The 438,426-nt window shown below is 44.5% G+C and overlaps 3 protein-coding genes, 1 non-coding gene and 1 pseudogene across 6 annotated transcripts; 2 read left to right on the top strand and 3 right to left on the bottom strand.

Annotated features, from left to right (window-relative positions):
* Positions 1-6,332: 6,332 nt before the first annotated feature.
* On the bottom strand, positions 6,333-278,812 carry MYO10 (myosin X). Its single transcript, XM_055246103.2, has 41 exons — positions 278,671-278,812; positions 219,108-219,206; positions 161,727-161,885; positions 138,790-138,977; positions 127,215-127,349; positions 125,568-125,692; positions 124,595-124,608; positions 124,391-124,475; positions 123,390-123,493; positions 112,942-113,071; positions 110,399-110,517; positions 108,260-108,406; positions 107,668-107,768; positions 107,495-107,561; positions 106,562-106,654; positions 106,079-106,147; positions 105,503-105,585; positions 101,819-101,927; positions 98,553-98,633; positions 54,378-54,502; positions 54,165-54,279; positions 47,452-47,558; positions 45,682-45,915; positions 45,302-45,347; positions 43,725-44,600; positions 42,216-42,339; positions 37,462-37,705; positions 32,904-32,999; positions 28,796-28,889; positions 26,620-26,675; positions 24,547-24,689; positions 23,985-24,179; positions 22,621-22,778; positions 18,993-19,116; positions 17,800-18,097; positions 16,619-16,826; positions 15,635-15,771; positions 14,380-14,500; positions 13,488-13,940; positions 11,224-11,415; positions 6,333-9,739 (listed from the first exon to the last, which is right to left on the bottom strand). The coding sequence occupies exons 1-41, from the start codon at positions 278,689-278,691 to the stop codon at positions 9,638-9,640; spliced, it is 6,177 nt and encodes a 2,058-aa protein (XP_055102078.1). The 5' UTR covers positions 278,692-278,812; the 3' UTR covers positions 6,333-9,637.
* On the top strand, positions 87,007-88,068 carry LOC129464737 (ADP-ribosylation factor 3-like). 3 transcript variants are annotated; one of them, XM_055246116.2, is made up of 2 exons: positions 87,007-87,612; positions 87,661-88,068. In XM_055246116.2, exons 1-2 carry the CDS (start codon positions 87,247-87,249, stop codon positions 87,982-87,984), a joined length of 690 nt encoding a protein of 229 aa, XP_055102091.1. In that variant the 5' UTR covers positions 87,007-87,246; the 3' UTR covers positions 87,985-88,068. The 3 variants fall into 3 exon arrangements, with proteins under 3 accessions (XP_055102091.1, XP_055102092.1, XP_055102090.1); XM_055246117.2 differs by having other exon boundaries at positions 87,007-87,395; positions 87,507-88,065; XM_055246115.2 differs by having other exon boundaries at positions 87,007-88,064.
* LOC134732701 (uncharacterized) lies at positions 156,185-157,387 on the top strand (annotated as a pseudogene).
* Positions 244,289-244,665, bottom strand: LOC134732700 (small ribosomal subunit protein eS26-like). Its single transcript, XM_063619330.1, has one exon. The coding sequence runs from the start codon at positions 244,613-244,615 to the stop codon at positions 244,304-244,306; it is 312 nt and encodes a 103-aa protein (XP_063475400.1). The 5' UTR covers positions 244,616-244,665; the 3' UTR covers positions 244,289-244,303.
* A 5,919-nt stretch (positions 278,813-284,731) lies between the features above and the next one.
* On the bottom strand, positions 284,732-284,841 carry LOC129465128 (U6 spliceosomal RNA). The gene has a single exon (XR_008651896.1). It is a non-coding gene; the product is annotated as a U6 spliceosomal RNA (small nuclear RNA).
* Positions 284,842-438,426: the final 153,585 nt, after the last annotated feature.

Below are 438,426 nucleotides of genomic sequence, written 5' to 3'. Positions count from 1 at the left end.
TCTTAGCAGGGAGAACTCAGCTCTGCCTCCCTCAGCTTAAGCTGGGGCAGTTCAAAGCTAAGGGCTGGAATAATCTAAAGACTCACTGACTTATGGCTGAGGTTGGGAAGACAAACAGCTGAGGTGTGGTACATCTGGGGTGTGTCAAGCTTTTCTCTCTGTGTGGCCTCCTTAACATAGTCTATTTGGCATGATATCTTTAGGCTAGGGAGACTTCTTACATGTCAGAGAAAGAGTAAGTAAAGATGTACCACTTTTTGTGACCTAGGCTTGTAAGTCATGCAGTATGATTTCTTCCACATTCTACTCATTAGAAGTGAATCACTATGGCTGACCCATATTCATAAGAATTAGACTTCACCTTCTTATGGGAGAGGTATCAAGTTACAATATGTTTTAAAATGCCCACATACAGTAAGCTGCACTTGAGGCTGGGAAATGTATTCTGTGGCTAAGCATGCATTGCAAGCCAAAACGTAGGAGAATTCTGTTACTAAAAGGTAAAAGGAGAGAAAGGCCAGGTTACTGGGTGTTAGTTAGCAGTCTCTGTCACAGGCAGCTTTGTGTAGAAATTAAAACCTGAACCAAGTTATTATCATGGATGAAGAGAATGTGAATAGGGAGAAAGGTCATTTCACCCAAGAGAAGAATATGAGCAGAAACTTGGCAAAGGTAACAAGATGGTGGGCATGTGTGTGATTATGCTAAAAGTACATGTCTAATTGAAGGAAGCTGGTGATCAGATGGTAAATTATGCCACATAGAATGGGTGTGGTCCTGTCAGGAGGCCAGTGAAAAATAGAGAAAGTGCTTGGATTTGGCGTAGTTTTGTGATGAAACGGCAATGTGTTAGGCCATTTTTCCGCTGCCAAATAAATACCTGAGACTGGGTAATGTATAGAGAAAGAAGTTTACTTGGCTCATGGTTCTGCACGCTCTTCAAGCATGGCACTGGCATCTGCTTGGCTTCCGGAGGGCTTAAGGAGCTTTTACTCACGGTGGAAGGTGGCATGGGAGCAGGCACACTATATGGCAGAGTGGGAGCAAGGGCAGTGGGGAGGTGCCACACTTTTAAAAACAATCATCTCGTGACAACAAACTTGCTGTCGTGGCACCAAGCCATGAGGGATCCTCCCTCAGGATCCAAATACCTCTCACCAGGCCCTACCTCCAATGCTGGGGATTATGTTTCAACATGGGGGATTTGGAAAGGGACAGCTAACCAAAGTATATCAAGTGAGATTTGGAGACAGATGACCCTGGACCTGAATTCCCTGTCCATAATAGTATTGTGATTTTCAGCAAGTGCTGTAGATGACAAAAGTGGCCACAATTCTCCAACATTTTGTTGAGTGACTTTGCAGCAACTTCCATAAAGCTATGGAGTCTATTTCCCTATCTCCTGACAGTGGCCTGGCATTATGTCTTGCTTTGACCAGTAGAATGTGGTGGAGTGAACAATGTGCCAGTTTTGAATTTTAATCTCAAGAGGACTTGTCTGTTCCCATTCGTTTTCTTGGGACCTTGCAAAATGCCCCATAAACCGGCCAAGGCTAGTTAACTGGAGGATGAGCGAACACATGGAGTGGAGCTCAGCTCTCTCATCTGAGGTCCCCACAATGAGAAAGCCAGGCAAGGTCAACTTTGTCCACCTCGCTATAGTTGAACTGAAGAGCCATGAGTGGGCCCAGCAGGGAGAGACTCCCCAGGTGAGCCAGCTCAAACTGACAACCCCTTGAATCATGAGCTACAGAAGTGGATGTTGGGCTGGGCGCAGTGGCTCACGCCTGTAAGCCTAGCACTTTGGGAGGCCAAGGCGGGAGGATCACCTGAGGTCAGGAGTGCAAGACCAGCCTGGCCAACGTGGTGAAACCCCATCTGTACTAAAAATACAAAAAGTTAGCTGGGCATGGTGGCAGGCACCTGTAATCCCAGCTACTTGGGAGGCTGAGGCAGGAGAATTGCTTGAACCTGGGAGGTGGAGGTTGCAGTGAGTCGAGATGGCCCATTGCACTCCAGCCTGGGCAACAAAAGCAAAACTCTGTCTCAAAAAAAAAAAAGAAAAAAAGTGGATGTTATTTTAGCTACTGAAATTGGGGTGATTTGTTACACAGCAAAGCTAACTGTTACAGCAAGTTAAATAAACTTTTCTAAATCTCAATAGCTTCACTAAAATAGACATTAAAATAGATTATAAATAGCGCCTATCTCATGGGAAGGACAAAACCAGACACTTGGTGCTAAGCCGGAAATGTGTGCTGAGCAAAAGGTAACTAACGCCATTGATTACGTCGAAGAGAGATTATTAACAGGGTACCACAAAGGAAAGAGAGTGTAAGAAAGAATTACTTTAGAAATTCACATTCTGCTTATTTTTGCCTCATGACTTTTTTCCATTCTTTGGTTCCACTGCCCTGGCATGTGCTCACTCTACATACCACAAATCTGCATTTGGGGGCGAAATGTTCTCCTCCCTTCCAAACTTCCCTCTTTGAACACTTTCTTTCTGGACCCCTTCAACACAAATCCAGATGGTTCACATACTCTGTTAATTGTCTTATTGCCTTATATATTTATATCTTTTACTAACAACTAGGCTCTAAGCAACTTAATAAAGATGGTTGGTGTTGATCTTTGGGGTTATCCTATCTCCAGTTAAGAGGCCTATTAAATTTCTTGAATGCCAAGTCATACAGTGAACTCACAGAGAACTGTTCCCCCAATAGATGGGATTTGTAGGAATCACTGGGTATTTTCCCCAGCATATCATGAGGGAATGATGAGAACTCGAATGTAACAACTGGTTCCCACCAAGCAAATGTCTGAATACTTTAGAGTCCGTAAATCCTGTTTATGTCTCAAACTGCTTATCACCTGTAACCCAGTTATTACTTGAAAGTAAAAATAGAAGTCCTTGGGAAAACTAAAGATGGAAACAGATGCTATGCCACGTTTTTAATTTTCCCACCTTAATTACACCCCCTACCAAAACAGGCTGGAGTGCTTAAGGCTTTCTAAGTGTCTTCTTTCTACTTCATTCAGAGGTTGTCTTCTGAACCAGCAAATATCATTTTTAAATTTAAACAAAGGACATCTCCTCTCCATTGTGTTTTGTCAGTGGTGTGCAGGACCCCTGGCCCCTACCAGCTTGCCAGAGGTGACTGTGTGCTGTGTGCATCTCATTCCAACTCCACCTCCAGTGGTGACTCCCTGGAGCCTGAAATTAGCCATGGTGGCGATATTTATTTACACCAGGAAAATCAGCAAATTCTATGAAGCAGGGTTTTTGTTTTTGGTTTTTGGTTATTTTTTTTTTCCCCCCGAGAGCCAGTTGGTAAGCATTTACCAGCATATCATGGCGAGATCTCCATGGGCTTAGAAAGTACAGCTTCCGTCACCAGGAAACATTCATCACCTTTGTCACTGCAGAATGCTCTAAGTTGTGAGACTGGTAAAATGGGAACTCAATGAAAGCATTACCAAGACAAATGCTGCTAAGCCACAGCCAGTCCGGATGGACTATGAGTGAGGTAGAGAGAGGCTTGAGATAAGGCTGGAGGGGTACGCAGAAGCAGAAAACACAGGGCTCGGCCGGGCGCAGTGGCTCACGCCTGTAATCCTAACACTTTGGGAGGCCGAAGCGGGCAGATCACGAGGTCAGAAGTTCAAGACTAGCCTGGCCAACATGGTGAAACCTCGTCTCTACTAAAAATACAAAAATTAGCCAGGCATGGTGACAGGTGCCTGTAATCCAGCTACGTGGGAGGCTGAGGTAGGAGAATCACTTGAACCTGGGAGGGAGAGGTTGCAGTGAGCTGAGATCACTGCACTCCTGAGCAACAGAGTTGGACTCTGTCTGGAGTTAAAAAAAAAAAAAAAAAAAAAAAAAAAAAAAAAAAAAGAAAAACATAGGGCTCTAAAGGGCTCTAAAGGAATAAACATTTATGTTTCAGTGGTATGGAAAGTTATATTAATAGTTCTGCATAGGAAATAAATATATTTGGGTTTATGTTTTCTAAAGCTCTCTCTAGGTATCTGGTCTGTGGAGAACAGGATAGATACGTGGTGGGAGGGCAAGGGTGGAAGACCAATGAGAACACACTATCGGGACAAGGACTATCGGGACAGCATGGCTTCTGACCTCTGCCTTGCACCTGTCCCATGCCCATCTCCACCCCCCAACCTGTACTTGTGCTCCCAGCACTCTCCACCAGGAATCCCTTCCTCTCCCATCCCAAGTCCTACCATATTGCAAGACCAGCTCAAGGTCCACACCCCTCCACCTTGCATCCTCCCCCCTCAGTCATCGCAGTCACATCAATCTACCTGCCTTGGCACCTGGAATACAACTTCCTGATTATCACAAGACTTGCTGTGCTAGCTTGTGTGGTCATTTCACATTTTATGTGCGTTTGTCTGATCTCCATAAATTGCTTAAAGTTTATTATGGAGATCAGTGGTATGATCTATGGCTAAATTGAGCCCCCAGAACATTCCAAGCAGGCACGATGCTAGATATCTTGGGGCATGTAGAGGGAAGATAGAATCTGGTCCCAGAGAAGCTTTCGTTCATCTGTGGATTTATCAAATACAAAGACATGTGATGCTGAGCCAGTTTGCACTGATGAGGAAATGCAGGGAGGGAGGAGATTCATGCAAAACAGTGGGTAAGAAACACTTAAAGCAACAATCTCAAAACTGGGGACTGTATTCCTTGCATCACACATGGAATCAAAATTCTAACTGTAGCTTTGCTTCTAAAGGAAATATTATACTTCCATAATTACCTACAACAGAAGTCAGCACATTCTTTCTATGAAGAACCAGAGAGTAAATATTGTCAGCTTTGTAGGAGGCCTCTGTTGCAACTACTCATCTCTGCTGTTGTGGTACAAATGCATACATAGACAAACCATCCACAAATACACAGAGATCTGTTTCAATAAAACTTTATTCACAAAAACAGGTGGCAGGGTAGATTTGGTCTCTGTACTCTAGTTCACTGACCCCTGACCTAAAAGATTACATACTTTGAAAACAGCAATGCCAAACCTTGAATCCAGGTCTGATATTTTCCAGCAATCATGATGCTTCTCTGATCAACTGAACGAAAACAGTTATAAACATACTGGCTAAATTTAGCTTTATGCACTTGTTTTGTCCCCTATTACAGTATAAGCTTTTGGTGAATAGGGATTTTCAAATTATTTAAAGCACTTATTTTTATACCCAATACACACAAATACAGAACTTTACTATAGCAGACTTTCGACCCCAATTTAGTGTGCTATCTGAATAAAAAGCTTAGTAACTAAGATTTCTGAACTATTTTTTTCTTTTTTTTTTTTTTTTTTTTTTTTTTGGAGACAGGGTCTTGCTCTGTCACCCACACTGGAATGCAGTGGCACCATCATGGCTCACTGCAGCTTTAACCACCTGGGCTCAAACGATTTTCTTGTCTCAGCCTCCCCAGTAGCTGGGACTACAGATGCACACCACCACACCCGGCTAATGTTAATTTTTTGTAGAGACACAGGGTTTTGTCATGTTGCCCAGATGGTCTTGAACTCTGGAGCTCAAGCAATCCTCTTGCCCCAGCCTTCCAACATGCTGGGATTACAGGCGTGAGCCAGCATGCCTGGCTGAAACTGTTTTTACAGAGAACTTAGGTGGTGATATGGTTTGGCTGTGTCCCCACCCAAATCTCATCTTGAATTGTAGCTCCCATAATCCCCACCTGTCATGGGAGGGACCTGATGGGAGGTAATTGAATCATGGGGGTGGGTTTTCCCATGCTGTTCTCGTCGATAGTGATTAAGTCTCAGAAGATCTAATCGTTTTATAAAGGGGAGTTCCCCTGCACAAGCTCTCTTGCCTGCTGCCATGTAAGATGTGCCTTTTCTCCTCCTTTGCCGTCCACCATGATTGTGATGCCTCCCCAGGCATGTGAGACTACGAGTCCATTCAATTTCTTTTTCTTTATAAATTACCCAGTCTCAGGCATGTCCTTATAGCAGTGTGAGAATGGACTAATACAGATGGTCTTATTCTGTTTTTCCACAAAGCTATCCGAGGTACTATATAATCATCAAAAAGAATAAGGCAATTCTATAGGTATTAACATAGGATTAGAACTAAAATACTATGCTGAGAAAAAAGTAAGCTGCAAGTTTGTTTCTATGTATTAAAAATGAGGATGGGGATATATATGTATGTTATGAGTATATGATTGGACAGTTTAAATTATTTTTGAGAGAATATTCAATAAAACAGTAAAAATAGCTGTTTCTGGGAAAGGAAAATGGGTAGAGGGTTACAGCTGGAAAAAACACTTTACTTCTAGTATTTTTTTTTTTTTTTTACAAATCACCTATAGTATTAGCTTTCAAAAGAATTAAAAATTAAAAATACTAGATTGTCAGCATCTGAAGTGATAAAATACTTTATGCTGATGCCTTCCTCAGTAACAGAGACATTCAAAACTACAGTCAGCCCTCAGTGTTCATGTGGTCTGAATCCAACCACAGATAGAAAATGAAAAAACTTTTTTTTTTGGTGGGGCACAGTGGCTCACACCTGTCATTCTAGCACTTTGGGAGGCTGAGGTGGGAGGATTGCTTGAGCCCAGGAAGTTGAGGCTGCAATGAGCTGTGACTGTGCCTCTGCACTCTAGCCTGGTGACAGAGCGAGACCCTGTCTCAAATAAACAAAACGATGTTTAAAACACACACACAGTGTAACAACTATTTATGCAGCATTTACATTGTGCTAGGTATCAGTAACTTGGAGATGATTTAAAGGGTAAGGAAAGATGTGTGCAGGTTCTATGCAAATACTACACCACTGTATAGCAGGGACTTGAGCATCTGTGAATTTTGTATCCTTGGCGGGGGGGGTCCTGGAACCCATCTCCCTTGGATACCAAGGGACGACTGCACTTCACTGACCTTGTTCAAACTACCAATGAGTGCATGTAAAAGCGGTAAAATTGGAATAGGTTCTGTGGCTAGGGGAAGCTCGAAGGTACTTTGTCAGCTGTAATGCTGCTCTACAGTGATGGGGGATGTTACCACTGGGGAAACTGAGTAAAGGGCACGCAGGCCTCCCTGTACGTTCTGTTGCAACTTTCTCTGAGTCTGTAATTATTTCTAAATAAAAGGCTAAAACAAAACCACAAGTATGCCACATAAAGGCTCACATGTAAATCTATGTTCTAACTATGGTGCTGCTCTAACCCCTTATCTGAGTCATGCCTTTCCTTGCCTATTTCCCCATCTATAATTGAGGGTGGGGGACAACCTTCCAGAGTAAATTAAGTCACAGAGGGAATCCTGAGAGGTCAGCAGTAGAAAGAAGATTTCTGTCAAATTCTCTCTGGGCCTAAAATAAAGACAACACACATCCAAGTCTTTGCCGGCTTTCCCTGGGTCCCTGGCGGGGCCACAGGCTTCAGGTTCCATCCCAATCCCTGCCGAATGGGAAGCCATTCGTGAGCACGAGCAGAGGCGGGCGTCAGTGGTCTGCAAGAGAAGTGGCGCTTGCTCATGCTAGACGCCTGGCTTGGTGGTTTGGGTACATTTGCAACCAAACTGCCTACCTGTGTGTTCTACTCCACAGGGAGGTGCAGGCAGGTTCTAGGATCCGGGGTTGCAAGATCAGGCACACTTTGGGGCTGACATAGGAGACTGTCTGACATAAACACATTTCAAGTCCTCAGCTGTGTGTGACTTTATTTACCAGTCCCTTCTTTTGCCTTCTTGGCTTTCTTGAAGTCACACTCAGTGTCTACGAGAGCAGTGGAGACAGCTGCAGATCTGTGTTTAGACCTGATGAGCAAGTCCATGAAACAAACACAAAGCCCAGACACTGAAACCATAGCATTAACACCAAAAAGCCGGCCGGGTGCGGTAGCTCACACCTGTAATCCCAGCACTTAGGGAGGCTGAGGCAGGTGGATCGAGACCAGCCTGGCCAACATGGTGAAACCCCATCTCTACTAAAAATACAAAACCTAGCCAGGCGTGGTGGTGCCTGCCTGTACTCCCAATTCCTTGGGAGGCTGAGGCAGGAGAATTGCTAGAACCCAGGAGGCAGAGGCTGCAGTGAGCCGAGAGCACGCCACTGTACTCCAGCCTGGGTAAGAGTGAGACTCTGTCTCTAAAGAAAGAAAACCCACCAAAAAGCCAAAACAAAAATCAAGCCTCCCCTCCATGGTTTTTAGAGCCTCCTCTGATAAAGGAAACACACGGCGTGTTAGCTAGTATCTTTTATTGTCAGAACTTCTGTGAGCCAACAAACTGTTTTGCATGGTTGTACACCAAGGGACAAGGCAAATTTCTTTTTGTGTGTGGGTAGACTTAGTTGGCCCAAGTCCTTAAAACTTTTCCATATAAAAATAAAAAGTCCAAGACCAGATTATTTTTCTTCTGGTCATAAATGCTGATTTATTTACAGGTGCCTTGTTCAGACCACCATTATAAACTCGGGATAAAATATGTGTGCATTTTACTAAAGCCTCAGCATTTAATGTCAGGGTCCTTTAAAGATTCACTCAAGTGTTTGTTAAGACGCGTCTGGAATGCAGCGTCTGTTCCCCATAGTCAACATGGTTATGCCTGTCATCTATCCAGAATGATACAAGCTAACCTTCCAAGTAACACTTTTTAACTTAAATCTTTTAGACATGAAAGACTCCAGAATGACTTCATTCTTGTTCTAAAACCAGCACTGGAGCCAGCTGTTGGAGAGTGGTTTATAAATACAGTTATCTTGTAGGCTGCTTATCTGTTTATAATACAGCAGATACAGATTGCAGACTTTGCTACATGTAAGACAAAATGGAGTCAGCACAAGTTTTTCAAAATACAGGAAGGACAGGAAAATCCAGGATTCGGGTTTGTTAATAAAACCACCTTATAAAGTAACAATTGAGACTATAGCTCTGCACTATTAAAATATACAGACTGTGTACACCATTGCACATCCTTTTTCCCTTTGCTTTTTAATGCTCATGAAACCATGATTAAAGTGTTGAGTTTATGAACACATGCATGAACAGGCAAGCACGTACACTTAAAAGATGAAACAAAAAAGTTGATTCATGTCATTGCATGAGAAAGGCTGCCCGCAGCACTCCAGCTCAAACACACTGTCCCCTCCAGCTCTCTATCCCCCTCCCCACTCCCTCACCTTCCCTCAGATTCGGGGAAATCAGGTTGGGAGGTTAGTGCATCACTGACAGAGAATGCCCCCCCTTCCACGCTCTGTAAGTCTCCCCCAGAAGGGGGGAAGGCAGTTCCCTTCAGTAGCACAGTTGGGGTCGATTAGTGTTGGTTCCACAAGTTAAGGCACTTCCGGCTGCTTTGGTGGCAGCGTGGTTCCTCCCCTCCTTTTTTAAGGCATGTGTCCTCTAAGAGTAGTAAAGCTTTGGAAACTGTGCAGACTATTAAAGTTGACAGCAATACAGGATCATTGAAGTCGGCAGGCGAAAGGATCCTCGGAGACACCTCCCTCAGACCAGGAGCTTCCAGAAAGCCTGGGCAGCTCTGTGTTTCGGCTGGGCATGGCACACTGGAGCCAGCCGAGGCCAGAGGGTGGTGCGTTCAGGTAGCAAAGCCAGGTGGGCTCTGTCCCGCCTTCACCTGGAGCTGCCCTGGCTGCTGGCGGAGCGCGTCGTGCTGTAGCGCTTCTTCACGATCATGCTGATGTAGGCTTTCATGAGCTTGGCCACATCCACTACCTGCCCAGGAGGAAGCAGAACCGACACACGGTCACGAGTCTCCCCCAGGCAAAGGGCCCTGCCTAATAACCCAGACATTCCCTGGGCACCCTCCCGTAGCTTCCCGTGCTAATCGACGGATCCCATTTTGCAGGAAGCCAGAAGTGGAACCACTTTCACCTTCCTCATCAGGGAAAGGTGGAATCTCAGCTTTTCCAAATACAATGTGCACCACCTGGTGGTTCTTTCACACAAACGTGCCAATTTGGCTTGATGTAAATGGTCAGATTTTGCACATTAAAATACAGAACTACCCAAGGACGCTGAAGTTACTCGGTGTCAACAGTGCTAGGATTACTATCCCCGCTTAAAATAAATGTGAAATGACAGAATCCACAATTACAGCTTTTGAAGACGGGATCACCTAATTCTAGTCAACTCCTTAGGATGCAGCTGAAGAAACAAGATAACTGAGGCCCCAGGGGCTGGGAGAGCGGCCAGCTCCCCAGACGCCAGGCCAGCTTCTGCTCCACACCAGCCGCCACCTCCAGCTGGGATCTCCATTAGCTCCCTCCCATGATATCCCCATCATTGCCACCCCTTCTCACAGCTGGCCTGGATCCCTGTGCAGGCATCATAACTGGCTTCCATGTCCCTGCTTGCTCTCTTCCCTTCCAGTCCCACCCCAGAGATCACTGTCTGTAAATTCACTGTTATGCCATGCACAATCAAAGATGCCATAGTGGTTCCTTGTTGTCTACTGGATCTCACCAAATCCTGCAGCCTGGCACCTGGGACCTTTGGGTCAAGGGCTCTCCACCCTCCTCCCTCTCACTGCACGTCTCTCCATCAGCCTAGGGAACCTGCAATGCCACATCCTCCAAGCACCTGGAACGCCCTCCTCACTGCCTCTCCATTCCGAACCAGGCAGCAGGTGATTCCTCTCCACTCACCACGTTGGCTTGCTAGCTGTTCCCTTTGTGGAAGCCTCAACGAGCTGCTTGTATTATATTTTTTAAATTTTGAAGCTGGTAGCACATATATTTAGAGGCCTTTTAGTGTGTGTAGTTTCACAATCCAGAATGAGCTGCACCCAGGATGGTCATGCTCCCGGCTCCCTCCTGGTCTCCGGCCACCAGAGCCGAGTCTCACAGCTATGACACTGCTATAATTGTTAATTTTCATAAAGTTTTGTTGCAAATAATGTACTTTTTCATGGACATCTACGTCACTTCCCTTTCTCTGCCTTTCCTGCAAGGGTAAGACTCCTTGTCAAAATGGAACCAAATTCCTCTGTTGCAAAAGTATACAGAAGAAATACGGTGTTCTCAGATTTTGGCCTGCAGGGAACCGGCAGCTGGAAAGGGACCACCACACTGTATTTTCGTGTTTTGAAGAAAAATATTCAAAGAAAATGACCGGGTCAAAGGCATGATGAAATGGGGTCTTGTTTTTCTGTTTTGTCAAGACCATGAATAAAAAGATGAACTTGCTTTGCCTCTTACCTCACTGGTTTCAAAGAGCAGCTCCCTCTCATCGACCACGATCTTGTACGTATTCGCCAGGGGTGCCCCAAAGGAGAGGATGTGTTCATACTGGAAGACTTCCAGCGGCCTTCCCTCTCCACGCTTGTAGACGGAGACGGCGTCCGCGCTGACACCCAACCAGAGTTCCTGAGGGAAGCCACCTTCCTTGCACTGGTGGGCAAGAGAGTCAACAGAAGAGGTAAGTCATGAAGTGGCTGGCAACAGAAAGCGTCTAAACCATAAGACATGCTTTGAGTGAAGTCCTCTGTGCAGAAGATTAAATATATTCGATGTGCACGCATGCATGGAGGGGCCTGAAATATGAGAAATGGCACCTCTCTGGCTATCTTAATTTCTAACTAGTTAATCTCACGCATTTGGGAAAATCTCACTAACTGGCAGAGTCTAACATCTTGCTTTGACTCTCCACTTCTCAGTATTATTCTACTAGCTGTTTGGATTAGCTACGTGGAAGTGGCCTGGAAACGTACATGCTTGGCCGGGGGAATTAAGGAAGCTTCCCTGCAACCCAAGTCGACAGTCTACTCTTGTATTAATATCTCCAGTTCTGCCTCCAATCCTCTTTGCAGATGGTTAGTCTTCAAATACAAACTCTAGGATCACAGAGGAAAATTCTCCAAATCACGCACACTGAGCAGTTCTGGCTCCTCTTCACGAGGAGCAGCAATGGCCTTCCATATGCAGAGTGGGAACAGGGACTTTACCAGTTTAACTGTAGACTTTCCTGTACAGATCGGTGGAAGAAAGTAAGAGCCCATATGAAGGTGCTAACAACACAGGGCTGATCCAAACCTGGACAAGCAGGAGGGCTATAAATTGGAAACGCTGAAGAGAGTCCCTAGTTTGTATCCCTAATAACCAGACATTCTCTGCATCCTCCATGCAAAAGCCAGTAGCTTTTTCTTTTTCTTTTTTTTTTTTTTTTTTTGACGGAGTCTCACTCTGTCGCCCAGGCTGGAGTGCAGTGGCATGATCTTGGCTCACTGCAACCTCTACCTCCTGGGTTCAAGCGATTCTCCTGTCTCAGCCTCCCGAGTAGCTGGGATTACAGGTGCACGCCACCACGCCCAGCTAATTTTTTGTATTTCTAGTAGAGATGGGGTTTCACCATCATGTTAGCCAGGATGGTCTCAATCTCCTGACCTCATGATCCGCCTGCCTTGGCCTCCCAAAGCGCTGGGATTACAGGCATGAGCCACCACGCCCGGCCAAGCCAGTAGCTTTCTATGCTAACCCACAGCTCACGTTTTGCAGGAAGCCAAGAGTTTAACTGCTATTATCTATTCCTTGTCAGGGAGAAATGGAATCATGGCTTTGTACAAAGCACCTGATTTTTTTATACTTAAAAACAGACATAACTGAACCAACCAAACCAAAAACATCACCCAATGAAAAGCCACCCACGGATTCTAGAGTTTATAATCAATATTTAGATTTTTATACAGCCTCAATATAAAGTCTTCAGATAATATGCTGAATTACTGCAATCATAAAAAATGGAAGCTAATCTGGACGACGAGCTGGCACACTTATCTGTTAAGGGCCACATAGTAAAGATTTTTAGACTTTGTGGATCACATTGTCTCTGTCACAACTACTCAACTCTGCACAAAAACAGCCAGAGAATATATCTAAAGGAATGAGCTTGGCTGTGTTGCAATAAAACTTTATTTAGAAAAAAGGAGGCAGGCAAGATCTGACCCACAGACCAGTTTGCCAAACTCTCATCTAGACCATTAGTGAGATTTCTTTTCCATAAGTGGTCTACTTAAAAAAACAAAAATCAGTACTGGGTTGATGCTAATGGCTAAATTCCGTTATGAGATAAACATTCTTCCTTTCAAACAGAAGGTTGTAAAGAAAAAGTAGAATCCAAGTATATCCAAAGCTTCTGATTTCTATATACAGCTACAACATTTTTTCAAATGTACATTTTTATCAGTGTTTAAAAAATTAGATCTATAGCTTCCCTAAGGAAAGGTAGTAGAAGAATAGATGACATCTTAATTTTGCATTCATTCCTAATATTACAGATGCATTTACTACAAAGGAGAAGAGAAACTGTGAGAAGGGAGGTGTTAATGGTACAATTTGGGGGGGCTCGATTAAAAGAGGTCGAGAGAGCAAAGTGCACCATCTTGTCTCCACATGAACTTGGCCGTGATCCATGTTCTCAGATGCTGGCACCCAGCCCACCCCGACACACGGCAGCCAGTTCTCACCTCCACATCAAACAGCGTTGAGCCATAGCCAGGCCACTCCTTGATCAAGGCCATGTACTTGGCCATGGCCTGTTCCTGGTTCATTCCCTGAAATTTCTTCCACTTGTCAATGATACTGGCTCGAGCAGAGGAGACTTCTTCCTTAATCCACATGTCCAGCATCTGCTCCTCCTCGACCTTCTGCCGGACCACGGATCCTGTCCGGAAGCTCCGCCTCAGGGTCCCCTCTAGGAAGCTCGTCCGCCTCTTCTCCAGCCGTTCACAAGGGGTGAAGGTTTTGGTTGACTGGCTGATGCGGGCCTTGAGTCTCTGCAGGGAATAAACCTCTTCGAGAGGTGGGATGGCAGCGTGCAGAGTATAATCCCCCTGCAGATACTGGAGTCGCAGGGCGGCAAGAACCTGGAGGTTTTCTTCCGGGGCCGGATGGTGGCCATGGATAACCGCTTCATGGGCCTGAAAGGAGACAGTCAACAGCTTTCCGGTCAATGCACTGCCATGCCATGGGATGCCCACGTCGCTTGCTCCCTCACTTCATCAGGGTTTCTCTCAAACTCACCTTCTCTGACTGCCCTGGTTAAAACTGTACCCTCACCCCTGCTCACTGCTTTAAATTTAATTTTCTCCCTAGCACAGATACCATCTAACACACACCATATATTTTATTCCTTATGGTCTCTCTCCTGTCAACTAGAACAGTTCCTGGAACGGAGGTTCAAATAAAATGTGTAGCAGGTTTCATTCTACAAACGAAAGAGCAGCTGGCCTTGTCTTTGCTGGGAAATCTACAGGGGTGCCTCATTTCTAAGGAGTACCAGTTAACTTACAAGGCTAAGTATTAACAGGTTTCACCCTTGCTTGCTGGCAAAGAAATCTGTTTCTAACTTCCTTTTACCTGTTCAAACATAAATGCAAATTCCACACTGTCTTTTGGCACGTTGTCTGTGTCCAGGAAGCAGTAAAGTTTGAAGTAGAATTTCCACGGCAGGTCCCCAACCTCGGATGTGGCAGCCAGCCTGCAGAGAGGAGTCGAGAGGCTCAGAATATGAACGAGTGGGGCCTTCAGTGACCCGCAGGGACCTGACTTTACATGGAGTATTCTAAGGACACAGACATTCTGTCCAGGCCCAGATAACAGTGGATACAGATGGGGATAGAGGAATAAACAGTGAAAAAACATACTTTCACCCTGATTTTGCTTTAAGAAAACAAACAGGCAGACCCTAGTTAAACCAGCTAACAAGTGTTTTCTGAGAGCCGCATTCGAATTACTACCAGCTAAGCATTATGCTGAGTCCACGGGAAGAAAAGAAACAAAAGCCTGTTTCTTTATTACCTTTACCAAGCCTCAGATACATGATAATAACATTTATAAAAATTGATAGGAATATTCTTGTATGAGGGCTGTGTTTATACTAAGCAGGAATACCTTCCATGCTACTTAGAGGATATGAAGTGACAGATCAAATATCGTAGGTCTACAGGCTGGGTGAAGTGGCTCATGCCTGTACTCCCAGCACTTTGGGAGGCCCAGGTGGGCGGATCACCTGAGGTCAGGAGTTTGGGACTAGCCTGACCAACATGGCCAAACCCCATCTGTACTAAAAATACAAAAATTAGCTGGGCGTGGTGTACATGCCACTACTCGGGCGTCTGAGGCAGGAGAATTGCTTGAACCCAGAAGGCAGAAGTTGCAGTGAGCCAAGGTTGCGCCACTGCACTTCAGCATGGGCAACAGAGCAAGACTCCATCTCAAAAAAAAAAAAAAAAAAAAAAAAGTCCATTTTATATCGTAGATATAACACATAGTTTAAAGAGTTTATAAGTTGGCTTCAGTCAATCAGCCCAATTTCAAAGCTAATGATAACTGGAAACCTAAAAAATCAAGAAATACCCAGATGGGTCCAACATGGAACTGAGAAAAGGAATGGGGTAAAAAACCACCGACAAGCGACATCACGTAAGACCATGGCTTTATCTAGGAATCGAGAAAAATAGCTAGCGGACATGCAAAGTTAAATAGGCAGCAACACAGGTAAAATAAAACTAACTCCGATACACCATGAAGCCAAAAATGGAATGGAAGCTCAAACCCTGAACGCTGCTCTGTAATTTATTTGCTCTTCTGACAGTAGAGAAAAGGAACCTACTTTTCAAACTTTGCTAAGACATCAGCTACAACGGTTCGACTTTCAATGGCTTTGTCGACGTGGCCGTTGTATTCAAACAAAGCAAACATGTTCCTGCTGTCCTCCATGGCCAGGCCTCGGATCAGCTTCTCCACCACCTGGAAGACACACCAGGGGGACTTCAGTTCCACAGGCTGCGGCCCCAACACGTGTTCCCCGAATGTGCCATCACCTGATCCCGGAGGGAGCTGCTGGCACAAGGGCGTCTCCAAGCAGCCTCCTAAAAATGTTACCCGTGTGGTCATCCCAAAATTTCAAAAGTACTATTTTCCCTTTGTTCTCTTGAGATTAGGTTTATCTCTTTCTTGCTGAAAAGAACTCAGGGTATTTTGCCCATCAGTAGAGGCAGATGCTGGGCTGATTTCTTGCAAACCTATATTAACAGGAAAAGCAGGGGAAAAGCTGCAGTCCTGTCTATTAGCTGATAAATTTATGAACTCTAAGGAACAACAGAGACTCCAGATGATGTTTTTTTTTTTTTTTGCACAAGAAACCTTGGGGGGGTGGGGGTCGGGGGGTGGTTATTGGATTACCCTTTTGGCCAGTTGGTTTTATAATAGTAAGTTCAAATTTTAAAAAGAAAATGTGTTCATCTGATATTCATCTAGCTAGTCATGTGGCAAACAGAAACACTTTCTTCCAGAAGCACTGCAATAAGCCCTCATCAAAGTGGCTGGACCTGAGCCAGGTCTGCAGCTCTGCTAGACACTCAGCTGCTTCTCAGATTAGCAAGATTATGTCTCAGGTACTTTGAGTTTATCTCTGTGTTTCCACTCATCTTAATATATATTTTTATCTCTATATTCGTGTGGTTGCTTGTGGGTTACATGCATTTCCTTTGTATTGAGCAGCTGTACTAAGCAAATTGCAACTGTGCAGGACAGCCGCTCTAACGCTGCACAATGTTCCTGACCCAGGTGTATCTGCAGCAAGGCATCTCCTCACCTCCCCAGCAGTGGTGTGGGAGTTGATAGTGATCTTGCAGGAACCTCCGCCATGGCAATAGACCGTGGATGTCATTTCCTGCCTGTGGATCAGAGCTTCTATTTCATCTCGGGAAGGCACAAACTCTCGGCATTTGGTTTTCTTAAGAGATTCGTAAGTGAAGAGAGCGTATTTTTCCATCTCGGTTCCTGGAAACTGTTCCCGTATCCTAGGAGACAAACACTAACTGTTAATTTTTAGACTGACGGGGGCTGGCTGCTGGGAACTGGGCTGTGCCAAGGTTCTGTAGACCAAAGCGGTGAACGGTCCCCCACTGGTGAATGGAGCAAGCACCAGTGACTTCTTGGCAAGGGCCTGCTTCATTTTGTGCAGTTCAATTTAAATACAAAAAATCCCTAAAGAGTGAATGTCTCACTGGGAGCAACTGTGCTGCCAACTCACCTCTGCAGCATTGTTCATACTTGAAAGAGTCATGCCTCATCCTATCATATGAAAATTCTTGGCCTGGCGCCGTGGCTCACGCCTGTAATCCCAGCAATTTGGGAGGCCGAGGTGGGTGGATAACCTGAGGTCAGGAGTTCAAGACCAGCCTGGCCAACATGGTGAAACCCCATCTCTACTAAAAATACAAAAAATTAGCCAGGCGTTGTGGCGGGTGCCTGTAATCTCAGCTACTTGGGAGGCTAAGGCAGGAGAATCGCTTGAACCCCTGGGGCAGATGTTGCAGTGAGCCGAGATCATGCCATTGCACTCTAGCCTGGGCAACAAGAGCAAAACACTGTCTCAAAAAAAAAAAAAAAAGAAAAGAAAACAAACTTCTTTTTCTATAGCTAATCAAAATCTCAGTCAGATTGTTTCTACCTCTTTGATCTGGAACAAATATCCAAGTTTTTTTTTTTTTTTTAATATAGAGTAGTGGTAATTAATTGATCCAATGTCCTACACATTAGGACATTACATCAAAGGTGACTTGGTCCCTAAAATAACCTTGTGTGACTTAAAGAGAAAAAGGATGGCAGCATTCTGTAAGCTTGCTCAGGCAACCCACGAGTCTGACCCAGAGGTCCCTGTCCTACTAGAGGTGTCTTCTGTTCAAGAGCCTCTTTATCTGAACGAGGACCCAGCGCCCCACCTGCGTGAGCAGCTCTGCCCAGCTCATCTCTCGTGCCCACATGCTTTACCTTTTCAGATGGAACTTGAGATACTTGAGAATCCCTCGACTCGGCAGGAAGGTGCAGCTCAGGCATGTCAGGATCTGCCAGCTGTACAGGTTGCCCACACTGCCGGGGTGGGGCACTTTGTTGGTCTGTTTGATGAGCTGGCAGTACAGCTCGTCCCGTAGAGGTCGCAGGTCATGCCCTGTCTGTAGGATGCCCTGGATTATTGGAATCGGGTCAGACATGGACTCCAGTTGCTGCAGGGAATTGAATATCTTGATGGCCTCATCCTGAAGGGTGGTATAGCCTTTGTCTTTGAGCACTAGGACAAGCAAAACAAACACAGAAGTCATCCGAGGGGTTCAGAATAGGGCATGAGCATAATCGGAGCAGTAGTCAAGACAAAGGAATAAATGAGGAGGATGGATGCAATGCCCACCACACTGCCTATACATCTCAATCAGCTGAACAGAGATCTAAAAGCACAGAGGTGGGTAAGTTGACACGGTTTTGTTACCTAATTGAACTTCTTACCATATAAAATGCTTGCTTAAAAGGTAATCTGTTGCTGAACAAAATCCTTTTCTGGAATGCAGAATTACTTAGGATCTGGTTGTCTGGCTACTTGGCCAGGTGCAATGGCTCACACCTGTAATCTCAGCACTTTGGGAGGCTGAGGCAGGTGGGTCACTTCAGGCCAGGAGTTCAAGACCAGCCTGGGCAATATGGTGAAACCCTGTCTCTATTAAAAATACAAAAATTAGCTGGATGTGGTGGCGGGCGCCTGTAATCCCAGCTACTGGGGAGGCTGAGGCATGAGAACGACCTTAACCTGGGAGGCAGATGTTGCAGTGAACCAAGATTGCACCACTGCACCCCAGCCTGGGTGACAGAGTAAGAATCTGTCTCAAAAAACAAAAAAAAAAAAAACAAAAATAAAACAAAAGGCTACTCTCAGTTCAGGGGGAGAACTGGCATTTTCTGACTCCTTTAAATCTCTTCTTTTACTACAGCAATCAATCTTAGCATTACTACAACCACACTCTAGAAGTCTTGTTTTAGTAATGCATCTAAGTATATTTCATCTTTTCCTTCCAATTCACAATGAGTAAGACAGTCTTTGAGCTAAAAACAAATGCTACTGTGTTAAACTAAAGAGTTAGCAGGGCAAGGGGAATCATGGTCTCTGAGGAGTCGGGGTGGAGCTCTGGACTTACAGTTGAGATTTATGTCCCCATATGGAAGGGGCAGGAGCGGGGAGTGCAAGGGGTGATGGGTGTATCGAAGGATCGGGTTCCGCTTGTAAATCTGTTCCACCACATCCGAGTTCAGGCAGTTCTCCTAAAAATCAAGCAAGCAAGCTTATTGTAAGAAACCTGTATTTTCCTACATATAAATATTTTTCAAGAGTCTCAAATATCCATAAACCTAGTGGGGCAAAGATGGTGGAAATCCAGTGTTAGGTGGTTTCATGCGCGAAGATACCCCATAATCTGTGTTTGAAGACAAGTCACAAAAATACATTCTTACAGCTCATTTCTTAGTTTCTCATGCGTGTACTTCCCCATGTCATTTTAAATTTTCTCCCCTGGAGATTACATACATTTAAAAAATTTCATCTCGGGAGGGCGCGGTGGCTCACACCTGTAATCCCTGCACTTTGGGAGGCTGACGCAGGTGGATCGTGAGGTCAGGAGTTCGAGACCAGCCTGACCAACATGGTGAAACCCTGTCCCCACCAAAAATATGAAAATTAGCCGGGTGTGGTGGCTGAGTAGCTGTAATCTTAGCTACTCAGAAGGCTGAGGCAGGATAATTGCTTGAACCCGGGAGGTGGAGGTTGCAGTGAGCCGAGATCACGCCATGGCGCTCCAGCCTGGCTAACAGAGCGAGATTCTGTCTCAACAACAACAACAAAAATTTAATCTAGGCTGAGCATAGTGGCTCATGCCTGTGCATTTTGAGAGCCTAAGGCAGGAGGATCACCTGGTCCCAGGAGTTTGAGACCAGCCTGGGCAACATAGTGAGGCCCTGTCTCTATAAAAAATAAGAGCAAAATAAAAAAAATCTGATGATCTGTTATTGATTTAGCCATCAGTAGCTAAATCATGTTATTTTTATCTATAGTTCATTTCATAAACACATTTTGCTAGTTCTTGAATTGCTGTTTTCTATTCTCTCTACCTGAAAACTACACACATTAATATATTCTTGGGGAGACTGTCCTTCCACGTGCCTGCCTGCCCTTCCACCCTTTAAACCTAAGGAAGTCTTTCACGGAATTTCATCATCATGTACTTATGCTCCTAAAATGTTCATCTGGGATATGAAAAAAACAAAGTTACTTTTAGAACCTTAAATAAACAGAAAAGTTGCAGGAGAGGTAATGAATCATTCTATCATGGTAATTTCATTTCCACTATAAAACTGTTTCAGTAATAACTAATTAAAGGCCACAAAAAAATTTTTAATTACTTAAATAATTTATATGGACTGATTTAGGGTAACTTGACTCATTGTTTAAGAAGCATGGCTTCGTATTTGAAAAATTATATTTACTCTTTTAAAGTCTAAATTCAAATTGATTCAAACAATTTTATGGACTTATTTAGGGTAACTTGACTTATTTCTTAAGAAGAATGGCTTCATATTTAAAAAATCGTATTTACTCTTTTTTTTTTTTTTGAGACAGAGTTTCGCTCTGGTTGCCCAGGCTGGAGTGCAATGGCACGATCTTGGCTCACTGCAACCTCTGCATCCCGGGTTCAAGCGAGTCTCCTGCCTCAGCCTCCCGAGTAGCTGGGACTACAGGCACCTGCCACCATGCCTAGCTAACTTTTGTATTTTTACAAGAGATGGGGTTTCATCATGTTGGCCAGGCTGGTCTCGAACTCCTGACCTCAGGTGATCCACCTGCCTCAGCCTCCCAAAGTGCTTGGGATTACAGCCATGAACCACCACGCCCAGCCGAAAATGTCTGAATTCAAACCGAAGAATACAAAAACAGGGTTAAGTTCCAGCACTGAAGACTGAGTGTGGCTGATACATCATAGTTTTACTCCTTTCAGAAGAAATCTTCAAAAAATAAAATTTTTAAGGCTAAAAATGAAATTATGTGTAGCCAGTCCCATGGGTTGCATGGAAAGCAACCTGAATCTGGTTCCAATTGGGCTGGGTGTGGTGGCTCAAGACCGGTCCTGGTGGCTCACACCTGTAATCTCAGCACTTTGGGAGGCTGAGGTAGGCGGATCACCTGAGGTCAGGAGTTGGAGTCCAGCCTGACCGACATGGTGAAACTCCGTCTCTACTAAAAATACAAAAATTAGCTGGGCGTGGTGGTGGGTGCTTGTAATCTCAGCTACTCGGGAGGCTGAGGCAGGAGAATTGCTTGAACCCGGGAAGCGGAGGTTGCAGTGAGCTGAGATCGCACCACTGCACTCCAGCCTGGGTGACAAGCAAGACTCCGTCCTCCGTCTCAAAACAAACAAACAAAAAACAACTGGCTTGCCAGAAGCTGGTTCCTAACACCCAGAGAACATATCACTTTGGAATCAGGAGGCCAATTTGATTTTGATGGAAAATATCCACCACTGATGGATTAGATCTTCTCCCACCTCCACAAAAGCTGAGTTCCCTCTTGGATCTGGTTAGCTAATTTCCTTTGCCATCCATCAGTAAAATACCTGCCTCACCATCACTCTAACACCTTCTCTGTCACAGCCCCAGCTCTGTCCCTTGCCCTGGGAATCTGCCTGCGACTGCATGGAGGGCCAGTCTCCCTTGACTTGGTTCTGCACCCGGGACTGACCAGCTACGTGGGCAATGCAACCACAACATCCCCCGTCAGCGTTCCATTTCTGGAAAGTGAGGGTAAGAAAGAATCCCCACTCAGGGCTGCCATGCAACCATTCATTCCTTCATCTCACATACATTTACTGAGCCACTACACGTACTTATAAACAGGAATTTGTAATTTTATTTGCTCAGTGTTAATATAGAGGCTCAGGAGCTTCTGGAAGTTTGCACGTGCCTGAGAGGGATGCCAAGTGTTCTTCTAGACCACCCCAGGCTCCTTGGGAATTCACTTGTGTGGTTTGGAAACTGTACAGTGACAGTGGAACTAGCGGGTTACTCCTAGAAGGTCCCTCAACTGAAGCTGAGGTGGAACCTGATGCAAGGCAGGTGGACCCCCATGCAGGTCACCACATCCCCATGAGCAGGGAGCCCCACAGTGCAAGCTACAGACCTCGTCCTTCTGCCCACAGAGCCCAACAGGTGGGATCAGGTGACTCAGCGAAAACGTCTAACACTGCCCTAGAGACAAAACGTTTTTGGTCTAAAATTTCTCATTTAGATTCCTGAAAGCAGGGTACTCAAACACAAATTTAACCAAGCGCTAGTTTGTTTTTTGTTTGTTGTTGGTTTTTTTTGTTTTTTTTTTGAGACAGAGTCTCACTCTGTCGTCCAGGCTGGGGTGCAGTGGAATGATCTCTGCACACTGCAACCTCTGCCTCCAAGGTTCAAGCAAGTCTCCTGCCTCAGCCTCCTGTGTAGCTGGGATTACAGGAATGTGTCACTACACCCAGCTAATTTTTGTATTTTTAGTAGAGACGAGGTTTCACCATGTTGGCCAGCTTGGTCTTGAACTCCCGACCTCAAGTGATCCACCTGCCTCAGCCTTCCAAAGTGCTGGAATTACAGGCGTGAGCCACTGTGCCGGCCAACCAAGCATTAGTTTTGATTACAGAATAAAAATTGAACCTCACTAATGCTGAGGTCTTGGTGCTCTAAGGATAGAATCTCTGAGTTGTAATCACCTACCTTGATAGGCTTGTCTTATCTTACCTTGATGTCTTGAATCAGCTGCTGGGTGGGGGTGTCGATCGGGGCCTTGGTGTCAGTCACGTTTTGAATGGCACTGGACCACCGGGTGGCCTCATTGAGCAGCTTGGTGTAGAGCCGGTAACAGTGCTTGCGCCCGTACACAGTGACGTTCCAGTAGCCTGCAATGGCAGGGGTGCCCAGCACACGCATGTCAACGCCAACCTCGGCGACTGAGGTAAGGCCTGTGAACTCTCTGACCCCAGTCCCTTTAATTATTCAATTCAATGGACGCTGGCTGAATTCCTACATGTGTCCTGTCCTACCCTGCACTAGGTATCTAGTGATAAAGAAAAAAGTGTCTCTTGCACTGTGACATTTACAGCTGAGATGGGGAGATGAGTATTAGAACAATAAACCCATCATTAAATATATAAAGATAAATGATAATTGGCTCTGGAAGGGAAAAGGGTAAGTTAATGTCTCTTTCTGGGCTCTGGAACAGGAGTGAAAACTCTCTGATTTCTGACTTTCCTTCTTACTTCTTATTTCTTCCTTTCCTTTCCTTAGCCTCTCCCTTCAGAAGACAGCACTTGTGCCTGGCAGTGTGTGAGTTCAGAGGCAAGCTGTCCGAACCGTCACCCAAACCTGACGCGAATGGAACAACCGTGTTAAACAGAAGCACAAGATCACAACCAGCAACAAAAATCAAAATAAGCCATCTTCTGGAAACACTTTTATAACACTACGAAAATTACAAGAAACCCTCTAAGTTACCTGTGTACTTTCTATGCTACTAGGCTAAGTTCATGGACGGTCAGGATTTATCTTTTACAGGTTGCATAGGACGCTCATCGTACAATGACGGAAAACAGCCTGGCCCACATGGCAAAACCTGGTCTCCACCAAAAAGTATAAAAATTAGCCCGGTGTGATGGTGCGTGCCTGTAGTCCCAGCTACTCCTTGGGAGGCTGAGGTGGGAGGATTGCTTGAACCCTGGAAGGCTGTAGTGAACCATGATGGCACCACTGCACTCCAGCCTGGGCAACAGTGTGAGACCCTGTCTCAAAAATAAGAAGAATAAAAATTAAAAGGATGAAAACAGAGTATATGAAAACCAAGCTTCCTGTAAGATGCCCTGCATCTGTTGACATTTTCTTGTCCTCGCGCGAGTCTTCCTACCACTCCAGGAATCAAGACCTCTAGTACAGCTTAAACACTAAGTGGTCACATAGCTAACCCCAGACAGGCTTAGAAGATAAACCAAGAGGACAGCTTCTCTGGGGGGAAATAAAGTACACAGTAGGAAGGAATCTTACTCCTTTGCCCAGAGCAAGCCCAGACTTTAAGATTTGATGCTCAGGGTTCAGGCAGCCAGCCTGGTTACCTGTCTCTTTGAATATCTTCTCATCTGGGGGGACGACAGAGCAGAGGCTGTTGAGGACCAGGGTCCCCAGTTTCAGCGCGTTCTTCTCTGAACTCTTGTAGTAATCCAGGGAATTGTGGGTGAGGACAAACCACCGTTTCTTCAGTTTCAGTGAAGACATCTTTGGACTGTTCTTCACCTCTTTGTGCAACCATCCTGGAAAAAAAGATTAAAGTGCAAATTAAAATCTATGAGGAGAAACCCGGAAGACCACACAATCATCTGCATAATGCTACCAGATGGGTGGGGTTTCTAGCTGTTTGCCAGAAAAAGACCACGAACACCCCAACCCGATGTAAATGGAACAACTACATCAAAGAAAAGCTCAAAATCACAACTAGCAACAAAAAACACGACCCTCTAGAAACACTTTATAATATCACAAATTAAAAATCACTTTAAAAATCTCCAACAGTTAAAATGACTGGGAAAAGCAGCTCAAAATGAAAATGCTGCAGATGTCTATAAGCGAATGGAAAGGTGAGTCTGTTAAGCAGACCAAGGAAGCAGGGCAGGCAATCACCTCTCACGATGAATTCCTGGCCCTCCACTCTGGTGTCCCCTTTGGACCTCTGCAGCAGGGTTATCCAGTGGTGCATCTCCTCCGGCGTGTCGGCGTTGCAGTGCAGCACCCGGTTGGCCGTGATGATCACAAACGAGTTGGGTCTGCGCCACAAGGTGAGAAGGAAACAAAACCCCTTAGCTCTACCATCAGCATCACCTCTGTGTGAACCGAGACTCAGTGCCTTCTTCCTGGCTTCTGGGTCACGGGATATACACTGCTAGGCTATCCGTGTTTTTATTAAGGCAAACCTTGCTCATTTCTGCAGAAATTCTTTTACGCATCATTAACCTTTAAACTTGGAGCAACACATTCATTCTGAAGGTCCTGGAAGGGAAAACATTTCTTCATGCAAAACTTTCCAGATGAAACTCAGTTCCAGGAAGGCTAAATAACGTGACCATGAAGGAAAATTTTTTTTTTGATGCCTCTCCAAAGTCAATTTCTTCCTGCCTTGGGCAATATTTCTGTGGGTTGGTAATGAAATGTCAGACACCAGCAATAAAAGAGGATCAGTAAATAGGTGTAGGTGGAACATCGTAAATGCTTGATTACGCTTTGTACAAAAAGCCACCTGGGTCCGTGTTTTCAAAGTGATCTAACAGGGTGCATTTCCTAGTCACGGATAACGTGATAATGGAAATTTGCTTTCTCCCTCACCTCTTTTTGTCTGGAAATGCCCTGAACCTCTCTCATAGGCCCTTGCTAATATAAATACTAACTCCTCGATCTAACGGCTTAAGCTAGCGAATGTGAACTCTTTCTTGCAAGTCTTCAAATGTTCACTGTAGTTAGGTGACACAAAAATTTAAGAAAAACAGTAACTGCACTGCAGGACACAGGAAAAGCTATGCAAACAGGCTAAACTTGAGGTGCCCCTTAAAAATAAAATAAAAAAAACCTTTTTCTATAGTTAGAAAGGGAGAAAAGTGGCCAGTTGAAGAAGAGAGAAAACCCTGAACGAGGATTCAAAATTCTAAGGATGGATCATCACATGCCCAGCCTGGAGGAGTGAAGGGTGTGGGCGAGCAAAGATGTGGAGAAGGTAAGGTAGAAACTCACATACCAGAGTAAGAAGCACCAGGGCTTTGATTACAGATACGACACATACATGTTAAAGATTCCCGAGCCAGGTATAAGGGGTGCAGGCTGACTACTAAAAACAAAGGACCCATGGTTCAGAAGGGCTCTTGTCAATGGGAGGGTGACAGAGACCCCACCACTCTAATTCTGCCAAGTAGACACTGTATTTTGTTGTCAATTTTTTTTTTTTGAGACGGAGTCTCGCTCTGTCGCCTGGGCTGGAGTGCAGTGGCGCAATCTTGTTGTCAATTTTAACACACTCATATTCATTTTCCGGCTGTCTTACTGAGGGCAGAAGACAATTTTGATCCTTTCTCTGGTCCGTCCTAGAGAAACTTTTCTTAAATTCTGCTGCAGGCCAGAAGTAGAACTTACAAGATAATACAGAAAAACAGAGACAATAAAGATGAAGTTCACTGGGCACAAAGACGCGTAAGATCATCTCCAAAGATGATTTGCCTTCAAAAATCGAAACCAAAAAGGTGCCAAGAAAGAAGAAATGTCAAGTAAAATAAATGTTTGTGGTTTATCAATACTCTACATAGACATTATCATCAAAATCCTTTTCAAGTTCATTAAGTTCAGAAAGGAGAATGACTCCCTTCCCCTTTGCTGGAATATCATTTTCCTAAACAGGCATTTTCTTCCTATATAAATCCCAGGTTTGTCCCTGTATACACATTAAAAATATTCCTCATGCTTTTTTAAATTGTCTAGGTTCCCACGGTTTGCCCCAGGACTCCAAAGATACCCAGAGAAGGAGACTTCCAGATGATGTAAAATTGGGTACCAAGAAGGAAGACTTTGGATTGCTGGGGTTGACAAGGTAGGAACACGCAGCCTCGTGTGATTTCACAGCCCTGCGAAGAGGGACGTGACCCAGCAGCACAGACACCTGTGGACACACACAGGTGATGAGCTGTTTTTGTTAAGAGCCACATCTGAGCTTACCTATCAGGGCTGTCAGAGGCACACACAGAATCAATCAGCCCCACATCCAAGGTGCCCTGGAAAAGAACAAAAAGTAAAGAGAATGAGAGAACCACTAAAGTAGGGTGCACACTACAGTAACACCTCTAGCCCACACCTCCCAATCAGACAGAAAAGGCTCTTTTCTTTTTAACTTCAAAATAACAGTTATCTATGAGACGAATCCTCTGTTGTGTGGGTACAAATAGCCTCTACACAGCGCAGAATCTATAGCCCATTTATGTTTAAAAATTACAAGTTAATCATTCCCTCTTGTCCTTTCAATAATTTGTTTTTCAAAAATATTTTACTAAATTTTCTCCAAGTACCTCTATTTTAATTTAACTTGTTTGTTTTAGAAACAGAGTTTCACTCTGTTGCCCAGGCTACGCAATGGTGTGATCTCAGCTCAACACAACCTCTGCCTCCCAGGTTCAAGTGATTCTCGTGCCTCAGCCTCCCAAGTAGCTAGGACTACAGGTGTGGGCCACAACACCTGGATAACTTTGTGTTTTAGTAGTGATGGGGTCTCGCCATATTGGCCAGGCTGGTCTTAAACTCCTGGCGGCCTCAAGTGATCGACCCGCCTTGGCCTCCCAAAGTATTGGGATTACAGGTCTGAGCTACTGCACCTGGTCCCTCTCATTCTTAAAATATGTTCAGTGAACAGTGTTTATGACCTTCTTTCTTTTTTTTTTTTTTTTTTTTGAGACAGAGTCTCGCTCTGTTGCCCAGGCTGGAGTGCAGTGGCACGATCTCGGCCCACTGCAAGCTCCACCTCCCGGTTTCACACCATTCTCCTGCCTCAGCCTCTCCGAGTAGCTGGGACTACAGGCGCCCGCCACCACGCCCAGCTAATTTTTTGTATTTTTAGTAGAGACGGGGTTTCACCGTGGTCTCGATCTCCTGACCTCGTGATCCACCCACCTCAGCCTCCCAAAGTGCTGGGATTACAAGCGTGAGCCACTGCACCCGGCCGACCTTCTTTCAATAGTACAAATTTCCTGAGTTTATTGTGTCCTTTGATTAAATTTTACACTTCTTCTCCTAAGAAACTTTATTTCAAGTTTTTCTGATGAGGAAATACAACTTGATTTCAAAGTAGGGTTTTGTAACTTTGTGTATGTGTCTGGGATGGAGGGAAGACATACAGTACAATTTAGATTTCAGCCCAGCGCAGTGGCTCAAGCCTATAATCTCAGCACTTTGGGAGGCTGAGGCATGTGGATGGACTGAGCTCAGGAGTCCCAGAACAGCCTGGGCAACATGGTGAAACCCTGTCTCTACTAAAATACAAAAAATTAGCCAAGTGCGGCGGCATGCGCCTGTAGTCCCAGCTACTCGGGAGGCTGAGGCAGGAGAATTGCTTGAACCTGGAGGCGGAGGTTGCAGTGAGCCGAGATCTCGCCACTGCACTCCAGCCTGGGTGACAGAGTGAGACTCCATCTCAAAAAAAAAAAAAAAAAAAAAATACAATTTAGATTTAGATTTCATCAAGTCCTCTGAAGAGTAAGTGTAACATGTGCTTCTGTGACTTCATAAAAAGGAGGATTATTTCTTTTGTTATTTTAAAGGTTTGAGGTGGGAGAATTGGAATGTATTACTACTTATAACCTTCTATAATTTATTCGTTTTTGTTGTTTGTTTTTTTTAGGAGACAGGGTCAGGCTGCTGGAGTTCAGTGGCACAATCATAGCTCACTGTAGCCTCGAATTCTCAGGCTCAAGCAATCCTCCTGCCTCAGCCTGCCAAGCAGCTGGAACTACAGGCACATAACACCATGCCTGGATAATTTTTAATTTTTTTTCATAGAGGCAGTGTCTTGCTATGTTTCTCAGGTTGGTCTTGAACTCCTGGCCTCAACTGATCCTCCCACCTCAGCCTCCCAAAGTGCTGGGACTACCGGCATAAGCCACAGTGTCCAACTTAATTTACTGTATTTATTACTGTATTATTATATTGTACTATTTATTATATTTATTATTGTATTGATTTTAAACTCAAATGGTCCTTTTTTTCTCCTAAATTATTCTATATTTACCTTTAAAAAAAAAAAGACTGTCTGGAAATTCCCAATCTTTCCCTTTTTTACCATCTGACGCCCTCCCCGTCCCTGCCCCTAGATGCCCCACCCCCATCCCAGGCAGTGCTCCCGTACCACAGCATTCTGTGGGTTTGCCTGCTCATCATGCATCTCCTGGATCTCCTGGTCCGTGGACGCGTGGACCTGACTCAGAACGCTGAACCACTGGCTGCGGGGAAGAGAGAGCAACTGTCAAGGAGAGGCCAACCTCGTATTGGCAAAGCAATAGCGCCCTACTGCACGTGCTCTGTGAAAATGACATCTCTAAGCACCTTTGCTTTTAATTTGATTACTTCTTAGGGGTAAATGTCGGTTTCATTACCAAAGAATAAAGTGAGAAGAAGCAGATAAAGTACCTGTAAATGCCTTTAAGTGCCATATTATGTTCTAACTTTAGGTCAGTGGATGGCCTTTTTCCGGTCCCATAGACCTTTACAAACATTTGACGATGATGAATGAGTTCCTTGAGAAATTAACAGCAAATAATAAAATCCTCAGTTCTACTCACAATACTTATATCGAGAATCCTTACTTAAGATATTATTAATAAACTAGGGAACATTCAGGTGCTTTTTCTGTTTTAAAAAATAAATTTTAAGGTGAGAAGATCAATATAGGTTGAGCATCCATAATCCAAAAAAATCTGAAATCTGAAATGCTTCAAAATTCAAAACTTTTTGAGCACCGACACGATGCTCAAAGGAAATGCTCACTGGAACATTTCAAATGTTCAGATTAGGGATGCTGAACCGGTAAGTCTAATGCAAATATCCCCAACGCCAAGATCTGCAACACTTCCAGTCCCAAGCATTTTGGGTAAGGGATACTCAACATGTAATGGAGAGTATCATATTGGAATGGCCACTAGATGTCTATTTTTTTTTTTTTTTTTTATGAGATGGAATTTCAGTCTTGTTGCCCAAGCTGGAGTACAACGGCACAATCTCGGCTCACTGCAACCTCCACCTCCCGGGTTCAAGTGATTCTCCTGCCTCAGCCTCCCGAGTAGCTGGGATTACAGGCGCATGCCACCATGCCCGGCTAATTTTTGGTATTTTCAGTAGAGATGGGGTTTCACTATGTTGGCCAGGCTGGTCTTGAACTCCTGACCTCAGGTGATTCACCTACCTCGGCCTCCCAGTGTGCTCGGATTACAGGCATGAGCCATTGTGCCGGGCCTAGATGTCCATTTTTTCTATGTATTCCCAGGATGGGGTTTTCAACCACCTAACAGCATTTCTCCTCAAGTCAATAAAACCACAGGAGAGTTGGAAATGAAAAATAACTGCTTAAAGTAGAAAACTATTTTGACCAGAGAACTCTTCCATCTTCATTTCAAATGAGTACTCTCACATCCAGCCTCATCACAATCAGAAAATAAAGGAAAATGTCTGGGCATGGTGGCTCACGCTTGTGATTCCAGCATTTTGGGAGGCCAAGGTGGGAGGAAGGCTTGAGCCCGGGAATTTGAGACCAGCCTGGGAAACTTACTGAGGCCCAGTCTCTACAAAAAATAAAACATTAGCTGGGTGTAGTGGTACATGCTTGTAGTCCCAGCTACTCGGGAGGCTGAGGCAGGAGGATCACCTGAGCCCAGAAGGCCAAGGCTGCAGTAAGCCACGATTATTCCACTGCACTCCAGCCTGGGTGACAGAGCAAGACTCTGTCTCACAAAAAAACAAATACAAAACGAAACAAAACATGTCAACTTGAGAAAAATCAAGCAGAACAAAGCATCAGGAAAATGACCATGAACAGACATGCATCCATCTAGCATTTACTGACCAACTACAAAATGTGAACGCTATCAAATATGAAAGAGACTCTAGGGTATCCTTCTCCTCCTGGGGGCTTATAAGACACAAAATACATACATACTCCTATTTAAGGCAGAGGGGAAAGTACTTGGTATCCAATGGCATGTTTAAAGTTAAAAAAAATGACACCATATGTAAAGGTAGGCTGTGCAAATGATTTACAGCAAAGCACTAAAATCTATCTCGGTGCTTCCTAAGGGAGAAAAATGTGACTACAAGCTTGAAAATATTCAACATATACAACAGATATGCATATATCTTGTATACAAGGAAAACACTTTAAGATAAATTTGCACTATCCATTCTGGTTAACTAAACAGCAAGACTTCATTGCTTTGCTCATCTCAAAAATATCCCAAATTAAACATTGAAAAAGACATACATTCAAGTTGTAGGAATCACATACACAAAGGCATAAAATTTGTTGCACTTTCAATTCTGTCTAGATTAGACTCAAATTTATAAATTTCTTCTCTTGAGTGAAGTATAACTTGGAATCTGAAAAGGAATTTTTTTTAAAAAGTTTTCCACTGGTCAGGAGAAAAAGTCCTTGGCTAAAATATTCCAAAGGTTAAATTTAGCAGGTTCATCATGGCATAAAACAGACAGGGCAGCTGCCAAACGCCAGGCCTATAATTCAGCTGAAAAGCTGCAGGCATTCCCTGGGCCACAAACAACCACATGTGGTCTCCAGGAGTCCCAGACAGAATGATGGGCTATAATTCCAGGTTTGCTTGTTTTTCCAGTTTGTGTTAGAATTTATGGGTCTAAGCAGGGTTTTAGTTTGTTCCCATGGGAATAATTATTTTCTGGTGTCTTTACCCTTAATGTTGCTACCACGGTACTGTATCAACTCAGAAAGATTCAAAGGGCAAGGGGTAGCGAGGGGTCCTGAGAACACACTAGAAGGTCCTAATGATCTTGGGGCTGAGAATTGAAGAATTCGGCTATTGGATGTTACCCTCATAAATTAAAAGACGTTCTCAGCCAGGCAAGGAGGCTCACGCCTGTAATCCCAGCACTTTGGGAGGCCGAGGCAGGCAGATCACCTGAGATCGGGAGTTCAAGACCAGCCTGACCAACATGGAGAAACTCCCGTCTCTACAAAAAATACAAAACTTGCCAGGCGTGGTGGTGCATGCCTGTAATCCCAGCTACTTGGGAGGCTGAGGCAGGAGAATCGCTTGAACCTGGAAGGTGGAGGTTGTGGTGAACCAAGATTGCGCCAGTGCACTCCAGCCTGGGCAACAAGAGAGAAACTCTGTCTCAAAAAAAGAAAAAAAGAAAAGATGTTCTCTAGCGTTGCTCAGAGCAGATGACAGACACCTCCAACATAACCCTGCAGACTCACAAACTCACAAGATGCAGGAATAGTCAGGACAGACGCTCTACGGTGTCAGATCCGCAAGGTGACCCTGTGATCCGTCACACTGAAGAGCAAATGCTAAGTCTCCTTAATTTTGTGCTATGTCTCCTCAGCACTCCAGCATGGAAACCTGAAGTCCAGGAAGTTACAGACAACTTGCCCCAGCCAATGAAGGCCTCCAACCTCTTCTAATCTCAGTCAAAAGTTAAAGCTCCTTAGGAGCAAATGTTTTTAAGAAGTTCAATGTCTCCATTCAACAGAACTGAGGTTGCACTGCATTACAAATGATACTAACTGTTCTCTGTACCCTAGTCTCTTATTCTGCAAAGTATGGATGATGGTAATAATTAATGTCTACCTTGCAGGATTCAAGAGAATCAAAAGAGTTAGTATTTATGAAGCATTTAGAATACTTCCTGAAATACTTAGGTATGAAACATTTAGAATAGTAGCCTGAAATATAATTGCGATTACTCTTCCACCAAGCTAATAGTAAGTTCTGTGTAAGTTAGTACCTCTTCCATTGAATTCTTCAATATTAAGATCTTTAAAATCCCCCAATGCCATAGCACTATCAGTTGCTTAAACAGCCATCAGTTACTGCTCCCTGCCCTTTTGGTCCTTATGCAAATACAAACGATTCACTTTCAAAGCTCAGAAGCTTCCAGAGGGTAGGCTTTCAGCTTCATGCAGCTGTATAATTTACACACGCTACCGGTGACAGTAACAGCCTGAGACAGATGACAACGGGTCTGTCTAGTGGCACTGGAGGCTGGAAATCCTGAACCCTGTGCTGTACTTGAACACATCTGCCCAGGGAAAGATTCCCCAAGGGACAAGTACATCAATCTCATATGACTCTTGGTTCTTCAACCATCCTAACAGAAAGTCAATTAAAATTTTTCAAGGCCAGTATGGTAAACAGTGCTCTGTGTGATGCTCACACCTGTGCATGAGGGAGCAGGATGTGGGTAACATGAAGTCGACAGTGCAGACTCACCTGGCATCTTCTGGGGACTCTGCAATCAGGTGGAAAGTCCTATCGACCATAATGATGTCGATCCCATTCTCCTTGGTGGTGTTATCTATGATCTCTCTGCAAAGGAGCAAAAGCAACAAACACACATCAGGAACACCAAATTCTGAAGAACTGAGGAAAGCAATTAATGAAGCGAATGACTAGAGTTGGGAACTGTCTGTTACTGAAGAAACGGTGCACAGTTGTCTCTCCACATCTGCGAGTTCAGGATTTGTGGGTTCTGCACCTGTGGATTCAACCGGCAGCAGATCAAAAATAAAAATACAATTTAAAAAGTAATAATACTACAAATTAAAAAACAATACAGTGCAACTACTATTTACAATGCATTTGCATCATACTAGTTATTGTAAGTAATCTAGAGACGATTTGAAGTATGTGGGAGAATATGCATAGGTTACATGCAATGACTATATCATTTTATAGCAGGAACTCGAGCATCTGGGGATTTTGGTGGCTGCAGTGGGGTGGGGAGTGGGGTGGTGGTTCTGGAACCCATCACCAAAAGACATGGAGGGACCTACAATGGCTTTCCTTTTAGCAATGATGAAGACTCCCTCTAGGGGGAGACAGGCTCCTCTCTGCTGCCCAGGGAGGAGGCTGCTGGTGTGGCCAGGGATAGCAGGGTTCCCCTGACTTCTCTAGGGGAGAGGCTATCTCCCCTCACACTGGTCCGCCCAATGCCCATCCCTGCTCAGGCCCCAGACAGGCCTGGGGCAGCAGCCCCCACTCCTGCCTGCAACTTCCTTTGGATCCTTTCTCAAATCTACAAAACCAACCTTGGCCTGGTGTGAGCTCTTTCCCTAATTCATCACAGCTCTCTCCCAGCTTAAGGCCAGGGCATCTGCGTCTGAATTCTGCTTGAGATGTGCACATTATTTCCATGAGGGGTGCTGGGAGTGAGGCACGGGATTTGGGTGTGTCTGGTCTCAATACCATCTTGATCTCATCTGCAACCCTCCCTAAACAACACTAGAGAAATAAAATTGGCCAACCAGGTTAACAAAATCAGGGTAAACAGCAGCAGATGTTAGGATCAGACCAGAGATAGTAACATGTTTGATGAAGAAGGGTTTGGGGCATAAAGCCAGCTTGCTCTGATAACTAAAGAAGTGCAAATGTGCGGCCGGGCGCGGTGGCTCACGCCTATAATCTCAGCACTTTGGGAGGCTGAGGCGGGCGGATCATGAGGTCTGGAGATCGACACCATCCTGGCTAACACGGTGAAACTCCATCCCTACTAAAAATACAAAAAATTGGCTGGGCGAGGTGGCAGGCGCCTGTACTCCCAGCTACTCGGGAGGATGAGGCAGGAGAATGGCGTGAACCCAGGAGGTGGAGCTTGCAGTGAGCTGAGATCACGCCACTGCACTCCAGCCTAGGGGAAAGAGTGAGACTCCGTCTCAAAAAAAAAAAAAAAAAAGTACAAATGTTCACAATAAAACATGTATTTTACAGCAACAAAACTAAAATAGTCTGGTTAGAAAATAAGTATTATCTGACCTCATAGCTAGAATCACTGAGATGAAATATTTTTAAAAAAATCAAGATCAGGGCTGGGCGTGGTGGCTCACGCCTATAATCCCAGCACTTTGGGAGGATGAAGCAGGAGGATCACTTCAGGTCAGGAGTTTGAGACCACCCTGGCCAATATGGTGAAATCCCATCTCTACTAAAAATACAAAAATTAGCCAGGCGTGGTAGTGCGCACCTGTAGTCCCAGCTACTCGGGAGGCTGAGGCAGGAGAATCGCTTGAACCCGGGAGGCAGAGGTTGCAGTGAGCCAACATGGTGCCACTGCACTCCAGCCTTGGTGACAGAGCAAGACTCTGTCTCAAAAAAAAAAAAAAAAATCAAGAAAAAAAAAAAATCAAGATCAGAACTACTGCTGATATCACAAGAGGACAACCAGCTACTCTAAGCCTTCTTAACAGAAATCAATACCAACACAAGTGAAGCACTCATAAACAGAAAGAAAACCTGAACTCGATCACTCTCTAGGTCTAATGACCAATTCACAAGAAAGAAATGAGAAAGAGAAACATGTTCAAACACGTGCCCATATAGGGTTGGTGAAATCTAGAAACCATAGGATAAGCGGGCTAACATGTTCCATTACAAACAGCAAGTGAAAGAAAGGCAGAGGGGGCATCTATACATTAAAAGAGACTTGAGTGATCTAAAAACCAGTGACAACATCTAGACCTCATTTGGATTCTGACTTGAAGAAAGTAACTACAAAACCAACCCAAACCAACAAGAACACTACCACCTCCACTTGGAAACTGCAGGCCAGGCACAGTGGCTCACGCCTGTAATCCCAGCACTTTGGGAGGGTGAGGTGTGTGGATCACCTGAGGTTAGGAGTTCGAGACCAGCCTGGCTAATATGTGAAACCCTGTCTCTACTAAAAATACAAAAATTAGCCAGGCATGGTGGTAGGCACCTGTAATCCCAGCTACTCAGAAGGCTGAGGCAGGAGAATCGCTTGAACCAGGGAGGCAGAGGTTGCAGTAAGCCAAGGTTGTGCCACTGTACTCCAGCCTGGGCAACACAGTGAGACTCGGTCTCAAAAAAATAAAAATAAAAAAATAAGGCCACTGCAGAAACTGAACAATGACTGGGAGTTTGGATAATATTAGGAGCTAACATTTTTTTTAACGTGATAATGGTATTGTGATTATATATTAGAATGTTTAAATGCATACTAAATATTTACAGAAGAAATTATATGATAAGGACTTGCTATAAAAGAAGGTAGTTTGCTGGGGGAGCGAACTGGATAGAACTGTGGATGAAACCCTCTTGGCCATGGGTGGATAGCCACCGAAAGCTCTGGAATAAGTCCGTGTTTTATTATATTCTTCTACCCACTCTTGCCCATGATTGAAGTTTTCCATAATAATAACTCACTGTTCCTGTTCTATAGAAGGTGACAGAAATGGCTGAATAAGGGCTAACATTTCCATAACTCAGTATAATTCTGATGAAGCACCTGAGAATACCGCTTTTATTAAGCAGCATACAGAGTGAGTTGCAAAGAAACACACATCAATGTACTCTGGTGAAATTCAATACTGTGCTTCTCTCTCTCACAGCTTCTTGGTGCTTGGGGCCCCTTCTATGGGATAATTAAAGAGAAACATCACGGCCGTAATCTCAGCACTTGGGAGACCAAGGCAGGCGGATGGCTTTGAGCCCATGAGTTTGAGACCAGCCTGGGCAACATGGCGAAACCCCGTCTCTGCTAATAATACAAAAAATTAGCCTGGCATGGTGGCACACACCTATAGTCCCAACTACTCGGAAGGCTGAGGTGGGAGGATCACCTGAGCCCAGGAAGTTGAGGCTGCAGTGAGCCAAGATCGTGTCACTGCACTCCAGCCTGGGCAACGGGAGTGAGACCCTGTCAATCAATCAATCGATCTATAGACAGATGAGGAACAGCATGGTGTGTGAGGCTGAGAGAAGATGGCAGAGGCAACAGAGCCATGCCTTGCTGTGAACCCTTGAAGGATTCAGACCCAGGATTCTCACAAGCACACTCCCGCACCTCATGAACTCCAAATGGACAGCCTGGAAATGTCCAATATTCTGCCGTCTGCAGAGACATGAGATTTCCCTTACAATCAAATACATAAAAGATTTTACTCTCCTCATTTAACTTTCCACTTTACAATGAATACTTTTCTGAAGTGCTGATGCTGGCTGATAGTAGAAACATTTTACTTTTAAGGCTCCTGACTTCAGGCATTAATTTTAGATCCCTCAAAGATTATTTTACTACTTTTCTAAATATTTGAGGTCACTCAGTTTTGAGTGGAGTATGGCTACAGGTTATCCCCAAATATGTTTTCAGGCTTAGTATCTAGTTGCCCCAGAAAACCAGCTGCCTGTAACTCCCAACAATTTTCTGGAAACATTACTTAGTCTTTTAACAAAAATAATAGGCCCTCAATAGTCCAAAGCTTTGGTTCTATAAGGGTGTGGCAGAAAAAGGGGCATGTTGGATTTGAAGACCAGCCCTGTTCCTCTCATTGCTGGGAATGGGGATGGCCAGTATAACCAACACCGGTGTAACAGAAGACAAGTGATTCATTTCAGAAAACTCCTCCAGTCTGTCTGCTTTTAATTTAGCTAATTTATCTGCTGGCTACAGCTGGAGTAAGGAATTGAAAGTGATACATTAACCCATAAAAAGACTCAGCCACTTGTTCCAAATTCACACCATTCTTCCTCCACACATACAATTCCATTTCCACTGGGCAACTTCCAGGTCCAACTGGCTGGCCATCTTCCAAATGACAGCCACATGTCTGAGTGTAATCACAAAAAGCAAAATACTCACAGATTAAGTCTTGCTTCCCAGTTTCCCAGTAATTTAACCCACTGAACTGAATTATCAGGACACCTACTACAGGATACTGCCGCTGCAAGGAACTTGCACAGCGTGGCTCGGTGACCACCAGCGTAAAACATCGAGCAACGCATCGGGCCACAGCCAGGCTTAGCAACCTACTTTGCCGTTCGCACTTCCACGGTGCCCTTGAGCTTCTCCTCGCTGTCGTTTTCAAAGTACATCAGCTTGGACTGGCGGAGGACAAACCAGCGCTTCTTCCAATTTCTCCTGGACAGCGTGGAGGAGCCCCCACCTTTTTTGTGGAGCCAGCCTTGCTTGAGGGCCTCCTGCTTGGAGCGGAACCACAAGAAGGTTTCATCCTTGAGGACGCACCAGCGGCGTTTCCAAGAGTTCATCAGGCCACCTGTTCCCGCAAGATTGGGTAGAGAGGGGTGAAAGAAAAGTCAGTCAAATTGGATGACAACAACATGCATAGCAGGTGTTAAGGTCTAGCCGAGCTTAGACTCTGCCCCAGCTGCAGGACTGCAGAGACCCCTGAGCGAGGAGCGGCACTGCTAGCTCACGTCTGGGGGCACCACACAGATGTCACACCAGCTGGGCTGGATTACACAAGAATCCTTCCACCCAAAGGAGTTCCTGCTCACTGAGCTGAGAAAGCTTTGAAAGGAGCCAATAGAAAAGCAAGTAATGAACTGACACTCTAACCCAGGAGTGAGTCAAAAGCCAAGGGTGAGAACCATGTCCCTATGTATGGATCAGGCTTATCCCAAAATGCACCAGAGAGGGAAAATTATTTTAACATGGTGTCAAAGTTTACTAGTTTCTTTACCCGTTTTTTGGGCCAGAAGAGGTGGCTCATGTCTGTAATCCCAGCACTTTGGGAGGCCGAGGCGGGTGGATCACTTGAGGTCAGGAGTTCTAGACCAGCCTGGCCAACATGATAAAACCCCATCTCTACTAAAAATACAAAAATTAGCCGGGTGTGGTGGTGCGTGCCTGTAATCCCAGCTACTTGGGAGGCTGGGGCAGGACAATCACTTGAACCCAGGAGGAGGAGGTTGCAGTGAGCCGAGATTGTACCACTAGACTCCAGCCTGGATAACAGAGTGAGACTCCGTCTCAAAAAATAAACAAAGTTTACCTATTTCCTTCCATATTTGGTCAATGTGCGAATAAGAATTTTTTTATCAGTGATTCCAGGACTGACTGATAAAGTCTAACTTACATAGGTAAAGACAATATGGCTTTTTGAAGAAAAACATCTTTTCAAAGAAAAGCATCATCTGAAAATGGTTTACAGCTATAAGACTGAGACTATGAAAAAAAAAAGAAAGCAAGAGTACAAACTACACTAAGATTTGAACTTAAATATACACATGTTATCTTTCATAAGATAAAAAAATCTTGCTATGCTCTTCCGGGAGGATAATTTTGTATTCCAGATTCCCCAACCCGCTCAAGACCAACCTCTTACACACATCTGTTATTATAAGACTGTCCACACATTATTTTCTTTTGACCAACCAGTAATGAAAATAAGGGTCATTTAAACATGGGATATTTAAAGTAAGTATAATCCTATCCTTTTATGAATTCAGTGTCTGAAAACCAGACAGTGCATTTGCTTCACAGAACTTTCTAGACTCCTCTCCCTCCTTTTGTCCAAGAGGCCCCTGCTCATCTAGCTGAGACATCTTTGGTAATTGTGCCAAGCTGCAGAGCTGTGTCCTAACATACGGCAAACTTGCCAAGGGCTACCAGAATGAAACAATATTAGTTTTTTGATTTGTGATTTTAATCTGGGTTTCTCAAAACAAGCCTGGAGGAAAATTGTGCAAAGTTATTCTATTATCTTGTTGTTGTTAAATGATAAAGCTTATTCACAGTTGTTTCGAAGATTAGAACAGTCATCACAACAGCCCTCACCATTAGTTTATTTAATATGTTGTTCTGTTATCGATAGCACTCACTCTTGGCCCTCCCTTTGCAATTCCAGGCCCTCTCTTGATAATTCATCATTTAGAGATCTACTTAATGCAGTAATTTCCTAATTGCAAACACCTTTAGTAGGTTATTTGGTTGTAAAAACTTATTTATGCCCATGAAATATAAACTGGTGATTAGATTTTCTTTTTCATTCATTAGTTGCTCTGAAACTTTTTGGCTCTGCTTTAAAGTTTTATTAAATATTAAATGATGCTGCATCTACACAATAGCTTTATTAAGAGATGCCGAAAACTCACCCACTTAACTTCTTTGATCCTGATTTTAATACTTTGAATGTGTCTTTACTTTTTTCCTACTCTTACTGGTTTTAATCCAGTAACTGTATAATAAATCAATGCTGCCGGGCGTGATGTTTCACACCTGTAATCCCAGCACTTTGGGAGGCCGAGGCAGGCAGATGGATCACGAAGGTCAAGAGATCGAGACCATCCTGGCCAACATGGCGAAACCCCGTCTCTACTCAAAATACAAAAATTAGGTGTGGTGGCACGCGCCTGTAATCCCAGCTACTCAGGTGGCTGAGCCAGAAGAATGGCACGAACCCGGGAGGCAGCAGTTGTGGTGAGCCGAGATCGTGCCACTGCACTCCAGCCTGGGTGACAGAGCGAGACTCTGTCTCAAAAAAAAAAAAAAAAAATCAATGCCATACATTAAAAATAAGAGGAATATTGAAGAGAATTTTCAAATTAACTTTGGAATTAAAAATTGAGGAATGGGAATTATATAATAGTAAAAACAGTTAAGTTGATTTCTAACTGAGAAAATCTTAAGATGCTATGATTAAATACTTATTGGATCATTAGGTTCTGATTCGCAATGACATTTTTTCCTTTGTCAGGTGTTCCAGTGCTGGCTACATCACCCTCGATGTTTTTCATTCCAACAGTCCTACTAAAAGTCTCCCCTAAACCAAACCTTCTAGGGGTTTCATGAGCACTGTGGGGCTCCAAAGCTGAGGATGGCAGAACTCTGAAAGGCAAATGACTGATAGTCGTCACTAGACCCATGTTTTCTAAGAGGAGCAGGTGAAGCAAAAAAGGAATCCAGCAAACAAAGCCACAAGTGAAGAAAACAGAAAAAAAAACTTGAAGACAACAAAAGAAAAGACATGGAAAAAAAGCATAAAGAAGCTAATGGAAAAGAGAAGCACAGAAAGAAAGAAGGGAAAACGGAATAAAGGGGTTTTCATGGCTGGGCGCGGTGGCTCACTCCTGTAATCCCAGCACTTTGGGAGGCCAAGGCAGGCAGATCACAAGGTCAGGAGTTCGAGACCAGCCTGGCCGACACGGTGAAACCCCGTCTCTACTAAAAATACAAAAATTAGCTGGGCATTGGCGCGTGCCTGTAATCCCAGCTACTCAGGAGGCTGAGGCAGGAGAATCACTTGAACCCGGGGGCAGAGGCTGCAGTGAGCCAAGACTGTGCCATTGCACTCCAGCCTGGGCAAGAGAGCAAGATCCTGTCTCAAAAAAAAAAAAAAGGTTTTCATGGTGGTGAAGACAAAAAAAAGAAAATGTAAATGTAAATGAAGAAAGACAGCAGTAAAAAGGAAAGTGAAGAAAAGGGAAGGAGAAGAAAAATTTAAAAATCAAAGATGGGATAAAGCAGGAAGAGGAGACCTGGGGAGAAGATTCTCATATCCCTGCCCATCCCCACGTTCTTGACTCCCTCCCCTCTCCAGTCTAGGTCCATGCAAGAAACAGGATGGTCCCTTTTTTTTAACCATCCACGTAAAACTCCTGCCCAAAACTGGTGATGATTATGGTTTCTTATTATCCCTGTCACTGAGTTACGAGTCACAGTCAAGAACAGGAACAAAGCATAAATACAAGGTCCCAATTAATTAAATAATTTTCTGGCCAGGCATGGTGGCTCATGCCTGCAATTCCTGCACTTTGGGAGGCCAAGGTGGGAGGACTGCTTGAGGCCATGAGTTGGAGACCAGCCTGGGCAACGTAGTGAGATTCCATCTCTATAAAAAATTAGCCTGGCATGATGGTGTGCACCTGCAGTCCTAGCTTCTATGAAGGCTGCGGCAGGAAGATGGCTTGAACCTGAGTTCGAGGCTGCAGTGAGCCATGACCACACCACTGCCCTCTAGCTTGGGTAACACAGCAAAACCCTGTCTTAAATAAATACCTAAATAAATAGATAAATAGTAAATAATTTTCCAAAAGGAGTATGCGTCAAGGCCCCTGAGTGTTAAGGTTCCGCAAAGTATATTCAAAGGTTAATAACAATCAAAGCATCCAATGCAAATGCTCATCATGAAGTAGGTATGGTGAGCAGTTCAAGCGAGCAGTGGGCCTCAGTGAGATCTTCACTTTTCCCCATGTATAGCACATCCTTCTAGGCTCTCTAGTATCCCTGGCAGGAGAGAACATGCAGTTTATCATGAGAATGGGTCTTGACCAATTCCAGCAGTAGCAGCAACACACACATTGGTTTGTATGTCTGTATATGTGAGAGAGAGCAATGAGACTCAGATAGAGAGGGAGACAGTGAAAGAGAAAGTGGGAGAGAGAGGGAGAGAAAATAGAAGAAGGATGAAGAAAGAGTTAAGAAAGGAAAACGAGACGGAGAGACAGAGGGGAGGAGGACTGATAATGCAGGCGGTGGTTGCAAATGCTTTGTCCTGCCACTCTGCACCAAACCAGGGGAGTCACGACTGTGTTCATGCTGGTAGGACCACATCACCCATGTCACACCAACATAACAAGGCGTCCCTTCATTCATCTAAGTGGCCCAACACCGAGGTAAGGGTAGGTAGAATGACTTTCCCAGTCCCCATCCATCAGCCCAGATACAATAACACCTCCGCTATTTCCCACCCCCATCCATCAGCCCGGATAAAATAACACCTCGCTCTTCCCCTAACCCAGACTCCATGGCGGCTGCAGTCATACCTTTCATGTACAGAAAGCTGTGGAAATACGGCAGAGTGACACAGCTGTATACAGAGTCACGCCGGTACGAAAGCTCATCGTCTGTATCAAACCTGGAATCAAAGTCCTCTTCACTATCTTCAAACTGGACCGAGAGAGAGAGAAGCCAATGATGAGGGAAAAGGCCACAAAGCAAGCCACAAAGACACCCAGCATGTATCATCATTGAAAAAATACAAAAATACAGCTACTCGAGAGGCTGAGGCAGGAGAATCACTCAAACCCAGGAGGCAGTGACTGCACTGAGCAGAGATCGCGTCACTACACTCCAGCCTGGGCGACAGAGCAAGACTCCGTCTCAAAAAAAAAAAAGGAAAAAGGAAAAAGAAAAAAAACAACAGACACAGAAGCAATACGCCTAATTTACAGTAGCACACAAATAATTCAGAATTAAAAATACCAACTTTTAAGGTCAAATGGTCAGCTGAATTGATACATGAAAGATAAGATATACTTGAATCCAAAGGCTATCTGCCCTAAAACTAACAATGCTTTTTAAGGCTATAATTTTAATCAAACCATGCAAGAGTTAACCCCCTCTGAATTACTATGTTAAATATATTTTCAAATCTTTGAAAGTCAAGAGAACATTCAATGCACGACCAAAGAGACAAAATAAAAGTAAACTACAGATAAATCCAGAAACTGAAAAGAGTGCATTTAAGCCCTGCAGCTTCCTCCTTTACAGCCACTATAAGAAATAACATCGTGTGGTTTGGATTGTGAAGTTAGTGCAAGGAAACTTTGCCAATTCACCCCTGGCAAGTCTTGTTCCAGTTTAGGGTGTGTCTTCATTTCCTAACGCAGCACGGCAAAGCTAAAAGTTCCATTCAAATTGTAAAAAATGAGAAGGAAGAAATAAAATAAAATAAACAAAAGTTCCATTTAAAAAGCCAGTTTTCGGCCGGGCATGGTGGCTCACGCCTGTAATCCCAGCACTTTGGGGGTCCGAGGCAGGTGGATCACCTGAGGTCAGGAGTTCCAGACCAGCCTGGCCAACATGGTAAAACCCCATCTCTACTAAAAATACAAAAATTAGACGGGTGTGCTGGCGGACATCTGTAATCCCAGCTATTCAGGAGGCTGAGGCAGCAGAATAGCTTGAACCCGGGAGGTGGGGACTGCAGTGAGCCGAGATCCTGCCAATGTACTCCAGCCTGGGTGACAGAGAAGACTCCACCTCAAAAACAGCAACAACAACAATAAATAAATAAATAGCCAGTTTTCTCAAGTCGTGGGCACAGTTCAACTCTGGGCTTTGTGCTAAAACTGAAACAGGCACATCAAAGTTCTACTTATGAATGCAATTGGCTTATGGAATAAGAAAAAGGTTTAAGATGATCTCTAAGAGCACGACTCTGCAATCTTTGCACAGATATCCTGTGGGTATCTTCATTCAACTTGAGGATGCAACAGGGGTGGGTGTGACCGGCCACCCATTTCACTGGGACATGCCAGGCAGGTACTCACCGAGGACTGTGCCCCCTCAGAGCTGAACCGGTAGGCACCCGAGCTGTTGTAGGTCCCCACAGAGCAGCGGTAGTCGGGGGACCACTGGCTGCCGTAGGAGTTGGAGAAGGTCACGCTGCTGCCGGAAGTGATGGCACCGTCCTCATAGTCATCCTGGTCGTAGTCGTAGTCGCCGTCTGGGGAGGGCAGGTCCCCAGCGTTTTGGGGCATGCAGTAGGTGGACTCGCCGCTTGAGGAGTTGTGTAGGCTCCCAGAGTCCTGCACTGATGGGGCGAGCAGCACCGTGCTGTCCGCGCTGGGGCTGGTGGGCACCACTGTGTCGTTCATGTATGGGTCCTCCTCCGAAGAGTCGTCGCTGGTCCGGATGCCACTCGTTCGCTGGTCTGAGTGGCCGTGCTCGCTGGGGTTGGGGGAGTCCTTGAAGGCGTCGTCGTCGGCTTCGAAGCCCTCGTCGACCTCCTCCTCTGGGTAGGGCTGGCTGAAGTTGAAGTTGGGCTTCTCCTCGCATGCACTCTCAGCCAGCTCGCTGGAAAATTCACTTCCCACCGACAGGGACCGCTCGATATTCCGGACACACTCGTCGATCTCGTCGAAATTGAGGGACTCGAGGAACTCCTGGGCCGCCCTGCACGCTTCCTCCTCTAGCCTGCGGAGCTCCTGGTCCCGCCGCTCCTGCAGCTTCTGCAGGGAAGCCTCAGTCAGCGACAGCTCCTGCTGCTCCTTCATGCGCTGCAGGTCTTCGATTTCTTTCTCCAGACGGAGGATCTCTTCCACCTGCTTGTTTTCCTTCTGTTTCTCCAGTTCACGGGTCAGTTCAGCTTCCTTCTGGCTCTTCTGCAAGGCTTCGAGTTCTTGCTGCTTCCTCGTTTCTTCTTCCTGGACAGAAGCAGAAGGGAGATTTCAGAAGGCTTCGGCACAAAAGTCCAAGCATAGCTCCCGCTTTGCAACCAGGATGAAATATGGTCATTATGAGTTGGACTGTGTCCCTATAAAGTCTATAGGTTGAAGTCCTAACCCCCAATGCTGCAGAATGTGACTGCATTTGGAGATACGGCTTTTAAAGGGGTGATTCAGTTAAAATGAGTTCACTAGGGCGGGCCCTAATCCAAGATGACTGGTGTCCTTTTGGGAACAGGAGTCTAGGTCACACAGAGAAAAAGGGCTGTGTGAGGACACACTGAAAGACGGCCACCTGCAAGCCAAGGGGAGGGGCCTCAGAAAACATCAAACTTAAGGATACCTTGATCTTGCAGTTCTGGCCTCCAGAGCTGGGAGAAAAATCAATTTCCACTGTTCGATCCACCGGTCTGTGGTATTTGGCTGTGGTGGGCCTAGCAAACTAACACGCTGGTTATACTGATTTAGAGAAATTATACCCTTGTGATGCACACTCAAACCTCAGCCATTCGCTACGCTTTACCCAATTGTAATGGGTCAGAAATTGCATCATAAACACATCCTCTTAAACTGTTCTTGCTGTTATCTTTCTACTTTAATGCAGTTTTGAATCCTAGAATCCAAGCATTAGAAGTGGGAAGCAGAAACACGAGAGGCTAAGTCGTCACTGCACTCATTACCTGCTGTGCGCGGAGCTCGGCTTCTCTTCGCGCTCTCTCTCTTTCTCTAAAAATAGTAAAGAAAAAGTGAAAATCAACAACAATAACCCTAGAATCACTTTTCAGAGATCTACCTTTTTCAAACAGCTTTGCCAAAGACAGAAAGCATGAAAGACAGAGCCCCTTCCTCTGGCCGTGGATTTATTCTGTATGAATAAAAATATTCATAGAACTGGGTCTTTAATGCTGCCAAGGAATTTTATATTCTAGCCACCAAGAGTTACTGTTTCAAATTGTAGGTTCTGGGGCATCTGCTGGGATTTCTGGCTGCACAGACAGATACCGAGCATAGCACTCAAAATGGATCCTTTTGTTTCATCCCAGCAAGAAAAGTACTGTACCTTTCTTCTTCCTCCCGTTTCTTCTTTTCTTCCTCTTCCTGTTTCTTCTTTTCTTCTTGCTCCCTTTTCTCTGCCAGCAATTGTCTGTAAACTCTACGAGCAATCTGACCTCTGAGTTGCTTCTGGAAAACTATGGCTGCCTTTTTCAGGTGCAAAAATCTCCTCCTCAGAAGGAATGCTCTGTAATTCTTCTGTATTATCACCACACAATAAAGGACCTTTCTGTATTGTTTTCTGAAAATGAAAGAAAACAACAGAATTGGCATTGAAGTAATGAGGCTTTGAGCTATTCAAATGAGCTCACATCAAGGCTACAAGACAAAAGAGGACCCCGTTTTAGAATGATAGTCTCATTATGGAAACTGGAGAGAACAAGGAGGCCCCTTTGGTCAAAACAAAACAGAAGAAAAACAAAGAAATAATAACAAACAAAACTAAAGTAAGAAGCCTATCACTATCTTGGCTAAATAAACACATAACCCCTCATGTTGGCTTTAAGTAGTCTTGGCAGAAAGTTGGGTAAATAGTTCCCAAAGAGATCTGATATATTCTCCTGTTCATATGAAAAAAATCATCACAGCAGGACAGCTTTGTACTTCAGAAAATGTAACACGTAGCGTTTCAGGGGCATAGTGGAGGGAACTAAAATGCACATGAAGAGAAGTTGCCTCAGGCCAGGTGCGGTGGTTCACGCCTGTAATCCCAGCACTTTGCGAGGCTGAGGCAGGCGGATGGATCACGAAGGTCAAGAGATCGAGACCATCCTGGCCAACATGGTGAAACCGTGTCTCTACTTAAAAAAAAAAAAAAAAAAAGGCCGAGCGTGGTGGCTCACGCCTGTAATCCCAGCACTTTGGGAGGCCGAGGCAGGCGGATGGATCACGAAGGTCAAGAGATCGAGACCATCCTGGCCAACATGGTGAAATCCCGTCTCTACTAAAAATACAAAAATTAGCCAGGCGTGGTGGCACGCACCTATAGTCTCAGCTACTTGGGAGGCTGAGGCAGGAGAATCACTTGAACTTGGGAGGCGGAGGTTGCAATGGGCCGAGATCGCGCCATTGCACTCCAGCCAGACGACCGAGTGAGACTCTGTCTCAAAAAAAAAAAAGAAGTCACCTCATTCCTCAAACAGCTGGAGGATGGGTCTCTATAGCCAAAATGGTAACACCAAGGTGAATAGCCAGGCCGCTGTGGCTTCAAGAACTGATGCAGAGGAAGTAGGTAAACAATTTAAATATCAGTAGAAGGCTGGACACGGTGGCTCACACCTGTAATCCGAGCACTTTGTCAGCCGGGAGGATCCCATGAGCCCAGGAGTTTGAGACCCTCCTTGGAAACATGAAGTGACCCATCTCTAAACAAAATTTTTTTTTAAATTAGCCAGGCATGGTGGTGTGTGTCTGTAGTCCCAACTACTTGGGAGTCTGAGGTGGGAGAATTGCTTGAGCCCAGGAGGTCAAGGCTGCAATGAGCCATGATCGTGCCACCACACTCTAGCCTCAGAGACAGAGTGAGACCCTGTCTCAAATAAATAAATAGATCTCAGTAGAGTTCCCTGATGTCACTGTTCTTTCTACCTGAGATGTCAAAAAGTGCAGAGCTCCCTTTCCTACCTGCTGCCACTCCCGAGTGCAGTGGCTGCTTACGAGGCCTGACCTGAGGCTTCCCTCAATTTGAAAACCTCAGGCCACTCCACTGGAACACACTGGGAAGGAAGAACCCCCTCATGGAGCTTACTGCCTTCTCCCCTCAGCGTGGGGTTCTTACCGTGCCAAGAAGCCCAAGACATGGGCCCGAATCACCATGGCTGCGTGGGTTACTTCCTCTTCCCTCCGCTTCTCCAGTTTCTGTTCCAAGGATTCTCGAAGAAAGACCTGCTCAGGATGGGGTCACATGTCAGAAGCAAAGAACATGGCCAGCAGAAGGAAGGCATTTCTGAGTCAAATATATCTTCAGTAGTTAAGGCTTTTTTCTCTAAGTTTGATCCACCACATGGCCATGCTTTCTAGAATAGTGCTTTTTAAAGGTTCCACCTGTCATGGGCTAAAACAGTTGCAAAATCCAATAAAGATATATTACAAGGAAAAACAAAAATGCTGCATAAAAATACAAGTCCTTTTTATGGTTATTGTTACTAAATTCAACAGGCATAAGATGACTACCAAATTGCTATCTAAGCTTCTCAACACTTAACACATCATGGGCTGGGACGAATAGTTCATGGACCAGCACTGGTCACTACACTGAGTCTACATAATATGATTCAGAGACGCAGAAAGCGGAGGAAGGAAAGGATGAAGGAAGGGAAGCCAAGAAATTTCTAAAACGTTATTTTGCCTTTATGTGGAAATCCTCTCTGTGTGCCTGCTCTGTGATTACAATCAGAGTATCTTGGCTTCAGAAACTTAAATGCACTCAAAATATTGACGTTAAGAACATAATTCTGAAAACTGAGTTTAAAATGAGAACTGAATTATTTCAGCTGCATCTCAGTTTGACTATCACAAGCACAGCAGTACCAGGACTAAATAAACTGTAGCTGTTTGCTTGTCTATTTCTGAGAATGGGCACTTCCATCCTCTGCTTATCAAATAAGTGTGTCAGGTAATTGGCACTTTGTATCAGAATTCCTAGTTTTTGAAAAGGTATGATAATACCAGGACCTTCTCTTGATAAAGTAGCTTTTAATTTTGCCATTTCAGATTTAATACATGCATAAGAAATTTTGAATGATTCCCTATAACAACCAGTATCAAACATTTTCATGCTTTTTTATTAACAGTCCACATAGATGCATTTTGGTGTCTCCACAGTTTTTTACTTTATGCTTCCATGAGTCATTCTGGCCTAAAATGGTGCATCATGTTCTCCCAATGGCACATCTTTCCAGGTTCTCTGCTCTGTGTCCTCCATGACATTTGGGCAAAAAAGCAAATAAAGAGTCCTACCACCTTATGACTCACAGCCGTACCTATTCCTGCTCTGGGTAAAACTCCATCACAAATCATTCTCCTAGGAAAGCTCTCCATACAATCCTCTCCTTATAATACAATTAATATATTCTGTTGGCCGGGTGCAGTGGCTCATGCCAGTAATCCAGCACTTTGGGAAGCTGAGGCAGGTGGATCACCTGAGGTCAGGAGTTGGAGACCAGCCTGGCCAACACAGGGAAACGCTGCCTTTACTAAAAATACAAAAAATTAGCCAGGCATAGTAGGGGTGCCTGTAATCCCAGATACTTGGGAGGCTGAGGCAGAAGAATTGCTTGAACCTGGGAGGCGGAGGTTGCAGTGAGCCAAGATCATGCTGCTGCACTCCAGCCTGGGCAACATAGTGAGATTCTGTTTCAAAGCAACATATGTACATATATATACACACACGTATATATACACGTATATACACACACACATACATATATACACATTCATATATATACATACTCATATATACACATATATACTCATATATACTTATACATACTCATATATATGAGAATATATATATATATATATTCTGTTGCTGCAGAAGCTACAAGTGTAAAGTTTGTTGGATGTGATCATCATTAAAAGATGTTCAGAAATACAGAATTCCCTGTACATATCAAAACCATGTAGCAAAAGCAGTTTTCATCAAGACTGGACTTTAAGGAAGTATTTCAACCTCTCTTTGAGATTTTTGTTTGGTATTACATATCTTACTCTAATGCTTTTGCTCTTATGAGTGCTTAAAAGGAAAAGTAATAGTCAAACCTTGGGGAAGCGGGGGGGTGGTGACGAAAGAGACAAAAGTGTCAACTCTCATGAGCGACACAGCAATGACGTGAACAAGTGGAAACCTTTGTGAAGGAACAAAGGTCTTCTCCACCATTGGAAGTCGAAAGAATGTCTTGGTTAGAATCAGAATCAGACAAATACTTGCTTTAGTTTTCAGTCCACTAAAAAGACAGCTCTCAAAACAAATAAATAAATATGTTTTTAAAAAGTATTCTTCCACATCTTTATTTACATTCTCCTTCACCAACCTAAAGGGCAAACAAATAGAGAAAATGCTTTTAGGGACCTGTCAGTTTCCTTAAGAACACGAACCCTGAATTAGACAATGACAGAAGGAAAGTGATAGGTTTGGCTGTGTCCCCACTCAAATCTCATCTTGAATTGTAGCTCCCCTAATTCCCATGTGTCATGGGAGGGACCTGGTGGGAGGTAATTGGATCATGGGGGTGGGTCTTTCCCATGCTGTTCTCGTGGTAGTGAATAAGTCTCATGAGATCTGATGGTTTTAAAAAGGGGAGTTGCCCTGCACACGCTTTCTTGCCTGCTGCCATGTAGGACGTGTCTTTACTGTTCCTTCATCTTCTGCCATGATCATGAGGCCTCCCCAGCCATGTGGAACTGTGAGTCCATTAAATCTCTTTCTTTTATAAATTACCCAGTCTCGGGTATGTCTTTATTAGCAGTGTGAGAACACATTAATACAGAAAGTGTTTCTGTGAGCCCTTGTGTCACTTTGCCATGTTCCCAGGACTCAGCCAAGACCAAGTTGGCACAACCTAGTGACTGGGAATGTGGCATCAAAGCAGGCACCAAAGCAGTTGAGCAAAGAGTGGTGCCCACTCAGGCGCTGCTTGGCTGAACTTGACTCCATATCCAACAGGAAGCATTTCACGTGGTTCTTTTTCACCTTTATCTTCTTAGGTAGCTTAAGATCCTGTGGGTTATTCTAGTACACTGTCTTTATAAAAATACCTCCCGCATGCTTCATTGCCATAGAACTGAGGAAGAAAAGTCTGACACTGAAGTCCAGAGGGTCAGAAAAGTAAAAGTCTTGAGTCTTGAGGAATCCTTGAGGCAGTGGGAAAAGCCAAAACCAGGAAGGAGAGGGACCAGCTGCCCACCTCAGTCACCGTAAACACAGCTGTTCAGCAGGGAAATACGCTGCAATCTCCTCCCCGTGGGCTGTGCCATGAAGCATCCGACAGGCCGCCTCAATTCCTAGTAATGCTTCCCCAGTCCTCTAGGTAAGAATGCTTGCCTTACAAGAACAAATATGTTTTAGATAAGCCAGCCAGTTCAGACGTGGGGCCATATCTAATTCGCTGCCTTCAACACTGGCCACACTTGCCTGTTGCGTATGGCAGACATTCCTTTACCAGAAGACCAGAAGTTCATTAGAGGTTTGAGGCTTTAAACAGAAAGACCTTCTGGCCGCAACACACCAAAACACCTGCTATCCAACATATAAATCAAACACTGGTCAAGATCAAAGCTATCAAGAAGGCACAATTCAAATGCTTTGATGTTTGCACTTACTTCCTAACATGTCTGTGGAAAAATAAACTTCCATCCAACTTCTACTCCCAACTTTTCACCAATTAAAACTGAACTCCTCTTTAAAAACTTCTTCTTGAATACTTCCTTGATCATTTCAATCCATAGAGATCTCTCTCCTGAAGAAGCTGTTTCCTTACTCCTTTAAAAAGATTGTACTGCATGATTTAATTCATCCACTGTGTGTGAATATCTTATCTTCCAACATAGGAAACTGAGGACAACGCCCATGTCTCTGTGTCCCCCATGCTACACTACGTCCCAAGCCTGCCTTGGGCCTGATTTCCATAATGTAAATTCTAAGTGAAGTTGGATTAGTACGTGGAGCCCAGAAAAGACTGTTAATGGCTAGCGTGAGTTTTACTGATCTCTAATGTTACTCCACCGTAGAAGGCAGTGAGGCGACTCGTTTATAGAGAAAGCAATTTCTTTTTGTTTTTCAGACAAGGTCTCACTCTGTTGCCCAGGCTGGAGTGCAGTGGCATGATCAGGGCTCACTGCAGTCTTGACCTCCTGGGTTCGAGCAATCCTCCCACTCTAGCCGCGCGAGTAGCTGAGACTACAGGCACATGCCACTACGCCTGGCTAATTTTTCTGAATTTCAGTAGAGAAAAGGTCTCACTATGTTTTCCAGGCTGGTCTCAGACTCCTGGGCTCAAGTGATCCTTCTGCCTCAGCCTCCCAAAGTGCTGGAATTACAAATGTGAGCCACTGTGCCTGGCCTGCAATTTCTTTTTGATTAAACAAAATCAGAGCAGATTATATTGCACTGCCAAGAGCTCCACTTGAGCCATTTTCTTCAGAACGTTTTCCTAAGTAAATAAATGTAGGACATCCTGTGTCACCTCTTACAGTTTTTCAGCACCTCATAGACACTGATTAAGCTCAGCACTGTGTAGAATGAACAATCAGCTCTACATGCTCTACTGGGTGATCGTAGAGAAGCCAACAGCAAGACAACAGGACAGCATATGAAGTCTACATCAGGGCTAAGAAGAGGATGACCTGGGACAACAGAGGAGGGGGCTTACCCCAGCTGTAGGGTGCACTGAGGAATGTCAAAAAAGGAGTCCTTTCAAAGTCTACATCTAAGCCAAGACCTAAAGATGAGTTGGCTACAGGAGTGGAGAGTTAGCTTCCAGGAAGAGAGACCTATCACCTGCGGGGGGCACACCCTCAGGTGGCCTCCAGTGGGTTACAACCCTCTTTAATCTTCCCGAGTGGGGGTGCAATCTGGGACTTGCTTCTAGCCATTAGACTGCAGCAAAGGTGATGGGATGTCACCTCCGTGAGAACATTACATTATATAACACTCCCTCCTACGCTGGAGCATGGGGTTATCCTGCTAGCCTGAAAGAAGTGAGCTGCCAGGTGGTGAGGGGGCCATGTGTCAAGGAACTTCAGGAGCTTCTAGGAGCTGCGAGTGGTTCCCAGCCAACAACGAGAAAGAAAACAGGGACTTCAGTCCTGCAGAAACACAGGGAAATGAATTTTGCCAATGACCAAGTGAGCCTGGAAGATACCCTGAGGTCCAGAAAGGAACAAAGCCCCAAGATACAAGGACTGCAGGCTTGGGGGACCCTGATCAGAGGACCCAGCTCAGCAGTGCCCCAGTTCTGACCCTTAGATACCATGAGATTATCAATGTGTGTTGTTAAAGCCACGAAGTTTGCAGTAATGTATTACAGAGCAATAGCTAGCTCATGTGATTATCTCTGCATGTCATCTCTACCCTATTTTGTGTTTATATCTTAAATCCCTCACCAGTAAAACATTCCCCTAGAGCAGGGAGGTAGGTCCATCATGACTTTCCCTTGCTGAGTGGCCAGGAGGTGAAGCCTAGTACTTGTCATCAATCTCACATTGGTCAAACTGCAAGACATATGTCTTTCTCTCCCCACGCTTTCTCCCTCTTTCCTTTCCTCTTTTTTATAAACCAAAGAAACTCCTAGATTAAAAACAGCATATTATGAGTGGAAGCTTTAAAATACTTCTCTGACACTGCACTGCTGTGTGTAAGGGCAGAAGGAGTGGGAATGAGGATTCATTCTTTGAGGACACATGCGTCCTCAGCTGCCTGCATTTCTGTGTCGAGTCACATTGCTGTCTTTCCCACGTGACAAGTCATTGGAGGTGGGTGGGGAATGAGAGTGGAAGCCAAATGAGGTTCTTGGCAGCTCCCTGATCCAGAAAGAAGAAGTCATACAACAAATTTCATGACTGATTTTTTCTGTTCAGGCCCGACTGCCCATACTCCGCTCCTATCTGGAAAAGGGGGTTAAGGAGCCTCTGCCCCAACAGCATCTTCAAAAGTAGATTTTCCTTTTTGCTTTCTGGACTGAGTTTTTGACAACCGGAAGGATTTCAGACCCGCTACTGATCTCTCGCTCAGTCGCTGCTCTGGTTGCAGGGATAAAAAAGCCAGTATTTTGGAAAACATCATTCTCAGTAAACTATCGCAAGGACAAAAAACCAAACACCGCATGTTCTCACTCATAGGTGGGAATTGAACAATGAGAACTCATGGACACAGGAAGGGGAACATCACACTCCGGGGACTGTTGTGGGGTGGGGGGAGGGGGGAGGGACAGCATTAGGAGATACACCTAATGCTAAATGACGAGTTAATGGGTGCAGGAAATCAACATGGCACATGGATACATATGTAACAAACCTGCACATTGTGCACATGTACCCTAAAACCTAAAGTATAATAAAAAAAATAAATAAATAAATTAAAAAAAAAAAAAAAAAGGCCAGTATTTGAATTAGAGAAACTTAGAAGGGTCTGGGGTATCGCTTCTTAGACACTGGGGGCTGCCTCATACTTCCAAAGCACTGTTATTCGTCTGCCAACATTTGTTGACTGCCCGAACAAATACCCACACACAAACAATTAGGATGAGATGTTTCAATGTGTTCACTAATGAAACAGAGTCCCTGACAAGTGAAGGACTTCACTTCAAATAAAATAGTAACTGTTTGGGAGACAAAAGGTTATGGTAGGCATGGCAACAGGAGTATCTTCCCAATGTGAAAGAACAATTGTGTAGCAGGGTCATAGAGCCCTAAACCCTGTGAGCATCACCCCGCGAGCATCACCCTGAGATCTGTCAGGGATTCGGTGGGAGCTGCTCTTTCTCTGCATCGTACCTTGGTCTTCCCCAGCTGCCACTCGCTGTTGGAGGCATCATAGAGCTGCAGCAGGCTCGTGCACTTCCCTCGGACGTCCTCGGGCAGAGCCAGATTCCTCATCAGCACTTTATACCTGCAACGTAAAGACACACAGGGTCACCTTCTGCGATGGTTCCCTGTTTTCTCCAAGCCCTTTGATAACAAAGAGAATCCAATTCAGCTCCCTCTTGCCTTTTGTAAAAGTCCTGAAAGGGTCTTCGGACCGCATACCCAGCTTTGCGGATTCTCACAGTCTCCAGCATCCCTGAGTACCGCAGCTGGTTCAGCACAACCGCCTGGTCAAACTGGTCTGGCATCTAAACCATGCAAAAAAAGATGGGATACCATTAGAAAAAATGGCATTTGATAAGGGAGACTTACTAAAGCCACCTCCATCATTGGTTTACCCCTGCTTCAAAACACATACAAGAGTCTTGAACCTACACAGAAATACAGACTAGCACAGGAACCCCAGTGGAACCATCACCTCGCTTTAACCACTATCAACCCCTGCCAATCCTGCCCCACCCACAAGCTACTTCCTCCCTCCCCTTATGTTTAAGAAAATCCCAGCCGGGCACGGTGGCTCACGCCTGTAATCCCAGTACTTTGGGAGGCCGAGGCAGGTGGATCACGAGGTCAGGAGTTTGAGACCAGCCTGGCCAATATGATGAAACCCCATCTCTACTAAAAATACAAAAATCAGCCAGGTGTGGTGGCGTGCGCCTGTAGTCCCAGCTACTCAGGAGGCTGAGGCAGGAGAATGGCATGAACCCAGGAGGCGGAGGTTGCAGTGATGGTCCACTGCACTACGGCCTGGTGACAGAGCTGTCTCAAAAAACAAAAAGAAAAAAAAAAGAAAATCCCAAATATCACATCATCTCATTTGCAAAGATCCTACTATATGTCATGTGTTAATATAACACTATTATCATATCTTAAAAGATATCAATAATTCCTTTATATTAATATCCATGTCCACATTTCTGGCTGTATCACAAATACCATAAATGTATCACCACTTTAAAATCTATTTTTTTCCCCAAAGAATTTAAAGTGTCATACAAATGTCACTTTTACTTTTTAAATTTGAATTTAAAGTCATTTTTTACCTAAGAACACAGTGACTTGGTGATGGGTGGATACCCACACTGCGACAGGTGAGGTGGGGGTGGGGGTGGAGAAGGGGAGGCGACCGTGCTAGCCGGTGTAGAAGAGGTGAAAAAGAGTTTGACTTTGCTCAAATTCTAGTCAAATACTTATTTATTGAGAGCTCCATACTCTGATCACTAAATAAGCCTGAGAACATACAAATTAAAGACAGAGGAAATCAGAACTAAGACTTAATGTTCTGAAATGTGTTCTCTTATTTGTTCAGCTGCCAAACAAACTGGCACTGGGGCCAGGACAATAGGTTTTCAGGGGAAAGCAAAAAAGTGGGCCATTTAGGAACTCTGGGGACAGTGGTTTGTTTTTTCAGTCCACCCACCCAAGTTCCCTTTAATTAAGCTGCATGTTGTTATCCCACACAACTGTGAATACAATGACAAAAAAATAGTGCCATAGGACCTAACTGTTAAAAAAATACAAGAATGCAAAGTGGCTTAATTTGTGACCCTTAAAAATGCAGTCATTAACACAAAATCAGGCATAAAGCCATGTTATTCTGCAAGCTTTCAAAATTGGCAAAAAAATAAATTTAAAGAATGCTTTGCAACTGTCCTTCACAGCTTTTGATGGAATAGCTGCCATCAGCCCTAGTGGGCTGACTTCTCTCATATTTAATTTCTTCTACAAACACTGTGGTCAAATTGTCTTTACTTAGCAGTATTCCAACCAAGTGCAGCCAGCAAATTAGTGCAAACATCCAAAGAACTGTGGTTCTCTGTTTTTAGTCTTGATTAAATTATCCTCAGAAAAGTAAGAAAAGCATAAAAATATGAAAACAAAATTAGCCTTGGTGACTCTTATGCCGTATCTCTGGATTTAAAAATGCGGGTTGGGGTGTGGGTGACTGTTCTGAAGGCATTTGGTTACAACGCTTCTGTGAGATTTATTTGGGAATATAATCTAAGCAGCACTAATCTACAAAGACTAGTATAGAGCAAATATAAAAGGAACATTGAATAAAGTATCAGACTTACTCAACTTTGTTAAATTTATACTACCAGAGAAGCCTTCTAAATTTAATATTTAATCACTTGATGCTCAAAGACTTTCATCCAAAATATCTCTCTCTCTCAGGCTTTCACTGTTCCTGATCCCCTCTTTTCTCCCAGTCTCTATAGAACAAAGTCTGTACAATTCCCCAGTCTGGTGCTCGAGTTATTAAAACTAAAGATATTACACCAAAAGGGCCTCCCCATCCAAAAAGTTCAGCCACACTCACCATCTTCCTGTCTCTCCGAGGGGCATTTCACCTTCAGTTTGGCTCTTGGGCCAAAATTCATATGGAAAACAACAGCCACACTGACCTTTTCCCCACAGCTAAAGACATGGAACAATAATGAACACCATTCCTGTGCTTTAAAAAGTGCCCGGTCGCCATGACAACCCCTTCCATTCTCGGGCTAATTAGGGTGGTGTGGTTGTAGGATCTGACACAGGCCGGGGAGGGCGGGGAGGGAGCGAGGAGCGGCCATGAGTTCCAGGCTCCCATTGCAATTGTGTCTCTGCCCCTTCCCAGTAACTTCACCAGGGGAGGGGGATCTATAGGCTGATTGTCGCCCCGGGCAACCCACCCTGCGATCACGAGGGGGGTAGATCTGGATTTCCATTGGTGGTTCTCTTTTCGGCTGCAATTTCCTTTTCTGGTGAATTCAGTGTTCAAAGATGACACAGTTGGAGGCTGGACAAGGCACAACTTAAAGGCATTTCGCCTTTCAAAACTCCGCTACTGCGCTGCCTCCACTGGTAACTAGTTTTCCAGAACCTGAGCTCACTCCAACAAAGACTGCCTGCAGTGTACCGACAAGGAAGTCTTGATGGAGACAAATAGGTTGGAGTTTGGAAGAAACAGCCTCTAACCCAGGGCAATTACAGTCACATGATCCTTTTACTGAATATTTACTGAACACCTACTATGTGCAAGGTTTTGTAATTCATGATCAGGGAAGATTTTTTTCAAAAAGGTGGAAGCTGTGTTTTGCTTCCAAGGACCCTGCAATTTAGGAGGGTGGACAGGTACATCAGTACTTAGATAGCGGAAAGCCTAATATTAAACTATAATTAAAGATTAAAATTAAGTTCCTTGGGAATATAGGAGAGAGAAAAATACTGAGGGGGCATGGGAAGTGCACAGATTTGAACTAGAGCTTGGACTCTTAAAATGCTGGAGGGAAGGGGCGTTCCCTGCAGAAAGAAAAACAGGAAGAAAATCCAAGAGGAACCTGGCAGGTTCAGTCAACAGGATGGGATGGAACAGAGGGAGGCAGGGAAGGACCTGGGTGGAAGATGGACCCATGGTTCTTGTATTCAAGATAAGAAGGAGTCACAAGGAGTCACCGGAGGCTCACAGTAGAGACCAATGGGGTCAGATCTGTGCTGTGTAAGGATCCCCTTGGTGGCAGCAACAACACTAGGAACAAGAGCATCCCCAAACGGGCGGCGGCCGGGTATATTCTGATACCACGCACGCCATAAAAATGTCATGCAGCCATTAAAAAAATAAGACCAAATGCAGGCGACTGAGACCATCCTGGCTAACAGGGTGAAACCCCGTCTCTACTAAAAATACAAAAACAAAATTAGCCAGGTGTGGTAGCGGGCGCCAGGCTGAGGCAGGAGAATGGCGTGAACCTGGGAGGCGGAGCTTGCAGTGAGCCGAGATTGTGCCACTGCACTCCAGGCTGGGCGACAGAGAGAGAAAACAACAACAACAAACCAAATTGTAGTGGGGAGTGGCGATGGTTACTGGGTACAAAAAAATAGCTAGAGAGAATGAATACTTAGTATCTGATAGCACAACAGGGTGACTATAGCCAATAATAATTTAATTGCATATTTAAAAATAACTAAAAGTATAGCTGGATTGTTTGTAACACAAAGGATAAATGCTGGAGAGGATGGATACCCCATTTACCCTGATGTGATTATTACACATCATATGCCTGTATCAAAATACCTCATACATCCCATCAATATATGACAAAAATAAATTTAAAATTTTTTTAAAAGAACAAAATGGGGCAATTGGACAAAAAAAAAAGATCAAATTGAAGACATACCTATTGACTCTAGGGCCTTTCATAAGGTATTATTGAGTGAGAAAAACAAGCTAGAAAGAATCTTACTTAAAAAAAAAATAAAGATGATCACTCCTCTCCAAAAATCGCTGCTCTAGCTATATATATGCGTATAAATGTAGTCATGTACCGCATGATGATGTTTCAGTCAACGACAGACTACAGATATGGCGATGGTGCCGTAAGACTGAAACGCTGTTTTTTTTTTTTTTTTTTTTGAGACAGGGCCTTGCTCTGTCACCCAGGCTAGAGTGCAGTCGTGCGATCTCAGCTCACTGCAACCTCTGCCTCCCGGGTTCAAGCAATTCTCATGCCTCAGCCTCCTGAGTAGCTGGGATTACAGGCATGTGTCACTACACCTGGCTAATTTTGTATTTTTAGTAGAGATGGGGTTTCTCCATGTTGGTGAGGCTGGTCTCGAACTCCCAGCTTCAAGTAATCTGCCTGCCTCTGCCTCCCAAAGTGCTGGGATTACAGGCATGAGCCACCGCACCCAGCCTCGGGGTTTCTTTTTGAGGTGACGAAAATGTTCTAAAATTGACTCTGGTGATGGCTGCACAAATCTGTAAAAAATTTTAAAACTCACTGAATTGCACATTTTAAATAAGGCAATTACATGACATAAGAACCGTATCTCAAAAACGCTGTTAAAATTTTTTTTTAAGTACATTAAGGCCAGGCGCGGTGGCTCATGCCTGTAATCCCAGCACTTTAGGAGGCCGAGGCAGGTGGATCGCCTGAGGTCAGCAGTTCGAGACCAGCCTGACCAATATGGTGAAACCCTGTCTCTACTAAAAATACAAAAATCAGCCAAGTGTGGTGGCATGCGCCTGTAGTCCCAGCTACTTGGGAGGTTGAGGCAGGAAAATTGCTTGAACCCAGGAGGCAGAGGTTGCAGTGAGCCGAGATCACGCCACTGCACCCCAGCCTGGGCAACAGAGTGACACTCCGTCTCGAAAAAAAAAAAAAAAGTACATTAAGTACCAGTCTAACACTGAGGCATTTAAAATGGACAAGAAATGGATGGAAGAGAAAGTTTGCATCCTGGAGACAGGATGAAATCTATGTAGTTTTAATGTATACTTTGGATAATTTAATCCTACCAAAAATAAGTAGAAATACTTATTTCCATACAATCTGAAAAATACTATTTCAGAATGCCTAGATGATTAATAATGATTAATAACAGGGCACACTAAACCCTCTACAAAAATCAATTACAGGCAAACCTTACTTCCTGCAGCTTATTTAGATAAAGGACAACAGAGGTGCTGACAGACAGGGACACCAAGAGCAGGGAGGGTGCTTCCCAATGAAGACAGAAATGCATTTATTTATGTATCAGTGAATCCAACTGCCCTGAACATTACCGAGCCTTCCATCATTTCATGAACAGTGCATGACAATAAGAAGTATGACAGTGGATTTGGAAACAGCCATTTACCTATGGTAAGGGGACATTCAATCTGTGCTTATTTAATGAAAGAAAATACAGTGAGTTTATTATCTGTGGACCGTTAAAGTTCTAATGTTTTTCAGCATTTGAGAATCTAGCAAAAACCAACCAAGGCATCCTGAGAAGAGCCCAGGAAGGGGCTGGGGGTGGTAGGAATCCAGCTTGTCACACAGGGGCCACGAGTTTTTCCAGAGCCAGCCAGGATTTTAGGGAAAAGCCATTTTGTAGATGAGGACACTGGAAATTAGGAAGGTAACATGACTTGTTCAAACCGGTTATATTTTTTTATTTTTTTGAGATGAAGTCTCACTCTTGTCACCCAGGCTGGAGTGCAGTGGTGCGATCTTGGCTCACTGTAAACTCTGCCTCCCAGGTTTAAGCAATTCTCCTGCCTCAGCCTCCCAAATGGGTAGCTGGGATTACACGCATGTGTCACCACACCAGGCTAATTTTGTATTTTTAGTAGAGATGGGGTTTTCCCATGTTGGCCAGACTGGTCTTGAACTCCTGACCTCAGGCGATCCACCCACCTCAGCCTCCCAAAGTGCTGGGATTACAGGCTTGGGCCACCACGTGCGGCCTTGAACTGGTTTTAACATTTGCTTAAATCGAGAAGTTAAAAAGTAAGTCTCAAAGAGCCTTGCGTTCCTGAAAACTAGCATGTAAATCAAACTCATGGGCATCAAACCTATTTGCCTACTGACACATTTTAAAACGGGATATATTACTATGGGATACAACTCTGAAAGGAATGAAAACTTCTTTAGGGAAAAGATTAAGTGGAACCTAGGCAGAGAACGTGGTCTATAAGCTATCATTCCCAGAGGCAATCCGTCTTCTGGAAACACAGACATTCTCTGGAGATTTAAGCACAAGGAACATTCTTAGAGATCAACTTGTCAGGTACTGACTTAGTCTAATACAGGTGACTTAAAGATCACAATTTTAAGGGCCACGACGACATCGATAAGAAATCAGTTTGCTACATTGTGAATTCAGCCAAACATCTGCATATGGAAGCAACTAGCGAATAAAGAAGAGCTTTTAGAAAATCAAATTGCAAACTGGGCAAATCCAACTCTGGCTACTCCCATAAACACAGACAATCATCAGCTGACCGTATCTTTACTTCGCATATCAACCTCTGATCACTGACAAACAATTCAACTGTTCTTTGACCCACGGGAGATTTAACTCCATTTGCATCTCATACCCCCTCCTTGGGTGCCTGCTAAGGGCAGGTGTCTGAGCATGAGATGACACACCACAGTGGACAAGGGACACACTGGTAACATGTGGCACTAAATCCCAAGGATGATGCCCTGCATGTGACAACGTATATAATAACGACTGCTTCTGCTTTAATAACAAATATCAAATACAATGTGACAACTCCTTGGGTGCTTCTGAATACATGTTATAATTTATTTCTAGAGTGGATCCTTTCCTATCTTTTTTGGAGAGAATTTATTCAAGGTCTAAAACTTTCATGTGATCACAATGTCTTGAAGATTGTAAAAGTAAACGATTATTTTAATCAACTAAAAATATTTATTTGGGCCAGGCACAGTGGCTCACGCCTATAATCCCAGCACTTCGGGAGGCTGAGGTGGGTGGATCACCAAAGGTCAGGAGTTCAAGACCAGCCTGACCAACATGGAGAAACCCCATCCCTCCTAAAAATATAAAAATTAGCCAGGCATGGTGGTACATGCCTGTAATCCCAGCTACTCAGGAGGCTGAGGCAGGAGAATCACTTGAACCCAGGAGGCGGAGGTTGTAGTGGGCCGAGATCGTACCATTGCACTCCAGCCTAGGCAATAAGAGCGAAACTCTGTCCCCAAATAAATACATATGTGCGCGTGCACGCACGTGTGTGTGTGTGTGTATGCATTAGAAGCCTCCCATAGACTAGGCACCCACACAAATAACTAATGGTATGTGATGTCCCGAAGCAAACCCAGTCCCTGCTCTGTCCTGACAAATGCAGGCCCTCCCCTGACAAATGCAGGCCCTCCCCAGATCAGATCTGCTTAGGATGCAAAATGGTAGAGAGCCTGAGATCTGGCAACACAAGAGATCCTCAGAGCCCTGACAAAAGCCCCAGAAAGCCAAACAAAGGAGCTGAGCATCACACCAACAATAAGTCAACTGCCTTTACTGCCTTAACTTTGGAGCTTATTAAAAACATTTTTGAAGACTTTGTCTTATAAGACCAACCTCCACATTGCTAGACTATTTCTCAAAGTGAGTCATACTGCATTCAAAATTTAGAGTTCTACTTATTTTATTTTATTTTATTTTATTTATTTATTTTTGAGACGGAGTCTCGCTCTGCCGCCCAGGCTGGAGTGCAGTGGTGCGATCTCAGGTCACTGCAACCTCCGCCTCCCAGGTTCAAGCAATTCTCCTGCCTCAGCCTCCTGGGTAGCTGGCATGGGAATATAGGCATGTGCTACCACACCCGGCTAATTTTTTGTATTTTTTAGTGAAGACGGGATTTCACCGTGTTAGCCAGGATGGTCTCCAACTCCTGATCTTGTGATCTGCCTGCCTTGGCCTCCCAAATTGCTGGGATTACAAGCGTGAGCCACCGCGCCCAGCCTCCACATTGTATTTTGTAATGGCACCTGACCTACTTTAAATAAAATACTTTAAACTTTACCTACATATTGGGTCTGCAACTGAGGGACTCATCGCACAGTTCACATTATGGAGGATTAGTCCGCCACTATCTTAAGAACATAAAGTATGTTAATTACGTAATAAGAAAAGCCATTACATGATTCTTTAGATAAGTGAATACTGTATGTGTGGGGCAGGGGGCACTGCTACAGAGAGGATTTAATAAATATTAGGTATATTTGTATTTGCATTTCCATTATGGGATATACCTCTACCCCATTTAACTTTAAAAATAAACAACCTTATCTTCTGATAACCCCTCTTCAACTTTAAGAAGTTAAAGACTCCATAAGAATTACCCAAAGACAATTAACGCTACATAACAAAATATCATTCCCAGTCCTGTAACTACTAAGAAAGCCTCACCACAAGACTCTCATCCCCTCCTCTTGCTGATTCACAAAGAACTCTGCAAGGAATCTGTCTATTTGCTTTCTTTGCTACAATAAACTCTCAAGAGTGGTGAATAAATATTCTCAGATAACAAGTTTATCATGCTTTGAACAATGTTCAAAAGCGTCGTTACTAAAGCAGCAATATAACTTTCCTGACCTTGAACAGAAGGTAAATAAAAGTCACTTCAACTGGCGACAAAAGTCCTTTGTACTTACATCAGTCATTTCACTCCGGGGCTGTTAAACACTTTACACAGTGGTTGCTACTTGCTAATTTTCACATTTTTAGAAAAGAGGCAGAAACTAATTTCCCCCTAGAGAAGAGGCAACCCCTGCAGGTGAGGAACAGGAAGGTAGTAAGCAGTGCCTGACTGGCCAGCGAACTGTAAGTCAGTCCTGGAGGTCAGATTGTAGGGCCTGGAAATTTCTCACTCACCAAGTACAACCTTCAACCCACATACCCGCTGAGACTAAGTACAGCTGTCACCCTGAGCAAGGACACTCACACTCTGTTACAGCTGCAGGTACTTACCTCGGACCCACACAGACCTCAACTACCTAATGGGAAAGAAAACACTGGAACATAAATAACATGCACATATACATGTCAATCTTTCTAAGGCATAGCTCTGGTTGTATCACAGCCCTGTTCACACACTGCCGGCACATGCCACTTTAATACAAAGACTTCGATTTCCCATTCGAGGTCCTCACAGTACGGCTCCAATTTACCTTCCCAGTCAATACACCCGTACACAAATTTGACCTTGTAGTCCAACTGTAGATCATTCTAGTTGTTTCCTGACTAAAATGCTCACTTCCTGTCTTCACCTCAGCTGAAACTGGCCTCTCCACCTGAAATGTACCATCTGTTGAGCCTGATGGATCTTTTAGGTGTCTCTCAAATGCTCCCTCCTCTGTAGAACTGTTCCGATGCATCCCACAGGTGCCATCCGTGATGCTCCTCAACCTTGGGTTCCCAGCACACGCTGTACTTGCATGAGGATGTGACCCCTGGTCACGCTCTTTTTCATGTTAAGCATGTCCACGTGAACTCCCAGGGGAGCAGCTGAATTCTGTGAACGTCTGAGTTCACTACATTGCCTGGTGTGTGACCCTACGTATCAGATACACTCTCACTTATGCTGGTATATTTGCAAGAACAAAATTGTGGTTCTGTTTACAGCCGTTTCTAATATATTTGTTTAATTAGCATTAAATAGGTTTTGCCTCTCTTACAGATTTTGGAGAAATGAAAATGTTTTTTGCTTTTTAAAAAGTATGTCAATCGACACAACTATAATCAACTGATTTTTGAGCAATGTGCAAAGGCAGTTAGAGAAAGGATAGTCTTTCTAACAAATGGTGCTAGAATAATTGGACATCAATATGCAAAGATATAATCTAGATGTGGACATTACAACTTTCGCAAGAATTAAGTAAATCATAGACCTATCTATGTAATGTAAATCACAAAACTATAAAACTCCTAGACGATAACATAGGAAATAATCTAGGTGGCTTTGGGGATAACTTTGATACAACAAAAGCATGTTCCACGAAGGAAAAAATAGATATGTAGGATTTCATTAAAATTAAAAACTTTTCTTCTGAGAAAGATGCTGTTAAGGCAATGAAAGACAAGTAACAGACTGAAAAATATTTGGAAAATACACACTAAGAAAGACTGTATCAAAAATTTACAAAGAACACTTAAAACTAAACAATATGAAAATCCAATTTTTAAAATAAGCAAAAGATCTGAAGAGACACTTCACCAAAGAAGATAGGCTAATAAGCATATGAAAAGATATCACCTGTCATTGGGGAATTAAAAATTAAAACGGGCCGGGAGTGGTGGCTCACGCCTGTAATCCCAGCACTTTGGGAGGCCGAGGCAGGCGGATCACGAGGTCAGATCGAGACCATCCTGGCTAACACGGTGAAACCCCGCCTCTACTAAAAACACACAAAAAAATTAGCTGGGCGTGGTGGTGGGCACCTGTAGTCCCAGCTACTGGGGAGGCTGAGGCAGGAGAATGGTGTGAACCCGGGAGGTGGAGCTTGCAGTGAGCCAAGGTTGCACCACTGCACTCTAGCCTGGGCGACAGAGCGAGACTCCATCTCAAAAAAAAAAGAAAAAAAATTAAAACGATAATGAAGTACCACTACATACTTATTAGAATGCTTAAAATCCAGAAAAGTGACAATATCAAATGCTGGCAAAAATGTGGAGCAACAAGAACTCTCACCCAGAATTGGTAGGAATGCAAAATGGTACAGTCAATTTGGAAGACAGTTTCTTAAAAGCTGAACACAGTCTTAACACATGATCCAGCAACTGCCCTCTCAGGTATTTTCCCATTTAGACAAAAACTTACGTCCACACAAAAATCTGCACATAAATGTTCATAGCATCTTTGTTCGTAACTGCCAAAAACTGGAAGCAATCAAGACATCCTTCAACAGGTGAATGGACAAAGAAGCTATGGTATATCCATACAATGAAATATTATTCAAAAGCTATCAAGCCACAAAAAGACGTGGAGGAACCTCAAGTGCATACATAGTGCTAGATGAAAGATGTCAGTCTGAAATGGCTATATACTATTTGACTCCAATTATATGACATCCAGAAAGAGACAAAACTTCAGAGACAGTAGAAAAATCAGTGGTTGCCAGGGGTCGGGGGAAGGATGAAGAACTAAAGCACAGAGGAATTTTAGAGAAGTGACACTATTCTGTATGATACTGTAATGGTGGATACATGACATCATGCATTTGTCAAAACTCACAGAACTTTAGAGCACAAGAATAAACATTTGGGGAAATCAAGAAATAATGTAGATTGTCACAAGAGAATCTAAACGAACCAACCTCACTAAACAGGGAGGGGGAAAAGATGCTGACTTAAATAACTCTGGAAACATATACAGTCTATAAGACTACAAGCAAAAAGAACTGCATTTAAGCACTGTACTATAGTTGATAAAGTTGTTTACCCCAGGGGTATGGAGTCACAACTCTTGATACTACTGTATGTGTACACTGGAATTAAACAAAAAAAAATGAATGGCAGATGATGGGAGCCAGGTTTCTTACTGTTGGAGTGAGAATTTTGCAAGAAAACCTACATGAAACCCATTCTGTCCAGCTGGATTTGATTTACTATCATGAAAACAGCACAGAAAATCTCAGGGTCCTGACACTGGTTCAAATACGACTCTAAAGGAAGCCAGCATAAGGTCCAAGTAGTCCTCACAATGTGTTTCTAGAGAACATGCCCAAAACGCAGCTCGATACCCAGTTATTTTTTTTTTAATGACTCACATGACATGACTGGAATGTGTTTCTATGGGGGTTCCACTGCAAGACGTAATGAAGTAACTCTTCAGCGTAGTGTTTAATGAGGAGGGATGCAAAAGAAATTGGGAGAGTACAGCCATCTCTTTTTCCCCACTAACTAATTTGTTGTTGTTAAATGAAAAAACAGTACATGCGAAGGATCTGGGTGTATATGTGCATATATACTACATATACATACATACACATACAAAAAAGCATATGCCATAAAAACCCCACATTCCTGGGGAAAACTATTCATACTAGTTTCCTGTGTCTCCTTCAGGCACAGTCGATGCATGTATAAACACAGTATGCATGTGTGTGTATATGCACGCTCACATATGTGTGCAGATAAATACACACATTGCTTTTTTAAAAATGCAAATAAAACTGTTCCACATTTTGCTTCTCTTACCTAACGGAATCTTAGAGACAGTTAACCTGTCAGGATATACAGTTCTCTCACCTTCTTCTTTTCTTTCCTTTTTTTTTTTTTTTTTTTCTTTTTGGAGACAGAGTCTCCCTTTGTCATCCAGGTTGGAGTGCAGCGGCATGATCTCAGCTCATTGCAACCTCAGCCTCCTGGGTTCAGACAATTCTCCTGCCTCAGTCTCCTGAGTAGCTGGGATTACAGACATGCATCACCATGCCTGGCCAATTTTGCTAATTTTTGTATTTCTAGTAGAGACGGGGTTTCACCATGTTTGCCAGGCTGGTCTCGAACTCCCGACCTTGTGATCTGCCCACCTCGCCCTCCCAAAATGCTGGGATTATAGGGGTGAGCCACTGCGCCCAGCCAAAATGCTACATCTTAAATTGAAAATCGAGTAATAAAAATAGCAACTACCCAGTCCTTGAACAGGGGCTATGTTTCTACCATTGAACTGAGCACTTTACATATGCCCACTTAATCTGTACAACTACTCTATGAATTAAATCAGTCCATGATGATAAAATTAAGTGTGTGATATAAATTTTTAAAAAAGCAATCATGTGGGAAATGTTCTCAGCTAATATTTCCATAACACTCTACAATTTCCAAAGTACTTTACCTACAATTTGCTCTATCACCCTGTGAGGTGGGTAGGACAGCCATTAATTAGCATTTTCAGTAAATAGGGTCAAAGAATGTTGTGTGACCTGAGTCATTATCATACAGCAATTACCAGGCCAGAGGAGCAACAGGTATCCCCCCCCTCCTTTTTTTTTTTTTTGGTGAGATGGAGTCTCGCTCTGTCACCCATGCTGGAGTGCAGTGGCATGATCTTGGCTCACTGCAGCCTCCGCTTCCTGGGTTCAAGCGAATCTCCTGCCTCAGCCTCCCAAGTAGCTAGGATTATAGGTGCGCGCTGCCACGCCAGGCTAATTTTTGTATTTTCAGTAGAGATAGATGACCATGTTGGCCAGGCTGGTCTCAAACTCCTAACCTCAAGGTGATCCACCGGCCTCAGCCTCCCAAAGTGCTGGGATTACAGGTGTAAGCCAACGCGCCCAGCCCACTCAAGTCTTTTAACATTAAATCCTTGCAGATCACGCCAGATCTCCCCTAGAGTGCAGCAGCACATCTACTGACTGACAAGTTTACGTCCAAAGTGACACCATATTAGTGGCCACTATGGTCATCTGTGGACGATCATCAAGTCAGCATGGTTCCATTCTGGCACATAGGTTGGTATGTACGTACGGATATCTATGGTGGTGGTGGTGATGGTGGTAACAGCAGTACTAACACCACTAGTGGTAACAGTACAAGTAGTACTTCCAGCAGCAACATTAGTGGCAGAGGAATAACAAAAGCTATCATGTACCAAGGGCTTACTGTGTTAGCTTTCATTTAATTTTAGCAACTCTATGAGGTAGACATTATTGTCATCCCCATTATACAGATGCATAACCTGAAGTGCAAGATGGTTAATTAACTGTCTAGGGTCACAAGGCTCATGCTTAATTAACACAGCTGAGCTTCAAATCCAGGCATCGTGACAGCCAAGCCAGCGCTAAGCACCACTAGCTATGCGGCTCTTCCTGAAAGGTGCAAATTCAGGAAAGGGGGAGTTCCTGTAGTTCCAACGTATTCATTATTTAACAATGGAGTATACTTCCTGGTACATATTTCCTGAATATTTCTGAATGAAATTCATCACAATAGCTATCTTGGTAGCAGCCCAAAATAGAAATCAACTTCTGAGCATTAAAACCCACATGAGATGATACATTTAGTTAGAGTGAGGGCTTGTAAACCACAGCCTGCCAGCCATATCCGGCCTGCCACCTGTTTTTGTAAATAAAGTTTTATTGGAACACAGCCACACATTGTCTGTGACCACTTCCACAATACAATAGCAAAGCCTAAAATACTTACTATCTTGCCAGTTACAGAAAAAGCTTACTGATCTCTTGAGTTAGAGAATAAAAGCTAGACAAAGAGGGTGCTCAATTGGTGCAAACTGAGTTGTGCTCTAGAGATAATTATACACCGGATTTCAAAAACTTAGTATGAAAAAAATAATGTAAAGTATCTCATTAATCATTTTGAAATTTATTACATGTTGAAAGGATAACATTTTGGATATAGTAAAAAAAAAAAAAAACATGTTGTTAAAACTGCTTTCACAAAAAAAAAACAGATTTTTTTTCACACTTTTAAATGTGGCTACTGGAAAACCTAAATTAGACATGGGGCTCACATTCTATTCCTATTGAACAGTGTTACTCTAAAAAGTTAGGGCTTCTGGTTTATAAGGACTTGGAGAGTAAAACAACAAGGCTTAAAATTCTAATCTGATTACAATTTTGTTTGATACCTGCAGCATGTTTTGTATAACTACACTGTCAGACTATTTTGATATAAGGCCTGTATGTTTAGAGATTAACACATATTCCTTTTCATAACATTACCCATTTTTCAAAGATAAAAAACAATGCTCATGCAGATACTGTGAAGGCCCCATGAATAGCTCTCATGAGGCTAATGACTCTGAACAAATAAATCAGACATGAAGAATTTCCATTAATGTCAAATAAAGTGTGAAATAATCTTTCAAGATCAAGACAATGATTCTCAAACAACATATAACTAACTACTTTCCCTAACAAATTTACATTTAGTTTTCAGGGATCCCCAAAAAGATTCCTAGGACATTAACTTTGTTTTTTTGTTTTTTAAAACAAACTGTTGAAGCCAGCATCTTCCGTGCCTATGGGGTGCTGAAACAGAGCCAGTGCTGAGGACAGAGCTGTAATAAAGCTGGATTAAACAAGATAAAACTGGGGCACATACACTCCGATCCTTCCCCCCTACCAAAAAAAAAAAAAAAAAAAAAAAACTAGCAAAGAAATGCCTGGAAAAGCTATGCCTAACAGCTCTCCAGTGTTTAGTACAAGCCCTTTCTCTTTAATTATGTCCATGGGACATTCACTCATTTGAATCTTGGCTGCCACTGTGCCTGGTCACATACTTGTTTCCAAAACACACAAGCAGCCTGAAAATCACACGTGTTGAGCATTTGATTGAATGCTTCCTTGAGCTCTAGGAACATAGGCCGCCCTCCACCATGGCTTCTTCCTTCCATTCTGGTTTCTGCCTCCTGGCTTCCTGCCTTTCACAGCCCTGCACCTGCCGCTCCAACTTCCTCTCTCTCAATGGCCCTGCGTGTGCATGGACTACTGCACACGGCCAGGGTCGCTTGTCTCCTCTCCTGCACACTGGACAGACTTCTCAACTCTGCCTCCTTCTGCGGGCTGCCCTCTCGGGAAACCCTGTAGGCAGATCCCGGACTTCAGGCCACACACCAACTTGCACACCAACTCCTTGGGGATGAGGTACCTGGGGACTTTCTTTCGGCTCCCACCCCTCCACCTCTGTGGGAAGACAGAAAGCAGAACTGCCTTTTGTTGCAAAAAAGGGAACCCCTGGATCGCCAAAGCTGGAGCTTTTTAATTTTCAACACTGAAAAAAAAAAAGGCTATATATAGTCTCCTTCCTGAATTAAAAGTGAAACAGCATATAATGACACCTAATATTTAAATATGAATTACCATGTACCAAGGCTTTCCATGAGTCTAATTGAATCTCCAAGAGCCAGTGGGCAAGACAGGACTATTATTCCATTATATATGTGGAGACCCTGATCCAAGTGGAGTGGCTTGCTCAAGATCACACGACTACTGTGCACTAGGACCTGTGTCCAGTTCTGTGCCCTTCATCCTCGTGGGAAAACCAGAATAGTGTGACTCCAAGTGTGGCCTGGGACGGCTGCCTGTCCATGGCAAGATGGCCACCAAAGGTGAGAATAAGCATTTAGGAACTCTTCACAGCAATCTGATGTGGCTGCATCATTTTTACTGTATTTTTCTTTTCTTTTCTTTTCTTTTAAGCAGCAGCAAGATTTATTGTGAAGAGCATAAGAACAAAGCTTCCACAGCGTGGAAGGGGACCCGAGTGGGTTGCCGATTTTTACTGTATTTTTCAAATGCACCAGTCCTCAATGAATTGGCAATGAGAAACAAAACACTGCTCTTCTGACTCTTTGAGATGCATTGTTCTAGAAGGTACTAAGGTCAACTTTGAGTTAACGCTTCTAAGATATGTATTTGTATTGGTGTATATACAAATCCACTGTTATTACAATATCATTCTGTAATTTTGCATGACGTACTAAACTTCTTTCTCTTCCTATAGTTTAACATCAAGTCAGACTCAATGGATAAGAAAGTGTCCTTATTTAAATCCTTCTTCAAAACTACCACAAGTGTAAAACGTGGACTCACAAAATCTGATATTACATCTATTAAAAGTTATCCAAACTGTACAATGATAAAATCCAAATATTTTTGTATTTCTATCTTCACCCCTTCCACTCTTCATCTAAAGTTTTCTTTTCTTTTTTTTTGAGACGGAGTCTCCTTCTGTCGCCCAGGCTGGAGTGCAGTGGCATGATCTCAGCTCACTGCAAGCTCCGCCTCCCGGGTTCATGCCATTCTCCTGCCTCAGCCTCCTGAGTAGCTGGGACTACAGGCGCCCGCCACCACACCCAGCTAATTTTTTTGTATTTTTAGTAGAGACGGGGTTTCACCATATTAGCTAGGATGGTCTCGATCTCCTGACCACGTGATCCGCCCGCCTCGGCCTCCCAAAGTGCTGGAATCACAGGCGTGAGCCACCGCACCCAGCCTAAAGTTTTATTTTCTAGTGCGGCCCACCAGCAACGCTTTGCTAAAAGAACTCCAATTGTACCCCAGCCAACCCTACAAACTCATCCAGTCACTTTCTCAGCTTCCTGTGGAGTGAGGCTCAGCAACCAGGCCCAGTCCTGGCCCAAGAACCAAGCAGAGAAATGAGGAAGATGTCACGCAAAACTACTGAGGGCCTCCTGGGGAAGATTTTCCTTCCTAATTAAAGGAAGAGGGGCCCCAAGGGGAGTCTCTTTGGTCCCAACCCTGATTCTTTCCAGGATTAATGTTTACTCTAAGAGGGTGAGGTCTTTATTTGCTTTACTCAGAGATGTATCACAGTGGCATAACAGATGCTCACTGAAAAAAATGGAATGACAATGTTTTGTGAGGAGGTGATGGTTGCAGCTATGGCAACCATTTTATAACCTTGAGGAAGGACCAAGAGAACTAGAGGCACATGGATCCAAGTCCTGACCCTGTGGAGCCTCTAAACAGACGCTTCTTATTAAATGTGGGGTTTGTACGTATTAACCGTGTAGGTCATTATTGGCAGAATTACTCTGTCTTAGCGCTGAAAAGATGGACTCTGCCTGGAGAGAGAGAAGCCTATGTGACATACTGGTACAGTCTGTTGGTAGATGGAAGAGGTGCCATGGTAGAAGGGAAGGATTATCCCTGGGAAGGAGGGAGCCTTATGGGGAAGAGGCTTAGCCCTCAGTGGGATTCAGGTGCATGGAGATATTGCAAGGCTTGTATATAGTTTAAAACTCTTCAGTGGTTAACACTGTGAGCCTCAAAAATATCCAGAAGTCAAACCAGAATGGAGCAGAGGTCAACAGGGGCAGCATCAGCTGGTACGGGATGCCAAAACCAGAGGGACATAACAAGGCAGTGTCAAGTTCAAGCCCAGTCAGAGAAGCCAGAAACAAAGACAGAATACAGAGACCCGGGTTCCCTGGCCCCCGTGAGAATTACTAGGTGGGGGCCACATCTGAAGCAGCTAAATGCCCCGACAACCTGAGATGGGGGAGACTTAAGAACTCAAATATATTCAAAACACAGAGAGGCTCTGACAAAGGCAGAAAGACAGGGATGCAGCACGCTGCGGCGGATGGAAGGTGGGGTGGCTGATGTTAGGTGCTCTCAGTCCTTTGAGGAATTACAAGGTGAGGTCGTGGGCTGCCATGGGAAGGTTGAAATCAGGTTCAGAGGTGTGGGAAGGTGTGGGGGGAGTTGGTGAAGAGCAGGGAGGCCACCTCCAAGGCTGGCACAAGTGTGCACTAGCATCGATCAAAACACATTTTTTTTTTTTTTTTTTTTTTGAGACTGCGTCTCACTCTGTCGCCCAGGCTGGAGTGCAGTGGCGCGATCTTGGCTCATTGCAACCTCCATCTCCTGGGTTCAAGCAATTCTCTGCCTCAACCTCCTGAGTAGCTGGGATTATAGGTGCCCACCACCATACCTGGCTAATTTTTGTATTTTTAGTAGAGATGGGATTTCACCATCCTGGCCAGGCTGGTCTTGAACTCCTGACCTCATGATCCACCCACCTCAGCCTCCCAAAGTGCTGGGATTACAGGCGTGAGCCACTGCGCCCAGCTTTTTTTTTTTTTTTTGAGACAGAGTCTCACTCTGTCACCTAGGCAGGAGTGCAGTCGTGAGATCTCGGCTCACTGCAACCTCTACCTCCCAGGTTCAAGCGATTCTCCTGCCTCAGCCTCCTGAGTAAGTAGCTAGGACTACAGGCGTGCGCCACCACGCCCAGCTAATTTTTTGTATTTTGAGTAAGGACAGGGTTTCACCATGTTGGCCAGGCTGGTCTCCAACTCCTGACCTCAAGCAATTCACCCACCTTGGCTTCCCAAAGTGCTGGGATTACAGGCGTGAGCCACTGCAACAGGCCAAAACACACTTCTTGATATTGTCCAGCAACCCTGTGGAATTGGAGACAGAGAGGAAAGCGTGGACATTACCCAAGACAAGGCTGGCAATCTGGACAGCATGGAGGGCATGAAGCCCCAGGAGTTAACAGAGGCCACCAGCTTGGGACAGGGCAGCTCCCCGTCTCCTGCCTGGCCTGGGAGTGTTGTCACGTGCTGTGTTCACTCTGGGATCATTCACAGCTGGACACATGACTTGAGAACTCATTTTTTAGTATGCATGCTATGCTGCCATCAGAAAAAAATGGAAGGCTGAGTGATAAACCAAGCAAGGAAAGAAAATGAGGAAATTCTGAAGGGGGTTCATGGAGACACCAAGAGCAAGGAGGGACTGGGGGGGTCTGTGTGAGGAATAGGAGTAGGTCCATGCTCTCCTTCTGGAAGGGCGAGAGATCGAGCTGAAGGGGAACATTTCATATTTTGAATAGATCATATAAACTTAAAATTAGGGGGTTAATAATTCAACATATACGAAAATGGATACTGCAAATCAATTAAAGTATGCTGAAAGAGACTTTCAGAAAAACCCCAAGAAACGAAGAAGGAGGGAAGGAGGGCGGGAGGGAAGGAAGGAGAGATGGAGAGAGGGACTACAGATTTGCTCCAAATCAGACCCAAAGCCCTGGTGAAGACCACAGAAGGTTCAACCCTTTGCACAAATCCCATCTGGAAATCCTCACAGGGCAGCCTCCCCCTTGGGTATAATCGGTTGCCCTTTTATCTAGTGAACCTAATAAAACCTTTTTATCTGGCTAAACTAAACCTCCATCTCACTCTATTCATCAGTGTTCTATTTCTACTTCTCTGTCCACCATATTGAACAGGTCATCGGCTCCTTTATTCAGACGTGCTCTGAAAAATCATGCTGAGAAATACAAATTAGGAGGGCAGCTGTCTCTCTTTGTAGATGTTGCCAAGGAGGCCCAAATCGGTCATTAAAATGCTAAAATAGCTGTGAAACTCACTAAAGCACTTACACAATCAACAAGGTTATGTCCACGCAGTGAGGACTGAGCAACAAAAAGAACAGAGGAGATGAGGAGGGAGGTAAGAGGAACATGCATCCAGCAGCCACAAGTTCCTCAATATCCAAAGCCGGGAAAGTGGTCAAACTGAGATTTGGAATGCTTGGCTGAATATTTTTTATAATGCTGCATTAATAGTATGGTAAGAGCTGAGCGCAGTGGCTCATGCCTGTAATCCTAGCACTTTGGGAGGCCGAGGTGTGCAGATCACTTGAGGTCAGGAGTTTGGGACCAGCCTGGCCAACATGGCAAAACCCCATCTCTACTAAAGATACAAAACTTAGCCAGACATGGTAGCGGGTGCCTGCAATCCCAGCTACTCAGGAGGCTGAGGTAGGAGAATCACTTGAACCCGGGAGGTGGAGGTTGCAGTGAGCTGAAATCACGTCACTGCACTCCAGCCTGGGTGACAGAGCAAGACTCCATCTCAGAAAAAACAAAACAACAACAACAAAAATACACACACACACACACACACACACACACACACACACACAGAAAAATTTGAGTTAAACATCTAGTCACCAAACAGATGCCAAATATTAAAAAGACCACAAGGTCATCAGATTTATATTAGTGGAGTGCTGGAAGGGGCTTGAGAAATCACCCCACCCCATCATCCCATTTCTACAGGAAGAAACTGAGATCAAGTCAGCCCTCTTCATTTCATTAAAAACACTGCTAAGAAAAGAGTTACTTCTTTGATAATAGATATAGCTGATTTATAAATATTCATGAATATATACTCAGATACCAGAAGAAAAAAAAAGTCACATGGAGAATTTTCCTTGAAAATTGCTCAATGCCGTCTGCTCTGAGATAAATGGTAATTTATTGGCAAGTCCTTGGTAATTCTGCTTTCCAGAAGGAAGGAAGGCCTGGTGGGAAGAGGGTATTGGTGAGCTGCGCATCCTAGGAGTTCTTTCTCTTGCTTATTCATGTATTAAAGTGGTTGCCTGAAAGTCATAATGGGAAATTAGCCAGCCTTAGATCACAGCCAATATCTGTTAAGTATAAATTAGAAACGCCACAAAATATCCCATCGAGCAGTTGGGAGTTGCTAGGAAACGGGAGGTCAGGCAGCACTCAAAGGCCATGTTATTCCCATCCCGGGGCCTCTTCAGGACTCTCCAGGCTGGACTCCGGGCGGTGGGCGCCACGAGTTGACGGCTCAGCATCGCAGCATCCACATCCAGGCGGGGAGTCCAGGCTTCTGAGCTGGGTGACTCGAACTGCTTAACTGTTAAGTACCTCCCTCCTGCTACCAGCAGAAAAGGGTCCAATGTGTGACATGCCAGGCTGGCTTCAGGGGCAGCCTGACGCTTTCTCCAAGATAGGAGTGCCTGAGAATTCGTATGAAAGAGTTTTAAGTTGAAGACTATTCCACAGATTAAGCACAATGTTAAAAATAAAAGGGATGCAAAAAAAAAAAAAAAAAAAAAAAAAGAAAAAAAGTAAGAAAGAAAACAAAGGAGTATATGCTCCTAAATCCAAGAAGCAGCAGACAGAAGGCTGTTCATGAGTGACAGCTTTCTCCTCACCCGTCCTGACTAACGCATTTCATCCGCTTCCTTCAGCGATCCAATTTGCTTTACTTAACATCTACCACATCTTTCGACTTAAAAGAACGGCTTTCAGGGTTCTGACCATATTGCTTCCATGAATTTGTTTTTCCCCACGCCTACCCCAAAATGAACGTACGTCTTCACAAATTCTACCTGGCGATGTGCTGCTGAGTTCAGTCAATGGTGCCCACGTTCAAATGACAGATCACAAGAAGACATGAACACACCTGTTTTTTGCTGGGAGAGCCACACAGTGAACACCAGAGTTCTCTATCAAGACTCCCGATGTCAGGCTGGGCATGGTGGCTCATGCCTGTAAATTCAGCATTTTGGGAGGCCAAGGCAGGCGGATCAACTGAGGTCAGGAGTTCAAGAACAGCCTGGCCAACATGGTGAAACCCCGTCTCTACTAAAAATACAAAAATTAGCCGGGCGTGGTGGCGCGCACCTGTAATCCCAGCTACTTGGGAGGCTGAGGCAGGAGAATCACTTGAACCCGGGAGGCGGAGGTTGCAGTGGGCCGAGACTGCACCATTGCACTCCAGCCTGGGTGACAAGCGCAAAACTCTGTCTCAAAAAAAAAATAAAAAATAAAAAAGACTCCAGCCGGGCGCGGCGGCTCACACTTGTAATCCCAGCACTTTGGGAGGCCGAGGCGGGCGGATCACCAGGTCAGGAGATCGAGACCACGGTGAAACCCCGTCTCTACTAAAAATACAAAAAATTAGCCGGGCGTGGTGGCGCGCACCTGTAATCCCAGCTACTCCGAGAGGCTGAGGCAGGAGAATGGCGTGAACCCGGGAGGCGGAGCTTGCAGTGAGCCGAGATTGCGCCACTGCACTCCAGCCTGGGCAACAGAGCGAGACTCCGTCTCAAAAAAAAAAATTAGATTAAATTAAAAAAAAAAAAAAGACTCCAATGCCACTTCTTTCCATAATGATGACTATGACTGCCATTTATCAGTCACCACGGCCATCAGTGGTGTCTCCGTTCGTGCCGGAGTCTGAGCCAGGAGTTTTATAGACTTGCTCACAGTTCCTCTTTGTACCTACCCTACAAAGGGTGGCTTCTGTACTCCCTTCCCTGATGGGAGAACAGAAAACTAAAGCGACACACCAATGACCTGTGGCTGGTAAAAGGCAGGCTGGATCCGTGTTAAAACCTCATTTGGTCCACCATGATGTGTGGCCTCCCAGGACAGCCTCATTCATCATTTTACTCCAGAAATGTTGAAAGAGTAACTTGCTTTATCATCTTGTTTGCCATAAATTGTCTAAAGGAGAGGTTGCTTTTATTCACTGAGCAAACAGCAACAAATCAACTTGTTCCTTGAGAGGAAAACCTTATGCTGTTAGCCCTGGAATAGGTAGAAAAACGCCCAGGTTAATGAATTGCTATAGAGTCATGAGGCTAATGGAGAGAGCTGTAGGGCAGAGTCTAAATTCTGTGATTTACATGAGAAAACCGTGGGACCAGGCCACACTGGTGAATGCTGTTTAAAAATGCTACCATGAGGCCAGGTGCAGTGGCTCACGCCTGTAATTCCAGTAATTTGGAAAGCTGAGGCAGAAGGATTGCTTGAGCCCAGGAGTTCGAGATCAGCCTGGGCAATATAGGGAGACCCCATTTCCACCAAAAATAAATAAAATTAGCTGAGTATGGTAGTGCACACTTGTGGCCCCAGCTACATGGGAGGACTGTTTGAGCCCAGGAGGTCAAGGCTGCAGTGAGCCGAGATCCCACCACCACACTCTAGCCTAGGCGACAGAGCCTCAAAACAAACAAACAAACAAACAAAAAAACCCAAACCCAGAAAATGCTATTATGACACATTACACACTGGCAGACACTCTAAAAAATCCTCCCTGTCTGTCTCCGCATTCAACTCCATCAATGTCCTGGCATCATGAACTATGGTCTGAGGCTGGTCTGTGACACAGGAACAGAAACAGAAAAAACTTAGACATGAGCTGCTCATCTCTTCACTCTTTCCTACATTTTTGCACCCAACCCTCACTAGAGTTAAATCTCAACTGAAGAATCTCTACTCACCCACACCCGCAGATCAGGGCCCCTTTCCAGGTACTGCTGCTAGTTTCTATTCCCCACAGCACCGAATAAAGCACAATCTATGCCTCACATGCGCCACTACACATTTACCAAAACGACCAGGACAAAGAACAAAAAAAGCCTTTGCATCCAGGCCAGTTGCTATAGAGTCTCTGAAAATTCCCAACCTGCTTTCTCTATCATCTAACTACTTTGTAGCAACATGCTGGAACAAGAAGAATGGATGTGCTGTGAGCAGGCAAGGTGAGAAGTGGAGAACAAGCGGCGATTGTACTGTAGTTGATTATTTTAATTGAGCATGAGAAGGGAAAGGCTTGAACTCTAAGGACGTTGGCAGAGCCCCAGAGTTTATGTAAACCAGGAAATGCCTCTAGCACGCCCCAGATAGCAGGAGCAACTGAATAGAAGTGGCCCATCTGCTGATGCAACAGCGCTGCAAACAATGGCTGCTCTGAGAGAGGGTCAGTTCCACAGTTTTCAGAGGTTGTACCTCTTTGTTCCTGCGTGCTCACAGGCTGTGTTAGAAGCCTGGAAATCCCAGTCAAATGATGTCACGACCAGGTCCAACCTGCCCTTCCACTTCTGCACAGGACCTTATTTCCCTAATTTGCAAGGTACCTCTGATTAAAAGCCTCTAAGAGCTGCAACTCTGTACACTTGTGGTCCAATGTAAAATGACTAGCTCAAGCTTTACTGGAAGCGATGCCATGCAGTCAGTGAATCAAATGCATAGGCCAACATTTCAGAGTCAATACCAGAAAAAGAAAAGAAGAAACAGAACGTGGTAGGCTAATTTTCCTTCTGCAATTCCTCGAACCACAATTAACATAGTAACAATGCCTTACATTTGGGCTTCATAATCCAGCGGGATTTGTTTTGGCTCAGCAAAGGGGATTTGTTTTAGCTCAGCAAAATTTGTCGTAGACCCCTACTTATGTGTTATAATAACCATATTTAAACTTCTGTGGTCCCATAAGAAAACACGACCAAAGTATGCCTACAAGATTTCATATTCAAATCATGGTCTTTTGCCAAATGGCTAAAAGCTGAAATCTCAGTTATTCAAACTTATTATGCATACTCTTACTTCATATTCTTATTTATCTGAAGAGTTCTTTCTTAAAAAATCACTAAATAGGGTCTAAAACATTGGTTTGCTAGTGAATTTTTCACCATCCTAAATGTGGAGGGTGAGGGGAAAGATGTTACTGTATCTTTAACAGGACCACTTTAATTTTGTAGAGGCAAACTTTGGGTATATTACAGAATTCCAAAGCCAAACAGTATTCCCTTTTAAGTGAAATACTGACAAATGAAGCATCTGGCACACTTTAATGAGCTGTTTTATCCTTTCAGAGTGGCTGAAACTAGGACAGCCATTCATCTGAGACAGTGGCTAGTATACAGCAGTTACACAATGACACAGGACGCGCTGATACTAAGCCCACCACCACCATTTCACATCTCCTAACACGACTTACTAAAAATGGAAACAAAATAGACATTTAACTGAATGACTAAGTGTGAAACGATATACCATTTTCTATTTTAGTTGAATAGTAAGACACACGGTTAAAAGCAATAACAAATGCTATAACAAGTTAACTTGTATGTAGATGCCGTTTTTATTGACAGCAAATAAAAAATAAGAATAAAAACCAAGAAATCACCAGCATCGACAGCCCAGTGGTTTTCAAGGGGAGGTGGTTTTGCCCCCTGGGAGGCACCTGGGAAAGTCTGGAGACCTTGAGAGAGGAGAGTGTTACTGGCGTCTAGCAGGTACATGCCAGCGCTGCTTTGAAGCCTCCTTCAAAGCTCAAAGAATAAACTGTCCAGCTCAAAATGCCAGCACTGCCAAGGCCAAGAACCCTGACTTATCCTGATACATAGGAAAAGGGTTAAGCAAGAATCATCCATTTGAGAGATAGCTGACGCGGAAAGAAAAGGATGTGAAGTTTAATTACGGACACATTTCAGTTCAAAGTGCTGAACGGGTGAAGCAGAGCCGCACACAACTAGAAAATCTAGAAAACTAGGAAAATCAAGTAAGTTACAAAATTAAGGGAGACGATGAGGCCAAAGCTTAGAGGAGGGTTTTGAGGTGGAAATACACAGGGGAGAGGTACTCACCTAGCCTGGAGCTGAAGGGGAGAAGCCAGTGTTTCTTTTGGAGCCCAGCAAGTGAGAAGCTGGGGGCAGAACCCGAAGCCATGCCTACCTCCAGAGGAACCAGTCAAGAGGAGGAGGGGTGGTCAGAGAGGTGTCAGGAAGGAGGGGTGGTTAGCAGTGTCCCAGGCCTGGGAGCAGGGGGTGGGGATTAAGAGGCAGGGCAGAGAGAAACTGTGCTGGGAAGCTTCCTGCAGAAGGGTAGCAAGTGCAGCCTTGATTGCCTGGCATTAGAAAGAAGAAAATAGTCACAGACTCTTTTTGGAAATGTTTAGCAGTGAGAAGAAGATTGCTCAAGGTGAGGGAACCCAGTCAAGTTCCTATTCACCCTCACTTCTCCCTTTTCAGCAGGTGTATGTGTATGTATATCTATATAATCATTCAGCTCCCAAGGGAGGCAAGACAAAGTTAAAAAAAAAAACAACAACAACAACAAAAGGGGCCGGGCATGGTGGCTCACGGCGGTAATCCCAGAACTTTGGTAGTCCGAGGCGGGTGGATCATGAGGTCAGGAGTTTGAGACCAGCCTGGCCAACATGGTGAAACCCCGTCTCTACTAAAAATGCAAAATTAGCTGGGCGTGGTGGTGCATGCCTGTAATCCCAGCTACTCAGGAGGCTGAGGCAGGAGAATTGCATGAACCCAGGAGGCGGAGATTGCAGTGGGCCAGGTTTGCACCACTGCACTCCAGCCTGGGCAACAAAGGGAGACTCTATCTCAAAAAAAAAAAAAAAAAATGCAATCGTTCTTCAGAAAAGGTTGCAACAATTTATACTCCCAGCAGCAGAATCCATTAATGGCAGTTTCTTAAAATAGTCACAGAAACTGAGAAGTGTTATTAAAAAGCAACAAAGAGCCAGGAGCAGTGGTGTGCCCCTATAACCCCACCTACTCCAATGCCGAGGCAGGAGATCTCTTGCAGCCAGGAGTTTGAGACTGTAGTGTGCTATGATTGTGCTTGTAAATAGCCCCTGCACTCCAGCCTGGGCAACATAATCATGTCCACCCCACACCCAAAAAAAAAAAAACATAAAACCATTAAATCATTCAATCCTCACACTGGCAAAAGTATCTCATTTTAAATTTCATTTATTTGATTATGCTGTTGAGAACTTCAAGTAATTTTATATTTCACCTTCTGCAAATTTCTTATGTTTTTTACTCATTTTTCTACTAAAACATGTTCTCTTAGTGATTCGTGAAGGCTCTTTATATATTAAAGCTATACATTCGTTGTTATATACATTGGATATATATATATCTTGTTTGCTGTTGGCTTTAATGAGGGCAGTTTGGCTATATATACATCAAAGTCATAACAATGTGCATATTCTGATTGGCAAATACATTTTCAAGAATTTACCTTAAGGAGAAAGTATTTGTGCACATGAAAAATACAGCACCATTATTTGCAACAACAAATAAACAATCCAATAATAGAAATCTGACTTGAAAGTATAGCCACTGACAGAATTTTATAGTCATGAAAAAATGCATAAGAATGTTTCAAGATTTATTAAGTTAAAAAAAAAGTGGGTTACAAAATTAAGGTAACCTATGATCCCAATTTAAGGGGAAAAAAAGGATATACACAACAAATATAAACAGGGTTGTCTCTGGCTGGTAAAATTATGGGTAACTAAGTTTTAAAACATTTCACATATTTCCGAAATATTTTATAATCAGCAAGAATCGTCTTTATATTGAGGAGGGGTGAATGCAAACCCCAGCATCTAATGCGGTGGTGTTTTTATTATTGTCCCTATTCTTTGTTGCATATTTTTGAGGGTCAGAGAAAGAACCTGCCCGAGAAAAAAACAAGGAGTACCCCTAGGATGAAGAAGAACAGAGTGAAGTGCTGAAGAGCTAATGAAGCAGAGCAGACCATCTGCACAGATGAGAGAAGACCCAGGGGAGCTTCAGACCCTGATCTTGAGAACCGCAGTCCACCCCTAACCTCTGGTCTCCAATCTCAAACGTGGCCCCTCTGCTCCAGAGTCTTCCAAGGGAGTGACAGCTGGGAGGGAGGCTGATGGGGATTTGGGAATTGGTCCTTTGTAGCTGCTGGGGGAGCAAAGTGAGCTTTACAACAAAGTCACTACCAGAAAGCACACACTGAGGGGGCTGCCTGTGAAAATGTTAATTCAGGGCGGCTAATGCTTAGAGGGGAAAAAAAAAATATCTCAGTCTGCATGAGCTAGACGGACAGGGGTGGGAGGTGGGGGGAGGTGGGGGAGGGAAGGGATTTGCTCAAAGTGGGAGCAGGAGTGCCATTCAGATTGGACATGATTCGGTAAGTTCATCAGGATAAGCCAAAGTAAAAATGCAGTGGTGGAAGCTGCAATTAGGTACAACCCATTTTAGCAGTTGGCACCTCCCGGGAGGGAAGCCGACCGACTGGGGTCGCCTCTCTAATTGCACCACCTTCCCGTACATATCCTTCAGCCACCAACGCATTCAGCAGAGAGAGGGAAGCACTTCTGTATTCCATCATTCCAGCCCTCTCGTAAGCAGCAATGCGGTTCCGCACCTGAGGACCCACGTATGTAAACTAAACAGAAGCGAGGGATGAGAAAACCAGTTTAACGTTGTAAGAGAGGTAGAAAACATGTGGCATTTTCCCACAGACGACTTACCTTTGCCTCTTTCTTATGAGGGTAATAAGTGTGTGTCAGATTAATTACTCTCAAAAATTGATGGCAAAAAAAAAAAAACCCAATATTCTCATACTTGGTTTTCGCTTAGCATCAGAAATCTTATATATGCGACGAAAGCAGATTTAGCCTAGTAGCAGTCAGCCACGTGATTATTCATTTTAAATGTAACTCGATTTAATATGAAAGACCACTTTCACAATGAAAACATCTCCCTTCCAGGGCACATTTAGCAACTGAATAGACATCAGCTGAACACCATTCCTCCATGGGGTGGAGGCTGAGATTAGCATTTCAGTCACTCTTTATTTTGTTCTTTCTTTGGGGACCTCTACTTCGGGGAGTAAAGGGAATCCCAACAGAATATGCCTCATCAGGTTTTTCCAGGCCAATTGCAAAATTCCAACATGTGTGTGCTTGTGTGAAATAAGCACATGATATTCAACAGATGACCATTCAACTCTAATAACTTCTCACATTTCCATACTTGCGTATGAACAGGTTTATAATGGGATTAAAAAAGATTATTCTTGTGCAGATTTCTTTAAAGGTTCCTATAAAGCACGAGGCAGGGAAAAGCTGGATGACTGCAGTGTATAAACTCTTAAAGAAAAATACTTTGGAAAAAATTCAAACAAAAGAAACCACCAATTTCCCCCTTCAACCTAATATTAAAAAAGAATTTTTCCTATAAAAGGTGAATTCCATATGAAAATATGTTGCATTATCAACGCCTTAACTGATCAGTGAATTGTGCCCTTCATTTTTACAAAAAAAAAATTTGTAGTTCAAACTTGTACATGCAATCAAAATCGGCACTTACCCACTTGTAAACACTTCCGTGCCTGGAGAAACAGCAAAATCTGTTCCCCGTGTATGATCTCTGCAGTTTTACAATACCATCATCATGGCAAGTTACATGAAACTTTTAAGCAGAACAAGAAAGAGAAAAATCCCTACCTTGGGTTTTCTTTCACCCCTTCAGTTTTTGTCCACTGTAAATGGCTGCATCTTTAGCAGTCCGGGCAAGAGCATCTAAGCTGACAGACACAAAAATGGGCTTTCTTTGGCTGGCTGGTGTTCCCAGCCTTTTATGTGGTGTGTCTCGGGCTGTGCTGCTTAATTCATTCCTGATTCTACTCAAAGGAAGTCCAGCCTGGCGAGGCTGACGTGATAGAAACTGCTGAAGACACTTTGGACTGCAGGGGCAAACTAACCATCATGCATGCATCAACAAATGTGTAATTACATTTCAGGGCCCAAAGATTCTTGATTTTAAAAGTCAATAATTTAAAAAAAAAAAAAAAAAGTCCCAGGACAAAATCAAGCAGTTTAGTTGTGATCTTGGAAAATCCACCCAGAGAACAAGAACAGCACTCTTTGCTGGTGCTGAGCTTCACTCACTGCAATTTATCTTGATCTCTACAGAGCTCTGATGAATAGTTTCCATGACAACTTGGTAAACAGGATGGAAGTGACCACTGAGGGGTTTACTGGGATTGTTTTGTTTAGGGAGAAGAATGGTTGCTTTAAATGCTTCCTTTACTAAAATTTCCTCCAAAGGTAAAAAGGCAGCTTTTTACAGGTTTTCTGTATGAAATGTTTTCAAAAGTCAAAGATGCTGGCAATGGGTGCTCCAGGTGCAGGAGACAGTCAAAACAACAGCGGACATGAGTGGCAATCAAAAAACCAGGAAGGGCCCGCACGGTGGCTCACGCCTATAATCCCAGCACTTCGGGAGGCCTAGGTGAGTGGATCACTTGAGGTCAGGAGTTCGAGACCAGCCTGGCCAACATGGTGAAATCCCATCAATACAAAATTAGCCAGGCATGGTGGTGGGTGCCTCTAATCCCAGCTACTCGGGAGGCTGAGGCAGGAGAATTGCTTGAAACCAGGAAGCGGACACTGCAGTGGCTGAGATCACACCACTGCACTCCAGCCTGGGTGACACAGAGCAAGACTCGGTCTCAAAAATAAATAAATAAATAAATAAATACATAAAAAGGCCAGGCGCGATGGCTCAAGCCTGTAATCCCAGCACTTTGGCAGGCTGAAGCGGGCGGATTGCCTGAGGTCGGGAGTTCGAGACCAGCCTGACCAGCATGGAGAAACCCCATCTCTACTAAAAATACAAAATTAGCCGGGCGTGGTGGGGCATGCCTGTAATCCCAGCTACTTGAGATGCTGAGGCAGGAGAATCTCTTGAACTCGGGAGACGGAGGTTGCAGTGAGCAGAGACTGTGTCACTGTACTCCAGCCTGGGCAACAAGAACAAAACTCCACCACAAAACAAAACAAAACAAAACACCAGGAAGGATTATGGAATGTCAACGAGGTACTTTCCAGTAAGTACACAGAGGAAACGGAACCATTCCCAAAGGCTAACCAAATGCACAGAGGAGCGAAAGGGGCTGACAACCTGGATAATTCTAAAAAGTCCTAACTTGCGAGTTGATGCTTCTGCCCTCTCTATTCTTCCATTAGTCTTGTCCATATCATTCACCATTTCTATAGTGAGCAACAGAAACTTCATTCTCAGCTGGGCACGCTGGCTTATGTCTGTAATCCCAGCACTTTGGGAGGCCAAGGTGGGTGGATCACCGGAGGTCAGGAGTTTGAGACCACCCTGACCAACATGATGAAACCCCATCTCTATTAAAAATACAAAAATCGGCCAGGCGTGGCAGTGCACACCTGTAGTCCCAGCTACTCGGGAGGCTGAGGCAGGAGAATTGCTTGAACCCGGGAGGCAGTGGTTGCAGTGAGCCGAGATTGCACCACTGCACTCTAGCCTGGGTGACAGAGTGAGACTCCATCTCAAAAAAAAAAAAAAAGAAAGAAACTTCATTCTCAATGTTTCACCCTTTGACCAGGGAATCAGAACCTCCCAATCTTATAGAAAATGACCTGGAAAAAAATGTTTGTCACATTATGAACTGATAATAAACATCTTGCATTTTGACATAGTACTTATTTGTCAAAAGTCAAAGAACCATACAACACAGACGGGGGACTCCTGATGTAAACTTTGGACTTCAATAATGATGCAGCAATACTGCTTTATTATGACAAATGTACCACATTAGTACAAGATATTAATAAAAGGGAAAATGGTGGTGGAGGGGGGAAGTGTAGAAACGGTCTGTAGTATATGCTCACATTTTCTGTAAATTTTTTAATGTTCTTTAAAAAAAGTCTATTAATGTTAAAAATCAAGATAAAAATGTCCATCCCGTAACAATGCCAAAGACTAAAGGAAAAATTTTTTTAAGGCTCCTTATGACAATCTGTCAGAAGTGACTTAAAACTTAAGAGAGAAAAGCTCTTAAAACAGTTAGATTTTCCTGTGACTCAGCTTACATTTGGGATTAAACTTGTTAGGACAAAATAAGTGGTAAAAATATAAACATACAAGGTAAGTACGTATTATTTTACATACACAGTAACATGTAGCTGTACCATGTCCCCATGACCTCACTTAATACAATAACCGCCCTCCTTAGTAGGTACTGTCAATACACACACGTTAAACACAGCCACACAAGGTGTAGTGATGAGGCCTGAACCAAACCTAGGTGCGCACCTTTGATCTATTGCATCGGTGGCTTCATGGGCTCCTCTGCACCTGGGTGGCTGTGCGATACCCTTCCCACGCCAACGGGATTATGGTGTATCATAATGTGCTAGACCCAGAGCACCCCGACACCCTGGGTCTCAGCAGGCATGGCGCAGGGCTTCCTGTGCCCTTGGTGCAGGACATGAAGGACTGAGTCACCCAGGCCCTGCGGGTAACTAAGCAGGCTTGCAGAGGGAGCGGTGGCTGGGGCTGGGGAACAGGTAGGGTAGTGGTCAATGCAGCTGTGAGAAAACAGTCACAAAAGATGAAACAGAAAATAAAAACAAACAACATGAAAGCAAACACAGGCAGCAAAAAGGCAGGCAAAGCTCTAAAAAAAAAAAACACTCCTAATCGCCCACAAGAGCTTTGAGATGGTATTGCATAATGTGTTGATGTTTAAACAAAAATTCCGAGATAAAATTATGCTCAGAGGCTGTTTACTGGAGCAGGAAAATGTATTCTTATTAAGAGCTTAGTTCCGGTGCTAGGTGGAGGGAAGGAAGGAGGGAGCCGGGGAGTGGGCCAGGGCAGCAGCCGGGCTGAAGTCGGCTTGGGGAGCCAGAGGGAGCGGAGTGGAACCTGCGGGGCAGAGGTGGCGGCCGCAGCGGCACAGCTGATAGCCGGAACAGGATCAAGTCTTTCATACGAGGGACCAGGCCAAAACCAGACTGCCACTGCCCCTACTTGGGCCCCACTGACCCCAGAAAGCAGCTGCTGTGATCATGGGCAATATCTTTGGAAACCTTCTCAAGAGCCTGATTGGGAAGAAGGAGATGCGCATCCTGATGGTGGGCCTGGATGCCACAAGAAAGACCACCATCCTATACAAGCTGAAACTGGGGGAGATCGTCACCACCATCCCTGCCATTGGGTTCAATGTGGAGACAGTGGAGTATAAGAACATCAGCTTCACAGTGTGGGATGTGGGTGGCCAGGACAAGATTCGACCCCTCTGGGGACACTACTTCCAGAACACCCAAAGGTTGATATTTGTGGTCGACAGCAATGACCGGGAGCGAGTAAATGAGGCCCGGGAAGAGCTGATGAGAATGCTGGCGGAGGACAAGCTCCGGGATGCTGCACTCCTTGTCTTTGCAAACAAACAGGATCTGCCTAATGCTATGAACGCTGCTGAGATCACAGACAAGCTGGGCCTGCATTCCCTTCGTCACCGTAACTGGTACATTCAGGCCACCTGTGCCACCAGCGGGGACGGGCTGTACGAAGGCCTGGACTGGCTGGCCAATCAGCTCAAAAACAAGAAGCGAGAGCCGGACAGCCCTAACCAAGCGCCCCACCCACCCCTGACGTACTTACTGTCACCCTGCCCCAGTCCTACCCCTTCCTCTCCACTGCAAGTGTGGCCAGGGCCCTGGGTATCATGTCCGCATGCCCAGCAAGAGCCTTGCCTCCCCTGCTTCCCCTCGTTTTTCCTGTCCACCTATATGACCAATCCCTAATTGCTGTCCTGATGATGAGTCATTGCAATTTACTGGATTTAAAACAAAAAAAAACAAAAAACAAAAAACAAACAAACAAAAAAAAGAGCTTAAAAATATTTGACACACTCCTATGAATGAATACCTGACATTTTCACGTTAATCTCAAATGGTCAGAAGAAGAGCAGCGAATGGAAGATGCAGAAATGCAGATTTCATTCTTTACAATGAAGACCTTTCCCAGGCCGGGCACGGTAGCTCACGCCAGTAATCCCAGCAATTTGGGAGGCAGAGAGGCGTGTGGATCACCTGAGGTCAGGAGTTTGAGACCATCCTGGCCATCATGGTGAAACCCCGTCCCTACTAAAAATACAAAAATTAGCTGGGAGTGGTGGCGGGTGCCTGTAATCCCAGCTACTCTGGAGGCTGAGGCAAGAGAATTGCTTGAACCTGGGGGAGGTGGAGGTTGCAGTGAGCCAAGATCGTGCCATTGCACTCCAGCCTGGACCAACAGCGAGACTCCATCTCAAAAAAAAAAAAAAAAAAAAAAGACCTTTCCCATGAACAGTAAGGGCTTAAAAAACAAAAATTAAAAAGCAGACCAGGCACGGTGACTCACATCTGTAATCCCAGCACTTTGGGAGGCCAAAGCAGGAGAATCGCTTGAGGCCAAAAGTTTGAGACCAGCCTGGGCAACACAGCAAGACCTCGTCTCTATGAAAAATTAAAAAATTAGCCAGGCCCAGTGGTGGTGTATGCCTGTACTCCCAGCTACTTGGGAGGCTGAGGCGGGAGATCGCTTGAGCCCAGGAGTTCAAGGCTTCTGCAAGTTATCATGGTGCCACTATGCTCCAGCCTGGGCAACAGAATAAGACCTTGTCTCTCAAAAATAAAAAAATTAAAATTAAAAAATTAAAAAAGCACCTGGGGCCAGGTGCGATGGCTCACACCTGTAATCCCAGCACTTTGGGAGGCCGAGGCGGGCGGATCACAAGGTTAGGAGATCGAGACCATCTTGGCTAACATGGTGAAACCCCGTCTCTACTAAAAATACAAAAAATTAGCTGGGCGTGGTGGTGGGTGCCTGTAATCCCAGCTACTCGGGAGGCTGAGGCAGGAGAATGGCGTGAACCCGGGAGGTGGAGCTTGCAGTGAGCCAAGATCGCGTCACTGCACTCCAGCCTGGGGGACAGAGCAAGACTCCGTCTCAAAAAAAAAAAAAAAAAAAAAAAAAAAAAAAAAAAAAAAGCACCTGGCTACCTTTAAGTGTAAGGAAAGATTAAATTCTCTGTTTCTGAGGGCTCCTTAGGAAAAGGGAGGATGATCCCTTCATGTAACATTTAAAAGAGAGAACTAGATCATATTTCCTCAATTCTTAATGCAAACATGCTCCCATGTGGACATGCCTGAAACTGGGATGTGTCTCAGGCATGCTGTTGTTACAGGAAAGGGGTCCCAGTCCAGACCCCAAGAGAGGGTTCTTGGATCTCATGCAAGAAAGAATTCAGGGTGATTCTGTAGGGTAAAGTGAAAGCAAGTTTATTAAGAAAGTAAAGGAATAAAAGAATGGCTACTCCATAGACAGAGCAGCCCTGAGGGCTGCTGGTTGCCCATTTTTATGGTTATTTCTTGATGATACACTAAACAAGGGGTGCATTATTCATGCCTCCCCTTTTTAGACAATATAGGGTAACTTCCTGAGGCTGCCATGGCATTTGTAAACTGTCACGGTGCTGATGGGAATGTCACAGTGAGGACGACCAGAGGTCACTCTTGTGGCCATCTTGGTTTTGGTCAGTTTTGGTCGGCTTCTTTACTGCACCCTGTTTTATCAGCAAGGTCTTTAGGACCTGTATCTTGTGCTGACCTCCTATCTCCTCCTGTGACTTCGAATCACTGCGTCTGGGAACGCAGCCTAGTAGGTTTCAGCCTCATCTTCCCCAGCTCCTATTCAAGATGGAGTTGCTCTGGTTCACACATCTCTGATATTATCACCCAAGCAGCCACCATGCTGCGACCAGTGCCTGGATGTGAGTGAATTTCATCATACTTTTTGTACTATCTTTGCAAATTATGGACACTACTACCACTCCTCACATAAAGTCCAGCTGTCCTTTAAGCAGAGTTGAAATATCACACTACAGATTTACCAGTGAAACAGAAAGTTATTTTATCTGCAAAAAGGCCTGGAAACAGAAAGGCAGGGTGCCTATTTGTGGTAGATGAATGACCTCCATTTCATACTTTCTGCAAAGCAACGAGCAAGAGCTAAGTGATAAGAAATCATTGCGCTCTGCTGTAATCAGTGGTGCCTTTGCTTCCACAGTGACAGGAAACAAGGATGCATTTTACACTTGTGGAATTTAGATTCTGTGAAACACGGCAATAAATAATGTTTGGACTGAGTGAATAGTCTATAATTCCAGAAAGTTCCATCTCAATGTTAAAATCTAATGTTCAATTAACCTTTCAGTTTAAACCTTGTCATGTGGCAGATCCTCACACCCAGACTCCCTGCTCGATTGTGGCAGATAACAAAGCCCTTTGGGGGAATACTCATTTGGAGATGGGGATATTTGTATATGAAGCACCAGCCTCCAGACCAAGAAGTATTTGTGAATGAGCCCCTGGTGCTGTGCTTGGCTGTTCCTAAAGGGCCCTGAACCTGAGGTGGGGCTATGTCTAGAAGGGGTCAGCTGAGGGAAGTAGACAGGGCGAAGGAGCATGTCAGCATAAAAAGATTGATACACATTAAAGACACCACCCCAAAACTGACCTACGGGCGATGCCCGGGTATCCTCCAACTACACAAATCAAAGATGATCAGAAGAGAAAAGCATGTGAAAAATAAAATAAATGAAATCAACTAAAATGGAATCTGTGGCAATAGGATTAAAGATGGTGCATACGTTTTTATCTTTTGCACAGCTGAGCACTCACACACCATGAGCAATTTCTACAATGTACCATGATGAGTAACTTAACGTTACTGAGCACCTATAAATAGTCTGGACCCCGAGGTGTGCATCAGGGTGCAAAGGCTGAGACAGGCCCTGCAGAGCTGCACTTGGTCTTCTATATTCACTGAACACTGTATTCACAAACTAGCATTAGGGCCGAGAGACCAAAGTCAAAAGCTTAGTAAGGCTAAAGAGAAATCAGATGCATAAAAGAAGATAGAGGCTGGGCGCGGTGGCTCACGCCTGTAATCCCAGCACTTTGGGAGGCCAAGGCGGGCGGATCACGAGGTCAGGAGATCAAGGTCATCCTGGCTAACACGGTGAAACCCCCATCTCTACTAAAAATACAAAAAATTAGCTGTGCATGGTGGCAGGTGCCTGTAGTCCCAGCTACTTGGGAGGCTGAGGCAGGAGAATCACTTGAACCCTGAAGGTGGAGCTTGCAGCAAGCCGAGATTGCGTCAATGCACTATAGACTGGGTGACAGAGTGAGACTTCGTCTCAAAAAAAAAAAAAAAAAAAGAGATACAGGAAGAAAAAAAGAGAAAAAGATATAGGAATAATAACATGGGACCCAAAATTCAAGGCAAGAAATGTGTCACATTATCATCAGAACTTTTTTTTTTTGAGACGGAGTCTTGCCCTGTCGCCCAGGCTGCAGTGCAGTGGCACGATCTCGGCTCACTGCAATCTCCACCTCCCGGGTTCATGCCATTCTCCTGCCTCAGCCTCCCGAGTAGCTGGGACTACAGGCGCCCGCCACCACACCCGGCTAATTTTTTGTATTTTTAGTAGAGACGGGGTTTCACCGTGTTAGCCAGAATGGTCTTGATCTCCTGACCTCATGATCCGCCCTCCTCGGCCTCCCAAAGTGCTGAGATTACAGGCATGAGCCACCGCACCCGGCCTCAGAACTTTTTACAGAAATATTTTGTCTGTGTTTTTCTCTTTGAGACAGGTCTCACTATGTCGTACAGGCCGAAGTGCACTAGTGCGATCTTGGCTCACTGCAGCCTTGACCTCCCAGGCTCAGATGATCCTCTCACCTCAGCCTCTCAAGTAGCTGGGACTACAGGTGTACACTACCATTCCTGGCTACTTTTTGTTTTTTGGGGGTTTTTTTCTCACCCAGGCAGGAGTGCAGTGGTGTGATCTCAGCTCTCTGCAACCTACACCTCCTGGGTTCAAACGACTCTCGTGCCTCAGCCTCCCAAGTAGCTGGGGTTACAGGTGCACACCACCACGCCCAGCAAATTTTTGTATTTTTGGTAGAGATGGGGTTTCACCCTGTTGGCCAGGCTGGTCTCGAACTCCCCCTCAGCCTCCCAAAGTGCTGGGATTACAGGTGTGAGCCACCATTCCCAGCCCTTTTTGTATTTTTCTTTTTCTTTTTTTTTTTTTTTTTTTGTAGAGACAGGGTTTAGCCATGTAGCCCAGGCTGGGCTATAACTCCTGGGCTCAAGCCATCTGCCTGGCTCCCAAAGTGCTAGGATTACAGGTGTGAGTCATCGTGCCTGGTCAGGTCTGAAATAAAGAAAGGAAATGAGGAAAGGAAGAAAGAAAAGAAAAAGAGGGAGGGAGGAAGGGAGGGAGAAATAGCAGGCAGCACCTGGATTACAAAAATATAAATCCCCAGGAGGAAACATGATAGATTCATTAAATTCATTCATCAAATTATTACACCTCTGGAAACAAAAGGCTCATGCTTCCATAATATCTGCACAGAGCTCTCACTGCATGTGTGTGGTCATGAGTTATCTAGGATGTTGTCAACCTGAGGGGCTGAGTCTGACCTAAGAAGGAGTCCCATGGAAGAGAGGAATAGGGGTCATCAGGACTCACTTATGTGAAAGGAGCTGACATCCCCCCAAAGTCCTTGACAGAAGACTCCTGTGTGAGATGGTTTACACATCCTTATCTTCATCCTTGTGTCTTGGGGTAGAGACAGATGGGGCTGCAAGATCGACAGCCCACATGGCTCATGTGACCTCCCTAACTCCACTCCACGTCTCCAGCTTCCTTCTCTCACTTGATATTCCATTTTCCAGCAAATTTGGCTGCACGGAAACTCTAGCCCTACTGGTTTCCCTCCCCTGGGGCCTGGTCTTCAGCCTCCCCCAGCACAGGCATCTCTCCCTTCTTCTCTTCGGTAAACCTAACTCTATGCCACACACAGTGGCTCCCAGCACTTTGGGAGGCCGAGGCGTGCTGACCACTTGAGATCAGGAGTTCGAGACCAGCTTGGCCAACATGGTGAAAAGCCATGTCTGTTAAAAATACAAAAATCAGCTGGGCGTGGTGGCACATGCCTGTAATCTTAGCTACTTGGAAGGCTGAGGCAGGAGAATCGCTTGAACCCGGGAGGTGGAGGTTGCAGTGAACTGAGATTGCGCCACTGCACTCCAGCCTAGGCGACAGAGAGACTACGTCTCAAAAAAAAAAAAAAGGATAAACCCTATCCCAAGAGGCTGCTCATGCTAGAGGCCTTCTTCCACCAGACCCCAGTCTCAGAAACATTAGGTGATTAGGCTCCTGCCTTTCTGGAGAAGGCTGGACTGAATCTTTGAGGGTATTGTTCTGTCAAGTCAAAGATTTGAAGATGATGCTTCTGGAACCCATGATGTTTCCTTCCTAGAATCTGCATCCTGGACACAGCAAACCTAAAGACCGAACAGGGAGGAGAGCCAGCCAGACATGTTCCAAGAGGCAGCCCAGGCTGAATCTGCAGGCAACTGCCGGCAACTCGTTCTCAAACCCAGAAGGTGTTCCTGATGTGTATCAGTCAGTTCCCTTCTTTAATTCTGCCCTGAACCTCCTCGGGGCTTTTCTGAAGAATGTTAATGAGAGACTTTTCTGCCTGGAACCTACTTGCTAAAACACCAGGCAGGGACACCCTTGGGGAGATTCTGAGGAGGAAAAGCAGGTTTTCTATCTTACAGAAATCTGTGGTTGGCTGGAGCACTTTTGGGTACCACTGCCACCGCCCAAGCACATCACAATCAAAAAAGCTAAAAGTCCTCATTACCAACGAAAACTCGTGGAATGGAGAAGTCTACCCTTCGTGAACTCTGAAAACTCTAAGCTCAGAGGAGGGTTACATCCAAGGCCAAGGCCCGCTGCAGACTGGCATCTCTCAGGAGGCAGGCTTTTCCAGCTGCTTTCTCACTGAGCGCCAGTGAGGCTAGCAAAGTGCCTTCTATACAATACCCAAGATTAGTAAAAGGCTGTTTATAGTAAAAGAAAAAAGCCCGCATATTGTGACACCTGAATTGCCATATGTGTTCAGCATTTCAATTATACACTCCTCCTTTGCACCTATTTTTCAAAACAATACATAGAAAATCCAAATTAAAAAAAAAATTAATGACCCAAACAAAAGCTCACAAAGGATTTCTAGATTCTTCAGCCCCAGATGCGCGTTCTGGGGTTCAAACACTTGGCAAGGAGGAGAGGCAGCCTGCCGTAACAGCCACGGCGGGTAAAGGGGGTGTGCTCCCACTAGCCCAGCGAATGTGGCAGTCTTTACTCCTGAAGGCACAAAAGCAGCTACAGGTGTTTCTGTTGTTCCAATGCTACAGATCTCTAGGTTATAGACTTTACAGCTGCCATTCTTACGTCTTTATGATCATATAACACACACACAAAAATACTTCTGGCCAGGCTCAGTGGCTCACACCTGTAATCCCAGCACTCTGGGAGGCCGAGGTGGGCAGATCACCTGAGGTCAGGAGTTTGAGAACAGCCTGACCAACATGGAGAAACCCCATCTCTACTAAAAATACAAAATTAGCAGGGTGTGGTAGTGCATGCCTATAATCCCAGCTACTCAGGAGGCTGAGGCAGGAGACTCACTTGAACTCGGGAGGCGGAGGTTGCGGTGAGCCGAGATTGTGCCATTGCACTTCAGCCTGGGCAATAAGAGCAAAACTCTGTCTCAAAAAAAAAAAAAAAGTCTATATTTTCTAAAACCCATGCTCCTTCCTTCTGAATAATACACAAAATACCTAAATACACACATATTTGAATACGACCTCCCAAGTCCTTTGGTGGACTGCGACTGGAGAGGAAAATGAGGTGAGGAGAAACCGTCTCATCCCTCCATGCTGAAAATACACATTCCCCATCTCTGGAGAGGAAGAAGGCAAGATTTTTCCTGTGAAATTTCTATAAGAATCTATCTTTGGATTTAAAAAAAAATGTATAAGGAACTCTAAATAAAGGTCATTTGCATACATTTCACAGAACGTAATAGGCAGTGACAGTCCAGTATTTCCAATGGAACCAAATGAATGCTAATCGAGTCATAGCTATCTTGCCATAAGCAAATTAGCATCTCCATTTACCATCACACCTGCATTTTAGGCCTCAGACAAGTCAGCTCTTGTGCCTCTGCCTTCACTTGCTGAGTGCCTTTATTTTTTCATTTTTTTAAGACGGCGTCTCACTCTGTTGCCCAGGCTGGAGTGCAATGTCGCGATCTCAGCTCATGGCAACCTCCGCCTCCCAGGTTCAGGTAATTCTCCTGCCTCAGCCTCCCAAGTAGCTGGGATTACAGGCACACGCCACCAAACCTGGCTAATTTTTTTTTTTTTTTTTTTAGTAGAGACGAGGTTTCACCATGTTGGCCAGGCTGGTCTCCAATTCCGCCCATCTTGGCCTCCCAAAGTCCCGGGATTACAGGCGTAAGCCACTGCCCCCAGCCTTCTGAGTGCCTTTAAAAGGGCACCAAGACATTCTTTAGAAGGTTTCTATAGCCGATCACTGGTGCGTTATTAATTAGTGTCTGCCATACTTCAGGACACATAAAGTCAGCCAATACAAATGCAAACGTGAGGTTGAGTTAGTTCATTTTCTAAATGCAAAATCCAAAGCAATTAGGTCCTATCAAATCTCAGCATGGAAAAATAAGGTCGGTTCTGCAATATTCTGGCTGTTGAACTGCTTCCAAGCAGGCCTAATTTCAAAAGCTAGTACAATTTATAGGAAAAACTAACTCTGTGCCATCCAAGAGAGAAAACAGAAACACTGGGGACTCAGTGTTTCAAATTAAAGTTTCTATCTTTATTATAGCACTGCCAGGGCAGGAATTTAAGATGCCTATGATTGTAAAACTGTTTCACACCACGAAGAATGGGACAAAAGCTTCCAATTAGACTATGGCTCACCAGAAACTGTGAAATGCATCCCAGTAACCAAGACTTTATTTTTTTAATTTGTATTTTTTGAAACAGAGTCTTGCTGTATCCCACAGGCTGGAGTGCAGTGGCGTGATCTCGGCTCACTGCAGTCTCCACCTCCCGGGTTCAAGCAATTCTCCTGTCTCAGCCTCCCAAGTAGCTGGGACTACAGACGTGTGCCACCACGCCTGGCTAATTTTTGTATTTTTAGTAGAGACAGTTTCACCATATTGGCCAGGCTGGTTTCGAATTTCTGACCTCAAGTCATCCACCCACCTCTCAGCCTCCCACAGTGCTGGGATTACAGGCGTGAGCCACCACGCCTAGCCACACACCCAGGACTTTAAATTGACAAAAGACCTTGCACGTTTGAAAGATGAAATATGGCACTATTATCCTTATTGTAAAAAGGAGAGAGAACGCCATCAGAGATTGAGCAACTCTTGGGAGTCTACATCAAACACCAAAGCCCACTTCTATTGTCTGGTAAATACTGCCCACCAGAGTGTACAAAGCAAACCAAGTGGAATATAAACCAGCTACATGACATAGTGTTATATATGGAGAGATGTTCTAACTATTAATTTCCTACATTATGTCCCCAAAAAAGCTATGCATTTGTTTATGTTGCCATTTTTTTGATGATAACCTTAAATATTTTGACATACATTTGAAAAATGGAAAGATGGGTTACTTTTTAAACTACCAGAACCATGCACATAAAGTCAACACAGATCTTCAACAGAAAACCACTTTGTCACTTCAGGTCACACAAATACCAAATTCTCACCATCATATCTCACAGTAAGGTAACAAATTGAACAGGTTACTGTCTCTTAAAGAGATGTCCAATTTTGCCTCTCTAGAAGACAGATAATTCAACATTGTGGTTCTGTTTTTTTTTTTTTTTTTGAGACAGAGCCTCGCTCTGTCGCCCAGGCTGGAGTGCAGGGGCATGACCTCAGCTCACTGCAAGCTCTGCCTCCTGGGTTCAGGCCATTCTCCTGCCTCAGCCTCCTGAGTAGCTGGGACTACAGGCACCTGCCACCACACCTGGCTAGTTTTTTTATACTTTTAGTAGAGACGTGGTTTCACCATGTTAGCCAGGATGGTCTCAATCTCCTGACCTTGTGATCCACCCGCCTTGGCCTCCCAAAGTGCTAGGATTACAGGCGTGAGCCACCGCACCTGCCCTCTTTTTTTTTGGGTGGGGGAGACAGAGTCTGGCTCTATCTCCCAGGCTGGAGTGCAGTGGCAGATCTTGGCTCACTGCAACCTCACCTCCTGGGTTCAAGTGATTCTCGTGCCTCAGCCTCCAGAGTTGCTGGGATTAGAGGTGAGTGCCACCATGCCTAGCTAATTTCTGTATTTTTAGTAGAGATAGGGTTTCACCATGTTGGCCAGGCTGGTCTCAAACTCCTAACCTCATGTGATCTGACCGCCTCGACCTCCCAAAGTGCTGGGATTACAGGTGTGAGCCACCGTGTCCAGCTGCTGTGGTTCTTATAAGCATACATCTTTCGATTATAAATGAGGAATCCATGTAATATTAAGCCAAAGGCAATTGGTTGGCATGATAAAAAATAAGATCCAGCATCAGTCAAGTTACGAGAATATAATAAACCAAGTCTCATGGGAAACAGTTCAGATCAGTTTTTTTACCTTAAACCTTATGAGGATGGCATCTAGTTCTTTAAAATCAGGAGCTCTTAAAATTAAAATTTTGTAGGGGTTTTCTCACATAAGAAGCATTCCTAAGAGGCTGTTTGCTGAATCAAAATAATTTAAATGTATTAAGAATATTTTAAGACCAGCTACCTAATTAGCCGTGGATTCAGCGACTGCATATATCTAACACTATAGTCTCTTTGTTTAGGTAGCTTTTCCTTTTTAAGCTCACATTCCTTCTAATCGGATTATGAAATTAGAAAGCTAAAATCAAAGAGCCAAGACATTAATACTTATGACAACCTTTAGTGTCTTCTAATTAGTTATAAACCACTATTTAAGGTACTTAAAATCTAGCATTACTACTTAAAGCCTCTTCATCGTGTTTAAAATAACAATAAAGCAAAAAAAGGACAGACAAAAACTTAAAAAAAAATCAGCCACCACACATCAAATATTTCCTCTAAAAAAGGTGTATCACACTCTGAAACTTTTCCCAAGAATTTTAAACCAAATGCTAAAAAAAAAAAAAAAAGTAAAGGCGTCACAATGTTTCCTTTTAAAATAGATGTCCCTAAAGCTTAATAACATCACTCAAAAGCAGACTAACAGGCCCAAGGGACAAAGGGAACTTTTTCATTTAATGTCAAGTTATAATAATGTCATATCCATTTCCAACCATCTACAATGAAAGGACTTTGGAGAAACCAAATCTGTGAGTAACCACCCCAGGAGGCTGTGTCCCTCGAGACAGATCCCAGCCTGGGACTGTCATCAATCTTACCTTCTGCATGTTTGGCTTGATACAGCGAACAAAGAAAGGATTAGAGGAGCTTAGTGTTGCCATTAAGGAATGCAGTGAGTCCTATTAGAAAGAAAAAGTATATGTTGATTTAGTCTCTTATTATGTCATTCTTTAAATTTCTCAATACTCTAGGCACTTAGAAACAATAATTTAAAAAACACAATATAAATCATAGGAGTAATAACTCAGAGGTTTTCATTTTTTAATTGTCATTCTAATATAAAATAAACATATTGAGTCAATGTATTAATAATTGAAATTATTCGATAATATACCAAACTCATTTATCACTTCCTTTGAAATAGTACAATTTTATTTTATTTTATTTTATTTTTTGTTTGAGACGGAGTCTCGCTCTGTCACCCAGGCTGGAGTGCAGTGGCGCGATCTCGGCTTGCTGCAAGCTCCGCCTCCCGGGCTCACGCCATTCTCTCCTGCCTCAGCCTCGAGAGTAGCTGGGACTACAGGCGTCCACCACCATGCCCGGAGAATTTTTCTGTATTTTTAGTGGAGACGGGGTTTCACCGTGTTAGCCAGGATGGTCTCGATCTCCTGACCTCGTGATCCACCCGCCTCAGCCTCCCAAAGTGCTGGGATTAGAGGCGTGAGCCACCGCGCCTGGCCTGAAATAGTACGATTTTAATAAACCATTCTGTCAACAAACAAAAATCATCCTAGGATATTTCAATGTTTAGTACAGAAAAACTGAGAAACAGCCATTCTTCCACTGTCATTATTCTTCCCAATTCATTAGTTCCATCTAAATGACAGTCTATGCCAGCACTTCACTGGTCTGAGCCACAGTGTCTCACTCTTACCTTCAAATCACCAGACTTACAGACTCCAGATCAATCTTTAATACTACTTCCTTTTCCAATTTTTTTTTTTTTTTTTTTTTTTTAGAGTTTTTAACATTTACCAAAGCAGATAGAAGCATACAATGAGTTCTCATTACCAGCTTCAGCTCAGGGCTAATCTCATTTCGCCTGATCCATACATACTATACCCACCCCTGTGGAAAAGCAAATCCCAGACATGATGTGATTTCATCCATCAGCATTTTAGTATGTAGAATTAAAGGCTAAACACTTTAAAGCACTGTGTAACCACAGCATCATCACACCTGAAAAGATCTGACATTAATTCCTTAAACTAATATTAAAATGTACAGTGGTCTCACATTTCATATTAAAATGCTCAACTGCTTCAAATTTTATGATTTTTAAAAATTTTATTTATTTCTTTGAGACAGGGTCTCACTCTGTCACCCAGGCTGGAGTACAGTGGCGAGATCACAGCTCACTGCAGCTTCAACCTTCCAGACTCAAGTGATCCTCCTGCCTCAGCCTCTTGAGTAGCTGGGACTACAAGCGCATGCCACCATGCCCGACTAATTTTTTAATTTTTTGCTGTAGAGATGAGGCCTTGCTATGTTGCCCAGGCTGGTCTCGAACTCCTCGACTGAAGCAATCTTTCCACCTAGGCCTCCTAAAGTGCTGGGATTACAAGCATGTGTCACCGTGCCCAGCCTATAAATTTTAAAGGGCTTGTTCTTTGGCATCAAAATGCAAATATGGTCCATTCATTGTAGTTGGTGGATGCATCTTTTAAGACTCTTTTAATCCATTGGCTTTCCCTCCATCTCTGTCTCTTTTTTCTTCTCGTAATCTTGTTGAAGAAAACTGAACTGTCTGAACACTACATGGATTAATTACTTCTCCAGCTCAGAAAACTTTAAAATTTCTCACAGGACAAAACATCCTGACGTTCACGGCCCTTCATATTTTGATACCAACTTAAATTCTCAGGAGGTGTCCTGTCCGGCTGGTGTTCTACTGTCTGTTGACGGTCCTCAGAGACAGGACTTGCATCTCTGTGTCTGGGCTTTTCTCCTGCCTTCGCCTGCACCTGGAAAGCTCACCCACCCTTTTCCATTTCCTTCACTGCTAGTCCAGTTTAAAGTCTCAAACATTTCAAAAACTTTCCAAGGCTGGGTACAGTGGCTCACGTCTGTAATTCTAGCAGTTTGGGAGGCTGAGATAGGAGGATCGCTGGAGGCCAGAACTTTGAGATCAGCCTGGGCAACATAATAAGACCCCATCTCAGTAAAACATCTAAAAATTAGCTGGGTGTGAAAAATTAGCCAGGCACGGTGGTGCATGCCTCTAGTCCCAGCTACTTGGGAGGCTGAGGCAGAAGAATGGCTTGAATCTGGGAGGTAGAGGTTGCAGTGAGCTGAGATCGTGCCATTGCATTCCAGCCTGGGTGACAGAGCGAGACTCTGTCTTAAAAAAAAAAAAAAAAAAAAATCGGGTGTACACCTGTAGTGCCAGCTACTCAGGAGGCTGAGGGGGAGAATCACTTGAGCCTGGGAGTTTGAGGTTGCAGTGAGGCATGATTACACCACTGCACTCCAGTCTGGGTGACAGAACAAGACCCTGTCTCTCTCTCACACACACACACACACGGAAAAAAAAAAGCTTTCTCAGAGAAGTCCTGGCAAAACCGACCTTCTAGAAAAAGAAAACTGAACACTTCCGCTGGAGATTAAGAGCCTAGGAAAAGGTAACTGACATCGGTCTTATCTAACCAGGGGGAAAAACATCCAGATATGAGAAGAAATAGATCCCATTTCCACATGAGCCTCTAAATACAAATCAGAGTGGTCCCAAATGGCCTTAAGAAGTTTGCTATTTCAAAAGCTTAGAAGAAATAGCCATTTATTTTTTAAAAAAGGATCTACATGTTTTCATCTGACTCAGAGAAGAAGTCTATTTTATTTATTTTTTCTTTTTTTTTAGACAGAGTCTAGGTCTTACTCTGTCACCCAGGCTGGAGTGCAGTGGTGCAATCACAGCTCTCTGCAATCTTGATCTCCCAGGCTCAGGCAATCCTCCCACCTCACCCTCCTGAGTAGCTGGGACTACAGGCATGCGCCACTGCGCCCAGATAACTTCTGTATTTTTTGTAGAGACGGGATTTCACCACGTTGCCCCGGCTGGTTTTGAACCCCTGAGCTCAGGTGATCTGCCCACTTCGGCCTCCCAAAGTGATGAGATCACAGGCGTGAGCCAAAATTCTATTTTATTTCTAAAGCACTATCTAGTTTAAAAGCATGATATAAAAGGAAATAAAATTAAACAAATACTCTTATAGACTTCACATACACCCAAATCCTCTTTTCAATTCTTAGTCTTAAAAACACAGTAACGATGGATTCCTCTAAGCCAGCAGTGAAAACGAACCTTGAACTGTGAGCTGACTGTAGGCCGCCGATGTTTGCTTCCACATTTCAAGGTATCCTGGTTGTTGCGGCTTGAAACATGTTCAAAAAGATCGTAGATAAAGTCAAATCTGTGTGAGGCAAGAGCAGGAGGACAGTGAGGCACACACACCCATTATTAGGTGCAAGATTACTGTAATTAATGGTGCCCTTTCCCAATGATAATTCAAAGTAATACACCCTAGGCCTGGAAGAACTAAGACAGCTTCCGAAGATTTCAAACCAACCACTGCCAAAGAGCTTTAGGCACTGAAAACACGTGGCAGTGTCAGAGACCAGAGTCTTGCAGAGAAGGGGACTGGCATGACAGTGACAAAGGGTGGTATCCCACTTAGGAGCTCTGTGCTTTCTGGAATGCCATCTATGCCTCTGTAGCCTCCGTCTCCTCACTTGCAAAAGTGAGTTGTTAGTTTTGCCCATCTTGCAGTGTTGCAAAGATTGAAGCAGTTAATGGATGGAAAGGTGCTCCTGGGGATGGAAAGGTGCTCCTGGGGAACACTAATTACAGGGTGAGGCAGGCGATGGTTCAAATCCTGTCTCCCCACTTCCCAGCTGTGTTGCTTGGGCAAGATGTTTCATCTCTCTCTAAGCCTCAGTTTTTTCATCTGGAAAATGGAGGTAATTTTTGAATTCATCCCCTAATGCCAGGTGAGAATGAAAGAAGAACATGCATGTAAAAGGGCAGAAAGCATGGTACTTGGCATATCATATATATTGATATTAGTTATTATTTACAAAGTTCTGTAAAATCCATTGCTACTATTAACAAGGTAAAAGTGAAAAGCTTCCCAATAATTTTTTTTTTTTTTTAAAGACAGAGTTTCGCTCTTTCACCCAGGCGGGAGTGCAGTGGTGCGATCTCGGCTCACTGCAACCTCTGCCTCCTGGGTTCAAGTGATTCTCCTGCTTCAGCCTTCTGAGTAGCTGGGATTATAGGCACCTGCCATCACGCCCAGCTAACCTTTATATTTTGTAGTAGAGACGGGGTTTCACCATGTTGGCCAGGCTGGTCTTGAACTCCTGACCTCAGGTGATCCACCTGCCTCGGCCTCCCAAAGTGCTAGGATTACAGGTGTGAGCCACCGCACCCACCCAGCCTTCAATAATTTTTCAATCTTCCTTGTACGGAAGGTATCATGGGCTATGGAGCTGGCGGGGTTGGTCGCTTCACTGTCACCAGGACAGTCAGGGAAGACTAGTGAGCAACTGCCTCCTCATAAGCGGCAATATTAGAGCTTTCCCTGGTCGCTTCTTGCTTTGCCTCATTTCATTTCTGTTCTCGGGTGCTCTTTAATGCTCACTCTTTGAAGTTCTCTAACTGTGCTTTGAGCTCTTTGGAGAGAAGCTTTGGTTCCATTAAAATGTCACAGATGTCAAAGGTGAAAGAGAGTGAAGCAAGTGAACAGCCCCATCTCCTTGGTTTGCAAAGGGAAACCTGAGGTCGAGACAGGAAGTTCTTTATCCCACTCACAAAACTGCTTCACGCTAGCACAGAGGCAGCCGGCGAAACTCCACCTCGCTGGTCTCCAGGCCTGCAATCTTTTCACTACGACAAACTGCGTCTACCTAACATCAATATAGGGCTTTTATTTAAACATATTGCATTAAATCGCATTAAACTAAGAAATTGCTTTGACAGCATGCTATGGTGTTTTTTAAACACCCATCATTTTTACAGGTCTGAAAACTCACCTAAAAATAAAATAGCTAACAAGGTTGTAAGTAGTGAATCCTCACATAGAAGAGTTAAAGGAAGTTTGAAGATCAAATGTTTCAAATTCTGAGTTTCTAGGCTGATAGTACCTTATATGGGCTCCCTTCGTCCCAATTCATTTCTATCTAAGTGACAGGTGGCCATCTAGTATTCACATTTCTAAAAGTATTACAGCTTTTAAACTTTTTTGCTACTTTCCTTCCTTAGATACTAAAAATGTGTTTTTGTTACAGATTCCCACCAGATCCAACACAGGTGCTGAAAGCTTTCAGGAAAGGGTTTTTTCCCTAAACTCTTTCTCTCTTACAAAGCCTCCTAAAAATAGGACACTTCCGCCAGGGGCGGTGGCTCACGCCTGTAATCGCAGCACTTTGGGAGGCCGAGGCGGGCGGATCACAAGGTCAGGAGATGGAGACCATCCTGGCTACCATGGTGAAACCCCGTCTCTACTAAAAATACAAAAAAAAAAAAAAAAAAAATAGCCAGGCATGGTGGCTGGCGCCTGTAGTCCCAGCTACTCAGGAGGCTGAGGCAGGAGAACGGCATGAACCCGGGAGGCAGAGGTTGCAGTGAGCCGAGACTGCAGCACCGCACTCCAGTCTGGGTGACAGAATGAGACTCTGTCTCAAAAAAATAAAAAAAAGGCCGGGCGCGGTGGCTCATGCCTGTAATCCCAACACTTTGGAAGGCTGAGGCGGGTGGATCACGAGGTCAGGAGATCAAGACCATCCTGACTAACACGGTGAAACCCCATCTCTACTAAAAATACAAAAAATTATCCGGGCGTGGTGGCAGGCGCCTGTAGTCCCAGCTACTCGGGAGGCTGAGGCAGGAGAATGGCGTGAGCCCAGGAGGTGGAGCTTGCAGCAAGCGGAGATCGCAACACTGCACTCCAGCCTGGGCGACAGAGCGAGACTCCGTCTCAAAATAAATAAATAAATAAGTAAATAAGTAAATAAATAAATAAATAATAAAAATAAAAAAAATAGGACACTTCCTGGTCTAATACATACAAATAGCTAATCACTGCAAGTTTCTGTGTGTTTTCTTTATTGATTTAATGGTGTAAATTTATAATTCATGAATGAATAAATGAATATGTAATAAATTTATAATTATAGTTGAATTAAGGCGTTTATTTTACTAACTAGAGACATAGGAGTCCTATAAAACCAAGGCTGAAATCAACTTAACCACACAGCTCTAAGCTCCCTGTGAAGAAAGCAGGCCACACTGCTTAAGATCTTAGGTTCTCAAGCCAACCAGACCAGATCAAAACTGGACTCGTTGGCCCAAGTTGATTAGTCTTGGGGAAGTCACTTAACAGCTTTAACTGCTTCAAGCCTCAGTTTCCTCATCTGCATAAGAGGATTAATAACAGCACGGGCCTCTGTGGTTGGTTTATTTCAGTACCTCACTAAATGGCAGTCATTGCTTGTATTATTATTATTATTATTATTATTAATTTATTTATTTTGAAACAGAGTTTCACTCTTGTCACCCAGGCTGGACTGCAATGGCGCAATCTGGGGTCACTGCAACCACCTCCCAGGTTAAAGCGATTCTCCTGTTTCAGCCTCCCAAGTAGCTGGGATTACAGGTGCCTGCCACCATGCTTGGGTAATTTTTGTATTTTCAGTAGAGATGGGGTTTCAATATGTTGGCCAGGCTGGTCTCAAACTCCTGACCTCAGGTGATTCGCCCACCTTGGTGTCCCAAAGTGCTGGGATTACAGGTGTGAGCCACCATGCCCGACCTTGCTTGTATTATTATGTTATACTTTTGAGTTATTTCATTGATGAAGTATTACCTGGGAAAAACAATACTAAGTTTCTTACATAACAGCAATTTGTTCTATATTTGTGAATTAAAAGCATTTACACAAATATTCATTTGCTTGCTAAGGACTTCTCAGGGAGAAGACTGACATACCGGCTTTCCCTTAGCAAATTGAGAAGGTCATCTCGAAATGTATCTCTGTTCTTCTCCAAGATACCTCGGACATCATATTGCACCTAGTTTTAATAAATAAGAGAGGAGAAAACTGATGGAAAGAATAGTTTCAGGTCATAAACAACTTCCCTGAAAGAGCCACAAAAAGAAATCATTCCAATAAATTTATTTATTTTTTAAGAGACAGGGTCTTGCTCTATTTCCCAGGCTGAAGTGCAGTGATGTGATCATAGCTCATGCAGCCTCAAATTCCTATGCCCAAGCAATCCTCCCACCTCGGCCTCCAGAACAGCTGGGACAACAGAAGTGTCACCACGCCAGGCTAACTTTTTAAAAAATATCTTGTAGATATTTTTTATATCTATGTTGCCCAGGCTGGTCTCAAACTCCTGTCCTCAAGTGATCCTCCTGCTTCAGCCTCCCCAAGTACTGCAACTATAGAATCATGTGAGCTACCATGCCCAGCCCAAAAAATTCATGATTGGCTTCTGAAACTACTGTTTTCTCTAAATGCCAAACAGGCAACTACCACTAGGTATCTTAATAAAAAGTTACCTCTCCAGCATAGTGCTTCACTCCGAAATTGTTAACTGCAACTCTGGGCTTCACATAAAAGTGGTTATTCTAAAAGAAAAAAAAAATACAATGCCTTATTTCACTCACTGATTTCCTTTGACTTCCAGAGAACACTAAATGCAAAAGACAGTGAAAATCATTTCCAGACTTGCCACGGATCTGCGTTTCAGGACACGGCATATGGTGCACTTTATAAAAACCATGTTAACTCTCGATTGTGTCATTATAATAGATTAACAATTTTACGTTCTCTAAATAAGCTTGGGCATTCTGACAAGTAGCCCCAAATCTAACCCTTTTGCTTATTTCAATTTAGTTCTAGTAATAGAACAGCTTTGGTGTGAGAATAAATGTTCAGTGTGGGAGGCACAGTTGGGCCAGCAGACTGACATGCCTGGTTTGTGACCCTAACCCACAGATGTGCTACTCCGATGTGATGAAGAATTGCAGGTTTCGACATACCGCATGCTGACTGTGTAGCTTCTCCAATAAGGTGCTGTCTGTGGCTTGAGGAAAATGGCTTTCTTCATTGATAAGGGCTAGGAGGCCAAGTTTCTAGAAGAAAGAAGAAAAAAAAAAAATGAATTAAAAGTTGAATGTGGCTGGATGCATGGGTAGCTCATGCCTGTAATCCCAGCACTTTGGGAGGCCAAGACAGGCAGAGCATTTGAGGTCAGGAGTTCGACACCAGCCTGGCCAACAGTGAAACCCTGTTTCTACTAAAAATACAAAAAAATTAACTGGGCGTGGTGGCGTACACCTGTAATCCCAGCTACTGGGGAGGCTGAGGCAGCAGGATCACTTGAACCTGGGAGATGGAGGTTGCAGTGAGCCAAGACTGTGTCACTGTACTCCAGCCTGGGCAACAGAGTGAGACTCCGTCTCAGAAAAAAAAAAAAAAAAAAGTTGAATGTGTGCGTCCCAAACTATTTGAGAGCTCTCCTCTACTCTCTAACAAATGGGTGGTTAAAAGAAAAGGCATGGTAATTTCTTGACTGGAAAATCCATAATGATATGCTATAGAGAAAACCAATTAAGTTCTTATATAAATCTTAAAAAAAATTGAACCCGTTGCAATTTTGTGGATAAAACTTTTACAACTGGCAAATCTATATTGGTACTGTAAGGCTTTGCTTCTGACTTAAAATCTATGGGAAGCCAATTTACACACTGTTGATTCTAAAATACTGAGTTCAATGAGACAATAGGTTTGAAGCAGCCAAGTATTTAAATTCAACCTTGCACATTTACATTTATGTTTCCAAATGGTCCACTGTGTTCTAAACATTCACATCTTTGATGTGCGTGTTCGTGCACGTTATTTTGTTCCCATAAATATGAATCAGCCCAGCTGGACCCCCTTGGGACTGTAACCATTCTTCAAAAATACATTACCTTCTCAATCAAGTCCAGGCATTCTCCATTGTCTATCCAGTCAATATCTTCCCACACTAATCCTTCCCTGTAGGAAGATTTTAAATAGCCAAATTAAATGAAAACATAGCTTCAAAACTAATCTAGTTGCTGCTTTAAAAAAAAAATTGAAATGGAATTCTATGAGTGCTTACCGGCTATATTCTAGTTGTTCTAAAGAAAAAATATGCTTGTTGAAGTACTCCTGAAGTTTCTCATTTGCATAGTTTATATTGAACTGTTCAAAGTGATTAACCTAAGGGGGGAAAGCATTCAGTAAGTATCTTTAGTGCACTCACGATTATATGGAAAGGTGAAGAAAAGATTTAAAAAAGATCTGCAGAGAAAAATATCAATGCTTGTTGCCTGGCACAGTGGCTCACACCTGTAATCCCAGCACTTTGGGAGGCTGAGGTGGGCAGATCACCTGAGGTCGGGAGTCCAAGACCAGCCTGACCAACATGGTACAACCCAGTCTCTATTGAAAATACAAGAAAAATTAGCTGGCTGTGGTGGCAGACACCTGTAATCTCAGCTACTTGGGAGGCTGAGGTGGGAGAATCACTTGAACCAGGAGGTAGAAGTTGCAGTGAGCTGTGATCACGCCACTGCGCTCCAGCCCGGGAGACAGAGGGAGACTCCATCTCAAAAAAAAAGAAAAAAAAAAGTTTGCTCACAGAGATTTGTTCAATAGCAGCTAATAATGGACAGAAGAGAATTCATGTGCTGCACTGTTAGGAAGCCTACCTCGAAGTTTTCAAATCCAAAGATGTCGAGGATGCCAATAGACTTGAAGTCCTCATTGCCCTTGATCCTGCTGTTGATCTTCTTGATTACCCACTCAAAGCAGCACGCATACAGAGCCATGGCCAGGGAGTCCCTGCTGTCTACTGCCTGTGGGAGAGGAAGTGGCACAGAATCAGCTGACCCCGGGCACCCCAGACAGGCAAGGCCATCTGTGCCCCACTCGAGAGACACACACAAGACTAGCACAGCATCCGGCCCTCCAGTGTGAAGTCAATCGATACCATCTAGGAAAGGACAGATATCTAAAGAAAAGATAAACCAGAACTCACATATTTCCTTTCTGTTAAGATTAAATACCAGGATTCCAAATTCAACTTGCTACGTTGAGTTACACAAAAGAATCTAAACCATATGTACGGTACAAATGTTACCGGTTTTTTTGTTTTTGTTTTTGTTTTTGAGGTGGAGTCTAGCTCTGTTGCCCAGGCTGGAATGCAATGGTGCGATCTCAGCTCACAGCAACCTCCACCTCCCAGGTTCAAGTGATTCTCCTGCTTCAGCCTCCTGAGTAGCTGGGATTATAGGCATGCACCACCACACCTGGCTAATTTTTCTATTTTCAGTAGAGACGGGTTTCTCCATGTTGGTCAGGCTGGTCTCAAACTCCTGACCTCAGGTGATCCACCTGCCTTGGCATCCCAAAGTGCTGGGATTACAGGCGTGAGCCACCGTGCCTGGCACCAGGTTTAAAACAGTGATTAAGATGGGAGCTGTTTTTTAAAAAATTTTTTTTTTTTTCAGACGGAGTCTCGCTCTGTCGCCCAGGCTGGAGTGCAGTGGCGCGATCTTGGCTCACTGCAAGCTCCGCCTCCCGGGTTCACGCCATTCTCCTGCCTCAGCCTGCGGAGTAGCTGGGACTACAGGCGCCCGCCACCGCGCCTGGCTAATTTTTTGTATTTTTAGTAGAGACGGGGTTTCACCATGGTCTCGATCCCCTGACCTCGTGATCCGCCCGCCTCGGCCTCCCAAAGTGCTGGGATTACAGGCGTGAGCCACCGCGCCCGGCCAAAATTTTCTGATTTTCTATTATACTTTGTATTTACAAAGTTTTTCTTCATCATATGGTCAGCATTTTTATTTATCCAATTAAAAACATAATAGAAGAGTGTGATGGTTAATACTGAGTGTCAACTTGATTGAAGGATACAAAGTATTAATCCTGGGTGTTGCCTGTGTGGGTGACATCTGAGTCAGTGGGCTAGGGAAGGCACATCTATCCTTAATCTGGTGGGCACAATCTAATCAGCTTCCAGTGAATATAAAGCAGGCAGAAAAATGTGAAAAGGCAAGACTGGCCCAGCCTCCCAGCCTACATCTTTCTCCCATGCTGGATACTTCCTGCCCTAGAACATCGGACTCCAAGTTCTTCAGTTTTGGGACTCAGACTGGCTCTCCTTGCCCCTTCGCTTGCACACAGCCTATTGTGGGACCTTCTGATCATGTAAGTTAATACTTAATAAACTCCCCTTTGTATCTATCAATCTATCTATCATATTCTGTCCCTCTAAGAGAACCCTAATACAAAGAGCTAGCACATATACATTGGCTCAAGGCAGTAGCAGAGGCAAATATAAATAAAACATTATTATGATACTGTTTTCATTATAACAACACATGATTGTTGTAGGTAATGTTTATTTAGTGCTTACTCTGTACCAGACATTAAATGCTCAGCATCTATTTGTTGTTTTTATTCTTACAAGAATCCTGTGAATTAGGTATAATTATCCTTGTCTTATAGTGGAGGAAACTGAGGCATGGTTACTAAATTTCCCAAGAGCAGATGGTAGTAAGTAGAAGGGTCAAGTTCAAAGTCAGGCAATCTGCATTTGACCCATCCTCTTAAACAACAATTAGATGTTGTTTTAGACAATTAGACAGCAATTCAATAGCTTTGTCTATTCCCAATCCTTCGGTATCTTCTTTATTTTGATCATGAACAAAAGTCATTTGAACAGTTATTAATATATTACAGTTACAATATAACTGTTATTATAGTTACATATCTGAATCAAACCTATGGATCTGAAAACCCAGGAGTGTCTAGTAAGGCAAGATCGGATGGCAAAGCGTGTGTACCTGTTGAACATTGAGAGGCGTGAGGATCTCTTCTCCCCTGAGGAACATTGATCTCTGGGTCAAAGCATCTGTGAGCTGTGTTGGGTCCAGCCCAAGTAACTCTGCAGATCTACCCAGAGCTGCAGAGAATAAGACAAAGGTGAATGAACCCACTGCCCCTGAGAAGCTAAGCAGGCTTAGCGATACCTTAACGCAGAGAACACTCCTGAATCCCTCAGGCAGAGTTTAGAGATTGCATGTTATCGCTAAGTTATTCACTCCCTTAGTGAATCCTAGAGGTTAGTAGCATAGAGCCTCATGCTTGGACGAAGTGTGGTCTGGGAATCCTACGGGTGTCCCCAAGATCCTGTCAGAGGTTTGCAACTACTTTTTTTTTCTTTTTGAGACGGAGTCTCCCTCTGTCGCCCGGGCTGGAGTGCAGCGGCATGATCTCAGCTCACTGCAAGCTCCGTCTCCCGGGTTCACACCATTCTCCCAGTAGCTGGGACTATAGGCACCCGCTACCACGCCCAGCTAATTTTTTGTATATTTAGTAGAGATGGGGTTTCACCATGTTGGCCAGGATGGTCTCGATCTCTTGACCTCGTGATCCACCCGCCTCGGCCTCCCAAAGTGCTGGGATTACAGGTGTGAGCTACCGTGCCCGGCCTACTTTCTTTGTGTTTTTTTTTTTTTTTTTTTTTTCTGAGATGGAGTCTCACTCTGTAGCCCAGGCTGGAGTACGGTGGCATGATCTCAGCTCACTGCAACCTCCGCCTCCCGGGTTCAAGCGATTCTCTTGCCTCAGCTTCCCAAGTAGCTAGGATTACAGGTGCCCGCCACCACACCTGGCTAATTTTTGTATTTTTAGTAGAGACGGGTTTCACCATATCGGCCTGGCTGGTCTCAAACTCCTGACCTCACGGGATCCACCTACCTCGGCCTCCCAGAGTTCTGGGATTACAGGCATGAGCCACTGAGCCCAGCCCCCAGCTGTCTTTCAATATGTCAGACATTAAAGAAATTTGCAAAAAGATAAGACAATGGGACTATTCTTCCTGTTTTCTGATTTGGAAAATAGTCTTTTAAATAAAAATAGAACATTTATTTTAGTATGCAATGGGTTTATTATTGTTCTTTTTAAATTAATAAAGAATATTTTTTAAACATCTCATTTTAACTTTTGAAGTTTTCACTTTTTTTTTTTGAGATAGAGTCTCACTTTGTCACCCAGGCTATAGTGCACTGGCGTGATCTTGGCTCATTGCAACCTCCACTTCCCGGGTTCAAGAGATTCTCGTGCCTCAGTCTCCCAAGTAGCTGGAATTACAGGTGCACACCACCACACCTGGCTAATTTTCTGTTTTTAGTAGAGACAGGGTTTCACCCTTTTGGCCAGGTTGGTCTCGAACTCCTGACCTCAAGTGATCCACCTGCCTCATCCTCCCAAAGTGCTAGGACTACAGGCATGAGCCACTGTGCCCAGCCAAAAAGTTTTAACTTTTAATGTGGTAAACATCAACAGATACAACCCACATAAACAAAAGCTCTCTGGGGTTCTCTGATTTTTGAGAATATTAAGAGGTGCTGGGTGGAACCAGACATTTGAGAATTATTGGCCTACAGTTCTGGTCTCCTCTAGAACCACTTTGAACTTCAACTCATCCAATTTCCAGCTTCCATGACCTCATCTATTGCTTTAATCAGAAAAGTTTTAAAAATTAATACATAAATCACTCAAGCAAAATGACAACTGACATAGCTATATGTTAACTCATTTTATCTTGACAGCAAATCTCTGAGACACTGTACAGGTGAGAAGTCACGAGTGTTCAGGAGATAAATAACACAGGAAACAGCATGAAGCAGGGGAGGGCTATGAACCCAGGATACTGGCTTGCAAAACAAAGGGTCTTAACCATTTTACCACGCTGGCACTCAACAGGACTATGCCACCTGACTCTCAACACTTTCCTTTGTCGATTCCTGGTTGCTCATATTTCCATGTACTTGACTCATTTTCCTTCTTTTTAAAAAGAGAACACAGTCGCTATCCCAATTGACTACTAACTTTTCATACACTCTGAGCCATTCCTAACCGATGCTTCATATCCGATACAACTAACATTCTGTAGCTCTCTATTCAAGGAGTCAGAACATTTTCTCTTTTTTTCTTCTTTTGTGAGACAAGATCTCACTCTGTCGCCCAGACTGGAGTGCAGTGGCATCATCTCAGCTCACTGCAGCTTCGACTCGCAGAGGCTCAGGTGATCCTCCCACCTCAGCCTCCCAAGCAGCTGGGACTACAGGAGCACACCATCATGCCTGGCTAATTTTTGTATTTTTAGTAGAGATGGGGTTTGGCCACACTGCCCAGGCTGGTATCGAACTACTGGGGTCAAGCAATCTGTCCGTCTCCACCTCCCAAAGTGGTGGGGTTACAGGCAAGAGCCATCGCACCTGGCCAGAATTTTCTCTCTAAAAGACTAGACAGTCAATAATTTAGGTTTAAGTTTTCTACGGGGAACAAAAGGAGTGAGGAGGGCAAGCAGGCATAATCTTACCTGTTTTGAAGGAAACCTGCGCCCCACCAGCAGTGATAAATTCTATGTTCCCAAGATGCAGTATACCAGCAAGCAGCCTTGACACTTCCCGAACTTCCTCCTTGCTGAACTGCATCACGTCCATTGCCGTCTAGAAGAAAATAAATGTATTTAATTTTATGTTGGTTTTTCACACTGAAGAAAATGTAGAATACCTCTGATAATATAAAATTACTAGGTGCTATTGAAAAGGCAAAGAAACAAAAAATAGATACATAACCACTCACTTGTTTTTTTGTTTTGAGACAGAGTCTCACTCTGTCACCCAGGCTGGAGTGCAGTGGCACGATCTTGGCTCACTGCAACCTCCGCCTCCTGGGTTCAAGTGATTCTCATGCCTCAGCCTCCCGAGTAGCTGGGATTACAGGTGTGTGCCACCATGACTAGCTAATTTTTTTTTTTTTTTTTTGCATTTTTTGTAGAGACTGGGTTTCAGCATGTTGGCCAGGCTGGTCTTGAACTCCTGACCTCAAGTGATCCACCAACCTTGGCCTCCCAAAGTTCTGGGATTACAGGCGTGAGCCACCGTGCCTGGCCCATAGCAACTCACTTTTAAAACGATGAGGACATTACACAGTGCACATAAAAGGAGGAAGATAAAGAACTATAGCATGCTCAGAGATAATCAATGAAATAAACATAGTGTCCACCTTACATACAAGCCTCCTATATATGCTACAAAAGAATTACCTCAGGGAGTCACAGTCATGACAACAATAAAGAAATAGTTTTCTGTACAGCTATCAGAGCGTAATGAAAAATTTATTATTTTCTTTAGATGTAAAAATGTGGAGAGGGAGTACTTGGAGAGGGGGTGTTTTTTTGTTTTGTTTTGTTTGTAGAGATGTGGGTCTCACTATGTTGTCCAGGCTGGTCTCAAACTCCTGGCCTCAAGCAATCCTCCCACCTTGGCCTTCCAAAGTGCTGGGATTACAGGCGTGAGCCACCACGCCAAGCCAAGAATTTAAAAAAATTAGCCAGGTGTGTTGGTGCACACCTGCAGTCCCAGCTCCTGGCTTGGCTGAGGCAGGAGTATTACATGAACCCAGGAGTTCAAGGTTACAGTGAACTATAATCGCATGTGTACTCCAGCCTGGGAACCTGGGTGACACAGTTAAGACCCTGTCTTTAAAAAAAAAAAAAAAAATTAAATTAAATAAATGCTGATGGAAAATCTAAATAGATCTGGACCTGTCTTCCTTAGGCAATCATCACATCTCTATTTTTAATTTCTCCAGAGGATTTTTTATGGTCTTATCTTGGCCTGAGGATACTAAGTGGAAGTTAACATAATGCTGTTTGAGGAAAAATAAAAATAAACAGGCACTTACAGGAATCTGTTACCAACAACAAGTATCTAAACAACTGAAGCCAGGTGTTTTCTGGATCATAGCTAAGATTTGCTAATTTTCTATTGTGACCGAGGAGCTGCATTCTTGTGACCAAAAAAAGCTGTTAAAAAAGAAAAGAAAACCAGACACATACACACAAACCTGGGGGCAGACTTGTTGGCAATATCGATGAAAATGACCTACAAAAAGAACCTGGACTCACACAAGGATCACAGGAGAGTGGGAAGAAGGAAACCACGCACCGCTCTGAATCAACATAAACTGCAAAAGGAAACAACTGAGATTTAACACTGAGAAAAGTTCAATTTCTTCCCTTTTTTTTTTTTTTTTTTTTTTTTTTTTTGAGACGGAGTTTTGCTGTTTCACCCAGCCTGGGGTGCAGTGGCGTGGCACGATCTCGGCTCACCGCACCCTGTGCCTCCCAGGTTCAAGCGATTCTCCTGCTTTAACCTCCTAAGTAGCTGGGATTACAGGCATGTGCCACCACGCCTGGCTAGTTTTGTATTTTTAGTAGATACGAGGTTTCTCCATGTTGGTCAGGCTGGTCTCGAACTCCCAACTTCAAGTGACCTGCCCACCTTGGCTCCCCAAAGTGCCGGGATTACAGGTGTGAACCATCACGCTAGGCCAAGATTAATTTCTTTATAAAGAAAAAGCAATAATGGCAGGAAAAAAAAGGCAAACAATGGAGAGGGAAAGAATTAAAAGATCCACTGACATATACACGAGCGACAAAAATAGGGAGAAATGCAAATCCAAGTACTGCTTTTTTCCTTCCTAGAAATCGAACATGTACAAATTAAGGTAAATATGAGATCAGTTCTGTCGAATTAGCAAAAAATTTCAGAATGATAAAAGATTAGTAGAGAAGAGACATTTATACAGTGGTTGTTAGTACTATAAATTAGTATAATCTTTTTGGAAAACAACATGATTATCTGACAGAATTGTCCTAGGTATATAATATATATATAATATTAGAATTTTCATATCTGAGAGAAAAACCAACAACAAAGGTTCAGAGAAGAAAAATAACTTTCTCAGGGTCGCACAACCAAAATTCAAAGTCCGGCCCAACTGACCCAAATCTAGGAACTTACTATTATGACTTATTATTATTATTTTGATACAGGGTCTCACTCCCGTCACCTGCACTGGCGGGCAGTGGTGTGATCAAGGCTCACTGCAGCCTCAACTTCCCAGGCTCAGGTGATTCTCCCAGCTCAGCCTCCTGAGTAGCTGGGAAAACAGGTGCACACCAACACACCTGGCTAAATTTTTGTATTTTTAGGAGAGATGGGGTTTCGCAGTGTTGCCCAAGCCAGTCTCAAACTCCTGTGCTCAAGCAATCTGCCCACCTAGGTCTCCCGAAGTGCTGGGATCACAGGCATGAGCCACCGCGCCTGGCCAGGAACTGATTATTGTTATTATTATTGACTCAACTCTGTTACTTTATAAAGACATAAAAAGAAATCTATATAGTCTCCAATAATTTCAATGCTAGAAATTTGTTTCAAGGAAAATTTCAAGAACAGAAAAAAACCTTTAGAAAACATTCACTACAGTGTTACCTTAAAAACAGTTTCACAGAAAAAATAATTCTAATTATTCTACAATTAGACAAGTCAAATATAGTAAGTTATATGAATATTGCATACTTTTTTTTTTGAGATGGAGTTTCACTCTTGTTGCCCAGGCTGGAGTGCAATGGCACGATCTCAGCTCACCGCGACATCCGCCTTCCGGGTTCAAGTGATTCTCCTGCCTCAGCCTCCTGAGTAGCTGGGATTATAGGCATGCACCACCACACCTGGCTAATTTTGTATATTTAGTAGAGACAGGGGTTCTCCATGTTGGTCAGGCTGGTCTCGAACTCCCGACCTCAGGTGATCTGCCCGCCGTGGCCTCCCAAAGTGCTGGGATTACAGGCGTGAGCCACCGCGCCCAGCCTACTGTATACTTTTTAAATAAAATTACGCACATAATATAGAGGCACAGTTATATTTACAGTAGCTTTTTGTAAAAAAGCAAAAAAGCTATTTTGTGCCTATGTTATTTTTAAAATGCAGGCTGGGAAGAAAATGTACAAATCTGAAACTAGTTCCAATAGTTACTGTTAAGGGTTAACTGTGAATTAACAGTGTTGGCAAGCTCATGAACATTCTATTCTATCATGTCTTTTAATGTTGCTCGCAATAAATATTTTTACAACAAAAAATGAGACAATCAATGGGTGAATGGATAAACAAACTGCTGTCTATTCAATGGAATACCAAAAAAAGCAGTGAATAGTGATACATGCCACATGGATGGCTGGAGAAAGCTGGATACAGGAGACTACATAGTGCATACTTTAGTTACATGGAACTCTAAAGAAGATAACTATATACTAGAGGGACTAAATTAGATCAGTAGTTTCCTAGGGCCAGGTGTCGGGGGTTGGGATTGCCTGGGAAGGGGCACAGAGAAACTTTTGGGGCAGAGGATTCCCTTTTATCTTGATCACAGTTGTGGATAAATGGGTGTGTAAATTCAAAATTCACTGAAATGTATACTTTAAGTGGACTTATTTAATTATGTGTTCATTATATCTCAATAAAGTTGATTATAAAAATTACCATAAATTACTTGAAGGTGGGAAAGCTATCATTTCATGCATACAAACAGAAACAAAGAATCAGAACTATTTGCCAAGTGCTTACCAATTTAAAAAGGCCTATAAGAAAATAATTATTCAAATTTAAAGATATTTATCAGTGATTTCTTCTAAAAGGTAAAAGCAAAGAAATACGGTTAAGAAATACAAAATAATTTGTTATTCTCAAGACTTTTTAAACTGTGTTAAAGACCGTATCAGATATCAGCAAAATAATGATAATGCACCTACATTGTGCAAAAGTTAAACTTTTTCCCTTTCTATGATTAAAGTTTTCTTCATATATGACAAGGTATATTCATAACTAATATATAATCATTTTCTAGTCTGGCAACATAGCAAGAACCCCATTTCTAAAAAAAATTAAAAATTAGCCTAGTGTGCTGGCATACACCTGTACTCCCAGCTACTTGGGAGGCTGGGGCAGGAGGATCACCTGATCCCAGGAGTTCAAGGGTGCAGCGAGCCATTATCACACCACTGTGCTCCAGCCTGGGTAACAGAGTGAGACCTTGTCTCAAAAAAAAAAAAAAGTGAAATAAGTAGTAGAAAATTTCTAACTGCCAAATAAAAAACATTGACACATATCCCATAAATAAAAATTCTTGATTAAGTTCTAAAAAAAAATACAAAGGTTGTATAAGAAGATATTTAAGCAAATGAACAAAATAAATGTGCTTACAATATTAACAAATTTGTGAACTTCTTTGCTTTCAAGTCTAACTCTAAGTGACTGGGTAAGTAGTTAGTAGTGTTGTGGTAAGCGGCAACTGCATTAATCATAACATGGAATAATTTAATGTCTAAAACCAGTTCTCGCCAATGCAGACATGTATGCTAAAACTCCAGCAAGAGTCTCCATTTATTGCTTCTTACTCTCCTATTTACAATCTTTGTTAATAAGCAATCTCCACCCCTTTGACAAGAGTAGCCACTTTAAGGCTTATTATAATTAGTATTTCAACACTAGGCCTCAAGACTGAAAAAACCATGGGAAATTCTCAGTATGATTCAGCACATAAAAAATAGATGCTTGGGAATGTGAATGTGAGTGTGTGTTGGGGGATGGTGGCAAATACGCGGCAGAGTCCCAGTCATCATGCACAAAAGGAGCTCAGCTTGTCACACTGGAAACAAAGGGAGGAGTGTCACCATCAGAGAAGGCTAAGGTACCTCCGAAGAATCTCAGAAGTCAACAAATGGCATGTCAGAAAGGGTGACAGGGGAGGCTATTTTGGGCACAGTAAATTACAAGTAAGTAACTCAGTAATAATTTATTACATAATGTTATTTTTATTTATTTATTTATTTTTGAGATGGAGTCTCGCTCTGTCGCCCAGTGGCGCAATCTGCAGTGGCAGGATCTCGGCTCACTGCAAGCTCCGCCTCCCGGGTTCACGCCATTCTCCTGCCTCAGCCTCCCGAGTAGCTGGGACTATAGGCGCCCGCCACCACGCCTGGCTAATTTTTTTTTGTATTTTTAGTAGAGACGGGGTTTCACCATATTAGCCAGGATGGTCTGGATCTCCTGACCTCGTGATCCGCCCGCCTCAGCCTCCCAAAGTGCTGGGATTATAGGCGTGAGCCACCGTGCCTGGCCAATGTTATATTTTATTAAGTAATATTTATTATTTTAAAAATACATTATAATATAAAATTGGCTGACCACCCAAGTTTTCCAACACTGAAAGAGACTGACATTTCCAAGTTTCACAACATTAAAGTAAAAAGTTGGTCCTTTAAATTTTAATAAAATCTGACTCATGACAAATGAATTCACACATGCGTACACGAGGTCACACACCATTCAAACCCCACGGATATACCCAGGAAGGTCCATGCAGTCAGGAAACCCCAGCCCTGATCAGTGCCAGGCACGCTGTAAACATTCAATATTCGTAGAGTAAAAGAATAAACAGCTGATCACTCAGCAAAGACTCCTGTTACTTCATACACATTTCATCAGCCACCATCCTGGTGGGCCAAATGCAAGCAATAAAATAAACTAGTTGTTACTACTGACTTGAAATAGCTTTTCATCCTGACCTAACACTTTAAGGGGCAATTTGAAGGGCTGTATAGGAAATGCCCATGAAATTTAGCATAGGTTCATTGCCTCTGCCCCAGGAAAAACCAAGTCTCTCCTAAAACTGTTCAGAATACCTCATAGGTACTTTTTTATATTAATGTTTATTGTGACCAATGATAAATTTCAAAAATACATTAAGGCAAATTCTCAACGAAATAAGCAAAATTCTTAAAAGGTCCTATTGCCAGAATACACTAACATTAAAGCTGATAAAAAGAATCACGTTTTTTGTTTTTGAGACAGGGTCTTACTTTGTCATCCAGGCTGGAGTGCAATGGCATGATCATGGCTCACTATAGCCTTGAACTCCCTGGGCTCAGGTAATCCTCACACCTCCAAGGTAGCTAGGACTATAGGTACGCCACAATGCCTGGCCAATTTTGTTTGTTTTCTCGAGACGGAGTCTTGCTCTGTCGCCCAGGCTGGAGTGCAGTGGCACGATCTCAGCTCACTGCAACCTCCACCTCCCAGGTTCAAGTGATTCTTCTGTCTCAGCCTCCCGAGTAGCTGGGACTACAGGCACATGCCACCACGCCCAGCTAATTTTTGTATTTTTAGTAGAGACGGGGTTTCACGATGTTGGCCAGGCTGGTCTTGAACTCCAGACCTCATGATCCATATGCCTCGGCCTCCCAAAGTGCTGGAATTATAGGCATGACACAATTCTTTTTCTAAGTTTTAATTTTTGAGATGAGGTCTGGCCCTGTCGCCCAGGCTGGAGTGCAGTGACGTAATCTCAGCTCACTGTAACCTCCATCTCCCAGGCTCAAGCCATCCTCCCACCTCAGCCTCCCAAGTAGCTGGGATTACACGTGTGTGACACTACACCTGGCTAATTTTTGTATTTTTTTGTAGAGACGGGTTTTTGCCATGTTGCCCAGGCTGGTCTTGAACTCCTGTGCTCAAGTGATCTGCCCACTTCAGCCTCCCAAAGGGCTGAGATTACAGGCATGAGCCACTGTACCCAGCCTATCCCCCAATTCTTGATTCTCATAGGTTTGGGAGGAGAAAATCTTATTGTACATAGAAAGGAATATATTTTCCTCCCTCTTTCCCAAAAGTTACACTTTTTTCTTCTTTTTTTTTTTTTTTTTGCTGCACTGCTTAGAATTTCCAGTACAAGGTTAAAGAGTAACAAGTTAAATTTTGTTATTATAGCAAAAATGTCATGTTTGTGATGTTAATAAACATCAGCTACGTTTTCATTGATACACCTGCTAGACTAACACTAAAAAGTAATTGCAAATTAGATATTTAAGGATCTATAAATATCTTTTATAAGTAGAATGTATCAACTAGAATAAATTTGTTAGGTATTCTCATTATGTCAATTTCATGTATAAATTTCTCTTCCTTTCTAGATGATTGACATATCCTTTTGTCATAAAATCAAATTTCAAATGCCAAAACCTATTACTTCAATGTAGCAATAAAAGCTAGCAATCACTGAAGGGAAGCCAAGTTCCAAAAGTTTACTTGTAGCTGACAAAAAGAACAGACAGTTCTGAAGTGGAAAACGATGTCCCGAGAGAACACAGAGTACCACCGGAGTATCTGACTTCTCAGGGCCTTCCCAGGACAAGGGAGCTGCCACTGCCAAGTGCTCCCTAGCGGCCAGCAAGTGAGCTCGCAGGTGATGGGACCTGCAGTGACACTGCCATGTGGATAATCAGGTGTCTTGTCTGCATTCTTTTATCACAAATTATTGTTCTTTACTTCAAGAAAGAAACAAGAAATAAACAAAAATAGCAAAAAGCCAGAGACAAGTCTTTTTTTTGCCCTGCTCCTCAAAAACGAGAATGAGAATTTATTCTAACACATTAGCTTTTCAGTAGACAGTAATAAATGAACTGTGATGGAAGGTTTGAGTAGTGAGAGGTCTAAAGGGCCAATATAAAATTGGAAAAGATAATTAAAATACTTAGAAAAACACTGCATAAAATCCAACGTGCAAGGCCAAATCCCACACCTCCGCAGGCAGATGCCAAAAGGTGCCGTCTGCAGGAGGGTTTTTGTTAACAGGTTAGAAGATAGGAGAGATGGAGCGAGAAACCTCTCTGCATTATAAATGGCAGGTTGTGACATCTTTAAAAGGGAGGCAGAGCGGAAAACAATCATGTATTATAGCCTAGTCTGTCTGGAATTTCATTTCCAACTTAAGGAGACATGTGTTAGCCATAGAGAAATGATGCATGATTTATATCCATTTGTTAAAAAATATTTTGATTTCATTCCACAGACAGTTCTAACAAATAATCTATGACAATGAAAGGGAATACGGAATGAAGAGCTGCTAGTCTTCCAGCGGCAGCCTAGGAGGATGAACCTGAGGTGCACTGAAACCAGGTATTACCTGCCTCGCGGTTTAGAGTGTGGGATCCAGAGTTAGACTGTGTATGGATACGGGCTGCACCAGGTACTGGGTAAGATTAGGCTGGTCACTAACATCTCTGAGTCTTAGAATGGAGGCAACCATACTTCCTACCATCAGAGGGTTGATGAGAATGATTGGAAAGTAAACTCCATGTAAAGTTCATAACAGTAAGTGCTCGTTAAATGTCAGTTGCATTTGTGATGATTAGAATGATAATGATAATGACTTGACCCTAGGTGCATTGCATCTAAGTATTCTTTTTTTTTTTTTGAGACAGAGTCTTGCACTGTCACCAGGCTGGAGTGCAAAGGCACGATCTCGGCTCACTGCAACCTCCGCCTCCCAGGTTCAAGCGATTCTCCTGCCTCAGGCTCCCAAGTAGCTGGGACTACAGTCGCCCGCCACCACATCCAGCTAATTTTTTTGTATTTTTGGTAGAGACAGGGTTTCACTATGCTGGCCAGGCTGGTCTCGAACTCTTGACCTTGTGATCCACCTGCTTTGGTCTCCCAAAGTGCTGGGATTACAGGCATGAGCTGCCGTGCCTGGCTGCATCTAATTGTTCTTATAAGCGCTCTGGGAAAGAACTTAAGATTACGGTGATGAAATCTCCTGGCCAGGCTTGATTGGGTGGGGCTGTTCATAATGCTCTGTGACTGGGCTATCTTAAATGCAGATACCTTGTAACAAAGCCCTTGCAAGAGACCGTGGCGTGTCACAACGCACAGACAGGATGACTAATGTTCACGCAACCAGAAATGGCTGTCACAGGCCATGAGGGATAGGCCACGAGGGCTGGATGATACCTTAACAGTGAGACAGCCAAATGCTTAGGCAGATAAAATGGGGTTCCTGGAGAATCTCCAAATGCCCCAAGAATGTTTACATCAGATGCTTTTGGGTCAATGAAGGAACCTGCCCAGGGCTTGTCTGGGCATCCCAGAGTGGACTGGAGTCTGACGTGCGCACTGGGGGAAGTGGGTGGGGCCACGGGGAAGAGAAGCCTGCTCTCTTCCGCTCCTGCAGTGACCTGGGAATCAATATGTGAGGTCGGGGGCTGTTAGCAGGAACCCCTCTCGCTTTGCTGAGAGTTTTTTGTTTTGTTTTGTTTTGTTTTTGAGACACAGTCTTGCTGTCTCCCAGGCTGGAGTGCAGTTGTGGGATCTCGGCTCACTGCAAGCTCCGCTTCCCAGGTTCACGCCATTCTCCTGCCTCAGCCTCCCGAGTAGCTGGGACTACAGGTGCCTGCCACCATGCCCAGCTAATTTTTTGTATTTTTAGTAGAGACGGGGTTTCACTGTGTTAGCCAGGATGGTCTCGATCTCCTGACCTTGTGATCCGCCCGCCTTGGCCTCCCAAAGTGCTGGGATTGTAGGCATGGGCCACCGCACCTGTCCATTTTCCTTTCACCCAATAAAACCCTGCTGTACTCACCCTTCAAGGTGTCCGTGTGCCTAAGTTTTCCTGATTGTGTGACAAGACCCCAGGTTTTAGCTGAACAAAGGAGCAAAATTCTGCAACAACAGTCACCTGGGCCAATGGCTGGCAGATTTGTTTTTAGCTATAGAATTTGTTTTTCAAAGAAATCTTACTTGTAAGCCCCAAAATGGAGGATCTGCTGGTTCCAGAGTGAAGCCCATGATTTGGGGGGTTTTTTGGGGGTGGAAGGTACACTTTCTGAACACACTGTCCCAAGTAAACCGCCCATTTGCCCTGAATGACACACTCACTCACTCATCATCTACGGAAAGAAGACTCCTCAAATCCCTTTCAGCCTAGAACTTGGAACAAGAAGGAAATACCTATTCTCACCCACTGGTCCAAATGTAATTACTTCTATTTCTATTTAAAAAAATATTTTGAAACAGAAAATGAAATCTGTCACTCTTAATAGGGTATCTGATATCTTAATAGGGAAAACATTTAAAAGTAACTTACAGTAACTTCCCTAAAGGATTCCTGGTCATTGATTGTCTTGTCTTCTACACATCCAGACTGATTCAAGTAGTGGTAGTTTTCTGGTGTAGATAAATAAAATTCTTCTACAAAAAGACAAAGAAAAACATGATGTCACAGTTGTCCAGGACAAGACGAAATTCAGAGTTTTCACTCTGACTTAAAATATATATATAATTCTCTGCTCCTAACAGTCTCCCATAAAGATAATAAAGTTCCCTCTTAGTTATCATCTAGGGAAAATAAAAAACAATTACTGAAACTAAATGAGATGATTAAAAACATGTTACTGAAAGAACAACTGATGAGGATCCTGTTTTATTGTTTTCTCTTAAAAAAATTTTTTTTTCTTTTTTTTTTCTTAATGAGACGGAGTCTAGCTCTGTCACCCAGGCTGGAGTGCAGTGGCATAATCTCAGCTCACTGCAACTTCTGCCTCCCAGGTTCAAGCGATTCTCCTGACTCAGTCTTCTGAGTAGCTGTAATTACAGGCACGAACCACCATGCCTGGCTAATTTTTATGTTTTTAGTAGAGACGGGGTTTCACCATGTTGGCTAGGCTGGTCTTGAACTCCTGATCTCCAGTGATCCGTCTGCCTTGGCCTCCCAAAGTACTGGGATTACAGGTGTGTGCCACTGCACCCGGCCAAAAATCAAATATTTAGAAATTAACTTTATTCAGGGTGGTTGAAAAGTGAAACCAGCTGTAATATGTTATGTATTTTCCATAAACATCCTTTACATTAAAAATGTACCAAGACTCAAAAAAAAAAAAAAAAATCCAAGGTTTCTCTATTGATAATTTTCTCCCTCTATTATTCTCCCTTCTGTAAATTCAGCATCTTTTTGGTGTTTGCATAATGTACATTTCATTGCTATCAGTGGAATGTCAACATTAAAACAGATATTCTCTCATTTACTGACATCTATTTAAATGGAAAATGAGTTGCTAGTCTGCATTACCCAGCTGTCATCCCACTCACCTCTTTCTTCATGTTCCAGGCCTGCCAGCAGTGCATAAAATATGTGATAATTCCTTTCCCCAGGATTTTGCCTTACTACTCGGTTCTGGGAAGATAAATCAGATTTATATTCAGAGATGTTTCCTGTGCTTAATTCACACAAACCAATAATTCCTGAAAATTGTTATTATGGAAGAAAATGTGGATTAAATCACGTTTACTTACTTTTTCTAATAAATCTTCATGTGAAAAGCAATGGCAAGTCAAGGAAAAAAATAAAGCTATGCCATGCTCACCTAGTCTTTCATTTTCTATTCTTTGGGGCTCAAATAATTACAGTTCCCTGTTCTTTTGACACAGAAGCTTCCAGTGCCAACAGACAAGCAAACAAAGTATAGACTATTTCATCTAAATCCAATTCCAGGCCTGACACATGGTACCCTGTCAGATACCAAACTAACTGACACAGTTGATTTCAAACAAATACCTGAGGTTTAATGATGAATTCAATGTTTCAGATTATGGAAATTATATCAGAGATTTATAAAACAAATACGGTTCTTTATTTTACAGAATAATTTTTTTTTTTTTTAACACAGTGTCTCGTTCTGTCACCCAGGCTGGAGTGCAGTGGCACAATCTCGGCTCACTGCAACCTCTGCTCCCTGGGTTCAAGCGATTCTCCTGCCTCAGCCTCCTAAGTAGCTGGGATTACAGGCACACGCCACCACGCCTGGCTAATTTTTGCATTTTTAGTAGCGGTGGGGTTTCACCATGTTGGCCGGGCTGGTCTTGAACTCCTGACCTCAAGTGATCCGACCACCTCGGCCTCCCACAGTGCTGGGATTACAGGCATGAGCCACCGCGCCCGGCCGCACAGAATACTTTTTAAAAATTATTTTATTTTTTTAAGAGACAGGGTCTTGCTATGTTGCTCAGGCTGGCCTCTAACTCTTGGGCTCAAGCAGTCCTCCTGCCTCAGCCTCCCAAGTAGCTGTAACTATAGGCACATGTACCATGTCCATCTCATAGAAAAAATTAGCAGGTATACTAACAGAGCAATAACTAACTGCTCTAATTCGTTAAAGAACCAGAGAAAGAAATGTTTCACATTCTTTTTCAATCCTTATAATTAGTGAGAACAGTTTCCACTTAGAGAATCAAATACTATAGATAAAAAATAAATGAAAGAGGATACAATCTACAATTCTCCCGCCCTGAATATTTCCTTTCTGACAGATGTTCAGCTGAACAAACTTCCCAAAGCGACTAGAGTTGTTGTTGTACACGGTCTTCGCATTGCCGAAAGCTTCCATGATGGGGCTGTGAAGACAGTGAGGGCAGCAGACAGCGTTAGTAAGGGTGGGTCTGAAGACAGCAATAGCACTTCTCACAAACGTCAAAATATACAACTGCGAGAAAAATCTGAAACCAAAAGGACTGAGGGTGGCAATGTTTACTTCCGGAAGAGCCAGATTTTCAAAACGCTTGCTGAAATGGGCCTATCCGCATATCCATCATAGTGAGTACAGCTGTGCTGCCAATGGATGCCACACAGTTAAGGGGACCGCAACGGCTCGTTCCTGCACAAGTGAGTGTGGCCTTACATGCACAATCCAGGGACTGCACAGAAAAAGCCCACCCCAATTATAGAAACTGAAGAAGTTCCAGACCTGGAAATTTCACCTATTTGTTGTTATGTCCCGGGGGTAACTCATAATTTCTTTGGGTCTTTTCCAAGTGTAAGATGGAGTCTGACTAGATCAGGGGCCGGCAAACTTCTTCTGGAAAGGACCAGACAGTAAGGCTTTTTAGGCTTTGCAGACTATGGGGTCTCAGTTGCAACTACCCAGCTCTGCCACTATAGCCTAAAAGCAGCTGTAAATACTACTCATAAGTGTGGCTGGGTTCCAATAAAACTTTATTTATAAAAACAGATTACGGGAAGATGAAGTTCTGGAGACAGATGTCAGCAATGGTTGCATAATAACATGAATGTAGTTGATGCCAACGCCACTGCGCTGTACACTGACAAATAGTTAACACACATTTAGTGCTAGGTATATTTTACCACGATTTTAAATGGAGTGTTTACATGCTAAAAAACAAAAAACAAAAACAGGCTGCAGGATATAGGCACGAGGCTGTGGTTTGCCGACCCCTGGACAAATCTCTAAATAATAGGGTGCGTAAAGTCCCTACCGGCTCTAAAGTCTTGTAAGGCACAAACCATCTGTCAGGCAATGACATAGTTTATACAACAACTCGGGTGACACCTAGCCCTCTTTCTAAGTTTTGAGGCTCCCTGTTATATAGAATGCATCACTCATCTTCTGCACACGAGAGGCCCGTTCTGCTCGTGTTAAGCCTCCAAACGGTGGATGCTGAACTGAACCCTGCTCGTCTCCACGCTAAGCCCCCTTTTACACAGTGGCTGGGGGTTGACATTTCTGCTGCTGACAAGGCCTCCAGAAAGCTAGTCAAGTTTATTCTTCTCCGTAAACTCCAATACAAGTGCCTTATTTGACCCGGGTGCTTCAAAAACACAGGAAGCCGGAGTCAAAGGCTCTCATGTAGGAAGGAGGCTGCAGACGGTCACCGGGTGCCACTCAGTCCCCATCTCAGACCTGGCCTGATGATGAAGGGGCAAGAGGCGGAAAGAGTTGTTGCTGGGTTCATGAGATATTACTATGTGCATGGCAAGACCTTTGCATAAGGAATTGTAAAAGAGAAGTCAAGAAAAAGAGAAACGCGACCAACTAATTTTAACTCTTCTTTAAATAAGCCATGCCATAAGGAAAGTGAATCCTATTAGTTGGAAACAAGAAAATCGATAAACAAATACCTGCTTTCAAGAATAGCTCGTTCAACACAGGATGTCTTCTCCTTTAAGGACAATTCCAAAGATTGTTGACTGATGACTGACAGAAACTTGAGGATCAATTTAGTGCTTTCAGTTTTACCTGCCCCACTTTCACCACTGAAAGACAAAATGGAAAAGTTTGTGCTTCTAACTATAATTAAAAAAAAAAAAAAATCAGCTTTGGTCAATGGCACTATAATTACTCAACGGAACAATGGTAGAAAGGTGGGAAAAGGGAGATCAAAATGCCTGTTTCCAAAGAGCTGAGTTAAAAGAAAGCAAAAGGCCTTTCTCCTGCTGGCCACACTGTGTCTGGCCTTACTCGCCTCTTTTGGCAAGTGAGGCAAACAGAACTACCTTTTCCTAAGGAAAGGTCACAAGATGGATGGTGCTTTACAGGGAAGGTAAGCTCTGGGAGAGAGGGATCTTCATTTTGTTCACTAGTTCATCCCAAACACCTCCGTTGTGTAAACGTTTGCTTAAATGCATGAGCTAACATGATCTTTCTGGGAAACTTAGAGCAGGTACACGTGAATAAAAATGCAATCATTCACGAATAATATTGAAGAGACAAGGCAATGAACCTGCAGGTACACAACCCACACTAACTCACGTTATTCCCACAATAATCCCATGAGGGCAGCACGGCTGAGTGTCCGAGTTGGACTCTTAATGCCAGGTCGGCCTGATCCAAAGTCCTGCCAAGGTCACGTCAGTGATAGTTAAGGACAAGTGAACAAAAAATCCAGAGGGAATGGAGGCACAGGACAGAAGTACGTAAGGGATGAGTTACGCCTTAAAAGACCAGCAAACATGAGTCAGGCCAAGAAAGCACAGAAGCCACAGAAGCTGGGAAAGATTCTTATGGGAGAATGAGATCCAGGTCTGGTTAGGTCAGCTGGGCTGAGATGAAAGGCGGCACAGGAGATGAGCTAAGGCTGAGCTGGATGCTTCAGAGGCAAGTGCAGGAGCTGGAGGGAGGTGATGACCTCATCAAGGTCACCTGTAAAAAACGCAGCTCTGGAGGAAAAGCTCTAGAAGGACCGAAGGGTCCCTCAGGAGACCAGCTGCTGCTGCTGTCTAGGCCAGCCGTGGCCAGGTCCCAAACGCGGTTAACCAGGCTGGAGATGGAGACGAAGATACGGACATGAGAGAGACTTGAACAGAGAAACCCCATCCATTTGGCATATGGCACCACGCTTGGTGCTGTGCAGAGAAGAGAAGCAGCAAAGAGGCTGGAAACTTAAGAGCAAGGTCAACTGAAGGGATAAGCAAGAGCACAGCCATACAAACGCCATCGCGAGGCAGCACGCTGACAACCGCTGAATGGTGGGATAGGCAGATGAGCCCCTTTTGCGTTCTAAAGAGTACCAAGAGCTGGGACGTTATCAGGAAAGAGGAATTTTGCTAAATACGTGAATCAATTGCATGTAATAAAAGAGAGGAAATGACTCAGAGATGACGCCAACATGCCGGGCTGGGTGCAGGGGTCCTAGGGATCTCCACTGGTCTAGACAACCACGGTCCTTTCACCTGTTCTGCTAGCGACAGGCCTGGGCAGGGGCCAGTGTCACGATTCCACAAAGACATAATGTCATAATGTCAAGGGTACTGTGGGCTCCTAGGGGAGGTCTGCACACACACACGACACTGGGCGGAAGTGTCCCCTTTGCGGCAGACAGCAAAGATCTGAGGATCTAAACCTGTCTTGATATCATAAAGCAAAAGCCAAGAAAATCAGAGGCAAGCCCAGCGGGGGCGGGGGCTGAATCCATATCCCTGAAACTGCCCTGCCTCATGTAGTCTAAAATAGTAAAAGGCAGCATAAATTAGGCCACCTTTAGTTGGGGTTTCCCTTACCAGCCACCAGAATCTTCCCAGTATAGAGCTTAGCATACACTGAATAACTGGCATCTGCTCAGCCCAGTGCCTGGCACGCGGGAGGCATTCAACAACAGTGCATGGAATGACTCACAGAAACCAAGAGAGACACTTTCAAGGAACGATTTAAATCATCTTCCATATTTAAAACATATCTATATTGACGCGGCAGCTGTTGGTGGCTGAGTTATTAAAACAAAAACTAGAGGGATACGTTGTCTAGTGAAAATGGTGACGCAGAAACAATGGTATGTGTTCCTCAACCTACCTCTTTAACCTCGGGCACACAGAAGCCAAAAATGTTTAGACTCCCTTGGAATAAAAACGGCAGGCAGAGGCCGGGCACGGTGGCTCGCGCCTGTAATCCCAGCACCGTGGGAGGCTGAGGCGGGTGGATTACTTGAGGTCAGAAGTTTGACACCAGCCTGGCTAACACGGTGAAACCCTGTCTCTACTCAAAATACAAAAATTAGCCGGGCGTGGTGGCGCACGTCTGTAATCCCAGCTACATGGGAGGCTGAGGCAGAAGAATCTCTTGAAGCTGGGAGGTGGAGATTACAGTGAATGGAGATCACGCCACTGCATTCTAGCCTGGGTGACACAGCCAGACTCCATCTCAAAAAAAAAATTAAAAAAAAAAAAAAAAAAAAAAAAAACCCGGCAGGCAGTCAGTAACAAGGGGACCAAGTGTAGCCAGTTGAACAACTGAGCCAAGGGGCTATCAGCCACTTCTATGCCTGGTAGCTAAAAACCCCCTTCATGGTCCTCTGGGCTCCATCTTTCACTTGCCACCTAAGTGTCCTCAGAGATGGTACATCTCCCAAGCAAAGAAACCTACAGAGTAGATTTGAGTCCCTCCCCTACCCACCAGGGGCTGTGAGAGGAGCAAGAAATAGACCATCCCTGTGTTATACCTCTAAGATTTGATGGTTGTCTGTTACAGCAGTCAGCCTACCTTGGCTCACCGAATATGGCAAAAATACAATCATGGAGAAGATACGATACTCTTCGAACTCTACAGCAGAGGCTTAGTCAAAGAAAGAAAACCCAGGATTCTCGTCGTCGTAAAGATGCTTGAAGAGTGTACGACACATTGAGAAAAAATATGGCTGGAGATGGACCAAGTCATGGATATCAATCTCTGTCAATCTCTTAGACAGGTGGAAGATCTCTTATCTGAAATGCTTAGGATGAGAAGTGTTTCTGATGTCAGATTTTGGATTTTGAGAATATCTGCATTATACCAGTGGAGTAACCCTAAATCTGAAAATATGAAATCTGAAATGGTCAAGAATCTGAAACTTTTTTTTAGTGCCAACATGACGTTCAATGGAAATATTGAAATGTTCTTTGAGGTTCTTTGGGGCAGATTTTCAGATGAGGGATGCTTGACCAGTATAATGCAAAGATACCAATATCCAAAAAAACTAGAAAAAACCTGAAAGCTGAAATATGCCTAGCCCAAAGCATTTCGGAGAAGGGATACTCAAGCTGTGCAAGTAAAACTTGGAAAAACTCTCAGATTTGCACAGAGCTCTACGATGGTGGCTCGCAACCCCGGCTGCACATTAAGAATCACCTAATAGGTCCCTCGTCCAAACCTGTGGGTGTAGAACTCTGTCATCTGTATTTAAAAAAAAAATTTTTGGCCGGGAGCAGTAGCTCACATCTGTAATCCTACCACTTTGGGAGGACAAGACGGGGAGATCACTTGAGGTCAGGAGTTTGAAGCCAGCCTGGCGAACATGGTGAAACCCCATCTCTACTAAAAATACAAAAATTAGCCAGGCATGGTAGTGGGTGCCTGTAGTTCCAGCTACTCAGGAGGCTGAGGCAGGAGAATCGCTTGAATCCGGGAGGCGGAGGTTGCAGTGAGCAGAGATTGCACCACTGCACTCTAGCCTGGGTGACAGAGAGAGACCCTGTTTTTTTTTTTTGAATGATTCTACTACAAAGCCAGGTTGAAGAACTGCTACTCTGGAAAGCAGCCTCACATAATTCAGATAGGACTCTACCAGGAGGTAAGTGGTGTCTACTCATATATTGGGCTGTGGAAGTGTTTTACAAACAACAGGGCAAAGAAGAAATATAATTAAATAACTCACAGACTGCTAAAACCCAGAAATATGCCAGATGTCCTGAGATACTAATGTCAAGGTCACAGACTCTGCAGGTAGTACACTTCTGTCTAACCCGTCTCCTTCTCCTCCCGCCTGCAGTTCCACTTGGACCTCATTAGCCCAAGGCAATTACAGTTCCATGCCTTGTGCCAGCAGGCCGGCCAACACAAACACAGGCTTTGGCAAAAACGTGTTCATTCAGATTAATCAAAAGGAGCTTATATTGTTTTGTTTCGCTGGTTTAAAAAAAAAAAAAACTTTGGCCGGGCGCGGTGGCTCACGCTTGTAATCCCAGCACTTTGGGAGGCCGAGGCGGGCGGATCACGAGGTCAGGAGATCGAGACCACGGTGAAACCCCGTCTCTACTAAAAAAGACAAAAAATTAGCCGGGCGTGGTGGCGGGCGCCTGTAGTCCCAGCTACTCGGAGAGGCTGAGGCAGGAGAATGGCGTGAACCCGGGAGGCGGAGCTTGCAGTGAGCCGAGATTGCGCCACTGCACTCCAGCCTGGGCGACAGAGCGAGACTCCGTCTCAAAAAAAAAAAAAAAAAACAAAAAACTTTCTAACTGTAATAATGAAAATGTGACAACGAACCCAAAGCACTGATGGGGTGCCACAGGCTGCATTAAAAATTGTGAGAATTTTTTGTAGGCACAATGGAAAGTCACAAGACAGTTCCTAAGCAGGAGAGTGTCATCATCAGATTTAAGCTTCTAAAGAATCATTCTTTTTTTTTTTTTTTTTTTTTTTTTTTTTTGTGAGTTTCGCTCTGTCTCGCAGGCTGGAGTGTAGTGGCGCAATCTTGGCTCACTGCAACCTCGGCTCACTGCAACCTCCACCTCCCCAGGTTCAAGCGATTCTCCTGCCTCAGCCTCCCGAGTAGCTGGGATTACAGGCGCCTGCCACCACGCCCAGCTAATTTTTGTAATTTTTAGTAGAGACGGAGTTTCACCATCTTGGCCAGGCTGGTCTCGAACTTCTGACCTCAGGTGATCCACCCGCCTCAACCTCCCAAAGTGCTGGGATTACAGGCATGAGCCCCCAGGCCCCAAAGAATCATTCTGACTGTTGCGTGGAGAATGGACAGAAAGGAGGCAAGGGAAGAATCAGGGAGACCAAAAGGGTGATATGGGAAGGGCTGCAGGGGCAACAGAGATGAAGTGAGAGGCCCAAGAAAGACTGGAGGGTAAGTGACAGGATGGCTGAGGGGCCTGGCCGGGGAGGGGGTGGGGGGCAGCAAGTGACGGGGAGGCATCAGGGATGACTCCTGGGGCCCCTGAGAGTTTGCCAGCATGATGATCCAGGAATTTGTATCAGCAGGTTTGTGCGTTTGTCAAAACTCATCAAACTGGATACTTACGACTGGCATACTTTACCGTGTGTAAGTTTACCTTAACTTGGCGGGGGAAGAATGACTTCCAGATCTCAGGTAGGATGGAGAGGCTACTGGCTGAGAATGGGAAGCACAAGAGGAGGGACAAGTTTCTGGGAGAAAGTGACACTGACTTTAGAATATGCCACCCCGAGACATCTCAGTGATGACAGCTAAGGGGCACTAGTTCTTAAGTCTGGGACTCAAATGAGAAGTTAAGGGTGTGTAAACTTGGAAAGTCCTGCAGACTCAGAGAAGATAACGCAGGTGGGTGAGAAGACAGCAGGTGAAAAATGACTGAGGAGCTGAGGAGTGGCCATGGAGAGCTAGGAAGAAATATAGGATGGGGCACCATGGTGGGGCGCATGGGGGCAGCTTGCTGAGATGAAGTAGTTGAATGAGGATGTGGAACCAAACGAGCATCTTTTGTATTTTTTTTCCAAGATGGAACATACTAAAAGTTTTCGAATAATGTCAACAATCCAGTAGAGAGAGAGGTCAAAGAATTCGGGGCAAGGAGGCTCACAGATATAGCAATGTCCTCGGGCCAGCAGAGAGGAAGGATCCATGACACACCTGAAGGAAAAGGAATCTGATACAAGCAGGGCCTTTGGTGCACAGGACACGCTAGCCTCCCAGCAGCACACATCAAGGCTGGCAGTTTTCTAGATCCAGCCCATGTGTCAGCAAACAATGGTCCTCAACTCTGACCTGCTGCCTGTTTTTATAAATAAAGTTTTATTGGAACACAGTGCAGGCTGTGTGTTGCATACTATCTGAGTGCTTTCACACTACAAGGGCAGAGTTGATTAGTTGCAACAGAGGTGCTTTTGCCCACAAAGCCTAAAATATACACTCTTTGGCTCTTTACAGAAAACTTTTTGCGGCATCTATAACACTACTTAGAAATCAATTCCCTTGATCCACATGATTTTCTCAAAATATAAATCGCATCACTCCTTCAATTGTTAGATGAACTTGGGAAACTTCTCTACTGCCTAAAGGATTAAGTCCAAAGGTCTTAGTAAGCCAAACAAAGCCCGTATGCTTGGAAGCTGTACCAGAAAGTAGGATTCTGTTCTGGAAATATAGACTTCACTCATGCCTGTAATCCTAGCACTTTGAGAGGCCAAGGCAGGTAGATCACTTGAGGTTAGGAGTTGGAGACCAGTCTGACCAACATGGTGAAACCTCTTATCATAAAAATACAATAAAAAAGCCAGCCATGATGGTGCACGCCTCTAACCTCAGCTACTTGGGAGGCTGAAGCAGGAGAATGGCTTGAACTTGGGAGGAGGAGCCGAGACTGTGCCACCACACTCCAGCCTGGGCAACAGAGCAAGACTCCATCTCAAAAAACAAACAAAAAACAGAAATACAGACTTCACAGGCAGAGAGACTGAAGTTCAAATCCTATGTTTGTTGCTAATAGCTAAAGTTTCTTCAGCAAGCCAACCAAACAGTTCTGGGCCTCAGCTTCCCTACAGAAAATGCCTCTTGGGCCCCTCTGAGGAATAAGTCTTCTCGACGAATTTCAGTTCCTTTTTCTTTGCGTTTCCCACTCCACCTCTTTCATCTGCTATATTCAAGAGCACGCCCCCATGCCTTATTCTGCTTGGTGCCTTTCTAATCGAGAATGTAAGTTTTGTTCAGCATTCTAACACTATGACTTCTAAATGTATTTCTAGAAATAGAAAAAGACCAAACACTCAATTATCAATCCAGGACATGGTTAAGTAGAAATCACTCAAGTTTTGAAAAACCAAAACACACAAAGCAAGCAAAGATCCTGAACCAACAGTCATTCTGTATATTCATCCTTTGATTGGCAACTGTTGAATGCTGGTCCTCTCCCAGACACTGTCCTGGGTACCAGGCTGCAAAGATGAATTAGCCACAGGCCTTGTCTGTATTATATACCTCAAGAAGTCATACATACTGCAAAGACTACATGATATGGTTTGGCCGTGTCCCCACCCAGATCTCATCTTGAATTGTACTCCCGTGATTCCCGCATGTTGTGGGAGGGACCTGGTGGGAGACGACTGAATCATCGGGGTGGTTTCCCCCATGCTGTTCTCACGGTAGTGAGTGGGTCTCATGAGATCTAATGGTCTTATCAGGGGTTTCTGCCTTTGCATCTTCTTCACTCTCTCTTTGCCTGCTTCCATCCGTGTAAGACGTGACTTGCTCCTCCTTGCCTTCCACCATGATTGTGAGGCTTCCCCAGCCACATGGACCTGTAAGTCCAATTAAACCTCTTTCTTTTGTAAATTGCCCAGTCTTGAGCATATCTTTATCAACAACGTGAAAACGGACTAATACACCATAATAAACTACACCCTGTCTGGCCTATACGGTGTGTGAAAAACTAGCGTCAATGTCAAATGTACTAGAGATCAACCAAAGTCAAACACTGACCTTAGGAGACGGAAAATTCAAGTTAAGTTTTAAATTTATATATATATATGTATTTACATATTTATATATATACACATATATTCAAAACTGTAATAGCATGAGCATTCATTTAAATGTACACAAAAATGGCAAAATTAAAACTAGACCTTAAGAGAGGCAGCAACCTTGAAAATGAGATCAAAGAAAGAGGCTTGGACTAGAAGCCTAGGGACCTGGCATTGCCACCAAGTAGCAGAGGAGCCTATCCAATCGATGTTCACTTATAAAGCGAGAGAAAAATTGATCTATGAAGTCCTATATAATTCAAACAGGCTTATTTTCTCAAGCATGAGAATGTTTTTAAAGTAGTAAAACACATTTTAGCCAGCAGGGGGCAGATCATGCCCAAGGAAATCTAAACAGGACTCCTATGTCCAGCAACTCCTATTTCTATATTCCATTTTCTCTTAATTCCCACAGCTTCAACCCCCACTTTAAAAAACTGCTGAAGAGAGCTATTAAAACTAAAACACATTTTAATGAGAAATCTATTCTTAAAGTCTCTGTTTCCTGAATTAATTTAGATAAATACAGTTACCCTGTTCACATCAGCATTGCATAATTGGAGCTTTCTGTTTGGGATCGACCCCCCTCTCCCCCTTATTTTTAAATACTATGAAAATGCCAACCTCCTTCCGTTTTAATACCCACACAGACACACACACACACACACACATATGCACAATGATCTCATTTGATGTTTTGCTTTCTTCTTTAGCAGCTCTGTCTAGCAAGTGATATATTAGTCATGCTCTCATTTTTTCCACTGAATGTAATAAATACAAGCAATTATCAATGGCAATTATTTAAGGATCTAAGTGTGGACACCAACTTGATCTTTTAAAATATGATTGTTCTCTTCCCTTCTGTTAATCTTCTTAAATTACATTCTGTATGCTGAAATAATGATCTTTAAATTCTAACTCTGGAACTTTTATGAAGTCATTTAGAAGAGCCCACAAATAGTGGTTCTAGTCACAGATTAAATTGTTTTATTGGGTATGTGAATCTTAAAAGCTGTTTCTATATTAAGCAGCTGCTTCATTTCAATTAACTGCAAGCCGTAATGATCCCTATCTGTTTAACTGAATACACTGACAGTCCCTCTATCCAAGTTATTTCTATGGCCCAACACATTATTAGTCCTGTTAGAATTTAGGTAACGAGAAGACAGTACATCTGCCCATATGCTCCCCTCCTGTTAGACACACACATACACAGACACACACAGAAAGAGAGAAAGAGAGGCAGAGGGAGAGAGAGAGAGACAGAGACAGAGACAGAGAGAATTCAGCTGTTCATATACATGTAATCCCATTTGTTTAAAAAAAAAAAAAAAAGGAACTACAAAAAAGATAAGGGGTAAAAACTGCCAGTGAGAAGAACACACCCCCTGCAAATGGCTTTCCGTGTGCAGCACCTGCAGATATATCATCACAGAGCACCCACATCAAAGGGCTGTCAGGGGTTTCAATGTGCTGATGCCTGGCAAGCTCTTGGCACAGAGTCCAACACACAGAACCCTTCAGAAACCATGAGCCATTATTTCTTATCCATCCTCAATCAGCTCTCACGTGGGATACTGCGAACACTCTCCATCCATTTCCCTGCCCCAGGGTTTCAGAGGGGCCTCCTCTGACACCTCTGTCCTCCCCCGACCCAAGTCCCTCCCCACAGGAGCAGGGGGTGCTGCTCTAAGTGCTCTGGGGTGAAAGGAGAAAGGCAGCACCTGTCTGCTTTTCTCCACCATCTGGGAATCAGTTTTCCACAGTCATCACGGCCACCAGTTACCTGGCTATACGCATGACCAGGTGGGTCTGTCTGTGTGATTCGGGGCTGCAGTGCTCACAAGCCCACTTGGCTGGGAGTCTTAGGCTGACATATGGCTGTCCATATGTCTCCTGTGGTCTTACTTCCACTGAATCGGAAATCCGGAGAGAGGGGTCTTTTTAGTGTCCCCCGCGCCAACATCCTCCGCCAAATCCAAACCACCCTTTCCTTTCCCTTTCCCATTTCTCTCGAAATAATATAGTAACTATTCTGAGGAAATAATATAATTATTCTGAGAACAAGAGCAAAGTTGCCACAAGTTGGGACTAGAAAGCCATCTGAAGCAGATAGCAGAATCTTCTTTCACACTAGCAGCTTTATAAGACTGTGGCTCCTCAGTAACAACTATGCCCCATGAGTGAACTCCTGGAAGGAGAAATGAATGAAGAAATGCTTGGCGCCTCCATGGAAACCTCACTAGAAGAGACTGACATTCATCACGTCTGCTTTGAATATCACCCAGGGGTGTAGTGATCATCACTAGAGCACAGTTCCAATAGAAATAAGTAACAAGATCCAACAGGATGTCAATAGCACACATGCAATGAGGTCAATTTGAATGTTAATAATAAAAATTAAGAAATTTTATTTATTTATTGAGAAGGAGTCTCACTCTGTCACCCAGGCTGGAGTGCAGTGGTGTGATCTCGGCTCACTGCAACCTCCACCTCCGGGTTAAAGTGATCCTCCCATCTCGGCCTCGCAAGTAGCTGGGACTACAGGCATGCACCACCACACCTGGCTGATATTGTATTTTTAGTAGAAATGGGGTTTCATCATGTTGGTCAGGCTGGTCTCCAACTCCTGAACTCAAGTGAACCACCCACCTCAGCCTCCTAAAGTGCTGGGATTACAAGCGTGAGCCATTGCACCCGGCCAATAAATATTTATTTAAAAAATATTTGCCGGGTGCGGTGGCTCACACCTGTAATCCCAGCACTTTGGGAGGCCAAGGCGGGTGGATTACCTGAGGTCGGGAGTTCAAGACCAGCCTGACCAACATGGAGAAACCCTGTCTCTACTAAAAATGCAAAATTAGCCAGGGTGGTGGCCCACACCTGTAAACCCAGCTACTCGGGAGGCTGAGGCAGGAGAATCACTTGAACCCAGGAGGCGGAGGTTGCAGTGAGCTGAGATCGCGCCATTGCACTCCAGCCTGGGCAACAAGAGCGAAACTCCATCTCAAAAAAAAAAAAAAAAAAATTCTACCACTTTTTTAGACAGTTCCTAGTAATAAAGGAACTGATATTGGGGCTCCTAATAGTTTCTTTGTAAAAGTGAGAAAGACTCAGCTAAAACAGACATGCCAAGTGCCTTCTCATCCACTAAAAAAAAATATTGAAATAAATATGCCCTTAACATACACACAGTAAGCCCCTCTTCTGTGGCTAATTCAAAGGTAAACTTTAAGAGCACCCTATTATTAAAAATTCCTAAATTTGGGAGATTCTATCTAGAGTTATTTTATTGCAGTAGAGAAAAAAGAAACCTTGTTCACACATGTAAGCCTTGTGAGTAGCACTGTAGGGTATATAAAACATTTAAATTTGAAAGAACTATGGAAGATTTCCTTAAACAGATAGGACCATGCCTCATCATTGAAATAAATCAAAGAATAATTAAGGCAAATAAATGTTTTTTTTTTTTTTTAAAGGAACAGAATGGAATAATTATTCTGAGGACAAGCGCCAAGCAACACGGTCCATCTGCTTTGCTAAGTAAGCTCCTTCTGAAAGCTGAAGTCATCATGCCATTCAAAACAGAAAACTCTGTCGGAGAAACTCAGGCGGTTGTAAAAGCTTTCTCTGGTTAATGCCCTAAGGAGGCTGGGGTTGGGGGTGCGCGGAGGGACTCCTGGGCCATGGGAAAGCCCGACTGGCTGTGAGCCCTGTTACCTGATGAGGATGCACTGGTTGTCGTGGCGCTTCCACAGGCAGCGGTAGCACTCGTTGGCGATGGCGAAGATGTGCGGGGGCAGCTCACCCAGGTGGCGCCGGCTGTACTGTTCCATGGTGGCAGGCTCATACAGCCCGGTGATGGGCTGGTAGGGGTTCACGGAGGCCAGGATGGAGCCGATGTAGGTCTGCAAGCACAGGGTGAGACAGGGATGTGTCACTTCTAACCCAGGCCACTGGATGAGCTCCAACAAAACCCACTGAGTGTGCACCGGGGGAAAGACGGCTTCTGTCTTGTGGGTGCACACTGTGCCTGCATCTTCTGGGTACCAAATCTTGATATTCTGGACAAATGAATAAAGCCATTTCAAAGGGGGATGGCAGTGAAAGGGAAACAAGAGAAGGAAGACGGTGAGGTGGCCCAGGCCCAGATCCCTGTTCCCCGCTGACCTCGCCCATCTTAATCCCTTCCCATGGACAAAGGACTGGCCAGGTCCAGTCTCCTGTCTCATCAAATGGCTACTGTGAAATAGCATAGTTTAAAAGTGACAAGACAGAAAGGAGAAGAGAGGTAGCCAGGGGCTGGAGGAGAAGGAAAGTTACAGTTTAATGGGTGCAGAGTTTCTGTTTAGGGTGATGGGAAAGTTCTAGAAGTGGGCCGGGCCTGGTGGCTCACATCTGTAATCCCAGCACTTTGAGAGGCTAAGGCGGGTGGATCACTTGAAGTCAGGAGTTCAAGACCAGCCTGGCCAACATGGTGAAACCCCATCTCTACTAAAAAAACAAAAATTAGCCAGGTATGGTGGTGCGTGCCTGCAATCCCAGCTACACAGGAGGCTGGGACAGGAGAATCGCTTGAACCCAGGAGCTGGAGGTTGCAGTGACCCAAGATAGTGACACTGCACTCCAGCCTGGGCGACAGAGTTATGGAAGTGGTTAGTACCTGTGGATGCAGAACATTGTGAATGTCCTTATTATTATTATTTTTTAATTTTTAATTTTTTTTTTGTAGAGACATGGTCTTGCTTTGTTAGCCAGGCTAGTCTCAAACTCCTGGCTTTGAGTGATCCTCCCTCCTTGGCCTCCCAAAGTGCTAGGTCTGTGAATGTACCTAATATTACTGAATTGTACACTTTAAAATAGTCAAAATGGCAAATTTTATGCTATGCAGAGTTAGCTACAGCTTTTAAAAGATAATGTGACCATTTCGAAAATGCTAGGTATTAGGCCGAGCACAGTGGCTCACGCTTGTCATCCCAGCACTTTGGGGGGCCGAGGCACAAGGATCACAAGGTCAGGAGACCAAGACCATTCCGGCTAACAGAGTGAAACCCCATCTCTACTAAAAATATAAAAAATTAGCCAGGCCTGGTGGCACACACCTGTAATCCCAGCTACTCGGGAGGCTGAGGCAGGAGAATCTCTTGAACCTGGGAGGTGGAGGTTGCAGTGAGCCGAGATTGCGCCACTGCACCCCAACCTGGGTGACAGAGTGAGACTCTGTCAAAAAAAAAAAAAAAGAAAGAAAAAAGAGAGAGCGAGAGAGAAAGAGAGCATGCGAGAGAGAAAGAGAGAGAGCGTGCGAGAGAGAGAGAAAGAAAGAAACAAACAAACAAAGAAAGAGAAAGAAAGAAAGAGGAAGAAAGGAAAGTAAAAGAACAGAACACAACAGAAAAGAAAAGAAAAAGAAAGGAAAGAAAGAAAGGGAGGGAGGGAAGGAAGGAAGGAGAGAGAGAGAGACAGACAGACAGAAAGAAAGAGAAAGAAAGAGAAAGAAAGAAAGAAAGAAAGAAAGAAAGAAAGAAAGAAAGAAAGAAAGAAAGAAAGAAAAAATAGAGGCTACAGAGTTACCAAAGCTTAATGCCTTAGGCCTCCATGTGGACATAACTATTCACTTGCACTTTTACAGGAAATACTAACTCTGGTTACCTGGTTTCCAGGCACAGACACAACTAGGGAAGTAAGTCAGACAGGAGTGGAAGCGGAGAATCCTGGGACCACCAGCAACCACCAATCACCAACCAACTTTTACAAAGCTCGTGCAGTGTGTCTAGGGCTTTATGGGCTGTTATGGGCTGATTCATGCCTTCTCCCCAAATTCACATGCTGAAGCCCTAATCCCCAGTACTTAAGAATGTTACTATGCTTGGAGACAGGGGCTTTAAATAAGTGACTCACTTAAAATGAGGCCATTAGGGTGGGCCCTAATCCGATCTGACTGGTGTCTTTGTTAGAAGAGGAAATTTGAACACACAAAAAGGACACCAGGGATGCATACACCCAGGAGGGTTGGTGGAGGGTAACAAAAAACAACAAGAAAACTAGACAGAAAGTCCAAACATCCTGAGAGCATCTATAGCATATTATAGCAATTTGTAATATTTTATATTCACAGTATCTTCCAGGAACATCAAGCAAAGTATTGTTATGTTCAGTGTAACTTTTCAAATATAAGTAAGTCCATACAGGTTGAATATCGCTAATCCGAAAACCAAAATCTGAAATGCTCTAAAATCTGAAGCTTTTTGAGCACCAACATGATGATCAAAGGAAATGTTCATGGGGGCATTTCAGATTTCAGATTTTCTGATGAGGGCTGCCCAACTGGTAAGTATCATGCAAATATTTCTAAATCAGAGAAAATATCAGAAATCCAAAACACTTCAGGTCCCAAGCATTTTGGATAAGGGTTACTCAACCTGGAATGTGTTTTGGAAATAATATGAAGCAAAAGATTAAAAAAAGGTTAAACATATAAAAGATATTACCATATGACCCAGCAATTCCACTCCTAGATACAGATCAAAAAGAAGTGAAAGCAAATACTCAAAACACTTGTACACCCATGTTCACAGAAGCACCATTCACAACAGCCAAAAGGTGCAAACAATGCCAAGGGCCCATCATCAGATGAATGGATGTGGCATACCCACACCATGTAATACTACTCAGCCACAAAAAGGAATAAAGTGCTGATCCATGCTACAATGTGAATGAGCCTTGGAGACATATTAAGCCAGACACAAAAGTTCACATATCCAGAAGAGGTTAAATCCACAGAAACAAAGATCGGTGGTTGCTAAGAGCAGACAGTGGCAGGAAAGGGGAGTGACTGCTTCACTGGTACAGGGTTTCCACCTGAGGTGATAAAAATATTATAGAACTAAGATACAGGCTGTATGGTTTGAATGTTCATCCCCTCCTAAACTTGTATTGAAATCTAATTGCCATTGTAACAGTATTAGGAAGGTGATTACAAAGGTGAATAAGAGGTGATTAGGTCATTGGGCTCTGCTCTCATAACCGATTAATGCCATTATTGCGAGAGTGAATTAGTTATTGCAGAGTGGGCTCTTAATAAAAGAGTAAGTTCGACACGCATTCTATCTCACACTCAAGCTTTCTCGTCATGTGATGATGCCTCAGGCCACGACACAGCAAGAGGGTCCCACCAGATGCCAGAGCCATGCTCTTGGATTTGCCAGTCTCCAGAACCATAAGCCAAGTTAACTTTTGCTCCTTATAAATTACCCAGTGTGTGGTGTCCTGTTTTGGTAGCAGAAAGCATACTGAAACAGAGTTGTTGGTTGTACAGCATTGTGAATGTACTAAATGCCACTGAGTTGCACACTTTAAAATGGTTAATTTTATGTTAAATGAGTTTCACCTTAATTAGCAAAAAAAAGATCTGGTGCTTTTATGAGTAAATGTTCAGGTCCTTGGAAACATCAACTCTCCAGAAAGCCCATTTTGTGCTGTCGGAGCACTATGGGGAAGATTTGGCCAGAAAAAAAAAAGATGAAAATTGAAAAAAAAAAAAAAGTGTCCTACTCCTTGGGATGCCTCCATCCTCTATCAGTGCCTGGACCACAGACACTCCAGTGCCTCCTTCTATGTAACATTTGCAGAGGTAAGGCAGCAGGCAGACAATACTTGAGGCTGTGAGTGCCTGGCCCCTTCCACTACTTTGTTTAAAATGCCATGTTTGTTTTCTACCTTTTTGATAGTTGTTTATATTATTGTTGTTTTTTTTCTGCTAAGTATCAAAAATGTTCATTTTTACTGTGAAATACATTCTCATTTTTTTCCCTGCTTTGACAGGACTCTCACTCTTTAAGCAGCCAGGTAGGTCAGAGGAAGCTGACAAGCAATAGTCAACACTGCCAACAATCAACATGGCGGGCTCAACTGAGCACACGCCAATCCTCTTCCTCAGTTACAAGCAGAGGGTGAAAGCCACAGTCGTGGGCATTAAGCTTATTATTAAATTTAATTAATTCATTATTAGGATATTCACCCATCATTAACACACCTTTTAAAAAATGATATGCCCATATCATTTTGCATGCCCCATTCATGACACGTTTGTATGGTTGCTGTAAAATTCTAAGATGAGCCCTTTTTTCTTAAGACACTGATTTACTCACAAAACCATTATTAAAACTTCTTACAGAGCTTTCTTCAAAACGATCATTTTTTTTAAACCATATTCCTCCTCCTGGTTTGGGCAACCTCACTAGCCATAGAGCATCCTTTTTTTTTTTTTTGAGACAGAGTCTCGCTCTGTCGCCCAGGCTGGAGTGCAGTGGCGCGATCTCGGCTCACTGCAAGCTCCGCCTCCTGGGTTCACGCCATTCTCCCGCCTCAGCCTCTCCGAGTAGCTGGGACTACAGGTGCCCGCCACCACGCCCGGCTAATTTTTTTGTATTTTTAGTAGAGACGGGGTTTCACCGTGGTCTTGATCTCCTGACCTCGTGATCCGCCCGCCTCGGCCTCCCAAAGTGCTGGGATTACAAGCGTGAGCCACCGCGCCCGGCCAGAGCATCCTTTTAAGATACTGCTCGTTCTGACAGTGTGGATGACATGGGCTTTGAATGAGGGTAGGAGACAAAGTGGCATGAAGCCTGTTAGCAAAGGTGAAGACGCAACATCCAAAATGGTCTCGTACTTGACTTTTTATAGTAATTCGCACCATACTTTGTCCAGTGAAATAGTTTTTAAATGTTTCAGAATGATAATGTGGTAGCTGTGGCAACTACAGACAACATATGCAACCCAGAAATCAATGTCCACAGGTCCTCTCCACCAGAATCAGCAGTGCTTTAGAAGAGAAATAACTGTTTTTTTTTGAGACTGAGTCTCGCTCTGTCATCCAGGCTGGAGTACAGTGGCGCCATCTCGGCTCACTGCAACCTCCGCCTCCTGTGTTCAAGCGATTCTCCTGTCTCCGCTTCCCAAGTAGCTGGGATAACAGGTGTGCGCCCCTATGCCCAGCTAATTTTTGCATTTCTAGTAAAGACGGGATTTCACTATATTTTGGCCAGGCTGGTCTCAAACTCCTGACCTCAAGTGATCCACCCGCCTCAGCCTCCCAAAGTGCTGGGATTACAGACGTGAACCACTGTGCCCGGCTGAGAAAGGACTCTTAACAGCAGATGCCCTGTGGAGGCAGCCCACAGCCTCTGCAGAATTATGTGGCATCCTTGCTGATGGTCATGCAGCTCACAAAAGGCATTGGGATACTCTCCTCTGCTAAGCCGAGTCCCTGCCACCCCACACCACTGCCACCAATCGATAGCTGAGTCAACCATCTTTCAGAAGAAAAGATAATCGGGCATGCTGTGAAACAGAACACTTTACCAGATGGCCTCAAAAAGCACACAGTTCAAGAGTGAAAGACCAAAACCATCCAGTTGGTTTAGTTATAGAAGATGTTAATCATGGCCAATGACCAGCACAGCTCTGGTGGTTGCACACTGTTCCTACAATAATATTGATCTTTGTATCTGACTCTTACAATAAAATGCATGCTTCATTTGTCAGTCAGCCTAGTGAGTTACCATGAAAAAAATATGGTCCCTCATTACTACACATTGTCAATAAATTTAAAATTCCGGCCAGCTACAGTGGGTCATGACTATAATCCCAGCACTTTTGAAGGCCAAGGTGGGAGAACTGCCTGAGCCCAGGAGTTCAAGATCAGCCTGGGCAATGTAGGAAGACCCCATCTCTACTTAAAAATATATTTGTAAAATTCTGCATAAATATTAATAACAGACTTTTGCTGCTTTAGGCAAGAAAGCCTTGATTGTTCCCATCCTGATGGGAAGCTTCTGAAGGGTACAGCATGTGCTCGTGGGTTCTTTACCCAAGTTAGGAACCTGATTTCATCTTTTCTTGAGGATTCTGCGACTCATTCAGGCTCTCTGCCCAGAAAAGCGATGCCCACAGCAAGTGAGGAAGACACTGTCTTTAATCTACACTGAAACCACCCCAGGCTCCTAAGCTTCCGCTGTTCTCCCATCTGCTTGGCCGCACTACACTGAGTCTTTCTCAGCCTTGCCATGCGCCACTCCCGTGGCTATGTTGGAAGGAAGCGCCAAATCTCCTGTGGAATAAAAGGCTTTTCCTCCAAGGGCCACTATGTCAGGGGGTATTGAAAAGTGTTTTCAGGTGAAAGGTCGTTTGAATGCATGGTTAATGTAACAGAAGATACCAAGCCAGGCTCTTATTTTGCTTTTCATTTTACACACCATGTATCGTATCAAGTGAAAAAAAATTCTTTTCCAAAAAGATTTGCATTTCAGTATGTTTAAACTTTCAACCTTTTAAGGTAAGTAATAAATAAAAGTTATGTGCACCCTAGAAGCTGCCTGCCTCGGATGCGTGACGATCCTTCGTGCCCCATGATCTACTTTATAGCTTTAAACTGGACTGTGAGTTGAACTCCCCGAATTCCTCAAAAAATGTTCAGGACCCTTTCTGCTTGTTGGGTAGAGAAAGAGCACTTAAATATAAACAGCTGCTCCTGATTTTTAAAGATCAATCACACACTTATTTATTTTTGAGACAGAGTCTCGCTCTGTTGCCCAGGCTGCTGTGCAGTGGTGCAATCTCAGCTCACTGCAGCCTCCACCTCCTGGGTTCAAGCGATTCTCCTGCCTCAGCCTCCTGAGTAGCTGGGATTACAGGCGCCCACCACCACACCTGGCTAATTTTTGTATTTTTAGTAGAGACGGATGGGGTTTCACTACATTAGCCAGGCTGCTCTCAAACTCCTGGCTTCAACTGACCCGCACACATCAGCCTCTCAAAGTGCTGGCATTACAGGCATGAGCCACCATGCCTGGCTAAGATCACACATTTAATGGCACATGGCTATATTCCAACATGACTCTTTGTAAGAATGTAGGTGCTACTACTGTGGTCCTTCTCGTTTTGTGATTCATATTCTGAAAAGAAAAAATTCATACTCTATAAAAATTTCTAAACCTATGGCTTAGACCATATTTAGTACTCTAAACAAGAGAAAACTAACATACATACATTCATAACATGTCCTGCATCTGCTGTTTTCAAGATTTTCCTTAAACCCACACCCTCCAAGCACTCTTATTCTTTTTTGCATATTGCCACTAACTCAAGGATGCTTTTTCAAACTTTTTTAATATTCAGTAAACAACAGCCAAAAAGTAGAAACAACCCATGTGTCCACCAATAAATGAACAGATACAAAAAATGTGGTATATCCATACAACAGAATTATTCAGCCCTGAAAGGGATGGAAATTCAGACCCTTGCTACAACATGGATGAGCCCTTAAGACGTTATGCTAAGTGAAATATGACAGTCACAAAAAGATAAACACTGTACGATTCCACTTGTATGAGGTACCCAGAATACTCAAATTGATGGAGAAAGTGGAAATGTACAATTCCACTTATATGAGGATCCAGAATAATCAAATTGACAGAAAGTGGAAGGGTGGTTGACAGGGGCTAGAGATGGGGGAAATGGGGAGCTGTTGTTTAATGTATGGATTCAGTTGTGCAAGAGGAGAAGAGTTCTGGAGACTGCTGCACGGTAACGTAAATATACTTAACGCTATCGAACCATGCATTAAAAACAGATGTGATAAATGTTGTTCATGCATTTTACCAAAATCAAATTTTTTTTTAGTTTAAAAAAGAAAAAAATAGGGGCCAAGTGCAGTGGCTCACGCCTGTAATCCCAAAACTTTGGGAGGCCAAGGCGGGCGGATCATGAGGTCAGGTGATCGAGACCATCCTGGCTAACAAGGTGAAACCCCATCTCTATTAAAAATAAAAAAATTAGCCGGGCGTGGTAGCGGACGCCTGTAATCCCAGCTACTCAGGAGGCTGAGGCAGGAGAATGGTGTGAACCCGGGAGGCGGAGCTTGCAGTGAGCTGAGATTGCGCCAATGCACTCCAGCCTGGGCAACAGAGCGAGATTCCGTCTCTTAAAAAAAAAAGAAAAGAAAAGAAAAGAAAATAGTAAGTAATGCTGGGAATTTTGCTGTTGGATAGAATACATTAATCTCTAAGTATAAAGAGATTAAAAACAAGCACAGACTTGAGAGGAAATAACATGAAACATTATGCTCCTTAACTTAAAATAAAAAGTTTTAGAGGTTGGGTGTGGTGGCTCATGCCTGTTATCCCAGCACTTTGGGAGGCCGAGATGGGAGGATCACTTGAGCCCAGGAGTTCAAGACCAGCCTGGGCAACACAGTGAGATCCTGTCTCTCAAAAAAAAAAAAAAATTTACCCATGTATGGTAGCACATGCCTGTATTCCCAGCTACTAGGGAGGGTAAGGTGGGAGGATGGCTTGAGCCCAGGAGGTCAAGGCTTCAGTGAGCTGTGATTGCATCACTGCACTCCAGCCTTGGTAACAAAGTGAAACCTTGTCTCTTTAAAAAAATTTTTAAAATTAAATTTAAAAAAAGGCCAGGCCCGATGGCTCATGCCCATAATCCCAGCAGTTTGGGAGGCCGAGGCGGGAGGAACACTTGAGTCCAGGAGTTAACCAGCCTGGGCACCAATGTCAAAACCCTGTCTCTACAAAAAATACATTAAAAAGTTAGCCGGGTATGATGGTGCACACCTGTGGTCTCAGCTACTCAGGAGGCTGAGGTGGGAGGATCACCTGAGCCCAGGAGGCAGAGATTGCAGTGAACCAAGATTGCACCACCGCACTCCAGCCTGACAGAGACCCTATCTCAAAAGAAAAAAAAAAGTTTTAACATACACACCTTCAAATTTGAACCCAAATTAAATAAAAATGTTCTGGTGACAAGCTATAGACTATTCAGCAAGAGAGAACAAAAGGCACTGAGATTTTCAGGGAGACATTGTAATCTCAGAGTTCGAATAATTAATAAATATATTATGTTGTGGCTGGAGGTAAATTCAGCAAATGAACTCCCACAAACCAACAGGGACATCAAACGACCAGATTTAATTGGAACCAAAACTCAATAATCTGAAATCTCTTCCTTAAAAAGCAAAAAAGGACAGAATATGTAAACTGTGTGTCTGGCTGGTATAAAGAAAGAACCTGATTTCTTAAGATTATAGAAAATTTTGCCTCAGTGTATAAAAATTACTTAGTAGACAACAGCCCAATATTAATTACTCATTAATAATTCAAAGGCTGGCCGGGCGCGGTGGCTCACGCTTGTAATCCCAGCACTTTGGGAGGCCGAGGCGGGCGGATCACGAGGTCAGGAGATTGAGACCACGGTGAAACCCCGTCTCTACTAAAAACACAAAAAATTAGCCGGGCGTGGTGGCGGGCGCCTGTAGTCCCAGCTACTCGGAGAGGCTGAGGCAGGAGAATCGCTTGAACCCAGGAAGCAGAGCTTGCAGTGAGCCATCATGCCACTGCACTCTAGCCCGGGCAACAGAGTGAGACTCCATCTCAAAAAAAAAAAAGAAAGAAAAGAAAAAAAAAGAAATCCTAAGGTCTATGAGACAACATTTGCCATGGGCTCACGTCATTTCTCACTCTATGAAAAGATACTGTTACCACTCCATGAATGGCCATGATGATGCCATACAGTTTAATACCGTGGACACATGCGGCTCCCAAATACGAGGTGGGGCCAGGTACAGGTTTCCTCATGTTGGATTTCAAATTCCACAAGAATAAATAAGCTGGTCGGTTTAATGGCTTTTAGAAATAGGAAGTACATTCTATTTTGAAGCACATAAAAACATTTTGTCAGAAAATTTCCACATAACTCACCCCCAAAATACATTCCCTTGCCCATTTTAATAATTTGGAACAGCTGCAGCACAAATTGCTTAAAAATGTTGGGAGAAGCTCACTTCATTTCTTCAATCCAAAATCTACCTAGTCAAGGTTTTCAAAAGGGCTAAGGGTATAACACCTAGTATCAAATTTCACACCCCCCAAAAAATCAAGTATCATTTGACTTCAGCATGCATATGTATATCAAAACATCATGTTGTATATCTTAAATACAGCCAATAATTTTTTTTTTTAAATTAAGTGTAACTGGCCAGGTGCAGTGGATCATGCCTATAATCCCAGCACTTTGGGAGGCTGAGGCAGGTGGGTCCTTTGAGGTCAGGAGTTCGAGACCAGCCTGGCCAACATGGCAAAACCCCATCTCTATTACAATTAAAAAAAATATTAGCTGGGCATGGTGGCGGGCGCCTGTAATCCCAGCTACTGGGGATGCTGAGGTAGAAGAATCGGGAGGTGGAGGTTGCAGTGAGCCAGAGGTTGCAGTGAACTGAGATCACACCACTGCACTCCAGCCTGGGCCACAGAGTGAGACTCTACCTCCAAAAAAAGGCCGGGTGGCGGCTCACACCTGTGATCCCAGCATTTTGGGAGGTGGAGGCGGGCGGATCACAAGGTCAGGAGATCGAGACCATCCTGGTTAACACAGTGAAACCCTATCTCTACTAAAAATATAACAAAATTAGCTGGGCGCGGTGGCGGGTGCCTGTAGTCCCAGCTACTCGGGAGGCTGACGCAGAAGAATGGCATGAACCCAGGAGGAGGAGCTTGTAGTGAGCCAAGATCATGCCACTGCACTCCAGCCTGGGCGACACAGCGAGACTCCGTCTCAAAAAAAAGAAAAAAAAAATCAAGTATAACTGAGAAAACTTAAACTGACTCAGTGGCCTCATACAGGGTGCTTATAGAGACCAAGGGACCCAGTTTGGACATCACAATCCCAATGCAGAATAACTCATCTAAACAGCATGGTTTGGTCAAGCCAGAAGACACCAAGTCCACAGTCCTGAAGAACCTCCCCTGGCACTGCTTCACTCCCCCGGGACTAAGATTCTGATCAGTAACAACAAGGGCTCCTCTGTTAGCCCACATGACCGCTATGTGCTACATAAATCAGAGGTACGTATCATCGCTATTGTTAATGAAAATAAAACCACAATGCTTTTCGTCATGTAGTCCTGAAAAGCTGGATGTAGAAGATACAATTTGAAATGCACTGGGGAAATGGGTTATTTAAAGTCCGTGCTATGGCAGCTAAAGGGAAGAATTGTTAAGAAGTGAGCTCCATTATCCAGATTTATTTCGTACTCACCATCCCCCTGCTTTCCTTCTCTCTCAAACACCTCGGCTAAATATGGCAGTGACTTACTTCCTAAATCTTTATCTTGAGTGCAACTTCAGCTGTAAGTTACAGATCCATATGTTCAGTGGTCCACTGGCTCAAACTCAACAGACATGGCTAATCTCCCCCAAACACCTGTTACTTCACACATAGTTACAACTTGACAAATGGCACCACAGCCTACCCAAATGAGTAATCCAGTAATCCTACAGAAATTCAGCTTACTTGGCCCCCAAACCCAGTTAAACACTTAGCATCTACCTCTTGGTATCTCACACACTAACCCCTCCTAACTGGAAGCCCCTCCTTTCTCATCCACCACCCTGTGGCCAAGTGACGCCTCCCTAAAACGCATGCTTCAAGTTATCCCCTACAGCTTTCATGAGTCCGTTCAAGCTCACTGAGTTGCACAGAGCCATTCCTTCCTCCACTGCTCTCGACCGCCTTGCCAGCCAGCAGCATGCAACCTTTGTTCTGGCATCTAGAATGTCCTGCGCTGGTTATTAAATAACAACGCATCACGCTATTTCCTGTCTTTCCACATGATGATCTGCTGCCAGGACAGCTACCCTCCTTCTTGGCCAAATTCCTCTACATATGCTCAAAACTCAGGCCAACTATTAATAGCACCTCAGCGAGGAATCATTTTCTGACCCTCTCACCCCCTCCTCGTTGTGACGCTCCTTCTTTGTGTTCCCATGTATTTTTATCACACCCATTGTCACCCTGAGCTATTGTTCATGGTTTGCCTGTGTCTATCTTCACTAACCAGTTAGGTGCCTTTCATTTATTCAATCTTTCAACAAGCCACTCCTGTAAGCCAGAGTCATTCTGCATCCTTGGAGCCTAACACAGAGCCTGGTACCCAGGCAGGGCAGCATCGGCATCGATATGCTGAGGACACACGATTTCACCACCAATCCACCAAATAAATTCACGTTTTAACTGTTTTCTAGTGCTTTATGCCCACTACCTTCTACATAACCAAACTGTCTGACGTTGTCCAATTAAACAATTAGCAACATTTCAGCCAGGTGTAGTGACTCATGCCTGTAATCTCAGCACTTTAGGAAGCCCAGGTGGGAGGATTGCTTGAGGCCAGAAATTTGAGACCAGCCTGAGCAACACAACAAGCCTCCATCTCTACAGAAAATTTTAAAAATACAAAAAATTAACTGGGTGTGGTGGCATGCACCTGGGAAGCTGAGGTAGGAGGACTGCTGGAGCCCAGAAGTTGGAGGCTGTGGTGAGCTATGATCGCACCACTACACTCCAGCCTGGGCGAAAGAGTGAGGTCTAAATAATAATAAATAAAAATAAAAAATAGACACTTAGAAACGATTTTTTAAAAATCGTGAAACATTCAAGTTTGTTGAAAATTAAACCATCACAAGAGACGAGTTGTTAACTGAAGTCAAGGTGTTCAAGGTAGAGGCTGGCATTTCCATTTCACCTGAGTGAATTTCTGACTAAAATTCTCTCCTGATTGAAAGGAATGTATCTTTTTTAATTATTATTATTTTTGAGACAGTCTCACTCTATTGCATAGGCTGGAGTGCAGTGGCACAATCTCGGCTCACTGCAATCTCCTCCTCCCAGGTTCAAGCGATTCTCCTGCCTCAGCCTCTTGAGTAGCTGGGATTACAGGCACCTGCCACCACGCCCGGCTGATTTTTGTATTTTTAGTAGAGATGGGGTTTCACCATGTTGGCCAGGCTTGTCTCAAACTCCTGACCTTGTGATCCGCCTGCCTCAGCCTCCCAAAGTGCTGGGATTACAGGCATGAGCCACCGCGTCCAGCCTTGAAAGGAATCTAAACCCAAAGGCAGACAAGGAAGAAAAAAAAAAAAAAATCACAAAAAAACAAGTTTCAAATTGCTACTCTCATGTGCTGATGTGGAAGCGGCCGCTCCGGAGCATAAATGTTTGGTAAAGTTTTAAAATACATAGAGTCAGACAGATGGTTACAATCATCTTTTGGCTACGAGTCTTGATTTCATGTGAAAAAAAAAAAAAAGCCAAAAAAAACCCAGAAAGTCCTGACAAACTGCACTGTGTTCATCTGTCCCAAGAGCACCCCAATGCCAAGACAGTGCTAACCAACCAACCACGCGGCCTTCAGGCCACGCTGCCTCCATGAGAGGCGCGCTGTTACTTGACTCAAGCCTTGGAAAGGGATGGAAACAAGCCAACCAAGTCTACCTTGGAAAGACTCAACTCAAGAAAATGAAACGCAGATTTCAATTTGCAAGATTCCCAAACAGTCCAGTCCACTCCAAGGCAGGGTACGCCCAGCCTTCACATGGCAAGCAGGCCGTGACTTCTGTGCAGGTGAACTCGGTTCAACCGGCTGCTAAAATCAACAGGCCATTCTCTGGCTGATGCCTGCTAACACATTTTGACTGACAGATGCAGGCTTCAAAGTTAATTCAGAAGCAACATCAAACACATTTGCAGATTCGGGGTGGAATGCCACCTAACCAAATGAGGATATTTTTGAAACATCTAAAAATACATTAGCTGTGAAGCATAGTTCGTGCTTACAGAAGCATTTATCTTTAGAAACGGCCCCAGTTCTTAAAATTGGCTCCTTTGATTCTGATCTCTGTGCTGTTTGTTCGGCAAGACCAACAAACTAACCGAAAGGCTGGGTGGAACAGGGAAGAGCTTCCTCTGGAGACAGCCTCAACACCATAATTGCAGGCGACCGCTGAAGTTCCCTGCAGCTCTCCCAGTGATGTGGTTCTGAGCCATTCCTTAGAGACTGGGAGAGGAGTCTCCTCCGTGCAACTGACCCGGAGCTCCACAGTCCCTATAATGAGGAGAACGTGCTTCTCTTCCATTTAGCAGGAAACAAAACTGCCACACCTCGGAACCTGGCAGCCCTTCCACTCTGGCCACTGAGCTTGTCTTCGGTACAACAGAAACCTCTCCTGCTCTTGTCAACACTGTGCTTAGATGCTGGGTACATAATAATTTGAGATGATCCAGGGCCAGACAGCACAGGAAGACAGAAGACAGGCACCTAAAAAACACTTGTTCTCACTCTGCTCAGGAGCTTCCAGGACGGTAAGTGCCACGTTTTCACAGCCACAGCACTTGACAAGACCGGGAGACAGTGACATGCAGCCTCTTCCTTCACCTCCCTCCCCACAGTCCCCATGACTCTTCTCCCATCTCTACCCTGGTCTAAAACCCTCAGCCCTTCCCCAAATTACTGCAACACGCTCTCAGCCCATCTGTCCTTTCCCGTCTCTCAGCCGTATCACTTCCCTCTTAAATCTTCTCAAATTTTTCTTAGAGAAATTATCCTTTCAGAAAACTTTAAACAGACTGGGTGTGGTGGCTCATGCCTATAAATCCCAGCACTTTGGGAGGTCAAGGTGGGAGGATGGCTTGAGGTCAAGAGTTCAAGATCAGCCTGGACAACACAGCAAGATCCCAGTCTTGACAAACATTTAAAAATTAGCCGGGCGTGGTGGTGCATGCCTGTAGTCCCAGCTGCTCTAGAGGCTGACCTGGGAGGTCAAGGCTGCAAAGAACTATGATTGCACCATTGCACTCCAGCCTGGGTGACAGAGCGGGATCCTGTCTCTAAAACAAAATAAAGGCCAGGCGTAGTGGCTCACGTCTGTAATCCCAACACTTTGGGAGGCCAAGGTGGGCGGATCTCCCAAGGTCAGTTCGAGACCAGCCTGGCCAACGTGGTGAAACCCTGTCTCTACAAAAAAATACAAAAATTAGCCGGGTGTGGTGGCGGATGCCTGTAATCCCAGCTACTCAGGAGACTGAAGCAGGAGAATTGCTTGAACCCGGGAGGTGGAGGTTGTAGTGAGCCGACATGGCACCACTGTACTCCAGCCTGGGTGAAAGAGCAAGACTTCGTCTCAAAAAAAAAAAAAAAAACAGAAACGAAAAGAAAGAAAAAAGAAAACTTTAACAAATATAGTGGGGTCTGTGTACCATCAGCCCCAAACTTTCCAGGTGAGCTGTAAGTGGGGAAGGGATGTTCTGGCACCACTGACATCTTAGGCCAGATGACTCTGGGGCTGCCCCAGGCACTCCGATATGTTTCTCAGCATCCCTGGTCTCTACTCAGTAAATGCCAGTAGCATCACTTGACCATAGCTATGAGACCAAAAATGTCTTTTAGATATTACAAAATGTCCCCAGGGCAGAATCATCCTAGGTGGGGAACCAATGGTTTAAGGCTTCTAACCCCAGGCTGCCCATCCCACCTAATTTCTGCACATTCCCGAGCAAGCATCTGATTCCATGGGCAAAGGCAGACTTCTCCTGCTGCAGTGAGGCCACATCAAACTCGCTCTCATCTCTCCATCTTCACGTGTGGTGTTCACTGGCCTTTCCTTCTCATCAATTCTTTTTTTTTTCTTTTGTTGAGACAGGGTCTTGCTCTGTTGCCCAGGCTGGAGTACAGTGACACAATCTCGGCTCACTGCTGCCTCAACCTCCCCGGCTCAGGCAATCCTCCCACCTCAGCTTCCTGAGTAGAAGGGACTACAGGGGCACGCCACCACGGCTGGCTAATTTTTGCAATCTTTTGTAGAGATGGGACTTCGCCAAATTGTCCAGGCTTGTCTTGAACTCATGGGCTCAAGCGATCCTCCCGCCTCAGCCTCCTAAAGGGCTGGGATTACAGGCATGAGCCACCATGCCAGGCTTTCTACCAAACCCTGATTGATCTCATGCCTTTGTAGTGTCACCACCACCACCACCTCCATAGGGCTTCCTAAGCCACGCATAGGTTACATCACTGTACCACAAACACATACCCTGCTCCTCCTCTCCTTAGCGGGTATTTGTCCTCGCCAGGTCTTAGCAGGCAGTGGCAGGAGATGAAGAAGTCTAGGCCCTCATCAGACCCTCTCCAAGGAAGGGGGCAATCAGGAGAGAGCCAACTCCCTCCCCTCCAGGCAGCAAACCCATAGCCAAGAGGTTCAAGGTGGAAACCTGGGGCCCCTGGCAGGGACCTGGGAGCTCAGCAGGGCTCTAGTCTCGAAGTGGCCAGAGGAAGGATAAGGTTGGCAAGGGGAAGTCTCAGGCAGGAAGAGCCTGGGAGTTCCAGGAAGAGAACCGAGCAGGGGCACAGAAGGCGGGGCTGCTGCACAGGCAGTTACAGCCAGTGCAGAGGGGCTCTAACCCAGGCACTGCAGCTTAAACAACACAGTCCAGACCTACAGACACTGGCATCAAACTCGGTACGGCCTCTGTTCCCTCAAGGACAAGCCTGGGACAGAGATGCACCCACAGGAATAGCTAAAGGGCCCAGCAGTAAGGTTCAGGGGCTTCATAAGCACAGTCAAATCCAATCCTGTGTCATCCTCACATAACCCTCAATGACAGGCCTTCAGCTATCCAAGGCCATGTGCTGTGAGCTGGCCTTGGTGTTATCTCCCCACTAAATTGCAAGCTTTGAGGCTAGGGATGATGCTGTAAACTTCTTCCAAATCCCCCTTAAAATGGAGCCAAGTTCAAGGCAAGAACTTTCTAAATAAACACTTGTTGCTATGGGATGGCTAAGATGGAGAGAAAGGTACAAAGGTTAAAGTTCCCAGAGCTTTCACTTCTTTTACTTTAAAACATCCCTGTTAGAGGGATTATAATATCTGACCTTTGAAAACACGTTAACTTTAAAAACTAGTGTTCAGAAAGATTCAATTATCAATACAGAGCCAAAGAGGAGGTTAGTGAAGGAAGGAGGGGATCAACTCTAACTTATTCTGGGTGCTTTTATTTTTTTTTATCACTTTCTACCCCATTTCAATAGAAGATGCCAAAAGCTACAAGAAAAAAAAATTTTCCTGGTTTCTGACAAAGTTCTCAGATAAAAAGATCAGTCCCCAAGGAGAAAAAGGTAACAGTACTCCTTAGCAAAGAATGGCAGCCTCTCTACCTGGCGATGAGCCACTTGCTAGCAACCCACAGAACCTGCCAGCTCAGAACAGAAAGTCAACAAATAATGAAACATCCAGACGCCAGCAGGGGGAAAATGCCACAGGAGTCTCTCCTCGATGATATGACTCAAAGGAGAGTACCTGGCTGAATGCGGAGGTTCATGCCTGTCATCCTAACACGTTGGAAGGCCCAGGCAGGAGGATCACTTGAGCCCAGGAGTTCAAGACCAGCCTGTGCAACATAGCAATGTTTTATAAATTAAAAAAATAAAAATAAAAAAACTTAAAAATTAACCAAGTGCAGTGGCTCACACCTATAGTCCCATATATTATATACTGCAGTACTATATATATACTCAGGCGAGAGAATCACTTGAGCCCAGGAGTTAGTTAGAGGCTGCAGTGAACAGTGATCATGTCACTGCATTCCAGCCCAGGTGACAAAGTGAGACCCTGTCTCTAAAAAACAACAACAAAAAAAGAAGGACACCTATGGTGGGCAGAATAATGGCTCCTCCCGCAAAAACATCCATCCACACTCATCCCAGAGCCTGTGACTAGATAATGTCACATGGCAAAGGAGCTCTGCACAGGTGATTACGGTTATGAAGCCTGAGATGGGGAAATCATCCAGGGAGGCCCCATCTAATCACGTGAGGCCTTAAAAGCAGAGAGCCTTTCTTGGCTGCAGTCAGAGAGAGAGAAAGAAGACAGTGGAGGAGAAGGAGGAAATATCTGAAGCCATGAGAGGGAAGCTAAACATGGTTACTGGCACTGAAGATGAAGAAAGGGAGCCACAGATCAGGAGACCAGGGAATGTGAGCGGCCTCTGGAAGCTGGGAACAGCCCTCATGTGACAGTCAGCAAGAAAACAAGGACCTCAGTCGTCCAACTGCAAGTAACTGAATTCAGCCAACAGCCACAATGAGCAGGAAATGGATCCTCCCCTAGAGCCTCTGGAAAGAGACGCAGCCCTGCTGACACCTTGAGGAGGGACACCGGTGAGACCTATGGGACTTTCGACCTACAGAACTGTAAGAGGGCAAGTAGCTTTGTTCTTTTTTTTTTTCCCTGAGACGGAGTCTCGCTCTGTCGCCCAGGCTGGAGTGCAGTGGCACGATCTCGGCTCACTGCAAGCTCCGCCTCCTGGGCTCACGCCATTCTCCTGCCACAGCCTCCCGAGTAGCTGGGACTACAGGTGCCCGCCACCACGCCCAGATAATTTTTTGTACTTATTTTTTAGTAGAGACGGGGTTTCACCATGTTAGCCAGGATGGTCTCGATCTCCTGACCTCGTGATCCACCCCCCTCTGCCTCCCAAAGTGCTGGGATTACAGGCGTGAGCCACCGCACCTGGCCGCTTTGTTCTTTAAAGTTGGTACACTTATGGTAATTGGTTATCCAGCAACAGAAAATGAATGCAACATCTCTGGAACAATTCAAGTCGTTTCATTTTTTTTCTCTTTTAAAGATATAGACAGGCATTGCTCCGAGCCAGGATCAAATGTGGAGAAGCAGTGGCTGTTCTGACAGATGGCGGTCTTGTCTCGATGCGAGCGGAGTCCAACAGACGCTGGCATCTCCAGTAAATGGCTTCAATGATAATTTTAAAAAATCATGGTGGTGGCCAGGCACGGTGGCTCAAGCCTGTAATCCCAGCACTTTGGGAGGCCGAGGCGGGCGGATCACGAGGTCAGGAGATCAAGACCATCCTGCTAACATGGTGAAACCCCGTCTCTACTAAAAATACAAAAAAAAACTAGCCGGGTGTGGTGGCGGGCACCTGTAGTCCCAGCTACTCGGGAGGCTGTGGCAGGAGAATGGCGTGAACCCGGGAGGCGGAGCTTGCAGTGAGCCGAGATCGCGCCACTACACTCCAGCCTGGGGGACAGAGCAAGACTCCCTCACTCTCAAAAAAAAAAAAAAAAAATCATGGTGGCTACTTTATGGATAATATACAATTTTGCCAGCCTCAAACAGAAAGTCTACAATGGCATAATTAACTGAACTGAACTGCAAATTGGATGCACAAAAATCCTGCGGGTTTCCCCTTAGGAAGAATATGACCTTATTCCAAGACCAAGATCTTATTCATAGTATTTATTGGCAATTTAGCTATCAGGTTTAACAACATTATCATAAAAAGAGGAAAATAAATAAAAAACTTTTTAAAAGGGTCTGCCTTTTAAACCCCTTGTGTAGTTTTTTTTTCCTTCTAATTTACTTACTTTTTCTTGACTATTGAAAAGGTACAATAACAACTTGTGTCTAGGTGGACATGCCAGCACGTGCCTGTAATCCCAGGTACTCAGGAGGCTATGGCAGGAGGATCACTTTAGCTCAGGAGTTTGAGTCTAGCCTGGGCAACACAGCAAGACACCATTACAAAAAGAAAAAAAAAAAAACCTTGTGTTTTTTCTCTAACAACAGCAAAGCATGAGTTTCAAAATATAGATTGAGCATCCCTTCTGTGAAATGCCTGGGACAAAAAGTGTTGTGGATTTCAATATTTTTTGGATTTTGGAATATTTGCATACTATGTACTGGTTAAGCACAATTTAAGTTAAATTCAAAATCCAAAATATTCCCAATGAGCATTTTCTTTCAGCATCACATCAGCATGCAAAATGTCTTGAATTTTAAAGCATTGTGGATTTGGAGTTTTCGATTAGGTAAGTTCAACCTATCGGCACCTACAAGAGACATACACCAATAAAAAATTGTAAAATCCAGGTTCACATTTTATGAACTACAAGACTATTTGTAATACGAATGGCGTGTATTTTATAAACATTTATTGCACAACTACCAGGTGCCTGGCAGTGTCCTTCGCTCCAGGAAGACAAAATAAGTCCTTGAGAAACCTAGCAAAGAAACTGCTATGTAAACAAATAGTTACGAGACAGTGTCAAATATTTAATAATAACACACGCACAGTGCAGCAGTCACGTGGATACCTATGTAGTGGTATTCTATGGGAAAGAGGTAGTTCACTGGTCATCTACAAGGGGATTTTTGAGATGGGAACAGAGAAATAAATGCATATTATGCCAGCTCATGCAAAACACAGAATGCATCGCCATTTTCATGCCAACATGTATAAACATTACCTCTTCTGAACATATGGAAAATATTTTAATCTAAAGACTGAGGACAAGCTAGCTCAGCAAGTCAGAGGACTACAGCATGATTGAATTTCTCTGGACAGGGCTGTTTGAAAACATTTGGCAAACATTAGGTCGATCTGACAAAAATGACACTTTCACGGTGTAAAAAAAAAAAAAAAAGAGCCGGGCACAGTGGCTCATGCCTGTAATCCCAGGACTTTGGGAGGCCGAGGCGGGCCGATCTCAAGGTCAGGAGATCGAGACCATCGTGGCCAACGTGGTGACCTCGTCTCTACTAAAAATACAAAAATTAGCTGGGCGTGGTAGCGCACACCTGTAGTCCCAGCTACTCGGGAGGCTGAGGCAGGAGAATCACTTGAACCCAGGAGGCGGAGCCTGCAGTGAGCCAAGATCGCGCCACTGCACTCCACACTCCAGCCTGGTGACAAAGAGAGACTCTGTCTCAAAAAAAAAAAAAAAAAAAGGCAAATACACTCTTTTTTTTTAACTGAGGAAAATTTAGCAGTTTAAACCCATAAATATCTAATTCTTTCTCTTTCCCAGCTCCTTTCTCAGTCGAAGGGTAGATAAATTGGAAGAACCTGAATATTAAGCATGCCTTGGGTTTCAATTAGCACCTACTATTCATTTTAAGGCTGATTTCTTTTTTTTTTTTTTTCTTTTTTGAGACGGAGTCTCGCTCTTTCACCCAGGCTGGAGTGCAGTGGCGCGATCTCGGCTCACTGCAGGCTCTGCCCCCCGGGGTTCACGCCATTCTCCTGCCTCAGCCTCCCGTGTAGCTGGGACTACAGGCGCCTGCCGCCTCGCCCGGCTAATTTTTTGTATTTTTAGTAGAGACGGGGTTTCACCGTGTTAGCCAGGATGGTCTCGATCTCCTGACCTCGTGATCCGCCCGCCTCGGCCTCCCAAAGTGCTGGGATTATAGGCGTGAGCCACTGCGCCCGGCCAAGGCTGATTTTTCTTTTCTTTTCTTTTCTTTTCTTTTCTTTTTTTTTTTTTTTTTGAGATGGAGTCTTGCTGTCGCCAAGTTGGAATGCAGTGGTGTGATCTTAGCTCACTGCAAACTCTGCCTCCCAGGTTCAAGCGATTCTCCTGCCTCAGGCTCCCGAGTAGCTGGGATTACAGGCACACGCCACCACGCCCAGCTAACTTTTGTATTTTTAGTAGAGACGGGGATTCACCATGTTGGCCAGGATGGTCTGATCTCTTGATCTCGTGATCTGCCTGTCTCAGCCTCCCAAAGTGCTGGGATTACAGGCGTAAGCCACCGCACCCGGCCTTTTATTTTTTGTTTATTTTTTTTTGAAACGAGTTTCACTCTGTCGCCCAGGCTGGAGTGCAGTGGCACGATCTTGGCTCACTGCAACCTCTGCCTCCCGGGTTCAAGCAATTCTCCTGCCTCAGCCTCCTGAGTAGCCAGGATTACAGGCATGCACCACCCAAGCCTGGCTAGTTTTTGTATTTTTAGTAGAGACGGGATTTCACCATGTTGGTCAGGCTTGTCTCAAACTCCTGACCTCGTGATCCACCCACCTTGGCCTCACAAAGTGCTGGGATTACAGGTGTGAGCCACGGCGCCTGGCAAAGGCTAATTTATTATTACTCATAATCACAAACATATTGGCAAAGAGAAATGTAACTCCTAAAGAATAAAAATTACTAAAAGATCAAGAGTTTTTAAAGTATTATAATTTTGGCTTAAAAACGATACAAATTTGAGCTGGACAAGAGAAATAAACATACATAACCAGTTGCCTTTAGTTTCCTATAAAGACTTGCAAACAGGCAGATGGAAAAGGGGAGAAAATCTGCAGGTCAACTGATCTTGACAGATAATGCAGTATCTGTACTTTCATGTCAAAAATTTGTAACAAGTGATTTTTAAATGTCACTTTATAATAGAGGTATAGTCACATTTCTTAGAAGTTGAGAGAAAAATGTGCATGACCACTTTTTACATATTTCTCCATTCAAAATGCAAACAGGAATCCCGCAACTTAGAAAGATGGGTTCCCTTGAATGCAAGTATCACCCTAGAGTGGGCTCCAGAGCCAGAAAAATGATTGAAAATCCACAGAAAGAGAAAAATCCAGAAAAGACAGCTCAAGCTCAAGTACTCATGTCTACAAGTCAACATTTTCCCTCGGTCAGTCTAACAACTCCGTGACTTCTTTCTGTAGCAGAACACTTAGAAACTGAACACAACAGAGCGTATTCACAAGCAGCAAGGTCAAACTACCTCGATGTGCAGAAGACCCTTCCACAGAAAGTAAATCCCCACTAATAAAACCTAGGCAATAAGCTCTAGGAAAACATGATTTATTGACCCAAGTTTCTAATGTGGCAAATCCCTTAAAAACATAATTTTACTTAGATTTTAACAAGGGTTCTCAAAAGGCAAGAAATACTCTCTGAAAACAAAAATAAGCACTCACTCAAACGTGAGGATCTTTTTAAAGGAATTACAAGTGGAACTTACATATATTTGATTTCTCTTATACCGCTGGAATAAGTTATACATAATGGAGCCGCCATGGAGCTCTGTCAAGGACGCCATGTCATCCACACCCCCCTCGTTCGTGGGGTGCATAGCAGTCACCTTCTGGTGGGTAATTGTGCTCTGCTTGTAAGTGAATACCTGAGGGAAGGAGAGGAATTCAATTATTTCATTATCAGCAGTAAGTGATTTTTCACACAAGTTTCCCAAACTGACAATACAATCTTGGTATAATTTCAGGAAAAAGATTCTAAATTGGACAATAAAAAATATATTGCAAAAATCTTTTTCATTTTATGTCACCTATCCCTCTCTCTCTCTCTGTGTGTGTGTGTGTGTGTGTGTGTGTGTGTATATATATATATATATATATATCTTTGTTGTTGTTGTTTTGAGGCATGATTTCACTCTGTCACCCAGGCTGGAGTGCCATGGCATGATTACAGCTCACTGCAGCCTCCACCTCTGAGGCTCAAGTGATCCTCACACTTCAGCCTCCTGAATAGCTGGGACTACAGGCATGTGCCACCAGCCAGCTAATTTTTGCAATTTTTTTTTTTTTTTTTTTTTAGATACAGGGTTTTGTCATGTTGCCCAGGCTGGTCTCTAACCCCTGGGCTCAAGCAATCCACCTCTTGGCCCCCCAAAAGTGCTGGGATTACAGGCATGAGCCACAGAGCCCAGCTGTCACCTATATATTTCTAAAAGAAGCAATTATTTTGACCATTGCTATTAGATGTTCCTAAAAGATATTAGTTCAAGTATGAACCATCTTTTGGGAGTCACAGAAATTATAAACTTATAGTTCACTTCTCTGCATTATTTCTCCGTTTGATATAAATCAGTAATAATTAAGAAACTTTCTAAGTTTTAGAAAGTAATTTGGTTTCCCTAATGTTTCATATTGAATCATATAATTTCAAAGCTTTATAATAGTTATTCCATTTAATTATTAGTTTAAGTACTTTAAATATGATATACATTCATATTGATTAAATAGTCTATGTATCTTTTCGAAGACTGGAACGCATCATCACAGGAATATTTAGAACATCTCCTTGGACAATATTCCCTTTCAGCCAGGATATATAGCATTTGTGTACTCTCTTGGCAGAACAAATGCACTCTGATTTAAAATAAAATTGGTTTTCTTGTTTGCTCAAGAACCCATCTTCTTTAAAATTCCAAAAACAGCAATGAGCGCTACAGACATATTGTAGCATGTGCATAAGGTGACTCTGGTACTGTCAGATTGCTGAATTTGCATGGATTTCTAATGTCTACTCAGTGCTCTTCGTCCTAAGTGATTTGGTTCAGGATTAACCACATCACATTAAGCTCCATCTGTTGACCAAAGCTTGACCAGCTTTACAAACTCAAGCAATAACAAAATCATTTGATTGCGGAGGTCCACTCCGCATTTACTCATTTACTACAGTTGGTAGTTTTTAAATACTTGGATTACAATCCTCCTTTAAGTAAAATAAAAACATCAAGAGATTTAAAAAAAAAGGATGTTAAATAACATGAAAAGTGCTCAACCTTCAGACACGCACACACTAGCATGTGCATGTGTGCACACAAAACAATTTTCTGCAATCATATGTGTGGAATGTTTTTATTGGAGAGGCTATTTTTAGATACTGACTGGCTGCCTACATGGCAACAAATGGTATGTTATTGCAAAGGAGAATGACACACTAAGAAATGCAAAAGTACCAATCCAATGGTTTTCATGAGCCATGACAAATGGCATGTTTCATTTTTCTAGAGAAAAATTACAACTTCAGCAGTAGCATTTCTGCCACATGAATCACAAGAGTTGGTCAAGCCAGTCCTGAGAAACTGCTTGAGGCCAAGGTAAGGGCCCACCCGTCTCTTATGAAGAAAAGCCACTGTCCCCAGCTGCCTCCTAGGCTCAGACATCCACCAGGAGAGGAGACAGTCCTGGTGGCCCCATCTCATGGTAAGGTGGCCAACCCTGCCACATGAGCCCCACAGGGCTGGGGCCACCTAGGGAGCAGGGTAGAAGCGCTTCGCACCCAGAACAACAAGGTGTTAACGAAGGCACAAGGACATTCAAGGGTGAAGAAATACGCAGACCCTTCGTTTTAAGTCATCAACACCCTGGAAGAAAGTTAAGAAACAGAAACTTAGGCCAGAGTCGAAGCAGCCTTGGGGAAACCTAGAAATTCCCAGAAGTTAAACAGCTAGAACACCCTGCCTTCCCCCAACACGCCACATCCCCATGATGCCAATCCAGGCACATTTTCAGAAGAGCTACAACCAGACAGGTACTTGCGTCTTCCAAAGAAAGTGCCAAGAGGGGTGGGGCAGAAACAGAACTTGCCTGCTGGTCAACTCCCGGCCAACCAAGTAGTATAAAGAAGGGCCCATGCCACCTGCCAGCTCCCGGCACGCACCTGAGGTCTCATCTCACTCTGCTGGCTCAAGGCTCCTGCCAGCACAACTTGAATTCCCTTCCCAAATTTTCTTCTAAGCAAGAAGACAGGGCACTGAAGCCAGCACAACTATCTCCCTCTCCAGCCCCTGCAAAGTCACCACCAGCAAGTCCTTCTCAACGTGAAAACAAACAGCTTCTACCAACTGTCAGTTTAGGTATACTGAGAAATCCAGATTTTGAAGATTTAGAATATTAGCATTTTTACTTTTATATACATAATATATATATATAGTTTTTTTTTTTTTTTTTTTTTTTTTTTTGAGAAGGAGTCTCGCTCTTTCACCCAGGGTGGAGTGCAGTGGCGCGATCTCGGCTCACTGCAGGCTCCGTCCCCCGGGGTTCACGCCATTCTCCTGCCTCAGCCTCCCGCGTAGCTGGGACTACAGGTGCCCGCCACCTCGCCCGGCTAATTTTTTTGTATTTTTTAGTAGAGACGGGGTTTCACCGTGTTAGCCAGGATGGTCTCGATCTCCTGACCTCGTGATCCGCCCGCCTCGGCCTCCCAAAGTGCTGGGATTACAGGCGTGAGCCACCGCGCCCAGCCACTTTTATTTATATTAATACATACTCTGCTTTCTGGAAATAATCATACATAATACTTAAGACACTACAAAACATAGACACTAATTACATTTTACATATATGTAATATACACATACATATTATATGTAATGTGTATGGTATATTTCACACATATATAAAACATCTTATATGTCATATATTATCATATGTATTTTACATATATAAAACATCTTATATATTATATATTATACATCTATACATTTAAAACATATACATTATATAAGATCTTATATCTTAAGATACCTTATATCTTAATATATTATGTAAGATGTTTATATACATATATGTATAATATATAATATATAAGATGTTTTGTATATGTATAATGTATAATATATAAGATGTTTTGTATGTGTATGTATATATATGTATAAAATATCTATATAAGGTATATATATAAAATGACTCACTGTTTACATCCTATGCACACATTTCATTGTCTTTTTTGATGCACCAGGAACAGCAAGACAATGTACAGCACAAGTGAACAGCTCAGAGCTGGAAACCATCACTGAAAAACAGGGCTATAACCTGTAAACTAGAGTTCCCCACCTTCATACATTTGACTTCCTTTCCTCCTATTTTCTTTTTTTTTTTTTTTGAGACAGAGTCTCGCTCTGTTGCCCAGGCTGGAGTGCAGTGGCATGATCTCGGCTCACTGCAACCTCCACCTCCTGGGTTTACACCATTCTCCTGCCTCAGCCTCCCGAGCAGCTGGGACTACAGGCGCCCACCACCACACCTGGCTAATTTTTTGTATTTTTAGTAGAGACTGGGTTTCACTGTGTTAGCCAGGATGGTCTCGATCTCCCGACCTCATGATCCACCTGCCTCAGCCTCCCAAAGTCTTGGGATTACGGGCGTGAGCCACCATGCCCGGCTCCTTTCCTCCTATTTTCAGGAGCATGTTACGTATGCGCATTCCAGGGGTGGAAAAATCAAGAGAACTAGAACCATTCCTTCTCAGGACCACAGGAAGACAGAATCATGATGGGAGACAATAGTTACGTGAATAAAACAGAAGGCTAGGAACAGAAAAAAAAAACAACATTACGTCGAGATATAGGATTGCAGCTGCTCAAAACAATGAGTATTAAAAAAAAGAGAGAGAATAGTACAGAAAAATGTATTTGTGGAGGAAAAGCAGGATAACCATCCATTCAGAAGTGGGTTCAAGTTTGTAAAGATCTTAGAACATTGTCTGGCATTCAGAAGGTGCTAAATAAGGATCAGATACATTTAGAAATTTGGGGAGAGCATCAGGAAGAATAGCTAATGGATGCTGGGCTTAAGACCCAGGTGATGGGATGGCATGTGCAGCACGCCACCACGGCACATGTTTACCTACGTGACAAACTAAACTTAAAATAAAAGTTGGAAAAAAAAAAAAACAAGTCAAGCAAATAATTCGCACGAGGAAAAAATTTTAGAAATTTAGAAAATCACTCATTCAAGCAAATTTTTAGACACTGTTTGGCTGGTGTGTTCTAGGCATTGGGGATCGAGCTTACATTCCAATTCGAGGGAAGAAAATAAAAAACAAATACACAAGTGAATAGATAGTATCACAGGTGGTGATGGAGTCCGTGAAACGTAATGAAGGTCAGGGTGGACTAAGGAGTACCTGGGGGTTATAATTACATCAAGTATTCGGGGGCAGCCTGATGGATTAACATTAAAGGGGAAACCCTAAGGAGGTGAGAAACAGAACCAGCGCCCTGCGTTCTAGTGTCTTAATACATTATTGGGTGAGTGAACACCTGATTTAATTTGGAAAGATTTCAAAGGATTAATGAGACCTACAATCTTACTGAAGAATTTCTTAAGAGAGATTCTTGAACTATCAAAAGTCACCTCTATGTGCAACAATTAGCAGGGTATTAGTCATGCAAGGTATACAGCAGGAAAGAAAACTCTAAGTTTAAAGAATGGGATTACTGGCTGGGCTCAGTAGCTCACGTCTGTAATCCCAGCACTTTGGGAGGCTGAGGCAAGAAAAACACTTGAGGCCAGGAGTTCAAGACCAGCCTGGCCAACGTGGTGAAATGCCGTCTCTACTAAAAACATAAAAATTAGCCAGGCGTGGTGGCGCATGACGGTAATCCTAGCTAATCAAGAGGCTGAGGCATAAGAATCACTTGAACCCGGGGGGCAGATGTTGTAGTGAGCCGAGAGGGCACCACTGCACTCCAGTCTGGATGACAGGGCAAGACTCCATCTTGGGGGGGAAGAAAAAAAAGTGGGGTGGGAGGGGGGATTTTTTTTTTTTTTTCTTTTTTGAGACGGAGTCTCACTCTGTCGCCCAGGCTAGAGTGCAATGGCGAGATCTCGGCTCACTGCAAACTCTGCCTCCAGGGTTCACGCCATTCTCCTGCCTCAGCCTCCCGAGTAGCTGGGACTACAGGCGCCTGCCATCACGCCCCACTAATTTTTTGTATTTTTAGTAGAGACGGGGTTTCCCCGTGTTAGCCAGGATGGTCTTGATCTCCTGACCTCATGATCCGCCCGCCTCGGCCTCCCAAACTGTTGGGATTACAGGCGTGAGCCACCGCGCCCGGCTGGGGGCGGGGGGGCAGTTATTTTTATGGAACTTTTCCTGAAAGAAACAAGAGCCACAATACTGTAACAGGATGTTTTTCTAAAAATCACAAGTCGGAATAAACTGAGTTACTTTAATGGAGTATAAACCATGGAAAAGGAGGTAAGGAATGAGCAAAACATGGAGGATTAACAGACAAGAAATCCACTTGGATAAAATGATATCTGAGAACAAACTGTTCCTGTTCTAGAAGTACAAACCGCTGGTGACATGGTAAACTGGATTGGCGTGGGGGCAGAACAAAGGAAACTCATCAATACGACTGAAAACATAACTTGGAGAAGGGGCTTATATACAGATTTCTTTTATTACAAGTCATTAGGAGCCCCCAGTCTTAAAACCTAACTTTTCCAACTGAAGGGAAATTAAAATGAAAAAAAAAAAAAAAACCCTAATCGATAGATGACATACAGAGTATGCTCAAGCATGGCATCTTCCTCTCACACTAGCTGGGCTTTTCTTCTAGAGTAGAGGTTCTCAATCTCCTCCCCGCCCCCGCCACTGCCGGGGACACTTGACAACACCTGGAAAGATTTTTGGTTGTTAGAATTTGGGGGAGAGGAGAACGGTGCTACCTGGCATTAAATGGGCACAGGCCAGGAATGCTGCCAAACATCAAAGTAATACCCAATACTATCCAAAATGTCAATAGTACGGTCTAGAAATGTCCTGAGATGCCGAACAACCAGATGTCTACGCAGACACTAAGAAAAAATGATGACAACAAGCCAATGCCTGTAAGTAAAACTTTTCATAAAACACAAAAACATCTTTCAGCCGGGCGCGGTGGCTCACTCATGTAATCCCAGCACTTTCGGAGGTCAAGGCAGGCGAATCACGAGGTCAAGAGACTGAGACCAACCTGGCCAACATGGTGAAACCCCGTCTCTACTAAAAATACAAAAATTAGCTGGGCGTGGTGGCGGGCGCCTGTAGTCCCAGCTACTCAGGAGGCTGAGGCAGGAGAATCGCTTGAATCTGGGAGGCGGAGGTTGCAGTGAGCCAAGATCACGCCACTACACACCAGACTGGGCAACAGAGCAAGACTCTGTCTCAAAAAAACAAAACAAAACAAAACAAAAACTTTCAAAAACAATCGAAGAAATAAAAACACTGAATAGAGGTAAGTCAAAATCAGCATGACAATATTATGTCATATTCATTCGTTTTTATTTGACCCAAGTTAAGGAGGAGGAGGATTTCTAGGAATTGGAGTCTGCTTACATTTTTGAGATTTTCTAATTGTACTGCATTAATTATGGTCAAACAATACGGTCCACACTATCTCTGTTTCTGAGAATATTCCTCTGCTCCTTCCTGGCCTTGGATCTTGCACCTCTTCCCATGTCTGGGCAACTATCTTCCTGCTACTCTGCACCTTGGGGTCTCAGCTCAAATGTTATCCTCTCGGAAGACACCAATGGTCTTGCCCAGAGGCACCCCTGCCACTCTCTTCTTTATTCTATCACGTGTGTGTCCTCATTGCTCCTTATGACACATTATAATCACTTATCCATTATCTTGTTTAAAAGCCATCACACCCTCACCCTGGAACCTTTTGGTCAGGATCTTTCACACTCTTCTGACCACAACCCACAGTGAGAAGTATGTTTTTCCCTGTGAACTACTGTAGTTTAACAAAAGTTTCCTAACACAACACTTAGCATCACAACGTTTGATGCCTCCCTATATTTTATATCCTATTTCATTTCTTTTAAATGCCAGCTATGACCCACTCAGTTGACTTCACACCTCACTACTCTGAGGCAGGAACCATGCCCATCTTCTCCCTAGTGCCCAGCCCTGGCAGACTCAACAAATACTGAAGGAATGGTCCTGGCCCTCAAAATGGCTATTATACATATAGAAAGGCAGAGTGGACAGCCGGATGTAGTGGCATATGCCTGTAATCCCAGCTATTCAGGAGGCTGAGGCACGAGAATTACTTGAGCCCAGAGGGCGGAGGTTGCAGTGTGCTGAGATCATGTCATTACACTCCAGCCTGGACAAGACAGCGAGACCCTGTCTCAAAAAACAAAACCTGGAAATGGTGGTTCGTGCCTGTAATCCCAGCACTTTCGGAAGCCAAGGTTGGCAGATCACTTGAGGTCAGGAGTTCAAGACCAGCCTGGCCAACATGGTGAAAACCTGTCTCTACTAAAAATACAAAAATTAGCCGGGCATGGTGGTGGGTGCCTGTAATCCCAGCTACTTGGGAGGCAGAGGCACGAGAATCGCTTGAACCTGGGAGGTGGAGATTACAGTGAGCCAAGATTGCACCACTGCACTCCAGCCTGGGTGATACAGAGTAAGACTCAGTCTCAATTAAATAAATAAATAAATAAAACAAAAAAGAGTGGAAATAAGAGGCAAACATGGCCTTAGAATCATTTCTAGCTGGATTGACCTCTCCTAGATCTCTGCTACCTATAACTTAAGGACAACAAACAAGATTTTCATTTCTCTGGCCCAGTATTTTCTCCATCTGTAAAATAAGGATGATGACCAGAGACAACTCATAGAATTACCATAAAAACTAAGGAAATAATGTAGGTAAAAGTCACAGAGACCGGCATACAACGAGAACACAATAAAAGGTAGCAATTCCTATGAGGGGAACAGAATACAAAGAACAACATAGAGCATTCTATGAGGAAAAAGCAAGAGTCTCAGGGAGTGCGGCGGGAGGAGCCCAGGCTCTGAAGATGAGAGAACACACTCTCCAGAACAGCTCCTGTGCGGGCGGAGGGAGCGGGCAAAGGGAGGCTGCGTGTGCGTTCTCCATGTTTCCCAACAACCTTGCCTGTAAGCTCTGTGATGAAAAGCTATTTGTCATAACACTTTCTTCTCCTGTTTTAATCCCTTCGCACGAAGTTGGCTGGCCTCGTTTAGATTTTTCCTGGAATTCCACATTGTTTCTGGGGATGTCGCTCTTATTTTCCTCCTTTCGTGTACTGGCTCTTTAATTCATGAATCAAAGTAATGATCAATAACAACGGTTGTTGAGACATCTGCCTCCTGACATGTGGCTGAAATGAGCGATCATGTAAACAAAAATGAGCTTATGTTCAGCTTCACTGACTCTGAGCTTTCAATGACTGGTGTATGCGTGCTCAAGCTCCATGATTATTTTGTACTGAGTAATTTATACTTTTATGGTGTTCCTTTGCAACCAAGAAGAGTCTAAGAAGAAAACACAATCCACCTAACTGAAAATCTGCCTTTTTCTATTGTTTTTGCTGCTTCCTCACAAGACTGGAGAAATTATTTGGGGCATGAAAACGTCAAGTCCCCTAGAGAGTTTCATTGGAATCTAATCAAAAGGAAATTTACACAGGTCTACTCTGCTAGTGTGCGGGGGGAAAAATGGCAATAGTGCCCTGTTTTCAGCTCGAACTTGTCAGAGATTTGGCACTCTAATTACTATAGCCTAGGGGTTAACATTATCTTTTTTTTTTTTTTTGGAGACAGCATCTCACTGTCACCCAGGCTGGAATGCAGTGGCGCAGTCTCAACTCACTGCAACCTCCTCCACCTCCTGGGTTCAAGCAATTCTCCTGGCTCAGCCTCCCGAATAGCTGGGATTACAGGCGTGCACCACCACGCCTGGCTAATTTTTGTATTTTTAGTAGAGATGGGGTTTTACCATGATGGCCAGGCTGGTCTCGAACTCCCATACTCAAGTGATCTGCCTGCCCTGGCTTCCCAAAGTGTTGGGATTACAGGCGTGAGCCACTGCGCCCAGCCACTGTTATCTTTATATACATAACTCTTCTGCTACTTTGTTAGATAACTATGAAGTACAGATAACACAAAGGTTGTTATTTTCTTTTTCAAAGACTCAAACTAGTTTGTGAAATTAAGTCCTTTAAACTGTCATCAGGTTTTCAATACCCAGTGTACCCTTTGGGTGCCAAAACAAAATAAGTGGGCCAAGCAGAGGGAATGGGTTTATTAAGTGCCAGCTGCGTGCATTAGATATTGCTAATGTTACCTCATTTGATCCTCAGAAGGGGAGGTAATACTGATGCTCATTTTTAAAAGGATGAATTTACAGAGGATCAGAGAAGTCAGGAAACTTACCCAACAGCACACAGCACAGGGAGAGCTCAATTTCTTGGTATCATGGGGAAGCATGCGTGATAGAGTCAGACCTTAGCGGGTCACGTGTTCAGAGATGGCCTTTTGAATTCCAGCTCCGCCACTTGTTTACTGGCTATGAGTCCCTGGGCACATTCTTCACCCTGAATTGATGTTCGAATGTATATGGTGAAGGCACTACTATCTCGGCGGCAGAGATGCTGAGGCTTAGATTGGTGAGGACAGCACACAGCTCACCCATGCCTGGCCCATTGCTGCTGCTACTGTCCACTTAGTCCTCCACTTTGCTTGAATTGCTCCTCTTTTAAATTGACAAGGAGAATGCGGTGTGATTACATCATGAAGATGAAGGCAAAGAGATCGCTGAGGGTGGATGCCCTGGGAATGGAGTCAAAAGCAAAGAAGGTATAATCCCAGCACTTTGGGAAGACGAGGTCAGCACTTTGGATCACCTGAGGTCAGGAGTTCAAGACTAGCCTGGCCAACATGGTGAAACCACCACCCCCGCCGTCTCTACTAAAAATAACAAAAGTTAGCCGGGCGTGGTGTCACATGCCTGTAATCCCAGCTACTTGGGAGGCTGAGGCAGGGGAATCACTTAAACCTAGGAGGCGCAGGTTGCAGTGAGCTGAGATTGTGCCACTGCACTCCGGCCTGGGTGACAGAGAGAGACTCTGTCTCCAAAAAAAAAAAAGCAAAGAATCCCAGTGACCCTTCAAAGGAGAGGGCAGGGTAGAGAGGATCCTTTTAAAAATGAGCATCAGTATTACCTCCCCTTCTGAGGATCAAATGAGGTAACATTAGCAATGTCTGATGCACGCAGCTGGCACTTAATAAACCTGTTCCCTCTGCTCGGCCCTCTTATTTTGTTTTGGCACCCAAAGGATACACTGGGCATTGAAAACCTGATGACAGTTTAAAGGACTTAACTTTCCTGGTACACTAGGTTTGTTTTGTTTTGTTTTGTTTTGAGACAGGGTCTCACTCTGTCACCCAGGCTGGAGTGAACTACAGCCTAGAACTCCTGGGCTCAAGCAGTCCTCCTGCCGCAGCCTACCGAGTTAACTGGGACTACAGGTGCACACCACCATGCACAGCCCCAGTGTACTAGGCTTAATCTCACTCATTTATTCCATTACTTTTCATTTATTTACTCTCTTTTAAGTTTCCTCAGTCACTCATGGTGGCCTGTTAGCTGGACCCTGGGAATACAACGATTAATTAAACGGCCCCTCCCTGCAAAGAGTTTACAGTCCACGGAGGGTTCTGAAAAATAGGCAATCCAGACAGTGCGGTGGGGGCTGTTATGGTGGAAATGGCCAGGGCACAATAGGGATGATCCATGTGGGGCAGGTAATGGCCAGGAGGGACACAGATGCAAGGGTAACGTGGCGTGGGGCATTTGTGGTTGAGCATGGCTGCAGCAGGGGCTGACTTGGGAAGGGCCCCCTGTGCCCTGGGTGCTGCCTGGCCTCTGACCTGAAGGACATGAAAGCCACATAGGTGGTTAAGGAGGGGACAGACCCTTCTCTACCTACTCATCATCATGGACAATGCTAATATCAAACACAACACCGAGACTGTTTTTCTAGAGACAAGAGATAAAGAATAAAGCTCACTGCAAGATGCAATTCAACAGAAACTCCACAGGAAAGCAATCTTCTGAATCCTCTGGAGGAGCAATCGCCACAAACACTGCTGTTCCCAAAATGGAAGGTTTCTTCCTGCCGTCGTGTACACAAATGGTGCACCCCCAAAAGTATGATGGATGGTGCACACAACGTCATAAAGCCGCCGGCAGACCAGTCACTGAGCGGTAAATCCCAACCATCCAGCTCAAAGCTTTCTGAGGATGCCGCAGGGCTGCAGGCAGGCTAACAGGGGAAGTCGAGGCGTCTGAAACACCCAGGGGCTAGTGTGCCGGCAGCACATCTGCCAGTGGAGATGCCACACAACAAGCAGTGCAGACGCAACAAACACACTTTCACGGTAACTACTCAGCAACCAGAATGGCCTCGGTGATACCCAGGCCCTGACCACTTTGGTAACTTAAGAGGAAAAAATTAACTGCCACACAGTTAGCTCAGTTGGAAGGAATGGCTAATACACACACACACACACACACACACGCGCACACGCACACAAGAATATACTAGGATATTTGTACACTAAGGAAAACCAGCCAGGCGCGGTGGCTCACACCTCTCATCCCAGCACTTTGAGAGGCCGAGGCAGGCAGATCACTTGAGGTGAGGAGTTCGAGACCAGCCTGGCCAACATGGTGAAACTCCTACTAAAACTCACAAAAATTAGCCGGGCGTCATGGTGCGTGCCTTTAGTCCCAGCTACTTGGGAGGCTGAGGTTGAAGGATTATTTGAATCCAGGAGGCAGAGGTTGCAGTGAGCTGAGATTGTGCCACTGCACTCCAGCCTAGATGACAGAGGGAGACTCCATCTCAAAAAAAAAAAAAAAAAAAAAAAGGAAAACCAGACCTCAAATTTGTATTTATATGTAAGGTCAGGAACTGTGATTTTATAGACTTAGGTACGGATTTCTTTTAAAACCTAAACTACAGTACTTTTTTATTCACAAAACTTTCTGTATAATTTTTAAGGGAAATCTACTGCACAAAGAAAATCATCCTTGTTGTTTTCGTTATGCTAAGATGTGTAATTAGAACGCTTTCTTGTTGCTTATACCCACTATGCAGGCCAAGTCTATCAAGAAAAAAAAAAGATGTTCAAACTCTTCGAGCCAGTCTTTCCACATTTAGGAATTTAGTGTGCAGAAAACAATCACTGTATAAAAATGGTTTTTTCATTGTGGAGTTATACTAAAATAAATTTGTAACAAAATTCTACTATGCACATACATAGTATAATCCTAGGGTTATTTTTTTAAATAGACACACACACACACACACACACACACACACACACGGCAACTGTACTCTTGGGCCTTCATTCTAAAAACTTACATTTGCACAAAAACTTGCGCACAAATATTTATAGCAGATTTACAATATGCAAAAGCTGAAAAAGCCAATTCCTGGTTACATGCTATGTGATTCTATTTATAGAATATTCTTGAAATGACAAAATTACAGAGGATGAAGAACAGACTGGTGGTTGCCAGAGGCTAAGGAGGGAACTGGGCAGGAGGGTAATGAGGATGGCCGTGAAGGGCAACAGGAGGGTCCTGTGCTGATGGAAATGATCTGTATCACTGCATCAATGTCAATTTCCTGGTTGGGATATTACGCTCTGGTTTTGCAAGATATCACTGAGGGAAGCTGAGTAAAGGAGACATGGGACCAAAAGATGATATACAAATGGCCAATAAACATATATAAACATGTTCAACACCACTAATGATCAGGAAATGCAAATCAAAACCACAATGTGACACCGCCTTACTCCTGCAGGAATGGCCACAATCAAAAAATTAAAAAAGAATCAATGTTGTCATGGATGTGGTGAACAGGGAATACTTCTACACTGCTGGTGGGAATGTAAACAAGTACAACCACCATGGAAAACGGTGTGGAAATTCCTTAAAGAACTAAAAGTAAATCTACCATTTGATCCAGCAATCCCACTACTGGGTATCTACCCAGAGGAAAAGAAGTCATTATACAAAAAAGATAACTTGCACACGCATGTTTATAGCAGCACAATTTGCAATTGCAAAAATGTGGAACCAGCCCAAATGCCCATCAATCAACGAGTGGATAAAGAAACTGTGGTATATATATACAATGGAATACTACTCAGCCATAAAAAGGAATGAATTAATGGTTATTCACAGCAACCTGGATGAGATTGGAGACTATTATTCTAAGTGAAGTAACTCAGGAATGGAAAAACAAACATCGTATGTTCTCACTCACATGTGGGAGCAAAGCTATGAGGATGCAAAGGCGTAAGAATGACACAATGGACTTTGGGGAATCAATGGGAAAGGGTGGGAAGGGGGTGAGGGATAAAAGACTACAAATTGGGTGCAGTGTATACTACTCAGGTGATGGGTGCACCAAAATCTCTCTAATCACCACTAAAGAACTTATTCATATAACCAAACACCAACTGTTCCCCCAATAACCTATGGAAATAAAAAAATTTATATATATCAGAACTCCAATAATGCGTGGCAAGTTTATAGGTTTTCGGGTGTGTGTTTGTTTATTTTTGAGACAGGTCTCACTTTGTCACCCAGCCTGGAGTGCAGTGGAGCAATCTCAGCTCACTGCAGCCTCCACCTCTTGGGTTCAAGTGATGCTCCCCGCTTTAGCCCCCGACCAGGTAGCTGGGATTACAGGCACATGCCACCACGCCCTGCTAATTTTTGTATTTTTCGTAGAGACAGGGTTTTGCCACATTGTCCAGGCTGGTCTCAAACTCCTGAGCTCAAACAGTCTGACCACTTCAGCCTCCCAAAGTGCTAGGATTACAGGTGTTCCCCACTGCACCTGGCTTTGTAGGTGTTTTTAATACTTTTCTATGACTCTTTCCCTATTTTCTTTTTTTTTTTTTTTTTTTTTTTGAGACGGAGTCTTGCTCTGTCACCCAGGCTGGAGTGCGGTGGCGCGATTTCGGCTCACTGCAAACTCCGCCTCCCGGGTTCACGCCATTCTCCTGCCTCAGCCTCTCCAAGTAGCTGGGACTAAAGGCGCCCGCCACCACGCCCGGCTAATTTTTTGTATTTTTAGTAGAGACAGGGTTTCACCGTGGTCTCGATCTCCTGACCTCGTGATCCACCCGCCTCGGCCTCCCAAAGTGCTGGGATTACAAGCGTGAGCCACCGCGCCTGGCCTCTTTCCCTATTTTCTAAAGCTTGTATATACATTTCTAGGCTTAAAAAGGAAATCAGTCCAATCAAAATCACTATCAGTGAATGTATCTGGATAAATATAAGGGGTTTAATACATTTTTATAAAATGAGCATTGTAGAACAGCTTTCAAAAAAACAACAAAAACAAAATAAAAGATCTACCCAAGGAGTCACAAGCTCTCAGAAGGAAAAAAGGGCTTCGCCTCTAATCCACTGGTTTTAAACATAGTAAGTTTCAGTCTAGAGAAATTCTAGAAGCATGGATGGACCCCCCCATTCTTGGCTGCTCGCTCCTCAACTACTGGTGGATGAGCTCTCACCTCTGAGGGCCCTTTACTCCTGACCTCATGTCTTGGTCCTAATTTTAGGAGCCCCTTTTGGAGCCCTGTCTTCTCAGTCATCAGCCCATCAGATCCCTTCAGGTAACATGGCTATCGCATGAACTTAAACTCTGCTGTAAACCTCCATTCCTACAACTCCAAAACACCTTGATGTTTCACAAGTATCTCAAAACAAAAACTGACCTCAGCATCTCCTCCTGTTCACCTTGTGGCTACTTCCTTATCCCTTCCTCAGGGAATGACACCTTTGCTATCAGCTCCCCAAGCCAGAAAACAGAGTCAACCTAAAATCCCTCCATTGCCAACCACTGCAGCCACATTGCAAGTCCTTGGATCAGATAATAACACCATCTAGAATCCACCTTCTCTCCCCTTCCGCCTCCTGCCTCTACTGGGGCTCCAGTACTCACATCTTTCAACCCAGACCTCTACAACTGCCTCCAAATTCATCTCTCCGCTTCTAGCATCCTGTGGCATAAAGCCAACGTTCCTCAAATTAGAGTCCAAGATATGTTGCTTTAAATTTTGAACTTTAATTTTAATGATGTTTTAAAATATATTTTACTAGTTTTTTTTTTGTTTTTTGAGATTGAGTCTTACTTACTCTGTCGCCCAGGCTGGAGTGCAGTGGCACAATCTCGGCTCACTGCAACCTCCGCCTCCCAGGCTCAAGTGATTCTCCTGCCTCAGCCTCCTGAGTAGTTGGGAGGACAGGTGTCCGCTACCACACCCGGATAATTTTTGTATTATTAGTAGAGACAGGGCTTCACCATGTTGGCCAGGGTGGTCTCGAACTCTTGACCTCGTGATTTGCCCACCTCAGCCTCCCAAAGTGCTGGGATTATAGGCGTGAGCCACCATGCCTGGCCATTTTACTAGTTTTCATGACAATTTTTCTTGGCCTTGATAATGTAGAATTGAAAGGTATTTTCAGAGATAAGACTTTGGTTTCTTTGGCTGCTGTTTCCCAAAACAGGATCGACTAGAATCTTTCCTCCTTCAAGGGAAACTGCTCAAGTTTGTACAACATGAGCTTTGGCTGTGCTGAACTCCACTCTGCACCTCACTGGCTGAGCAATCTTGTTCCAGTTCCTCTGCTCTCCAATCCTTAGTTTCCTCATCTATAATATAAGAATAATCCAAATGGCTATCTTTCTTAGTGCAAACAGAGTGAGATCATGCACATAAGGATCGTGCACATTTAGCACAGTTCTTGGTACTGTGTAAGCACCTCTGATATTTCAGTTAATCATATTACTGTTATCAGTGATGTAATCTGGCCATACCCTGATTGGAATTCTCTGACAGTTGGTTCCCAATCACTTCGAGGATAAAATATCAATTATTTAATGTGGTTTCTCTGCCAGGCCCTCCCTGAGCGCCCCATTGTTTCACCTGCCAAGCTGACTCCATATGCATTAGATTAACTTTGAGTCCCTGTAAGGGTTAACTCTCCTGAGGTCTGTCTGTCTTTCCTTCCTTGGCTGAGCACAACACCCTCCCAGTCACCCCTCTTCTGAGCTCCCCCACCACATCTAGTCTGAGTGGGGTGGCCTTCTCTCCCACAGCACCTTGGACAGAAACCTCTCAGGTCACTTACTTTCTACTGTAACCTCGCTTTTCTTACCCCTGCCTAGTAATCATCAATCAAGGGGACAAACTTCCAGCTCATATGCCAAAGTGGCTGATTTCCTGGTGCACCGTGATGAGGATGTGAAACTGCCTGGGGGTAGATGGGAAGGAAGGCAAGAGCAAATCCTGGTGTCTACAATAGCGGGGGATGCTGAGGACCATCTCTCACCACCCTTGTATGGACCAATCTGTGGGGACCAGAACTTGTCTCACAAAAACTTCTGGGTTCTCACTGTCTCATCAAATACCTGGAACTGTGGCTGCTTAATAATTTTCTGCTAAAGGGATGGACATCAGCTACCACGTATGGTACTAAGATTATATGATGACGACTTTACATTTGTCATCTAAAACCAACTCCAAAGACTGGGTCATATATCAACACTTTTCATTCACGGGTCACCTTGAAATTGTCTTAAACTAAATAATAGGACAGTAATTCCTTGGCTGCCCTTAAGTGAAATGAAAAAGACATATTCAAACCAAATATGAATACATCTCTCAGTTCTAAACAAAAATCAATGGAATGAGTCCTAGCTTTAAGCACTATGTGTTTTCCAAGCCATTTTTGGCAGATGGGCACATTTCCAAGTGCCAATTAAGAATTTAGAGATAAGAGCCGGGTGCAGTGGCTCATGCCTGTAATCCTAGCACTTTGGGAGGCCGAGGCAGGTGGATCACGAGGTCAGGAGTTCAAGACTAGCCTGGACAACATGATGAAACCTCATCTCTCCTAACAATACAAAAATTAGCCGGACGTGGTGGCACATGCCTGTAACCCTAGCTACTCGAGAGGCTGAGGCAGAAGAATTGCTTGAACCCAGGAGGTGGAGGTTGCAGTAAGTCAAGATTGCGCCACTGCACTCCAGCCTGGGCAACAGAGTGAGACTCTGTCTCAGGTGAGTAGAGGGGTGGGGAAGAATTTAGAGGTAACACACAAGGTATTTATTAATCCAGTGAACAAAAACAGAATCGGGGCCTGGCACGGTGGCTCATGCCTGTAATCCGAGCACTCTGGGAGGCCAAGGTGGGCAGATCACCTGAGGTCAGGAGTTTGAGATCAGCCTGGCCAACATGATGAAACCCCATCTCTACTAAAAAATACAAAATTAGCCGGGCGTTGTGGAGCATGCCTATAATCTCAGCTACTCGGGAAGCTGAGGCACAAGAATCACTTGAACGCGAGAGGCAGAGGTTCTAGTGAGCCGAGATCGCACCAAAGTCATTTTTGGCTGTTTTTTTTGTGTGTGTGTGAGATATGTACAAAGATAGCAAGATGTCAGCTTGACTCAAACTTATGGTACAAAAAGTAGGAGAAATCACAACATCCAGGAGATAACAAGACACATCAGCTCAGAATATGAAATAATTATCTCCCCACACCCTTCCTGTCCACCAACCCCATTCGCACTGTCAAGGAAATCTATAGAAATATCAGGAAAACACTCTCTGAATTAATGGAAGGATTAGGGAAAGGCAGAAGGCCAGAAAGAAGAAAGACCCCCCCCCAAAAAAAAAAGTAGGTTACTAATTAAGGAGGGCAAAAGTCTTTTAAAAAAAATAGACATTTTTGATAACAAAAACACTAGTATCATGCTCTGAGAGAGTTTTCCCAGCACATGGATCATGATAAAAATAAGGTCACTTGTTCCCCCTACTCCTCTCGAATGTGGCAACAAGAAATTGCTGTGTCTTTGTAAATGTCTATGAAAGCAAAAGATGTAAAAGCCCTGCACAGCTTGTACCGGAAATCTGGTCTGAATATCTAAGAGCCAGAAGATCTGCGGGTTAGGGAAACTGATGGGAATCAGGTTGAAACCTCCTAAGAACAAAGGTTGGGAGAGACAGGGGCATGCTATAGTCAGTATCCTCATTCCTTGCCTAACTTCTCATCCCCCTCCCAAAAAAGAGTTTCTGGAGATTCTTTCTTTCTGGTGATATCCTTGTAATCTTATCTATTCAAATATAAGGACAAAGGGGCTCTTGCACTCTTTCACTAGATAACAAATGGTCACTATTCCTATGAGAGAACAGCTCCTCCTCCATTGTTACATACAAAAATAGTAAAAATTTAACCCCCATTCCTACTTTGATTATAACCCACCTCCAACCCTCATGTATGATGACATTGAGGGGTTCAAGACTTCAGTGGAGGAAGTCACTGCAGATGTGGTGGGAATAGCAAGGGCACTAGAATTAGAAGTGGAGCCTGAAGATGGGACTGATTTGCTGCAATCTCATGATCAAATTGGGACACACAAGCCAGGTGCAGTGGCTCACACCTGTAATCCCAGCACTTTGGGGGGCCAAGGTAGGAGGACTACTTGAGCCAGGAGTTTGAGACCAGCCTGGGCCACATGGCAAAACCCCGTCTCTACAAAAAATACAAAAATTAGCCAGGCATGGTGGCGTATGCCTGCAGTCCTAGCTACTCAAGAGGCTAAGGGGAGGATCACCTGAGGCCAGGAAGTCAAGGCTGCAGCGAGCCGAGATTGCACTATTGCACTCCCACCTGGGTGACAGACTGAAACCCTGTCTCAAAAAAAAATTAATTAATTAATTAAATTAAATAGGCTTTGTGTGAGATGATTTTGCCAAACTGTAGGCTAACGTAAGTGTCTGAGGATGTTTAAGGTAGGCTAGGCTAGGCTATGGCGTTCAGTAGGTTAGGTGGATTAAATGCATCTTTGACTTGAGATATTTTAGACTTACAATGGGTTTGTCAGGATAGAGCCTCATTGTAAGTCGAGGGGCGTCTGTACTTTAATTCCAAGTTCAGTGGAAAAGTAAGGAAGAAAGTGAGAGCCTAGATTGCAGTGAAAGATGGGCTGACCTGTATATGTGAGAAGGTACAAGGTTAAACAGAGCTCTGCCTGGTTTCCTACAAATAGACAGTAACACAGCAATTTAAGAGAAAGAATAGGCCAGGCACGGTGGCTCACGCCTATAATCCCAGCACTTTGAGAGGCTTAGGTGGGCGGATCACTTGAGGTCAGGGGTTCGAGACCAGCCTGGGCAACATGGTGAAAACTTGTCTCTACGAAAAATACAAAAATTAGCCAGGCATGGTGGCGTGCACCCGTAATCTCCGATACTTGCGAGGCTGAGGCAGGAGAATCACCTGAACCCGGGAGGCGACGGTTGCAGTGAGTCGAGATCATGCCACTGCACTCCAGCCTGGGTGACAGAGCGAAACTCCACCTCAAATAAATAAATAAATAAAAGAATAAAACAGAAGAGCTTAAGCATACCTGTCCTGTGAAATCCTTTGCACAACATGTCACTAGCAAAACATGATCCTTTCCATTCTCAGAAGACCTTGTGGAAAATACTCTGGTCCTGGCACTTATGACTCTTATGACTACCAGGAACAGAGCCACCACAGGCACACTGTACACCAAATCATACACATAAATGCGTATGTGTCTTCACAGTGGGTGTTATAATTGCCAAGAAAACACAACAAAAAAATAGGCTGCAAGCCCATGTTTAAAATGACTAGTTCCTACAAATAAAGTTAAAACCAATACATGAGGGAAAAAAGGAGATCCAACATAGGGAGAGTTATCTTTGTTTAAAATTTTTATTAAAAAAAGAGATTTCGGGCTGGGTGCGGTGGCTCACACCTGTAATCCCAGCACTTTGGGAGGCCGAGGCAGGCGGATCACTTGAGGTCAGGAGTTCAAGACCAGACTGGCCAAGATGGTGAAACCCCATCTCTACTAAAAATACAAAAAAAAATTAGCCGGGTGTGGTGGCAGGTGCCTGTAATCCCAAGTACTCGGGAGGCTGAGGCCAGAGAATCGCTAGAACCTGGGAAGCGGAGATTGCAGTGAGCCAAGATCTCGCCATTGCACTCCAGCCTGGGCAACAAGAGCGGAATTCCATCTCAAAAAAAAAGGAGATTTCAAATGTTTAGGAGCTGCTTACATAACCCTGAAGACAGATTCAGAAACAGTTATTATTCAGAAACAATGCACATTTTCAAATGAATCAGTTTTAAAGTCATTTAGGTCTTTTCATGGTGTGTTAGAAGAACTGAGATATTAAAGGCAATTATTTTGTGAGTTGAACTACGCCCATTAAAATGTCTGTACAAAAGATCAGTACTTATTACTAACAACGCAAGCAACTGTGTTAAGCAGGCTGTAACTCCAACAGTCAGAAGGGTTTTCCAGATTTTTAGAAAAACAGCTTAAAATGTCTTTAAGTTAATCCTGACACCAAAATTTATCTCTGTGGACTTAATACCCTTTTTATTATGCATGAGCAAGCATGAAACGGCAAAGCTGGAGATTAATGTTCATTTGAAAACTTTAATTTTTCCCATTTCTCTGAGAGAGAAGGATGGTTAGGTTCCACGAGCTCCACAGACCATCACAACGCGGCAGCCTCTGTGGTCTGAGACAGTAATAACTAATTCAAGCTCTCCCTCAACAAAGCCAAGTTCTATTTGAACTTTTAACAATGGAAGCTGACTTGTTTGCCAACTCTTCTCGCAAACTGTTTTTCATTAATATGCTTTTTTCTAAGTGTGTCTAATAATAGAACTCATGATCTCTTTGTCCTGGCTTCATTATTCCGGACTCTGGAGGGCTCAAGGGCTTGGAGAGTTTCTGAACATATTAGGTTATGTTTCAAACACCCAGGCACAGCCATAATATTTCCTGCTGAGATTAGCACAATATCTGGATAACTAGACAAAGAGGACTCAATCATAGAAGGCATGATACTTGACTTTGGGGTGGGGGGGCTTGATGAGTTTGGGGGCAGTTTTACATAATAGGCAGAAAAGCAGGTGGCACGGATATTCTTGGTTTCATAGTATAAAGTAAAACTTCAGAAAGTAGCATCTTATAGAACCCTTTATATGTATAAGCACATTTAGATCATGTGCTCCCAGACCTATTGGAGTTTAGATATGTGTAATTTCTGACTGTGGTGATGGAGGCAGAAGTTGTATGCTTGCCTGCCTTTTGCTAAAAGCTCCTCTGTTTAAAATGTACTGATTCCAGCCCAGCGTTGCACGAGAAGCTATAGAAAGAGACAAAGAAGAAGAGGTACTGAGAGCCAGTCAAGGGAAAGAGCAGAAGGGGAAACTGACCCCCAAAAGTGCCTTTAGAAGATGCTGCAATCAAAGTGCAGGGGCTCCAGGCAGAGGGAGCCTGGCTCCACCAGGGAAGTCATCTCCTTGCCAGCCCTGGGCTTTCAGTGGCAGCCTCATCACTACAAGATGTGGCCTGACACATGTCGTACCTCTTCTCAGAAACCTCCTTTTCTGTCTTCCTAATCTGTCCAAAGGAGGTAAGAATACTTCCCTCTTCCCTCACTCACAAAGCTGCTGTAAGCATCAAGACAAGTGATTACAATGCATAAGACTAAGGAACTTGGAAGGCTCACGCCTGTCATCCCAGCACTCTGGAAGGCCAAGACGGGAGGATCGCTTGAGACCAGGAGTTTGACACCAGCCAAAGCAACATAGCAAAAACCCCATCACTACAAAAAATAGTCCCAGCTACTCGGGAGGCTGAGATGGGTAATTGCTTGAGCCTGGAGTTTGAGGTTAGAGCAAGCTATGATGGCACCACTGCACTCCAGCCTGGATGACACAGTGAGATCCTATCTCTACTAAAAAAAAAAAAAAAAAAAAAAAAGAGAGAGAGAGAGAGAGAGAAAAGAAAAAGAAAAAAAAAAGGAACTTTGAAATACAGGATGCTGCCAAGATAAGATGCCTGCTCCTACTTGACACCCATTGGCTCAATCATGAAACTGTCAGGACTCATTTCCTTGGAAACCCTGCTATGGTTTCTGGTTCTGCTTCACTCCTCCTGTTCCCCTTGTACTCAGCCCCCGACCACACATTCACCAGCCCATTCCCTGCCAGGCCTCGCAGCCAGCTGAAACCACACTGAGCTAGCCCGGTCCAGCACTGACTTCCACACGTCACAGAAGCTTCCACGTGCTCCAGCTTCAAGTATGCTCCACGCCCCATTCTCCCTTTCTAATTTTCTATGGCAATGACCTACTCTAATATTTTTGCAACTTGCATGTGTATGCAAATGTCTATATACCCATAAATGCGTTCATATATACATACATACACACATATAATTACGGCCATTTTTACCTGTATAACCTGGTAAATGCCTCTGCTGTATCCAGCAATCAGCCCTCTGGCAAGGTGATATTCTTATCCCAATTTTATAAATGAGAAGACTGAAGCCCATAGAGCTTAAAAATCTTGCCCAGGGTCCCACAGTTAGTAAGCAGCAGGCAGGGCTGGGAGTCTAGCATCCAAGTGTTGGAACAGGTCAGCTAACGGGCACCATCAGTACGTTTCAAAATATGTCTTGTTTGCCTCCATAAGGTCCTGAACTCCCTTGTCTAACTTTCTATCAACAAGCACTCTTGACTGCCCATTGCTAAAAATCAAGTTAAAATGAAACAGTATTTTTCAAGTATTTGGACTTTAGTAGAGCACATCAAATATACAGTGATGGGTAAATTACAGAAAAAATTTTTTTGAAGGAACGGAACAGACATAGGAAATGGAAAAACATCCCTTAACTACAAAAAAGCTTTAGGTCTTCTGAAGTTCATTAACAGCATCAAAACCAGTCTGCACATGTTAACCTGAAAAGCTTAAGTGAAGACACTAATAAATAATAATTACATGGTTATACAAGAACTTCAAATACTTAACTCATATTATTTCATTATAATTTCTCCCAACAAGCACAAAGATTGACACGCAAGTGGGGGAAAACAGATAGCAGATAAGTGGGTTGTCCTGTCGCTCATGAATCAGCTGCTGACTAGTTAGCAACAAATCACAATCCATTTGCTTTTTCTCCCTATGTCCCTGACCTGCTCCTTCACCCCAATAAACCTGGGGGACTCTGTTCCATTTTTCCATTCATTGTTCCCCAAGTATCCTTAAACTGATTCTCTCAAATCATATTACTAGATAACAATTTTCTTCTTTTTTTTTTTTGAGACGGAGTCTTGCTCTGTCACCCAGGCTGGAGTGCAGTGGCGCAATCTCGGCTCACTGCAAGCTCCGCCTCCCGGGTTCATGCCATTCTCCTGCCTCAGCCTCTCCAAGTAGCTGGGACTACAGGCGCCCGCCACCACGCCCGGCTAATTTTTTTGTATTTTTAGTAGAGACGGGGTTTCACCGTGGTCTCGATCTCCTGACCTCATGATCCGCCCTCCTCGGCCTCCCAAAGTGCTGGGATTACAAGCGTGAGCCACTGCGCCCAGCCTAGATAATAATTTTCTTCCAAACTATTTTTATCCACTTTTTCTTTTAATAATTATTTATCCAATTCAGGATCGGACTCTGAGGATTTTGCATAAATCACAGGAGAAACAAATATTTCACTATCACGCATTAACACAGATCTTTAATGATGTCAATATTTATCCGCTTTCTCCAATGATTTATGTAACTGGCTCTTCTCTTTTTGTTTTTTTTTTTTAGTGTCACAAAGTAAAAGGGCAAATAGTCATGAAAGTAATTATGGTAAGAAAAGAGGAATATCTAAAGTACGAAGCAAGAAAACTTACTCAATTTAACTCTTTGCTAGTTAATCTACCAGAACTGAATGGTTGCTTTTTGAAAAGCTAAGGTGGTGTTGGTGCATATTACGATGTAAAATTGGCATAAACAGGATTCTAGTGCCTAATCTATACTCAACTACTAATTCTAAATTTCACCTTGTGTATTAGGTTTTGCCCTTAAAGCTATGTAAACCGAACTATAGAATTAGGTGAAAGTTACAGCAATATTAAAAACAAATACCACTGTAGACTAGATTATGCTCAATCAATAGATTTTAAATCAAGATCTGCAGAACTCTAAAAGTTTCACAGAAACCACTGCTAAGAAATGGGGTGGGGGGTGGGGGGCTGCTGCCCACCCCTTCTTACATTGCCAGTAAAATCTGTTAAACTCTCCAACAAGGTTTTATTCCAACAAAGTAATTCCAGCTACACACACACACACACACACACACACACACGTATTTCCCTTTTCAAATATGACTGATCTATATTATCTTACCAAAGCCTACAATTGACACCTTAACTTGATGTATTGAAATACTCAAAAACCTTACCTTTAAGCAAAGGGAATGAGAACAATTTAAAAGTGCTATATAGAACTAAACCTCTTCCTGAGAGACAAGGCCCAGAGATTACACCAGGAGGTGGTAGTACATTTTTTCCTGAAAGCTAACAGATCCTTACTGCTGAATTATCTGCAGCAGAAATTTCCAAACCCTTAACTGAGACTAATTCTCAATAGCCAAATGAGAAATATAAGACCACAGAGATAATTTCTCATAAAGTTTAATTCCTTCCATTTTAAAGAGCTGTCCCACGATTATGTCCTTCCCATTTTCAGCGTATTAAAAAAATGTCTTTTAGGCTGGGTGCAGTGGGCTCTCACCTGTAAACCCAACATTTTGGGAGGCTGAAGCAAGAGGACTGCTTGAAAGAAGGAGCTCCACACCAGCCTGGGCAACAAAGCGAGACTCGCCTCTTAAAAAAATGTAAAACTTAGCCGGTGTAATGGTCCCCACCTAGAGTCCCAGCGACGCCAGTGTTGAGGCAGGAGGACTGCTTGAGCCCAGGAGCTATGATGGCACCACTGTACTCCAGACTGGATGACACAGTGAGACCCTGTCTCCTGAAAAACAAAAAAAAGTCTTTAACGATGAAAATAGGCTGGGCGCGGTGGCTCACGCCTGTAATCCCAGCACTTTGGGAGCCCGAGGCGGGAGGATCACAAGGTCAAGAGATCGAGATCATCCTGGCTAACATGGTGAAACCCCATCTCTACTAAAAATACAAAAATTAGCTGGGCCTGTAGTCCCAGCTACTCAGGAGGCTGAGGCAGGAGAATCGCTTGAAACCAGGAGGTGGAGGTTGCAGTGAGCCGAGATCACACCACTGCATTCCAGCCTGGTGACAGAGCGAGACTCTGTCTCAAAAAAAAAAAAAAAAAAGAAAAGAAAAAGAAAAAGAAAAGAATGGCAAGAGTTATTAAATGCCCTTACTTGATAAAATAAAAAATGGGACAACTCTTTGTTGGTCTCCTATAATTCCCAGATGCACAAATCCGAAGCTCTGGGAGCCACAGAGTACAGTGTCCAGGTGCTGAGGTATAGTAAGTGCTCACAGATCTTGGCAAACTTGTTTGCATGGGCTACATACTGACTTTGTTTTCAAAGTGAAATGAAGCCAAACAGAAAGACAAGCTATTGGCAGACTATTTATAACACTACTGTCTCTAAGTTCCATGAGACTAAACAGGATTTGGATGAAGTTTCCTGCCTGCCAAACTTTCTGCAACATTAAAAACCACCTTGAAGTCACTCAAGGATGACAGTCATTTCTGGGTGTGAGACAAAATGTTCTAGAATGGACCTGTCAAGTCTGTTTTCTTCCTCCTTCCCACACCCAAGCATAAAGGCTAACACCTGGGTCCACAAAGTCTACAATCATAAAAAGAAATTCTCCCAGATTTTGGTCATCAAGAAAGAGCGCAGGCTTCACTGATTAACTTTCAAAGGCTATATTATCTTGATTCTTTGCTGTCAAAAATAGTTGAAACCAGCTGAGAAGTGGGGTGGCCACAAACAGGTCCATAATTAGCATGTTTGGTAGCAAAAGGTGGGAAAGGTCATCATCATCGTTGTGCAGGGACTGCCTTTGGGATGACGAGTCATAATACGTGACAAGTGTTAAGTATTTACCACATCGGGCACATCCCTAAGGAGGTTCACACATTCCCCCTCCCTATTCTCCAAACCAACCTAGAAAGGTAAGTATTGCCATCAACATTTTGCTACTGTGTAAACAGGGCATTAAAAGTTATTTAAGGCCACGTGCATTGGTTCACACCTGTAATCCCAGCACTTAGGGAGGCCGAGGCAGGCGGATTACCTGAGGTCAGGAGTTCGAGACCAGCCTGGCCAACATGGTGAAACCCCATATTTTACTAAAATTACAAAAATTAGCTGGGTGTGGTGGCACACACCTGTAATCCCAGCTATGTGGGAGGCTACGGCACAAGAATCACTTGAACCCAGGAGATAGAGATCGCAGTAAGCCGAGATTGCACCACTGCACTCCAGCCTGGGCGACAGAGTGAGACTCTGTCTCCAAAGGAAAAAAAAAAAAGGTACTTAAAAATTGCTGGCCGGGCACAGTGGCTCACACCTGTAATCCCAGCACTTTTGGAGGCCAAGGCGGGTGGATCACAAGGTCAGGAGATAGAAACCATCCTGGCTAACATGGTGAAACACTGTCTCTATTAAAAATACAAAAAATTAGCCGGGCATGGTGGTGGGTGCCTGTAGTTCCAGCTACTCGAGAGGCTGAGGCAGGAGAATGGTGTGAACCCGGGAGGCAGAGCTTGCAGTGAGCCGAGATGGTGCCACTGCACTCCAGCCTGGGCAACAGAGTGAGACACCATCTCAAAAAAAAAAAAAAAAAATTGCTGGGCAGGGCCAGGTGCAGTGGCTCACACCTGTAATCCCAGCACTTTGGGAGGCTGAGGCGAGAGGATCACTAGGCCCCAGGCATTGGAGATCAGTCTAGGCAACAGGGCAAAACCGTACTTACAAAAAATACAAAAATTAGCCAGGCATGGTGGTGCATGACTGTAGTCCCAGCTTCTTGGGAGGCTGAGGTGGGAGGATCGCTTGAGCCTGGGAGGTTGAGGCTACAGTGAGTCGTGATTGTGCCACTGCCCTCCAGCCTGGATGACAGAGTGAGACCCTGTCTCAAAAAAGAAATTGCTGGGCACTGTGGTGCACAACTGAAGTCTCAGCTACTCAAGAGGCTGATGCAGAAGGATTGCTTGAGCCCAGGAGTTTGAGGCTGTAGTGCTTTATAATTGCACCTGCAAATAGCCATTGCGCTCCAGTCTGAGCAACATAGCAAGACCCTGTCTCTAAAAAAATAATAAAGTTACTTTAAAGCACTAAAACATCCAAATGGTACTCACATGCAAGTGATAGCCTAGAGAAGACAAGGTTAATATTAACTGATTAACATTGGTAATAAGAACCCAAATGAAAATAGCAACCACAAAAAAGGAAGCATCACCTAGCCAGCAGTTCCCAAAGTGAATTAAGGTGAATGGGCATTAATTTTATGAACACCTTCTCTGGCAGTTTGGGAAGCATGATTAAGCAAAGAACTACACATTTCTTTCTCTCTTTTTTTTTTTTTTTTGAGAGGGAGTTTCGCTCTTGTCGCCCAGGCTAGAGTGCAGTGGCACAATCTTGGCTCACTGCAACCTCCGCCTCCTGGGTTCAAGCAATTCTCCTGCCTCAGTCTCCCCGAGTAGCTGAGATTACAGACATGCGCCACTACGCCTGGCTAATTTTTGTTATTTTTAGTAGAGACAGGGTTTCACCATGTTGGCCAGGCTGATCTTGAACTCCTGACCTCAGGTGATCCGCCTGCTTCGGCCTCCCAAAGGTCTGGGATTACAGCCATGAGCCATCGCGCCTGGCTAAACACATTTCTTTACTGCAGAAATTAAGATCAAATGCTGCTCTGATTTTCTAAAAATAATAATGATGATGTCGCCTTTCTCAAACTTAATTTAATCCACCCCCTGCCACCCACTTCTCCCAACATCACTTGGGGTTTGTGTTCCCTCCGAGAGTCTTTGGGAAACGCTCGTCGTTTTGGCTGCCATTGGTAAACACCTGGCGATACCTCCCAGCTACAGCTAGGGATGGACGGCGGAAGGGCGAGTCTCTGCTCAACGATTCAAGAGGCTAGTTTGTCTACAGCAGCACCATCACGGACACTGCTGGTCTCAGTGGCTGTAATTGGAAATACTGCCTTAGGGTGTTAAGTCCTGAGGGTAGAGATCATCTTCAGCTCTTCACAGCACCTACATAACCTATAGGCACATAAGTTTTTCCAACTACATTTGTAAATATAAATACTACTCAGGAAGGTTAAAATAACAGCAACCAGGAAAACACCAAATATTATTTATTTGAATTAATTATTACTTCTTCTTGAGACAGGGTTTCCCTCTGTTGCCCAGGCTGCAGTGCAGTGGCGTGATCACAGCTCACTGTAGCCCCGAACTCCCAGGCTCAAGTGATCCTCCTACCTTAGCCTCCCAAGTAGCTGCGACTACAGGCATGAGCCACAGTGCCTGGCAATTAATTACGTATTTTTAAAGTACTTTTGCCCTTCCTATTTGATAACTGAAAAATAGCTTCAGTCTGTAATCTGCACATAACATATATTTACTGATTTCTGCAACCTCATCTGCTATTAGAAAACATTAGAGATTTTATCCCTCTCTTTTGGTAATATAATGGTTTTTCCACAGGTAACTGAAAATAAATTCAAAAGATGGCTTCTAGGCATACTCTTCAAAGTAGCATAGTCACATCAGTCAGTTATGAGTAAATGTTTACTAATAGTAGAGTTTGTCTATGCCACTAGAATCAAGTTTGTACCTATAGAAGCACAAGTTAGCAAAGAGAGATAGAAGGGAATTAAGTGGATATATCCAGAGATTCTTGTAAGATTTTGTGGTTCAGAGAGAAAATGTTATTCCACAACATTTTCCCATATCACGTTAATATGTTACCCATATATTTCAGGATCCAATATTCTTTCCTTGCATATGCTGAAACCAAATCCTAGCTGCACGATTCAGATGAAAGTTAAACATCAGGCCAAAGAAACAGATTAACAACAAATTTGGAGAAACATCTAAATGATGTTAAATTAATGTACATATTTCAGGAGATACTTGTTCGCAAAATACTTGAACTAGTAAACTTAGTTGTGGGGGAAACAAAAATCAATGTATTTTGTTCTTTCCCAACTTGGTTTGAAATCTTTTCAACATTTCCAAGCAGCTAAAATATCCGCCAACCCATACAAAATAAATTAAGATGGCAGGCTGCATACATCTGCTTTGACCCAAAAACAAAAGCTGTTTTGCTCTGTCTTTAGAGCCAGCATAATAAAAGCACAAAAGCCCAGATGGCTTAGATTTTTCTTTACACAAAGTAACTGAGAGGACTGACATCTAAACTATTTATTCAGCAAGTCTGATCCTAATGGCAACTTTAGACCCGGAATTTCTATAAGACAAAGAGGAATGCTTTTAGGCAAGTAAAAAATTAATTGGTCTATATTGATATCCTTCAGTATATTTGTATTTGTCCACTGTGCCTGGAGATATTAGGGAAAATATCTTCATCAAATGGCACTATCAATTCATTCTGCTATTCTTTATTTACAATGCCTTAACTTACTAAATCTGACACTCCAAGCTCCAGTTGCTTATTTATTTATTTATTTTTATTTATTTTGAGATGGAGTCTTGCTCTGTTGTCAGGCTGGAGTGCAGTGGCACGATCGCGGCTCACTGCAACCTCGGCCTCCCAGGTTCAAGCGATTGATTCTTCTGACTCAGCCTCCCGAGTAGCTGGGACTACAGGCGCACGCCACCACGCTCAGCTAATTTTTTAGTATTGTATTTTCAGTAGAGATGGGGTTTCACCATGTTGACCAGGCTGGTCTCCAACTCCTGACCTCGTGATCCGGCTCCCTCGGCCTCCCAAAGTTCTGGGATTACAGGTGTGAGCCACCTGGCCACGTATTTATTTTTTAAAATAATTTTAGAAAGAAAAATAAAATATATCCTCAGTTAAACAGTTAACTGACTCAAATGACTGTTAGCAGGAAGAAGGAGGAGGAAAAGACCACATATAAGCTCAACCTAGTATCAATTCTGATGCCTTAACGTGATCGCTCTAAAAAGTTTGGGGGGCCGGGCGCAGTGGCTCACGCCTGTAATCCCAGCACTTTGGGAGGCCAAGGCGGGCAGATCACGAGGTCAGGAGATCAAGACCATCCTGGCTAACACAGTGAAACCCCGTTTCTACTAAAAATACAAAAAATTAGCCGGGCGAGATGGCGGGCGCCTGTAGTCCCAGCTACTCGGGAGGCTGAGGCAGGAGAATGGCGTGAACCCCCGGGGGCGGAGCCTGCAGTGAGCCGAGATCGCGCCACTGCACTCCAGCCTGGGCGACAGTGAGACTCTGTGTCAAAAAAAAAAAAAAAAAAAAAGTTTGGGGAAGGGGGCTGGTCTAGGTTTTTCCTGCCAAGTAAAATAGCTTTTTTATGGAGAGGGTCGGGGAACACGGGAGTCTCGCTCTGTCGCCCAGGCTGGAATGCAGTTGGGCGATCTCAGCTCACTGCTATCTCTGCCTCCCAGGTTCAGGAGATTCTCCTGCTTCCAAGTAGCTGGGACTACAGGCGCACGCCACCATGCCCAGCTAATTTTTGCATTTTTTCTTTTTTAGTAGAGACAGGGTTTCACCATGTTGGCCAGGCTGCTCTCGAACTCCTGACCTCAGGTGATCCACCCGCTTCAGGCTCCCAAAGTGCTGGGATTACAGGTGTGAGCCACCACGCCTGGCCTCAAATGCCTTTTAACCAAAATGGTAGGTAGCGTAAGACTTATTTTCTACCGTGGGGTCAATTATACATTTCTGAACCTGAAGTCCTTCAGGGAAAGAATGAAAAATAAGACATTACGTTCTGGAGACTTTGTTGTTATTTGTTCCCTGCATGATTTCACACTTTTTAAGAGAAAGTTATACTTAAACCCAGAGCAGTAGCCTTAGGAATCCCACCCCAGCTATGCTAGTTAGCTTGGTTTTATATTGGGAAGTAAGGTCTCCAGTACTGACTGATCCTGGAATTGCTTCAGTATATGCAACAGAGAAGTAGCAATCAACACATCTTTACAAATGACACTTTAAAACTCGGAAACTTGGGTCACATGTTTGTTATTAGGATCAAAATCAGAGCAATCAAATGAAAATGTCTTATGAATGTTAGAGAATTGTATAAATGTAAGGCCCAGAAAGCACCTCCACACAGGTGACCTCAGTTTAGTGCCCAGGTCATAATATGAGCTCACTGTCCTTTTGAGACTGTTCAGATGGGCAAAACCTTCATCATGGTTTCACATTTATTTGCCATGCTAAGTCCTCTGGGAAGATCAAACCAAATAATGCAAACTTAAAATGATATCAATTACTATATAAATTAGGGTATTACTTGTTAATTTAATTGAAGACTTACTGGCCAGGCGCGGTGGCTCATGCCTGTAATCACAGCACTTTGGGAGGCCGAGGCAGGCAGATCACGAGGTCAGGAGTTAGAGACCAGCCTGGCCAACATGATGAAACCCTGTCCGTACTAAAAATACAAAAATTAGCTGGGCATGTTGGCACGTACCTGTAATCCCAGCTACTCAGGAGGCTGAGGTGGGAGAATCACTTGAACCTGGGAGTTGGAGATTGCAGTGAGCTGAGATCGTGCCATTGCACTCCAGCCTGGGTGACAGAGCAAGACTCCATCTCAAAAAAAAAAAGAAAAAAAAAGAAGACAACGACTTACTGATCACTGGGAGAGAAGGAAGAAGGAAGGAAGAAAGGAAGGAAGGGAGGGAGGGAGGTTGTGAGGGAGAGAGGGAGGTTAACTGAACAAGCCCAATAAAAAGAAAGACTGTGTATAACTTTAGGTACATTAAAAGGACAATATACAGTTGAGAGTATAGGTTAAAAAAAAAAACAGGCACAAAGAAACAAAAAGTATAGATTCTAGGTCACCAGTGACATTTATTATTGCTGTCACTGAATGTGCAAAGGGGCTTAATCACAGATGTGTAGAAAAAGTTCTTCTCCCCATGCATATGTAAATTAACTCAGTCATTAGTTAGGGTCTTATTTTCAGTTTTTATCCTAAATGCGTTCATTCACAAGAGTTTGTTGGCCAGCAGATACAAACAAATTAACTGACTTTTTATTGCCTCTGGCTTTTAGACACTAATCAAATTTCTTAACGGTTTTGTGAATTCCTGTCATGATTCTCTAACCTGTTGGCTGACTACTCAAGGGTTCGTCTGTATTATTTTCCGGGCCCAGACTACCTGGACCTCATTACCCTCAAGCAGAAGATAGCCCGCAAAAATTGAATGAGGCCTGATCCATACATGAGAAGCCCTCTTTTCTCCCTATTCTTCTGTTTTCTCTCTCATGTGACTTTGATCAAAGGGCTCTGGACTAAGCCTGGTCACACGTAAATGACACAGCAAAACTAAATGATCTGGAAAGTCCTTTCCTGACCCCAAATTCTCTGAGTTTAACAGACACCCAATAAATGCTTGAATTAAAATGACCCACATAAACTTCCTGGGAATTTCTTCCAGGAATTCCTCAAAAGCCTTTGCCAGGAAGACACAGAAACTGAAGAATAACAACAGTAAACTGTCCACGTCGGGACTAGTGAGGGTAGAACTAGGAATGAAATGGGAATGATTCTCACCCTAGAGCTGACATAAGCCAATATTAGTCACTACCTAAAAAGAGAGCCTTGAAATCCATTATAAAAAAAAATTCATGATCATATGTTGGCCGGGCGTGGTGGCTCACGCCTGTAATCCCAGCACTTTGGGAGGCTGAGGCAGGCGGATCATGAGGTCAAGAGATCGAGACCATCCTGGCTAACACAGTGAAACCCTGTCTCTACTGAAAACACACAAAAAAAATTAGCCAGGCATGGTGACAGGCACCTGTAGTCCCAGCTACTCGGGAGACTGAGGCAGGAGAATGGCGTGAACCCGGGAGGCGGTGCTTGCAGTGAGCCGAGATCGCGCCACTGCACTCCAGCCTGGGCGACAGAGCAAGACTCCATCTCAAAAAATAAATAAATAAATAAAATTCATGATCATACGTTATGTCAGTTCTCTTCTTAAAGTTATATCTTCCGTCTTTAAAAATTCCTACACTTCTACAACATTGCCAAAATGTCAAAAGCCACCTGTGTGGTCACTGTCTCTCCTTTTGAATGCAAGGAAATATTCACGACAGCCTCTCACCTACTTGAACAGAAGAAGCAGGAGGAAAATGATCCCTGGCAATACCTAGGAGTAAAATCTTTGGCATTACTCTTTTCCCAAACAGCCAAGAGGCCAGCTATTTATTATCAAAGGCTGTCATCCCATTTGCTGTTGTACCATCCTATACTTAGGGGCCTCAGTGTCACTTTGCCCTGTGTGCTACCATCTCTCTCGTCCAGGATGACATCCATTCTTCACAGTGGGAGAGAAGAGCTGGTCCACACTGTCTACGTAAGTGTGTCCATCAAACCTCTGCTTCCATCAACCTCCTATCCTCTTCCTGGCTACAGAACCCTTTCCCTGAGCTCCTGTCACAGAGCCCGTTTTCTAAGCCTTCCTTATCTTTCAATCTTCTCAGGACTATTAAAAAACAAGCTGGGCTCATTTTCAGATATGAGACTATAACTAGAAATAGTGCCTAAGAGTCTACGGCCATACTATCCTGAAGGTTCCTGATTTCATCTGATCTCGTGAAGCTAAGCAGGGTATTGGGCCTGGTTAATACTTGGATGGGAAACACAGTCCTAAGAGAGAAATCTAAACTGATTTTTTCTAACAGCATGTAAGAATTACCTCACTGCTCTTAACTATATTTCTGATCTTAAGTATATATAATATCGCTCTTACTTTTAGAAATATTAAATGCATGGCCCATTATTAATGTTGTAAGCATTAGTTACATATGGCTAGCTATATTTCTTCTAGGTTTTATCTTTTTCTTTTCTTTTTAGGTTTAAAAGACTATTCCTTTTCAATAAAATGTAGCATATTCATATAATGGACTCTCATTCTGCAATAAAAAAGAGTGAAGTGCTGGTACATGCTACAACATGGGTGACCCTTGAAAACATTATGCTAAGTGAAAGAGGCCAGACACAAAGGACTACGTATTGTTTGATCCCATTTGTAAGAAATGTCCAGAACAGGCAGAGCTATAGAGACAGAAAGTAGCGCCCAAGGCTGGGGGAGGAGTGAGGGTGGAGGGAGAGCTTGGGAATGACAGCTCAGAGTTACAGCATTTCTGTTTTAAATAATGAAAATCTTCCAACATCTATTGTGGTGATAATTTCACAATTCTGTGACTATACTAAAAGCCACTGAATTGGCAGTTTAAGTGGGTGAATTATATCGCAATCAAACTGTTCAATTAAAACAAAACAAAACTATTGGCCGGGCACGGTGGCTCACATCTGTAATCCCAGCACTTTGGGAGGCCGAGGCAGGTGGACTCCCTGAGGTCAGGAGTTCGAGACCAGCCTGGCTAACATGGTGAAATTCTGTCTCTACTAAAAATACAAAAATTAGCCGGGCGTGGTGGCGGGCACCTGTAATCTCAGCTACTCGGGAGACTGAGGCAGGAGAATTGCTGGAACCTGGGAGGCGGACGTTGCAGTGAGCCAAGATTGCACCATTGTACTCCAGCCCAGACGACAACAGCGAGACTCCATCTCAAAAAAAAAAAAAACTGTTGCTTTGTATTTCAGACCATCACTCAAGCTAATGCAAGTTATTAACGAATCAAATCCTAGGTGCTAAAATGTGACTTTAGCTGCTTTTCCTCTTGTAGCTAAAAGTAACATCTGCAAACTATTTTAAAATCTCTATCAAAGATGGCAATGAGCTAATAATGAATATTCAGAGTATGGCTTTCGTCAAACGGCAGGAATTATTTTTTCTCTAAGGTATTTACTTCATCTTAACCAATGCAGATAATGTCCCGAACAGGGAACATCCAAAATTCAGGGAGTGGATGCTGAAGTCTACACTGGCTGGTGCTACCTCCAAACATCCATGAGGCCCATGTATTACCTTCCAAGGCAAGTTATGACCTTTTGGTGGAGGCAAAAAAAAATAAACAATACAAGATACATGTTTTAAATAAACTATCTTCAGATATTAATTATAAATACATCTTATATCAGAAAAAAAAATGCTAAAGTTGAAATAGCTGCAAATTTTAATCTCCCTGGTCTATCACTGCTCGGGGAAGGAAATTAGGTTAATCGGACAGGATTTGCCCTTTACAAAGGCATGTTGGCAACATTCCCTGGAGGCCCGATCTCTTTTGAGTCCTTTGTTACAAAAGCTTCCTGAAACTCAGGACAGCATATGCTCCAACCCACTGTCATAACAGTGACTGTCTCTCAGCTCAGCCAGTTAACATCTGTCATTAGCTCTGTTTGCAGGAGCAAAAGCAGATGCTTGGAACAAGGCATCATGAACTCTGGCATGGCGGGGAGATGGATGCATTTTAGAACAGCAGATCATTCCAGGAGACTGAAATGCTCGCTGAATTCTCAAGGGCTAGCTACCCTGTTACCCTCACTGGAAGACCCACGCTATTATTAATTATCCCAAAATGATTCCCAGGACCATCTGTAACATCCAAACAGCAGCCAGATGAAAGACTGACTTTAACGTCTGAAATGAAGCAACTGCATTTGGAACTTCTAACACAGGCCACCAGCTGAATTTACAAATGGAATAGTATTGTTTTCTGTGAGATTGCACAAGCCCGCACTGAAGTCTTCATCTAGGAAACCCTTTGGGGATTTTTTTTCCTTAAAAATTCATTAGAATAATCAATCGTATGACACATCACAGCTTGTACTGCAGCCATCTCATCTTTAACAAGTTCAGGAAAATGTATCAACACAGATATTTGCAAATGCTAAAGAAAGACCTGTTCAAGGCCGGGCACTGTGGCTCACGCCTGTAATCCCAGCACTTCAGGAGGCTGCATCATTTGAGGCTAGGAATTTGAGACCAGCCTGGACAACATGGCAAAACCCCATCTCTACTAAAAATACAAAAATTAGCTGGGCGTGGTGGTGCACACCTGTAATGCCAGCTACTCGGGAGGCCAAGGCAGGAGAATCGTTTGAACCCGGGAGGCGGAGGTTGCAGTAAGCCAAGATCGTGCCACTGCACTCCAGCCTGGGTGACAGAGTGAGACTGTGTCTCAAAAAAAAAAAGAAAGAGCTGTTTCTTTCCTTGGTGTATTTTAAAGGTATCAATGAATCATTCAAGCAAAGTAAGTGGAAGAAGGGAGGTGGATTCTACAGATGGGGCCTCTTCCTCTTGTCTTAGAGAGTCTTGCTCAAGCTTCTGGGATCTGATGGTGGCAGGGACAAGGCTAAGGAAGCAGGTGCCAGCACGCATGATTTAGGGATGAGTCCAACACTGCAGTCATGCATGACCCTGAGTGAGTGGTTCTTAAAATTTTCCACCCAAGGGCCTCCCCTTGCCTCAGCCTTCTTCTGGTCGTCTTTCTGGTTCCTTCATGCCAGGTGGCATGGACAATGGGATAAAAGACCATATTAGAAATCTATGGAAACTTTGGGAGTTCCAACAGCAGCATTTAAATAGGAATCGAGCTTAGAAAACAAGCAATATGTATCAACCTATCATGGCAAATGATAAGTTAACAATTTAACTGATCTTCTGTGTTAAAAATAGGCATTATATGGGTCAATTACGTTAGTACATGCACAATCAACTCGCTTTCTGAAATACATCGAGGAGGACAGCTTCCTTGGAAATGTGCTGGGCTGTGATGAACACACAATACACAGGCTTGTCCTCGTTTTGCTGTCCCTGAAAGCAGCTCTCCCTTAAGCCAACCCAGAAAACAACACCCGGTTACAGACTAAGCCACTGGCAGGTGTTAGTATTTAAAACTAAGCACTCAAGACTGCATCTGGTTTCTGACACAATACTGCTCAAGAAGGATTCCTTTACGGCAGCAGCAGTTGAAAAAGGTACTTGGGCTGTGAGAGTGACCATCTGTGTTTCTAAAGAACATGCTTTGGGAGGAAGATGGTGTATGAGATGCTTTTATTTAGAGCATGGATTAAAAAAAAAAAAAAATCCACACACATAGCCTGCCAAGCCCTGCAGACCCATTTTCAAAGTATGGCTGCCAGACTAGCAGCATCAGTAGCACCTGGGGACTTGTTAGAAATGCACATTTCCAGGCTCTTAAAACACCTGCTGAATCAGAAGCTCTGGGTTGAGACCCAGAATTCAGTGGTTTCACAGGTCTTCCAGGAGGTCCTGATCAATTGAGCTTACCCAATTTTGAGAGCCACTGCCCCACAGGTAGCAAGAAACATGAGTTTTGCCACAGGCTACTTTAACCTCTTGAGCAAGGAACCTCCTCTCACTGGGAAAACAAAGCAATTGAGCTTAACAACAGACTCTTGCTGGCTGGTCGCACTGGTTGCAAATAGTCCTGGGCTCACCTCCAGGGAGGCTGTAACATTTGGTGTCGCAGAGTGGCCCAGGAATCTCATTAAGTAGCTCCTCAAGTCATTCCAATGTGTAACCAGGACTGGGAACCCTGGAAGACACCCTGAAGCACTAAATATCATATCAGAAGTAATTGGGGTAAATGAGCCTTTAGATCAGGCTTGGCAAACTTTTTCTGCTAAAGGACTGACGGTCCATATGTGAAGCTTTGCAACTCCTCAGCTGTGCCACAAAAGCATCTGGGGGGACAAGACCATACCAAGGCCTTTCCACAAGACGCTGCCTGCTGTGAACGCAGTCACAGATAAGAGGCCGATGAATGGGCATGGCTGTGTTCCAATACAACTTTACTAAATTTGAATTTCACATTATTTTCACGTGTCAAAATATGCTTCTTGTGAGTTTTTCCAGACATTTAGAAATGTAAGAAACAATCTCAGCTTGTAGATCATACAATTCAGGCTGTAGGCAAGGGCTACAGTTTGCTGCCCCTGTTCAGTCGCACACTGGAGTCATCACATAAGTTTTACACAGGAATGCTGTGTTGATGACATCTGTCACTTCAACATACACAGCTGCTTTCAAAAAAGGTAGATGCTACTTTTGTAAAAAAAAAATTGAGGTTTAATTTGCATGCAATAAAATACACAGCTTTGATGAATCATGCAGAACAATATATTGAGCATTTCTGTTACCTTTGAAAATTCAACCCTCCGAGGTAACCATTTAGTCTGATTTTTTAGATGTCTGTTACCTTTAAAATGGCAGCACAATCAGATGGTTTGAAATAAAAGCTGAAAGTTCACGCATCCATTGCAGTTCTAAGTAACACACAGGGCCGGATGCAGTGGCTCACGCCTGTAATCTCAACACTCTGGGGGGCCGAGGTGGGTGGGTAACAAGGTCAGGAGTTTGAGACCTGCCTGGCCAACACAGTGAAACCCCGTCTCTACTAAAAATATAAAAATTAGCCGGGTATGGTGGCATGTGCCTGTAATCCCAGCTACTCAGGAGGCTGAGACAGAAGAATCACTTGAACCCGGGAGGTGGAGGTTGCAGTGAGCCAAGAGTATGCCACTGTACTCCAGCCTGGACAACAGAGCAAGACTCCATCTCAGGGGAAAAAAAAATAACTAAGATACGCCACTTGGCATAAGCTCTGGTCTCTCTCCAACGTGGGGCTCCTGTTTGGGATTTACCTGCCTGCTCTTTATCCTGTGTTCTCATCCAGCCCACAGTGGTGTCTTTTAAGCCAAGGAGGGCAGGGGTACCCCTGGAGTAGAGTGGAACAAGCTGGCTTTAGTCCATTTGGGCTGCTGTAACAAACTACCACAGACTGGATGGCTAATTAACAATAGAAATCTATATCTCCTGGTTCTAGAGGCTGGGAAGTCCAAGAGCAAGGATATTCTGCATCTGGTGAGTGTTGCTTTCTGGTTCATAGATGGGACCTTATAGCTGTGCCCTCATGTGGTGGAAGGGACAAACAAGCTCCCTTAGGCCTCTTTTATAAGGGCACTAACTCCATTCATGAGGAGCCCACCCTCATGACCTAATTACCTCCTAAAGGTCTTACCTCCCAATACCATCACATTGGGGGCTAGGATTTCAACACAGGAACTTTGGGGCCAGGTGCAGGCACCTTATAATCCCAGCACTTTGGGAGGCTGAGGCATGAGGATCATTTGAGGCCAAAAGTTTGAGACCAGCCTGGGCAACACGGTGAGATCCCATCTCTACAAAAAATTGAAAAATTACCTGGCCATAGTGGCACATGCCTGTAATCCCAGTTACTTGGGAGGCTGAGATAGGAGGATCACTGAAACCCAGGAATCTGAGGCTGTAGTGAGCCATGATCATGCCACTGTACTCCAGCCTGGGTGACAGAGTAAGACACCAACTCAAAAAAAAAAAAAAAAAAGAATTTTGGAGAAATACAAACATTCAGACCACAGCCAAGGCCCTTCCACAAGATGCCACCTTCACCCACCCCCAGAGCTCTTCACTCCCTGAGCGTCCCTGGCCCACCCCCACCCAGGGCCATGCCCTTCCTTCAGGCCCCAATTCTCTCTCTCTCCTTAGGATAGAAACAGCTAAGGTTTTCTTCAGAAACATAAATATAACTTAACTGAGTTATCTGAACCCAAAGACCACCATTGATGGCCGCCATGTATGTAGCTCAACAGAGGGGAAAGAAGATATTTCAGGAAGCTGCTTTATCAGTGGGATTTCTCTACAAATTAGAAAAACCTTCACACTATCTCACAACGTGGAAGGAGAAGCGGCCCAACACTGGGTTCTGTTTTAGACACAAAAAGAAAAGAGGGCAGGGCCATAAGAAAGGGGGAGAAAAATGAGAGAAACAAATGTCTCTGGAGATTTACACCATCAGAAAGGCCAGCCCCCTCCCACAGCCCCTACACCCACAGGGCAGGAAGTAGCCCAACTGGAAGTAAACAGCAAATAAGTGGAAACTTTGGGGTGGTGGGGGGCCCAGTGAGAAGAGGAAGAAGAAAGACTTTCCAATTGATCTCAGATCGAAGTACCCACTGAGTCAGGGGTTCTCCAATTTCAGTGTGAATAAAATCATCTGGGCAACCCGTTAAATGCAGATCCCAGGCCCATATTTACTGAGAACTGGATTCAGACAATTTTGAAGTGAGGCAAAAAACCTTGCATTTTTAACAAAGGCCCCAGTGGTTATGAAGCAGCTGGTCGGAGAATCGCACTTGCAGAAACACTCCATTAGCATCTGGGACACTTAAACCCAAATGTCCTCCTCTAACAGAGTGTTCAACTTGAGAGAATGGGAGAAGGAAGGAAGAGATGGGAAGATCAAGAGTAAGCAGAGGCTCTGAAGAGAGTCAACAGATGAACTCCAGGGCCCCTGACAGATGAGGGCCCGTGATGAATGATGGGTGGGTGGGTGGATGGACGGATGGAGAGAGGGAGCTATTCCAAATCAACGCAAGCGCCCAAGACATTCTACAGAACCATCTGAGAAAGGATGGCCAAAAAGCAGCTGATTACTACCTAGGAGAAAAAAAGGCCTCGTTAGCACTTTCTAAGCCCAGCTTGCAAAAGTGTGCTTTCACAACAATTTTTTAAGGTAATTATTTTGATACGATGGCCCTTTCATCTATGAAATAGTTCTGAACCTGGTTGCTCATTAAACAGCACCCAGGAGGCTTTTAAAAAATATACCATGGCCTGAGTCTCACCTGAGACTCTGATTTCATTATTCTGAGGCAGGGCCAAGGCCCTTGGTAGAAGCTTCCCAGTGAATTATTACGTGCAGTCAGGGTTGAGAACCACTCTGTCAAGGGCGCAGTGTGGAAGCTGAGCTTGTGAATACAAGACTAGGAAACATTTTTTTTTTTTTAATTGGCCCTTCCATTTCCCTACAGCAATTAAAAAAAAAAGTGAAGAAAAAAAGCAGCCAGGTGCAGTGGCTCACAACTGTAATCCCAGCACTTTGGGAGGTCGAGGCAAGTGGATTACCTGAGGTTAGGAGTTCGAGACCAGCCTGGCCAACGTAGTGAAATCCTGTCTCTACAAAAAAATACAAAAATTAGCAGGGCATGGTGGGCAGGCACCTGTAATCCCAGCTACCTGGGAGGCTGAGGCAGACGAATCACTCAGGAGGCGGAGGTTGCAGTGAGCTGAGATCACGCTATGGCACTCCAGCCTGGGCAACAAGAGTGAAACTCCATCTCAAAAAAAGAAAAAAAGGTATTGCAAAGTAGGGGTAAGTGAGAAGTGGCATGAGAACCTTCCAATCTTAAAAAGTAACTTCAAGAGAAAGCATAAATGTCATCGCAAGAAAGTGGAGGACAGGTACACTTAATCCCTGGGGCCTGCAGAGAAAAGAAATGAACACAGCAAAGACACCAACTCCCATTACCAGTCTCACTCTGTCTTGGAGAACTAAGGTGAAAAAGTGGAAAGATGATAAACTCTGGATGCAATCCCCATACTATCACTCCCCACTAGCCAGGTGTGGACTCCTGGACGTGTCATTACACCTAGGCTCAATTGCCATCTCATTAAAATATGGCTGGTTAATACTGCCTTCCTCATGGGATACTTACGAGAATTCAACAGGACAAACAGATTGGCATGCACCAGCATGGTGCCTGCTGGAGAGATGTCACCCAGCAAATCTCAATCTCTCCCCTTTACCCATCCGAAATGCCAACCCTGATAAGGCCCTCATCCTCACCAACTAGGAGGAGGTCATGGCTTAGAACTGGGTGCCCCTCTTCCCACCACTCAGCAGAGAGGGGACCACAGGAAGAATGGGATTCCCTAATGTTAGAACTGTGGCATCCGGGTTGGAACTCCAAGCACATGTTTAAAGTTGGAATGAGGCAACAGAGGGCTTCAGCATCATCCCTGCCTTCAGTGCGCTGTGGATGCCTGGATAGGTCTTTGCAGACCAGCTGGATGATCAATTCACCATGTATATTACTAACTCTTTAGAAAGACTTGTTCCAAATAACAGGCCTAAAAAATGCATTTTTGAAATGGAATGCAACTCATTCACAGACAATTGCCCGTACTGAACAAACTGCCTCTAATTTCTCTTCTGAAATCACACCGGCATTAAATGATGCTGTCTGATTCCCAGGGATAATTTCTGAACTGTTTTTTGTTCCCAAACGAGGCCTTCACATTTTTCACAAAATATGACTTTGTTAAAATAAATATTATTTTATTATACAATAAAAGTATAGTATTTATTTAAGCATTCAAATAAAAGAATTAAGTTTGATTCCGTCCGTTTTCTATTTTATTCCAGTCATAAATTACTGCCTTGTCTGAGCTTAGCATCCAGCATTAATTAGCGGATTATTTTCAGTATTCACAGAGACCAAAAATACAAAATAGTAGCTCACTTACCTTCAATTTAATTTTCAAAGCTAACCACAAAATCAAAAGCAACCACAGGGGTCAATGGCACCAAACACGAGCCCTTTTCTTTGTGCCCAACGCTAGCACTGCAAGACCAGGACGCTTGCCAGTCATAGGAAAAATCTGGAGATACAACAGGCTTACACAGGACTAAGGGGGCTGAGCTACCTAGAAGCTGAGTCTGGAATCTGGAAGTCAAACAAAGACTGGAAGCATAGGCCGGTCAGAGGCATACTTGAGTCCTTCTAAACAGACCAATTCTAAAGGTTGGGAAGAAGAGGTGCAGTCTACAGACCCAGGGAGGAAAAAGGAGGCCAAAGTCCAGGAAGATCCCCTAAGAAAAAAATCAACAAATGGACCCAAAGGAGAACAGGAAACCAAAGAAGGTCATGACCCAGGGCATAGGCCATTTGCTCTCCCTTGCAAAATATTTAATGCATGTGCATTCAGCTAGAACCTCACTGGGCCAGTAAATAGTCCTAACAGATCTGATCCCCTCCCCACCCATCCACCCACCCACTGGGGAGAAGCCCAGCTGTTCAGTCCAAAGGGACTCGGGTGGGAAGGCAAAAGTCATGTTCTAGGAAAAAGGGTCAGAATAAGCTGGATTCACTTAAAGGGGCCAAGGCCCCAGAGACCTCCTGGTCTCACCCATGGATTTTTCAGTGGTGCTGGGAACAAAGTGGGTAACAGAACAGAAATGCTGTGTACCTTTGGCAAGCTAAGGTCTACAACACCTCACATAGCCCACATTCCTGTAACACAAACGTAGCTCATGTTTGCCACTGTAAATGGTTTCAATACGACTGTGGAAATATACAAATAACAATCTCAGGGTTTACAATGCCATGCTTTGAAGTAAGATTCTGAGCCAAACTCAACACTCACCCCGAGAGATGAAAACAGAATATGTTTCTAGAGTTATTAAGTCAAAGAATCCCCTTGAAAAAGCCTCTCTTCTACCCTCTTCATTTCATTCTGGCCCTAGGGTCTATGAGTGGTTTACACATTACCACAGTAGAAACAACAGTGAAACTCCGGGCCAGGTGCGGTGGCTCATGCCTGTAATCCCATCACTTTGGGAGGCCGAGACAGGCGGATCGCTTCAGCTCAGGAGTTCGTCACCAGCCTGGGCAACACGGCAAAACTCCATCACTACAAAATATACAAAAATTAGCCAGGCTTGGTGGCACACACCTGTGGTCCCAGCTACTTGGCAGACTGAGGTGGGGGGATTGCTTTAGCCTGGGAGGCAGAGGTTGCAGTGAGCCAAGATCGTGCCACTGCACTCTAGCCTGGGTGACAAAGTGAGACCCTGTCTCCAAAAACAAACAAACAAACAAAAACTCCCACCATGATTCTTCTGCTATGGGGCTATTTTTTTTTTTTTTTTTTTTTTTTTTTGGTCACTTGTGGTCCTTTTAAGTCTTGTAACTTCCTTATGAAAATGCCATATGATCATAGTCTTAACGAAGCATGCAGCATTCTGATGACTTATTTGGCTTTATGCTGACTACAAATGAAGCTTCATTCATCCATTCAGTGTTCATTATAAGGGGCCTCCCTGGGCCAGGCTCGGCTCCGAGGTGCCAATGGCAAGTCCCCATTCTAAGAGATCTTGGTGAGGAGAGACAGAAAAAAATCAAACACACACACGATACAGGTGGTGGCTCTTTGAAAGGGGGCCTGAATAGGTGTGTGAATACACACCTTGTATTCAGAGCCTTGTGTATTCAGCTAGAGCCTGTGTATTTGCATTTGTGCATTTATCCCTGAAGGAAGGCAGGAGAGACAGACATCTCTGTAGGAACCAGGTTCCCAGAAGAAAGGACAAGAGCTTGGCCTGCTTGAGTGAGAGTCTCCCAGATTACAATAAGTGAGCTTTCTGCGCAGATTTGTAAACATGCACATGTTTATCCTGGAGCTAAGTGAGCTAATAAACAAGCAGATGAGTTTGTTTTTTTTTTTTTTCTATAATCCCAGAGTGAAAATTAATGGAAACATCTGACTTTCCATCTTTGAGCCACAAAATGCCAGAGCAAATTCTTGGAAGAGGTCTAGGGAGTCAGAACCACGTGGCTTCCAGAGCAGAAGAGATTCTTAAACTCAAAACCAAGTTAAGCTGGACAAGTTGCATTTTCCTTGGTCTTGAAAGCAAGAATGAAAATCCCAGTGGTGTTCAATCTCTGGAGTATAGACCGCTGATTCTAAGGAACTCTGTGTAGGCTGGTGTTCAGTGTCCATCTCAGAGGTGGGTATTTCCAGGAGCAACAGCAAAATGTGGGAAAAGCACAGAGAATTGAAGAGCTTCCCAGCTCAATGCTGTCTTTTTCATACAGCTGCAACTGTTTTGATTGAAGTGAATTCCAAGTATAACAGATGGAGCACTACTAAAGTTTCAAAAAAAGAAGCCAAAAACTGTACATCGGATTTTAAAAAATTATCTGTTACTTATCACTAGCACAGTCCTCTTTCCCTTTACTTTTAGGGTGGCTGTGCAACCCACCTTCCTCCAGAGAAGGACCCTTCACCCACATGCAGGGATAGCCCGCCCACCCCGATAGGCACAGCACGTGGCCAGGGCTCAGCGGTCTGGCATCCTCAGCAGATCTAAGCTGGGCTATCGGATTCTCCATTCCTGGAATCTGGGGCTGAGTCTCAACAAATCTTTCTTGACGTTGTCTATTTCTTAAGAAAAGATACAAACCATACTTCCAAATGTGCTATTATTTTGTAAAACAGTACAAAAAAGGTATCCAAGAGGAAAGTAGTTTAAAAATAAATTACAACTCTTGTAATCCCAGCACTTTGGGAGGCCGAGGTGGGTGGATCACCTGAGGTCAGGAGTTCAAGACCAGCCTGACCAATATGGTGAAACCCCGTCTCTACTAAAAATACAAAAATTAGCCGGGCGTGGTGGCAGGTGCCTGTAGTCCCAGCTACTCAGGAGGCTGAGACAGGAGACTTGCTTGAACCCGGGAGGTGGAGGTTGCAGTGAGCCGAGATCATACCATTGCACTCTAGCCTGGGTGACAGAGTGAGACTCCATCTCAAAAATAATAATAATAATAATAGTAGTAGTAGTAATAAATAAATAACAAACGGAGTTACTGCTTAACATGCTCGGAGTTTTTGTTTGGAGTGATGAAAAAGTTTTGGAAATAGTGGTGTGATAGCACAACATTATAAATGTGATTACTGCCACTAATACATTTAAAATGGTTAAAATTAAATGGTAAGTTTTATGCCATATTTATTTACCCAAACACACACACACACACACACACACACACACACACACACACACACAAAACAACAGAGGAAAACCCAAGCTCTAGTCCAAAAAAAATTGTGTATTTATTCATTCATTTTCCTTTCAATTCAAACGTGGGTATTTGCCGAACAAACTAGTAACAGCAAATCCTTTAGACACCCAGCAGAAAAAGTGAAAACCCCAAAAGGAATACAAATATTACAGCTGTGAGCAAATGCACATACATAACAGCACCAGTGTTAAAGCTGGTAGACTATTTTAGAGATATGCTTTGCCTCTCAACTGGACTGCAGAAAAACACTTGTATTTTGTTGAGCTGTACTGTCATCAGACAGAAGAGTCACCAGAAAAATCCTATCTTTAAGCCATGAACAACAGATCAATGATAAGCTAAAAGATACCAAATTAAAATGGAGGGCCATTAACTTGCTATTAGGCTGAACCATATATGTGACTGCCGATCCCTAACCCTTTATGGCCTCTAGAAACGGCAATTTCATATGGTTCACAGGAACCCAGAGGTTAATTGGGTTGGAGGCAGCAGTTGCAATACAAGAGACATGTAAGACTCAGAGGCTACAGCCATGATGCAAATGACCTCCTGTTTCTTTCCTCTTGAGAGAAAAAGGGGTAAGATGTCTCTACTTTATGATTGGGATAAAAATATACATTAAAAAAAATAACAACAGAAAAGCAAGGGAATTATGTCCAGGCCAGCTGACTGAAAAGAATCTAATCCTATCTGTCCCTGAGTTTGGTTTTGAGACTCATTAGATCCTAATCACACTATGTATGCATTATAAATGTGGCCCCCAACTGCCTTTTCCTCCAACCTCACACGTTTACTGCCTCCCTGCTGGTCTCCACCCACAGCCGCTCTTTCCAGGAACCTGGAACTGCCCTCCCGGACCCTAGGTGGTCCCCTCCTGCCAGTTGCCGGACCTGGAGGGCAGGCCAGCTGCCACTCACTCAAGTCTCCCTCGGGCTCCACATACAAGGAAAGAGTTCACAGTGAGCGGCGGGACCGTGCTCCTGTGCCCCCGGCAGCTGCCTCGGCGCAGCAGCTGGCTTTGCGTGAGAAGCCTGGAATGCAGCTTCCCTGGCTGCTGGAACATGCGGGCCTTCCTGGGCTCTCAGATGAGATTTTTCCCCTGGCTCAGATGTCTACGATCTACCACTTCCCTTCAGCACTCAGATCTGTCCTCCTCAAGTTGAAGTCACTGGGATCTAGTTGTCCAATTCTTCCTAATAATTCCTGGGGTCAGCTCCAAAGGACAGACCCGCCAGGCTGTCCCCTACTGACCGTTTCCCTGCATTCAACAGGCTTGGGGAAGAATTTTCTGGGAGACAGGACTGTGTGCAGATGGTATACTGAACAGGAGGGTATGAAAAGGTCAAAAGGTTGCCTACATCCACAAGGCATCCAAGGGACATAAAAATGACACCAATGAGGGCAAAGGGAAGGGGAGGGGGGAGCAAAAGAAAACCAGCTGGACAGGGTGGAAAGTGTGTGAAAACAACCAAAAACGCAATGAAAAGTCACTACATTAACTCACCTCTTATCAAGTTTCACAAAATTGGGCCGATGGCATTAACTCCAACAAACCAAAACCAAAGAGTCAAACCAAAAAGTCAGAGACGGCTTTAAGTGGGAGCTGTGATGGCTTTAAGTGGGAGCTATGATTATAAATAATTAGTGCTGTGTTCCCAGTGTGGCTTGAAGAAGTCTGACTCCCTTAGCAGGTGGGGATAACTTCAAAGTCCCATGCAATCCCATGATCTTTTAGTGGATTAATAAAATGAGAAGAATGTTTTCAACCAAGCTTAGTTATCCCTGTTGCAAACAGAGAGAAGGACACGGAGGAGGCTGTCTACTTGTAGATTTGGATGATTAAATCCTCAACCAGTAAATATTTTAGAAGACCCCATATAGAGACAATTCAAACAATACCAAACGGAATCCCTGCACAGAGCAATCGCCTTGATGAAATGGACTACAGTAAATTGAATAACTACCCCTTAAAATACAATTAGGTAAACTAATATCACTCTATTTCAGAGCAATCGAATTAGACTCTTTCCAGAAAAAGATAATAAAATAATTCTAATTACCAAGGTGAAAAATCAAATTTAAAACTTATTAATCAATTCTACAATGTTCCTAAAGGGTGCTACAGTGACTGCTCGTGCGCCTCCTGGATGTTCCAGAAAAGACAAACGTTTAGTGCTGTCTTCCTTCTTACCCTTTTACATGAGTTGATCACCTGCAGAACCATGGTGCTTTTAAAAATCTGCTCTTCAGCTGGGCGCAGTGGCTCATGCCTGTAATCCCAGCACTTTGGGAGGCCAAGGCAGGCAGATCACAAGGTCAGGAGATGAAGACCATCCCGGCTAACACAGTGAAACCCCGTCTCTACTAAAAATACATAAAATTAGCCAGGCGTGGTGGCACGTGCCTGTAGTCCCAGCTACTCGGGTGGCTGAGGCAGGAGAATTGCTTGAACCCGGGAGGCGGAGGTTGCAGTGTGCCGAGATCGCGCCACTGCACTCCAGCCTGCATGACAGAGCGAGACTCCGTCTCAAAAAAAAAAAAAAAAAAAAACCTGCTTTTCTGAAACTGTCCAAAGCTTGTGGTCCAAGAAGACAACTGATTTCTAACTTGTAGGACATGTGTTGACCCGCCTGTGTGCTGGGGCCTTCAGAGGCCACAGTTATATATTTTTCAATAAAGTGTGAAAGAGTGTCATTTGCTCATTTCTTTTTCCATCTGTAAATACTTCACAGCAAGTATAAGTCACAAGTCAAATGGAATACTTTGGTTTTCTGTATTCCTAGTATCAACCTATAGTAGTTTAAATTTCAGCGTGGAATTAATTAACATTTAAATTAACATTAGAACTATCTCCTTGGCAAAAACAAACAACAAAAAAAGCTGAATGAATACAAAATTCTCTTAAAGACTGAATGAAATGAGAAAGCATGGGTTGGGCAGTGGCTCACACCTGTAATTCTCTTGCTTTTTTTTTTTTAATTTTTTATTTTTTTTTTGAGACGGAGTCTCGCTCTGTCGCCCAGCATGGAGTGCAGTGGCGCCATCTCAGCTCACTGCAAGCTCCATCTCCCAGGTTCACACCATTCTCCTGCCTCAGCCTCCTGAGTAGCTGGGACTACAGGCATTCACCACCACACCCGGCTATTTTTTTTTTTTTTTTTGTATTTTTAGTAGAGACGGGGTTTCACCATGTTAGCCAGGATGGTCTCGATCTCCTGACCTCGTGATCCGCCTGCCTTGGCCTCCCAAAGTGCTGGGATTACAGGCATGCGCCACCGCACCCAGCCCTATTGCTTTCAAAGACTGAGTCAGGTCACCTGAGGCCAGGAGTTCCAGACCAGCCTGAGCAACACAGTAAGACCCCATCTCCGGAAAAAATTTTTCAGGCATGGCGCACCCCTGTAGTCCTAGCTACTCAGGAGACTGAGACAGAAGGATCACTCAAGCCCAGGAGTTACAATGAGCTATGACTGGACCACTGCACCCCAGCCTAGATGACAGAGCAAGACCCTGTCGCTAAAAACAGAAGGTGGCCAGACGTGGTAGTTCACGCCTGTAATCCCAGCACTTTGGGAAGCCAAGGCGGGTGGATCACCTGAGGTCAGGAGTTCAAGGCCAGCCTAGCCAACATGGCAAAAGTGCATCTCTACTAAAAATACAAAAATTAGCTGGGGGTGGTGGCAGGCGCCTGAAGTCCCAGCTACTCAAGAGGCTGAGGCAGAAGAATCACTTGAACACAGGAGACAAAGGTTGCAGTGAGCTGAGATTATACCACTGCACTCCAGCTGGGGCAAAAGAGCAAGACTCCATTTCAAAAAACAATAATAATAATAATAAATTAATAAAAACAGAAGGAAAAAAGGAACGGAACGGAAAGGAAAGGAAAGGAAAGGAAAGGAAAGGAAAGGAAAGGAAAGGAAAAACGAAAAAGAAAAGGAAAGGAAGCAGGCAGGTATGCCCTTTAGTGATCTCACACAAAACAATACACTGTGATACCCTGCCACCCCCTGTTTCTAAGGTTCCATTTTACGATTTTAGACACACATGGCTTTGCTTTTTCTCCAACACTAAACAGGATTTTAAAACTGCTTTTTAATTCACCTGAGAATTATTATGCTGCAGTCAGCCCAACCCCTGGCCACCGCAGGAGAGGGCTCACAGAATAAAAAGGAAAGGAAAAGCTTTGAAGCGCAAGAAAAAACCTTCTAACTTTACCCAAAGCCCTCCTTCTTCTTGTCTTTATCTTTCCTTCCTCCAAAACAGTAATACTGGTGGAATACGGCAGGACCTGAGTGCTTCTTGCTCTTCATTTTAAGTAATTATGACCCTAAGGCATTTTTCAGGAACATCTTCAAAATCCTCACCACTCCAATGTGGTTGGTCCAGCAACACAATATCACCAAGGGGCTTGTGAAAAATTCAGCCCACTCTCCAGCCCCACCCCAACCTGCCTGTCAGAATCTGCATTTTCACAAGATCCACAGGTGATTCGTATGCACCACTCGAAATCAAAGGAAAATTACACCAATAGTTTTGTAAACTCTTTATGGATTGTAAGAGGTCACCTTTGGGTAAAATAAAAATTTCCCAGCCAGGCACAGTGATTCACACCTGTTAATCCCAGCACTTTGGGAGGCCAAGGCGGGTGAATCATCTGAGGTTGGGAGTTGGAGGCCAGCCCGACCAACATGGAGAAAGCCCGTCTCTACTAAAAATACAAAATTAGCCGGGCATGGTGGCATGCGCCTGTAATCCCAGCTACTCGGGAGGCTGAGGCAGGAGAATCACTTGAACCCAGGAGGCGGAGGCTGCGGTGAGCCAAGATCGCGCCATTGCACTCCAGCCTGGACAACAAGAGCAAAACTCAGTCACACACAGACACACACACAAAAAAAATTCTCTGAAATTGTTTTTAAAGATACAGACAAATTGTCATTTGACAATTTCTACCATTTACCCACCATCTGACCTCAAACACGGTATTTCCTCTGTGTGTGTGTGCTTACATATATGCTAACATAAAATGTTTCAGCTTAAGCATGTTTTAGTGCACAGTCTAGTGGCATGAAGCACAATTACAGTGTTGTGCAATCATCACCATCATCCATCTTCCTAAAGTTTCATCTTCCAAAACTGAAACACTATCCCCATTAAACAGTAATGTCCAATTCTCCCCTCCTCTCAGAAATACCAATATCTTAACATACCAAGCTGGGTCAAAATTAACCATGTGCCTGTGGTCCCAGCTACTAGGGAAGCTGAGGTGGGAGGATCATTTGAGCCCAGTAAGTAGAGGCTGCAGTGAGCCATGGTCATGCCACTGCATTCAAGACTGGGTAACTGAGCAAAATCCTGTCTCCAAAAAAAAATAAAAATCTATCCCTGACCAGTTAAGTGCAGTGTTCCTGTCCCAGGCACCAGAACCAGTTAAAGAACTTCTCCTAATGCTTGGTGATGAGTCCTGCATGTTCCACAGTGAACTTGTAACGTAAAGAGGGGAAGACTATGTAGCTCAGTAGAAAAACAAACTAGAGTCTTTGGGCCACTGACAGTTCTTGATCCAAGCCTGAACCCAAGTTTAAACATTTTGCCTCACTTTTCTCATAACCCTGCAATTCCTACATGAGTCACCAAGCTAATTATACTTGTTATATTTGGGAATGACAGAGTGGACAACATAAAACTAAGTATTCGATGACCAAATGAAGATTAGAGGTCAAGGCTCAGCGTTGTTTTCACATTTAAGTACACATTATCATAGTTCAGTTCCTTCCAAACCCACAACCCATAAATACTGTTGAAAATGATCAGAACTACTGACCCGACCAACCCATTCCACTCCCACCTCATTGAGAGCTGCCCGTGGACAATAGCCAGCAACGGCTTCACACGGCCCAGGTTGCCGACCACAAGTCAAGGGCAGTGGCACCCAGAGACTGGTAGAGTTGTCGAGCTAGGAGCCTTTGTCAGAAAGCTTAGTTAGGATAGGAATAGAAAGTATCTTGAGAGCCTTAGGGACACCATGCAAAGTGAAATAAACCAGCCACAAAAGCACAAATACTGTATGAGTCCACTCACTGAGGTATTTAAAGTAATCAAAGTCATAGGAACAGAAAGAAGAGTAGTTACCAAGGGCTGGGGGAATTAGTGATTAGTGGGCATGGAGTTTCAGTGCTGCAAGATGAAAACATTCTTGAGATCTGCCACACAAACAACAATGTGAATAAACTTAACCCTAGTAACCTTAGAAATAGTTAAGATGGTAAAGTTAATGTTATGTGATTCTTACCATAATTTTTTTTAAAAAGAAAAAAGTTCAAAGACTAAAAGGAAAACATCTTTGGGATTAAAATATAATTCAACAAGGAAGGGAAAGAATGCTATATTAGTCTGTTTTCATGCTGCTGATAAAGACATACCCAAGACTGGGAAGAAAAAGAGGTTTAATTGGACTTACAGTTCCACATGGCTCCTCAGAATCATGGCAGGAAGCAAAAGGCACTTCTTACATGGTGGTGGCAAGAGAAAATGAGAAAGAAGCAAAAGCAGAAACCCCTGATAAACTCATCAGATCTTGTGAGACTTTTTCACTATCACAAGAATAGTACAGGAAAGACTGGCCCCCATGATTCAATTACCTCCCCTCTGGGTCCCTTCCACAACATATGGGAATTCTAGGAGATACAATTAAAGTTGAGATTTGGATGGGGACAAAGGCAAACCATATCATTTCACCCCTGACCCCTCCAAATCTCACATCCTCACATTTCAAAACCAATCAAGCCTTCCCAATGGTCCCCCAAAGTCTTAACTCATTTCAGCATTAACCCAAAAGTCCACAGTCCAAAGTCTTATCTGAGACAAGGCAAGTCCCTTCCGCCTATCAGCCTGTAAATTCAAAAGCAAGCTAATTACTTCCTAGATATAAAGAGGGTACAGGTATTGGGTAAATAAAGCCATTCCAAATAGGAGAAATTGGCCAAAACAAAAAGGTTACAGGGCACAGGCAAGTCTGAAATCCAGTGGGGCAGTCAAATTTTAAAGCTCCAAAATTATCACATCCAGGTCACACTGCTGCAAGAAGTGGGTTCCCATGGTCTTGGGTAGCTCCAACCCTGTGGCTTTGCAGGGTACTGCCTCTCTCCCAGCTGCTTTCACGGGCTGGTGTTGAGTGTCTGCAGCTTTTCCGGGTGCACAGTGCAAGCTGTCAGTGGATCTACCATTCTGCGGGCTGGAGGACGGTGGCCCTCTTCTCACAGCTCCACTAGGCAGTACCCCAGTAGCGACTCTGTGTGGGGGTTCCAACCAACATTTTCCTTCCACACTGCCCTAGCAAAGGTTCTCCATGAGGGCCCCGCCCCTGCAGCAAACTTCTGCCTGGGCATTCAGGCATTTCCACACATCTTCTGAAATCTAGGCAGGGGTTCCCAAACCTCAATTCTTCTGTGCAGCCGCAGACTCAACAACACGTGGAAGCTGCCAAGGCTTGGGGATTCTACCCTCTGAAGCCACAGCCTGAGCTGTACATTGGCCCCTTTCAGCTACAGCTGGAGCGTGGAGCATCTGGGGGACAGGGCACCAAGTCCCTAGGCTGCACACAGCACAGGCACCTGGGCCTGGCCCATTAAACCATTTTTTCCTCCTGGACCTCTGGGACTGTGATGGGAGGGGCTGCTGTGAAGATCTCTGATATGGCCTGGAGACATTTTCCCCATGGTCTTAGGGATTAACATTAGGCTCCTTGCTACTTATGCAAATTTCTGCAGCCAGCTTGAATTTCTGCCCAGAAAATGAGATTTTCAGCTGGGCATGGTGGCTCACGCCTGTAATCCCAACACTTTGGGAGGCCAAGGTGGGCGGATCACAAGGTCAGGAGATCGAGACCATCCTGGCTAACACGGTGAAACCCCATCTCTACTAAAAATACAAAAAATTAGCTGGGCGTGGTGGCAGGCGCCTGAAGTCCCAGCTACTCAGGAGGCTGAGGCAGGAGAATGGTGTGAACCCAGGAGATGGGGCTTGCAGTGAGCTGAGATCGCGCCACTGCACTCCAGCCTGGGCGACAGAGCAAGACTCCATCTAAAAAAAGGGGGGGGGTTTTCTTTTCTATCACATAGTCAGGCTGCAAAATTTCCAAACCATTATGCTCTGCTTCCCTTATAGAACTGAATGCCTTTAACAGCCCCCAAGTCACCTCTTGAATGCTTTGCTGCTTAGAAATTTCTTCCACCAGATACCCTAAATCATCTCTCTCAAGTTTAAAGTTCCAGAAATCTCTAAGGCAGGGGCAAAATGCCAACAGTCTCTTTGCTAAAACATAACAAGAGTCACCTTTGCTCCAGTTCCCAACAAGCTCCTCATCTCCATCTGAGACCACCTCAGCCTGGATTTCATTGTCCATATTATTATCAGTATTTCTGTCAATGCTATTCAACAGGTCTTGAGGAAGTTCAAAACTTTCCCACATTTTCCTGTCTTCTTCTGAGCCCTCCAAACTGTTCCAACCTCTGCCTGTTACCCAGTTCCAAAGTTGCTTCCACATTTTCAGGTATCTTTCCAGCAAGGCTCCACGCCTGGTACCAATTTACTGTATTAGTCCATTTTCACAACTAGGAAGAAAATGAGGTTTAGTTGGACTGACAGTTCCACATGGCTCGGGAGGCCTCAGAATCATGGCGGGAGGCAAAAGGAACTTCTTACATGGAGGCGGCAAATGAGGAAGAAGCAAAAGAGGAAACCCCTGATAAACCCATCAGATCTCATGAGACTTATTCGCTATCATGGGAATAGCATGGGAAAGACTAGCCCCCATGATTCAATTACCTCCCCCTGGGTCCCTCCCACAACATATGGGAATTCTGGGAGATACAATTCAAGTTGAGATTTGGGTGGGGACACAGCCAAACCATATCAAGAGACATGAAAAACCTATTTTACAATGCTTTCAGGAACACAGTTTTGTTAAATGAATGACACTATTTAGATACTGTTTTCCCTTTTCACATCATCTTGAGAAGTATCTACAGGTCCTGAAAGAAACCAAATTCTCATCTGGGGAAACTGAGACAGGAAGACAGGCAGAGTGGCAGAAAAATGCGGCCCGTCCTATCCTACAGGGAAACTTAAACATTTAAGCAGTGCCTGATCCTATAGTTGAGCAAAATTCACTTATTTACTCCCTAGACTACAGATCATACTATACTAACCTGAGACTCTGATGGAGAAGGGACTAGACTAGGTGTTGGTGAAGTGTCCACACTGTCAGTGACCATTAGACATGCTGTTTCTTTGTTCCCCCTGTCTCCCCATACCCCAAAATCTACATCCACAAAGCACAGTTATATCTATATACTGAAAATCCATTCAAGACTCTCAGAAGAAAAAGAAATGAGGGAGTTACGAACACAGTATTACTACAGCTTATCAAATCAAGAACTAAGAACGGTTCCATCAAGTAGACCACCACTGCTAAGAAGTTTTGATAACCAAGTAGCCCGTCTGCCTCAAATTATGGAAACTGGCCCTGAAGCTTTTATTCTCAACACAACAACTTGCAAACTCAATTCATAAACTATGTGGTTTTGGCCACAGGGATAGTGGCTCACTTTGGGAGGCTGAGGTGGGCAGATCACTCGAGGTCAGGAGTTCAAGACCAGCCTGGTCAACATGGTGAAACCCCATCTCTACTAAAAATACAAAAATTAGTTGGGTGTGGTGGCAGGCACGTGTAATCTCAGCTACTCGGGAGGCTGAGGCAGGAGACTCACTTGAACCCAGGAGGCGAAGGTTGCACTGAGCCAAGATGGAACCACTGCACTCCAGGCTGGGCAACAGAGCAAGAATCCATCTCAGAAAATAAAAAAATAAATAAAAATAAAGACATAAACTATGTGTTTTAGATCCTTGCATTTGACTATCTTTTATTTCCTTAAGTCTTAAATTTTAATATATACCTCTGAGGTAGAGGCCAATTTATAACATCAGTTTCCTTAGTAAAATGGAGATGCCAGGTTTCTCTTATAATCATCAGAATATAATCAAGCAAACCAGTTTCTGGATTGACATATTTAATTTTGGTGATATGACTTTTCATTCACTTTACGCTAAAGAAACAAAATCAGGAACAGTGGTGCTCCTATAAACAGAAGAAACTTCTTCAGTTGCTTAACAAGGTAGGTAAGTACGCTCAGCTTCAGTGATTTAGTCAGTCTTGTTCTTACAGTGATCAGGACAACATTACCCTAAATTCTCAGTGGGATCCTAGTATTTTCAACACTCTATTTGTGATTAACTGAAGGGTTTGTTTTCTGAGACGGAGTCTTGCTCTGTCACCCAGACCTGAGTGCAGTGGCACAGTCTCGGCTCACTGCAACCTCCGCCTCGCAGGTTGAAATAAATTCTTCTGCCTCAGCCTCCCAATTAGCTAGGATTACAGGTGCCTGCCACCACAGCCAGTTAATCTTTGTATTTTTAGTAGAGAAGGGGTTTCACCATGTTGGCCAGGCTGGTCTTGAACTAATGACCTCAAGTGATTTGTCCGACTCGGCCTCCCAAAGTGCTGGGATTACAGGCGTGAGCCACTGCGCCCAGCCTCAGCTGAATGTTTGTATTCTCCCCCGAAATTAATATGTTGAAATCCTAATCTCCCATGCAATGGTGTTAGGGTCTTTGGCAGGTGACTAGGTCATGAAGGTGCAGCCTTCATGAATGGGATTAGTGCCCTTATAAAAGAGGCCCAAGAGAACTCCCCCTTCTACGATGTGAGGCCCAGCCAGAAGCTGGCTGGCTGTGAACCAGTGAGCAGAGGCCCCACAAGACACCCAACTGCCAGCATCTTGATGGCCTTGGACTTTCCAGGCTCCAGAACTGTGACACATCGATATTTGCTCTTCATAAATCACTCAGTCTATGGTATTCTGTCATGGCAGCCCAAACTGACTAAGACACTGTGAAAGTTTAAAGAATTTTAAGAGAAAGTAACAAGTTGATCAGTCTGCAAGTATCAATATACTTGAACTTTTGCTCAAATTACTTGCATCCTATACTTCTGATTGCTGAAAAAGATGAAAGAAGGCAGAAAAGATACCCAGGAGGGAAACCAGACCAGTGCCATGCCCTTCTGTCCCCACACTAGTTGTAATATTTGCTGTGTTCCATTTGAGAGAACTGTATTGTATCTATCTCACACACACAGTGTACGTTCTACATTCCCACTGGGATTCTGAATTATCACTTAGGAAAAAAATGTAAAGCATGTGTATGTGTAGGGGGGCCAAGCACACGTGCCCTGGGCAAGAACAGCTACAAAGCAGACCATGGATGTTGGGAAGCTGCAGGGACTTGTTCTCACCTGACCATAGTCTGTCCGGAAGACGACGATGCCTTCTGCACAGGAATTTACAGTACTTGGAAAATGCTGGCCATTTTCTCTCAGCCAGACCCGTGTTCCCTGTAAACAAAACAAACAAGATTGAACTGATTTTGGATTGCATTTTGTGGCGAAACTCTACTGTTGAAATTACCATAACTCCTATATTCCTTTAAAAAAATCTGTTTGAAAAGTAAATGTCTTTCTCAAGCAAAGAACAAATCTTCGGGAAGCATCATCCACAGGCTTTACTATCCACAAGTGTGACTGAGAGTCCTATCAGACATAGAAGGCAAAGAGGGACTAAGAAAATAGTAGCTAGCCCCTGTGTTCTCACCATGCAACTGATTTAGGTGGATTATGTCATTTGAGATGATGAAGCAGGCACTACGATCATTCCCATTTTACAGATGGAGAACCAGAGGCCTAGATGTAAAGTAACTTGCCCAACATCACAAACACTGAGCGAGTACTTGACAGGCAGTTGGGCTCCAGAAACCAGAAGTTTAACTAGGTCCCAACAAGCCTTCACCCTTTTTGAGAACTCTTCAGAAACTAATGGCTCCCATTCTCTTAGGTCAAAGTTCGGTACACTTGCCCACTTGGAGGACATTAGACCACTCCCTTGACTCCTACTTATACCAAAATCCATGTGTAAACTGGACTATCCAAAAGAGGAAGTGAAGTTTCTAATATTTATCAGAACTCAGTCCACCAGCACAAATTTTGTTAGTATTACATGAGACACCTAATGAACTTCAAAGTTCAGGATTGTATCTTAAAAGATGGCAACTTCCTGATCCTACGTTTTAAATCTTGGGCACATTTTTTGGCACTGATCTCATTTGCACTTATTCATTTCCCCACTGGACAAATGAAATATCATATTGAGCTTTTTTAAGGTTCAATTTCATCTTCCTTTGATTTAATCACATGAAACTATTTTTCAAACACAAGTGATAAAGTTTGGAGGAATTACTGGGTGTTCACTGGTCATTCAAAGAATTACCTTCATGAATACTATTCAGCCATAAAAAGGAATGAAATAATGGCATTCACAACAACATGGATGGAGTTGGAGAACCATGATTCTAGTGAAGTCACTCAGGAATAGAAAACCAAACAACATACGTTCTCGCTTATAAGTGGGAGCTAAGCTATGAGGATGCAAAGGCATAAGAATGACACGATGGACTATGGGGACTCAGGGAGAAGGGTGGGAGGGTGGCGAAGGATAAAAGACTACACAACAGGTACAGTGGACACTGTTCGGGTGATGGGTGCGCCAGAATCTTGGAAATCACCACTGAATAACATATCCATGTAACTAAACACCACCTGTCCTCCAAAAACTACTGAAAATTAAAAAAAAAAAAAAGAATTACCTTTATAACATATACCCATATGATGGAATGCAACACTGAGCTTCAGTATCTCAATTAAACTTTTTCTACTCTGCTCAACAATTTCAATTCCAACAAAAATGACATCAAGCACATCCTTATGAATCAATGTATTCAAGTGGAAATAGAACAAAATTATCACTTGACATAGCACTTTATTTTTTTCTCCCTCCCTCACTTCCTAAAATAGCACTTTAATTGAACAACTCCTTTTCTAGAATTTTCTACCTCATTTCATTTATTTCTGCTTTGTTAAATATTTGAAATATACTGGTTATGGTATGTTCCAGTTGAAGGAGCTAGTACTGCTCTTTTAACATAGAGTTGGCAGGGGATAAATGACACCCCAGTAAACTCATCATTTTATGCTACTTTAAATGGTGCCAATCAATAGCAAACATAGTCACCTCCAGTAAAGGAGTACCCCCGATATATCAGGGTCATGTGCTAAGATGCTTCAATGACATTATATTGAAGACTAACCTTCCGTAAACTAGGAATCCTCTCAATTCCAAGAGGAAATTGCAACTTGGAGCTTAAGACTTTGCCCAGTGCCACACAGCTAGTGACCTAGGCAGGTCTCTCCAAATTCCTAATCCCATGCTCTTCCCACACATCACACTGACTCTACTTTCCTCCTGAAAATAATTCATAAATAAATCAAATGCATTCATAAATCAGTCAGCAATTAAAATCTAACAACACAGAGTCACCTTAAATTGCTTGTTATCACACGTAACTATTTGTTCTCTCTCATCTTCCTAGGAAGGAACATTTAAGAAGACACAAAATCTGACATAAAGGTTACTCCATTCCCTCAGTGCCCACAATGACACTGTTTAAAATCCACGAGCCAGAGGCCGGACGTGGTGGCTCACTCCTGTAATCCCAGCACTTTGGAAGGCCGAGATGGGTAGATCACTTGAGGTCAGGAGTTTGAGACCAGCCTGGCCAACATGGTGAAACCCCGTGTCTACCAAAAAAGTACAAAACTTAGCCAGACATGGTGGCACATGCCTGTAATCCCAGCTTCTCAGGAGGCTGAGGCAGGAGAATTGCTTGAAACCAGGAGGAAGAGGTTACACTGAATTGAGATCGTGCCACTACACTCTAGCCTGGGTGACAGAGTAAACTCTATCTCAAAAAATAAATAAATAAATAAATAAAATCCACAAGCCAGGACCTCAAATGTTAACTGTTACTCGGGATCCACAGTTAAGTCACTCTTTGTTTGATGAATGAATTTGGGGCGGGCCAGCTAGAGTCCCCAGAAAGCGGTTCTACAAGCATTTCTAAAATCACAGTGGCTGGAGATCTCAATATTGAAATGGAACAGACTCCTTTCCCCTCTGACCAACTCACACAGTTCCCTTGAGAGTTCTACGACTCTCCTAGTATCCCCTATTGTGACCTTATCTATAAGAGGCCCTCCCCATAGGCACTCATTTCCCTGGTACATACTATGGAGGTTTTAAGTTGTTTACTCCATTCATAGTTCTTCAAAGATGCTCCAAAGAGGAGTTTAAATCCTCTGCTATAAAGATGGAAAATAGCATCAAAAATGAATATTAACTGCTCCTATATAAATCCTGAGGCCTGCCTATTTAAAGAACACACAGCACCAACCGGGGCCAGTACCTATTTGCACACAAGTCCCTCACCCCCTACTCTTGCTTCAGGCTGAGACACTGATAACACACATGAAGAATGAGACTTAACAACTGCCTGTCAGTCCTGATTTCTTTATTAGCAAACAGCTGCTTCCAAAAAGAACACTGACTTCAGGCATCTGCTAAGACGCTGGTCTCTCAAATATCACTCCATACCCAAGCCGCATTATTTGTAACATTCTAGAAAAAGATTCCAAGTGCCTGATGACTTTTTTCAGCTTCTCTTTAATTCACATGTCAGGGACTGCAATATTTGAAAGCTTTTAAATACACACCTCCCAAAACACACACACGCCCATGCTCGCAGCAATGAAAATGTTCAAAGTGATATAAGGCAAGAACTTTTACTCATTAGGTTAAAATCAGGAAACAATAACTCCCAGTGTAGCTCCATCCCAGAACCCCTAGTCCAAAGCTTTGTGTGTTGTGACCATCACTAGCATTGTTTTCATTAAAAAGGATTTCACACACCTGTTTCCCAATTAAAATTGTCTATTTAAGTAAGAATGAAATTGAGATTATGCAACTAATGTTAATTAATATAAATTGTCGGCAAATTAATATAAATTGTCAGCAGGATGAATATGTACCTTTTGGCTTCCACAGGCCACCCAGAACCTATTTTTTCACTCCAGCGTGCAGTTTCTTTGACTTAGCATCTCACTGTGGGTCTCTTTACCCTTTCGTTTGAAAGTACTACAAAGCCCTTTGTTGACACAGTGCTTTATGATCAAACACACAGTTCAGCTCCTGTAGTCCAAAGGTCTTTTCCAACAGGTGTGAAGAACTGCTGATAAGCAACTTTTACAAAATCCAGCCCAGATTTCAAATCCACAGCCCATTGGCCAGTTTTCCTAGGTTATCACAAACAGCTGTCTTCCACAGGTGGGAAGGAAATGCATTCAAAACACCCCCTTTGTTCTTTGAAAAAATATTAACTGGCAATTTTCATAGAATCGGAATTGCAAAGTTAAACCGCTAAAATCGGTATTTTTTACATAGATTGTTCCTGGTGCTTTCTCTGAGACCCCAATCTTTCTACTTCCACTCTATTAGAACACATGTGCCCAGGTCCGAAAGTGGCCACCCACAAGCATTTGAAAACGAAGTCACAGGCAGACATTTACCAGACCATCTAAGTTGGAGTGGGAAAGAAAAATTTGCCCACCATATGCAAACTATTACATTCAGTCATTGTTAAATAAGGCTGATAATTTAATACATAATATAGGTAACCTAGCATATGGAAAAGGCTCACAATTTGATTAAAAATTGCCTTTATAAGCAGGTGGCACAAGTTTGATCATAACATACACATTTTATTAAAACGTGGACAAGTTTGCATCTTAATTTCTGAGACAAATATGTGAGTGTTAATATAAAGGCTAAAAATTTTTCTGTACATAATCACCAGAAACGTTTCTGCAATATAAAGCACTTGCACATAAATTCCTATCCCCCTTTGAACTTTAAAGCAATCCTATAAGACAGAGAGGCAATACCGTCCTTTTCTTCAAACGTAAGGTTCACAGAGGTTCCATTTTCTACTGCCAACAATGATTTCCTGGATATAATAAAAAGGGGCTGACTTTACCAAATGTTGGTGAGGATGTAGAGAAACTGAGAATGTAAAATGGTACATCTGCTTTGGAAAATGGTTTGGCAATTCTTAAAAAGCTAAACATAATCTTATCATATATGTCCCAACAATTTAACTCCTAGATAGTTGTCTACTCAAAAAAAAAAAAATTTTAAGTCCTGTGTGCAAATATTCATAGCAGCAATATTCTTACTAGCAAAATATTGGAAACAATTCAAAGGTCTAGTAACTGGTATAGAGATACTTAGAATAAATCCATACAATGAGACTCCTCAGTTATTTAAATTAAAAAAAAAAAGAATCACTGATACATTCACCAACAAAGATGGACCACAGACATCATGGTAAGTGAAAGAAGCCAGACACAAAAGGCTTGTGTGGTTTTATATGAAACATTTATATGAAGTTTCTGGAAAAGGCAAATCCATAGACACAGACAACAGCTGAATGGCTACCCAGAGCTGGGTGCGGGAGGGACAGTGACTGAGTGAAAAAGGTGGAAATCTGTCCTAAAACTGCCCTGTGGCGATGGCTGCACAACTGTATAAATGCATTCTACTGGGCACCTATAATGGGTGAATTTCTCTCTATGGAATTATAACTCAATAGTATCAAATCATTTTTATTTTTATTTTCATTTTTTTTTTTTTTGAGACAGAGTCTCACTCTGTCACCCAGGCTGGAGTGCAGTGGCGTGATCTCAGCTCACTGCAAGCTCTGCCTCCCGGGTTCACACCATTCTCCCGCCTCAGCCTCCAGAGTAGCTGGGACTACAGGCGCCCGCCACCACGCCCGGCTAATTTTTTATATTTTTAGTAGAGACGGGGTTTCACCGTGTTAGCCAGGATGGTCTCGATCTCCTGACCTCGTGATCCACCCGCCTTGGCCTCCCAAAGTGTTGGGATTACAGGCGTGAGCCACCGCACCCGGCCATCATTTTTAAAAAATTGTTTTCCCAGCCTACATATTTCTCAAATGCACATGAACATTCTTAACCATTCCACGGTAGGAAAGCGCAATCACATTTCTGTAACTGAGAAACAGAGGTGTTGAGAAACATATCAAAACAACAACAACCCCATAATGATGAAATTCAAGGGCCATGTTGAATTCATTAAGTCTCTGCTCTCCATTAACATAGACTGGAGGGGTTAAGAGACCACGCAGGAGACTTGCCCAAGCTAATCTAAGGATGAGGTTGTGATAGATTGTACCATGGTGTCATTGTGGACAATTATCCCCTTCCTTGGAAGAAAATCATAAAACCCCGGCCAACTGCCTCCTGCTTGGTGATACCTCCCCATCTGGCCCATTCATCACCTATTACCTTTGACTCCTTCCCACTCCAACGGCAAAGCGAAGCTGCTGCACAAGGCCTAAAATATTGACACACAAAGTTGCTGACCTCTGCTTTAAGATAAAGAGGATAGTATCACCATCACAAATTTTAACCTCCTGTTGCCCTTTTAAAAACTATTACATTTCTCTTCTGATTTTAAAAATGATTTTTCTTTCCTGAACTCTGATTAGAAAAATAAGTTTAAAAATAAGTTAGAGAAACAACCCTAAAAAGAGATGACAGTGGACTTTAAATACCATTCTGTACGGCATGTTCTAATTACAGGTTCACGAAAAAGAGAACATTCTTTAGCCAAACGTACAACTTAGTCTCAGCCCCGGAACAGGGCACTGTGCCTGCTCATCTCCCACAGCTGTTTCTCTCGCCTATGTTAAGTACCTCACTTTAGGATTCTCTGGCCACCTACATGACAAACTCAAAATCTGCTCTTGAAATGTGATCTGCTTTTTCCTTTTTAAAGATGCAGAGGGCTGGCACAGTGCCTCATGCCTGTAATCCCAGCACTCCGGGAGATCGAGGCAGGCAGATTGCCTGAGCCCAAAAGTTTGAGACCAGCCTGGGCATCCTGGAGAGACCCTGTCTCTTATTTTAAAAATGCAAAAAATAAGCCAGGCATGGTGGTGCATGCCTCTGGTCTCAGCTACTTGGGAGGCTGAGGTGGGAGGATCACCTGAGGCTGGGAAGTAAAGGGTACTGTGAGCCATGATTGCACCACCTCACTCCAGCCTGGGAGACTCTATCTCCAAAAAAATAAAATAAAATAAAAAAACACAGAGGTCAAATAACTTTGTAATGCATCAGATAAATTAACATGGCTATTTAAATCTGCAGTAAATTCAACCCCCAAAAGAAAGTTTTCCTCTTTTTGCCTGCAATGACTCAGTCAAGAAGTCACCTGGCTTAGGAGATCTCTAACGCAGGGCCTAGGGAGTGGGGATATTGGTTCTTGATGAACTGCAGAAACAGGTTGTGAGCACCAAGGACTTAAGCAGCACTTTTTCTGTTTTACAGTCCTTTTTTTTTTTCTTCTTCTGTTGGAAGTGGGAGTTATCTTTCCAACTTACCAGATGCTTTTTTTTTTCTGATTCTTATTACTCAAAGACACATCAAAGGACACGTGGCTTTTACAACATGAAGTTGTAATACAAGTTTCTCCACCTCGGTGTTACTGACATTGTGGACTAGATGATTCTTTGTTGGGGACTGCAGGTTCATTCTAGTTGAGAATCACTATTCTAGAGTAATACAGTGTTCTAGAGCCATGGTCAAATTGAAGGCGTTTACAAAACCATTCATTGTCAGTGACCTAGTTAATTGAAAGCAGACTCTGTTGTCTAAATCCCATGAATTTCAAAAATCCCAAGAATGGAGGTCAGTTCAGATAAAGTATAGCTGGGGCAGACCTAATTTCTGGTATCATTAAAACTGGGTACACACAGAATAGAGAAAGTAGCTTCTGCAGTCTAATTCAAACCCTTTGACAAACATAAGGAAAAGAGGAGCAGAGGCTGATAAGTGGGCAGTGGTGCTAGAAGAACACTCTTCTTTTCCTCCTCTCTGTCCATTCTGCTTTTTTTTTTTAAGGGAGAGCCGACTTTTAATACAGATTATTGGAACCACGCAGACAAAGCCTGTCCACTGTGCTCTTTAACCTCAGACGCTATCTCAACTCCCAAACGCTTGCAAACCCCAATGCAAAGCTTGTCAGAAAACTTAGCCACATGCAGGTAAGAATGGAGAAAGGAGCAAAGCAAGGTGCTCATCAGCCGGGCACGGTGGCTCATGCCTGTAATCCCTGCACTTTGGGAGGCCAAGGCAGGTGGATCACCTGAGGTCAGGAGTTCGAGACCAGCCTGGCCAACATGATGAAACTCTGTCTCTACTAAAAATACAAAAAATTAGCTGGGTGCGGTGGTGGGCGCCTGTAATCCCAGCTACTTGGGAGGCTGGGCAGGAGAATCACTTGAACCCAGAGGGCAGAGGTTGCAGTGAGCCAAGATCACTGCACTCCAGCCCCGACAACAGGGCAAGACTCTGTCTCAACAACAACAACAACAAAAAAAGGGCGGGGGTGGGGGTGGGGGGGTGGCGGCATCATCACAGGTATAAAATGAGTATGACAAACGCAGCGCTAACACAAGCCCCAAGGATGAAGGAGCACTGTGAGCTGGGGCACAATCCTAAGATTCAGAAATGAAGGGGAAGGTGAAATCTAAGACTTCTCCCCTGCAGAGACAGCCACCCTCCACAGGGGACCTGAAGTGATAGCAGCCAGTCTCCAAAGCATCCCTGGACACCCAGGAATCCCCCACAGCAGTCGGCGGCCTTCATAGGTCCTTGCCATAGAGTACTCAAACAGAGTAGGGCACCCACGACAGCTAAATGAGTCCCTCTGATTCATTTCCTTGTCTTGAGACTACAGGGTTTTAAACCCGAAGCTGGCAATCATTTCTGAAGAACTGCATCCAATTCCACAGAGGAAAGCTTCAGTTCAGCCATGGCCATATAGGCCCTGAAAGGAACACAGGTGGTTTTTAGGCTCAGGTCAAAGGATGCGGAGCTGAAGGAGACGGCAAGTCAAAGCTCCACCCTGACCGACTACAGAGGAAGGAAAAGTAATAAAGTGAGTCTCAAGAGAGAAACTTGGTGAGCATACAATTGATAATGTTGGAAATGTGTGGTTTGAGAGTCCCGAATTTGTAATATTTTTCTTTGGGCTGGAATACAATTATAGACATTTATTCTCTGTATAGGCAACCACAAGAACAACTGTCCCGTGCCCATCAGAGAGCTGATCCCGTCATTAAATCCCAGGGGAAAATGTGTTCCTGACATTGTGCTTCAGAATTCAGACATAATTTCTTCTCAAAGACACTGCCAGAAACGTTGGGTAACTCCCCAGACTGGCCTATTGCTGAAATACTCTTCATTTTTTGAAGGAATATATTTCATCTATTTATAGCTTTCAGCTACATCATCATCGTCATCATCATTTCTCAAGCTTGCCTATGGGCTAAAGGATCATTTGTAACACTACTGCGGCTGGGCATGGTGGCTCACAACTGTAATCCCAGCACTCTGGGAGACCGAGGAGGGCGGATCATTTGAGGTCAGGAGTTCGACACCATCCTGGCCAACATGGTGAAACACTGCCTCTACTAAAAATACCAAAATTAGCTGGATGTGGTGGCACGGGCCTGTTATCTCAGCTACTTGGGAGTCTGAAGCACAAGAATCGCTTGAACCAGGGAGGCAGAGGTTGTAGTGAGAGCCAAGATCGTGCCACTGCACTCCAGCATGGGTGGCAGAGCGAGACTCCATCTCCAAAAAAAAACAAAAAAACACTATTGCCACTGAAGACCACAGTGTTCCAAATACTAATAAACACACCTAAAAAAACAAAGTAGGGTTGTAAACTGAGGCCTGCCTGTGCTCATTACCATAAAGTTCACAGACCAATTTGTCCCATGTTTTTGGTCCTTCCCAGCTCTCTAGTGCACCGGATGGTAAGGATCGAATAGCACCCACATTCCTTCCCCTTATCCTGCCCACAATGTCAAACTCTGTCACCACTAGGAACAGCAGCTTTCATCCAGAGGATAACATGAAAACTTTATGATAGTAAGAGGTGGAAAGGGAGGAAAAGAAGAAAAGAAAGTGGTAAAAGATATCACCAACAATACACTAATCTTTGGTCAATGTTCCAAAGGGAAAGATACAAAGATTCACTGCCATCCCACACTTCCAATCAAAAATCAAAACCAAAACGAACTATGCTAAATGGCAGGATGCCTCAATTATAAATGTGTGATTCTGTAAAGAGTTTATTCCCATAGTTATGGGTTCCAACTTGCCAACTGATTGAGTCCTGAGTATTATTATTATTATTACTATTATTAGATGGAGTCTAGCTCTGCCGCCCAGGCTGGAGTGCAGTGGCATGATCTCGGCTCACTGCAATCTCTGCCTTCTGGGTTCAAGTGATTCTCCTACCTCAGCCTCCCAAGTAGCTGGGGCTACGGGTATGCAGCACCACACTCAGCTAATTTTTGTAGTTTTAGTAGAGACTGGGTTTTTACCATGTTGGCCAGGCTGGTATCGAACGTCCGACCTCAGGTGATCCACCCACCTCAGCCTCCCAAAGTGCTGGGATTACAGACGTGAGCCACCATGTCTATGTCTGGCCTCAGTCCTGAGTTTTATAATCTGATTTCCCCCACCTTCCTCACAATTCCTTACAACACCTTTTCAGTTAGTCTTTTAAACTACAGTGACCAGAAATAGTCCCAGAAACAATTTTTAACACTAAAAGAAATGAGACATCTCCTCCAAATTGCTGAGTACCTCAAACATTGTAGGAATGTGACGATACAACGAATACAAGTCAAATTATTCCATCTATTAGTTAACAATCCTTATGTAGCCAACATATATATATGTTTATTAGAAAGTGGACCTAAAGAATCAGCCAACATGCCTAAAATAATTCATCCATCTGTAAATTGTTCCACCCACCCACCCATTCTTCCATCCCTCATACTTCCACAAGTCCATCCTTCCACCAAATATCTCCTAATACCCCCTCCCCAATCATATACCAGGCACTAGGAAAGAGTGGATGGCTTGTAAAACAGTTCTAGCTCTAGGCTGGGTGCAGTGACTCACACCTGTAATCTCAACACTTTGGGAGTCCAAAGTGAGAGGATTACTTGAGCCTTGGAGTTCAAGACCACCCTGGGCAAGATGGTGAGATCTCGTCTCTACAAAAATTTTTTAACTAAAAAATCATTCAAGACCAGCCTGACAAACATGGAGAAACCCCATCTCTACTAAAAACATACAATTAGCTGGGTGTGGTGGTGCATGCCTGTAATCCCAGCTACTCAGGAGGCTGAGGCAGGAGAATTGCTTGAACCCGGGAGGGATAGGTTGTGGTGAGCTGAGATTGAGCCATTGCACTCCAGCCTGGGCAACAAGAGCAAAACTCCATTCAAAAGAAAAAAAAAAAAAATACTCCCATAGTTGGGAGGCTAAGGCAGGAGGATCCCTTGAGCCCAGAGGTTCGAGGATACAGTGAGCTCTGATCATGCTACTGCACTACGGCCTGAACAAGATAAGCCAAGATCCCCATCTCTTAAAAAAAGGTAAAATTAGAATTAAATTAAATAAAACAGTTCTGGCTCTAAAAAGCACAGAGGTAAACTACGCCACTCTAATGCCCTCCCTATCTGGTCTCTCTGTTCCATAGGGAATAATCATGTAATATAAACAGTAGGACAGGCCAGGCATGGTGGCTCATGCCTGGAATCCCAGCACTTTTGGGAGGCTGAGGTGGGAGGATCGTTTGAGCTCAGAAGTTTGAGACCAGCCTGGGCAACATGGCAAAACCCTGTTTCTGCAAAAAATATAAAAATTAGCTGGGCATGGTGGCACACGCCTGTAGTCCCAGCTACTCGGCAGGCTGAGGTCAGAGGATGGCTTGAGCCCAAGAGGTGGAGGTTGCAGTGAGGTGTGACTGTGCCTCTGCACTCCAGCCTGGGTGATAGGGCAAGACCCTGCCTCAAAATTTAAAAAAAAAAAAAAAAAAAAAAAAAATTTTTTTTAAAAAAAAGCCTGGCCAACATGGTGAAACCCCACCTCTATTAAAAATACAAAAATTAGCTAAGCATGGTGGCGGGCGCCTGTAATCCCAGGCAGTCGGGAGGCTGAGGCAGGAGAATTGCTTGAACCCAGGAGGCAGAGGTTGCAGTAAGCCGAGATCATGCCACTATACTCCAGCCTGGGCAACAGAGCAAGACTCCATCAAGGAAGACAGAAAGACGGATGGATGGATGGATGGATGGATGGAAGGAAGGACGGAAGGAAGGAAGGGGAGGAAAGAAAGGAAAGAAAGAAGGAAGAAAGGGGAGGGGAGGGGAGGGGAGGGGAGGGGAGGGGAGGGGAGGGGAGGGGAGGGGAGGGGAGGGGAGGGGAGGGGAGGGGAGAGGAGAGGAGAGGAGAGGAGAGGAGAGGAGAGGAGAGGAGAGGAGAGGAGAGGAGAGGAGAGGAGAGGAGAGGAGAGGAGAGGAGAGGAGACAGCAGAACAAGCCAAGAAAGACAAGTAAATGGAGCAAGGAGACACAGATTTTATAAAATGTATAAAACTGTCCCACTAAGAACTCTCAAAAAACTAGTGGGATATCCTGTTTTTAAATGACACAAAACAAAACAGCTGGTTTAAGAACTGCATTCCACTCCTCTTGGTAGAAGCAGTAGGAGGTACAGGGCAGAAAGGGCAATAAAAGACCAGCACAAGATGTTTGCACTCTGCGTGAAATCTGATACCAGACATCCTTACCTCCCATTTCCCAGCTTATTGTCCTTTCCTCCTCTTGATAAGAATCATTTTTGTGGGGAGAGGGGGAGAGAAATGCCTACAAATAAACAAACTGATAAGATTTTCTTAATGAAATCCCAGTTGTTTTCTGGCTACCATCTGTTTTTAGAAAAAATACACAAGTATGCTCAGAACAGGAGTTTGTTGTTCCTTCATAAAAATGAATGACCCAAGAACACAGTGGGAAGAAAATAAAGTTAAAACAGCTATTTGTCATTTCATTTTCATAAATATTAATTAATTCCTTTGCAGATTTCTATCACATATCGAAAACAAATTTTTTTCATAAAATCATACTTCCTGAATTAAAAGGCACATAAAAGATAACCTAGTCCAATCAAAATGACACATAATGTGTTGGCAAGAATGTGGAGAAACTAGAACCCTCGTGCACTGCTGCTAAGAATGTGAAATGATGCAGCTGCTCTGGAAAAGTTTGGCAGTTCCTCAAAAAGTAAAATATAGAGTTACCATATATGACCCAGAAATTCCACTGCTAGGTAAATACCCCAGAGACATGAAAACATATGTCCACACGAAAACTTGTACACAAATGTTCACAGCAGCATTATGTGCAATAGCTTGAAAGCGGAAACAACCCTCATGTCCATCAACTGGTGAATGGATTTTTTTTTAATGTGGTCTATTCATACAATGGAATATTATTCAACTATAAGGTTGACATGGTGGCTCACGCTTGTAATCCCAGAACTTTGGGAGGCCGGGACAGGCAGATCACCTGAGGTGAGGAGTTCGAGACCAGCCTGGCCAACATGGAGAAACCCTGTCTCTACTAAAAAATACAAAAATTAGCCAGGCGTGGTGGCACATGCCTGTAACCCCAGCTACTCTGGAGGCTGAGACAGGAGAATCACTTGAACCCGAGAGGCAGAGGTTGCAGTGAGCCAAGATCATGCCACTGCATTCACAGCCTGGGTGGCAGAGCAAGACTCTGTCTCAAAAAATAAAATAAAATAAAAATGAACAAAGAACTGATACATGCTATAACATGGATGAGCCTAGAAAACACTATGCTAAGTAGAAGAAAGCCATCACAAAGGACCACATGTTGTATGACTCCATTTATATGGAGAAGTTAAATCCATAGAGACAGAAAATTGGTCAGGCATGGTGGCTCACATCTGTAATCCCAGTACTTTGGGAGGCTGATACGGGTGGCACATGAAGTCAGTTAGAGACCAGCCTGACTAACATGGTGAAACCTCATCTCCACTAAAATACAAAATTAGCCAGGAGCGGTAGCGGGTGCCTGTAATCCCAGCTACTTCAGGCTGAGGCAGAAGAATCGCTTGAACTCAGGAGGTGGAGGTTGCAGTAAGTCAAGATCATGCCATTGCACTCCAGCCTGGATGACACAGTGAGACTCCGTCTCGAAAGAGAGAAAGAGAGAGAGAGAAGGAGAGAAAAAGAGAAAGGAAAGGAAAGGAAAGGAAAGGAAAGGAAAGGAAAGGAAAGGAAGAAGATAGAGAGGGGGGAGGGGAGGGGAGAGGAGGGGAGGGGAGGGGAGAGGAGGGGATGGGAGGGGAGAGGGGAGCAGAGGGGAGAGGAGAGGGGAGCAGAGGGGAGAGGGGAGCAGAGGGGAGGGGAGAGGGGAGGGGAGAGGGGAGAGGGGAGGGGAGAGGGGAGCAGAGGGGAGAGGAGAGGGGAGCAGAGGAGAGAGGGGAGCAGAGGGGAGGGGAGAGGGGAGGGGAGGGGGGAGGGAGGCAAAGGGAGGGGAGGGGAGGGAGGAGGGGGAGGGGAGGGGGAGGGGAGGGGGAGGAGAGGGGAGGGGGAGAGGAGGGGAGGGGGAGAGGAGGGGAGGGGGAGAGGAGGGGAGGGGGAGAGGAGGGGAGGGGGAGGGGGAGAGGAGGGGAGGGGGAGAGGAGGGGAGGGGGAGGGGAGGGGAGGCGGAGGCGAGGGGAGGCGGAGGGGAGGGGGGAGGGGAGAGGGGAGAAGAAAGCTCACTGGTGGTTGCCAGGGGCTGGGAGGAGGGGAGAATGGGGGAGTGGCTGCTAACAGGTATGGAGTTTTGTGGGGGTTTTTTTGGAGTAGGAAAATGTGATAAAATTAAATAGTGATGATGGTTGTACAATCTTGTGAAGATGCTAAAAACCACTGAATTATACACTTTAAATGGGTGAATGTCATGATGTGTGAATTGTATCACAAATAAAAAGAGACAGGGAGGGAGAGACAAACAACTATGCAGACAAACAGGTAGACTCACACCTGACCTCATTCAGTCCCTGGATTCCGTTATCCCAAACACCACCTTCATTCTTGACCTTCCTTATTACATATGCAAGAAGGTCCTCTTTTCAGTTTCCACTAGTTTTTGTGGAGTTTCCATTATTTGCAAGCAAAGGAATATCAGCTCTCATTTTCGTCACACACAAATGTTACAGGTTTCAGAAAACATCTAGAAAGCAGTTCACACTCAAGAGACCTGTACAAATGTCTAATTTTTATACACTTTCTCTAGAACACCAAAACAAGTTATTTCAGTGCTTTGACTGAACATTATATTAGCATTTACATCGTATTTATATCACTTGTATTATGGGAGTCAGAAATGGATTTTACTTGCTGTAGAATCCTCAGCACCTAGAACAGGGCCAGACTTACTGCTCCGTCGAATGGTAAATGCATCTACAGAAACCATGCTACCAAGAGAGGCAGGGCTGCTGGAACGTTTCAGTATGAGGTTACAGAAATGGCACTGGGTGCTCCCCTAGAAGACAGGGACTCAAGCTCCAGCTCTACTACCCGGAGCTCAGCGCAGTTATTCATTACTTGAGATCTCTCTGCACAAAATGAGCTGACACCTAGCTTGCCTGATATATAACACAAAAAGATCACGAGATGGCTAACCAAAATGCTTCAAGCCATGAGGTTGCCGGGCACGGTGGCTCACGACTGTAATCCCAGCATTTTGGGAGGCTAAGGAAGGCAGGTCACTTTAACTCAGGAGTTCAAGATCAGCCTGGGCAACATGGTGAGACCCCCGTCTCTACAAAAAAAAATTCAAAAATTAGCTGGGCATGGTGGCATGCGCCTATAGTCCAAGCTACTTGGAAGGTTGAGGTGGGAGAGTCGCTTGAACCGAGGAGGCAGAGGTTACAGTGAGCCAAGACTGCACCACTGCACTCCAGCCTGGGTGACAGAGCGAGAGCCTATCTCATAAACAAACAAACAAACATGCCATAAGTCTTCAACCCAACGAAGCAGTACCTGTATTTGGGGTCTTGCTGCTGGCACCTTACTGGGTCACATCCAGATGGCTTTCAGCCCTCATATTGCTTTAATTTAACTTTCCTCTCAAGGCCTTGCTACAGAACCAAAGAATGCACAGGCCTCGTTTAACCAACCACATGCACCACAGTTTCTCCAAACCAACAACACTACCAGCCCAGCTACTTTCCAGATACAAAACATTGAAAAAAAACTTACAGGCTGGGCACGGTGTCTCACGCCTGTAATCCCAGCACTTCGGGAGGCCGAGGCGGGCAGTTCACGAGGTCAGGAGATCGAGACCATCCTGGCTAACATGGTGAAACCCCGTCTCTACTAAAAATACAAAAAAAACTAGCCGAGCGTGGTGACGGGCGCCTGTAGTCCCAGCTACTCAGGAGGCTGACACAGGAGAATGGCATGAACCCGGGAGGCAGAGTTCGCAGTGAGCCAAGATTGCGCCACTGCACACTCCAGCCTGGGCGACAGAGTGAGACTCTGTCTCAAAAAAAAAAAAAAAAAGAACTTACAATTACAAGCTACCCCCAACAGAAAAGCAACAAAGAGGCTGAAGAGGATGAGAAACATTTAAACGACATAAATGCCTCTTTGGTCCTCTTGACACTAAGATTTTATCTATAGAAAATTATTTCTCTCCTGCTGGGCACCGTGGCTCACGCCTGTAATCCCAGCACTTTGGGAGGCTGAGCAGGCAGATCACCTGCAGTCAGGAGTTTGAGACCAGCCTGGCCAACAGGGTGAGACCCCGTCTCTACTAAGAATACAAAAATTAGCCAGGTGTGGTGGTGCATGCCTGTAGTCCCAGCTACTCAGGAGGCTGAAGCGGGAGAATCGCTTGAACTCGGGAGGCAGAGGTTGCAGTGAGCTGAGATCGTGCCACTACACTCCAACCTGGGTGAGGGAGTGAGACTCTGTCTCAAAAAAAAAAAAAAAAAAAAAGAAAGAAAATTATTTCCCTCCTACGGCAAAATTCATTTTCATTTCTCTCCATATTACACCTCCTGTTGGGTTCAACAGAGACTTTGGAACAGACTACACTGCTTAAAAAAAAAAAAAAAAAAAAAAAAAGAAGTGGGGGCAGCAGTTCTGATGGCCCCGGGACTAGCCCTAGTTACATCCCTCCATCACTGATATGTGCTGAAATTGGAGGGGACTCTTCTCCAAGGACACAGCCTCTCCCCAGCAGTGGGTGGGCACCAGGCAACGAGGAGTGAGGATACCCAGAGTGTATGACAAGCCAGCCAAGCAGTGGAGTGCAGTGGGCTTAGTGATGGCGTTGTCGTCGTTAAGTTGTTAAGTGAACTTTTCATTTTAGAATAGTTTTACATTTTACAGAGAAGTTGCAAAGATAATACAGGGAGTCCCTGTACACCTCTCACTCTGGTTCCTGTTCTGAATATCTTACATAATGTGGACGTTTATCACATTAAGGAACCAACACTGGCACCTTACCATGAACTCAATGCCACACTTCATTCAGAGTTCTCCAGTTTCCGCCCAGTGTCCTTTTTCCGTCCCAGGACCCCTTCCGGGACATTGGATGTAATCGTCATGCTCCTTCTTTGATGGCCGTGACAGTTTTGAGGAATGCTAGTCAGGTAATCTGTGAAACATCCCTCCTCTGTGGGCTGTCTGAATTTTTTTTTCCTGGCTAGACCGAACGATAGTAGTTTTTGATAATGGCTCTATCCAGGGGGCCAAACTGCCCGGACAGGAACCCTGGCTTTACCACATATCAGCCATGTGGCCTTGGGCAAATTAACATCCATGGGCCTTCGTTTCCTCATCGAAAGAAGAGGAAAAGCAAATACAATCTACCTCCCAGGAACTGTGGGGATTAAAGAGGCTAACTCTGAGAAAGAAGGTGAGTGGGTAATCAGAAATGCTTCATGGAAAGCAGAGGTGGCCACTGACGCATTTAACAACACAGATACTGTGCCAGAGACCCAGCGCAAAGATTTATAAGGGACACGCCTCATTCCCAGACACCTGCAGTCCAATGGGGATGAAGTGCAAACAGATCATTGAAACTTGATACCAGAAGGACTAATGTGGGGATACACAGAGGACTGGAGCCTGCGGTGTTGGAGGGGAAGCCAGACTGCTGAGGGATGAATAGGAGGAGCCCCCACGGGGTAGAGGGAGGAAGCCCCATGTTGAAAGGTCCAGTTTTCTGCAAATTAGCCAAGTGCCGATGTAGACTAAGACACACTGTAAACTGGCTTATGCAGCACTACTTAATCGCCCTCCATAAACTATTAACAGCTCTACACAATGAAACAATGAAGGCATTCACCTTTGTCCAGCACAAGAAAAAACAGTCTCAGACTCTAACCCGCCAAGCTCTACAAACCACTAAGGACTAAAATCACCTCCACCCTTACCAATAAAATGTGGGCAAAATTACTGTTTTACAATGCAATATACTCTTTTAAAATTATGTTTTAAAACAACCACACAGTAGACACGTCATTTTGAAGAATCCATTTTTAATTCTTTCTCAGTTTGAAAGGCCCTCAGTCACTCAAAATTTGGAAATTCCCAAGATCTCCCTCAGGGGAATCAAGGGATGGGACAAAGTAGTGGCAGGGAGGCTGCAGTGAAGACCCTGCTGCAGTGAATGGAGAATGGGCCGAGCCCAGGAGGCTGACGTCTGAGGTCTGTCCGTCAAATACAGCCATGTCCCGGGAGGCTCTGAGGCCCGAGGCCAAGGAAGGAAAGTTCCTCTTAGTTCCTATTGGCTCCTCATCAGCTTCTCCACTACCCCTGGATGACAGGCCCCACCTAGACCAGAACAAAGGCCCTCTGCTTCCACTATCTCGTTCCCAGGAAGCCTCTCGTCTCCTGAAGACCAATGGTAAGAACACCCAAAGGGCTCAACCCAGCAAGAGCTCCTTCCCCAGCAGGACACTCAGACACCCAAAGGAATTTCCTAGGGATGGATTCCAGCATCCCCATTCATCCATCTCCCTCCCACATCATCCATCCTTCCCAAACACTCTGGCCATGATGTAAGCCGCCCCCTCCCCAACACCCCAACACACACACACACATACACACACACACACACACACTACGCCACCTGGTAAAAAGCCAAACTCCTGGCTAGAAGCAAGAACATGCGTGCAATAAACTTGCAAAACCCCCAGTGGTAAAGCCTTAATGCAAGGGGGGCCCTGCCGCACAGCAGGGCGGGTGGGGGCAGGGAGGAGCAGGGCAGCAGCTCCCCTGGGAAGTCAGCATGCTGCTCCTCAACCGGACTGCAGATGACAGCCCCAGCTCCTGCCCTCTCTGCCTCAACACTCCTGGCCTCGCTTCTGCTCTCTGAAAAATGGAGTCCTTCTCTCCTTAAGCCTCATGGAAGGAAGGAAACTACAAGCAGAGTAATCTCAGGACTCAGAAGCCACAATCAGCAGTAGCCAGGCAAGCTCCCAATAAACTCTCAGGTGTTTAGGTGATATGGCTCAAGCCTGTAATCTCAGCACTTTGGGAGGCAGGGGCGGGAGGATCGCTTAAGGCCAGGAATTCAAGACCAGCCTGGACAACATTGTGAGACCTTATCTCCGTATTTAAAGAAATGGTCTTGGCCAGGCACGGTGGCTCACGCCTGTAATCCCAGCACTTTGGGAGGCCTAGGTGGGTGGGTCAACGGAGGTCAGGAGTTGGAGACCAGCCTGGCCAACATGGTGAAACCCTGTCTCTACTAAAACTACAAAAATTAGCTGGGCATGGTAGCACATGCCTGTAATCACACCTACACAGGAGGCTGAGGCAGAACTGCTTGAACCCAGGAGGCAGAGGATGCAGTGAGCCGAGATCATGCCACTGCACTCCAGCCTGGGCAACAAAGCGAGATTCCATCTCAAAAAAAAGAAAAGAAAAAAGAAAGAAATGGTCTAGAAAGGAGGCTCTCACCCCTGTCTTTATAGCAGAATCAGACAGTGCCCAGGGACCAATCCAGCTGTGCAGAAGTGGAATGACAGGAGCTGGATCTTAGCAGCCCTCCCAGGATTCTGGGGTACAGTGGGGTGGCGGGGCACTCCTGCACTGGGCCAGCGCTCCAAAGGGTGAGGTCAGGGCCTTCCGGGTGATTACCAAAAACACAAGGGTGCCTTCCCCACCCCTTGTCTGTGGATTCACCAATTCGGTGATTCTCAAACCTGGTCTGCCTCCAAAAAAATCTTGCATTAGCTCCAAACAAAGGAAGAGAAGGGAGAGAGAGAAGGAAAAGAAAGGAGAGAGGGAGGACGGGAAGGCAGAAGGAAGAAGGCAGGCAGGCAGGCAGGAGGGAAAGAAGGAAATCATATAAATTTTCTGTCAAGGAAACAATGCATTGCTCCGAGTAATCTACTACAAAATGCTGGTATATACACCTCTGTGGCTACGATTTATTCCAATAATTAATGCTCACTGCAATTCAAGTATTTGTTTTGAAACTATTTAGTTGAAAGACCAGTCATTGTAAAAGATACCATTTAAAAATTATTTTAGAAGTTCCCACAAAAGTATACATAACAAAATTGGCTTGCTAAATAAATATCACCTGAAATTTACACTTCATAAGAAAAAAAAAATGTCCTTTATCAGCATGATTCAGAAACTCTGCAACGCCCACCACAGATACTCCAATAAAATACCACAGCATCCTAGTCCAAGACATCCAAGACATATGCAAAGACGTATGCCCTATTGGTGTTTGAAACAAGCATCCCTAGATGAACCCACGTAAAGATCTGTGTTGAAGCGCATACCTTGGCTTTTCAAAGAGCAATAAATCTTCCTTGCAGACTTCTACAGATTGCAGATGTGCTGCTCTCTCTCACCAACACCAGCAAACTGGAAGGCCTCCTGAGTCCCACAATCTAAACTCTTTGTTCTCTGTGCAAATGCCACAGAGGTTTGTCAACAGACCCTGAAAATCTAGTGCAGCATCCACTTATCTCCATGGCCTCCATTTACAGGCTACCCTGACAGCTCTCCCTGCGGGTGTGCCGTCATGGGCTAAAGATCTAGCGTGATTGTAGGAGGGCAGAGCCAAAAGGGTTGAAACCCCTCCAAGAGGTTTGTTTAAAATGCAAGAGTATCATAGAAAAACTAGCAACAGCAAACACTGCCTAAGTGGCTAGCAGAATTCAGAACCATTCTTGCCAACCAACTGCTTTTGAGCATTTCAAGAGTGTTACTCAAACTCTGTGGACCCTAATCATCAAGAACTCCTTGAACTATTTTGTTCTAAGAAAGCTGGTCTGCAGGCCTGCGTGCCCTCTTGCTGTCATCGACCCCAGGCTGGGAGATAAGCACTGCTGGCAGGTGGGAGGGTCCCAGCAGCTGGACCAAGTCATAGACAGTTCTACTGGGGGAAAAGCAGTGGGAATGACCACAAGCAGCTCACAGGGCCCCAGGGATAAAGCTTTCGGGAGCTCACAGGTCAGTGTCTTTCAACCAGAGTTGCCGGGCAGAAATAAGGCAAGCCACATATGTAATTTTAAATTTTCTAATAATCACATTAAAAAAAAAAAAAACTACAAGGAAACAATTAAGATTACTTTTAATATTCTGTTTTTTAACCCAGAGATCCAAAGTATTACTGCTTCAAAATGTCATCATAAAAAAACACATCAATGAGCTAACTGGCATTCTTTTTTCCATACCCATTCTCAAATTTATGTATTTATTTATTTATTTGAGACAGAGTTTCACTCTTATTGCTCAGGCTGGAGTGCAGTGGCATGATCTCAGTTCACTGCAACCTCCGCCTCCAGGGTTCAAGCGATTCTCCTGCCTCAGCCTCCCGAATAGCTGGGATTACAAGGGCCGCCACACCCGGTCAATTTTGTATCTTTAGTAGAAACGGGGTTTCACCATGTTGGCCAGGCTGGTCTCAAACTCCTGACCTCAGGTGATCCACCCACCTCAACCTCCCAAAGTGCTGGGATTACGGTGTGAGCCACCACGTCTGGCCCCATTGTCAAATTCTGATGTGTGTTGTATGCTCCCTGCACATCTCAACTTGGAACAGCCATACTTCAAGTGCCCAAATACCACAAAGCGATAGTGGCCAAAGCACTGGACGGCCTAGTTCTAGAGGCTAAAATCTAGAGATGTAGTTCAGTAGGCAAAAGTACATGGTGGCTCACGTCTGTAATCCCAGCACTTTGGGAGGCTGAGATGGGCAGATCACCTGAAGTCAAGAGTTTGAGACCAGCCTGGCCAACATGGTGAAACTCCGTCTCTACTAAAAATAAAAAAATTAGCTGGGCGTGGTGGTGGGTGCCTGTAATCCCAGCTACTTGGGAGGCTGAGGCAGGAGAATCACTTGAGCCTAGGAGGCAGAGGCTACAGTGAGCTGAGATCACGCCACTGCACCCCAGCCTGGGCAACAGAACCAGACCCGTCTCAAAAAAAAGTGCTAGTGTGTGAGCAAAGATAACAGACACAAATGCAATGTCTTTATTATGTCTGCTTTTCCTCATTTTAGGAAAGTATGTACAAAATTCCCCAGTAAAAACCATCCTGCCCCACCCTAATCTACTTTACTTCAACATTCACCTGAGGAGACAAGTGGAAAAATCTTTTTCCCTATTTCTGAAATAATAAAAGAATGTGGCCGGGCGCGGTGACTCACGTCTGTAATCCCAGCACTTTGGGAGGCCGAGGCGGGCAGATCACCTGAGGTCAGGAGTTCGAGACCAGCTTGCCCAACATGGTGAAACCCCTGTCTCTACTAAACATACAAAAAATTAGCAGGGCGTTGTGGCGGGTGCCTGTAATCCCAGCTACTCAGGAGGCTGAGGCAGGAGAATCGCTTGAACCTGGAAGGCAGAGCTTAAGCCGACATCACACCACAGCAGACCTGGGCAACAAGAGTGAAACTCAGTTTCAAAAAAAACAAAAAACAAGCAAACAAAAAAAAAATGTGATAAATCAGAATTGCTCCAAGAATGTAAATTGTACAGGTCCAGTATATAAAATAATTTAAGCCAGGTGCAGTGGCTCTCGCCTGTAATCCCAGCACTTTGGGAGGTCGAGGCAGGTGGATCACCTGATGTCAAGAGTTCAGGGCCAACCTGATCAACATGGTGCAATCCCATCTCTACTAAAAATACAAAAATTAGCCAAGAAAGGTGGTGGGTGCCTGTAATCCCAGCTACTTGGGAGGCTGAGGCAGGAGAATTGCTTGAACCCAGGAGTCGGAGGTTGCAGTGAGCAGAGATCACGGCACTGCACTCCAGCCTGGGCAACAGAGCAAGACGCTGTCTCAAAAAAAAAAAAAAAATTGCCCCATGATATCTTTTATCAAGAGGAGGAGGAAAAACACATCTGTTTCCTAAAGTACAAAACTCACAGCAATTTCAACAGCAACATTTTCTAAATTCTTGAACACTGAATTGCACAGGTCGGTTCCTTATTTAAGTTATTGGTCGTTCAGAGTTAAGACAAATAAAACTAGACAATTAATTATATACCAAATAGCAGAAAAATATGTGCTTTCACCTAAAAACTGCCCTCTCTGCCTCCCAACCATACTCAGATAATTTCAACGTGATCCTGAAAAGAGAGGCGTTTTGCAGATGTCGAAACAGTGGTCTAAGGCAAATGTGTTTTTAGAGTTTGCAGGGGCTAGTGCTTAGACACTGTAGTGTGCCTGAACAGAGAAAAACTACCCTGGAGCCTAGAATGTGACAGGTCTGAAGGTTGATTGCAGAAAAACCTGTAAACTCCCACCACCACCCAGCAGGGAGGTGAGCAGCTTTCAAGAGGCAAATTAGCTTTTCAAAAGACGGGGACCGATCCATCCGGTGACAATTGGATAGAGCAGCCAGGCCATCTGTTCTCACCAACCTTCCAGGTCCAATTCCCCTCCCTAGTCCCCCGAACCCACCCCATCCCTCTTCAATCTATGCCAACCAGCATGATCCTTCCAAAAGTACACACCTCCTGGCAACCAGCATGATCCTTCCAAAAGTACACACCTCCCTAAATCTTGTTGCTTTTTTTTTTTTTTGGAGATAGAGTCTTGCTCTGTCGCCCAGGCTGGAGAGCAATGTGTCACCTCGACTCATTGCAACCTTCTCCTCCTGGGTTCAAACAATTCTCCTGCCTCAGCCTCCCGAGTAGCTGGGATTACAGGCACCCACCATCACACCTGGCTAATTTGTATATTTTTAGTAGAGACGACGTTTCACCTTGTTGGCCAGGCTTGTCTCGAACTCCTGACCTGAGGTGATCCACCCACCTCGGCCTCCCAAAGTGTTGGCATGAGCCACCACGCCTAGCCCATTGCTTAAAATCGTTTTTATTCTAACAAAATCCCTCCGGAGCAGCCTGTAGACTGTGCATGATCTGGCTCCTGCCTGCCCCTCCAGCCTTGTCTCAGCCCCCCTCTCCCAAGACTCTTCTCAGCTCTCACCCAGGCTGAGCTCATTCTCACCCCAGCCTGTTGCTTTGCCAACACCACCAATGCATCCTCTGGCTTCGGTATTCACATACATTACCTCCTCTCGGAGGCCCTGGCTGGCCTGCTGGGCGCCCCTCCTCCGTCAGTCAGCTTGCTGCGTGTACCTTTGTCCCCAGGTGCCAGCCCTCCCTGCCAGACCACCCATGCTGGTTCTACTCTCCATCCCAGCACACAATGTGGTGCCCAGCAAAGAAGGCAGGAAGGAGGATTTCCAACAACCCAAGAACCTGGTGAACTTCGGTATAAACTCCACCCATCTGGAAACTTTGCCAGAAGAGTGTATTTGTCTCTTACCAGCCCTGCCCTATTAACAATGACCTTGACCTTTCACATCCAACTCACTTCCCCAAGCTTACCTCTACAGCATTTAAATAGGTGAGAAGACTCCTTTTACAGATTCTACAGTTCCCATTTATAGAAACCAATAATAGAAGTGATACCCACACCCTAAAAATACATCACAATCCTGAACTATCTACTGACACCCGCCATCTTTTAGACTTCCCTACAATGAGTACCAGGCACCTGATTCACTCACAGCCTTGTCCTCTGTGCTACCCCAGTGCAGAGCAGCCTGTCGTTTTCTAGATGCAGAGAGGGCAACAGGAATTCCCATTCCCACCCCTAAATGCTTGGTTCCCTGGCACGTTCTAGAGCCAGACCATCATGAAGCCATATTTTCCACACAGAAATGAGTTCATTTAAAATGACTGATTTTGAGAAGCTGTTTGCTTTTTCAGCCCAGGCTAAGGTACACAAAAGTATTTTCCAGAAATCTAACATAGCATTCTGCTTCTTTCATGCACCCCACATTATGTTCTTACCTTTTATTTTATTTTTTTTTATTTGTTTTGAGACGGATTTTCCAGGGTAGAATGCAGAGGTGCAATATAGGCTCACTGCAACCTCCACCTCTCGGATTCAAGCGATTCTCCTGCCTCAGCCTCCCAAGTAGTTGGGATTACACGTGCCCACCACCAGGCCCGGCTAATTTTTTTTTTTTTTTTTAAGTACAATTTCCATTTTATTTTTCTCCAGAGAGTAGTCTGTCTTCAGTCTTTAAGAACTCAGCTCCTTACATGGGCTTTGGTGGGGGACGTGGGGCAGCACCCGCAGGTCTAAATCGGGCTGGGGGTGTTCGTCCTCGCGGGCTTCACGAGATCGATTCCTGACTACTTTGCTGTGAATTGCACAACTCACACAGTAATGTAGCTTCACATACAGCCTGGGAAGCACACAGGCATCGAAGACGCTCGCTTCAGAAATGTCCCTGACTGCTGCAGCCTCCACTATGTTTCGAATGACGAATTTCTTAATGGCCTTGTCCTTGGGCACGCATCGGGCACAGTTAGTGCAGCGAATAGGCTGCATGTGGCCGCGGCCCTTTTTGGCACGATTGTTGTTCCTTCTTTTCTTTGTCGTCTTGGAAGCACGGACCGGAGAGAGGCCCGGCTAATTTTTTGTATTTTTAGTGGAGATGGGGTTTCAGTCAGGCTTGTCTCAAACTGCTGACCTCAGGTGATCCACCCGCCTCGGCCTCCCAAAGTGCTGGGATTACAGGCGTGAGCCACCGTGCCCAGGGCCATCTTTTAAGTAAATTCACTTCACCTGGAGAACAACCGTCACCAAAAATTTCAAATGCATTTATTCATGCTACAAATATTTATTTAGCCCTCGTGGCTGACAAGGCACAGTGCCAGGGCCCAGAAGGACATAGAATTCAATGGCAAGGACATGGGCTTCTGAATCCAGACCAGGCTCTGATCTCCCAATGCCTGGTAACCTTGGAGAATAATCCTAACAGCTGACACATTGACCATGTGCAGGCCTCTGTCCTAAACGCTTCACACGCACTAACTTGCTTAATTCTTACAACACCCTGTAAGTGAGTAACTAATAACGCTCCCTACCAGGCACGATGGCTCACGCCTGTAATCCCAGCACTTTGGGAGGCCGAGGCGGGCGGATCATGAGGTCAGGAGTTGAAGACCAGCCTGACCAACATGGTGAAACCCTGTCTCTACTAAAAATACATAAATTAGCTGGGCGTGGTAGCGCATGCCTGTAATCTTAGCTACTCCGGAGGCTGAGGCAGGAGAATCGCTTGAACCCAGGATGCAGAGGTTGCAGCGAGCTGAGATCGTGCCATTGCACTCTAGCCTGGCAACAGAGCAAGACTCCGTCTCAAAATAATAATAATAATAATAATAATAATAATAATAATGCTCCCATCCACAGACACGGGAAACGAGGCATGGAGCAGATAAAGAACTTGCCCACGGTCCCAAAGCTAACAGGTGGTAAACGGGTTCAGTTTTTCTCCTCTTTTTGATATAGCTTTACTAATTGGCTTTCATAAGCCAGTTTCTTATTAATATTTTACAAATGCAGATAATAAGCATCAGTCCACAAAGCAGCTAAGAGGTTAAATAAGGGAACAAATATTAGAAAATAGTCCAGCCCAGCACCGGGCATAGAGAACTGGTCCACAGCCTGAAAAAGGAATAGAAGCCAGCCTGTTCTCAAACAGTTTAATCAGAGAAAAACCTTGTAAATAACAGAACATGGCCATAATAAAGTGCAGGGAGGAATGACATAAGAAGTGCACATAAAATACAAAGGGAGATTACGGGCTTAGATGGGAGTGGAGATCTGCGTTCCATGAGTTTAAGTATTTGAAAATGACAGGCTGGGTTGTGGGGTATTGTGAAATACAGATTTGGTCAGTGTCGTCGTCCTCTGACATCCAACTCTAAGATTCTTGCAGTCTTCAAAGTGATAAGTGTCTTTTGTATGCTAATGAGTTGACTGGTGGCTGGCAGCCCCTAGGTGGTTTCAGGATGGGGGCTGGTCACAGGAAAGACCAAGACAGGGAAAGGAGAGGGGCTGAAGGTTGACCAGTAACCAGTGAAATAATCAGTCATGACTGTGTCATAAAGCTTCTATAAAAATCCAAAAGGACAGAGCTTCTGGAGAGCTGGACACATGGGGGTTTCTGGAGGGTGGCACACCTGGGGAGAGGATGGAAGCTCCCAGACCCTTCCCACACGCCTAGCCCTATGCGCCTCTTCATCTGGTGGTCTGGGTAACTTTTGTGATATCCTTTACCACTACACAGTAAACGTAAGCCAGTGTTCCCTTGAGTTCTGTGAGCTGCTCTAGCAAATTAACTGAAACCCAGAAGATCAAGGCAATCCTGAGGCATAGGCTGTTGATCGGAAGCAGAGGTGGGGCAACCTGCGGCTTGTGACTGTCATCAAAAATGGGGAGCAGACTTACAGGACTGAGCCCTCAACCTGTGGGGTCTGACGCCGGGTAGACAGTGTGAGAACTGAACTGAATGAGGGGATACCCAGTTGGTGTCTGCTTCAGAACTGATTGCTTCCCTGGTGTCTGGGGAACCCCTCACCCCACAACATCTGGTGTCAGAAGTGTGTTGTGAGGCCAGGCGCGCTGGCTCACGCCTGTAATCCCAGCACTTTGGGAGGCTGAGGCGGGCAGATCAAGAAGTCAGGAGATCGAGACCATCTTGGCTAACACGGTGAAACCCCGTCTCTACTAAAAATTCAAAAAATTGGCTGGGCTTGGTGGTGGGTGCCTGTAGTCTCAGTTACTCGGGAGGCTGAGGCAGGAGAATGGCATGAACCCGGGAGGCGGAGCTTGCAGCGAGCCAAGATCGTGCCACTGCACTTCCAGCCCGGGGGACAGAGCAAGACTCTGTCTCAAAAAAAAAAAAAAAAAAAAAAGAGGTGTGTTGTTAAAGTTCGGTAGAAGAAACTTAGTTTACTTATTCCTCTATATCCTCAGAGCTCAGAGTGCTGAGTTTAATACTGGGACTAAATCCCCCAAAGTACAAACTACATCAGAACAACCCAGTGCCTCTACTCAGTGAGTCCTGCATACATAACACATCGAACATCAGGCAGCAATCTCGCTTGACGTGGAGGGCATGCTGCATCCCTTGTTCTAGAGATGGTATGGCGATCTGTAAGCTACCCAACACACAGGTGGCTTCCCAAGCTTCTGAAGGAAAGCACCTCCAAGAATGGACTCGGTGTTCCACAAAGACTCAACCTCCCATCCTTGTCTGGGCTCATTCTGCAAAGCTCACTGTTATTAATATCTTCTGAGGATAACAATCTCCCTCACTGACCTTGAAGCCCTTACTGTGTCTGAGCATGCCCTTAAACCCAGAGTCCACTGCTCTCAACAGAAGAGAGGGCAGGGGGACAGCTGGAGGGAAGGGGCAACAAAAGGAATATTCTCCCAACCCTAAGGCTAGTAGGTCTCCCTGCAATCAGAGCCACCTCCCTGACACTCACCCTCCCCTCCTGCAGGAACAGCCACCAGCCAGCCGGCCAGCCAGGGAAATGAATCCATCTCAGACCTCCACTGACCAACTAGTGCTGCAAAACTAGAAAGTTCCATTCCAGAGTCTGCCAAAGAAAAAGATGGGTACCTTGGATGCAACTCACTTCCAAATACACGTTGTGGCTGTCAAGGACCCAGTGACACCAAGCGATCTTCTTTTGTTTGCTTTAACAAATAAATTCCCTGCCACCAGTAAAACTAAGAAATTTAACTCCTGATTGCAAAGATCAGGAGTGGGTGGGTAGGGTCTTCACACATGAACAATGTGTGTGTCAAGGGTGAGAACTTAAGGAGTTAGAGCAGCTTGTCAACAAGGTGACATCTGAGTGGGGACAACCACTCAGTAATTGCTAAGTCCAATTTCCTGTTCCCTATCTTCCATGGCGAGTTGAAAAAAAGAAAGAGAAAGAACAGCACTCATAGATTAGAATGGATACATCCTCAACTGCAACACCTGTCAAATGCAACAGAGATTTCTTACACTTGGCATTTTCAGAAAAAAGTGACAACAGTGTCACACATACCCCACATCCCTTAACAAGCCCTGAAGGCAACTCCTGCCTGGCAGGACGGCTGCTATCCCAGTCCCCATGCCACTAGCAGACTTTAGGGTGCACCTGGTAGGTGCCAGGGGTAGGGTCCAGAATGGACCCCCCATTCCTCAACACCACACCCTGGAATGAGAATTCAATGGGTCGCTCCTAGGATGAAAGGAATTTTGAGTCCTTCAGCTCGAGGGTCTAAAGCACTATTCTCAGCAGCAACACCACTGACACTTTGGGCTGCATAACCGTGTCCTGAGCATAGTAGGAAGTTTAGCATCATTCCTGGCTTCTACTCCCTAGATAACCCTGCCCCTAGTTGTCACAAGCAAAAATATCTGTAAATATTGCCCAATGTCCCCTGGAGGCAAAATCGCCCTGTTGAGAAACCCCTGCTCTAGAGAGGAGAGCTACTGCTTCTTCAGGCCCAGGAATATCCCACCTGGAAACCACTTTAAATCATTAACTACCAAGGGCTGGATGTCAGAAGCCAGCATGGCCAAAGCCACTTTAGCAACATCATCTCTCCAAACTTCCTCCTCCTCTATGCGGATCTCAAAGGTCACTGCAATCACTACGTTGGCCAAAAAGGACAGTCTCAACACTTTCATCCCCCACATCCAAGAAGTGCCAGAAGTTACCCTTCTGCAGTAATGTCTCCTGACCCAACCCCTTGCCTCTCAAGCCCCTTGGCTAATGTGGGGAAGAAAGAAAAGTATCTGGCCGGGCACGGTGGCTCACGCCTGTAATCCGAGCACTTTGGGAGGCCGAGTCAGGTGGATCACCTGAGGTCAGGAGATCGAGACCATCCTGGCTAACACCATGAAACCCCGTCTCTACTAAAAATACAAAAAATTAGCCAGGGATGGTGGCACACGCCTATAGTACCAGCTACTCGGGAGGCTGAGGCAGGAGAATCGCTTGAACCAGGAAAGCGGAGGTTGCAGTGAGCCAAGAACATGCCACTGCACTCCAGCCTGGGTGACAGAATGAGACACCATCTCAAAAAAAGAAAGAAAAGAAAGAAAAGCATCTATATTCAAGAACCCAAAAGAACATCGCCATTTCTGGTAGCCACTTGAAACATTTTATATCCTGTTTCTGTTATTTACTTGCCTCTTCGTTAACTTTTATTTATTAAATGTTGGAGCCAGGATTCAAAACAGAAGTAATTCCCGGGCACATGCTCTTGTAATTATACTACACTGCTTCTCAAACGGGAGGCAGAGAATGAGCCAAGAAAGGAAACCAGAAATAATGGTTTCAGCACAACAGACTCAGAAGACCCAAGGAGAAGGCATCCAACGCTATGGAAAAGACTAGAAGTTCCCACTGATCACCAAGTCTGCTGATCAACAGGTCACGGGAGATTGCATTTTCCTTTAGAGTGATTTATTGAAAAAAGAAAAAAAAGATTACACAAAAGGACAATTTCATCCATCCTGAAATGAGCCCAGGCACTAACAATGTCCGAAAGGATTATGCAGACAATATTAAAAAATATTTTTCATTACAGGATTTACATAAGGAGACATACGCTTCCTCTTTAAGAAACAACCCACAGAATACACAACTCACTGTCGGAAAAGGGCAAGCAAAGTATATTTATGGTTTGGTTTTTAAATGTAACTATCATAGAAAACATAAGAAATCTACGCTTTGGCATTTCCAGAGAGCAGCTGCTGAGAAGGAAGTGAGGGTGGGTAAAGGATACATTCACATGTTTCCTTTTTCTGAGCTTTCAACTTTACTTAAAAATATAATATAGGCCGGGCGCAGTGGCTCACGCTTGTAATCCCAGCACTTTGGGAGGCCAAGGCGGGCGGATCACGAGGTCAGGAGATCGAGACCACGGTGAAACTCCGTCTCTACTAAAAATACAAAAAATTAGCCGGGAGTGGTGGAGGGCGCCTGTAGTCCCAGTTACTCGGAGAGGCTGAGGCAGGAGAATAGCGTGAACCTGGGAGGTGGAGCTTGCAGTGAGCCGAGATTGCGCCACTGCACTCCAGCCTGGGCGACAGAGCGAGACTCCGTCTCAAAAAAAAAAACAATTATATATATATAATATATATATATTATATATATTATATATGTTATATAAATATATATATTTATAATATTATATATGTTATATAAATATATATATTTATAATATTATATATAATATAAAAATTTATCTTTACCTCTCTTTTATTAAAAAAGCAAAACATTTGATGATCACTTAAAACTAAGGCAAACATGGCCAGACTCGGTGGCTCACGCCTGTAATCCCAACACTTTGGGAGGCCAAGGCAGGTGGATCACTTGAGGTCAGGAGTTTGGGACCAGCCTGGCCAACATGGCAAAACCCTGTCTCTACTAAAAATACAAACATCAGCTGGGTGTAGTGGCATATGCCTATAATCCCAGCTACTCGGGAGGCTGAGGCACGAGAATCCCTTGAACCCAGAGACAAAGGTTGCAGTGAGCCACGATTGTGCCACTGCACTCCATCCAGCCTGGGTGACACAGACTCTTGCTCAAAATAAAATAGGCTGGGCACAGTGGCTCATGCCTGTAATCCCAGCACTTTGGGAGGCCAAGGTGGATGGATCACTTGAGGTCAGGAGTTCGAGAGCAGCCTGGCCAATGTGGTGAAACCTGGTCTCTACTAAAAATACAAAAATTAGCTGGGTGTGGTGGCACACGCCTGTAATCCCAGCTACTCAGGAGGCTGAGGCAAGAGAATCGCTTGAACCTGGGAGGTGAAGGTTACAGTGGGCCGAGATCATGCCACTGCACTCCAGCCAGCAAGACTCTGTCTCGAAAAAATAAAATAAAATAAAATAAAATAAAATAAAATAAAATAAATTTGTTAGGTAAACCAATTAAAAACAGAGGTACAAAGTGGGGCCTTTGGGAAATGTGCCGTGACACTAATAAAAACAGATCCAATCCCATCTCTTTAAATATGGGCCTTCTTGCCAATAGAAATCAACATAAATATTGAAACATATACATTATACATAGATAGATATAGATATGATAAATAAGTATATAACCATATTTGTTACAATGTGTTTTACACACATTTACTTATATAAAACAGAGCCAACACTGGAGTATCGGAATGTACTGATGCATGCTACAACGTAGTGAACCTTGAAGACATTACGCCCAGTGAAAGCAGCCAAACACAAAAGGTCACTTATTGTGTGACTATATTTACATGAAATATCCAGAACAGATAATTCCATAGAGACAGAAAGCAAATTGGAGGTTGTCAGGGGCTGGCAAGAAGGGAGAATAAGGAGTGACTGCTGAACAGGTGCTACGTCTTGGACATTGTATTAGTCCATTTTCATACTGCTATGAAGAAATACCTAAGACTGGGTAATTTATAAAGAAAAAGAGGTTTAATGGACTCACAGTTCCACATGGGTGGAGAGGCCTCACAATCATGGCAGAAGGTCAAGGAGGTGCAAAGGCATGTCTTACATGGTGGCAGGCAAGAGGGCATGTCCAGGGGAACTGCCCTTTATAAAACCATCAGATTGGCCGGGCGCGGTGGCTCACGCCCGCAATCCCAGCACTTTGGGAGGCCGAGGTGGGTGGATCACGAGGTCAGGAGTTCGAGACCAGCCTGACCAACATGGTGAAACCTTGCCTCTACTAAAAATACAAAAAATTAGCCAGCTGTGGTGGTGCGCGCCTGTAATCCCAGAACTCAGGAGGCTGAGGCAGCAGAATCGCTTGAACCCGGGAGACGGAGGTTGCAGTGAGCTGAGATCACACCACTGCACTCCAACCCAGGCGACAGAGCAAAACTCCATCTCAAAAAACATCAGATCTTGTGAGACTTATTCACTATCACTATCGCGAGAACAGCACAGAAAAACCCTGCCCCCATGATTCAATTACCTCCCACTGGGTCCCTCCAAAGACACATGGGGACTACGGGAGCTACAGTTCAAGATGAGATTTGGGTCGGGACACAGCCAAACCATATCAGACATGGTTTGTTTAGCCCTACCAAGTCGCATGTTGACATCTGATCCCCAGTGATGGAGGCGGGCCTGGTGGGAAGTGTTCATGATCGTGGGGGCAGATCCCTCATGAATAGCTTGCAGGAACTCATTCTTGCAGGGATGAGTGAATTCTCACTCTTAGTTCCTATGAGAACTGGTTGTTGAAAAGAGCCTGGCACTCTCCCCTCTCTACTGCTTCCTCTCTCACCATGTGATTTGCATACGGAGACTCCTCTTTGGCTTTTGCTCTGAGTGGAAGTTTCCTGAGGCCTCACCAGAAACAGATAATGGTGGCATGCTTCTTATACGGCCACAGAACCATGAGCCAAATAGACTTCTTTTTCTTATAAATTACTCAGCCTCAGATATTCCTTTATAGCAACAAAAATGGACTAAGACAATGGGTATGGGTTTTATTTAGGGGTACTGAAATTGTTTTGAAATTAGAGGTGATAGTTTCACAACAATGTAGATGCACTGGCTGCTACTGAATTGCACATTTGGAAATGGTTAATTTTGTTATATGAATCTCACCTTAAAAAATAAAATTTTTAAAAATCAGAGCTGAAAATCCTGAAACAATCCAGTTCATTTTTGTTTTTGTTTCTTTTTCCCCTGTTTACATCCAGGAAATTTGAGTTGAGTCCAGAAAGACTGACTTGCCCAAGTTTACACAGCTGACAAATGACCAGGTCAGAGATCCACCCAGGTCTTCTGCCCTTTATTCCAAAGTGTGACATCTATAAAATGGGAACCATAATTTGTTCTTCACAGAGTTGGAAGGACCACATGAAAATGATGTGAAAATACCTATAACAATGTCCTACAATAAAGGGGCTCTCAAATATTTTATTATAATTAGTAAAAACTAGTAATAGAAACTAAACTACCTAATGCTTTTTCAGTGCTCACTAGGTGTCTGTCACTCCTCTAAGCATTTTTAATGCATTCACCATTTCATTCCCTAGCGACCCTGTGGGATGGGTACAGTTAAGATTAAACCCATATTACAAAAGGGAGCCTGAGGCACAGCATGGGGGTGTGGCTTCCCCAAGGTCATATCCCCCGGCAAGCATCAGAGCAGTGTTCAAACCCAGATACTGTGTTTCTAGAACCTTCCCATTTATGCTACACTCTGCCTGAGGTAGTCTATGGGGAAGGGACTCAGTCACTAAACAAATGCCAGGTTTTATGAACAAGTATCTTAGTATGACATCCAGTCCTCCAAACCTCACATCCTTCAAAAAAAAAAAAAGACATTAAGTAAACGTTTAAAATAGAAAAATAAAAGCTTTTCTCCCTTTCAAGAGACAAGATTATCCAATTTCTACCCCTGCATGATCCATAATGAATGGGCCAGGCCAAGAGGATCACTTGAGGCCAGGAGTATGAGACCAGCCTGGGCAACATGGCAATACTCCATCTCTAACACAAAATTTAACTTAATTTAAAAAGACTAACAGGGATCTATGAGGATCCATTCAGCAAATACATAGAGCTAACCTAGATACCACCCTCTCAAAACCACTTCACAATAAATACTCTTTGGAAGCAAGCTAAAACTAACCTAAACCAACCCAAAGGAAAACATAAGCCATTCCATTCCCTTCCTTTGCTCCAAAGTTACACAGCAGCACTTCTTCACCATCTAAAGCAAACTTGTCCAACCTGCGGCCAAGGACAGCTTTGAATGCGGCCCAAGACAAATTTGTGAATTTTCTTAAAACATTATGAGATTTCTGCTGGGCACTGTGGCTCACACCTCTAATCCCAGCACCTCGGGAGGCTGAGGTGGGGGGATCCCTTGAGCTCGAGAGTTCAAGACTAGGCTGGCCAACATGGTGAAACCTTGTCTCTACAAAAAATACAAAAATTAGCTGGGCATTGTGGTGCACGCCTGTAGTCTCAGCTACTTAGGTAACTGAGGCAGGAGGATCGCTTGAACCTGGGAAATCAAGTTTGCAGTATGACGAGATCGCACCACTGCACTCCAGCCTAGGTAAATGAGTGAGATCCTGTCTTAAACCAACAACAAAAACTGGCCAGCCGCGGTGGCTCACGCCTGTAATCCCAGCACTTTAGGAGGCCGAGGTGGGTGGATCACCTGAGGTCAGGAGTTCAAGACCAGCCTGGCCAATACGGTGAAACTTCGTCTCTACTAAAAATACAAAAATTAGCCAGGCGTGGTGGTGGGTGCCTGTAATCCCAGCTACTTGGGAAGGTGAGGCAGGAGAATTGCTTGAACCTGGGAGGCAGAGGTTGCAGTGAGCCAAGATCATGCCATTGCACTTCAGCCTGGCCAACAAGAATGAAACTCCGTCTCCAAAAAAGAAAAATTAGGTTGTTTGTTTGTTTATTTTTAAGCTCATCAGTCATCTTAGTGTTAGTGTATTTTATGTGTGGCCCAAGACAACTCTTCTTCCAGTGTGGCCCAGGGAAGCCAAAAGATTGGACACCCCTGATCTAAAGACTTTAAGCCCCAGCCAAGTTTTTGTTTTTTTGTTTTTTTTTTTTTGAGATGGAGTCTTGCTCTGTTGCCCAGGCTGGAGTGCAGTGGCGCAATCTCGGCTCACTGCAAGCTCCGCCTCCCGGGTTCATGCCATTCTCCTGCCTCAGCCTCTCAGAGTAGCTGGGACTATACGCGCCCGCCACCACGCCTGGCTAATTTTTTGTATTTTTTAGTAGAGACGGGGTTTCACCGTGGTCTCGATCTCCTGACCTCGTGATCCGCACGCCTCGGCCTCCCAAAGTGCTGGGATTACAAGCGTGAGCCACTGTGCCCGGCCACCCCAGCCAAGTTTTGTTAGGCCCACTAGGTAAAAACCAAAACATTTTATGTTACTTGTCAACAATTTGCAAATTAGCACATTTCACAGAAATCTAGGTTTCTGATCTCTCTTTAACAACTAGAAGGCCTGGCAACACTGAGTCCTAATCCTTCCAGGTCTGTGAGCTCAGGTGAGCCACAGTCCCTACCACTCCCTATGGCACACAACCTAACTCAGTGCATGCATCTTCCTTACCTGAGGCCCCATATTTGTAGCCTTTTTACACCGTGCCTTACAGAGTCTGGGTCTCAATACTGGTTTTGAAAATTGCATTATTTGGTACATAATGCCTCCATTCAGGGTAAGCTTTGGAAGGGAAGTTTCAGTTATTTAATGGGCTTGTCAAGCAGTGATCTTAATTAAACCTGGCTCTAATCAAAAGAAAAATGTGTATGTTTTTAGGCCAGCGTTGGATATAATATATTGAATCATACCTTAATTCTGACCAAATGGCAGACTAAAACCCTTTTAAACAGTCTGTATTTTAGCCACCCAAGTGAGTTGAATATTCTGTTTATAGCTGCCAAGGGTACAACTTCCAGACTTCCTTCACTTACCACCCTGCGCGTGTGCACACACACACACACACACACACACACACACACACACCCCATGGTACCTCCAAGATTGAATTTCAGCCTCCAGCAAGTCAGACTTTTTCTCTTAGTTTAGTTTGGGATGATTCCTAAGCTACAGGCATGCTTTCTGGCCACCTGCCAATTCAACACCAGCACGCAAGGATATTCTGTTTATTCAAAAAAAAAAAAAAAAAAAAAAAAGCCAATTCTATCTTCCCTTTGGTTTTAGTAAAGTTCACCAAAAAAGGAGCTTACATTTCTCTCAGTGCCTCCCTTCTTTTGTGACTGACATCGAACACAAAATTAAACCGTTTCTTTCTCCCCAGTTATAAAACAAACTCTTTTCTCACTTCCAAGATTAGGTTGTAGAGGAAAAAAAAAATCACACCTGGCATTTAAAGGTGCTAAAAACTCAAAGACAAAGATACAAGCCACTATCAAAATTCTCTTAACACTCCTGTCAGTTCATTTAAAAAAATCAGATCTTGAGTAATAGTCAAGTCTTCTTTAGCAATAAAGCACAGAGATGCATACTTGGTAATGCTAGAAGGAATCCAAGCCTTTAGGTTATGAATTACATATGAACATTTCAAACTATAATTTTCTGCTTCTCCTTGTATATATGTGTATGGCTGTCTGAAGCTCAAGACTGAATGATTAATTCCAACTTTCACGCTGGTATCACAGAACTTCCTTCTTCTCAAGTTTGTGAATGAAGTCATCTTTCGCAAAACTGCATTTGCAGGGTGGCTACTTGGGCTAAAGCAGGATGAAGATAAGACATCACTGGGACCCCAGGATAGCAGCAAGTCATAGGTTTTGGAGGTGGCCAGTGCCCAGAGTGCCAGGGAAGGCTGGCAGTGGAAGACAGGCTACTGACCTGCCTGCTTACAGAAGCAGAGCCAACCCCGGGCAGTGGCCAAAGCAAGCGTTAGGTGTGCAATGTGGGTTTCGGTGTAGCTAGGAGCCCGCAACATCTTGAGTCAGAACAAGAGAGACAAGTGAGAACCAGGATACACAAGTATGAGCTGAAGTTCAGAAATAAGGCCAGCAAAACTCTGAGCTCCAAGAACATGCCAGGCAAAGACTAGACCACCGTGTGGCAAGAGAGGGAGGAGGTTAGGATACAGTTGCTCAAGACAAAAAGACAAGGAGAGGGAGCCAAGAGGCACCAGGAGGAGGAATGACCTGGATCAGGTGGGATACTACACTCAGCCCCTTTTATGGGATTTCAGTTAAGACAAGAAACAACACAACACAGCTAACCTGGGCTCCTCCCTGGAAACAGACACCTGAAGATACCAACTTCAGTGGTGGGGTAGGAAAAGCAAAGGAACATGAGCAAGTCTGTCTGATCCTGACCAAATGATAAAGACCTTAATGTTCCAGCATGGTACTGCAAGCTGGACCATGGGTTCAAGGTGGCATTTCTTCCTAGACCACCTACGGGAAGCTGGGTAGAGACCAGGGTGTTTTATAGGAAGTGCGAGCAGCTTGGCTGAGCGCCCACTGCCAGAGCCAGTTCTGCCGATCCCAAAAGCTGGCCATGCCATCTTCCTTTGCTGCCACTCCACATGATTCCTGACTGTGACAAACTTCCCAAGGACCTTCAGGAGTTTCTGCTGGAATACACTAAGAAGCCCGCAAGTCCATTCTCATAAGAACCTACCATCCATTATCAGTATCAGATAGCGGTCAGCAGAACAGATCAATATGCCCCAAAACCATCACCTCACTGGGATCAGTGATATCTGACAGAACCTACGTGGCCCACCTATGCCTCTGTTAATTCTGCAGACCTGTTCTTTCTGCTGAGTCTACTACTTTTGTTTTGCCTATTTGTAAAATACTAAGTTTCTAGCCCCAGATATGTCTTTCCTACATTTAAGGGAGTCCTAGACAAAACATGCCTTCCACTGGGTACCCAAGACATGAAAATAACCTTGAGATTTAATCACTGCCTAGTATGGGATCGTATCGCGCTAGAAAAAGTCCAAATATTTTATAAGGGCACCGCCAGTCCTTGGAACCGGCAAGCCACCTGGCCATGAAAGCAGTGATAAGCTCTTGAGACATCAACTTGTAAGAGAAGAAATGAACACACAAGCTCTGGGGGAGCCAAAAAACTTGGGATCTCATCTGGCTGTGGGACTTTGCAAGGGTGGAACTTTCACAGCTGATTAGAAATTAATACTGTAATATACATACATCACAAGATTAAAAGTATAACCTTAAATAAATGGAAATTTCCCAGAAATGCCAAAGTCACCAGCAGCAAAGGAAAAAGGCTCTGGATTCATGAACAAGCTCTTCAGAGCTGGGCAAGGGACTTACATCTTTGGGTGAAGATTCTGTCTACAAAATGAAGAGGCGAGAATAGAAGATCACTAAAGGCCAACTGCAAAATGATATTGATCACAGAAATAAAATCCAATAACCAGGCCCCCTTACACTGAACTAAGGTTTACAGTGCAAGACAAAAAGAGTACTTTCAGAAGTCAGAGTCCCACTGGGGAATACAAGTGGGTTCCAAACCATAGGTAGTTCATCTCTACATGAGATTAACAATAGTTCCTAAGATGCAGAGGATTCAATGAGATCCAGTATATCTGTATATAAAGGGCTCAGCACAGCAAATGGCACCAAATAAGTTCCTCACAGATGTCCTCTATGATTATCGTTATTATTTTTAAACATTTATAGATAAATCTGAGGGACCCTCCAAGGTGCATCAGTCAATCAATTGTACTTCCTTGGTGTCCTCCGCACCCCTCTCCACGGCATCACGGTCTCAGTAATGGCAGAGGGTGAGAACACTCCTAGCTACCAGTACAACCACAGCAATGGCAGGCCAATCAGAGGTCCCGTGGCAGAGGCGAAGGCACGCTGAATTCCATCAACAGTGGTCTTCAACAAGCAGTCATCTCTGATGCAAAGAAATCACTCACCATTGGCTGGGTGCGGTGGCTCACGCCTACAATCCCAGCACTTTGGGACGCCAAGGCGGACGGATCACCTAAGGTCAGGAGTTCGAGACCAGCCTGGCCAACATGGCAAAACCCAATCTCCACTAAACATATAAAAAATTAGCCGGGTGTGGTGGCACACACCTGTAGTCCCAGCTACTCAGGAGGCTGAGGCACGAGAATTGCTTGAACCCAGGAGGCAGAGGTTGCAGTGAGCTGAAACTGCGCAACTGCACTCCAGCCTGGGCGACGGAGTGAGACTCTATCTCAAAAAGGAAGAAAAAAAAATCACTCACCATACATTTCTTATCATGAATCTGAATTAACAGAGCTGGTGAGTAAATATTCAAAGCATGTCGCTTACCAGTTGAATCGCTTGGTCCCCTGTTAAGCCTCAGCCTTGGTAAAGATGTCATTGCTGAAGCCTTATAACCGACCCATCAAGCCCAGAATTCCACCATGAACCACCTCCAGAGACCTTCGTTCCACCAAGTCAGGGTCAGCTAATGCTCAAATTATCCTCTTAGTAAATTCATTTCACCGTCAACAGATAGTGGTGCAGACTCGTGTTCTAACAAATTAAATATCCCATTTGGAGTTCTGAGAAGTCTTTTTAAGTTATTCCCAATCAATAAGAAAAGCACACATGACACTAAAGCTCCTCTAGAGAGATGGCTCATTTCTCTTCCAATGTCAAAAAGCCATGAAGTCAAAAAAAAAAAAAAAATTCAGATTATATTAAATTACTTGCTTTTTTTCTCCTCTTGCTAGGAAGGGAAAACAGGAGAGGAGAAGCACAGAAGGAACTCACTCCTAAATCATAGATTAAATCCAGGAACTTTAAGATGATCCAGTTTCATTTCCCTCCTGCCTGAAGATTTGATGAGAGCAGTAAGGGTGTGAACCTATAAGCAGACTTCCATTTATTTGCAGCAAATAAAAAAGTTTTGCCTGCTGATTCAACTGCCCTCACCAAGCTTTTAGAGTGATTCATCACTGTGGCTGGCAAGAAAACAATAGGCTTGATGAAAATTAAGAAGAAAAACCACACACTTACTCATCAAAATTGGGAGAAACGGAAAAGAAAAAAGGTATGAAGTCACTGGTAAAGGTTCACGTACCCCATTCAAAGAGGCTGCCTCTTGCATTATCAGGGTTGGTAACCCGAATGTTGATAATTAACTAAAATAATCAGATGACATGAAGAGGTCCAAAGAATATAGTGTAGATTGCTAATGTCAACCCCTTCTATCTTTCTTTCATCTCAGAAATATACATATCAGGTCCGTATTGTCTGTTCCTTCGCTTCTTAGGATCAGTGGAAACTCAAAGTTGAGAAGGCCTAGAAATAAAAATGGCTTAATATTCCAACTAGTCACCAATGCTGCAGAAATCAATGTTGGAATAAATAAAACAAACATATAACTATAGATCTAGATATATAATATAACCAAGTTATACTAAATATAATGAAGGTATTAAAATTAATAAAAATCAGACTAATGCATCATTCACACACACCCCAAAGAGTACACTACGGAAATCACTTTAGGAATAATGATTTTACTTAGAAAATGCAGAATATTAAAAAAAAATACAAGAAGGAAGATTCTTATAAGTCAATCTTTTATATCAGGTTTTCTTACCCTTAACACTATTGACCTATTAGACTGGATCAATCTTCATTGTGGGAGCTGCCCTGTGCAGTCGAGGATGTTTAGCAGCATCCTTGGCTTCTACCCACTAGACACCAACAGTGACCTCCCATCAGTGTTAACAACCAAAAATGTCTCCTGATAACTTCTAAATATTCCCAGTGAGGCAAAAGTGCCCCTAGTTGAGAACTACCACTCTATACAAAACAGTAACTCTAGCAGGGCATGGTGGCTCATGCCTGTATTCCCAGCACTTTGGGAGGCTGAGAAGGGAGGAGAGCATCACTGGAACCCAGAAGTTCAAGACCAGCCAGGGCAACATAGGGAGACCCATTTCTACCAAAAAAAAAAAAAAGAAAGAAAGAAAAAATTAGATGGGCATGGTGGCACACATCTGTAGTCCCAGCTACTCAGAAGACTGAGTGGGGAAGAATCTCTTGAGCCCAGGAGGTCGAGGCTATGCATCACTGCACTCCGGCCTAGGCAACAGAGTGAGACCTTGGGTCCAAAAAAAAAGTAAGTCTAACCTATGTATCCATCCCTTGATAACTTCCAGGCTACATACTTTACAACAAAGAATATTTCTGCTGATCTAACCATGCTAGCCATTTTCTTCTTAAACGACAGAATATGTATTCCATAGGAATAAAAAATATTAGCAGCTGCCAAGTAGCACCACCTTAACTGAATCACAGCCTTCAACAGCTGGTTTAAATGTAAACCATCCATCACCTTTTAAAGTCTCACACTACTAGAAGGAGGGTCAATTTCCAAAATAGTTTCTTAAAATTTTTATCATTAAACTTGAAAGAAACAGTTTCAAGTTTAATGGGTAAGGAAGATATGAACAGTCCAAAAGCCCAAAGCTGTCTAGACAGCTGCATGTCACTTCCATCTACAAGGCAGACAGAGCATCAGCTCAGTGGATTACAAGCAAGATTTACAAACTGCATATAAATTCCAAAGTAAATACAATTTCCCTCAACATTGCTTCATGGAAGCTGGAGTTTACCAGAAATAGACAAAACTCCAAAAAAATAACTGATGAAATTCAGTGTGGCCTTGGCATTCCACACGGATGCTCCCTGGAAATACAAAATTTCACTGAAACTATTTTTCTTTTCTTTTTTTTTTTTTTTTTTTTGAGACAGAGTTTCGCTCTTGTTGCCCAGACTGGAATGTAATGGTGCAATCTCAGCTCACTGCAACCTCCGCCTCCTGGGTTCAAGTGATTCTCCTGCCTCAGCCTCCCGAATAGCTGGGATCACAGGCATGTGCCGCCATGCCCGGCTAATTTTTGTATTTTTAGTAGAGACAGGGTTTCTCCATGTTGATCAGGCTGGTCTCAAACTCCCGACCTCAGGTGATCTGCCTGCCTCGGCCTCCCATAGTGCTGGGATTACAGGCGTGAGCCACCGCGCCTGGCCCACTGAAACTATTTTTCGAGCCTTCACTCTGAACAGGGATCACTTACTCATGCCACTCACTCAGGATGAGTGTGCAGTTGCTGTCATCACAAAAATAAGCAGAAAGTCTATGTTTCTGCTTTTGCTTGGCTATAGGAAAATTTCTATTCTTTGTTCCAGTCACTGGCAGAAATCAGCTAATTCCTTTTGGACTTGTATTACCTGACTGTTTAGCTCTGTGTGGAGAAGCAAATATGCATTCCTGAAGACTTCCACACAGTCTCTATCCCTCCAACTTCAAAAACCTACCAGAACGGCCAGGTGTGATAGCTCACGCCTGTAATCCCAGCACTTTGAGAGGCCAAGGCAGGATGGATCACTTGAGGTCAGGAGTTCAAGACCAGACTGGCCAACATGCTGAAACCCTGTCTCTACTAAAAACACAAAAATTAGCTGGGCGTGGTGGCGGGCACCTGTAATTCTAGCTCTTCAGGAGGCTGAGGCATGAGAATCTCCTGAACCCAGGAGACGGAGGTTGCAGTGAGCACAGATCGTGCCACTGCACTCCAGCCTGGGCAACGGAACAAGACTCCATCTCAAAAACAAAACAAACAAACAAAAATCTACCAGAACAACTGCCTTCCCCTCCAAATGAGTTCATGGAGCTAGAGCTCTTTGGCCTCATATCCTGGCTCTATCACTTCCCAGCTGTGTGAACTTGAGCAGACTACCTCCCTTCTCTAAGACTGTGTTCTCATACATAAAATTAAGATATAAACAATACAATCACTTAGGACTACCAAGCAGATTAAATGAATTAACACATGTAAAAAGCTCAGCACAGTCCTAGCCCATGGTAAGTGTCCAATAAATTTTCACAAGTTAAATAACGGAATAAATAAACATTCAGGCCAGGCACGGTGGCTCACACCTGTAATCCCAGCACTTTGGGAGGCCGAGGCAGGTGGATCACCTGAGGTCAGGAGTTTGAGACCAGCCTGGCCAACATGGAGAAACTCTATCTCTACTAAAAACACAAAAATTAGGCCGGGTGTGGTGGCTCACACCTGTAATCCCAGCACTTTGGGTGGCTAAGGCAGGTGGATCACGAGGTCAAGAGATCAAGACCATCCTGGCCAACATGGTAAAATCCCGTCTCGGGCCGGGCGTGGTGGCTCACGCCTGTAATCCCAGCACTTTGGGAGGCCGAGGTGGGTGGATCACCTGAGGTCAGGAGTTCGAGCCAGCCTCAACATGGAGAAACCCCATCTCTACTAAAAATACAAAAAAATTAGCCGGGCGTTGTGGTGCATGCCTGTAATCCCAGCTACTCGGGAGGCTAAGGTAGGAGAATTGCTTGAACCTGGGAGGCGGAGGTTGCGGTGAGCCGACATCGCGCCATTGCACTCCAGCCTGGGCAACAAGAGAGAAACTCCGTCTCAAAAAAAAAAAAAAAAAAAAAGAAACCCCGTCTCTACTAAAAATACAAAAATTATCTGGGCATGGTGACACACGCCTGTAGTCCCAGCTACTTGGGAGGCTGAGGCAGGAGAATCACTTGAACCCGGGAGACGGAGACTGTGGTAAGCTGAGATTGCACCACTGCACTCCAGCCTGGTGACAGAGCGAGACTCAGTCTCAAAAAAAAAAAAAAAAAAAAAAATTAGCTGGGCTTGGTGGCACATGCCTGTAAACCCAGCTACTCGGGAGTCTGAGGCAGGAAAATTACTTAAACCCGGGAGGCAGAGACTGCAGTGAACTGACACTGCGCCACTGCACTCCAGCCTGAGCAACAGAGCATGACTCCATCTCAAAAAAGCAAATAAGATAAACAAAATAAAAGTGTTCCTGAACAATGTAATATTACTTAATAATAAAAAAGGAACAAAACTGGCACGTGTACCAACATGGATGGGCGGCAAAGGCACTGAGTGAAAAAAGTCCATCTCAAAAGAATATGTACTGATCGATTCCATTTCTACAATACTCTCAAATAACAAAACTATGGAGAAGGAGAAAAAAGAAGTAGGTGCTGGGGGTTAGAGGGAGGGAGGCTGGGGTGCCACCAAAGGTGAGCCCAAGGGAGTGTCATGGAACAGTTCTGTATTGTGACTGCTGGTGGTTGTACAAGTCTACACATGTGATAACACTGTTCAGAATCACACACACATAAAAAATGCATGCATGCAAAACTGGCAAAACATGAGTAAGGCCTGTAGACTGCAGGAATGTCAATTTCCTGATTTTGACACTGTATTTTGTTATGTAAGATATCACCACCAGGGATGTGGCAGGTACACAGAAAGGGCCTCTCTGTACTATTTGGGTGACTTCTGAGTCTAGACTTCTTTTTAAAATGGATACCAGAATAGGCCGGGTACGGTGGCTCACGCCTGTAATCCCAGCACTTTGGGAGGCTGACATGGGCGAATCACTTGAGGTCAGGAGTTCCAGACCAGCCTGACCAACATGGTGAAACCCCGTCTCTACTAAAATACAAAAATTAGCTGGGGCGTAGTGGCGGGTGCCTGTAATCCCAGCTGCTCGGCAGGCTGAGGCAGGAGAATCACTTCAACCCGAGAAGTGGAAGTTGCAGTGAGCCAAGATCACACCACTGCACTCCAGCCTAGGTGACAGCGATACTCCATCTCAAAAAATAACATAAGATAAAATAAAATAAAATAAAATAAAATAAAATAAAATAAAATAAAATAAACGTATACCAGAATAAAACTACACAACATATATGTGGGAGAAGGCAGCAGATGTAATTTACCTTGACATAACTTGACATGCCCTCAAAGCTTTACGAGAGAATATGACCTTCTTTTTCCTAGTGGAGAACAACTGTCAGTTTAATTACTCAGTACAATAAATATTTCTCTAACACTCTAGGGAAAGGACCTAAAAAAGCACTTAGGGGTTGAGGGGTCTGAGAACGGGGACCAATGAAAGCCTTAGGGCAGTGGTTCCAGCTGGCCAGGAATATTCTAACTAGGCTGAACAACTGAACACATGACTCAGACAGTAAATAATGATTGTAAATGCCCAAACCTTATGGGGAGAGTTTGGATCCTAAAGAATAAAATTTCAACACTGATAAATGTGTGGTCTCCCACACATTTACTACTGTGAAAGGCCATTAGGAAACAGTAGATCTGCTGGAATTCAGGGTCTGAAAAAAGAAAAGAAAAAAAAAAAGGAAACAGTGGAGATGAGGAAGATCGAAAAAATACTATCAAGTTTAATCTGTGGCCCTAAGAGTACAGACATGATGCAGTTGTTCTCAACTGGGAGCAATTTTGCCTCCTAGTGATGTCTGAAGACAGTTGGTTGTCACAACCAGGAGGTGAGGTTATGTTCCTGGCATCTAGTGATTCAAGGCCAGGGAGGCTGCTCAGAATCCTACCATATGCAGGACAGCCATTACCGCCCCCACCCACCACTGCAACAAAGACTGATCTAGCCAAAAACCTCAAGGGGGCCGGGCACAGTGGCTCCCACCTGTAATCCTAGCATTTTGGGAGGCTGAAGCAGGTGGATCACCTCAGGTCAGGAGTTCGAGACCACCCTGGCCAACATGGTAAACCCCATCTCTACTAAAAATACAAAAATTAGGGCCGGGTGCGGTGGCTGACGCTTGTAATCCCAGCACTTTGGGAGGCCGAGGCGGGCGGATCACGAGGTCAGGAGATCGAGACCACAGTGAAACCCCGTCTCTACTAAAAAATACAAAAAAATTAGCCGGGCGTGGAAGCGGGCGCCTGTAGTCCCAGCTACTCGGAGAGGCTGAGGCAGGAGAATGGCGTGAACCCGGGAGGCGGAGCTTGCAGTGAGCCGAGATCGCGCCACTGCACTCCAGCCTCGGTGACAGAGCGAGATTCTGTCTCAAAAAAAAAAAAAAAAAAGAAAATTAGCTGGGCGAGGTGGCGCATGCCTGTGGTCCTAGCTACTCGGGAGGCTGAGGCAAGAGGATCCCTTGAGCCTGGGAGGTGGAGGCTGCAGTGAGTTGATAGTGCCACTGCACTCCAGCTTCAGAGTCAGAGCAAGACTCTATCTCAAAAAAGAAAGAAAAGGAAAAAGAGAAGAGGGGAGAGGAGGGGAGGGGAGGGGAGGGTGAACTTGTGCTTTTTTCTGCAATAGTATGTTGCCCAATTTCAACGAGAGTTCTAGTTTCTTCAGCCTTCAACTGCTAAATCCCCCTGGGTCACATCATGAGAACAAAACATGGGTAGAAATAAACAGAAGTAAACCTGTTTTAAATGACAATTTAAATGACAATGGTATATACATTTTTATAGATGTAGTGTATTTTCACCTGGCACTAAATTCTCTTTTTTTTTTTTTGAGGCGGAATCTCGCTCCGTTGCCCAGGGTGGAGTGTAGTGGCACGATCTCAGCTCACTGCAAGCTCTGCCTCCCAGGTTCACGCCATTCACCTGCCTCAGCCTCCCAAGTAGCTGGGACTATAGGTGCCCGCCACCACGCCCAGCTAATTTTTTGGTATTTTTAGTAGAGACAGGGTTTCACCGTGTTAGCCAGGATGGTCTCCATCTCCTGACCTAGTGATCCACCCCTCTCGGCCTCCCAAAGTGCTGGGATTACAGGCGGGAGCCACCGCGTCTGGCCACCTGGCACTAAACTCTTATTTCAAAGTCCAGAAAGACTTCCTAGGTTAATAAATAATAAGCCTTAAACACACCCATACCCACACACAACACCCCCCCCCGCACGCGCGCGCACACACACACACACACACACACACACACACTCCCTAACATCCTGGCCACCTAACATGTGAACCACCACGACATAATAACTGTTGTTGCCTAGGGTTAACTCACAAGGATACTACAATGCAAAGAAATAAAAATCAGAAAAATTGGCCAGGTGAGATGGCTTGCACTTATAGTCCCAGCACTTTAGGAGGCCAAAGGGGAAGAATCCCTTGAGCTCAAGAGTTCGAGACCAGCCTGGGCAAAAACAGGGAGACCTCATCGCTACAAAAAATGTAAAAATTAGCCAGGCGAGGTGGCACAGGCCTGTGGTCCCAGCTACTCGGGAGGCTGAGGTGGGAGGATCGCTTGAGCCAAAGAGATCAAGGCTGCAGTGAGCCATGACTGTACCACTGCACTCCAGCCTAAACAACGGACATGCTGTCTCAAAAAAATAAAATAAAGTAAGAATCCATACAAATAATTCTCCAAATGAATGTCCACTGGCTTCCCAGGCAGTGTACAGCCTAGTCCCTTGAGTGTGCTTTGGCCTTAAATGAACATCAACAACCATGCTGGGGGATGAGATAGAGCATGTGAATCAAGAGCCTTGTTTGCAATTAACAGAAAAGATGGCCTCTCCTGGTTCACAGAAGACCTAAAAATGGAAACGAAAATCTAGTATCATGAGCTAACTTCCTCTGCTAATCAGTGTATTTCCTTAAGCTTCTAGTAAGGAGTTACAAAATCCCCAGGGTCATAAATACATGGTGACAGGGTATCTCAGCTGTGCAGCTGCCAGCTGCACTGACACCTCTCATGAAACTTCCACTGCCAAATAATCCAAATAAGGACCTGCAAACTTTGTGATCCAACATTTCCACTCCCGGGAAATTTTAATCCTCAGGAAATAATCAAATAGGCATGCAATGACTTAGGTACAAAAACGTTCATGTGCTGTTTTCTAGAAACAACCTAAAATCGTCATATAATTGATGATATATCCACAGGAAGAATGGGCAGACTACTCTTGGACCCTGACACCCCTGCACATCAAAATGGCAAAAAAATAAGTAAATATGCAGAAATTCCTTAAATAAAGTACAAATCATGGTCGTGGGTGGAAAGTGATATTAATTTTGAATTTCTATTGGCAGGAGTTATTTGGTATCAACTATCACTTTATTACTTTTTTTTTTTTTTTTTTTTTGAGACAGGGTCTCACTCTGTCACCCAGGCTGGAGTGTGGCACGATCTCGGCTCACTGCAAGCTCCGCCTCCCAGGTTCATGCCATTCTCCTGCCTCAGCCTCCCAAGTAGCTGGGACTACAGGTGCCCGCTACCACACCCGACTAATATTTTGTATTTTTTAGTGGAGACGGGTTTTCACCGTGTTAGTCAGGATGGTCTCAATCTCCTGACCTCGTGATCCGCCCGCCTCGGCCTCCCAAAGTGCTGGGATTACAGGCGTGAGCCACCGTGCCCGGCCTATCACTTACTATTAATAATATTAGCAAAAGTTTCCCAAAACCCAAACAGAAATAATTTGGCCATTACACTTAACCAATGTTTTCAATAATTTTAGAGAAAACTTTTCCTCAGTCAGAAAGGACCTGGATGTGAAACATGCAACAAAAGTAATAAATGAAGAGAATATTTAAAAATCAGAATGAAATAAAACATCTGCTGACTGAGAAGGAAAAGATTCACATAGACCTAATCCCAAACATTTCATATCGACCATTTTCTGGCCAATATGCATTACGGTACATGCATTACGGTATACTCCTGGGTTGCCCAGGCAATAGACTAAGTAAGAGTAAGTGGTCCAATCTCGGCTCACTGCAACCTCTGCCTCCTGAGTTCAGGTGATTTTCCTGCCTCAGCCTTCCCAAGTAGCTGGCATTACAGGCACATGCTACCACATCTGGCTAATTTTTGTATTTTAGTAGAGATGAGGTTTCACCTTGTTGGCCAGGCTGGTCTCGAACTCCTGACCTCAGGTGATCCACCCACCTCGGCATCCCAAAGTGCTGAGGTAACAGGCATGAGCCACCATGCCCGGCCTCAGTTTTCTTTATAACATACACAGCATTGAAAAGTTATAAAGAACCTCAGAAATACCTGATTTAAGAAATGGTGATAAATCACAATATCAATAATAATGACTTACACAGAATGCTTGGTTATCTCTTATCCAGAAGGCTTGGTGCCAAAAGTGTTTCAGAATTTGGAATATTTGCAATACACCAGTTCAGCATCCCTAATCCAAAAATCCAAACTCCAAAATGCTCCAAACAGCATTTTCTTTGAGTGTCATTTCGGCACTCAATAGAGTGGCTATGGTTAACATTAATTGATTGTACATTTCAAAATACCTAGAAGAGGATAATTTGAATATCCCTAGCATAAAGACAACAATTCAAGGGGGCCGGGCGCGGTGGCTCACGCCTGTAATCCCAGCACTTTGGGAGGCCGAGGCGGGTGGATCACGAGGTCAGTAGATCGAGATCATCCTGGCTAAACGGTGAAACCCCGTCTCTACTAAAAATATAAAAAATTAGCCGGGCATGGTGTCGGGTGTCTGTAGTCCCAGCTACTCGGGAGGCTGAGGCAGGAGAATGGTGTGAACCCGGGAGGCGGAGCTTGCAGTGAGCCAAGATCACGCCACTGCACTCCAGCCTGGGGGACAGAGCGAGACTCCGTCTCAAAAAAAAAAAAAAAAAAAACAATTTAAGGTAATGGATATCCCAATGACCCTGATGTGATTATATGAAAGTATCAAATGATCACATGTACCTGGAAAACATGTAAATCTAATATGTATCAATTAACAATAAATATTTTTTCAAAGTTTCCAATTTGGGAGCATTTCAAATTTTGGATTTTCAGATTACAGATATTCAATCTGGATAAAGAAATTAAAACTTTGTAGTACTTCTTAAAATCAATAATCTATCACATGCAATCTCATTCTTTTTTTAATCTAAATATTGCTGTATGAATTTCGTTGACAATGTCAGTAACTACTGTCCTGCCTCAGCAAAGCAGGCCATCTCTAGACTTAGATTAAGAAAAGAACAATCTGGCCAGGTGGGGTGGCTCATGCCTGTAATCCCAGAACTTCAGGAGGCCAAGGCTAGTGGATCAATTGAGGTCACAAGCTTGAGATCAGCCTGGCCAACATGATGAAACCCCGTCTCTACTGAAAATACAAAAATTAGCCAGGCATGGTGGCACACACTTGTAATCCCAGCTACGTGGGAGGCTGAGGCAGGAGGATTGCTTGAACTCAGGAGGTGGAGGTTGCAGTGAGCCAAAACTGCGCCACTACACTCCAGCCTGGGTGAAAGAGCGAGACTCTGTCCCAGCAAAAAAAAAAGAACAATCTAAGAACCAAAAAGAAAGGGTTCTCCACCACGGTATTATTGTCCATAAAACAAACTATTGTGAAAATCTTGACTAACCACATAACCAGTGAGTTTGCTAAAATATGGACAAGAAAAATAGATTTATGAAAAATATACTATGCAGTATACGTATTTATTACTCATGAAACATCAACACCCAGACATAGGCAACTGTAATTAAATTCACTCATGTTTGATATTTTGCTGACTTTCAGCAATAAAATCCATAGCTTTAAACATGTTTGTTGATTCTGTCCTAATGACAGATGTATTTGTCCAGGCAGAGTAGAAGTCATCTTATTTACCAATCTGTAAGCATGGTTTATAACTTTTAAATGTTTAGATATGTGATATGGGGCCTGAATTTGTACTCTTGCCTCTGGCAAATGATATTTAAAGCTTTTCTCAATCAACTCTTTAGTAAAAAAGTTACAGGTGTGTTTTATCAGAAACATATACATGAAGGCATAGAAAAAAGGTCTCAATGCATCTACCACAAAACATGAAGAGCCACACCATGGGAGCTTCTTTGTGTCTTTTGCTTATGGTATTTTCTTTTGTTTGTTTGTTTGTTTGTTTATTGAGACAGAGTCTTGCTCTGTCCCCCAGGCTGGAGTGCAGTGGCACAATCTCGGCTCACTGCAAGCTCTGCCTCCCGGGTTCACGCCATTCTCCTGCCTCAGCCTCCTGAGTAGTTGGGATTACAGGTGCCCGCCACCATACCCGGCTAATGTTTTGTATTTTTAGTAGAGACGGGGTTTCACCGTGTTAGCCAGGATGGTCTCGATCTCCTGACCTCGTGATCCGCCCGCCTCGACCTCCCAAAGTGCTGGGATTACAGGCGTGAGCCACCGCGCCCAGCCAGCACTCAGAATCTTTAATTGAAAAACAAGATTCTATCAAAATACCTCAAATACCACTTCACTAATTGACAGCTGGAATTAGGGAGACAAATGAGTCCCACATTTTCTTTTAATAAATCATCTTGTTTTCTAAGTGCTTTATTTTAATATTTTTATTATTACTATTACAATTTTTGAGACAGTCTCCCTCTGTCACCCAGGCTGGAGTGCAGTGGCTCACCGTAATCTCCGCCTCCCAGATTCAACCGATTCTCCTGCCTCAGCCTTCTGAGTAGTTGCGATTACAGGCCCATGCCACCACGCCCAGCTAACTTTTGTATTTTATTAGAGACAGGGTTTCACTATGTTGGCCAGGCTGGTCTCAAACTCCTGACCTCAGGTGATCCACCTGCCTCGGCCTCTCAAAGTGCTGGGATTACAGGCATGAGCACATGGCCCTAAGTGCTTTAGTATGTAAACCTTCCTACTATCCTCATGAGGTTGGGACAACCAGCTTTACAAACCACACTTTATGGGCCGGGCATGACGGCTCATGCCTGTAATCCCAGCACTTTGGGAGGCTGTGGCGGGTGGACCACAAGGTCAGGAAATCGAGACCGTCTTGGCCAACAAGGTGAAACCCAATCTCTACTGAAAATACAAAAAAATAGCCAGGTGTGGTGGTGGGCGCCTGTAGTCCCAGCTACTTGGGAGGCTGAGGCAGGAGAATCGCTTGAATCTGGGAGATGGAGGTTGCAGTGAGCCAAGATCACACCATTGCACTCCAGCCTGGGTGACAGAGCGAGACTCCATCTCAAACAACAACAACAACAACAAAAACACACACACACATTTTTACAAGGAAACAGAAGGCAATTGGCTTTCCTAAGCAAAAAGCAAACCAAATAAAAATCAGTGGCATGTTTTGTTTTGTTTTGTTTTGTTTTGAGACGGAGTCTCGCTCTGTCGCCCAGGCTGGAGTGCGGTGGTGCGATCTCAGCTCACTGAAAGCTCTGCCTCCCGGGTTCACGCCCTTCTCCTGCCTCAGCCTCCTGAGTAGCTGGGACTACAGGTGCCCGCCACCATGCCCGGCTCCTTTTTTGTATTTTTAGTAGAGACAGGGTTTCACCGTGTTAGCCAGGATGGTCTCGATCTCCTGACCTCCTGATCCGCCCGCCTCGGCCTCCCAAAGTGCTGGGATTACAGGCGTGAACCACTGCACCCAGCCAATCAGTAGCATGTTCAAAAGCTGATGAACATTTTCCTGCGGAGTTTTCAACATTTCTAGCGTGTGGACTACTTGTTTTCCCAAACTCCCATGCAGTTTTCCACTTGAAAATCATTTACTAACTGCCCACTTTTAGGGCATTTCATCAGAGAGCCTAGAGAAGATGACACAAGTTTAAGGCAAAGGACATCAACAGGACAGAAAAGCATGGCAGTGAAGAACCCTCTGTGGCTCTGGACACAGCCTGTCTGGGTTCAAATCCTGGCTATCATTTTCTAGCTGTGTGACACTGAGTCAGTTACTTAACCTCTCTGTGCCTCACTTTCTTCATCTATGGATTGGGTATAATTATAGAGCCTTTCCCATAGGGTTGTTCAAGGGATTAAATGAGTCGCTAAATGTGAAGTGCCAGCAACATGCTTGGCACATGGTAAGTACAGTTGTCCCTATGTATCTATAGGGAAATGGTTCCAAGACCTTCCCCAGATACCAAAATCCATGCGGAAAAGTCTACATGTTCAGTACAGATGCAATTTTTTTCTTGAATATTTTCAATCAGAGGTTGGTTGAATCTAGACATGCAGAACCCACAGATACTGAGTACGGGGCTGACTGTATTCAAGAAACACTAGCCATATTTATTATTGTCTTCAAAGAACTGTAAGATGCTTCATAATCAAGGAAAAAAGTTAGAAGCATCTCCCCTTCCCGCCATAAAATAATCTGAAAATAACCGTTATGCAAGGATTGAATCTCAACCATGAGGACATTTCAATGCCAAGGAAGTGATGAAACTTACTTACAAATAAGATATTTAACCTCGCAAGGCTGTTTACTCATTTGAAAAGGGGAGAGGTTTGTAAAGCATGTAAAGCCTCTAGCTAACAGCAGTAAATCCCTCCTAACAAGACCAAGGCAGAAAGAGAGCCAGGTTCAAAGGTAAGAGAATAGAGGTCACCATGAACTAGACCTGTTAGAGACGGTTTCAAAAAGGAGCCAGACAGGTGGGACATCCGATAGGCAGAGAGACCTGCCTGCACAAAGGATGGAGTGGAACTGGGTAACAGATCCTCTGATGTAGGATCACGTGGGAGAAAAGAATAAAAGAGAGAGTTACAAGATCAGAAAGCCTTGAAAACCAGACTGAGGAATGTGGACTTAATTTTATAAGCAATAAGAACATGCTTTAGACAGAGTTCTGGAAATACAAAATCTGCCAGAAATGTACAGGCTGAAAAACAGAAAACAAATAAATGCAACGCACCACAGGAAGCTACCTCAGAACAAAAGCTCTAAGGTCGAGATCTCCCTGCACCAGGAGTACTGACATTCCATTCACCAAGGGCCACTTGTTCTTAATTTCAAAGTAGGGTTACTAGGACCAAGGCTTTGTCATTACTCACCTACTATGTGCTAAGTACTCTGTAAGTCTTCTCTCAAATTCGGCTGATAACCATGCAAAGTAGGAACTATTACGCCCATTTACAGACCAGAGAGCTCAAGTCCAGGATTTAGAGCATCTGGCTGAGATCCCGTCCGAGGGAGCCAAGCGCTGCTGCTAAGATAGGACGCTTTGGCACTAACCCTGGGGGCAGTTAGGCAAGGGGAAACGCGTAATCCAGATTTCACCGGAGGCTCATTCTTGAACGTCCCCTACTAGCTAGTGACATGAAAATGTTACGTAGCAGTTACTCTAAATCCAAACTGTTGAAACTCATTAATAATAAGGTACTCCGGCTGGACGTGGTGGCTCATGCCTGTAATCCCAGCACTTTGGGAGGCCACGGCAGGTGGATCACCTGAAGTCAGGAGTTCGAGACCAGCCTGACCAACATGGAGAAACCCCATCTCTCCTAAAAATACAAAATTAGCCAGGCATGGTGGCGCATGCCTGTAATCCCAGCTACTCGGGAGGCTGAGGCAGGAGAATCGTTTGAACCCGGGAGGTGGAGGTTGTGGTGAGCCGAGATCGCACCATTGCACTTCAGCCTGGGCAACAAGAGCAAAATTCCATCTCAAAACAATAATAATAATAATAGTAAAAATAATAATAAGATACTCCATGTCCTACCAATCACAACAGCAGGAGAGCACATTCAAGGTTTACATCCTCAAAGGTGAGCCCACTTAAAGCCAGCCGAACTGGAAAAGCAAACACTGCTCTCTCCCTCCACCACTCTGGTTAAACAGTGAAGGACCTGCCCATGCCAGCTTGTTCCTGGTTTGTGCCTGATTTTGCAGGAACAGCCGGCCACATGATATGGAGTGAGGAAGCAGTCCTACCCTGCCAGCCCCAGCCAGACAGCCTACTGCTCCTGCTGCAACAACTGTCCCACTGCAGCTGCTCCCCCTGGCTTTGCTGTCCCCAACATGGCAGGGGAAAAAAAAAATGAGTACTTGACAATAGAAACGTTTTCAAACTACAGAGAAGAGGCAACACGCTATATCTCCATTGTGAGAAAAGGGAAAGGGACCCAATTAATCTCCTGATATGATTTTCTAGTCATCAAAGGGGTTGCCTTCAGGAACTGGTGATACAGGAAGTCCTCAGCAGTTCCCCTTTGCACATGGAGACATGATCGGGGGTGAGGAGAGGAAGCTGCCAAAAATAACGATGTCTACATTTTTCTCTAACAAGAAAAGATGTCAATAGATCACAAACAAAAAAATATACCACCAAATGGGGAGAAAATTGGCTTGGGAACTCTACTCACTTAAAAAGCTATTTGAACGACTCCAGATAACCAACCACAACCACAGTCCCTTCTCCAGTTAAGTAGAGGAGGTTGGTGTTTCCACTTAACATCTTTAGAACGAAGTCTGCTCTAATCCAGAGTGAACCAGACTGTAAGAAATAGGTATGTCTGGAATATTTTCCACTAACAATTTATCCCTTAAACATTAATACCTGCTTTCTATATTTGTATTTGTATCTTACTTGTGTACATTTTACATATTTATTCTGAAAATCAAAGTGTTTGATTAGTCTCACTAATAATCCTCAGTGATCTTGTATTTCAACAGATACATCACACCTTTGCCTAACAGGGAAATAGAAAGGTCAAGTTCATTTGGTACTTACTGGCCCCTACTATGTTCCAGGCACTGTACTTGGCCCTGAAGACATGAAAACAGTGTCCACTTCAGCGCATCAACACAAGTTTGCACAGTAGCCTTGCCACTTTACTGGTTGAGGCTTTTCTGTTTGCTTTTTTATTATTATTGCTTCTGGTTACAGACACATCTAAACTTAGTTTCTGGCTGAAGTAAACTTAACAACTTACTTAGAAATGCTGAAAAAACAAGCTTCCCCAAAGCATACACACAATTAACTCGAGGGGAGCCATAAAATTCTAATGAAGGCCATGAAGAAACTGAAACTGAGGAATGTGGCATGCTCAGTTTCTCTAATCCTGGAGAACATTTTGAAGTCAGCAGCTGTCAGCTGACTGGCACAAGCTTTACAAGCTTCCCCCTGGCAGGCAGTAAGATAACTATCTATCAAATTAATCAATCAATCTAGCAGGCAGTAAGAGTCTCTCTATTTTGTGAGACAGGGTCTGTTGCTCTGGAGTGCAGTGGTGCAATCGTGGCTCACTGCAGCCTGGACCTCCTGGGCTCACCTCAGCCTCCAGAGTGGCTGGAACTACAGGTGCGTACCACCACATTCAGCTAAGTTTTGTAGAGATGAGGTTTCACCATGTTGCCCCGGCTGGTCTTGAACTCCTGGGCTCAAGCAATCCTCCCACCTCGGTCTCCCAAAGTGCTGGGATTACAGGCTTGAGCCACCGCACCCAGCCAAATCCTATTTAAAACAAGGAAGCGCAGACAAGGCTGTGCCTGCAACACAAATAGGAATTAATACCGCCAGGCAACTGCTTCACAGGTCTAGCTCAGTGGATCTCAACTCGGAGTGATTTTGCTCCCGTCATTCAGCAATGTCTGCAGAGCTTTCGGGTTGTCACAACTTGGGGGACAGAGTTAACAATTACTGAGTAGAGTCCAGGGATGCGTTTAACCTCCTACAACACACGGGACGGCCTCCAACAACAAAGAATTACTCAGCAATGGTACCAGGTTTGAGAAACCCTGGTCTAGCTAGAAATAGCAGCTGCGAAATCACAAGCAGCTCCCATTTCCTTATTATTTGGTTATTCATACACAAAGCTAAACAGGCAACATCTCATTCAGTAACTTTCCCCCAATTGTTAGCACTGGCTTTAAACTGTTGTCCAACAAGCAACAAGTCATTTACCCCTAAGCCACAATAGGAAAAGTTAGCAAAGAACAGAATTCTACTTAGTGATAAGGAGGCCAAACAATTTAGCTGTCCTTGGAGAATATATCACTCCCACACTCGCTGTTTCTATTCTAACAGGACATTACAGCATTTTCTTCACTGGACAATTTAACAAAAGGATGCTCCATTACAAGACATAAGACAGAGAAAGGGGAGCTGGGATCTATGTTAAGAGTGTGTCTACAGGCCGGGCGCGGTGGCTCAAGCCTGTAATCCCAGCACTTTGGGAGGCCGAGGCGGGCGGATCACGAGGTCAGGAGATCGAGACCATTCTGGCTAACACGGTGAAACCCCGTCTCTACTAAAAATACAAAAAATTAGCCGGGCGTGTTGGCGGGCGCCTGTAGTCCCAGCTACTCGGGAGGCTGAGGCAGGAGAATGGCGTGAACCCGGGAGCCAGAGCTTGCAGTGAGCCGAGATCGCGCCACTGCACTCCAGCCTGGGCAACAGAGCGAGACTCCGTCTCAAAAAAAAAAAAAAAAAAAAAAAGAGTGTGTCTACAATTAATACCTCACTATTTAGCCTCTCTGACTGGCCCTGCTTCCTTCCCGCTCAAAGTGATTAGGTTTAAGGGTGGAACTTTCACGGCTGATTAGAAGTTAATATTGTAATACACACACATCACAAGATTAAAAGTATAACCTTAAATAAGCGAAAAGTTCCCAGAAATACCAAAATCACCAGCAGCAAAGGAAAAAGTCTCTGGATTCGTGAACAAGCTCTTCAAAGCTGGGCAAAGGACTTACTCATATCTTTGGGTTAAGATTCTGTCTACAAAATGCAGAGGAGAGAATAGAAGATCATTAATAGCCAACTGCAAAATAATGTTGATCACAGAAATAAAATCCAACAACCAGGCCCCTTTACACTGAACTAAGGTATCCAGTGCAAGACGAAAAGAGTACTTTGAAAAGTCAAAGTCTCACCGGGTAACAGGAGATCAGGACGCTGTAGCGCGCTATCCTGATGTTCCCCCCACTTGCACTAGGGGGCAGAGTTCTTCCCAAGGGGAGCCACGGACCCCCGTGGTGCTCAGACAGGCTGCAGGAGGAGTGCGATCCGTGCAAACTGAATACAAATTTCTATATTTTCATCAGATTTTCTAAGGGACCCAGAACACAAAAACAACAAAGTTAAGAATCATTGCCCTAGGGGCAGGGCCGCCGTTTTCTTACAGATGCAAGCAATTAAACACCGGAACTCACTGTAGCCGGAGGGTCCTTTACCACTGGACAACGTGCAACTCTGGCAGAAAGTTCTGGTGCCTTTTGACAAGCATGAAAACAAAGGTCTATGGACTAGAAAATGCGAGCGTCTCGCAATTACATATATTTCACTTTTTAAAAAAAAAAAAGGAAAAATACGTATTGATGGATAATTCCTTTCCAGTCTTCCTTCCACAATGAATGTGGGTATCACATCTGAAACACCACTTTTAAAAACTAGATATGACTACTAAACAAGAACGCATTTATCACTTTGGCCAGTATGAATAGCCGTCTGAGAATACAGTCAGTGAGCATGCAGAAAGCAGAATGACTTGAAATATTATATCCAATTAAATCAGATAAACCAAGTCGGCTAACACAGAGGCAAGCCCTCATCAATCTGATTTGCTGGAAGACTCCAAGGCGGTTCTGCACTCAGAAAACATTCCCTGGCTTTCAACGAAAATCACATCAGACTCTCTCAAGTCAACTAAGTTTACTTTGAGCCACTTCAAACCTCAAACAGAATTTATTAAATAAACACAACCAAGAAAGAAAAGGGTTCCAAGAAACCACAGTAACTCTCGATCCCAGAGGGGGAAAAAGGGCTCTCAAGTTAAGTTTCAGTGTCCCACCCTCAACGATCCTAAAGAGGGCATCCGTTTCATCTATTAAAATAGCCATTGTTTGCCCTAAACGAATTTTCTCTACATTCGAGTTCAAAATCTGCATGGACACTCTACACAAATATATGATCTTTTGATCCCAGGGTCTGGTGTTATCCCAAGCCTTAAAAGAGCACTTCTCGGCGAGCAAAGAACTGAAGTCTCCAAGGTCCGGCAGGCAAGGAAAACAGTAACTGATTAAACCCTTGCCTCTCCTTCTCACACTTCATTAAGCCGTCTCCTCTGGAAGTGTTTGAACCCCTGCACAGGAAGCCCGCACGTTTTGCAAAGGAAATACCAGACCAGACCTTTCTTGGAGGAAGGCAGGTCCCCGCTAAACATTTTATTGGGCTTCCTGCACCCGGGCAGTCGAGCGGGCGGATCGCCCCGCCCGGGCCCCGGCGTGCGCCGCCTCACCTGGCGCGGGGTGTCCCGGGGCGCCCCGAGAGCCAGCCACCCACGCAAACGGAAACGCACCTTCGCTACCTCCCGGAGCAAAATGCGAGCGCGGGACAGGACGAAACAAAACCTGCCCGGGCTTACTCATCAGAGACTCTGCGGGGGGGATGGGGGTTGAGTTCAGGAGACTCCCAGAAAGTTGCGCCCTCCAGGGCTTAGGAGAAAGTACCCAGGGCGCGCGGCGTGGTGGGCAGACGCCTCCCTCCCTGGGCTCCGGAGGCCAGGTCGGACTGGGAGCGCACTTACCTCGGTGAAGAAGTTATCCATTGTTCCAGCGCAGTCCCGGACTCGCCGAGTGCCGCTCCGACTCGCGGAAGTCAGCGCCGCCGCGGGTCCGGGGAAACCATGCGTGTCACGGCGCCACTCCCGAGAACGCGCGCCCGCGGGGCTCCCCTGCTGCCATCGCCCGGTCCCTTCTTGTCCTTCTCACCTTTTGTTCGCCCAAACCCAAGTCCCTAACTCGCCCGTCCCGACGGCAGCCTTTGTCTCTTCTTCCTCCAAGTTCCTGACTACTGGGCGCAGCGCTCGCGAGCGGAGAACAGCTGGTGGCACATTCTTCCCCCAGGCAGGGGAAGGCGGCGAGGTGCTGGCGAGCGCGGCCCCCTCCCTCTGCGCTCCGGCCAGGGGCCCTCGGGGCGGGAGGACAGCGGGCCGTAAAGTGAGCCGGAGCCGCGATCCCCGCGTGAGCGCTCCGGAGGTGAGCAGTCCCGCGCCGCGGCTCAGCCAGCTCTCGCCCGCGGGACTGCAGCCCTGCGACCTCGCCCCGCCCTCCCGCAGCCGGCCCCGCCCTCCCGCAGCCGGCCCCGCCCCCAGGAGCTTGGCCCTCCGCCAACTCCGCCCGCGCTTCCACACCGTCTGGCCCCGCCCGGGCGGGGCGCCCCGCCCCCTTCCCGACCAGGCCCCGCCCACTCTGCGCCCCAAGCAGCCGCAGGCTCCGTAGCCGACCCGGGAGGGGGCCGAGCGTTTCCCCAGGTCTCCCCACCTAGGCGTAGGCAGGGGATTTGACTCTTCTCTCTGCAGAGAGAAACTAAATAATCACTTAGAGGGGAGAAGAAGGGACTGGGGGCTTCTTTTGTGCCTTTGATGTTTAGCAGACCCTGGAACCGGCTCAACACGGATCTCACGGATCTCATTAATGCAGCCCGGCAGACGAGCAATCTCGGGAAGGAAGCGCGGTCAGCGGAGCTGCCCGGCTTGCGGGGCCAGATCAAAGCGGAAGACGGAGGCTAATCAGAATTTCTGGAAGCTGCATTCCCGTGTTCACTTTCTCTCCTGCAGCCGGGTTTGCATAAGACGTTTGCGTAACAGCGGGAAAATATAGTTTTGAAACTGGAAGGGGACGTGGCCAATATCACCTTTAAAAATGTAACCCTTTTCTACACCTCAAGGAAGCAGAGATGGCAGATGGCACTGAGATGCACGAATGATCAAACCCACCTGGTACTGAGTCCCGTTTCCTCTAGGGCAGTTCTTTTAACTTTATGCTGTGCGAGGGTCACCTGGGAACCTTGTTAGAACGCAGGTTGGAACAATCTGCTTTCCAGGTGCCCCTCAGGTGCTACTTGGTCCTGTGCTGAGCGAAAGCTTGTAACAAGTAGAGAAATTAAGAGTAAACTTTTGTAGCAATTTAATAATGCCACGACATCCAAGCACATGATCAGTGGACTCTTTGAACCGAGTATAAACCAGTTTGGGTGTTGTCAGACTCACGTGGTGAGTCACACTTGGCGCCGCAGTGTATTGGTACCTGGCCGACTGGGAACAAAAATGGCTGGTTCTTCACCACAAAAGAGTTAAGATGCGCTCTCCAGGGAATTTGCCAACTGCTATTCAACCTTTAAAACTCAGCTCACAAAGTCACATCTTCCAGGGGAAGGAACCCTTCCCAAAGATGCTACTCCACTCACCCCACCCAAGCTCCCCCTAACCACTGGGATAGATCTCCACTCTAGGATTTATTCCTAAGACTGTTAGGGAAGGACTGTGCTTTAAAATGAGTATCCCCAGGCTGTCTCACAGTATGAATGACTGAATGAATGAAACATCCTCCTGTAATCCTTATGGGGAAAGTCAAGCATGTTTGTAACTTGTCCCAGTCTAGTTCTTCACCATTAATATCATTGCTCCCACCTCACTTCCCTTTAGAAAGAATCAAGGTGTAAATTAGTTAATGATATTGTGCAGTGTTGTTCTGTTTCACAGTTTTACACGCTTAAGGCTCTGAGCCATTAAAGCTTGTGTCCAAGGTCGCAAGGAAAGTGAAGATGGAGTCAGGATAAATACCAGCAATCCCAGTGCTTAGTCAAATGGGTCCTGCAACCACTGGTGTTCAGATACTGGAGCAGAACAATTACAGTCATTATGGTATTAATCTGCACACAACATCTCTGCCAGAGAAATTACCAGGGAGATTGTTGAAGTGAGTGTGTGGGTGTGACGTTGTTCCCAGCGTCAGCCCAGCCACTGATATGTTGGGCAACCTCTCCATGTCATTTCAAAAGTCACTTTCCATATCGGCTTGTCAGTTGTAACAAACGTACCACACTAGTGCAACATGTTAATAATAGGGGCAAGTGAGGGTGAGGGGCTAGGAGGGGTCTATGGACACTCTCTGTACTTTCTGCCCAATTTTTATGTAAGCCTAAAACTTTATTTAAAGTCTACTAATCTTTTAAAAGTGATTTTCCTGCCAGTTAAGAAGATATTGTTAATAATTGCCCCCAGTTTGACTTACGTAAAGAATCGTGAGCCAGATCTAATATGTAAAGTTTAGATTTCACTGAATCATTTTATTTCTTCAAAAAGCTTACATCATCAGTTAACAGGGCAAGAAAGTTAAAAAAAAAAAAAAAAACCGACATCAATGTTTTATAAATATTGATCCCTAGATCACCTTATCAGTTGCTAAAAAGAAAAAAAAAAGACCGACTCCGAATCTTTGTGGCAAATTGATTACCTAAGAATTTGCATTTTTCATTTCTTTACCTGTGGATTGTATTGAAAGAATTTGTATTTTAATAAGCACCCCGATAACCAGTTCAGAGCTTGGGAATCGCCACTTTAGGTTATCAGAATTCATCAGCTTTTCTATATATCCCCATATTCTCAAAAAGGTGTAAGATAAGCTGTGGCAGCGAGACTCTTATTTGCTGAACAGCAAAATGCATGTTCTAAATAAGATATCTAACCCTCAAGTATCTGGGGTTGAATCAGTTGTTAAAAAGCAGCATGTTAAATTTATAAGGGCTTTGACGGGATTGGACAGAGACTGGGAAGCATTTTAAATCAATAGATTTCTAAGAATATCCAGTCTTATTACCATTTCTTAAAATTTAAGTGCTTCGTCTGAGAGAGTTGTGCTAACCACTGGACAAAGCAGTTTAGACTAAAACGATTAAACCCTGCCCTCTGAGAAGTGACAGTGGCACAAGAATGTTAATAATAGGAGGAAGAGTGTGTTTCCATGAGGCAAAGGTCTGTCTCAACTCTCTGTCCTACCTTTCAAATAAACCAGGCTAACAGAGTATGACATTTTCAAAATAAAACACCCCAAAAGCTCAAATTATTTAGTGGCATACATTAATCTACAATCAACAAAATTTTAATACTGATTGGATCATTCCCCCACTGAAAGAGAGAGTTGCATATGTATATTTGTGAGTTAAGTAATAACAATCTTCTGTTTTTGTTCTCCACCAACAGTTTGTTCGTTTTTAGTTGAAACAGGTTGTCTAATTTCCTTTGTGAATTCAAATTGAGTTCCTTTTGTTGTTGCTGCTGCTGCCATTCCTTGTCTTGATGTGTCTTGGGGTGTAGAGTCTTTTCCATTATCTTTTTTTTTTATTAAACACTCACCCCTTAATTGCCCGTTAGAATAATGGCTTAATTACTAGTTACAGAAAGGGAAAGTTCTCAAAGTTTCTTTCACACAAATTAGAAGTTAATAACTGACAATTCTAAAGTCCTTTCATGCTTAACTAAACGGCGGTCCATCCTCTGGGCTCACTTACCCTCTTGGATGTTTAAAACATCAAATGTTTTTACCTTCTCAAACAAACAAAAGGGAATTTTTTTTAATGTGCTTTAAATTTTTACACAAGTGTTTCTTTTATTTCTCATAACTTAGAATTCAGAAATCCTCAAGGGAATTTTTTTCTGCTGAACCTGAAAACAACTGTAGGTGGTTTCTATAGAATAAATTTGGGGGAAAATACCTGAAATGTTTCACACTGTAATAGAATTAAGTACAGAAGAATAAACATAGAACTAAAATGGGGATAAGACACTGGAAGAACTCATTTCTGCCAGCAGTTGTATTTCTCTACAAGCTGAGCTAAGGCAAGGATGTCATTCACCTCATTAGAGAGCATGTGATGGACAGTTAATTCTAACTAAATCCCCATCACTTCAAACTACAGCAAGAATGCCTCCTACAGGTGATGTCCTACAAAACTCATGGAGTGTTAGTTTCACAAATTAATCAGTTTTCATGTTTGGGGCTGGTCCTCTTGCGTATAATAAAGAAAAAGTACAAAAATCCCTGAAACCCTGAAAACCTCTCTAATGATTAAGCCCCCTGGGAGCTATGTTTAACATCTCGCTTTCTCTCTTGGTGTTTTTGTGTCTTTATGATCCTCTCTCTTCCATTACTCCAGGGTGGCTCAGAGACTGACTGCAAAGTTTATCATCTCTCTACCGTTATTGTTAATCACAACATGTTTGCCACTTCCAAACCTTGTGTCCTCACTTACTCCTCTTGCTTGCATCTTCAGCCTTTCCCACTCAGTATTCAAGCCAATAAACAGGATCGTGTCGGCTCTATTTGAAAACAGCTGCTCGTTAACCCAATTGCTCTCTGAACTACTGGACCATCTCTCTTCAAATGCCCAACTTCTCACTGCTGTACTTTATCCCCCAAGCAATCAACCCTTGAACTCCTCATGATCTGATTTTTTCCCCCACCCCACTCTCTTGAAAGTCACTGTAACCTCAAATCATCAAATTCAACAGCCTGTTCTCCAATTTCACTCTCCTTGACATTCCCCTCTTTAAAAATTCTTTAACTTCTTAGCTTCAGAGCAAGCTTCATAGGTGTGCAACCCATATAGTTAATTGCATAGAGCCCTAAGCGCCTCACGCTTGGTTTAATATTCTGTTGTTCCTATATTAAAATTATTTTGCGTATTTATTTACTTATTTTTTTTGTTAGGCATCAGATAACAGCAAATACCACTTTTTCTTAATAGGATGAATGAAGAACTAGTATTTGATAGCACAACGGGGTGACTACAGCAACAATAATTTATTGCATATTTTTAAATAATTAAAAGGGTGGAATTGTAATGTTCATAACACAAAGAAATGATAAATTCTTGAGGCGATGAATACCCTAATCACAATTACAAATAATGCAATTATTACACATTGTATGCCTGTATCCACACATTACATGTACCCCATAATTATATACACTATGTATTGATAATAATTAAAAATGAAAATAATTTCCGGGCGTGGTGGCTCACACCTGTAATCCCAGCACTTTGGGAGGCCGAGGCGGGCGGATCACGAAGTCAGGAGATCAAGACCATCCTGGCTAACACAGTGAAACCCCGGCTCTACTAAAAATACAAAAAATTAGCCAGGCGCCTGTAGTCCCAGCTACTCAGGAGGCTGGGAGTCTTGAGACGGAGTCTCGCTCTGTCACCCAGGCTGGAGTGCAGTGGCGCGATCTGAGCTCACTACAAGCTCCGCCTCCCAGGTTCACGCCATTCTCCTGCCTCAGCCTCTGGAGTAGCTGGGACTATAGGCGCCCGCCACCAAGCCCGGCTAATTTTTTTGTATTTTTTTAGTAGAGACAGGGTTTCACCGTGTTAGCCAGGATGGTCTCGATCTCCTGACCTGGTGATCTGCTCGCCTCGGCCTCCCAAAGTGCTGGGATTACAGGCGTGAGCCACCGTGCCCGGCCAAAAATAATTTATTTTATTTTATTTTCTTGAGACCAAGTTTCACTCTTGTCGCCCAAGCTGGAATGCAATGGTGTGATCTCCACTCACTGCAACCTCGGCTTCCTGGGTTCAAGTGATTCTCCTGCCTCAGACTGCTGAGTAGCTGGGACTACAGGCGTCCGCCACCATGCCCAGCTAATTTTTTGTATTTTTAGTAGAGACAGGGTTTCACCATGTTAGCCAGGCTGGTCTCGAGCTCCTGACCTCAGGTAATCCACCCGCCTCGGCCTCCCAGAGTGCTGGGATTACAGGCGTGAGCCACCGTGACTGGCCTGAAATGTTTTCTATATATATATTTTTTAAACATAAACTTCTTCATGAATTTGTATGTCATCCTTGAGCAGGGGCCATGCTAATCTTCTGTCTGTCTTGCTTTAATTTTTAGTATTTGTGCTGCCGAAGTGAGCACGAAAGAATTTTCATTTTAGACAGAGGGTACAGTGGCACAATCATAGCTCACTGCAGCCTTGAACTCCTGGCCTCAAGAGATCCTCCCACCTTGGCCTCCCAAAACACTGGGGTTACAGGTGTGAGCCACTGCAATGGCCATTAATATTCTTTTTTTTTTTTTTTCTTTGTGACGGAGTCTCACTCTGTCACCCAGGCTGGAATGCAGTGGCATGATCTCCGCTCACTGCAACCACCTCCACCTCCTGGGTTCAAGAGATTCTCGAGCCTCAGCCTCTCAAGTAGCTAGGATTACATTCTCGGGCCACTACGCCCAGCTAATTTTTGTATTTTTACTAGAGATGGGGTTTTACCATGTTGGCCAGGCTGGTCTCTAACTCCTGACCTCAAGTGATCCACGTGCCTCTGCCTCCCAAAGTGCTGGGATTACCGGCATGAGCCACTATGCCCGGCCAGTATTCTTAATAATTGTTGAACAAGGGGCTCTGCCTTTTCCTTTTGCACAGGGTGCCACAAATCATGAAGCTGGTTCTTTTTAGCTTTTGTGACCCTCCGTTTGTCTGGCTCTCCCATCTCTTTGACCACTTTCTTCCCCTTGCAGGCTCCTCTTCTCCTTCTCCCTCCAAAGTATGGTGGATCCTGAGCACGTGTTCTTCCCCCTATTCTTATGTTCTCACCATTAATTCTCTGTACTTCACCTGCCATATCTTCGTAAATGATCCCCAAGTCTATAATTCAAGCTATAAGAAGTCCCAGCCACAGGCCAGGCACAGTGGCTCATGCCTGTAATCCTAGCACTTTGGGAGACTAAGGCAGGTAGATTGCTTGAGCTTAGAAGTTTGAGACTAGCTTGGGCAACATAGAAAAACGCCATCTCTACAACAACAACAACAACAACAAAATTAGCCAGGTGTAGGGGCGCATGCCTGTTAGTCCCAGCTACTTGGGAGGATCACTTGAGCCTGGGAGTTGGAGACTGCAGTGAGTGGAGACAGCACCACTGCATTCTAGCCTGGGCCACAGAGCCAGACCCTGTCTCAAAAAAAAAAAAAAAACAAAAAGAAGAAGAAGAAGAAATCCCAACTACATTTCCAACTACATTTCCAACCATTTGTTGAATTTTTCCTAGTGAGGTTCTTCTCACACTTCAAAACCTTCTTCACTCTCCCATCAACTTCTATCAACTTCACTATATTTATTAATGGAATAGTCATAATTCAGTCACTGTAATGAGAGGGTATCTGTCTTTCAAAGCTGCCCTAAATCTTCTGATGATCTTACACACGTGCAGGTCTATCCCCATCAAAGCCTCCCTTGCTCTATATATGTGACTTCGGTTTTATTAATCGATACCCTCATTCGTGGGTTTAATCTAGGAAACAAACTATGAGGAGACCAGGGAGACTCAGAGCATCAATTTCAGTGGCTCAGGTCATGGCAGAGGTAATGTTTTCACAATTTTTAAAATCAAATTATGTACATCTCCAGGGATCCCACCCACCCAAAGGGAAGCAATACAAAACAAAACAAAACAGTATAAAATGAAGAGCAATACAAAACAACAAGAGGCTGGCCATCCAAGAAAGTTGGGACTAAGATTCATGGGGTTCATCTCAGGGCCAATTTTATGTAAACTCTTGTTAGTGAGGCTTTGTTTTCCCCACCGAAAATTGCCTGATATCACCACTATTAATTTTGCTTCTGGAATGAGTTGAGAATATTTTTGGATTTTTTATTTCCAGAGCTTCCATCAAATGCAAGTGTGTGCTGCTGAAGTATTAGGAAAAATCAGTTAAGTGCACAGAGTTGTTTATATAAGAATATCCAGGACAAAATTGTTTAGAAAAGTGAAAAACCTGGCTGGGCACGGTAGCTCACGCCTGTAATCCCAGCACTTTGGGAGGCCGGGACAGGCAGATCACCTGAGGGTCAGGAGTTGGAGACCAGCCTAGCTAACATGGTAAAACCCTGTCTCTACTCAAAATACCAAAAAAATTTGCTGGGCCTGGTGGCGCATGCCTGTAATCCCAGCTACCTGGGAGGCTGAGGCAGGAGAATCGCTTGAACCCAGGAGGCAGAGGTTACAGTGGGCCGAGATTGCGCCATTGCACTCCAGCTTGGGCGACGAGTGAAATTCCGTCTCAAAAAAAAAAAAAAAAAGAAAAAGAAAAAAGAAAAGTTAAAAACCTGGACACAACCTAAAAGCCTCTCAGAAGGAGATTGGTTAAACAAACTATGGTAAATGTGCATAGTGACATACTCTTTGTGTTAGTTGTCTGTTTTTGTATAACAAGCCACCTAAAACTAAGTGGCTGAAGACAATGACTTGTTATTTCTCACTATTCTGTGGCTTGATGGGGCTTGACCTCTGTACTGTTATCTGGGCTCTCTCGGGTGACTGCAGTCAGTTAGCTGCTGGGCTGTGTCTTGTGATCTAGGACCGCCTCCCGCACAGGGCAGGAGCTCATGGGGATGGCTTGCATAGCTGGTTTACTCTCTCCCCGTGGCCTTTCTTTACACCATGACAGTCTCCGGAATGCATTAGGGTGACAGCAAAAGCTGCGAGATCTTTGGAGAACTTGTGCAGTTGCCTCTGCCATATTTAATTGGTCAAAGCCTGACATAAAGCCAGCCCAGACCCCAGACCTCAGATTCCAGACTCTTTTTTTTTTTTTTTTTTTCAGACAGGTTCTTACCCTGTCACCCAGGCTGGAGTGCAGTTGCATGATCTCAGCCCACTGCAACCTCCGCCTTCTGGGTTCAAACGATTCTCCTGCCTTAGCCCACCATTCCTGGCTAATTTGTTTTGTATTTTTAATAAAGATGGTATTGCACCGTGTTGGCCAGGCTGGTCTCGAACTCCTGACTCAAGCAATCTGCCTGCCTTGGCCTTCCAAAGTGCTGAGATTTCAGGCATGAGCCACAGAGCTTGGCCCAGATCCCAGACTCTCTTGATGGAAGGAATTGCAAGGAATCTGTGGCCACTGGGGGGAGAGGGAAGGGTAAAATTCACATAACTCCAAATTTACCATTCTCAAGTGTACAATTCAGTGACATTTGGTACATTCACAGTGTTGTACAAGTATCACCACTCTCTAGTTCTAGAATATTTTCATCCCTCCAAAAGTAAACCTATACTCATTACTTCTCTGATTCCTGTCAACCCCTAGCCTCCATTAACCACTCATTTGCTTTCTGTCTTTGTGGATTTGCCTATTCTTGATATTTCATGTGAATGGAATCATGCAATAGGTGACCTTTTAGACTGGCTTCTTTCATTCAGCATAGAAGTTTGCAAGGTTAATCCATGTTGTGACTTCATTCGTTTTTATTGCCTGAGTAATATTCCATTATATCAAGCTTGTCCAACCTATGACCCAGGATGGCTTTGAATGCCACCCAACAAAAATTTGTAAACTTTCCTAAAACATTATGAGATTTTTTTTTGCAATTTTTAAAAACTCATTAGCTATATTGTTAGTGTATTTTATGTGTGACCCAAGACAATTTTTCTTCCATTGCAGCCCAGGGAAGCCAAAAGATTGGACACCCTTGCATTATCTGATTATACCTCATTTTTACAATCTGTTCATCGGTTGCTGAACATTTGGGTTGTTTTCACATTGGGGCTACTGTGAATAGCGCTACTATGAACATTCATGTACCTGTTTTCAATTATTTGGGGAATATACCTAGGAGTGGAATTGCTGAATCACATGGTAATTCTATGTTTAACTTTTTGAAGAACTGCCAGACTGTTTTCCATTGTAGCCATTTTTAATCCAATATACCATCAAACAGCAAAAATGATTAAATATATCTATATTAATGTGGAGGTATGAATATGTAAAAGAAAAGTTACAGAATGACATGTTTCATTGGTACCTTATAGAAATGTTTAAAAAACAGTGACTTCAACCAGCCTGGTCAACATGGTGAAACCCCATCTCTACTTTTTTTTTTTGTATTTGTGAAAATACAAAAATTAGGCAAGTCGCAGTGGCTGACACCTGTAATCCCAGCACTCTGGGAGGCCAAGGTGGGTGGATAACCTGAGGTCAGGAGGTCGAAACCACCCTGGCCAACATGGCGAAACCCCATCTCTACTAAAAATAACAAAAATTAGCTGGGCGTGGTGGCGGGTGCCTGTAATCCCAGCTATCCCGGGAGACTGTGGCGGGAGAATCACTTGAACCTGGGAGGTGGAGGTTGCAGCGAGCTGAGATCGCACCACTGCCCTCCAGCCTGGGCAACAGAGTGAGACTCTGTCTCAAAATAAAAATAAAAATACAAAAATTAGCCAGGTGTGGTGGTGCATGCCTGTGATCCCAGCTTCTCGGGAGGCTGAGGCAGGAGAATCACTTGAACCTGGGAGGTGGAGGTTGTAGTGAGCTGAGATCATGCCACTGCACTCCATCTTGGGCAACAGAGCAAGACTCTGTCTTAAAAAAATAAAAACAGTGACTTAAAGCAAATATGCTTATTTTTCTCTCATGAAGGGTGGAGTGCTGGGCATGGTGGCTCATACCTGTAATCCCAGTACTTTGGGATGCCAAGGTAGGCAGATCACCTGAGCCCAGGAGTTCAAGACCAGCCTGGGCAACATAGTGAGACCCCGTCTCTATTTATATAAATTAAAAATTAATAATGGATATGGTTTGGCTCTGTGTCCCCACCCAAATCTCATGTTGAATTGTGACCTCTAGTGCTGAAGAAGGGGCCTGGTGGGAGGTGGTTAGATCATGGGGGTGGACTTCCCCCTTGCCGTTCTTGTGAAGGGAAGTGAATTCTCATGAGATCTGGTTGTTTAAAAGTGTGGAGGACTTCCATCTTCACTCTCTCTCTCCTGCTGGTCATGTGAAGTGTACTTGCTTCCCCTTCACCTTTCACCATGATTGTAAGTTTCCTGAGGCCTCCCCAGCCATGCCTCCTGTGCAACATGTGGAATTGTGAGTCAATTAAACCTCTTTTTTTCATAAATTACCCAGTTGCAGGTAGCTCTTTATAACAGTATGAGAATGGACTAATACAATAACTTTTTTAAAAGGTTGGAGGACAGGGATGTTACTTAAGGTACTCAGGACACCAGCTCCTTGCAGTTCTCTCACCAGTATTCTGGTGTGGCCCTCAGCCTCACCCATCAGGAAGGCAACCTTGCTCCCTCGGCAGCAGGGCTTGGCAGGAATAAGGAAGGAGGAAAAATGAACCTGCCTGCTCTCTTAGGGACAATTTCAAAACCTCTTTCTTTTGTAAATTGCCCAGTCTCAGTATGTCTTCATCAACAGTGTGAAAATGGACTAATACAAGGCCCTAATCCATTCTGACTGCTATCCTTAGAAGAGGAGACTTGGACATACAGAGAAACACCAAGGATGCTCATGCACAGAGGAAAGACCACATGAGGATGCAGTGAGAAGGCAGCTGTCCGCAAGCTAAGGAGAGAGGCTGCAGGAGAAATCAACCCTGCTGAGACCTTGATCTTGGACTTCCAGCCTCCAGCATTGCGAGAAAATGAATTTCTGTTGTTTAACCCACCCAGTCTGTGTTATTTTATTATGACATCCCTAGCAAACTCATACAGGGAGTCAGAAAAAAATTCCCAAAGAAAGCTGTACTTGAACCAGGGCTCAGTGGATGAGTCAGAGTCCACCAAACGGCAAAGACAGGAAAGCACATTCTAGGCACATGGCATATGGAAGGACCCAGAGGTATGAGAAGTATTTTCAGCAAAGGGTACCAAGTTCAGAGCGATTAGGGCAGAGAGTGTGTGGGTGGAGTCATAAAAGACAAACTGGAAAGTTTGCTTTAAACTCCCATTCAACTGGTTTACAATTAGTTGTATGCTGGTAAACAATGGAGAACTGACTCTTTGGAGAGGTTAGCTGTGATCTGCAACACTTACCAGTTTCTCTGGTGTAAATACTCTCACCTTGGCTTTTTTTGTTTGTTTTTTAATTTTTTTTTTTTTTTTTTGAGACAGAGTCTCTCTCTATCATCCAGGCTGGAGTGCCATGGTGCGATCTCAGCTCACTGCAATCTCCACCTCCCAGGTTCAAGCAATTCTCCTGCCTCAGCCTCCCGAGTAGATGGGACTACAGGCACCCGCCACCACACCCGGCTAATTTTTTTTTGTATTTTTAGTAGAGACAGGGTTTCGCCATGTTAGCCAGGATGGTCTCAATCTCCTGACCTCGTGATCCACCCGCCTCAGCCTCCCAAAGTGCTGGGATTATTGGCATGAGCCACTGCGCCCGGCCTACATCTGCTATTTCATAGGTTACTGTACTTGTCCTTGGCAGGTTTAGGCTCAACAAATGAAGTAATGCATAACCAATTTTTCATCTAGCTGAAGAGATCATGCAAATGCACACCCACAAAAAAGGAGCTTGAGGTGATTGCTGAAGAAGATAAGAGATTGTGGGCCTCAGGGGAGAAGGCATCTCCATAGTGGCAGTGGTAGTTTCAACCATCACAGGGCGGGAGAGATGAACTTGATCCTTCAGGAAGAGAAGGAAGGGTAATTTTGGGAATTCAGAAGAAGATAAAAAGGTGTAGAGCTCCAGAGAGGTAGGGAGAGAGGAGACTGTGAGATGGAGAGGGGGTTGAATGAGGGAGTTTTCTGTTTCTTTTTTTTAATTTTATTTTTGAGACAGGATCTGGCTCTGTTGCCCAGGCTCTAGTGCATTGGTACAGTCTTGTCACTGCAACTTCCACCTCCCTGGCTCAAGCAATCCTCCTGTCCTGGACTCCTGAGTAGCTGGGACTACAGGTTTGCACCACCATACCTGGCTAATTTTTTTTTTTTTTTTTTTTTTTTTTTTTTGTAGCTATGGGGGTTTCGCCATGTAGCCTAGGCTGGTTTTTGTTCTGTTTTGGGTTTTTTTTTTGAGATGGATTCTCATTCTGTCGCCCAGGCTGGAGTACAGGGGCACGATCTTGGCTCGCTGCAAGCTCTGCCTCCCGGGTTCAAGCGATTCTCCTGCCTCAGCCTTTTTAGTAGAGATGGTGTTTTGCCATGTTGGTCAGGCTGGTCTAGAACTCCTGACCTCAGGTGATCCAGCAGCCTCGGCCTCCCAAAGTGCAGGGGTTACAGGCGTGAGCCACTGCGCCCCACCTACCAGATCCTTTTGAGGCTGATAAAGCACTCTGGGACCTGCCTCCTGTCTCTCTCTCCTCCAATCCCCACCCCACAACCACGTCGGCCTCCCTGTGCCCAGAGCACAGCAGCCATGCAGCTTGATCCTATCTCAGTGCCTTTGCACTTGTGTTTCTATCACCTGCAGTGTTTCCTCACCCTCCACTCACCCCCACTCACTCTGCATGACTGCCTTGTCTTTTCACCGAGGACTCAGCTCACTTGTTATCCCATCAGACTATCTAATTCCACACTGACACATCACTCCTACTTACCCCCACCCCACCTGATGTTCTTCATAGCATTCATCACTCGATGAAATGATCTTATGTATGCTTTTTTATTTCCCCCAGGGGTCAGCAAACTGAAGCTCATGGGGCCGATTTGGCACAAAGCCTATTACTGAAATGAAGTTTTATTAAAACAAAATAGTTCCATTCATTTCCATATCGTTCAAGATTGTTTTTCACTCGATGGCAGAGTAGCTGCAACAGAGACCATATGACCTTCAAAGTCTAAAAAATATTTATTATCCCTTCCTTTAAAAAGAGATGTGCTGATCTCTGGTTACTTGTTTACAGTGTTTTCATGTGATATGGTTTGAACCTGTGTCTCCACCCAAATCTTATGTCGAATTGTAATCTCCAATGTCGGAGGTGCGGCCTGGTGGGGTGATTGGATCATAGGGGCAGAGTTTCTTCTGGTACTGTGTTGAGATAGTGAGTGAGGTCTTGTGATATCTGGTTGTTTAAAAGTGTGTGGCAAAGGCTGGGCTCAGTGGCTCACTCTTATAATCACAGCACTTTGAGAGGCCGAGGCGGGCCGATCACGAGGCCAGGTGTTCGAGATCAGCCTGGCCAACACAGTGAAACCCCATCTTTACTAAAAATACAAAAATTAGGCCGGCGTGGTGGCAGGTGCCTGTAATCCCAGCTACTCAGGAGGCTGAGGCGGGAGAATCGCATGAACCCAGGTGGTGGAGGTTGCAGTGAGCCGGCATCGTGCCACTGCACTCCAGCCTGGGTGACATAGCTAGATTCTCTCAGAGGGGAAAAAAAATTATGTGACACAGGCCAGGTGCAGTGGCTCACGTCTGTAATCCCAGCACTTTGGGAGGCCGAGGAAGGCCGATCACTTGAGGTCAGGAGTTCAAGACCAACCTGGCCAACATGGTGAAACCCCACATCTACTAAAAATATGAAAATTAGCCAGATGTGGTGGCACATGCCTGTAATCCTAGCTACTCGGGAGGCTGAAGCAGGAGAATTGCTTGAACCCAGGAGGCAGAGGTTGCAGTGAGCAGAGATTGCACCCACTGCACTCCAGCCGGGGCAAGAGAGTGAGACTCTATCTTAAAAAAAAAAAAAAAGTGTGTGGCATGTCATGTCCCCCGCCCACCTTGGTCCTGTTCCTGCCATGTAAGACCCCTGCTCTTGCTTTGCCTTCCGGGGTAAAAGCTCCCTGAGGCCTCCCCAGAAGCAGATGCTGCCATGCTTCCTGTACAGCCTGCAGAACCCTGAGCCAATTAAACCTCTTTTCCTGGCCAGGTGCGGTGGCTCATGCCTGTAATCCCAGCACTTTGGGAGGCCGAGGCAGGCGGATCACCCAAGGTCAGGAGTTCAAGACCAGCCTGGCCAACATGGTGAAACCCCATATCTACTAAAAAATACAAAAATTAGCCGGGCGTGGTGGCACATGCCTGTAGTCCCAGCTACTCAGGAGGCTGAGGCAGGAGAATCACTCAAACCCAGGAGGCGGAGGTTGTGGTGAGCCAAGATCACACCATTGCACTCCAGCCTGGGCGATAAGGGTGAGACTCCATCTCAAAAAAAAATAAATAAATAAAATAAACTCTTTCTTTATAAATAACCCAGTCTCAGGTATTTCTTTATAGCAATGCAAGAACAGACAAATATACTGTGTTTATTGTCAGGGAAATATAATTGTGTTTATTGTCAGGGAAATATAACAGGGAAAACTTAGGAAGTCAGCTCCTTGAGAGCAGAAGATTTGTCTGTTTTATTCCCTACTGTGTCTTCGGCACCCACAATGCCTGTTGCTATTGTATAAATAAAAGAGTGGGAACGGGCCAGGCGTGGTGGCTCACGCCTGTAATCCCAGCACTTTGGAAGGCCGAGGCGGGTAGATCAGGAGGTCAGGAGATCGAGACCATACTGGCTAAAATGGTGAAACCCCGTCTCTACTAAAAATACAAAAAAAATTAGCCAGGTGTGGTGGCGGGTGCCTATAGTCCCAGCTACTCAGGAGGCTGAGGCAGGAGAATGGCATGAACCTGGGAGGCGGAGCTTGCAGTGAGCTGAGACTGCGCCACTGCACTCCAGCCTGGGCGACAGAGCCAGACTCCGTGTCAAAAAAAAAAAAAAAAAAAGTGGGAACAAAGAGATGATAGCATTGTTAACTAAAAGACTTGAGTGCAAACCTAAGAATACTACTCCTGTTCCTAGTATTACTATTAATTATAAAGGCTGCAGTATATATATGTGTGTGTGTGTGTGTGTATCTATTTTTTTTTTTTTTTTGAGACACAGTCTCACTTTGTTGCCCAGGCTGGAGTGCAGTGGCACCATCCCAGCTCACTGCAACCGCCGCCTCCTGAGTTCAAGCAATTCTCCTGCCTCAGCCTCCCGAGTAGCTGGGATTACAGGCGTGTGCCACCATGCCCAGGTAATTTTTTGTATTTTTAGTGGAGATAGGGTTTCACTATGTTGGCCAGGCTGGTCTCGAACTCCTGACCCAAAGTAATCTGCCCATCTCGGCCTCCTAAAGTGCTGGGATGACAGATGTGAGCCACCGTGCCTGGTCAAGGCTACAGTATGTTAAGGAGAGCTAGCATTATGCTGGGCACTGCTCTGCATGCTTCTCTTGTATTACATTCTTTTTTTTTTTTTTTTGAGATGGAGTCCCACTCGGTCGCTCAGGCTGGAGTGCAGTGACGCGATCTCAGCTCACTGCAAGCCCCGCCTCCCGGATTCATGCCCTTCCCCTGCTTCAGCCTCCCGAGTAGCTGGAACTACAGGCACCCGCCTGTATTTTCTGTATTTTTAGTAGAGACGGGGTTTTATCGTGTTCGCCAGTATGGTCGCGATATCCTGACCTCGTGATCCATCCACCTCGGCCTCCCAAAGTGCTGGGATTACAGGCGTGAGCCACCGCGCCCGGCCTTGTATCACATTCTTCAATGTTCATGTCAGCCCAGTGAGGGAGGTTTCATTCTACCCATTTTATACATGCGGAAACTTCCACTCACAGAATTCAAGTTCATTTTCCAAGATCCCACTGTTGACCTATGGCCTCCAGCTCCAGGAGGTTTCTCAAGCTACCCTCTTTCTTCTCCCCCATCTTGCCCACAAAGGACATAAACTTCGGTGTAAGACAGAACTGGGTTCAAAATCAGACTTCCTGGCTCTGCAACTGAGTCCTTGGCACTTTGTTTACTGTAAAGCTGGGAAATAACCTCCACCTATTTCTCAGCATCTTGAGGATTAAATCAGACAGGTAAAACTCTTCATGGCAGTGCCTGCCACATAGTGGATACTCAAAAATGTCAGTTCCCAGCTGGGAGCAGTGGCTCATGCCTGTAATCCCAGCACTTTGGGAAGCTGAGTCGGGCAGATCACTTGAGGCTAGGAGTTCAACACCAGCCTGGGCAACGAAGCAAGACCCTGTCTCTACCAAAAAAATAAAAAATAAAAAATAAAATTAGCGAGGAGGCAGAGATGGAAGAATTGCTTGAGCCCAGGAGTTTTAGGCTGCAGTAAGTTATGATAGCGCCACTGCACTCCAGCCTGGGCTACAGAGCAAGACCTAATCTCAAAAAAAAAAAAAAAAAGAGTCAGCTCCCTTTGCTCTTTGTTAGGACAATGACTAGGACAAGTTTCACTGGGTCCAAGGTTTCCTTTTCGCCTGCTGGGGGCAGGGTGCACTGAGGCAGCCCTCTTGCCTGGGGAAGCAGGTGTGTTTGTGTCTTTGCAGCCGGGAGCGCTCTCACCTGGGCTGGAAACCTTTCACGACCTTTTTCCCCCACAGCTTTCTCTTTTTGACCCTGTCCACTTACCTTGGTTGGAAACAACCCCATGCCTCTTCAACTGCTTTACCCTTGAGCCATAGAGTTCTGCTGAGACTCATTCTGCCTCCACCCTCCCATTCCAAGCTCCCTGGTTCCAGACACTGCCCCAGAGCAGAGAAATTTGAACAGAAAGCAATGCCCAGCAAACCATAAAACTACCTGTGGTCTTGGCGCTGGCATTTGAGTAAGTACAGAGAATGATGTAAATGGGAAAAGTCCTGATGAGTTTTGCAGGAATCTTAAAATGTTAAGAATGTAATAAATTTGATGTTGCCAGAAAACAGACAACAGTAGAGTAGGGGAGGTAGGGGGGTTGGGGGGACACAGGGCAGGGCCGGGGGCTGTGGGAAAAGTAGCTGGGTAATATGTTAGGGGTTTTGAATTAGTCATCGGGTTCTTTGAATTAAGCAAGAAAAACCAACCCTGGCAAACTTAAGAGGGAAAATGAATTTACTTTTAAAAATTTATTATTGGCCGGGCGCGGTGGCTCATGCCTGTAATCCCAGCACTTTGGGAGGCCGAGGCGGGCGAATCACGAGGTCAGGAGATCGAGACCACGGTGAAATCCCGTCTCTACTAAAAATACAAAACAAAAATTAGCCGGGCGTAGTGGCGGGCGCCTGTGGTCCCAGCTACTCGGAGAGGCTGAGGCAGGAGAATGGCGGGAACCCGGGAGGCAGAGCTTGCAGTGAGCCGAGATCACGCCACTGCACTCCAGCCTGGGCAACAGAGCGAGACTCCGTCTCAAAAAAAAAAAAAAAAAAACACCCCAAAAAATTATTATTATTTTATTTAGCCAAGTGAGACTCAAGGGGAAATGAATTTATGTGCGGCACATTGAGTAACTTGTAGAATCCAAGAGTAGAAACTTCCTCTTCCAGCACCACATGGCATTACTAGGTAGTATTTCTTCCCACACGCACCTCGATAAGCTCAGTATGACTGCTAGGCATCCTTTAAAATTCATATATGGCACTTTAGGAGGCTGTGGCGGGTGGATTACTTTAGGTCAGGAATTCAATACCAGCCTGGCCAATATGGTGAAAGCCCATTTCTACTAAATACAAAATTTAGCCGGGCACAGAGGTGGGCGCCTGTAATCCCAGCTACTCGGGAGGCTGAGGCAGGAGAATCACTTGAACCCAGAAGCGGAGGTTGCAGTGGGCTGAGATAGCGCCATTGCACTACAGCCTGGCGACAGAGTGAGACTTTGTCTCAAAAAAATACATAAAAATAAAAATAAAATTAATATACGTGCATATATGTCCAAATTAAGGGACATTCTACAAAATGCCTGACTAGTATTCCTCATATTGTCAAGGTCATTGAAAATAAGGAAGGGGCTGGGCACAGTGGCTCACACCTGTAATCCCAGCACTTTGGGGGGCCGAGGTGTGTGGATCATGAGGTCAGGAGATCAAGACCATCCTGGCCAAGATGGCGAAACCCCGTCTCTACTAAAAATAAAAAATTAGCTGGTCGTGGTAGTGTGCACTTGTAGTCCCAGCTACTCAGGAGGCTGAGGCAGGAGAATCGCTTGAACCTGGAAGGCGGAGGTTGCAGTGAGCCGAGATGGCGCTGTTGTACTCCAGCCTGGCGACAGAGTGAGACTCCCTCTCAAAACAAACAAACAAACAAACAAAAAAACAAAGAAAAATAAAAGACAATAAGCGAGGATCGAGAAACTGTCACAGACTAGGGGAAGTAAGGAGACCTGATGACTAAATGTATGGTGAGATCTTGGAACAGAAAAAGGACATTTGTGGAAAAACTAGTGGAATCTGAGTGTATTCTGGGGATTAGCTCATAGTGATGGACCCATGTTGGTTTCTCAGTTTTGACAAATGGTCCAAGGAAATGTAGGATGTCAATACAATACAAGGAACTCTCTGTACTATCTTTGCCACTTTTCTGTAAATCTGAAATTATTCCTCCAAAGAGTGTCCTTAAAAACTTTGTAAATCTGCTCACAAGAAGGTAAGGGAAATCCACAAAAGCCCCAAAGGAAGTCAAGGCAAAACCCCAAATAGCAAGTGATTCCCCAGCGAATGAGAAACAGGAGCCCAGGTCTGAGTCACTGCTGAGATTCTTGCCTAAAGCAGGAACCCTCAAGGGGCTACACCCTCAGAAATTCACAGCACTGAAAATTCCCAACTCTTATCAAAGGTCCTGACAAAAAAATCTTGTCAATTTAGGCTTTGATTTGGTGTAAAAAATGGAATCTCCCCTGAGAATTCTTAAACTCATAAACACTAGCACAGTTTATTGTATTGTTTTTGTTTTGTTTTGAGACAGGGTCTCACTCTGTTGTCCAGGCTGGAGTGCAGTAGTGCAATCACCGCTTACTGCAGCATTGACCTCCTAGGCTCAAGTGATCCTCCCATGTCAGCCTCCCAAGTAGCTGGGACCACAGGCGTGCATCACCACACCTGAATTTATTTTTAAATTTTTTGTAGAGACAGGGTCTCCCTATGTTGCCCAGGCTGGCCTCGAAATCCTGGTCTCAAGCAATCTTCCTGCCTTAGCCTCCCAAACTGCTGGGATTACAGGCAACAGCCTGCTTAAAAAATCCTGATTTAGAACTTTAATTTATAGTATCTGTTGTGGCCTGAATTATGTGCCGCCTCCAAATTCATATGTTGAAGCCTTAATACCCAGTACCTCAAAACGTCACTGGTTTTGCAGACAGTGTCTTCAAAGAGATAATGAGGTTACAATGAGGCTGTTAGGGTGGGCCCCAATTCAATCTGACTGCTGTCCCTATAAGAAGAGCAGATTTGGCCAGCCTCAACGGCTCACGCCTGTAATCCCAGCACTTTGGGAGACTGAGGGAGGCGGAGCACGAGGTCAGGAGTTTGAGACCAGCCTGACCAACATAGTGAAACCCTGTCTCTACTAAAAAGACAAAAATTAGCCAGGTGTGATGGTATGCACCTGTAATCCCAGCTACTCAGGAGGCTGAGGCAGGAGAATTCCTTGAACCCGGGAGGTAGAGGCTGCAGTGAGCTGAGATCACACCATTGCACTCCAGCCTGGGCGACAGAGCGAGACTCCGTCTCAGGGGGAAGAAAAAAAAGGTCTGACACACAAAGACACGTGATGGATGCTCACACACCAGAGGCCATATGAGGATGTAGTGAGAAGGTGTGCAGTGAGAGCACAAGCCCCCAAGAGAGGCCACAGGAGAAACTAACCCCACCAACTCCTTGATCTTGGACTTCCAGCCTCCACAACTATGAGAAAATAAATGTCTATTGTTTACGCCATCCAGTCTTGGACTTCCAGCCTCCACAACTATGAGAAAATAAATGTCTACTGTTGACACCATCCAGTCTGTGGTATTTTGTCATGAGAGTCCCAGCAAACTAATATACTGCCCAAATGTCCCAGGAAAACCCAAGCAAAAAAAAGAAAAAAAAAAAAGCAATAATTTTAAGCACGTACCTAAACGTAGAGCCCTTTTAGGGCAAACACTCTGAGGAAGAATTCACCCTCATCCCAATGGCCTGGGGATTCTCAGAGGCATGAACACACAATACAACAGAAAACCCTAACATCGGGGCTTAAATAGCAGAAGCTTATTCTTCTCTCATTAAAGTAAGGTACTGAGCCAGCTAGGGTGCGTGCAGGGGCTTCAGGGCTCTTGGGACTTCTGGGTCCTTTACTTTCTATGAAGCTTATTGGAATGGGTTTAAGAGACATCGGGAGAGGACTGAAGGGCATTAAGTGCAGACTTGCTAGGAGTTGGTTAGAAGGGAAACTAGTGAAATGGGGAGATACCTGGAGAGAAAAGTAAAGACAAAAGAAAGGTTCTATTTTAAGAAGGAGAGGCTGGGTGCAGGGTTTCAGGCCTGTATTCCCAGCACTTTGGGAGGCTGAGGCAGGAGGATAAGTCGAGGTCAGGAGTTCAAGACAAGCCTGGCCAACGTGGTGAAACCCCATCTCTACTAAAAAATACAAAAATTAGCTGGGTGTGTTGGCGCGCACCTGTAGTCCCAGCTACTTGGGAGGCTGAGGCACGAGAATCAATGGAACCAGGAGGTGGAGGTTGCAGTGAGCCAATATCATGCCACTGCACTCCAGTCTGGGCAACAGAGTGAGACTCTGTCTCAAAATAAAATACAATTTTATTATTTCAAAGAAGGAGAACCCATCCATGCTTGGGTGCTTATGGGAATGGACTAGTTGAAAGGGGAAAGTTGGTAGATAGGAGAAAAGCATGGATAGCGGGAGGCCTTTGAGTTGTCAAGAAGGGGAGATTTGGTATCTCCCCTTCTTTTTTGCACAGTGTGTGACCTGACTGTGGAAGAGGACCTCAGAGGCAAAGAGCACCCCTAGCTTTGCAGGTGGTGAGAGGTGAAGCCAGCTGGACTTCCTGGGTCAAGTGGGGACTTGGAGAACTTTTCTGTCTAGCTAAAGGATTGTAAATGCACCAATCAGTGCTCTGTGTCTAGTGAAAGTATTGTAAATGCACCAATCAGCACTCTGTAAAAATGCACCAATCAGCGCTCTGTGTCTAGCTAAAGGATTGTAAATGCACCAATCAGCACTCTGTAAAATGGACCAATCAGCACTCTGTAAAATGGACCAATAAGCAGGATGTGGGCAGGGCCAAATAAAGGAATAAAGGTTGGCACTGGAGCCAGCACTGGCAACCCTCCCGGGTCCCCTTTCCATGCTGTGGTAGCTTTGATCTTTCGCTCTTCACAATCACTCTTTGGGTCTGCACCACCTTTAAGAGCTGTAACATTTGCCGGGGAGGTCAGCTTCATTCTTGAAGTCAGTGAGACCACGAACCCACCAGAAGGAAGAAACTCCAGACACAGTGGCACTGGGTGGAAATTCAACAAGAAGCTCGCCTGACTTAAGTCTGAGGGCCTCTCCCTGGTACAGTTGCTTCGAGGGCCTAGGTGGGGCCTTAGCAATGTGTTCCTATGGTTTTGAAAGTGTTTCACGAGCTGTTTTCATTGTAATAGATGCACGTTAAGATTCCTGAAGCTTTCCAATGTTAGCTGTGTTACGCTCCCCCCTGCATTCTGGGGGCATTAGAGTAGGCAGCAGGATTCTTGAGACCTGAGTAAGGGGAAGTTTAGTGGTATATTAGTCAGGGTTTTCCAGAGATATAGAACCAACAGGATGTGTATATATAGAAAGATATTTCGTTTAAGGAATTGGCTCACACAGTTGCAGAGGCTTGCTTAGTCCAAAATCTGCAGGGTAGGCCAGCAGGCTGGAGACCCAAGGAAGAGTTGTAGTTCAAATGCTGGCAGAATTCCTTCCTGTTAAGGGGAAGTCAGTTTTTATTCTAGTAAGGCCTTCAACAGATTGAATGAGGCCCTTTTCCATTATGGAAGGCAATCTGATTTGCCAAAGTCCACTAATTTAAATGCAAATCTGATCGAAAGACACCCTCATAGGCACATTCAGAATGATGTTTGACAAAATACCTGGTGGCCCAGCCAAGTGACATATAAAATTAGCCATCAAGGCCAGGTGTGGTGGCTCACGCCTGTAATCCCAGCACTTTGGGAGACCAAGGCCGTTGGATCACTTGCATCTAGGAGTGTGAGACCAGCCTGGCAACACAGTGAGACTCTGTCTTTACAAAAAATAAAAAATTAGCTGGGTGTGGTGGTGTGCATCTGTAGTCTCAGCTACTCAGGTGGATGAGGCAGGAGGATCACTTGAGCCTGAGAGGTCCAGGCTGCAGCGAGTCGTGATCACTCCACTACACTAAGCCTGGGCAACAGAGTAACACCCTGTATCAAAAAAAAATTAGCCATCATTCATAGGATATATTTTTGTGCTTTGGAGTGTTTTGTTTTTGTATTTATTTATTTGAGACGGAGTCTCACTCTGTCACCCAAGCTGGAGTGCAGTGGTGCAATCTCGGTTTACTGCAACCTCTGCCTCCCGGATACAAGGGATTCTTCAGCCTCAGCCACTGGAGTAGCTGGGATTACAGGCACGTGCCACCACTCCTGGCTAATTTTTTTTTTTTTTTAATTTTTAGTAGAGACGGGGTTTTACCATATTGGCCAGGCTGGTCTCAAACTCCTGACCTCGTGATCCACCCGCCTCGGTCTCCCAAAGTGCTGGGATTACAGGTGTGTGTGAGACACCGCGCGGCCATGTATTTTTTTTGAAACAGAGTCTTGGCCTGTCACGCAGGCTGAAGTGCAGTGGCATGATCATGGCTCACTTCAGCCTGAAATTCCCAGGCTCAGACAATCCTCCTGCCTCCGCTTCCTGAATAGCTGATACCTCAAGTACATGCCACTGTGCCCAGTTAATTTTTAAATTATGTATAGAAATGAGGTCTCCCTATGTTGCCTAGGCTGGCCACGAACTACTGGGCTCAAGTGATCCTCCTGCCTTGGCTTCCCAAAGGACTAGGATTGCAAACGTGAGCCGCTGCACCAAGCCATTTGTGTTTAAATGAATGCTAGCTGTCTGAGGGTAGTGCTGCCGCGAACATTCCTGCCTAGTGCATGGCTGACTCTACCAGGAAGGAGACCTGGAGACACATGGCCAGAGATCTACAAAATGTCTATTATGTGAACCCAGGAGGTTGAAGCTGCAGTGAGCCCTGATTGCACCACTGCACTCTACCTTGGGCGACAGAGTGAGACCCTGTCTCAAAAAGAAGGCTGGTGCAGTGGCTCACACCTGTAATCCCAGCACTTTGGGAGGCAGAGGTGGGCTGATCACGAGGTCAAGAGATCGAGACCATCCTGGCCAACATGTTGAACCCTCATCTCTACTAAAAATACAGAAATTAGCCAGGCATGGTGGCAGGTGCCTGTAATCCCAGCTACTGGGGAGGCTGAGGCAGGAGAACTGCTTGAACCCAGGAGGCAGAGGTTGCAGTGAGCCGAGATCGTGCCACTGCACTCCAGCCTGGGGAAAGAGCGAGACTCTGTCTCAAAAAAAAAAAAGTAGGCCGGGCGCAGTGGCTCAAGCCTGTAATCCCAGCACTTTTGGAGGCCGAGGCGGGTGGATCACGAGGTCAGGAGATCGAGACCATCCTGGCTAACACGGTGAAACCCCGTCTCTACCAAAAATACAAAAAATTAGCCGGGCGTCTTGGCGGGTGCCTGTAGTTCCAGCTACTCAGGAGGCTGAGGCAGGAGAATGGCGTGAACCCGGGAGGCGGAGCTTGCAGTGAGCCGAGATCGCGCCACTGCACTCCAGCCTGGGGGACAGAGAAAGACTCCGTCTCAAAAAAAAAAAAAAAGAAAACGTAAAGAAAAAGTAAAAAGGAAAAAGAAATGTCTGATAAGAGGGAAAAATGAAGCAGGCAAATAAATAGATAAATCTGGCCAGGTGCGGTGGCTCACGCCTGTAATCCCAGCACTTTGAGAGGCCGAGGCGGGCAGATCACGAGGTCAGGAGATCAAGACCATCCTGGCTAACATGGTGAAACCCCATCTCTACTAAAAAATAAAAAAATAAAAAATTAGCTGGGCATGGTGGCAGGCTCCTGTAGTCCCAGCTACTCGGGAGGCTGAGGCAGGAGAATGGCGTGAACCCGGGAGGCAGAGCTTGCAGTGAGCTGAGATCACGTCACTGCACTCCAGCCTGGGTGACAGAGCAAGACTCCCATCTCAAAAAAAAAAAAAAAAAAGATAATAAATAAAAGAAAAAAATAATAAGAAAAAGAAAGGTTTGTGACCTGTGCTGCCCAGCACTGGCAACAGAGGAGAAACTAGGTTTGAAATAAAGCAAAATAAAGTTCTTCCAAATCTGGCAGCTCATATATAAAAGAAATTTAAATGAAGTCTGCCCAAATTTGCTAACAATCTTAAAAATGCACATGACATTACCATTTATACTTTGTGAAGTAGAGAGAAACACTTTTACACTATCAATAATAAAAATCAAATGTCTATTCATCATGCTAGAGGAAAGACTGAATTATCATTCTATTCTCTCTGCAGAAGATGCTATTTATCACAGAACAAGCTATCTTTTGAACAAATGATTAAGGAGTATGCAGCCCCAAAAATGTAGGAAAACATTATTATAGATGAGTGTTCATTAATAGCAAGCTTTTTAAAATTTGTAATTTGTGGTGATTTCTTTATTCATTGTACATGATACTCATCTTGATCCAATTTTGTACTTGTAATTGTGTATTACTTTCCATAGAGTCCCCCAAATTGCATGGGGGACTGTGGGCCCCACAAAACCGGGATGCACCCTGCATCGGGCTGGTGGGAAGGCTCCAATGCAGAAGGAGAGAAGCTAGCAGGAGTCATGGAAGCGAGAGAGAGGGCTATTTCAAGGGATAATAGTTATCTCTGGCTAAAGGGAATGTGCAGGGACTTTAATTTTTCATTTTCCATTTTTTTATTTTTGATACAGGGTCTCAATCTGTCACCCAGGCTGGAGTGCAGTGGCACGATCACAGCTCACTACAGCCTCAACTTCCCAGGCTCAGGTAATCCTCCCGCCTCAGCCTCCTGAGTAGTTGGAAATACAGGTACGTGTCACCACGCCCATCTAATTTTTGTATTTTTTTGTAGAGACAGGGTTTCACCATGTTGCCCAGGCTGGTCTCGAACTCCGGGACTGAAGCAATCCACCAGCCTCGGCTTCCCAAAGTGCTAGGATTACAGGCATCAGGCACTGCACTTGACCACGTGATGGAACTTTATACAAAACCCTTCAGATCCACTCTCCTCACAGACAGTGCTGTCAAAATCTCAAATCTGTTTTGAGGGAGAGCTTTCAGGGAGTTATAAACAGCTCCAGCTCATGAAAACTTAGGATTTTATATGCAGTCCATCTGCATCAATATCACTAGGGATGGAGTTGCCAGATTTAGCAAATAAAGATTTAGAACGTCCAGTTAAATTTGAATTTCAGACACAAAATGAATAACTTTTTAGGATAAGTATGTCTTATGCAATATTAGTATCAAATCTGGCAACGGTACCTGGGAGTTTTTTTTTTTTTTTTTTTTGAGACAGAGTCTTGCTCTCTCGCCCAGGCTGGAGTGCAGTGGCGCGATCTCGGCTCATTGCAAGCTCCGCCTCCCAGGTTCAAGCAATTCTCCTGCCTCAGCCTCCTGAGTAGCTGGGATTACAGGCGCCTGCCACCACGCCCAGCTAATTTTTGTATTTTTAGTAGAGACAGGGTTTCACCATGTTGGTCAGGCTGGTCTCGAGCCCTGACCTTGTGATCCACCGCCTCGGCCTCCCAAAGTGCTGGAATTACAGGCATGAACCACTGTGCCTGGCAGTGAGTTTCTTAAAAATATCTTCCAGCAAGTAACTCAAGTAATCTGTATGCACGTTAAAGTAAGTGAACTTGCTCTAGGCTTGAGAAAGTGTTTTTTTTTTTTTTTTTTTTTTTTTTTTTGAGACAGAATCTCGCTCTTTTGCCCAGGCCGGAGTACAGTGGCGCTATCTCGGCTCACTACAAGCTCCGCCTCCCAGGTTCACGCCATTTTCCTGCCTCAGCCTCTTGAGTAGCTGGGACTACAGGCGCCCGCCACCGCACCCGGCTAATTTTTTGTATTTTTTTAGTAGAGACGGGGTTCCACCGTGTTAGCCAGGATGGTCTCGATCTCCTGACCTCGTGATCCGCCCGCCTCGGCCTCCCAAAGTGCTGGGATTACAGGCGTGAGCCACCGCGCCCGGCTGAGAAAGTGTTATTTTAGGCACTTAAGTCACTGTTCAAAAAGAATCCTGTGAACTATCAAAACTGATCTCTCCATATTTATTTTGAATTCATGTCCAAAAACTGTTGCATATACTTTATTTTTTATTTTTTTATTAAAAAAAATAGAGGTCTGGGCACAGTGGCTCATACCTGTAATCCCAGCACTTTGGGAGGCAGAGGCAGATCAGGAGTTCTAGACCAGCCTGGCCAACGTGGTGACACCCTGTCTCTACTAAAAAATAAAAATTAGCCAGGCGCGGTGGCTCAAGCCTGTAATCCCAGCACTTTGGGAGGCCGAGGCGGGCAGATCACGAGGTCAGGAGATCGAGACCATCCTGGCTAACACGGTGAAACCCTGTCTCTACTAAAAATACAAAAAATTAGCCGGGCGTGTTGGCGGGCGCCTGTAGTCCCAGCTCCTCGGGAGGCTGAGGCAGGAGAATGGCCTGAACCCGGGAGGCGGAGCTTGCAGTGAGCCGAGATCGCGCCACTGCACTCCAGCCTGGGTGACACAGCAAGACTCCGTCTCAAAAAAAAAAATAAAATAAAATAAAATAAATAAATAAATAAAAAATAAAAATTAGCCAGGCGTGGTGGTGGGAGCCTGTAATCCCAGCTACTCGGGAGACTGAGGCAGGAGAATCACTTGAACCCAGGAGGTGGGGTTGCAGTAAGCTGAGATCGTGTCACTGCACTCCTGCCTGGATGACAGAGCAAGACCCTGTCTCAAAAAAAAAAAAAAAAAAAAAAAAGAGACAGGGTCTTCCCTGTCTCTATTGTTGCCCAGTATGTTGCCCAGACTGGCCTCAAACTCCTGGCCTCAAGCAAGCCTTCCGCCTCAGCCTCTAAAAGTGCTGGGATTATAGGCATGAGCCACCACACCTGGCCACATACACTCTATAACCAAAACAACGAAATGTTTAACTTGTGGCTCCTTTTACCTCCCAAGCAGAATGAGGTAGTAGATTAGAGCGAATTGCCGATGAGGCCCTGAAGTAAAGTGATTGTGACCAAAAGATGTGACCCAACAGGCTAGGTGGTGTTGCCCTAATTCTCAACTCACTTCTTATAGCCTAACTGGTGGTTGTGATACTGGGCGTGAGCCGCCACTGAATGACAACAGAACAGCATCCAGGGCCAGCTCCCTGGCCATGTTGCCAGTGCACAGGCCCAGTTCACAAGGGCCTCACGCTTGAATTTCTTCAGAATTTTATCTTTGAACCTGGATTTTGCAAGTGAAGTCCTATAGGACAATGGAGCATGTGAGCAGAGAAGAAATGCATGATTTGTGGGTATGCAGCCATCCTTGCACATAGCGTTCATGATGCCTGCTGAGCACAGAATTCTGGTGGACAAGTTCAGTGAGACTCAAAGTGAATACAAGGTTAACGTATTATGCCTACAGCTAAGGGGTGCAGGGGTCTGCTGATGGCCTCAAGAGGCCACACTTCCATTCAAATCAAGGCTGCTTCAAATGCCTAAAGAAATGTCATTACATGTTGGAAACATGACAAACCAAGGAGCTCTATCTAGCTTTTCTTATTCATGTTACTTCTCTGTATGAGCCAACCACAGTACCTGTGCTGAAAATGAGGACGTAGAAAGAAAGGGAAAGATGAGGCAGTGCAGGATTCTTTTTCCTTCAGGTCCTTCTTTCCTCATTAGGAAGGTATGGAGTAATGGTAAAATCTTCCTGCATCAACACATGAAATTAAAAGGGCTGAGTGAGTTTTGTACCGCATTTCGCATTTCTACTGCTCCATTTTGATATGGTTTGGCTGTGTCCCCACCCAAATCTCATTTTGAATTGTAGCTCCCATAATTCCCATGTGTTGTGGGAGGGACCTGGTGGGAGATAATCGAATCGTGGGGGCTGTTTCCCCCATACTGTTCTTGTGGGAGTGAATAAGAGATTTGATAATTTTATAAAAGGGGAAACCCATTTGCTTGGCTCTCATTCTCTCTTGTCTGCCGCCATGTAAGGCGTCCTTTTCACCTTCCACCATGATTGCGAGGCCTCCCCAGCCACGTGGAACTATGAGTCCATTAAACCTCTTTTTCCTTATAAATTATCCAGTCTCAGGTATGTCTTTATCAGCAGCATGCAAACAAACTAATACACTTTTAATTTAAAAAAATTTTTAATTACTTTTTAGAAGTAGCATCTCACTCTGTCACCCAGGCTGGATTGCAATGGTATGATCATAGCTCACTGCAGCCTTGAATTCCTGGACATAAATGATCTTCCTGCCTCAGCCTCCCTGGTAGCTGGGACTATGGGCACACACCACCATGCCTGGTTAATTTTTAAATTTTTTGTAGAGATAAAATCTCCCTATGTTCTTGCTCAGGCAAGTTTTAAACTCCTGGCCTCAAGCAATCTTTCCACCTCAGCCTCCAAAGCGCTGGGATTACAGGGGTGAGCCACCGCCCCCAGCCCTTCATTGCTCTTGTAAGGACAGAACAAAATACACATGATCCGTGCACAATGAAGTGTGTAATTTGGTGATTCTGCATGAGTTAAATGCTCTGACATTTTCTTTTCTTTTCTTTCTTTCTTTCTTTCTCTGCCTTCTGGGTTCAAGCGATTCTCCTGCCTCAGCCTCCCGAGTAGCTGAGATTATAGGGGCCCACCACCATGCCCACCTAATTTTTGTGTTTTTAGTAGAGACGGGGTTTCACCATGTTGGCCAGGCTGGTCTCGAACTCCTGACCTCAGGTGATCTGACCGGCTTGGCCTCCCAAAGTGTTAGGATTACAGGCGTAAGCCACGGCGCCTGGCCTGACATTTTCATTTAAAATGGGCATTGTGCGACATAATATGAATGTGGAGGCCGAGCGTGGTGGCTCACGCCTGTAATTCCAGCACCTTGGGAGGCCAAGGCAGGCAGATCATGAGTTCAGGAGACTGAGACCATCCTGGCCAACATGTGAAACGCTGTCCCTACTAAAAATACAAAAATTAGCCTGGAGTGGTGGCGGTGCCTATAGTCCCAGGTACTCGGGAGGCTGAGGCTGGAGAATTGCTTGAACCCAGGAGGTGGAGGTTGCAGTGAGCCAAGATCGCGCCATTGCACTCCAGCCTGGCAACAGAGCAAGACTCATTCCATCTCTAAATAAATAAATAAATAAAATGGTGAAATTAATTTAATTTTTTTATTTTATTTTTTTTTTGAGATGGAGTCTCGCTCTGTCGCCCAGGCTGTAGTGTAGTGGCGCGATCTCGGCTCACTGCAAGCTCCGCCTCCCAGGTTCACGCCATTCTCCTGCCTCAGCCTCCCTAATTTAAAATTTTAATTTTTTGTTTAGCTTGGAAGGACATTAAAGAGCAAATAAAAAACATTATGACAAGTGAAGGGAGAGAGTACAGAAGAAAGGAAAAAGCTTTTTCTTTGAGTTCTTTTAATGGTACTTCCCCCACTGCATATGGAACAAGAGGTCACGCATCTTCATTTTGCACCAGGCCCCATAAATTATGTAGCCAGCCCTGACAGCGCCCTTAGTGGTTTTGTGTGCAATTAGGGTAGTGGGGGAGGACCGAGGTAGATTTTGAAGTGTCACAGTGTTATTTTAGGAAGGGAGGAGCCGACTGAGATTTCGTGAAGGAATGCACTTCAGAAAATGAGTACAAAGATCAAAGTGCCAGGGCACTCAGCCTTTCATTATGCCCTGACTCCTCATTCTCCCACCCAAATGAATGACATATCCTCTACCAAAAAACTCTAAAAGATAGATGTGCAGGCCATGTTGGATGACTTCTTCAGTAAATATAATATGTCACATAAATACAATTAAAGAATTAGAAATGAAAACAATAATGATTTTATGTCATTGATATTGTTAGATAGGAAAGATTATATGTATTTTTTTCATCCAAAAAGTCAGCATAAACTGTAGTCTGAAGGATATTGAAGAGGACTTTATTTTGATTAACTGATCAATAAAATAAAAATAAACTTGATAATCATACCCCATCCTTTTAGATTTTTTAACGTAAATATTTTATGAAAGTTTAAGTAAGTCTACAACTATCAGAAATAATAGTCTTGCTCTCCTTTGGGGAATTTTGAAAGTTTGTTTTCTTTAAAGGCACTCTAAAGTACTCTAAAAGTAATATCAGAATATCTTGGATTAGTGACTTTGAAGGGTTTTTTTCTTTTCCCCTCTTCCTTTTGGAATCCTAAATGTGTCCTTACACAGAAGACTTGGAATCCCTAGAGAGAGAAAACAAAAAGAAATGGTGAGATTTCCTGGGCTTCTCTGATGATCTGCTGCTCCTAATCTATCAATTAAGATAGCCAGGTGACACTAACGAAAGTAATCAAAATGTGTCTGGTCTTTGCAACCTAAGTCATGTTGAATCAATGCCATTTGTTAGGGAGAAAATTGCAAAGGCATGCAAACTCACATTTTAAAGGAATTTGCAGCCAAAGTCTCCAAGCACTAAGCAACATCTGGAGTATACTGAGCTCTTCATCATTTCGTTTATCTCACGTAAAAGTTTGACAAGAGATAGGTGATCCTTTTTAATGTACTCTTGACCACCCAAATAATTTATTGATTATCCATCTCTATACAATACAAGGGAAAATCAAAAATCTTACATAGCATTAAAGATGTTTGTTGAACACTTACTTCATTACTTCATTTTGTGCAATTTACCTGGATTATCTTTTTTTTTGAGACAGAGTCTTGCTCTGTCACCCAAGATGGAGTGCAGTGGTGTAATCTCGGCTCACTGCAACCTCTGCCTCCCGGGCTCAAGCGATTCTTCTGCCTCAGCCTCCCTAGTAGCTGGGATTAGAGGTGCCCACCACCACATCCAGCTAATTGTTGTATTTTTAGTAGAGATGGGGTTTCACCATGTTGGCCAGGCTGGTCTCAAACTCCTGACCTCGTGACCCACCCACCTTGGCCTCCCAAAGTGCTGGGATTACAGGTGTGAGTCACCGCACCTGGCCTTTTTTTTTTTTTTTTTGAGACAGAGTCTCGCTCTGTTGCCCAGGCTGGAGTGCAGTGGCTCAATCTCAGCTCATTGCAACCTCTGCCTCCTGGGTTCAAGCAATTCTTCTGCCTCAGCCTCCTGAGTAGCTGGGAATGCAGGCACCCACCACCATGCCTGGCTAATTTTTTTGTTGTATTTTTAGTAGAGATGGGGTTTCGCCATGTTGGCCAGGCTGGTCTCAAACGCCTGACCTCGTGATCTATCCGCTTTGGCATCCTAAAGCACTGGGATTACAGGCGTGAGCCACTGAGCCCGGCTGCAATTTACCTAGATTATCTACTTTAATCCTCCTCAAAACACTATGAGGGAGGTCCTATTGTTATTCCATAAGAAATCCAAATGTTAGATTTTGGGCAATTTGTCCAAGCTCACAAAACTTGTAAGTGATAAAGACAGAATTTAGCATATAACTCCCCTCTGCTAAATTTAATTGGCTTTAAAAAAAAAAGTCAGAATTTAAATTTTGGTACGTTGATTCTAGAATTCATTGAACTTAATTACTATGCCACATTTGCTCCTCAGAGTGTACTAAAATAACAATTCTCTTAGCTACTATATAGAAATAAAGATTAGAAAATGAGGCTTCTGGCTAGGTGCAGTGTCTCACACCTGTAATCCCAACACTTAGGGAGGCCAAGGCAGGCAGATCACGAAGTCAGGAGTTCGAGACCAGCCTGGCCAAGATGGTGAAACCCACATCTCTACTAAAAATACAAAAATTAGCCGAGCGTAGTGACGGGCACCTGTAATCCCAGCTACTCTGGAGGCTGAGGCAGGAAAATCGCTTGAACCGAGGAGGTGGAGGTTGCAGTGAGCCAAGATCGTGCCACTGCACTTCAACCTGGGTGACAGTGCAGGAGTCCATCTCAAAACAAAACACAAAAACATGTTTAACAGTTTAAAATGATAAAGTATCGGGGCCGGGCGCGGTGGCTCACGCTTGTAATCCCAGCACTTTGGGAGGCCGAGGCAGGCGGATCACGAGGTCAGGAGATCGAGACCACGGTGAAACCCCGTCTCTACTAAAAAATACAAAAAAATTAGCCGGGCGTGGTGGCGGGCGCCTGTAGTCCCAGCTACTCGGAGAGGCTGAGGCAGGAGAATGGCGTGAACCCAGGAGGCGGAGCTTGCAGTGAGCCGAGATTGCGCCACTGCACTCCAGCCTGGGCGACAGAGCGAGACTCCGTCTCAAAAAAAAAAAAAAAAAAAATGATAAAGTATCCACTGTATATAGCACGATTGAATCGCATTTCCTAGATGTTGTAAAAGCCTTGAAGACTTGGTCACTGCAGAAGAGATGAAATGTAATGAGATTAAATGGGAAGTTCTCTGTTTAGACTTTAGAAATTGACTCATCTAGGCCAGGCGCAGTGGCTCACGCCTGTAATCCCAGTACTTTGGGAGGATTAAATTGGAAGTTCTCTGTTTAGACTTTAAAAATTGACTCATTTGGCCGGGCACAGTGGCTCATGCCTGTAATCCCAGCACTTTGGGAGGCCGAGGCAGATCACCTGAGGTCAGGAGTTCAAGACCAGCCTGACCAACATGGTGAAACCCCATCTCTACTAAAAATACAAAAAAAAAAAAAAAAAATTAGCCAGGTGTTGTGGCACGTGCCTGTAATCCCAGCTACTCGAGAGGCTGAGGCAGGAGAATCACTTGAACCGGGAGGCAGAGGTTGCGGTGAGCTGAGATTGCACCATTGCACTCCAGCCTGGGCGACAAGAGCGAAACTCTGTCTCAAAAAAAAAAGAAAAAAAAAAAATTGACTCATTTAGGCCGAGTGGTGGCTCACGCCTGTAATCCCAACACTTTTGGAGGCCTCGGATCATGAAGTCAAGAGATTGAGACCATCCTGGCCAACATGATGAAACGCTGTCTCTACTAAAAATGCAAAAATTAGATGGGCGTGGTGGCATGTTCGTGTAATCCCAGCTACTCAAGAGGCTGAGGCAGGGGAATCGCTTGAACCAGGGAGTTGGAGGTTGCAGCAAGCCAAGATTGCACCACTGCACTCCAGCCTGGTGACAGAGCAAGACTCCGTCCCCGCCCCCCCAAAAAAATTGACTTATCTGTAGGAAGAGTTTGTATCAGTCAGAATAGGCTAGATTATGCAGTGGTAACAAATAACTCCCAAAATTCCAGTGATGTAAGTAAGAAAGTTTTGTTTCTCATTCACCTAACACATCCCAGGTGAACTGAGGTCCTCTGACACCTTTGTGCAACATTTTCCGCACTCTGGGATCCAAGCTGATGGATTTAGCCTGCTGGAAAGCAATCATCTGAACGTTGCTGCTCACAGTGACAGAGGGAAATAGCCACACAGCAAATTTCGCATCACCTTAGTCAAGCCAGTCATGTGATCACACCTAACTCCACAGGGAACAGGTAAGTACACTCCTCCCATGTATCCAGAAGGAGAAAGAACAGCTCTTATGACCATCGCAAGTTAGACCAGCAAAACAGCTGTTCATGTGGAAAATTGCCTGAGGGTTTTAGTTGATGGCAAACGCACCATAAGACAAGAAGGCCTTGGTTGATGAAAACACTAACGCAGTTGATTCAGGGATCTGTGGCAGACTGATAATGGCCTCCAAAGATATCCAGGTCCTAGTCCCTGGAACCTATGAATGCTATCTTCTGTGGCAAAAGGTATTTTGTACCTGTGATTACCTTAAGGATTTGGGGTGCGAAGATTATCCTGAATTATCTGGGTGGGCCTTGAATGTAATCACAAGTATCCTTGTATAAGAGGGAGACAAAGGGAAATTGGAGTGATAGTTTTTGAAGATGAAATAAGGAACCAGCCCCGCTGATACCTTGATTTTAGCCCTGTAAGACTCATGTCACATTTCTTACCTCCAGAGCTGGAAAACAATGACTTTTTGTTGTTTTAAGCCATTAAATTTGTGGTAATTTGTTACAGCAGCAATAGAAAGCTAAAACACTGTCTTTTTGTTTTGAGAGTCACTCTATTGCCCAGGCTGGAATGCAATGATACAATCATGGCTCACTGCAGCCGCAAACTCCTGGACTCAAGCGATCCTCCCACTTCAGCCTCCTGACTTGCTGGGACTGCAGGCAAGCACCACAACTGGCTTTTTAAAAATTTTTTTGTAGAGACATGATTTCACTGTATTGCCCAGGCTGGTCTCGAACTCCTAGGTTCAAGCAATCCTACCACCTTGGCCTCCCAAAGTGCTAAGATTACAGGTGTGAGCCACCACACCTGGCCAAAACTAAAATACTATATAAAGCAATAATTGGCCGGCCGCAGTGGCTCACCTCTGTAATCCCAGTACTTTGGGAGGCTGAGGCGGGCAGATCACCCGAGATCAGGATTTTGAGACCAGCCTGACCAACATGGAGAAACCCCGTCTCTACTGAACATACAAAATTAGCCAGGCGTGGTAGCACATGCCTGTAATCCCAGCTACTCGGGAGGCTGAGGCAGCAGAATGGCTTGAACCAGGAGGCGGAGGGTGCAGTGAGCCGAGATCGCATCATTGCACTCCAGCCTGGGCAACAGAGTGAAACTCTGTCTCAAAAAAAAAAAAAAAAAAAAAGAATTGTTTTGTTTCCAAGTGAAACAAGCAGAATAATAATAAACAGGCTCAATAGCACATAATATACAGAGCCACTGAGGCTGTTAAGGATGTTTAACTTGGAAAAAACAACAAGGGGTTTCATATATGAGGCTTGTCTTGTGATATAGGCAAGGCCTGCTCTGCATAGACACAGCAGCCAAAACTTTGTCAGTGAGTAGCACTGTTGCAGGGTCTGGCTTACAATAAGAACTAAGTCTGTTGAGTGCTAGAACAGGCTACCCTGGGAGCACTGGATATAGGCGCAGACGCTGGGTGAGCAGCGGTCGAGGATGTTGCTAGAGAGAATGCTGCACTGGGGAGGGGATTTGGATACATAACTACTCAAGTCCCTTCCACAGTTTTTTTCCCCACCTGTATGTGGTCCTAATAGTTACCTTAATAAGGAGCCCACCTGACAGTTCACAGGTGTGGGAGGGCCTTGGACTATATTAAAAAGGTGCTCATGATTGCTCAACCAATTGGTAAAGGTGCCTGTTAAAGGGAACAGATGTCACTAAAGTTAGAAGGACCCAATGCAAAGGCCTGGAGGAGGAAAGGTGCCCAGGTAGAACCCAGAGAAGGGGTGGCTTGGTAGAAGACCTAGAGATGATGTAAGACTGCCTACAGATGAACGGAGGTGCAACCGTCAAAGTGAAGGACAGAGAGCTCTGAATCAACCCTATGAAACTCACAGAAGTTTGATTTTTTTAAGCAATTGTTAGCATTTTTTTTCTTTTCTTTGTTTTGTAAATTAATAGAGACAGGGTCCCCTATGTTTCTCAGGCAGGTCTCAAACTCCTAGGCTCAAGCAATCCCCCCACCTCAGCCTCCCAAAGTGCTGGGGTTACAGGGGTAAAACACTGCTCTAAGCCAAAAAGCAGTTGTTAGAATTTAATGAACCATCCTCCACGTGGCTTCAAGCCACCAGGACACAGCATATATCTATATGGCATGATCTTGGCTCACTGCAACTCCTCCCATGTATTCAGAAGGAGAAAGAACAGCTCTCATGACCATTGCAGGTTGGCCCAGCACAACAACAGCACAACAGAAAGCAACCTCTGCTTCCTGGGTTCAAGTGATTCTCGTGCCACATCCTCCCAAGTAGCTGGGAGTACAGGCAGCCATCACCAAGCCCGGCTAATTTTTGGCTAATTTTTATATTTTTAGTAGAGATGGGGTTTCACCATGTTGCCCAGGCTGGTCTCAAACTCCTGACCTAAAGTGATCCACCTGCCTCCGCCTCCCAAAGTGCTGGGATTACAGGCCTGAGCCACCGTGCCCAGTCCAGACACAGCGCACGCGCGCGCTCGCGCACACACACACACACACACACACATATATTTTTAAGACAGAGCCTTGCTCTGTTGCCCAGGCTGGAATGCAGTGGTACGATCTTGGCTTACTGCAACCTCCACCTCCCGGGTTCAAGCAATTCTTCTGCCTCAGTAGAATACAGTAGCTGGGACTACAGGCGTGTGCCACCACACCCAGCTAATTTTTGTATTTTTAATAGATACAGGGTTTCACCATATTGGCCAGGCTGGTCTCAAACTCCTGACCTTGTGATCTTCCCCCCTCGGCCTCTCAAAGTGCTGGGATTACAGGCGTGAGCCACCGCGCCCGGCCGTATTTTTAAATCCTCTTGTCTTCTGTGTAGCTTAAAGCTCAGGAACCTGACAATCTGGCTTTCTTCCTCCCTCTTATTCCTTCTCAGTCTCTTTACTGACTCCTCCTCTGAACTCTTTTCAAGATCATGTTTCTTTGAGCATTGCCTGCATCAGAATCACTTGGAATGCTGGTTAATAAAGCCAAGGTCGCAGAGGTGTGGCCTGAGAACCTTGATTTTTAGCCAGCTCCCTTGTTAATTTCTTTGCTCTTTAGAGTTTAACAATTAATACTTTAAATACTAACCCTCTTCAAAGTTCTCTCCTTATGTTCTCTTACTTATTCTTTTACACTTTCACTGGCACACCATCTGGCAAGTAGCAGAGAGAAAAATTATATATATATATGTTGTTTTGGGGTCTCTCTGTGTTACTCGGGCTGGAGTCCAATGGTGTGATCATAGCTCACTGCAGCCTTGAACTCCTGGGCTCAAGCCATCCTCCCACCTCAGCCCCAGTAGCTGGGACCTCAGGCGCACGCTACTGCGCCTGGCTGATTTTTTTATGTTTTCTATTTTTGTAGAGCTGGGTCTCACCATCTTGCCCAGGCTAGTCTCAAACTCCTGGGCTCAAGCAATCCTCCCACCTTGGCCTTCCGAAGTGCTAGAATTATAGGCACGAGCCACCGCACCTGGCCAGAAAAAGTATTTCTGAAAATATTGAATAATTTCATCCAAAGCTATAGCTTCAGGTATTGCCTATGTGTTGATGAGGACTCTCTAAATTATGTCTCTAGGCCACGTCTCTGCTGAGCCTCAGACTAAATTCTCAGCTGCCGATTATACAACAGGTATTCCAAACTTAAAAACATTATGTAAAACTGAGTTTTGTTATCTTTCCTGTAAAATCCTTTTCACACTTGCAAATTCATTCCTTCTTTAATTTTCCCTCTTAATTAGCATGGTCACCATCTACCTGTGTTTTGAGGAAAAATATGTGGTCTTCTTTTACTCAACTCCATTCCCATTGGGGTACTCATGAACCCCAGATTTGTATTATTGCACTATCTGCCTCAGTAGAATACAGTAGCTGGGACTACAGGCGTGTGCCACCACACCCAGCTAATTTTTGTATTTTTAATAGATACAGGGTTTCACGATATTGGCCAGGCTGGTCTCAAACGCCTGACCTTGTGATCCGCCCACCTTGGCCTCCCAAAGTGCTGGGATTACAGGCATGAGCCACCGTGCCCGGCCGATATGCTGATTTTTCACAGTCTTCTGCATTCCCCAGCATCTGTTCATGCATCTATTATAGAATGTATTGTATTAAATGGAAATTATCTAGGTACCTGTTTCCTCCCCCAATTAACTATGATCTCCTAAGAAAATAGAACGTCTTTTTCTTTTTCTTTCTTTTTTTTTTTTTTTTTTGAGATAGGATCTTGCTCTGTCACCCAGGCTGCAGGCTGGAGTGCAGCGGCACGATCTCAGCTCACTGCAACTTCTACCTCCTGAGTTCAAGCAATTCTTGTGCCTCAGCCTCCTGAGTGGCTGGGACTACAGGCATGTGCCACCACGCCTGGCTAATTTTTTAGTAGAAATGAGGTTTCACCATGTTGGCCAGGCTGGTCTTGAACTCCTGACCTCAGGTAATCGGCCTGCCTCGGCCTCTCGAAGTGCTAGGATTACAGGCGTGAACTACCATGCCCAGCCTAGACCATCTTTCTCATCTTTGCATTCCCATTGCCTAGCATAGAGCCTGTTACATAGAAGCTGGTAAATAAATGCTTGCTTATAGAATTAATCAATATCAGAGCTGATTTCAGGGAAATGCCTAGAATGATTCTATTTTGGAGGGTGTTACAGAGACCACCTAGCACCGGTGTCAAGTAATGCGGCCTTTGGATATTCTTACTGAGATCTCTGGTATCACAAATTTACCCATTTCTCCTTCCATAGTTGGCACAGATGAAAATTATTGAATAATATTTTAAATCTTATTTGAAGTTTTAATCTTTTTTTTTTGAGATGGAGTCTCGTTCTGTTGCCAAGCTGGAGTGCAGTGGCGATCTTGGCTCACTGCAACCTCCGACTCCTGGGTTCAAGCAATTCTCCTGCCTCAGCCTCCCGAGTAGCTGGGATTACAGGCGCGTTCCATCACTCCCAGCTAATTTTTGTATTTTTAGTAGAGACGGGGTTTCACCGTGTTAGCCAGGATGGTCTCGATCTCCTGACCTCGTGATCCACCCGCCTCGGCCTCCCAAAGTTCTGGGATTACAGGCGTGAGCCACCGCGCCCGGCCTGAAGTTTTAATGTTTCATAGAACTTTGTATATCTGATTATTGCTCCAAGCCAGAAGAGAGAATTTTTAAAATATTACCCTTAGAGAGAGTTTAGTATAGCAACAGTATACAAAACTTTGAAGTATTACAATGGATGATGAAAGTGCTTATTCAGTAAACAATTCAATATGACTAGATTCAGTATGTGTTTAGATTGCCAGTTTTCCATGGGGAAAGCAATTGCCTAAACTTTCTCCCTATTCTGAAAGGCATTTCCTGGAACTCACACTCCATTTAATCATGACCATCTCAGTGCCCATTGGAAAGATTATGGCTGCTGTGGGCTCAATGTGTCTTCCCAAAATTCATATGTTGAAATCCTAACCCCAAATGTGATGACATTGGGAGGTGAGGACTTAGGAGGGAAGTAATTGGGTCGTGAGGGTGGAGCCCATGACCTAATTACTCAGAACCCAACCAGACTGACACCCTGATCTCTGGCTTTCAGCTTCCAGAACTCTGAGAAATAAATTTCTGGTGTTTATAAGCCACCCAGTCTATGGTATTCTGTTAAACAGCCTGAACTAGGCTGAGCGTGGTGGCTCACACCTATAATCCCAGCATTTTGGGAGGCTGAGGTGCGTGGATCACCAGAGGTCAGGAGTTTGAGACCAGTCTGGCCAACATGGTGAAACCCCATCTCTACTAAAAATGCAAAAATTAGCTGGGTGCAGTGGTGTGCACTTGTAGTCCCAGCTACTCACGAGGCTGAGAAAAGAGAATCGTTTGAACTTAGGAGGCAGAGGTTGCAGTGCGCCAAGACCATGCCACCGCACTCAAGCCTGGGCAACAGAGCAAGGCTCTGTCTCAAACAAACAAACAAAAAAACAAACAGAAACAGCCTGAATTGACTAAGAAAATGGCTGCTGATGGCAGAAATCAAAGGAAGAGAATCTTCTACTCAGTACTATGGAGTCCTACAACCAGTCTAGCAGTGGCTTAAGAACCTGGACTGGCCAGGCATGGCTCACACCTGTAATCCCACCACTTTGGGAAGCCAAGGCAGGAGATTCCCTTGAGCCCAGGGGTTGAACAGCAGCCCGGGCAACAAAGCGAGACTGCATCTCTACAAATAATTAAAAAAAAAAAAAATTAGCCAGGTGTGGTGGCATGCACCTGTGGTCCCAGCTACTCAGGAGGCTGGTGCAGAAGGATTGCTTGAGCCCAGCTGGTCAAGGCTGCAGTGAGCCATGATTGAGCCATAGCTCTCCAGCCCGGACCACAGAGTGAAACCCAGTCTCAAAAAACAAAACAAGGCCGGGCACGGTGGCTCACGCCTGTAATCCCAGCACTTTGGGAGGCTGAGGTGGGCGGATCACGAGGTCAGGAGATCGAGACCATCCTGGCTAATACAGTGAAACCCCGTCTCTACTAAAAATACGAAAAATTAGCCGGGCGAGGTGGCGGGTGCCTGTAGTCCCAGCTACGCGGGAGGCTGAGGCAGGAGAATGTCCTGAACCCCAGGGGGCGGAGCCTGCAGTGAGCCGAGATTGCGCCACTGCACTCCAGCCTGGGTGAAAGAGCGAGACTCCTTCTCTAAATAAATAAATAAATAAATAAATAAATAAATAAAAACAGGAACCTGGACTTAGAAAAGATGGAGTAGCGAATTCAGACCACAGGCTCTTTCTCTTTATTTATTTTCTCAAGGAATGGAGAAAAAATCCTAAAAAGCAGAAAAAAAAACATTTACTGCCAGCAGCCAAACAAGGAAAGAGGTACAACCTCATATATCATCTTCACAATGGGGTTGGAGGCCAAGAAGAGGAACAGAGGATTCTGCTGTGGTTTTGGTTAACCTCTAAGAATGCTCATCAATATTCCCCAATTTGGAGATAAGGAGACAAGGGTAGGTCCAGAGAAAAAATAAGGGAGAGGTTGTAGGAACCAAGGTCCTATCTTACCACTCCAGATTTTAGCAGAGAGCTAAGAATCTGTTCAGGTTTTTTTCATTTTCCAGGGTTTATCACTGAATGTGGGGGCTGAGCCAGCCTCCATGAATACAGGCTACACCTCCAAATGGGTGGAGTGAGCCTTGGCATGGAACACTTAACCTGAACTCAGGAGAACAGAGCCCAGGCTGATCAGTTCCAGCCAAGCTCTCCTTTCTGCTCTAGTAATATTGAGACTTCAGACAGTAGCTTCAAGGAAATGTGGTAAGTCTCAGAAAAGGTAGGAAGGCAGTCATAGAGACTTGACTCTCATCATATCAGAAAAATGAAAGCTCTGAGCAGAGATGCCTACCTTGATCATTAACAAGTGACCATGAAAAGGCGACGATGCAAATGTGCTGTGGGAAAAAAAAAATAAGAAGCATAGCATGAAAAAGATAGATGAGCCTTGTTTTGTTTTTTTGAGACGGAGTCTCACTGTTGCCCAGGCTGGAGGCAGTGGCGCCATCTAGGCTCACTGCAAGCTCCGCCTCCCGGGGTTCACGCCATTCTCCTGCCTCAGCCTCTCCGAGTAGCTGGGACTACAGGCGCCCGCCACCACGCCTGGCTAATTTTTTGTATTTTTAGTAGAGACGGGGTTTCACCATGTTAGCCAGGATGGTCTCGATCTCCTGACCTCGTGATCTGCCCGCCTCGGCCTCCCAAAGTGCTGGGATTACAGGCGTGAGCCACCGTGCCCGGCCAGATGAGCCTTGTTTGAGAAGAAAAGCAACCCAAGAAACAAGGAAGTGTCCCCAGTATGTTTGAGCTATAATTATAGCTTACACCAACTGAGTGTCTAATACATTTCAGGCACTGTTTCAAGTTCTTTACACATTATTTATTTTCTTTTTTTTTTGAGAAGGAGTCTCGCTCTGTTGCACAGGCTGGAGTGCCGTGGCACGATCTCCGCTCACCGCAAGCTCTGCCTCCCAGGTTCACGCCATTCTCCTGCCTCAGGCTCCCGAGTAGCTGGGACTGCAGACGCCCGCCACCACACCTGGATAATTTTTGGTATTTTTTTTTAGTAGAGATAGGGGTTCACCATCTTAGCCAGGATGGCCTCGATCTCCTGACCTCGTGATCTGCTCACCTCAGCCTCTCAAAGTGCTGGAATTACAGGCGTGAGCTGCCACACCTGGCCTTCTTTCTTTCTTTTTTATTTTTATTTATTTAATTTTTTTTTGAGATGGAGTCTCACTCTGTCGCCCAGGCTGGAGTGCAGTGGCGTGATCTCGGCTAAGTGCAACCTCCGCCTCCCGGGTTCACGCCATTCTCCTGCCTCAGCCTCTCCGAGTAGCTGGGACTACAGGCGCCCGCCACCACGCCCAGCTAATTATTTGTATTTTTAGTAGAGATGGGGTTTCACCGTGTTAGCCAGGATGGTCTCAATTTCCTGACCTCGTCATCTGCCTGCCTCAGCCTCCCAGAGTGCTGAGATTACAGGCATGAGCCACCGTGCCTGGCCAACACATTATTTCTTTGCACATGCTGTGAAGTATGTATTTTTATTGTCTTAATTTTATAGATCAACTGAGGTTAAATTACTTATTGGTAGCAGGTGGCCAGTTAACCTATGTAGTCCAACTTCAGAAACCTGGTTTTGAGCATCTTTACTATGATGATTTAGAATAATTTAAGTAGTTGAACAAGTTGGTCCAAAATGCAATAATAAACAGCTGAATAAAATAAAAGAGACTAAACCGCTGATAAGACAAATTGAGGATCAAATCATCACAATTTCCACATTGATGAATAAAATAGGAGTGAAAGAAGAGACCAGATGGAAAACAAAATTACTTACGTAGAGGAAAGTTTTATGATTATCAAATTGAATGGAGAGGGAGAAGACACACCTTGAAAATGATTAAAGAGGAGGTAAGTTATACAGGGGACAGACATGGTGCATAGTAAGCATAGTGGCAGAGAACTGAAAAGTGATACAGAAAAAGTATTCAATGACATAAAGAAAGATAATATTCCCGAAATAAAGGAAAAATTCAATCTGAGCTAGAAAAATTACTCTCTTCTTTAGGAAATTTTCCTATACAACAACTAACTCCAAACCATGTCTTGATGAAATCATTGCATTTTAAGGAGTCCCCCACAAAGGGGAAATATGACCTCATCTTTTCCCTTTTCTTTCCTTCCTTTCTTTCTCTCTTTCCTTTTCTTTTCTCTTTCTTTCCTTTCTTTCTCTCCTTCCTTCCTTCTCTCTCTCCCTCTTTCTTTCCCTCTCTTTTCTTCCTTCCTTCTCTCTCTCCCTCTCTTTTTCTTTCTGTCCCTCTCCCTCCTTCTCTTCTTCCTTCCCTCCCTCTTCCTTTCTTTCTTTCTTTCTCTCTTTCTCTCCTTCCTTCTTCTTTCTTTCCTTCTCTCTCTCTCTTTCTCTCCTTCCTTCTTCTTTCTTTCCTTCTCTCTCTCTCTTTCTCTCTCTCTCTTTTCTTTCTTTCCTTCTTTCTGACAGGGTCTTGCTCTGTTGCTCAGGGTGAGGTGCAGGGACATGATGAGGGTTCACTGCAAACTTGATCTCCCAGGCTTGCTGAGCAATCCTCCTGCCTCAGCCTCCTGAGTAGCTGGGACTACAGGTAGCCACCACCATACCCAGCTAATGACATTGTATTTCTTTCTTTTCTTTCTTTCTTTTTTTTTTTTTTTCGAGATGGAGTCTCACTCTGTTGCCAGGCTGGAGTGCAGTGGCGCGATCTCGACTCACTGCAACCTCCACCTCCCGGGTTCAAGTGATTCTCCTGCCTCAGCCTCCCGAGTAGCTGGGACTACAGGCGCCTACCACCACATCTGGCTAATTTTTGTATTTTTAGTAGAGACAGGGTTTCACCGTGTTAGCCAGGATGGTTTCAATCTCCTGACCTTGTGATCCACCCGCCTCGGCCTCCCAAAGTGCTGAGATTACAGGCATGAACCACTGCGGCCGGCCACTCACATTATATTTCTTGACAACAAATGTAATGTCAGAAGACAAAGGAGAAATGTCTGCTAGGTTCTGAGGAAAGAAAAGAGGGACACAGATGTTTTGTTTTTTTTTTGAGACAGTGTCTTTCTCTGTCCCCCAGGCTGGAGTGCAGTGGCGCGATCTTGGCTCACCGCAACCTCCACCTCCTGGGTTCACGCCATTCTCCTGCCTCAGCCTCCCGAGTAGCTGGGACTACAGGCGCCCGCCAACACGCCCGGCTAATTTTTTGTATTTTTAGTAGAGACGGGGTTTCACCATGTTAGCCAGGATGGTCTCGATCTCCTGACCTCGTGATCCACCCACCTCAGCCTCCCAAAGTGCCACTGCGCCCAGCCGGTATTAAATGATTTTATATTTTGCTCTTTGCATTTTTCTTCATCACTTAAATGTTTTATAATGTGTGTGTGCTTTTAAAGAATAAAATAATGAGGCCAGGCGTGGTGGCTCAAGCCTGTAATCCCAGCACTTAGGGAGGCTAAGGCAGGCAGATGACTTGAGTCCAGGAGTTCCAGACCAGTCAGGGCAACATGACAAAACTGTCTCTACAAAAAATACAAAATATAGCTGGGCATGGTGGTGTGTGCCTGTAGTACCCGCTACTGGGGAGGCTGCGGTGGGAAGATCACATGAGCCTGGGAGTTAGGAGGCTGCAGTGAGCTGTGATGGTGCCACTGCACTTCAGCCTGGGCAATAGAACCAGACTCTGTCTCAAGGAAAAAAAAAAGAATAAAACAATAAAGTCTCTCTTATTTAAGAGAAAGGAACAAGTCCATATAAGTCCAATCTCGAGAAAGTCCTTTCTGCATTTTCCAACTATCCCTTAGGATCCCAGCCTGCCATCAAAATCTGGCTCTCGGGCACGTGTTCTCAGCATCTCCGGAGGGCTGTGTCGAGGGCCATAATTAAAAAAAAAGAAGGCCGGGTGCGGTGGCTCACGCCTGTAATCCCAGCACTTTGGGAGGCCGAGGCAGGCGGATCACAAGGTCAAGAGATCGACACCATCCTGGTTAACACAGTGAAACCCCATCTCTACTAAAAATACAAAAATTAGCTGGGCGTGGTGGCGGGCACCTGTAGTCCCAGCTACTTAGGAGGCTGAGGCAAGAGAATGGCGTGAACCCAGGATGTGGAGCTTGCAGTGAGCAGAGATCGCGCCACTGCACTCTATCCAGCCTGGGCAACAGAGCGAGACTCTGTCTCAAAAAAAAAAAAAAAAAAAACTTTTCATACTGTTGTAACTGTGTTTCAATTTCTTCCTGGAGTGACAAATCCTGCAGTTTCATTGTAAAGTAAGAGTTTTGTAGGGGAGTTTAATCCCTTTCTTTCCTTTGACTTGGAGCCTCAGCTGGTCTTGGCTCTGTCCAGTCCCTCACATCACTTTTCTGTCTGGGAGGCAGTGGATTCTTCAGGTATGAAAAGCATTGTGGCTGGGCGCGGAGGCTCATGCCTGTAATCGCAGCACATTGGGAGTCCAACACGGGAGGATCACCTGAGGTCAGGAGTTCCAGACCAGCCCGACCAACATGGCGAAACCCTGTCTCTACTAAAAATACAAAAATTAGCCAGGCACAGTGGCAGAAGCCTTTAGTCCCAGCTGCTTGGGAGGCTGAGGCAGGAGAATGGCTTGAACCTGGGAGGTGGAGGTTGCAGTGAGCCGGGATCGTGCCACTGCACTCCAGCCTTGGCAACACAGCCAGACTCAGTTTCAAAAAAAAAAAAAGAAAAAAGAAAAGCAAAGCATTGTGCAGACGTGTATTTGATGCTGGTTGCATGAAGCTTAGGTGACAAAAGTATTTACATACGAGAAAATGCTAATGTGACTAATGTTTAAGACTAATTCTTATTTAATAGAGAATATAATCGTAACATTCTAGGTGGTAGGATGTGTGTGTGTGTGTGTGTGTGTGTGTGTGTATATTAAATTTTTTTTAACTTTTTGAGACAAGGTCTGGCTCTGCTGCCCAGGCTGGAGTGCAGTGGCACGATCTCCACTCACTGCAACCTCGACCTCACAGGCTCTGGTGATCCTCCCATCTCAGCTTCCTGAGTAGCTGGGACTACAGGCACACACCATCATGCCCGGCTAATTTTCTGTATTTTTTGTAGAGACGAGGTTTCACCATGTTGCCCAGACTGGTCTCAAACTCCTGGGCTCAAAGTGATCTGCCAGCCTTTGGCTACTAAAGTGCTGGGATTACAGGCGTAAGCCATTGCACCCAGCAACATTTTCCTTTATTTTGCAAAATTTGAAAAATGAATACATTTATGTCCAGAAAAAAAAAAATATATCTAATTAAATGACAGATTCTGCAAGGGATTTTAAAAATATTTATAATCCCTAACTATTCCTGCTCACAACAAAACAACAATCGTATTAATTTCTCGTTTAAAAGTTATACCCTTAAAGGAGGCCAAAGGTTTAAAAAGGAAATTTAGAACAAATAAAAGGAAATAACTTCTTCATGTGACTTGTGGTCAGCTAGAGGAATTTGCTGTCAAAGAAGGTCAACCGGTCAAACGCAGTCCTTGGGTGGTTTGCAAGGCCAGGGAAATAAAGCCATCTCCAGGTAGTAATTGCTGGAGGAGGGGAGCATCGCCTTGGGAGGCAGGCAGGAGCTGCCCTAATTGGCCGTTGCTAGAGGGAACAAAATTTCCAGTTTTAGTGCAAAGAAAAGTTTCAGCTTGAACTGGTAACAGGAACATACTCTCGACCTTGATTTGGATATTCGGAACAAAATCCTGCTGATGAATGGCTCATTCAAACTGAAGCTACTTTCATTTTAATGCTACATTTGACCTTTGGTCAGGCCAGTGGACTCACACTAATTCGTGCCATGTGGTAGTCATGGTTATTCATGTATGTACTGGATCTTTTATTGAATTTCAGGTCCTGGGCCAGGCCCTGGCAACACAAAAGGGCTCAAGGTCTACCAAGGAAAACAGGTACATTTAAAAAATAATAAGGACTCATACCTGTAATCCCAGCACTTTGGGAGGCCGAGGCGGGTGGATCACGCGGTCAAGAGATCTAGACCATCCTGGCCAACATGGTGAAACCCCGTCTCTACTAAAAAAAAAATACAAAAATTAGCTGGGGGTGGTGGCGCACACCTGTAGTCCCAGCAACTCAGGAGGCTGAGGCAGGAGAATCGCTTGAACCTAGGAGGCAGAGGTTGCAGTGAGCCGAGATCATGCCACTGCACGTCAGCCTGGCCAGTGTGGGCAACAAGAGCGAAACTGTCTAATAATAATAATAATAATAATAATAATAATAATAATAGAACAACCCACTAATACCATGATACAAGTGAGAATAAAGTGCTATGGGGACATAGAAGGAATTCGTTCTGCTGAGTTGGGGATCAGGAAATTCATTTTCCCAAACCTTCTTAAGAGTCATTCCTGAATACTTGCTGGAAAAACAAATTCCTTAGCCCCAACCTTGACTTACTGAAGAAGGTCCAAGGGAGAGGCCAGAAATCCCTATACTTAACAAGTGCCCTGGGGGCCATTTGGGAAACACTCAAAGGGCCATTTGGGAAACTTGAGTAGGTAGGATTTTGCCACCTGAAATGGGGGACAGGGTTCATTCAGGATAAATAAGTGCTTGTGTGTATATTATCACCTCTGAGTATATGAATCATCCTAGCATGTGTTAAAATGCAGATTTGGATTCAGTAGGTCTAGGGTGGGTCCAGGATTTTATTTCTAACAGGCTCCCAGTTATGTCAAATCTGCTGGCCAACTAGCCACACTGAGCAGCAGGCTTTTATCTCTATAAGACTTCTTGACCAGGCACGATGGCTCACGCCTGTAATCCCAGTACTTTGGGAGGCCAAGGCGTGTGGATCACTTGAGGTCAGGAGTTTGAAACCAACCTGGCCAACATCGTGAAACCCCATCTGTACCAAAAATAAACAAATTAGCCAGGTGTGGTGGTGGGTGCCTGTGATCTCAGTTACTCGGGAGGCTGAGGCAGAATTTCTTGAGTCCAGGACGTGGAGGTTGCAGTGCGCTGAGATCGTGCCACTGACTGTACTCCAGCCTGGGCAACAGAACAAGACTGTCTCAAAAAAAAAAAAAAAAAAAGAAAAAAAGAGGACTTCTCATCGTCTTTACCATAGAGTACTGAGCAAGGTCCTTGGTGATATGACCTCTTTCCCTTCTGCAGTCTAGTCTTTTTGTCACTCCACCCTGCTTTATGTTCTGACAAACTCAATTGTGGTTTGTCTAAGGAAACTGGCATGTGTCTCCTCTTCTACCTACCCTCTCTCTCTTCAGCAAGCAGAGAGAAATTCCGGTCCGAGATTCAGATTCCTATGCATTCATAATGTGTTCGGAATTGGTTCCTTCTGGTGGGTTCTTGGTCTCACTGACTTCAAGAATGAAGCCACAGACCCTCGCAGTGAGTGTTAAAGTTCTTAAAGATGGTGTGTCCAGAGTTTCTTCTTTCTGGTGGGTTCGTGGTCTCACTGACTTCAAAAGTGAAGCTGCAGACCTTCACAGCAAGTGTTATAGCTCTTAAAGATGGCACGTCCGGAGTTGTTTGTTCCTCCTGGTGGGTTCCCGGTCTCGCTAACCTCAGAAATGAAGCTGGAGACCCTCACGGTGAGTGTTACAGCTCATAAAGGTAGTGCAGACCCAAAGAGTGAGCAGCAGCAAGATTTATCACGAAGCGCAAAACAACAAAGCTTCCACACCAAGCAAGTTGCCGCTGCTGGTTTGGGTGGCCAGCTTTTATTCCCTTATTTGGCCTGCCCACATCCTGCTGATTGGTCCATTTTACAGAGCACTGATTGGTCCATTTTACAGAATGCTGATTGGTCCATTTTACAGAGTGCTGATTGGTCCACTTTTACAGAGTGCTGATTGGTGCATTTACAAACCTTTAACTAGACACAGAGTGCTGATTCGTGCGTTTTTACAGAGTGCTGAGTGGTACGTTTACAAACCTTTAGCTAAACAGAAAAGTTCTCCAAGTCCCCACCAGACCCAGAAGCCCAGCCGGCTTCACCTCTCAAATAAGACCCCAGCATCACGAGGATTTCCTCCAGGAAACATTCCCTGACCCCAAATCCAGGGTAGGCATCCCTCTTGAGCCTCTAACTCTCCCTGCCACACTGACCTGGTGGTTTGCTCATCTGACTTCCTTCCCACTCCATGATCTGTTTCTGTACTCCCAGGACACACAGCCTGGCTTTGAGGAGCTGCTTTGGTTGTTCATGAGTTGAATTGGATTAGATAAAAGGTTCACGTCAAACAGCTTGCCAAACATTTGCAGAGTTTCAAAGATGGGAAAGTCGTGTGAGGTGATTTTAGGATCCATGCAATAGTGCAGTGTGAGCCTTGTGAATCATAGGGAAGAGGTAACTGAAAATACAGCAGGGCTTGACTTGTGCGACTTGACCCTGAAGAAACCAGCCAATATTGGAACTGTGGATCTCAGGTTTAACCTTATTCTGAGTCAAACCTTTGAGAACCTGATGAGGGCTATGGGACCCATATGACCTAAAAAATGACCATATGAACAAAAAGATATAAAGACAACATCTTGCAAACTATTTCAGGGGCAGTTTAGAGACTCCCTGAAGGCAGCGGACCCCATGTTAAGAACGTTGACATCAGAGGAGATCCTGTGGGGATAACGATATAACTGCCCGTGGTACAGGATGGATTACATCAAACCCTTGGGCTGTTTCTTGAACACAGTTGTTGGAACACAACTACACCAGTTCATTTCTGTATTGCCTCTGCTTGCTTTTGAACTCTTAAATGCAGAGCTGAGTAGTTATAGCAGAGACCTTCCGACCTGCAAAGCCTGACCTGTTTCCTGCCTGGCCCTTTGCAGAAAAGGTTTCTGACTCCTGGAATAGTGCGCAGCGGCGTGACCAGAGAGGAGAGGCCATGCGTGTGCAGGTCCAGTGGGTTTTCTACACATACATTCTGCCTTTGGCAAACGAATGAGAGAGGGAGAGAGGAAGAAAAGAAAGAGAAGACTTTATGCATTTTAAACTGCTTTTCCTTTTCCAGGCTAAAGCCAAATAAACATAAACCAACGAAACCCAGAAAAGCCTGGTGCCAAATAGTGACATGGTCATTTAAAATTTTAAGACCAGACATTTAAAATTATATAAGTATTTTACGATGGGTGTGGTGGCTCACGCCTGTAATTCTAGCATTTTGGGAGGCTGAGGTAGGAGGTTCTTTTGAACCCAGGAGTTCCAGACCAGCCTGGGCAACATGGTGAGATTGTCTCTACAAAAAATTTAAAAAATTAGTGGGGTGTGCTGACGCATGTCTGTAGTCCCAGCTCCTCAGAAGGCTGGGGCAGAAGGATTGCTTGAGCCCAGGAGATTGAGGCTGCAATGAGCTGTGATCACACAACTGCACTGCAGCCTGGACAACAGAGCAAGAAACTGATTTAAAAAGGAAATATATATATGTTTATATATATATAAAATATATTCATATATAATTATAAACCTATAATTAATTGAATTGAAAGATTAAGATCTGAGATCTGGCCTTTTCCCATTATTTCTGGCAACGAAGTGTAAAATTTTAAATTGTAATTTAAGTTGGCTTGAAAGACCAAAGATCTCGGATCCAGCCTTTCTCCACTAGGTCTGGCAAAGAGGTGGTAGCTGGGAAGGAAAGCACAGGTTGTGTCAGACACAGTGGGAAAGCTTCTTCTGTGACGGTAGGTAAATTATTTAGATACAAAGCTTTCAGTTTCCTCTCTTGTAGCATAGAATAATAGATGCCCATTTTCTCAAGGATTGTTGTGAAGATTAAATTATATATGCAGGTCTCTGTGGATTTTATTTGGTCCAGGTCTCCATAAAAAGGACTCCAATTATAAAGTAACACAGGGATGTTTAGTAAATCCAGCCTATAGCAAAGGATCTGGCATATATTTGTTTCCGTGTAAAAGGTTTTCTACAAATGATGAGTGGCAAGAGCTTTTACTAAACTTCCTAAGATGGAAATGTCTTTTAATGAATGAGGGGTGATCCAAACAGAAGCAATTCCGAACTAGATTATATTGAGGTCAGAAGCAAATTATGCGAGAGATAACTTCCAAGTCTTAAATAAAAAAGAAAAAGAACTTATTGACGAGGTGAGGTGGGTGTGGCCAACTAGGAAATTCACCATTTTCATTTACCTGACATCTGCCCTTTAAACCCTCTTCCCCCTCCTTAGCCACAATTCATTTCATTCCCATCAGAAATATTTAAAGAACCCTTTGTAACAACTCCACAGTTGTAGGTTGGGATACAATTTCTCTCTTAAGTCCTTCATAGAGGCCTTTTGTTTTCTGCCTGCTCCTAATCTCTCAGCATGGATGTCGCAACAATGTATGGGATGTGCTTGCATTTCCTCTTTCTTGTTTCTTTTAGACCCCTTAACCAAGGTCCCCAAGCGCTTGAGCACATTAACTCTTCTTAGAGTATTTTTTTTTTTTTTTTTTTTGAGACGGAGTCTTGCTCTGTCGCCCAGGCTGGAGTGCAGTGGCACGATCTCGGCTCACTGCAAGCTCTGCCTCCCGGGTTCACGCCATTCTCCTGCCTCAGCCTCCTGTGTAGCTGGGACTACAGGCATCTTAGAGTATTTTTTAAATGACACTAAAATATTGAGAGTAAAGGAGATTATTTTAGGACAGGGCACAGGAGAAAGAGAAAATATAAGACAATTGCTCTATTTTCTAAAAGATTGGCCAGGCGCAGTGGCTCATGCCTGTAATCTCAGCACTTTGGGAGACCGAGGTAGGCAGATCACTTGAGTCCAAGAGTTCGAGACTAGCCTGGGCAACGTGGTGAAATCCCATCTCTACCAAAAATATAAAAAAATTAGCTGGGTGTGGTGGTGCATACCTGTGGTCCCAGCTACTTGGGAGGCTGAGGTGGGAGGATTGCTTGAGCCCAGGAGGTGAAGGTTGTTACAGTGAGCCAAGATCACAGCACTGCACTCTAACCTGGGCCATAGAGTAAGGCCCTGTCTCAAAAAATAAAATAAAATATAAAAAAATAAAAGATTAAGTCTCTCCCGCTTATGGATATATTGCATATAATGGGGACTGTGAGATGCCTTCAAACTTAACAGTTACAAGAAAATACAGAATCTGCCAGAATCACAATGACAAGAAAGATTCTGAATTGTAAAATATAGACAGAGGTTGGGACAATTAAAAAATGAAGAAAATCACGGCCAGGCGCGATGGCTCACGCCTGTAATCCCAGCACTTTGGGAGGCCGAGGCGGGCGGATCACGAGGTCAGGAGATCGAGACTATCCTGGCTAACAAGGTGAAACCCCGTCTCTACTAAAAATACAAAAAATTAGTCGGGCGTCGTGGCGGGCGCCTGTAGTCCCAGCTACTCGGGAGGCTGAGGCAGGAGAATGGCATGAACCCGGGAGGCGGAGCTTGCAGTGAGCCGAGATCCAGCCACTGCACTCTAGCCTGGGTGACAGAGTGAGACTCCGTCTCAAAAAAAAAAAAAAAAAAAAAAAAATGAAGAAAATCCTGCGGGAACCCAATGCACTGAGTTTCAACAAGCCTGGGAATCCACTGTCTCTGAGACTCTCACAGCCAGCCAGAGTGGTTTTCCTGGGAAGCTTTCTGAGTTGTTCTGTATGTACAGAGAAGGCATGGGCTAGCCTGGCTTATTTCCTAATAAGAGGAGAGTGGTCTTATCCACCACCTTCTTTGTAGCACATTGCACAGTTCTGGGGCTGTCAACCCTGCTTTTACTACTAGAAAGAAAAGAAAAAAAACCAGCAGAGAAAAACCACAATTTTGCCCTTTTGTAAGCGTGATATTTTCACCTTCAAAAAGCAGATTTGTGAAGCTTGCTTTGTTCATCTCTATAAAGCGCTTTCATTTTTTGAGAAGGAAAGTGATCCGTGAGTGGGCTCAATCTAGGCTTAATCTGATCTAAAATGGAATTATTTAAAATAATGTCACCGTAGTTTGGGATTAATACCTCTTGTTTCTCTTTGGAGACATGGCTTTTAGGAAAGTATGAGTTAACTGTCAATATAGCCTGTGGTTCCCTCTAGAGAGTATTCGGCTTTCTCTTAAAACTTAAAGCAAATTCATTAGGAAACAGAGGATCAGCAAAAAGTCTAGCCTGGAGTACGATGTAATGGGTGAAAGTGTATTTCTTCCATGAAAGCTTGGTTTTGGAAGTTATTGTCATTATTTGAAAACCCGTGAATCTGATGACTGTGTGTGTGTGTGTGTGTGAGAGAGAGAGAGAGAGAGAGACAGAGTCTCGCTCTGTCGCCCAGGCTGGAGTGCAGTGGCGCGATCTCAGCTTACTTCAAGCTCGCCTCCCAGGTTCACGCCATTCTCCTGCTTCAGCCTCCCTAGTAACTGGCACTACAGGCGCCCGCCACCACACCTGGCTATTTTTTTTGTATTTTTAGTAGAGACAGGGTTTCACCATGTTAGCCAAGACGATCTTGATTTCCTGACCTTATGATCCGCCCGCCTCGGCCTCCCAAAGTTCTGGGATTACAGGCGTGAGCCACTGCGCCTGGCCCTGATATGACTTATTTTTAAAAAGCAGCAATCAATTCCATGTTCTGCCTAGAAGAAAAAACATTTGCGAAATGGTGTGGAGCCCATAGTCTGAGTCTTTTACTACAGAAGAGTAAATGCTCAAAAAAAAAAAAAAAAAAAAAAAGGGGGACGGGTGTGGTGGCTCATGCCTGTAATCCCAGCACTTTGGGAGGCCAAGGCCGGTAGATCACCTGAGGTCGGGAGTTCGAGACCAGCCTGACCAATATGGAGAAACCCCGTCTGTACTAAAAATACAAAATTAGCCGGGTGTGGTGGCACATGCCACCTACTACCCCCCCAGCTACTCGGGAGGCTGAGGCAGGAGAATCGATTGAATCCGGGAGGCAGAGGTTGCGGTGAGCTGAGATTGTGCCATTGTGTGTATGGAATTGGTGGGTTCTTGGTCTCACTGACTTCAAGAATGAAGCCATGGACCCTTGCAGTGAGTGTTACAGTTATTAAAGGCAGTGTGTCCGGCGTTTGTTCTTTCTGATGTTCGGATGTGTTCGGAGTTTCTTCCTTCTGGTGAGGTTCGGTGGTCTCGCCGGCTCAGGAGTGAAGCTGCAGACCTTTGCAGTGAGTGTTACAGCTCTTAAGGCAGCGCGTCTGGAGTTGTCCGTTCCTCCTGGTGGGTTCGTGGTCTCACTGGCTTTAGGAGTGAAGCTACAGACCTTTGCGGTGAGTGTTACAGCTCATAAAGACAGTGTGGACGCAAAGAGTGAGCAGCAGCAAGACTTATTGCAAAGAGCGAAAGAACAAAGCTTCCAAAGAGTGGAAGGGGACTCAATTGGGTTGCCACTGCTGGCTCTGGCAGCCTGCTTTTATTCTTTTATCTGGCCCCACCCACATCCTGCTGATTGGTCCATTTTACAGAGAGCCGAGTGGTCTGTTTTGACAGGGCGCTGATTGGCGCATTTACAATCCCTGAGCTAGACACAAAGGTTCCCCAGGTCCCTAATAGATTAGCTAGAGTGTGGACACAAAGGTTCTCCAAGTCCCCACCAGAGTAACTAGATACAGAGGGTGGATTGGTGCATTCACAAACCCTGAGCTAGACAAAGGGTGCTGATTGGTGTGTTTACAAACCTTGAGCTACTTACAGACGGCCAAGTGGTGTATTTACAATCCCTTAGCTAGACATAAAGGTTCTCCAAGTCCCCACCAGACTCAAGTCCCCACCAGACTCGGGAAGCCCAGCTGGCTTCAACCAGTGGATCCCCCACTGGGGCCGCAGGTGGAGCTGCCTGCCAGTCCCGTGCCATGCGCCCGCACTCCTCAGCCCTTGGGTGGTCGATGGGACTGGGCACCGTGGAGCAGGGGGCAGCGCTTGTCGGGGAGGCTCCAGCCGCACAGGAGCCCACGGAGGAGGGGGGAGGCTCAGGCATGGCGGGCTGCAGGTCCTGAGCCCTGCCCCGCTGGAAGGCAGCTAAGGCCTGGCGAGAAATTGAGCACAGCAGCTGCTGGCCCAGGTGCTAAGCCCCTCACTGCCCAGGGCTGGCGGGGTCGGCCGGCGGGCGGCTCCCAGTGCCGGGCCCGCCGAGCCTACGCCCACCCCCACCCGGAACTCGCGCTGGCCCGCAAGCACCGCGCACAGGCCCGGTTTCCGCCTGCGCCTCCCCCTCCACACATTCCCGCAAGCTGAGGGAGCCGGCTCCAGCCTTGGCCAGCCCAGAAAGGGCCTCCTACAGTGCAGCGGCAGGCTGAAGGGCTCCTCAAGTGCCGCCAAAGTGGGAGCCGATTTGCGGACAGCCAGCGAGGGCTGTGAGGACTGCCAGCAACCTGTCACCTCTCAATTGCACTCCAGCCTGGGCAACAAGAGCAAAACTCCATCTCAAAAAAAGAAAAAAAGAGGTAATAGGGGGCATTTGCTGCCATAGGGTTATTAAATTTTTATCTTTATTTTGCCAAGAGAAAAGGTTTACATTAATGAATTTCAAAAAGCGACCTTATGTTCTTTATTCGCTTTTTCATTTCTTTCTTCCCTAAAGGAAAAGACACAAAGAGCCGGGCGCGGTGGCTCACGCCTGTAATCCCAGCACTTTGGGAGGCCGAAGCAGGTGGATCACCTGAGGTCAGGAGTTTGAGACCAGCCTGGCCAACATGGTGAAACCCCTTCTTAACTAAAAATACAAAAAAATTAGCTGGGTGTGGTAGTGGGCTCCTGTAATCCCAGCTACTCGGGAGGCTGAGGCAGGAGAATTGCTTGAACCCAGGAGGTGGAGGAGGTTGCAGTGAGCCGAGATCACACCATTGCACTCCAGCCTGGGCAACAGACGGAGACTCTGTCTAAAAAAAAAGAAAAGAAAAAGACACAGAGAAGACACATGATCTTTTCTTTCCATTCACTCTTCCTTTTTCCATCATTCCCCGTAACCTCATTGGTGCTGCATGCTACATGGGACACAGTTTAAATGTGGATGAAAGGAAAGATCTTATGGCTAAATGTAACCACAATGACTGTGACAGTTGGTGGGAGGGAAAATCAAGCTGCCTGGAATGAATTTTGCATGTCAGCTTCTAGACAGACTGGTGTTTTCATGAGCTTTATGACTAATTTGGGGTGTGGTACTGAAATACAGGGAGGCCTGGCAGAAACAATGCTTAATACCTTGATGATGTCCACTGTGGAATTGCCCAGGACATGAAGACACAATAATGGAATTGGTTGTGTTAAAATGGGATAATGAAAGAAAAGGGAAATACATTTTCTTTACTGGACAGGATACAATAGTGTTGCTTTGTTGAAACACTCACATTTCTCATTATAGAATATTATAGTATCTGTTCTGGTAGTTGGATATCTGTAGGAGGCATCTGTATGGTGGCAGCCTCTTGGCTGTATGAAGTGACTTTATTCTCAGTTGTGGCATTTCCCAGACCTCTCTTTGTTTGTCCTTTGTCTGACCGCAGTGCTTGTGGTCTTTGCAGCACAGGTTGCACAAAGAAGGCTCTTTCTATTCCCTTCAGTAGATGAGCACCAATTTCTTCCGATTTATGAATGAGTTTTTCCTGTAGAGCTGGTAACTGTTGTTTGGCATACAACCATTTTTTTGCTGCCGTTTTTATTTTCGGGACTTTTTCATATGTGCTTGCTCATTTCCTCAGCTGGGCATGATTTGTCCTTTTTTTTTTTTTTTTTTTTTTTTGAGACAGAGTCTCGCTCTGTCATCCAGGCTGGAGTGCAATGGTGCGATCTTGGCTTACTGCAACCTCTGCCTCCCGGGTTCAAGTGATTCTCCTGTCTCAGCCTCCAGAGTAGCTGGGATTACAGGCATCCGCCACCACGCCCAGCTAATAATTTGTATTTTTAGTAGAGACGGGGTTTCACCATGTTGTCCAGGCTGGTCTCAAACTCCCGACCTCAGGTGATCCACCCGCCTCGGCCTCCCAAAGTGCTGGGATTGCAGGCGTGAGCCACTATGCCTGGCTGATTTGTCCATTATTTCAATAAGCTTGTGCAGAAGAGCAGGAGACAGGGGAAGTGCCCCGTCTTCTCTCCCAACTGAATTCCATTTCTCTCCCAACAGAATTCCATTTCTTTTCCTCATTCTTCTGTTCTGAGTCTAGAAGAAGACCCAGATTGTCTGAATGGATGGCAATTTCATCCACTCATCAATTCCTTCAATAAGCACCTGCTAGTTTCTGGAAGCTTGAGTTAATTCTAGAAGGCAGACAGCTTTTAAAATCAAAATTGAAGGAAAAGGGGAGAGAGATGTGGATATGAACAAGGAGGATCAAATGAAGACAGAAAACAGGAAGGCAGAGCTAAGAAACTGTAGGAAGAGGAAATGAAGAAAATGGGAAAGAAAAGGAAATGGTTTAAATTGATTTTCAAAAATGAACAAAAATAAGATGGATTCAGAATACGTGCAACTGTTTCTGCCAGTACCGTAAGGACCACATAATTAGTTTTGGCCTCTATCTTTGAAGAATTTAGAATTAAGAGTAGAAATCAGATGAAAAATATGAGAAGACATATATGTTTTTGTCTACCCTTGTTTCCTGAGATTTTTTTTTTTTTTTTTTTTTTTTTTTTTGAGACGGAGTCTTGCTCTATCACCCAGGCTGGAGTGCAGTGGCCCGATCTCGGCTCACTGCAAGCTCCGCCTCCCGGGTTCACGCCATTCTCCTGCCTCAGCCTCTCCGAGTAGCTAGGACTACAGGCGCCCGCCACCACGCCCGGCTAATTTTTTTTGTATTTTTAGTAGAGACGGGGTTTCACTGTGGTCTCGATCTCCTGACCTCGTGATCCACCCGCCTCGGCCTCCCAAAGTGCTGGGATTACAAGCGTGAGCCACCGCGCCCGGCCGTTTCCTGAGATTTATATGAAGAGAGATTTTGAAAGTAGTTAATGGCCAGGCACAGTGACACGCCTGTAATCCCAGTACTTTGGGAGGCCAAGAGGGGAGGATCACTTGAGCCCAGGAGTTTCAGACCAGCCTGGCCAACATGGCGAAACCCTGTCTCTACTAAAAATACAAAAATTAGCTGGGCATGGTGGCGTGTGCTTGTAACCCCAGCTACTCAGGAGGCTGAGACAGGAGAATTGCTTGAACTCAGGAGGCGGAGGTTGCAGTGAGCCAAGATTCCATGACTGCGCTCCAGCCTGGGGGACAGAACAAGACTCCGTCTCAAAAAAAAAAAGAAAAAAAAGAAAAGAAAATAGTAGTTAATGGTCAAGCACAGTGACTCACACACTTTGGGAGGCCGAGGTGGAAGAATCACTTGACCCTAGGAGTTTAAGACCAGCCTGGGCAACATAGTGAGACTCCATCTCTACAAAAACTACGAAAAGTTACCTGGATGTGGTGGCACCTGCCTGTAGTCCCAGCTGCTTGGGAGGCTGAGGTAGGAGGATTGCTTAGCTCAGGAGGTTGAGGCTGTAGTGAGCCAAGTCACACCACTGCACTCCAGCCTGGGGGACAGAGCAATGCTGTGTTTAAAAAAAAAAAAAGGAGTTAAGATATTTTACTTCTCTTTGAAAGCGCTTCAAGTAAGTGGAATAACTAAAAAATAGAAAATGCTTAAAATTTATGCTTGTTCCTTATAAATTCCATTTCTGTCTTGCAGTTCAGGCTAGGGGGCTTTGTGGAGATCCCTCTCCTGAGGAAATGTCCAGGCTTGGGAGACAATTACTGGGCCGTGTCCCCTCCTCTGTAACCAGAAGGCAGAACGTGTGCTGACAGCTGAGAGGGAGAAAGGAGCTATTTTCTCCTCTCTTCTAAAGCTGTTAATGTTCTGTGCTCCAATAAACGATTGTAACAATTGATCTCTGTGTGGTGAATCAGATACTCGTTACATCTTGCTGAGCAAGACACTTTAACTGAGCAGAATTCCTTTTCTAGTGATCTCTTCTCTCCTCTTAATGGGCAGTGATCCCTGAACCACAGGGCCTTATTGTTGGTCCAGGTCACAGGCCTACAGCCTCCAGGGATACACACAGTAGTTTGAGCAGGAAAGGGAGAGGGACACTCTTCCATAAAATGCCTCAGTGTGATCTGCTGTGTGGCAGACAACTGTGCACAGGTCCTTGAAGTACTAAAGAAAGTCAGAGAAAGGAAGTTTGCCTGAGGGGTGCCTGTGATATTTTTGGCAGTGATTTTCTCGCCACCTGTACTGTGTGTTTGTGTTTATTATGATGTTTACTGCGACTTGAAAAAGAATAGCTACTAAATTAGGATTTGATGAACTTCTCAGCTGGAGAGAGCTACATCTTACAGAAAAACACCATTTGGGATTGGAGATGTGTTCTCTTAGTGGTTTCATTTTGATGTTAGGATAAGAAAGGGAAAAAACACTTTCAGAAGGCAGAAACAGCTTGTTGTGTCCAGTCCATGGAAGAAACGTCAACATGTTTGAAGTGAGCTTTGCAGTTGTTTTGTCTAAATAGATGAAGGGCTCCAGGCTTTGGCCGCCTCACCATCACATCCTTTTATAATTTTAGTTTGGTTGATGAGTTTTTTTCTTAAGATTCTGCCTGATTTCAGCAAGTGTTTGGTGCTGCTGGGTAATGTCTTTACTATTAAACCATTTGGATTTTACTCACTTTTCAAGATCAATGGCTTCTTTTGTTGTTACTGGAAAGGAGTTAGAAAGCTCCCCAACACCTCTTCCACTCTGCCTTCAAGGGATGGTCACAGCACCAATGTGATTGTTTCTGGACTTCTTAAGAGCCCCGAGCAATACAATATGAAATAGTTTAGGCCTGGGGTGGAAGGAAATGATGAATGCTTTCCTTAGAGGAAGCGATTGGGGGTTTGGATGGAGGGATCTCGGGGCAAAACTCCACTTCCTGGAAGGATAATTAGTGTGTAGAAAGGTAAGCAGACACTGTTCTCGTAGAAAGTCCCTTGTAATTATCCCAATAGGAATGTGCTCAGGACATATTTTTCACTTTTATTAAAGGGGTTGTGGGACCACTGAATGATCAGTGTTTAGCCTCTTGTCCCAAGGAGAATTTCACAAAGGGCAAAGTCCCCTTTCCTCATACTTTGCATACCAAGGGAGTAATATCCAAAAAGTAGTGGTCCATTTGTTAATTTGCTTTTTAGATCTCTCTCTCCCCATGCATCATATATACATTCTATTTAGTGTATTATACATTCTATTTAGTGTATTATATAATTAATAAGACAAAATGCATAGAAAGGTTGCTTAAAGATCTTAAGTGTGTGTTTATACTGTCATCCCAATGAGATTTGGAGATTAAAGTTTTCTAAAATCTTTTAGAAACAAGGTTATTATCGTCAGTGATAACAAAATATATTTTATTAAATTAGGCTCTTGGAAATCCATTGGAGAGACACTTTCTCACTAACTCTACGTGATCTTTTAATTTTAATTAAAAAAAATTTTTTGAGACAAGGTTTCACTCTGTTGCTCAGCCTGGAGCACAGTGGTGCCATCACAGGTCACTGCAGCCTCAAACTCCTTGGCTCAAGCAATCCTCCTGTCTCAGTCTCCTGAGTAGCTGGTGTGTCCGGAATTGGTGGGTTCTTGCTCTCACTGACTTCAAGAATGAAGCCGCGGACACTCGTGGTGAGTGTTACAGCTCTTAAGGTGGTGCGTCTGGAGTTGTTCGTTCCTTCTGATGTTCGGATGTGTTCGGAGTTTCTTCCTTCTGGTGGGTTCGTGGTCTCGCTGGCTCAGGATTGAACCTGCGGACCTTCACGGTGAGTTACAGCTCTTAAGGCGGCGCGTCTGGAGTTGTTCATTCCTCCCGGTGGGCTCGTGGTCTTGCTGGCTTCAGGAGTGAAGCTGCAGATCTTCGCGGTGAGTGTTACAGCTCATAAAAGCAGTGTGGACCCAAAGAGTGAGCAGTAGCAAGACTTATTGCAAAGGGCAAATGAACAAAGCTTCCATAGTGTGGAAGGGGCCCCGAGCGGGTTGCCACTGCTGGCTCGGGCAGCCTGCTTTTATTCTCTTCTGGGGCCCCACCCATGTCCTGCTGATTGGTAGAGCCCAGTGGTCTGTTTTGACAGGGCACTGATTGGTGTCTTTACAATCGCTGAGCTAGACATGAAGGTTCTCCACATCTCCACCAGACTCAGGAGCCCAGCTGGCTTCACCCAGTGGATCCCGCACCGTGGCTGCAGGTGGAGCTGTCTGCCGTCCCGTGCCATGCACCCGCACTCCTCAGCCCTTGGGTGGTTGATGGGACTGGGCGCCGTGGAGCAGGGGGTGGCGCTCGTCGGGGAGGCTTGGGCTGCACAGGGGCCCACGGAGGCGGGGGAAGGCTCAGGCGTGGCGGGCTGCAGTCCTGAGGCCTGCCCCGCGGGAAGGCAACTAAGGCCTGGCAAAAAATCGAGCGCAGTGCCGGTGGGCTGGCACTGCTGGGGGACCCAGTACACTCTCTGCAGCCGCTGGCCAGGGTGCTAAGTCCCTCATTGCCCAGGGCCGGCGGCTGCTCCGAGTGCGGTGCCCGCGCCAAGCCCACGCCCACTCGGATCTCCAGCTGTCCCGCAAGCGCCGTGCGCAGCCCCGGTTCCCGCTCGCGCCTCTCCCTCCACACCTCCCTGCAAGCTGAGGGAGTGGGCTCTGGCCTTGGCCAGCCCAGAAAGGGGCTCCCACAGTGCAGCCATGGGCTGAAGGGCTCCTCAAGTGCTGCCAAAGTGAGAGCCCAGGCAGAGGAGGCGCCGAGAGCGAGCGAGGGCTGTGAGGACTGCCAGCATGCTGTCACCTCTCAGCGGGAGCCTGTAATCTCAGCTACTCGGGAGGCTGAGGCAAGAGAATCAGTTGAACCTGGGAGCTGGGCGACAGAGCAGGACTCCGTCTCAAAAAAAAAAAAAAAAAATTAGATGGGTCTGGTGGTGCATGCCTGTAATCCCAGCTGCTTGGGAGGCTGAGGCAGGAGAATCGCTTGAATCCAGGAGGCAGAGGTCGCAGTGAGCCAAGATCGTGCCACTGCATTCCAGCCTGGGTGACAGAGTGAGACTCTGTATAAAAAGAAAAAAAAAAAAAAAAAGAAAAGCTAACAAAAAAAAAAAAGAGAAAAAAAAAAAGAGAGTAATACTAGAATTGGTCAGAAGAAGCTCCCAATTGAATTCACTAGAAAGTTTGTCGTTTGAGTCTTAGTAGAAAATAAGTAACAGTCTTCTTAAAAGAAATTTCAGGTCTATCTCTGCAGAAAGAAATGACAGGAAAAAAAATCGAAACAGCTTAGCATTTACAGGGTATACAACAGGGAGTAAAACACATGTGAAAAATATAATGATAGAAGGCCTTTATTTAAAGTGTGGTTGAACAGGGAGTAAAACACATGTGAAAAATATCATGATAGAAGGCCTTTATTTAAAGTGTGGTTGAAGGCTGCTGACTCACTGGATAACTGAAGTATTTGTGGCTTGAGTAATGGCTAAGCCAAGAATCCTGGAGTCAGTGAGACTCTTTCTTCCTTGGAAAAAGAAAAAAAGATCAAGTAAATTCTATCCCATTCTGTGTTAGATATTTTGTTCAACAATGATTTTGACCAATCCCAAATTCCTCAAATGAGGCAGGAATGTTCCGTGTTTTTGTAACCTTGATTAAGTGTGATATTATTCCAAGAAAGAAGCAGTATCCAGATGGGGCAAGAGGCACAAGGAAAGAGCTGAATTGGGAATTTATTTTTGTTCCCAGTCAGATGATGGGTGTCTTATGGATGGGGTCAGTGCCACATCTGATCTCATCCCGAGAAAATACTCTTTAACTAGCTGGGCAAAATGTCTGTACTGAAGTGGGAAGTAATTTGATTGACTAAACATCTGAAAGCTGTGGCTCACACCTGTAATCCCAGCACCTTCAGAGGCCGAGGCAGGTGGATCATCTGAGGTCAGGAGTTCAAGACCAGCCTGGCCAACATGGCGAAACCCCATCTCTACTAAAAGTACAAAAATTAGCCAGGTGTGTTGGTGGGTGCCTGTAGTCCCAGCTACTTGGGAGGCTGAGGCACAAGAATCACTTGAACCCAGGAATTGGAGGTTGCAGTGAGCCGAGATTGTGCCACTGCACTCCAGCCTGGGCATCAGGGCGAGACTGTCTCAAAACAAAAAATAACAACAACAAAAAACAAACAAAAAAACCCCAAAACATCTGAAGACAAACTTACATTCTTCTGTTATGGTATTTTATCTTACATTATTCTGATACTGATTATTTATCTTCCTAAGGTTGCCTTTATTTCATAGTGTTTTTTGGCATGAATAAAGTGATCACTTATGAATCAAGTGCTTGGAACTGCAATGGCCCAGAGATGGAGCTTTCTGCAAAGTCCACACCTACTAGGTTAGCAAGGCTCTAGTTATCTTAGGGAGGTTGTTGAGCATGGTCAAGTGAAGATGTTCTGGAAGCAGATTTCCTGGGTATGAATCCTAGGTCTGCCCCTTATGAGAGACCTTGGACACTGACCCACATCTCTCTGTTTCAGTTTCTCATCTCTAACATGAGAATGATCAGTCTAGGCCTTATGTCAAAGGATTGTAATGAAAATATTATTTAAAACATAAGTACTCGGAACAATGCCCAGTGTATAGGAAGTGGGCTATAAAAGTTGGCTATTATGACTATTAATCATCGATTCTTTGGAGGAAGACATGGCTAAAACAGTGAGACTGAAAGCTGTTTGGTAATTCTACAGCTTGGGAATCAGGAACCATTCATCATTTGCACTGAGGAGTTCGAAACTCCTGGCTACTATAAGCATGTAGAGCTGAAAATAAAATATTGGTGTTAATGACTTGTTCATGCATTCATTCATTTATTGATTCACCATGTGTCAGGAATTGGAGAAACCAAATCAACTATGGCAAGATCACTGACCTAATGATGCTCGGTCTAGTGGTAGAAACACTCACATAAACAGATTATTATGCAACATGGAGGTGCAAAGATGGAGATATACACAAGGTAGTACTGAAATATGATGGAGGGGAACTTTAGCTTGGGGTGGGGAAGAGGAAAGAGTCATAATTCTTTGAGGAAGTAATCCCAGAACATACCTCCTTTGTCAAATAAGAAATTAATTCTTAAGAATCTGTAAATGTTTCAGTCTGTGTCTTCAAAATATAAAGATTTTCTCTTTCAACATAATCAAAATAACATTATCATTTCTAAAACAAATAACAATGGTTGCTTAACTATGATAAAAATATCCAGGAGGTTTTCAATCTCCTCATCTATGTAATTTTTCTTTTAGTTGGTTTGTTTGAATCAAGAAGTATATAAGGTCACCTTGTGATGAGTAGTTGTCTCTTAACCTATGTAGATTTCCTTTTTTGGGGGGTTACAGGATTAGGGTTTCACTCTGTTGCCCAGGCTGGAGTGCAGTGGCATGATCATAGCTCACTGCAGCCTTGAACTCCTGGGCTCAAGTAATCCTTCTGTTTTAGTCTCCCAAGTAGCGGGGACTATAGGCACACACCACAACACCAGGCTAATTTTTAAATTTTTTTTTTTTGTAGAGACAGGGTCTCGTTATGTTTCCCAGGCTGGTGTCGAACTCCTGGGCTCAAGCCATCCTCTTGTCTTGTCCTCCTTACAAGCATGAGCCAATGTGCCTGGCACTTTTTCTCAATTCCTTGTAACTCATTTGCTGAGGAAACTGGGTTATTTATCTTGTAGAGTTTTTCATAAATGAGTTTTGCTGATGGCATCTCCATGGTGTTCTATAACATTTTTCTCTCTTCCTTATATTTCCTGTAAATATCTATTTAGGTCTAGACGCTTGTTCAGATTCAAGTTGTTTTTGAGGGAGTGGGATAGGGCAAGACTACTCTGTAGACAGTGCGGGGCGTTTCCAGCAGGAGGCGTGCAATATCTGGTTGTCTCTACTTTTTTTTTTTTTTTTTGAGACGGAGTCTCGCTCTGTCGCCCTGGCTGGAGTGCAGTGGCGCAATCTCGGCTCACTGCAAGCTCCGCCTCCCGGGTTCACGCCATTCTCCTGCCTCAGCCTCTCCGAGTAGCTGGGACTACAGGCGCCCGCCACCACGCCCGGCTAATTTTTTGTATTTTTGGTAGAGATGGGGTTTCACCGTGGTCTCGATCTCCTGACCTCGTGATCCTCCCGCCTCGGCCTCCCAAAGTGCTGGGATTACAAGCGTGAGCCACCGCGGCCGGCCAATTGTCTCTACGTTTGAGATGCTCTCAACCCTTTGTGCTCAATGGGCAGGTCCCTCCATTTATTGGGTTATAAAGTGGTCCTATTCAAATTCTGTCATTTCTTTAGCTGGAATCTATAAAGAGAAACTTCTCTCACTTATTCTTTGCTTATTCAGTGGTGTTCCTGGTACTTCTAGGAAAGGCATGACAGTTCCTGATTGAAAATTCTTTTTTTTTGTTTTGAGATGAAGTCTCACTCTGTTGCCCAAGCTGGCGTGCAGTGGTATGATGCTCACTACAACCTCCACCTCCCAGGTTCAAACGATTCCCCTGCCTCAGCCTCCCGAGTAGCTGGGACTACAGGCACGCGCCACCATGCCCGGCTAATTTTTGTATTTTTAGTAGAGATGGGGTTTCACTATGTTCCTGATTGAAAATTCTATTCACAGTGCCCATGTGGCATCCCAGGGCTCTAAACCTTTAAAGTCAAAATTCTATCGAGTGTATAATTTTTCTAAGGCAGTAAGGTGAACGGAAGCATTTTTATAAAAACTTGTCATGGGAAGATTTTTTTTTTTTTTTTTTTTTTTGCTGTAATATAGCTTTAAAAACACTCTAGCATACCCCCAAGCTTTTAGTAAAAATAGTTGTTTTATTTTAACAGCAATTAGAAAAGATAATCCTGCTAAACTGAAATCCTAGACTACATCTGATATCATTTTAGTTTTCAGTGACCCACTTAGTGCATGGCACGATTTACCGTTGAAGTTTATTGCTTTAGCAAAATAATGCTTTGGTCATTCACTTAGGAAAAAAAACCTTTTAACTTTATTCTCTAGTATGGAGTGAAACCTTTAACACTCAAAATCAGCTCAAAGTTAAGTCATTATTAAAACAATTTTGTACCTCAATTCTCAAATAGAAGTACCTGTTAGACATGATGCATACAGAGTTTATGTTTCTTAAAAGACTAGGGAAGAGGCGGGGCGCGGTGGCTCACGCCTGTAATCCCAGCACTTTGGGAGGCCTAGGTGGGCGGATCACCAGAGGTCAGGGGTTCGAGAACAGCCTGGCCAACATGGTGAAACCCCGTCTGTACTAAAAATACAAAAATTAGCTGGACGTGGTGGCAGGCGCCTGTATTCCCAGCTACTTGGGAGGCTAAGGCAGGAGAATCGCTTGAACCCAGGAGGCAGAGGTTGCAGTGAGCCGAGGTCACGCCATTGCACTCCAGCCTGGGCGACAAGAGAGAAACTTCGTCCCTTAAAAAAAAAAAAAAAAAAAAAAAAAGACAAGAAAAGAATACATTCCCACCACTGTATACAGGATGTGTAAACTACATACACATACACACAACACCGCCTCCCCAAACACCCACACACAAGCAGGTTAACTTAAAATGGAACGTTAAAGAAACATTGCATTTTGGATATTTTGTAAACGTCCCTTTTAAGTCTAGTCCCAAGGGAAATCAGCTGTTTGCATTTGGTTGGTGACATAAAGCACTAAGAGTAGTAGAAACAAGGGTCACCTCTGAGCTGTGAGGTGGACTCGGGTGTGACCTTGAGTCCCCCCAGTCCCTCCAATGAGACACTGGCTGGTCCAGATCTTGACCGGCTTTCCTCTTGCCCTCTTCCTCCACATCACTTAAACCCTTTGTCTCCAACTACATTAGATCTATTCAGTGTTTGCCTTTTTAATGCCTCCACAATTTCTTAATATCTACAAAGAGCGGATTGATTCTCACCCCCAGAATATGCCAGCAGGAAGCGGTGGGGTGTGCATGTTGGCCTGGTCCCAATTTCAGGGACAAGCCAACAAGGGGGAATATTGTCTTTCTTTTCATTCTGTATTTTATTTTTTTAGAGCATTTTTCTTTCTTATCCAGATTAGTCTGACCTCAGCACAAGACAACTATATATTACTTTTAACGGCAAACTTGAATGTCGCTTGGGTTGCACTGGTGGTTTTCCATGAATGTAATGTGATAATCCCCACGGAGCCACAAACCACTTATTACTCCTACCCTGATAGAAATACTTAGTTGGCGCTATTATGATGTCTTTTATTTTTAACCCAGTTGAAAATGGAAGCATTACAGAGCTCAGAAATATTAATGAGAAAATTCTCTGCTTTACATGGCAGAGTAAACTCCACACGATGGACTAGAATAAAAGTATTTTGCTTCAGTTTTACCTCGACAGAAACATCTTAACTGAGGCTTTCAAGCTAGGCTTTTGAGAATGAATCATATGACATACACATATACAAAATGGAAATGCCCTGCCATCTAAAATTAACTTTCTCTTATTGCACCTGTAGTGCTAACAGTTACAAAAGGAGTTACTAAATAATGCACGCACTCAGATGATTTAAAATGCAGCTGTGCTCTTTTCTATTTTAGAAATCCTGAGGGTTAGAGCCTAACCTAATCCTTTCTTTGTTAGAGCTTCTTTCAAATGATAGGCCCTTAAAAATGTTTTATTTGTCTTGAATCTGGCCTACGTTATTCACAGGCTGTCTGTAAGCCTCTAAGAACTTTCTAGTGTTTGTTCGTTAGCAGATAGAAATGGACTTGCATCTCACTCTTGTTCTAAGTAAATAAACTATGCTAAAACCCAATGGGTGTTTAAAGCAGAAGGGTTTCTTCTTTATGAAGAACATGACTTACTACCGTATTCTACTTCTAGGCACAGTCCTATCAGGATAATTTGTGAGATGGCACCATAATTATAAGTGTGAATCACCAGCAACTGAGTTTTCTTGTGTGTTTCATGAAAACAAAATAAAGAAGAGTCTCCTCGTGTTGTGTCATTGTGGGGAGGCATAATGGAGCCCCACCAAAAATTTGGTCCTAATGTCCATACTTATTTTATTTATTTATTTATTTATTTGATAGAATTTCACTCTGTCACCCAGGCTGGAGTGCAGTGGTGCAATCTCGGCTCACTGCAACCTCCAAGTGATCCTCCCACCTCAGCCTCCCAAGTAGCTGGGACTACAGGCACCTGCCATCACGCCTGGCTAGTTTTTGTATTTTTCGTAGAGATGGAGTTTCACCATGTTGGCCAGGCTGGTCTCGAACTGCTGACCTCAGGTGATCCGTCCACCTTGGCCTCCCAAATTGCTAATGTCCATGCTTATGACACGACAGCAGCACCAAAAGGGTATGAAAAACTTTATTACTCACTTAGTGAGACTTTCTGGGGAAAGCAAGGCAGACCCCCAAGCAGGTTCAAAATGGCTTGCGAGAGCAGGGAAAGGCGACCATGTTGGCTTCTACTATGATCAGGAGGTGGCCAGGGGTGAGGGGTTCCGTGTGTGTCCTAGAGCTTGTTTGGTTTAAACTTCCACTGGTATCAAAAGAGCAAGCAGCTGCCTTCCTTACATCCTGGCCAAATAAGAGGGAGTGTACTGGGACTTGACTTAAACTTGATGGTTAACTGTCTTCAGTTAAATATCAAAATGGGCTCAGAGCTTTCATTACACCTCATTTTTAATTGAAGACCTAAGACACCTTGAAAGGTCGGAACTATTTCTAGACTAACACCAAATTTTCTCACTGCTTGAGAAGTGGGGCTTGTGGAATATCCTTTGAATAGCTTTTACAATTCTGCTATATATTTCCTTCCCAGGCTTTTAGGGGCAAGAAGAAAAAAAAAGATGCAGTCATTTTCTGATTAAAAGAAAAATTCTGATAAGAAAGCCATGGCCAGGTACGGTCGCTCACGCCTGTAATCCCAGCACTTTGGGAGGCCGAGGCGGGCGGATCACGAGGTCAGGAGATCGAGACCATCCTTGCTAACATGGTGAAATCCCGTCTCTACTAAAAATACAAAAAATCAGCCGGGCGCTGTGGCGGGCACCTGTAGTCCCAGCTACTCGGGAGGCTGAGACGAGAGAATGGCGTGAACCCGGGAGGTGGAGCTTGCACTGAGCTGAGATCCTGCCACTGCACTCCAGCCTGGGTGACAGAGTGAGACTCCGTATCGAAAAAAAAAAAAAAAAAAAAAAGAAAGCCATGCAAAGTCTAGATTATTATTAAGGATCCTTAAGAATTGCCCCATTCCAGCATTCTCAATTAATGCTTGCTGTTGATAGATTATTTTTCACTCTCTAACCTAAATCCTTTGCACACTAGGTCAAGGTATTTCTTAGTTTTCCACACTACCCTGGATGGAATGATAGGCACTGAGAAGTTCAAGGGACATGGCCGGTTGTGGTGGCTGACGCCTGTAATCTCAGCATTTTGGGAGGCCGAGGCCAGTGTATCACCTGAGGTCAGGAGTTCGAGACAAGCCTGGCCAACACGGTGAAACCCGTCTCTACTAAAAATACAAAAATTAGCCAGGCATGGTGGTGTGCGCCTGTAATCCCAGCTACTCAGGAGCCTGAGGCAGGAGAATTGCTGGAACCTGGGAGGCAGAGGTTGCAATGAGCCAAGATTGCACCACTGCACTCTAGCCTGGGCAACAAGAGTGAGACTCCGTCTCAAAACAAACAAACAAACAAACAAACAAACAAAAAAAGGTCAAGGGACATTAGGGACTGTTTAGGATTATCTTACTATTTAGATGGAGAAACTTCTGGCCCAGTGATTTAGCCAGGATCACACAAACTAGAATCCAAGCAGTGAGCTTTTAAAAATGTGCCTCCACTAATTTAGCTCAGAGAATTTGAGTTATCTTATATTTTCCTGGGCTCTTAATAACAATGGTGTCTCTGAAGATTAGTGTTAAAAGCCCAGCTTTAAAAACTACATCAATTGTGTACGTCATTTTCTCATAATCTTCTTTGTCTGAATATGTTGTAGGATTTTTATATGAATTATAAAATGAAGACTCTGTATTTCATCACACTGCAAATGTTAAATTATATCTTAGCATTGGGTAATAGACCCAATGACAAATCTTCCCTTTTGTTAATCAGTGTATTAACTTTTAAAATAAAATAGCTTTCTTTGATTTTTTTTCTTTTTTTATGCTACATTCTGAGATTTTTTTTTAAGTAAGTTTTTATTGGCCAGGCACGGTGGCTCACGCCTGTAATCCCAGCACTTTGGGAGGCCGAAGTGGGTGGATCACCTGAGGTCAGGAGTTCAAGACCCACCTGGCTAACATGGTGAAAACCCGTCTCTACTAAAAATACAAAAAATTAGCTGGGGATGATGGCACATGCCTGTAATCCCAGCTACTCAGGAGGCTGAGGCAGGAGAATCGCTTGAACCCGGGAGGTAGAGGTTGCAGGGAGCCAAGATCGCGTCACTGCACTCCAGCCTGGGTAACAAGAGCGAAACTGTCTCAAAAAATAAAAAAAAATAAAAAATAAGCTTTTATTTTACAATGATTTTAGATTTATAGAAGTTTTGAAGATAGTACTGAGACTTTTCATCTAGCCCACGCTCAGTTTCCCCTGTTAATGACATCTTACATTAGTGTGGTACATTTGCCAAAATTAATTAACAGTATTATTAACTAAAGTCCATACTTTACTCACATTTCCTTCATTTTTACCTAATGTCCTTTCCTGTTCCAGGATACCATCCAGGAGAGACGTTATATTTAGGGAGGCATCGTGACTTCTTAGGCTCCTCTGCACTGTGACAGTTTCGCAGACTCCCCTTGCTTTGTCAGAGCACTGGTCAAGTATTTTGTAGAATGTCTCTCAATTGGGCTTTGCCTGATGTTTGTCTCATGGTTTTATGGGTTTTTGGGAGGAAGACCACACAGGTAAAGCAAAATTCTCATCACATTATATCAAAGGAACAGACTATCTACATGATTTTTTCACTGTTGATAGTAACTCTAATCATCTACCTGAGGTAGTGTTTATTAGATAAAGGGTACAGCAGAATGTTCTGGAGATGTGTAAATGACTAGGCAGGAAGGACAGAGGGGTTTTCATGTATGATATCTTTGAAGAAAAGTTATTCTCTCCTTCCATATTATATTCTTTGGAAAGAAGTTTTTTTCGTTTGTTTGTTTGTGTTTGTTTGTTTTTGTTTGTTTGTTTTTTTGAGATGAAGTCTCACTCTGTCACCCAGGCTGGAGTGTAGTGGCACAATCTTGGCTCACTGTGACCTCTGCCTCCCAGGTTCAAGCAATTCTCTCTCTCCTGCCTCAGCCTCCTGAGTAGCTGGGACTACAGGCATGTGCCACTATGCCCAGCTAATTTTTGTGTTTTTAGTAGAGACAGGGTTTCACTATGTGGGCCAGGCTGGTCTTGAACTCTGACCTTGTGATCCACCCACCTCGGCCTCCCAAAGTGCTGGGATTACAGACGTGAGCCACCATGCCCGGCCTGGAAAGAAGTCTTTAAGTGCAACTTTAATTTAAGAATGAGGAGTTATGCTCCACCTCTTTAAGGGTGGAATATGTGCATAAATTTTATTTAGAAATACTCTGAATGGGAGATTTGATTATTATCTGTCTATCTCTCCTTCTATCTATCTATCTATCTATCTATCCATCCATCATCTATGTATGTATTCATCCATCCATCCATCCATCCATCCATCCATCCATCCATCCATATATGTATGTATCTATCTGCCCTTCAATCTATCTATCCTTTAATCAATCAGTCAATCCTTCTATCTCTCCATCTAGCCGTCCATCTGGCATCTATGTATCTATGTATCTATCCATCCAGCCAGCCATCCATGTATGTATGTATGTATATATGTATCTATCCTTCAATCTATCTATCCTTTAATCTATCAGTCAATCAATCAATCTATCCATCTATCTACATATCTATGTATCCATCCATGTATGTATGTATGTATGTATGTATCTATCTATCTATCTATCATCTATCTATCAATCATCTATCTAACCATTTGTCTGTCCATTGGGTCCATCTGTCCATCCATCCATCCATCCATCCATCCATCCATCCATCCATCCACCTACGTATCTACCTACCTATCTAACCATAAGGACTCAGGGGTACTTATTTTATAGTTTCTATTCTAATCCAATACTACTTTATCTTGGGAATGAAATTGTTTAAGCTTTGGCCATTGGGAGCTCTTTCAGTTGACTTCTGTTCCTCTGTGATATATCCTTATCGTGTGTATGTGTGGGGTTTTTTTTCTTTTTTTTTTTAGACGGAGTCTTGCTCTGTTGCCCAGGCTGGAGTGCAGTGGTGCGATCTCGGCTCACTGCAAGCTCTGCCTCCCAGGTTCACACCATTCTCCTGCCTCAGCCTCCCGAGTAGCTGGGACTACAGGCACCCACCACCACGCCCGGCTAATTTTTTTTATTTTTATTTTTATTTTTGGTAGAGACGGGGTTTCATCATGTTAGCCAGGATGGTCTCGATCTCCTGACCTCATGATCCGCCCACCTCAGCCTCCCAAAGTGCTGGGATTACAGATGTGAGCCACCGCGCCTGACTGGTTTTTTTTTCTTAGCACTACCTATTTTCTGGCACTGTGAGATGTTCCAGTTTCATTTTATATGTTTCCTGCACCAGTGTTAGGGTTAGCCATTTCTCTAAGGTGTGATATCTTCTGTCAAAGAATGATTGTAGAAACAAAAACGTGGGTGTGAGGTGTGCTTTTTGCTACTGAAGTGTCATTGCTTCTAGGTGGTTCTCTCAGCCAACAAAGCAAGGAAATATGTTCATATTCTAACTCTTCTATATGCACATACCTGTAAATATTTCTATATGTATCCATTTTCCTTTCTTTTTTTTGAGACAGAGTCTCGCTCTGTTGCCCAGGCTGGAGTGCAGTGGTTCGATCTCAGCTCACTGCAAGCTCTGCCTCCCGGGTTCACGCCATTCTCCTGCCACAGCCTCCCAAGTAGCTGGGACTACAGGCACCCACCACCACGCCCAGTTAATTTTTTGTATTTTTAGTGGAGATAGGGTTTCACCGTGTTAGCCATGTTAGTCTTGATCTCCTGACCTTGTGATCCACCCACCTCGGCCTCCCAAAGTGCTGGGATTACAGGCGTGAGCCACCGCACCCGGGCTTTTCTTCCTTTTTTTTTTTTATGAGTCTTGCTCTGTCTCCCAGGCCAAAGTGCAGTGGCATGATCTTGGGTCACTGCAACCTCCACCTCCTGAGTTCAAGTGATTCTCCCACCTCAGCCTCCCAAGTAGTATTTTTTGTATTTTTAGTTTTGTAAAAAACTAAAAATACAAAAACTAAACACATTAGTTTTGTAAAAATACAAAACTAATTTTTGTATTTTTAGTTTTGCTATGTTGGCCAGGCTGGTCTCAATCTCCTGACCTCAGGTGATCTGCCTGCCTCGGCCTCCCAAAGTGCTGGGATTACAGGCATGAGCCACCATGCCCGGTCAGTTTTCTTTTTTTTATTTATTTATTTTTATTATACTTTAGGTTTTAGGGTACATGTGCACAATGTGCAGGTTTGTTACATATGTATCCATGTGCCACGTTGATTTCCTGCACCCATTAACTCGTCATTTAGCATTAGGTATATCTCCTAATGCTGTCCCTCCCCCCTCCCCCACAGTTTTCATATTAAGCTAAACACTAGTTCATACTGATGTCTCCCTCTCTAATCCAGTACATCGGGTATCCTAGCCTCCCTCCCCTGCTTGTTTGTAACCACCCCCTCCGACAGTGGGAAACCTGGCTTCTGCCATCTGCCATCATATACTTAATTGTTCAATTCTGGTTATACATGTGTAGTGGTTTTAGAATTGTTTATCTGATTAAGGAATTTTTTTTTTCTTTTTGAGACGGAGGCTTGCTCTGTCACCCAGGCTGTAGTGCATTGCAGTGGTGCGATCTCGGCTCACTGCAACCTCCACCTCCCAGGTTCAAGCAGTTCTCCTGCCTCAGCCTCTCAAGTAGCGGGGATAACAGGCGCCCGTGGCCACCATGCCCGGCTAATTTTTGTATATTTAGTAGAGACAGGGTTTCACCATGTTGACTAGCCTGGTCTCAAACTTCTGACCTCAGGTGATCCACCTGCCTCGGTCTCCCAGAGTGCTGGGATTATAGACGTGAGCCACCGTGCCCGGCCCCGCCTAGTTCCATTTTTTAAAGCTCACCAGAGTAGATTTTTCTTATGCTAAATTGCATTAATAGGCCCATGTTATTTTTTGTTAATATTTGTGGCACTTCAAAAGCATAGTAATTATCAATTAGTCTGAATGAGCGTAAAAGGAAGAGTTTCAAGAGATTGAAGGAAGCCTGTGATGTCATTTTAGGATTCATTTATATCTGATCTTTCAAGACTAGAAGTCAGGCTGAGCATGGTGGCTCACGCCTATAATCCCAGCACTTTAGGAGGCAGAGGTGGACAAATCGCTTGAGCTAAGGATTTGAACACCAGCCTGGGCAACATGCAAAACCCCATCTTTACAAGAATACACAAATTAGCTGGGCGTGGTGGTGTAAGCTTGTGGTTCCAGCTACTTGGGAGGCTGAGGTGGAAGGATCACCTGAGCCTGGGAGGTCAAGCTGCAGTGAGCTGAGATTGCGCCACTGTACTTCAGCCTCAGCGACAGGAGACCCTGTAAAAAAAAAATAATAATAAGACTAGGACCCAAATTGAAGAAATGAGACTGAGACTTAAAAAATATAACTATTTTCTTTCTCAGTTTCCAGTCACAGTCTCTCATGCTTTTCATTAAATCTCCGCTTTTGCATTTGAGTGTGCTTGGGTCCCCTTTTTTCCAACTTCTTTATTCATCCTCTTCCTCACTTCCCTTCCAAATCAGCTTGTTTTCCTCATCCATTGGGTTTGATTACTTCCTTTTCCTTGGTCCTCCACTCCAAAGCATCCTTGTTTTATCTGGAATGATGTGACAGTAGCTGAGTCACACCTTACGGGAATGAAGTCATCAAAAGTCTCTCTCTATCCTTTCCTCTTTTTGGAGACTGGGAATGTGAGAAAAATGGTGAAAAGGAAATGGACAGGGACTACAGCCAGCTCAGGAGAATGACTGTCATGGGTACTGGGTTGATGACAGGTTTAAGGAGTTTATAGGACCTCTCTTCTGATGAGACTGAGACTGTCACCTGAAACCAGAGGCTGTTCATTTAAGAAGTGGACTATAGAAGGGAATCTCTTTTTAAAAAGTGATGCAATTTATTTTAGAACATTTTGACTTAGTCTAGGTGTGGTGGCTCATGCCTGTAATCCCAGTACTTGGGGAGGCCAAGGCAGGAAGATTGCTTGAGCCCAGGAGTTCGAGACCAGCCCAAGCAATAGGATGAGACCCCTGTCTTTACAAAAATAAAAATAAAAAAATTAGCCAGGCATGGTGGCACACCCATGTGGTCCCAGCTACACAGGAGGCTGAAGCAGGAGGATCTGTTAAGCATAGGAGTTTTGAGGCTGCAGTGAGCTGTGTTTGCACCACTGCACTCCAGCCTGGGTGACAGAGCAAGATCCCATTTCATAAAACAATACAAAAAAAACCCATTTGACTTAAAATACTTACATCTACATTCCTTTGTTGATCTTTTGATGTAGGGCCAAGGATTTTTTTTTTTTTCCATATAAGGTTTTTGCCCACTGATTGGAATACAGCCTCATCTTTCTTGAATAACTGACATTCTCCAGTATACCATCTGAGTTCTAACTTTAGTTTCTTTATTACAAAGGAGAATTCAAAGAATTTTTGAAGCAATCAAAGTACATAATTCTTCTAGATTTTCATGACACAACCCACCTTGAGTCATGTATGGTTCTTTCACCCAAATTTACTTTGACAGCAGTTGTTAGTTACTTTTACTCCATCTTTGTAAAGTAGTCAACTGTAGTTTCTTTTTTTTTTTTTTTTGAGACGGAGTCTTGCTCTGTCGCCCAGGCTGGAGTGCAGTGGCGCAATCTCGGCTCACTGCAAGCTCCACCTCCCAGGTTCATGCCATTCTCCTGCCTCAGGCTCTCCGAGTAGCTGGGACTACAGGTGCCCACCACCACGCCCGGCTGATTTTTTGTATTTTTAGTAGAGACGGGGTTTCACCGTGGTCTTGATCTCCTGACCTCGTGATCCTCCCGCCTCGGCCTCCCAAAGTGCTGGGATTACAAGCGTGAGCCATCGCGCCTGGACGCCGTTTTATTTAATTGGTTTTCATAATGGTTAATTAGTTTAATTAAATTCTTAGTTAAAATAAGAAGTCCATTTCATATAAAAATATTTGAGAACAAACAACTGACACTGATAAGCACCGACTGAGTCTGATAGGTGACTCCGTGTTTATCAAAGTTACCTATGTTTGTCGTGTACCAGAGGGAAGCCTATTAATTTCAAGCTTTCAGCATGTTGTGAGTCTCAGTTGATTTGCTTTACAGATAAATTGAAGAGTGTTGCTTAACTCAAATGAGTTGGTTAAGTGGAGGTCCATTGGGAGAACTTCTGCTCTGCCAGATGGTTTACAAAGCTGAGTGTACTTCCAGGTTTGAAATGTGGAGTCATTGGACAATCACTACAGTGTAAAGAGAACTGCTTTATATAGCTTAAGCTACTCTGGTAAAATCACATTTAGGCTCCATATTTCTACCTCAATGATATACATAAAGTGCATGAAATTCCACTATTGAATAGTTGTCATTTCAGAGCATTGCCTTGTGTAGGCATTCTCTCTTAAATTAAAATAGTCTCCCTTTATCTGTGGGGGACAGGTTCCAAGACCCCCAGTGGATGCCTGAAGCTGTGGATAGTACCAAGTGCTATTTATGCTATTTTGTTTCCCTATATATACATACTTATAATAAATTTAATTTGTAAATTAGTCACAGTAAGAGATCAACAGGCCCGTCGCGGTGGCTCAGGCCTGTAATCCCAGCACTTTGGGAGGGCAAGGCAGGTGGATCACCTGAGGTCAGGAGTTCGAGAGCAGCCTGACCAACATGGTGAAACCCCGTTTCTACTAAAAATACAAAAATTAGCCAGGTATGGTGGCGTGTGCCTGTAGTCCAGCTACTCAGGAGGCTGAGGCAGGAGAATCACTCAAACCCAGGAGGCGTATAGTTTTACTTGTCATCCCCTAGATTAAGCATTAGTATCTTATTTGAATCAGTTTATTGAATCAGTTTCACTGCCAGGAAGAGCCTTGGGAAGAGTAAAAGCTTCAAGAAAAAGAGTACAGAAAGTAGAGTTTTCCAAAGATAATCCTATTCTCTTTTTTTGTTTTTTTTGAGACAGAGGCTCGCTCTTTTGCCCAGGCTGGAGTGCAGTGGCGCGATCTCGGCCCACTGCAAGCTCTGCCTCCGGGGTTCATGCCATTCTCCTGCTTCAGCCTCCCAAATATCTGGATTACAGCCTCCTGCCACCCCACCCAGCTAATTGTTTTGTATTTTTAGTAGAGACGAGGTTGTAGTATGTTGGCCAGATAGGTCTCGAACTCCTGACCTCAAGTGATCCACCCTCCAGCCTCCCAAAGTGCTGTAATTACAGGCGTGAGCCACCACACCCAGCCAATAATCCTATTCTCTATGATACTCCCCAGTGCTGAATCTGAATAGAACCACGTTAATAGCGCATGAGAACAATCTAGAATAAATCATGGACTTAGTGATTAAATTTATCAACATGTGAGATCGTTGTGATGGTGCACATCTACAGTTCCAGCTACTTGAGAGGCTGAGGCGGAGGGAATCTCTTGAGCCCAGAAATCTCTTAAGCCCAGAAGTTCAGGGTCAGCCTGAGCAGCATAGCAAGATCCCACCTTTAAAAACATTTTCTATTTTTATTGTTTATTTATTTATTTATTGAGACAGAGTCTGGCTCTGTTGCCCAGGCTGGAGTACAGTGGCATGATCTCGGTTCACTGCAACCTCCGTCTCCCATGTTCAAGTGATTCTTGTGCCTCGGCCTCCCGGGTAGCTGGGACTACAAGCATATGCCATGAAGCCTGGCCATGCCACTGTACCTAGCCTTATTTTTTTATTTCATTATTTATTTTTTTGAGATAGGGTCTCACTCCAGTTGCCCAGGCCAGAGTTGCCAAGGGTGGAGTGCAGTGGTGCAATCTTGGTTCACTACAGCTTCGACCTCCCGAACTCAGGTGATTGATTCCTCTACCTCAGCCTCCTGGGTAGCTGGGACTACAAGCACATGCCATCACGCCTGGCCATTTTTTTTTTTTTTTTTGTATTTTTAGTAGAGACGGGGTTTTGCTGGTCTCAAACTCTTGGACTCAGGCAATCCACCTGCCTCGGCCTCCCAAAGTGCTGGGATTACAGACGTGAGTCACTGTGTCGGGCCAATTTATTTATTTATTTTTGAGACATGATCTCACTGTGTCACCCAGGCTGGAACGTAGTGGTGCAATCACAGCTCACTGCAGCCTCGACTTTCCAGGCTTAGGTGATTCTCCCACTTCACCCCTCAGGTAGCTGGGACCACAAGTGCCTGCCACCATATCTGGTTAACTTTTTGATTTTTTGCAGAGAAAGTGTCTTGCCATGTTGCCCAGGCTGATCTCAAACTGCTGGGCTCAGGCGATCTCCCTGCCTAGGCCTCCCAAAGTGCTGAGATTGCAAGCATAATTTCTAGCCCAAATGGATTTTTTTATATCTACATTATCCATTATTCCTGTATAGGCTACATTAGTAAAATACAACTTGACGAAGTTTCAAAATAACTTTTTGTGTAGGTGACAGAAGAGCTATTTCTTGAGGGGTTTGTGGATAGATCTTGGATGAAGACTATTCCTAGACTGCTGTGGTGGCTCGTGCTTGTAATACCAGCACTTTGGGAGGCCAAGGTTGGAGGATTGCTTGAGCCCAGGAGTTCAAAACCAGCCTGGGCAACATAGTGAGACCCCATCTTAAAAAAAAAAAAAAAGGACTATTTCTTTTTTTTTTTTTTGAGACGGAGTCTTGCTCTGTCGCCCAGGCTGGAGTGCCGTGGCGTGATCTAGGCTCACTGCAAGCTCCATCTCCCGGGTTTACTTGCGCCGTTCTCCTGCCTCAGCCTCCCGTGTAGCTGGGACTACAGGCACCCGCCACCACGCCTGGCTAATTTTTTGTATTTTTCAGTAGAGACGGGGTTTCACTGTGTTAGCCAGGATGGTCTTGATCTCCTGACCTCATGATCCTCCTGCCTCAGCCTCCCAAAGTGCTGGGATTACAGGCGTGAGCCACCGCGCCCGGCCAAAAAGGACTATTTCTAGAAGGATAAGGAACCAGGTAATTCATTTAGTATGTTACTCCTACATTTCCATGTAGAAAAAAATAAGTACATTCTTTTTTTTTTTTCTTTTTTGAGATGGAGTCTCACTCTGTCGCCCAGGGTGGAGTTCAGTGACACGACCTCAGCTCACTGCAACCTCTGCTGCCTGGGTTGAAGCGATTCTCCTGCCTCAGCCTCCCGAGTAGCTGGGATTACAGGCGCCGCACCACCGCAGCCTGGCTTTTTGTTTGTTTTCTGTATTTTTAGTAGAGATGGGGTTTCACCATGTTGGTCAGGCTGGCTTCGAACTCTTGACTTCAAACAATCCACCCACCTCGGCCTCCCAAAGTGTTGGGAATACAGGTGTGAGCCACTGTGCTCGGCCAAAAACAAGTACATTCTTTTTTTTGGAGGGGGATGGAGTCTCGCTCTGTCACCCAGGCTGGAGTGCAGTGGTGCAATCTTGGCTCACTGCAAGCTCCGCCTCCCGGGCTCATGCCATTCTCCTGCCTCAGCCTCCCGAGTAGCTGGGATTACAGGCGCCCGCCACCACGCCCGGCTAATTTTTTGTATTTTTAGTAGAGACGGGGTTTCACCGTGTTAGCCAGGATGGTCTCGATCTCCTGACCTTGTGATCCGCCTGCCTCGGCCTCCCAAAGTGCTGGGATTACAGGCATGAGCCACCGTGCCCTGCCAAATAAGTACATTCTTAAAAGTGAAAGAAACAATTAAGCTAGGGAAAGGGGCAAAGAGCCACTGACTGTCTTGTCAGGGTCATGTGCTGATGGCATACACAAAGCTCTGGTCTATTTTTAGTTTTAGCTTTGGGCCATTTACAGGATTTCTCTAACCTGATTACAGTCCTGGGAGTTGAACCCAGTGAAAAAATCTCTCATCACAAGCTAAGATGGTTATTTGGTTACAGACTCAGAAGCAGTGGACAAAACTCCCCACCGCACATTAAGCGTCGGGGTCATAACATCCTGCAGGCATTCTCCAGGGGGCAGATCCCCCGGCTCTCAGATGCACAACTTTGAGCCCCCTCCAGCGGGCAGGAAGGTCCCCTGCTGCTCACCTGTGTCTGTTTATTATTATTGTCCACAAAATCTTTGTAAGGACAAAGAAAATAAAACGCACTGGACTGACTTAAAACAAACAAGTATTCATGTTGAATATGATGATTTTTTTAGTGAATGTTCAGCATCAACTGTCTTAGCTCCAAACAGGAAAATAATGCTCCCTGAATACCTGGGGAAGAGAATGTAAGGGACAATTGGAAGATACAAGCTAAGACTCACACAACTGCCAAGTCTTCATAGGAATGGATTCATTGATTCACTCACGTATTCTTGCAACCAGGAATTATTAAGCAAACACTAAATGCTGGACACCCTGGTCACTGCTGTGGAGACAATTCGGAAGACTTCATTTCTGCCCTCAGTGAGTTTATAGTGGAGGAGAGGAAAAGGGACATAGCCAGCAGTAAACAAATACTTTTGTTTATAGTTCTATAGAAGAAACATGGCAAGATATTACATGACCATAGATTAGCATCATGAGCAACCTGATCTAGACAGGAGATTCTAGAAAGGCTTTTCCAAGGAAGTTACATGTAAGCCCAGAGGTGAAAAGGAATCAAGATTAGACAAGAAAAGAGCAGGTGGCAAGAAGGATGGGTGGAGCTGTTCTAGGGGAAGAAACAGGGTGATACCTAAATTGGAATAGGGCTCAGTACATGGAATGGGCTGGAAGTTAACATTAATGTCTAGCCTTTGTGAGCCCTTACTAAGTGCCACATTGTGTGCTAGAAGTGTATGTACATTGTTACACTTAATCTTTTGTAGCACCTCCACAAAGTATATACTATTCTCAGATGAAGAAATAAAAGGTATAGAATAATTAAATGGATCAGGTGTAGTGGCTCACGCCTATAATGCCAACACAAAAAAATTAAAAAATGAGCCAGGCATGGTGATGCACACTGGTAGTCCCAGCTGTGCAAGAGGCTGAGGCAGAAGGATTGCTTGCATCTGGAAGGCCGAGGCTGCAGTGAGCCGTGATTGCGCCACTGCATTCCAGCCTGGTTGACAGAGCGAGACCCTGTCTCCAAAAGAGCAAAAAACAAAAACCCAAGAAATAAGGTGCATATTATCTGAAGTTGTTCATCAAATCAGGGCTCTTGAGTAGCTTCATTTTCCTGAACTGTGCGTTTCCCGTGACTTAGAATAAGGGCTGGTTGAGCAGAGAAACATTGCCCAATGGATAAAAGGGCTGTATGGAAGCTCTAAACCAGTGAGACAGATGAGGTTCTGGGCCCACCATCATTTATCCAGAAAGCCTTCACCCATTTGGTCTGGAGTGATGAGGTCCCAGAGGAAACTCCAAGAGGCAGCCTTGCTGTTGGCTGTGTGTGAGCAGCGCTATCCTCAAACTAGTTCCTAACTTTAATGGTTTGCAAGCTCTTTTTATTATCTGATGAAAGCCATAGACTCCATTTCCCAAAAAAAGGGTATCACATGCACAATTCAGTGTATTAGTCCGTGCTGGTGCTTCTAATAAAGACATACCCAAGACTGGGTAATTTATAAAGGAAAGAGGTTTAATTGACCCACAGTTCCACATGGCTGGGGAGGCCTCACAATCATGATGGAAGAGCAAGGGACGTCTTACATGGCAGCGAGCAAGAGAGAGCTTGTGCAGAGGAACTCCCCTTTAGCAAACCATCAGATCTAGGGCTGGGTGTGGTGGCTCATGCCTGTAATCCCAGCACTTTGGGAGGCCGAGGTGGGTGGATCACAAGGTCAGGAGATGGAGACCATCCTGGCCAACACAGTGAAACCCCATCTCTACTAAAAATACAAAAAAAAAAAAAAAATAGCTGGGCGTGGTGGCAGGGCCTCTAGTCCCAGCTACTCGGGAGGCTGAGGCAGGAGAGTCGCTTGAACCCAGGAGGCAGAGGTTGCAGTGAGCTGAGATCGTACCACTGCACTCTAGCCTGGGTGACAGAGGAGACTCCATCTCAAAAAAAAAAAAATGAGATCTCAGGAGACTTACTATCATGAGAACAGCATGGGAAAGACCAGCCCCCATGATTCAATTATCTCCCACTGGGTCCCTCCCATGACACGTGGGAATTGTGGGAGCTACACTTCAAGATGACATTTGGGTGGGGACACAGCCAAACCATATCACTTGGCACATAATTTTGGGGCACGTAGTCTTATTCATATACCAGAGGTTAAGCACACTTGGTGTTTTATATGTTGTGATGAGTAAGGAAGCTAGCATACGTTAACGGCTGCCTCTTAAAGGATTCCTCTTGGACACTGGAACATCCTGTTTCAAACAAGACGGTTAATGGTGGAGGGTGTCTTGGTTCTTGGCATCTAGAACAAAGAATTCGGCGAAACGCACAAACAAAGCAAGGAAGGAATGAAGGGTTTCACTGAAAATGAAAATCCACTCCACAGTGTGCGTCTGAGCATAGGGGGTCATAGCATAGGCCCTGTTACAGAGTTTTTGTGAGTTTAAACGCCCTCTACTAGGGGTACGCCCTATGTAAATGAAGAGGATGAAGTAAAGTTACAAAGTCATTTACTCAGTGTATGCCCTATGGAGAGGATTATTTCGTGTTATAGCTGAAGTGTGAATCAGCCTTACATTCCCCACCTCCAGACCCTATTTTTGTGCCTCAAGACGAGGGGAAAATAATCCATCAATCACTCAATCATGGGACTTAGCAAACATGATTATCTTTCTGTTATGCTTATTTGGGAGGTTGTAGTTAACTTCTAGGGGAAAGGTGATGTGATTTAAATTATATCCTTTAATATGATGCTCACTCTCAATACAAACTAGTGGAATATCTTTGGAGAACAGCAGAGAGAGACAGCCTTCAATGGTTATGCTTACATTACCTCATTTCTCGTGAGAACAATAGTGAGACACTTCAAAAAGTTTGCAGCTGCTAACCCTGTATGAATTTAAAAACTAAAAATGAAATAGAAATCCTAGAAGTCTAGTCCCAATTCCTGCAATTGTTGTCGTGACACTAAAGGGAAAGAAAAATGACCAGTAAATTAATTTTTGTTCTTCCCATGATTCTAAAACAGCAGTGCCCTTAAAAACTGTGAACATCAATAGCCTGAAAAAGGCCAGCACTGGAGCTGTAGCCAGTGTTGCCTATTTTAATTGAAATTCTTAATTAGCAACAGCCTGAGGCCCCAAGTCATCATGAGTTGCTTTTAGAGCGGGACCTGTGACCGTCCAGGCCTCCAGGGCAGCATTGAGTGTCTACGTAGTTGTGATCACAAGACATAGCACTCTTTTCAGAGAGCTTTTATGAAACAGAACTTTCATAAAACATAAGATAAAAACACAGTGATCTGACATAGCACGTCCCAGAAAATTGTAACATACCCAAACACATCCTTATCCCAAAGAGCTGTCTGGAATAGTCTAAGTGATTATGGATTTCAGTTTTTCTTTTGAGAAAATATTGAATGAAAAAACATATTACATTTAGAGGGTTCTCAAATATCAGTGGTGGGATATGCTATGCCGTACCTGTGTGTGTAATATATGTGATGATTTATCAACTCTCAGCAGTGGTTAAATTGCAAGTGAGGCTGTTAAACTGTGCAATTTATGAGAAATCTACATAGGCACTTAACATACTACCAAAGAAGAAAAAGTCCTGGTAGTTTCTCTCCAGGGTGTCTCCCTCCACTAACTTGTTTAATAACAAACCTTGGGGCTGGTATAATATCTAAGTAACAGATATTATTAAGTGGATCCCTTGGGCCAGCTGCATGATTTCTTGTGATTTCAGAAGGACATCTTTCCATCCAAGGGATGTCTTCATAGACAATTAGAAACTTACTTTGCTTTTTGACAGAAAGTGGTTTCTCATGTAGTCATTTTGGGCTTTTGTCTATTTCCAAAAAGGTGGATTAAAATAACTGCTGAAGTTGGAGGCCAAGCTCAGTGAAGTGGTCTCTTCCGTGTAATGGACTGGAAATGACCATCTGATACCACATCTATTTCCCAGAAGCCATTAGTTGTTAACATAGATAAGAAGTTAGCAGTTTTTTGGAGTCAGCAGAACTGAATGGGTCCTGTTACTAAAAATTTTAACAGCTTTATATTAGAAATAATTTGGCTGGGTGTGGTGCCTCACGCCTTTGGTCCCAGCACTTTGGGAGGCTAAGGCGGGCGGATCACTTGAGGCCTGGAGTTCGAAACCAGCCTGGGCAACACAGTGAAACCCCATCTCTACAAAAAATACAAAAATTAAGCCGGGTGCAGTGGCTCACGCCTGTAATTCCAGCACCTTGGGAGGCCAAGGCGGGTGGATCACAAGGTCAGGAGATCAAGACCATCCTGGTCAACATTGTGAAACCCTGTCTTTACTAAAATACAAAATATTAGCCGGCCATGGTGGTACGCACGTGTAGTCCCAGCTACTTGGGAGGCTGAGGCAGGGGAATCACTTGAACCTGGGAGGCGGAGATTGCAGTGAGCCGAGATTGTGCCACTGCATTCCAGTCTGGCTGGTGACAGAGCAAGACTCTGTCTCAAAAAAAAAAAAAAAAAGCAAAAATAGCCAGTGTGGTGGTGTGTCCCTGTAGTCCCAGCTACTCACCCGGAAGGAGGATCACTTGAGCCTGGGAGATTGAGGCTTCAGTGAGTCGTGATTGCCCCACGTGACAGAGTGAGACCCTGTCTCAAAAAAAAAAAAAAAAAAAAAAAAATTCACATATAAAATTCACCCATTTTAAGTGTATAGTTTCATGTTTTTAATATATTCATAGGCCTGTGCAGCTAGCAACACAATCCACGTCTAGAACATTTGTGTCCCTTCCCTAAAAACCTTGTGCCCGTTTGTAGTCACCTCCCATTCCTGCCTTGGACTATCTCATCTTTGTAAATATTTTCCCCAAACATCTTAGTTTTTTAAGCTTATTTTTATTAAGTGTAGTAAACAGTGTACAAAGTATATTGTAGTACATTGTAAACACTAGTGAAGGAACACAGGACTGTGCTATGTAATTTACACAGATCATTCAATTAGCAAATAGTAATGGAATGACTGTTACGTGCCAGACACTGTTCTGAGGCTTAGCAGATAGCTATGAACCAAATAGACACAAACTACTGCCCCTGTAGAACACACATTCTAGTCGGGGGGAGGGGACAGCTAATACATAATAATGTTAAATATAACAACATATAATATGTTACATGGTGGCCAGGCACGGTGGCTCACACCTGTAATCCCAGCACTTTGGAAGGCCGAGGTGGGAGGATCACTTGAGGTCAGGAGTTCGAGACCAGCCTGGCCAACATGGTGAAACCACATCTCGATAAAGACACAAAAATTAGGCCGGCGTGGTGGCTCACGCCTGTAATCCCAGCACTTTGGGAGACCAAGGCGGGTGGATTACGAGGTCTGGAGATTGAGACCATCCTGGCTAACACGGTGAAACCCCGTCTCTACTAAACAAAATACAAAAAATCAGCTGGGCATGGTGTTGGGCACCTGTAGTCCCAGCTACTCGGGAGCTACTCGGGAGGCTGAGGCAGGAGAATGGCATGAACCCAGGAGGTGGAGCTCGCAGTGAGCCGAGATCGCGCCACTGCACTCCCACCTCTGTGACAGACCGAGACTCCGTCTCAAAAAAAAAAAAAAAAGATACAAAAATTAGCCAGGTGTGGTGGTGCAGGCCTGTAGTCCCAGCTACTCAGGAGGTCGAGGCAGGAGAATCACTTGAACCTGGGAGGCAGAGGTTTCAGTGAGCCAAGATCGCACCACTGCACTCCAGCCTGGGTGACAGAGCGAGATTCTGTCTCAAAAAAAAAAAAAGGCCAGGCATGGTGCTTCACGCTTGTAATCCCAGCACCTTGGGAGGCTGAGGTGGGCTGATAACGAGGTCAGGAGTTCGAGACCAGCCTGACCAACATGGCGAAAACCCGTCTCTACTAAAAATACAAAAATTAGCCAGGCATGATGGCGGGCGCCTGTAATCCCAGCTACTCGGGAGGCTGAGGCAGGAGAATTGCTTGAACCCGGGAGGCAGAGGTTGCAGTCAGCCAAGATCGTGCCATTGCACTCCAGCTGGGTGACAGAGCGAGACTCTGTCTCAAAAAAAAAAAAAAAAAAAAAAATTCCATGGTGATAAGCACTATAGAAAAAAAAATAATTAGGGAAGGGGAATAATGAGTGTTTTCATTATTGTGAATACTTTATATACTGGTATGAAAAATTTATTTGAAAGAAGTTATGTTGGAGATTTTCAAAGGGCAATATTAAAAGAGGCTTAAGAGATGGTATTTTGACCTGGAAATGAGAGCTCTTAAATTCAGCCACCTGTCCACTATGAGATCCTGGAAGGGGCAATGTGTGTAGAGAATAAAGAAGGAAGAGCAAAACGGAGAAACACTTAGTGTGCACTGGAGTTCGGCTGTCAGCCTTGGTGCTCCCAGCCTGAAGCTTGGCTGGACCTGGAGGGAGAGCTCCTTTAAACCAAGTGTCCCCAAAAGGCCTGAGCATAGGCTGGCTGTGATGTACACTCTGCTCACTTCCCTATTCGATGAATAGTACAGACAATTAACTACTCTCTAATTTGTCCTACTTTGACTTTAAAAGTAATCATTAAAATGATATTTTACTAGCACAAATGTATATTAAAGTTGCAGATTTAGGAGTATATATTCAGGGCAACTGGAATCTATGTTCCCAGGTAAAAGAATGTTTTAAAAACATTTCACGCCAGCCACGATGGCTCATGCCTGTAATCCCAGCACTTTGGGAGGCCGAGGTGGGCAGATCACTTAAGGTCAAGAGTTCCAGACCATCCTGGCCAACGTGGCAAAATGCCATCTCTACTAAAAATACAAAAATTAGCCAGGCATGGTGGCACACGCCTGTAGTCCCAGCTACTCGGTAGGCTGAGGCAGGAGAATAGCTTGAACCTGGGAGGTGGAGGTTGCAGTGAGCCGAGATCGTGCCACTGCACTCCAGCCTGGGCAAAAGAGCGAGACTTTGTCTCAAAAACAAACAAACAAACCAAAAAAAAAAAATTTCAGATGTCTTTATCCCTGGGATGCAAGGTTGGTTCAACATAAACAAATCAATAAATGTGATTCATCACATAAACAGAACTAAAGAGAAAACCCACATGATTATCTTCATAGATGCAGAAAGGCTTTTGTTAAAATTCAATACCCTTTAATATTAAAAACTCTCAGTAAATAAAATAGGTATTGAAGGAACCTACCTCAAAATAATAAGAGCCATCTATGACAAATGCACAGTCAATATCATACTGAATGGGCAAAAGCTGGAAGCATCCCCCTTGAAAACTGACACAAGACAAGGATGTGCTCTCTCACCACTCCCATTCAGCATAGTATTGGAAGTCTTAGCCAGAGCAATCAGGCAACAGAAAGAAATGAAAGGCATCCAAATAGGAAGAGAGGAACTCAAACTATCCATGTTTGTAGATGACATAATCCTGCATCTAGAAAACCCCATAGTCTTGGCCCAAAAGCTCCTTAAGCTGATAAACAATATCAGCAACGTCCCAGGATACAAATTCAATGTGCGAAAATCACTATCATTCCTATACACCAGCAACAGTCAAGCCAAGAGCCAAATCAGGAATGCAATCCCATTCACAATTACTACAAAAAAAATTAAAATACTTAGGAATACAGCTAATCAGGGAGTTGAAAGATCTCTACAAGGAAAACTACGAAACACTGCTCAAAGAAATCAGAGGTGACACAAACAAATGGAAAAACATCCCAGGCTCATGGATAGGAAGAACCAATATTATTAAAATGGCCATACTACCCAAAGCAATTTATAGATTCAGTACTATTCCTATTAAACTACCAATGACATTCTTCACAGAACTAGAAAAACCTACTTTGAAATTCATATGGTACCAAAAAAGAGCCCAAATAGCCAAGGAAATCCTAAAAAAAAAGAGCAAAGCTGGAGCCATCATGCTGCAGACTTCAAACTATACTACAGGGATACAGTAATGAAAACATCATGGTACTGGTACAGAAACAAACACATAGACCAATGGAGCAGAATGGAGAACACAGAAATAAGCCTACACACTTACAACTATCTGATCTTCGAAAAAGCTGATAAAAGCAAGCAATGGGGAAAGGACTCCTTATTCAATAAATGGTGCTGGGATAACTGGTTAGCCATATGCAGAAAATTGAAACTGGATCTCTACCTTACACCATATACAAAAATTAACTCGAGATGAATTAAAGGCTTAAATGTAAAACCTCAGTCTACAAAAAACCTGGAAGACAACCTAGGAAATATCATTCTGGACATAGAAATGGGCAAAGATTTCATGATGAAGATGCCAAAAGCAATTGCAAAAAAAGCAAAAGTTGAGAAATGGGATCTAATTGAACAAAAGAGCTTCTGCACAGCAAAAGAAACTATCAACAGAGTGAACAGACAGCCTACAGAACGGGAGAAAATTTTGCAAACTATGCCTCTGACAAAGGTCTAATATCCAGCATCTATGGGGAACTTAAAATAACTTTAAAACAAAAAACCCCAAACAATCCCATTAAAAAATGGGCAAATGGCCGGGTGCGCTGGCTCACGCCTGTAATCCCAGCACTTTGGGAGGCCGAGGTGGGTGGGTCATGAGGCCAGGAGATGGAGATCATCCTGGCTAACACGGTGAAACCCCGTCTCTACTAAAAACACAAAAAATTAGCCAGGTGTGGTCGCGGGTGCCTGTAGTCCCAGCTACTCAGGAGGCTGAGGCAGGAGAATGGCCTGAACCCGGGAGGCGGAGCTTGCAGTGAGCCGAGATCGCGCCTCTGCTCTGCAGCCTGGGCGACAGAGGGAGACTTGGTCTAAAAAAAAAAACAAAACAGCTGGGCGTGATGGCACGCGCCTGTAGTCCCAGCTACTCAGGAGTCTGAGGCAGGAAAATTGCTTGAACCTGGGAGGTGGAGGTTGCAGTGAGCTGAGATCACGCCACTGCACTCCAACGTGGTGACAGAGTGAGACTCTGTCTCAAAATACATAAATAAATAAATAAAATGGGCAAAGGACATGAACAGACAGTTTTCTTTTCTTTTTATTGAGACGGAGTCTTGCTCTGTGAGCCAAGATTGCACCACTGCACTACCAGCCTGGGTGACACAGCGAGACTCCATCTCCAAAAAAAAAAAAAAAGCGCTAGTTTCAGCTGGGCACAGTGGCTCACACCTGTAATCCCAACACTTTAGGAGGCTAAAGTGGGTAAATCACTTGAGGTCAGGAGTTCAATACCAGCCTGGCAAACATGGTGAAGGCCTGTCTCCACTAAAAATATGAAAATTGGCTGGACGTGGTGGTGCTCGCCTGTAATCCCAGCTACTCTGGAGGCTGAGGTAGAATTGCTTGAACCCGGGGGGTGGAGGTTGCAGTGAGCCGAGATCGTGCCACTGCACTCCAGCCTGGGCAACACAGCATCTTTGTCTCTCCTGCCACCACGTAAGAAATGCCTTGCTTCCCCTTCACCTTCTGCCATGATTGTAAGTTTCCTGAGGCCTCCCCAGCCATGCAGAACTGTTGAGTCAATCAAATCTTTTTTCTTTATAAACTACCCAGTCTCAGTTAGTATCTTTATAGCAGTGTGAGAATGGACGAATACACCTGGGTCTTGCTGGACATTTGAATGTGCAGATTCTGTGCTTAAGAGTGAACTCCCGGCCAGGCGCAGTGGCTCACGCCTATAATCCCAGCACTTTGGGAGGCCGAGGCGGGCGGATCATGAGGTCAGGAGATGGAGACCATCCTGGCTAACACAGTGAAACCCTGTCTCTACTAAAAATACAAAAAATTAGCCGGGCATGTGCTTGTAATCCTAGCTACTCAGGGGGCTGAGGCAGGAGAATAGCTTGAACCCGGGAGGCAGAGGTTGCAGTGAACCGAGATTGCGCCACTGCACTCCAGTCTGGGAGACAGAGCGAGACTCTGTTTCAAAAAAAAAAAAAACGATAAAAGAGTGAACTCCCTTGTACAACTCTACATGAATGGACAAGAATAGGCTTCAATTTTTAAAATCATTTAAATTATTTATCAGTATACAGTTCAGCAGCATCAAGTGTATTCACAATGTTGTGCCACCATCACCACTATCCCCTAGTTTGGTTTTAAAATTTATTTCCAAGAGTCTATGTTATACAGCTTTGAAGGGGGCACATGTATATATCAATCATTCTGTTAAAATCACTATTTGTACTGTTGTGTAATTATTAATACTTTAGTTCACACAAACCCAACTTTAATTAATTTCTTCAATTTAAACTTCCAAATAAAATAAATTAAATTAAATTAAATTAAATTAAATTAAAGGCTGGGTACAGTGGCTCACACCTGTAATCCCAGCACTTTGGGAGGCTGAGGCGGGAGGATTGCTTGAGCCCAGGAGTCTGAGACCAGCCTGGGCAACATAGTGAGACCCTATCTCTACAAAAGTAAACAAAATAAAATAAACTTCCCCTCTCTCCTTTTAAGTTTAAAATTCTTCTCTGTTTTCCTTTTCTTGCAGTGTTTCCAGAAAATTCAGAACCCTAGAGATGCTGGGAGTTGGGATTTGCAGACAAGGCTTGATCTCTATGTAGTGTTTTCAAGACTTTAATTAGCTACTTACCCTAATTTCTTTAGTTAGTATCTTACCTGTTCCCTGAGCTAATCCTAGTGACCTGAAATCTCATCAAGTTCTTTCTGAGGAAAATGAGAACATTCAGTCCTATGACATCCTTTTTCCTCTCAGAATAAGAAGTAATCATTGTTGATAAAAGGTCACTTACTTTTTTTTTTTTTACTAGAATGATCCTCACGACAGCCCTTGGAAGACACTGTTGTCATCTCCATTTACAGATGATGAGATGGAAGTACAGAGAGGGTAAGTAACTTGCGCTGGGTCACACAGCAAGGGGAGTGCAGAGCCGGGACTTAAACCCAGGCAGCCGGCTCCAGAAAGCTCCAGAGCCCACACTTTCCCTTCATAGCAAGGACCAGTGTTTTTGCTGACTTCTCCCCAGAGCTTCAGTACCATGGAAAAATTTGTGTCACAGACGAGAAAGACACAAGGTGACTGGGAACTGGAGGCACTGTCTAATCTCCCTATGTGACTTGGACACATCTCATAGCTCTTCTGGATCTTTCTTTCTTATTTCAAAAGAAATAATACACATAGAGGGATTAACATAAAGAATTCAATAGGCTGGGCATGGTGGCTCATGCCTGTAATCCCAGCACTTTGGGAGGCCGAGGCAGGCAGAGCACAAGGTTAGGAGATCGAGACCATCCTGGCTAACATGGTGAAACCCCATCTCTACTAAAAATACAAAAAAAAAAAATTAGCCAGGCATGGTGGTGGGCACCTGTAGTTCCAGCTACTCGGGAGGCCGAGGCAGGAGAATGGCGTGAACCCAGGAGGCGGAGCTTGCAGCGAGCTGAGATAGCGCCACTGCATTCCAGGCTGGGCGACAGAGCAAGACTCCATCTCAAAAAAAAAAAAAAAAAAGAATTCAATAAACATTCTCTATTATTATTTGGAGACAAATAGAACTGGCTGGCTGGGCGTGGTGGCTCAGACTTGCAATCCTGGCATTTTGGGAGACCAAGGTAGGGAGATCGCTTGAGCTCAGGAGTATGAGACCAGCCTGGGCAACATAGCGAGGTCTCGTCTCTCAAAAAAAAAAAAAAAATTAGCTGGACATGGCGTCCTACACCTGTAGTCCCAGCCACTCAGGTGAGTGAGGTAGGAGGATTGCTTGAACCTGGGAGTTTGGGCTGCAGTGAGCCGTGATGGCACCACTGCACTCTAGCCTGGGTGACAGAGTAACATGCTGTCTCAAAAAAAAAAAAAAAAAAAAAGAGAGAGAGAGAGAGGAAAAAGAAAGTCACAGCCAGGCGCGGTGGCTTACGCCTATAATCCCAGCACTTTGGGATGCCAAGGCGGGCGGATTTCCTGAGGTCAGGAGTTCGAGACCAGCCTGGCCAACATGGTGAAACCCCGTTTCTTCTAAAAAAAAAAAAAATACAAAAATTAGTCGGTCATGGTGGCAGGCGCATGTAATCCCAGCTACTCTGGAGGCTGAGGCAGAATAGCTTGAACCTGGGAGGTGGAGGTTGCAGTGAGCCAAGATCGCATCATTGCACTCCAGCCTGGGTGACAAGAGTGAGACTTCGTCTAAAAAAAAGAAAGTCACCTAGCTTTTCTACATTGTAGTTTCCTTTATGTAAAATAGAAATTATCATACATAACTTCTAGAGTTGTTGGTAGATTGCTTAGGACATTGACAGAGAACCTGAATAAATAGTAGTCTTTAGCAATATTAGCTATTATATAAAATCCCAAGTTCTAGAAACAACCAATTTGTTTTCCAAATAAAGCAGACCTTCCTTTCATTGAACAGAGAATAAAATAAGAACCTGAGTCCCATCTCCCTCCGTCTAGGCCCCAGAGAGACCACCCACCCTGAGGCCCATCAGCCGGCAGTGCGTTAGGGATAAATGACTAGGCTAAGTCCCCTTGAATGATTTATTTGCCCCTAAACCCTCTGAACATATCTCATTTCTAAAAGACCTATCACTGACCCTAAAAGCCATCAGACCAGCAGGAAAAAAAAAAAAATCGAACAATGCAACCAAACAAGCCAAAGCTTTGACATCTGGCCAGCTTGTAGGATAGAGGTAGGAATGAATGCACAAAATGTAGAGGCAGTCCAGTGGGCCTGTGTATCCATCTTAGGGACACGGCCCTGACTCCGATGTGCTGAGGTATGTCTGTTGTGATCCTACAAGTTGGAGTGATGGGACTGCTTGGATGCCATTTGCAAAATGATCCTGAAATCTGACAGGGAAATACCGTTTGACAGTCATGCCTAATATGGGTAAAATTGAAAATCGAGTGGTGGATCTTAATTCCATTCCAGGTTATTTAAAAAAAATAAGCCCAAGATAATACAAAGGATGAAATAATAGTTTCTAGGCCAATTAGAAAACGAGGTAATAGTATTAGGAGTGAGTCAGAGAAAAAAATCCAAAACAACAACCTCGATTATTTTTCTTTGTTGGGTGATGTGGTTTTAAAACAATGACCTGCACATCCTGCTTACACCAACTGTTAAAAATAGTATTTGGAGTTTTTGTTTTAGTCTCTCCTGGGCATAGGCTATGATACCAATTACCTTTGTACACAGAGCAACTTTCATCCTAAGAAAAGGGAAGTTGGGAATTTTGGAGAGCAGCAAAATAATTCAGAAATATAAGGATACAAGGCTGGGCTTGGTGGCTCACGCCTGTAATTCCAGCAATTTGGGAGGCCAAGGTGGGCAAATCATTTGAGCCCAGGAGTTTGAGACCAGCCTGGGAAAAATGGCAAGACCCGTCTCTACACAAAATACAAAAATTAGCTGGGCATGGTGGTGTGCACCTGTAGTTCCAGCTACATGGGAGGCTGAGGTGGGAGGATCACTTGAGCCCAGGAGGTTGAGGCTGAGATTGTGCCACTGCACTCCAGCCCGGGTGACAGTGAGATCCTGTCTCAAAAATAAAAAAAAAAAAAGAAAGAAAGAAAAAGAAAAGAAGTGTAAGGAGCCAGCTCTGACTCCTATGGACAACCTTGAAGACTTATTCTACCAGAGTTGTGTCCCCCCTCTCCTCTCTCTCCCTCTAATGATTTCACAGTTCCGCATACATTTCTTGCACACCTGCTGTGTTCTAGGCACTAAACAGAGGCAGAAAGCAGAAAGCTCCATTGTGGAGACCATGTCTGTCCACTGTGTACTGTGCGATCTCAGGCGTGTTATGTAACTGTTTTGTTTTCTGAGGCTGAAGAGAAAATGGTTTCTCTGAGGAGACAGCCAATGAACCAAACATACCCTTGAAGCTCCTAAAATAAATTTCATTTAACACTTAATGCTAATGTTGTCAGTCTTCTGGAAGTTCATTTCATTCCAAGAATAGCTTCTAGACTTTTTATTGCAGTCTGTTTACTAAGTATAGACTGGATAGTTGAACAAAACATGGTACCAAAAAATGTGTCAACAGCCCCCAGGGTAGCAGGAAACGTCCATTCCATTTTCGTGGATGGTGCATGACTGATGCAAACATGCTAGTTATCCATAGCTCGTTCAGGAGAAATGCCAACTCTTTTATTTTATTTTATTTTATTTTACTTTAAGTTCCAGGGTACACATGCAGGACATGTAGGTTTGTTACATAGGTAAATGTGTGCCATGGTGGTTTTCTGCACCTATCAATCCGTCACCTAGGTATTAAGCCCCATATGCATTAGCTATTTATCCTAATGCTCTCCCTCCCCACCCCCACAACACACTCCAGTGTGTGTTGTTCTCCTCTCTGTGTCCATGTGTTCTCATTGTTCAGCTCCCTCTTATGAGTAAGAATATGCAGTGGTTGGTTTTCTGTTCCTGTGTTAGTTTGCTAAGGATAATGGTTTCCAGCTTCATCCATGACCCTGCAAAGGACGTGTTCTCATTCTTCTTTATGGCTGCATAGTATTCCATGGTGTATATGTAGCACATTGAGAAAGGCCAATTCTAAGGTGTTATGTGTATAAGGCAGTGGACCTCTGAGTGGGCTCTCCTAGGAAATTTTTAGAAATGTCCATTCTTGGGTCCCAGATTCACTGAATCTGAAACTGTGGAGTTGGGGCCCAGCAATCGACCTTAACTGCGCTCCAGTGGATTACAGTGCATGCTGATGCATATTTTTCATAATTTCAAATTTTCCAGTCATGTCATTCTAATGTATCCTAATTCTATGTAAAACTTGTTTAAAAACCTTCTGACCAACTTTTTCTTTCTATAGCTTGCGTTTCAGGTATAACTTCCACAACTAGAACGTCATACTGCTATCGCTCTTTAACTTGATAGCATCATAAACTGTCTTTCTTTCTTTCTTTTTTTTTTTTTTTTTGAGACAGAGTCTCGCTCTGTCACCCAGGCTGGAGTGCAGTGACGCGATCTCGGCTCACTGCTAGCTCCGCCTCCCGGGTTCACGCCATTCTCCTGCCTCAGCCTCTCCAAGTAGCTGGGACTACAGGCGCCTGCCACCACGCCCGGCTAATTTTTTTGTATTTTTAGTAGAGATGGGGTTTCACTGTGGTCTCGATCTCCTGACCTCGTGATCCGCCCGCCTCGGCCTCCCAAAGTGCTGGGATTGCAAGCGTGAGCCCCTGCGCCCGGCCTCTTTCTTTCTTTCTCTCTCTCTCTTTCTTTCTTTCTTTCTTTCCCTCCTCCTCCTCCTCCTCCTCCTCTCTCTTTCTTTCTTCTTTTTTTTTTCCAGAGTTTTGCTCTTGTCACCCAGGCTGGAGTGCAATGGCACAATCTCGGCTCACTGCAACCTCCCCCTCCCAGGTTCAAGTGATTCTTCTGCCTCAGCCTCCCGAGTAGCTTGGACTACAGTCGCGTGCCGCCATGCCTGGCTAATTTTTGTATTTTTAATAGAGATGGGGTTTCACCATATTGGCCAGGCTGGTCTCGAACTCCTGACCTTGTGATCCTCCTGCCTCAGCCTCCCAAAGTGCTGGGATTACAGGTGTGAGCCATGGAGCCCGGCCCGTAAACTGTTTTTCTTATAGCACCTTAAAACACTGTATTTCTGGGCTGGCATGCTGGCTTATACCTGTAATCCCAGCACTTTGGGCAGCTGAGGCGGGAGGATCGCTTGAGCCTAGGTGTTCGAGACCAGCCTAGGTAACATGATGAGACCCTGTCTTCAAATAAAGTAAAATAAAAAATAAGAAATGCTCTATTTCTTACAAAGACATGAGAGTTTTAATAAAAGAGAACAAAGCACCATCAAATAGTTTGCAGACAGGCTGATGTGTAGATTCTTTACCATATTTAAAAGAACGTTACTACTAGCAGAATAATAATGCAACTAGTGGGTAGTAAACGTTCCTGCGGGGCTGAGAATACATCACGTACAACTGGCAGTCATGCGCTAAGTCAAGTATAGAAACATTTCTTCTCCAGGACGGCATCATCACCTAAATGCTGCAGAGCGTCTGTCATTTTATGTGGCTTTTAGGGGTCCTGTCGTTGGAAGAATGCGCAGTCGTCTGTTGGGGCTGGTTTGTGCTGCTCAGGACGGTGTAAAAGCCAGCTCAGCACATTTCTTCCCAACTCAGTGTTTGGAAACATCACGTTGGCATTGGCCATGCCTGGAGAATTTACCCCATCAAACTGGCAAACACTGTAAGTGGGAACTTCTTAAGTTTTTTTATTTTTTGAGAGCTGGCTCACATCACCACTGAAGTTAGAAGAGTATGGAGCTCCAAGACAGGGCTACTGACTGAGCTCATCTCCTCCAGAACAGCAGGCTTTGGAAGTACTGTTTTAGGATCAAGACTCATCTTTATGCTTGTTGGGATGGTACTCACACTGGGATGCAAAGCCAACCTGTTGGAGGATTTGTCCGTGCAACTTAATTGTTGCTGTTCTTGCTCCTTCTACACAGCCTCTGTGGACCTCGTAGGCATCTATCAGGCGCTCCTGTCTCCTACCAGGTCTGCAGCTACTGCAGGAGGGAGGCCTAGGAAGTGTCAGAGCTGATTGGCTCAGCCATGCAGGGGTGACCCCCTATCCCTCTCTCTGTCTCCTCCTTTTGTAGTCTGCTCCAAGGTCAATCAAGGGACCAGAGGTTTTAGTGAAAAAGCTAGTTCCGGCTGAGTGCAGTGGCTCACGCCTATAGTCCCAGCACTTTGGGAGGCCGAGGTGGGCGGAACACTTGAGGTCAAGAGTTGGAGACCAGCCTGGCCAACATGATGAAACCCCATCTCTACTAAAAATACAAACAAAACAAAACAAAAACAAAAACAAGGCCGGGCGCGGTGGCTCACGCCTGTAATCCCAGCACTTTGGGAGGCTGAGGTGGGCGGATCACAAGGTCAGGAGTTCGAGACCATCCTGGCTAACATGGTGCAAACCCCATCTCTACTGAAAATAGAAAAAAATTAGCTGGGCATGGTGGCGGGCGCCTGTAGTCCCAGCTACTCGGGAGACTGAGGCAGGATAATGGCGTGAACCCGGGAGGCAGAGCTTGCAGTGAGCTGAGATCGTGCCACTGCACTCTAGCCTAGGCGACAGAGCGAGACTACGTCTCAAAAAAAAAAAAGAAAAAGAAAAAGAAAAAGCTAGTTCCACTTCAACGTACAAAGTTAGCGTTTACTAAGCACATAATATGATCCAGGCACTCTGCTAATAACTTGACAAACACACCCTCATTTAGTATTTCCAGAAGCACCAAGAGATAGAGATTTCTCATATCTTCATTTTTCAGGTGAGGAAGCTGAGATTTTGAGAGGTAAGTGACAGCCACGATCACCGAGGATTTGAACTTGGTGTGCCTGACTCCTGTCCTTCTCCCTTGAATCAGAGCTGAGTTCATGGGGCGAACATACGTCTGAGTCACAGACACCAGACCCTTCTTTGGATTCATCTTGTGCCTGGGTTTTCTTTTCTTGGGCTGTATTATCTCCCTGGCTCCCTTTTGTCTTTCGTGCAAACAGACATCTGGTAGGTCGGTCTCATGAGGTCACCAGATGTGCCCAAGTAGGTTTCAAGCCCCGGATTAGACACAGTGTAGGTTCAAGCTAGGACAGCCTCCTCCCAGCTAGTCAATCAGGGCTTCATTAAATGCTTATTAGAGTGATTTTGCTTTATAATTACCCACAGAGCTTTAAAAACGCAGATACTTTAGGTCCTACCCTAGAAATCTCAATTTATTGATTAAGGCATAAGGCCTGGAAAGTTTCTATAAGCTCTCTCTCTCTCTCTCTTTTTTTTTTTTTTAGACGGAGTCTCTCTCTGCCACCCAGCCTGGAGTTGAGTGATGCAATCTCAGCTCACAGCACTCTCCACCCCCTGGGTTCAAGCGATTCTCCTGCCTCAGCCTCTCAGACAGATGGGACTACAGGCATGCACCACCACATCTGGCTAATTTTTGTATTTTTAGTAGAGATGGGGTTTCGCTATGTTGGCCAGGCTGGTCTCAAACTCCTGACCTCAGGTGATCCACCCACCTCGACCTCCCAAGATGCGGGGATTGCAGGCATGAGTCAATGTGCCTGGCCTTCATAAGCTCTTGAAAGGCTTAACAACTAGAAAGTTCTCCCAGTGTTAGATACCTAGAAATGCCAGACAAAATTTTGCAACATCATTTTCAATGTGTAATTGAGCTCTCAAAATAGTAATGAAAGCTGTCTTCAGACAGCTCGCAAGACAGTATCCTCTGGGGCCAAAATCATGGAAGGAACTGGAAACCAGGCTGTTGAACACACGCGCTGAGAAGCAGCTGTGCTTGGTGACAGGTGGTGGTGACAGGAAGGGAAGAGGGTCCTGTCTAGCCATCAATCAGGGGACTATTTTCTACAATTATTTAGTATTGGATACACCCCCAGAATACTATCCTTTATACCAGATACTTTAGGTCCTACCCTAGAAATCTCAATTTATTGATTAAGGCATAAGGCCTGGACATTTTCTATAAGCTCTCTCTCTCTCTCTTTGTTTAGATGGAGTCGCACTCTGCTGCCCAGGCTGGAGTTGAGTGGCGCATTATAACATTTGACCAAGATTCATCTGTGTTGTCGCAAGACGTAGTTCATTCATTTCTCGCTATATAATATTCCATTGTGTGGCTGAACCACAACCTACCTATTCCTTCTCCTGTCAATGGACATTTGGGATGTTTTGAGTTTTTTACCCTTAGGCAGTTATGAAATTGCATGCACAGGCCTCCTGGTACACACATGACAGATTTTTTTTCTAGGAATAGAACATATTCAGAGCAGAACTCTTGATTCTTCCCCCCAAGCTTTTCCCACCTGCTGTCTCCTCGATAGCACATCATAGCAACTCCACCCTTCCCCTTGCTGCAGACAAAGCTTTGGCACGATCTGTGTTCGTTTTCTGTGGCTGCTGTAACAAATTACCACAAACTAATTGGCTTAAAACAACACCAATTTATTATTTCACTTTTTTTTTTATATTAGAAGTCCAACATGAGGTCTTGAAAGGGGCCGGGCGGAGACCAAACTACACCGGTCGCGGTCAAGAGATCTTTATTGGAGGTGTCGAGCGGAGAAGAGAGAGAGGGCTGCTGGTGTGCTGGGTTTTACATCCCTTGGGGCTACATGGATTGGGCTAGGGGAGGGCCCAAGGGAAGGCGGGAGATGCTTCTTTCTGATTGGCCCTCCTTTCGCGGGTTCAGACAGTGCCCGGTCAAGGAGGGGAGAAGAACCCGGAACCGGCCCCATCTTAAGATACGGCGCCATTTTAAGGTACCCCATGTTACCTCACAGATCTCATCAGATTAAAATCAACACACCGTCAGGGCTGTGCCCCTTCTGGAGGCCCTGGAATCAGATGCTGCCTGGCTTTTCCCAGCATCTAGAGTCTGTCTCTATTTCTCAGCTAATGGCTGCATGCCTCCATCTTTACACTCAGCAACTTTACACTCATGCCTCCATCTTTACACTCAGCTGAGTCTTTCTCAAGATGCCATCTCTCTGATTCTCCCTCTTCTGCCTCTCTTTTCTACTCCGAAGGACTCTTGTGATTATATTGGACTCATTTAGATATTCCAGGATAATCTCCCGATGTTAAGATCATCTGATTCGAAGTCTTTTTTTTTGTTTTTTTGAGACGGAGTCTCGCTCTGTCACCCAGGCTGGAGTGCAGTGGCGCAATCTCGGCTCACTGCAAGCTCCGCCTCCCGGGTTCACGCCATTCTCCTGCCTCAGCCTCTCCAAGTAGCTGGGACTACAGGCGCCTGCCACCACGCCTGGCTAATTTTTTTTGTATTTTTAGTAGCGACGGGGTTTCACCGTGGTCTGGATCTCCTGACCTCGTGATCTGCCTGCCTTGGCCTCCCAAAGTGCTGGGATTACAAGCGTGAGCCACCGCTTAAGTCTTAATTCCATCTGCAACCTTAATTCATTCCCCTTTGCCGTGTAACCCCAAGTAATCACAGGTTCTGGGGACTGGGACATAGACATGGTTCTTTGGGGAACCATTATTCTGCTTCCTACACCATCCTTGAAAACTCTCTTTCACATGATATAACCAATCAGCTAGAAGACCCTGCCTACTCAGTTGTCAACATAAATTAAAAATCCACCACTTCTTAACACTCTACTGCTGTCCCTACAGCAGTAGAATGGTAATTCCGAGAGGATGGTTCAATCCACCATCATCTCTCTTGGGACTATTAGAATAGTGTTCTGAACACAAGTCCCTGTGTTGATCCTTGCAGCCTCATCTCAATTACCAGCCATAATGATCCTCCTAAAATGTCAGTCAAGTCACTCTTTACACGAAACCCTCCAATGTTTTTCATTTTTTCTTGAGATGGAGTCTTGCTCTGCCACCTAGGCTGGAGTGCGGTGGTGCGATCTCAGCTCACTGCAGCCTCCGCCTCCTGGGTTCAAGTGATTCTCCTGCCTCAGCCTCCTGAGTAGCTGGGATTACAGGTGCCTGCCACCACGCCCGACTGAATTTTGTAGTTTTAGTAGAGACAGGGTTTCTCCATGTTGGCCAGGCTGGTCTCGAACTCCTGACTTCAAGTGATCGGCCCGCCTCAGCCTCCCAAAGTGGTGGGATTACAGGCGTGAGCCACCATGCCTGGCCCAGTGTTTTTCATTTTCTCAAAATAAAAACCTAGATTCTTGCAATGGCCTATACAGCTCCTAGACTCATGCACCCTCTTCCACTCCTGACCCCTCTGCCTCATCTGCTACTACTCCTCCTCCCATTATTCACACCTCACCTTTAACTTACTATATCATTTACTTATTATTGTTTCCCTCCTTCTTTCGAAAACAGTTAAGTTCCATGGGTGTAAGAGTTTTGTCCACAGATATCTACGCAGAGTTTGGAACTCAGTATTTATACTAAAAATGATTTGTTTCCAAAGCAGCAGCATGGACAGAAGATGAGGCCCTGGGCTAGCAAAAGATGGGAGATGAAAACACGACCGCTACATGAATCTGAGAACCTAAAAAAGTTTCTCCCTGCTGGGCGCAGTGGCTCATGCCTGTAATCCCAGCACTTCGGGAGGGTAAGGCGGGTGGATCACCTGAGGTCAGAGTTCGAGACCAGCCTGGCCAACATGGTGAAAACCCTTCTTAACTAAAAATACAAGAAAATTAGCCGGGCATGGTGGCGGGCACCTGTAATGCCAGCTACTCGGGAGGCTGAGGCAGGAGAATTGCTTGAACCTGGGAGGCAGAGGAGGTTGCAGTGAGCCAAGATCACACCATTGCACTCCAGCCTGGGTGACAGAGCGAGACTATGTCTAAAAAAAAAAAAAAAAGAAGAAAGAAGGAAAAGAAAGAGAGAGAGAAAGAAAGAAAAAGACACAGAGAAGACACATGATCTTTTCTTTCCATTCACTCCTCCTTTTTCCATCCTTCCCCGTAACCTTATTGCTGCTGCATGCTACATGGAACTCAGCTTAAATGTGGATGAAAGGAAAGATCTTATGGCTAGATGTAACCACAGTGACTCTAATAGTAGCTGGGATTACAGGTGTTCGCCACTACACCCGGCTAATTTTTTTTGTATTTTTAGTAGAGACGGGGTTTGGCTACGTTGGCCAGGGTGGTCCCGAACTCCTGACCTCAAGTGATCCACCCGCCTCAGCCTCCCAAAGTGCTGGGATTACAGGTGTGAGGCACGGCGCCTGGCCGTTTCCCAAGTCTTCTAAGAAATTATTATCAAAGGCCTACTGTCAAGTGTGTTTGGGGTTGAATTTATGCAACCTGCATGGTCAAGGTATTCTGAAAGCCAAGAAATTAACCTCAGAAGTGGTCTTAAGGACGGGCATGGTGGCTCACACCTGTAATCCCAGAACTTTGGGAGGCCAAGGTGAGCAGATTTGCTTGAGCTTAGGAGGTGGAGACTAGCCTGGGCAACATGGCAAAACCCCATCTCTACAAAAAATTAGCGGGGAATGGTGGCATGCACCTGTAGTCCCAGCTACTCTGGGAGGCTGATGGGGGAGGAAAGCTTGAGACCAGGAGTTCACAGCTACAGTGAGCCATGATCCTGCCATTGCACTGCAGCCTGGGTGATGGAGTGAGACCTTGTCTCAAAAAAAAAAAAAAAAAAAGGAAAGAAAAGAAAAAGATTTGGTGATAGATAAATGTAAATGCTGGTGTCTCCATAACCAGAGGAATACGTGGGCAGAACTTGATACCCAGTAGATCTGCCTTGCAGCATTTCAAAGTTGGTTTACTGATAACTTCTACGGAAGACCAGAACACTGCTTCATGTTTAACATGTAGTTCATTAGTTAGGTAACTTTGCAATTCTGTGAGAATGTTAAACATTTACTACACTCAGAATAAAGATGCATTAAGATAGAAAAGGTGTCTTATCATCTCAAATTCGGTCCTGTTAGGATCAAAGCTTGGGGGTTTAAAGAAGTCAACAGACTTTAGCATATAATAGGATGATCACTTGGGTCATCCACAAGATCAACTAGCAGTGCCTGTAAAGTAAACAACTCTGGAAGAGGTAGTCTGTGCTGTAGGACGTACCTCAGTTCTCTGTGTAACACACGATGCTTTTTAGCTTGATCAGGACTGTTAGGAACACAGCAAAAATATCTGGAGCAACGTAACTAAGCAATGATTCAATAGAATGCCAATGGCAGAAGTGAAAGAGTTGATCACAACACTCATGGCAAACCTCACTGGAGAAAGGAAAGACAGGTTCTTGCAACAATTATTTGGAAAACATTTTCTCTTGCCTTTCCTATCTCGGTAAATTGTACTATCTACCCAGTTTCCCAAAATAGAAAAAGTGGCATCCTCTCTCTCACACACACACACACACACACACACACACACACACACACACACAGACACACACACACACGTGTGCTTCATCTGATCAATTACACATCCCATCCATTTTACCTTCTAAATAGTTTTCTAGGCCAGGTGTGGTGGCTCACGCCTCTAATCCCAGCACTTTGGGAAGCCGAGGCAGGTGGATCACGAGGTCAGGAGATAGAGACCATCCTGGCTAACACAGTGAAACCCCGTCTCTACTAAAAATACAAAAATTAGCTGGGCGTGGTGGCAGGCGCCTGTAGTCCCAGCTACTCGGGAGGCTGAGGCAGAAGAAAGGCGTGAACCCGGGAGGCGGAGCTTGCAGTGAGCCGAGATTGCGCCACTGCACTCCAGCCTGGGTGACAGAGTGAGACTCCATCTCAAAAAAAAATAAATACATGAAATAAAAATAAAATAAAATAGTTTTCTAGGATAGTGTCCGGAATAGACTACTAACATGGTAAATCACTACTTTTTTTTTGTGTTACTTTTTTCAAACTGATAATCTTTAGGTGATTTAGAATGATAAATTAGTCACAATGATACACAAGAGATTATAAAAATTTAATAGGCTTTTTGGCTGGGCACAGTGGCTCATGCCTGTAATCCCAGCACTTTGGGAGGCTGAGGTGGGAGGATGACCTGAGGTCAGGAGTTTGAAACCAGCCTGACCAACATAGAGAAACCCCATCTCTAGTAAAAATACAAAATTAGCCGGGCTTGGTGGCACATGCCTATAATCCCAGCTACTCGGAAGGCTGAGGCAGGAGAATCATTTGAACCCGGGAGGCGGAGGTTGTGGTGTGCCAAGATTGTGCCATTGCATTCCAGCCTGGGCAACAAGAGTGAAATTCCGACTCAAAAAAAAAAAAGGGCCAGGCGTGGTGGCTCACGCCTGTAATCCCAGCACTTTGGGAGGCGGAGGCGGGTGGATCACGAGGTCAGGAGATCGAGACCATCCTGGCTAACACGGTGAAACCCTGTCTCTACTACAAATACAAAAAATTAGCTGGGCATGGTAGCGGGCGCCTGTAGTCCCAGCTACTCCGGAGGCCGAGGCAGGAGAATGACAGGAACCCGGGAGGCGGAGCTTGCAGTGAGCCGAGATCATGCCACTGCACTCCAGCCTGGGCAACAGAGCGAGACTCCGCCTCAAAAAAAAAAACAAAACAAACTTAATAGGCTTTTATCTAAGTTTGGAATTTAATATACTGTGTAGAATATCTGGAGAATCTGAAAACTAAGCAGGATGACTTTTTCCCCTTATGAATTGTAATTTTCTAGGCATGTTGGCAAAGCTAAGGCAGTGTAATGAGGTGGCCCTGGAGCTGGAGTATCTGGTTTGAATCCTGGTTTCCGATCTATGGCTACTTTTCTAATCCTTGGCTCCTCCAGCACTTGCCTGGAATAGTACAATTCCCTCCTAAGTGTTCTCTTCTCTTTTTGAGCTCCTATTTCATTAACGTTACAGGGATTTATTTAAAGTACCATACAACTTTTTTAGCCGGGTGCAGTGTCTCACACTTGTAATCCCAGCACTTTGGGAGGCCAAAGCAGGAGGATCACTTGAGGCCAGGAGCTCAAGACCAGCCTGAGCAATATAGTGAGACCTCATCTCTAGCAAAAATTAAAAAATTAGCTGGGTGTGGTGGCGTGCACCTGTGGTCCCAACTTCTCAGGAGGCTGAGGCAGAAGGATCGCTTAAACCCAGGAGGTCGAAGCTACAGTGAACCATGATGGTACTGTACACGTATTTTTTTTCATTTCAACTGTAAATATTTGTATATGTTTGTATGTAGGGGTGTGTGTGTGTGAGTGTGTGCATTTTTAATTAGTATCTATGGCTAAGTCCTGTGAAGGTTACAAAGATGAATGGTAGAATGAAAATTGTTCCAGCTCTCAAGGAGCTTATAAATTAACAGGATATTTTAAATAATTTAACAGATTTGTGTGGTTAAATAAAAATTTTAAAAAACTATCTTAATTTTGTTGATGCTTGAAGAACAATGCAGGATGCAGATTCCTATTAGTGGAAGTTAACATGGTCAACAATAGCATGACCTCACATTGCAGGTTCACGTTATCAACATGTTGCCAAGTTTTGTTTAAAAGCTTTTGCATATTTTTTGTGGCAATTTGTACAACAATACGACTGAAAACAAACTGGCGTTATGGTGTGGGAAAACTCAACACCATTGATCAGATTTCAGAGGTCATAGATGAAATACTCTTTTTAGTGCTTACTGGCAGGAGGAGATACAGATGTTAAACTTCATAGATTTGTGTGAAATAGAATTTGTCCTTCCAAAGAGGCTTTTAGTGTAGAAACTGCTGAGAATCTTTTTCTCTAGGACATGACAAAGTCTTGTCACCATTTGATGACACTGCTGAGATTGTGGAGACAAGGTCTTGCCATGTTGCTCAGGCTGGTCTCAAACTCCTGGGCTCAAGTGATCCTTCTGCCTCGACCTCCCAAAGTGTTGGGATTACAGGCCTAAGAAACTGCCTGGCCGCTGTCATACATTCAATTTCTGGAATTTCATAAACTTTGAGTGAATGAATTCTATGTCTGGGTGAAATAGATGTTTTATATCCCTATGTTGAGCACCCAAAAGCCAAATGTGGAGCTGAACAATGCATTTAACTGGGATAGATTACCAATAGAAAGGGAGGAATTATTTTTTCCCCAAATTACAAAGCTTTAAATAAAGTGGGATGATAAATTACCCACTGAGACAACTCAGAAAATACGGAAAACTTTTCTTTAATGTTGATTTTTGTTTTGTTTTTATTTTTTCAAGTTTATTTTTAATTTTTGCGGGTGCACAATAAGTTTATATACTTGTGAGGCACATGAGATATTTGATATGGGCATGCAATGCATAATATTCATAGCAGAGTTAAAGGGAAATCTGTCATCTCAAGCATTTATCTTTTGTGTTACAAACAATCCAATTCAACTCTTTTAGTTATTTTAAATGTACAATTAAATTATTTTTTACGGTCAGGCACAGTGGCACATGCCTGTAATCCCAGCACTTTGGGAGGCCAAGGCGGGCAGATCACCTGAGGTTAGGAGTTTGATACTAGCCTGGCCAACTTGGTGAAACCCCATCTCTACTAAAAATACAAAAAAAAAAAAAAAAAATTAGCCAGGCATGGTGGCGGGCACCTGTAATCCCAGCTACTCGGGAGGCTGAGGCAGGAGAATCGCTTGAATCTGGGAGGCAGAGGTTGCAGTGAGCCAAGATCACACCACTGCACTCTCCAGCCTGGGTGACAGAGCAAGACTCTGTCACACACACATACTATATATATTTTTTGTTTGTTTGTTTGTTTTTTACTATAGTCACCCTGTTGTGCTAGCTAACACTAGGTCTTATTCTTTGTTTGTTTGTTTGTTTTGAGATGGAGTCTTGCTCTATCACTCAGGCTAGAGTGCAGTGGCACAATCTCGGCTCACTACAACCTCCTCCTCCTGGGTTCAAGCCATTCTCCTGCCTCAGCCTCCCAAGTAGCTGGTACCACAGGTACCATGCCCGGCTAATTTTTTTTTTTTTGTATTTTTAGTAGAGACGGGGTTTCATCATGTTGGCCAGGCTGCTCTCGAGCTCCTAACCTCAGGTAATCTGCCCGCCTCAAAGTGCTGGGTTTACCGGCGTCAGCCACCGTGCCTGGCTTGTTTGTTTCTTTTTTTCTTTTTCTTTTTTTTTTGAGACAGCCTCTTGCTCTGTCGCCCAGGCTGAAGTGCAGTGGCACGTTCTCGGCTCACTACAACCATTCGCCTCCCATGTTCAAGCGATTCTCCTGCCTCAGCCTCCTGAGTAGCTGGGATTACAGGCGCATGCCACCACACCCAGCTAATTTTTTGTATTTTTAGTAGAGACAGGGTTTCACCATGTTGGTCAGGCTGGTCTCGAACTCTTGACCTCAAGTGATCTGCCTGCCTTGGCCTCCCCAAAGTGCTGGGATTACAGGCGTGAGCCACCGCGCCCGGCCCGTTTGTTTCTTTACCTTACTTTTTTCTTCTCCTTCTTCTTTTTTCTTCTGGTTACCCACATGCAAGAGCTTATTCATTCTTTCCAACTATGTTTTTGTACCCACGAGAATACAGACATTTATTTTATATATATGTTTGTTGTTGTTGTTGTTTGTTTTTGTTTTTTTGAGACTAGGCCTCACTCTGTTGCCTAGGCTGGAGCACAGTGGTGTGATCGTGGCTCACTGCAGCTTTGACTTCCAGGGCTCAAGCCATCCTCCTGCCTCAGCCTCCTGAGTACCTGGGACCACAGGCGCACATCACCACCCCAGGCTAATTTTTGTATTTTTTGTACAGACTGGGTCTTGCCATGTTGCCCAGGTTGGTCTCGAGCCCCTGGGCTCAAGTGATCTTCCCACCTTGGCCTCCCAAAGTGCTGGCATTATAGGCATGAACCACTGCACGTGGCAGAATATAGAAATTTAATAAGTTTTCATTTAAATTTACGATTGAATATATAGAATATCTGAAATATTTAAAAATTAAATATGAGGCCAGGCGCGGTGGCTCATGCTTGTAATCCCAGCACTTTGGGAGGCTGAGGTGAGCAAATCACGAGGTCAGGAGTTCGAGACCAGCCTGGGCAACAGGTGAAACCCTATCTCTACTAAAAATACAAAAATTAGCCAGGCTTGGTGGCACGTGACTGTAGTCCCAGCTACTCGGGAGGCTGAGGCAGAAGAATCACTTCAACCTGGGAGATGGAGGTTGCAGTGAGCTGAGATCATGCCATTGCACTCCAGCCTGGGTGACAGAGCGAGACTCCATCTCAAAAAAAAAAAAAAAATTAAACATGAAGACTTTTTTCCTTCATTAGTCGTGATTTTCTAAGCATGCTGCCCAAGCAAAGGCAGTGTCAACAGGTGGCTGCAGCACTGGCCTGCCTAGCTCTGACATTCATACCCCCAGGGTTTGGACAAAATGCTTCACTCCCATTGTCTCAGTTTGCTCATCTGTAAAGTAGGAGTGCCACTGTCAGTACTTATCTCCTTGAGTCCCATTGAGGAATCACCCTGATAATATAAACAACGTGCTTCGAATAGAGTCTGGCTGAACTTGGCCCATCCTGAATTGCTCTATAAATGTTAGTGCTTTTGTTCATATCCTCTGTAATGGGACTTAACCACAGACTTTCGCAGATCACTTTGGAGTTTTGCCTTGGCACCAAATGAATATGGATGAAATCGAAACAAGAATATAAGGACAGTGATGGACAGATAGCTTAAGAACCAGATGCCAGACACTGTTGCGGGGGTGTCTGTGATTTCCAAGCAGAACTGATATGTGATTAGGCTGTCTCCCTCAAGAAACCCAGCTACAGTCATCCTTATGTGGGACCCTTGAATTGTTTTGTACCTATGCAAACAAAGATAGGAAATCTTCACATAAGCAACTTACATATTTGCTTCAAAGGAATTTTAACTTAATTGTTCTATCTTTGTTTCCTTGAGAACTGCTTAGATATATTTTCTCTTTTGTGTTTATCAGAAGATGAAAATTTTATAAAAACAGGCTTTACTGGGGAATTCTTCTATATATTCAAAGCTATCAGCTGGGTGTAGTAGATCATACCTGCAATCCCGGTGCTTTGGGAGGCCAAGGCAGGAGGATTGCTTGAGCCCAAGAGTTCAAAACCAGCCTGTGCAACATATTGAGACTCCGTCTCTACAAAACATAGAAAAAATATATGGGTGCGGTGGTGCATGCCTGCAGTCCCAGCTACTTGGGAGGCTAAGACAGGAGAATCACTTGATCTAAGGACATCGAGGCTGCAGTGAGCTATGATTGTGTCACTGCACTCCACCCTGGGTGACAGAGAGAGAAAGAACCTGTTTCAAAAAAAAAAAAAAATGTTAGCTAGTGAAGTTTATGCAAAATCCTTGGAACTACACCCGTGTTTGCATTATGTTTCTGTGAGATAAACCCTCTGAATGGCTTCCCTGATTATGTGAAGTAGTAGCTTGAGTTTTCATAGGTGTCCACTGTAGTCTTCAGTTTCTCCAGAGTCAAGGTTAATTGGAGGAGGCGATTACACTGGGAATCCAGAGAAGCAGACACACAGCATCCTGGGAATGGCGGCTGTTTGGAAAAGTCTTCTTGGCCACTGGTCGCTTTACGGCAGGCAGATAGAGGTCAACCAGGAAGCGGCGTTTTTCTCCCATGTTGGTGGTGATTCCCACTCTGAAAGAAACCTCTGGGGTCTCCCAATGTAAGGAACACCACTGTGAAAAACACGATCCCTTTGCTTCCATCACTGATGCTGTGCTAGGAAGAGACCTAAGTCACCCCTGGCATCCTCCCACTGAAATCCAATATCCACTTCTCTGCTCCTTGTATCAGTGACCTAGAATTTCACTTTGTGGTTCTTCTAGAATTCTAAGATCCTATCCCTAACCATGAAGATCATGAGCTCATTAAACGTTTCTATATACGCTGAGTATTTTAAAAAAAATAGCAGACTAATGCTGACAATGTTAAAAAGTAATATCGATAAAAATAATACTGATAATATTAAAATATTTTGGAGTGGCCCTCCTTTTTTTTTTTTTTTTTTTTTTTTGAGACAGGATCTCACTCTGGAGTGCAGTGACATGATTTTCAGCTGACTGCAGCCTCGCCCTCTTGGGCACAAGTGATCCTCCCACCTCAGCCTCCCAAGTAGCTGGGACTGTAAATGCGCACTATCACTCCTGGCTAATTTTTGTAGAGATGGGGTTTTATCATGTTGCCCAGGCTGCTGGAGTGGCTCTCTTTAAATAATAGTTTAAAAGGAATAATTTATCTCACTTGAGCAAGTTATTAAAATGAACTTTCAAATGCAATATTTATTTTACTCTTTTTTGTGTTTTTTTGTTTGTTTTTTTTTCAAATGCAGTATTTAAACAGTCAACTTTATATCAGTCATGACCAGCAATTGCCCAAATAAACAGAAAAATGCAACTGAAAGAAATTTCTTCATAATGTCTATAATTTTGAAGTAGATGAGTGAAACGATGAGAAGAAAAAAATAGAAAAATTGACAATTTTACTGTATTTAAAATGACACCATTTTCCTGAATAGTTTGGATTCTATCAGTCAGCATTGATTTGGGTTTACTTCAGTTTAATTTAGTAGGAACCCCCAGCTAAACTCCAGAGGGGAGGAGGAGTACAAATTTTCATTTTCACCAAGGTCTTGTTTATAAAGAGCCTCAAGTTTCTTCAAAAATGGGGATAATAACACATTTTCTGTGAGAATCAGTAAGTATAAGCAAAGACAGTCTTCAGACACCAGGCATTAAAATACATAAATATCAAAGACCACATTGGAAAATTATTTGGTCACTTAGCTAAACTAAAAGATAAGACTAGAAAATCAAAATGGAACTTGGTCTAGGACAAAGCTCACGATGTATTTGGGCCAAAGTGTCATTCTACCATTGTTAGGGGAATTCCCATCAACTGCCAAAGCTTGGGCTCTGGCCAGAAAGGGATTAATTCCAAGACAGTGTTCTCTGAGTGCCTTCCAACCACACCTACTACTACTCAGTGCCTTCTGGACACCCCAAATGCTGTCTTCTTCACGCCAATTTTTATATTTTTGAAATACGCTTCTGCAATACAATTTAGAAAGAGGGGACAACACAGACTTTAGGGAAGGCGCTCTCTCTCCAGTCAGTTTCCTCAAGGCTCATAAATTCGCGGCACCTGGCTTCATTCTCAGACAATGAATCCACGATTTTCTGGCTTCAATACAAAGCAGGGAGGACCTAGCTCCTGGCTGTTTGTGAATCTCTTCGCCTCCTATAAAAGAACACTTCTGGCCTGATGCAGTGGCTCATGCCTGTAATCCCAGCACTTTGGGAGGCCGAGGCAGGGGGATCACGAGGTCAGGAGTTCAAGACCAGTCTGACCCAACATGGTGAAACCCCATCTCTACTAAACTTGGTAAAACCCCATCTCTACAGAAAAATTAGCTGGGTGTGGTGGTGTGTGCCTGTAATACCAGCTACTCAGGAGGCTGAGGCAGGAGAATCGTTTGAACCCGGGAGGCAGAGGTTGCAGTGGGCCGAGATCGCGCCATTGCACTCCGGGCGACAGAGCAAGGCTCCATCTCAAAAAAAAAAAAAAAAAAAAAAAAAAAGAACAGTTCTGGCCGGGTGCAGTGGCTCATGCCTGTAATCCCAGCACTTTGGGAAGCCGAGGCGGGTGGATCTCTTGAGGTCGGGAATTCAAGATCAGCCTGGCCAACATGGTGAAACCCAATCTCTACTAAAAATATAAAAAATAGTGGGGCATGGTGGCTCATGCCTGTAATCCCAGCTACTTGAGAAGTTGAGGCAGGAATATCGTTTGAACCCAGTGAGCTGAGATCGTGCCACTGCACTCCAGCCTGGGCAACAGAGTGAGACTCCATCTCAAAAAAAAAAAACAAAAAAACAGTTCTTCCTGCATAACAGCACTAACTATTGCCTCCTCTCTTCTCAGTTTTGCATTTTTTTTTTCAGGTAAAAGAGATTATCTGCAATATGGAATTTGCACATTTGTATTGTCTTCTCCTGGGAAGTTGCCTAGACACAAGCCCCAATTTGGAAGTCCTTTCGTAATTTAGCTATGCCGTTTTCCTGGGGTTGAAGTTCAGGGGAGAAGCACAACCTGAGATTTACTCTCCTCGCTTCACCTTTGCTTCTCCCTCTCAAAGTAGAGTCTCATTCAAAGCAAAGTGACCCTGGCAACTAGTTTAGCAAGTTTTTCTTTTTTTTCCTTTTGGGATTCTTGGCTGCCATGTGGGGCTGTTCTAGATCAACCTCATCCAGCAGTTTTAATCTTGTGGCTCTAGGTGGGACTTTTGCTGGATAAGCTGAGACTCAGTAACAGGTAGAGTTGTCTGGAGGTTGGCAAAACCTACTGAATGACCTTCAAGTTCTTTAACACGTCTACTATGTGTCTGCCTTTGTTACAGTAGCTTTTCACTGGGGCAGTATCGGACAAACGGGCTGCCTGCCAAGGTAAAATGTGACTAAATTCATTTCTTTATAAACAAGACCTTGGCGAAAATGAAAATTTGTACTCCTCCCCACTCTGCAGTTTAGCTGGAGGTTCCTACTAAATTAAACTGAAGTAAACCCAAATCAATGCTGACTAATAGAATCCAAACTATTAGGCTCTGGAAGGAGGCTCTGGAAGCCCAATGGCAGAGAATTAAGAATAGAAATCTCCCTTCTGACTCCTAGGCCTGTGGTCTGAATTATTTCCTGTACTTCTGCCCTCTCGTCTACTTGCATCAGTGATTAAGAATATTTGGGGCCAGCGCAGTGGCTCACGCCTGTAATCCCAGCACTTTGGGAGGCTGAGGCCGGTGGATCACTTGAGGTTGGAAGTTTGAGACCAGCCTGGCCAACATGGTGAAACCCCATCTCTACTAAAAACACAAAAATTAGGCCCGGCAAGGGGCTCACACCTGTAATCCCAGCACTCTGGGAGGCCAAGGTGGGCGGATCACCTGAGGTCAGGAGTTCAAGACCAGCCTGGCCAACATGGCAAAACCCCATCTCTACTAAAAATACAAAACAAACAAACAAAAAACTTAGTTGGGCATGGGGGTGGGCGCCTGTAGTCCTAGGTACTCGGGAGGCTGAGAAAGGAGAATCGCTTGAATCCGGGAGGCGGAGGTTGCAGGGAGCCGAGATTGCACTGCCGCACTCCAGCCTGGGTGACAGAGCAAGACTCTGTCTCCAGAAAAAAAAAAAAAAAGAATATTTTGATTATTGTAAAATCCTTTCTTTAACATCAGAGGCCGGTAATCCTAGCACTTTGGAAGGCAGGTGGATCACCTGAGGTCAGGAGTTCAAGACCAGCCTGGCCAACATGGCGAAATCCCAGTCTCTACTGAAAATACATAGATTAGATGGATGTGGTGGTCCATGCCTGTAATACCAGCTACTCAGGAGGCTGAGACAGGAGAATTGCTTGAACCCAGGAAGCGGAGGTTGCAGTGAGCTGAGATTGTGCCATTGCACTCTGTCTCAAAAAAATAAATAAAATCCTTTCTCTAACATCAGAGTTCTAGACTTTGCACATGGCTATCTTCCTAGGCACAGTTTGTAGGAGAAAGTATTACATTTATTTAATTACTCATTCATTCAACAAATATTTATTAAACATGTATTGTGTGCTAAGAAATCTTCCAGGTGCTAAGGAGACAGTTGAGTTGTGAGCACAACAAAGATCTCTGTCTTTGAAGAACTTACATTCTAGTGCGAAGAGACAGATGGAAAATGACATAGATAGCTTGGACAACGTGGTGAAACCCCATGTCTACAAAAAAATGCAAAAACTCGCCAGGTGTGATGGTGCGTTCCAGTAGTCCCAGCTACTCGGGAGGCTGAGATGGAAGGATCACTTGAGCCCAGGACGGGAGGTGGAAGTTGCAGTGAGCTGAGATTGTGCCACTGCACTCCAGCCTGGGCGACAAGCAAGACTCTGTATCCAAAAAAAAAAAAAAAAAAAAGAGAGAGAGAGAGAGATAGACCAGGGAAATCTATGGCTTCTTAGAAGTGATAACTGAGCTGGGGGAAAGGTGGGGTACTACGTAAAAAGACCTACCCAGTGGCATAAAGACCTGAAAAAAAGAGGGAATGATCCATGAAGGCAAAGGAGAGAAGGCAGGAGAGACCTTGGCATGTTCAGTGTGTCTGGAGAAAGTGAGAGAGGATCATGAGGTGAAGACAGGAGGGTAAGGATGATTATGAACAAATCATGGACAGATCATGCACAGATCATAGATCACACAGATCATGCAGAGCTCCCAGATAGGTCATGGATCATGCACAGATCATAGATCATGCATAGAACATGAGATGGGAAGCTGTTGGACAGTTTTTCAATTTTAAAAATTCAATTAATTAAATTTAAGAGGCAGGGTCTCAACTGGGTGTGGTGGCTCACACCTGCAATTCCAGCACTTAGGGAGGCCAAGGCAGGCAGATCACCTGAGGTCAGGAGATTGAGACCAGCCTTGTCAACATGGTAAAATGCCATCTCTACTAAAAATACAAAAATTAGCCGGGCGTGGTGGCAGGCACCTGTAATCCCAGCTACTTGGGAGGCTGAGGCAGGAGAATCGCTTGAGCCCAGAAGGCAGAGATTGCAGTGAGCCGAGATCGTGCCACTGCACTCCTGCCTGGGTGGCAGAGCAAGACTCTGTCTCACACACAAAAAAAACCAAAAAACAAACAAACAAAAAAACAGTATGATCTGATTCATGTTTTATCAAAATCACACTGATTTCAAGGTTGGAAATTGACCTGTTGGTCAACAAGGGTGGGATCAGGGAAGCCAGTAAGGGCTCTAGCGAGTTACTCGGGCAAGAGATGGAGGTGGCCTGGACCAGGTTGGTGGCATGGAGGAGGTGGGTGGTGGTCAGATTCTGTATATTTTTTTTGTAGTAGAATTGAAAAGATTTATCCACAGATTACATGGGTGTAGAAGAGCCAAAGATGATTCCAAAGTTTTTATTTGCACAACTGTAAGAATGGAGTGGCCATGTACTGAGATTGATGAGAAATGTGACAGTAGCCGGTTGGCTGGAGGGAGGATATGGTTGTCAACAACTTGGCTTTGTACATTAAATTTGAGAAGATTATTAGACATCCCACTAGGAATATCAAAAAAATATATTGGATAAAAGAGTTGAAATTCAGGGGAGGTTGGGCATGGTGACTCACACCTGTAATCCCAACACTTTGAGAGGCCAAGGCAGGAGGACCTCTTGAGGCCAGGAGTTCAAGAACAGCCTGGGCCATGTAGTGAGACCCCCTAACTCTACAAAAAATTAAATAAATTAGCCGGGCATGGTGGTGCACACCTGTAGTCCTAGCGCCTCAGCAGGTTGAGGCAGGAGGATTGCCTGAACCTAGGAATTTGAAGCTGCAGTGAGCCATGATCATGCCACTGCACTCCAGCCTGGGCAACAGAAGAGACCCTGTCTCTAGAAAAAAGGAATAAAAAGAGAGTTCAAGGTAGATGTCTGAGCTGGAGGGGCTCTAAACTTGGAAATTATAAGCATTGTTGACGGTACGTAAAGCTAGGACACTGGATGAGCTCACTAAGGAAGGGAGTGTATCCTTGGAGTTAGAAGGTTTGGGTCCAGGTTGCAGCTTGAACACTCAGGGGTCTGTCACCCCCTGCGTGGAGGCTCCGCTTCTTCATCTGTAAACCGGCGATTATAACATTAGCATCACGTCTATCACTTAGGATAGACCTAAAGTGGTGCTGGATGTTCAATAAACATTGGCTGCATATTGTCAATGAATAAATAGAATTCCTGTGTCTAAACAGCGAAGAACACTTATTTTACTTGCCAAGTGTCTCTTCATTTTGACATTCACTCATTCACTACCAGGGCGTCTCACTATCAGTGAGGAGAAGGGTGGGATGGGAGGGGAGGAATTCTAGTGTATTCAGACAAATAAGCCACTATTAACTGAGCATTTATGAGGTGCCTGGGGCTGTCTTATCTCTTTTCATATATTGTCTCATTTTATTCTCATAGCAACCTTAGGAGATAGCTACTTCAAGGTTCCAGTTTTACAGATGAGACTAGGTAGTGTACCCAAGAACATGGCAGCTAAAGAATCTGAAGTTGGATTAGGACCCAGGTCCAGCTGATTCCAAAACTCAATCATTACCCCTCCTGCCATGCTGTCAGCCGAGGAGGGCTCTCCTAAGTCTCTCCACTGACACTGGATGAGGCTCTCCGTCACCTCCCATCTTCTCTTTCTTAGCCTAAGGTTGCACAGCTGCCAAATAAGCGGTGGAATCAAATTTCTTTCTTTTTTTTTTTTTTGAGACAGAGTTTGGCTTTTATTGCCCAGGCTGGAGTGCAATGGCACAATCTAGGCTCATGGCAACCTCTGCCACCTGGGTTCAAGTGATTCTCCTGCCTCAGCCTCCCAAGTAGCTGGGATTACAGGCATGAGCCACCATGCCCCCACTAATTTTGCATTTTTAGTAGAGATGGGGTTTCTCCATGTTGGCCAGGCTGGTCTCGAACTCCTGACCTTAGATGATCTGCCTGCCTTGGTCTCCCAGTGTTGGGATTACAGGCGTGAGCCACTGCACCGGCCTAAATGCTACAGAATTGAAGAGCTTGTTTGGATTAATGCAGGACCCACAGCTCATTACTGAACAATCACTGAGTATACGCGTTCCAAATGCACAGGGGGTTATTCCTAAGAAAGCAATCGGCCTAGTGGACCACAGAATGCCATTATAAGGTCTGTTTGCTCTGAGAAGGGGACTGCCCAACTCTCCCTATAAAATAGCAAGTGAAGCACCCCAGATGAAGCAGTTAATGGGCTTCATATGCAAGCCATGGTGGACTAGCTTTATGATATCCTCCCAGCAAATAGGCCTATTACCCAGGCCATGGTAAATTTGGGGGTTAAGGGGACCCCTTTTACATGGGTGCCCCTCCCACAGAATCATGGGACTGTTTAAGAAGGCTTGTCAAATCTGCTGTCCCTCATAGTGAGAGGTGACAGCCCGCTGGCAGCCCTCACAGCCCTTGCTCGCTCTCGGTGCCTCCTTGGCCACGGTGCCCATTCTGGCCGTGCTTCAGGAGCCCTTCAGCCCGCCGCTGCACCATGGGAGACCTTCTCTGGGCTGGCCAAGGCCGGAGCCGGCTCCCTCGGCTTGCGGGGAGGTGTGGAGGGAGAGGCGTGGGCGGAACCGGGGCTGCGCGCGGCGCTTGCAGGCCAGGGCAAGTTCCGGGTGGGCGTGGGCTCGGCGGGCCCCGCACTTGGAGCGGCCGGCGGACCCCTGCCGGCCCAGGGCAGTGAGAGGCTTAGCACCTGGGCCAGCAGCTGCTGTGCTCGACTTCTCGCGGCCTTAGCTGCCTCCCCACGGGGCAGGGCTCGGGACCTGCAGCCTGCCATGCCTGAGTCTCCCCCCCACCACCTCGCCCCTGTGCCGCCAGAGCCTCTCCGATGAGCGCCACCCCCTGCACCACGGCGCCCAGTCCCATCGACCACCCAAGGGCTGAGGAGTGCAGGTGCATGGCGTGGGACTGGCAGGCAGCTCCACCTGCGGCCCCAGTGTGGGATCCACTGGGTGAAGCCAGCTGGGCTCCTGAGTCTGGTGGGGACTTGGAGAATCTTATGTCTAGCTAAGGGATCGTAAATACACCAATCAGCACTCTGTATCTAGCTCAAGGTTTGTAAACACACCAATCAGCACCCTGTGTCTAGCTCAGGGTTTGTGAATGCACCAGTGGGCACTCTGTAGCTAGTTAATCTGGTGGGGACTTGGAGAACGTTTATGTCTAGCTAAGGGATTGTGAATGCACCAATCGGCACTCTGTATCTAGCTCAAGGTTCGTAAATGCACCAATGAGCACTCTGTGTCTAGCTCAGGGTTTGTAAATACACCAATCAACACTCTGTATCTAGCTAATCTAGTGGGGAGGGAGAACTTTTGTGTCTAGCTCAGGGATTGTAAACGCACCAGTCAGCACCCTGTCAAAACGGACCAATCAGCTCTCTGTAAAACAGACCAATCGGCTCTCTGTAAAATGGACCAATCAGCAGGATGTGGGTGGGGCCAGATAAGAGAATAAAAGCGGGCTGCCCGCGCCAGTAGCGGCAACTTCCTGGTGTCTGCTTGGGGGTTGTGGAAGGTTTGCTCTTCAGCTGTTTGGGTCCACAGTGTGTTTATGAGCTATAACGCTCACTGAGAAGGTCTGCAGCTTCGCTCTTGAAGCCAGTGAGATCATGAGCTCACCTGGAGAAACAAACAACTCCAGGTGCATCACTTTAAGAGCCGTAACACTTACTGCGAAGGTTTGTAGCTTCACTCCTGAGCCAGTGAGATCGTGAACGCACCAGAAGGAAGAAACTCCGAACACGTCCAAATGTCAGAAAGAACAAACTCCGGGCACGCTGCCTTTAAGAACTGTAACACCGTGAGAGTTCGCAGCTTCATTCTTGAAGTCAGTGAGACCAAGAACCCACCAATTCCGGACAGAATAGGTCTTACAGATGTAACTCCCTGCTGGGAACCCAAACCCTTTTCACCAGAAAAGGTAAAATGATCTGGGAGTAAAAAAGGGTTCCTGAGTCCAGAACATAAAAACATACAGTTTAGGCTGGGCAGGGTGGTTCATGCTTGTAATCACAGCAGTTTGGGAGGCGGAGGTGGGCAGATCATGAGGCCAGGAGTTTGAGACCAGCCTGGCCAGCGTAGTGAAACCCCCTCTCTACTAAAAATACAAAAAATCAGCCAGGCATGGTGGTGAGTTCTGTAATCCCAGCTACTTGTGGGGCTGAGGCAGGAGAATCACTTGAACCCAGGAGGCAGAGGTTGCAGTGAGCAGAGATCGTGCCACTGCACTCTAGCCTGTGCGATAGAGCAAGACTGTCTCAAAAAAAAAAACTTTAATCCGATTATAAAATGCAAGATGTTTAAACAAGCTTTACATAAGGTAGTTATAACCCCCTTTACCTAAAAGTCTTATGAAAATGGGTGCTATATGTAATGGGGGGATGTTTTTCCCCTTTCCAGTACTGTAAAAACTGAAGATACATAAATCTGCTCTTTTAGGAAATGTTATTTGAACACACTAAATAGGAACTAGTAAAATCGTCTAAGCTCACAAAATATAGGATAAAGCCGGAGTACTAGTTGAAACAGTTCCTCTGTTGCGTAGCCTTTTATGTGGAGTTTTTTTTTTTTTTCTTTATCAGGGCTGATGCTAAAAACTCAGTACTTTTCAATAACAGCTGCTGAACTAGAGAATTTCTGCTTGGGGCATTTACTGCCTTGCTATGGAACATTAACTGAAGCTCCCCCTATGCTAATGGAAATAATGTTTCCCAGAAGAGTTCCATGATAAAATAGAAATGGTTTACACAAAATCTTGCCACCTAATAAGTAGAGAGCCTCTTTTCTAGGACTAATTGTGAGGAGCTGCTAAATTCTACAGGGCTTAATAGCTCTCATGAGCTGTTTGGCTTGTAAATGGCATTTCCAAGGTAAACAAACATCTTGTTTTAAAAGCTGCTGCTCTGGTTAAAGAAGGGTCAAGAAAATCTTTTTCTTTTACGTTATTTGGGTAAAGTATGTTTTTGCAAGCAAATTTATTTTTCTGAGTCCTCCAAAATTCAGGTTGTAATTTTATGACAATATGGTTGTCTGTGTAAGTTCAATAATAGTTTTTTTTTAAATTGGAGACACTGGTTATTTTACCAAGACTGAAACTAAAGTAGCCTATTTTTAGGTAAAGTTTCAGCAAAACCAACTCAAAAGGAGTCTATATGGCCAATCAATTCTTGCTGCATTTTATGCAGATAATCAGGCAAGCATAATAAGCCTACAACTTACCTTGCACACAAATTGGCCTTGCTATAATTTTCTCTTTAATAAAAAAGCTGGCTAAAAAAAATTGTTTCAAGGGTAAAGCATAACAATACTGGATTTTAGCCCTAACTTTGAGTGCAGATTAAATCATCATTTCTTGGCTAGAAAGCCAGATTATAGGTGGGGCGTGGTGGCTCACGCCTGTAATCACAGTACTTTGGGAGGCCGAGGTGGGCGGATTGCCCAAGTTCAGGCGTTTGAGACCAGCCTGGCCAACATGGTGAAACCTTGTCTCTACTAAAAATACAAAAATTAGCCAGGCATGGTAGTGGGTGCCTGCAGTCCCAGCTACTCGAGAGGCTGAGGCAGGAGAATTGCTTGAACTTGGGAGGCAGAGGTTGCAGTGAGCAAGATGGTGTCATTGTACTCCAGCCTGGAGCACAGAGCAAGACTCCATCTCAAAAAACAAAAAAAAAAAAGCAAAAAAAAATTATAATTTTTCATATTTTTATTTGGTGCCCTAATGGAATAGGTTCCTTTTTCTATTCTGACATATGAATTACTCTCGTAATTCTCAAACTATAAATGTTATTTATCTCTCCTTGTTTTACTTCCAGGGAAACCAAAATCATGGTATTTTGAAGACCAGAGATATGAGTCTCCATCGTTTGGCATCCCACTGACCCCAGATCTGTTTGGCTGCTGATGCTCTGCTGCCAGAACTATCCAAGCTGCCTCCCTCTAGGCCCAGGGAGGATCGCAAAAGAGGTGGGTGTGTAAGATTGTAAGGGCTGGCTTTGTGGGAAAAAATTAGGTCAACGTCAAACTTTCCAAATCAAGAAGGGGGTACAAAAATGCCTAAACAGCTGGTAAAACAAGTTTAGTTGCCTTCTAAACTATTATGTGTCGCTTTTACATCCACCCCAACCAAAAATATTCTGCCTAATATAGAATTAAAGACAATTATTTGCTAACAGGATAAAAATACCTTGTAACAGGCTGGGCACAGTGGGTCATGCCTGTAATCCCAGCACTTTGGGAGGCTGAGGCGGGCAGATCACCAGGTCAGGAGATTGAGACTGTCCTGGCTAACACGGTGAAACCCTGTCTCTACTGAAAATACAAAAAATTAGCTGGGCGTGGTCGCCGGCGCCTGTAATCCCAGCTACTCGGGAGGCTGAGGCAGGAGAATGGCGTGAACCCGGGAGGCAGAGCTTGCAGTGAGCTGAGATCATGCCACTGCACTTCAGCCTGGGTGACAGAGCGAGACTCTATCTCAAAAAAAAAGAAAAAAAGAAAACAAAAAAACAAAAAACCTTGTAACAAGCCTCCTAGGTATAACACTCCCAATTATGAGTTATGAAGATAAATCTCTATCTGTATTTTTCAGAACAATGCTTATGTTTTGTATAGTTAATTGCTATATGTCTGTAACAAAAACCAAACTCACAGTAGCTCAACACATAGAAGTTAAAAATAAGTTGATCTTGGCTGGGCACAGTGGCTCACGCTTGTAATCCCAGCACTTTGGGAGGCCGAGGCGGGCGGATCACGAGGTCAGGAGATCGAGACCACGGTGAAACCCCGTCTCTACTAAAAATACAAAAAATTAGCCGGGCGTGGTGGCGGGCGCCTGTAGTCCCAGGTACTTGGAGAGGCTGAGGCAGGAGAATGGCGTGAACCCGGGAGGTGGAGCTTGCAGTGAGCCCAGATTGCGCCACTGCACTCCAGCCTGGGTGACAGAGCGAGACTCCGTCTCAAAAAAAAAAAAAAAAGTCGATCTTGTAACTTTTCCTTTTGGTTTTGTTGTTGGTTTTTTAACTTAAAATAATAATTTTAAAAAGTAACAAATGCTTGTCCACATCCATTCCTATCTGGCCTAGAACAATTAATTGGCTATAAGCTCTTTTTTTTTTTTGAGACGGAGTTTCGCTCTTGTTGCTCAGGCTGGAGTGCAATTATGACTTCTGTGACAAAACCTTTCCTTTCCCAAATACCAGTATATGTGCAATACGAAGATGGTAGGAAAAATAGATTTGTCTACTGTTAACAAGTCTATGACAATGTAGACATTTAGGACCAGGCGTTCCTTGCACTTGATTTATACTCTTCTCAGGATGTTATACCTACGGAGATAAATTGGCCAGAAGAGATATTAAATTTATTGGATTCTGAGTTAATGTTGGTCCTACAATCTTCAAGTAAGATTTATCATAAAGTTTGGCTCAGCACGGTGGCTCACACCTGTAATCCCAGCACTTTGGGAGGCCTGGGGGGAGGATCATGAGATCAAGAGATCGAGATCATCCTGGGCAACATGGTGAAACCCTGTCTCTACTAAAAATACAAAAATTAGCCGGGTGTGGTGGCAGGCACCTGTAGTCCCAGCTACTTGGGAGGCTGAGGCAGGAGAATCGCTTGAACCTGGGAGACAGAGGTTACAGTGAGCCAAGATTGCACCACTGCATTCCAGCCTGGTGACAGAGTGAGACTCTGTCTCAAAAAAAAAAAAAAGCTAGATCTTTTTCTTCCAGACCCTCCCAATCCTAAAAAGATTAATTAAGATCTGAATAGGAAACATTTGTCACCTATTATCTCTAAGGGCAGCCACTATAAGACTTCAGTATAACTTTGGTTTCCACACTCTTTATCTTAACCTGAACATTCCCTTTCAGTCTATCCCAGGACTAGACAAACTCAACCAATTGTCAACCAGAAAATGTTAAAATTCACCAATAGCCTGGAAGGCCCCACTTCGAGTTGTTCTGCCTTTCTGGACCAAACCAGTGTATTTCATGTATTTCTTAAATGCATTTGATTGATGTCTCATGCCTCCCTAAAATGTATAAAACCAAGCTGCACCCCGGCCACCTTGGGTACATGTTCTCAGGACATCCTGAGGGCTGTGTCACAGGCAGGATTGCTTATATTTGGCTCTTCAAATATTTTACACAGTTCGACTCTTTTCGTCGACACAGACACTATAGTTCTTTTAAAGTAATTTTTTAAATTTAATTTTTTTTTTTTTTTTGAGACGGAGTCCCGCTCTGTCACTCAGGCTAAAGTGTAGTGGCTCGATCTTGGCTCACTGAAGCTCCGCCTCCCCGGTTCCCGCCATTCTCCTGCCTCAGCCTTCCAAGTAGCTGGGATTATAGGCGCCTGCCACCGCGTCCGGCTAATTTTTTGTATTTTTAGTAGAGACGGGGTTTCACTGTGTTAGCCAGGATGGTCTTGATCTTCTGACCTCGTGATCCACCTGCCTCTGCCTCCCAAAGTGCTGGGATTACAGGCGTGAGCCACCGCGCCCGGCCATGAATTTTTTGTTGTTGTTGTTTTGTTTTTAATATAGTGATGGAGTCTCAGTATGTTGCTCAAGCTGGTCTTGAACTCCCGAGCTCAAGCAATCCTTCTGCCTCAGCCTTCCAAAGTACTGGGATTACAGGTGTGAGCCACCTATCCAGCCCTAAACCTAGTAGTTCTAATTTCTGTTCCAGAACACTCGGAAGGACAGACCACACCTATCTGGAGTGGATAACTGTAAATTGAACATGTCTCGCAAATCATCTCGACTGATGGGCATGGGTATCCTGTCCCCACCCTGAGGCCTTTTTCTTGAGAATCAATAGTGTGAGGAAAATAAGATGGATTCATCAGGTCATTTGGGGCAGCCAATCTAGGATGGCTGAGCTTTTGGAACTGCCGATGCACACACCTGTGCCAGCTTGGATTTAGGAAAGACAACTTCATTTTATCAACAAGAAAAATTAGAGTCCCTGAAAGATCTCGTTCTGTTATTGTTTTCTAATACGGCTTTTCTGGGGAATAAGCAACTGGGGAGTAGTTTAAAAGCTGCCGCTCCTTGATCAGTGGATCTCTACCTTGTATTAGTTCTTGCTGAGTGGGAATTTTAATATCTTGGAGATATGAAAGGGTGTGCTTGCTGCTCTATTTAGAACTGACTACAATCAGCACTTAGAATTTGTCCGGCTGGTTCGCCAGAGGGAGAGTAAGAATCCTGGAACTAGCCACAATAACCCTTTCCTTCCAACCTTGTAGCTCTGTGCACGCCCTTAGAGATAAACCAGGCTACTCAATGCAAGGGCAACTCCCACGCCAAAGTTTCTCTCGGGCTGCTGTCCAGGCAGGTGTCTGGAAGCGTGATTTACGATCAAGATGAGTAGGCAGATTGGGGCTGCTGCTTCCATTGTTGTTTGCCTAAGGGACTAGTATGACTCCCACTCCCCATTTCTGGGAGTTTTTGATGTCCAAGAAGAAAGATTTAATACATGAAGGTATGAGGCCTCTCTGCACATCTTCTGCACGCTTCTCTGACCTGGCTTTCATTGGGGGTGGTCTGACTGGGCCGTAAGCCAGATGAGGGATGAGGCCAGAGGCTCATGTTTGCCCCCTGGCCGCCCTTCTGAGGTTCCAGGAATCCTCTATCTGTCTCAAATATCCTGCCAACTTGAAAACTCCTCACAGACAAAGAAATCTATATATTTTAAGTAGCATTGAATTCCAGAATCCAGCTAATGCAGGATCTATTACAGACCAATAAACCAGAATAATAGGTGCATAAAAAGGTAGATGCCTAGGAGAGCCTGCGTCACCAACCAGAATGTGGATCCATTATTTCATTGTAAAATATACAAGCTGTATGTGAAAATATACATGTATAATTTAAACAACACAATGAACAGCTTTTAAACCACCATCTATGCCAAGAAATGGAACATCACCGCTCCCCCAGAGGTTTCCTGTGTGTTCCACCCAGATGGTATATTCTTCCTCCCCCCACGCCCCTCAGAGACAACAACCGTCCTGAATTTCTTGTGAATCACACCCTTGCTTTTTAGTGCATATGTGTTTCAGTAAACAGTGTACATGTGTTTAGTTTTGCCTGTTTTGAAAATGTCTTTGAAATCATACTTTATGATTGGCTTCTTGGGCTCAATATTCTTTTTGAAATTCAGCCAGACTGGTGTGTGTAACATGATCTATTCATTTCACTGCTGTGTAATAGTCCATGGTATGGATAACCGGTACCTTTTAATCATTCCACTGCTGATAGGCAACTTGAATTATTTCGTTAACGAAGAGTACTGCTAAAAACACGTGTCATCATGCTTCCTGGTGCACAGGTGTTAAATTTGGACTGCTCTTCGTTTACCAGACTCTCTTCATTGAGGAATCATCGGCAAATGAGAAAAGTCCTCAGGACTGGAGCTGCCAAACATTTGTCCTATTTTAAAAAGTGGGAAGAGTTGGCATCTGGAATCCATTGACCAATGGGCATGATGAGGAATCTTGGCAAAATTCTGAAACAAAATTCGATGTGATTTGTACTTAAGAGTACAGCATTTAAAAAGAATGAGGTTCCCATGACTTAGTGTCATGTCACAAAAAATAAGCCAAGACATGTTATTTTAATCAGCCCTTTTGGTACAGTCACTGCACTGATAGGTCCAAGAAGTGCTACATTAACCTTATTTTCCATGGAGCATTCTATGAAGCTCTGTATAGATTCCCCATTATAGAACTACTCACAATGGCTGATATTTGTCTACTTTTCTATATTTCTATATTTGTTTGTCTACTTTTCCATATCACAGACTCAAATGGGCAGGGGTCTTACCTTGTTCATCTAAGAAAGTGCTTGGCTCCAAGCTTGTCCTCTCCAGGCATTTGTTAGATAGATGCTCTTCTTGAAAACAAGACCAAGAACATAAGATCTGCAGCGGCGTGAGACCAGCCTGGCCAACATAGTGAAACCCCATCTCTATTAAAAATACAAAAAATTAGCCGGCCGTGGTGACGGGCACCTGTAATCCCAGCTACTCGGGAGGCTGAGGCAGGAGAATCGCTTGAACCCAGGAGGCAGAGGTTGCAGTGAGCCGAGATTATGCCATTGCACTCCAGCCTGGGCAACAGTGTGAGACTCTGTCTCAAAAAAAAAAAAAAAATCTGTGGTGATATAAACTAGGCAGGGATCTAGGCAGTGGTATAGACAGGGGTATAGGTAGGGGTGTAGGCAGGGAATCTAGTAGTTTTAGAACCATCAATTAGCAGATATCTCTTTAGAAACTTATATTAAAGCTTTTGCCTTGCTCGATATTTTTTGAGGGTTCAGATGAGTTTATATATTTTATGTTACAACTTTATTGAGATATAATTCATATGTCATATAATTCACCCACTTAAATTGTACAAGTAAATAGTTTTTACTATTAATAGGTAACCATCACCTATAGCAGGTAACCATCACAATAGAATTTAATTCTCCAGAATAACCTCATAACCATTAGCAATTACTCTCTACTCCATATCCCCTCAACCTTCCCAGCCCTAGAAAACCACTTATCTGACTGGGTGTGGTGGCTCACGCCTGTAATCCCAGCACTTTGGGAGGCTGAGGCGGGCAGATCACGAGGTCAGGAGATCAAGACCATCCTGGCTAACACGATGAAACCCTGTCTCTACTAAAAATACAAAAAATTAGCCAGGCATGGTGGCACGTGCTTGTAGTCCCAGCTACTCGGGAGGCTGAGGCAGAAGAATCGCTTGAACCTAGGAGGCGGAGGTTGCAGTGAGCCGAGACCCATGCCACTGTACTCCAGCCTGGGCGACAGAGTGAGACTCTGCCAAAAAACAACAAAAAAAACCCACTACTAAAACAAACAAAAACAAAAAAACACACCACTAATCTACTTTATTTTTTTATTTTTTAAATTTTTAAATAGAGATAGGGTCTTGCTATGTTGCCTAGGTTGGTCTCCAACTCCTGGGCTGAAGTGATCCTCCCACCTTGGCCTCCCAAAGTGCTGGGATTATAGGTATGAGCCACTGTGCCCAGCCCACTAATCTACTTTTAGTCTTTTTATAGATTTGCTTATTCTGGATGTTTCATATTAATGGAATCATACAATATGTGGTTCTTTTTTGACTGGCTTCCTTCTCTTAGCATAATGTTTTCAAGATTCATCCATGTTTTATTTACCGTGTATCAGGACTTCATTCTTCTTTATTGTTGAATAAGATTCCATTCCATGGATATAACACATTTTACTTATCCATTCATCAATTGGTGATCGTTTGGGTTGTTTCCACTTTTGGGTTATTTTGAATAATGCGGATGTGAATGTTTGTGTATAAATTTTCGTGTGGATGTATGTTTTCATTTCTTCCTAAAATGTTTTCATTTCATGTCATTTCTCTTGGGTATATGCCAAAAAAGTGGGGTTGCTGGGCCAGATAATAATTCGAACTTAACTTTTCCAGGTACTCGTCTTGGCTGATGTTTTAATAAGTAATGTAGATAAAGACAAAATTTTAATGGCCAAACTTGTGAATGGTACAAATCTACAAGGAGTCAGTGCTGTGGAGTGACACTGTTCAATATGGTAGCAACTAGCCACGTGATCACTTGAAATGTGGTTACTCTGAATTAAGATGAGCTAGGAATATAAACCACATACTAGATTTCAAGGTGTTATTATAAAAAGTAATGTAAAATATCTTAATCATTTTTAAGCTGGCTGGGCACCATGGTTCACACCTGTAGTCCCAGCACTTTGGGAGGCTGAGGTGGGAGGACTGCTTGAGTGCAGGAGCTTGAGGCCAGCCTGGGCAAGTGTAGGAGCTTGAGACCATCACTACAAAAAAAGTAAAAATTAGCCAAGCATGGCAGCTTGCACCTGTTGTCCCAGCACTTTGGGAGGCTAAGTTGGGAACATTAGGTGAACCCAGGAGTTTGAGACCAGCTTAGGCAACGTAGTGAGACCCCATCTCTACAAAAAAATTAAGAAACTAGCTGCGCATGGTGGTATGTGGCTATAGTCCCAACTACTTGGGAGGCTGAGGCAGGATTACTGGAACCCAAGAGTTCAAGGCTGCAGTGAGTTATGATCACACCACTGCATTTTAGACTGAGCAAGAAAGTGAGACTCTGTCTCAACAAAAAATATTTACGCCAATTGCACTTTGAAATGATAATATTTTGGCTATATTAAAGTAAATGAAATATCTTATTAAAATTAATGTTACCACTTATTTATTTATTTAGTTTTTGAGAGACAGGGTCTGGCTCTGTTGCTCAGGCTTGAGTGAAGTGGCAAGATCACAGCTCACTGCAGCCTCAACTTCCTGGGCCCAAGTTATCCTCCCACCTCATCCTTCCAAAGTGCTAGGACTACAGGCCCACACCACTGTGCTTGGCTAATTTTTACTGTTTCTGTAATGGGGTCTTGCCATCTTGCCCAGGCTGGTGTCAAGCTCCTGGACTCAAGCAGTCCTCCTGCCTCACCCTCCCCATGTGCTGGGATAACAGGCATGAGCCACTGTGCCAAGCCATGGAATCTTTATACTTTTTAAATATGGCTACAGTTGTGCCTTGCATTATACATATGTGCCTCACGTCGTATTTCTATTGAGCAGCGCTGCTGTGTTTTTTTGTGTTGATTTCCTCCATCAAACATTGGGTGGATACTAACCTGGTAGGGTTTGGAATCAGTCAGACCTGGATTCCTCACTCTGTCACCCAGGCTAGAGTGCATTGGTGCAGTCTCTGCTCACTACAACCTCTGCCTCCTGGGCTCAAGTGATTCTCGTGCGTCAGCCTCCCCAGTAGCTGAGATTACAGGCGTGTGCCACCACACCTGGCATTTTTTTTGTATTTTAGTAGAGATAGGATTTCACTATGTTGGCCAGGCTGGTCTCAAACTCCTGGCCTCCAGAGAGCTGTCCGCCTTGGCCTCCCAAAGTGCTGGGATTACAGGTGTGAGCCACTGTGCCCAGCCTCAAAACCAGGTTCTTCTTAGCTGCAAAGTCTCAGTTCTGTTAACTGTAAAATTTAAGCAATAATAACTCATTTTATCAAAATGTCACAAGGATTCAATAAAAGCAATTACATAAATAACTTACCTGAACGCAGGCACATAGGAAGAGCTAAATAAATGTTCCTTCTCTTTCTCCTCTCCTTTCCTCATTTCCATTCTGTTAAGTGATAAGTAATTAACATAGTCAGATGATTTATAGTTCTGGGTGGTAACATATGCCACCTTGTTTGACTTACAGTATATTTAATAAAGAACTTCAAGACATTATGCATAATGGAATGACTTCAGTGGTTGCATTTTTGGGTAGGCAAGATCTCATAAATAATATGAATAGCCACTTTTATCTCTTCTGTTATCAGGGTAGAATTTAACTTTGTCTGTTTGCAATGCGATATACTCCAAGTCTTAAAATAATGCCTAGTTGTTTGAACTTTACCCAGCATGGAGGATATGTGGAGATTGAGATGGTTCACATGTGTTTCAGGATGTCATTCGAACCACTCAGAACTCACTCAATATGGAAAACTAAGTGAGAACTTCTCAAGGGAACTTGTTCTCTTTCCAGAGGTTGCTGGAATTTCCTGTTTCTGTTTGGACTCAAAATATCACATAAAATTCTGTTTTCTCTGAACACTTTGGGTCCTGGCTTGACCCAGGAAGGCATAGTTTAATTTAAATGAAAAACATACACATCAGAGACTCTTCACCATCTTCCTCAGTTCTGAGGTATGTCTGGTCGACCAAAAGCTGTTTTTCTCCCAACAGCATTGATCACAGATTGCACTGGCTTCACCTCTACTGAGAAAATTTACCTCTTCTCTAGAATCAGCAACTATCTACATTTTTGTTTTTACTGTAGTAAAATGCACAAAACATAATGTTTACCAACTTAACTTTTTTTTTTTTTTTTTTTTTTTTGAGACAGAGTCTTGCTCTGTCACCAGGCTGGAGTGCAGTGGCATGATGATCTCAGCTCACTGCAACCTCTGCCTCCCAGGTTCAAGCGATTCTCCTGCCTCAGCCTCCTGAGTAGCTGGGACTACAGGCGTGCACCACCACGTCCAGCTAACTTTTGTATTTTTTGTAGAGACGGGGTTTCACCATGTTGGCCAGGATGGTCTCAATCTCTTGACCTTGTGATCCACCCACCTCGGCCTCCCAAAGTGCTGGGATTAGAGGCATGAGCCACCGCGCCAGGCCCAACTTAACCTTTTTTTTTTTTTTTTTGAGATGGAGTCTCACTCTCGCCCAGGCTGGAGTGCAGTGGCAGGATCTCAGCTCACTGCAAGCTCCGCCTCCCGGGTTCATGCCATTCTCCTGCCTCAGCCTCCCAAGTAGCTGGGACTACAGGCGCTTGCTACCACGCCCGGTTAATTTTTTTGTATTTTTAGTAGAGATGGGGTTTCACCATGTTAGCCAGGATGGTCTCCATCTCCTGACTTCGTGATCTGCCCGCCTCAGCCTCCCAAAGTGCTGGGATTACAGGCGTGAGCCACCGTGCCTGGCCAACCATTTTAAAGTGTACAGTTCAGTGTCATTAAATACATCCGTAATGTCCATAATGTTACACAACCATCACCACCATCCATCTCTGTAACTCTTTTCTATCTTGTAAAACTGAAACTCTTCTACCCATTGAATAATTGTTCCTCATTCTCTCTTACTCCTATGCCCTAGAAACTATCATTCCACTTTCTGTTTCTACGATTTTGACTACTCTAGGTATCTCATGTTAGTGAATTTATGCAATATTTGTCTTTTTGTAAAAGGCCCATTTTATTTAGTATAATGTCCTTAAGTTTCATCCAAGTTGTAGCATATGTCAGAATAGTTCCCTTTGAAGGATGAGTAACATTCTGTTTTATGTAGATAACACATTTTGCTTATTCATTCATCTGTTGATGAACACTTATGTTACTTCCACCTTTTGGCTATTCTGAATAGTGCTGCCATGAGCAGGAATGGATCATTGAACTTTTTGCACTTTTCGAAGCTGATAGAACAGCAAACACAAGCCAGGCATGGTGGCTCATGCCTGTGATCCCAGCACTTTGGGAGGCTGAGGCAGGAGGATCACCTGAGGTCAGGGGTTAGAGAGCAGCCTGACCAACATGGTGAAATCTCGTTTCTATTTAAAATACACAAAAATTAGCTGGACACGGTGGTGCACACCTGTTGTCCCAGCTACTTGGGAAGCTGAGGCATGAGAATTGCTTGAACCTGGGAGGCAGAGGTTGCAGTGAGTCAAGATTGCACCACTGTACTCCAGCCTGGGAGACAGAGTGAGACTCTGTCTAAACAAACAAAGAAACACATCAAATACACAGAGAAATGGATGAAAAAGAATTGGTAATTATTTTTACTTGAGGCAAAAATTAGCCTCTAACAATTTGTTTCATGTAATCAAAACGTCTTGATGCACTAAGAGTTCCAGGTTCATCGCTTTAGGTTTATGTAAGAAGATAGAGACATAAAATTCTATTATCATTATTTAGCATTAATTACTTTTTTCTGTATGTTTTTCCTCCTTAGGTGGTCTATATCTAGAAAATCCTATTTGGTATTTGGTATTTAGTTAAAAAAAATAAAAAGTAGGCCAGGCTCATGCCTGTAATTCCAGCATTTTGGGAAGCTAAGGCGGAAGGATCATTTGAGCTCAGGAGTTTGAGATCGGCCTGGACAACATGGTGAAACCCTGTCTCTACTGAAAATACAAAAATTAGCTGGGTGTGGAGGAGTGTGCCTGTAGTACCAGCTACTTGGGAGGCTGAGGTGGGAGGATCCCTTGAGCTTGGGAGGCAGGGTTGAATTGGCAGTGAGCCGAGATGGCACCACTGCCCCACTGCACCTGGGCGACAGAGTGAGATCTCGTCTCAAAAACAAAAACAAAAACTAATCTCCAAATACTTTTTGGAGAAGCGTAAAGAGTTTAATCTGGGGTAATAGAATGGGTACCCTCTGCAGTCCCTCTGACCATCTTGTTTCCATTTACTTGATTAAGAATTAAACATATTTCAGCCATGTGTGAACTTGGCACATTCAAGATTCCTGCTAAAAGTTAGAATTCCTTTGACATCCTACCGCACCCTCTAGAGAAATTTCTAAAGACTTCCTTCCAGCTGTCACCAAAAATGATAAAAGGCCATTTATGGACAGAGTTGCTTTGATTGCCCCTGCCTAAGTGTACAATGGGTAGAAATGCATTTATTGCCATTTCTAGGGCAGTAGAATATTGGAAATAGTAACCTTTTATATATTCTTTGCCTAAAGGATGGAAGAGGCCATGGCTATGTAGTGACAGCATTCTTCTACTGACAAAATGCTGTTGCTTGAGAGTACAGCTGAGGTTATGCCATTTCTCATAAAGTCAAGTAAAAAGTAAAGCAGCATCGACTTACTAGCTTATCAACTGAAAGAACGCCTTGTAGCTTCTAGTCTGTAAAGCCTCAACTTGTTATTTCTAGTATTTACAAAAAGGATCAGTTTGTTCCAAGCCTTTTGAACTGAAGTGCTGCTGTTCCCTGCAGCAGGAGAGAGGTCACTAAGAGGAAGCCAGAGAATCACATGGATTGCTTCTTCCTCCAGCTCTAGAACTGAGATGGCTCGCCTCCCGAAAAACAATGCGGCTGACTCTAACGAAATTCACTATCACCCACAGGCCAGACACACCTACTTTATTTTCAAAATTAAATTGTTTGATGACGGACAGATAAGGAACAGATGGCAGGCAAGGTGGAGATAACAATAGGTAAATTTTCTCTTCTGGGTTGATGGGTTTTACCCTATTCCTTTCAACGTTGACCAGAAATCAGAATATTATTCATTTATTTTGGAAATTACTTCAGTTTGTTAAGTATAATCAGAATAAAAAATAAACTTAAGGAGGCCGGGTGTGGTGGCCTCACGCCTGTAATTCCAGCACTTTGGGAGGCCGAGGCGGGTGGATCACGAGATCAGGAGTTTGAGACCAGCCTGGCCAGCATGGTGAAACCCCATCTCTACTAAAAATACAAAAATTAGCCGGGCATGGTGGTGCGTGCCTGTAACCCAGTTATTCTGGAGGCTGAGGTAGGAGAATCACTTGACCCCAGGAAGCAGAGGTTGCAGTGACCTGAGATAGCGCTACTGCACTCCAGCCTGGGTGACAGAGCAAGACTCTGTCTCAAAAAAAAAAAAAAAAAAAAAAAAGACTTAAGGAATAATTAACTCATAATCCACTTCCTGAACATAACAACTCAATTTTTTCCCAGTCTTTGTCCATAATAATTCAGAGAAAATTTTTTTTTTTTTTTTTTTTTTTTTTTTTTTGAGACAGAGTCTCGCTCTGTCGCCCAGGCTGGAGTGCAGTGGCGCAATCTCGGCTCACTGCAAGCTCCGCTTCCCGGGTTCACGCCATTCTCCTGCCTCAGCCTCTCCGAGTAGCTGGGACTACAGGCGCCCGCCACCACGCCCGGCTAAGTTTTTGTATTTTTAGTAGAGACGGGGTTTCACCGTGGTCTTGATCTCCTGACCTCGTGATCCGCCCGCCTCGGCCTCCCAAAGTGCTGGGATTACAAGCGTGAGCCACCGCGCCCGGCCGAAAATACTGCTTTTTTACATTTGATAACTAACCCTCATGTCATTTAACTAAATGGTTTGATACAAGATTTAAAGCTGTAGAGCTTCAATGAAAACATATCATACCTATTAAATGGGACAAAGAGAAAGATTATTTAATGATAAAAGTATATAAGCCACAAGGATGTATTATACTCATGTTTATGCCAAAGCAGCAAAAAAGCCAAATACATAAAGCCAAAAACTCATGTCAAGATAGCTTAAAAACAAACAAATTATTCTAGGAGATTGTAATATATCTCTTTCAGAGTTTACTAGGCCAAGCAGATAAAAATAAGGAAAAATAAGATTTGAAAAAATATAATAAACAACGTCAACATTATATACATGACTTTATATCCAGCAGAAAATATGTTCTTTTGTGACTTTGGGCATTTAGATGATTCAGTCATATAATTGGCCACAAAGAAAACATTAACAAATTCCAAAAATTGGAAGTGGAAGTTTTGGAGGCCATATTCTTAGCTCTTATTCCAAAAGAACTAGATTAACAATGTATATATAGATATACCAAATTGAAGAAAGCTCTGCTTAAACTAGTAGTTGAACCTAATTTAATGTCCTATTTTATTGGCAAGGAATAATAAATGGTTTAGAGTTTATATTAATTTACAGCTTGTGAATACAGGTACAATCAAGAGTACCAGGTGATTGAGAGATTAAAATTTTTATTGATAGATCTCATCTTTAGAGTACCTGGATTAGTCATCAATCCTGTGAAATATAGGTTCAGAAAATCTCAGTAAGGGGTGAACATTTGGATCCAAACAGATTACAAACCCAAATGAGCCTTCAATGTTATTTCTTTCTTTTCGGCGTGAAGGAAACAAGGACCGCTGTAACAATGGAGCTCTTCCAAAAGCCGCGATAAGATCTTCCTTCCGCGTCTGGAACTGTACTCTGAAGTGCTGGACTCTTAATCAGCACAAAGAGGAAACCAAGGCTTCCTTCTCAGGTCGACTGGCTTCCATGGACTGCAAAGCTGCCTTTTACAAAGCGCTCTGGATGCTGTTAGCCTAGGAACCATTTTCTGTTTCATTCCCCTTGGCATTAGACTAAACAAAGCACTGTGTTTCCATTTTAATATGTGGTCCCTTAAAAGACATTCTTCTCTACATCATAAGGATAAAGCAGTGTAGGTTTTGCTTATTCAGCCTGTTCCATCACTATCATGATTGTTTACATTAAATTAAAAATATAGTTCACAAGGTAACCAGTGTGGGTTGGGTTGAGATGGGGCAGGAGTTGTCTTTGATGAATGAAATCTTTTAATTTTAGATAAAGTTACCCTGGTATATCCCTGCTTAGTGACAATAAGAACATTTTATTTGATCTATTCAATAAACCTCAGAAAGGTAGGTTCTGAAGATGTGAGAGGGGTATAGATGGAGGCGTGGGGTTGTCTCTGATTCTGATGTGCAAATAAGCTGTCTGAAGTCTTTCCATATTTTAAATCCCCAGTTGTGAAATGAGATCCATTAATAAATTGAAGGTGGGATGACATTGGCTGGATGTGAATCATCCCCTGGTAAAGCCCTCAGCTTCCAGAAAATGCCACATTGCAAGACACCTAAAAACGCCGAGGGGACCGACTACAGAGCTTTGTTTTAAAATAAAATGGTTACCTTGGAAGACTGGAAAAAAGGGTGCAGGCTTGCAAGCTCTTGCTTGCACCTTGCAGGCTTAAACACATGGAATTCTATTGCAACAGTGGTGTTGACAGAGCCAGCGTGTTTCCTTGAAACAAGAAGCAGCCCAAATTAATAATTACTATCTGATGAGGCCCTCAAATATTTCCCACTGATTCCTCCTTTTTTTCTCTCCCTTTCTTGTTTTGGTTTGTGAGAAGGCCCTCTCTCTGTCACCCAGGCTGGAGTATAGTGGGCAGGATCACAGCTCATGACAGCCTCGACTTCCTGGGCTCAAGCAGTCCTCCCACCTCAGCCTCCCGAGTAACTGGGACTACAGGTGTGTGCCACCATGCCCGGCTAATTTTTAAATTTTTTCTAGACACAGGGTCTCACTATGTTGCCCAGGCTGGTCTTGAATTCCTGGGCTCAAGGGATCACCTGCCTCAGCCTCCCAAAGTGCTGGGGTTACAGGCATGAGCCAACCATGCCCCACCATTTTCTCTCCTTTTGTACCATCCCCTTAGTGAGAGCTCCTGCACACCAGGCCTCTTTTTTTTTGGAGTCCTGCTCCTTCATGGTGCAGCAGTGGGAGGCGAGGGTAGGGGAGAGTGTCTATAATAAGCTCTCAGGTCCCTCAACTTGGCTCCTGAGCCTACTTCTCCACTGCTGGCCTGGCCAGGCCCTGGCATTCAAAAGATGAAAACACCAGGATGCAGCAACCCAAGGAAGAGGAATTCCCACTCTGCCATCACTCTACCACATTCTTCCATGCAGTGTAAGTTTACGCCAGATCAGAACTGGGCTTTCCCTCAACCTCCTTTCTTACAGAGGGCAGCGAGGTTCATTATATGCTTATTGGGAATAAATCTGGTTTGGAAACTTCTGGAGCTGATTACTAGAGAATGAAAATATGCCCATGAGCCAGAGTTATTTCTCCCCCTCATTGTTTGCTTATAACATAAAAGAAGTAGTATTTATTGTCTTGTGTAGTAATTAAGTGAGAACAGATGGGGTCACACACATGAACTTTTAAAAAAACTTCTTGAAGCTATTTTTTTCTTTTTTTTTTTTTGAGACGGAGTCTCGCCCTGTCGCCCAGGCTGGAGTGCAGTGGTGTGATCTCGGTTCACTGCAGGCTCTGCCTCCCGAGTTCATGCCGTTCTCCTGCCTCAGCCTCCCGAGTAGCTGTGACTACAAGCACCCGCCACCACACCTGGCTAATTTTTCATCTTTTTTAGCAGAGACAGGGTTCCACTGTGTTAACCAGTGTGTCCGGAATTGGTGGGTTCTTGGTCTCACTGACTTCAAGAATGAAGCCGTGGACCCTCGCGGTGAGTGTTACAGCTCTTAAGGTGGCACGTCTGGAGTTGTTCATTCCTTCTGATGTTCGGATGTGTTCGGAGTTTCTTCCTTCTGGTGGGTTCATGGTCTCCCTGGCTCAGGAGTGAAGCTGCAGACCTTCGCGGTCAGTGTTACAGCTCTTAAGGTGGCGCGTCTGGAGTTGTTCGTTCCTCCCTGTGGGCTCGTGGTCTCGCTGGCTTCAGAAGTGAAGCAGCAGACCTTCGCGGTGTTACAGCTCATAAAAGCAGTGTGGACCCAAAGAGTGAGCAGTAGCAAGATTTATTGGAAACAGCGAAAGAACAAAGTTTCCACAGTGTGGAAGGAGACCCAAGGGGGTTGCCACTGCTGGCTCGGGCAGCCTGCTTTTATTCTCTTACCTGGCCCCACCCATGTCCTGCTGATTGGTAGAGCCGAGTGGTCTGTTCTGACAGGGTGCTGATTGGTGCATTTACCATCTCTGAGCTAGACATAAAAGTTTTCCAAGGCCCCACCAGAGTAGCAAGATACAGTGTCGATTGGTGCATTCACAGACCCTGAGCTAGACACAGGGTGCTGATTGGTGTATTTACAATCCCTGAGCTAGACATAAAGGTTCTCCACATCTCTACCAGACTCAGGAGCCCAGCGGGCTTCACCCAGTGGATCCCGCACTGGGGCTGCAGGTGGAGCTGCTTGCCAGTCCCGTGCCGTGTGCTCGCACTCCTCAGCCCTTGGGTGGTCAATGGGACTGGGCGCCGTGGAGCAGGGGGTGGCATTCGTCAGGGAGGCTTGGGCGGCACAGGAGCCCGAGGGGGTGGGAGGCTCAGGCATGGTGGGCTGCAGGTCCCGAGCCCTGCCCCGCCAGAAGGCAGCTAAGGTCTGGTGAGAAAGGTGGGTCGGCACTGCTGGGGGACCCAATACACCCTCCGCGGTGGCTGGCCTGAGTGCTAAGCCCCTCATTGCCCAGGGCCGGCCGGCTGCTCCGAGTCGGGCGCCTGCCAAGCCCACGCCCACCCAGAACTCCAGCTGGCCCGCAAGCGCCGCGTGCAGCCCCGGTTCCCGATCGCGCCTCTCCCTCCACACCTCCCTGCAAGCTGAAGGAGCCGGCTCCCGTCTTGGCCAGCCCAGAAAGGGGCTCCCACAGTGCAGTGGTGGGCTGAAGAGCTCCTTAAGTGCCGCCAAAGTGGGATCCCAGGCAGAGGAGGCGCCGAGAGGGAGTGAGGGCTGTGAGGACTGCCAGCATGCTGTCACCTCTCACCAGGATGGTCTGGATTTCCTGACCTTGTGATCTCCCCGCCTTGGCCTCACAAAGTGCTGGGATTACAGGCGTGAGCCACCGTGCCCAGCCAAGGAAGGTATTCTAATGTCTAAAATAGTAGAGGCCAGGCACGGTGGCTCAGCCTGTAATCCCAGCACTTTGGGAGGCTGAGGTGGGAGGATCGCTTGAGCCAGGAGTTCAAGACCAGCCTAGGCAACATAGTGAGACCCTGTCTCTACAAAAATTAGCAGAGAGTGGTGGCACATGCCTGTAATCCTAGCTACTGGGGAGGCTGAGGTGGGAGGATTGCTTGAGCCCGGGAGGTCAATGCTACCTTGAGCCAAGATAGTGTGCCACTGAACTCCAGCCTAGGCAATAGAATGAGACCTGTCTCTAAATAAGTAAAATAATGCCAGGCGCGGTGGCTCATGCCTGTAATCTTGGCACTTTGGGAGGCTGAAATGAGTGGATCACCTGAGGGCAAGAGTTTGAGAACACCCTGGTCAACATGGTGAAACCTCATCTCTACTAAAAATACAAAAAAAATTTAGCTGGGCATGGTGGCGGGTGGCTGTAATCCCAGCTACTCAGGAAGGTGAGGCAGGAGAATTGCTTGAACCCAGGAGGCAAAGGTTGCAGTGAGCCAAGATCACACCTCTACACTCCAGCCTGGGCGACAGAGCAAAAACTCTGTCTCAAAAATCAAAACAAAAATACATAAATAAAGTGGCAGAAATGTCATTACTTAGCAAACATCAACTAATTATTTAATTATTATTATTTATACATTTTTGAGATGGAATTTTGCTTTTGTTACCCAGGCTAGAGTGCAGTGGTGGTTTCTCAGCTTACCGCAACCTCTGCCTCCTGGGTTCAGGAAATTCTCCTGCCTCAACCTCCTGAGTATCTGGGATTACAGGCAGGCGCCACCACATCTGGCTAATTTTGTATTTTTAGTATAGTCGGGGTTTCTCCATGTTGGCCAGGCTGGTCTTAAACTCCCCACGTCAAGTGATCCACCCACCTAGGCCTCCCAAAGTGCTGGGATTACAGGTGTGAGCCGCCGAACCCGGCCTATTTCATTATTTAAATATGTGATTTGATTGTTTGGACCATCTAACAAAATTGGGAACAAACAATACTCTAGTACAAGACAGGAAACAACTGAGTAAGAGCATTCATTTGGGTATGATTTGAAGTTATTAAGGACAGCACTTCCTTCCATTGTATACAATGTAATACTTGTAACAAATTTGCACTATAGTTAAAACTTGCAACCCAAGACACTTTAAATTCATTGACTGCAGATGAGGTACACGACCTCTCAGGAAGCTGAGGTCAGTAGAATTCAGTAAATGTGTTAAGTTTGTATCTCTCAGGTGGCCTCTTTCTGCCTACCAGAAGAGCAAACTTTTAGGATCAATTAGCAAAGGGTGTGCATAAAGGCCTTAGGCAGTTTTACTCTGCAGGAACTTTTTTTTTTTTTTTTTTTTTTTTTTGAGACAGAGTCTCACTGTCACCTAGGCTGGAGTGAAATGGCAAGGGCAGGATCTTGGCTTACTGCAACCTCTGCCTCCCGGGTTCAAGCGATTCTCCTGCCTCAGCCTCCCGAGTAGCTGGGATGACAGGTGCCCACCGTGCTCAGCCAATTTTTGTATTTTTAGTAGAGACGGGGTTTTGCCATGTTGGCCAGGCTGGTTTCGAACTCCTGACCTCAAGTGATCCACCCGCCGCTGCCCCCAAAAGTGCTGGGATTACAGACATGAGCCACCATGCCCGGCCTCTGCAGGAACTTTAGATACTCCTGTGATAACAGCAAACACTTAAAATGCTGTTAACTCATCCAAACTCATGTTTTACTTTATGGCCAAGATTATTAAATCAATTCACTTCTCATAATCAATTGGCATATTCATTTAGCCAGCTTGGGGAGGGGAGGGGGAAGTGTTCCTTGAATTGCTTTATCTGCTCTCACAAAATCCTGAAGGTTTAAGTAAATGCTAGGGCCAGAGGGATTGGCAGTGGAGATGACAGCTGACAATATTTAAACGCAATTACCAAAATTGGTGGAGAGTACAGTAAGTCAATCAAAAGGTGAAGAAAAGAACTTTCTCTTGTTACCCACAGGAAAATACCCAGAGAAAAACCATCAGTTGAAAGACATCCTGCATTGAATCTATGCGATTATTTCCTTCCCTTTTTACTACCAGTATAAGCAGCCTGTAAGTCATTGTTTGGTCTTTTTTTGGAGCTTAACATCCATCATATTGATCTGCTTAGCTTTATTTATGTTGTACTTAGGTAACTGTCTCAGTTTTTCTTTTTTTTTTTCTTTTTTGAGACAGTCTCGCTCTGTCGCCCAGGCTGGAGTGCAGTGGCGCGATCTCCTCTCACTGCAAGCTCCGCTTCCCGGGTTCACGCCATTCTTCTGCCTCAGCCTCCCGAGCCCTGTGCCTTTTTTCTTTTTTTTTTTAGGGTTAGGGTCTCACTCTGTTGCCTGGGCTGGAGTCCAACGGTGCAATCGATGCAGGATTTTTTGCTGCTTAGTTCAGCTAAAATCGGGTTCTTGTCTCACGACCAGGAAACATGAGGAATGCAGACACATTTAAGGGTGAGGAAGGTGGATTTATTAAGCGAAAAGAAAGCTCTCAGCAAAGAAACAAGGGGTCCTGCCAACAGGGTCCCACCTCACAGATTGAACACCAGGCCACCACATGAGCTGAGGAGGCCAGGCTCCTCCCCCTGCATAAGGCGCGAATTCCTGGTGGCTCCACCCCCATTTCCCCAGTGCGCATGCGGGCCGAGTCTCAGCCACTCCACATTGATTTATTTCTCTTATTAGACATGTGTTAAGGAATGGAATTTTTCACCATGGACATGCTTAGGCAAGCTCCCTGTGCACAATGACCTGGGCAGCCTTTGGCTGTCTCCTGCCTCTATCATAATCATAGCTCACTGCAGCCTTGAAATCCTGGGCTCAAGTGGTCCTCCAGCTTCAGCCTCCCAAGTAGCTGGGACTACAAGTGCACACCACCACATCTAGGTAATTTTTAATATTTTTGTAGACACAGGGGTCTTACTATGTTGCCTCGGCTGGTCTTGAACTTCTGGACTCAAACAGTCTTCCTACCTTGGCCTCCCACAGTGCTGGGATCACAGGCATGAGCCACTGCGCCTGGCCTGTGTCTGATTTTTCAGAAAGGCTTTTTAAAAGGAATTCTCAGGAGCAAGTGGAGAAAGAAGTTTCTTAAACCCTTTGTGTACCTCAAGCCAGGAAACCATGAGCTAGAATTGAGCATCGTTTGTTGTGATTCACAATTGTTCTCAAACCTGGGTATATTTAAAAACTACTCAAAGTGTTTTAAAAAATACTGACGTGATGCTGAAATATTTAGAGGAGGCACACTGATGCCTATCACTTTCTTTGAAATGTGTTAAAAAATAAGATGGGGCCAGGCGCAGTGGCCTGTAATCCCAGCACTTTGGGGAGGTTGAGGTGGGAGGATCGCTTGAGCCCGGGAGTTTTTAACCAGTCTGGGCAACATGACAAGACCCTATCTCTACAAAAAATTTTAAAATTAGCCAGGGATGGTGTCCTGTCTATAGTCCCAACTACTTGGAAGGCAGGAGGATTGATTGAGCCTGGGAGGTTGAGGCTGCAGTGAGCCAAGATTGTACCACTGCACTCCATCCTAGGCAACAGAGTGAGATCTTGTCTCCAAAAAAAAAAAAAAAAAAAAAAAAAAAAATAGGCTGAGGGATAGCTAGAGGACTGGCTAGATGAATAGGCATGTGATAGGAGAAGTATTGTAAGATGCTAATTGGAGAATATAGGTTTAGGGTGAACATGCGTTTACTGCAACATTATTTTTCTGCATGTTTGAACCTTTCATAATATGTTATGCAACATAAAGGAAATATGTAATATTTACAATAAAAAGCAAAAATGATGGAATACATAGTGGATCTAGTATTCCACTATGTGGATGAATGAATTAGTACATTTTAAAATTAGATTTAGAAACTCTTTTTGAAGAAAAAACAAGCAGGAAAGAACAAAGAACTAGAAAATATAAAATTATGAGGTATATGGGATGGTCACAGGAAGAATCCCAGAAAAATAGAAAAATAAAAGTTGAGAAAAGGATATCTTTGAAAAAAAATAAAGGAGATGAAAAAAGCACACGCTGGGTTTTCTTCTCCCTTCTCTCATTGATGAAAGCTGAGTTTCGGGGGGTGGATCCAACACCGGCATTTTTTGGAAAGCTCCCCAGGTGACTTTAATGTGCATCCAGGGCTGAGAATTGCTGGTTGAGAGAAGGCGCCTTGGGAGACTAATATGCTTTAAAAACAAAACAGTTATAAGAGTATGGAAATCATGAAAATGAAGCAAATTTTAACAACTTGAACTTTCCTTAGGTTCTGAAAGATTGACTTTTATCTATTGGTAACTTCTCAATTGAAATAAAAATAAGGCTGGGCATGGTGGCTCATGCCTGTAATCCTAGCACTTTGGGAGGCTGAGGAGGGTGGATCACCTGAGGGTCAGGAGTTTGAGACCATCCTGGCTAACACGGTGAAACCCGGTCTCTACTAAAAATACAAAAAAATTAGCCGGACGTGGTGGCAGGTGCCTGTAGTCCCAGCTACTCGGGAGGCTGAGGCAGGAGAATGGTGTGAACCCGGGAGGCCCTGGAGCTTGCAGTGAGCCAAGATCACGCCACTGCACTCCAGCCTGGGAGACAGAGTGAGACTCCATCTCAAAAAAAAAAACAAAAAACCTCAGGTGGGCCGGGAGTGGTGGCTCACACCTGTAATCCCAGACTTTGGGAGTCCGAGGAGGGCAGATCATGAGGTCAGGAGATGGAGACCATCCTGACCAACATGGTGAAACCCCATCTCTACTGAAATACAAAAAATTAGCTGGACGTGGTGGCACTTGCCTGTAGTCCCTGCTACTTGGGAGGCTGAGGCAGGGGAATTGCTTGAACGTGGGAGGCGGAGGTTGCAGTGAGCCAAGATTGCATCACTGCACTCCAGCCTGGCGATAGAGCAAGACTCCATCTAAAAAAAAAAAAAAAACAAAAACAAAAAAAACAAAAACCCAAAAAACTTCAAGCGAAGATAGAGACACGAACATGGGACGATGTCGTGCGAACATGAAGGCAAAGATTGGGATGATGCTATCTACAAGCCATGGAGAGGGGCCTGAGCCGTCCTTTCCCTCACAGCCTGACTTCTTGACCTTGGTCTTCCTTGCCTCCAAAACTGGGAGAGGATAAATGCCTGTGGTTAGGCCACCCAGTCTGTGGTGCTTAGTTACAGCAGCCCGAGTGGCAAAGACACGGTATGTTCATCTGATGTTTGCTCCTCTGCCTCCATTATGTTTAACCCTTGCCCTCGGACAGGGCTCTAGATTTGATGCAGGGATGTGACGCATTTCAGGGTTGGGGTATCTTTCAGTGCCACCTTCACTGTTTCCTGCTGGAAGAACTGTCCAGCTATTCTTCCCAAAGTCCCTGTATGGTGTCTCAAATCAGGTGGCTCTTACAGGACTATGGTGCTTTCTCTGTATGGCTCCAGGTCTGAGGGAATTATGTCAACTCTCTTTTTCACAGTTTACATACAGTTTTAATTTTTGTCTTCACAGTTTTTTTTTCTTTGGCCCTTACGGCTTTTATTTTATTTTTATTTTTTCTGAGACGGGGTTACACTTTTGTTGCACAGGCTGGAGTGCAATGGCACGATCTGGGCTCATTGCAACCTCCGCCTCCCAGGTTCAAGTGATTCTCCTCCCTCAGTCTCCTGAGTAGCTGGGATTACAAGCACTCGCTACCATGCCTGGCTAATTTTTTTTTTTTTTTGTATTTTTATTAGAGATGGGGTTTCGCCACATTGGCCAGGCTGGTCTCAAGCTCCTGACCTCAGGTGATCCGCCCACCTTGGCTTCCTAAAGTGCTGGGATTACAGGTGTGAGCCACCATGTCTGGCCCCTTATGACTTTTATTAAAACACAGGTTTCCAGTAGTCTAGGTGAGATATTTTTCTCTCCATCATCGTCATTGAGCTTATGTCCTACATTTGTAATGCAGTTAGATTTAGTGTCAGCCTGAAATCCATCCTTCAATTCCCTATCTTGGCTGAGTTTTTAAAAAAAAATTTCATAGAGTAAACTTCACTTTCAAAAGTGTACAGTACAATGGGTTTTGATAAATGCATAGTGGCACGAGTCCATCACTAGCATAGCATACAGAACAGTGAATGCTTTGGGTGATGAAATACACTATGCTATGTATTTCATCACCCAACGAATGTCCCTGTGTGGTCCCTTTATAGTCAACCATTTCCATTCTCCTATCTCCTGGAAATTGTCAATTCTTTTCCCTGGTCTCTTATTTTGATAAATTTAATCTTTTTTGGCGGATGTTCTTCTACTTTTTGGTTTGAGGCAGGAGACTTTCTTTTAAAATGGAGTTTCCTTACATTTTTGGTCTTTTGTTGCTTTTGGTGGACTTCGGTGAATGCAGTGGAGTCAACATGACTCTCTTCTGTCATCTCTAAGTAGACATTTAAAGAAGACTTTTGGTGACATTTAAATTTCTTTTTGCCGGGTGTGGTGGCTGATCCCAGCACTTTGGGAGGCCGAGGTGGCCGGATCACCTGAGGTCAGGAGTTCGAGACCAGCCTACTCAACATGGTGAAACCCCGTCTCTACTAACAGTACAAAAAATTAGCCAGGTGTGATGGCGGTTGCCTGTAATCCAAGCTACTCGGGAGGCTGAGGCAGGAGAATTGCTTGAATCCCAAAGGCGGAGGTTGCAGTGAGCCGAGATCATGCCACTGCACTCCAGCCTGGGTGACAAGAGTGAAACTCTGTCTCAAAAAAAAAAAAAAATTTTCCATTTTTATTTTTTCTGAGACAGCTCTGTTGCCCAGGCTGGAGATCAATGGTGCGATCTCAGCTCACTGAAGCCTCAACCTTCCAGCCTCAAGCAGTCCTCCCACCTTAGCCTCCTGAGGCTGAGACTATAGGTGTGCAACACCATACCCAGCTAATTTACAATTTTTTTTTTTTTTTGCAAAGATGACATCTCTGTATGTTACCCAGGCTGGACTGGAACTCTGGGCTCAAGCCATCCTCCTGCCTCACCTCCCGAAGCGTTGGGATTACAGGTGTGTGAATCACTGCACCCTTCCTGAATTTCCATTTTTCAGATAAGCTCAGACAAGGAATTTATTTAAGAGTAAGAGATTCATGATGAAACAAATATGATATCTTAGATTATCTTAAGATTCTCTGCATGCCCATAGTTTAGTTTAATTCAATCAAAAACAGTTACAAAAATACCTTTGTCAAGCACTGGGCTGAGTATGGGATGTTACCATAGTCTGTTTGTGGGACATAAAATTTTGAGGCATAAAATTATAATTATAATCCACTGTGGTAAGTGCAACACAGGGAACATGGATACACAGATTCACTGGAGTGGCGTCTGGACTCCAGATTCTAGAGGAGTAATTCTACACTGATTAGTAACCGCTGGCTTTAAAGGTGAGATTTGTTACTTCCAGAAGCTGATTTCATCTGGGACAGACATAATTGCTCCCAGTGCCAATGAAACCAAGGTTCCAGAACCAATCCCACATTTAAGGGTTTTTTTTTAATTAATTTTTTTTCAGAGACAAGGTCTCCCTGTGTTGCCCAGGCTGGTCTCGAACCCCTGGGCTCAAGGGATCCTCTTTCCTTTGACTCCCAAAGTGCTAGTGTGTCCAGAATTGGTGGGTTCTTGGTCTCACTGACTTCAAGAATGAAGCCGCAGACCTTCGCGGTGAGTGTTACAGCTCTTAAGGTGGTGCATCTGGAGTTTGTTCCTTCTGATGTTCAGATGTGTTCGGAGTTTCTTCCTTCTGGTGAGTTCGTGGTCTCGCTGGCTCAGGAGTGAAGCTGCAGACCTTGGCGGTGAGTGTTACAGCTCTTAAGGTGGCGCGTCTGGAGTTTGTTCCTTCTGATGTTCAGATGTGTTCAGAGTTTCTTCCTTCTGGTGAGTTCGTGGTCTCGCTGGCTCAGGAGTGAAACTGCAGATCTTTCCAGTAAGTGTTACAGCTCGTAAAAGCAGTATGGACCCAAACAGTGAGCAGTAGCAAGATTTATTGCAAAGAGCGGAAGAACAAAGCTTCCACAGTGTGGAAGGGGACCTGAGTGGGTTGCTGCTGCTGGCTCGGGCAGCCTGCTTTTATTCTCTTATCTGGCCCCACCCACATCCTGCTGATTGGTAGAGCTGAGTGGTCTGTTTTGACAGGGTGCTGATTGGTGCATTTACAATCCCTGAGCTAGACACAGAGGTTCTCCAAGACCCCACCAGAGCAGCTAGATACAGAGTGTTGATTGGTGCACTCACAAACCTGGAGCTAGACACAGGGTGCTGATTGGTGCGTTTACAATCCCTGAGCTAGACACAAAGTTTCTCCACATCTCCACCAGACTCAGGAGCCCAGCTGGCTTCACTCAGTGGATCCTGTATCCTGTAGGGGGGCTGCAGGTGGAGCTGCCTGCCAGTCCGGCGCCGTGTGCCCGCACTCCTCAGCCCTTGGGTGGTCGATGGGACTGGGCACCGTGGAGCAGGGGGCGGCGCTAGTCGGGGAGGCTGGGGCTGCACAGGAGCCCACAGAGGCGGGGGAAGGCTCAGGCATGGCGGGCTGCAGGTCTCGAGCCCTGCTCTGCGGGAAGGCAGCTAAGGCCTGGCGAGAAATCGAGCACAGCGCCGGTGGGCTGGCACCGCTGGGGGACCCAGTACACCCTCCGAAGCCGCTGGCCTGGGTGCTAAGTTCCTCATTGCCCAGGGCAGGCAGGGCTGGCCGGCTGCTCCGAGTGCGGGGCCCACCAAGCCCACGCCCACCCGGAACTCCAGCTGGCCTGCAAGCATTGCGTGCAGCCCCGGTTCCCGCTGGCGCCTCTCCCTCCACACCTCCCTGCAAGCTGAGGGAGCCGGCTCCCGCCTTGGCCAGCCCAGAAAGGGGCTCCCACAGTGCAGTGGTGGGCTGAAGGGCTCCTCAAGTGCCGCCAAAGTGGGAGCCCAGGCGGAGGAGGCGCTGAGAGCGAGTGAGGGCTGTGAGGACTGCCAGCACGCTGTCACCTCTCATTAGGATTATAGGTTTGAGTCACCATGCCTGGCCTCCAAATTTAGTTTTATTCTGGGGGTTGACAAACTCTTTTGGAAAGAGTCAGAAAATAAATATTCTAGGCTTTGTGGGCCACACTCAGTCTTTGCCAGGGGCATACAGTGAGTCACACTACACTCTCTGAATCTTAGGAATGGCCCTAAAGCCGTCAGAAGAGATCTCAAATAGGAATGTCATTGAAAAAGGACCAAAATTCAAACATATTGAAGTGTGGTGGACTGTGTTTTTCTTCTCATTGGCTGCCCTATGTGGGGGGTTGAACACATCCACTCCTGCCATGGGGTTGCTCTGTCTACCCTGTGGGTGAATTTACTTCCCCACACACTGATCTCAAGCATGGCCACATGGCCTGCTTCCATAAAATGTGAGTGGGAATGTGGTGTGCCTCTTCCCAGTGGATACTGAAGAGCCATTGCGTGGTCTTGTCATTTGCCTTCTTCCCCAAGATCAACATGGCCCAGGGGAGCTTGATCCCAGAATGAAGACACACAGAGCAGAGTCACAGCTCTCAGTTGACCTGGAAAATAAATAAGAATTAAACCTTTGTTCTTAGAGGCCTATGAGACGTTTTTTTTTTCCTTTCTGGCTGCCACTGCATAATCTAAGAAAGCTGACTAGTACACAAAGACCCGTGTACCCACTGAAGCTATTTCGGTCTGGCCCCATACATCTGAACTAAGCAGGCATAGATCAAAATTATGGAGTACATTTTAACTTATGAATAAACTGAAAAATATAATTCTCAAATTTTTTTTTTTAAGAGATGGGAGTCTCACTTTGTGGCACAGGCTGGTCTCAATCCTCCCGCCTCAGCCTCCCAAGTGAGCCATCACACCTGGTCTATAATTCTCAATTTTTAATTTTGTCTATAAAGTTGTTTCATTTTAAAGAAGAGGTAAAGCTTGCTATAGATTGCTCAGAGTTCCAAGCAAGGAAAGTTAGTAAAGTAGAATGAACAGGCCAGGTGCGGTGGCTCATGTCTGTAATCCTAGCACTTTGGGAGGCTGAGGCTCATGTCTGTAATCCCAGCACTTTGGGAGAACTACTTGAGGATAGGAGTTCGAGACCAGCCTGGGTAACATGGTGAGACCCTGTCTCTATAAAAATACAAAAATTAGCCAGGCATGGTGGCAGACACCTATAGTCCCAGCTACTGGGGTGACTAAGGCAGGATGATCCCTTGAGCCCGGGAGGTGGAGGTTGCAGTGTCCGAGATCGCACGCCACTGCACTCTGGCCTGGGTGACAGAGTAAAACCCTGTCTCAAAAAAAAAAAAAAGGAACCGGTATGCATATCAAACTAGTGTCAGAATAGCTGATTCTCCAGGAAACCCAGAGAATAGTGAACTCAACGAAACTGTTGCTATAAAAATAATCTGTTTTTATGAATAAAGGATAGCTAAAAATGAATTAGCAACACCAAAACTATTTCTAAATAATGATCTGTAAATAATAAGCACAGTTTTAATTACTAAACCAAATGATAAAAGCCATCTATAGTGCTGGGCCCCGCTGGGGACTGTTGCAGAGCATCAATTGCTCACAAATGACTGTACCTTCCAGTGTTAAGATCTGTATCTTTGGATTCCAGAGTCAATTCAGGATTTCATCCCTGCCAGTTAATGGATATCCATGATGAACTTTTCATGCTGGGTGTGCTTTTGCAGATTGCTCTTACGGGGCTAAACATATTGATTAATAGTAGCAGCTGACATTTACTGAATAGTTACATGTGCCAAGTATTGTGTAGTGCTTCAGGTGGCTTCTTCAAGATCAAGGGGACCCTTAACCCTGGACCGACTGTAAAGCAGGTACTGTTATTAATTATTTCTAGCTGCAAAATGAGGAAGCTTAGGCGTAGAGATATTAATTTACCCAAAGCCTCACAGCTTACGGTCAGGATTTGAATTCAGGTCGGTCTGACCCTGGACCTCATGCTCTGGCTTGGAAGACACCACCCCTTGTGTTTAGCTGTCTTTGTCTCTCTGCTGCTGCTGCTGTGAGGGCACGGGACCGCATAGAAGCTAAATGAGATCACATCTGTGAGAGCCCTTTGAAAACTGCCACACACTGTGCAGATCGTAAGGTTTGAAGGTGAACTCTTTTTTTTTTTTTTTTTTTTGAGACACAGTTTCACTCTCGTTGCCCAGGCTGGAGCACAATGGCGCGATCTTTGCTCACTGCAACCTCTGCGTCCCGGGTTCAAGAGATTCTCCTGCCTCAGCCTCCTGTGTAGCTGAGATACAGGCACTCACCATCATGCCCGGCTAATTTTGTATTTTTAGTAGCGATGGGGTTTCCCCATGTTGGTCAGGCTGGCTTCGAACTCTCGACCTCAGGTGATCCGCCCGCCTCAGTCTCCCAAAGTGCTCGGATTAGAGGCGTGAGCCACCGCGCCTGGCCAAAGGTGAACTCTTTTTATAACTCCAAATTGTCCAAGGGAAATAACAAACAGCCACATTGGCGGGTCCAGGAGGGAGAAATGTCAAGGTGTGTGCAGTGTGGGGTCTCTCCTTGGTGTGATTAAGGGATGAGAAGTCCTGTTCATCCCAGAAGCTGGAGCTGGGGACTCAATCCCAACTGAATTTACAAGGGAGAGCTTGTCTTCTGGCCTCACACCTACTCCCAGAGTGAATTCGTTAGCACAACATCTCATATTTTCTAGGGTAAGCATAGTATGTGGCCTGAAAACCAACCCCTGGAGACCAGTCCCTTTACTTCCTACACCTGATTTATTGGATCAAATGTCTAGCATTTCAGGCTGATTTTAAAAATGGAAATCAGTCAGGAGGCTGAGGGTGCCTCTGGGATCTGAAACTGGTTTTTGTCCTCTTTTCAAGTAAGAACAAACTTAGGAGATTTATATTTAAATCACTTGGGTGAAAACCTCATGAAGGACGAGCTAAGATTCGAAAGTGAAAGGCGAGAAGCAAATGCATTTTCTGGGTTATCGCAGGGAGAGTGCGTACTCCACTCAGCTCAGGAGAGCTTGCAGCCAGGCTTTCAGGGGCTGGATTTAAGTCAACATGTTTCATGCACTAGTGGTTTTCCAAAGTGGGGTCCCAAATCCATGAGCTAGTCCAGAACATAGCTCTGACTTTTTATGGAGTTGGGCCATCTGTGACTTTTATAGGCCTGGGAATGTAATAGGGTGCTTAATTGTGAAAGGCTTAAGATCAGAGGTGCGGGGGAAGAGACAGGAATAGAAGAGAGACAGAGATGGATGAATGAGGGAGAGAAGGAAGGAAGAAGCTTAGGATTTGAGACGGATGAGGAATATGTTGCTGTCAACATCAGGTTGGAAAAGAACCCAAAACCAAAAAGCAGTAAAAAAAAATCTAGTATTGGCCGGGCGCAGTGGCTCACGCTTGTAATCCCAGCACTTTGGGAGGCCGAGGCGGGCGGATCACGAGGTCAGGAGATCGAGACCACGGTGAAACCCCGTCTCTACTAAAAATACAAAAAAATTAGCCGGGCGTGGTGGCGGGCGCCTGTAGTCCCAGCTACTCGGAGAGGCTGAGGCAGGAGAATGGCGTGAACCCGGGAGGTGGAGCTTGCAGTGAGCCGAGACTGCGCCACCGCGCTCCAGCCTGGGCAACAGAGCGAGACTCCCTCTCAAAAAAAAAAAAAAAAAAAAAAAAATCTAGTATTGAATTACGAAAAATATATTTGTTCTTTCACCTAAGATTCTTGTTCTTTTAATTTCCAACTTCAAGGTATGAAAACAGGCTTGCAGGCCAGGCATAGTGGCTCACGGCTGTAATCCCAGCACTTTGGGTGGCCGAGGCGGGCGGATCATGAGGTCAGGAGGTCGAGACCATCCTGGCTAACATGGTGAAACCCCATCTCTACTAAAAATACAAAAAGTTAGCTGGGCATGGTGGCGGGTGCCTGTAGTCCCAGCTACTAGGAGAACGCTGAGGCAGGAGAATGGCGTGAACCGGGGTGGCGGAGCTTGCAGTGAGCCGAGATTGCGCCACTGCACTCCAGCCTGGGCGACGAGCGAGACTCTGTCTCAAAATAAAAATAAAAAAAAACAAAGAAAATAGGCTTGCAACGAATCATGGAAATACAAGGCTGACAGATCCTCTTAGGAAAAATCTCTAGACGTTAATCAGAAGAGGTTCAGAAATTTCTCTATAATCATTGATCGTTGGAACATAGAGCAATGTATGAGTGATTCCTTATTTCTCTTAGGATTCACTGTCACTAAATAGATCATGCCCATAAACATTAAAAAAAATTAAGTCCTGGCTGGGTGTGGTACTCACGCCTTTAATCCCAGCAATTTGGGAGGCTGAAGTAGGCAGATCAATTGAGTTCAGCAGTTTGAGACAAGCCTGGGCAACATGGCAAGACCCTGTCTATACAAAAAATACAAAAATTAGCCAGGCATGATGGCACACTCCTGTAGTCCCAGCTACTCAGGAGGTTGAGGTGGGAGGATGGCTTAAGCCCAGGAGATAGAGGTTACAGTGAGCTGAGATCACACTACTGTACTCCAGCCTGGGCAACAGAGCCAGACCCTGTCTCAAAAAAAAATTGAAAAATTAAAAATTAAGTCCTAGTCTAGCTACGTTTTGACTTTCAGGGAGTCCAGATTGTTACTCAATTTAGAAGTTTTAGCCAGGCGCGGTGGCTCACGCCTGTAATCCCAGCACTTTGGGAGGCTGAGGCAGGCGGATCACGAGGTCAGGAGATCAAGACCATCCTGGCTAACGAGGTGAAACCCCATCTCTACTAAAAAAATACAAAAAAATTAGCCTGGTGTGGTGGCGGGTGCCTGTAGTCCCAGCTACTCAGGAGGCTGAGGCAGGAGAATGGTGGGAACCTGGGAGGTGGAGCTTGCAGTGAGCCGAGATCACGCCACTGCACTCCAGCCTGGGCAACAGAGCAAAACTGTCTCAAAAAAAAAAAAAAAGAAGTTTAGGCCGAGTGTGGTGGTTTATGCCTGTAATCCCAGCACTTTGGGAGGCTGAGGTGGGTGCATCACCTGAAGTCAGGAGTTTGAGACCAGCCTGGCCAGCGTGGTGAAACCCTGACTCTACTAAAAATACAAAAAATTAGCCGGGTATGGTGGCATGTGCCTGTAATCCCAGCTACTTGGGAGGCTGAGGCAGGAGAATCACTTGAGCCCGGGAGGCAGAGGTTGCAGTGAGCCGAGATCGTGCCACTGCACTCCAGCCTGGACGACAGAGCAAGACGCCATCTCAAAAATAAATAAATAAAATATAATAAAATAGGACTTTAATAAATTCCAAAATTCTAAAGTTTTAGAATGAATTCTAATTCTGATTTAATGACAATTTTAATACATCCTGAATTATTTCCTTTATTTAAAAATTAGCATGTTTATGGTACTGTATATCATATGCATCCCTTGTTTTCTCATTGTTATTTTACCCAGAAAAGCAAGTGTGCTTTCAGCATTAGGATATATTTGATGAGCATGTCATCCACTTGGTAGCAATGGGGCTCTGAACCAGCTTGCAGAGATACTAAGTCTGAACCAGACTTAGTAAGAGATAAAAACATCCTATTCTAGTCCGTGGAAAAGGCAGAACTAGAGTCTTGGACTTGCTTTCATCAGCTCTACTTCTGCCAGGATTTTGGCTCTTCAGGCTGTATCAGATGACAAGAGTTGGCTTTTAATATAAAAGTTCCAGTCATGGCTATTATAGAAATGCTGCCTATATTCACTTCTACCACCCACACTTTTGAAAATTGGCAGCAGAGGGAAACTTGAACTATTCTTTAGAATCATGCAATAGAAGGAGGAGAAGTTTATCTTATAATTGTGGGAGGAAACGGCTGAGGAAGTGTCAAACTGCATAAATCCAACAGAAGGGCGAGGCCGCACTCCACTCCGGTTGACTGCTAGGAATTATGAGGTAGCCGACATAGAGGCATGCGTTTTCATCCACATACGTAGCATACATGAATTTGAGTGGAAATAGTGATGGAACAGATTTGTGCTGATCTCTAGTGGTCTGAATTTACAAAATGGAACTAATCTTTGCAGTGTTCAAGCAGAGTCTGAAGAAGGTGCTTTTGGGAGTAACATGGGGGTTCTTGTATCTCGTGGGAATTTGGACTCAGTAATGCTATTTACCTTGAGATTTTGTGAATTGCATGCCCCAGGCCTCCACAGACCTGCATTTTATATGCAAGAAGTACATGGCTGACATTCCACATGTGTCCCTGGTCCACAGTGAGATTCTAAGTAAATGTGATTAATGAATCTGAGCTAACGTGAAAACCGATGAAGTGAAATCTAAGGCTTTCCTGCTTTCTCCAGTGGAATATTCTTAGCCTTCTGGAAACCGTGCACCCACTTGGTGATTTAACCCAAACAAAGGATTCTACTGGGGGATTTCTTAAGTAGGGGAGGAGAGCAAGCTCCTGAAAGATTTCACATATCTCTATAAACTCCACTCCCAAATTAGTTGCGTTCTGGAGGACGATGCTTTGTGCAACCTTCGTGACTGTGGGGAATGACATTTGTGGAGAATCAGAAGGTCTCTCTGTCTCTGTCTCTCTCTTTCTGGACTTACAGTGGGTTTTGTATGTCAATGTGTACAGCGCACAGAAGATGGGGGCAGCAAGTGATATCTGAGCATCTCCCCCTCCCTGTGAAGTCTGCTTCTTTGGTCATGAAAGAGGGCACTCATGCATGATCGATGGCTCATCTAAGTGCCATAATAAATCTCCAATGGATCTTTCCACCCCTCATCAGACTCCAGCTCCTCCCTTAACTCCCTTCCCAGGGAAATTCCTTTGGCTCAGTGCCTCAAGGTGGATAAATAGGAAGAGTGGGGCGGGCGTCAGGGACGTGCCTGTACTCTTCTTTCAGGAGGAAACTGCATCTGAAACCTAAGCCGGGAGGTGCCTGTCATGCGCTGCTGCTGCTGGGAGAGAGACTGTTATGACCCAGAGGACAAAGAAGACAGTGAGGGGGAAACCCCACTGTGAGAATGCTGTGTAAATAGTGCAAGCATCATCTAACTTTTTCTTTTCTGAAAAAGTCATGGCGCTTGACTGAAACCCACTGAGATGGTCTGGAAGCAGATCCAGATCTTAGATACTAGAAAGTATCTAAGTAGCAGTGCAATTTTCTGCAATGATGAGCGTGTTTAATATCTGCACTGGCCCGGATGGCAGCCACTAGCCACAGGTCACTATTGAGCACTTGAAATGTGGCTAGTGCCACTGAGGAATTGGCTTTTTTGTTTCATTGACTTTTAATGAATTTACATTTATGTATCTATTTTTGAATTTAAATTAAAATGTGCAGAGTTGCACATGGCTAGTGGCTGCCACATCAGGTGGCATGGTTTACAGGCATCTCTATAGGAGGCGGCCGAGACTGCTGCTCTGGAAAGACTTGTTCTCGCTTTCCTTTTTTTTTTTTTTTTTTTTTTTTTTTTGAGACAGTTTTGCTCTATTGCCCAGGCTGAAGTGCAGTGGCATGATCTTGGCTCACTGCAACCTCCACTCACTGGATTCAAGAGACTCCCGTGCTCCTCCCGACTAGCTGGGATTACAGGCATGCACCACCACGCCTGGCTAATTTTTTTTTTTTTTTTTTTTTTTGAGACAGAGTTTTGCTCTTCTTGCCCAGGCTGGAGTGCAATGATGCGATCTCGGCTCACTGCAACCTCCGTCTCCTGGGTTTAAGCCTCAGCCTCCTGAGTAGCTGGGATTATAGGCATGCGCTAGCATGCCTGGCTAATTTTGTATTTTTAGTAGAGACAGGATTTCTCCATGTTGGTCAGGCTGGTCTCAGGTGATCCGCCTGCCTCGACTTCTCAAAGTGTTGGGATTACAGATGTGAGCCCCCGCACCCGGCCAATTTTTGTATTTTTAGTAGAGACGGGGTTTCATCATATTGGCCAGGCTGGTCTCGAACTCCTGGCCTCAAGTGTTCCTCCCGCTTTGGCCTCCCAAAGTGTTGGGATTACAGGCATGAGCCACTGTGCCTGACCTTCACCTTCCTGTCTTGATGTTGGTGATGTCTCTCTTGGTTGAAGAAGAATGACTCTAAGATCAACCTTCCCCTTTCTCTAGTTACCAGCTTTTTTTAGGAACCTGTAAGAAAACTCAGAGCAAAGTATTCAGAAGATGCTCTTCATCCCCAAATGTTCTCTCTGTGGACACCTTGGTACCAAACCCAGCCTCCACCCCAGCTCTGCACACCTCGCTGCTCTCTTGTCTGCCCATGGGACTTCCTCCCTCCCTTCCTTCCTTCCTTCCATCATTTCTTTTTCTTGAGACGGAGTCTGCCTCTGTCGACAGGCTCGCATTCAGTGGCGTGATCTCGGCTCACTGCAACCTCCGCCTCCCGGGTTCAAGTGATTCTCCTGCCTTAGCCTCCCGAGTAGCTGGGACTACAGGTGCCCACCACCACACACAGCTAATTTTTGTATTTTTAGTAGAGACAGGGTTTCACCATGTTGGCCAGGATGGTCTCGATCTCTTGGCCTTAGGTGATCCACCTGCCTCGGCCTCCCAAAGTGCTGGGATTACAGGCGTGAGCCACCACGCCTAGCTTACCCTTTCTTTCATCTCAAGGCCGATCAACTTAACTGTGGTCAAACAGCTTGGAGATGCGCTTGGCTTCATCTGGATTCCTGCAGTGTTAACAACCCTACTCATAGCACTTGGAAGGAGGACCTGAGCTGCCCCGAAACTTCCCATCCATCATCCCTGGATTTCTCCTCTCTCAGTCAGTGACACTTAGAAATCACTGGAAGAGGCTGGGTGCAGTGGCCCATGCTTGTAATCCCAGCATTCTGGGGGGCCGAGATGGGAGGATCACTTGAGCCCAGGAGTTCAAGGCTGCAGTGAGCTATGATAGCGTCAGCCTGGGCAACAGAGACCCTGTATCTAAAAAACAAAAAAAAGGAAAGAAAAAGAAAAAAAGCAAGAAAGCAGATCACCTTGAAGTTTTATTGCTCTGTATTATAGGTGAGAACGCTGGGGCCTGGAGAGTTAAAATGACCTGCTCATGGTCACACAGGTAGAAACAGAAAACTGCAACCAGCTTGGCTGGCTCTCAGCTGAGAGCTTTTTTATCCTATCACTGCATCCCCAGAGGTGTCAAAATCCAGAAGGATAAGATTAACATTAACCAGCATACAACTGCAGGACAGTGTAATAATGCCCCTAAAATGCAATTTAATTTTAATTAATTAATTTATTTATCTTGAGACAGAGTCTCACTCTGTCACCCAGGCTGGAGTATGGTGGTGTGATCTTGGCTCACTGCAACCACTGCCTCCCGGGTTCAAGCGATTCTTCTGACTCAGCCTCCTGAGTAGCTGGGATTACAGGTGCGCACCGCCACACCTGGCTGATTTTTTGTATTTTTAGTAAAGAAGGGGTTTCACCATGTTGGCCAGGCTGGTCTCAAACTCTTGACCTCAGGCAATCCACCCACCTCAGCCTCCCAAAGTGCTAGGATTACAGGCGTGAGTCACCATGCCTGGCCTAATTTAATTCGATGTAATTTTTTTTTTTTTTCCTTAAGACGGAGTCTTGCTCTGTTGCCCAGGCTGGAGTGCAATGGCACGATCTTGGCTCACTGCAACCTCCACCTCCTGGGTTGAAGCGATTCTCCTGCCTCAGCCTCCCAAGTAGCTGGGACTACAGGCTCGTGCCACCATGGCCGCCTAATTTTTTGTATTTTTAGTAGAGATGGGGTTTCACCATGTTGGCCAGGCTGGAATGCGATGTAATTTTAAGAGGTCGGATTCCCTCCTGCGTGTGCCAGTCCTTCAAGGTTGCCAGAAGAGTCCCTAGCGGCCGGTTTTCTTCCACCCGCCAACCTGGCCACACTCAGTCATGGCTGTATCATCTATGACTGCTTTCATACTGCAGTGGCAGATCTGTAGTCTTGGCCTGCAAAACCTAAAATATTTACTACCCAGCCCTTTGTAGAAAACATCTGCCCACTCCTGATGTAAATTAAGATGTGATGAAAGGTGTATTCATCTCTTATTGCTGCTATAACAGATTACCACTAACTTAGTGGCTTGAAACACATAAATTTATTAGCGTACAGTTCCAGAAGTCAGAAGTCTGACAATGGATCTTGCTGGGCTAAAATCAGGTATCTGTCAGCAGTGTTACTCCTGGTGGCCTAGGACAGGACACTTCCTTGCCTCTTCCAGCTTCTAGAGATCACCTGAATTCCTTGGTTTATCGCCACATTCTCCATCTTCAAAGACAGTATGGAGCATCTTTATTTTTATTATTTATTTATTTACTTATTTTGAGACAGGGTCTGGCTCTGTTGCCCAGGCTGGAGTGCAATGGCAGTGATCATGGTTCACTGCAGCCTTGACCTCCCAGACTCAAGCAATCCTCCCACCTCTCAGTCTCCCTCGTAGCTGGGACTACAGCACATGCCATCACGTGCAACTAATTTTTATGTTTTTTGTAGAGATGGGGTTTCACCGTGCTGCCTAGGCTGGTCTTGAACTCCTGGGCCCAACTGGTCTGCTTGCCTCAGCCTCCCAGAGTGCTGGAATTATAGACATGAGCCACTGTGCCCAGCTGCCCAGCTATTTATTTATGTATTTATTATTTTTATTTTTATTTTTATTTTTTTAGAGAAGGGGTCTCGCTATGTTGCCCAGGCTGGTCTTAAACTCCTGGCCTTAAGCTGTCCTCCCCCTGTGGCCTCCCAAAGTGCTGGGATTACAGGTGTGAGCCACCATGCCTGGTACATGACTTTTTCTTTTTTAATAGTATTCTATGCAACACTTTTTAACAAATTGTGTAAACACATCACCTAGCATTACGTTAGATGTGAGATTGATGCTGAGGCTTTGCAGACCCTTGCCGTGGCTGACAATTATGTGACCACTTGGACTATGTGGCATCGACATCCACAGCTGCCGGTTGCTGGCCCTGTCCTGCCTCATATTTTAGGAACTAAGAGCTGTGCCCCTCATCTCATTCATTCCACTCAGGGCCAGGTGGGTCAGAGGAAAAAATATTGCAGAGGAACTGAGCTAGGCTCTTCCTCTATACGGTGTCTTTCTGGAAGTTTATGTATTTTCTTTATGGCTGAGGTTCTAGGTACAGAGACACATTGCGTGAAACCTTTATAACTGAATCTTCACTACCCGTACCAATCGGTAAGTGAACTCCAGAAAAATGCCCAAGTTTAACCACTCTCAACACTGCCTTATCATCAGAATTCTAAATAGCATGCCACCCTATATGTGATCTGCAGTAAGACAAGATTCCCCTGACAAATTGGTTGTGCAAGTAAGAGAGAGTCCTTGAGATTGAAGTCTCTCCCTCTGGGTGAAGGTTACATAGCTAGAGTTAGGAAGAGAAAGTTCTTTTGTTCCTTTAAAGCCAACACAGGTATCAAATCCTTCACTTTAAGCTTATGAGTAAAAAGTGAAGAGATTCCTAAGCTACTGGGAATATTAGCTACCATTACAGATCATTTTCAAGGTACCCAGCATTGTTCTAAGGGCTTTGCATTTACTAACTCACGTAATTCTCCTAAGAAGTAGGCACTACTATTGTTAGTTCCGTGCGAAAGTAATCGCGGTTTTTGCCATTGAAAGAAATGGCAAAACCGTGATTACTTTTGCACCAACCTAATACTATTGCCACCTAACAGATGAGGAAACTCAGACAGAGAGAAATTGAGTAGCTTGCCCAAGGATGCACAGCTAGCAGGAGGTAGAGTCAGGTTTCCAAGCCAGGCAGGAAGCCCCGTAGCTGTGCTAGTGAGCTCCTAGAATGGCTGAAAGGAATTAGTATCTTTCTCCATTTTTTTTTTTTTTTTTTTTTTGAGACGGAGTCTTGCTTAGCTGCCCAGGCTAGAGTGTACTGGTGTGATCTTGGCTCACTGCAACCACCGTCTCCTGGGTTCAAGAGATTCTCCCATCTCAGCCTCAAGACTAGCTGGGATTACAGGCACCTGCCATCTTACTGGGCTAGTTTTTATATTTTAGTAGAGACGGTTTCACCACATTGGCCAGGCTGATCTCAAACTCCTGACCTCAGGTGATCCTCCTGCCTCGGCCTCCCAAAGTGCTGGGATTACAGGCGTAAGCCACCGCACCTGGCCTCTTTCTCCTTTTTTATCTCCTTCCTAGAGTGGGGACAATTCCAGAAGAGTAAGACAGTCTTGCCAATAGAAAAGAGTGGAAAAGCCGGGGGCGGTGGCGCACGCCTGTAATCCCAGCACTTTGGAGGCCGAGGCCGGTGGATCACCTGAGGTCAGGAGTTTGAGACCAGCCTGACCAACATGGAGAAACCCCGTCTCTACTAAAAATACAAAATTAGCTGGGCGTGGTGGCACACGCCTGTAATCCCAGCTACTCGGGAGGCTGAGGCAGGAGAATTGCTTGAACCCGAGAGGCAGAGGTTGCAGTGAGCTGAGATCAGTCCATTGCATGCCAGCCTGGGCAACAAGAGCAAAACTCCTTTTAAAAAAAAAAAAAAAAAAGAAGAAAAGAGTGGAAGAAACAGGGAGCCAAGGACCAGTGTGGGTTAGACTTAATATTTTCTAGCATGTTTATTATGCATTAAAGCCATAAAATCAAAGTGAATTCCATTATTTTCATTTCTTCCAGATTTCTTTGTTCTCTTTGTTATCCTTCTTGCTGATGAATTTATTATTATTATTTGGAAATGGTCTCAGGGCAAGCTTCTCTTTCTCAGCATTCTTCCCTTTTGCAATGGAACCCTGTCAGCATTTTCATCCTGCTTCCTCCTTATCTTTCTCATAGAAATTTAAATTCCATAATAGCACGGACCTTCTGCTTTGTCAATGCTTTTAAGAAAGAACAGAAAAAGCAAGCCACAACTCGATACAGACATCCAACCTCTTGGCTTTC

This window comes from Symphalangus syndactylus, chromosome 16 (genome assembly GCF_028878055.3).
Source record: "Symphalangus syndactylus isolate Jambi chromosome 16, NHGRI_mSymSyn1-v2.1_pri, whole genome shotgun sequence".
Taxonomy (NCBI): Eukaryota; Metazoa; Chordata; class Mammalia; order Primates; family Hylobatidae; genus Symphalangus; species Symphalangus syndactylus.
This window is presented reverse-complemented; position numbering and strand designations above follow the sequence as displayed.

Excerpts from the sequence above, each read along its gene's own strand:
- LOC129464737 (XM_055246115.2), top strand. The coding sequence starts at position 87,247 with ATGGGCAATATCTTTGGAAACCTTCTCAAGAGCCTGATTGGGAAGAAG.
- LOC134732700 (XM_063619330.1), bottom strand. The coding sequence starts at position 244,615 with ATGCAGCCTATTCGCTGCACTAACTGTGCCCGATGCGTGCCCAAGGAC.
- MYO10 (XM_055246103.2), bottom strand. The coding sequence starts at position 278,691 with ATGGATAACTTCTTCACCGAG. Across the intron at positions 161,886-219,107 it reads TCCGGACAGACTATGGTCAG|GTATTCACTTACAAGCAGAG; the intron begins GTGAGAACAAGT and ends TCCTTCCCTCAG. Across the intron at positions 47,559-54,164 it reads GGCAGCTGGGGAAGACCAAG|GTCTTTCTTCGAGAATCCTT; the intron begins GTACGATGCAGA and ends CATCCTGAGCAG.